The 576,716-nt window shown below is 37.9% G+C and overlaps 1 protein-coding gene across 21 annotated transcripts; it reads right to left on the bottom strand.

Annotated features, from left to right (window-relative positions):
* Positions 1-143,517: 143,517 nt before the first annotated feature.
* On the bottom strand, positions 143,518-537,439 carry ADGRL2 (adhesion G protein-coupled receptor L2). Of its 21 annotated transcripts, XM_049808145.1 has the most exons (26): positions 537,277-537,439; positions 461,886-461,946; positions 323,051-323,092; positions 271,672-271,844; positions 215,394-215,607; positions 194,414-194,523; positions 187,953-188,753; positions 179,861-180,157; positions 179,211-179,314; positions 178,198-178,383; positions 177,107-177,145; positions 174,026-174,209; positions 171,979-172,101; positions 171,499-171,704; positions 170,239-170,412; positions 168,964-169,173; positions 167,729-167,949; positions 166,396-166,462; positions 158,290-158,381; positions 157,379-157,423; positions 157,064-157,090; positions 156,227-156,395; positions 152,402-152,530; positions 151,884-151,980; positions 148,931-149,059; positions 143,518-145,591 (listed from the first exon to the last, which is right to left on the bottom strand). In XM_049808145.1, exons 4-26 carry the CDS (start codon positions 271,742-271,744, stop codon positions 144,837-144,839), a joined length of 4,452 nt encoding a protein of 1,483 aa, XP_049664102.1. In that variant the 5' UTR covers positions 271,745-271,844; positions 323,051-323,092; positions 461,886-461,946; positions 537,277-537,439; the 3' UTR covers positions 143,518-144,836. The 21 variants fall into 21 exon arrangements, with proteins under 21 accessions (XP_049664102.1, XP_049664103.1, XP_049664105.1 ...); XM_049808162.1 differs by lacking the exons at positions 323,051-323,092; positions 461,886-461,946; positions 537,277-537,439 and adding exons at positions 146,281-146,319; positions 303,209-303,599 and having other exon boundaries at positions 145,481-145,591; XM_049808161.1 differs by lacking the exons at positions 323,051-323,092; positions 461,886-461,946; positions 537,277-537,439 and adding exons at positions 146,267-146,319; positions 303,209-303,598 and having other exon boundaries at positions 145,488-145,591.
* Positions 537,440-576,716: the final 39,277 nt, after the last annotated feature.

Below are 576,716 nucleotides of genomic sequence, written 5' to 3'. Positions count from 1 at the left end.
TAAATTGAATTATAATTATCACAGCCATTTATACCCTAAATTAGTTATCTAGCTATTCGCACAGAGGTCAACAAGCCAATGGACTGAAGAGTAACTGGCAGTAAGTGCCTTACCATGGTAAATGATAATTGCTGACAATGTTGTGGTGCCTGCAGACAAGAAGAGAGGGATACTACAGAGCTGGCATCATTTTTGTGTAGGAAAGGAGCCATAAGAATGGTGGTAGCAGGTGATCTGTAATAGGAAAGTGGCAGAGCATAACAGACCCATTATGATACATTTGGGGCTTGGACAAAACAGATTCCACTTGGTTTTTTAAAATTAAAAGACAAATAAATGGGACAAGATTCTGTTAGAAAGTTTGTTGATGTTCTCTGAAATACTGTCTCACTGAGACAGACACAAAAGCAAGACAAGGTTGCTATATGAGTATAGGTACCAAGGGAATGATTTCCCTAGTGATGATCCCCATTTGTATTAAGCACCCAGCTCAAATTTATTATACAAGCTAGAGAAAGACTGCATGCTGAAGTACCTAGATTATCACTTTTGGATGGTTGGTAACATTTTACATGTCTCTGATGAAAATACTTGACAAAAGACAGATCTTCTTTGGAAAAACTATGCTATTGCTAAGTAGAATATCTGCGCTTTGTAGCTTGGTAAGGCATGAATCTAAGATATTGATACTATGTAAAACAGCCTTGTCACCCACATGACATGGATGCCACTACATGTTCTCCACCAATGATTGATGTGACAAACTCCATATGTTAAAAGGAGGCTGAGGAAAATCTTTTTTTTTTTTCCCAGATGGAAAAAATATGTAACTGTGGTACACAAACACTCTTTGCAGAGTTTCTCTGTTTCCTCAGCAGTAATACCATATCTAAAAATAAGACTTGGATCTGGAACAAGAAAAATATCATAGCCTACCACCACCCTAGTTTTCAGCACAAAAGAAATGTAGACATTTAAGGGCATCAAGGGAAAGTGGATTTTGATTTATAGTGACATGCTTATTATTATTCAGTACAATTATCTGGAGAGAGAATAAGGAAGAGTGCTTAAGGTGTTGCTTTCCAAGTAATTAACAAAAATATTTCAAATGTACACAAAGACTGGCATTCATCAATGCTTATTTAGGGAAAAAGCTCTTAGTAGTTTAGCCACATGAGTTTGTGACTGCACGTTAAGGGTGCCCCATAAGTAAAGAAAAGGAAAATAATTACTATTGTTAGCTATGATTTTTTTTATTATTAATGGAAGAAATAATACAACACAAGAGAGATTGAAAATTATACAGTTAAGAAATCAATGATGATATCTTCAGTTACAACGTTTTAGTTTGGGGATTTTTTTTTCAAACTTTCAGAAGAGATTATGCCTGGTGGGATCACTGTTTCTAGATGGAACTGTATTGCTGCAAAACACAGAAATTTCTAAAAATTACATATGGTTTTTATATGGACTTTCTAAAGCTTATATATGGCTGAAGAAATGTCATTCAAGGATTAGTGAGTGGTAGGTTACCAATTTATATGTTATCAGTCTGTAAGATATCAGTTTATAAATGGGCAGAAATATACAATAATTAAGCCTTTAAAGCTGAAAAATACTCAACTCAGTTCAAAGAACACATTTAAAGAACAATTTTGAGATATACAAATAGGGATTTAACTTAAATAAACAGTGTCTTAATGCTTATTAATTTATCTATCTGCGTACTAAGGTGATCTAATGAAAGCTCGTTTGTTTCCATTTGATTTATTGAATACAGACATCTCACAATTCGGGCAATAGCATTATTCTGCAGCCAATATTTTCAACCAATGTCATAAAAACAGCTTATATTTTTACAGCATTTAAGAGGCAACAAAGGTTTTTTATCTTTGAGGAAGAAAATGTTCTGGAAACATTTTTCAGTGACAAGCGTTCTGCACTGTTTTTGAGAATGTAGAATATATCTAATGAGTTCCAAGAATTCTTTGTTATAAGCTTAAAACTAAAGGTTTGCAAGAAGAGAAGCACTACTGATTTAAAACCCTGGCAGCAAATTGATTGACAGTTACCCTTACTTTAAATCTTTACACTGTTTTACATACTCCTGTTTTCTTCTAAAGCATAAATGTTTTAAAGAATTTGTTTTCTGTAAATAAAGATCATGATCGCAACAGCTGCTACCTTGTAAAAAAAGATAATGTCTTGGTCTCTTAGAAGTTATTCTTGTTGATAGTTTGCCTGCAGCCAAAATTTTCCTGTTTCACAATTCATAATATGTTTATATTTTGGAGTGAAAGACTACTGTCTAGTAGTCTGCAGAGTGCATGAGTCTCTGTAGCATACATACGCACATTCTCTCAAAAGAAATAATTAAGTTTCAAGTACTGAGTAAGTCAGAAACCTGTTTACTAGATTCTGTATAAGTACAGTTGGCAGTAATAAGTTTGGGGTTTATGGCTATGATTATTTAATACTTTTGGTGTTAATCATTTCTTAGCAAACACTGGAACTTCTCTGGGAATTTCCTTAACTCTGGGAATTTCCTAACCTTTGTTTTGTTAAATAAATAAGCACTTACTGTAAACATGTAAAAATCTATTATCTTCAAAGGATCACAAACATAAGGTATAGGTAAAATTCTAATAACCTAAGATTAGAATAGGGACATCTTTTGCATCAATATTGGGGATACTTCTGTACAAAGAAAGAAACTACAAAACTCTCAAGTCAAAGGGAAGAACTTGTGTATTAACACATGGGCAAAACTGTTCTCACAGAGAAGTATCCCTGAAAAATATCAAATTTGCAGAACTGAGAAGGTACCATCTAACATCAAGAGGTCAAGTGATTTGGTGCGAAAGTGTTTGTTAGATCCTAACCCTGAATTATCCACGTCTTCTCCCATTTCCTTTTAGAAATAGTACCACACTTTTGCTCCTTTGTTACTATGTTCATTTGCATTGGTTTCAGTCTCTTTCACTCCTTTCCTAACTTATTTTACAGCTTATGCATTTCTCACAGCTGGGTAACAAGCAGGAATCCCATTGCATGACATACAGCCCATGCTGATGAACACTAATTCTATGCATGGATCATGCAGTGAAGCATACAAGAAGAAAATTTCAATAACTTTCTAGTTTTTCAAGTAACAAGCACACACAACTGGAACAGATTTTCAGGTGGATTCAGATCCTATTTTAGGAGTCCCAAAGGGGACAGATGATTTTCAAAGTGGCCCACTCCTAACTCATTTCCCTCAGGAATTATAACATTTATGGCTACATTTTGAAAATAGCTTATGTTCCAATGAGCTCACAAAATTCCAAGATCATAATTTAAATCCATTTTGCTCTATAAACAAAAATATGTTTCAATCATAAATTCTGCAGGTAGACTGATTTGTTTGTTATAGAACATAGAACTCAAATTTCCTAAGCTTTAATACATTAAGTACAAACTATTGCAGAGCTAAATATTTGGACCCTGAATTTTCACTTGTTACTTTATGTGTAACTAATGTATGTTACAAATCTGTTCGTTTATATGAAAAGCTACAGTGTCATATGAGAGTTTATGAATAAATATGTGATTTATAAACTTCCCACTGGTCAACACAGAGAAAGATAACTGTGCCCTGCTACACCTATGTAAGACGGCAAACGTGCTTGAGTTACACGGAAGCCAGTACATTTAGGAATAATGCAAAGGACAGAATAGCCTTTTCCCTTCAGGCACCAGGAAAATGATAACTGAAGCTGAAGGAAAGCCAATACTGCCCCGATAGTGCGGAAAGAATATCACAGCTTTTCAGTAGAGCTTTGCTAGAGTTCTTACCCTGGGCTTTTTGAGCAGACGGTTCTCCCATACCGCATTGTTGGTTGTGTTTGGTTTCCTTTTAATAAACCTGGAAGAGCTGGGGTTCAGGGGACATGTATGGAGTTGATTTCCCCATCATTGGATTTCTGTGACCTAAGCAACATGGACCAGAGTCTGTTTGAATGTCCGAGAGCATTTTCCCTTTGGAACTGGCCCAGAGATTCCCCAGACTTTTGTTCATGCTTTGTCCCAGCATGCACATGAAACTGTGAGAAGCAGAGACTTGGCTGTCTCCATTCTGAAAGGCCATATATTTTGGAAATATAGTTCACTTGACATAGTTAAACACAGTTCTTAATGTAGTTAACATAGTTCTTCAAAATATAGTTCTCTTATAGCTCTTAGCTAAGTTAGGTTAGTACTGTACCCAGTCTGACTGTCAACATACATCAGAATACAGAGAGAAGAATCTGATTCCAGAATTTGACAGCTGAGGAAATCCTTGCAGCATTGATGAGGCTGAGTTTGCAGTTGTTCAACAGTAGCATGTCACAGCAATGTTGTTAGCTTGCACACAAGAAATTGTTTTGCTCACTATGTTAAAATTTCTTAGCCTGAGTGTATACCCTTTTGGATGGACTCCTATGCAAGAAGCTGTAAGCAGACACTATTTTCCAAATGGGTACAAAAATCCCCGGGAAAAGACTATCATTTTTGGGAATGTCTGTTGGGAACTTTCTTAATCCTTATAAAGATCTGTCTGATAAAATGAAATGCCTAGGAAAATCATTGCTTACTCTGGTTGCCAGATATATTATCATCAGTATGTGCTTTGAGTTTAACCATGTCTAAATACATGGTTTAGTCATCCAAATAGTTCAAATGAGAACATGTGCCATTTAAATTAACCTGTTAGGTAATCCACTGTAATCCTCCTAAATACAATTCACTAGCTGTGGGAATCGCAGCATATTACATCGAGATCATATAACACCTGCAATGATGGTAAAGTCTCATGCTAATGCCCCTAAAGGTCTAAAAGAGCACTGAAGTGCAAATCAATTTCAATAATCTAAGAAAGAACTAAAGTCTTTCCTCAAAACTTAGCTCACAAATGACCTGAAAAAATATAGTGAAAGTGTATAAGATAATTTGTAATGTTATGTATCTTGCCTTCGCATAAGAAGTAGTTTAAAATCTTGTTCTGGAAGAAGTCAGACTAATTTTCAGACCGGAGAGGTTCAAATCAGCATCATGTGAAACAAAGCACACTCAGACCAGATTTCAACGCTTTAAATAACTATCATGCTGGTAAAAATAGGCTGAAAGCCTGGTCCCTTTGATTTCCACAAGGCTTTACGTTTTCCATTTGATGCCCTGGCCTCCTTTAATGGGAATCTGGGAGAGGCTGCTAATCTACAGCAAGAGGATGGTTTCAATTTTCTGTGACTACTAAGGGCAGACAATTCTCCAGACAGCTATTTGCCTTGGGCAGGACATGGGCAGGCTGGGTGGGCGCATCAGAAAAAACCTCCCGTTCTGTCAAGTGAAGGAAAGGTGCTGCTGCCGCTGCTGTGGGGAGGGCCAGGTGTGGGGCAGAGGCTACTGGTGTCTTAGAAGTTTCCCAGTTGCTGCTCAGCAGCAGGACTGGAAGCTCTGCCTCATAGACTCCTCTTCTAGCTTCTAGGATTTACTTAATTGTGCCATGCTAATGGTCTTGGCTAAAGTGAAAATGATTAAACCACATTTGACTTTAATTCGTTGAGCTGACATGAACTTTTTTCTTCCAGTGTGACAAATTACTAAAAGAGCAAACCAAATAAAGTGTAATTTACAGTTAGTCTGCTGTTGTGTGAACATGGAATTAAAAGCAAAATAATTAAAAATTGCACAGTACTTTAAATAGAAGAGTTAGTTGTTCAGAGTCCCCTATGCTCTATGTTCAAACCCACGTTCAGATTTGGTCTTCCCAGGGACCTGTCGCTGTTAGTCAACTTAGCAGGTAGACATGGGTCAGGTAAAAAATTTTGGTGGTTTGTGGTGCTTCGGAAAGTTTGGTGTAGCACAGTATGTGTGCAAATATAGATTTGCCTATCAAAACAAGTAAATCCCCTATGGATTGTGAGCTCCTATCCTAGGAGACTTTTTAAAGTTCTATAAGAGAGGTAGAGAGCACATGTATTTGATTGTATTTGGTGGCAGCTGAGAGTAACAGCACTGGGATTTTTTCTGTTAGGGCCAATTATGAAGACTTGAAAGACAGCGAGAGGATTGTACAGAGAAAGAAAAGGAATGTTTCATGAGGAATGAGTAAAGGAGCTTAAACACTATCAAAATATTATGATCAACTGTAGGTTTGTAGAGATCTAATATAGAAAGACACCATTTTTCTCAAGCCACTATTTCTAGTTTCATGGAGTGCAACAAAGCTAATTAATATTACAGTGAAGAGAAGGACTGAAGCAGCCAGTGAATGGTTAATGAAATGTCCTATATTGGTACTGGTAGGAAAAGGAAACAGGAGACCAAACACAAGACCACTCAATGACTCAGATCAATTTGATGTCACTCATTCCAGCTGATTGTTTTGAAATTTGTCTATGACTACAATTGTGTGATGAAAATCTGATAATGATACAACCTTTGTGCAAAATATTTATTGTTATGAAACCATAAACCTCTTGCCTATCATGCTCACAGGTTTACAGGGTTTTTATCTGTAAAAAAAAAAAAAAAAAAAAAAGACATAGTTTCAAAGGCAACCCACAGCAAAGGAAACTCAATCTAGAGTCTGACAGGACTTTTTTCTGTCGGTTATGACTGTTATACCTGAACTACCCAAATCTCTTACAAAACCAAGAAAAATATACTTATTTCTGTTAATAACTCTCTTCAGGCATTAGGCCTCATGTCCTCAGTGCCAAGGAGGAGGCATGCTGACGTTGATCTGACTCTGTAGCCATGCCTAAATTCCTCTTTAGAGGGTTGTGTTGGGGGAGGAGGGAGTATATTTGTGTTAACTCATCGTGTGAATATCAACATTAGTCCAGCTGCTGTGAGGGCTGGCCTCCAAAAGCTTTAATGCTTAATTTGCTGAAAAATTAAAGGTGGTAGCAAAATTTAAATGGTCAGAGCTGTGATTCCCCTTATGAAATGACCACGGTTTATACCCAGAGATCAGAATGCATTAATAGGCAGCAGTGTTGTTATTGTTACCAACATTTGTGTTTAGGAACCTGTTGCTGTCTATAACTGAGTTAAATCAAGGCCTGAAGATAAAATGGAAAGGAGAGCGGATATATTGAACATAAAAAAAATCTGGGCAGCATCAGTGGCAAACTAGTCTATAATCTGTACTGGGAGCTTAAACGATAAAAAGTGCCATTATGATGCAAAACAGTACTATTGGGATCTTGGCTGTATCTGATAAGCCATTGATAAGCCACCTCGTGACACAAAATTGTTCCTTCTCTCACTAGAGGCTGGAGTACACACAAATGACCTAATGGTGAAACACTCTGTGTTCAGTCATTTCAGCTCAATGAATGATTGGCCACAAACTCTGTTTCTAATGAAGTATAGACTTCTTTTCTGTATGTAGTCAGCTTTGAATCTATCTGGTCTGCAAAAATATCTGAATACTATCTGGTAACGTGTGAAACTGTTTTGATTAGTTACCAACAGTTTTCTGCCTTCAGCGCTTATTCCTCATGCTATACTGGTTAATTATGATTGGTCAGGAAACCTCCAAATTTTCTTTCTATTCCTTGGCTGGCTGACTGAGAATCATTTCTCTTGTGCAAATATAAATGCACTGACACACTTCAGTACATTTTAAAAGCCTCTTTCTGATCCTAATACCTCCGGCTACATCTTTGGAATTTACTTTAGTAAACATTCATGCCAGCAAAACCCAAATGAACAAGTTTTTTTTCAGAAAGCAAATACACAAATGACATTAATGTGGCTTAAGCAAATTCATTTATAAATACAAGCAAATATTCATGGAAAATTTAGCTCCATTAGCAGTCCCCTGAGCTTGTCAGTCTCAGATGGGGTCAAGGACAGGAGGATATAATGGTGTCAAAGAAAAACAGATGCAGGCAGATAACTGCTGTGTGATTCAGAGATATAATTCACCTGAAGTAAGAAATGGGATCTGAAATGCAGCCCCACTCTCTTAAATAGAAGGCACTCAAGCTTGTTTTTGTAGCAGGTTGCAATTTTCTTAAATAGTCTGTTCTACGCGTTCTTTTCCAGACAAAATATATTATATGTTTTTGTACTTTTTGAAGTGGGTACTGTAGAGTGGCGTGATTACAGCTTTTAGCAGCCTCTTTTTGGCTGCCTGGGTGTCCTTTGGTAATTGAAAACTTGTTTATTGGCATCATTTGTTGGACTTTATTTAATCACTGTTTCTCCTCTAGGAGCTGCTTTATCCCTTCTGAGGGCTGACTCTTTGCATAGGCTTTGTCTGTTTCCTGGCATCGGGCAGGCTCCGCTTCGTGCAAGTGGATTTGTAATTTAGACCCAGCGAGTAGCCACCAGCTATCTTGTCACAGGGTGCGGTGGGGATCTGCTCCTTCGGGGCTCTCTGGTGCTGGCCTCGCTGCTGGAGGCACCGATAAGTACCTGAGCAAGGAGAGCTGCGTCTCCCTTGCAGCGCGCTGGACGGCTGCCAGCTGCTGCTGCTGCTGCAGCCGCCTCCGCGACGGCCACCCTCATTTCACCGAACGCAGCAGCAGGCAGCCTGGCCGCCTTTTTAATTGGGAAGAGTTTGTTTAACGTTTCTCTGTTTATCAAAGTGGACCCTTGTTAACACTGATCGCTTAGATTTCTGTTTAATCAAATTACTTACAGTGTATACTAGGGTTTGCTCTCATTTAAATATTGCCTTTTCATCCTTGTCAGCAGAATACTTCAGCTTCATTTCTTATTAATCCGGACAGGAAAGAAGAGTTTTTTATCTTAGATTGCCGTTTCTTTATGGGGCCTGACAAAGGGTGTTTCTTGCTGGCAGAGTGAGAGGGATGCTGCCATAAGCAGCGAAAGAGCTTCCTGGCTGATGTGAAAGAGATTCAGGGACTGTGTTTGCCCCAGTATCATCACACTAAATTTCTTTTTGACCCCCTAGGAAAAGCTGCAGGCAAGATTCTTCTAATAGGATAGTTACAGGAAGGAGGAAGAGTCATCAAGTGTAGAGGCCCATGTGGCTGTTGCAGCTGAATTTTCCACTCATCAGCTGGGAGAGAGGGCTTGCAGATCAATATTGAATTGTTTCTTTTCCTGCATCTGCGGAAAGGGTACCTAAGAAGAGATACGGAACTTTTTTTTTGGTTTATAGGTTTCTTTGATTAGTGCTTTATGTGGAGGATTCATTGTGTTGGATCAGTGCTTTGTATTCTTCTGTTGACACCCAGATATAAAGACATATCTTCATATATATGCGGTGAGCATGTATATTCTTTCTTTCTGCTAGTCAAGGTGGCAGGTCAGAAAACACAAAGCCCGCTCACTGTGTTGGGGTAACGTGGGCAGGGAGTGACTAGCAGCCAGATCTACCTAAAACAAAAAAAAATGGGAAACAAGTGAATACGATGCATACAGTTTATATTCTTGTGAATAGAATACAGGCTGTACATTCCACTGCCCTCGTAGTGTTCAAAAATTCCCCAAAATTAATTGTTGCAAATGCTCAGGAGTGAATTTTAAATGTGCTTGTTTATTTGCACTAGAAAATCAAATACATGGAGACATGCCCATACATATACATACATGCCTATTTATAGAAGTGTGACACAGGATAGACTTCGCTTTTACTGTTCAGTGACAGATTCTTCAGTGCTCTGGCACAGACCCAGTTAAGCAAGCCAGACAAGAGGATAACTGCCGCCTTCTGAGTTTATAACAAGCCCACCTACTCAATTAATTTGTGTTGGTGACAGAAAATTAGAATGCATGGATGGTTATTTATTTATTTTAATAAATTACATTATTCCTAGTGCAGCAGGAATACATGGTTCTCAATGCTTCTCCCCCCAAAATCAGGCTTTCAGGGGACTGTGATCTGGGAAGGCACCTCTTTGTATTGCCCAAAATTACACTGTGTGCAGTTGCTTTTCATCAGTTTATTCTAAGATTACTTTTAAAACTGATTCTATCCTTACCCAGCCAATTTTAAAGGAGTCTATCTCATTTTTGTACAATGACACCAACAAAATTTGGGGTTTTGTCTCCATAGCAAGGTTTATAATGATTAAAAAAGTCCCTGATCCTGTTTACCAGCTAAATCTCCAACAGGTTTGTCTCTCCCAGAGACTTAAAGTCATGTTTCTTTAAAAAAGGGTCAAAATTATAAAAATTGGACTGTTTATGATGTAGTATGACACTACTTAACTCTTAGTCATTCAGAATCTTTCATGCTGAGTATTAACAGTTTTTAATAAACCTCAGCCTTTTAATAAACACAATTATTTTCAAAATAATGAAAACAGAAAATTAATTGACAAAATATGAATGCATCTGTGAAAGCATGGTCTGCTGACAATCTGTGGAAGCAGGAAAAGAAGCTACATTTGTTGAGTGTATCGCTGACTATGCTTATTTTGTGGTGTGGGTTTTTTTTCCCCCTCTATTCTAATATTAAATGATTGTATTAAATCTTCATGAGTTTCTAACAATTGTATTCTTAATTTCTGCTGTTATGCAACATTTGCTTTTATCAGCAAGTTGCTAGTTTTCCCTTGCACAATAGTTAAACTTTCTCAGTTTGAAATATGTATTATCTCCTCTTTATTGGAAAAATATTTTTGCAGATGTTATGAATGCTGGCAAATAAGAAAATTAGAGGGAGGCCATATTACTGAATGACCTCAAATACAAAGCTATGAAGCTGGTAAAATGGTACCTGGTACCTGTTGTAAAACAGATAGAATAATTATAAGTATCTAGAGCATCAAGATGATGAATGAGAAAGAGATGAACAACAGAAATCTGTCTGCTCATTCTTCTTTTTTCTTTCTTTCTTCCCCCCCCCCCCCCCATTCTTTTTTTGTCTTTTCCTTTAAGGAATAACTGGTGTTTATTCTCCTTTTCTGCTTTGTACAGTTAGTTCTAATATTAGTCCCACTAACATCAGTGGGAATAGTGACAAACCATGTCACTTTTTGCCAGATCCAAATATATGTGTGGGTCTGTGTATATATGTGTATATATCCATAGTACATACGTGAATACATTTTACTCTGGAGAGCTTATGAAGTTTCTCCTTCCTGCTTTGTTTCCTTTATTCTCTTGGAAAAGATAATGGTGGCTACTTTTGACAGTGGTCTGCTGTATTTTAGATAAGATCGTTGATACCTTGGAAATAGAGCTCCCTTATGTACCTTATGAGCTATCCAGCAGTGTTTCTCTCTTATGTCTCTAGACTATATCTGAAAAGCTGCTTGGCCAGATGGCACAGTAGATCTGTAACATTTAAACATATTTTTGGCAGCCCTGTGCATGCATAATATCCTGGGTGAAATATTTTTGCTTGCCAGGCTAAAAAAGTGTGTAAACTTCAAAATTGCATCCAATGACACCTGAATATCTTTCTGTATTTTCTTGGCCACGTACCTACAGAGGACTTGGCTTAACCAATAATAAGCAGATTAAACAAAAGTATTATTCTTCACTACAGCTGTTATCTGACTCTTACCAAAGAATGTGACAGAAGTAGTGACTTTTTAAAGTCTTCTAATATCCTGGATTTTCCAATGGGACTGCTGAGCAAAACTTACCTATAATGTGTCATCAGTTATTTATAATTATGTCAGTATCCTAGAGACTTTTTACACTTTAGGTTATGACCATAACTGTCTGTTACTCCTCTATCCGTTTTCCCCATGGTTGTAGCACAAGCAGGCTCGTCTGTACTACATGTGATAAACCATTTAAGACTCATGTAAACAGTCTGACCTCTTTATTTAGCTGGGGCACACAATTAATATTATTTACTGAACACATGACATTTGGTGATATTTACCAAATGGATAACATTCACCAAAAAGAATAACATTATTAACCCAATGGAAATTCACAAAACATTTGGAATGTAGGAAGCAGACATGGAAAAAAATGGCAAATGTGGACCAAAATTTCAAATCCTAGCTAGTTCCAGAAAAGGCGATAACCTAGTATTCATTTGCCTAATCTGTAATTAGGGGCAACTGTAGGGAAAGCTCACAGAATGACGGTTGAATTTTGAGGCCATTTGTTCTTCAGTAATACTGAGGTCTGAAGTCACTCCTTTGGGTTGATTCTAGTAATTAAAATTCAAATCATAATCTTATGCAAGTATATTTGAAGTACCCGTAAGATGTGCCACCATCTTTTGGTTTACTTGTGTATAAGCATACTCATATTTAGACTTATCCATATTTAGGCAATGAGTAATATCATTCAATTTACAATGAGTGCTAGGGCATGCACTGTAAAAGGCTAAATTCCCTGGGAGGCATGAGTTATGCTGTCTAATTTTCACCTATCAGATGTCCAGTGTGAATCCAGAAGCTGAGGCTGGATGGCAAGGCTCCCAGCATTAATGCATGGGGGAGTTAAAAAGCTCAGGATGGGATTGAAAGCTACCATCATGGGTTGGCTTATAGGAAAGTAAAGACTGTTCAATCAGGGTCTTAGGGAGTCGTTTTTTCCTGCCTATATTACCATCCCTCCACCCCTTACAAGTTTCAGGCATTGCTATCTTTTAAAACACACATAAAAGGGAAAGAACTCTTCTCTATAGCATTCTAACACTTAGTATGCAGGTTTGTACTCGATTCTTAGCATCTTCATAGACTTTCCAGTACTCAATCCCTTTATTCTAGTGGAGCAGATTTAAGTAGGTATTTCTACCTCTCGGGAATATGCCTACCAAACCAGCAAGGCAGCAGTGGCATGCATTCCTCTCCCGGTGCAGCTGTACCGTTATGCAGAAAGCTGGTGAGCAGAGAAACATAAATCTGTAGTTCAGTGATCAGAGCACTTGCCAGGAGTGGAGTCTTGGGTTTTGGTCTCTCTCCACTTAAATTTCTGCTTCTGTATTTGATATTAAGCAGCTTTGTTTCTGGACCAAGCTTGTCAAGCTGTTGAACCTTGTCTAGCCTGAAGTATTCTGTTGATTCCTGGGTTTTCAGTCCTAAAAGTTTTGGGAAAATTGCAGTGGAGACGATGAAGCTTAAGCATCTTCAGGATTAGACAGAAGCTGAATGGTCATAGTAAGTGTATAAATGCCTTATCCACAGCTGTGTGCTTAAAAAAAATCTTCCAGCCAATGATTATTTCTTCTTTTCAGAGCTACTTTTAGTGTTGCTCCAAAAGCTGATTGATCCTGATATTTTCTCTGAAACTCCTCCATAAGCTCTACTTCAACCAATTCATTTCAGGATTGAAATGAAATTAAAAGACATGGTTAAGAAAGATATGGAAATCTTAAGCAAAAGCTGGGGAAAAAGAAGAAGGAGGGAAAAAAAAGTAGAAGGATTGATGGAAGTATTATAGATGAAAAGACTAAAGGAGGACAAGATGATCAGGCATTCAAATTCTATTTATTTATTTATTTATTTTTCTGTTTGACTCTTGGTTGATTTGTTACTATAAAGACCTCAGCACCAACTTGTATTTTATTCTGTGGTTATTCCCAAGTCCATCAAGAAAAATCAAGACAAACTGAAAAGGCTTGCATTCCAGTTCAATGGAAGAACTGGGCATTCCAGTGAAGAACCTGGAATTTACTAACCTGAAAAAGTAACGTTTTCCTCTAGCTTCTTCAATGACTACTTTGTAGGTTTACTTAATATGGACATGTTTTCTAGACTGTAGGGATCCGGTACCCATTTTGACCAAGGATAGTATTTATAAGTGGCATAGTGAACAATATGCCAGTGTGGCATGCTTGGGTTTTTGGATTTGTTTTTAAAGACCAGCAGCCACAATTGTATCATAATAGAACATGTTCCCTGGCTGCCTCTAACTCTCTCCCTTGTATTCTGCATCCTTGAATACAAGCCGGTTTTGGAGATGTGAAGTCTTTTGACACACTACCGACTAGGATCTTCTCTTCTCCTGGATCGAGGAATTGGTTAGCTATGGTGTAAAACACGGCATATGACGTATACTCCATTACATCCATGTCAAACTTATATACTATTGCCCCCCCTCCCCCAAAAAGAAAAAACTGTCCTCTATTATATTATCTTGGGTTGTGAGGCTTTTCCATACAGCAAGGGGATCTTCCATCTAATGCCTCATATTGGGCAAACCTAGCATTCACTGTTCAATTTTGGAGGCTCTTTTAAACTGAATGTCAGGGTCCTGTGTCATTTAGATTTTTTCCTTAAGATAGCAGAGTTCGACAGCAGTGCCTTTCAGCTACCACTGAACTTGGAACTCTATGAGAATTAGAAGCCAGATGTAGCTAGTTTTCACCAAAGCAAAGATCACGTGCTTTGTAGTAGTTGAGCACTCTGCTTAACTCAGACCTCGATAGAAACTGAGCGGCAGGAGCCATTGGTTTTCAGGAGAGGATCTTGTTTCTCGCCTCTTGAGCATACACCAGTTTCTGCTCCCATTTCAGGCATTTGGTGGCAATGAGGCTGTGCCTTGTAAGTATGGTCTCTCAGTCCCTCTTGCTCTTTCATAGCCCTGAATCTGGGCTATGCTAAGTGAGAATGACTCTTCCTCTTGTCCCGTAGTTTAGATCCAAGGCACAAAAGGAAAGACAATTCTGAGGAAAAGGAAAACATTGTTTTCTGCGAGGTGGAGATGGAGGCATTAGAGGAGAGCTGATGAACCAGTCTTAGAGAATCCTTCTCCCTCACGTGTCTCAGTCTGTGACCTCAGCAGCCTCGCTTTTCTTTTGGGACTCCTTAAAAATATGTTATATTTTATATATTTTATAGGTATATTATATAGCTATCATGGTTCCCTTAATATTACTGGAGATTTCTGATTGATCATGGCTTCAAAATCTCTATTGCTATTTGGGACATACTACTCCACAAATGTATAATTTGGTGTCCTGAGCACAGATGTTGCAATGATGGTTTCTGACCTCCAGATGTGTTTATTATAATCCACTCTTTGTAAAGAAACTGCAAATAATGATGAAAGTTCAAAGTGGTAGAAATTGCAAGCAACTGAAAACATAATTTCTCTGTTCTGCATTCCACTCAGGCTCTCTAGTGAATATATGTTGTAGATTGTTTTATTCCCTGATATTCAGAGCCCTATATATTTTAAATATACTCCTTGCTATAAGCTCTGACAGCTACATTCCACTGGAATCACAAAGCTGTGACCAGAAGAAGAAATCTCACTAGCACAGAAAGGAGAACTAAGCTTATGAAACTTACCACAGGAATAAATAAAAATGACTCTCAACCTCACGGCATTCAGCAAAACTCAGCTCATTGAATTGGCTTTTCCTCATTAAATTTCTCATGTGCAGACATATACACACACACACACGCAGGTGCACATGCTTTTCTATTTCATTTTTTCTGATCTCTGGAGAAGAGAGAGACATTATTTATTTTAAAATTCTCGGCAGAGTCTGGATATTGTTGTGATAATCAACATGTAAGAAAATAGAAATGTAACATTAACAATACCACCTTATCACTTAAATTAGAGAAATATTATATCTACCTGTTTTTTCAGCTCCCAGTGGAAGCGAACATGAGATCATGAAGTCCTTAGTTTAATGCTATATTCATAGGTGCTGGGAGGGAGTATAAAATCTGGAGATGGTATGGAAAACAAAACACCACATTGTTTTAATCCTGTTTGACTGAACTTGGATCAACATTTTTGACATCTAGAGTCATATCCAGGTCTTTTCAAAGACTGTGTGAGACTAACCCTTTAATCATTGTTGGGAAAAATCCTAGATATTTTTTCTCTTCTGTTCAGAAAATTATGCATGGCATGAATATTGATTCTCTGACATTGGTGAGCAAAAGAACTTATCTTGATTTTCTAGTGAGAGTTTGACTCAAAATCAGAAACTGTCATTGGAAACAAAGATTGATGTAGCCTGGGACTGTGGTATTGAGCTTCTAATTTTTTATTACAATTCCTGATGTGTCACTCAACTAAGATTTCCTTTTTAAAGTAGGGCTATAGATCACTGTCAGAAGTTGTTTCTGTTTGTACAGTTTTATTTTATGCTTTTGTGTACTTAATGGTTTTCCTGGTGACTGGCCATAACTGGATACCAGCTGTTACTTCACATGTATCACTTTTCTTCTTTTTCACAATGCTTGAAAAGACATTGTTTGTGGAGCCATGTAATGACAGGTTACCCTGAATATTTACCTTTAGAATACTTCTAGTTGCCGGAATCCATCCTACTGCAGTGACTTTCCATCTTCTGAAAATCCTGTAAACAGAGCATGGTAGAATCCTAATCTTGATTCCTTTATTTAGACATAAAAATCATTCATATAGAAAAAGCATGTAATCTGTGTAGAAAGTTCCTGGTTTAAAATTTATGGGACATGTTATAAAAGGTCATACCTTCTTATTTGGCTGCAGCTCTAATGATTTGCATCTGATGTCTCCGATTCCAAAGTAGAGGAAGTTTGATGTCTTAATTCAGCCATATATTTATTCCTAGTCTCCTTATTCTGTAATTGTGGCTTTAATCCCACTTCAATACCATTTCTTAGACTTTCAGACCCTTACAGATTTTTCTTGTTTTCCTGTCTGGTAGCGCAAAAAAATACAAGAATCACTTTGCTCCTCCTCACAAAGGTCTAGGGAACAGGAATGGGAATTACATTAAGGATAAATTTCTCCAGTTGAATGGTTTGGCACCTCAGTATGTATCTGAATTCCAGAATGTGTCCTGACCTTTATGGTTTCATCTCTATCTGACTAGATTATGTTTCAAAGAAAGGTCTTACTAGTTTTATATCTGAAATAGATTATCTAGAGATGAATCACTTAGAGTTGTACATACAGCTCTGTCAAAAATAAATAGTGTTTCTCTTTTTTCTTATCCCTGTGATGCCCATTTGAAAGACCCTCCACTTGATCATGTTTAGCCAAAGAAAACTTCTTATTTCACAGCATTCATTCATATTGTTGCCAAGAGCTGTTCCGTTTATGCTTATTTGCAATACTTGCTCTATGCCAAAGTGCTAATTATCAAAGACTGTCATTTGAATGAAGTTACCCATTCCATTTTACTTCTTTTTTAACAAACATGCCTATTTTTACACAACATTCTAGTTCATACCAGTAACACAACTTAAGGAGGTTCGAAGACCAAGTCAGATCAGCATCCAAAAAACTGAAATTTTGGTCCATCTCTCAAGTTATTGCATTTCATTTGTAATACCTCAGCTACAGTTAGTTCCTGTACCAGCACAAGATACTTGCCTACTGTCCTGGTTTCAGCTGGGATAGAGTTAACTGTCTTCCTAGTAGCTGGTGCAGTGCTATGTTTTGAGTTCAGTATGCGAAGAATGTTGATAACACTGATGTTTTCAGTTGGTGCTGAGCAGTGTTTCCACCAAGTCAAGGACCTTTCAGCTTCTCATGCCCAGCCAGCGAGAAAGCTGGAGGAGCACAAGAAGTTGGCACAGGACACAGCCAGGGCACCTGACCCAAACTGGCCAACGGTGTATTCCATACCATGGGACGTCCCATCGAGTATAGGAACTGGGGGAATAGGGGCAGGGGATCACCGCTTGGGGACTAGCGGGGTGTCAATCAGTGGGTGGTGAGCAATTGCCCTGCACATCATTTGTACATTCCAATCCTTTTATTATTTCTGTTGTCATTTTACTAGTGTTATCATTATCATTATTAGTTTCTTCTTTTCTGTTCTATTAAACAGTTCTTATCTCAACACACGAGTTTTAATTATTTTCCCAATTTTCTCCCCCATCCCACTGGGGGGGGGGTGGAAGTGAGTGAGCGGCTGCGTGGTGCTTAGCTGCTGGCTGGGGTTAAACCACGACACCTATATAAAAGTAGTCAATAAAATTATTGCTTTAGGGAAATAGAAGAGATCCACAATTTTGGCATTTGAAAATCCACATTCAGTACTTTGTTGAATACTCCTGTATATTTACCACCATAATATACCTAGCTACCTGCTGTCTTATGTGAATATTTATGCAGATGGAACAAGAACCTTAGAAGTGTATTGGAACTCCTTAGTAAAGTGTGGGCTGTGGAAGGAACGTCTCATATAACTCTAGTTTAAATAAACACACAACCCAAGTCATGTACATTTTAACAAAACCAAAAAGACCCTGGTCGCAATGATAAAAGACAATGCACTTCTGTAGATTTGTCAAAGACAAAATTTTATAACAAATAATCAAAATAGCAGAAAGGCATTTAAATGTCTCTCTAGAATTCACACATCAGTTAAAAGCCTTTGGTTGTAAATCTGAATAATGCTAAATAAATCAAATCTGACAGTTGTTTCCACTAAATACCTTCTGCTGTGATCTGAATACCAGCTGTCTGATACTTTCAAATATGAGGCAGGTTATGGAGTTGGATTAACTTCATTCCACCTAGAAAGGTGAAAATGGTGTTCTCACTTCCAGTTCTGTTAAGGTGATAATTAACTAGAAATAAAGTAGTAAAGATGATGCAACTATTATACAAAATTATGAACCTCCCATTAGCCTGCATGTTCTGTCAAAATCAATGGTAGTTTAAAGTCAATAGGGTCCATGAGATGAAGAAAATTTGATTCTTATTAGACTTTTTCTTATGTTCTTAATCCTCGAGAAATATCTCAAGGATATCACAAAGAAATATCCAGTAAGTTAGGCACCTTGGGTTATTTACTGGAGAAAACCAGAGCAATCATAACCTCTACAATAGCTCTTGAGCAAGAATATGTAAATGTTCTTTCTAGGGCTGAAAGAATATTCAGAAAGACATCTGGATTATCCACTCTGTATTGCAGATTGTCGAGGGAGGGTCTGTAAATTTCCAGGCTTCAGTTGCTTGACTTCTAGCTTCTACAGCTGATTTGTTGTTGGGGACTGTTGTTCTCCCTGATGTGTTGCTTTCCCTCTGAGGGACCTCTGAAGAACTGCCCTGATATGATGCAGTTTTTAAAAACTGCACATAATTTCTTCCCAGGCTACCTCTCAATCTTCCGTGAATCACTGATATAGAAGCAGTTTTGAATAATATTTCACCCTAGTCAGTAAAGTAGGACTCATACAAAAAATTTTGGGGAAAACCAGAATTATTATATTAGTATTAGTGTATTTATTGTTGGTATATTTTCTTCAAATAGCTGATTATGTTAATAAGTAAATATGTAAGTTATGAAGGCTAGGCTTCATTAAATATTGATTCATAACTCACAAAGCTTGTTCATACTTTATTACACAAATAAACGAAAAATTCCAGAAGCTGTTAGTCTGTATGAACCGTTCATGATTTTGGCAATAATTTTCAGGAACACTGCTGCTGACATGCCACCTTGGGGGCAACCTCAGTCATTTATTTACTTTTTGATGTGTTTGATATAACATTGTCAGAACAGGAAAGATGCAAACCAATTAAAAATCCTCCCTATGCCCAACTGGAGTAATTTACCAACACAAAGGCCCTTTGATGCATTCAGATTTATTGCGAAATAAACCACTGTGTATTTCTTACAGCTTTTGACGAGATACATTTTGAATCTTTGTGTCAGGAGATGTACAAGTGTTATCTGTAAATGAGAAATGTATGCAAGGTACTCAACTACTGCTGAATTTCAATGAACTTTGTGGTTCTAATGTCATGAAGCTCTGTCAAATGTTAACAGAAATTAAAGGTAAAATTCATATGGAGCTTTCACAAATCACAGCCTTATCTGTCAACATTTTATAATAACCTAACAGTTATGATCTATCAAGGTATTAAAGTGCAATTCTGAGCTCCAAAGGAAAAATCATGGCATTCTCAGACCAGTAAAATAACAATAAATATTTTTATTGAACAGAATTGTCAAGCTTTCCTTTCAAACTTCTTTCACTAATTGCATTTCAAACAACTTCTGTTACAGATACTGAGAATAGACAGGAAAAAAACACTGAGAATGTTATAACTTTGAAATACTTTAGATACCACTGGTTTATGTTTATTTAACGTTTCTTTCTTCCTGCATTTTTAAAAATAAAGCTGACTTTAAATTTTTGATAAGGCAGTTTTCTTTACAAGCACTTTAAACCATGGCACTACAATTCTCATTTAGGAGGGCAGGAGAGACATTAAATACATGAAAGCATTCCATCTTATCTGTCAACACTTAAGTTCCTGTAAAGACCTCTGTTATATGAACCTAGACACTGTACAGAAATGTGTAGTTTTACATTCAACTACTTGGCCCTAACTTTGAAAATCTATCAGGCCTATGAAGTTCATTGTACTTATTCAAAACTATATTAATCTTATTTTCTGCTGCTGAAAACATAAAGGCTTAGAGCCAGATTCTGGTCTGCATTACAGCCTGGTTTTTCTGCTCCAAGGTTCAAAGGGCTAGAAAGCCAATCATAACAGTCAGTGAAGAGTTAGATCAGCTTCATCTGACTCCTCCCCAGCTTTCCAATAGAAAAGTCATGGAGAATTTCAAGTTGTGGAGAATTTCGAGCGTTCTTTGTTGTAACAACATCTGCTTGGAAGTATCTCAATAAAAAATTATCTGTGAGGATTATATCTTAGTTTTCAGTTTGCTTTTGCCTTTTCACTGAACGGTTCAGAAGTACATGTTTGTTTAAGGTGTGGAAAATCAAAGGTCAGTTCTTATGTATGTGTGTATATACATATACGTATATATTGTACGCACATATATATCCATATATACACACACACCCCTGTCTAAAGGGATTAGAGCTCACATACCAAGAAGGTTCTGTAATGTTTAAGATGTATACTACCCTCCTTCTAATATTGAAACTACTTTTTTCTTACCTGAAATAGTTCAACATTCAAAATATCAGGGACAAGATGAAGCACCTCTGCCCGCACAGCTGAGTGCCACCATTACAGCACTTCAGAAGATTGTTCTTAGTTTTTTGTTGTCTTAATCACTAAACACTCTATACAAAATCAAAGAGAAGGGGGCCACCTTCAAATGCCTATTTTCTCAGTTACAGCAGTAGGAGACTTAAGTTCAAACCTAATCTTTTTCTGCTTTGGCACAGTGTGTGATTGTACAAGCAAGTACACCTAACTCTTAAATGGGTACCTGAGTATTGGCAATAAAAGTGCATTTGGAAAGGCATTTCTTTCTCATATCTTACAAGTGATATGTAAAATTTCTAGTTGTCGTTTACACTGAGAACCTAAGGTCAAGGCTTACCCGCTAGCCTAACTGTGTAGGTTAGGACATGCTTTAGAAATGTGGATTCAGCTCTCTTTAGCTGGAGGTAGATGTTGAAACCATATTCCCCACATGTCAGGTGGAAGTTGTTAAAAAGAGGCTGTCTTCTGTTACGGGAGTCTGTCCTTTCATTTCCTTTGCAGTTTTACACAAGAAAAAGAGAGCTTTTAGGGTTTTTTTCATTTCAGCAACAGAAGTCCTAATCATTTTAAGTTTTGTTTGCTCTGAACTGTTTTTTGAGGAACATTTTTCTCTTTCAGTTCAGCTGCCAAACTGCAGAAAATTTCTGTCTCCTGTATGTTATAAAAACTTCTTCTTAGGTTGAGGACAAACTGTAATAACCATAATAATTTTAGAACCTTTGAAGACCTGCCTTTTTACCACTTTTCCTCTGTGGAAGTACCAAGCAAATTTTTCATACAATTGTCCATTTAGTATCATTTTTGTTTATTTGTGGTTTTCCACAAAGACACCCTCTGCACACTGTACATAAGTTTTGACACAGTTAATGTGAATCACTGTTTTGAGAGTTTTCATATTTAATCTATATGGTGCTGTCATCAGTCCAGCAGAATTAACTTGTAGTCAAGCATGCTGTTTAGGGGAAGGGCACAAAGTATTCTGCTTCTCTAGGGAAGAAAGTGCTCCGGAGTGAGCCTGATGCCTTGGACCTAGAAAGGAGGGTGTCTGGGACTTTCCTTCCTTATGCAAGTGGGACAAAGATCATTGCACAGGGATGCTCTTGCATGGAATTGTTTGCATGTTGTGGAAAATGTTTTTCATGTGCTGGGGTAATTTCACTAAAACCAAAGCTAAACTAAAGAATACTTTTCCCACAGGGAGATTTCCCGCCTTCATTATAATCCTCGGTAGCTGTAAGCAAACCTCTAGATGTTTGCTGCAGTTGCCAACAGGTCCCTTATCTCAGAACCTTACTGTGTCTGCATTATTGCATTCACCATTTTCTCAGAATATGCTTGTTTGTAGACCCTGGCACTTAATATTTCTAACTGGACTCTAACTCTCTTGTTTGGCTTTTTCGCAGTAATCCCCAGATCTACTTCCATCCCCGATTAGAAGCAGGAAGTGGAGCAATACAAAAATAATCAGTGGAAAACAGAGTAACATTGATTTCCTTACTAATTTTAAGAATAGTTATGAATGTTTATTTGTAGGGAATAACAGTCTGTGCTCTCCTCAGTGTATGGTCTTCAAAATTATTTCATGCAAAGATTATGTCTCTTCTGCAAAAGGAGCACTCGTATTCCATGCACTGACATTCTTGACTTGCATGCATGTATGAAAGCAAAACTAGAATGCCTGAAGAAAACGCCCAAACTTTTCTCTTCAAGTAAAAATGCCAGGTTTTTAGCATTAGATCTGGGTTATGATTGTTACTGCATTCCAGCTTCTAGGCAGGAACATTGGGATAGATAGAACTATAGTTAAATGCTTGGACTGTTTCTTTGCTGAAGAGCTTCTGGTGAAGGAAGGTTGGTAGAAGGAAGGAGATTGCTTTCACTCTGTGATGCCCTTTTTTTTTTTTGTCTAACAGCCTCAGTACTGCAGAAGTACTAAGACCTACAGAAATAACACTATAAATATATTACAAAGCCTGTTAATTCAGATGGAATTTCATACCATATCATATCAGATCTACAGTGACCTAAAGATATTGTAAAACTGGTGAGTTTTGGAGAAACCATGTCATGCACATTTTGAATCCATTTCCATTTGGAGAGTTTTCATCCTGAGATTACTCCCTTTGAACAGAAAAAAGATTCTGCTTGGAAAGATAAAAGTGGAGTTTAGAATTTAATAGGATTTAGAGTTCTGAAAAGACTACAAAGATACATTCCTTTGCACATGTAAACATTCAGTAATTGAGAAAATGATATTTTACAACAGAAATATTAAATCCAACTTTAAAACCCATCCTCTGCTTTTATGGAGTAAGTATTCAAACTACGATTTGGGTTTTTGAAGTTACTTTTTTGTCATACTTAAAACACTGTGTTATGTTAGAATTGTGGGGTAGCTTTCCAATTGTATACATTTTATGTAATACAGAGCATAACTTAACATGCTTAGTTTTGAAGCATCCCTTTTGTTTTGGTAGAGAATAGATGCTGTAAATTCTATGGTACTAAGAAGTAGTATTTTGTGGCATAATTCCTCCATAACTAATGTCTCTTTCTTTTATGGCATTTTTTGAGATACTAGTGCCTGCAAATAGCTAAGGGTATATACTGTATTTTTTTCTCGTAAGAAATATCCTTGGCTGTAACAGATAATACCATATGTAAAACACAGGAGAGAATTTGTGGATAGCAAGCACAGGAGCTCAGTGTCTCTGTGTGTGGTGGATTCCAGAATAATATTTTTCATTCTGAGTTTTCACCTTTGTACACAGGTAATTAACATGTTTGTAGAATGGCATCACTGGGTATTATCTTGTGTCTTGCTTGATTTCCCTGTGTCTTCAGCTCTCACCCTTTGATGTGTTGGATTTGGATAAGTCAAAAAATCAAGAAACTATGTTCTGGAACAAGAGTCTATAGCTTTGCTTTTGGTCTCCAGAAATGTGGTTGGAGGACTTGTAATATACAGTTTTACTCACAGCCTTTAGACTGCAGTAAATTGGAAAGATCTTTGGGTTTGTAAATACAAAATCAGGTGAACGTCATATGTTCCAAATATTATTTTTTTTTTCATTGTTCTGTCTGTTCCCTTTAGACGCTAACAAGTTTGCTATTTCAGCTAAAAGCTTATCCTTTAACAGCTGCCTGCACTTAAAGTCTACATAATAAAACTCGAAAATCAGATTTGGTGACTGGATGGAACCAAGACCAATTCACTTTGATTTTGCTTTAGTATTGCCTTTTTAAAATTAGTTTGTAGGAGCAGTTTAATTTTAATTACCTGATTCAAATCGCTGTGCTCTGCTGAATAAGGTTTCAATGAGCTTGAACACAAAAGATAAACAATAAGCATTTCTTTGTTTCCAGATAGCTTTTGAAGCTTGTTTGCTAGTACTGGACCTTGTTTTCAGTGAGATGGCCACTGTGTCTGCTAAAGCCTTCAGGGGAAATGAAAATAAAAAACAGGTAACATGAAGACTGCATTAAAATGTGAGAAATATTTCAGTGTCCAAATTCAGCTAGTAGTGTCAAGGATTCATAATGAGGAGACAATAAAGAACTTGCAGGAATAAAGGATCAGACAGTGTCTTTTGAACAGATGGGGACATAAATACTCTAGCATATATCAAAAGTGCTAGCACACTGTGTTTAGGAATGTTACTTTACTGTGTTCATAAAAACTTCATTTAATACAAAACAAAAACCCCTTGCTTAATTAAATGTATATGTGTATATATATAAAGTCTTCATGAAAAACTTAATATTTGGCATCTTTTATTTTTCTGTTTAGATAAACTGAAAAATGAACCCAAATTATTTTGGTGCCCAAACTCCCATTAGCATTAGGTATTTCTAGACAGCTTTGAAATCTCAGCTTTAACGGTAGGACAACATTAAAAGCAAAGCACTCGCTCCTGGAGAAGTTCTAGTACCTGATCATTCCCTGAAGACCCTCTGCTGTCATTAGCTAAGGGCTTTCTCCAGTGCAGCCCAACTGTCTCCTAGAAGCAGGGAAACCTCCACCCTCCGTAACATCATCCTGTCACTATGGAAACAAATGCATTGATACAATTTCTGCACTGGGGGGAAGCAGGTAAGCCACTAACCTGGCAATGTGACTGGAATAATTCTGCTGATTCTGGGGCTAAACCTGAAATCCCTTATTTCACTGTCAGATGGAGTGAAAAGGTGGAATGTAAAACAGTAAAGCCTATGTTTAAACGTAAGTGTCTGCAGTACTTAGTAAACATCTTTTAGAAAATGACACAGAGGGAAATATTTGGTTTGTCTTCCTTGGTATGAGTCCTTTGTTAGTGTGGTTCTGAACGCAGCTGTAGCTTTTGTACCTGCTGTGGTTTTGCATTTTTTATTTTTGCTTTTGAATCTCTAAGTTAAACTAAACCCACTCCTCAGTCCGTGCATAAACAAATCCATATGTTACCTGTTTCACTGAAAAACGTGCAAGGTGAACATTTGGCATGAGTCACTGAAAACATTTTTGGACAAATCTGGTCTGAGTTCCAGGTTTATGACAAAAGCTGGAATCACGTAAAATCTCATCTGGTTTTGCTGAAATTTTTTTGTCAGTTTTCTCACAGTCTTCTTGCAAACCATTGGCAACAGTGTCAACTTTAGCACTGTCAGAGATCTGAACTGGCACAAAAGAGCAATAAGGCATGGATCTTTCAACAATAAATGTGACACAAGACACCAAATCTGTTCATCATCACTTCTCTACAACCTCGTCCTGCGCCTTTTGAGGTTTTCCATGCGAGGAATGTGTTGTTTCCCTGGGCTAGCAGATAAAGCTGCTCGATCTGAACTACAAACAGGGAAGAAGCATTCAGCAGCTTCTGTGCTCTCTTTTTGAAAACATGTCTGTTTCATTCTGCTGTAGCCCCTGCTTCATACTGACATCTTTAAGTAACTCTAAAAAGCAGTTTTGATTGTGCTTTTCTTTCTACCACTTGTATTTAATCATTTAATTTCTAATATTTTTCTTTGCTTCTTCTTGCAGTCATCATCCTCTTTTGCTATTCCCTTTAATTCTTTTCTGAAGGGAATATATAAAATATAGTTCAGTTTTTTCTCAACAGCTATTCATAGCAGATGGAAAAAAAGAACAACATGAGTTTGTCCTGTATGGGAACTGTCTCCCCATTGCGTAGCCACCTTCTGGCAGAGGGATGCTAGCTGATATGTAGCAATATGTATATCTCCTGAGATTCTCCACTCTTAGAGTTGCCCACAGGGTTTTGTCTGCATGCACAGAGCTTCATTTAGTTTTGGGGCTTTTTTTGCCTCCAAAGAAATAGTGTGTTTTGGACACATTCCCCTATCATTCCTAATCTTAAAGGTGAAAACAAATTTCTTCTACCAAAGCATTAAATTCTTGTCAAGAAATTTGTAAACAAAGTTACAAAAGAGAAAATTCTATTTAAAAAATATGAAAAAAAAAATCTAGATAATTTTTAAGAGCCAAGTTGGTTTCTAGTTGTTCCTTTGCCCCTTCTGACTTGAGGGGCTGGTGACTCAGCCACCAATACTCCAGAAGTCTGACTGTACGCATTTGACCACAATGAAATGTACTTTATATTAAAGACAGCCTTTACACCCTGCTTACTTCAGTCCTTTTCTAAGCCATTTTCTCTCTGGTTCTTCTTCTGCACTTTGTTTCTCCAGGTCTAGTCTCTAGGTTCTTACCTTTCTTCCATTCAGCCAGTCGTATAGGCTGCTGTAAATGTTTGCACTGTGAATGCTATTAGGAAATTGCAATCCCCAGTTGTCCTGGATGAAATTCCTGGAGCAAACAATGTTTATAGTTCAACATATGTTTTTTGTAGTCAGTGAGAAAAATAACCAATCCAAACCTCCTGTACTCCTAACAGACTTGCCTAAATAATATGCTTCGTGGCACCACTGGATGTTCTGGGGAAGCCAACATTGCTTGAATATTTCTCTTTTACTGCTATTGTTGCTTTGACAGCTTTCATTTTATAGCAACTTTAATCATGTGTATCCTATTCCTTCACCTCTGGCATTTTGCAAATATTCCATTTCTCAGTTTCTGCTACCATAACTACCTTAATCAAATTATAATTCATCAATCTCTTTGTCCCACACCCACAGGGGAAACCCCCAAAGGACACCATGTCAGCTAAACAAGAAAATGCTAAATGTACACATGTAAGAAAACCTATTAATTAAAAAAAAAATTAAAAAAGAACTAAAATTAGGTATATAAGTTAATATGACCCCAAGGCAACATTGGCAGTAACTTATGCGCTGACAGTTATGAGCCTGTTTATTCTATGCTCAACCATACATGGAAAAAAAAGTGCCATCAAGTAGAACAACAAAATGGACTTCTGTTATCCTAAAGATACAAAGCAGCAATAAATCATATGAGGAACACTGATGCTCTATTTACATTTTCCCCTAAAAAACATAATCATTTTTAGAGGCTTTTATTTTCCTCATAATATTTGTTTAGCTCCCTATTCCAGGCAAAGCTGTAGGAGTTTCTGCATGGATTACAAAAGTTTATAGAGCTGTACATGCTATCAGGAGCTACGGAGATTTGTATCTGCAGGGCTCCTAGCAGTTCCCATTTCTTGGCCAGCGTAAGACGTATTCTTCCTCATCACCTGTCGGCTTTTAAATAGGGTGGATAAGTATAGGGCCACAAAAATACTTCTGTCTTGACTTATTTTGTGACACACCATGATGTATTGGCTGCTGGACCTGGCCTCTGAGCAAGAGAGGATGTGGACACAGGCAGATTGCTTAGAGTTTGTAATGCCTTCATTATTTTTTTTTAAATCTGTTTTTGTAAATGAGAATGAAGAGAAACTAAAGTCAAGCCTGGAGTGTGTTTCTGCAGCAATTATTGCCCTAGAAGATACCTGATAATAAATGTCTTTAGGAAAGACAGTACTGCCAGTCAGTCCCATGCAGGAGATAGTAGCTAAAGATGGACAGTGGCCATGCAGAATATGGTCCTGAGGCAAAAGCCAGTAAGCAGAACTAGACTGACACATTGCAGCACAAAAGATGCCAGAAGAAAGTGAGGATGGTGAACACAGGAAGCTGCAGTTGTGATACCTGCAGCTATGTGTCATTACCTGCAGAAACAGATTATTTTCTAGGGGGGAAAAAAATCCAAAGTTGAATTTTTGATATGTCAGATTCCCAGATGACTCCATAGTCATGGGTAATGTAAGCAGTCAAAACTCATGAGTTGGCACCGAAAAATATGAGATTGACTTTTAAGTACAATAGCAGCTGGATTAATTTCATTCATCTTCTGGCTTCTGACCCAGGCTGGTACTACCAGTTCTCTTTTTATATTCTTATTTGCAATCTGATTCTTGTTGAGTCAAAAGGGAGTCTGGTTTGGTCCAAGTTGGTTCTTTTGATGGCAGGCCTGACTGTAAATTAGTAAAGCACACTGCAACCATGAGAGCTGCATTCAAAATGTATGAAAATTACCTTTTGACTCAAGGACCAGATGCAAAACTACCAAAACTCTGTAAAACCTTACTTTTAAGACTTGTCCCATATGATCAGAGTATATATTGCTATGCATGTAAAGGCATATCATTTACTTGCTGAAATTCTATCTAAAGATACAGGTCAAGAAGTTTTAAAGATTTGTAATTAACTGGGTACTGTGGATCCTGACCCATCAAAAGGATAATCTATATAGATTACTGCCCACACAGTATTCTCAGAATATGCAAAGAAAGAAGGAGGAAAACCAACAATTACTGTTTGAAAAGTTACCTGAGATGTAAAATAAGTATTTTTCTAAGCAATGTCCGAGTTTCAAACCTGAACAGAGAACACTGAACTACACACAAAAAATGTGCTCTTAAGGTTTTCACTAGCAAATCACTAATGACAGAAAGCTGTTGAGTAACACTCCTTCTGCTGAGAATCTATTGCACCTTACCTCAAGTGTAATCAACAGAGGAGGATCCATTAAATTCTTAATAATAGATGAAAGCATCAATTGATCAAAGTAGTAATTTAAAACCCACAGAAATATTAGAAATGTAGAAAAAGAGCATGACTCCATGTCTTTAGCCCAATCTTCTTCACTTAGAAGTGATGTCATCCCTACGTGAGATCCATGGGAGTGACTTGCAATTAGTAAAAGACCTTAAGCAGCTCAACATGCAATGATGACATGCAAGAGAGCTTGTTATAATTACATAGTATAGTTAGTTGAACAAAGAGGTAATGGGAGAATTTTGCTATATAGCAGCTCATCAATACTACTGATGCTAGTCCTTATGCTTGACCATTTGGTCTGTTTTATTTTATGTAATTAATTTTTCTTAAGGTGTTGAAAGCTTGAATGTCATTTCCCTGAAGATTTAACTATAATGACAGATGAAGCTTAGTGCTTTGTCTCAAAATTCATTTCATAAAATGAGGGGCTATTATGGTTAATTGTAATGTACTTTTGAAGTAAAGTAGCTCTTTTGTTCATGATGTAACATATTCTCCCTACTCAAATGCAAAAATTACTAAACTGATTTAAATTACCAATTTAGTTTGCACGGAACTAACTACTATCATGTACCAAAACAAGAATTGACAGCTGATTTTTTCTTGGTATAGTGTCAAACAAATGAAAAAGATGTTGTTAACAGATAGACTATATACTGTGCATCTTTCTTTCTCCACCCAAATTCTTCATCTCAGCTAAGGGCATTGGTGTCTATTGCTAGCTATATAGCTCCATGCCACAGCACAATGTTAGGTAGCGAGACCCCAGCTGAGCATCACAGTGGGTATGCCCAATAAGCTGAGACACGGGGAATATTCACTCTCTTATCTCAAAAGGAATGTTGTGCCATTGCAGGTGTACGGTTTTAGTATCCACTAGCATGAATACTAGTGGAGAGATACGCTACAGCGTGAAGTTACAAAATTGAACACTGCAGATGAGACAAATATCTTTGGCCCTTTTCAGTGACATTCTGTGCACCCAGATCCTTCCTGGGTTTTGCAGGTAGAAACCCAGAATGTAATAAACGAGCTTGATGCAGCAGGGCAAGTGTTACCAGGAGTTTTGAAACAATCCTCTTCCCAATGGACCGTGAAGGAAGGAGATGAACACAAAGAATAAATGCCATCCCAAATGCTGTTCTCTGTGTTGTTCCTGTAGAGGTAACAGGAATTTATAAGAAGCAGTAAGAACTTATTTTTTTTCACCTCCAAGTAAGTAAATATTTCTCTGAAATATGCAGGTGATTGATCTTCTGACCAAGAAAGCTCCATTATGGGCAGGGATTTTGTAATCGTTAAGTTAGCAGTTTGGTCCTAAAGACTGCTATGATAATTACATGGCTGCAGGTGACTCCTTACATTTAATTTTCTATGAATGCCCCAAGCCAGTGTTGAACAGGATCCCTTTCAGAGCTATTTCAGTCCTTTGCTTGTCAATTTTGATTTGTAATGTTGTGTGTTGATTAACATGCTCTTGTTAACTGCTTTTGTAGGACAGCAGTCCAAACTCTAAAGAGGCAGCTTTGCAGACTTTGTTGCTCTTTTTGCTCTTCTTTGGTCTATTTTAGTCTGTATTAGAAAAAACCTGTCTTTTATTTACCAGTGCAGTTGAGCGTAGGCACAGGTAAATGTAATTTCCATTATATGCAATATAGCGTATCCACTCACTGTCCTCTCTAGAACATCAGAATTCCCTGCAAATTTTGCTTGGATTTCTAAACTGGGCAGGGGGTCTTCTATTATGTAGAATACTTTATTAAAAACTTAGGCAGAAAGTACTTCTTAGGAGCTTTTCTGGATAGATCTCCACGGCTATGGGTGCAGGTCCTATTTTTTTCTTAATCATCCTTCTCTCAACTATGGTTGAAAAAGAGACAAGCAAAGAAATGAATAGCTGTTTGTTCTACTATAATCTGCTCCCACTCTCCTCTGCTTTTAGATACTGGCACACACAGTCCCTCCAACTTCTGAGCTGTGTACTGCCCAGGGTAAGGGACTGTATTTCTTTTTTCCTTCCACTTCCCAATACTGCCCTGCAGCTTTCCCTCCTTCCTTCCAGTGATCCAGCCAAATTAAATTCCTAACACCAGTGAGCCCTCTTGAGCTGTGAAGAGTTAGATTTCCCTCCTTCTTTTCATTCATCTCTGAAATATTATGTACTAGGACACATTAAGTTCCAGTATGCAGCATATAGTGATAGGATTCCACAATAAATCCATGCTAAGCAAGACCTGTTATACAACTCACTAATCTCATATATTCACCTGTGCTACATCTTGCATCTCATCTCAGTTCTATCAATAGAGAGAAGATCCACTTTTAATAATGTATTACAGAATTTACTTCTCCATGTTGGTCCAGAAGGTGTGCGAAATGTAGACTGCTTATATATACCCTGCAATTTAAACTGTCCTAGAAGTTTCAGAAAAAAGTTACAGAAATCATGAAGACAGAGAAGACAGTATTAATAAATTTGCTGTCAGGTGTGTAAGTGCGTGCAACAAAAGCATAGCGCTGAGGAGTCTATCAAGACCACTGAATTCTGTCCCTTGCCTTTTGCACCACAGATTTAATTTAAAATATATAGTCAAAAAGGTTTACTTAGCTACTGTTAAATTCTTGTATGTTACCCTTATATTTCTTTATACTGTGCTGTATTAGACATTACAGTTTTCTCAGTTATATTCTTCCAAAACCAAAAAGGCACAAAGTCTCTGCAGTTACTGTTTTGACTGGTGGTGTTTTGTGAAAGATTGTGTCTGCAAAGAAATGACAAGAAAATGAAAGAAACTGGTGAAAAGATAGAAGAAAAGCAAAAAATCCCCCCAAACAAATCCCAAACCAAACACAAATCCAACCCCACCCACCCAAACACCCCAGTATGCTTTTAGTTTGGCCCTAAATGAATAAATGAACGAAAGCGCTTGAGAGGATTGTTGCTCTAAAAGCCAAGAGAGAAACGGTTTAAGAAACCTGTCCACTGTGCTGAGAGGAGCAGGATTTAACATATGCCTTTGAAGAAAGAAGCATTGCATCAATTTCTTCAGAGAAGGGCAACAGCGAAGAAATCTCTTCTCCTGACAGAGTCCTGAACTTCAACTGAACGCTAAGGTCAAGAAGGGACAGTAATCTAAAGGCTTATCTTTAGTCACTATCACCCTGAATGATTAAAGCAATTTACCTCTTATATCTAAATAACATCAGCCACTGCTGAAATACAGACTTTTTGGGTAGTGTGTTTCATATAATGTTGCATTTTTCTGGACCAGGTGCATTAAGTTTCTGTGTATCTGGGATGTTCCTCCCAATTTTTTTCTGACCACTTCATTGAAAGGAGTGTGAGCTGCAAGTTTTGAGTGCTAGATCTGGATTTCAAACCTTCCTGCGTTCAGAAATATCCAGAACTGTGGGCTTTGTTTGGGCCCATTGCTGATCATAAGTATATATATTAAATATTGGCCTTGATGCTGGTCCCTAGGGTATCCCACTATTAATCTTTCCTATACTGAGAATGGGCTATTTATTCCTACTCCTTGCTTCCTGCCTATTAACCAGCTTTTAATCACTGACAAGAATTTACCTCTTACCCTGTGGTTACTAAATTTCCTTAATAGTCTCTTGTGAGGAACTTTATCAAAAGCCTTTCAAAAGTCATAAGTATATCGTATTCATTGCTTCTTCTTTATCCACTGTTTTGTTTACCATTTCAAATTATCATTGTGGGTTTGAGAAGCATAATTCATCCTAGTCAAAGCCAGGTTTTCTTTCTTTATCATATTATTCTACATAATACAGTCTTCTTTCTTTTAAATTATTCCTTTTTTTTTTTTTTTAATGGTGCTGCAGTGTGTTCGTAAAGTAATAGGAAATGTGCTGTACAGTCTTCAGTGATATGACTTTATTTTTCTAGTACTCAGGAAAGCTTTTCTGCCCACATTTCTTTTCAAGTGCCCGCTCTCCCATAATTCCTCCTAAACCAAAAATCTGTTTCTCTTTCTGTTTATACACTGGCTTCAGCAAGGGGATCTAACACACAGCTTGGATGTTGAGTTGGTTGGGAGTATGTCATATTATGATTCTGAAAAATAGAAATATTTTTCTAAAGAATATAACATAAACCAGTCAAATATGATTCAGTATAGCATCGTCTTAGCTTGGAACAGAAGCTCTGTAAAATAGAAATTAGTCTTCATCTCAGCTATTAATTCTCAAAATTACTTAAGATCAGGATTTCAAGTAGTTTAGGCAGATGGCTGTGCATCCCAATTTTATGTGTGTGAAATCAGGTATCTGTCCATGCCAATGGGCAAATAACCAAAGGGAAGGAAGATGGATGCAACTTAAAAAGGCGGGTCGTGAATTATCTTTTCAGTACTGAAAAGCCCAACACAACAAAGCAATTTAGCAATCAGTCTCAGAAATCTTTATTCTCCTCATTGAGTAAAACTCAACTCTTGTTAGTCTCATGCTCAGCATGTGAAAGGGTAGCCAAGTCTGGCATGTACACCAGAGTCCTTGAGTAAACTGATCTTTGTAGGAAACAGTACTCTGCATATTTGGGATACAGTGCAGCCCTGATTCTGAACAGTGGCTGTAATTACAAATGTACTTTGTAACTCTTCTCATAGTGTTTTCATGGCATTGGGCAATAATTACAAAATTAATTAATTAAACAAACCCCTAACATATTACCCTAAAATACCAAAGAGCAAAAATACCATATAACACTTCTCTTGTATTTTCTGGTGGATGATTTGTACATTGAAGAGTAATTAGCATGGCATTGAAAATACACCAAATAAAATTAGACGGTAGTACCACTTTTAAGAAAAATGTTTCCAGAGAGCCTGTCACAACAGGGCATTGATCCTCAATTATGTTACTTAGGTACTACCATGGTATGAATAAATGATGATAGAATAAAACTTTCCACTGCTGACTGCAGTACTTTGTATGCTCTTTCAGCTTGCTTGGCAGCCTGTCTCCCCCCCCTTTCCCCTTACCACTTCCCTGGTTCTTTTCTCTTCCTTCAGTCAATACCAATGGTTCAAGTGACAAATAAAATTTCTGTCTCAGTACTCTTCTAGACTACAGGTTGGAACAAGTGAACCGTTAGTCACTTCATGAAATCTTCCTTTGTGCGACCAGGCTGAGAGCAGTTGCACCTTTATGCATATTTTATGCACATTTATGGGCTGCATTTCACAGTGCTGTATTTAGTTCCATTACAGTTTTCCATCATATTGCTCTTTTATTATGGCATTAATTATGTATTGGTTTTACTTTATCTTACAGTACTTTTTTACATTATTTTCTTAGTTGTGTTTTATAATGTGTATAAAGTTAATTTGTAACAGTAAGGCTAATGTTATGCTGGCACTTTACATTAGCCAGGTTGTTATTTTCTGAACATTTTTGTCTGGGTACCTCTTGAATTCCCGTTTTAAAAAAAACCAACATTAAAGTCTGAGACACTAAATAATTAATAAGCAAAGGGAATTTTATAAAAATACAAGAGCTTTTTTAGGAGGATGAGCTTCCACTGTCACCATCCCTGGTCATAGGAAGCAGCCATGTTAAAAGTGGGCCACAGTCAACCTGAGAGATGCAGTGAGACAGTAGCTAATGAAAGTGACTTAATGAAAATAGCATATAGACTTAGGCTCATAGCGACAGAAGGGCTTTTCTCACCACAGATAGTTTTGATTCCCCACATGTGATGATGTGCAGTAAGCCTCTGAGTTGGCAAAAACTACGTGAATGAGTCAGTTATCACTTGTGTTTTTTTCCAGAGATAATTCAGTGCACTGAGAGGACAATCCTATTGCCTTTGGATATGAGTCTATAATGGAAAACACTTTTTTTCCCAAAAGTGCTAATAGAAGGGTTATGTATGTCAGATAATAGTAATGCAGGTAAAAGTGAAACATTATCATCATAAGTTGTTGAGATACATTGTGATTTCTCGTAAAAATAATAAAATCGTTGAGCTTGTATAGGAGATGAACTTATACCAAATGTTTTCATTCTACTACTCTGAGAAAAAAAAAGAGAAACTGATTTTTGTGTGGTATTTAGAGGCTCTGATGAGTAACATCACCCCTGACTTTGGAATTGTCATTGCGGATATCAATCTGCAGGTATCACCAAATAACGACTGTATTGTCATGGAGGCAATTTCAGTGATGGTGTCTGTGCTCTACATAAGCTAGTGAGTCCCAGAAGAAGGCTGGAAGTGTAGCACCCTTTGCAGCCAGAATTATTCATACCAGGAGATTCTTACAGTGAACAATTTCTAGGCCATGTTAGAAACACGGGCTACAAAGTGTACTGGTGAGAGTACTGCAACAGTCTGGGTGATTTTACCCAGAAATATGAAATGATTTGACTGTGATGCCAGTGATGCTTCTGAAGGACATAGCGGTATGGGTGGCAAATTCGGTCTTAAGATCTGAGCTCAGATCTACCATCCTCAGTAGTGCAGGTGCAGCTGGTGAAGATGAAGACTAACCCTGCAATAGAATTCACCTGCAGCTGTCAGGTTGCCTCTGCTCAAGGAGTGCAGCTCAGCCCTGACAGTGGGAAGATACTGCAGAGGCAGCAGTGGTACCTAGTTTGCTGCCACATAGTTTGAAAAATAGTGAGGATAGGCCAAGTTTTACAAACCCGGAGTACCTCTCCTGGTAGCCGAGGTTCAATGAAATAACATTATCAAGTCCTACCTTCTATTTCACATGGAGACTTGATTCATTGGGTTTTTTTTAACTTCCTGGCTGGTCATATACCAGCTGTTCTTAATTTTTGGTGGGAGGATTTATTCAAATCAGTCTTGATTTATAAAATACTAAAAAAATTGGCCTAGTTTGTATTAAGGATGGGTAAGAGATTCTCCGATACTGATAGAACCAGAAGGAAAAAAAATGCTACTTGACAAAAGCTTTGGTTATGTCTTCCTGTGTTATTTCTAGAAGTGTTTGAATTTATTACTTTTTATAAAATCTTTTTTAAAATGTAACAACTAGGCTAATGAAGATAAGTGGGGTTTAATACTTAATTGCTAAACAGCCGCAGACCTCAGAAACTGTGGCTGCTGACAGCTTTTGAAAAATCAGACCATGTTACGTTTCATATTGAGCTTTTCCATATATTTTCTTCTGTTTTCAGAGGACAGCACAAATCTCGTGAGTCCGGTGTTTGTTTGAGAGCAGTCATTTTGAAGTGATTTGCCCATTTCAAACAAAGATTGAAAAAGGAAGGCAAAGGGAAAAGGTTGTTTTTTCCTTTGTTGCTGTTTTTAAGAGCACAAGAATTCTTTTGCCTCTTTCATAGTGCTTTTCTAGCTGCAGGCACAGCTGGAGTTCTAGCTTCCTTTCCTACCTGAACGCTAGCTCCTCTTTCCTATCTAATTTGGGGCGGGCAGGAGAGGAAGAATATCTAAATGTAAACAGAGAAAACAAATATTTAGAGATAACAGGTAAAGTGATCATCAATGTACTTTCTCCCTCGTTAGATTTGCCATTTGCATCCTTTACTTAATTATAAGGGTCATGTTGCACATCTATTCTGCTGTTCCTGCTTCAGTGGCATTATTCGTTCGTTCCTGGCGTTTCTACAGCAAAAAAAGAAGCCATAAATCTTCCTGACAGAAAAATTCTGGCAATTCGTTCTCAGTTACACTTCCTTCTTTCGTAGACAGGCGCCGCGCTACTTGAACCCAAAGTGCGGCCCGTGCGGCGGCCGCGTGAGTCCGTTCTCCTTCCACCCTCTCTCGTCCCCCATCCTTGTTAGTGTTTTTCCCGAGCAGGGCCGCAGTGCAGGTGCGGGCGCGACGGAGGCAAGGGGAGGGGGTGCAGCCACGGCTGGGAGCCCGGCCGTGCTCGGCACAGCATCGAGACGGGGAGCGCTGGGCCCAGCTCGTCGCTGACTGCCTTTGCTCGCTGTCCCTGCGCGCTGGTGCGAGGTCGCGCCTCTCCTCCGCGGAGGAGGCGGCTGAGGGGAGGCGGGAGCGAAGCCCGATTAGTGGCCCGGTGGAAGCGGGTCTTGGCTGGCCAGGAGGGAGCCTTGGAGGAAGGCCGGAGGCCGCGTCCGGCCGCGAAGCCTGAGCACCGTTCTCCAGCTGCCTCGCCGGGGTGAGCTGGCGATACCAATGTCGGAGGAAGACCGGGGCTTCTTCCTCTCTGTGTCCCGCTCTCTCCTCTGGTTTTGTACTTTTGTGCGCAGGGCTTGACAGCTCTGGTGTAAAAATCAGACGCGTTAGCGGCTTTCAATGAACAGCACAACGGGTATGACTGGAGTACAAGAAACGCCCTGTGTGCCATTACAGGGCCTCCAGCCTGGCAGGGTGACAACGGCTCCTACCGGTACTCATATCCGCGCTGGAGGCAGAGCAGAAATTACGAGTTGTTCTGCGAATTTAGTGAACGTAATGGATGTAGGTGCTGCAACAATAACAGATGAAGCTGAAAGCGGTACGTTAAGCAGAAATCACTTTTTAAAGAAGGATCGTATAAACCAGCATTAAGTTCTTTTATAATTAGGCAATTATTTAGAATTCATGTACCTTTTAAAATAATTAATTACATTCAAAATAGTAGTTTGTAATGCATAATTTTAAATCACGTTTATGAATTTAGATATATCATTAGAATGAAAATAAATATAAAACTTAATTTAATAGCTGTGAAATAAACCTAGGTTATATATTTGTGCCTTGTGAATATAATAGAAAACCAGGAAAAATAATTTCATATTAAAATCTGGATAACTGCAGGGCATTTACTAAAACTAATATTATCTTAGTTAACTTTCAAATATAAAAAAAAGGGCTGGGTAAATAACTCTGTATGAAATCTGAAGTATAATTTATAATGAATTTGTACTAATGATATCTAATGTGCCTAGTTAAAATGAAAGCTTTATTGAGAATAAATGTTACTCATTTACTTCAAAGGGAGTTACCAGACATATGTAATTTGATGGCAATTTAAAAAATAGAACAATATTGGCCAATAAACGCATGATTTACAAATTTCCCTTATGCAAATGAGATGCATAGAGTATAAAATTTTATTTAATTGTGTAATATTAAAAAAAGTCTCCACTTGAGAGTATTTCACTTGCGAAACAACTAAAAAAGAAATTCCTGAAAAGCGCTCTCTGTGATGAATTCTTAAATAATAAGAACTTTAATAATAATAATATTCAACAGATGAATAATTTTAGTGAAACGTTAAGTTAGCTATTATACTGGTACTATGAGGTATAGCTTTCCAGAAATGTTCAAGAGTTAGTATTTTAAGTTCAGTTCATTGGTATGGCCAAAACATACGTGGGTCCTGATTCTGCGGAGTGCTGTCAAATAATTTAAGCAAAAGCAGGCTTATGCCCCATATATATTTTATTCCTAACTTTTATGTATAAAAAATTAATATTAGCATTAGATCTGTTTGGGTTCATTAAGAGAAAAATGCAGCAGAAAGAACGACATTTTATGAAACAGTCATTGTTTTTAATGAATGTATAATTAGTTCTACTGTAATAAAGTGAAAATCTATCCTGTAGATGGATTTTCCTCAGATTTTCTTCACAGGCGTGAAACTCCTAATTTAGTATGGCATCTTCTAAAATTCACACACACACACACACACACACACCCCCGCCCCGTATATCTTTTCACGTTTTACAAAGGAACCATTCAATCATCCTTATGGCTTGCAATATAAAGATTTGTTCCATCGTTAAGGGACTTGTAGAGACCTTTGCTCATATTACTTGTTCCATGGGGAAGGTTGGCTTTTTTTGTTTCATTTAGAGTGAAGCAATGCTTAGTGCATCGTTCCTGTTTAGAATTCACAAAATGGGAGGTCTTGCAGTCTCACACAGCCACACATTGTCATGTTGTGCTTAATTTACATTAAAGAATCTTTAGCCAAACAAAAAGAAAAAACTTATCTCCTACTTACCTAAAGCAGTATATTTTATATGTTTAATAGCAAATCCTCCAGCACATTTACTTTTAAAGATATGTTATAGCCTGGCTTCTGGGATATTCAAGGAATTGCAGAGTCACATCTGTAAAGTGTACTGATGTTTCCAGCTTTTGCAGATGGCAAAAGGACATTGTGGTGTTTGTCTGGCTGTGGTCTTTTTTTTGTAGGAAGTTGTCAAGGTTGGTAGGTATCATATCACTTCAACTGTTTTCTGCAGGGACACCTAGAGAAACTCTTATAAATAACTCCACTGCACTGAAATTAAAATTTGAAACCTTTTTTATAATCTGTTCTGCAGCTGATAACCTAGGGCAGTACCTCGATTTGGTTGCATTTTGCATCATTGAAAACTAATTCCAGTGGATCGGATCCGTTCTCCAGTGAACTGAAGCCATTAGTAATGCACAAAGAATGAGAAAGAGCTTTTCCAAAGGAGGAACTTTGCTGCTGAAAGGACAGTTATATCACTATAAATGCTAGCAAAGGCAAGGCAGCTCTAGTGTCTCATCCAGTTGACAAACACATATTAGGTATAACATGATAAAAATTCTTTGACAAGGAAGTCTTTTTATTTATCGAAGATACAGAATTTTGAGGAGAAGAAAGGTGCCTTAGTATTGGTTCATGCAGTGAGACCAGCAGTACAATGTAGCTGGCCTGGATCATACCAGAAGAGGGATAAAGTTTCCTGCTTACCTGACCGCCACATTTCTACCTACCTTTACCTATTTTTGTACCTTGGCACATGGACCTTGAGCCACTTGGTCCCAGTGTAGTTGTACTTACTCCTTCATAAAAGCTTTGGCAAAGGCTGAAGGAGGTTCTTATTATTATGGCAGCATTGCTGTGTCTAAGTCTGATTAACAAAAGCATTTCCTTTCTCTCAGTGACAGCCCTTCTCCCACACCTGCTGTTGCCAATGATTTTGGTTGCAGCAGTTTAGTGGCATCCCGAGGTAGCCAAACGTTCAAGCACCAGGTTGGTCTGTGACAGAGATGTCATCTACCTCATTCATACAGTACTTTTGTGATGCACTGATAAGCTCAGAGAAAGGGAAAGTAAGGGAACGCATGAACATTTTGTCAGATGAGTTCCGCTTGTGGGGTCAGTAGCATTTGCACAGATAAAACTATGCAATTCTTTCCTATACTTATGCTCATTCCAAAGGAGATCACTGTTCAAGGGAAAAGCCTCTGATTTACCTGCATATCAGCAAAACTGACTTTTCGGTAATGATACCTTAATGTTGTGGCTTTAACAGCAGTCGACTCCTAACCAAAACAAAAGTGGTGTTTTCTTACCTTCCATATCTTGTGAAAAGTGAAAACTTCTGTGCTGTTGTCTGTAAGTCTGTTTTCCTCTCCTCTGGAAGAAAAAGCTATGAGACAGTGGGACAAAGGTTCATAAAAATCTCAGGATTTGCTGAACTCTTCTGAACGTGCCTAGAAGATAGACTTTGGGATCCTGTAGGGAAGTTTCACTGCGAAGTCCAGAATACTGGCTTACAATTTTTTTATTCCGTTCCTGTTGTCCCTGAAAAATAAAACCCCAAAATGTCAGGAGAGTGCTGAGAATATGGATATTGATCCTGTGGGCTATAGGGCTGTCAGAGATCTTCCTTTTTATTTTTTTTTCTCCTTCAGATTTTGGATAGTTTGTTCCTCATTTTATTCTTCTTCACTTATTTCTGATGCTCCAAGCTAAAGGGGAAGCATGATTAGTACCTGCACTGTGTTGTATAGTGTCAGCTTAGGATGGCTGCAGACCTTTTCATCTAATCAGCACTCATGTGTCAACTAATGCATGCGTAACACTAAACATGTTCTGATCATCCCCCAGATAAATGACATTTCATCTCTAGATGTACATTGTGAGAAATCCAAAATGTTTTTCTCATTGGACTGGAGACGGGGTGAATATCAAGAAAACCAGCTAAATTCAAAAGGTCAAATTAGACAATTCTGAGGTGAACAGATGTGACTGTATAAGGTTATAACTAGGTACTTCATGTGCACTTTTTAGACTTGTATTGGGAATTGCATTTCTGAAACAGTCTCATAGGTGTTGTTATGCAAATTCAAGTGTAAATCACCAGAAGACCAAAACCCAAGCAAGTCTAAACCCTCAGTAATTCATTTATTGCACATTAGATTAGTCAAAGCAAAGCCCAAAGATATACCCTTTTGTGGATTAAAACCTTAATTAGATGATAAGTCTAGAATGCTATGACCTGATAAGTAATCTTGAGATTTTTTGAATGATTTTTTTTTTTTCAATTAATAGCAAACTATCTGAGGAAAAACACTCTTAGACGGCATGTTCTACTGATTGAAATGTAAGATTGTTTCTCTAATGAATACACACAGTTCTCAGCCATTGACCACAGGTGTCAGTGTACTGTCAAGCCATGTGCAGACCTCTCTATGTACTGGGATAAACAGAACTGTATTACAGTAAACAAAGTGCAAGGCAAAGTAATGTATTTTTATTGTGGGATTAGAAAAGGATTAGTGTAATTTGATACAGATATTATATGATGAGGTGAGAATGTTGTTTAAGTGAGAAATACTGAAAGAAGGATTACATTCTCATCCCAACAGTTCAGAACATCTCAGATACACTATATTTTCACTAATGCTGAAGCTATAAAAAGTTCTGGGTATCCATGTTGACTATACTGATAACAAATGACATGAGAACTTTGCAAGTGTCCTTTGGATTAATGGATACCAATGCTTCAGTGTATGAATTCCTAACCTGTTGGATTCTGCTGCAATTCACAAGTCAAAAAAGTTGTGGCACCTCTCACTGCTGTGTTCTGCAGTTAACAAGTTCCTTGACTATACCGAATCGGTCAGAAATCCCAATCAGAAAAAAGTTTTTAGATTCTATTAGTTTAATCTTATAGTTCCTGCATTGGAAATAAACTCAATATTACAGTTTGTAAAGATAAAATGCAGAGAACAAAAATTCCTGTAAGTAGAAGACTAAATATAGCAAATGGTCCCATATTTATATCTCAGTAGTCAGAATACAAATAAACATTCTTGGTGAAAACACATCAGTGCTTCCAATTAAGGTAATATAATTGCATGCTTTGAAGTGGAACAATGGAAAATTCTGACAATCCATTGTATTAATATGAGGCACAGACTTCAGAGACATATAAAAATAACATTTTATATAAAGCATCTGCTACTATATACTTTTTGTATAACATTTGTGTATTTTGTGTAAACACATACATTAGACCAATAAATAGATACCTAACTAGATAAATATCTGTTATATGAAACCTAGTCCAATCTCTCAATGCTTTCCACAGCTCATAGCTTTAAAAAAGTCTGAAGTTTTTACACATTAAATTTAAGTGCATTTTTAGTAGGCACAGGTGCTGTAATGAAAACACGTGAGGCTAAGGCCCTTTACCAAAGAAGCAGAGTCATCAACCTCACGGCTATAACTGGCAGAGTTTTTACAAACTGAAAAGTCAGTCTTTATGTACATTTAGTCCTTGTATATTCTTCCTGGACTACCAGCAAGGGTGAAAATTGTCCTAGTGGGTGTTCTGACATTGACATTTTTTCATTAGGAGTATAATGTGACCAGCAGCTTGTTGTAGACATGTACAGATATATGACTTGTTTGCTTACATACAGGCTTTTCTGCTTGATGTACACTGTGAAATTCTTTTACAATACTAGTGCAATATTGCAACTCTCTTTTGAGGTCACAAAGTGTTGCTATGCCTAGTTTAGAAATAAAGTTTCTCAAAGAGAGAGGCAGAAAGTATATTTCTTTATATATTACCAAAATGCTTGGTGTTTAGCCATGGATCAGGGCCTTGCCTGTTCTAGATTTTGTAAATCTATAGATTGTGGGAATACCCTAAAGTCATCCACGGATCCTGTGGCAGAGAAGGAAAAAAACCCCAAAACTTAAAAGAATCTTTTCAGTGCTAACCTTTTGCTAAGACCCCTCTTAGCAACACCAGCTGGTACTCCTTGGTAGTAAATGCAACAGTGACCAGCTTGAGTTGCATTTGAGCAGGAGCCTTGCTTGTGAAAATATCTGTACGGGCTGATCCTGTATGTAGGCAGAGGTGGCAAATCTCATATTCTCAGTTTGATCAATCTGACCATATCCTAGAATGGTGGTGAGGGAGCACAGTGGCTCTGTGATGCGTCGGAGCCTAGAAAGCCTGGAATAAGTAACTGATGGAAGTATTCAGTCATGCATAAAGTGAATAAATAAGACGCATGCATCTTTGCTCAACTGAAATTTCTCATTAGCAGTTGTAGTTATTGGTAAATAAAGATTATCGATGTTTCATCAATTATACCAGTGGCTGAACAACACAAATAATTTACTGGTGCTTTTCCTTATCGTATTGCATACTCTTTTTTTTTTTTTTTTTTCTTATTTGGAAATTTGTGGTAGAGCGTTCTTCAGTCAGAATCACCAAAATGGGTATTTACATTTCAGTCTGTGCTCATGGGACTTGTTTGCCTTGATTATAAAACTGAGATCTTGTAAGTTAAACATCTCCAACTAAAAACAGCTGGTTTGTCATAAAAATTTATTTATGGACAGAGGTTTACATTAATCATTTTTAAAAGAGATGAGCTACAGTTATCTTCTTCAGGTGCGGTCCTGCAATAAAGTGTTCTGTACGACTAGTATTGATTTGCTCACAGTGTCTTTTCATGGGAAGGCAAGGCAGCTTCCTAACAAAATGAGTAATCGTTGTTTACTCTGCCTCTTTAACAGTCTGACCATTAAAGCAGTTTGTCTAAAATGGGGAAACTGGGCCAGGATGCAACTCCAGGCATGCAGATTTCACATCAGGAAGGCAGAGGGAGATAAAGTGGGTTCATCTCCCAAGAGGGGGCATTTAAATCCTTGATACTGCTTCTAAAGGGTATAACACAGGTTCTTTATGCCAGTGCAGAGTAAAGGGGAAAGGGTATGTAAAATACTACCTCTCCGATTCGGAAACATTTTAGACCCTTTTAGCACTTAATGGCAGGTTACAAAAAGGGCAGGGCAGAGAATCAGAGCAATGGGTTGACACTGACACCAGGTTCCTGCAATTGCCTCTGTTTGCTGCACCCTGCACCTGGGATTTGAAAGCGTGGCCATCCACCAAAGCTCACTGCATAGCTAGCCTTCTCCCGAGGGTGCAGGGAAAAGGGACACGGTGTGCTGGTCTGGCCATGCCAACCCCACGCTCTTCCTGTGGGGTTTTTTCCACAGAGAGCGTTGGCACTGTTGGCTTCCTGGCTAAGAGCCTGGAGCAAGTTTCAAAGCTGAGTCTAGAAAGTCTTTGGGTGGTTTCCGCACTCCTTCCTTGAAAGGATGCTCAGAGGCAAAGCACTTGAGTAAAGCAAGGGTTTTGTGAATGGGGATAAATGAAATGAGAATATGTTAGGCTGGGACGTACAGAGTGAGGGATAATAACATCAGTGACTGCTGCTGCTGGTTGGAAGACTGCAGAACCTGCTATTGCACTTGCTGCTACCTCTGCCTTGCTTTCGTGTATCATAGCTTCACTGTACTGCCACAATTACAGGAGTTGCCCTTGCTTTTCATTCTGGCTTTACTAATGTAAGGGGATTTTTACTGGAGCTAGGGTGAATTTTGTTGCCGATGTGTATGGCAGCTGTATTTTAAAGCATAAAATCTGTTGCAGCACCTGAACTGGCCTGGACTGAAGCTACGAAGCAAAGACATTGTAATGATACACTTTTAGGAGGAAGTGCTCTGCATCTCCCTCTCTTTTGTACAAATTTCTGTTGCCAGCTAGTTGCCCTTGATGGCTGGAATAAATGTACTTCATTTTTTTTTCACATGATCTAATGCCACTGTAGCTGAGAGAAGATGCAATCGCACAGTTTGCCTGTAATTTGAGCAATATGTTCTCCTGGCCTGATGGAATCACAGAATAAATCAGGTTGGAAGGGACCTCATGAGGTCTCTAGTCCATCTGCCAGCTCAAAGCAGGGCCAGCTGGAGGTCAGACAAGACTGCTCAGGGCTTTGTTCAGCTGGGCCTTGGAAACCTCCAAGGAAGGAGACTGCACAGTCTCTCGGGGCCCTGCTCCACTGCTCAGATGGCCTCATGGTGCCCCCAGTAAGCAACAAACCCACCTGCACGGCCAGCCTGGTGGCAGATAGTGGCCGCTTTCCCTGCAGGAAGAGGTGTCCCACTCCTGTCACCTGCTGCATCCTGCGGGTGACGCTGCCCCAGACAGAGGTTTCTTCCCCTGGTCTGCTACCAGGGAACCCATTTTGCAATTGCAGATCTGTGGGTGGAGAGGGAGCTTTCCGCCTGTTGCCAGAAGTTGCAAGCCTTCAGCCTTCCCTATCTCGGGAGTGAAAACTATCGCTTTTTTGTTCTCGTGGCTTCTATGTATTTTTAAGGATTTTTTAGTGTTTGTGAAAAGGACACTGCTGAATAACCCCATAGTGAATTCCTAGGGTAATAGTATCTTTACTTTTCCCCACTGGTACTGTATTTCAATCCCGATCTTCAAAAATCGTACCTTGCGGGTTAAGGCAGTAGTTCAGAGTCTTTGGCCCTAGGATAGCACCATCATGACAGACTCTTATCGTATAGCGTGTGTGTGTGTCAGACGTTCAGAATGTGTTTAAACACAGGCTCCTACTACATTACATAGAGACTGCCTGGGGGTGATAGTGATTGTTCACTACTCAGTATTACAATATGGGGTTGGTTTTCTTCAGCAGCTGCTGTCTAAAAAAAAGAGAATACAGAATTTTAAATAGAAAGTGCTTATAAAGAATTTATTCCTTACAATATTTTGTCAGTGCAACACTGCCATACCAAAACAGTCTGAATTTAAGAAAATGAGAAACAGGCATCTTTTGGTTTTTTTCTTCTTTTCTCCTCTGTGCACTTCTCAGATGCTTAGTGACAACCTTGAGAGTTAAAAACCAAGTACCGGAGCCTAAGTGTAGTTATGCTTTAAGTTTGGAGTGTCACCCCTTAAAGTTAATAGAATTACTTCACATATACTTCATTTTAAGTGAAATGATAAATTTATTTTTATCAGAAGTAATTATATCGTAATAAGCCTGTAGTTCAGAAATGAGAATGAGCTTGTGTATATGTAGCAAAATATTGGAAATATGGTAAAGTAGATCATTAGTGACAAAGTAATAATTTTCAGTGCAAAAAGTCTGCTAAGAAACATTTTTTATGATCAGGCAAAAGGAATAAATGTGAGCATGAAGGTGTCTTCTTCAGCAGCTATTTCCTATGAACACTAGGCAATGATGTGAACACAGGAAAGAATTATTTTAAAGTACCTTTGCAATACCACTTGACAAAAGCTTGCAACTACCAATACTACTTTGCAGTTTATAGAGATTACTTAAAATGTATGTAAAGAAAGAAGTGTTAGGAATAATAGCCAGAGCTGGCCGTGTTACTGTATAAAAGACTATATGCTGCACTGCTGCTGAATTTGGGTCATCAGGCATCTTAATGTTGTTACAGAAACAAAAATACTCTGTGTTCAAAGGTCTATATTTACACATTTCTCTTACCTTTTGAACCATGTTTGTATTCATACATTTCTCACAGCTTTTGAGCCAGGAAACTTAATAGATTTTTATATTCTTTGTTAAATAACAGACTTCAATTAACTTTAGTTGAACTCACCTGAAAACTTCATTGAATTCTGCTAACTAAGCTTCTGTCCTTCAGACGAAAGGACACCTCTATTTTTGACTGTCAGTGAGAGTGAACAAAGTCCTGTTTCTCAGTTCAGCTGCACAGCTAGCTTTTTTTTTTTTTTGCCTTTTTTTTTTTCCCCCTCCACAAATCAGTCATCTTCCTAGGAAAACTATCTGTTAAAAATACTTAGGGAAATGAATACATAATGGAAATGGCCTGTGTTTGAAGGGGAGTATGGAAGAAAGCGTTGTTTGTTAGAGATGAGTTACTAGATATTAATTAAAAACAAAATGATGGTGCTTCCAAAAATAAATATTGAAGTACTTGACATTTTGTTTCTTGTCTCCTCCTGAGGTATTTTTGTACCACTTCCTTTCCTTCTTGAATAATATAATCTTTGTTTCCTTTACAAAATACTTCCATTGTTCTCCACTGTACTTAATTTTCAGAATGGAAACATGACCTAAGAAGAGTATTGTTGTCTGTCAAGATAAAACACAATGCATTCCTTTGCTGTCTTTCCCTTGTTCTGTCCCTATTTCTAGGCAGTTATTTGTGGTCCTTTTCAGACCTGTAAGTAGTGAGGCATCGGAGTAAGAACAAAAAAAATTTTTTTTTAGCTGCAGGGAATAAATACCTTGAATATGGTCACAAGTGGGATCAAAGGTGGCAAGAGTTTCACCATCCGTAATTAAAAAGAAATGAAGGAAAAGAGAAATACACCAAATGAGCAGGCTGGACCAGAAAATGGATGGGGAAAATTCCAACTATTTCTCTCTCTGGTATTAAGGTCAAGCGGATAACTTGTGTTTTAATACTCCATTTTCTCTTAGTCAGAATTTGCTCTAACTACTACTTTTGGGCACCAGTTATGTTCATCCTCCATTTTATTAACTCGCCCTTATCATAAACTGCTAAGCTTGGCTCCCAGTGAACTTTTCCGTGAACCCTGCCAAAGTTCAGGGCCTGAAGTCAGAGATATCTCTTATTCCTTTCCACGGACTATTCCTACATGTTTCAGGGTGTACTTAGGGGAAATCTGTCAGCAGTAATCTCATATTACCTCCTCTAGATTTTTTTCATTTCCTCACTGTCTTTACTTTTCTTTGTGGTCAGTCCACATGTGTCTGTAGCAGTATTTGTCAGGACCTGCTAAGTGGGTGGCTGGGCCAGTTGCATCCTGATGAATGTGCAGGGAGTACACAGAGGTCAGCCACAGCGTGTTTTGCAGTGCAAGCAGCACAGGGCCAGATTGCTGTACAGACAGAGGATTAACTATGTGAAAATACAATTCAGACAAGACCCTTGACAAATTTTATGAAAATGATCTGCAATGAGGAATTTGAGGAGGCACTCGGTGCTGCAGTCAGCACTAAATCCCTTGTATTTTACAACCCAATAATCAACCTGCTGCTGTGATTATCAGAGTGGAAGAGGATGAGTGGCAAGAGTGAGTGGCTGTTGGTATGGTGCCCAGACCTACCAGGGCCCTGAAGCAGCTCCAGCAGGAAGCTATCCCCATTTGACATCCTTGCAGTCCAAGCAGACAATGAAGATCTGGGGAAGAAGAGATGCACGTAGAAGGTCTTCGTTCAGTTGCCTTTGTCCTATATTTGTTCTGATCAGAATCCTTTCTTCACTCTTTTCTCTACTGTCCCAAAGCCATTGAAAAGGTAATAACACCAGGAGACATAGTAGACCATTGTCACCCGAGAAAAATGTCATCTGACAGTCTGCAGCTTTACCAGCATTGATTTATTCTCCCAGACACAATTGTCACCAACTACTTGGGCTGCCAACAGCTTCAGTAAAACATCTTTAAGAAAATGTCTTCATTTTCCTTTTCTTTTCCCTTCCTTTCTTTTCTTTAGAAAAAGTCCCATTTCTCCCCAGCAGGAGACAAAGTTTTCTGGCAGGTTAAAAGGTCTGCATCTGTAAAACCAGCAACGATAGCAAACTTGGGTGAAAATATCACCGAACTGGCTTTTTCAGTTTTAGTTAATGATATTTTTTTTCCAGTTCCTTTTCAGTTTGTGGGAGCTCTTTGGCATTTTTAATAAACCAGATACTCCTGGGGAGGTGTGAAATCCTATGGGTGGGAATTCATCCGTTAAGAAGTGCCTACATAATTGCTACACCAAGACCATGCATGAAATCTGAGACCTGCCCATGCTTCCTCGTGCTTCTGGCTGTATCCTGCCTGAATTGCTGTGGTCTCATGAGCCCTTATCCACTCCAAACCTACAAAGAAGAGAGCAAGCAGTGCCCTGGAGAGCTGGCTATTACATAGCAATGGCATGAACAGTTTCCAAGCCAAACAGGATATTAAATAATACAGATATTGAGCAAGTTAGTTCATTAAGTTCAACTTGACTGCAAAAAGAGAGATGAGGATTGTAAATGTTCCTTGTCCTGTAACTGTTATGTCACCCTCCAAAAGTGGCAGTGTGTGATAAAGAGGTACAGCTGAGGCTAACCTGCTTCTAAGCTCTTAAGTGACCGTCTGCCTAGAATGAGACCGAAGTCAGCAACCCAAGTTGATCCTCTACTCTACCCTCAACTCTGTCTTCATTTCCTACTTGCAGTCTTTAGGGAGCCCAGCTCAGCTGGACTGGATGATCCAGTTTGGAGGGATCGCTCTTGTTGACACATGTTGCTTTTGTCCTTATCTGGTGAGCTCTTTGCTCCAAGATATCACCGATCACAAAACATTGAATAAGACCCCCCCCCCCCCCAGAAAATCATATTTCATACAGATAAGAAAATATTATTACTTTCAAGGTTATAAAGGTTAGATGTGCTTTTTCATCGGCACAGGAGTAGGGGAGTAGAGTGGGGGGAAGAAGTAAATATGTTCAAAGGACAGGCTACTCTGCACACAATGTGGGATTCCAGCACTTCTTTTGGAGTTATCTAATGCAGCCTTTCAGCAGCAGGAGTGGTTTGTTTGTAGTGACATTCAGGTTCGCAGATTCTAGGAAAAGTTGAACGCTTGCTGTTCAGTGTCTTCGAGAATATTTAAGGACCACTGATCAATTGCCATGCTTTCTTGTACATGAGGGGGAGGATATCTGATTAATGACCTGTGACACCAGCTTCACCCGTCCACAGGAATCTGCATACCAGCTGAATACTAAGATGACAAATTAACAAAGCATCTTTTACAGCCTTTATTGAAAAAGCCTATGTGGTCTGGAGGTCAGTTTAGCAAGTGCAAATACCTGGTTATTTTTAATTACACATAAGATTTTCTTATTCTCCGAATAGCCAAGAACATTGGGAGGGAGTTTTGCCATCACGTTTCGAGTGTGAACGCACTTGTTTCTTTTATTAGTCTGGAGATTTTCCTAATGTTAATCCTTTTAGAACTCAACTCCACAGCTTTTTTTTTCCCCTTCTTTTTTTTTAAATGTGTGCTACAACTGACTCCTTGTTTATAAGCCTGAATCTAGTCTTTTGTTTAGCAAGGATAGACAGATTAGACACACATCTGAATGACCTATTCTGCATTGTAAGGGCTGTGTTTAATTGGAGAAAAAAAAAACCCAACCCAAAACCAGCTGCTTAATTTATGGATATGCACAACAGGACAAACATTTTCAACATGGCAAGCAGAGCACTCATCATTCACAGACTTGGCATCGTTTCCTCATGTGTTGCAGTTGCAGTAGGAATGTCTCTTTTGGAGTTAATTTGGTGCTTTTGTAAGGTGCCAGATGGTCACCCTGGAGACTGCAGCCCTGCGCTGGGCGTGGGAATAGGTACGGCGCAGGCGGCGCAGGCAGCGACGGGGAAGCGCTGCTCCAGCACCAGCACTAACTTGCTTACCACACTAGGAGGGAAAATCACCAAAGGACAGAAAATGAAGGTGCCAGTGTCCCATGGCCTGTGTTCTGTGATTTTCAGCAGTGGTGTCGGTTTGAAGATAGACATCTGTCTACCAGGAAGTAGGCTCTTCTCAGAAAGATGATAGCGAACACTCAGCAGATAGTAATGAAGCTTTTGTCACCTTCTCTTTTTTTTTAGGATTTTGCTCATTAAAGAAATAAAGTCCCTTTTAACCCATAGATTTGATATGTGCAGGAAAAAAACTAAATGACTGGAAACATGACTACATGGTTAGGTAGTCCATGCTCTCAGTTCTATACAGGCATTGTTCTGCATTCATTAATCTTTTGCAAGTGCCTTTCAGTACATTATTAGGAAACATCCGTTTAACTTTTATTATTTCATTTCCTTATTGCATTTTCTTTTTTTATTCTCAAAATATTCTCCCTAGGGGCAAGAAAGCATGTGTAGTGGAGGCTATGATTTTGACAGTATTATTGTCCGTGTTGATTCCCTTTTCTTTTTCCTTTTCCTTTTCCTTTTCCTTTTTCCTTTTCCCCTTTTCCTTTTCCTCTTCCTTTTCCTTTTCTTTCCTTCTTTTTTTTTTTTTTTAAATACCAATATGTATTTTGTAAAGATTGTAAGATCACAGAAATGCACATTTAATTCATTTCTGTCTTCCATTGTTGGGGATGTTCTGTCTTCTAGGTAGACAAGATGTAACTCTCTTTCTGAGCATTATGTTACTGAAAGCATGGAGCTGTATTTTAAGGTTGTGGATCCCAGAATTTTATTTAGTCTTCTAAAAACATTGGGCTCAGGCTATTATTTACCTTAAAAGTAGTAACTGAGAATTTCCCTTAATTTAAGAGTCAATAAGAAGTCACTGTAAGAGAGGATAGATTTGCTCAGGGCAGCTCATGTATTACAGCATGTTGTACTAATTGGAGTTTCCTAAGGTGTGATGGCTTCATGCCCAGGAACTACATGGCTGTAATCCAGCTGAGAGGTGACACATGTAAATAACCAAAGGCTGGGCTTCATCAGCCAAGATGGGATGGAGCCTTGTAGCAATCAGTAATAATAGAAACTGCTGCTTATGGATAGTACTATGTAACAGCTGCATCAAGGAATCCAAATGCCCTCAAGCTATGTATTGAGCTGGCTAATTTGGGGCCAACATTTTCAATCAAAGAAGAATGCACCTTCCTTCATATTCTTCGTAATGCCTTCCTCTGCCCCTCAGTCCTCTGTCTTTTTTAGATTCAAATGCAGCCAGGTGTTTTTATAAATGAACTGATCTTATCTAAGCACTTTGTGTACTGGCGATGTGGTAAAACATCATAGGAAGAGCTGAATATCATCATTGTTTTGCTGACACATAAGTCTAGATAATCTGACAAATTTACCTTGGTGATTGAGAGTAACGTAGAAAATGACTGGAGAGAATTGATTCTGCCACAAATGAATGAAGTAAAACTTACCATTATTATTGTTTTAGAAGGAGTGAAATTCATGTACTGTTGTCTCCTCTTTCAAAAGATACCAAGACATCTTCTGAGAAACTGTTGAATGCATTTGTACAATATGGGTGAGTATCTTCCACTTGTTCACAATTAAAGATCCATCACTATGCTAAACAGTTTCAGTTTCATGCTTCGGTTTTACTCTAGGTTTTTTCAGGTCTAGAATATTAGCAATCCTTTAATTCATTTGTAGCTAAATTTTGTCCATCTAATTTTTGAGCCCTTTGAAGTACATACAGATTACCACTAGACGAGTTGATTTGAATTGGATATGCACAGTGGTCTCACCCGTGAGGCCTTGGAAATTATGGCATATTTGAAGAAGGAAGAGAACAGTCTCAGTTGATATTGCTGACCAGCATGAACTCTCATACCAGAAAGCAAAGGGGTTTCTGTCCTTTAACCATCCACCCACAGCTCTGCCACTCCCTGGTGTGCAATATAGTTCCTTAGTCTTTTTGGCCCATCAGCCCTGCTACCAGTGTACTGCATGAATTTTTCATAGCTAGACTATGATGATAGTCCTTATTATAATGATGCATTGATTACTTCAGTCAGGAATGTCCTAAGGGTGGGATTTTCTCTGTCTTTCTTAGACTAGGAAAGATACAGGCTGAATTCAGAAGTGTTAAGATGCAGGATGTGATGAATGTGACGGAATACCAGGACTGAAGGTATTCTATTGTTCAGCAGCTCTGGCAGAGCAGCCCATGGGATTTGGGAAGGCTTTTCAGTGGATGTCATCTTTAAGTGTAACAAGGTGATGTGTGACCCAAGTCCCTGCCATTACTGAGTTGTCTGTATCAAAACAAATCTTTACTATAATCAATAATGTCTGAATAACAGCATCTGGTATTGCAGAATTTCAAGGGTATCTTGTAAGTTTAGAAAATGAGAATCAACCATGGATCTAATTATATAAGCTGCTCTCTTGATACATCTCATCTGGATAGAAGTAGACAGTACTGGGTATTTTTTAAAAGCCTGGTCTTACAAGATTTCTAGCTTCATTGAGGAGGTCCGTTAAGTATTTAAAAGTTAAGGAAGTTACTGAACCTCCCAGCCCTCTGAGACTAACTCTTCACCAGCTGCAGAGACCATTAAATATCTGTATCATATGTTGCATTTTATGAGAAAACAGCTAAAGCTTTTTTTGCAGTCTGAGAGCACTTAACCTCTGGGCAGGATAACATAGCCTGTGAATTAGGCTGTTGAGGCAGTATGCCCTTTCTTTTGCAGCCTTTAATTTTCAGGCAAAGCCTATGTATCCACTACTCCAGATCAGTGTGTGTATTACTGTCACAAAATCTGATGTGCAAGTCCTAGGATTCATTGAGGTGAACTGCAAAACTTCCCTTGACTTCAGTGGGAGATTCTCCTTGTATTTAGGACACAGTAGGCTAAAACTCATTAAAAAAAATAATCAAATTTCCTGTATTGTTAATTATACCACAAATTATTAAATGGATGGAATTTTCTAAATGCAATTTATTTCTCACCACCTATTGCTGCTAGTCAACTTCCTGTTCAACTTGGACAAAGAGGAAGGACCAATCCTTTTATTTTTTGAACTATACAGTATTGTACTGTTTGGGTTCACATATAATGCAAAGGAATGTTAAAAACCTAACAAATACTGTTTTAACTGGTGTCATTACATGTGATCCTATATTTTTTGCACATTGATTAGCATGAAAATCATAAAAAGCTAGATCAACCTCAGCACATTTCTTTTTGTGGGAAATTCCCTATTACTTAGTGGACAGCACTACCTGTTAACATGCAAGTATTCTGCTTGCCGTACTCTTAGAAGTGAATTTCTTATTGTTAAGAAGGAATAGTGCCATGAAATATGCTCTCTAACATCAACAGAAGGGAAAAAATGATTAAAAAAAGTCTCACCCAGATACAGAATTGATTATGATCTTTGGACATAATCCATTGGGAATTTTTCGTTACTATTTTTTTAAAGTTTAAAAAGTGAAGTTTAAAAAATGGTCTGAAAAATACTGAATATAGAGTACATTCTTATGCGGTACTGCATTGTAGAAAAAAAAGGAAGAGAATGGAAATCTTCAGCATAATAATATCTGATAAACTATAAAAACTGCTTATATCAAGCAAACTGCAGTTTACAAGAGGCAGACTTCTTTCATGTGTGTGCATAAGGAACTAAGAACAGACTCATGCTCGAACATTAATGAGAATTTAATTGACAACTCCCATGATTATCTGTGCAACAATACAGTCACATAATTAGTATTAAAATCAATGTGCAAGCCAAGGGTTATTATAGAAAATGCAGTTTTATGCAACAAAGACTTGTGACAGGAAGATACTAAACTACAGAAACGTGTTTAAAGTCTGTTCTTTAATCATTCTCAAAAGATATTAATTTTACTCACAGTGAAATCCAAGTGGTTTGTTTCAGCAGTGTTAGCGTGGGAAAAGCAATAGCTGAAGGGCACTTCTTGAAAATGGTCACTAATATGATAATAACTGTAAGTAACCAAATGTCTTATCCTAATATGAAGAGTAGATGAACACAGTATGTGTTACAAAGATACCACTTTTCTCAACTTTGGCTGTAGTTGCATTTCAGATAGCAGTCTGCCAATGCAACCAAAATAATTGGCAACCAAAATAACTGGCAGCCAAACTTGCCTGTTTGCATAAGGCTCTCCTGTTTCCCAATACTTAATTCATTTCTACCTTTGTGACATATACTAATGCTATTGGAAATAACTATATATCCACCTGCCAGTCTCATTGACAAGGAATTTCTGCCAGTCTAATTGAGAAGGAAGCTCTTGGCTTAATTATAGGAAGGAAAGTACCCAGTTATTTTAAGATCAGTCTAGAAATTGTCATCTTGCTGTTAATTTCTACTCTCCACGTAATTGGTATTATAATGCTTCCATGTTGTGAGGCCTTGCAGTGGTCCTGGACCTATCATCCATCATTAAGTTAAAAGTTAGTAGGATACAGTTTTAGAGGAGATAAGAATGAATCCCTTATCTATAAAGATGTGCTATGTAGTTCTAACATAAGTATTTTGAAATGTTCACTGTCTAAACTCACACCTTATATTGCTTTATTACTGATACCCCTTATATCTAGATCACTTACAGCTGCAACAAGTCAAGTCACCATCTGCGTCACTGCTATTATCCTCAAGCTAAGTGAAACATTCCAGGGAATGACTATCACTATGAAGTCTGGGGGCAAAAAAACTTGGATTTTCATAAAGACACCACTGTTTACTGTTCTTAGGTTTTGTGCTTTTGCTTATTGTGTTTCCACTTATTTCCTGACCTTTCCTTTTATTTTTGTTGCATAACACTATGTTGTTAGGTTATTGAAGTTTGAATCAAGAACTTTTAGCACATCGTCATGGGAGATGCGAGATGCCAGGGGAAGGGTAAGACAGGGCTTCTGAACAATGCAGTTCTAATTCTATATTAAATGTTCAGATTTTGCCCACAAAATTTTGTTTTCTAAACATTGAGCAAAAATTACTGTATTTTTCAAAGGACAAAGATACTCTTCCAAGTCCCAGTGAAGCTGATCTCCCCTTCTTTTCTTTTTTAAATGAAGTGGAGCACCTGCCATAAAATTGAAATTAATTGGAGCTAACAGGAATTGCATGGGAAAAACACATTTTAAATTTTGAAGGTTATCTTGAAGACAAACAATCTCAGAATTAAAACATTAGAATGGTTTTAGTGTTCCACTGGAAACATTCCTCTGTCTCATATAAATTCTTTTATAAACCAAAAAACTTTTTGCTAATGTTCTGCCAAATGCGTATTTTGCTTTTTTTGAGGGATCAGGAGCAGACAACTGATCTGGTTGCTGTCTTGAAGTCCCGTGCACACTGGGGATATGTTGTTGGCTCTAGTCAGCTACCTGAAGGATATTCTGGGTTGTCCCTTATCTCCAATAACTCTGGCAATCAGATGCATGGAGGAGGTATAATCAGCCACTGAGTCTGCTAGACTTAGAGAGACTTGGAAAACCATCATAGAGTTTGGTACATGGGGGAAGGGCTTTTACTCATCAAAGGAAGATGGAAGTTCCTTACTCCAGCCAGGAGATCTGGTAAAGATATTTATTCTATAGCATGTAGGATTTTTCACCTGATGGTGTCTCTTTAACAATTTTCGTTCAAACAAAAAGCTTTTCTTGAAGTAAGGCAGTTATTTTTAACCTCTAAAGCCAGAAAAAAAACCTTCCTGCTAAAACAACAAACACACTGTACAATTTTGTGAGATCTTTGCTAATTGTAAAGCTATTTAATTTGTTTTAATATTTCCCTTTTTCTTTCATTTTGCTTTTGCAATTGATCTTTATGCTATAGAGGAGAAGAAACCTTGAGAAAATAGAAGGCAACTGCTGTTTTCTGTAAGTGATTTTAATTCACTATTTTTTTTAATCCATTCCTCACCCCCTCCCTCCCCTATTACAACAGCTTCTATCTTATGCCACAAGCAAATATAATTTCTGTTGTTGCTTCTTTGCAAAATCCAATTTGTTATGATGTATTATGCATGCCAGTATAATTGCAGAGGAGGAGTTAAACTGAATGACAGTTTAAAGAGGTGCGTTCCTTTCGCTGTGTCACTCACACAGAGCAGCAGAAAGAAAAGTGGGACAAATTGATGCCCTGATGAAAGTATTAATCTGCTAAGATTTCAGATGAAACAATGGGACTGCCCTAATCAAGCCATATCCTCTAGAGAACAAAATGATGGCAGGGACTTCTAATACAGAGAAGATTACTATAGCCTCAGCAGCAATATGAGTGATAATATCTACCATATTCTTTGTGTATACATCACTAGCAATTAAAAAAGTGCTTGTCAGTACCAATCTTAGCATAAACCATTTTTTCCCAAGAAATGTGAGAGTTTTATGAGATCCTGTATAATGAGTTAGTCTTTTGCCATTTATTTTCTTAGAAAGAATAGAATAAAATATGTAATAATAATAAATAAGAGCAAAATAGCAAGGTAGATAGGTATTCCAAGTGAAATCTCTTTAAAGAAAATGTGTAAGATTTTCACTGCAAATGAGGATAGAGGTTATAAATACAACAAATTACACCTTTGTAATTCTGATGCTGGGGAACATGATGTACCCATTAAAATAATGGTAAAGTATTTTATACTTTTTATTTTCTTCAACAAATTGTGGTGGTAAAAAACCAGCTTTTAAAGTCAAGCTTTTATTTTTTACTCTTTACACCACTGAACTACAATTCCTTTGTAATATTTTTGAGATAACTGTTCTGAATATGTTTGTGTCATTTGTTTCTGCACTATTTCCTGAGTCTGTCCCAGACAACCAGATCAGATGGTAACAGATGTGTGGGGCAGGAAGATTTAAGGAGTAACCTTTGATGCACTGGAGACTTTTTCATGCTTGAAATTTTCAAAGTTACTCACAGCTGCCTACTGTGGGAAAGGGCCCTGCAATCCAGGATGATTCTTCTCCCCCACTGCTTCGCATTATCCTGTCCTAGGTCTTCAAAAACATTTAGAGAGCTCCCCATGGTCCTTGAGCTGAGGAATGAATTTATTCTTGGTCTAAACTAGTTACAGTGGTCTCTACAGCACAGACAAAGTTCTGCATGCAACAGGAAAGTAAGACAGAATCTTGTAGGAATCAGATTAGATAAATCAGCTCTTCAAAGGAGCAAACAAAAGTTTTGATGGTTGAGTTGAGTGGGAATGGGCAGCAGAGTCAAATTGGCCAGTTGTAGTATCATATCAGCTCTCTTCTTCAGTGGCATTGCATTTCAGAAAAAAAAAAGTCCTGTCCATTTCTACTGGACATCATGAACTAGGCATTGGAAACTTGCCTGTTACTCGTGGAGCCTTTGCTCATTAAATATCTAAATATGTCTATGTGCAAATCACCAATTTGCTCATTCAATCCTGTTAAGCTATTATTTGTGGAAGCTTGGGCTTCCTGTAATTGTGAAAATCCCTCCCCTGAACTTTTCACCATGTGGCAGTATATAAATTCTACAATCCTTTTAAAGAACAATGCAAAATCTGAGCAAAGCATGCCAGCTCCTCCTTCCTGTGTAAACTGGCTAGGTGTGAATGCTAACAGATGAGAAACCAATCTGACATTGTAGGTGCAACATTATGAGTTCTCCCCAAGAATCCTGAAATGGAAGAAACAGTGACTTGTTGGTTTGGGTTTTTTTAATTTTTATTTTTTAATGGAAATGTCAGTGTACTGCCATCACCTACTGTTCCAAGAAACATTGAATTTTTCTCCTTAGATCTGGGTTCAGACAGAATCAAGTTCCTGCATACTTATGGACTGAACAGGATCCTATGATAATAGTTTTATCCCAGTGAAGATCAATTCAAAGAAAAAAGACCTCACGCATAAAACCTTTTCTGAGTGCTAGTTAGCAAGTCCATTATAAGTAGAATCTGTTTATTATTTCCTCAGAGTTGTCTTATCAAATTCTCATAGAAATGAGATCTATCTAAAAGCGTCTTTAGAAATTGCAAACAGACATACAAATTGAAGCGAAGTGTTGCTATTCATGAAAATAATCTTTTTATAGGATATTTTTGTACAAAGAGAAATATTATGTTTGGTAATTTCTTTTCAAAGAGACACTTTAGGCTTCTGTAATAAATAGCCTTGTTATCAACACACATGCACGAAAGTCAAGTGACAACAAATTCTTATAGAAATGTCATGTCCTTCAGTAACAAATATTTCTTAGTGACAAGAGTTGTGTGGTCCTGAACAGAATGGAAGTACTCAGAAAGCAAAAGAAAACAAAACCCTTCCAAGTTTTAAGCCTTTTTGTGCTGGCTACCCCAGCTGGTGAGAAAGTAATGTACTAGTATAAGTATTGCATATGTTTTCAAAGCTGATGACCTAAATTTTTTGAACGCTCATCTTTCCCACTGACTTCAGTGGGTATGTGAGTGCCAAGTGCTTGGAACAGTCAAGCCACCAGTTCAGGTGAGAGTAGTCTAGCCCAGGCAGCCTCACAAAAAGCATCACTCCCAAAGAAAAGGTGAAAGAATCAGTATACTATGCATTTCAGAAATATTCAACTGCTGAAAGGACTGCATCAGCCTGTTCAAGATACTCCTGGCATCTGTGTGGCCACCAGCCTCAGGATCATGGACCCACATGGAGGTTGCCAAGGGGCACAGCTGAGAGAAGCACAATTGTCTCTCTAAAGTTCTGATACTAAATGTAAAGCTGGAAAAAAAAACAACCCAAAACCCAAAAAGGGTTAGCTTAACTGTTCCTTTGCATTTCATAGCACATGAGACACTGCTCATAAAAATCAGCACTGACTTCTGACATGGAAATCCTGGTGCATACATTCACTGAGTAAAGAATCTAGCACATATAGGACACATCATTTTAGAAATCAATAGTGAAATTAATAGAAAAGAGTCAGTGGTCATTTAGTCCCTCTTTAATCACAGTATTATCTCTGGGTATTTTTATTTTTCTGTTCTTTTGTGAGAATGTCTGTTTGAACGAAGTAGTTATTACAGATTTCTCTATAAAGGTCACTCATTTGCCCTCACTGGGTGAAACGCTTTTGGTCAGATAGTTCATTATACATAGAAGCAAGCAGATGTGAAAGAATTTTGGGAAATCATTAAGCAAGACCTATAAAGTTTGGCTCAGGCAAGCTTTTTTACAGTAAAGAATAACCTTGTTCTTAAAGTCCAGTTCAGAAGACAAAACATTGCCATTTCATGATGACTTCTGTAACTAGAGCCAAAATGCCTTCAGTGCAACTGGGGTGGAAGTTGGGTCTGATCCCCCCAGCCTACATTGATTTAGACTTTTCATGCTGCTGTGAATGATTCCTGGTAACAAGTTGTCCAAAGAAACCATACAGGCTAGGGGGGATCACAAGTTTATCAATATAATGAACTCTGGTGTTCTTTAGGAAGATTTCCGTTGTGGAAGATGGAAGGAAAGAAAAAAAAAAGATATAGCAGCCTTGCAGTAGGTTATCCATAGAATAATCCCTATGATTCAGTTAAGTCATTTCAAAGGTAATTTCTGCTACCTTGTAAGTATAGCATAACGAGAAGAGGCTCCATGCATTATTATAGGAAAGTGAATCATTCACTGTAAGGTGCCTTTCCCTTATTGCTCTACATGTTATAGCTCAAAGAAGAACAAAATGCACTTTTCTTTTAAAGGTATCGTATTCCAGCTGGTATTTAGAGTATGTCATCTGAAAATAGCTCCTGGCATTGTTTTTTCATCTGCTACTTGGATGGATAGGTCAGTTTGAAAAAGCTTCCTTCCTTGACTTTTAAATATAAACTAGCAGTGTAGTATCAACCCTCTTTTTGTAATTGTTTTATCCACATGGTGTCATGATATATCTATAGGTGAGCATGATTATAAATAGTGTCTTGAGATACATTAATGACAGGTTAAAAAAAAAATCAGTATCAAGAATTACAGAAATTAGTCTGGAGTATTTAATACAGAAAACTCTTCTCTTGTTTTAGAAGCAACTGGTACAATTCTTTACATTTTTAAATACTAGAACTTCCCAAACAAGTTCAGTTTTCATCATCTTGTACTATAGACTATAAATGTCTATGAAAATAGCAGGATCACAGTTATTAGAGATTAAAAAAGGCCTCTTCAGCCCCCTTTCAACCAAAACTATGCTGTTTTCTGTAGAACACGTACTAATGCCTTATCATGAGAGAATTCTACATTAGGGCACTGCCTGTTTCAGAAAAACACATGAAATATGAGAATAAATACTTGGCCTCTGCACTTTCCTCCTAAGCCCATGCACTATTCAGTTGCATAAGGGAATGACCCCATACATGTGGCAACTTCTTCAGAATTGCCCCTCCTTGCTAACAGTGTGTATTTCACTGGCAAGGTTTAGGACTGCACCTGCTATGACATTAATGCGGTTTCACAGAACAGCCCTGGCAATGATACGTTGAAGACTTTCTTCTGATCAAATGTGGGGTTTAGCGAATCACAGCTTCTTACCTGGACGTTGACCAGGAATCACCCCACATGAAATCAAGAGCAGACAAGGACAGAATAGTCCCATTGCTTTCACTTGCAGGTGTTCTGTGCAACTGGTGGAACTTGGAGTAGCCTTGAATGTGCCGTGAATTTCATACAGGCCTTTAGGTCATCTTCTGGCCTGTGTAATCCCAAGCAAAGAGGGAGAGCCGAGGCTGGGCAGCCCTGGATGGCAGGCAGCCTCACCGACTCATGCTGAGTTTGCTCACGCTCGTGCTCTTGGCCCAGTGTTAGCGCTCTGAGCAGTAAGCGGCGTAAGTACATAAGAACTTCTCCGGGGCGATGGTTCAGTAAGAAGATTAAACATGAATCCAACTCGAAGCTCTGCCACGCGCCACGCAGAATCGGGGCCTGATTCAAGACTAAAGACTTTTTCTTCTATTTTCTGTGCCTTTATGATTCAACTGAGTTTATTTCTTTGTTCCGAAATTTATTAAAAGAAAAAGTGCATATCAAAAGGGAAACAGGTTTCACAATGTTAGCTTTGAAGCTTGTAATCTCCCACAGAAACCCGACTGAAACTTCCAACATGGTTTGCCCCACAGAGAGCAGGTGAAAACATGATTTGGAACAGCGTGACAATGGCTCTCAGCTCCAAATGCATCAATTAAAAAGAAAATCCTTCTGCCCACAAATTCTGCCTATTTCCAATTAGAATGAAAACGTAACAGAAAACTAGATGGATTAAAGAGTACTTGTTTTTCTCTCTCTCCAGTAGCCTAAATTCAATATAATGCAACTTTGTTGTCTTGTTTGTACAGATCTAGTTGCTTGCTTGGTCAGGCATTTCTGTCTCAGCCTTCTTCAGCTACTAAAGCTACTACTGCCGCTTGCATTCCTTTCATATTGTGTATACAATGAATTTGTATTATCTATTGTTTGTTCTAAACTTCTGACTTTATTTTGCCAAGGCTATCTGTTTTTAAATTAGTAATTTTCACTCCCTCATGCAATTCTTCTAAATTACTTTTTGGAGTACTGGCTATTAATATTTTAGGTAGCTTTGATGTTTTACTTTATAGTCTTCAATTTTATTTTACATTTCACAGGTTCCTAGTTGCAAATAATCCTACAGGCAATTTTCTCACATTGCAACTATTCCTTGAAAGATATGCTAATGTAGCAAGGCACTTGCAATACTGGGGGTTAAGTTAATCACCCAAAATGAGCCGTATTACTGTCAGTGGTATATAAAGACATCCCATAGTGAATTACTAGGCAGACTAGCATTAAAGCTCCTTTATAAAATACCAGAACCTGAAGGTGTGAAGAAATAAGCATTCATTTCAGAATCTATTGAGCTAAGGAATCTGGAGGGTTTTTTTATAAATGTATATCTGGACTTGAAGGTACCAAACAAATACAGTGTTTGTGTTTCCTTTAAAAAATCTGCAATATTGTTTGAAAAGCCTTTGTGAATCAAAAAAAGAAAAAAAATTAGTAATTACTGCCTTTATGTTAATATATTTGCACAGAAAAAGGAGTTGCCTGCTCTCTGTTCAAGCTAAGCAGGGCACCCAAATAATAAATTGATAGATTAGATTACATCATTTAAAATGAAAATTGGAACATTTCTTATCGCCTTAGACTTATCTGCAAGAAGCCAGAAGATATGTGCAATAGACATGTATGTTAATTTATACTTTATATCTTACAATTCACAATATGTGTTTAAACTGTTCTTCAAAGAGACAACATTTTAGGCTCCTACATAGTAATTGTCTGCCAGATATTTCTACATGTGCCCTAGAATTCCCAATGAAGTAGACTTCAGGTAGGATCCATTGGGATGTGAATGATGAACCCTTTATCCAGAAAATTGAACACTGTGCTGGAAACGTACCCCTCTGTACCTAAAACTAACCTAGATGCTATCAAATGAGGTGTTCCTCTGCTCTAGCTGAGCGCAAAGAAACATTTAGCTATGCAGGCTGAAGAACATAGTCGAGATCTTCTGCCAGGTCTGATTTTTTGTTGGTTGCATCATGTGCAATGCCACAGCACTGTTCTCTACGGCCAGTAGATTAAGGAGTTTTGGATAGTCTTAATCTATTCTGTCAGAAGGGTACTTTCTCAGCAGACTGCCTGCTTAGAGGGAGGCAGAGGTACAGTTCAGGGTTGCATTTTAAAACAGCAGTACAGCAGTGCTTATAATGATATAGATTTCTGTTTCTTGTCTGGAAAAAGATTGAAATAAGATTTAGTTACATTGTAGCAATATGCATTTTTATGAGAACAAATGTATTTCAAAGCAGAAAAGACACGGAGTGTTCAGGAAAGGTTTACGTGGAACACAGTATTTATTTGCCATGCATATTTGATATGCGTTCATTAAATACGCAATAGAAATGTCAACATAAAGTGCTGTTTAGATCCTCCTATAAAAACAAACCGCATTGGTGTTGAAATTGGAATGTACTAATCTTTGGTTAAATACAAGCCTTATTTGCTATCCAGCAAAGAAATGTTTGATTGAGTGTTGTTAAATAACCATATCTTTAACCTAATTTAATTTGCCCTTCATTTATAAAGTCTGATAGAGTGATACTGTGTCAGTGTAACCAGCGCTTTCACATACCCTCATCTGCCTTTATATGTTTTTTTTTCCCACCCTCACCCATTGACATTCACTCACTAACAATTATCACCAGCCCATGCCTAACTCGAAAGTATTTTTGCGGTCTCGCTGAACCATGGCCAATCCTTACAAAGAGGAAAAAGCAGGCATCTCTTCTGTATGACATACACTCATCTGGCATAACACAACAGATAAATGTATTCACTAGTAAAGTAACATTTGAGATAGCTGGCCTCATTTGTGAGTTGGAATTTAGAACTAAATGCTAAACATTTAGTTAGGGTATTTTGGTTTGGGTTGTTTGAGGCCTTTTTTGCTGGTATATCCATGCTGACTTAAAAAGTTATTCCTTTCACCAGATTGGATTCAGGCTTTTAAATAGTGTTTATAATGATGGCTTACATATACCGAAAAGATTCTTCCACGACAGTCACTGGAAAGGTACTTTTAATCAGGATATCCAATTAGGAATATAAAATACACCATACAGGATTGTCATCCAAACCTCACCTGGACCAGCAGTTTATAGGGAGCTTTAAATTGGGGTTTATGCCCCACAGCATAATAATATCTCTTCCTTAGAGCCTTTGCAATTATTTCGTTCTCTGTAACACAATTGTGAATGTTCCTACTGCCTAAGTATCTAGTATTTTGGGAGGAGTCTTGCTGCACTATATTATTAAGTTAATCATATTTTCAGAAGGAGTTCCACGGGTGTACAATTTATCTAAAAACTGTCTTTCTACAGGTCTTTCGGTAGGTTTACCCAGCAATCATTCAAGTGCCTGCAGTGTAATGGAGAGAAACCTGAGCTAGATTTAAATTCAAACACCAGTAACAATCTAACCAAGGCAGCACTGAGCTCAGCACAGCCAATTTACTTTGCTGAGAAGCTGGGTAAATTAGCTCATGCTGAGCTCTGCGCTGCCGTAGCTGACTGCTGGCAGTACCCGCGCTCACTAGTTTAAAGCTAGTGTGGGTATCTCTCTGGTGTACTGCACTCATTGCTGATGTACTCGCACAGTACAGTGTACGCACACACTTAAATCATTGCTTTTCTGTTTCAATGGGTTGCTTTTTGTTGGGTACGTTCCATGTAAGAATTTCCTAATTTCTTGCTCTGCCATTATTGTTATAATTGTTATCACATCTTCTTTTCTGTCTCTTTTTCAAAAACCAGCAGCAGTTCAATTTTTAATTGTTTTTGCCTTTGGCCTCTTCCCAGTCCTGCCACGTGGTTCAAGTTGGAGTGACCAGCATAAGAAGTATGTTGCCTCCTTCCATGTGTTTCATACTTCTGTCTATAACTGCCACATGTGAATGTCTTCTGTCTAAAATAAATATCAATACGGTGGCCCCAGAGACTTAGGGAGATTTGGTTAACATAATGCCACCATGATTGCTTGCTCTCCCCAGTGTGTCTGGGCCCAGTGTCGCGAGGACTGGACGCAGCAGGTTTACTGCAGCCCAGTACCATGACAGATGTACATACCACGTATGTTCCAGAAATACAAAGTAGTTACAGTGTGCACGAGATATGCTGGAAAATTAAATTGATGAGGGAAATCAGAAATAAATTTTGAAAAAATGAAAAATATCAAGAAGAACTGATGTTCAATCATTTTCACATTCCCTCTCCAAATGTTGGTCTGCCTTTTTTTCTCTCCTCTTCCTATTCCCATTTCTTTGCCCTTTTCTACTCTGTCCACTGTGACTCGCGAAAAATATGCTTTGATTGATACAGCATCCTCTCAGCTCATTAAAAGCACAGAAGGGTTATGCGTTGCTTGTGATATAATTCAGCACATATCTTGGTGCATGAGAAATACAAAGGAAAAGTAACAAAATTTGTCTCATTCAACAGGTTTATTACAGTTATTTATTCTTTTAAATAGCTGTGAAGTAGATACTCCTGTGAAGGGAGCCAGGCAGGTAGACAGACATGTAAGTAGGTCTCTGTACTTTACTGTTTTGGAGGACTGATGAAAAATTACCATCTTTGGCAAAAAATTCTAAACTTGATGAGAGGAGAAGGCCACAGAAAACAAGCAGTACTGTATTTAGGGATTTCACTACATCCTTCATTAAAGTTCAGAAAGAAAAGACAGGATTTTAACAATGAGGTATAATTCAAAATAATTAGACAATTAGAATACATGCCTCATTAAAATAACGAGATTTGTGCGCTATATAACGATGCTTGGGTTTTCCTCATTCCAAAATATGGAAGTTTTGGTCAGTATGTTGAACTCCCAGAAATGCTGTTCTGCTAAGGGTGGCTTTTATCACAGCCCTGAGCAAGGACTAGCCCGAACTGCGTGGTGTCGGTGAGCACTGTGAGCTCTCGCCAGTCGGAGGGCTACAGCATGTCCTTCAGAGCAGACTGGCAGGGACCATACAGCTGTCCTGAATGTTTTTTGGAAATAATGATGTGAATTTTGTCACTTTAAAATTGATCTTTTTGGGGAAATAGCTGACAGTAAAATGGGTGTTAGAATGACAGGAACATCCTGCCCTCCAGGATTTTCATGAAAGAAAAGTATTTCACTGCCATTTGAAACGACCAGATACATATATTTGTTTGCATTCTCGTATCGCAAACACCTAATCAAAATGGTATGAAGAGACAGGGAAAGCCATTACCAAGCTGAGCCCGAATATGCCAGGTTTCAGCCTGAGAGAAATTTGTAGCCTGAAGCTATAAGCCACTGAAAATAGGTGTTTATAATGGAAGTGCCATCTTAACCTTATCTGTAGTGGCACTACTGCTTTGCTATAATATCTCCTCTCCTAGCATCTGTGAAATTGTAATCTGTCCTATGGCTGGTAACTGAGGAGATGATGAAACCCAGGGATACGCTCTGAACTACCTTAATTTATCTGTACTAGGTTTTTACTGACACATAAAAAGGGAAGGTGAGCAGGGAGCGAGGGGCTGATGTCAGCTGAGTGCCTCGGACGTGCTTGGGAGAAAGGGAAACAGGGCACCAGATGACTGTCTGCATCAGTCACCAGATTATCTTTTTACACCTCAATATTTTTTTCTTTCTCTGCAGCAAACATGGAACAAATTTGTTCATGATATTTGAAGTTTTCATCTACAATATTTGTTTTTCAGCCTAGTGGACCTAAAAGCAAGCCAGTGTAGGACATCACAGTCCTGCTAATGAAGATGTTATCTCTGGAAACTTTCTGCGTTACTCAGCATTAACACCATCCAGCTGCCAAATAGTGGTATGTGCTACACTGATTCTTTGTAATTAAAATAGCTCTTCCATTACTGCCTCTATCATGTAGGCATGATGAGAGAGACCTGTAATCCTATCTTTAAAAAAAAGTCATGGTAAATATTTTCGTTGTATAACCACCTCGTTATTTTTGTCTCCTAATCATTTGTTGCCTTACCTGACTTCTTTGTAAATTGGCCAATTGTATCTCTACTCATACAAATACTCTTTAATGGTCTAACAAATCAACTTATTTTTCAGACTGTTACGTTTCTACCCGTTAGCTCACAGTAATGTTCAAAGATATAGGATTTGGTTCCTTAGGAGTTTTCTTACAAAATTAACCGTTTTCCTGTTTGAACAAGAACACTTAAATATTGGGGGTACGAGTGATGTGAGCCTTGAAACAAGGCAGGATTTTAACCTTTGGCAGAGAAAGCTTTGCTTATAACTCAAGTAGTATCTCATGTCTTTACCTGGGGTGAAGATCAAACAAGGTAGAACTTCAGTCCTGCTCTCAGTTTGCAGGGCTGTTCAGACAAATCTGGTGAAGCTTTGAATTTGATTCTCTACCGGAGAAAGGAATTGGCAGAAATTTCTGTTACCCAAAATCGCTATGTTTGAACTACTCCACTTAGCATATCTTTCTGCAGCCAGTTTTCATTTATTTCATATGCATAACACAGAACTGCTAGAATGAAGGGCCAGAGGGGGGTCTCTTTTGGGCACTATGCAATGCCGCATGTACCTAGCCCTCTAGCCTCATTCTCTCAGAAAGTACACTTGTTAATACTCTGCTTTATCCTTGCATTACCTTCCGATTCTCTTCCAGCTGTGTGAGTGCTCTTGTTCTGGCCCACTCAGGTACACAAGAGTCATCAATGATTTCTCAGCACTTCACATTATTCAGACTTCTGCTAATTCTGGGAACTATGTGACTATATGGGAGTGAATTTGCATGAGTGTGTATAGTTTGTTAGTGACCCTGGGGACAGTCAGCATGGGCAGAGTTGGAGAGGCAATTCGTGTGTGTGCGCATGCACATGTGTTCAAGACTTGGAACATGGAGCTCTCAGCCTATGTGAAAAGAGCAGTCTTATTTTCCATACATAGATGACATTTACAATGTTATTTTCAAACACACTATTCCCATATATTTTTTTTCTGAAATAAGCGTATAGAAGGTTATGAAGAACAACATAAAATAGCAGGTATTTTGGAAAACAGGGGAAATCCCACAACAGAGAGGGACATAGATATAAAATGCTTTCCTGTTTAGGCCAAATCTAATTGTCAGGAACATTCAACACCAAGGTTGCAATTCATTAATTTCACAAGGATGTGTACAGACTCTTTCCCGTATTGTATCATGTACCAGTGCTTGCCTAATTATCAGAAGACTGTTTCAAACTGGTTTGATTTTCTTCTTAATAGTGAAATATATTTTTTTAAAATTGGCATTACAATTTCAGATGTCTTCCTGCAAAAAATGTGATTGCTGAATAAATAATGTTTAGATAAACAGGTTGCTTATCTGAAATGTCAGTTTTTCTAATACTCATTAGGACGCTTTAGAGTAGTTCAATCCAAAATTGCCGTAACTCTTTTTCCATCCTATTTTCTACATACCCTGACACTCTTGTTCTGTCCGTTATCCAGATGTCCTTCACTACCAAGATAATTCTCTGAAGAGCTGCAACAGTACTGGGAAATGCCACCTTAAATTGGAAGACAAGATCAAGTTTTGAGAAGAGAAAATTTTTTACTTTATTAGTTTACAATAAGCTGTACCCTCTTTGACAACAAAAGAACGAACTCAGAGACTTCTATCGGCTGTTTGGCTGGCATGTGTTTGCATGCCTAGTTTTGAAATTAGGGTCATGCTTCCTAATAGGTAAGTACAGAACCGCAAGTGAATAGAAACGTGCTTCCAGGGAGCACTTTTAAATACACTTGCTGCCTTTAGGTACACTGGACTTCCAAAGGATAATAAAGAATTCTGTCAGTACCAGTACCATCTATAAGACAGAAATGGAGATTTTAATAGTGCTAATTATGTGCAGACAAACTGACAAAATATCCTGCTAAATGAGCAAGTAGGTGTCCACCTCAGTGACTGAGCAGTTAATGATCTTCATCACAGATGGGGTAATTGCACACATATTTGTGTAGTACTGTAAGACCATGTTTCATGCATAATCACTGGGCTTAAATATCTTCCGTGTTTGCTTTCTGAGATCTTGATGAAGACTGCAGCAACATCCAGCAGCCCTGGGTAAGTCCTCTAATTGTAGCCCCTCTCTCCCTTCCATGTTAGAGCGTCTCAGCAAAAATTTTTGTTTGAAAGAATCCGGGTGGCTATTTCTTGTCAGTCTGGCTTATGTATCATAGTCCTGAGCTATTAGTTCAGAAGATGCTAGAGCTAGAAGGGTCTTCCACAGCAAAAATATAACCAAGTTCACCTCAGTTGATTTCCATCTGAAACAAAGAAATAAAGCCACCAGAGATTTAGGCAGGACAATCCTAAGAGCCTTCAAAGTAAAACTTTTTGCTCTATCTGGATAGACACAAAAATGCCTGAGATATTGAGTCTTGGTTTCTGATTAAATTCTGTAGCATTTGGTAAAATAAATCTATCCTTTTAAAGTTAGAATATATATGTATATAAAATTATATGTAAATCAAACAGTTTTGCCTTAGTGAAGCTAGGTTAAAAACATTCTCTAGAAGCATAAACCACAGGAACAGAAGCTGAAAAAAGCATTCATTGAAATTCATGCCTCCGGAATTTATACATTTATATAACAAGTGTGTTGTGCTCTTTCAAACTGTGAGCTAAAGTCTTTACTTTGCAAAGATGATCCACTGCCTCTCCCCCGTCCCACCCCTTTACAACCCTTAATTTCAAGTTAAAACCATCTGCTTCTGTGTAGTGGTTACTTTTTAATTACCTTGAGTTCCCTAATTCTGTTGTTAAAAAAGTTTGAGGTTTCCAAGTCCAGTTGTACACTGAGAAATTGCTAGTTTGTGAGCTAGAACTAAAGTCAGAGCTCAGGTATTGATTTCAGAAAAAAATTACTGTGGATTGTGGGGATTTTGCTCTGACAAGAAAGAATGACTTTTAAGGCCTCCAAAGATGCAAAATTCTTTCAGTGACATGTATTAGTGATAATCAGTGTGTGTTGCTATGGTTCAGTAGAAGTCAGCACTGAACTTCACAAAACTCTTTCAACCTTTTCTCTCTAACTGTATAAATGTGAAAGTAACAATAAATCTTGTTGACAATTATTTCCACATCTATTGGCAGTCAGTCAGCTGCAATGTGAACAGCATTGTGCACAATATGTGCAGCACAGCCAACACCCATTAACTATCTCCCTAGTTTCTCCTGTGACTTAGAGAACATGTTATTTTTCCCCAGTGAGCAGCCCTTTCAAATGTTGAATTAGTAATATTAGCACCAAATACTACTAATTTGTCAGCCAGGCTGTGTTTTTCCAAAGTGTTCACAATGGGGTCTGATAACTGCTTTGTAGTGCAGCAGAGCAAAGACGAAAATTCAAAAACTTTTGTAAATCATTTGTATAAGACATAAAGAAGTGGTGTAAAATTCATTTTTTTACCATTAGAATAGTTAGTATGTATCTAAAGAAAAAAGGTGGAATTTCAACCCTATTCAGCAACAAACTTAAGTGCATGCTAATATGGAAGCATATACATAAGTTCTTTGAAGAAACAGAGCTAGAAACATTTTTAACAGTATGAAATACTTGTTCGAAGAGGGTATTGTCAGGACCTCTATATTTTCAGATTTTAGTGGCTAACTTAAATAATATTTATGAAGAAGAAAAGAAACCTCTCTGCTATAAATAACAAATTTCTATTGTATATCATGCATTCATTGCTTGCATACAATTTTCATTGACATCGGTATGAAATCTGAGCTAATAATTGTGTAGCATATGAAGCTGAAAAGCACAAATGGATCAGGGTTGATAGTCTTATTTTTCTAATCAGTTTTCCTGTGCAATTCTTACAGGCAAATGCACATACACACTTATATGTGAAACCATACACATATAGACAGATAGACCTGTATCTAATTTTCATAAATACATAGCTATCTACCATCAGTAAAAACATGACATTCAATAGACAACAGAGAAGTGCTGTAGACATCTGAAAAATTAATTCAGCTTCTTTCTTTTCATGAAATTGTTTATTTGCAATTCATGCTTAGTCAAATACAGCATATGAATGATATCTAAGTAGGGGTTGTTACAGCTAAAGGTATCCATAGTTTTCCCCATTGCAAAATTCACAATAGGTCAGCATTAAGCTGACTGATTTAGTACAAGGAGGGAAAGACAACTGCTTTAGTGGCTAGGGAAGATGTATAGGAAGCCTTTGCCAGACTAGTCTAAAAGTTGGGAGGAAGCTTGTGAATTATGTGTGATTATCCAAGGAGTTTTGTCCACATCTGTATAGCACTGTTTTTTAAAGAGAGAGGATGTAACCTAACTGAAGACTGGATGGCCTTATAGGAATACTGACCGCAGGGAGAGCATATGTTACTGAGTATCTTTGTTATCCTGCACTCCCTGGAAGATTCCTCACTTCCAGGACTAGAGAGCTGGCTGCCGCACGCTGGGAAGGGCCACAGCATGAAAGAGAGGATGCTGTCTTCTGTGACTGCCAGTCATTTCAACTGGACTAATGAATCAGTTCCAATTTCTAAAGGAGTCACAGAAGTCCACAGAGTCTTTCTCGTCTGCAACTTGAATGTCCTTCCTAGGTTTTCAGCTGAATCATTTGTGGATTTTGATACAATTTTAGGTGACTTTCTGTGTTGCTTTTCTGTGCTCTGAAAGTTGTATTATAGGAAAACTTATAATGTAGGAAAAACTGTATTTCTTTCCTGGTGTATCAATGTTGAACGAAAATAATTAAAAAAAAAAAATGCACTGGGAGTGAGGACTGTGGAGTAGGTTCTGTTCTGGGAGTTACCACCGATTCACTTGACTCTAGGCCAATCACTGGCAAACAGTTTCAGTGCTATATAAACTGGATATCTAAATACATTTTAGACAACTGGTCTGATTAACACCCACAGTTCTCCCCAAAACAGTGACTGAGGCAGTTCCTTACAGATTTGATAATTTGGACAGAAGAACATTGCCCAGAGATTCTGGAAATAAAATAAACTTCATTACTTTCTAAAATGTGTTCTGAGGTGCTTAACATCTAGTTCCCAGTTTTGTCATTAACCTTCCTGGACCCATTGTGTACATTGTGGAACTAACACCATTTTGACTTACCTTTTTTTGGTACGGTTAGCCAATATTTTTAATACAAAGTAATATCCTTTGATGGAAATTTCTGCATAATAGAAATGTACTGCCCCTTGCAGAATATATTAATTACTACCTCTTTCTTTTATTTTACTTGAATTTGGATAAAAAGAGTTAATGGAATTACCCAGCACTAGCAAAGCTGAAGCGATGATATTGGTTGTAAAAACTGCCCCTGTGCAAGAATGTTTTTTTTTTATTGAAGCGAGTCTTCTGTTTTATGCTCAGCAATTGCCCTGTGTTTTAATTCCCTCATAAGGATCACAAAAAAAAAAAGGAGGAAAAAAAGGAAAATATAAGAGTATATGCTGTAAATGTTATGTTCACATATTTTTTCCCCACAAAGAAAAGGAAACTGCTAGAAATGTTGATTTGTTTTAAACATTTCAACAATTGGAGATTATTGAAATACTAAATTACTGGCACACAAGAGAACTAGATGATTGTTGTTCCACATTTACAACACAAACCAAATGATGGCTTGGAAAAAAAACAACAGCAGCAAATATTTTGAGTCTTAATTATCAGGCTGAAAAGGCTGATGAACAAAAGAGAGAAGGGGGAATGTGTGGAATAGTGAATGGAAGGACAAAGGAGTTAAAAAAATTTTAAAGCCTTTGTCAGGCTCAAAAAGAGAAACAGACTTAATTATTATTTTCTCTTCATTCCATTTTGGGAGCTTTATCTGAAACTATAACTTACAAAGAGCAATTATAAACAAATGGCACCCAGCATGAATACTTCTCTGAGGTTTGATCGCCTCATCCTTGGCTCTTACATCAGCACAATGATGTGTTGCCCATTGGAAACCAGCATGACTAGGACTGTAGAATTGAAGCCATGCAGTGATTTAAACCTATAGCTTCATTTATCTGCTCCATATGGAATTGAAACCTGGACAATAGTATCAATGCATTAAAATGAAGGGCTTATTCCAATGGAACCTGGCTAGATTAGTTAAAGTACTCTGCAATTCATGGAGAACAGCAGAGAATACAGAAATAATTTCCTAGAATAATCCAGAGAATTACTTTATGTTTCTGATATAGATCGCTGGGGAAATAATTTAAAAGCATTTTTAAATATCTTCCATTTTCTATTATGAGCCTTTGGATTTCCACAGTTTGAGAGAAGTGAGACATTGTGGCTTAGAAAACTAATTACAAAACATAAAAATGCTCAAGTCTAATGGAACAAATCAGACAGAAAAAAGATTTCCATACAGAAAGATCAATGTTGGAATGGAAGCTACGGCTTTTACGTGTCTTCCTCTCAACATCTTTGTTATACATTCTCTTTGTTCCTGTTAGCTTACTAATTAGCTGTGATTTTTTTTTTTAATGCCCCTTACACTGGGTTAATTTTGTCTTACTCAACAGCAGGGGTTTGTGTAATAATAATTCACATAGCAATGTCAATGATTAAAATCCTTTCATTAACATGGTACCTTAAAGATAATGAATGTGAAGCTTTTAGCTAACCCAATCTCTAGGCTCAGAAAGGCAGTTTTTGCTGAAAAAAAAAAAAAAAAATTAAAAAAAATCCTTGTACAGATTAGCTTTTGCCAGCAGAACAAATGAGATCTTTGTTTGGGTGTATTACAAACAGAGTCATACAAATCAAAGAGCATTTATTATGAATACAATGATGTAGCATGCTTCTTTTGACAAAAGAATTCTAATAATGTACTTGAAGAATGCAAAACAGGCATTCAGAAGTGCTAATTTTCTGGCATTTTTTGTAGACAGCACTGTCAAGGCAAAGATAATCAACTGAGGGGTCAGAGTGCCTTGAGCTGAATGTTGTCAGAGATGTGGCGGAAGGTGCTTTGGGCTGGATACGTCATTTCTCTTCAGCCTCTTCAAGAATTTTAAACAGGTTTATCTGTCAGGATACAAGTGTGATTCAGTAATTAGGGACACAAGATGAAATACCATTTTGGAAAGTTTTAATACCTGCTAGAACAACTGTTCTACTAAACATGCTGCCTTTTCTAAAAAATGCCTTTCCACCTACATTCTAATGGTTCTTACATTTCATTTTTACTAAGTGCAAACGATGTTCGCTGGATGAATTCATCCACATACAAATAATATAACTAATAAAGAAAGGTGCCTTAGCAACAGCAGCAGGGTAACGACATTGAGAAGACCAGTAACTCTCATTCAAATCAGTTACAGCATTCTCCCCTTAATATACTGTGCTTTCAATTCTTTAAGTCAAATCTTGGGTTTGAAAACTAATATTTAGCGTATCTGTATTTTCTACCATCCCATTGTACTATACCTCTAGATATTTTTTTTAATATCAAATAACATTTGTACAATAGCCAACTAATTTACATGAATAAATTCTGTCCTTAACAGTTTTATTTAAAAGCTACAAAAAAAAAAAAAAAAAATCATTCTTGACACCATCTTACCCAGTTAAGGCTGTAGGATTTTTGTACATTTTAAACTGTTTTTTCCCCAGTGCAACAGAAACTTCTAAATCTCAAGTTAAGGGATCACGCTGTAAAGACTTAAGCAACTCTGTGCCTTTATTTATGTAGATGCTGTCATTGAAGTCAGCTGTGTGCTTGCTAAGTTTTTACTGTATTAAGGTTTTTAGCAATTGATCAACATGAACAGAATTCCTCAGCAAACGAGCTGAGGAAAAACGACATTTTCAGTGGGGTGATAGCCAAATGGGTCTTTCAGATTGTTTCTCCGCTGTGTTGTTCACTCAAGTAATTCAAGAAGGAGGTCAGTGAATGGGTAGTTAGTGGGAACACGTACTACAGCTGTAGCTTCTCTGTAATTTTCCTGTTGATAATTTCATATATTTTTGTCTTTAGTGCATTGCTGTTCCCATTGCTCTCATAGGCACAAATAATTGCTTACATTTTTTAAAGAAAAGAAAGCAGAAGATAGCCCCCTAGAAAGCTGAGTCACTAAGCTGGCTGCTAAAATTAATATAAATATGACTAAGTAAAAGTTTCATCTGATAAAGGCATTAATATGAAAGCTGAAATAAATGCTTTTGTGTAAGAGACTGTCAAGACAAAGCTCTGGGGTTTGATTTGCCGAGCAAGGTGCAGAATCTGTGAAAATTCTTAATCTCATATATGTAAACAGAAATGGACTGTTTCTTGTTATTTTTCCTCATATTTTGGCTTACAGGCAATAATAGCCTGGTAAATTTGGTTCAGCTGAGTAGAGTTCTACACACTATGTAACTTGCCTTATAGCTCTCCTCTTAAAAAACGCCTACATGCATCCGTATGGATTTTTATTTCCCAGAATGCTTCACAACCTGAAAAAGTGGGAAGGAAAACCTCGTTCTCCAAATAAAACCATGCTGCAAAATATGGAGTGGCCACAATTTCTTTCAGCTCCATGAGTCTGTTGCTAACTTTCAGCACTCTGCTGCTTCCAGGCTTATGACACATAGAGCACGATGCTGGGACTTGCATAGTGATATGGCATCATACTGGGACTGGAGAAAAGTTTTAGAAGGTACAAGAAAAATGTATATAGGCATGTAGGGACTGAAGAGGGAATGTGGTGCATAGAGCAGTCACTGTTTTAATGCAGTTACACCCAGGTAGTTCTGATAAATTGGAAAATATCCCTTCTACCTTCTTAGAACATAGACAGCTCAAAGGTGACACAAAGAGCAGTTTTCCCTCCTGCCACACTTTCATGTTCACTCTTGGTACATCTCCGTATTCCACAATAGAACATAATTTATCCCGTTACACAATCTGAACAACAATTTTGTATGATTCTTTGGATTTTATTGGCAAAACTCCATGAGTTCTTCCTGAAGAATTAGTATATTGAGCTCATGATTATAATTATTTATTCTCTTATGGCAAATGCTTCCTAGACACTTAATAACATCATTAAATACCACAAAAGGAATTCCTTGGCCCTGATAGAGTCAAAACAGTATTTCTGTTTTGGCAGAGACAATTAAAAGGCTAACCCGAGACCCTCAGAAATTCTCCTGGGAGTGTACTTTTAAAATGCCAATTTGTGTCTGTTTAATATTGAAGCAATATTTTCTGATTGAATATTGAAATAATATTTTCAGTTTGTTTTTATGTTTAGCATTTTTGGACCTCTTGAGTACTCATGGAAAAAGAAGTGCTTCACAGGCTCCTCACTCCTTTTCCAGGGATGTCCTCTTAGCTCTGTTTTTCACTAATTTCCTCTCCCTTTTTTCCATTCTCACATTGTTGTGGTTTAACCATAGCCAGCAACTAAGCACCACACAGCCGCTCACTCACCTCCCTTACAGCAGGAAAGGGGAGAGAATCAGAAGAGCAAAAATGAGAAAACTCGTGGCTTGAGATAAAGTCAGTTTAATAGGGAAAGCAAAAGCCGTGCACACAAGCAAAGCAAAACAAGGAATTCATTCACCGCTTCCCATCGGCAGGCAGGTGCTCAGCCATCCCCAGGAAAGCAGGGCTCCATCACGTGTGACGGTCACTTGGGCAGACAAACGCCATCACTCCAAACGTCCCCCCTTCCTCCTCCTTCCCCCAGCTGTATATGCTGAGCATGACGTCCTGTGGTCTGGAATACCCCTTGGGTCAGTCGGGGTCGGCTGTCCCAGCTGTGTCCACCCCCAACTTCTTGTGCACCCCCAGCCTCCTCGCTGGTGGGGCGGGGTGAGAAGCAGAAAAGGCCTTGGCTCTGTGCAAACACTGCTCAGCAGAAACTGAAACATTCCTGGGTTATCCACGCTGTTTCCAGCACAAATCCAAAACACGGCCCTGTACCAGCTGCTATGAAGAAAATTAACTACCCCAGCCAAAACCAGCACAACATAAAATGCCCTCCTTACCCTTCCAAATAATAATAAACTGTTTCTTATCAACAAACCTATTCCTAAAAGAATGGGCTCAAATGGATCAACACCCTGACCTCCATCTCTCTGTCCTGGATGAGCTGTGCTCAACAGAGATATAGATAGTTACCTATCAGGAGATGCCCGCTTCAGTATCTCTTTTTATATCATGCTATGCCAATCATATCTTATTGAATTGAATTGAACTGAATTGAAAAAGGCATATCTTATAAGAGTTATCATTCTATTCTCAGCCTGCAGATGTGTGAGAGTGTATCTTTAGTAAGGACTACTAATAAAAGAACCAGACCTATTGTTCCTACATATATTTTGCCATATTCTGATAGACATTTCAACTTCTATGGCAGGTGGAATGGCATACATGATAAAAGAGAGAGGAAATCAAGTGAAATTGAATATACACAATTGCATCGTGCATGAAGGAGATATTTTCCCCCTAGAAAATATTTTGAAGCAGCTCATTGCTGTATGAATGGGGACCATCCTCCAGTTACTAGAAAGGCATTGGAACAACTTGATTTTTTTTTTTTTTTAATTGGATACCTCGCTGGTCTTACTACAAAAAGAAAAATAGTGAAATAAATAAATAAAAGTAACTTCAGAGATTGAAATAATTGTTAGGGTTTTGTTTTTTCGTTTTTTTTTTTTCTGAAATGTCTGGTTGGGGTCTTAGGGCTTCTAAGTGTATTTGGCTTTTGTGGCTATGTTTCATTGTAGAGTTTATAAGAAGCCCTATTGCAACTAGCATAGCATTGTCAGTGTCCTTATTGTCTGGGCTGGGATTTAATTTCAGTACATCACTTGCAACCAAGACAACCTTGGCATTGCAGTTTGTCGCACTTTTTTATGAGCTCTATCTCACTGAAGTGCATTCTCCCCAGCCTACAGCCATAGCCTACTAGTCTGGAACAAAACTCTTGCACATAATGAGAAAAGTAAAATCATACCAGAGAAAATTAATGGCCAGTCCTTTCTACTGGCTTTGTAAAGACTGTGACCTTAGCAAAGCTGAGTCAGTGCTCATGCTGCTACCTCTGCCTGGAGCCATGCAAGATTTCATACTTCTATAAATTTGGTCCAGGGGAAACCTATTTATGCAGCCAAAAGCCAATAGATGTGTAGGTCAGGATTTGATCTCATAGGTCTAAAGAATAACAGTATATTCTTAGCCTGAATGCGATATAAATAGGTATTCTGCCAACTACAGTTTGTATCTTGTCCTTCTAGTAGACCTTGCCCCCGGTGAATCTTGTTGACCTCGTTCACCTCTGGTATGGTGGTTGTGGCCCAGCTTGTGATCTAGATGTACTGTAAGTCCAAACAGAGATTATTGCCCCATTCTGACAGGCTTTGGAACAGCTAAAGACAAATGCTGAGACAGAAAGGAAGAGAGACTTATAATACAGAGATTGGCACAGTTAGAGTAAAAGTTTTCTTGATTCCATAACCAAAAGGTTGTGAGGCTTTCTGCTTTGTGGAACAGAAACACAGGGCAGACTATAATTCCTTAGAGCAACCATTTTGACATGTGACTCTTTCTGAAATATAACCCTGAAACAACTCTTTGCTGTCTCCAGAAGGAACAATGGTTGCATATAACAGAAAGGTCAGATTCCAAGATGGAAACCCACCGCTCTTCGAGTAAGAAAACTCGGAAAATGATTTGGAAAGATTGTTTAATTTCTGTGATTTTACCTTTAAGAGAATTGTCACTTGAACAATTCCTTGAAAATGGCATTGTCTTACTAGTTTTGACAGGAGTTCAGATTTTGTGTTTGTGACCTATCTGTACTGTAGGTGTTGTTTTATTGTCCACTGTTCGGAAAATCTCCATGTGGTGAAGGAAGTGGAAGCAGAGATGACTGGCAAAAGTTAATAAAGAGTCAATACAGCCTTGCGCTACAACCTGTGCTCCTTTCCTTACTATTCCTGAAATTATGAGATACTTAAGGTCTATCTGAGTACTACAGTATGGTTTAAATCATAGAAACATGCTCCTCTGATCGGCAGGTGATGATTTTATGTCTTTGTCTTGGACTGGAAATTAAACATGAGTCCATAATTAACTGATCATTGCAGAATTAGATGGCATTAAACTGAATTTATTTTAATAAGCTGCACTACTTGCTCAAATGAAAGGCTCAGTGCTCTGAAGGACCTCCTGAAAAGAACAGGGAATAAGCTCTGTACAACCAATAGCTTTTCTGTTAATATAAGTTACTAATGTAATTATCTATGGTTAAAGAATGAGAGAAATGTAGTTGAGCCAAATATGTCTTTAAAAACATGTAATAATGGTAATTGCTGCATATCCTTATATCACAATAGGAAAAAAGAGAAGGGAAGATGAAAATATGTTATAAGAAAGAAGTTAAATTATAAAGAAAAAGAAAGTATAAGCACACTTGTTAGAATTTCTTAGGTTCAAAAGCTTATTTCAATGTGAAATTCACTATTGGCCCTTACAAACACTAGAAATGCACATGCTAATACTTAACAGTCTTGTTAACAGAAGCTTGGTGAGAAAGGATTTTAGCCCGCAGTGTCTTGAATTCACTGCCACATCCATTCTCCATCTCTGCCCTCCCTTCCCCCTCCCCCTCCCCCCAAATTCATGTCTGTCTTGATTTTACATGGGCAGAACAATTTTTGGCGTTCATTTATACTGCTTTTAATTTGGCTAGATGGGTCATCACTGAATGTGGTGGGTGATGTGCTTCTGCCTTTTTCAGCACTTCCAGCTCATTGTGATCCTGTATCACGATGAACCCTAAATTAATCTAAGTCTTTCCCACAAAACATTGCAGAAAACTAATCCACCATAACTCAGAAACCATTTTAAGAAAAGGAACAAATTCTGAGGCAGTAAGTTACGCTACTTGAACTCAGAATTACATCAATTACTCATACTGACACTCATGAGTACAAAATAGGCACATACATTTGTGCAAGTGAGAAGGAATAAGGCATATGAAAGATATAAATAGGGTATGATCTGCTTTTAGCATACATCCTGCTAGTAACTGCTTTATTGGTTCTACTCCTTTCAGTGATTTTCAACATCAGTAGGTCAAATTCAGTAGCAATGTTTCAATTATATGCTGGTAAATGATCATATGATAAATCTCAGGGACTCACCTGGAAGAAAGTTAAAAATTATATCAACTAAGAACTCTTTTTAAATGTATTTAGATGCATCTCTGAATTTTATGTTATCTGTGTTCATGTCAATACAGATAATAGTAGATGATTTTATTGCAGAATATGTTGCTCTGAAACAAAATTACCTCATATTCACTGGGTGATATCAGAGTGGTCTTTGCTTTGCTGCAATTAGATGGCGGTGATGGTGTGATGATGGACATCAACACAGCGACAGAAAAAAGGGACACATAAGTCATCCTGAGTGTAATAAATGCTTGAGAATTTGACAATAACAATTTGAGAGTCAACAGGGAAGCTTGGCACGACGAAGTGCGGTGAATCAGGATGATCAAATGATTTTATTAGTTTGCTTTTATTAGTCAGATCTATTTCCATTTTTTTAATATGACCAGGGAAAAAAGAAGTAATTGTAATCAGTTTATCAACTACAACCCTGGCAGAGAGTATGCCACTGGTAACTTGATTTTGTTCTGACTGAACACACTATGTTTTGACTAATCTTCAGCATCTAAGATCATTCCTCTTAAAATGTCAGGAAGAGGACTAATAGTTTATTTGTTTTGTTTTGGTGTTTTATTTAAAATAATCTCAAAATATGTTTCAGAGCTGGCCTCATTGTTTCTGGCAGACATGGGACTGATGAAGCTTAAAAAACTGAAAAACACCTTAATTTATCTTCAGACCACAGACTGAGAGTCTACCATGGGCATTCACAGTAGAAGCTTTGCCAGGGCCCCTGCCCTCTCCCCCTGCACGTGAACTTCACCTAAAAGAATCACGTACTCAGTGGGAGAGAAGGGATTTTGTAACTGTGATAGCTAATGCCCGAGGCTCCCCTAAGCAATGATGAACAATTATTATAAACTATTCAAAATTATAGACAGTAGACACTGTGATGGAGACTTTCGTCGACTGGACTGAGACAATTACCAAATGAAGGAAAATATTATTATTTTAGAAAATGTAACATTTTAATACATTGTGAAAAATGATGAGGGAATAATAAATGGAGGGCATAAAAAGAGCTAATAATAAAAAGGAGCTTGGTGAGAAATCCCGCTGTCGTATTTGCATTTACCCTGAAACTAATGCGTGCACATTTTTGAATGCAAATAATTCACAAGAGGAAGCAAAATGAGGATGTTAATAATCATTTTTCCCTTAATGAGAAGCTGTACTTTGATTGAAAGGAGCTTTAAGGTGGCCTAAACTAGGCCTAACAAAGGAGCTTTTGTTTGGGGTTTTTTTGGAGACTTTAAAGGAATGAGTTAGAATAATATTCTGTCACTTAAAATCCCCAGCATTAACATTGTTATCACAAATCTTATTTCAAATTAAAAAAGACGTGTTAGGAAAATTATTCATTCCATATGGGATTTTCTTTTTCACTTTGGCTATTAACTTAAAATGCTTTTTCTTTTGGGAACAGCTTAAGTTTTTAGGATTCCTTTCTTTTTTTTTTTTTTTTCTTTTTTTTTTTTTTAATCTCATTCACAAAATAGATTATTTTATTGGCTCCTTATCTCAGGACTTCCACACCAAGGCTCTAGGTTGCCTTCCTGATTCTTTTTACCTAGTGAAGGCTTGTTAGTCCCAGATGGCTTTAATGGAAACTGGCTTCCTGAATTGACTAGAGTGTCCATCTTCTTAGTGCTGCTTAGAAACAATCATGTATTTCATGTGAAATACTGTAATGAATTAAAACTAGGTTAATTCAGGTTTGAAAACACCATTTCCAAACATAAGGATATGGAAATTTTGTTGGATTAGACTGGAAACACCTCACCAGTGTTGGCCAGAACCTTTTTATCCACTCAAGGCAAATCCTAAGTGGATATAATTCCATTAAATTAAACACACTTTCCATTAAAAGGAGGTGAACCTGATTGGTTTGTCCCCATATGGCCTGAATCCTATCACTCTCCCCAACAGCGGAGTATAGTATAACTCCCTGTGAGTCATCATCAGCACACAGAGGAGCTAATCAAGCATCCTTCACTGTAATCCCGTGTATGCTGGAAGACCGCGGTCATGTTTTCTGTGAGGAATTCCAGCAAACGGGGTTTAATTTCTTTTTGTGTATTTGTTTTCACTAGGTATTTTGAAAACAGCCTGTGGGTTATGTATGCTCTGCACTGCGTGGGGTGTGTGGCTGATCACTGATGGGATGTGATGCACTTTCTCCTTGATTGCACCTGTTTTAAACAGAAAAACGTAAAATGAATATGATGAAGCAAATAATAACTGCGTAGTGCAAGTACCCTAACCTTCAAAATGGGAAATGAGAGGTGGCCCGCCCCCTGCAGGCAGTCACATGGGCTCCCTGTCCCAGAAGCCCTGCCCCTTTTCCGGTCATGTGGTATAAGGACCCAGAAGTCCCTCCCCACTACATAGACGGGGGCAGCCATTCTTTTTCAGTCACCATTTTGTGGCAGGGAGCCTTATGCTCGGTTACGAAACATGCACGTTCTCAAGTGTAAAATTCCTCACACAGTTCTGTGAGCTAAAACAATTGATTTAAATGTTTAGATGGACTCTAAGAGGGCAAATACAATGTAATTGAACTGTGGCTCACAAAATCAGAATAAGTTGCCACGAATAATTTTTTTCTGCAGTGACCGTTGAGCTGTAGTGTACATTTGCAGGGCATAATTAATATTGCCTGTCATTGAGATGCACCATCTTTCTTATATTGCCCTTAATTACTTTGGTTTGATGCTGCTCATTACTCATCAGCTGGTAATGGCACGGCAGGATAGGTGCATTTTTAAAAGTAAATGGTAATTTAGGGATTGTTGTTAGCATTTTATAGAATTTGTTTCTTTGTGAACTAAGCTAGGTAATTGTCTTGGCCCCTGCAAGACTTGAAACTAAGCAGGAACAAAATTCAGTAAATAAGATTAATTTCGTTCTGTATGCCAGCCTTACACACTTAAGTAATTTTCTGTTCCATGTATATAGGTTTTTAAGACATTATGATACCTCCAATATTGACTTGGTTAATTCTCTCAAACAATGCATGAAAATAGTTTGATGATAATAATGACTAAAGATTTTAACATATTTTTTAATTAAAGAAACATTTCTTTGATTCTTTCCCCTGAGGTTTTTTCAGGCTTCTCATTAATTTTGCAGCATGATTATACCTTCAGGTTGATCAACCAAAAATTGTCATGTCTAATGGTGCAATGCTGCCATTTTTCTCATGTTGTGTAGCATTAACTCCACAAGTAATCAAATTCAAATGCACTCAGTTGGATTACTCAATTAAATCTTAGCCAACATGGAGGATGGCTGAGTATCAGTCTCAGGAACAGCTTCCCAATCATCTGAGCAAGCACCTATTTAGGATCTGATTCTGTAACAGCTAATCTATATGGAACTACATGTGTGAGATTTATCCACGAGGTTGTTTGTGTGCATAAACACGTGCATAAATCTTTGCTTGATGAAGGCCTTACACAGCATAGCTAATAAAATGAAATGATTTGTCCTCTTAGGGTCATGGGTATTTATTTCTCTTAACCAGTATGTGTGATTTTTATGGGCTAGTTTCTGATTATGTGTTAGACTTAGAAAAATATTATTTCATGTGGCTATGAAACTGTGCTTAGTAACTCTTTTCAGTTTTATTTTTTTAATGGTGGTATAAGACTTCTTATATTTCTGGAATGGCTTCCCCTGCATTTGACAACTTTTAGCTCTAGTTGAATACATTACAGGTTTAATAGTTTAATTAAATTTTCTAATGTGTGTTCACAGTGCTTCTTAATATATACTGAGGTATTCATGCAAAACTATAAAAACAATCATTGTACACAACAAAGAATATTCTTTAAATATATATAGATCAATTTGGAAACTATTCTGCCTGAAAAGACAATCATATGCAATTCCTGGATTTCATTTTGAGGAAAAAAAAATGCATGTAGACATTATTTGCCTTTTCTGAACATTATTAATTGTAGCAGATACACTTTAATGATGACAATAATAGAATTTTATAAATATATTTTTATATTTTCATATGTATATATGTTGTGTTAATTTAATTGAAATATTGGTGTTATAAAATGTACCACTGCATTCTATATGAGCTAATGTTATTTCAAGCAAAGTTTTTTAGAAGAAGCTAAAATAACTCCTGGATTCCTACTACACAAAAACTGAAATTAATTTAAACCTCAAGAAAATGCAATCAAAAGTCTAAGGCATGTGTTGTGTGTGTTATGTGTTCACTAGTTTGTTACTGGTGAGATTCACTGTCTTGTGGCATTGGTGTTTACTCTCACACTGATTTATTGGTTTGTCTGTTTATATGCCTACATGTGTGAGCTTATTTTCAAAATTTTTTGTCAGTGGTAATTTGAATGGAAATATGCCTAGGAATCTCTCATACATGGTACTTATGTTTGGATTCTACTTTATACCCTTTTCCACAACTTATGACCTTTTATTCAGGCTATTTTTCTCTTTCTTACCCCCTGAGCTTTGTCCCCTTAAGACTTTTGAAGTTTTATACCTTCAGATCTCCAGCAACGAATAACAGGGGAGACAGAAACAATTGGATAATATGTCATGGATATAATCTAGTTCCACAGAAGAACTCTGATTTCTGTTTACTTAGTCTTTAGTTTTCAAGCATATATGACTGTTTACAGCTCTTCCTTTACCTTCAGCAAACACTGACTTGATCTATATCACGTTTGCTAATTGTACATGTTGCTGCCAGTTTTGCCATCTGATAACTGATGGAAGCTTTATATTCTGAGCCAAAAGCAAATGAACACAACAACCACAGGTACTGGTATTTCTATAAACTAGTATTTACAATCAGCCTCTGTTGTTCTTACGATGTTGGCTTAAGAGCAGCTATGCTGTATTCTCTAAGAATACTATGTATTTATTTCTGTAATTGTGGAACATGGCACTATTTTTCCCTGGAAATCAGGGTTTGCAAGTACTGAGGGCAATGGAGAGATTAATGAAATATTCTTTCAACCATGTTGTCTATCTTTTTTTGTGTGTATATATATATATGTATACACACACACACACAAAAAAAAATCTGGTTTCTATTCAAATAATGTATAGCTATATTTTAAGTAAAGTTAGACCTAAAATTCTTTCAGGATAAAAATGCCAAGAATATATTAAAAAAAGTAAACTTAATCACCAAGTATTCCTAAGGCAGTCTCCTGGCTCACAGTAATTGGTTTTAAGGCTGTAAAAGCCAACAACTGTCTTGAGATCCCTAAGATTAAAGTTTTTGTTAAGGAAGGAAAACTTTTAATGTATTAAAAAGGCTAATATATTTTATTTTGCTACATAAAGCTATAATGTTTTGGCATATACTCTACACTGCATTTTCATTCTTGGAATGGGATTTCCCACCTAGACAACATTTTATCAGATTGTATTGGGATTTTTGTTTTCCCCTTGACAGCTGTCATTAGTAGAGAAGTCAAGGGGCTCATCAACAAGGTAACAAAAGAAGATACCATAGAGCTACAGTTTTACTCGAGAACAGGAAAGGGACTTACATGCATTAACTCTACTAGAAATGTTTTTCTTCTAGCACTGGAGGTTGGAGACTGAATTTAGATAGGTACTGATGTAGCTTCTAGATCTTGATTCCTCACTGTGAGACATCATGCTGAATACTTTGCACTGGATCCCTATCGGGAGTGGTAGAAAACATACCTTTCATGCTACTTTTGGTAGCTGCAAAATAATGACTCAGGAAGAGTCGCTGATATGGTTTGGGGAGCTTTAGTGATTTTCTTATTGTTCTTTGCACAGCAGCCATTGGGGCAAATGTTTATCAGGAAAAAAACCTGAGGGTTAAACAGAACTAAAGAGAAATTCAAGGATGTTTAAACAATTTACTCCCAGGCACTGTTCCGGGTTTTGATTTGCATACCTCTACCAAAATTAAATGGTGTTTTAAACTAAGCAATCTTTTGTATCCCTTATTTAATCCTTAACTCCTGACTTGAGAATTATTAATAACATTAAATATTAGTCTTACAGTGTTAGCTGACTAGTAAATGGAAAAGATGTCTAAGCAGTCTTATTATTACCCCTACTGGAATCATTTCAGAGAGTTAAAAAAGGTACAAAAGACATGCTAATACTAGAATCCTGCTAGTGGAGCTACCCAATGAAGAATAAGAATATTCAGTATAATACCAATTAAAATGAGATGTAAAAAGGGATCTAATACTAATTGGTTTTATCTCTAAATTACTAAATAGTTATCGTCTAGAGAAACAAGAATCTTATTATTCCTAATTTATTCTGTAACAGATAACTGCAATGGTTTAGGGACAGACAGAGCAATTCAGTTTTAGGATTGGTAAATCCTTGCTGGCATTTTGGATTAGCTAACAGTAAACGCAGAAATGCAAGTGACTTGGCCTAACAGAATTAAAGGTGTTTAACTTAAATAATGGGATAAATATCAGTGGTTTTTGTTTATTAGGCCTCTCTATAAAGAGTGTTTTGGAACAGATAAATTAATGAGTATCAGAGATGTCAAATTAAAAATAAATTCAATTTCTTTGTTCATTAAAGTTTATTTTCTTTCCACACTGCACAATAGACAGTGTAATATGCATTTGGAGTGATTTGTTACTACTTTACATTCTGGTATCTTTCTCAAAATCGTATTTGTCGATTATAAAACTGACTAAATCTGATCTCTTGGCAGATCTTTTGCCAAGAGTATCTCACCAATAATGCTGAAACTAAACTGCAGAAACAATGGTTGTTTTTTTCATGGCACTATAATGCAGCATCCTTTTTATCTTTAGCAGTTTACTACTTTAAGAGGAATAAAGTGAAAGTGTAAAAATGCAGAATTAGCATCTCATTTCAGAGAGAGGTATATTTAGCACTTGTAGATTTCCTTGATCTCTTTTTCTTTCCTGGTGCATTGAAGGACCTTTTTTCAGGGATTCAGAAAGTCATTCCTTCATGACTTTAACATGGTATATAGGAAACATTTTATCAACATGCAGTGTGCTAGCATATATGCAACAGTGCTGTAGTTCTTCAGACCCAGAATGTTTGGGCTTTATTGACAGATTTCTCTGAATCTTATCATTTAATTAAATTTATGAGGTAGAGCTTTTCTTCAATCATGAGTTATACATCTGTTTCAAATTAATCTAAACCACACCTAATGTCTTTGTCTAAGTCTCTATATGTAAATGAACATCAATCACCAAGTTGTCTCTTAAGTTTTTTCTGAAGTTGATTCTAAACTTTCTGAGTTTGTAAAGGAAACTGGAAAAACAGTTCCCTAGTTACTTGAAGAATATAAACATTTTATATTTGAAGAGATTCATGTACAAATAACCAGTTATTTTATGGTCATTAGATTCTCTGCTCATGGAAAGAATATCAGACTACTTTTATAATAATACATAATGTCAGAGAAGATTGGAAACCATTTTCAAGAGGCAGCTAATGCACTAACACTATGAATTCCCAGTCTGCCAGGACAGCTCTGTAGTGTGAGCCATGAGCTCTCGGTGCTCTAGGACAGGTATAAACCACAACGACTACCACATTGTTCCTTAGGTGCGTAAAAAATGTGCTAGTCAGTCTGTTCTTACAATGAAATGACAAATACATCCATAAGATCAATTAACTGTAGTTTTCTATGGATTTGTGTCTTCTAGTTGTTTGACACTCATGTTTACAAAAATACAAAATAGAGGTGAAGTGTTGCCTGCTGATGAGCTTTTATAAGGCTTTCTTCTGTCTGGTGTCATTTGTGGCCATGCTGTAACTTTTATAGATGCTCCTTTACTACTTGGCCTGTCTGTTTTCATAAAACTTGAGTGCAGTTAGCGATCTCTAACAAGTCCATCCTTCTGTCAAATTTGGTTAAGAAATTCAAAAAATTCTGGTAGACCTGTGCAGAAACAGACAGCTTTTACGTGCAAGTTTCTTTGCATAAGAGATACTTTGGGGAAAAAACCCCCAACAAACTTTATTGACTGTTCTTGCCCAAATAACTGGCATTCCATCCTCATTTTCCCCTTTTCCCTTAATGGAGGGAAGGAGGTCTTTTGTCTTCTTTTTTTTGGGGGGGGGAAGCCTTCTCTCTAACAGTGCACTAATTGTAATTTATTGCTCTGTATCTTTTACAGTGCTGGCTTTCTCCAGAGCAGAGGAAACATACAGAAACACAAACGTGTATTTTCAGCCTTACCGGGGGGGGGGGGGGGGGGGGGCATACATTCCAGCTGGCAACACATTAGCTTCTGATTTGAAAGCCGTGAGCTTTGTTCCAGCTCAGTTCTTAATTAACTGCATGTCCTGAGGTTAGTTGTCTCAAATTTCATTCATACCCTCTAATACAATAGAAAGACATTTCTGATATCACTAAATTTGGGGCTAGATCCCTTACAGTTCTATTTCTGAATTTAAAGTAGGATATTTTTTTTTTAATGAGAATGATATTTATATAAAGTAGGATTATAATTTTTTGGTCTTCACATGAAGAATTTTCTAAGTGTTAAGGGTATATAATAACTAATTAAGAGAATGGAAAGAATGGAAAGGTGCCATTTGTTTTGTGAATTCGAATTCCAGCTGATCTTGGGTTTAGTACAATAGAGATGTTTGATGCCTGTGTATCTGCATGCGTCCTCACCGCAGAAGCCAAGGTTTGACTTGTGGAGGTCCATTGACAGGAATTCAGCAGGAGTCTTGGATATGTCCTTCTTTACCTGACTGGCCTAAAATCCTCCATTAGTCTTTCACATATGTTCTATGTGAATTCACAACTCTACAAAACCCTGTTAATGTTTTAAAGAAATGTATATTTGTACCTGATATTTTTTAAGAAGAGTTCCAAATGAAAGCATTTAGAAAATATTATCCCAAAAGTGTGCCAAGATAAAGAAACCTTGCATTTTCTACTGTGTAAGGAGTGACTGCGTGAAGTAGAACTTGCCATAGTGCTCTAATTTGAACAGCTCAGATCTGAGATATTTTCCCAATTTAAAAGTAATCTGAAATGACTTTCTGTACTTTTTGAGAATTTTATAGTGTATTCATTTTTGGTTAATTATTAAAAATATAAAATTTTTTCTTTAAAAATTTAATCTTTTGGAATTAACTTTGGAAGTTTTCCAAGAGTGTTTTTAACAGCTATAATTGGTTTAAGATCAAATAATTTCTTTTTTTGTACCTTGGAGGTTGTTATGAACCTCTGCATTTCCATTAAATGATCCTATATTTTCTTCAGTAAATGCTATTTATTCCAGTAATTAATGAAACCAAAGAATGGTTCCTACTGTGAGTCTTGCCTACATGCTTTTAAGTCCGTGTATCATAGGTAAGGATATGCTTGTAAAGACTGACATTTAATTAAGTTGTTTTGATCTTTTGTTCTCCTTTTTGCACATATTAATTATACCTATGAAGTCTAATTCAATTGTTTGATATGTGTTGATGTTTTCATAATATAACAAGGCTTTGTTTCTTGTGTACTAGAGTTATTGTGTAACTGTGATCACAAGATACCCAGAGCTTTGTAACATACAGGAAAAATATGCTCATGACCCAAGCTTACAATGCTGATTATTTTCCTTGTAGGGTAAATGTCAGTAATTTGAATATGTAGATTGATTTCCTTTTTAATGGCAACATTTGATATAATGAGACTAAGTTCAAAGCTTAGAGAAGGAAACACTTTTAAAAACAAGAAAAGGGTGAGCCCTACTTTTTACTGTATATGATTTTTAACAATGAGTTTGCCCAGTTCATTTCAGCAACATTCAGTAGAGCTTATAGATGAATACGGTCGTTTGGAAGAAATGTCCATATTCTTCCATAAATAAATCTGCATCTGAAACCTCTTTCCTACAAAGTTCATGCACTGAATGCAATTGCAATTTGAATCTCCTGGTAGGTCGGGGGGGTTTTTTGTTCCACTTCCCTAGGCTAGACCCAATCCCTCCCTGCCAGCTGTTAGCAAACCTTTTTGGAATGAATGACAGCAAACAGTATAAAGATCTTATTCTGAGAGATGTCTCTGAAAGGGACTACAGAAAGGAAGTCTCTTATGAAATAGGAAGTTTTCACCCAAATTGCTTAAAGAAAAATGCTGCTGCATTAAGCAGTGATTACACTGAATTTAAAAATGAATTCTCACTTCATTGAACTAGCCACTATTCAAAATAATTGGATGTTTTGCTGAATACTTTGTAAGATGGAACCTTCTTTTGGTTGACTTTAGTTGGCCTTGAACAGTCTATACTATGGACTAAGAAAGTACAGCAACAGGTCGTAATTCATCCCATGGGAGATAATTGAATATGAACTTGAGTAAATGGCTTGAGATTTTTCTCATACTTTGATCCATATTAACTCTTAAATACTTTGCAGTTTCACAATTATGTGTATAATATATCCTCTCATCTGTATGTGCACAGTTCTGACCTTATTTCCTAAAGCTGAAGGGAAGGACACAGGAAGGTACACAACTGATCTGAAATGCCTATAAACCTCAAGTCCAAAGTTTGAAGCTCTGTCTAGCCTTCATGGCATTTGTTCTGTTTCTTTTACAAAGTCTTGCCTATAAAACAAAAGGATTTGCTCTTGTCTTCATCCACTATAGCAGTTAGCTGCTCATGTCACTCAGTATGAAACTATATACTTTTACATTTGCTTTATGTCTGTTATTTAGTGATGTACTGGGTATGAAAGTCATCATATGATATGTACTATTACGATTTTAGATAAAACATCTGGTTAAATTCTCTGTGATCCAAATATATTTCAAAGTGACTAAGAGAATATATTTGAATTTTTTCAAAGATTTATTAGCTCTTAGATGGTAGGAGCTTCTCCATTGTTTATTACATTTATTAACATAATCTGGAGAATGAATGATTTTGATGAGCTAAAATTTTTGTTCTTCATTTGCTTTGATATTTAAAAACTTTTTTTAGTCCAAACAAAGCAATCAGTTCCACTGCTAGAATTCCCCAGTTATTCTACTAAATTCTCTGGTTATTCTAGTAAACTACCGTAAGTTTTTCAAATTTTATAAGGAATATGTTTTTCAGAAAATACTTTCTAAAGTGGTCCTTGTGAACTCCTAGCAGGCTTCAAGATGTTAAGGATTATAAACTCCATTAGAGTTGTTTTGCTTGAAGGTAAATGAACAGTTCACAATACCCAAAAGGTCTCTGGAGCTTCCTCAGTATCCTGAAAGATTCTCCAAGTAAAGCATTCTCTGAGTGGAAATCTCCATGTTCCTTGGGACTATGTCCTGTATGTACGTAGTGCTGCTGCTGATTCCCTCATGAGTAGAGCATCCTTCATTCTTCAGATAAGTGCCACAGAGTAGACAGGGGATATTTTTGCATTATTTAGATAAAAATTAGTGCTAACAAGGATTATTGTCTTGCTAACTTCATTAGAGTTTTAGATGATAGTTTGCTAATGAGTAGACTTATCCTTTTTTGTTGATATTGTTGTGAGGTATGCCTTGAATCAAAACTCTTCTGGAAGGCATTGTACATGCCAGTGCCTTTATACCTTCTATCTTGCTCCCTTGTATGTATATAGGCAGCAAAACCATTGTAAAAGCCCAATGGAAAACCTTTCTGGGAGGCAGTAATAAGTAATACAGTTCTACAGAGGCAGATGTCCATTCCTAATAACTTCATCTACCGTGCTTCAAATATAGAATGGGTAAGGCTATAAAGTCTTTGATTAGAAATATATTTGCCTTTGGTTTTTTCTATTAATGAGGTTTTGTATCGCTTGCCCAGCGAAAAATTATGACCCTGTGAGTATTGAGAAAGTAAGTAATCATCTAGACAACTGATAATTGTTATTCTTATCTGAAAAAAGAAGTGAAAGAACAGCAAAAGACTTGTCACCAAAAATACAGTCACGAGGTAATTTTTCAATATTGAAAATATGATCTAATCCAAGTCACAAAACCTAAATTACAATGCAATGAGCAATGGTTAGTTTGGCAATTTTTCATAATGGAGGAACAAATCGTTAAAAACAAAGAAAGGAATGACCTGCAGATTGATGCTGTATGCACAAATCAAGCATGTAAGTGTTAAAAAACTCAGAACCTTGATTATAAGGTAATAAAGATCAGTTATTCATCTACATAAAACCAAACTGGAATTCATCCTTGGATATGCAAAGCTACGCAGTGATGCTTCATTAATATTTAAACTCACTACGGACTATGTTCAGATCTTGATATCATCTCTTACAACCATGTCTCGCCCACCTAGAGAGTCCTTGTTAACACAGTCCGGTGGATTATCATGCCAATAAGACTGCTTAATTTTTAGTTCTGTAATTCCACTTACTATGATACACTTACTACACAATGATACTACTTACTACATATCCCTCTTCATACAATACCTGTGGAAGAAGGTTTTTTAATTGAAGAAAATTATTGCAAGTGTAAAGATGAAACATGAATAAATTCGACAATTTGATAAATTTCATAACATTTGAAGACAAAAAAAATAAACTCCTGTTTTGTAGAAAGGCACATTTTTTCTGGAAGGTCCCCAGAAGGTCTCCACCTCTCACCCTCCAGCACAAGGGAGCATGGCACACTCTCCCACATCATACGAACTGACTGCAATTGCCTGCATAGCTCTTTTTTTCCCATCCATTTCAATCAGAAATCTGCTCCAGAGTATGAGCCAACCATTATGTTTCTATGAGATCTGCGGCAGCTATATCTGACACCCATCGCCGTGCTTCTGTAGCTGAGCTCTGTGGTGCTTCTGACAAATCTGTTTCCCTCAGATTGGCTTTAGCTGCTCCGTTCAGCGTGCCTGCAGACTCTTTTCATTATAAACAGTAGGGTTGTGGGGAGGAAGAGAATAAAGAAGAAACAAGTAGATTGATATGAGTGATTTGAGGAGGGAGAAAAATCTGCACAGCAGAGCATTTTTAAGCCTATGTTATTGCAAATTTGTGTTCCCTCTTTGTCAAGAGGGAAGCATCAGGTTTTAATAACAACACATGAAAGGCTTAAGGAAAGGGAAGACAGGATTTTCTTGCCACCTTCTCAGCAGGTGTAAGCAGCTATTTGCCCATCCTGGTCAGTCAGTACCTAAGCAAAGGTTGGGTTGGAAATGGAACAAGGTATCTGTGGCAGATAATAAATGAAGCAGACCATTGGGTTAACTGAAGGCTTGAACACAACTCAGCCTGTTAAAATAAATGATACCTGTCAAGACCATCATCAAAACTTCCTAATGACAAGAAAAAGCTGCATATGGTGATGTCTTAGAAAAAACTCGACAAACATGGAATATGTTATTTTTGGACAAAGACATAGAGAAGGTAATTGTGAATTAAATCCAGCTGCACAGGGAAGGTAAATGAGAATCAACTCCAGCTGTGCCTGATTTCCATAAGTATCTGGGATTGCAGTTTAGGCTACAGGCCTAGATATAGCACAATTTACTGGATGCTTCTTATTGCCCTTGACAAAAAAAACAACCAAACAAAAAGCTTCATTTGTGCTGATATCACTTCAACAATATGTTATTGGCATGCTTACACAGTGTGACAGAGCTAAGCTAATCACATGCAAAGTATTAAGATAGATGCTGAACAAATGTGTTTGCCTCCCAAAATGTAATGACTGTATGATGTTTTAAGTGGGTCTGATTGTGTTGCTGCTAAGGTTGTTTTACATTTTCCACTGGAGTACTGTGTTCTGTTGTCATAGCCATGCCAAACTATAACCTTTTTATTGATTAAGACAAGCACAGTCATAGGATACATAGTCCAACCAGCTAAGTAGTATTGTATCTTTCCCATCATAAGGGTGTGTATATGTACATAGTTCAGCACTGTCATAATCATTCCATCAGTGTCTTTATGTATTTGCAATTTTAACTGTTATGATTGTCTTCTTAGTATATTATCATTTACATATCCCCTCCTACTCATTAATGGTATTTATGTGTCAATTAATGCATTTCTTCTAAGTAAAAGGCTGGTTTATGACTAAAGATGTGAGGAGAAAAAACCCGCAAAAACCAGCCTATGAGTAGAACAAAATTAGACCTTTAGTGAGTAAAGGGCCTTGGAATGCCAGAGGATCCCAAATGCCTATTGTCTGTGGACGAAAGTGATTTATAATGTATGCTGAATGAATTCAGGGTTTGAAAATGAGCAAGGGGATGAGGCTGATTGTTCCAGAACTGCTTTTATTAAGAAATCTGGCATTGTACTATACATAAGGTCCACATTTAAATGGTCCCTGTTTGTCATAAAACTGGCATAGTCCCACAGTGCCAGAGTGTTTTGATGAAATAGTGGCAGCTGAGGAGTAACAGACAGATAGTTGTCATCTAGATCAACTGTTCCACCACAGAGTTTTATTTACATTTAACCAGACGTGGAAAAGATATTTTGTTCTAGAGGAATTAGGTGAATAAACTAGTATAATGTAACAATAATACTTTACATTACTTTTGTTTAAAAAAGAAAAAAACCCCTGCTTCTGTCATTTCTTTCTAATAAAAAAAAATAAAAAATTACAGCCACACCAACCATTAAGCTGAAACCATTTGCTGCATGAGGAGGGCTAAATCTAGGTTCTGACAGGTAAGTTAAATATAAACAATAACCATCCAAAAGTGGGTTTGCTCAGGAACTAAATTTTAGGTGTCTAATCTCTGGACATCCAATCTCTTCTCCATTACCTGACTAGAACATGGTGGAATTATCACCTAAGAAAAGTTATTTAAACACCTGCATGGTAAGTAGAGGCATGTGAAGCTATACGGTAAGACATATTTCAAGAAATCTGCTCTAAATTCCTCCTCTGTCTAGAGCTAAGTTGCCTGGTCTAGGGTTTTAAGGTTGAACTCTCCCTACTCGGGATCTGCAGTCCCAAAGCTCCCCATGTTATACATCTAGCACTGTTCTTTGAAGACCAGAACAACATTAGCAGTTTTCAAACGCACCTGTGGAGGAGAAACCTCATGGTTAAGTGTGGGGGTTTTTTGCTGTAAGATATACATGTCAACACTCTCAAGATAGAGAAGGAATTTAACACACTTCTTATTTGTAGTGAGTGCTCTCCCTCCTAAGCTGTTACACCATCCTTTTCTTCCATTCATTATGAAAGAATATTTAGCTGTATTTTAATTGAGAATAAATTCTATTTGTACATTACGTATATTTTCTACCCGTCTGCCCATCTGCCCCCCTGGATTGCACCCTTTCAGGATTTAAGGAATCCTCTGCATAATCTTTGGATTCCTGTCAAGCTTAAGACAAACTGCTAAATGAACTGCTAAAACTGGAATAGTTTTGAACATACTCTGAAACAGACTTCTAGATCCTAGAGGAATTAGATTAAGTCAAATAAAGAAATGCCTCGGTGGTTAGATAGTAGTGAGGCTGGAGCTTTTTCAGTCACAATTTCAGACTTCTCCTCAACTGCAGATGAATTCAGGGGAGAAGGAGTCATTTTTAAAAAAAGAAAAAATCTCTAACCATTAGTGTTTTTCACAGCAACACCCAAAAAGTTGAGAGACATAATGTGTAACTTGGTAGAGAGACAGAACTCTTGACTGTGAAGACATTTGTGTTATAAAAGATAGATCAAGAACCTGAAACATATCATATTTATCCAGAAAGGAAATCAAAACCAGCTTGCGTTTTTTCTCTTGGAGACTATCTCCACCACCACCCCCCCCCCCCCCCCCAAAAAAAAATAACCAATTTTAGCTGTTTCTGTTCTCCTATTTATCTCAACTGTATTAGAGAGAGAAAGGCAGAATACATCTTCTTTTGTCAAGGAAATTACAGATAACAGTTTCAGTCTTGGAGTAATCTTTTAAAATTGTCCATGCCCAAATCTAACAATGCAACTCAGCCCAGCCAAGTACTTCAGTATGCACATAATTTTATTCACTTACTTAAATCCCTCTGACTTCAAGAGGATTTAAGCAGTGCTTAAGTGCTTTGCTGCAACAGTGCCTTGAATTCGTAGATGGCAAATTTCAGACAGAGAAAGGAAGGCCACAATTTTTTCAGTCTCTGCTGGTAGGTGCCTAAAAAAATTGGTTTGATTTTTTCAGATGATCCTGTAATTCACACCACTTCCAATTTTCTTTTATTCATTTGGTGCCTTTTTTTTAGAGCTATTTTGTTCTTTTTTTTTTTTTTTTTTAGGATCCTCAGTTATACACCACTCCCAGCCTCATTCCAAACCTAAAAGAAGAGGTGTTCTGGTCTGGTTTGGGCAAGCAATGTTTCAGCAATTGCACATGAAGGAGATCATTTCAAGGCAACTCAGGCAGATCCTAAATCAGAATGGATGGATCTTGCAAGAACACACTTCTGATACTTAACAAGGTAAATAGGGACAATTTCTAATGGGTTATTTTCAAAAGCAGTTAGGCACTAGCCCTAGTGAAAGTAAGGTATGACTTTGCAAATGTCGCTTTTTACATTTCCTTTTTGTTTGTTTTAGTTTACGTAGATAGTATCTTCTTAATGCGATGGCTGATCTTTAATATGATCAATTGTCATTCCACTTTACTGGCAAAAAGATTGCAAATTGTTAAGATGATTAATGTAACTGTCAGGTGAAATATTGATAAATTTAGCTGACCTACCTCACATACAAAGTGATAATATATATCAGGGTTTATGTGCTTCACTCACTTTGCAAAACACAGCCTCTGGCTTGAGTAAATGCATGCTAAATTATAAATATGAAGAGAAAGGAAGAGAGAAAAAGCATGCTGGGTTTTGTTTTTTTTTTACTTTTTATTTCAAATCGATCTTTAGAAACAGATCCTTCTACCATATATTTACACAAAACATAGTCCTCACTTTCATTTGAAATTTTGGACTGCACAGAAGTTATTAATTAAAAAGTTAATAATTAAAAATGGTTTCTGTGAAAAGAAAATCCATGGATCAAAAGAGAGGGAGGGTGATATTTCAGTGTCCTGTGAGCAAACCTAAGCTTGGTGGTGTTGCTCTTTTCCCCATTGAACAGAACAAACTTTCAGCACAAACCTGAATGTGTTGCTCAGATAAGAAATGGAAAGTGTGTAGCAGGCAGTTGATGTGGGTTCACTGCTGGCCAAACTGCCTGTTGGAACCTGCCCTCAGCAGTATCTTCTGGCAGAATAACGTCTCTCTTCAAAAAGAAGCACTCTGATATGCATTAGGCAAGTTGAGGACTCACTAGCTATATTGAGAAAATAAACAGTGCATTTCATGTGGGCTTTTTTTTTCTAAAATATTTTTTCAAGTAAGTTAGGAGCATAAACAGAAAAAAACCTCTTTAAGTACAGTGTCACTTGGCATACCTGCACACAGTCTTGCCTTAAACACTATGACTTGGGCCTGTGCGACCTACCAGCCCACATATTCTCAATCCTCTTTCAGAAGATCTAACAGGTAAATATGATAGGTAAGGTGGTAATTGTTGTTCTGAATGGCACTGGTTTTGTTTTTCCTCTTTTTCCCCAAATACTGCTGACTTACCCAGTCATTGTAGCTATTTAGTGAGCAGCAGAATTCAGTAGCTCTGATTGTGCATTTCATACAATTTTAATTATTTTAGGTAGCCTGCTATGTGGATGTGTAAAATCTTTAAAGAATTTATCCAGAGAACACTTTGGAAACACTTTGTTTTTTCTTTTTGGTGCTGCTTTGAAGGTTATTAATAGTGCGGAACAGTTCTAAGCACTTGTTTGAGTGCTGCGTTAGAGCTTTTTGTTTCCAGTATAAACTGATGGAGATCAACACTTTTTTGATACTCCTAGTACCAAGTGCTTATAAAGTGTTTATAATTGTGTCAAATTATGTTAATTAAATGCTGAAAGACACTAGGAAGTTGAAGTGCTCAAAAAGTGCATTACTCTGAGTGTCACCCAGGGGCTCTTCACATCAGACACTTGGGGGACAATTTTTTCCTTCCAAGCACCTTTAGAGCACTATGTCTTAAAGTGTCTTTCTAGCATTAATTAAATTAAAAAAGCAAGTGCCAGTTAAGTGCACATGATTTACTCTTATCTTTTGAAATGCAAATGTATTTTAAACTAAAATGCCCTTCCCTTTTTACAATTCACCATTTTCCTCCTCAGTTGTCCCCCACACCTTTTCTTATTCAGTATTCAACTGCTAAAAACAACCATGGGAAAGGCTGGGAATTAGCTCTATTATGAATGATTAGGTAGAAAATAGAACTATTCAAAGGATCAAATACCCATATTAGGGTATCTAATAGCCTTATGAAGAAAAACTGTATTAGCTTAAAAGAAATGCTGTGTAGACCTGGGCCACTCTAAGTTTGTTCTTATGCCTGCTCCTACCCCTCTGGGTTACCTATGAAATTTATGCTGTAGGTTTCTAGAGTAGCTGCAGCAGACAAGAGTTACGGTTTTCTTCCACTGAACTTAAATCATTTGTTCGTCATTAGCCATATGTTAGAGTCATGTACATGAGATCCTGAAGACTAAATGGTTTGGCCAAGATGATTTAGTAAAACAGAAGCTTATGCCCCACATTAGATGATTGATCTCCACTGCTGCTGTAAGATGGAAGAACTTTGTATGACAGTATAGATATTTAGTATGAGGACAGAAGAAAAAAAAATACAGTTTCTGAAGGAGAACAGTTTGAAGATAGAGACAGCAGCACAAGGACACCAAAGTTTAATACGTTTCCCTGAAAAGTTACAAAACCAAACAAAAACCATTCTGAAGTCTGATCAAAAATAAACAGGCACTTTTAGGGATGTTATTATTGAATATCCTACTTCAAGGACTATTCTGTTTCATGATAAAATATTCTTCTTTTAGGTGTGAGGATAACAATCCTTACATTACCTAATTCTGACTAGATTCTATTAAAATGATTTTTTCACTTTTCTGAGAAACTGTATTTAATCCCTATGTCAATGTGCTGAGAAAGATAGTAAAGATATATCTGAACTTTAAACAGCTTTAATCTTTCTCTTTAGCTTTCATTCTTGTTGCACATCCTCAGCAATCAGATTTCAACACTCCACTCCTCAGAAAACTTACAGATTTAGAAACCATAGTGAGATAAGATTCTCCTTTGACCCAAAGACACATTCTGCTACATCTTTGGAAGGTCTTTTAAATAGCAATTTCTATTGAAATTTTCTGCATAGACAGAATTTTATTTAGTAATGACTAGAAAGTATCAGACAGGTGGCAGGAGTCCACAGGAGTGTAGAGGTGAGTTGTGTACTCCAGGTAAAGAGACACCCCAGTCAGTCCTCACTGGAAGCATTATCTGAAAGGTCCTTTTTAGCCTAGAGTTTGTAAACTGAATTGTTCTTAACTTCATTCCCCAGGGAAAGATATCCGTTTCACAAGTGTCACTCTCAATGTAGCAGGAGTGAAGAAGCCAAGAACTGGGTAAACAGTGAGCTTGTTTTACCCATTCGAAGTAAAATATATTGTCAGGGCATCTGAAGCCTTTCTCAACAATTGCTTACACTGTGTATGTATTGGAGCAGCTCTCACTGCTGTGTAAAGCAGAGGGCTTTATGCTCTACAGATCCCAATCCAGCTCTTACCTGCAGTTTGATCCAGTTATTGGTGAAGTCAGTTACCAAGGGACTGATTTAGAGTGAGCTGAATAAAGTCTCCAGAGTATCAATTAAATGTAGAAAAGAAAATGTGAATCGTGATTAGCTTGAACTGTTATTGTCTGCTGTTTGGAAGGAAAGGAATCAGTGCTCTGATTGTCTTCTGTAAGGTTACCTATTATACACCGTATCCCTCTTTTCTGTCCTTCTAACTACTTGATTGTCTATTTATTTGCAATAGCCTTTGGAGGTAATGAACAGATTAAATTTAGATAGAGGGCTCAGATTCACTGTTGGCACAGCTCTGCTGAAATAAGTGGAATTAGCCAGGAGAGTCAAAATACCTTGTGTTCAGCAACCATAAGCTATCGTCTGGCCTGTTGATGGCTTCTAAAATCCCTCCAGTTGATGCTAGCGTATGGTTCTACAGTGTAATTTTAAAGGGCAATACATATAGGTCTGAAAACCAGAAGGCATTGAAATACAGAATGTATTACATTACCTAGATGAAATAATTGTCAGAATGAGTAAAACTAAGCATTTGGAGAAGAGAGCAGTGAGACAATTATTTTTGCTTTTGGGCAAAGTTTCATTTGGTTAGTTGTTAGGGGTTTTTTGGTGTTTTTGGTTTTTTTTTTATTATCTTGAGTAGAAGAAAGTGGTACTGGTTTGGATCCAGGTCTTTTTAATATGAGGTACATGCCATCCACCGAATGTTGTGAGTAGTTAGTCAAATAGTATTGGTTACTGTTATATAAATGACTTTGTAATCAAAGCATCAGCCAGCAGATAGCTTCCAGCATTGTTATTGTTGTACATGCTGCCAGTGTTCACTAATTCCAGGGTACAACAGGTCCTGAAAATCTCAAATCATCTGGCAGACCTTAGGACATCTGCTGCTTGTCTGTCTAGGAAAAGAAAGACTGATAAGCATACAATATCAGAGGATTGTTAATGGCCAGATTTAAAGCCACAGCCATATAAAGAGCAGAACAGAAAGGGTCACTAACACAGTGAAGTTAAAAAGATAAGCTTATAGGACACAGGAAAAAGAGAAAATCCTGGGAGCAAAAAGAATGAACAGTTAGCTGAAAATACATGCCATGATATCCTGGCAGGGCATACCACTTTTTACTGCCGGCCGTGAGGGTTTCTGGCGTATGGCTGTACTAAGCTTTTAGGCCTTCAACTCATGAAAGCAGAAATGGTGAGTCTCTACTTTTTATTTTCCAATGTCCCATTTGCATGAGGGAATGAAAACGTAGCTTTCAATAAAAATGTCATATTTGATGAAAAGCTTATGCTACAGAAACTTTTTAATAAAATGTTCATACATGACATACTTGGCAATTATTTTCCATTGCTCTAAAGTTGTATATATCTTCCTTATGCAGTCACTTAGTACGTAACTCCAATGATGTGTTTTTCCCTCTACACCTACAGTAAGTTAGTTTTCATAAGGATGAGAAAGTGCCTCCTGAGACAACACATTGCTGAGAAGAATTAGAAGACCGAAGGTAATAGATCTTTTAATTTAAGGTAGAGCCACTTGCCATTTCTGTTCCTTTAAAAAGCAGTCAATTCTAATTATAGAGATTTATCTTGGATTAAGGAAGAAAAATACTAAAGTAAGCACTGCTTCTTCCACTATAACTCTAGGGTTAAGGCTTTTCTAAATGGGAATTATGCATAGCGAGGACAGTAAAGTGACTGCCATCAAATTCTGAATTAACTGTTCATATGATGGAAATCTTGTTGTTCTGAAAATATTTTCCTTTTAACTTTACATTTAAAAAGTGGGGGGGGAAAAGGCATTACTGGCAATTACCAATGTTGGGGAAGAAAAAAAAAAAAAAGTGATGGAGAGGCTTTTTGAAAAGAGGAAAGCATTTCTAATAGTTCTTGTAAAGTAATATTCAATTTCATCCACAGAATATCAGAATTCCAGTGGAAGCAAACACTTGTGAACCATCCTAACTTGAGTATTTTCAGAGTCCAATGCAAACAGTGAAGGTTTCAGTAAAAGCTACAGACACCCTGGTTGAAAGAGATTAACATGGAAAGAATCACTTTCAGTGCAGTTTCAAAGACAACTGTTGCATTTCCTCATCTTCCCCTTTTGCCTCATGTCCCTGAAATGTTTTTGATTTTTATCATATCTTCTTTTTTTCTGATAGCGTTTGTTCTCCACATGGAAATTCTTTAGTACTCATCAAGATATCTGGTATCCTTCCACGAGATATCATTTATCATGGGACTGTTTAGCACTTTCCTTATCTGGGCCACAGATGTACAGGCCTATATTTGGAGACTTCATTCTTTCTGAGCTATCAAAAAATCTATGAAAAGGAATGGGACAACAAAAATCAAGCCACCTCCAACAAACAAGGTTTCACAGTCTTTGGAACTTTAAAAATATTCAACTCTTCTTTTGTCCTTGTCACCCTCTTGTTGCAGGAAATGTGATCTGACTTTATTTAGTATAGTAAAAGATCAGCTTTGTGCCAAACTTTCTGGTATTTCATTGTTACCCACATGGGGACAGTGGTAGAAATGCTGTGCTACCTCTCAAAAATCTTGGTATTGATATTGCACAGCCTGCAATATTTAGCCCTCAGTCTGTTTCTGAGGCAGAACTAAAGAATTGGAGTATGTTTTCAGTATATTTTATTATGGATATCTGTGATTCCTTACCCTGAAAACTACAAACATCTCTTTAAGCATATATTAATAAAATATGAAGCCAAAGAAGACTTTTACCATCCTCTGTTATATGTAATAAAAGCCTATATATACTCCTAACACGAGTATTTTTCTGTGAGCAACTTTGGTAGAGGATTGACACATGGCCAATACAAGAATTTGGAATTGAAAGAGATATCAAGAACTGAACATTATCTATTTTGGTTTTTCATGTTTTATTAACTCAGTGTTCTCAAAGTAATATACTACTGGATGATTAGAAGTTGTGTTCTTCCAACTGCATTATACATTTTATACTCATCACCCTGCTTTTATATTTCTTAATACAAATATGCCTGGAGTTACATTTTCTTAAGAAAACAACTACAAGATGAGAAGAGACCAAGGAGGACCTCTTGAAAGGTACTTACATGCACAAAATTATGTGATAAATATATATGAAAAATCAGTGTAAAATTATAAGAAGTATATTCAAAATTATCACAATGAAGTCTAACTCAACTTTAAAGGAAAATGTGGCTAAGTTTAATTGCAGTGGTTATTTGATGTAGTTTGCTGGTTATAGATGAGAGGTGAAAATCTATTGCTGTATTGATGAACTGCAGGAGACAGAACAAACAAAACAAATAACAAGCCCTGTGACAGTGCAAACATCCATTTGAATGTTGACCATTGGGCTTTCGTTACATTATTTTTCTGGGTAATGAATGAAGCATATTCTCTACTGCAACTTGGCCATGCATGGCCCAGAGGATGCACTAAGGATGTAAGCAAGAGTTCAGAGCCTTTGCCTCATTACAGAAGTATATCTTCAGTAAACTGGACTTTACTCTTCTGTTAAGCCTCCTCCAAAGCATAAGGATGGGGATGAAAAGAGAGACTTGGCAACATGGTGGGAGGAATTGAGAAGTTTGCAGGAGACTTCAGGATCTAAATGACCTGTCCTGAGGTCTCCCTTTCTCCAGTACCAACAGGTTGGATGAGCGCCTGGACTTATTTTGCAGCCGCAGCAGGGACTTCATCTCTGTGGACGCCCCAGGAGACAGCTACCCAGCACCACAAAAGTCCCTCACAGTACCTATAGAAGCACTGAGGCCAGGCTGGCCCCATGCAGAGATGACACTTCAGCTAGAGAGATCACCCAGCAGGAGAGATCTGAGCAGGCGGTGCAGGTGACAAGGAGGCCAGCAGTGCTTTCTCCTGCAGCCGGGAGAGGACCCTGTCCAAACGCGTTTGGGGCACTGCCAACAATCAGTTGTTCTACACCCTGTTTGGGGGTATATTTTACTTACTTTTTAAATGGTTTCACATTCTATTGCTGTGCTGTCCCAAACTAATGCTGTGTTCCAGTTCCATTTAATGAAACTATTTGTTTTGCTTCGAAACTTTTGGTTGCAAGTGGGAATGTATTGTCCAGCGGGTGATCCCAGGAAAATATTTGTTTCTCCTGTTTGTCTGGGGGGGTATTGAACAGGTTTTAATTTCATTTTTTAAGGACTCTCTGTTCTGAATTTGGCATTTGCTGCGATTAAAAACTCCTTGACAGAGTACTCAAAATACTGTATACACTAGGGAAAAAAAAAACTTCAGTAAATAAAGTGGTAGTAACTCAGTATTGTAGTCATTAGTAATCTAATTAGAAATCATTAGAAATCTAAAAGAGTAAGTTTTTCAGAAAACCTGAAGAAGGCTTCCAGAGTTAATGAATGATTGAATCCATAACTGGCCTGAAAGAAGAGATTTTAATACATTTGTTTAAGAGGTGAGTACCAGGCTTGGCCAGGTGGAAAAATCTACTAGATACTCTGCATTTAACTTTTAAGTGTCACTGAAACAAGTCTGTGTGGAGTATGAAGCTTCTGGTAACACTTGTGTAACCCCTCTTACTATTTAAAACTGAATGCTACTTTTACATATGGCTAAACTTTTCTGAATTTTGGTGGGGTTTTGTTTGGTTTTTTGTTTGTTTGTTTGTTTGTTTTCCAAAATATTTCCCTCACAGCATAATTAATGGTTTTAAGTTTCAGATTTGAAATTAACATACTTGATCAGGGACAGGTTTATTAGTTGCTTCTTATAGAGTATAAATGAGAAACTTTCACAGTTCCAGTGTAAAAATGAAAACAAAACCTGGCCAGATCCATGGGTATATCCAGCTATTAAAATGAACTTCAGTAGTGGTATATTTCTGCTGGAACTATGACACGCTTCTTTAAAAGAGCTCACATTTTCTGTGCAAATGGAACAGCCCAAGGATCTGTAGCAAGCATCCAATATTCTGTTATTCATCTGTAGCAATGCCAAGAGTAAAAGGGGAGGAACTGTTATTTAAAAGTCTGTGGAGACAGTACTTGGTTATTTTCTTTAACTCAGTGATGAATCTGCTTTTAATATATATGGAGAACAAAGCAGTTCAGACCACTACACATCTAAACAGAATGTATGAAGAGAGGCAATTCCTCATCCACTTGAATGAGGTGCTTGTAAGGCAATACTTGTCTAGCACACCAGCTCTTCCACTTGCAATCCCTGCATTGTAAATGGCTCCAAATATCTACCACACTGAAGAGCCATTTCCTCATCAGTGAGGAGATGACAGGTTATTCACTTCATTTTTTAATATTTTTTTTAAAATAAAGTCCTTCATGGGTTAAGCAAGTAGCAAATTAATCACAATGGAAAATATGTGAGATGATTAAAAAAGAGACACAAAGTTCTCCTCAGGGTGCATAGTTGTCCCTTTTGCCCATTTAAAACCCTCATCCAGACATGCTTGAGTGGTGTGGTGTGCTGGGGTGAGCATGGATGGTGCATGATTCCTCCTGCTCTGGTTGGAGCGGTCACATTTTGAAAAGTTCTCATCCAAAAGTAAGGGAAGATCCTTCTACAGCAAATCCAGCTGCACTGTTTGGTAGCTTGTCTTCAACCCTGGCATGTCATGATGGTGCTAATCTGCAAGACCCGTGGGTAAGTTATCTCTGAGCTGTGTGGCTGGATTCAGTAGTTCAGATATGACTTTAAATAATATTTATTGTATGTGTTGACCTACAGTGCTAGGCATTTTTTTCCTTGTTTTCCCAAAAGGGTCAGACATTAGGCAATCCCAGTCTGCCTTTCAGGCTGGGTTGCACCCACCTAGCAAGAGCCTGATTTTATCTGATTGCACGGTGGTGCTGAGAGCCCATCGGGAAAGTGGGAGTCCTGGCTTCAGATTCTGGCTGCGCTTGACCAATTGAGTCCACATCCTCTGGTGGCTCGGAGGTATTGAGGATGGAGATATTCCAAATATTAGTTGGATGCAGAAACTGGAAGCCAGAATTCCCTTCTCCCAGGTGAATGCTGAAGCCAATTTGGTTCTGGAGTGATATTGGTCTTTCTGTCTTTTGTTTATGGCTTCGTAGTTAGGTTGTAACAGCAAATTATACACATGTGATTTGTCCATTTGTTCAAGGAAACAAAGTTTCACTTCAGTGGAAAAATTTTATGCTGATTTTCACTGAATCGACTAAAGCTGGTTTTTTTTATTGGGCTTTTCACTTTCTACAAACATGTTACCAACTCCCGTCACAAGCCAAGAACACTGCAGTGTTTCTCATCTTCATGGTTTGACAGTACACATTAAGAGAGAAGAGGTTCTGCCTTGTGATTTTTTCCTCTTCCACAAAATGCAGCCTGCAAAATACAGTTTAGGAATATATTTAAAAGAGATTACATCAGTAGCTAAGATGGCAAGTTTTAAAATTGAACAAAAACCATTTAAGCTGAATGTTTCTTTTGGGGGTTGTTTTTGGTTTGGTTTTTTTTGTTTGTTTGGTTTTGGTTTTGGTGGTTTTTTTCTCTAACAAGCAAATTCCTACTTTTGGTCATTATTTCATAAATAATAAGTAAACATAAGCATGTCTCTACCTTTTTGGAATGCTCCAGCATTGCTCTTTGCTTTGAATCCTTTTACCAGTTCACTGTTCAGTATTAGACAAGCAATATTGATAATTATATATATATATATATGTTTGCCATTCAGAGCTGGCAAATATACATATGGTGAATAAATTATTTCACAAATGTAGTGATGTTTACATTTGCAGAAGCAAGGGATATGAGTAAGAAAAAAGTAAGGGGTACATTATGGAATTGAAATTACAAGAAATTTTTAGGCAGTTACGCTGCAATTATTCAAGTTGTAATTTGATGTTAGCATCTGTGCTATATGTTTATTTTCAACTTCCTAACATGAATTTTGCCTTGACTAAATGCAGGACACAGTACAAATAAAATCTCTACTACAACTATCAAAGTAAATAGGCATAATCCACAGACTCAGCATCTCAGGGGTGTTATATCATCTTTGTCTGTTAAACAGAGTTAACATTCACCCTGTGCATGCTGCCTCACATATAATAAGGACCCATTCTCAGCACTTATATGGCTTTATTGGTAGCATTTTAATGCCAAAAATTCTGTATATTTCTGATGCTAGAATAAAATGGATATGATTCTTATTGCAAATTAAGACAATAGTTTCCAAGCACCCCAGCCTCTCTCCCACTTCAGGAAAGCTCCCTTCAGTACATGATCAGCAGTGAGATTGCAGGGACTTGCCGGTAGATTTGAATAAATCCATTTCTATGAAGACATAAGGAAGAAATGATCAGAAGTTCAAAGGTCAGAACTCCCTGTTTAATTTTTTAATGATTTCCAATTCTTGCCGAGGTTCCTGGTATCAACATTCTGCTCAGTTATTTGCCCAGCAGTCATCCTATCCATATTTGATATGGGATAATTAGCAACTGGCCTTGAGAAGTGCCGCCCTTTCTACCACCTGCACTATCAATGTTAGAGAGTGTTCTGATTCCTAGGGATAGCCATGTGTTTTCTAAACAGCTCTTGATTTATTAAAAGGGATATAATGATCACGAAAAGTGTTAAACTTACAGCCTTCTATTGACAATGGTTCTGTTTAGCTTCATTAGATGTGATACTAATATCTGTCTGCTGAGATGGGGGCCACCTGCTCATTTTATGTAAGTTCTAATAATCATCAATTGCTAAAGACCCATATATTCAGCACATTAAACAGTGCCACTGATAAAAATGAAAGTATTTGTAGTTCCTTATCAGCCTTCCAATTTCATCTTTTATTGCAATTACTGTATTACAACTTTCTATAATCCTTTGAAATCAGGCAAGAGTAACAGGTCTTGGTCCTTTCAAGCTGGCAATTTAAGTCTCACTAAGATACCAGCCTGAGATGGCGATGCTAGTTTCACTGGCTGGCGTGATGACTGGAGAATGCACAAGCTGTGAATGATCAGATCTGTAAATGGTTTGTAAACACTGGAGAAACAAGGACATTCTCCAGCATGGCTTGCCAATAGTAACAGGTGACATTAACAAGAATTTACAATGAATTCGCTGATCAGTAACATATCAAATAATGCTTCATTCCTTCTTTCCCTTAGAAATAACCAATAGAGTCTAAACTCCTCTGTACACAGCAACTTACATCATATTTTATTAGCCGGTAGAATACTATTTTTAAAAACAACAACTATTTCTTTCTTTCATGTCTGGTAAGACCCTTTTCCTTTCCCCTAAAGGAGTTTCTACTGTGGTGAATAAAGGAGAGAGATAAATGGTATTAAAGCCATGTCAACCACAGCTAAACAAGAACCTTTACTAAAAAGACAGACCATTCCTGAAATCTTAAAGGGGTATTCTTTTTCACGAGGCAACTCTAACAAAGTCCTAGACAACTCTTCTACTATTAAATTAGTATGTCTGTTCAGCATGCATGCATGCCAAATGGGAATTTATGCTGTGTTAGACAATAATGCACTTATACAATTCTTAGCTTAATAGAAACAATGATCTTAATAAGCATATTAAATTGGAAGACACTATCTGATGATGTACATTTTATTTCGCTACTAACAAACTGAATTACATACTAAGGGTTTGCTGTCAAATTGAACCCTAGTCAGTCCATAAAAATGATTTAATAACAAGTTCCTGTAGTGCAGTATTCCTGCATCTCCCTTTAACTACTGCGGCTTTAAAATCCATTTTTTCTCATCTCATTTACAAAAATGGTTCTCTCTCTTTTGAGCATTATGAGAAGTGAAAAGGGGTACAAGCGCGCAGGAGATTGTGAAACCTGCCACGTATGATGATGTAAAACCTGGCCGTATTAAAGTCAGTACGAAAACACTAGTGAGCAGGAATTCTCACTAAAACTGCAGCCACATATACAAGACATTGAAAATAGGCAGTAGCATTGTTACTACTATATATATCCCAGGCTGAATAAATTAAGCATTTTCAGAGGGAAGTAAATGTTTTTGAAATCGATGGCTAAGCTCTGATTATTTTTAAAAAAGTGGTTTATTATCAGTTAAAATTTGTTGAAGCAAGTGGGATCGTTTACTACGGAGAACCCTCTGAAAAAAAAAAAAAAAAGTTGCTTTTTAACTTTTTTTCCTAAGAGGATTGTCTGTGGCTGTATTGCATGATTTTTCCTTGTATTTAATCATTGTATTGTGTGATTCCTGCTCTACCTTTCCTAGTCTAGGCAAAATATAATCTTGGAAGCCAGCTCCATAATTTCGATATGCATATAATTTTACGTAGTTGATGAATCCAGCATGCAATGGTAAACAGCAGGGAGGGGCTCAATGGAAACTCATTTGTTAGTTTTCCCACTTGGAGGCTGTTATTTTTATAAATTACTGATATTGGACACTGTAGGAGTGCCCTTTTTCATATACACTGAAGTACTTCACTGGCCCCAGGAGTCACTAAGACTAGTGGATTTTAATAGTTATAGATCTTAAATGGAGGGTTAGAAATTGTTTCTTTTCATTACAATTACAACAAGGAATTAACCCCAAGGGTATCTACTTAATTTCATAATATATAGACTGGAACGCTAATAATGTGTCTCTTCTAAAATGTAATAAAGAAGCAACTGCCCCTTGGCTCCCTGGGGTGGATTTTTGTAAAATGTATTGCAAAAAATGTAACACAAAGAAGATTTTACGTTAACAAGCTTTGTAATGTCACTAGCTCCAGTGCTCAAAGTGCTCTGAAGCTCATAGACACCAAGTATTGGCACTGGTTTTACAGCAGGAATTTAGTACCAGCACTTTCGTATCGCTTCACTGGTACAAGGAAAAACTAAAACAGTGATAGAAGGAGTGGAGGGTAATTTACAATTAAGCACATAAAGAAGTGAAAGACCAGAGGGAGGAAGAAGGAGTACAGTAGTACAAAGTAATTACTTCCTTCAAGGTCCACTCGGACCTACCCTCTCGCCAAGTTTCCTGTGTAACTTCAATCTGCCATGCCCTATTGCAGAACAAGCCTTGGCCTTACAATTGGCAGCAAGTGAACTCCAGTACATTTGCTGTTCCATTTGCACTCGTGAGTAGCAAAGTAGCCTCTGACCTCTCAGTCATTATGGATGGTGACTGTGGAACAAATTCCTGGCCAAGATCTTCAATACTGGATCAGGCTGTGGTTTTAAATCTAGGTTAAAGACATTTCTATTTGCTGATGATTTTAATGGGGTCTGACTAGATACAGCATCCTGGGAAAGCTTTGCAGTAAAGACAGCAAGAAAAGAAGTACACTAGCTGTGCCTATTCTATACGGAAAGAAAAACAAAAATGCAGTTAGAAGAAAAATCCATTTTTGTTTTGGTTTGATTTTTAATGGTAATGCTTCCAGGCATTTCTAACAGAGGATCCAAAATTGTTGCTTCTTAGGGAAAATTCATTAGGGAAGAAACCTTTGGCCAGTGTTTTTTAATTATGCATGGTATGTCCAGAATTCTGTGCACCTACTTAAGTTGCAAATCTTCGGTTTGTAGCAGCAAATTTAAATAATTTGCCTGACTAATCATGGGTATGTGCAAATGATCAGCTGATGTGTTCGTACCATCCCCCAAAATTGGATTCCCCCTGGGTTACTCGAGTGAGAATTTTACCAATAATTTGTGATTCGTACACATTTATTGGACTCCTACTCCCAAATGCCAGGAATCCAAAATTATGCTCTCAGAACTAACTTTTCTAGATAAACTGATAGTTCCCATTTAATTTATGTAAAATTTTCTATAAAGATGCACAAGCACCTGCCTTTACCAAAAGTTACTATTGCTAACTGTCAGAGATATGCCAAGGCAAGAGAGAATAGATGTCTAGAAGGCTGCCAAGAAAAAGAATGGAAACTGAGAGAGTGAGATAGCACTTTGTTCACCCAGACAGTACCTGGCAATACATCCAGCAATACATTACAAGCAGAGGTGGGAATGCTAAGCGCCACATATGCCTAGGATTGCCACTGTGCGGCTCAGGCAGGAGAAGGTATAGCAGGGACTATTTGAAAGGTTGGGAGATCAGATCAGAAAGATCACAGAATCACGGAATGGTCGATGTTGGAAGGGCCCTCTGGCAGTCATCTTGTCCAACCCCCATGCTCAAAGCAGGGCTACCTAGGGCCAGTTGGCGAGGACCATGTCCAGACAGCTTTTGAATATCTCCAGGAAGGGAGACTCCACAACTTCCCTGGGCAACCTGTGCCAGTGCTGAGTCACCTTCACAGTAAAAAAGTGTTTCCCGATGTTCTGATGGCACCTCCTGTGTTTCAGTTTGTCCCCATTGCCTCTTGTCCCATCTCTGGGCATTACTGAAGAGAGTCTGGCTCCGTCTTCTGTGCACCCTCCCTTCAGGTATTTATACATATTGATGAGATCCCCCCCCCCCCCCCCCCCAGCATCCTCCAGGCTGAACAGTCCCAGCTCTCACAGCCTTTCCTCATAGGAGAGATGTTCAAGTTCCTTAATCATCTTCATGGCACTTCTCTCCAGTATGTCCATGTCTTGCTTATACTGGGATGCCCAGAACTGGACACAGTGCTCCAGGTGTGGCCTCACCAGTGCCGAGTAGAGGGAAAGGATCACCCCCCTCAACCTGCTGGCGATGCTTTGTTGAATGCAGCCCAGAATACCATTAGCCTTCTTTATTTGTTTATAAAACAAACAAACAAACAAACAAACAAAACCCACAAAACACCAAACCAGAAAAGCTGGCCTCTGCAGCTGGCATTTTCAACTCACACTGAAGTACAGTGGGTTGCTTTCTACTGAGGTGACTTTGTGTGTTCTCAAGCCTTCCCTCACTTTTTTTCCTGCTTTTCTTTTTCCATTCCTCTTTTCCATGCATAGTCACCTCAAAATTTTGAGTGATAAACTCCATGTTTTAAAAAAAAAAAAAATCACAAAATAAACTGGGAGAAAGATCTAAGTTCATAAGTCTTGCCAGCTGGTTTCATTTAATTTTATTTTACTGGTAGTAAATTGGGCATTTCTGGGCCTTTTTTTTCCTTTATTGGCATTAAATTAAAAAGTGAAAAAAGATTTACATAAGAGAATTTCTATTTTAACAACTTTCATCACCTTCTCCAGGTTGCAATGTTAATGTTCTTAAATGTATCCTGAAGCAAGTTTACTCAATAAGAACAACAAGAGTAAAAATGTCAAGGAAGAACAGAAGAGGCAGAATAGAAGTTCAGCATGTAACCAAGTTAGAAGCTGAAGGCTGAAAGAGTCTCTGAAGAGAAAAGTTTCAGGATTAAAGGAAACACTTGCAGCCATTTCTCCCACTCATGAGTAATTACTCATATGCAATTGAGTAATAATTGCAATTGAAATCAAATGGCTGATTTCAGCACTCAGCGTTATGATCATGGATCATAATCTGGATTTTAATCAAGGACAAATTCAAAAATAAAATGCTATGGATCTCTTCAAGAACTATTTTTGTAAATGATAAGTCAGAGTTGTTTCACTAGGTGAAGTCAAGTTGAAATCGTATGTATGTTAGGAATTAAATGGAGATCTTAGTGTAAGGGCATCTATTTCCTTTCTTCATATGAAAGCACCCATGCTAAGTTTCTTCCGTTTCTTCCATCTATTCACAAGTGATACAAGAGCAAGTCATTTCAAGGAAAATCCATGTTATAGCAAGATAACAAATGTGATGTACTTCACAAACAGTGTTATCTCCTTCAACCAGATAGATACAAACATAGATACTATAGGTTAGGTGCCAATTTGTATCACATAAATGACATGCTGTAAATCACTCTTGCTGTATTGCCACGTATCTAGTCATAGTGTACCCAGCCTCTGTGACCCTAGAATAGATTCATTTGTAATGTAAGAAATGTGTGGTAAAACATATACTATAAAAAATAGAAGTACCATACTTGAGAGCTGGAAGTGGAAATCTGAAGCACTGACTATTCCTTTTTCACAGGTATTGTAATTTTTGCCCTTTTTGGGCTGCCTCCATCTAGTGATAGATAAGTATGTGCTTTGTTTTCCAGCAAGGGTGATTTCTGTGATAGGCACCAGATGTTCCATAGCCTTTATTCTAAAATCCCCATTCTTTTTAAATAAAGTAGGGATGCATACCCTGTATTACAGCATGAAAATATGTTACTTGTCCATTTGATAGGTTTTTGAAAAGGCATAAAAAACCCAAGTCCTCGTAAGTACTAAGGTCATATTTACGTAAAGAATTGTTTTTGAGAAACTGACTGTAAAGTGTTTTATTTTTTGAAAGAATACCAGTTGTGCACAGTCCAAATTTTACTGGATCTCTCTGTGTTGTGGAGCATATGAGACAGCTATAGACTCCTGCCTGCAGAAAGACCAATATACAGATCATGAAAAACAAAACCAGTTTGGACTCTTAAGAAAGGCAAGGAACGGAAGAATATTTAGAATACTAGATCTGTGTGAAGCTTTCCAATAGATAAAGTTGTGAAAATGCCTCATCATAAACTCCCATAGGGAACCCATGTCAAAATAATAGAATAAAATGCCACAGTATTTACAGTCAACATGGGGGTAACACTGAATGCATAGCTGGAGGTGTGATACACAGGCTTAAGGGATGGGGATACAAAAGCCTGTTTGGGATGCTGAAATTACCTTTCCCTTTGACTGGGGAGGAGAGGCTAGGCAAACTAATTGCAATTAGTAACTTAGCAGTGCTTCATTTATTTGAATTCTAGATCTTTCCAGACCCTATTACCACACCTTTTTTTCTTTTCTTTTCTTTGTTTTTTGCAATATGTCAACAGTGCCAGCTGGAAACATGGCATCTCCATCTTTTGTGCCTCTAGAAAATCACTTCTGGGCGATTAGAAGGGAAACTTTTTCACATTTTTCAATGTAATAGAGTTGAAAGCAGTTAAGACCCAGCAAGTTTAATAGTAGAAAACATAAGCATGTTATTTCGTAATAACTTGTGCCTGCTATGTGCGGTAGGTAAAGGCTGAAAAGATCAGCTTCAAGGGAGTACATGAGAACAGCATTTCTGCTAATGGACTTCGTGTTCTCAGGAGAAATAAAAACTTGGAATCATCTCAGCTGAGGCCTTTGAAAATATCTATTGTCCCTGATCAAAAGTATAGTAGATAAAGGAAGTTTAGAAGTAGATGGAGTCCTAAAGGTAGGCTCTGGAAATTCTACCCTAAGTTGCTTTTATTATGAGCTAAAGAGCACTCGAGACTTACCTTGGATTCAGTTAAAAGCCTGGAGTGTGAACATCAGATAAATGCCTGTTATGTATATAAGTGCGTGTATATATATATAGCCCAGCTTTCCAGTGTTAAGTGAATGAAGTCGTGTGACCTTCTATGTAAACCATTTATCAATCTGCTTGTCCAGATCAAAGCTGAAGCAGAATGCAAAGTCACAGGTAATCAAAGAACTGAGCTCCCTTTTCAGCTCTGTTTAATTATTAAAGGAGGTTTCTACCTAACTTGTTTTCAGTAATACAATCCTTGACACTGTAGTTTAAAATCAATAGTTCTTCAGTTAGGACTGAAAAATGTAACAGGACATTTGAACATCACTGGAAATGGCTGAATCCTTATGCAGTGCCTCACCAGTTGAAACTACTGTTGAGAGGTGATGTTTCAACTGTGGTATGTTTATGCCTGAAATCTCAGTAAGATGCCATAGATGGTGGTAAAGGCCTAACCTTTTCATATCCGGTTTCTCAAAGAAATGGACTATTAAAAAAAAAAAAAAAAAAAAAAGCTTTTATAGAAATAGTATTCTAGCTCTTACCCTAAAAATGGGTATATTAGCACAATGCTTGTCTGTCCTTTACCTTGTGCAGTAGCAGATTTCAGAGGATAAGACAAATATCTGGGCATTAAATGAATTTCTGGGTAAGAGAAAATTCATGGGATCCTTGATTATTTGTCTGAAAACAAGAATGCCACTTAATCAGCTGTTAGAATAGTGAAAGTTCTCAAGCTGTCATCATCAGAAAACATAAGCCATCTATTAGAAACTGCCTCAAAACCAATGGAAGGTAATTGGTGAACTAGCCAGACCTCAGAAGCATATCCAGTAAACACCATTGTCAGAACACTTTTTTTAACCTCCAAGTAAACTGCTGTCTGAACTGATGACTGTCTCTGATCTGCTGTACAAGTCTGCCTGTATCCCACCACTCTATTGGGGGAAAACCATGTGCGGTTTTGCATAGGGGAAATCCCACAGTGCCTTTCACCATTTGGTGTTTAGGGAGTCTTGGATAAAAAGCAGCATGGATTAGATTCCTAAATTTCATAGTGATTTCTAGCTTTTTGAATCAGTAGGAAGACCATGGTAACTGGTTTAAAGTACTATTGGACCGGATCAGGTCCCTGTGACTAGCAAATAAGAAAAGTTATTTAAATCTCTGCCCTTCTGCATTAAGTGTATCTCTGCTGTAACCTGTGGTCTAAGACCCTTTCTGAAGGTGCCTCATTCCCACATACTGCAAAGCATTATGTGTGTGAGTCCAGAGCGGCTGCTGCTTATATAGAAGACTAGCCAAACAGTGAGGTATGAACTTGTACTCAGAAACAGAGGTCTAAAACAGTGGCTGAGGAGGATATTGCAACCTATGGGTCTCAAAATGCCCCCTAGTCTTACAAAAGCAATGTTTGCAGGTGTATCAGAGGAAAAGGATGCTAGAAAGGCTGGCCTAGCCAGGTTTTCTCTGCTGAACAGGTGTGAGGACTGGCAGGAGGGAGGTTATTAAACTCCTATTCAGTTAAGGACAATTTTAAGCAAGTAAATGATTTGTTATCCTTGATGTAGAAGGTTATATGCAGCATATAGTTGAGTAGGAGCTTAAATCGGACTCTGTTCAGGGAGTTTGTATATCAGCTGTGATAACGCACTCGGCAGGTGTGACAGTCTGACTAATTATAGCCAATGTCTCAAACATTCATTAAAGAACTTTGGTGGAGAAAATGGCCTCTGTAAAAATGCTGGAGTTTTGTGAACAGGACAATGTGGCTGGAGGAGAGGGCCCCACGGAGGGTGGGACCACGCTTCTCCAAAGCCCCAATTCCTTATCTTAAGTGACCAGGAGAAGGAGCACAGCGTATGCGCCTGGAGGAGGAGGCCCCATGGAGGATGGGACTGTGCTTCTATCTTAAGCCAGCAGGGAAAAAGAGGCAACTCCGCAATGAACCCCCTGTCTCAAAGCTCACCGACCAATTCCAGAGAACTCCGGGAACGGGAACTGCGCATGTCAAGACCATCAACTAACACACTATAAAAGAAGGGAGAACGAGTTCTCAGTGTGCGCCCTATGGAACTGGATCTCTACGCTGGCTGGACCAACGCTGGACCCAGGACTGGTGAAACCCTTTTCTTCTCTATTTCTTTCTTTCTTTCTCTCTTTCTCTCTCCCACTTTTTTCCTTCTCTCTTTTCCACAGTCCCGACACCTCAACCTTTTAAACATAAACCGTTGAACAAGTCTGAGACTAGGAGTGGATCTAGCTGCCCCTGGGCTCCTCTTTGAGAAGGACTCCAGAAAGCAAAGGGGTCTTCTCTGAGCCTCGTGACTCAACGGGAGGGCTCTCCTTCTGATACAGTTTCATGTTCCTTTTCCCATTTCTTTTTCTACACCTCCCTTCTCTTTTCAAACAGCAGCTTAATGACATGTTGCAGGGTTCATATTGATAAGTTCATTTGTACTTGGGCAAGGTTAGCTAGGTTGAATAAATGTTGATTGTTGTTTGAACTCCCCTGGTGTCATTTCACCTTCATTCTGACAAAGGAAATCCACGAACCTGAGTCGCTCCAACTTTGGGACACGACAGCAGGTCCGTTAAAAAGGACAGTGGAAATACTTGAAGTGGTCTTTTTGTAAAGTTTTTTAAAAAGTTGATTCGATTTATGAATTTGAAAAATTCTTCTGTCTCTCCTGGTTATAAATGTCAAGTAACCAAAAGAATACGATGCACCTTTTAACTAATCTTTTAGCTGCACCAAGATATTATTAGTGTGGAGGGGCATGTGTTGAGAATAGGAGCAGCTTTTGAGAGCTGAGGGAAGTATTTTTATTATTAAAATGGGGCATGCTATCTTATTCATCTCTGACCATTTCAAATGTGTTATATTCTTTTATTAAATCATACTCCTTCTATTAAGAAAATCCAAGTGGTTGCTTCTTGCTTTCACAATACCTGTAGAATACACTAAAGTTCACTTGAGGAAAAAAAAATCATTCTGCTTTCATCCCAAAGTACACCTTATTGAGAGTTGTAAATAGACTACACTCTCATATTCAACCTTCCAAAGTAAGGTTTGTGCCACTTTTCTCAGTAAAAGGCAATGTGTGGTTGTACTAATAACTTGGGGGGGGGGGGGGGGGGGGTGGTGTGTGTATAACTGTCCAGAAGAACGAAGGTACACTGAGGTCTAGGATGTAAGTAGGTACAAAATCCATTCTCATTTAAGCAAATTAATTATGACTTGATTTTGGTGGAGCCAGTAAAGTTTGTGCAGAGTGTTCATTTTTATTATTAGGAGAGAAATGGCCTGATCACAGCCAAGACATTTTTCATGGTCTTTCTTACTTGCCTTGAGCAAAGACTGATGAATAGCAGCAGAGGCAGCTGTGCTCAGAGTCAGAGATTGTGCCTCTCAGCCTCACTTTGTGGCTGCATGAAAGCACAGCTTACTGCTTGAAATTTCCAGCCAAACTGCTTCTCTACACTATATCTGTTATAAAGCATACTTTTTTGCACCAAATAAACCCTTTTACTTGAATAAATTCACCACAAGAAGTGGTAAGGCCATGAATATTTAAACTTACGTATAATCCATTTCCATATGAGGGTTAAGATACTAGCTAAAAGGCTTGCAGAATGCCTGGTGTCCAAGTGTTTCTTTTGTTGGCGTTCAAGACCCTAAAGAGACCATAAGTAGGTGTAGCTAAACTAATGCCAGTAGTAATCCTAAGTGTCTCTAGTTACTTGGGAGCAGATGACGAATCAGGACACATAAAAACTGGTGTGAGTAGTACATGTGAAAGACAAAAAGGTAGCAGCATGATCCTGCTTATTGGATGGTTTTCAAAGAACACCCAAATTCAGACGATATAGGAAATTATTGTGCCATTCAGTCATAGAGGCTGCCTGAAATGATATGTTGTGATCCCAAATCTTTTCTCAGGACAGTGGAATGGAGGCTGACACCGTGGTACCCCGCTACATAGTTCTTGTGTGGCAAGAGCAGTCAGCCAGCATGTGGCAAACTGGGTACAGTTCTATCCTCATCTTCTGTGGATTTCAGTCCTTCTCTTACATCTCAAAACCACGTGCTAGCCACCATCGGTACTAGACATGTGGCTGCAATCAGTTTTTAAGTGGCAAAGCTCAGATGTGCTATTGCTATTGCTCATGTAGTTGTGTGTACTCTTATTTTTAATTATTAAATATTTATCAAAACAAAACACTTTAAACAAGAGTTAAGTATCTCTTCTTCTCCACGTCATGACTTTGTAAATATGTGGGAGGTTGGACATGTGAGCTTAAGTCCCTCCAAGGCAGAGAATTGTATCCAGGTTTTACATGTGTTGAATAAGCACTGCTGTTCTCTGAGAAGCCTAATCTATTTGATTATATTTACTAGACAGGTCTAGATGACAAGAAGATAGGACAGTTGTCTAATTTATGGATCCAGACTGGACTTTGGTGGGGGGCTTGGCACCTGTTTCATTCACAGTTATTTGGGTGTGTGAAACCTGAACAAATTGCTACATACAAAGAAGTGAAATCAGTGCGTCAGCTGCAGTCTCTTATGTGCTGTACATGCAAGTGATCTTATCCATCTTTCACTGTTGGAGGAGGTACTGTTGATTGATGTTCAAAAATTTTCAAAATCGTAAAGTATGTTCAAAATCATAAAGTCATGCATGAAGTTTCTTGTTTGTGTATTCTGGACTTAGAAGCAGTAGAGAAAGAAATTTTCTGGTGGAAAAATTAAATGTGTGTGACATCCAAGTGCTTTCAAGGCTGGAGAGCTGTTGAGTTGTGTAGCTGGGTTGCAGTTTTACATGAAGGGGTCTGTGGGAGTTGAGCGGTCATGACTGTGCTGTCAGGAATTGATAATAGGAGAGTTTTGCTAATGAACCTTTTCCGCTTCCAATAACTAAACTACCTAATATCTTTTAATGCAACATATAACGTAGATGCACTTAAATATTTTTGTATCTAGTTCTGGATTTCTGCCTCTTACTAATTTCCCATTAGAAACCTCTCTTTGAAGTTTAGACATTTAAATACCTTAAATTATCTGACTATCAATGAATCAAAACCAGATATAACAGACACATGTTTATAGCAAACAAGCTAATATTTCCATTGTGCGTGAACAGGGGACCAACATCACAACATGTTGACTGCGACACTAAATGCGCTACCGAACCTCTTTGTGTCTGTGTTCAGTAGTCTGCAAAATTATGATGATGATACCTATTATACATAACTGTTGAAAAAATTAATTCATTAGTGTTTGCAAAGAACTTTGAGATCCTCTAGCAGAAGGTACTACACAATTGCTAAGTGTTAGTTTATTATTCTTTATTATCAGATTCAATAGGACATGTAGTATAAATCTTTAAAAAAGCAAACAAAAAGCTAATCAGGAGTCTCTTATTCACACTGTCAAAGCTGGTAATGACCAAAGAGTCTTGTTTGTGCAAGTACAAAAAAAATAACCCATGCTACTTGGTATGTTGAAGCAGCAATTAGCACACATTGTGGGGAGAAGTGGAGCTAGACCAGAAATGAGCCTTGATGAGCCTAATTGCCTTTAATTATCCCTAAACATTTTCTTGTTGTCTGTCTTATGAAGGCAGAAGAAACCCTGTAGCTCTAAAAGGAAATAAGGCTTGGTTTTGTTTTCGTCTTTTAAAGAGGGACATAATAGCCACCATGGAAACATGTTCTTAATCAACGACATTAAACTCCTGGCTGCTCTGCTTCTCTTGAAATTGCCTAGCTTCATTATTATCAGGGGGAAGGAGGAGGGGAAGGGGTTTAATCACTATTTAGCTTGTCTTAGCAAATTAAAATATTAATTACAATACACATTATTTTATCTTTGCTTAAGCTATTTGTAAGTATTGGTGAATGAGAGCTCACTTCATGTTGGAGTAATTTATTCTCAAACTATTCAGACTTACTTTTTCAATTCCTTTTAAAAAATCATCAGGGCATGAAATGCTGTCTTCTGAGAGCCAAGAAAAACTATCTTTTTTTTTTTTTTTTTTTTTTTTTTTTTTTTTTTGGTCTTGAAGATAACTGTATAATTAAAGGTACGTTTTCTAAAAACTAAAATGTGATTACTTTAGCACAGTCAAATGCTACAGGAAGCTGAGCAATGGAAGGCCAGACACCTCCAGACTAATGGACAGATGTGTCTCTTTTGTTCGTATTTACATGACACAATACAGTAATCAACCTTATTTTTTTCAGTTCACAGAATAATGAAAAAGAGAGGAGGAGGCTTTTGGTAAAAGGAACTATTATAGGAAATCCATGGCTTCTGCAAATCTAACCCTCTCAAAGCTAAAGTAATATTAGTGATGATAGTTTGGTTGATGAAATACAGAAATATGGTGGGATTAGAAAAGCGATTTATAAAATGAGCAAGACCAGCACTATTGTGCATCTTTGTAAGCATCTTTTCTTGGTGTGTCCATGCCACTTTTAATTTTTCACTGTGAACATTCTGCTGTTACATTTCATAGGGAAGAAAATTTGCAGAAAGGGAACAAATTAAACAATGTGTCTGCATCAAATTGTGGCTCAGTAAACTTTTTTTTAATTAAAATGTATGCTGGCATAAATCAGTATAGTTCTATTAACTGTAATGAAGCTATGTTGATTTATACCAACTGCAGATATAATTAATTCATCTGTTGAAGTAGTTTGTGTAGAATTACATGGAAGGCTGCAGGAAACACATAGCACTATGTCAAACAGATGTAGTCCCACACGCATTGCTGGCATTGCTGTAGGTCACCGGACAAAAGACAGAGAAAACCAAAAGCATATTACTGTTTTTCACTAAACGGTGGTCTATGACTTCTGCTTTTCTTATGGTTGTCTTGCAAAGTTTGTGGATATTGCTCAAAAAAGCAGGGTATGACTGTAAGCAGCTGTGAGAGCATTTAGCCTCTATCGAGAGACCCCTACTAGTCATTGGATGTACAGCTGCATTCTGAACATTTGAAGGTGTTTAAGCTTAAGAGATATGTAGGCTGATTTAATTAGATCAAATTCCGCAAATTAAGACTATTGATAAACAGAGGGGAAAGACAATATGAATCTGGCCTTGAAAGTAAATCTTTTTTTCTTTCCTGTTTTTTTGTGTTTGTTTTTTTTTTTTTTTTTTTAACAGTCAAGTTAGCAATTAAGAAAAAAAGGTGAAGTGAAATTTGCCAGCAGCAACTTCCATTTCAGTTCAGTTCTAGACCCGACCTCTTTTACCACCATGATCTCTTCTTTTCACCTTAAAGAACAAATACTTTAAAAGCTCAGGTTATATGTGCAGAGAGGGTCAAACAACCCAAACAATATTTTTAATTGTAGCCATGGGATATTCATCTCAGAAGACATGCCATGGGGTCAAAGGATTTTCTTTTCTTAATTGCAGAAACCTTACACAGGCTTACTCCTAGACATTCTTGCTGACCTACATTATTGATGTGGTCTGACTCACTGGTCCTTATTTATTTTGTATGGCACCTCATTCTCCTGCCCCATTGCTATGTTTTCTGAGTCTTTTCTAGTTTTTCCCTTTATTGTTGCTATTGTTCTTATGCTACGAGTAAAGCTGAAAAAAATACACTGTGAAGCCTGGCTACAGCACCTCTTGTGGCAGTGGTAACAAAGAATATGACCATTTCTCATTTCTTCTCTCCTACCTAAGCACAAAGACAGCATTTGATTAATCCTGCTGTCTGTATATATACTACCTCTCACAAAATACAATTTTCTTTTTTCCTATGTAGGTGCTCTTGGCCTACACATGACAGGAAGAATTTCTTCCCAGGACCCAGACCACTGCAATGCTATCCTTTGCTTGCAACTCTCTAAGAAATTTGTGACCTAGGAGATGAAGCTGGGTCTGTAGTCCAAGAAAGTGATTATTTGGAGTGGTAGAATGCTAAATATTGCCCATCTTGGAGGTGTCGAGGGTTTGGCCCATCCTGTTGGACCATTAAGCCACTTTCTGAGTTATTTTCTCTTCCCATGTTTTTTGTTGCATACAAGAAAGAAATTTTCACAAGATTTTCACCCTGCCAAACTGTTCAGTTTAATTTTCATTTTCCATTGAGAATATCTACTAACAGCAGTATCATGTGGGCTTGGTCTAAACAATGCTCTACCCCGTACACTTCATTGTGTTATAGCTACTCATAGACCAGATACTCTATCATAGTTACCTTTCCCTAGCATTCAGTATGTATAGCTTTTTATGGAGATTTACAGAAGTGGTTTAAACACATACAACTTCTGCTATTGCCTTTATAATTCCCTCCTCCCTAGGTTTCCTGGAGTAACTCATGTAAATTCCTAGCTGAACTAAGAAATTAGATCCTTAATACTAAAATATCTGTATTATCTGCTTGAGGATGATGAATTGGTGGTTTTGCGTAGGATTACGTATGTCTTGTACACAGATGTTTGACCTTTCCTTTAGACATGTGTTACTTACATTTTTAGTGAGGAATGGAGTTGGCTTTCCAGCAAGAGGTTGGATCAGGCCCTTTGAAGGCTTTGTTTATGCTTCTCTGCGGCAGAAACAATGCAAGAGAGCAAATGATTGCTGCTATTTGCCCCTCTACCTGTGCCGGCACAATTGCCTACAAGCTGAAAGAAAACCAGGAATTAGAAGGCTTCTGGGGGGTAAAGGGGAGAAATGTTAATAGGAACCATATTAGTACAGCTGCTAGATGCATAACATTTTATTTGCTCTGTGCTCTTTGCTTGCTGTATATGAGGCAGCAGCTGAAGGGAGAGTTTAGTCCTGAAATCAGGTTTAGCAGCTGGGCTGCCACAGAGTTCAGTTTGGATTGGAAGCCCGAAGCAGCTGTTTTTATGAAGGTGAAATCCTGCATCAATCTCTCACTGGTCCTGTTGATTTTGCAGCCTCTGTAGAGCTCTTAGCTCCTCTTATTCTCAAAGGTACAACTTTCTTTTCCTGAGGATCTTGGCTTTGAAGAGTGGGAGGGTTGCTGTGATCCCCAGGTCAGGGGAGACTTGGTTTCCCAGCTTCTGGTAAGCTTAAAGAGAGCCTGAGCTATGATCCAGTAGCCTGGTCTAGAAATGCAGAAATGTGAAGAAAGCAGCAGCCTCTGCTGAGCTCCTGATGATCCTCTTGATGTAGATTTATATTTTTTTTTAAATGACAATGAGGGCTATATTCAAAATCTTTAAGTTTTATATACGAGTGCCTAAAATTATGTGCAACTTATTTTGAGCCTAGGAAAACTAGGAAAAGATGACGAGATGTTCCAGACCTAAGCAGTCATCTTATGCTGCCATCAACACTTTGCTGCATTCTTCTGTGACAGTTATTTTACTAGATTGCATCTCTGTTGCTTAAAAAATAGCCCTTTCCCCCGCTACTGTGAGGGGAAGCATGCAGAAGATGAAGCAGCCTCATAGACTGACTGTGCAAGGTCAACCACAGTAGGTCTGGTGCTGATCTCTAAATTTTATTAGAGACAAACCCTTGACTTTTACTGGAGTGTGCTTTTCTCTTTAGTTTTTCAAAAAGCTCATGTCCAGCAGCTACTTGAAAGTAGAATCAGAAAATTCACCTCTCTTTTGTTCAAGACAAAGAGAAGACAAGGGTCTCATAGCTTCCTACTGACTTTCACTGAATGCAGTGTAACAACATTTAGGGACACCAAAACAATTCTTTAACTTGCCATGGCTGTGATAACACAGTCTTCAGACTAAACCTCTGTACTTGGAGCATCTAAAGAAAGGCTGTCTTACAATAGTTTAAGGACTACTTCTGGTAGTCTTTTAATTTCTCTTTGCCCTAAAACCAAATCTTTCCATGCATAGTAATGACTGAGAATACTTTTTCTGAGTGGATATGTTTATTAATATTCCTCATTTATCAATTACTTTCAGTGAATGGACAAAAAAACCCCAGCGGATGAGATCTATCCCTGTCTACTCTGTGATAACACATCTCTTTGTCTGTTAGCAAGCTCAGAACTATTCTCATAGAAAATCATATTTTGTTTCTCCTGGCAGTATTTTCATGGTGAATTGGTAGTTCTGGCAAAAAGTTTTAAAAATCGATTTACACTTGATAGCAATAAGTTTCAGATAGACATTGGGAAGTTTTGAAAGCAATTCTACCCTTTGCCATTCCGTAATCACACAAACATAATTGTGTTGCAGTGTGATGCTGTGCAAAGATAACTAAGATAGTGCTTGTATAAGAAACAATACAGTGTTTGTAGAGTGGTCCTTTGCCAGAATAAATACGTCATGTTCCTCATCAGAGTTGCTAAGCCCATCTAAGTGCCCAGCGGTATGACTACATAGCTCGCAGCAAATAGCTATTTAATTCAGAGATAGTAATTTTTCATGGAAATGTAGTATACAAGATATACTTATCCTGGGAACATCCTCCTCATGTGGTACAGTTATGTTAATCATCTTAGTTCCTTCAGAGTCTGCAACAGTGGAGAACCTGTGATGGTGCCCCTTATGAATAAGTATGGAGAATGGAAAATCTTCTAGGATGTAAATGGTTAAATTGAGAGTGTTCGAGAAAGCCTGACTCAATACAAAGCTGTTGTATATGAGAACGAATGTTTTCCACTAATATAATTTTTCAAAGTTTTAATTTGCGTTTTCAGTGCTACCAACCATGGAGGCTTCTGTTTCAGGCAGGATCAAATTGCAAACTGTAACGCTCAGCCAAGCAGCAGCTCAGTAGTGAAAGCAGAAGCCTTGACTCGGGAGGCTATTGAGCTGGTCTCTTAAAATGTAAAATCGTATTTCTGAAACTGCTAATAAACCACCACCCATGGTCTCCAAAGGGCAATTTTGTCTTGTATGTTACGCTATACTTCTGCTTATATTAATTAGAACTGTCCTCATTTCTGATCTTTGCTGTATTTTCTTCCTTCACCTCTTTCATTACTCAGCAGCATGCTTGTATTTTATGTGCAGAATAAACGTTAGTCCTGTGTAAACAGCCTATATGTGGTTTATGTAGCACTGAATTTCACGTAATTGTATTGAACTGAAGGTGACTTGAAAGCTGCCTACACTTATATCAGCTGTCAGCATGGGATGAATGTCAACTCTTAGGCAATGCTGTATGGCTTGTTGTGGCTAAGAATTACAGTGTACCACTGTTATGAAATGGATTCTCAGACCATAGCATTTTGTGCCATAGCAGCTGCTGACAAGCTGATATCACCTAAGTCATTTGGAAACTTACAGACTTTGGAATTGAAAGTTATCTTCTGCTGTTGTAGTAGGTTTACTTTTTTTCCTGGCAAAAGTGACAAATCCAAAGGTGAGATATATATGTAGATAGATACACACACACACACACACACAGTGGCATAGGTACCTGTGATAATTCAGCAGAACTCAGCAAAAGATAAACCAGACATACTTTGATGTATTTCTTAAAGTGTCATATAAAACACAGACAACACAGTTCCTATCACAGAATGATCGTTGCATGAATGGACACATTCCTTCAGAAGTGGAGTAGCCCTATTGAAAAATCTTCCTGAAGACTTAAGCCCAGCCTCCTGTCTTCTCATTGGCAAAGATTTTTTAGCTCCTACCACCTGTAAAACTGAAGGATCAGCTTTAATCTGGCTGCACAGTTACCTAGAATAAAGGTATCTTCAATTACAGCTGAAAGTAGATTTATTTCTAGCATTTGACACAGGCTCAAGAAGTCTAGTGGCAATGCAATGTCAAATATAGTCCAAACAATTATCTTACAGTTCTATATGACATTGCAAAATTTTATTTTATTTTTAATAAACTTAGTAACAATGCTTTCAAGACAGCTTTTCATCTTCCACACCTATTTGACACTGTCAGCAATGAATGCCAAGTAATCAATAGTCCTGACCTAGGATTTATTTTGCAGCCCAAGATTGGCTTTAAAATTTGTCAGGTTGCATTTTTCCTAGATTTTTTTTCCCCACACTGTAATGGATAAAATTGTAGGACTGAAGAGGAAGACGGAGAAGAAAACTGAGACTCAAGATACCAGCAGAATTAAAGTCTGTCTTCTTCCATTTCATTCCTAAATATAGTGAGAGGTGGCAATAGCACACCTGGCTAATCTTTCCCAGAGGAACTCCCCGCTTCGTGATGATGAACAAAGCTTGAGACCAACGCAATCCTTCCAGCTTGTTCTCTTAGCAACAGAAGAAGCAGTTGCCATGCCATAGTTTGCAGGTGCTAGAGAGCAGGCATGTAGGTCTTGCTATCATCTTCCCAATCCCCTATTTTTAGAGTGGGCAACTGGAATAGAAAACCGTGCCCTCACATACTTGCTTGTGATTGAGGAGGACTCAGCTGACACAAGTAACCTGAGTCTGTACGGAGAAGCGAGCAAACTTGGGATGACGCAGCTTGCAAGAAGAGGAACAATGTCTGTTTTCTTCCCTGGCTGCTCCTGAACTCCAGAAGTACAGACAAGCACATTCATGGAGGATTATTTTTCATCCCCAAACTCTGTAGATGAAAAAGTTTATTACCAGACTGGGATGATCTGGGTCTTTTCTGGGGGCAGGTAAATGATAAGATTTTTGGCTCACTCTAAACCACTCATTTTCATTTCTACTAGGACTTCAGAAAGTAATCATTCCTTCTGTACCACTTTTTACAGCTTCTCCATCACCCTTCTTTAAGTTCCCATTTCTGTGTGTACCAGACCTTTTGAAGATGACAGTGGCTAAAGGTATGGACATTAAAAGAACCGCTGATGTTTTGAGAATAAAGGCTGGGACTTTAAACTTACATACATATGAGATGTACATTTATATGTTGTATTTAGTTTTGACACTGAACTGTAATATGTTTGTAACGGCTGCCCAACAATTGTTTGGTATGGTATGGCATTTGTATGGTAGGTATTTTATGCCTTTAAGAACACATATGTGGTTGAAACGAAGATGAAGACTCATAATTCAGAATATTTCCAATTTAAAACACAGAATTAAATACAAACATAAAAGGATTTTTATGATTATCTCCTTGCTTGGTAGAATGATAATGTATTTGAATATAAAATAGCAAAGGTTGTAATATCTCAGTTTTTTATGCTAAACCTCTTTATAAGGTTGTGTATCTCTAACAGGAAAATGTCTGAGGCAAGAAGTTCTAAGATGAGGTTAAATGAATGAAAGTCTTGTGGATTTTCTGAAAATTGTGAGCTTCACAAGCACTGTTACATATTTTACTAATGCCTTCAAATCAGCAGAAGTACAAGTCCTTATCTTTGTGTATAATTTTGCTGTCATTAATATTAAATACTGTGTGATGTTTTAAGGATCATGGCCTCAACTAATAAATATTGAAACATTGTAAACTTCTGTTTTCTGTTTAAAGGAATGAGACAGGTAACAGCAATTGCTTTATCTCTTACAATGGTCCCCTCAAGTCCCATTTGGGATGCTCTCTGGGCAAATGTCTTCACTCGGTGTCTAAAATGACACTAGATACCATCGTTTAAGCACAGAATTATTCTCATTGTTTATTGCTTGGCTGCTCCTTGTGTCTTACAGGGGCAGTGAAATCTCATATGTAATTAGACAGCCCTGGAGATTTGCCCTATGAGTGCGGATCCAAGTTGTGGCTTTTTCCCAGCTGGTCCTGAAGCTGAAGCTTGCAAAGGGCCTGGTGGAAAGCAGCTGTTTAAAAATCTTGTTTTAAAACAAACCTGCACCAGAGGACCCTTCCACAGTTTGCTATTGGTGCTTATGCTAGTCCATCGTCTTTGCGCAAAAGGACTTGGCCCCACAGCCTTTGATCTAGAACGTGTTGCAAGAGACTTGCTTATCTGAGTCTTTCCTCGGACAAGTTGCTCCAGGGAAGAGAACAGGCACAGTTAAAACAAAATAAGCATTTGTAAAAGTGTCTGTCTGATAATTCTGGAACGGTATTTAAAACAAAAATCTTGAAGGAGATTTTTCTGGTATATAAGCACTGTGTTCTCCCAAATGTCTTGACTTCTGAGTTGCACCACTAAGTGCTCATTAAATTCACCTGTATTCTGTGAATTAATACAGCAGAATAACTGTGATTTTGAACCTCCACACAAGCTTGAAGAAGTATATGAGAAGAGAGTCTGGCTCACATCTCAATACAGAAAGGTAAAACAAGAGTTCAAAATCGGGTTCAGAAGTGAAAAGACAACTGCAGCTCATCTGTATTCATTCTGTTTTGAACAGGAATTCCAGAACTTAGACAGTTTTCAGCAAAGTAATGCTAGTATAGCAAAAAAAGAAAAAGTATAATGCATTAAAATCACTTTCTTCAGTTATCATTTATTTATTTTGTATTGAACTAATCATTAAAAAGTTCTACAAGGCTGATGCTAGATAGTTGCCTGAGTATCTTCCTAAATCTGAGCCAAGTTATTTAACTTTTAATTAATAGTGCCACAATATTATAGCAGGACTGTAATAATGACTCAGGCAGGAATTTGGCCAATAGCTTTTCATTGCTGTGAATATTTTAAAGGTATTTAGCTGTGTAAAGGCACCTTTTAAAATGTACCTCTTTCATTTTGGCATTCTGCCAAACACTCGGTCAGAGAGATGCCTTTTGCAGCCTGTCAGAAGGTCACCAAATTCAGTTTATTTTAGAATAAAGAGCAGTTAGACAGGTTTTGTATTATTCCTTAGATATAGAATGACAATTTAGGGGAGACTTTCTCTGAAAGTTTTCCAGGGAAGGACATGGTTTGTAGTTAGCATTGTCAGGAGTACAGTTCTAACACACTTTAGAAATGGAGATATTAATTTTGCAACTTCATTTTACAAGTATTAACTTCAGAAGGGTACATGGATATTAGTTTCATGCAGCTGTTGTGAAACCTTTTCTCAACAACATCAATATGACAAATGTTTCTAGGTAGCCCCTTTTCAAAGTTGAACCGGAATTCAGATTCACAAAAGTAAACAGGAGGTTTTGCGATACTGACGCTAATGGACTAGTTTTATTAGAAATTTGGCAGGATTAGTTTATTTTAAAATATACCAAATTAGCTACAATAAAGATTTCCACCAGCTCTTTGCTCTTCACACCGCAGAAGGAGGATCTATTTTGGATCCCTCCTTCAGTGCCATTATGTCTTCATGTTTAAATCTCTCACGGGACAAATACTTGTGCTTATTTTAGTGCATCGTTAAAATTCTCACCCTCCTTAGCCAACACGCTACAATTCTTTTTTTGCCTTTTTTTTTACCCCCCCCCAAATTTTTGTTTCTCTTTCTTCTGCTGTGATTTTTGTTTCTCTGTTGTCATCCTGCTTCCTTCTGGTCAATTTTTATTTTCCAGGGGCTCATGTTATGTTCAGTGAGTTTACTTGCCTTTCCTCATGTAACATTGTAGCCACAGTGAATAACCTTAAAGGACAGGCCTCTGAGATTTGTGTCCTTTCTTCAGCTTAATTTTAAGCTATTCTGGGAAAAGAATGGTGTCTGTTGGTTTTTTTGTTTTCTCCTGAGTGCAGATGACCCATTGTAAGAGAAAGCAATGAGCCATGCCCTGTTACTGAGCACAGCAGAAGTCAGTGTATGAAAATGAACAAACTGATTCTCTGCCCTTCACTATGATTTGTACTATCCCACTCTTTATTGAATTAAATGTGTTAATAAAGGACTTATGTAGCAGCTAAGAATGAGTTGGCTGTCATTTATCAATTAATTACCCATGAAAACTGACGTTACATGGTAGTAGTAATCGTACCCATGGTGTTAGGCATATGCTACATAAAAACGCAGTCACCTTGAAATAATATGGGCAAATCAGCTTGTAACCTGCAGAATACTATTAATAATGTAGTCCTAAGTACTGCAGAACTGAAAGTTGTCTGTGAGTGGTCTATGGATAGATTGTAGAATATTTTCTTTTTGGTTCAAGATTTGGTTGATAAAATTGGTTGAGCTACCTTTAATTCTGAAATCAGGGATTTCTGTATTACCGGGTCTTACATGCACGGAGTAAGTTTAATATTGCTTTGGGAAGGGCAGGGGGGCGAGGGTTTGTGGCAGACAGGTGGTGGAAAACCAAGTTGTTAGGGAAGTGAAGATACCTTGGTAGAACAGGTATTGACTTCAACAGCCAATTTCTACAGCAGTAGAATGAAGGCCCTGACATGATACTGTTCTCATTGCTTTCTCTTTTAAAACCAGGCTAATACAAGGTCAGCTGCAGCCATTTTACAGCAAGGGGAGAAAAGGGTCTATGCAGCTGCTAGGTTACAAGTAGTATTATGTGCTTCAAGTCATTTGTGCTGCATTAGACACTGCTACTGCAGGAGCTTAAAGAGAAAGCAATACAAACCAGGAGTACAGTTCTGCCTGGTAACACCTACCTGCGTTTGCTCCTGGCTCCAGAATGAATGAGAAAACTTGGAAAGGAAGCAGCTATGGTATACAAGTATGGCAATCTAGCTTAGAGGTTGTATAAAGTATGCTGATATGCCTGCCCTCTCCTCCTACAGCCTTGATTACTGAAAGTATTCTTGAACCCCCCTCCCCCCAGCCTTCTTACAGTGCTGTAAGACACCAGACTGTTCGCTCTTTTTGGCAAAAAGTCATTCACCCAATGAACTTTTCTTGTTATGAGGACTGGAGCAGATACTGTGACTGTTCAGGCTTTGTTGCTGGAGTGTCAGACAATGAATGCAAATGATAGCACATCATTGTTTGTGTTTAGGTTGTCAACGTCTATTGTCTTTTCCCTTCCTACGGAGAAAGGTGTAGTCACTTCCTGGAAAGCTTACAGTCGACACTTGTAGATGAGGTATAACAAGTAAATAACAAATAAGAACAAAGAGATTTAAGTAGTAACAGCAGTATGATGACCTAAAGCCTGTTTAAATCAAAAGCAATATGCTCGTTAATTTGTCTTTGGAGTCTAGAAAGATGATGCAAGAAAAAAATGATGACTCTTCAGTTTTTATACATCAACTTATCTAATCATTCAGTAGGCTTTGAGCAGAAAATACAGTGAGTGACTTGGGAAGGCAGTTAACTTTTGTTTTGGTTTAGTTATGTTATTCATCATGGTGTCTGACATGCATGGGTAAAAGGTTTTCATTATCCCCCCTACACAGACACCCAGTAAAAAAAACCTTAATATGAATGTAATAGTATAAGCTACAATATAGTTATAGTTTAAAATGTTCCTCGTTCCAGCTTTAAACTATAAGTTAATAAATGAAAAGTAGTATGCACCAAATTGCAAAAATTATGCACAGGCATTCATTTCAGAGTCAGAGCTATTCAGATGCAGCTATAAATGTACAAGTTGTGCCAATAACTAAACAATACATTTATTCTAGCTTTATTGTTGGAGCATTTTACACTTCAAGTATATTATATGCTTCTGATCATAACACTGTGCACTGTGTACTCTTTGTGATTACGGCAATCTGACTAGTCGCTAAGGTTGAAAAAGGTAACTGCCACTAGAAATCTGGAAAAGTGAATTAATTACTACATTTCATTATGTAAGAGAGCACTGTCAAAGTTCCCATTTTATGTCAAGTTCAGAGAGAAGCTAAAATGCTGCCCTTTGGAAAAAAAAAAAAATTCTTATTATTTCAGCTACATTGACAAAGATTCACTTCAGATTTTATTCTGAAGTCATATATGTGTCTCACGTCGAAATCTGGACTGTAAATGGTGCTACCTCTGTGCAGTAGAATAGAGGTTAGTATCTTCTGGAAGTAAATCAGCATAAAGAGAACTGAGGTCAGGGTATAGGTAAAGATTATGTTGTCTGGAATGTGAAATAAGACACTGTCGCCCTTTTTTTGAATAAGCTGTAGCAGACAAGTTCTCCGATAGGATGTAAGTTACATAAAACTTCAAATTTGGGGCACTAGCTAAAGGAAATCTCTACTGTGAAACTCATTCCCAAACCAGGCATTCTGGTGGCCATTTGGTGTCAGGGCCCAGGAGGATGGGCACTGGCAGTGTGTACTGGGCAGCCAGTGTTGCTGTAATTGGCTTATTCTTCCTCCAGCTGAGGGATCCGTTGTTAAATCCTTTCTAGCTGATTCAAAGCAGGGACTTCAACCCCAAGGTGCCAAAAGGGTGACTGCCTTAATTTTCCTGTTGTATCTCTGCTTCTGTAAGAAGCTTTCAGTTGGACTGGAGGAATTGAATAACTGCTTTTTTGCTCAGGGTACAGGTTTTAAGTCCCTACTGACAGTGAACATGGTTTATCTGTTTTTCAGACAGCCGGACGGAAGCACAAGATCCTCTAAAGACAAATGGCATGTCAGCAGCCAACTGCAGGAAAGATAAAGGTTTCCAGAAGCTGTGAATATTGCAGTCAACTATCCAGGGCTTGTTTAATATCCTTTTATTGCAGCTTCTTTCATCACTAGTCTTTGCTAATCAGAATATAAGTGGTTCAGGTGAATACATTCACAGAAGTATGATACAATAGTTTCTGCCCTATTCCAATATAGAATGGATTACCTATACATCTTACTTGCCCTTCCACTTTTCTTCTGCTTCTATAAAACAAGTCTTCCAGTGAGTCTTTCCCATTTCCTATTTTGATCATCGTCTTCTTGTCTCCTTTAAGCTACTTTATCAGGTCTGGCTGAGATGGAGTGAACAGGAACTGAAGATAAAAATGTGTGTTTATAGGTAGCATTTTAAAACAGCTGTAATTTCAGTGCTGGACCAACCCTCTGATTAGACAAGTGGAAAAGCTGTGATGTATACTCAATAATAAATGTCAGAGCAAAGAAGTAAAAAACCCGTCCTATTAGAGGTAAGCAATAGCCAGGAAGTAAAGGAAGAACCAGTGTCAAAAAGCAAAAAAAAAAAAAAAAAAAAAATTCAAGAGCAGAACAAAAGTTCAAGGGTGAAAAAGAAAAGGATCACAGCCCTTTTGGTGAGTAAATACTTTTAGACAGGTATTGATCTAGTGGGGGAAAAACTGTATGCTCTCCATTGTGAAATAGCACTTCTTGGGGGTGGTGCACGCAGGAACAAGATTACAAGGAGTGAAGAGAAACAAAGCATTTTTCCCTGGCTGGAAAGCATTTTGAAAAATTGAGGTCTTTTTGGTCTTTCTTTTTAACATCCAGTACCCAAGTCTAAGAATCAACAAACTGAAATACAAAAAGATCCTCTTAGTGATTCAGAAGAGAAATCATGGTGTCACTGAAGTCACCAAAAACTTTTGCCATTGATTTAACTGGGGCCAGGGCTTCACTACAGGCTTTACTGTTACGAACATAATAATCTGGTGCTGATGGCAGAACAAAACATGGCAACAAGAAATATGTTGCAAAAACTCCTGCCTTGTGTTCTCTTCACCTTTCCTCCTGTTGAAGATGTTACTGTGGCCCAGTGGTGGGCTTGGAGTACGTGGCACCTGTTATTTTCTACCAACTGGACTGGTTGGCCTGGATTCCTTTACGTGTAGGGTCATTTGGCTAATGGAAGAAGTTGAATATGCTTAAATAGAAATGGGTGAGTTGTCTTGTTTCCTAAGAGGAAATAATGCACTAAATCTTGTCATTCCCCACCCCCCCAACTGTTCAATTATTCCTAACCTGTTGAGAGAAAAGTGATTAAGTAGTGAGCATTAAATTTACCAGTGCTGCTACAAGAAGAAGAGCATGGATGTGGAACAGCACTGGCTCTGCGATAAGGTAATAAAACAGAGGGGATGAGCAACAGAGAGAAATGGCAGGAAATAGACAGTAGCAGACAACAAACCTCACTCTGTTCCCGTTAACGAGTGCTGGTCTGGAATAATCTCACAGACCTCAATCAAAATATGCTAATTTTGTATCGGCATAAATTGAGTCAAAACTTATTTTGGCAGATCCTGCATGCTTTGCCACTCCCAGTTGTAACAGAATGCCTGCTTGTGTACTACCTTGTAACTACAATGAAACGACTGTGATAATTTCGTTGTATTTCAGGAAAAATATTCACAGAGAGCTGTGTCAGAAGGCTACAGTATTCTTCTGTACTTCACCAAAGCCAACCAGGTATCTTCATGATCTCTCAAATGGAGGAGTTACAGAATTAAGTTTCATTCCTTATGCTGCCTTTTTTCAAGTGGATGCTTTCAGTAAGTCTTGCTGCCTCTAGCACCCAGGACTCACAAATTTCAGTGTACTGAGCAGATTCACAGCTGTTGAGCCACTGTTTTTCTGGAGCTACTACTTTTTTCTCACTGAGACTATAACCTATTGTACTTCATTCTGGGCACATAGTAGACAGCAGCATGCTGATCCACCATTTCACAGGGAGACACTTTACATCATTCCTTTGTCCTGTTTTGGAGGATAACCAAATACTAAATATTTGATGTGCATGAACCCTTCTCCTTGCCTGCTTAAGCGTCATCACCATTCATTCAGGAGAAATGCAGCTCTTCTGTAAGCAAGTGGTGCTGGGAGTTTGAAGATATGTAGATTTGCTAGGCTGAATGCAACTATGTACCATCCATGAAGTAGGTACGTCAATGAAAAAAAGGTCCTTTTCATTTCAGCATTTGCTAATGGATATCTTCTTAACCCCGTTCCCTGCTGGTGTTGCTGACTCTTACACAAAGTATACTGGCTGGTATGCAGAGCATTTTACGAGCAGCCTGTCTGTATCTTTGTAGTGAACAGAGACCTTGAATGCTATTCTATTCCTGATATATTTAATCAGAAAAATGTGAAACAGATACAACTTTCTATATCACATAATGAAAAAGGACTTCGTTTTTATTGAAAGGAAAAGTTTATCCAAATAATAAGTTGGCAAGGTTTTAGAACCTCACTAATTGCAACTAGTTGCTGGAAGACTCCTTTCAAATTACTGAAACTTGTAAATCAGTGTGTGAAGCAAACCAAACAAGGCTAGTGTTATTTGAACAATTTTCCAGATCCTAATTCTTCTGCTGCAAAGAAATATATTTTATGTTTCCTTTTCCTGACACATGCAAATCAAATATTAACTGATGACATTTCAGTATAATCATCATATTCTAAGGAAGGGTTGAGGAGCAGACAGAAAGAAGAAGAGGAGTTGTTTGTTTTTACCAGGGCAACCAAGAGCTTTTCTGCTTGTATGTTTAATGTATCGGCCTACTTAGGCACAAACTGGTTAGATCGATAATTATTCAAGAAACAATACTGCCTTGGGAAAATCTATAGTAATAAAAAAAGAAATCTGGATGGGCTGAATAACCTTTTCAGGCAGATATTTATCTCCATATGAAGCTATTTTTTGTAAAGTTTCTATTCTTTACAAAATGCATTATTGGATGGTTAAAAAATAATCAGATTGTTAGTGTTTAGAGTCTGGAGTTCAGAGTGGCAGTGAAATAAAGCATTAATGGATGGTATTCTCAGATGTATAGCCAGGAAGATTGTTAGGTTTTAAGTATAAAGTCAAAGTGGCAATATGAGCTGAATCTATGCATCTGTACTCTAGTGACAACTGTTACCATTACCAATATGAACAGATAGCAGGTTCTAATTAAAGTTACAAGCCAGAGGGAATAGGCATTAAGAAAGAAAAGAATAATTCCGTGAATAAATTGCACTTGATTTACTAGTTCACAAAAAAAGGTCTAAAAATTAGTATCTGAAATTACTTTAAATACAGCATCTATCAAACCACAGAACAATAATCAAGTCGACCTAATTAGAACACTTATAACTATAAGCAGCATGTAGCATGTTCTTATCTTGACGTGGGGAGACCAAGTAGTCCCCTAAGTGCCAGTTAATCTACAGAAACTTTTGCTGAGACCTAGAAGAACCCCCCCGCAGCAGCTACCTGCTCACTTTAGATGTCAGACTATCCAGAATGTAGCTTCTTGTACTCTCTGCATCTGCATTAAGAGCAACTTCTGTGTGCACAGCATGAGTTGGAACATGAAAGGTCCTCAGCAAATTACACAGCACTTTGTAGGAGCAGTTTTATCCATAAATGTAGGTTAGCCTTCTTTTTGTATAGGTGTCGCTTTTACTTACACTTTTCCTTACTTACTCTTAGCATTCATTCAGGCCAGCAATCCTTTAAATGTGAGACAAACATTGCCTCTGCAGATAAATAGCTTTTAAGAGTGGACGTAGGCCAGATTCCTTAAGTGAGGCTGAGGAGTATGATACTGCACGTATTACCAGCACCTCTGGATGGGTAACAGTGCCTTGCTGGTATGATCAGTCTTGTTCTCAGGGAAGGGTGTATCCATAGCTTTAGAAAACTGGGCTAGAAAACTTACAAGAAACCTATGCGAAGGCAAATGCATAACCAACTTCCTCTTGCTAGGTGTATTGACCGTTTTCTTCATTTTCAGTGGTTTTGTGAGTGATAGAGTTTTGGTCCATTGAAATAAGTTGTTTTGGTTGAATTCAGTTTTGAAAGCGTGCTTTGAAAATTTCAAGACGTGCTTGGCATGATAAATTTCTAGACTGCTTTCCATAAGCATATTGTGATCTGGCAATGCTAGGCTGTAAACATGAATTAACAAGTTTGAAGAGTTAGAAACGCCTCACTAAACTGAAGTATTTTGTCAAATTACCCAGATGGATGGACACCAGCGAGATTTTTCTGTCTTGCCTTGTAGGGGCAGCAGCTAGCGGTGCTGGAAAGGAGATAAATGAGAAAGGGCAAAATTAGCTCTGTACCTCATTTGATTCATATCATCCTTTCATTTTGTTCTCCATCTGTCTGCACTCCCCTTCCCTCCCCAGCTTTCGAAAAAAAGTCCAGGCACAGGCTCTTCCAGCAGCCTCTTAATGTGCATGGAAACCTTCACCGTTTCATATAAACTCACATATGTTTGTGCTTTGTCACGGAGACAGCCCTGTCGCCAGACATTTCAGCTATGGTCGATGTTCTCCTCCGGATGGTTTGTAGCAGTAGCTTCACATTAAGCTACTCCTGCCTGGGAGAAGTAGAGAACCGAGTGCCCAGGTCAACATTTGCAGCAGTAGCATGAAACTAACTCAGCCGCAGATACGGAAAGAGGTAGGCGGCTCTGAGCAGGTCTTCAGTGGCACGCTGAGGGGCTAACTACTCCGGCAAGCCCCATTTTGATTCTTGGAGTTTCTTAGCGAGAAGCTCTGTGTGGGGAATGGAGGGCCCTGAGAGCACCTGGGTGTTGTGGTGCCCACCTTTGGCTGGAGGTCACCCCGCAGGCCACGTGGCACGGGCGGTACCGTGACCATGGCACTACCCGGCTCTCCTGGTTTCGGCTGGGGTAGAGTTAGTTTTGCTTCTAGGAGCTGGTACAGTGCTAGGTTTTGGGTTCAGTGTGAGAAGAATGTTGATAACACACTGATGTTTTCGGTTGTTGCTAAGTCACGTTTAGACTAAGTCAGTCAAGGATTTTTCAGCTTCTCATGCCCAGCCAGCAAGAAGTTGGGAGGGGACACAGCCAGGACAGCTGACCCAAACTGGCCCACGGGGTATTCCGTACCATGTGATGCCATGTCCAGTATATAAACTGGGGGGAGTTGGCCTGAGGGGGATCGCTGCGTGGGAACTAACTGGGCATCGGTTGGCGAGTGGTGGGCAATTGCATTGTGCATCACTTGTTTTGTATATTCCAATCCTTTTATTATAATTGTCATTTTTTTACTGTTATTATTATCTTTATTAGTTTCTTCCTTTCTATTCCATTAAACTGTTCTTATCTCAACCCATGAGTTTTACCTTTTTCCTTCCAATTCTCTCCCCCATCTCACTGGGTGGGGGGGAGTAAGCGAGCGGCTGCGTGGTGCTTACTTGCTGGCTGGGTTAAACCACGACAGTGGCCTTTCAGCAGCTTCACACAGCCCCTCGCATGTGATGTACGTTATGTCAAAACCCCCGGAGTTTTTGGACCTGCACAGGCAGGATCTGTGACCCTTCCACAACACAAACAGTAAACCCGGCATGGTCAGAGCCTTCAGCTGCCATGTGATGAAAACAAAGAGCTGGGAGAAATTTTTCAGCCTGTTTTGCACAGCAAAGGGATACACATGGGCTCACAGAGATTTGGAAAGATTCGCAAATGCAGCTCTTGCTGCAATGAGCCAGCTGAAGTACGGGTAGAGCAGCGGGAGCTCCGATGGTGGCATTTACACTGCGAAGTTACACAGACTCACAGGGTTTATCTCTTATCTCCAGACAAATTGTAATTATTTTCAGGACAGTAGCTTCAGCAGGGGAGGGAAGGAGCCCCTTTGTAACGTGATTTCTGTATTCTGGCGTTCAGAGGCTGCACTGGTACACCCATCGAGGCAGTGACACTGCTTGTGGTGCCTGGCCTGCCTTGTCTCACCTCTGCTGTGACGACGTGGCGGCACACATGCAGTAACCGAACTTGGGATGACAAAACATCTTTAGTGACAAAAATGTATGTGTCTAAAAGGTCAGAATTAATTCTGCCCCTGAAGTAATGCCTGAGGTACCTTGGGATTTCAGTGCCTAAATTCCACCTAGGTTTCACTTTGAACAGTTAAGTGCTTTTTGGGTCTGACATCTAGCAGCTCCACATTTAAGCACATAGAGCAGAGGAAACATTGCCGAAAGAGATGTAACTGCTTAGGGCAAGAAAATTGTGCCTCTCTAACACACTAAAATTAAGAAGTCAATTGTGCAGCTGCTGAGAGCAGAGGGAATGGTTGATGTAATTTATTTGGATTTAAAAAAGAAAAAAAATATACTGGTAAAAATATCCCTACCAAGAAGCCACTAATGCAAACCAGTATTGAGGAAGTGAGGGCTAAAGTAGCTGTGCATTAGAAACTAAGAGGTAGAGCAGGATTAAATGGTCAATTTTTTATCATGGCAAAAGGCTAATGGTATAGTGACCCAACAGTCCGCATTCAAACGTGCTATCTGAAAAAGGGGACAAACATGCTCTCTGAAAGGTGGCACTGTTTGCTGTTAACAGAGAATTATTTCAGTTAATCAGAACTCGGGAAGATTGTGAATGACCTGGGTTAACAAAGTGACTAAATGGGCAGTGTGATGCAGATGAAATGCAATGCTGACAAATACAAGGTTGGGCACACGTTCAGGGGAATAACTGTAAGTATTTGTAGGCTTTGCAGGGTTCTAAATGAACCATAACTATTTAGGTCACTACCTGCTATGATCAGCTTAGTGGAAAAAAATTGTGTTGTGAAGGGATACTAGGAAACCAAAGATGATGCGAGACCATGTTGGGGTGGGGTGGAAAGCACAGTATAGAAGATACAGTTCTATCCATAAATCAACAATAACAATTCACCCATAATTTTGTTCTTGCCCTATCCCTTAAAGCATACCGACAAAAAGTAATTCTGTGGACTGGCAACTAAACGATTAGAGAAACGGAGGAGGCTGAAAACAAGGATTTGTTTAGAAAGGAGTCAAGTAATAGGAGATGGAGGGGAAGTATTTAAAACAGTGAGTGGTATAAAGAATACAAGCTAAGAAGTTTCTATTTATCTTGCTAATGCAAAAAAGAACCAAAGTGGTATATTTAAAGAGAACAAAAATGAATTGTTTGCATGACAACCTCGTTAACCTTTGGGACCCATTCTCTTCAGCAATCATGGAGGCCGAAAGTTCAGCATTATGCTATTTTAATGCAATTCTTATGCTACAAGAAGACTGGAATGGTTATTCCAGATGATAGCTATCCAGTGCTGCTTATTCAGAGATCCTGCTTCCCTGTCAGAAAAGCCCATACAGATACCAACCTGCTGCTTCCTACTCGTGAATCAGACCTTTTAATGTGCATAGGTGTTCTTGTGCTCAGCTTTGCTGTCTCTAAACTGGTTGGCAGTGCAGAGTCTACATTGTGCCAGGGCTCCTAATCCCACACGCAGACGGAGGCGTGTACCCAAGGAAGAAATGGTTAGGAAGTACATAAACTTTGCTGTAGAAGAACTTTCTTGATAAAACTACTTATTCTGACTGTTATTTCTGCAACTGTGACTTCCCCCGTCTGGCACCCTGGACTGATGACTTCAGCAGCTGGTGCATTATATGGAATGGTCCTTTAAAATCTCCTTGCTGCTGAGTTGAGGCTTCTGTGATTTTCAGTAGCATTTATAACCACTCAGGCTGCACCATGGTGTGATCCGTTTCACATGCCAGGAACTTTGATGGGGAGTGGGTGAGATTAATGATGACATAATACAGTAAGAAGAGATATTAATGCTCTTAGGCATGAATTAATGAAATACCATTGAGAATTTATCCTGCATGAATAAAAGGATTTGGAAGTTGTCGTTCTAAAAACCACATGAAGGACTTTACTGAAAAAAACCCACCCCCTAAACACTCTGTTGAAATAGACAGCGTCCTAATGAACCTTTACTCCAGATTTTTGTCGGAGCTGGATGATTGAGCTGGATCCATTAACCGAATTCCTACTAATTCACATATATAAACAAGAGGCACAGAGCTCTCGCTTCCAGGGCTGTGGCGGTGCTAATCTTTATTCCCAACTCAGCGTGAAGCTGGATTCCAACCTGTGGTGTAGCTGTGGAGTAGAGACCCTGCATGCCAGGGGCATCCATAAATCTGGGGTCCTTATCTCATAGTGCAGCCATACAGCAAGACCCTTGCTTACTGAAATGGTTGCAATGCTTCTTATAAATGGGGAGGGTGACTGTCACCATCTATTTAAAAAAAAATAATAATCTAAGCTATGCTTTACTGTGACCGCCCTCGCACACGTGTCTTTGCAGGGCTACAGCTGTGGTGGAACTGAAGAATTATGGCTGTGCACCATCACTTTTCCTTCTCCACCATCCCCTAGAATTAGTGAGTTAAAACCCCAGTGAAGATGTCACATCTATGTTAATTGTCTACCTGTAGCTTCTCTTGATTTAAAAAATAATTTTATTCATGGGTAACACTTTACACTAGCATATCTTGTCATATAATCAAGTCTAGAAGACAAGTTTCATTAGTTTTTGAGGAAAAGTGGGATAACAACAGTACACAGGGACTGTTTACTTTTTTTTTTTCCTGTTAACGTGTTCTGAGTAGTTCAGAAAAAAAATTCCTTAAAAATTAGGACATAAAATGACACATATTTTATCCATAACTTATGTCAATTTGAAACACCTTTTATTGCCTACATAAGTGAATATATGTAAACTTTATTAGTAATTTCATTTCAAATTTAAAAGAAGCAAAGGTGTATTGTAGAATTCACAGATAAAGGTTAATTTTAACTATAAAGGTATTACCAGTGTTGCATTTCTTCATGTTATGGTTCACTTATGTAGAACTGAGATGTATTTTATATTAAACAATGCATAGCACCATTATACAACAGTTCACTAAATGCACATCCCATTTAATCTTTTGTAGGAATTAATATAACTGGACTGAAGTTACAAGGAAGAATTGAACTGAGCCAGTAGGGTTAACACTGATACTAACAGGAGATTACTAGCCATAAGAAAATTACAGCTCTTCTGAAAGACAGTGCCTAAAATAGCAGCATATCCTTGGCACCATCATAGGAACTGGTTAACTGATGACCCTGAAGAAACACTTGTTTCCATTAATTCTGCTGTCATTATTTCGCTATTCTTGAACTCTTCCTCTGAATTCTTCTGTCCTTCCGATCCCAAGACAAGATGGCAGGAACATGAGAAGAGAACATAAAGAAATTACAATAAGCTGTCGGCTATATAATTATACTGTAACCTACTACACTGAGAAGTTACACCAACAGAAATTTGGCAAGGTATCGGCTGCTAGCTGCTAGCTAAACACAAGACACTCACTAGCATAACATTAAAAAAACCAGGCTCACTAAAAAGCAACATCTACATTACAAAGAAGCTAACAAAAGAATTCCCTTATGATACTTAGGTTCAGCTGGTTCATCTTAGGTTCATCAGCTACATTTTCTTGTTTTATGAATACTTGTTACATTTGCAATTGAATATATATTTAAGATCACAATGCTACAAACCTTTTTCCAGCATGTAGTTTTGTCACCTTTAGTTAGACATAAAGGAGTACTTGCTCGAACTAGGGCTGAAGATTCTGCTGAAAGTTGGTGACGTTATTAGGTCATGTGTACTGCAATTACTTGAGCACCACAATTTTTAAATCCCTAAGACATGATTTCCTATGTAGAAAGCAGCAAGTATGCTTTTAAGTTGCCAGACAGACCAAGGGAATCATTTTTGCTCCAAAGAGTCTGCTGTATACCCTGACTCAGAACAAATCCTTATTTCGTAGAGGCTTCAGATTTTTAAAGCATCTCTACTAAACAGAAGTGAACAGCTTCTGATTGAACTTTAAATGTTCCAGTGACTCTACTGCAAACATAGTAACTTCTTAAGTGTTAAGGAACATACTGGCAAGAGTTACCAGTAGGGTCGGTGGTGAAGATGCCTTTTTCTTCAAAAACAATTGCTACAGTGTCACAGCCCTGATTACAGATATATTGAGGTTACCTGAACCCCATGGTTCCATCTCAACTTGGATTTTTTTTTTTTTTTTTTTTTTTTTTTTACAGTTTGAATTGTCTCAACAGCAGGAAGTCTTGCCCAAAATATTCTTCTGAAATCCAAACTTTTTCAAAATGCATAGATTTATTTTTCCAGATGGACTTTATATATTCCAGTGCACTAGAAGGTAACAGAATTGATACGGCTTTCAAATGAATTTTTGCTGTCATCATACATATAGTCACAGTGGCCACACATGAAACTGTGGCCTCTGTGATGATGGGGCATTAATTTGAGAGTTATTTGGAAGAACTCAATTTTGGAACTGGTGAACAATGAAGTCCTTGGCATGATCTTTGAGAGGCCCTGGTTGAGAGGGACAAAAGAGGCTTGGGAATCAAGACAACAAAGACTTCAGACTTCCAATTTTGCTACTGATTTGTAGATAACATCTTGGGGCATCAGCTGTCTTCTGCAGTTCTCTAGTCTGATAAAAATAGGGACAGTCATGCTTATTTATCTAACTCGAAACAGTGCCATGATGGATTAATTATTTAGATAGCACTCAGAGTGCTATCCAAATGCTGCTTATTCATGTTTTCCCCACTGCAACAATATATCTTCATCACTAATAATTAACTGCTAATTACTGTTGCCAAGAATATCATAGTGGTGTTTACCACCTTGTTTTTAATCTCAGTACAGATGCCTACTTAAAAGTTATGTAAATATATGGAATTACAGTACATTTTTCTAATGACCCTGCTACGTCTGAGCTTGATCCTATTCAATTGTGACTAGAGTAATGGACAGTAAAGATGACCTTCTGTAGAGCTATATAGACAGTTTCTATTGTATTCTCGACACTTAAATCATGAAACGTGAAGAAGCCATTCTAAGCAGGATACAGCTGGGTTGAAGGACTGCTGATGCCAATTATGCTTTGTACATAATAATGCACATTTTACCTATTTGGAAAAAAATTCACATTTATTTACTGTCAAACAGGTGTTAAACTTTACACTGGATATTAGTGATGGGCTCAATATTAACAGGTTTACACAAAGGGATGAAAAAAGCAGAATTTTGTTGAAACAATTTACATTTCATTAGATTTTTATCATAAAATAAATTAATTACTAAATATAGGCAGAAGGAATATGGAAGAGTAATAGTTATGTTTTATTTATTTTTTTAAAGGACAGGCACCTTTTATTCACGAGAAAGCTTGTGAGAAGTGTCCAGTGTCCCCTTTACCCCTTACCACCCAACCCCGATTAAAGAATGAACAGGGAATTGAGTTACAATCTTTGTTAGCTATACCAGATTTGTGCAAGGCTTGGCATAATTGGCTTCTAAAACAATTTTCTCCCCAAATTATGTTTTTTGGCAATAAAAATTCAAAACGTAAGAATAAAGTCTAACTTGTCAAAGCAGAACACTGTTTACAGTGAAAAATAAGTGAAAACGGGTAGAACTTGCATTTTAAACATACTACCGTACTATGAACAGAGTGTAAGAAAAACAGCTTATAACATATGTGCAACCAAGAGCTTTTCACAATATTTTCTTCAAACTCTTTAAAATTATTTTTTAATGACACTTATATTTCAGTTGGACACAAATGTATTTATTTTACCCTAGCAATAGAACAAAATATAATTTCTTTAGCCATTTTTTTCATGAGAACGGTTCATTGTACAGTTGAGGAAATATATGAAATAAGGCCTGTGGCTTGATTGCTAGTGGTTAGACATGTATTCAATCTTTGCCCTAATGGAAAAGATTTGCAGTGAACTGCAAACTGATGCAGAATATCTCTCCTGCTTTTGCAAGTCTTGTCAGGAAAAGTAAGGTACAGTAAATTTGTCCCACAGGATTTTAGAGCCTACGCCTTGTATATAATACAATGTAGGCCTAGGAAAAAAAAATGGTGCAGCCATATTTACAAATTTAGTTCACAAACTGCTGCAGTAAAATGGCTGGAAAGTGTTTATTTCTCTTTTTTTTTTCACAATTTTGTTAAATTCAGCAGCAGAAGATATCTTAAAATACCTTGTTGGTATTTCTTTTCTTTGTAACAAATAATTCATTTTAGTATACTCTGTGTATATACAAAGTTTTTGTTTTATAAAAATTCACAGAACTGCGAGGTCCAGTCATCCCCGTTACTGGAGAACCACAGCGTCAACAGAATTGTCTCTTCAAGCAGATATGAGGGAGCCTGCATGGGGCCAATTAAGTCTTTTTAATACTTGTACGTGGCCTTTAATATTTCTTTGCTACACTATTAAAGGCTTGTCACGAGTTGCATTTGTCCTTCTCTAACATCCCCTTCTGGAATACATCCTTCCTTGTTAATGGGAATTATATAGCCGTCGCTATTACCCCTGCTGATCTGATAGTACATCTGAAGCTGATGTCCAGCTCCTAGGTTTGGCATGCTCTTGTAGTAAATGTCCTCATTTTCACTCCTCCTGGAGGGAGAGAGATCTTCTTCAACGTCGGGGCTGCTCTCTGGATACGGAGAGTCTCTGAGATTGGGCATGCTCGTGTAAAGAGAGTCTCTGTTGGGGGACTGGAGGTGGTCGTCAGCCTCGGCTGTCAGCTGAGAGACGTAGCTGTCGGTTCCCTCGGTCTTCACTTTCTTCTGGGGCTGGTACAGAAGGGAGTGAGTCCGCTGAGGAATGAGTGGGGCCTCCAGCTCTTTGTGGTGGAGCTCCAGCCCGGGGGCATCACTGTGCATCAAAGATGAGGCATCTGCCACGATGGCGTCATCTTCGCTACTGCTCCCGCCGATCACAGCTTTGGCTGGTAGCGTGCGCTCCAGGTTGTGGTTCTTGCTGCTGCCCCGCAAGTTGTTGTGCACTAGTTCTGAAATGATCATTTTCTCAAAAGCAGTATCATTCAGGCTTAGTCCACAGTCTACAACTTGCACGCTGTCGTTATAGTCTCCATTGCGCAATGAGTAGCTGTTGTTGAAATTACCATTTAGCGGTAGAGTATCCATGGCACTTGTATCCCTGGCATTGTTCAGTGAATGTCCTGAAACAGAAAAGGACAGCTCTGGTTATTGCCTGATGGGCTTTTTAGCAACTAGTATTTTATTTTTTTTTTAAACAAAATTCTTTAATGTAGTTCAGGACAAAGTTGTACTTGGAAGTAAGACTTGAGAAAAGTTAGGTTACTGAACATTCCCAAATGTAAACAGTTGCACACCTTATAGGAAAGATGCATTTTAAAAATAGTGACGTGTATTTCCTGAGAGGAATAGTGGCACTTTAATTTCTTAATTTAGTGTCAATTCTGTGACTCTTCCACAAGGAACTGTTCACTCCATGCCCTTGCATATGTAATGCAAAGCAATTCATTTGGAAACATCTATGTTTTGAAGTACACCACCATGATTTAGAAAAAGAAAATTAACAGAATTTGTCCTAAACGACACTAAATTAAAAAGGAATTAGATCACAGACATAACTGAAGGTAAATGTACAACATAAACCCACGTAACTGGCAAGCAACTACTTTAACAACATTTCTAACATTTTTTTCCTTTTTTTTTTTTTTTTTTTTGAGATGAAGTAAAGAAAAGAATGAAAAAAATGGATAAATACAAAGAATTTATGTTAAACAAGGACAGCCATCTTTCACACTACAGGGACCAGGGCCCACAAGCACCATCCAACAACACGATAGACAGCAGGTGGAATGACTCACTTTGGACAACTCACATCATGTCTGTCTGCTCAGGCTATCTGGCCTAAGAGTAGCTGATATATAAAAGAAAGTAAAATGATTTATTGTAACATGATGAAGAATTACTGAGCTTCTCAGCAACTTAGTCAGAGCAAGGGTTCAGCAAATTAGATTACTAAGCAATAACAGCTTTTCTTTTCCCACTTAATGTAATTTTTTTGCACTAATATTCTGTCTGCCAACAATGGCCCCAGGCTTCTAAAGGTCAAAGTTTGCCTGCAGTCTGCATCAGTCACAGTGACAGCGCTGAATGAACCAGAATAGTTAATTAAGAGTTAGGCCCACAGTTACCATGGGCATGGAAGTCAAATGCAGAAATGTTAGGAATTTCTCTAAGTATGGGTCACAGAAATTAAACCAAAGAATAAATATTAGTTGTGGAATGGGAAGAGGAAATCAGCCATGGCTGATATCTCATAGCTGCTGGAGGAATGACAGATTGGGTAAGTCTGCTGGAAACATGAAAAGAAGTTTAAGGGGGGGGGGGGGGGGGGGGCGGGGAAATGAAGTCTTATGATGATTAAGGTCTTTATGCTTTTGGTTTTGGCTTTTTTTTTTTTTTTGGTAACACAATAAAGAAAAGGTTTTCCTATAGACACAAAGACATGTAAACTATGACAGCACAGTGCTTCCCAAGCAAAGGAAAAAATAAAAAAGAAATAAAACTTTGAAAGAAATTAAACAGTCTGAACCATGGAAAGTCAGATGGTTAGAGCATTCCCAGAAAATCACTTTATCTACAGATATGTCTGGAAGTAAAGAAGAATGGAGTGACTTTACTGAAATGAGTCTGACCACTGTGAGGCTGCTGCATTATATGCAAGGCTTGGAGGAGTATAAGAAAAAAGCTGTTTTGGAAAAGATTATACATTTTCCCTTTTTTTTTTTTTTTTTTTTTTTTTTATAATTAAAGCTGCAGCTTATCCTAGAAAATTCAATCTTCTCTGGAAATATTGTTTTCAATTAAAAAGTAATTGCATTTTCTCATGAAAAGATTTTTGTCTTCAACTTTAAAAAATAGAGTAATAATTTCCAAATAAATTCTGAATAATTTGCAAATCATTTTGTATTTGTGTTATTGTTAACTCCTCTCCATGTGTACTCATTTAAACAGTGATGAGGGTTGTTTGAAAGGTCTCTTTAAGCTTTGATTAAACAACTTTGTAGTTTTGCAATTTCATATATGTTCCAAGATTTTTCTTGCAATGGATTTAGCTGCGCAGAACATATGGCATTTATAAAAGTAGACAACACATGGACCACATGCTGGCATTCATTTCCCTCATGAAAGTGATTTAATTCTATAATTTTAATTCTCTTTTCTTCTGCTAAACAGATACCAAAATATATCTGATAATCCAAAATGAGTTTTCTATTATATACAGCAGTTAAGCATGCTAGAATATATTCAAATTGGTTTGATGAGGCAAATTTTGTTGCCCATGATCAGGTAATTCATTTGAAATCTTTCCATAGCCTGTAGCAAGATTACTGTGGGAATGTAAAAATATGAGTAAATTGTTAAGCATTTCTGCTTGACACTGCTTTGGTTTTAAACAGCAAATTATTTCAGCATTGCATAACTTCTGTTACCAACAGGGTTTGCTACAGACCACATGTTGTTTCCCAAAAAGCAGTATGCAAGTACTTTTTGAATGTGGAAACATCTCATTTGCAAATTGTGAACCACTTGCCCGCTGAGTCTACTTCATGACCACTAGTTATGTTTTAATTGTGCCCATTAAAAATCATGCTGAAAAAATTTACATTTGATAGGCAAAGTTAAGTTTTACTCCCATACTTGTCTCTCTGTAGGTTGCTAGAGGAAAGCATAAGGAAAGTAAGAAAACAAGAGAATGAAAATAGAAACTACAGTTCAGTTAAAAAGGAAACTTGAAATAAAAATTGGAAACAAGGTTTTATGAGCTCTTTATCAAGATCTATCGTTCCAGTTGTACTAAAGTGATCTTATGACTCAATCAAACAGTAACTGCTAGATATTTACTGATGAATTGCACCGTAGTTAAAAAAAGCAACTAGATAATGTAACAACAAAATGTTAGGTAAGTGATGACACCCTTTATTCCTGCAGAACTAAACTGTTCTAACTGTTAATCTCAAGATTTTCCTACAGGAAAATGATCTACCATAAAGCTGCACTATACTATAGAGCTGTTTGACGCTGGATACAATTTTCTACACTGGGGTATCCAAAGGTGTCAAAGATGCCTTGCGCTGCTTTAGTGTCTCATCTGTTCCATAAGCAGGTTTTTCTCAGCAAGCTTTAGAGTCAACCTTATATTGCATAGACATGATACCTCTAAGTGATATATATCTTGAAGATGGGCTCTCAGACCATGTGGTGTCAGTCCTGTAATAGTATATTAAGATTTATGCCACCTGTGTTAAAAACATGGATAATTATTGGTAAATACTGTTATGGCAAAGGCATTACTATAATATAGTGCAGTTTTACAAGCTGACATTGGCAATACTGTATTTCTCGAACTGACAGAAATTCAGAATGTACAGCTACGGTATTGCAACTTGAGTTTCTATCTAGGGAAAAGAAGGGATTTGCAGCAAGCCAAGAAAAGCGTTTTTATTCAGGAAGTAGAAGCACACCTGGTGAGTTAAACACAGGAGCTGAAGGGGCATTACATACAACTGTTTCAGCGAGCAATGTGTTATAGGGGTTGTTAGTGCCGTGTGGTCGAAGAAGAGGGTTTGTTAGTAGGTAATTGCCAGTCATTCCTAAAGCAAAAGAAACAGAAAAAAATGTCAGTTCTTTAATTTTAGGCTGACAGTTTCAATAAAGAGTATTTTTTTATTCATCATGAATCATGTAGGACTTGTCAAATGTAATTCAGCTGAAAATTTCTGAATGTATTTGAGCTATGTATTTGAAACGGGAGCAGGAAAATACAGTTAGATTCCAGTAATTCACAGGTGCTGTCCAAATCCCCAAAGTAAACATCTCATGAGAGTGACATTTACTAAATGTATACAAAATCACTGTTATACAAGAATAGCAATTAAATGTGTAGAGATCAAGGTACTACGTAAAGCTATTATAACTCTAAAAATGATCATATGGAACACTTCTGTCCAGAATTGAGAGAACTGAATTTCTCGAACTGAAAGGTATTGAAAAATCTCTTATGACAGGATCAGAGCTGTTATTCACTTTATTAAAAACACATGGGTAGTGGAAGGGAAATGCTGTTTTCAAACAGACAGTGGATAACAAACTGCAAGAAGCATATCTTAGTATATGCAAAAGTATGCATGCTGAGGGGAAAGCAAAATATTTGCTCTAAGAAATCAGAGCATTCACATTTTCTCCTGGGACATTCATGCTGCAAATTCATCTGCCAGGTTTTAAAAAAGAATTCCTTGAATGACAAATTTTCTTTAAACAATCAGTTTACAAACAATGTAAGATGAAGCAAAACATTACATGAACAGATTTTTTTCAAACCTATTCTACATGTTAATGCAACACCATTTAAATAATTTTTGGAATAATGACACACACAAAAAAATCAGCGTATTTTGAGAAATTATTAAAAACTCGATTAATCTCTGATTTCTAGCTACTAGAAGAAAAATGGGTTGGAATAATGACAAAAAAGACCCCCAAACACACAAAATGCTGTGATTTAAAACTTACTTTAAGCATTTCATCAAGGTAAAATTCCCCTTTCTTTTCTATTGCATTGCACAGCAGTATATCAGGATCAGCGTATTACAGACCCAAGAACAACTAAAGAGCCAGCTATATTTTTATAGTATGGGTATTTTTATCTGGCAAGGAATAGACAGTATATATTCCAAATATTAATGCTGCTGTACTACCACAGATACTTGGTAGCAGAAAATCTAAGATTCAGAGAATTACTGTCTGATTACGTTAATCTTATTTGAAAGGTTGTATCAATGAACAACTAAAAAGGTTTTATCATAGCGTTTTTCATTTGTAATGTATTTATTACTAAAAATACTAACTGAAATATATTTTGCTTGTGGTTGGGTTTTTTTGTGTGCTACGTTTAAGCTTCGTTAAAATTATTAGCTGTAATTTATAGTTAAGAAAACTTTTTTCAGTCCAATTTTTTTTTGCCACCTCTAAAAGCTTGATTTTTATTTTAAAGGAAAAATGACACTTTCCATTAATTACTAAACTACCCTTATATGTATGTATCACTGAGGTAGTGACCATATTGTAATTGAATAAAGAAGATACCAATTTTTCTAATCATGGCAGAACATCTCCAGTGACTTGAGACCGGAGCTCGAAACAGGGAGAAGCTTTCAAGACCTCTTTTCAACTCTGTATTAACTGAGGGTGCAGCGTGGTTAGAGCAAACCTCAGGAGTCAGAGACATCAAATTATGGTGAAATCCCAGACTTCTACGTCTAGTGTATTTATGGGATTTTAATAAGACATTGGAAGGGAATATACTTCTTTCTTGGGCATGAAAATGACACATTTTCTACTAAGGAGAAATTACTTAATTTTGATTTTACCAGAGGAACATACAAGATTCAGATGGGGGGAGCAGCGAGACACCCAGGTCTTACCGACTTTCTAGATGCCAAATAGCAAAAATAGAATCATGCCTTCTGAAATCTTTTATTTTGCAAAATACCACACATTTTACTTTCAAAATGAATGTGAGTTAAGTACATGTCCCTGCTACCAAATCTTGAAAAAAACCAAGGGAGGACAATTTGCAAGTTGTGGTTCATGAGGGCTTTACGGCACCCCTGACACTAGTGTATCTTCTGATTGAAACTTTCTGAGTTGAGCAGGAACTGGTCCCAGTAAGATCAGGGCTACGTGTTCTTCTCCTAGGAACGTGGGTGGGAGAACAGGCTTTGAACTTGGCTTGCAGAGCGCAGTCTTCCCTCCACTACTAGCTCAAACTGCCTTAAAAAAACACGGCGGGGGGATGGGACAGGAGAAAGGAAGGGACATTCTGCCTCAGTTAATACCTTTGACTTCTAACTGGACATGAGAATGAGGTTACAGATTTCAAAGTCTATGTGAGCTGAGAAATTTGGAGGTTTGGCTTCTCTGTGCCTGAAAATCTGGATTCTATCCCGTGTGACAGATACGATGTTCTTTGAAATAGAAAAGATAAATGCTTTACAGACATCTTTTGCATAGAAATGATATCAATTAGATTTCACTGGGAAAATTTCTGCACCTAAAAATCATAGTCAAATATGCATTAAAATGTTACTGCACTCATATTTCTGTTTCAGATTTAACCTATAAAGGTTAGGAAAGATTTAAAATTATGATCTTGCTTTTAAGTTAAATTATTGATGAAACTTATTTAAATACATTCCCACGAATGGAGAAATTCAACTTCTATAGCAGGGGGCCAGTTGAGTGAACACGGTTTTAAAATGTGCTGGTGGATGACTTTAAAACTCTGCTTTTAGAAAACATCTGTTCCAGAATTTATTTTTTTTTTCAAAACATTCTTTTCAATTATTCTGTGTTAAATGATATTAAATCTGTATAAAATTTAAGGCTTCTAAAACTGAAATGTTCCCAGTGACTGACCTTGATTAAGTGTTGAAGTGCTGTTGATGTCACCTGAGATAAAAGACGATTCAGATTGTTTTCTCACAGTGTCATTCCACATCCTCCTTATACGACTCTGTTAATATAAAGCAGTGAGGCAGAAGCATAGTAAGTTAAAAAAAGATTTTTTTTTTCCTACTCACATGCTATTATGGAGAATATTTGTGTTTATTTTGGCCTCAAGTAAGCCATTCTTCTAGCACATAGTGAAACTTCTTCTTATTAAAACTCTAATTTATTAAATTTCATTTAGATGAAACATGACGGTATAAACCTTCCTATAAACCAGCCCCTAATTACAAGAAAAATAAGGTGTTTGCATTAGACCAAAGTAAAAGGAAATGTTTAAAAAGAAATCAATTCTACTCTGCAGAAGTACGTATTTGCCATCTAAATGATAATAATGAGAAGACAATTAGTGCTTCTGATTGGAACACATCTCAATAGGCTTTTTATAAATAAGGTTAATTAAAAGCTGCTGTCATATTCTTTGTTACCTGAGTGCCAGAGGAATAGCGAGCACTAGTTCTTGTTGTTGATGCCTTCACTGAACTGTGGGGACTCTCAGTTGGTAGTCCACCACAGCAGTAAGAATGTCGGAAGCATTTGCCATATTCCTTACGTACCTATGGGGGGGGGCGGAAAAAATTACTTAGCACAAAAAATAGTCTTTAATATCTCTGCTGGCAAAAAACATATGAACCTTGCATTGGAACTACTCACACACTTTTCAAGCAAATAGATAATTCTTGTCTGTTGAATTGTTGGCCATTAGCAGAATCAGGTATTCTTCCCTACTTAGCAGCAGCATTATCAGCTATCCAGGATTTCTGAACAAATTATTTCCAAGGTATCTATGCACTTCATTTAGATGTGCCTGAATAATCATTGCTGAGTTATTTATGGGATTATTTTTATTTCATCTTCATACTGTAGATTAATATAGTTACGTTTACCTGAATTGAATGCTGGCTGAAAATAGTCCCTTTTATATGAGCTTTTGTTGCAGAAACCATAGAAAGCCTATCTTCCCATCCCAGCACGCAAGAAGAGCTGAGGTAACTAGCATTTGCACTGCTTGGTACTGCCCATTACGGTATCCCTTCCAAGAAAGTGTGCAAAGCCTGCAATGACTATAAAGGCATTTTCATATAGAGTTACTCGTGTAACTCAAACAGCTGCTAGTTTGTATGGTCCCACCTGCTTTGGGATTGTACAAAGCTCACAAACGAGACTGCCCCACTCTAGGCAGAGCACCAGCTATGCTGGTGGAGGCACTGCCAGTGTTCCAGAGTCAAATTTTAAACTGTAAAGGCTGGGAAATGAAGCGTCTTTCACTTTTAGGACCAAAAAATAAAATCTTCGTTACTGTCTTTGCTGAACCTAGAAATTTGAATATATATGAGATTTCTGTCTGTATGAGCAACAAAACTAATTAATGGCTCCAGTATTTGGCCTCCATTTATTCACATTCTGTTTCCAGTGACCTGCTGGAAACTTTAGTTTTGCAGTTCATGTGTGTTAACATTTGTCATGAAAGTAATCAGGATTAATTTACAGAGCAGCTAATTCGCTCATATTTGGTGACTGCTACACTGACTACTATTTTTGGTAACAGAAGAGTGCATATGCATCTCAGCAGCAGGACAGCATCAGTGAAAGGACACAGTGGACAGAATTTGTAAAGATGTGTAAGTCTAAACTCCTAAATCTTCCAGCAGATACTTGGGAATCTAAATGTCTCTTCTACATCACTGAGACTCCTAAGTTTCTGGGAAAAGTGGGATTTCAGCTAACCCGGAATTCTGCTTAACCTATGAATACACAGGACAGAAACTAAGTTATGTTTATGTAAAAAGGGAAGAGGCGAAAATGCAGAAAGCTAATAGTGTGGATTTACACATGCCATGTGCTGTTTTCAATATTACAAGAATTTTACTCATGGAATGCATACTTTGACGTTTCTATAAACCACAAGGTTGAAGAAAATTTGAATAATTAGTGCCTTAACTTCAAGCTAGGGACAATATCTCATCTTTTTGTAAGAGTATATGGTAAATATTTTAAGTGAACCCCTATCTATATCAGCACAAAAGACACATAAAAAAAAAACGAAAACAGAAATGCACAGATGTAGAATTATGATCTTTAACTCTGTAGTCTGAAAAATGTAAGTCTATATATATCTTCACTAGATGGTATAACACCTAAGAAAATAAATTCCTGAACACTAATGGATATTAAATGCTCCGAACCACTACACAGTAGAGACAATACAGTCAAAACTGTATTTTTACCCAAATACCACCCTCCAGGGCTGGTTTTGCCTAATGCCTATATTGCAGTGAATGTACATTATCTGTCAGTACTGCGCATTCCGCTGTCATTATTTCTAAATTATAGCTTGTTGGAAACTGATGGAAGCAACAGCACTATCATCTTGTCAGAACTGGAAACATAATAGTTTTCACTTTCACAATTCTATTTCTCTGTTCAATTTAGTGACCAACTAGTAATAACAGAATAAAAAGACTACATTAGCTATGCAGACAGAGGATAGGATGATATCCAGTCAAAGGCATCAAAACTTAAAAATCTTAAATGGCAGCTTTAACATTCTTTCAGGTATAAACCTTACTGCTCTAGGTTATGCTTTTTCACACTTGACTGGTACTTTAATATTGCTTTTTGCTGACTCTGCTTAATATGAAAACAATGCGCAGCTGTAAAAAGAAATAAAAAAGGATCTGGTTTTGATTTTCAAGTCCAATACAAGTAGTAGAAAGGGCAACATTATCTGAAACCCTAATCTAGAAATTATTTGCATTTTGAGAATGTTTGCATTTTCTTCCCTCTCTTCTTAGGCCCAATCTCCTCTCTAAGTGCGCTTTTGTTCTCTCAAAATGAGTGCCACGTTCACCTAGATAAAATTCTTTCTGTCTACCAGATCTTTTCCTAAAACATGGCTGAATGCCATTGTCTACACCAAATTTAGAGACGCTGATACTGTTAGAGCTGATACCGCTGAGAACATGCAAGAATGTGATTTTTGTACTTACACAGCAATGCTTTATCCAATGGTCTCAAACCATTTTATAAATATCAGTTAATTATGTCTCTGGTGAGCTAATTATAATGGGAGTTAATAATTGCTAGGTCTCCAGCCTAAAACTGGTAAAAATATTTAGAATCTAAATATTGCAACTCGGGTATTTCCAAACGCAGGATGTACTGCATTTTACGTTAAGGTTTTTTTTTGGCGGGAATTTTTGGCGTTTACCCTTCCCCTCAACTCTCTTTACTTTCATTTGCCATGCCTTCTAACACAGGCTATGAGCTTTTTTCTTTTGTCCTTCACTGAAGCTCCTCTAAGGCATCCTTGGGAGCAGTCCCCACCCTCGGTCTGGAGAAGAGAAGGGGTGCAGGGAACCCAAAGACAATCCCACCCAGCTGTGCCCTTCACCTCCTTCTCTCCTGTTTGCTCCTCTCCCCTGCAAGCTTTCTCTCTCCCCAGCAGATCTGCTCGTTCTGGACCCCTCTGCTCCCGTCGGGCAAAGGGGAGCAGAACTCATTTAGCACATCCCGCTCCCGAGGGAAGGCTCTTGCCAGGGAATTCCAGTTTTTCCAATTAAGAGCATGAAGCTGTTGGATTGCTGGGGGAGGCAAACATTTGGGAAAAAAGTAGTCAGGCTGGCATCTTTGGAAAACTCTCCCCTAGCATTAATGATACTTTTTTCTATGGTATGTTGAAGTTCATAATAAAATTAATTTTTACATCTCACTCAATTTTGTAATGAACGAGCACTCACAGTACAATCCCTGCCTATCACCTGTAGCTTTATGTGGCAGCTTAATGGGATCTCAGGAGAAGTCCTCTGCCTTGATCTGAGAAAGAGAGTTTCCAGGCTGAGATGGGCTGATACTGTAAATGATCTGTTGTTTGCAGTGCTGCAGTGGAGGCAGGATTTATTTCATGTGCACATAAAAGACTTCTGGCTGTTAAGTCCAGGCTAAGATGTACCACATCACCAATGTTAAACAGTACATCTTCTACAGTAATTTTCTTCCCAAAGCCTCAAAACTTTTCAAGTCCAGGTTGGAAGTGGTGCATCCATTTTAAACCCGGCCAGGCCACAGCGCAGTTACATCACTCCCACAAGCACACACAGCAAGAGTTGCTTTTGAATCCTTGTCCCCTCCTCAAACTACTTCAAAATACTCCAGTTCGTGACACTGCTATTTTTTCCTCTATTTTTTTTATGAAATATAGGTGGTATTTTTAAGGAGTTAGGGAACACGCATCTGTGTTTTCAGTAACTTACTTTCTTCTGAAGGGCACAATGAAAGATGAAAATAAACATTCCTTGGAAAGCATTAAATACTGTGAACAGATACGTCATCACAACAGTCCCCTCATTGATAAACAGCAGACCAAATGACCATGTTAGGCCAAGGAGACACAGGAGAGCAAATGCACCCAGGACCCAGGATCTGTAAAAGAAAATTAATTTTAGTAACATTACTTCTGAGAATGCACGTCACCAAATCCAATATTAACATTTCAGTTCCTGCAGTTGACTTTTACTAGGTTCATATTCAAATGTAAAAATTCCTTGGGTTTAACCTTTTATCTATTAAAGAAAGAACAATTCCATTTAGTACTCTTAGTCTCCAGTGAAAGCAGAAAGAGTAGATATGACCTTTTTCTTTCTCAAGAACTGCATAGGATGTCAAAACTATTTTGAAATGCAGAAGTATAGCAGAAGCCCCAGATACTCCATTGCTTTATCTGCTTTTAGAAAAGAGATTGATAAATCTGGCTTAGCCACTAATCACACCATAGATTTTAAACAGTGGTGCTACCATATGACACCAAATAATGTTAATACAAATGCACAAAGGTTAAACAGCAGATTAAATGCCTAGAGCCCAAATCTTTAATGCTTCGATAAACTCAGCTAAACTGAAGCTAGATGATCTAACTTCCGCATGAAGAAACCCTGCTGAAATGTGACAAAAATATGGATATTGCTCTACAGAATAGTCTAAAAAAGATTCCATCATGAATAGGTTAAGGAAAAGGAATTGTAGAGAACGGCACAGAATGAAAGGGAAAGGGAATTTAGTCAGTGAATTCCACATCTAACTAATGATCTTACTTGATAAATGGCTTATTATCTTCATAGCTAGAAAGCATTATAAGCAGAAAAGAGAAACAAAATTATTAGACAGAATTGAAACAGAAATTAATAAGAGCATTTTTAATTGTCTACAAAAATTAGTCAAAATTAGGAAATTCAAAATGCAGAGGCAAGCAATTTAAAATTATAAAGGCATATAATAGTTAAAAATTCTTTAGCAAATCAGGTATCTCAAGACTAGTTAATTAAAATTAAGGGAAATCCACAATATTGACCGAGTTTGTAAAGTTAAAAATCATGCTAGAAATTTGTTAATGTAGGGTTCTATCTTACCCAGGTAAGTCCGTATTATAGTAGCCATCACAAACACGGTAATTACTGGTGTGGATGAGAAGACAGAAAGAGGAAAAGGAAGAAAAGAGAGAGATGCTAAAGATTAGCTCTCTCTCTCTCATCATGCAACATGCAATGAAGCTGATACTGACCTATCTAGAACATCTGGTTCACAATGTTAGCCTTACTGAAAATCTCCCTTTCCCATTTTCAACATTCAAAGCAAACCTGTAAGACCCTTTCACATCCAACCCTCAGTGTTAGAAAGTTGCACCATCCCTTCAGTGTTGATCCCAAAAACCTCTAGTACAACATAAAGCTATACAGAATACAGTAAAAGACTATCTAAAGAAGCAAGAGCTGCCAAAGCCTTGTTAATTATATAACACTTATATTACTCTGCAAAAGGGATACTGGGATACTGCAGTACAGCACCATGATAAAGTAAACATTTGTTAAATTAGCATGAAAACAGCAGATAATCTTCAAGTTAACAATAATAATAGAGTCAATTCTCTTGGGAGAACAGGATTACGAGTAGAAACTGCTCAGAATCCCTAAATCAAAAAGTCATTTAACAAAACAAACTTAATATAATCATATCAGCCATGCAAACAGGAACATCATTTTTGAACTGCATTTTAAATGCAAATGAAATTACTACAGTGCTGTGGCATTTCCGTGAAACAGTTTCTTGGCACTAGTTCCAGGCTGAAATTATCTAATTTTGACCGGCGTTTGTGACATTACAGCAACAATGTGACGAAAGCAGGATTGGCTCTGTTTGCTTCTAATTGACATCTGCAGTTGCTGGGAGACAATGGCATGTGCTCCTAATGGAGAGTAGCTTTCAATCAGTTCAGCAATCAGAAAATAATCATAGTTCTCATACTTGAACACAAAGCACTTACTTAATGTTTTCCAACCTGCTAGAGTCTGGCTTCAAAGTGTTTGAGTGCTTCACCATTTTGCACAATGTGATCACCAGGAAGATAAGATTCAGCTGTCAAAACAGATAAGAATGAAATTAAACTACTTCAAGTAATAGGCTGGATAATGATGATGTTACAGACTAAACAAAAACCCCGTAGTTTATTTTCAAATATGTAGTGAAACTGGGTAACTGTATCAGACAGGCTGTAAAAGGTGATTGCAAATACGGAGGAGGGGGAAAAAAAGTTAGAAGTCCTTGTTTCACTTAATTTTCCAAATTTACCACATCATCCTGAACCACCGTATTTAGCTCATGTCCAGCACTTGTCATTGTCAAGTCTATCTCTGTCTTCCGGCATGTTGTGCTGGGTCCCCGTTGCCCTTTGCCTGTCACCTCTGGCCCTGTTCCCCATCTCACTGCCTCCCTCCGAGGACTATGGTTACCCCTTTAGTGTACTATACTAATTGTCTTTTTATCACCCCATCCTGCTTCTGGAATGTTTTTCGCTTTTGCTGGTTTTTTCCCCTTTTTTTTTTAATTCCCTTTTGTTCTCACAATCCCACAGGGGTCTTGAAAACGGCTTAAATGTAACTGAAGAAAAAGAGAAAAAGAAGAAGAAACACAAAGATGTAGCAAATCCACCAAACTTAACAGTGCCACAGACATATGCTGGTGGTGCACCCTCCTACTGCCCTCTTTCCCTTTGTAGTCTGGATTCTGTCGAAGTGAGACTGCGTGCCACCTGAAGACAAGGACTATGCTGTCTTATTCTTGTGGTGTCGTTCATATAGATAACACTGGGGAAGATACTGAAGGTAATTTTTTATAGTTTTCCTACTGTGAAACAGAATCACAGATATCAAAGATACTAGGTGCCTTTCTCCTATTGATTTCAAAGCATGGGAAGAGCGTAGGTAAGCCAAATACAAGGATTTGTATTGTCTGCAGAATATGGGTATACAGCTAATTTGAGCAATTAGTATGTGCTGTCCTACATCATGAAGACAATTCAAATAAAATCATATGTTTGAAAACAGTAGAAGCTATGTCCTTTCAGGGAGAAGACATACATCCTTATCTACTAGTACAATGGTCCACAAGAACTGATAGCTAAGAGAAGATGGGAGAATATGCTTGGACACCCTTATAAGACATATATTAGACAGATTATAACCCCATTCTTACAATCTGCTGTACATATCTGCAACTGGTTACTGATGGAGAATGATCAAGCCCAGTCTCTCATTCTGGGGAGCCTTTGGTTTGAGAGAGCGTCAAAATCCTCACAATTTTTGTAACATTGGGGATACCAGTTCATACCAGATGTGTTCCTACAGCTCTGCCACAATGGTCAAAAATGTCACTCAAATCCTAATGAAGAGCAGGTCTTAACCATCTCAAAAAGATGAGTATTTTGAAGGCTCTGATCAAAGTCTGTTAATAAGGACATGTATTATAGAAAGAATTCCTACTGCTAAGGGCAATCAAGTTATCACTGCTGCTGCTGTCCCCAAATCAGGAATGACAGTATGAACTATAATGCAGTTTTCAACACCAGAACAGTGTTTGGCAGCTTTTGACCTCATCAGTCCTGATTCAAAGTAAAACATTTTTACAGTTATATCTTGAGATTAATACAAAAAGTGTATGTGATACAAATAACAAAAATAAACTTTTATGACTTATTTCTGTCTGTGTTTCAAGAACTGACAGAAAATACTTGACCTTTAAGTGGAGGTATGTACACGGTATAAGTTAAGCATGATTTCCATTGCTGCAAAATGTAATCGAAATGTCAGTATCTCATGACCCTGATGATTTTTTATGATTCTTATAGGTAAAGACTAACCAGTTGAGAAACACTTCATGATATCATTGTGATCATTTTGTTCCTCTTATCTAGGTTTCCACTGTACTGCATAAGTTCCCTGGGCGAGAAAACAAGTTGCTTCTCTCCCTGGCCTTTGCACCAGACAGAGGATGGGAATCTGTGCATGAGCTGACCCTCAGTTTCTTGCCTGCGCAGGCAGACTTTCTTCTTCTGTATTTGAAAAAGTTCCTTGCACATTTTGGTAGTGACATAGCATGAACTTCTCCAGCCTGCTTAAAAAAAATGTAACTTTAATTTACTTTTTGTGAAAACAAACAGATTAAGAGCTAGGAGACATGCCCCATGCCAATCCTAACACGTAAATCAACTTTGACTGCAACCTATGCAACGGGGAGTGCAAAATCCAGTTCAGAATAGTATTTACAGCACAGCTGGAAGCTAATCCTTGCCTAAGTAGCTACCCTGGAGTATCCTGTATTGTACTAGCAACATCGTTCTTGGATCAAAACCTCATAGATATGGCTTAGCCCATAAATGACTGCCTTATGAAACGAGGTTTTTATCCTCTGATTCTTTGTATGACTGAAGTTCTGGTTTGACATATGAAAAGCAAAAGCTTGTATTTACATACTGAGGTTCCTTTGCTGTCATGCAAGCAGACACAGCCCTACCCCAGTGCCTGAGCCAAGCTCCAGTGTAGTAAGCAGGTTTTATGTAGCTACTTAGTTCTGTCTCCATATACGTCCTTGCTGGACTAGGGAATAACTGTACACAGCAGTTTCTTAATAGACACTTTAATTCTAATTCAGGTATAGACCCCCAAAAGCAGCCCACAGAAATAATAATGCTGTATCACAGTAGCTGAAAAAGTCATTCCAAGAAAAAAAAAAGCAAAAAAGGCAAAATATTGTACTTTGAAGACCAAGTAACTGTGACAACAGAGCATATGATACTTGTTTCTCCATCACTGTGAAATACTGCAGTTTTCAGTTTCAGCAGTCAGAAGACCATGGTTTGCCACTTGTTGAAACACGCTGGCATCTCCGTTACACATTGTATCATTATCAAAATCCTATTTTGCGCGCTTACAACTACTGTAACCAAAGCTTTCTATAGATTTGCTTTTGGCTCCCTTAATGCTTTTCATTTAGAAGTTGATTGTTTTGGAGGAATGCATGAGTTAAGACTTTGGGCATCCTGCCATTTTATTACACAAGGCACTAAGCAGTGAGGGAACAGAACTTGTTGGAGAATAATTGCTTTTAGAAGGAATGGCTGAATTACTTCTCTCAGTGAGAAATATGTGGGGGGAGAAGAAAACACACCTAGTGCTTTTGCATTTGTTTGTAACCAACTTTGTATAAAGAAAGCTTCTTCAGCCCTGAGCAACCTGGTCTGAGCTCAGAGCTGAGGCTGTTTTGAGCAGGAGGCTACACCACAGATCTCCTCAAGTCCCTTCCAACCTGAATTGTTTCATGACTGTGAGGACCGAACTGTTGCTGATCTAAGCAAATGAATCTGTAGATTTTTTCCAAGCTTTACAGATGGTCTGAGTAGGACAACTTTCTTTCTTTAAGAAGAATGTTCACCGCAAACATGCAGTGCTCTGGGGTCACATAAAGGTCCACATGAATGGAAAGACAGGCTTTTGAAAGCAAACTTGTAAGAGAAAAAATGGGCCTCTGACAATGACGACTTTCTCATCACGTCATGTAACATAAAGCGCTAGTGACTGGCTGGGGCTCATCCTGACAGGTGGGCTGCATCCATCCCAAATGAACCAAAATCTGCACCTGAACAGTACCGCTCTCCTTCAATGATAATAAAAAATAATACATTGTATAAACACACACACAGCCTCAGTGTATACATCTCAAACAGTTGTGAAATTATACCCTGAAAAAGACAGTAAAATCTTTTTCATGCTGCAGTTCTGAAAATCAGACCAACACTGTTTTGAAGGCTAAAAATAAGAATTTGAAAGTCTGGTCAGGCATCAGGTTCAGATTTGAAGATTCTGCTGTGATACTGAGAGTGACAAAACACACAGTTACAGTAGGTGGAGCTATAATGTGAGATCTCTTAAAACATTAGCTGATAACAATAAGGAAAAACTTGGATTGATAGTGTTTCATTAATGTTTACACTGGGTTTTTGCTGTAATTTCTAAAATATATTATCCACTATAAGAGACAGGATACTGGATTACATATGGAACTAGCTTAATCTATGCTCTTATTTTAGAAATGTATGCAAAAGTAAAAAAAAATAAAAATAATTAGAGCACCTTTTAAAACACCAATGCCTACTTATCTCTTAATATAACAAGTGTAATTGGATAGAATGTAGTGAAAGAAAGACAATTAGAAATATATTAAAAAATAAAAAGTAACTACTTAAAAATATAAAATTTGAAGAATCTTTACGGCAATAATAAAATGCAGCACCCTGGAAGATCATGCTTATTTCATAGCCAACACACAGAGGGCCATTTCTGGTTTGGAAATCAGAAGGTACTGGACATGAAAAATGGTCTAAGTAGGAATTTTGTCTTTCTGGCACCTGAAACCTATGTAATTTTGAGAGTGGGGGTGTCTTCCAAGTCAAGTTAACCTTTTTAAAAAGTGGATGTAATAACCTGCACAGACAACTAATGGATTGGAATTAGGTGCAGGTACAGTGAATTAGTAGCCAAATAAAGCTAGATTTTGCAATAATTATGATAAATTTCCCCCTGTGAGCAATACATAAATACCATTTATCAAATGTCTACTATAGAAAGATATATGTGTGTTATTTATACACATAAGCTTACAAATACAGTCCATTTTCACATGCAGAGCTAGATTATGTGCGCATCTGTAGGTACACATCTACTGACTTTGGTGAAGTAATGCCTCAACCTGCGTGAAAAAAGAAACTTTCTTTCCTATGTTAGTGAAACAGGACATCCTAGGAACTTTTGCTTAAACAACCTGATATGTCAGCTCCATCTGCAAGAAGCAAGCTCCAGTAGCTTTGGCTGAATTAAAGTCAAACCAACATCACCCATTCCTTGGATATGAATGAATATGGATCTACACAGAAGTAAAAATACTCAGGCTTTTCTGACCACAGATTACAGGAGTGCGCTGTTTGTTTTATAGCCATGAACCTGCTCAATTGAATCACGTCCGCCTCAGCTTAGCAGCTTAAAATTCATTCCACACAGCCTGCAGTGCTGACATGGATATGATAAGACAGAAGAACAGAAACACCACTCTGAAGTAACCTAGCTGAACTGCACATGTTCTGACCCTTTTTGAACTCCCCGGAGCTTTTGTTACCTGGCAAATGCAGCTCTAAAACTGCTCTTGTATCTCCAGATCTTTGCTCTTAGCCATGCAGAAGCCTATTTCTCTCTGGGACTGGCAGCGAGAGAGGTGCTCTCTGAAGAAGGCTTCTAAATGAGTGTGCACACTGAACTCTTACTGAACTGAATTAATTATTAAAGATGCAGATGGAGCTGTCCAAATGATAAGAACAGCTCCTGACGTATCATGATCCAAGCTTTCATTAAACCATTTCAGGCATACTAATGGTTTCCCACCGCTCATTACTTACATGCTCTTTTCTCATAGATATAATAACCCTGGTGCCCAAAGGCACGACAGGCTATGGAAATAGTGAAGTTGAAAGTTCCTCAGAAGATGTACTGAGGACCTTCATACTTTCCATCCTCATTTTGTGCAGACCTGTATACAGATACAGGTGCGAAAGCTTATAAACTCACAGAAAAATTCATAAATTGAAGTAGTAAGCAATACTGTCAAAAAAGAGTTTAGGTGCATTGACACTACTATTAAACTGAGAATCATAAAAGTGATTTGATTAACATGTTAAACAGCTTATCAAGGTGAAAGTCTCATGTGCTACTGACACTAAGCAAGCTGCACTACAAATACGGCTCTTCGGTTACACTGCACATGACATATTATTTTTCAGCCATTACACTTCTCACACTTCTTCCTCCAGACTCTCTTGCTTTCTCAGTTGGGACGATTAGAGGGCAAAGCAATTGCTAGAGAAGAATTACTCCCAGGAACTGTGCTGTGATTGCTACCTGCTGTTTCATATTTTTGAAGTTGGGAATACTGCTCCCAAAGGCCTTTTGCGTCTCAGCCTAAATGATTTGCTGGAGGATAATAATGTCATGGCCAGTAAATAATAGTGAACTATGTCTGTACATGGTCAATATGATTAAATGTCCTTCACCTCTATTGTCACTCTGACCTGGTTATGAGGAAGTGAAAAAGCCATCAGCAATGCCCAAAGCTTCCCATCTGAAATGTTATTTTAAAGCAAGGGGAAGAAATAGAGGTGACTTAGCAAAATACTCCCAGTAACAATAAAGTAGAAAGCTAGACACAAAAAGCAAAATTATCACCACACAGTCAGACTTGAGGTAACTGAACTATTGGGGCATGAAACTTAGAACAATTTTCTAGTAATGATTACAACAATTGCAAGAAACAACTTTGTGTTGAATAATATTGTCTATCATATTGAAAATACCAAGTATATCTTTCAGTTGCGATTGTAGGTTTAATTAAAAAAGAATCCCTATCATCCTGAGACTTGATTTAATTTAAATGTATTTAGAATAAACTCCGTACAATTATTATGGTCTATACTTAAATCTTACAAACACTGTAATTTTTCTGATTCAGCTCATACACACATGAGTTTTGGCATTTACACCTATTTCTTTGAATATATGCCAATGAACTCAAACAACTTCTATACTGCACAACTATCTTAAGTGACTGCTCAAGGATTGAAATAGTTTTTGATATAAACAGAGAGTAAAACCAACCCAAATATATATAAGCTTATTTCAATATTGAAGATACCAGGAAGGAATAAAGTACCTACAAAAGATTGGCCGGGTATATTTTTTATAGCAAGTTCCATGATCCAAGTATCAGTTTATTTTTACATGGAGAAGTAATGTAAACTATAAGCTACAAAAAGTGTTGAAATAGTACGTCTGGTGTATAGATCTATAAAAGTCAGAAATTTCAAAATTACCCCTGATGCATGTGCTTCAGGCTGAAAAAAATAATAACGACAAAATACAATTCCTGAATTTGGAAATTCAAGGGAACTGAACTTCTGTTAACATTTCACATTTCACAACTCTACTATAAAGGCAGGGGAACAGGTAACTATTTATAGACTTTCAAAAGCACAAACCCAAATTAATTCATCCTTCCAAACTATCAGCAGTTATGAGAAAAGCTCTCTACGTACATAGGCTATGACCCCAGCATCAGCCTTCTAGAATATTTTCCAAGCATAGCCAGGCTTTAAAGATACTGAACTAGCAGAGAAACCAAGGTGAGCCAAAACGCACATCTTGCATTCACCTTCGCTCCAAATTCCTATGTTGTGCAGTGTTGGTATTATTAGTCTGAAATAACTGTGACATGTTTTTCCCTGGGCTGACAGATGACTATGTGCTTTTTACCTGAAAGAGCTCAGAGAATGGATAATTGATGTATGAACACAACATTCAATCTTAAATGGACAATGGGGCACACAGCTGTGGGTGTACAGATGGGTGGGCATGCATACAATGACTTCACTCAAATGACTGCAAGAACGTGTATATGCTTTCTACTGGTGACATAATATTCTATTATTTATACTAAAACAGATGAACTTGTATGTCTGACATACATTACATGTAGCATAAATACACACAGAAGTAGTCATGGAAAAATATGCATATGCAAATACACATACAAATACTGTGTAACTCTAATGAAATATAAGATTTATTTAATTATCCAATGCGTTAGAACACGCTTTTGAGATAATTATGTTGGATAATTAGCAGTTAAATTCTGGAATGTGTACAATAGTGACTCAATTGAAAGCAATAATAATGGTTCCTTTAAAAAAACCCCTGTGTTTAGTACTTCAATGATTTTTCATATGACTACACATGTCAATACGACCTTCAGAGTTCAAGCCATTAGGAAAAAATGGCTATGCTGAAGTGCCACCACGGCTTTGACAATTAATCATTTGGTCAGCACTCTTTAAAGATTTCTAAACATTTATATAACCATTGGTCACATTACAAATTGTTTATAAGCATTTTCATGAAATGTCTTGTGAATAAGGATGGTATTGACTGATGATATTCAATCTTTTTAACTTTGCTGTGAGGCAATCTAAAAGGAAAGGAAAAAACAAAGTTCTTACCAGAATAATAAAAGTAACAGGTCCAATGAAACTCCAGATAAAATAGTTATCTACGTGGAGCCAGCAACTATCATGGAAAAAACAGAATGAAAAGTGAACAATTGCATTAGCACCTCTGCCAAATAAATGGAAAGTGCAAAATACTTCTTAAGCTAACATTTTGCCAATAAACAATGATAAACATTGCACAGTACCACTCAGTCCTAATTTTTACAACAATTTTTCCTAACCTGAAACTCTTCTGATGAGTTCTGTTTAAAAACACTACTGAACTTGAAAATACTTCATCAGGAGTAAGAAACAAAAAAAAAACGAGCTCTCTCTCAGTCAAAAGGTTTTGTCACAGGTGCTATCATGGACTAATGAATCTAACATCAGTAAATATTTTTCACAGGTTTTCAGTGTGATCTTCAAAATCTGCTTTTAACTTTATATTATATGCAAAGGGCTTACTCTTGAGGAATAAGACAGAAAACATTCAGATGCCATGTTTTGCTGAAAAAAAATATGGTATAAATAATATGCCCCAACTGGGAGTTGAACAGTAGAGAAAGAATACATATGATACCAGACTAAATGATGTGTAAACCTATTAGGGCCAACTTCACTTAGCAATTCGTTTTTCATACAGCCCAGTTCCCTGCTGAATTGCTCTTATTTGTCTTTCATCAGTTGCAAAATCAAGCAGCTTTCTTGTAGTCAACAGTATCTTCCCATTCTGTAACTAATTTCATCAAAGGACACAGTAAACACTATTGGAAGGCAAATTCATGCCTCCAGCAACTCAGAAATGTTTTCTGTCTACCTTCTGTCACTTTCTATATATATCTGTATTTTTGTAAATAAAAGGCAGTGGCTAATTTTATTCCTGCTCTACTCGCCTGATAAAATATTATCAAAGTGAAACATACGGGTTGGAATATTGTACTGTCATAATTCAGGGTAAGAGTTAGCTAGAGGGGCAGTTGAACAAAGAGATCTAATGAAGCATTAGCTTAAAACTGGGTGGTTAGTCCTGACAGATACTTTAAGTTGAGAATTTTTACTTAATATACATTTGAGGCCAAAAAGTTATTTACTTTTTCAATTTGTTTCAGGTCAATCTTTTGTGTTAAAAGAAAGACCATAATTTAGAATCAGCCTCTCTAGAGTACAAATCCTCTGAACCTAGACAATTACAAAAGACTTGATTGTAATTTGTGCACTGCATTGCCATTCTCTTACGAATAAAGCTTTCAGATAGTATTTTAGTCTGTCAGGGACCCTCTGACAGCTAATAGGCTTTAAAAAATTATTCACTTGAAAAACACTCAGGTCACTTGCAATTACTTACGCTTTCTCTGTTCCGTAGCTCTTGTAGTCAATAGCTGCTGAGACACCAACTACTGTAGCAGGGAAGAGGTAGCCAGCAACATAGTAGTACTTCTTCCTAGAATATTCACTTTCAAATACTTCTACTAACATTAGATAAAGCTGCACTCCTTCTAGACACATCCAGGCAAAGGCTGCCAGGAAGAAAAAGTGTAAAAGACCTGCGAATATCGGACATGCAATCTGCAAAGAAAAAGAAAGATGGAAATATAAACCACAAAATCTTCACATCATTACATCTCCAATTAAATTGTGTGTAATAGAACAGCATATACTTCTATCAGAGATCTTCCACAAATTCAGGCGTGTTTTCCCTACCTGAAAACATACACTGAACATTGGAAAATACTAATGTGTGCTCAGTAGCTACAGAAAGTAAGTTAGCTAAACTGTGTGAGTGAAGATAAGGAAATTGTGCCCCCACCCCCTGGTCTTCAACTGTAGGGTGGACTTTCCAGTTTTATAAGCCACTCTTTAATTTTGAAACTGATATGGTTTTAAGGCTTACAGTTTAGGTAATCTGAGATACGAACAGTTGGTTCTAGAAGCAAAATTAAATACTGTTTATTTAAAATTATGAAGCGGCCATCAAGCCATTTTTGTCTGCTGTAATTTGGAAGTTTCTACTGTTATAACAGAAATCAATCTGAATTCTCTCCCCTTTGGCTGAGTTCTGGATGAAACTATACTGAGTTATGAGATTTCAACCCAATGAATCGCTTCAGAATTAATTTCACCAATACTGCCAAAAACCTGCATGAATGTGCCATGTAAAAAATGTGTAAATATATAGATAAGGCTCTGTACTAATATATATATATATATATAAAAAAAGTAGTCAATAGCCGTTGAGACATATGAATGTATAGAGACAAGATATAACTACGTTCCTAGTATGTCAACATCTAATTTCATCTCCTCTTTCAAAAGTTTAACCACCTGCTTCGTTAATAGCTGATGTTTCTCAACTGAAAACGAAAAACATTGCAGTAAGTGGGAAATTAAGGCCACAGTGATATTTTTGATGGATGTAAATACTATTTACGAACACGTCTATCACATTTTCACACTGAGCTTTTATTTCAGCCTTGCTGTGTCAGAATGCCGAAAGCTTGGCAGTGTTGTCATGTTTTAATTCAAATCCATTTCAAACAGTCATTTCAGAGAACGAGATCAGTACACACAGAGAAAACTTACCTTGTACTCTGTCTTATCGATGCCTATTAGGAAAATGAACTCGGCAATGAATAGGTTGATACAAAGGTTCTTGTGAATAGTGTTACGATCACTTTGCAGGCCACGGAAAAAACAGAATGTGAAGATGCAGATGGCCAGGCAAACAAGAGAGATGACAATTCCCACCCAGGTGATGACAGTGAGGAGCAATTCGTGCACTCCATCTTTGTACTAGAAATAACCAAGAATGGAGAAAATTAATATGACTCTTTATGAGTATAAACAAAAACCTATTTTCACAGGTAGCACCCAGAGAAGTTACTTGTTCATTACATGAGATGGGCAAAATGTACTCAGTAATTTCTCAGTCCCAGGTCAGCCTCTCAGAAGAGCGAGATTAGGGTAAGTAGAAGAGGAGCAGGTCTCAGAGAAAAATGTGACTATTTTAGCCAGACCAGATAGCATTTTTACTCCTCCTACGGCTTGCTGTAAACTTGTCAGACAAGAACAAGTAGATAAACATAACCTTTTGAAAGTGCCACTAGGCTCTGATGCAGAGGAAGAGAGCTTTCCCTGGGACCTCCTATAAGACTACATGTTCTTTCCTACAGACCTGCAAATCCACAGCAGAGAAGAAAGCAACGGTTTACACACCAATTAAGACAAAATGCAGAATACGTTACGTGTGTAATTCCAGCTCTAATCTCATGTTTAGCTAAAGAAGGTTCCCTGCTTCAGTGGTGACGGTATCACTTTTGTCATCTCAGTTACCTTTTCAGCGACCTTTCCGAATACAATGTCTTTATGAGAAGTCCCATATCCTTGCAAATATTGCATGCTCCGGGCCCCCTGGCATCCAGTAAATGCTTCAACTAGACAACAATATTTCAGAGTATGAAGAGGCACTCAAATGACTAGTATGGAAGCTCCTTGACCCTCCTGCTCTAAGGAGAGCTGGCACTTGTGCTTCCATGGAACAGCTTGCACAGCTGCCCCTACAGAAGCTCTCCAGCTGTACTGAGGGGAAGTCTCTAAAATGGTTGTAAGGTTGGTCAGTAACTTTAAAATATGACTTGAAGAAAACTCTTCTCCTTCCTTGTTTTTCTTTCCTGTTATTTTGCTTGTAACTTTCTGGGTAAGGAAGAAAAGTGCTACAGAAAGCAAATTGCTTTGGAAAGAGTGGGTAGAAGCTATAAATACTTAAGAAACTTCAGCAATTTTGGATCTTGCTAAAAATTTAAAGCTAAATCTTTACAAGTTTGTTCCCTGCCAATGGCTAGAAACATCATTACCTACCACAATTTCCCGATGAGCCATAAGAATTGCAAAGTTGGTTAGGTGACTGCAAGCACACGTTGTATGAGTTTTATTTGTGTCAACCAGTTTGCAGCCCTGAGTTGACCAGTATCCCATCATAGTCCTCTCTGAGTAGTTCCAGAAGGAACAATTTGCATTGAAATAATTGTCAGGCTGGGAGATAAAAGGATAACACAAAATGAGGATTTTACACACTAAGATAGCAACAACAATTGTTTAATACGTGTAAAGGGTAATTTAGATTAAACTTTGCATGTTTCGGACAATAAAGTTTTTCATCAGCAAAATTGTGGACTATGTTGCACAAGGAAGACATCTAGTTTAAAAGGGACTTTATAGTCCGAAACACTCTAAAGTGTAGTCTCAATTACTGTAGACCCAATTTTAAACAATTACAATTTCCATTTTACGATTTTATGCACGGATGGTACATTATAGCCATTTTTGCTTTCTGCAAAATTAGGACTACGAATTTATTCTGAAGATATTTTTCCTGTAATTGAGAATTTGAAAATATGATCTTTTTCCTTTGATTCTCACCTTTGGTCGGGCCAAAGTCATGTGAACAGACATCAGGAAAAAGTTCATTGCTCATTGCCTATCTATTTTGATGAAAAACAATCAAAACAGATTTATAAAAACAGGGAAAATGAGAAGAAAATCCAACCATATTTTCTCTGTCATGGTAGTGATTATTTACTTTCCCCATGTGAGACCTGACAACGTAAAGAACCAAACTAACAAGCAAAGAAACACATCAAATAAATTGCCATGAAGAAGATATACACAAATTTGAAGTATAACAAAACAAGACACAATACTTCATTCTTCACAGAATAACTGCATTTAAACAATTTGTAGAAGCTTCCAGAACTTGGTCGAAAATTAAGGTAAGTACCATTAAAAGTACCATTAAAACTTGCCACATCAGACCATCAAGAATCTTAACAGTTCTTTTCTACCCTGCTACTAAGGTAAGAGTTAATTTTCAGTTAGAAACAAATTAGTCATTTACATTTTCATGTTGATTACTGAATTAGCTTTCATTAAGAATACACTTAAGTTCTAATAATCACTGAACCACGCTCATTTAATTTTATGTTCATAGACTTAACTAAGCTTGTGTCTCTGACCTAGTCCAACATTTAAAATTCAAATGGAAAAAAGGTTATTTTTCTGCATTGCTTTTCTCTCTTGCTGATTTTATGACCTTCCCATTAATTCATTAGCATAACTCACATCAATGTGTTCCAGTGTAAAATGCACAGGATCAGTCAGGTACACCCGGCTAGACTCCTTGTTGATAGAGGCTGCAATGACGTGGGAATTGACTGCAATCGTGCTATTCCGCCCAGCAAAGTCGCTGCCTAGCTTTATGGTTGCATTTTCAGTGCTGAGAAAACGCCCCAAACTTTTGTAAATGATGAAAACCAGTTTTGCTAATCCTAGAAAAGAAAAAAAAAAACCCAACATCATCATGCCACAGAGGTCTACAGAAAGACAGCAACCTGTACTCTAATGAACTGACAATAAAGCATCAGTAAACAGAGAGGCATTTTCAGGCTACAGATTTAAAGAAAAACGCCTGGCTACCCATGATCTTCAAGAAAAAGCCACAGAGCAGTTTTGTTGTGGTTCGTTTTGATATTTTAACTAGGGAAGGTAATGTAGGTTTTATAAAAGTTAATGGAGTTTCAGTGCTCTGTGCCCAAGACTCACCATTCCTGCTGTTCTGTTTCACGGTGCTTGCAGAAAGCTGAATCGAGTTGCCTCCTTTACTGCCCTGAGGAAATTTCAAGTCCTGCACCTGGCCCTCAGTAATGAGCACTGCAACATCCAAAACTAAGCAGATCAGAGGAAAAAAAAACAAAACAGAAAAGTTGTAAAAAAGGAGAATGCAGAGAAAGTCTCTTGGCCAGACTGCAATATGCCAGATGACAATTATTTCCCCCCAGTCTTTATTTAGTTTTCTCACACTGCTGTCCTCATTTGCCACCGTAAGACAGATCTGTACTGCATGTTTCAATCACACAGAGGTATTTTCTTTAACTAAACCTAGTGCACACTACTAAAATGACAGCACTTTAATACTGATAACATGACATCAAACCTTGTTTTAATTTGTGCCCCCAAAATACCCACTTAAAAATACCACACACATATGTTGCAGAGAAATGTTAATTTTGAAGCTCCTAATGTCTATGCAGTAACCTCTGCTAACAAATTTAGAACTTTAAGTATTGATTTAGATATAGAGTTTTTAAAAGTCAGCAAATGAACGCTTAAGTATACTTATGCCGTGTATTTAGCTAAATCAGTATTCATATCTAAAAAAAATTTCTAATTATTTTCCTAAATCTAATTCTGTATAAAGGCCAATAGGAAACCATTTTATTGGTTCTGCTAAAAAACATTTAAATTGAAAACTTAGATGCCACTCACCCTTACTTTAGTTTTAATTTCATAACACACTGTATATTGGGAAGCTTTCATGGCATTACCATCGAAGGCTAGATTCCCCTTGGATATGTAAAATCATATAGGTCAGAGTGGTCAATTTTTGGACAACTATCTGCATTATATTAAAGTAGGCTAACTATAGGTCTAAACTATAAACTAACAAAAGGTATGGAATTATGGAATGATTTCTCTTTCTCTAAGCCACACATACATATGTGCGCTGGGAATTCAGTCTTGCATGTCATCAGTCATGTGTTACTATGACTTGAAGACAGTTTATCACAAGAAGTCGTGTTCAGTCTACTGAGTTCCATGGAACTGCTTGTCTACATTCTGAGAGAGGTTTGCTGTGATTCTACCTACATTCCTTCAGAAAAAACTGGTGCAGTTACTTTAATAATGGACCGTAACACCTTTCCCCATCTTTTCCCAGTATCTTTCTACTCAAATTAAAAACTAGGCAGAATCATCTTCTACAGTTACAAATACGGAGACACTGAAATGTGAAAAGTCTCATTTTTGCAGTCTACTCCAAGTCTCCATCTCGGTACCCCTCAAATTAGCAGACTTTAAGCTTCCTTGTACCTCACTAAGACTACATTAATCTCTGTAAGAAGATGAAGGAATTATAATTTTATGCATAGCAATGATTTTTGCTTTAACACATTCTGCCTACCAATATTTGCACATCTCTAATACCAAGCCCCTTCATTTCTCTGTCACCACTTAAATTCCAAATTATGCTCCAACTATCTTCAGCTATTCTGCAAGTCTCTGGAGCATATCTATTCTGCATTATGGGAGATGTAGTTCACTGAACACATTTTTACCTGGAGGTAGTCATGTTTAATATAAACATTTGGCCTACGTTCTAGGTGCCTAAAATATTTAACTGTCAGAGTACGTTGCAAAAAAGTAATTTAAATTCATTAGGAACAGTTTATATATAACAGGAAAGCATTTCTGCAGCTCTACAGAAAGCAGTTACCTCAAAAAATCCATACTCTGCTATTTAAGCACTCTTCATATCCATACGTTCTGCTAATGATTTTTCAGTGGTAAATCGACTTTGCAACATCAACTACTTTCCATTTTACACTGTATTAATGACAGTAAAGAAGAATGCTAATTTTGAAGAACTAAACAAGAAAAGCGTGCCGCCCCTGCTCAGGAGCATTTACCTTTCCACCAAATGTTGCACAGCTCAGCTTTCAAAGAGTATGTCACTATCTGGAATATTTTTTCCTTGTTTTGCGTAAAGCGATGCACAGTACTTTAAATTATACTTGAAAAGAAATTTACTTACCAATATTTTCTGTGGGCATTGAGACTCTAGTTGGTTCTAAGAGATTATCAGCCAAGACAAAAGCCCCTTCTTCTAACGTATCAAGTAGCATTGTGGCTGCATGGGCTTGTTCGGAAGAATTCATGTCCTTCCAGGACTCCAGAGCTTCAGGCCTGAGCAGGTTGTCCACTGTATCCACAATTGCCTGTATTCGTCAGAAAACTATCATTAGGTCTGATTGCCCTAGGCAGCTTGGGAAAATTTCCAGTGTTATCTGGTGACAATTATAATACTTAACTGTCAGAAAGATCTACTGTGATTTAATGACACTAGAAAACTATTTTTAACATAAAAAACATTTTCCGTCCTCTCTCTGGATTAGCATTAATAGAAGTGCAGTTAGCCACTAGCATTGTGTGGTCTCTATGTGGTAAACATGCAGATTTGACTCGTCTCATGTCAGATATAAAGACGGTCTCATTAATGTGTTGAAAAATGTAAAAACAACTGCCAGAAGTTTTGCCTGAAGCTTTCACCTTAAAGTTAATGTCAAAATGTGTAACTTCTATTTAGAAATACCAATGCCAAAACTGGCATTCTGCAGCTTAGGCTAAAAAGACAGTAATACTCTTCTGGAACCTCAGCCCAACTCATGCAGCCATAGCACTATAAACTACTTGTCTATGACAAACTGCCTTCTTTATTACAGGAGGCATGAAATGAAGCTGACTCAGTGGATATAAATTAGCCTGGGCCACTCTCACTCCCCCTCCTGTTCCTGTACCTGTTCATAGATACTTAAAAAGATTACTAACTCCCATTCCTGCACAAAGGTCAGTTAAAAAAGGAAATCAATAGAGCAAACAAGATGTCCACTGACTGTCCCTCTTATCAGCGAAGGCAAAACTGTAAAACTGAAAAAAGCTGCCATTTTAAAAACTCTTTCTTGTAACAACTCTATCATCATGTTTTAAGGTTCATTAAGCTGCATATAAAGTAACAGTAAATAAGGAAGAAGAAGAATTCAGTGACACGATTACATTATTTTTACAAAATAATCCAATCAATCAGAGTAATCAGTTAATCAATTGAAGGCAGGCTCTTACATTAATGCATAATGTAGCTGTGCATTGAGGACGCCATGCATTGCTGAAACACCCTGTTCACTCTGTCCCATTTACCTAGTCATAATGTGTCATTAAGCATATATAATTTGTTTGATCAATTTAAAAGCACTGGGAATGGAAACAGAACACATTGTACAAACAGAAAGATGTCAGTCTGGAATACTATATTGTGCAAATAAACGAATAGGAAAAGTTGGTCAAGGCTATTGTCAGAGCAAGATTAATTAGCCTAATCCATTTTAATATCCTCTTTCTGTCTGCATTGTGAGCCACCACGACCTTCCTGGCAGGTGGAAGATACTTCGAAGTGGCATTAAAGCCTTTTTTCTTTCTCTAATGGGAGACAGAATAGTCAAAATGCTCGCACTGATACTGCTGCAGCCATTAACTAGAGTGGAACAGAAATTGGTCTGCAGAGGCCAGATTCATTAGTCACCAAGAAATACAGATTGGAGCCTCTAATCTGAGATACAAATGAATCCTCTGTCACAAAGTGGGAACTTGCTTCATTTGCATAGTGTAAGTCAGCTTTTGATTTGTAATTTCAAGAGGTTTATTAGTCTTATCTAAGCAGAGAAGCCCATTTGAGACCTACAGAAAATGACCCTGGTTGGAAATTAAGGTTGTCCTATGGTTTCTTGTGTAACTCCATACAGCGCTGACGGGATGCATTCATTAATATGAAACACTTTTTATTTATTATGGGAAAATCTAGCTCTGCATTTTTCCTGTGGAAAATGATCACCTGCCCAGTAATATTTCTGAGGCGTTTTCTCCTCTCAGACAGAGGCGAGTGGGCGGTGGGAAGACCACGCGGCCCCTGTGACGCAGCTCTTGGAGCAACCCCATTACTGCTCTTCTCATATTCATGTTAACTACTGACAATGAGGTATGAAAACTCAGTCTACTCAAACCACATCTGCTGGATTTCCCTCTACTATTAAAAAAATATTTTCTAATAAAACCCTATTACAATTATTGTTATTTGAGAAGTGGATTTCTCTCCAGATCTTTGTCTCTTTTTGTCAAATTTTTGCATAACTGGACATCTCAGATCCACTTCCCGGGCTGTGAGATAAAAGACAGAAGCACCCTGTACAGAGAAATGTCTCTTCAGTAAGAGTATGAATTATTTTATTATGTTGCAAAGTATTTCAAAGTTCTTTTTAAAAGTTGTTCTTACATTTTATCTCAGAGAGTACAAGCAAAAACCAGTATTTTAAAAGAAACTTTGAAAAAATGTGCAATAAAATTTTTCAGAGCCAGACACAATCTGTTCTAGGACTTTTTTCTCTTCTTCACAGGCGCAAGGTGGCATTACTGGCATTGTATTGCAGAGCAGGAGCTGGCCGCTACAGACAACCGTACTACAGCAGATGAAAAGAAACTGAAAATCAGGTAGCAATGTGTTACATGCCTTCCATATAGCCTGGTTAATGGGACATGTGGCACACATTTTACTAGTCAAGTTAGAGAAATGTTTGTCTTTACATTTTATGCTGAAGTCACTGAATCTGGCTTTTGTAACAACTCTTAAAACTGTAAGGAAGAGTGATTTTACTAGGTACAAAAATACACAAAGAACAAAGCAGGCTATATAATGTATATTTTTCATGCAAGCAAATCAACTCTAAACAGTCTTTGATATAAAATACTACCAAACTGAAGTAATTTCGGTTAAGTTGCCAGCTTTTTCCTCTACCCAAAGCTGAGAGAGATGTTACTTCCAATTCAGATAATAACCATTTCTGCTCTTTTAGTTTTGAACAAGTTGAGGTAAAAGAGGTATAAACTTTCATCTTTATTTTTTTTTTCTGAGTGTTATACCTGTGCAAAGCCAACATTTGTACAGTTGATATGGGGCACAATACACATTTATCAAAGACTGAAATACATAGGATCATGCAGCAAGATGATAAAGCGTGGCAGGTTGCTGAAGCAGGGAGAAAGCAGGGTGACAGCACAGGAGAGATACCTTAAGGTAAGCCCTGCATGTCTTCTCTCGTTTTTGGAGCTTTTTAGTAAGAAAAAAGAAAATCAGAAGTTAGACACATTCTGGAAAGCTTCAGAAATAAAAAAAAAATTAGTCTGGTGTTTCAAATCCCAAATTTGAACTACAGCCTGGACGTTAATCTGATCTCTGTCCAGCGATGACTATAAAAAACCATCACACAGGAAATGTTTTTCCCCAACCTTTATGCAGGTGCCCAGATATCTTTGCCCAAATGGTGGGATTTGTGTGAAAAGGTCAAAGGAGAAAATCCCTGTGTGGGCACTCGATCTGTCTCTGGGAAAACTCTTTTAAGAGCCGTGAGGGATTGTAAATAAAACTATTGCCAAAATAACACAGGAGTGCATGGAGCGCTCTCTCTAAAGGAGGCTGAAAAAATGTTTAATTTGTAGCTTTCTTACTAAGCTGACGCAAGGAAGAGGCTGAGAAATACAGCATTTCCTCTGAGCAAAAGAGAACTGGTAGTAACACTTGTGATTTGTATTTAAACCACAAAGACATACGTTTTCTCTGAAATGTTTCTCTGAATATCATCCCACAGAAAACACTTGTTCATGTTATTTAGATATGCGTATTAAGGCGTTTTTATAAAGATCAATTATAAGTGATGTTGGCATTTTTAAAAGGCTAAGAAAGTGCTATTATTCTGCAGGAAGTCAGATTAAAATAAAACCCTGCACCTACGGAGAATCCCACTGATTTTATTACACGTTCAGGGTTAAAAGGATCACTGCATAAATACGCTGATTTGTTACAGAATTTCTGTGAGCTAATGCCCATTTCCCTCACACTAGTTATAACGCATTCCAGATTTTAATAAGGGACACAGCTATGTATTTTAGGACCAGTCAACTATTGTGAATTATATCTTATTCCCTAAAGAAGGTAATTGCAACCTTCCGCTGTGTATTTACTGCTGTTTTCTCTTACATGTTTATTCCAGAACTATAAGCACACGGGAACAAAGTATAGATTAATATTTCTGAAAGGAAAAAAATAAAAAAAAACAAGGGCAAAGGTTATCCCAGCAGGAGGAGGCGACAGGAGGTGCGTACCTTGTTATAACTCCTTCCAGCAGAGTCTTTTTCACTGGGCCGCAGTTCCTGCAGCTGAGCATCCAAAATGTCCACGAGCTGCTCCATCAGCCTCACTGATGAACTAACATCGCCAGCGAAGACTGGTCCTTTGGTGTGTTTAGCCAGTTCATTGGCCAGACTAGCAGCATTTTCTCCACTTCTGATCTGAAATGACAATTTACATTATCTCAGCAGGGTCCCTTGTTCTGCTTGCGGCTCCTAATTCCAATTCCCCGTGTACCTTTGTTGTGGTGAAATAACTATTTGCACATACATTGAAATCTGCAACTAATTGAGACCAATAACGTTCTCGTTATCTCAGAAGATTAAAGGTTCTTAGATCCGCGACACACAAAAGCAGTTCTTAACAGCCATCAAAACCAGAAATCAGACTGGGACTTTTGGGTTAGATCTTCTATTCATCCTCACTTTTATTCTACTGCCATTATCAGACAGCAAGAAATCTATTTGTTCATACTAGTGCTTGAGGCATTTGAAAGTCAAGTAGCCCGGTACTGACAACAAATTATCCAGTTTTCATAAACTTAGTAAATCTCAGTAGGGAGGGAAAACACAGAAAGTGGTTCTGCGCTCTAATCATACTGTTATTAATGCACTCAGACAAAAATCTATTTATTACAGTATAATTTTTCCTGAACCCAAAACCTTGCTGTATACCACAGTTTTTGCTGCAAGATTTATAATATTTGATTTATTAAGCAAATATAGCTTTTGTTTTTTGAACACCAGCAAAGCTACTTAGTTTTAAATAGCGACAAAAACACATAATCACAGATTCAATACAAGAACTTGGAGGCAGAGTGTACCAAAACACACATATGAACCTAACTGTTGGCCAATGCTTTGCATAATTCCTTCTACTTTAAACGAACACAGAGTAATAAAGACAGCTTCAAAAACCGGAATTATTAATGCTCAGAGTTAAAATCCTTAATCACCGGTGTACCCCAGATTAAAAGGTTTCCACCAACCTTCTGAGCCAGCTGATTTACCCAGTGTGAGGTGCAGTTGCTAAGATCAGGGCCTTTGGGGTTCCACGTTCCAGTTAAGACCACGCAGAGATACGAGGCCGTTCCTACAACAGATGTAGAAAACTAGAGTGAAATGGAAACCATTCTTCTGCATGCATTCAGGATATCGGCTACATTGTGCTCCTAAGCAATGTTAAATTCTGAATGCCGCTAATGCCGATAGTTGACAATAATCGACAAAAACGTAAGGAAATAATGTAGATTACAAAGAGCAATAAAAAAGTCAGTGAAAAGTACCAGACGTTTTCTGCAAACAAACAAAAAGCCCTTGATTTTTCCTGGAGCTCATCCAGAGGGGAGCTCATAATGAGAAAGGCAGCTGTAAGCATATTTCACAACAGTCCTCAAGCAAAGCCCTAAAATTTGACCTGGATTCTCAACAGCGCATGCGCAAGGTAATTCTGTGGCTATGCTCGAATGCTGTTTGCAGATTAAAACTTGACCATTGCCTGTAGATACTGCATTCTCCAAGTAACAAAAAATTGCGTGACAGACAGTTTGAGATTAAAAAAAAAAAATCACCATGAGAGAGCGGCACATTGCTTTTGAAACGTCTGCTTGAAATCAAGATATATTTTCAAAGGCAATACCTCGTGTTCCTTTGGGGCAAGGGCGTTCAACCATCATTCCTCTTTGTGTCTGAGGCCAGCTAATCCCCCTGGCCTCAGTCGGTTCACAGAATCTCTCTGGCAAAGGGAAAAAACTTGTCACGGGAGGAATTTTGGTTGTGGAAATGGGTGGCGGTGGCTTGGGTCCTCTGCTTCCTTCCTTTGTTCCTCCTGCTAATGTCGTGCTTATGGGACCTTTCTGTGATGTAGTGCTAGTGGTTGACACTGTGGTTTTGTATAGCTCTGCTGAAGAAGTTATTGTCACTGCTGTGGTAGGCACTGCACAGAGAAAATTAGAGTAATAATAAAGTAAATGACTACAGAAATATATATATAAAAACACTTCTTTAAATGTTATTTATGTGGTTTTAAAGGACTCTCTGGTGTCTCCTTTCTTTTATCTTAATATTACTCTTTTCTTATTGCTATTCTGGGTGCTTACGATATAACTTTGATTTCTTTTTTTTTTTTTTTTTTCCACTCCCAGCTCATACCAGTGTGATGTTTCAGCATATTCTCCAAATAATCTCTTCCATAACAAAAATTGATAGTTACATTTCTAAAGGCTGAAAGGCAGTACTAGTGAGTTATCAGTACATAACAAACACGCTCAAAGCAATTAAAGATTACTTAATCACTTTTGCAGAAGGAATAACTCCATAGAGAGAATCATTCGAATCAGCGTGCCATAAACAACGCAGTCCAGTTTTGACAACAAAGTCAGTGGGCTGCAACTAACGAGACCATTTTAAAAAAACAGACCCCAAAACTTCAAGTCACCCACTACACACCTTCCAGGAAAATAATTACGATAACATCTTCCTACTCGGCAGTCATTCTGCTTGAGAGAGCTGCAGCATGCCCGATTAGCTCCGAACAGAAGCAGCGCCTAGCATCTACGTGGTGTTCTCGTGTTTAAACATTTCGGGCCTTAACAACCTTTTTTGATAAAGCAGGTATGAAGACACAACTCGCTCAAGCCAGTCGCGAGTACCCAGTTTAATCTTTTAAGAAACACTAGGATCGGCTTAGGCCAAACCACTTCTGCCTGGGACTTGCAGCTGCTCTCTCCACCGACCCGGCTGGGAGCGCATGGCTGGAACCGCTGCGGTACAGCCCAACCCACGCCACGGTCTGAGGCTTTGGAGAGATAGTACTAGTTAATGCTAGTGGAGATAACAGGCCAGAATTCCTGTTCGTCACCTTCAAATGTATATTGAACAACGGCTGAAACGATGCAAGCCAGCGAAGTAACTGAAACAGTTACCCTCAATTATTTCCAAATCTTCGCTCTGTGCCCACCGTGCTTTATAGGTGCATAAAAGCACAGATTCTTGGGCTGAGAATAAATAAGCTCATATCAAGTATTTTTAAAATCCTAACTGATACAGAAATAAATGAAGCTAATTTCAGGATTAACCTCAGTGGATAAAGTGGCTTTTTTCTTTCTTTTTTTCTTCTTCTGCTAGGCCCTTGTACTCTGACTTACTGGACAATGCATCTTCTCTAAATTAAATCATCAACAAAAACCAAAATAAGAGCTGCCTCGCTTTCTTTCAGCAGATGGTTTTTAAGTTAGTGTTTTGAATAAGATTAACTTTCAGTAGTTTGGCAGAGAACAATTACTTCAAAATCCTTTTTCAAATATATTTCAGTTATAACAAATTAGGAGTCTCAAATACGAATTCATCTCTTTATTTTCATACGAATTTCGAGTGGAGTTTTTGAACATCACGGTCTGTTTTTAAAGACTAAATGCAAAGATGTGCTTTTCATCCCTCTCTCGCTCACAAACGAGAAATTTCTTTGGAGGCTGTATTCTCTTCAGTCTCATTCTTGGCTGCTTGAATACAGTCTGTGTAATTGTGCTGAATTTGTGGCGTAGCCAGCTACTATGAAACCTATTGAAATCCTCGGATCTGTTCTGCAAGTGCTTGCCTGACATCTTGTGAAACTGCTGTAATTTTCTTTTGATTACAATGCATCCAGCCTTCTAGTGCTTTCCCAATTAACATTTGTCAAAAGCATTTGCAATCGCTTGCCGAAGTGTCAGGCAACGCCTGCTGAATCAGGTCCTGGGCAACTGGGAACTGGTGGGGACTGAGAACGATGCAGGGGACAACCAATTATTACTACCCATTCCCTAACACATTGTGCTAATTAGTACATATTTAATCACTGAAATGTGTATTAACATTATTGCAATTACTACTCAAAACCTGTAATGTTTAGGATAGCTCTGTCTCGGGAGCAAAATATCACTGTAGGACTTCATAACAACGCTCTGAAGTTCAGCAGTGAGGTAACAATTTTCAGAACATATTTTGTGCTGCACCCTGAGGTAAAATATCCCGCTGTCATTACGCAACTTTAGGTAGAACAATTTTAATGCTGTCCATTAACAACAATTTCAAAGCATACCACCTATGATTCAAAAATTACCTGCATAGCCTAGTAGTAGCACATACTTTAGAAACATAATCTCACAGTTTAGGAGAAAGACTTCAAACCACCTCTCTCGCAAAACTGAAAAAAATACAGATAATTTCTAAGAGATTGACTCTTGAATTAGATTTATAAAAAGGAGAAGTCAGTATATTTAAGAATGTACCAGGGAACTTCAGACAGTGCTTGAAGTCTGGGAAAGAAGGCGGCTGAAAAATAAGAAATGACGGAACGTATCACTTTAATGAATACATCCAGCTTTTAGAAGGCAGATCACTTTGTTTTTAATGACCTGTTGGGGAACTTAATCTGCAAGGCCGTTCTCCTGAGCTGCAAAAAGACACATGATAGCTACCACCACCTGATGTGTCTTGTTCTGAAAGCTGAAGGTGATGGCATCTGCGGGCTCCCATGCACTGTCTTGTGGAGCGCTTTACCAATATAAGATAATGGCAGTGATGATTAATATGCCCCAACTAAGAAGAAGAACAAACTCCATGTCGAGGTTATTAACCTATTGTTCCAAGCAGCATGGGTGAGCCTCTACAAAGCTGAAGATACATCATTTTTGCCCGACACCAAAAAAGCTGCTTTTACAGTGCAAGATTCTACTTTGGACTTTTTGACTAGGCTTGACATGCTGAGGAAAAAAACAAAACCTCCTTCTGCCTTCTTCCTGTTTTGTTTTTTTTTAAGAATAGGTGTGTCTTCTCAGCTGAAGACAGTCTTTGTAAAATTAGAAAAAAATAAGAAAAGAGAAGTAAGAAGTAAATCCAAAGACTCAAGTTGAGTGTAATTACTTTACATTTGTTTCATGTAGTTCCTAACAGCTGATTTAAACAGTTATGCATGCTATCTGTTTCTAAAAATGAAGACACCGCTGGAGTAAAACTTAACACCTGTTCAACAGTGTGATGACTATAAAAAACATAACACCATTGCCTAGGACAGCAGGGGAATAGTAACTTTGTTTCCCCAACTGACAGTGAAGAGTAGATTCAGTGAAGGCACACAAGCTATCTAGTACTCTTTGCCAACAGGTTTCTATTCTAAGCAGGCACAAAATAAGTTTTAAAATAAACAAACCAAGCCAAAACAAAAAAAATCCCCACCCAAAATACAATTCTGACCTTATATCAACACAAAATTGTGTTGAAATGCCCAAATGATGTGCCGCTTTTGAAAATAATAATGGTTCCATTTTCATCTCCGGCATCTAGGTAATTTTAGAAATCAGCTGCATGGATTTTTCAGTTAAACATATGCTCCTATAGGTCAGGTATTTCAGTGTATTCGGACACGTGAAAATCTATGTGCCCGCCTTCACATTCCAAAGGTGTCATATGCTGTGCTGCCGTGTAAAGCAACGGAGATCAGAAACCTGTGCAAATCCAGATTTCCCTGCCTTCTGCTTATTACCGCTGTGTGCCTGTTTTCATGCTTCAGTGAATAGCAGGGAAATCACTAAGACTCACTTAATTACCTATAGGTTCCAGCTATTATGCTAGCCAGTACTCTGTTGACCCTGCCAAATCCCGTTTAGTTGAAAGCAAAATGTTTACACAGCCATTTATAAATTTATACCTTGAAAATGATAACAAATACGCCACAGAATTAGCAAAATACCTATGATCAGGAAATGTACTATCTGGTCCCCATTATGTTGTCTTTACTTGTACAACCACTCTTTTATGCATCTGTAATGTATGAGAGTCGATGTAATAGTAAAGAACTAATTTACTTAACAATTTGCTGCATGACTTCATTGTAGATTCTTTGTGTTACAAAGATTTAGTTGCACTATTTTCCTATTATTTCAGGCCCTTGGTGATAGTACTCTCCGAGTTTCTGCTCTGTCCACACTCACAACATCCATATTTTCCTGCAGTGATCCAATAAAACTTAATGATGGGTATCACGGTACAAAAGGGGAGACAACTTCAGTTTGAACAGTTTGCACAGTTAGCGCAAATTGGGATGAGTGTGGATGAAATCTCTTCCTAACGCACTAACACAGAACAAAAGGATTTATCTTCTTTTTGTTACCAAGGAAACCTTACAATGCAATGCTCATATTCACTTTTTAGGGAGAAAATTCCCTTCATTCTTCCTCATCTTTTACTTAAAATTCCTTTAAAAATTCCTATTTCAGTGAGGATTCATTTGGTCCCTTGGATACCTCCTTTAGAAAGAATGTAACAGGACATATCCACTGAATATATCAAGGATATAAAAACTCCAGTTGGTTTCAAATTTTTCATAGTGCCTTTTGCAGGGCCTGATATATTTTGTTTCTAAACTAAGGCTTTGATTTTTAAATGTAATTTTTACACTTAACCTTAGAAAATGTCCTCTTCTGCAGTATCTTGAGCAGCACTTGTCAGCTGTAGCTCTGAAAACTATTTGTACATCTGTGCACTATAATTCCCATGAGAAGAGAGAAGGAAAAACAACACATGAAGAATGAGGTTAAGGGGGGAGCTCTACGGGCAGCAGACCCCATTGTCAGGGTAAAGCAGTAGCCTGGCTGCAGCATCTGCAGTTCAGAAGTCTGAAGAGTTCTCCTGAAGATTAAGAAAATAAGGAGACAGGCAGCACATAACATGGACAATTGCAAGAGTAGAAAATGGCGTGGGTTTGCAGCAAGGGCAAGGTCAACATTAGGTTAATTATAGTGGTATTTCAGAGGTTTCAATAGGCAGATTTAAAAATCAAAGAAACAACAGAGAGAGAAAAAAGGCAGGTTTGGGGTCATGGATGAGTCCAAGATTTTGGCCCTGGGAGCAAATGTAAATCCTTGAGCTCAAACGTGTGGCTCAAATGTGACAAATTCATCTTTCATGTAGGAAGAAAGACTGCTGGTTTTGAAGCACTCAGCAGTTGGAAGTTATGGTGTAGACGGGAACTGATAGCCAAGACAGATAGACAGGACAAAAAAAGAATCAGTGTGTGTCTATATATCATTATTGCTCCCACGGCAACAGAGGGAACACAGATTGCCGAGTTTCTCACAATGGCCCCAAGTTAACCATTCGAACAGAAAAGGCCGCGACTTCCAATTTTGAGGCATTGACCTTGTGACACCATTAAATTCTTGATATTAAAGTACTGTTGCAAAAGACACTAAAATAAGGTTCTTGTGTTAGGTGACTTAAAGAATGTTATCCTAACATCTATGTCTTTGAGTAGATGATTAAGAAATCTGAGTCAACCACAAAAAAACCAAACCAAATCAGAACAAAAGAAACACAAAAATGCCCTTCATCGATGTGCTGAAAATCTGATCTAATCCCATGAGAGAGAAAAAAAATCCAGATGTGTATTACACATATAGATCCTTTAACTGTGTAACTATAGAAGGACTGATGTTTAATTTATACAAACTTCATACAGAATCTCTTCTTGGTTTTACAGCAGTACATCTCGAGGACAATCATATCAGGTAATTTTTCCTTCAATTCAGTAGTCTTTAACTACAGGAAATTGGCTTAGGCAAAAGAGGAAATGAACTGAAACATATTCTTAGGTCTGCTATGTACAGATCCATACAAAACTAAATATTGGGTGTTGGCTTTACATAAGGAAAAATACTGTTTCTGAATATATGCATCACATATTCAAATAAACCTAGTGTCATCATGTGGTTTCTAAAAAAGGCCATAATCAAAATATACTTACTGATGTCATAATGCATTTAAAACCCGAACTCACAAATCACTCAAAAATATTCCTTCTCTGTCTTCACAGGTGAATGGGCAAAGAGCTTGGACAAGAGGCAAGCACGGTGCAGTGTGCCCTGGAGCCCTTCTCATCTTGGTCTGGTTGGAATAAACTGTTTCTCCCCCTGCCTTGCATGCCAGCAAGGAGGAGCGTGAAGTGGTGCTGATGGATGCCCAGATCTCTTTCTGGTATTTGATGGGATGTGGCCAGTACATGTACTGGAACTTAGGATCTTGGAGACTCATAATAAAAACATGAAATGTCTTACTGGAGACCTTTGGTGGTTTCCTAAAGCAATGGAAGGATTCCACAAAGCCTTTTCTTCGTTCCCTGCTCTGCCTGAACACTCTCCCTTCAATGCAATGATTTAAAGATTAGCTTTTGCCTCGTTCATGGCAGCCGCCTGAACTGCGAAAGCTACTTAGAGCCTGCATCTCCATTTTCTCCTCTTACTATTGAAGGTTTGGAGAATTTAAAATGCATCTTCATCTCAGTTAAACCGAATGAGAAGTGACACGCATGAGAATGTATGAAAATGAAAGCTTTAAATTTTTTCTAATTACTTAGGTGGCTATGTCTCCGCTAAGAGCAGGCCCAAAGCCTCCCTGAGGAATGGACTGGCTTGACGTACAGAGAGCAAAGCTCGCCAGGACGGCTGCCCTCGCAGCCAGAACGCAGTCCCCAAACACCTGGAACCTGCCTGAGCCTGGCCACGGGTTGCCAGGGAGGGCTGTGGGAGACAGACGGGACAGATCGTCACTCGGCAAAATGTCACCCTGGAGATCGCTAATGCGTTGGTTCTAAACTGCCCCGTTCTGCTGCATCTTATGTACTTCTGTACCTGGAAGAGCTGTATGTATGTTGATATAATTGTGTGTGCGCTACACAGCCGGCACTGCTGTGCATGAATCAGCTTCGCTGAAGCAGGATAGCTACTTTGCTTGTGGGGAAGCTTTAATTACTACTTTTTTGAAGAAGAAAAAATTGCTGCTAAATACGCATACCAGTTAGATGAGAGAAGTGAAGTATTACCTCCATTGCTAAAGCAGCTTATCAACATCCTGTTCCCTGCCGCATGCATCTTCTGCCACGAAGCATTTCTCTTGGTATTCACTCTCCTCTGCAGATGTTAATATGTGGCTATGCCTGTTCATGTCATTTTTAGGGATTTCTGAGACCTAGAGACCCCCGTTTTTCTTTCCTCTTTTGGCAGTTAGTGTCTTTGCTTTTAGGTAGTTGTTCTAACTTCAAGCGAGCTGAATTGCAATTGTAATGGACTTACCGAGAAACCTGCTAAAAAGATGTTGGGTAATCTTGTCTAACCCGGCATTAGAAACTGTGAAAAGAGGGCTGCGGAAAAATATTTATGCTTGGTGTTGCACATTAACCCCATACATCTCCTCTGGGACCTTCCAGCACACATCACTCTCAACTGCTGGCGCCAGGAAGTTAAAAGGTCTGCATGTATGTTGTAATCAATTCAGAAGTCAGGTAACACCGAACGGATGGGAACATGCTTCTGGCTCAGCGCGAATGAACTCAGACTCAGTTTAGCTATAGAAGTCAAACTGACTGATGGTATAAAGTAAATAAACAATTCCCCAACTCATTCTCTAACACAGAAAAGCTAAACACTTGTAAAAAAAAAAAAAAAAAAAAAAAAAAAAAAAGAAAAAGAAAAAAAAGAAAATCACAAGCCTGTAAATGAAATCAAGTAATTCTACTTCTCTTCACAGGTTCTGCAAATTTGTCTTGCACCACTGTAAAGCTGTACTGCTCAGCACAGCGCAGACAAACAACCCCTCCTTGCCTTTCCGCCAAGTGCTAAGTCTAAGACCAAAGACAGCGCACCATAGTTACCTCAATGGAAGTACAAAGGGTTTAAAAATGAGAAAAACCAAATTCTTACCTTGGGCAGGATCAGGCGGGCCAAACTCCAAAGAATACCGCAGAATGAAGTTGTTATTCCACACGTACAGCTGGTTGTCTCTGGGGTTGTAATCCACTGCAGCGATGTACTGGTACTGGTTGGGGAAAGGAATGTCCACGTGCTCACCTCGGCTTAACCTGGTGTTGTAGATGTAATCGATGGCGTTCTTGCCGGTCTCGCTCTCGTTGTCCTGATACACTGACCGCACTACGTACAGGACACCGCATATCATGAAAGCATTGGACGCTGCCCGTTTGTCGTACGTCGTTTCCCAGGTGGCTTCGAAACGCAGGGTGTAGGGGTTCAGCTGGCTAATTACTATCATCCCATTGTTTTGCTCCGTAGCATAAATTACCCATAAGCCATTTTCATCAACTGCCAAGTCAATATCAGTCTTTCCTCCCCATCGGTATGGAGAGGTGTCATGATAATTAGCGTAATTGATTATGGCCTCTCCACTTTTAATTCTAGTCCTCAAGTCGAATTTTACTATGTTCCTAGTTCTTTCCTTGTTAAAAAAGACAGCGCCATCATACACTACAAATCCAGTACCATCCACTCGATTTGGGAGTTTATACGTCGTCTGCTGGCGTCCGTTTTGGAAGTCCTCTAAAGAAGCATATTCTATCAAAGTATCGGTGCGATATGGAGTCCATGGCATGAAGTATATTTTATCTGCAGCCTGGAGAGGATCTTTGCACCAAGAACCTGCTTTTTGTTCAGCTTCATATAAATACGGTGAGTCCACAATTGCTTTCAACGTCCCCGGGCAAACAAAAACTAACAGTCACAGAGAGAAGTAAGACAAGAATTACATCAAATTAAGACCGTCTCATAATAAAAAGAGAAGAAAAAAAGAAAAAAAAAGGTAGGTAAATCATAATGACTGTGTCAGGAAGAAAAAAAATCAATTTAATTGGCACTAGATTATACCTTATGTTATAATTAATGCAATTGTCACCCTTTATCATCCACTTTTCTTAAAGTTACCATGTTCTTGCTGTACCAGTATGGAAAGTGGATGGGAACTGTTTTCACTAGTACAGACCATGGCTCAATGGCATACACAGACAGCTGAAAATGTAGAGCTACTCTTGCATTTTCGTCTTAGACTTTTAGTGAGTACGCATTAACGCTCCAGAGCTTTTAACTGGTGTGCAGCAGTGCGCTAGGTCATTTCAGTCCAAAAAAAATCACATCGACTTGTTTAGAACTTTAAGAAGTGGTGAGGCTGAAAAAGGAGGTGCCTCGATTAAAAATAAAGGAACAAAACAAATCATCAGGTATATAGAGAAAGCAATTAGGAGCAGAGAAAACAAAACACAACCAAAGCAATGAATGAAACAGACCAGGAAACCCTGTAACCATGGCATGCTATGGAGAGGGTTCTGGAAGCCAGGCAAGATGACACTTGATTAACAAGAATTTACCCAAGGGTGAGAGAAAGAGAGGGAAAGAAAGACAAAGAGAAAGGGAGAGAAAAAAGCAAGGGAGTCTTCCCTCCAGCCCAAGTATTTCAGACACTATACCCCGCCACCTACTTTAAGCAGCCAAGTCACTTTATTGCAAACAGTCGACTTCTTTATGAGGTGTACTTATGAGATCCTGCTGATTATCATAATATAAGAGTGTTGTGGGGAGGGGAAGGGAAGAGGTTAACATCCATAAGGCACATAACAAGGAGCTGGGGTTTGGACTGTATACGTTATTTACCTTTTTGCTCCACTTCTATTTTAAGCATCGGAAGAAAAATAAAAAAGTGCAAGGAAAAAAGAAAGAAGATTAACATAAATTGACTATTAATCTAAAGATTAAATTAGTAACAGACGCTAAATATAGGGAGAATAAGAACTGCACTATATTGGATAAAGAGAAACAGACAACAGGAAAACCTAGCAGGAGAGAGATTCTACGGTTACACAAGTGAGCATGGATCAATCATTTTAGTAGATTAAGGAGGCAATACAGCTATGTTGACATGTAGTTTCACTTAGTGAACCTGAATAAATAATGAATGACTTTACTAATGCATGCTATACATACTCTTCTTCTTCTCAAAGTACAATGCTATCAAGTTGTTTTTTTAAGTGACACAGTAATTTATCATATATGTGCGAGTGCACATATATATATATGTATTATATTAATGAGGTAATTATAAATCCAAAATGCAGTTTATTAATTATATAGGTTTGTATGTGTGCTTATTAAACCTTCCCCCATCTTTGCCCAAGACATCCCTCTGCTTTTCTTTCTTATAAAGAAAGCAGCTTGCACACTTAAGCTCTCCTTAGACTTTATTTTATTTGTTTTCCTGAATGTTAATCTTGAGAACTTTTGTCACTTCTTAGTCTATAACTGCAAAATCAGACTAGAAGGAATAAGCAAAAACATCTAGAAAAAAGAAGCAAAAGCACAGTAAGCAAGAGGAAAAGAGAAGAAAAAATTAACATTTAGCTCATTCAGATATTCTCCAGCATCATCGATTAAGCCCGAAACAGCAAGCTAGTATGCAACGACAGTCATACTAAGTGTTTAAAACAAATATCCATCCCGCCACCGTACATGGAAAATATAAACCAAACCTGATTAACAAAGTTATATTACTACAGCAATTTTTCCCCACGGAAGTTTCAAGGAACATATTACAGGATGACATATAGCTGAAGTCCAGCTAGTAAATACCTTTCCAGTAATTATTTGCAATAAAATCTATTTCATATACTCAGCAGCCTTTGAAGTATGCTCCCTTAGTTTCATAAAATGACCTGGAAAATGACAGATGTACCAATCTGTGTAACAGTAGCTGCTGATACCAAGGAAGTGTATCAAAACTATTTGCACAGCTATTACATTTCCAGTGTTACGGTATTATCCTGAAGAATATATTTGTATGTTTCATATAAAGTTTTGGATTTTCAGTCTCATTTAACAAAATTACATATGATTATTTTGAAAGAATGGTATTGGCTGAGCTGATCTAGTGTTTCTTCAGGGAACAATTCCAAAACTTTATGGGGGACTAGAGGGGGTTAATATTCTCAAAAAGAGCAGTTGTTTTCCTAGCCTTTGTTCATTTATACGTCTTTAGGTAAAATACTTGTTTTTCTGCAATTTGCAATTCTTGAGTTACCCAAGTAAACTGAAGATGTATTCTAAGGTGAATTCCTGGGTTTCAGAATCAGTGTTAATGACTTTCAGATGATTCTGTCTGTGAACTTTTATGCATGAGTTTATTCCTCGCCAGAAAGCAATATTGATATTGTACCTGCTTAGAATTAGTAATAGGAGAGGGGGAAAAAAGATAAGGATAACTAAAATCATTACTGGCATATCTGCTCTGCGTGCATTGGTGTACAGCTGTACATTTTTCAGGGACAGATGGGCTTATTGAAATAAACAAATGCTGCGAAGTCCAATCAATACAGAGAGAGAATAAAACACTTTACAACTCTTTCTACTGAATTCCTGAGCCCAAAAAAGGTTTAAAATAAAAATGCACAGACGTACAAAATGGTACTTTTGATGTTCTTCTTTATAAAAGGGCTGAATTCTGTTATTCAGTCAAAGTGTCAACATACATTGTGCAGCATAATTGAGAGAAATGTCAAGTACGGTACTCTCAATTTCTTTGTAATTCAATCAATAACACTCTTATTTTGGGACAAAGCAATGCCTATCAAATTTGTCTAGAATTTTAGTTTTATTTGAGATTCAACTGAGTACCTCAATAGGTTTGTTTTTTTTGTCTACACTTGGAGATGCAAAGAAGAAAGCTTTTCATTAAGTACTTTCTTATGAGGGCGATGAATACAGAACCCGGAGAAAGCTCAATCAATATGTATGATCAGCAAGGCAGCTATGTATTTCTGGAGGCCAGCAAGACATAGAGGAGCTCATAAACTGCATTTTGTACCGGGGTGACACCAACTCCAGTGTATTAAGGACTCCCAACTTCTACCACAAAACCTGGTATGATTGCTATTTGTAATCCCTCATGGACTAAAAGGTGCCACAGTGAGACATAGCAAATTTTGCAGTCTTGCAGTAACTGCAGATGAGGTTCAGAAAAAGTAAGAACCATAACTGAACTTTGGTTAGAAGTGTTGTGATCACTAAAACTGTCCCTTCCTAGACCCACAAAAGCCTATCCCACCTTCCTAACAAGTCTCTTATGCTGGGACAGCTGCTATTTGCAAACCTAATGATTCCAGTTATTCTGTACGTTTAGATATGGAGCACTGGAACAAGTAAGGGAGAAAAAAATTAGACTTGATAACCGGAGTTTATCAGGCGTCAAAAAAAGAGACTTGGAAAAATACCAGGATAGGCTTTGTGGGACAGGGAAGAAAGATGGTCAACAATCAAAACGACTACTGAAGCACAATGTGGTTTGAAATCAAACTTCAAAACTTATTTTAGTAACTGGCAACCTTTTTTGATGACTGCTGGTAATGACAGGTGATGCCTCATACAGGTCTGGAATTGGGAATAGTGTCATCACTGTACATGCTGCAGTTGACAAACTCCAAAACTTACAGACTTCGAAAGACAAGAAGTATCCAGAATCCTGAGTTATGATAGACACAGAATTACATAATTCAAAAGGTAGGCCAATGCAATTGACAGTAAACAAAAATAAACATTTTAAAAGTAGAATAGCTACATGTTAGAGTACAGGGTAGGCCGCGCTGTGGCACTATACTTCTGAAAACTGGAAAAGAAAAGATTCCTGTAGATAGCAATACAGAATCGGTAGAACATATCGACACTTCTCTTCCTAAAACAGCATAAAAAATCATGTTTGAACATTATTTGCATTACACTTTTCTCTACGAGCTAGCCTACTGGAACTGGAAACGTAACCTCTTGTCATTTGACTGACCTCACGGTTTGGAATCAGATGCACTGCCCTCTTTCTGAAAATTTGGGAATGAAAATATTGCTAAAGTAAAGGTGATCTTTGTGGAACAAAACTTTGGTTAGATTGGGGTAAGACATCACTCCTCAAAAGTGGCACGAGAAGAACAGTTACCACAAGCCACCGATACTACACACAGGAGGAATGGTACTAGGGATCACTGTATGCAGTAGGCTTCCAATCCTACAAATGGTACAGAAAAAAAAATCAGCAAGCAACCATTTCACAATGACACAGCAGAAATGAAGAAAAAATAGATGATCTGTGTTTGGCCTTTAACAACAGTGAAGGTTCAATGTGGTGAAGCAGTACAGAGTAGTATTTCAGTTTAAGAAGTCTAAATTTTGAAATTGTGCAGGGAACAGTATGGACAGTTTTGACATAGCTTTGCTTATGCCAGAACTCATTTCCCTCCTTTTTGGATATATACTGTCACCACAGTGTTTTTGCATCTCAGACTTGGCCTGTTCCCTGTACCAACAGAAAATGTGACTTTGGTTAAGGATTACTGCAGATCAAGAAATTCACGCTAAATAATAACTTAAGGGAATGATCAGTGCACTGCTCAAATTCCATTGCAAACACAGCTATTTCTCTGTTGAGTTACGGGACGAGGGAGAAGTCACTGCAAAGAACGACCTTACAAGAAAGCAAAACCAGTTAAAAGTGTCGAATCTGCAGAACTTTTATAAACATGCATACATGTCAATGAAAAAACAACATTAATTATTGCAAGGAATTAAGAAGTATGCTTAAAGCTACTGAATTCTGGCATTAGAAAGAATATTGTACAAAACTGCTGAACTAGCTTAACTTCAAATTTTTCTATCCCAGTATGATTTCAGTATTTACTTGTCTTCAGTGAAAAATTCTGTTTTGGCAGCTGATTCAAGGCACAATTCATATTTTCTTTTTACATTAAAAGTGGACGTTTCTTTCTCACTCTTTTCCCCATTGCTTTTATGAAGCAAGTTTGAGTAACTTATTGATGAATTACTCATTCTGAATCTGTGTTCACTTATACTGTGCCCCTGAAGCACAAAGTCCTCTTATGATGTGCCCCAACTGGGGCATTTGCCTCTGAATGTCAGTGTTGGGTTTTGCTGTGCACCCGAAGTCACCACAACAGCAGGTAGCCTTTCAAGTAGATCATGATTAAAACTGAAGTCAATTCCTGCTTTAGAAGTCTGTGAGCCAAGCCAATTTGTCAGCAACTGGTAGCGGGCAAAAGTACAAATTTCTATCTGGCCTATTGAATAGCTAATTTGAGTTTGTTTTCTGGAAAAACAGTAGCCTTAAAAGCCAAACACTTAAGAACACAGACAGACACTTGGCCAGCATCACACCATGGCTTCCTTCCACACTTCGTGAAGCTAATTGGAGGCCCTAGTCTGCAAGTGCTCTGCATGCATAATGGGTCCGTGGGCCATAAACATATGCTTCTTTTCCATGTAACAGCACTCCAGCTTTAATTGTGAGGGCCAGAGGAAGTGAGCGAGAATAAAATGATTATACTTACTGTAAGGAACACATTCATACTGAACTTCTAGATATTTGTATGTTCCAGGACAAGGATCAGGAAACACATCTGACCCAGTAACTACTATACACTGTGTTCGGTTGTTGCACCTGTAATGGGAAAAGCAAGCAAGCTAATTAATTTAAAATTACATTTAATTTGCAAGTTCATACTAAAGTACAATATGCAGTGCTAACTCTCTTCTCACTTGGGCAGCCCAATCCGTAGGACAACAAAGTTAATTAACACTAGATCTGTCAAAGTCCATAAATAAGGCTTCAAGACAATACTTCCGTTCAGGCTTTATACTTTCAAATCTGGAGATCAACGTTATCTAAAATGTCACTTGTTTGCACTGGTAGCGATAGCTGTCCCAAATACATAGTGATTTGATACTACTGTTCAATAAAATCAAAGCAAAATGCAAAGATGATACACAATGAAAAAATGTGTTAATCTGAGTAACGTACAATAACACAAATGAGCAATTCCTCCCATCTTTGGAGACATACATACTGCTGAATGGTTTTACATCTCAGAGAGATTTTTGTTGTGATTCAAGGAAATTATTTTGGTTGGAAGAGTTATTGTAGACAAAGAGCATTAGCATTTCCATTTTAACTATTTTAGGAGCAATTGGTGGACTCTAAGCTTCCTCTGTTAGGTTACAGAAAGAGGTAAAGAATGACCGTCTGAGGAAATAAGAAAAACAGTTAAAAAGAAGAACTGCAAGAAAATTAATTAAAATGTATTTCAGAGGAGACTAAATACTGAAACATATATATGATTTGCTTAACAATAGAAGCCAATGCATTTTGATACAAAGAAGAACTTTATTACAATGCCTCTAACCACAAGGGTCTACTGAATTTAATGGGGTTTTAAGTTTTTTTTAATAATAATAATAATTAAGAGATATTAGACTACTATTCATTTCTCCAGCAAAAAAAAAAACAAAAAAAAACCCAAACAACTTACAGTAGCTTGTAAGTTAAAAGTGGAAAAACAATCACCTAACCCTGAATAGATGGTCAAAACGTAATACAGAAAAAAGTCAGAAGAAGTGGAAGAAAAAAAAGAGAAGATGGGGGAGTCTGGTGACTAAAAGAAAAAAGAGCTTGGCTGATCTTCTCAGGGGTTAGTTTTGTTTGTCAGCAAACTGAATAACAGAAGTCTGAACTTAAGTAATAGCCTAGCCTTTGACTCCAGCTGTACATCAACTTCTCTATTGCCCTACCACTTCCCACACTCCCTGAATACCACATCCCAAGCTAAAATAATCTCTCTTGTATCAATGGCTTTCCACAGCTGTACATTGCCAACAGGTATAAGAATGATTCACGCTACCTCATAAAAGGTAGAGCAAGCACATTTGAAGAACTCTGATATAAATCACTTTCCTTTTTATATACTAATCAAACTAGCACAGAGCTGGTCAGGACATGCTGTGCCTTTTGCTGAGTAAACTCGGGAACAACAACTCTTCTGACTTTATCAGCTAATTTCTTTTCTTTTTCCTTTTTTCTTTTTTTTTTTTTTAAGCTACTTATTTCTAGCCTCATAAGGCTCATAATTGCGGAACTAATTGGAAATAGCCAGGGATTTCTGTATACACGCACAACTGTGGGTACAGATAGATGGTGAGGAATTCACCTGTCACCTCTCTGCTGCTCGCGGCAGTGACTTTCCAGAGAGCACAGGCAGGTCTCCTGTACAGCTATCGCACAGGTAATGCTGCACCACTCCCAAGAGCACTACTATTCAGTGCAACACCTTGCACAGTGTACTAGAGAGTCTGGAATGAGTATGACCTATCCAACGGCTTTCAGACCCATGCTGGAGTGATGAAATGTGCACCCGACTTCCAGCAAAAATCACTGTACCGAATCTGTAATACTGAAAATGTACAATACAGCCACTTTTTTGTACTCACACGAAGGTCAAAGGGCTACTCTCGTGTGTGTCGTGTAGGAGGAGGCTGTAGAAGCAGGAGAAGGCAATATGGCCCAAAACCTCACAGGCCTCTCTATTCTAACCCCTGTACGGTGTTTTTTATGCCCCATACCTCAGGCCAGACTAACCAGCATGAGAAACCTTGGATGTAAGATTCTGTTAATTGATTTCTTTAAATTTCTTTCTGTTTCTTTAGTGAAAACCTTATGCTGAAGCCAAAATCATTCCTATGAAAAGACTTTGTGTAGTGCATCATTCAGTATAATGGTTTCCACAGCTTTGAGTTGTATGAAAATTTCATTTTACACTTGAATGAGCAGCAATTAAGAGAGAAATATTGATTTGTAACAAAATAAAATGGATGCATATTGGGAGAAACTGCTTGAGAATGAAACTGATAAAGGTCATACTTAGCTGTGGGAAAAAAAAGTTCTACTAGCAGTATTTGTAAATCTTATGAAAAAGATGGACTCTTGTTTCCCTAAGAAAAGTTGTTTTCCTTCTGTTTCATTTTCCCCCAGTGAAAGACTCATAATTTTGCCATCAGTCAGGAAACTGAGAAGAACTTCACGCTAGCTTGTATTGAAAGGATGCACAATACTAATTCAGAAGAAAATGCAGTATTTTTTTCTTTGTACAGTAAGTGCCAGTATCAAACTTAAGGCATTGAGTGGTGTTTACAGGAAGTTGTTGACCTTCTAAAAATTTTTGACTATTGCTTCATGCAACATTTCACCTGCTGTGTATATGGTCACCTTTTGCTCAGCTTTGGCTAAAATGAAGGAGACCCCAGACATCCCTCTGCATTCCAAAACAATGAGCTATGCCCACCGCTGCAGTACACAGTCGTGCTACAAAGCACACCACCACCTCCCCAAAAAGTGCAATTACTTGGCTAACTAAATGAATAGAAGGATTTGTCTTTAAGTTTTTTACACTCAAATCACTGGTTTTGCTGAACTGCTGGTTGCATTTTATAAAAGCTGAATAATTTTCCTATAAGGTTCTGAGTTTCATGCACTTCTAAGAGTCCAAATTAAAGACACTTGATTAAGATATTCACATTTTAAGATGTTGACATTCAGGTAACTATTTGTTGCATAGTTAGTGGTCATATTTCAATTCCAGTGAAACCTTCAAAAAGAACCCTACAGCATCTACAGCAGCTGTCAATCCCAATTCAAGGGTTATAGAGAAGAGATGAAGAGGAAGTGGACTTTATAGAGGTAGTTCTGAGACAAATATTTCAGGGAATTTACACTACTGGGATTTGTTCTCTGGATAAATTAAGGTCTTCTGTCTGCTGCATTGTTTTTTTCCCCTGTAAACCCAAGGATACTAACTTCTCTGTTAGTTATTGGCCTACAGTTCTGGTGCTGCCTGCAAAGACCATTTTACAAACTGATAAAGCTTTCAGTTGAGCTTCTTTAAGACAAGAAGCACTGAATTCTGTTGTATATTGGACAAAAAATACTCCACTCTCCATAAAATAGCACTGAACAGCAGATTACCCTACATGGATACAGATTATCAAAGCTAACACATCACTGCCATAGCAGAGCTTCATGATTTTGAGAAACCTTTATACTTAGAAACACTATGCCCAATGAAAAGGATATTATACTGTTACAGCCTTCAACTCAACCCTGTGACCCATTTTAACTCCTTTTTGTAACGGGTAAGCTCTTTCTGTGTGGCAACTTCAAGGGATTCTCCAAAACAAGACTGTAGAAATAAAGTAGAAATAAAGTTCCTGGTGATTTGCAAAATTGGCCTAGACACCACCAGGGAAAAAAACCCCACCCAAACCTCAGAAAACTTAACTGGCAAATAACTTGAAGTCCCTCAGTCATTTTAACCAACACTATTTTTTTCTACACGATATACTGTTAGTTCAGTCCTTCTATTCAAACTCTTTTAGAATTGTTCTAGTGCAGGCATGATACAAACCAGCTCTAATTCTGCGAATTTAAGAAGTCAAATCACAAATACTTCAGTCTTTCAGTGTCTGTAATCCAGTGTTTAAGTTTTCTGTAGGTTTTAAGTACCATCTAAGTGTTCTGTAATCTACTTAAATGCATACTTCCCTAGCATATGGTAAAATATGCAAATTCAATTTGTGTACTATCTAAAAATTCATATAATCTCACACCAAGAAATGTCATCACGTCGAAGACAGTCACAATATTCACAAAGATTTATGATACAATGACTTTGTCATTTACAAGGAAATGAAGCAGATCTGCAAAGAACTCTATACAAAGTCAGTACCAGTTGATTTAGGAAAGGTAACATATGAACTAAATTTGAAACCCTAGTTAGGAAAAGACTAACTGTAGCACTGAAGGAATGATAATTCAGGTTCCCGGGCTAGCAGGAGTTTTGCAAGAGGAAACGTAGCAAGTATCACTATTCTCATGAATGCAAGGAGCAACTGTGTACTCTAACACTCATTTCTTCAGTATTTCAGTATGAATGAAGAAAGGTTACATTTTCATAATGCAGATGCATCACTTAGAGTAATCTAAAAATCAAATGGAGTGTTTAATTAACAGTTACAGTACAATGTCTGAACTCCTTTCACCTCAGGAAGAAGACTGTGCAAATGAGGAATGGCCCTTTCACATTTCAGATGAATACAGAAAAAAAGGAAAGTTAAAGCAGTTCCAGCAGGGCTGTTATCAAGTATCTTCTGCTCAGGATGTAGCCATGTCCCTGCTGCATCCATCCCCTTCTGTGCTCAGCTTTAAGGACAGCTGTACTTTCCATGATAATTTGTTTGCTTTTCAACTCTAATCTTGACTTGTACAATTCCCAACAAATTGCTTTTGCTCTTTTTTTATTATCTTATGCTCATTATTGCACTTTTCCACGTGCACTGTATGGATATGAGATTCCATGTGCAATCTATTGTGTGAGGTGTTTTAATCAATAATCTTGTTCTGCTGATTAAGCAGGGGCTTCTGTTTTGGCAAGATAACATTAGCTTCTCCTGTCATGCTCCAAAAGCTATTGGGAATCTTCAGCAGATCATTAGATATGCTACAATAAAGCTTTGGTACATTCTCTTTTCTTTCTTAAATTACTTCTTCACTGTCCTATCATTCGCCGTCACCGCTGGCACTGCATTATTATTACAGCTCCCCTGAAACTTGCACTAGAGCTATGTCTCCAGGCCATAGGATGCCATTTTCAATTGAAACTTCTGCTTGAAAATATAAATTAAGGAAATTTCATTATCTCCTGCCAAGGGCCATTATTCACTACTGTTCTAAGGAAGATTAAAAATGCAGAATCTATGGACTTGAACAAATACTCCAGCATTAAAATGAAAAACATAGTGTATCATTACTGGACCACAAAGTGAAGTACTGGAATCCAAGAAACAGGTTCCGGAAAGATGTTAGCATTACATGGATCAAACCAATTGACTGAGGGAAGAGGTCATCTTTATGGGTAAAGTCACATCAGTCACATAAAGATACATACAGTTCCTTTCCAAGTGGTTCTTGCAGTTTGCAAAATTAAGGTATGTAGGAAATAATGTCCACATTACAATTTATCCTTCAAATGCTTTTGTTTTGCATACATAACTTTAACAAAGATAGTAACATAAAAGGAACACCATGGTATTTTGAAAAGGATATGGGTTAATGTCTAGCCAGAAATGGGCTATCAAAATAATTTTGGGTATTCCTAATGCTGCATTTCTGTGAATGCAGTGTTTCATTCAATAAGGTAAAACTGGCAAACACAGAAAACAGTCATGTGTACTTCACTTTAGACAGGGAAAAAAAAGATACAGTATAAAGCCATGTTTAATACATAAAATTATTTTTTAATAAATTTGTCAATACATTAAAAATATCTGTCTTGGTATGTTCTGAAACTTTTAAGTCAGATCTGACAATATTTCTCTTTCAGCATATTGATTAAATACTTAAAAGCTAGCATGATGACATGTTCCTGAATATTGCCTGCAGCAACCTGCTTAAACAGCACTTGAAGCACGTAAACTCTGAGTTGTAGCACCACATAGTCCATATGGTCTTCTTGTTCCTTGTTCACCCTGGGTGAGCTGCAGTCTGAGTAAAAGAGACAGGAATCTGGGATGACTACACTTCACGTATTGACTTTTTAACAACAGCGTATTTTAAATGGAAAAATTCTTGAACCTCTTTACCCAGAGTAAATGGCTGTCTTCACATATGTTTTCCTAATGGTCTACAACTGCCACGTGAGATGTGCTTCTGCTTTTGTATGCATATTCACTAGACCTCCACTCCTGTTATTGAACTCAAAGTTACATGCGTATGAAGGTGTCAGATATTACTTAAATGCTATGTTTTATTAATTTGGTCTTAGAAAGCATGTACAAAACTTACATATAAAATAGCCAGAGAGCAGTGATTTTATTTTAGGGGTGTATAGATACACTCATATGCACACACACATACCACAGTTGATAGAATTATTTAAAGCAATGTATTTAAATTCTGAGTTTCAAATTCACCTCACAAGAAATACATTAGTACATACTGAAATCTAGTAAGTTAGCAAACTGGGGCTAACCAAAGCCTAAAAAAAGACCTGCTAAAAAACCCCAGCCTTGCTATAAAGCCCTGATTTGAAGCAGCATTGGCCAACCATCACTGCAGCATCCACAGCGCTCCAGCAACTGCAACAGCCGCAGCACAAGCCTACCCATGCGGGAAGAGTGAGCGCACACATCCCTGCAGAGCCACACTTCCTTGAAGACAGACATACAATCCTGCAACTGGCTTCTTGAAAATCCTGGATGACACACTGGCAATTTTGCTTATTCACATGTAAGATTTTCTAAAAATTATTTTCAAGTTAAAATCCCTAAAAGTATTATGGGCGAATGAGCAAGCAAAAAGAAAATAGCACCAATTTTACCTAGCTCAAAGGGAAAACAGATTTAGTGTGCTCTGATGGTAGTTTTCATAACCTAAGGAAAAAATGGGAGATACGTGAGCACATATGAAAGCAGAATTTGGCCATAAGAACTGTGTGTGGATATTGGAGATCTTACTGTGACCGCTAAAGCAGTAAGGCACGCTAGAAATTGGTTTGAAAGTTCACAACGCAGCCTTGGGATTTTCTATGCACTTGGCAACGTGACCGCTAGAGCAATAAACCTGGTGGCTTTGGATGAAAAATACATGGTGGGAAGAAACCTGAGAAAATTGTTTCTATTTTCTTTTTAAATGTAATATTGATGATTTGTTGAATCTTCCTAATTACTGAGTAAACATGACATAAGGAAGCTAAGTAGTGTATAATTAATACTGTAGAAGAAGGTGCACCATAGCATTGTTTCCGTTTGCCCAATAAATATGCAATAATATTTAATTGTGTGTTTTTTATACAATGTAATCTTGTTGGAGTCTAAGGGTACGCATTAAGGATGAAAACTCCAAATACACAATAAAACACAAAGGAAAATACACAGCTACCACAGGCCCTTTCTTAGGATTACCCAGTCTGATTCACTATGAATGAATGTGTACCAGACTTGTATGGAAAAGTAATTTAACAGAGTATTTCTTGCTTTCGACCTCTTCTTACAATTTTAATACATTTAGTTATGACCCATTGCCTTTTAGTATTCATGTTCTCTAAGTTCAAAGCAGTCATTGTTAAAAAGACGAATCTTCTCACTTACTCACATCTAAGCTATCGGAGATGTTTCTTTCTTGTTAAAATTCATCCTTGTTCCAGTACTTTATTTATTGGTGTAAATGCTATTATTATGCAGTTATTATTAACCTCAAACTGAAGCATGAGATAAAACAGGGAGGGGAAAAAAGAAGAAAAAGGAAATGTAGATTCCAGTAGGATACATAACACCTGCCTTCTCTCAGTAATTTTTTAAGTGCTTTTATAATCCCATCTTTCCATCCTCACTACTTTCTTTCACTTACCTTTCACATATATGAAAGGCCTACTAGAACCACCAGAGCCTTTGAGGACATGGCTGTAAAGCAAGGACAGGAAAACTAGATATCAAAAGATGCAATGAGGTGTGCAAAGTGGGACAATCTCCTGGTGAGGTTTGCGTAGGTGCAAAGCCAAACCTTCTAAGAGCACGAAACAGAAGAGACCTGCTTTTTAGAGAAAATGTTTCTAATGCAAGCCTGCCTGAGGAAGAAGAAATGGAAATAAAGTAATATTCATCAACTTGTCATTATTTATGTGTGTGTGTGTGTGTGTGTGTGTTATTTGCAAGCAAAATGCAGCATGGGATTACAGGCAGTGTATGTCTTAGTATATACCAACTAAGCCAAGCAGATCCGCACTGCTGAAAAGTAATCAGTTCAAAAGATCCAATTAAACGTTTCACCATTTAGACAAAATAAATAGCCTGCAGCTATGCGTATTTACTAATGAAAACTTCAGTAGAGCAGCATTGTAACATCTGAGCAATTTATACAGATTATTCACACCGAATGAGCGCAAGTGCAGCATCACACCTTGTGGGCTGAGCAGGTTTCAGGGGAGAAGTGTAGGGTTGGGTAATAATATCAAAGCTTTATGAAGGGGCACTTATTTCTGAGGCGCAGCGCTAGAGCAGAGCGTATAGAAAATCCAAGTGAAAATCCTGAAGCACAGCGTCTGATCCTTAGGCATAATGCTGCAACAGACTTGCAGAAGAAGAGACTCCCAGGTAGAGAGCATAGGATAAGAGTAAAAACCCTTTAAAACTCTTTTTGCAGCACTGTCAATCTTTTTTATCCATGGCTTGGCGTGCAGCATATTCATAATGTAGTTAAAAGTTATGTAACTTAAGACAGCTTCTGAGTCATCATTAAATGACTAAGTTGAAGAATTACAATATTGAAAACATGTAGCTTTACCCTTCATGTTAATTTGCACAGATCTTAAATTTATTTTAAAAAATCACCCACTTTAATTACTAAAATAAGGTATTTCAAATGACAGGTGTGATTTGTTACTGCAATTTCTGAAATGTAGAAGCCTTGGTACACTTTTAATGTTCATGCTTCGACTGGACCTCCAGGTCAGTTCAATGCAAATTCTGCTTGACTCACTATGGGTCTCCTGAGTTTAACACAGCTCTTCTGTTTCCAGAAATGCATATTCAACATAAATGTATCTTAGCTCTAACAGGAAAGTAAGACTTACTAATTTACAGAATTGGCCACTGAGGCAAAATGATTTCATAAGGTCCTTTGGTCTCCCTCTACAATGGACAGGATGAGGATATTTTCAAATGGGGGATGTGGTGGCGGCGGCAACCCTAACTGAACTTTAACACATGCATTCCCCTCAAATAATTAAAAATATTATAGCCTGTATCAATTAGGAGCAATTATTTATGAAAATGTTCACCTATTGCAGTCTGCGTATAGAAAAACGATCACATTTTTAACAAGGGAAATGGGAAATCGCTATGGGATGCCCTACCTAGATTAAATTAGCAAGAAACTTGTTATCAGACTATATAAAAGATACACCATAATAAGACGTGACCTTGCAGAACCTTGGAGCCAATCTGTGATTTTTTCCCCCTGTAACCCTTCCTAATTATCTGCAAAGTTACAGACCCTTTTGTGGCAGGTTATTTTTCTGTGAATAGTGAGGGGTTTTGGGCTTTTAAATATTTAATTAGTCTTCTGATATGAGAATTGTTGCACATGCCAACTGCTTCGATTTTCAAACTGTGTTCATCCTAATTATGTTCAAATTTAGATTGGTCATCCCAAACCTCTCACTCTTGTAATTATTTACTCCTTAAAGATCATTCAGCAGAGAAATATTTTTCACCCTTATGGCTCTTTCTTTCCACAAATGGCTTTTCTGGTCCGTTAATTACCCACTCAGAGGATTAGAGTTTGTAATAATGCAAGAGATCCTGCATGTAAGATGAGTTTTACAGGGTGAATAAGAATAAATTGTTTTTTGTAAACTTGCCTCAGGGAATATCCCCTTTTTGGGTTATAATTTTCATCATCACAGACCATGTGCCCACCGCTGCCTATCTACCAATTCCACAGGGCTACGGAGTGACTCATTTCTACGGCTCAACAGAACTCAAAGCAAAATGCTGAGCAAGAGGCCAAAAGACAACTTGGTTATTTTATGAGATTTACAGAAGTGCAATCTGCTAGCGAGATGGTATGGTCCTTTTTCTCATAATTTGTAATGCTGATTTCATGGCTTTAAAGTTACATATATTTAACTGATAACTAATAATAAAATTACAACTTTTCTTATCTCATCTGCTGATTTTTTCAGAAGTGCTGTCCCTTAGTAGGTCTTTAATCAAATCTGTAACAGTGGTGTCATTTCCTATTAAAATGTGTCTGAGAGTCCTCACTACAAGTACTTTCTTTTCTTCTGAGAGCAATGCCTGTCACAAAAGCACTGTTATTCATTACCCACAGTGATGTCTGGATCTAATTATCATCTGGAAAGCTTGCAGGGCTTCCAGGTACAGGACTTCCCCTGCAAAAGTATCCTTCTGCTCTAACTTGGAAAGCACAATCCCACTTTTTTGAGATTTGAAGTTGAAGGATTAAGTTACTGATTTGAGCCGGGCACTCTATGATTCCTGGACCTTCCAGTTTTAAGCCCAACAAAATTTAGGGGGATGCTTTCATTTGCTTGTTTTTACATCTGCAAAAATCCTGTGTATTCTGCCGTTAGTTTTTACGCAAGTCAAGTAGATTCACCTCTGTAAAAAACACATCAGAAAATTCACTGGCTTGACTCCATCAATGCACAGATAATCTTTAATTGCGTCAAAAACATTAATGATCTAATCCTTTTATCAAACTGCCTACCACTGAAGGGGTCTCATGTGCCTGCACAATTAAAAACCCCATGTTAGCCATACATAATACTGTATTACATTTGATGCAAATCCTTTTACTATTGAAATAAGCACTGGGCTGACAGCAGGAAGTTGCTGATAAGAAAGCAACAAGGCATTGCTGATGGCGTTCATGATAACTGAGCACTAACTCATATGTGTTCTGTCTACAGCACATTACCCAAAGTGCTCCTGTTTTAAATGTGACTCCAGGAGGTGTTCTTCTGCTGTACCTCTGTCTCAAAGGCAGCAAAATTATCTAAGAAAGCTAAATACACAAAGTAAATGATGTTTTTCATACCCACCAGTGATGCTGGCACTAGAATAACATACTGAAGGCAGTATCAGTGCTACTACATCCTAGATGAGAAAACACCTAGAGCTTCATGAGTGTAGTAGTACAGTTGAGTTCAATGCTGTTAAAAAACTCAGTAAACAGGGAAAGATTATGGGTTCAGAACTGCCACGTTATTGTTACACTTACAACTCAGCCTAAATTAATGTATTAGAGGAAAAGGAGCACAAATTCTGAGTTATGGTGAAACAACAATTTTACAGTGCTGGAAAAATGTGTGTATTAAACTAGTTCCAAAACTGCTCCTTCATCATATAGATATATATCACAAGAAGCAAGGTATCTGAGAAGCAATGAACAGTAAGGTTAAAGATCACAGATTACTCCTAAGAAAGGCATATAGGTGCCTTTGCACATTTAACGGCAAAATACATATCTTGCCAGATGAAACGTTATACAGCTCGGTGTCATTAACAAGTAGTAAGACTTCTTCCTCTAAGGTGTTCGGACAGCGGTCAGGGCAGCTTTCTCAATGAAATGATTCTGCTGCCTAATTTCTTTTTCTTTTTCCGTTTTGCGTGTGTACGTGTTTGTGTGCATGTGTGTTAGAAGAAACTGAAATTCAAAGGTTGCAATAGCTACCATATTATAGTGAAAACCTGGAAAAAAAATTACGGCTTTCAATAGTAAATTTGTAGTAAAGATTCCACACTGCAACTGTATCATAAAGCAGGTTTGACAGGGAAAAATTCTATGTGATAAGAACCTTTCCTCTTCACTGATGTGTCTACAGCAGGCTAAAAATACACTGAATACTGAGTATTTGGTCTATGTAACACTCTTAAGACTGCATTAACTTCATTGCAGTAACTTGTTTTATAGGCTCAGTTCATCATGACCTATAAAATGTTAGGCTGAAGTGCTTTAAATATCTGCTAACACCATGTGCAAGCCTGGGAGTACAAGGCACTGTGCTGTGAAGCGGCAAAGACAGTACTCTTCTGAGAAAGTAGCATGCACTCTTATGTCACTGATATAAACAGGGTAAGCACGCTAAATAATGTATGAAACAGGCAGCCAATCTTTACATAAAACAGGAATTCTAGTTGAATTCTTTGCTTGATTTTATTTTACCAGTACAACGCTAGTTTTTAAGACTGCTTCTTAAAAAACACAGAAGTTGACTATCACACTAAATTAAAGAACATACGTAAAAACTCCTTTCATTCACAGTTATTATATGAAAGAAAAAAATTAAGACCTCTTTCATTTGTGGCCATAACATTTTTTGCTAATTATTGTTCTGCAATATGTAGAAAATAAAATGCAAAGAAGGGAATTGCAAAGAGGGAAATTATCTATGTCTTTCAGTAATCGTGGCCCATTTATTAAGCAATTAGATTGCAATTTTATTATTAGAGAGAAAAAAAATGAAATGCTGTAAAATACTGTTATTGCTTGTGTCTTTGATCCTTAAACTTTTTCATTTCAGCAACCTCATTAATGTCAAAATGCCATGAATATGGCCACCCCTTTTTAAACTGGGCACAGGCAGAATCTATGGGATTCAATAAAGAAGTGTTTTCTTATTGAATTCAACTAAAAAGCTTAATTGAGCCGCAAAGGTCAGAAGGTTCTTTTTATTATAAGTAGGAGATTATTTGTTCTGTGGCAGAAGGAAATTTCCAGAATATGAGATGTGCTCATTTCTATACTACTCTGTAGCTACTTTTTAATTTTTAAACCCATGTTACTCTTCTATTCCTTTCCCCTGAATTAAACAGCTTCACTGTAATAATCTTTAAATTCTATTTCTTTTGTGTTACTAATGAAAACTTCTCACTTTCATCGCTACTGCTGACTTTATAACACTAAAAAGTACTCATAATTTACTTAGATATATTTAATTCATATTAATCTGTCCTAATTTATGATCTATACCCTGCTCTGCCCATCTTCATGTACCTTTTCCATGTAACTTCTGTTTACTAAGTGATATTCAACGGATTTCCTATAGTGCAATGAACCTTAACAGGCAGCTTTTAATTGCCTCACATAGGAAACCACATCACTTAATACCACAGCAACAGTATAAAATAAAACTATTGCTTCTTAGACTCTAGAGCAATTAGACCTCTCGGCTATTTGGCTAACTCTGCTTCATGATACCCAGTGCAGTTAATTATATTTTTTGATGTTAATAGTCTCTGTCAGTTTCAAGCATAACTCCTCTTTGATGAATATTTAAATTATATTTGAATAAAAAAATAATCTTGGTTACATTTCATATTCAGCAGTCATCACAGCTTAATAAAGGTCTCCTCAGCAAGGGTTGAGATAAATGGCTATATGAACACATGTATAAAGTCCTAAATCAACTTATCAGATAATGTAGCTGTTTTGGCCAAGTATTATAGAGGATATATTGGGGTAGGAGGAATTAACAGGCTTCAGTTATTACAGTATTACTCTATACGAACTAAATTTGGCACAGCAATATATAAGTAAATCAGAATTTTTTAATAATAAAGTTCTGAGTGCAACTATATTTGAAAACTATATAAAATTCATACAAATTCATCAGAGAGAACACAAAATTCAGCTGAAAGGTGCTGAAGGTTAAGCAGTGCTGTCTCAGTCAAGTTCTCAGAAACATTAGTAAAATACCAAGAGAGGTAACTACATACCCAAAACATATAGTACATGATTAATTGTAGGCTAAACAGCATGCATACCTAGTACAGCTGATTTCAGAAATCAGAAAAAAACCCCAAGAAAATCACAGGCTGAAGCATGTATTTTATATGATGCTCAAATATATAAGAAACAGCTTATAATAGTTTAAAAAATTATGTACACATGTATAGTTATTTATATTTTTCTTCACCCATGAACAGCAAGCAAAGACTGATGAATATGTATATACTATCCTGCCAGGTAAGATATACACTGACTTAAGAAGAATTTGATGGTGGTTTTGCCAATGATAAAGAAAACTACTTAAATATAAGATATGAAAACACTAAATAAAATATCAAGCTACGCCCTGGTAAAATAATTAATCCAATCTTTTTTGAAGTAAACTAAATCTAAATTTTAAATGTCATTAGTTGGTATCAATGGTCCTTTTGTTGTTTCCTTTGTAGCCTGTCCAATGCCACGACTACAGCAATGCGCACGTGCATGCTATGTGCTTGCACATGTGTAAAGTAATTTCTTCTGCAGAAAATAATACAACACACTGCAGAAAGATGATCAAGTACCACTGACAGCTATTTCACCTTACCTGACTGCTCAGAACCTCGTAATATGAGGATTTGTATTTAATTTACTAAGTAATGTCACGATGGGACAACCCCATTAATAAACCCCCCTGTTTTTAATGAGTAAACTAGACCTACTACATTCATATTAAGAATTAATGATACTGAAATACTGAAAATGCACAATGCCAGATAAGGTTCTTCTCAGTCATGGGTATTACTGTTTTTTCCTGTAATAAAGCCAAGGACTACAGTATGCTTCATGAATATTCTAGGCTCTGTGATTATGCCTCGTTCATGAAAATAGGCTACATGTATTTCTGCTTTTTTCTTTACATTTGAGTCATAACTAAATCTTGTGACTAACACATAGAAAACAAAACAAAACAGAACGAAAATCAATCGGGTCATGGCCCAGTATTGTGAAAAGCTTAGTTTAAAAATAAAGAGCATTTTAAGCTTCTGCTACATCAAAATACTCACAGGGATGACTGCCGTACTAAGACCTATGTCTGTTTCAGATGAGTAGAAGCCTTCATTTTCAATAGATGCTTAAAAACCCCAGGTATCTAATGTTGATAATCTTGTACGGTAAATGTTTTGTGAAGGAGTTGTCAGCAAGCTGAAACAGAAACCGCTGGCACACCAAAGCGAAAGAAGGACCTCGTACTACTGATCAGCATCAGTACCACAGCAACTCCGATGTGCATAAATTCGGAGAACGTACCTTATCCACATCAGCCTGTGCTATCCTGTCGTCAACACCGGTATTTCTCTGACACAAAAAGGACAGATATGCCAGCTCTTAATGACCAGAAAGCAGAAAAAGGCAAGGTATAGCTCTCATTCTGAGACACTTTTCACTACACAGTATCTCTAGCAAAGGGAGGCAATCTTCGGCTGCAGAAGGAAAAGCAAGGGAAAAAGCAAGATAGCAGCAGGGGTCAGCAGAGCCCTTGTCTAAGACTGGCAGACCCCTGAATTAAAGTGCGCCATTACCACAATCGCAGCCCTTTGTGAATGGCAGAGGCTAAAATCCTGCCCGGGAAAACTGTTTTAAGTCACATTAAGAAATGCAAATCTGAAGCGTGCTACGGTTTAAACACTGAATCGACCCTGGGCACTGTCTGAGGAAGCTGGTTTTGAGGCACTAAAATGCCTCTTTGTGGAAGTCTGGCAAAGGCTTGGTTTCAGCTCTGCAGTGACCCCACAGCAGGTTTTGCCTTCTACCAGCAAAGACACCCCGCACGAAGTTTGCTTGTGGCTAGACCTTTTCACTCCGATGAGTGAGATTAATCGGCAGTAGGAGCTTTACCCACTATCCATCCAAGCCTGGAGTCCAGTGGAAGATTTTCTTTATTCCCTCACATTATGGAACAGACCAAACTTGTTTTCACTTGAAAAACGGGATTTCACACGGTATGACAATGTTTCTTCTGCAGACCCGGCAAGCAGGAACAAGACAGAGGGCTTGAGAGATGTGTCTTCGTCACAGGAGAACTCATTTTGTTTTCTTTCAAAAAAGTCTCACTCTCATTTATATATAGGGTTTTTCAAAATGTGATCTTTGTTGGACATGTGAATATGTAGAAAAGAATGAACATCTCCATTCTCCCACTCCTTCGTTGGGAAGGATTAAGGAAAAAAAAAATAAAGTTGCAGGAGAAGGAATGGATACACTGCTTCCTTCAGCTGTCCCTTGATCACTCTGTGGGACAGGAGGCACCTCACTTACATTTTGAAGACCCTTCGTTTAAGCGCAGCTGTCTTGCAGAGATGATGGACGCAACAGGTTAAGAGTATTACCATGTGAGAAAAGTTCATCGTAACAAAAACCCAAGCATGAACTCTTCGCTGGTGTCGTGATGGACATGGTAATTGAAGGTACATGTGTTGGATGCGCTATAGATAGGACAGGATACGTGCAACAGAAAAAACACTCACTGCTGAGGAGGATTTATTTCTCTTTTAATCCTTTTACTTTTCTGCAGCAATGTTTTAAAAGGGAAGGGTATTTCAAAAAATTACAGTTCCCTAAGTTCACCTATTACATCTAACATACTTTTATTTTTATGCCTATGTATTATAATGAGGTTTGCTTGTTTGTGCACAGCTAAAAAGCAAAATGATACTGATTAAATATGTTTAGCAAAGATCACATAAAGCTACAATTATACCTAAATTGTAGATGAAAATAGAATTTAAAGGCCATTTTGGTGCAGGATTGATGTAACCTCCTTTATGTTGATGAAAAATGAACTGAATATACCAACTGTGGGATTATATTTTTTGATGTGGATGTTTGCATGGTCTGCAAAGTCTGCAGTTTTAAACATCTTCAGTATTTCCTCTTTTTAATGATCACAACTATGCTCTCAGTATCAGAATGCAGATCAGAAGTTCCCATTTAAAAATTCAAGGTATTTTAGCCTTTATTAGGAGGGAAACAGTGTTATCTTTCTGAAGTTAACATTAATTTGGCAGTCAACAGTAAATGCTTGAATTTCACATCTAAGTAAATGATTCCGTAGATTCAGAGTTAATAGGCTCTATTTTCTTTAAATACAAAACGTAAATTTCCTACAAGCCCCACTAACTGTGAATTACTCAAAAAATAAGGTGTACAGACTGGAATGGGCCTGACATTTTATTAATACAGGATTTCTCAAGATTTAAAATTGTATTTTTCAAAATTACTCTCTGCCATACTACCCAAATATCTCTTTAAATACAGAGGCAAAAAATATCATCTAATTGCACTGTACTGGAATCACAAAGATAGTTATGGTGTCTAAACTTTAAAATAATACGGAACTTTTCCTAAACAAAAAGTTTAGGGCTAGAAAAAATTATTCCTACTAAAAAAGCCTATTTTTAATTCAGAAGACAAAGGCCCCAGCATGCCAAAGCGTATCTTAGCAGCTTATTGTTCTACTATAAAATTACACACACAATATGCCTTTGCCTTTGAAATGTATTTTAAGTATGTATTTATGAGTACTTTTAAATGTCTGTAATTATTTTAAGGTAATGAAACAGAAATCCAAACACTATGTGGTATTTATGTAGCCCTTAGTGCCTGTCCGAACAAAAACCTACGGTCCACCTACCTGCAGTTGCAGAGCAGGGCTTTGAAGTCGACACTGGAGGCAGAGTGTCCTCATAAAGGCACAGGCGGTTTGAATATAACTCACACAATCCACCTGCAATCCACTTACAATGAAAGTGGACTTAAGACTAGGTCTTAAGTAAATTTTATCATGTTCATTTTCAAGTCTCTGCTGTGCCTATAAAGAGCAGTACTAGTTAGCCTTATCAACTTCAAAGTCTCGTGACAGTTTTGGGCTACAGCCACACAAACACACTTTACGAGCAAGCAACTAGCGCAATTTCCTCAGGCTGCTTTGCATCTTCTGCTTCCCTGTTCATTTAATTACTTTTTAAATGAAGAGGAAGCAGAGGAGATTTGTCCCTGCTAAAGGACAGCAGAGCACCAAGGAGTTTGACTATTTTAAGATCTAACTGCCTGAAACGTGGGTCCTCTGCCACTCACTCACACTACTCCCTCACCAAATATTCTAAAAGTAAGCTTATTTCTATACTCAACTTCAGCATGGTAGACTCTCTCAACGTTGACTGTATGCAAACGCTGGGGTTAATTATCAGAGAAGTGTGAAAGGGGAGAGGGATTTTCTATGGGTCTAGTCCCTTTCTTCAAAGCTTTAATTTTAACTGTGCCAGTCTGAAGTTTACATGGAATTTAAATACATCTGAAAGACTTTCTTCTGGAATAATTGGGATGTAATTTCAATCAGGGACTAAAAATTTAATAACTACTTTACAAAGGTAAAAGCAAAGCAATGAAGTCATTAGTGTTCTAGTCAGGCTTCCTAGGAAAGCATTAAGTTAAAAATCTTTTGAGAACTGCAGAAAAGAAAGGAAAGGGAGGGAGAAAAGATTAAGTAGCAGCTTGTTCTGAGAAAGGGGAGCTGATGCATCAGTAGACGCTGGCAAAGTTTGTGTGTTAGCATCTCAAATTCTCTGGAAGGGGAGCAGGGCCTATGATTACATGGCTTTGTGTTAAACTGGAAATCTCATCTTATTTTTCAATCTTCAGATTTCACAGTATTGATCTCATTAAGCTAGTGTTTTCACGTTGTAACTGCAGTAAATGTAGTTGCTGTGCAAACGCTGTGGAGTGATGTTGCAAATGAATGATGAGTACTTAATAATTGCCGTGAAACTACATTTAACTGCAGGTCTAAACTGAATTGAGTGGTCAAACGCAGTGGTAAAAATACTGCTGGCTGAAGTGGTAAAAACATGTTGTTAGTCCTTAAAAGTAAACACTGTAAGATTTTAAGTAGTAATATAGAAACTATTGCTGGTTATTTCTAAAGGCATGGAAGAAAAGTTTTCCCTGTGATCAAATGTTCTAACAGATTGTTTTTTTCTAATCGGTTGGAAAAAAAAAAAAAAAAGAAAAAAAAGAAAGAAAACCAATGAATCTGATAGTCCTTCAGGTGAGATTTTTCTATGCAATTGCTGCCATCAAAATACAGCTGATGTGATACTTTTAGATATCAGATCAAGGACATGTTCTGAGTACCAAACAACAGTTTGCCTTAGACAACAAAAAATTATGATCACCAATGCAGTTATAAATAATGAGATACAAGAACTTCTAATATTTCAGAAGAAATTTGCAACATTCTTGTATGCTTGTAATACAGCACAAATTGAGCAATTCTGAGAAAAGATTAAACAAGGCAAGAGACAGCTTTTCTACTTAATGACAGGATCTGAGAAAGAAAGCTACGAAAGCAAACTTCCAAATTATTATAAATGCCAGACAAAAATAGAAAGCTTTAAAGTGTCAAATGATCTTTGCCATTTGTCCAGAAAAAAAAAAAAAAAGAACAAAACTGAAAACCTCCCTCTGAGCACAGATGTTCTAAACCAATGTCATACATGTGATTACAACTTCATTTTAATCTGTTGAAAAAAGGGTAAGAGTAGAAGATTGGGGAAGTTCAAAAATACTCTCTGCTATCATAAACTTACAGTTGATTAATTTAAGGGGGGGGGGAGAATTGAAATTTCAGCTTTCCAGTAACAGTTTGATGTCACTTTAAGCAAGATTGTGCCTCTATATTTGTCTCTGACTACCTTAATCTCTTATATTTGCAGAGAACATAAGGAGGACTTTGATCAAAACACAACATGCATTTTACACAACACGGAAGTCTACAGAGAGGCACTACATTTACAAAAGCAATTGAAGGTGGTTTCAAAGGGAGTTGACAGATTAGAGGATGATGACACTGCTGCTACAGTCTCAATGGAAATCTGGCTTGATCTAATTAACAACAACGAACTAGAACCACAAAAAGATAATTCAAACATGATTTAAAGAAGTTCTATTACTTTTTTTACTAGTGTAGCAATGGAGCCATTCCCTTACTGATCACAGAACAAGTCACAGGTTGAACATGGAACAAGAATAAAAGGCCTGATAGCCTTAATTTACCTCCAGCATTTGAAATTGAAGCCTGATATGTAGCCCAAATATTTGACTACAGAAGTAGAGAACATCCATGTATTCACATGAAAATGATAAAAAATTCTAAGAGTCACACTCATAACAACTTGAGTGAATTGGGAAATGAAAATGGAAGATTATTTTTAAGATGTGGCCATATGTTACTGAGTGCTACCATGTTCAAACAGAACACAGTAAATGGAGCGCAGCATGCGGGACAACTCGCATGTTTCATTTGACACATCTGTGTACATGCACCACAAAGCTCCCAGTTGACTCCCATCCCCTTTTTGCCCAGACTCCTCACCCTAGGAAAAATACACTGGGAGGAAAACTTCCCACCAATCCTGAACTTACTCAGTAGGTTTCTGTAGTTTAAGCCAGTAACATCTCCAGTGACTGATTTGTGCTGACATTTCCACAACTGTCCGTACTAGGTGACTGCTGCCTGTATGCGGCCGGTAGCACAGGTAATTCTGTGAATCTTAGTTCTGATGCGCCTTTTGTACTAAAAACACTTTCACTGGCTCTTCTGACCGATTGTCTTCTCTGATTGACAATCACTGTCACTAAGACATAATGTAACTTGTGCTTATATGCATATATGCTTCTGTACACACATGTATAATGACATATAATCATCCTGGCATTTAATCATTCCGGCATTTTCCATAGATGCATTTTACAGGTGGGAACAGCAGCAGTAAAAATGTGAAACTTTGCCAGGGAATGTAGAAGTTACTGAAAAATGCACCTGCCATTTGGACACTTTTTAAGCGCCGTTTGACAAGGAGACAGGGAATCTCCAAATAAGTGAATTGTTCCATTCTCCTTGCAGTTTTCTTCCTGCTTTTTAACTTTTGCTCATGGGATTCTAAAAAAAAAAAAGGCCTCTCTAATTGCAACTGGTAGTTTTTATTTCCTTCTGATGTTACTAGATAGTAGTAATAGTACCTCAACAGCAAATTGGCAACTACAACTCAGCATCTCCTACAGTATATAGCTCTCACTGTATTAATTCAGGCATTTTTCCTCTTTAGTCCTCAAAATGATACATATATTTTTACCTTTGTGTCATAATTTTGTAGGCGTCTGGAAGGAAGCATTCTGTGTTCTCCATCTGGAAAGGGTCAGCATCACAAATCTTGTCATCTGTCCGTCCATAGTTAGCACTTTCTATCATAATAACATCGCTTCCTGGACACCGGAGGTCAATGGAGTACCCTTCGCAGGAGAGCTCCCTCCTAACCAAACCAAACGGTAGCGCTGCTCGGCTGAAACCTAAAAAAAAAGGAGAGAAAAAAAACAAAGGGAGGGATTGATCCTAAAGGATATATTGCATTGGACTATTCTTTTTCTGTCACACAAGCACTAGCTCTCATCAGCGTGCTAAAGGAAGTACACCTTTAAACAGTGTGACCTGGTACACACTTTCACAAAACTGTCACATCCCTACACCACTGCTGCTGTGTCCTTAATCTGGAAAAGGAGGAAATTCCTCTTCACTTTTTCTAACCCTTGCCAGGGCAGACAGTGGTGCCTGTCTGCATGGCTACATTGCACGTTCCCGTTCCCACCTCTTTTTCCTCTGTTTCTCCCCTCTTTGGAACAGTCAGACAGGCTGTGTCTGAAAGTGGGAAGGAGCAGAGCAGGCAGGATTTGCAAATGCAGAAGTGAATGTAAAGAAAATAAATTAATGAACCAACAAAAAAACCAAAGCCGTAGTTCCAACTTCATTAGTCTTTCCTAATTTTTATCTTCCTTTCTGCAGGAAGAGTTGGTTTCTTTTGCTTAGCTATTTTATGTCCCCAGCACAGGCATGTTTGTGCCTCTAGATCTAATACGCATGCCTGATACTCTACCTAGTTGGACTTCAGTGCTCCTTACTGTGCCTTTTACATAAATTAAACCACAGATATGTTAAGATTTTGAACAAATATATAAATGATCAGTACCGCAATCTGTAGGTGTGTACTGTATAAAATCTCCCTGTCCCTCCCCAAAATTATATATGTTTCACAGAATTCTCATTTTTAACATGTTTTTCTGCATGAGAATTCCTAAAAATGGGTAACTTCTCTAATGAAGCAGTATGAAACACTTTAGAAACAAAACAATGGTTCAGATATTCATCCAGATGTTGTCTTTTACAGACACTTCTTTACGCAAAAAATACATTGCATCAGAAAAACATATGTGTATACTACAGTTTCTTGCACACAGCTACTAGTAGATTATTATTACACAGTATTTCTGTTTCTTACAAAATGTGTGCATTACTGCCTTCTGGAAGACAAGTTGGGTAACATGGTAGTGTTAAATACCTTTTTCTTTAAAATATTAAATACTTTCTGAATTTTCAGCAGAATTACAGATATTTCCTATTTTTTAAAAAAAGTCATCCTAATACAGTAGCACAAGGCCATTAATATTTCAGTGCAGGCTGCTGGAGACAAGTTGTGACAGCAAAGAAAAATAGCTAGTAAGTATGGAAAGTTGGAGCTCTATGCTGTTTGGAAGGCAAAGAAAACAAACTTTTCTTAAAAAGTATGATGCATTAGAAGAGGCAAGGAAGTAAGGGTCTAAAAAGATCAAGAACAACTTGAGATAACCCCTTGATAGTAAATTTTCACATGAACCAGAGGCTGTCACTTTTTCTACTGAATTAATGATCTGTGGATTAAACCTCCTACCGTATGAAGATGATTACCTGTTAGGACTGCAAAAAAGAGCTGTTGATAATGACCATGCCGGTGTCGGAGGTGGCTCCCTGGCAGCCAGAGCCCACCTTCTGTCCCTCCTCTACCTGCACGCCCCTGCCTTCCCCTGTGCCCCAGCACCAGCTTGTGTCCAACCTGTGTGGTAAACGGATGCAAGGAGCTGGTCGGACTCTAACCTCCCTCTGCTGCAGAAGAAGCGATGAGGTCTCAGAGGACCAGGCCTTCGGCTGGGCAGGAATTGACGCCGGCACAAGGGGAAGGGGAAAGCCAGAAGGCAGCAACTGGGTCTGCCTTTACTTTACATTTTGCGGAACCATATCCTACACGAAACCAGTACCATCACTCTGCCAATATGTTTCAGTAATTTTTAACAAGGGAAGAAGCCATATTGCTGGGGAAAGCACCACAGTTCCATCTCATATTCACTCCTGGCCGTCGGTTTGGCTGCACGTACCATGCGCAATAGCGAACGCTATTATTAGAGGCTTGCTGAAGTATCATGAGCTGAAAGCTGGAAAGAGCTAAAACACGAATCCATCACATTAACACCCTACGTGTTCCTCCCATGCAGCAAATTAATACAACGAAGACAGAAGCTGTTCACGGCTCAGTGAGGGCGTGAAATGGGCACAGAGAGGGGTACGTGCAAAGCCCCCACCACACACACATACAGCAGCCCCTTTGATTAATTACCGTCACGACAGCCACGGTGGGACCAAATATAATGTTGCTAGTGACTGCCGTTCCTACATCCTACCACTCCTGTCAAATTTAATGCTGTCCACATAAAGCTTATCCCTCCAGCTGGTGGAAATGGAGCCCGTACCTCCTGCACTCCGACGGGCTTCCTCCGGCACGCAGCACCGCCATGGCCTGGCCAGGGGACTCCGGCCTCCCCCCCACCCCAAACTTTGAGTTTTCGATCAGCAGGGAGGGAAGAGCACCTTCGGCTGTCTGCAGGGGGTTTTGGGAGAAGGGCAGGCAGGCAGAGGCGGTACCGCCGGTACGTGTACGTACAGCCGGGTACGGTACAGCCGGCGAGGTGTCGGTGGCTGCGCACGCAGCGTGTGTGCAGCAGCAGGTCAGATGTATGGATCGTTATGGGGCCAGGGCTGACAAACCCACACCCAGCTACCCGTGACAAGCGCTGAACCCTTACGGCGGATCCTGCAGCACAGCCTCCACTTCTGCTAGGAAATACCTTGAATTCAAATACAAGACCTCCGCAGTTAAGTTACAGAGATCAGCCGCCTGCAAATCTTACTTCATCATCTATGGCAACTGCTATAAGTACTACGAATGTTTTTTAACCTGCAATTTTTCCCCCTGCAGGCATCCATGAGAAGTTCTGTATTAGGACAAACATTAAAAATACTAGAGCAAGGTTAGATCACTTCACAGGCAACAGAAGACACACCTGAGATCGTAACGTAGGTGTTACATTGCAAAAGCAGCAGGCAATAGAGCAAAACAATGCAGCATGCATTCGGTGGGGAGACTGCTCTAAGGAATCTCTATGGTGCAGAAAGAATTTTAACTAACTAAAATAAATAAATTTAGAGTCCACCAACAAAGCTGCTGTGATCTTTATGCTGAAGCTTTATTTGTAATCTTTTCCTATCAACAAAGAAAAAAATAAGCGTATCAACAAGCAAAGTGTAATTCAATCCATCTTGCAACCCTGACATTCGAAGAAAGAACTAGTGGGAGGCCCTGTGAGCAAAAAATCAATATTGCAGCTTTGTGCCGTGCAAATGTGAATACTGCCAAATAGCAGTGCTTAGGGTAAAATGAACTGTTTTGCTCCATTTTCTCCTCTCTGAACAAATGATTTTAAAACGACAGCTTTTTTTGGAGCTATAAAACGTCAAGCAGTAACTCCCTGCGCTTTAGGCAAGTGATTGGAATAAATACCTCTTGGCAACAGGTGCAATGACTTAGGACTGAAATTCATTTACATTCAGGAGATAATTCCTGATAAACAGATGCACTGCCACAGGATAGAAGTTTGAACGACCGGCATCTGAATGCTACTGCCTCCTTCCGCATCATTCCAGGGCTTTTTAGACCTAAGTATGTGGCTCTGTCAATACTGCCGTCACCAGTAACTTTGTATCTCCAATGCAATGCCTCATGAATATTTTCAATACTGTATTTTCTAACCAACCTGTGTTCAACCTGCTGCTTGCCTTACTGTACCTTGCATAAACCTGTTTTGTTTGGCTGTCCTCCTGCAGCTGAAATCAACATTCCCTGTCTTCCTGCTAATTGCTTCAAGGCAAACTGTGCCATGGATGACACCGCTCCTGCTGTCTGCCACCCAAGAATGCAAAGTGCTTCCCGATTGCAAAAACCTTTCTGGTGCCCGGGCTGGGACTTCCAGCACAACCTAAACATTAACTCAAGTAAGCGTCTATTACCAAATGCAACATATGCTGTCTCTGAATCATTCGCGTTTGTATATATTAATCAGTGTCGTGTGGGGGGTGGGGTTTTTTTTCAGAAATGGAGGATTAATACCTAATGAGAGAAAGAGAGTGGTTTCTGTCCTGCTGACCATTTTGATTATAGAAAAGCTTCCTGGCAAACATATGTTTCCTGCATGTTTTATCTGCTCACGAATTAGTTGAGTACAGGCTCTTTATTGAAAGAAGAAAACAAACTGCTTTTGCGAAATCACATTTCTGAGAAAAAAAGGTAGAGTGGATTTTTAGTGGTAATATACATTCTTTAATGCTTTCTTGATCAACCCATGTAGAAAAACACACAGGGAAAAAAAAAATCTAAATGCAGCATCACAAAGAAAGATCTTTCCTCTTATACTTTAGTCTATGAAACGAAAAAAAACAAGACCTATGAAAGAAACGTAACTCAGAACCGTGTTTCAGAAATATATTCAATTCACATTTGGCTTGAAATTGTTTTATGTAAGTTTTCAATGCCTTATTTACCATTCTACTGTCTTGGTTCCTTCATAGGAATGATTTGTCTTTAGAAAGATAACCTAAATTTGTCAAAGTGCAAAGAAAAGTTAATAATTCACAGCATCCTGCCCACTAGCGTACCATCTTTTTGAGCTGTCAATAATAAGTGAGTGTGCTAAATTTGGTAGATAAAAGCAAAAAGGCACCACCACATTTGAATGTTCACCCCATACAGAGGAAAAATAGTGGAATGTAAACAGGCTAACATCAGTAATCCTCAACATCAGAGGCAAGGAACCTTTGATTAAAACTTAAAGCACAGAGAAAGTCAACATGGAAACATAAAATTATTTCAAAGAATGAAGATACTGGAAGAACTGAGAATCCAAAACAAATCTTCACAGAAATAAATATATATGTCTCTGCAAGCAAGGAAATATTGCTTCTTGTGTTATTTGGCTCTAACAGAAAGGTCTTTTGAAAAGAGCGCATCTTTTCAAACAGAATGTTTACAGTTGTCTCTTTCACAATCTCTTTTATTTTACCAAATCATGCAACATGATGATTCAAGTTCTACACAAGACGAAGTGATGCATCTTGGGCAGCATTTCAGTAATATATGTTCAACAAATGCAAAGCCTGATGAAAACTGTGCTGAGAATCCTCTCCCTCTCCCAGAGAAGTGCGTACATGTGTGCACGGAGGGTGCACAGAGACAGCTGAACGTACTTTGCCATCTGAAAATCATGCAAATGCTCAACAGGGGCTCCACAAAGCTTTTGTAACTCCGCAGAAAAGCCTCAGCATCCTGCAGTTTCTAAAGAATCCCACAAACTCTGTCAAGGGAGACTTTTCTCCCTGTTTCTCAGCACCGTCTATATTTCACACAGACAAGCATGTTATTTTGTTAAACAGCTGTTAAATTATCCAATCCTGGTCAACAGATCACTACCAACTACTACAAAGATAGAGGCAATTTAAATGACAACTGCGTTTTCTAATTCTATCTTTGAAGGAAAAAAGTCATTCTGGCAAGCATGTCTATTAAAAGATTACGTTGACACAGTAAGAGCTTCTGATACTGCACTGAGGTCTGGAGTTCACAGCACTCAGCTCTTCTTCCAGGGAAACCCAGCAGCCAGCACACAGCCAGCCCGCACTGCAGCCCGGCAGACAAAACCCCACTGTTCGCCTGGCGTAAAATTAGGCAGGAAGCGATCATTTAAAAAAATGTTCTCCTACAGCTGTATTTTTTGCCATTTTAAGTGTATGCTCATTATTTTCATTTAAGATGCTGGAAGTAGGGGACATCTAGAGAAAAGGGATTATTCAGTGAAGGAAATCTATTTTCTAGTAAGGGACATCCTCCTCATTTTTCGTAACTCATTCATAAAAATGGAATTAATTCAAAATAAGCTACATGAAAGCATGCTCATTAGTCGAACTTTAACGAAGAGTCCCTAAGTCCTAAGGAACAGACTTGACCATTTAAATTACACTCAAGGAAGGCAACTATTTCGTTGAATAAATTAACTGCAAGGGGTGATTTTTTAACACTGTTTTTTAGAATTCTGTTTCTCAGATATACCATTTCATATTTTAATTGCTTGGCTGAAATCTGGAAGCCTGTCTCTTACAAAATAGAAATAGCAATTGATATCACTATAAGTTTTTAGAAATATTAAGTAACTAATGATGGCTTTTTATAAATTTTTTTACATGTTATTAGATTGTGATTTAGTCTTTAAAAATTTAAAACTTTAAAAATCTTCGTCAAATTTTAATGTTTTTCAAGATTCAGTTTGAGCAGCAGAATTACAACTCTACGTAATTTTCTGTAATTATATATTCAATATTCAGTGTACATAAATATAAAGCACGGTATGTCTGATTAATGAAATTCAGGACAGAAGCCTGAGTTACACCCTCTGACTCACACCAGGACGGGTCCTGCCTTCCAGGTTTACTGAAACTTATTACAATTTTCCTTTTACGTTTTCCAGTCTCCATGCAATTTGCAAAAATATCCCTGTGAGGCTCTCTTCAGCAAAAAAAAAGTCAGGGCTTACCTGCTTTTTGCACCTTGTTGAATGATTCAGCAAAACCTAAAGTGAGCAGCAGCATCTCCGCCTCTTAATGTAACAGCGTCGATCCTTCCTGTGTACGGCTGGCAAGGATCTCATTTAAATTCTCCTAAACAGCTCTCACCCCTCATTCAGAAGGGTGAGAATATGTCACTCCAAGGTAGCAGAATTAAAGAGTTTTTTGGATTGTGTTTTTGTTGGCGTTTGCTTTTTTTTTTTTCCTTCCCTCCCCTAAATTGCAGGAGAGAAGAGTGCTACATTGACAGACCTGTAGACCGAAGTCCTTCAATCAGCCAAACCAAGAACAGCCCAGACAGCAGCCATGCATGCGTCCCCACATTTGTCCATCATGTCTCAACCTTGTTTTGAAGGAATCGCCACTATGGGAAAAGAGATAGTTTGGTCTTCATGCCCATTTAATCCTTCACCTCCCTGCTGAGGCTGCCGCAAGAGTGCTAATTAATGCTAAACTGTGAAAACGGGCTTCTGCACTTTGAATCCAGCCACACTGAAACTGGATAGAAACCACTAATTCCTTTAATGAAAGTCGCCAACCCAGAGCATGGTTCCTGGCAGCATTTTAGCAATGCCTACATATGGCAGATGGAAACCATGTGATCTAAACATGAAAGTCTAAATATCTAGTGTAAAAATATGCATGTTGTTCAGTTCTCACTTAGAACCAAATTTTCTTCTCATATGCATGCACCTTTCCCATTCCTTTCAGTGGGAGCTGTATGCATGAGAGCAAAACTTTGCCCTCTTGATCTAAAATTATCCCAGTTTGAAACAGTATTCATGTGTCAATGATATTTCTTTTCTTTTGCCAGCCAGATGTCTGTTCTCAGGCTGCAAGAATCTCCTTCCTTTTTTCCTTCACATCATACACTCTTGATCCTCTGCCAGCTCGCAAAAAGCACTCTACCCTTTTCTTTCTTGCCGTTCAAATACACTGCATCTTCAAAATTTCTCAAGGCAAATAAGTCCCATGGTCTCTGTAAATCCCCCTCCTGGAGATTATCTCCAGTTTACCAACTGCGAACATTCTGAGCACACCACCGGTCAGGAAGGAGAAGCTTCTGAATCAGAAGCAACCTCCAAAACACGGAGGTAAGACACACAAAGGCTGATCTGTCAGAAATGTTGTGTCAACAGGATTTCCCGTTGAATTATTTCCTCTGCACAGGATACTGGTAGCAGGATAAAAATAAATATTCTTTTATTTTCTATAAAAATGTATTTTGACAACAATTTATATTTCCAGTTATCTCTATCATTTTTGATTGGAAACCATGTGTTGAGAAGGGGCAGAGGAAGAGGAAGAAAGGGGAATTTCCATCAGCAGTATTCAGAGTGAACAGCTGTCAAAAGAAATATGCTTTTATTCCCATCTCTAAGAAACCCAAAGCCTTGTCACCTCAGAGGTTGATAGAAACCATGCAGAGATGTACCATTTCCTTGGGAACATGTGAATTGGTGAAAGTTGAATCATTCCAGCGGGTGACATGTTGGGTGCCAATAATAACCCTTGCTGTGTACATCGCCTTCTTAAACTGGTTATACCCTAAGCTGTGTAAGAAAGCAAAACATTTAATCTCACTAAAATGTAGAAACTGGACCCTGATAATTCTGGCTCATTTCAAAGAAAATGTTATTCTACAAGTGCTAGAGTTTAAAATGCCAAATACAGGCCTAGTGCTAAAAAAGTATCACAAATTTAATCAAAAATATTGTATGATTGCTATCACATGGTAATATTTGAGATCACAGTTGTAAAATTACAAAGGGGGCATCTTCTTGTTTACAAATAGCATTATATATACATTAGAAATGGCATCAAAAACCAATGTAAGAGTTCACATACTCTCTTTTGTTTCAATAAAATGATGGAATGGAGTCAATTGTCACAGTATAATTTACAGTGGAAAAATTATGTGGTTAATTTTAATGACAGCAAGCCACTTAAAGAGTGCTTATGAGTATGCAAATAGGACAGCAATCCCTCTTCTCATTCAGTATAGCTTCCAAAACATTTCTGAGGACTCGGGAGTAGGAAGAAGAACCCTTGGAAACATAGAGGCTCAAGATCCCGCAGATGAAACTGCTAGACCAAAATACACAGTCATATCTTTAGAAAACAAGGAGAAGAGCAATGTGATGAATGTACTTCAAGGTAAATGTGCCGTCACTTCAAATATTCCCACAAATAGATACAAGACGAGAGTAGCTAGCAATCTTGGAAAATGCCTGTCAGAGTGAAAGGCTTTCTTCCTGACCCTACCTTCTATGAAATATTTGTGGATTTCTAAAAGACTATTATAGAGAGGAGAGGGATATACGATACATAGTTTTTACAACATACTTAAGGTTCTGGCACGTTCCAGGAATCATGGAATAATCCTACACAGATACTTGAGAGCATCCTCTGAACGGTAAGTTGCTTGAAGAAAGGAAAACTATTTAATTATTTATCAATAAATAGGTAATTTAAAAAGTCCTAAGGAATATATGCGGTTCTAACACGCTCCCTGGGCAGCAGGGAGTAAGAGTGGCAACAGAGGTACCATTCCCAGAATAAATAAAGGAAATACGCACCTCTGCTACCCTGTCAAACGGCTGTTAATCACCTATAAAGGAATTGCATATCCATATGCCTCACTGCAAACACGAAAGACAAGGGAGATAAGGTGACAGGACGGCTAAATTCCACCTGGACTCAAATTCAGGGCTTCTGAATTTGGATTCTCATTTCTAGTCCTGCAATTTGTGTCCCCCTCCCAAGTGTCACAATGTGAATGCAAGAATGCTCTCAGCTTTTAGAGAACCAGCTAATGAGTTCTCAAATGAAATAAATGAAAAATCAGGATCCCTGTAATCTCTCTCTGAGTACTAAGACAGAAAGTAAACAATTTTCCATAATTATGTGATAAGAGTTCCATAATTAATGCTATTTACATCAGAAAGTAAAAAAAGGTATGAGTACACACTGTAACACAACACAGAAAGGAAAACTTTGCACTTCCTAATTGCTTCTATTTAGAAGCAAGCATCTAATAGCTGAAAGACTGCGCTTCCAAAGTTGTTCATTGATCTTAATACAACCAATAATAAATGAAAGGACTCGGAAAGCTCCACACCAGACCAGAGGAAAAAAATCATCGCTAGGTGCTCAAGTAAAAGCTCAACAGCCAGCAAGACACAGGTACCGCACCATTGCTACAGATGTGGAAAGTAATTTCCTCAGTAATTAATGTTTTTTGCATACTGTGCACAGGTCGCAGTTTCCTTTTCAAAAAATCCTTCCCTACGTGTCTGAAGCAAGTCAGACTTCAGGAGGAGGCAGCTGTGAAGTATAAAAGATCTGATCGCTCCACTTTTTTCCACCCCACCTAAACCGACACTTTCCTAGCGAAAGCGCCGTGTTCTCCCGATACATTATTTAGGTGTACAAACAGGCGGACGGCCTCTGCGAGTCAGAGGGGACGGCTCCTGTTCTAACAGCCGGGTCGGGAGGGAGCACGGGGCTGCCCAGGAGCTGCGGGTCCCGCGAGGCTGCCGCCTCCTCGCCGGCCCTGAGCAGCAAAGCCAGCCTTGCCCGGCAGACTGCCAGCTCTGCTCGCGCCCACGGGGTCCCTCCGCTCGTCCATCCATTTAGAGTGTTGTTTCTTCTACAGCGGTGAGTCTTATTAATCAAGATAATTTCCAGAGCGGGCTCAGAGCGTGATCAAAGCAGCCGTTACGGCAACGTAATTGAGGAGGGAGTTGTTAATCTGCCGGGGATGCCAAGGAGGGAAGGAGAAGGTTAGGGGTGTCCAAAGGAGGCAGGAATGAGCAGGTGTTAGGGTAACTATTTAAATTAGGCATCCTGACATAATCATTTATAACAGAGGCTTTAGACTCCCTGGAAGGCACTGAAGCTGGATATCCTATCTATTCTACTCAGTAGGCAAGCTGCATTTCTTTTGGTACAAACAGCTATTTCAGTAAGTCTGCACTGCCGCAAAGCAAGCTGCATTTAAAGAAACTATTCTCTGCAATTTACACAACCCCACAGTACGGCTGCAGTGCCTTTTCCGTCTCTGCCACTGCTGAATTTCAAGTCCAGATCCTTACCGGGTTTCGGCAATGTATGGGCCACGTTATCTTTAAATCTGCAATAAAGACAATGTTTGAACTCCAAAACCAAAAAGAACCCCATTTTTCATGACGGTTTTCACATAGACAAGCCTCTAGAAGATTACAAGGGTACTTTATGAATCAAATGCAAAATACAGAAATAGCATTATCTCCCACTGAAATGCTGTCATCTCTGAAGGATGTGTTGAGATCCAACATTATACAACTCTTCATAGTAGTAATTTTGTAGTATTTTATCTACTTGAAAATAATAGGGAATTTTAGGTAAGCAGAATCTTAATTACCCCAATTAAGTTCTCATCCTGCATCACTAATATCATTGGGAGCTTTGTCATTAACCTCAATGAGTGCAGGACAGATTCCTCAGAATTTAACCTGGACACTCAATATTCTTGTTCTAATGAAAAATGCATTAATGAGCTTCATTAGACTCCTCCATTTAAAGAAGCATCTTCAGCAGTCAGTTTCCCTCAACAGCCTAATGGGGCACTGGCGCATTAGTGAGCTAGGACTTGACACAAGAGTGTTTAGGTCACTTAAGTCTTTTTATTGACTCAATGAGCTTCACGTTCAGCCCACTAAGGGAAGAGCAACACCTATTGACTCACTTCAGGAACTCCCTGCGGTAAAGATGACAAAATGTGTGTAAACTTCTGAAATTAAAACTGGGGTGGTACAGCTGAAAGACTATACGTAGTGAAATAAACAGAATTAAAACTAAAATTCCTTCCTATAATTAAAAAATAACACAAATTTTCTACATCGTCTGCATGGAGGATCCTCAACCCATTTGAATCACTACCTTTTTTCCAGTCATCTACTGGGACACATTATAGGAAAACTAGTGATCTTCTGTGACCTTCATTTTATTTTATTAAATGCAGCAGACACCTCACGCTGAATACAAAATAAAAAAATATGCAACCCGGGAAAGTACTTTAAGAAAAAAACGCCCTTTGGAGGACCCAATTTCAGTCTTGATATATAATGTCACAGATTTGCCGATGACATTTGAATAAAAATCGCTATTATATGTATTATTGTGTTCAAAATTCTATTCTGAATTACTAAATTTAGCACAGGCCCTGTAGATCATGATTCAGTGAATGCTTTATAAATGTGGGAAATACGTATTTGAAATACATGTGAAGTTAGAGCAGACCAACTACACTTCCCATCTTTAGCCACATTTCAGGAGAGGGTTTCTGTTTCAAATAGCTATCCAACTGGTGGTAGTAAAAAACCTCCCAAATATCAAAATACAGTCTTTGTTTACACAACAGTGGCTGATGTATGGCTAATAAAGCCTTCAAGGAGAAAATAACGTGACTTGCCCAAGCAAGGGAAACTGGCACTTGTATATACTATTTTATCTTTCCCATAGCTCTAAGGACAATGGAGAAGTATCACTTGTTGCAGTCCCTCGCCTTTGAAAAACTGGGGGGGGAGGGTGGACGGGGAGGTGGTGAGTGCAGATGTCTAATATCCCTGCTAGTACGCGCAGATTAACAAGTCTTCGCCCAACATAATATCCATTGAATTTCAGTTAACTGCTGTCTGAGCAACCTGCCTAAAATTCCAAAGGCTAAACGCCGAGCCTAATTTGTAGCTGGTTTAGAGCCACATCGGTTCGGGATAGGTGTAGCTGCTCGCAACAATAGCGTAGGGGTAGTCAAATTTGGAAGGGAGGGGACTTATGGAAATCCCTCTCCCTAATTAAATCGGAGAATGAGAGTTTGAAGTGGTAAATAATAAATCACAAAGAATCCTCAATCTGGTTGTCAAGGAAACCAGTATGCCTCTGCCATAATTGCTGTGAGCCCAATCTTGCCCTTTTTGACATCAAGCCTTATCATGCATTCTGGTCAGAGACTGAGAAAGTAGCTTTCCTATTCCTCTCAGGCAGCCCTGTAAGTCGCAGGGAGCCTGCCGGAGCGGGGCCGCACCGCCGCGGCGCTCAGCGCCGGCCGCCTCCTGTCTGCGGACGGTCATTAACTAAGGGAGCTCCGGCATACTGCCGTCAACTCTCGGGATTAGAAATGGCACCGACCGGCTGGACCGTGCCACTGGAAGAAGGTCTCAGCAGCTGTGTTCATTAGAAAGGCATTCCTAATTTACTGCTGCCCACATCCCGAGCCTGGTTATCTCGGCCTGTCCAAAGTCCCAGGAGCTTGTCGTTCCCCCGTGCTCCCACTCCCCTGAGCACGTCCTCCTGGAAGCAGGAACCGGCCATTTGTTTTACTCGTGGACGTGTAAGATGCTTAGGAAAGAGATGAAGAGGGAAAGGGAAGTACAAGACAAAATAAATGCTTTCAAAAGCACAACAAAACAGATTAAAAATTGACTGCACGCCAAGTCATTCAGATTGCTGACTGCATCATTGTCTTTTTCCTCTGCGATGATAATTACCTTTTATAAACATATCCAAACTTGTTTTTTCCTTCTGTTTTTGGTGTAATCACACATCACCACTGGACACACACCAAACTTTGAGCATAAGCAGTTCCCAGTACTTCAACACCAGGAAAGCCAAAAAGGGGAAAAAGCTGTATTAGTGTCTCTATCTCATCCTTCAAGAGATCTTGAAGCAGGTTTTAGAGGAAGTATCTTCAAAGTAAGGAAACAGGAGGAACAACAGGCAAGTACGTTATGTTCCCAGCTGATTTTAAGCAAAAGAAAAACCAGAGAGACAGGGAAGGATTGTAGGAAGGAAAAAAATTTAAAAATCTCCCTTTAGGAGCTAGAGACAAAAAGTCTACCAGAAAGGTTTCTAAAGGAAAAATTGCAACTGACTCTTGTTTGAAACGCTGCAACTAGTTGTCTCCTTGCTATTCTACCAATGGATAAATCTTCTTTTAATTCCCAACCTCATTCCAAGCAACCACCACCAAAACCCGTTTCTTTAACATGTTTTTATAAATCTAATGTTAGCAAAATGTGTTAAAAGTAACAAGACTGATAAACCATGGTGATTTTAATCCTTTGCTGTGTGCCATTCCAATGATCTTTGCTTCTTTCAGTACTTAAAGAATGCAAAAGATTCAGCTCAGGATCCAAGTTCCAATGGAACACTCTGGATACCCACCATATCATTCCCAAACGTTATCAGGACATCACATTTGGGTAAATGTCACTTACAAATTTATTTTTATCCATTACTCAAAGGGGTATAACATGTTAAAAGCACTTTCTTCTGTCTGTTCAGCTACTACTTAAAAGAAAGCTATTTATTTAGCTTTATTGACTCTAGCAACTGTTGTATCTTTTTTTTATTATTATTGGTAGATAAACCAAGCATCTCAAGAAAACATATGGTGCAACACAGTTTTTCTGCTGTAATATTCAACTATTCCAACATAAACTAAGGATGTTGGTAAAAACCTTTGTTCAACAGATCTGTAGACACACAATGCATAAAAAGGAGTAAATGCTTGTTCCAGAGCAGGCTCAGTCAAAACAAAACAAACCCTCCTCCAAACCCAACCCAAATCCCATCCATATTCCTCTTCCCAGGAAGCACAATGTAGGTGATTGGTAGCTGAGAGAGCTCAGGCAAATTCATCTTTGACCTTTGTTCCAAAACAGTTCACAGGATCAGAGCATCATGAGATCATTCGGGCTGAAATGGACTCCTGCCTCTCCCTATTCGCTCAAAATGTTCTTTAATCCAAATACCTTTTCCAGCTATAAAACCTAAATCACATATAGGAAGAATTATTCCTACATAATTTAAAAACTGAAGCCCCTGTAGTTGTCATCCCAGTTAAAAAGGTACAATTAAAGATTAATTACAGCCAATTACAATAACGCATATTAATATCTGTATCACTGTATATGCCTCTAAAACTCAATCACCCTAATAAAAAAAAAAATGAAAAAGACAAATAAAGGTTTCCATTAGAAAAGATAACACAAAAGCAAATGAATGTGCCATTTGGGTATAAACATGTTCATTTGCAAAACACGCATGTAGCATCCATCAGAAGAAAAAAGGCCTTTAGCTGATTTACAGATAATTTACTATGGCACACTCTTACCACTATTTTATTCTTATTTGAAAAATTAGTCTGGATTCCCAAGCACAATGACAGCAACCAGTTTATTTTTATGTCTTTTGCTAAATTTCAGTGATGTTGAACCCTTAGGGCTAAACATCTCCGTGACAATCTATTTCTGTCATCCAAGAGTTTCACAGTCTTTGAGATTCAAAAAACGGAGTCACTGGCTTTCCCAGTGACACAACATGCTGGAGAAGAAGTTCAATATTACCCAGACCCCGCTCCGTCATAATCCACTGTGAAAAAAATACCTCAGCCTCTTCTGTTGGTAGGAAGCCATAACAACCTGATATTTCTCCTCTGAACAATTTTCCAGGTGGTCAATTTGATTTGTCAATTCTTTAGAATTTTTATGTCCTCTGTTTGAGCAGTCTCTATCCATCATCTTTCGTCTTCACCTTTTTGCTTAGACTCCTGCAATTTTGAACAAAAGCCTTCAAACTTCTTATCCTCTACAACATTAATCCCTGGACTTCAATAAACTTTGCTATTAGGCGGGGAGTTTTTGCAAGGCGTTACTGGTTCCTTATCTGAAACCAAGTTGTTACTCATACAGTATGAACCGAAACGGAGGCAGTTTGTCCTACAGCGGTGGAAGGCAAGGGTGTCCCATCTCTTTATGTCTGTGCTAACCCGCATGGCGCAGCAGCGGGCACGCTGCCTCCCTCGCTGCTGCAAACTTCAGCTTGCTCTCTGTACTTCAAACTGGCCAAAAGCTGTGCTGCAGGGCAGTGCCGAACTGCCCACCGACTGTTGCCCGATGTTGGTTTATTAGGTTGGGCACGGTACCCCTACACTGTAGGTAAGCAGTTTCTGCACAGTTCTGAGCTCAAATGCAATTTTAATAGGTCCCTGTACGGTATCATGCAGAAATATCCACAAGTCTCTCCTGCAGTAGTTATGAGAAATGGTTATTAATTTTAATTGGCCTAAGCTAGCTTTTAGGGAAATTACATCTTCAGGCTTCATCACCTATCTGAATAGCCTCTTTTTGCAGTTACCATTGCCATTCATCTACTAAGAAATACAGGCAATGCGTTCTGTATTTCCTCACAGATTACCAGCTATATTAAGCAAAGATGACTGGAAGCAAAACAGAAACGAAAAATTAAAGGCACTTTGAAACAAACTGGCTGTGATGCTCATTTATAGGCAACTTATCCATAGGCCTCTTTCTGGGACAGTAGGATGAGACTGAAAATAAACTCCAAAACAGCAAACCACAGCATTCCCCTTTGTGGAAATTACACAAACGTTATGTTGAGGAACAAGCTCTGGGTGCAGGACAATGCTCCAGTAGCTCTTTTCTTTCCCAACTCTCCTTCCAGACCCCCGATGGAATTAGATGTAGTTCACAATCCCTCATTCAAAACAAAAATGAAAGTTGTCTTGGTATCGGATTGAACGTGAAAACATCTTAGCTGCATGGGACTGATAATTTTAAAGGTTACCAATGCTAATGATTTTGAAAGACAAAACATTTTGTATTGTCATGACAATTTTACAGACTTAGAAATCAGAAACGCTTCAATTTTTACAGTTGAATTTTAAGCATCTCCTCTTAGTCTTTGGACACTAACCTTGTAACAGCCATAGGTGACAGCATATCACAAGACGAAATGAGGGTTATCTCACACAGGTAGCTAGTGAGAAGCTTTACAAGGGCTTTCCCATCACCCTTCTTCACCTGCATAGCAATAAACCAGCCAGTGGGACAGATAGAGGAGCTAAATTTGTTCAAGTCTTGCTCAGTAGGGTTGCTGGAAGTAGGACATTGTAGAACATCATAGTGGAGGCAGTTTTACCACAAAAAATAAATTTGGCACTAATATGAAATACCTGGCAGTTTGGAATCTAAAACTTAATCAGTTCTGAAGATCTGTGCCTTATGAAAAGCAACCACTAAGACACCAGCAGAATATTCAATGAACTGGAATCTGGGGCTTCAATTTTTTTCTGAAAATACCACATTTTCTCTTAGGCTTGCAAATGGTTTGAACAAGTGCCCCTTGCAAGGAGTAATTTAGTAAACAAAAAAATATTACCTTGTAAATTAAAACTACTTTAAATAGAATCTATTGTGACCACTATTCATATTAACACGGCAAGCTCTTACAGAACGCCTTTTCAAGGAAAGAAATATATTCCTTGTGTGTTCAAGTATAGAGCCATAAACCATATGAGACCCTATTTATTTCAAATTTCCCATGATGCCATTTACTCCAGCTTTTAACCTTTTATGTGACATTGAGCTATTTTACAATCATAAAATAGTAGAAAAAACGACCTGTTAATTTGAAAGGGACACATTACAACATCTCTCCCCGGCACTATAATATTTTAATTTCTTTTTTCAAGGCAAACCAGTTGGAAAGTGACCATCTGCTAGTCTGTTAGCACTATTCAAGCAAAGTAATGCACAAAATGTCCTCCTTTCCCAGCAAGAGTAGGATCATTAACTGAAAGGAATTTAGGGTATTGTCAAGTGAGTTTAACAGATTGATTCACAATAGAATAAAATCTCCTTTTCTTTAATTACTGTTAAATATACTGACTATAAGGTGATGATACAAAACTGCTGCACACTGTGTGACACCTAAAGCAGTGCCAGAAGTCTGAACCTTCCAAAGAAATAAATTAGTGTTATCAAATTTCCTATGCAAATAGTGTTCTTCTATTTTGAGTGTTAAGCTAAATGCAAGCATGCTTTTACAAGTACAGTTCTATTTCTCACTTCAATATACACAATGTGCTTTGGACACTGGGTAAGTTTTCAATATCACTTAAGGTTTTGAATATTTCAAAACAGTTGATAACGGCAGTGAAAGAGGAAACTCGACGAGCTCTCCAAGCTGATAAATATAGAACTTTTTGGATGAGTAGAGCTCAATGGAGCCGCAATCTTGGCTGGCACCTGTACATGATACTATAACACATACAGCTCGAACTGCAAGTTTGTGAGAATAAATTAAATTAAATTCACATTCATGTTAGCACTTTAAAAGATGTTGTCAGTACAACTTTGTATGCATGCAAGCCACTGCACTTTTGAAAGTTTTACCCTAAATGTTTAGAATTCAAGCACGCTGTCTCTAAAGGTTAGGAGATACACTGGCCATATCTTAATCGGCCTTTAACCACATTATTCATATCTGTACCTTCTCAACATGCCTAACTAAACTGCAAATTAGGCTGAAAATGAAGTAACTGCACTTCAAATTGTTAAATTCTAAGCGAGTTTATCGTATCCTGAATTGTGAAATATAGCAGATGTCAAATGCCATTACCAAAATGGATTCCGCAGTTGCCTTAAATCTGCAGTGTATTTTACTGCATTTTTCTCTTCTTCCTCTTCCTAGTCTCCCTCTCCCTATCAAAAAATAATCAAGCAATACAAGAATTTACACTGGTAGTAAAATAGTTGCTAGATATAAAAGACTTTCTCAGCTGTTTTTTGGAACAAATAGATCTTTTTGACCGGTTATTAATGATGCAGTAGTCATATTCATTTGCCCAATAAATCCGTAAATCTTACCGCTTTCCTTATTTTTATTTATAAATTTCATAATGGCAGTAAGGCACTTTAAACTGTGGATTTCTCAGGGAATACTGCACTTCAGGGACTGTTAAAGTCACTCTGCCTTCAGCCTTTATCACCCTACGTGAGGTACAATAAACACTGAGAAATGTGCTGCCTATTGTGTGCCTTGTTACAAAGTTCATGTCCAGCAATTCTCTTGTCCTTTCTGTTTGAATTTCCTTTCTTTCCAAGCCTTTCTCGGGAGTGTTCTCAGCAAGTCTAACTGATTCGTAATGATTTTGGATTACAAACTGATGTTGAGTGGTACAGGTTCAAGTTATGCAACAGCCTCATTCATATGGGTAAAAACTCACCTACTGCGTACTCCATTAAGTCACGATTAGGGAGTACTGCTCACACATATGCTGGATTCTGGCCCTTTTTGCCTAAAAACTTCCACTATTCCATAAGAAATTTCCTGTGCTCTTTACTGGTGATGAGTTTTCCCAATAACTACACATTACCAGGCTTCAACTAAGTGGAGCAGACTTTGCTCATGATGTTTCTCGGGATTCAGGGTACACTTTTAATAGAAATTCAAGGAAAGTTGTATGTCATTTATATAACTTCTTTACCAAAGGGTCAGATAATTTGGTGCTATTTCGCAAGGTGCAGAGAAAAGTTCTAGACAAGCAGTAAACTACAAAAGCTATGCAGAAGATGGAGTGATCTTGAAATGTGCTTGGATGCCATGTAGGAATTCAAAAGCGACATTACCGACAATTGCCTTAGTTCTTGGACTGGCTAAGTCAGACAAGAGGGGAAGGCCAGATGACATTACAAACTTATCTTGCTGTGAAGACGTCATTGTTAATTCTCTGCGTAACTCTAATTCTCATACAAAAAGCCAGGCACACACATAAACATGTATCTATTTGCTGTTAAGCTAATTTTGTTAAAAAAACATCAATAGTTGATCAGCTGAAAAATGTGTGCAATGTTGAAAGGCTTTTGAAAACATACATGTCTAACTTGACCTTATGACCATTTTCTCCTTCAGGCAAACCAATATTATAACCAGAACAACACGAGAGGATGAACATTGTTGGGGAGTTGCTCACTGTGCCTGTCATACCCCGTTAATGCAACTTTGATTTGCCTTTGTTCTGACAGTAGCAAACAGCTGCTTGTAAATGAGCCACAGTCCCTGGGCTGCCTCCCATTATTCCACACTTTTGTTTGACAAGGTCACTTGCTGTGGGGATTTTGGGGAGAAAGAGTGTGCAGCCTATAGAATTAGAGTTAAACCACAGGCAACCCAGCTTGAATGCTCTTATTATATTTTTTTTCCATAGCACCAGCACAGCAAGAATAACAAAGAGAAAATCTTTTGCTCTGTGAGCAAGTCAAACTTTTCTTTTTCCCAGTGTTGATTTCATAATCCCAAAACTATCTTATAAAAAGCAAGTCATGTTTCCATAAATCCCTTTTCATTTAAATCTTAACAGAATTTATATGAAAGACGTATTTAATTACAGAACAGGATTAACAAAAACAGATTAATATTGTTTTGTTCAGCCGCTGCTACAATTCATCAGAAGACAATACCCAGCTATAGCTAACAGCAACTCCAACAAACGCTGCAAAAGCACGAAGAAACAATCTGAAAGATTTATGCCAGTTTCCACAGGAAATTGATTTATTTTTGATAGGAACCAAGACAGACAAGTGTTCCAGAAAGAAAAGCATCTCATAAGCAAATGACTGCTATGATAGGTGCCCATTTAAGGACAAGCAGACATTTCTTTGACTTGGAAGTTTTACAGTGTTTAATTAAACTGTAAAATCAGTTTACAAAGATGTTAGGATAGCATCTGGTGCTATCAAAGCATCCCCAAACCTTCACCTTCCATTTTGACCTATGATCTTAAAGACAGCGAAAGCTGTCATTTAGGATAGCCTGTTTCTTTGTGACAACTGTTGCTTTTGAAGCCACGCATAAACAAGGAATAGGTGGCAAATATTCAAAGGGATGGCTGATACTATGGGAGGAGACAGCCAGTGGCAGTCTGCAACCACAGACGAATCACAGCAGAGTGCTTTCAAAAATTACAAGCGAAGAAAGAAGAGGTGCTAACTTTAAAAGTGTCTTTCAGGCTCTTCAAGGAGGGTCATTGAAAACAATGAATGAAAATCAGTCCAAAAACCTCCCCTAGCAGCCAACTGAGCTATTCCAAAGGGACAGTCAAGATTGTGCAGATTTTTATCTCATCGGCCCAAAAAAGTGACTGAGCTCTTCCTGCTTTTAATCGGTTGCTTCCTATTTTTTTGTTGGGCCACTGGAAGAAATAATCTCTTCATCAAAAGGCCTCTGCATCCACATTAGAAGAAAAACTTACGGACATTTCTGTAATCTTTGATTTAATTTCTGAGTCTCCTGGTGTTCTCAACAGAAAAGAACAGACGACCATTAGACAAGTTTACACATCTTCCCTGGACAGACTGAAAACTCTGACTGAGCTTGGAAGATTATATTCATGACCACAGGATAGGGGCAGGCAGCCTTCTACTCTCATCCCTCTTTCAGCTAATTCAGCTTAAATCTTGCTCTCCACCACAGAGTCTTCAACAGTCACCCACCTACGTGCAGGTAGGAGAAGTCTTCCCAAGTTTCAGCTGCAAGTAGTTTTCCTTGTCAAGTGCCGGTCACAAAATACATGGTTAGTGACATACCTGAAATATTCTAACTGAATTACACTTGAATTATCCACTGTTAACAGTAGTCATCAACAACAACAAAGTCTAATGATAATTCATGATGACAACATTCACTGTCCAATAAAGCACGCTGAAAACATTCCGGTAGTTGACTGCCAGAGTGCAGGACAGGAGGTTGTTAGCCTCATTTGTATTCAAAGGCAGGCAAATCACTAAAACTCATTTACATCCTTCCATCTTTCTTAGTGCATGTCAACAGCAGGTGGTCTGTCGATACTACCTTTGAAATAAGTAGGTGGTTTAAATTGCCTTCAAATTTCAGTAAAAACCCTGAATTATAGAATAGACCTTGAGTCTTAACTTTCCTGTTTTCTTTGTGTGGGCTGTAATAGAACATGAATAAGTACAGCACTTACTTTGTTCATATCTTAATCTACATTAAAACGTTAAGTTTTACACATAAACCTAGGCACTTTAATCTTGAATGTTAGCAAAGACAGTCACAGACACAACCAGCTCAGCAAAGCCAGTTACAGAAGTTTATTTGCAAAGGTTTGAGTAAAATCCACAATAGATGATGGAAGACTTCTATAGATGATTTTTTTAAAAGCACACATTTTTAGGATAAGCAGATGAAGAATCACTCTTGAATCCTTCAATGCATGTGTTTAAGTTTCCCTGCTGCTAGCCCACTGGAAACTACCACTCTGAATAGATTACATTCACTACACACTTCTAGGGACATATGTCTCCTATTTTTCTTTGTGGCACTGTGACTATTCCTAACAGCCAGTTTAAAAACACAAATGTCTGTTGTCAATCAGGACCAATTTCTGATGAAGTGAGAAGAAACACTGCCTGAGACGGGAATCAAGGACATCTTCATGCCCAGAAGAATACACAGCCAGCAGTAAGCAACATCACAAATGTGTTTATACAAAACCAGAATAGATTAAAGTAACTAAACCCAGCACTTGGTTGCTTTTCCTCTGTGATGTTTGCTTTCACATTTTGACAACTCTCTCAGAATTTCTGTGAAATTCAGTGTCCGTCAAAATTAATACTTTGATGTCTGGCTTCAAACTTCTATAAAGAACGGTGCCTTTTGAAAGCAAATACAGAGGTCAGTAATAACTCCCCAGACTGTGCAGATTATGCTAATTTAGCTCCCACATTTTGGAGAGCGGGCGGAGAAAGCGTAACACACTGTCCCAGTATCCCTGAAAGATGAAGCTGGGGTCAGTCCTCACATACCCATTACAAACTGCAAGGGTTTGTTTCTTACCCTGTCTGGCCTCAGTTGAGCATTAGTAAAAACTGACATGCACGACTCGCATTTAAAGATTTGAGTAAGGTTTGGTTGTTAATAAACACACATATTTGTTTATACAAAGGGGATTTTTCCATGTCAAGAGGTCAGGATGCTGAAGGTGCCCCCTGTGCTGGTAAGCGTAAGGGAGCATGTACTTCGCAACGAGTTAAAGATTGTTTAAAGACCAGGACAGCCATTAAGCTGTATTTACTGTCTAGACAGGAATAGCTCCACCTAACCATTCCCAAAGGTTGTTAGCATTTCTAAAAATTAAGCAGCAGCAGGAAAAGGTTAAGATCAACTTACTAATTAAGTTACACTCACAGAAATGTGGAGAGGGGAAGGGAATGTAAATTTGAATGGCATCCCCCCAGTCTGAGTACCAATCCTCAAATATGGGTCATCTTCCACTAAGGGAAACCTTAGGACTGAGCATCTGTGTGCAAAGTTGATGCCCACTCACAGGGCTGCACAAAAACCCCATTGGCTTGAGACAAATAAAAGAAACCCTTTGGAGTTTATCCAAATTACTGGTAGACACAAAAAGTGTTTTAGTTTTATTTCTATGCTGTAAATCTGTGGTCTGCTGGTAAATATATTCTCTGGTCTTTTTTAGCTTTTGGTGTTAAAAGGTGAATTCAAGATAACTGCTGAACAATGAGGCATGTTCCACGCCTAAGTTATGATGTTAATTGTACGATAAAAGCAGAGATTTAGGTCACTTCCACTGTGCTTAGCAAATTCCCAATGGCACTTTACAGGAAAACAGAACTTCTCCACTGAGCTCCATTGGCAGCAACTGAGATAAAAGAGATCCCTTCTGGTGACAAGCATTACTCAGAAATTCCTTAGCAAGCTGTGAGACAGGATTGTCTGAGAGCTTCCCTCACACTCCCAGGACAGGAGTTCTTCTGCTCTACAGGTTCAGGGAGGTGGAAACCTTGAGTAAAGCTAGGAGAGGTCTTTGGTTTCCATTGCCACACAGTGCTCCTATGTATGATAGGCAATATCGTTTGTGCTTGTTTACACACTGGAGAAGAGTCTGTTGATGCAATAATAATTAAACACTAAGCCAAGGAGTAACTGCATGAGCAAAGAACAAGTGGCATGCAGAGCCACTGCCATCCATACCTCTGGAAACAGAACGGATAAATGTAAATCAAACTCTTTAGAATCATTTAAATTGCTATTTAAATCAAAGTTCAATTATTTAAATTGTCAGAAAGAAAATTCTATTTAGAGAATCAATTTATCCTTGCCTACTTCTGTATTTTTATTATTAAAGAAAGGATAACTCAAGTGATTGATAAACAGATTTTAAACTGAATTTGCACTTCCCTCTGCCAATTTGTAGATATATCTACCTCGATATTTCCATTGAGAGTTTTACATTCTTCCTCTTTTGTTATACTGGAAAGGGTAAGTACGTCTCTTTTTTTTAACTAAATGAGTATCAAATATTGTTCTTACTTATGTTGGACCTTTCTGGGGGAAAAAAACATACTGGAATTCAACTAAACATGCACCTCTTCAAATCTTGTGGATTATTGCCTTTTAAATTATCCAATTTGTTTACATTACAAATGGACATATTAAAAAAGCACCGCATTTCTGGAATGAAAAACTGAATTCTCCGGCTTTGATGACCAGGCCACGCAAAATTTTAAAACCAGTGTAGTCTCATCCTCTTACATCCAAAAATGTAGTTAGAGATCAGAAGAAAAGAAAAAAAGATTTTTCCTCTTTCACTGTTCCTAGATAGCTTTAACAAACTTGTCACAGAAGTGGAATAAACAGAATAAATGGAAATTAAAAATAAATCCCAAACTATTTCTATGCCTGCAGAGGACAGCACTCATGCCTAAAGCTAGTTTAGCACCCCCAGACTTTTGTTCCAGATCAAATCAATGCTTTCACTATTCCTCTTTCTTAGAGAGGAAAGCAGCAAACTGGTAGTGCTTGAATATTGCTTATTAAACACAAACCGAGAAGTGCCTGCAAGGCAAGCGCAGTACCTGCAAGCAGCACAGCGGTGTGCCTGCCCGCCCCTCCCTGGCCGCCCCCTGCCCTCCGCCTGCCTGCCTGCCTCCCTTCCCAAGCACTGGGGCATTAATAAACGCAGCTCTGACTCCTGACATCACTACTGCTAAGCAGACACTAATGACTTTTTTTTTTTTTTTTTTTTCCCTTTCTCCTACTTCCCTGTAGGCAGAAGTTTATAATAAATTCTGTATATGGCACCGGCACTCTTACTGGGGAGAAATAATAAACTCTGCAATTCCACCTCTTCTCTGCCCACCTCTCTGGGAGGGTAGATTAATGGTGAGGCCTACATTTTCCACCTCCCTCGGACAAAAGGTTAATAAACCCCTCAGCATTTGCTTTTTGTGGAAATGATATGTGTGGATTAATTAGCATTTCCTAGGTAACACATTAATACCATTGTGAGTTCGCAACACCAGGTTGTTCCAGAGACCTATTATAAAATTGTAACCCAAAGGCAGTTGAGGATTCATTCATTTTAGGTCTGAAGAAATAATTCTGGCTACAACTACAGCTGTAACTTGGCCTAGAACTGAGCACAGACAGACTACTGCACCAGATCAGGAGCATGACCAGGAGCTGAGTGACCTAGTTAGAAGCTTTTACTCTCTTTTGAGATCACTGGCAGCAGGCCTTCATGCTTTAAGACAATTTATACTGGATCGAGGTTGGAGGATACATACCCAACATCAGCATCAGGCTGTTCTAGAACAGCATCTTGCAGGGTTTCTTGTACCTTCCCCAAGCAAATTACTGACAGGAGGGGCAGAGCGGACACCTTAAGCCTGGAGCTTAGAGCGGCCTCAGAGGACATAAACGTTACCTCTGTCAAGCACAGAAGATACTCTCCAAGCTTCCAGCTCCTTGCGCAAGTGTGCCTGCACGGGAGTATTTTTGTGTAAAAGGTGGGAGATGGCACCAGCAGCAAAACCAGAACCACTCGTTCACCTTTGAAAGATGCTAAATGTAGGAACAAGTGTTGACTTCCAGATCTCAGGTGGAAGGAAATGCCTGCAAGTAGTCCTGAGTGCTAACTCAGAACTAAGCCCCAGAAAAACACGTTTCCTACTGGGTAGCAGTAGACAACTCCAGGTCAGACCACCAGCAACTTCAGATGCCACTTGGGGGTACCACCAAATGTACAAGGAGCACAGTGACCTTAAGAGTGTGGGACCACATACCTAATGTTAAGCAAGACCAAGACTAAATGTCTGATCTCCAAAGCTCCCATGCCAAAATTGCAAATGACTAAAGATTACTGCTTCCAGAATTAGCAATTACTTACTGATAAAAAACTGATATTGAAAAGAAAAAATGCAAAGATCAGCTATATACATATATATGCTAAAGAAAAGAGGCCAAAACTAAAAATATACTGAATACAGTATCTCAAACGATCTGTACAGTCATTTTGGTACGACTCTATTGTATTTCCAGGAAGGCATCACATGGTCTCAGAGCAAGGCATCTGGCAAACTAATGAGAGCCCAAGAGTCAAAACAAAAGCACAAATACGTACTAAAAAATCAAAAATCCCTAAACTGTAAGTAGACTCTACTGTGTAAAACTGCAGGTGCTTGGGAAGAAATTATTTCTTAACAAACATTTACAAATTATGACTGTTTCTTCATCTGGTGTTCATCAGAAACTTTTGCTCAAGTCTCCAAGCAGCAGCCCACAATTTTTGCATCTTCCAGCACAAAAAAACAAAGGCGGTGTCAGTGGGGACGGGAAAAAGAAAACCTTGAAGAGCTGGCTCAGAGTAACTAAATACTTCAAATCTAAATTTTAGTCACTTCAACATGTTTGGAAGCGATGCAGGTTGGCCAAGAGCCATCGTCAACCCAACAAGTGTACCTCACCAGCTGGCATGACACAGACAAGAGCCCCCGACACCTCAGGAGGGAACAGTCGGGAACAGATCGGGTGAATTAATGCAGCACTCCAGGTTGCGTGCCTGGGCAAAACTGTTTGTTCTTCAGCTCTGGTTTCAAAATCAGTCAGTATTTAAACTGCCTGTTCTTCAGCTCAGATTTCAAAATCGGTGTTTATGTTTTATTGTTTTACAGTTCGGCAAGATCAAGCACAATTAGCTTATAAAATACTATACTGCCTTTCTTCAAGGTTGAGGGAGGGTGAGGAAGCACAACGTACCATTGAGTAGTTACACACTTGGGCAGCTCTGGGCACACTCAAGTTTTACGCCATAGTATACTCCAGCAGCTGTTGAAGTTACTGTGTAAACCACGACAAATAAAACTGTGCAGTCAACATCAAAGTGTACCTTGTCTCATTTGCAAAACCAGGCCAGGCCCCCTGAAATACCACATTTCTGCTGCACTGGGGAGGGCGGGAGTGGAGGGACGCAGGGATGCAGGGATGCAGCAGGGCCTGGGGCAATATACTCACTGTAAATTTTACTGCTTGTTTGGCTTTGTTTTTTAAATAAAATTTTGGGAGAAGTTTTCTTGGATCCACACTGGAGTTTCTGATCAGAGGAGGAGTTAGGATTTTCAATGAGGGCGAACAGAGTTTCTGAAGTGTCCTCTGCTGCAAACCCCATGGGTTTCGAGCCCCCCCCCCCCCCCCGTGTTTTGTGCAAGAGCTCACAGGTTGCTATGGGTCACCAGGGTGGGGGGGAGTGGGGGTCCTGGAGGCTGAGGGGCTCAGCATGCGAAGCTTGCAGCTCCTCTGAGGCAAAATGTCTATTACAACGTTACAGAAATGGCTCAGAATCTATGAATTTCCAGTACACGGGGTACAAAATCAATCCCACGGAGGGCGAAGAGGTGATTTATGTGTAAGTACCTACAGGAGGGAGAAGCTCACTAGTAACTGTCCTCATAAACACAGCAAGCCGAGGCAGAGGCAAGCAGAGCACAAGCCAAAGGCACACGGAGCTGTGCTTGATTAGAAGTGGCATGCTTAAAAGCAATGAGGAACACCCACTGTCCTTTGAACACAGAAAGCAGTTCTTCTGACCCGTTCTGAAATTCAAAGTCCACCCAGGACACATGCTGTGACATACGTATGCATAACATGAATCTTTGAACTTCTGTACAGGACAAACAATCTAAATAGTCAGCTTTATCCAGGATGTGAGAAGGCTGCTTCTTGGGAAGTGAGCATTAGACAATCTCAGAGCTTTTTTGTTAAATTACCAGATTAAGGATCTTTCAGTGGAACGGCAGAGCCCACCATTCCTAATGATAAAGTTAAAAAAATAAAAAAAGACAAAAGAAAATACAAAGAACAGCAGAATTACGCCTGCTTAGTTATTTAACATAAGAAATACTTTGGTATAGCTTGTAGCTACATCTAAGTAATTCAAACAGTATTAGTATTTTAAGAGGTACCAATCAGTGGTTCATAAATACTTTCTGATACACTAGTGTTATTTGTTTTAAAAAATCCGTGCATGGGCATTCCAATTACTCCTAAAAGAGGGAAAAACATGAGTAAATTATTGTTATTCTACATTATTTTCCATAAGAAATGTGAATTCAGACAGAGGCTATCAGTCTTAAGAGAGTACACTACTTCTAGAAAGCTTAGTCACAAGTTTTATTCTATACTTTATTCTGTTTTCTCAATAGAAACAGACTTCTACAAACAGGATTTCCTCAACTCCTGGCTCCAGACCTACAGTAAAAGTCCAGAAGTGCGTGCATGCCGTTGTTTTGTAAGATCTCAGTTTATGTTCTAGCAATTACTACTCACTACTTACAATGACGCGTTACCAGATTACCCATTCCAATTGCTTATTAAAGCACAAACAGATATTTCAAGTCTGTCATAGACATAATCCTGGGGGTGCTTCTTCTGGTCTCTGGATGACACCACACACATCCCAAAACATCAGTGCTACATTACCCTTTCAGTTGCACGAGGTACCTTCTGGCTAATAGCCCAATTAATCATGAGGATGTACTTGAAAAGGAAGTTGAAATCTTGTTTGGATAATGAAGCAGGGATTATAGGATGCCTAAGAAGAAATTGTGCCATACAAGCACAAATTGAACATGTTCATTATAGTGGTACAGTACACTTATTAGAACTTTAAAAAAAATTAATTGACAAAATCTTAATTATCATTTTACAAATTAACAACTTCAGGTAAAAATGGATGTGGATAGATGAAGGGGTCTGAGGAATCTAATAGGGTCAAATTGTATGCTGTTGAGAATCCACACAAATTAGTTTTTATTTAGTTATTAGCTCCACAAAAATGCTCAAAAAATGGCATCTTCTTTTACACGTAGATTGAAGAGGTTGAAAATTAAGAGGAAAATGTGTTTCTAACTGAAGATAGAACACATTTCATTATTGACCTACAATTGTTGAGCCTAAAAATCCATTTTATAGTCTTTCTTCAGAGTTTCATTGTACATTAAAGAATATTTGAGTCCAGCCATGTGAGGCATTGGGAGTCTGGTGAAGTTGGAGAGGAGACGTGTCTACAAGCTCGCCCTGATGTTATTCTCCCACAAAAGATGGTACATCTGCATTACTTCTTCCATAAGGGTAAGGCCTTCACAAGTACAGAGTAAAAAATGATCTTAAATGATTTTGCAATCTGCATTTACATCCAGACAAGTGATAATTCATTGCTTATTCTTACCACTACCTTAAGTAATTTTTTAAACTATTCATTGCATTCAAAACAGTCAAACCTCATTATCTAGTTTCTCTGAATTTACTTTCAAATATGAAAGTATCTGTATTCCAGTTACTTCAGTTATTGTAATTATAATCATCTGTATTCTAGTTGTTCCATGAAACTGGTAGTATAATCATTAAAATGGGAGAATATGGAGGACCCGAATTTTTTTTCCTGCTTAGGCAGTGAGCAGTCCTAATCACACAAAAGTCTTCTTTTACTAGAATTTAAACAACATCCACCCCTCATTACTTACCACACAAATAACTGGGTCTACGCACCTGAATCATCCACTTTCAAAACTGCTATGAGACTAATGAGTATTGAATACCTTTTTTGTATGACGAGATGTAAACCTACTGTAACTCTGGCCAAAGACACTGTGCTACTGAGTAGTCAGAAGACAACAGCTCGACCTTTTCCGTGCTGTTATCCAATTCACAAATAAAGAGCATTAAAGGAGATTACAGGAAAGCCTTAAAGTACCCTACATTATACCTGTTTATGTTTCTGTTAGCTCTCAACATATAAACAGAGGTAGGAATTAGTGGAGGCACAAAATGTTTGTCAATTCTAGAGTTTATATGTATATTTTCAGACTCTCGGGAAAACACAAAGTCATAAAAACAAATCTTAATAAGAGAAAGCTACCACTGAATTCATGGCTAGTGAAGTAATCACAATTAAACTTGTTCTTATTTAATGAGCATCTGGTCTGAAATCTCTCACCTGCAGGAATAAAAGTACCACGATGTTTAATTTTATTATTTTACCTTAATTTAATTTCAGGGTTTTTTTTAAGGAAACAAAACCTTACAAAATCAGAACTGTTAAACTACCTAAGAAAAAGGGCATCAGACTACTTAAATGGGCACTAAATTCTGCGCTCACATATAGTCTCACAGAGGCTGGTAGGCTCTACTTTCATGGATAAGTACATCCTAAAGAGATTACAACATCTTAGGCAAAAGGCTATTGAGTTACAGTGTGGATTAAATTACAGAATTTGGTTTAAGTGTGTAGTATCATATATCAGCACATCCACCAGTTTAGTTCAGGAGATAAATTACTAAAACTATGCAAGAAACTGAATAGCCTCTTATGACAGTTTGATGCATTATTGATTTTTTTCCATTTTTATTTCCAAAACAAATTTCATTTAATTTTCATTATTTAATTCCCATCAATTCAGGCAATTCACAGACTTTTTTGGCTATTGAATGTCTTTGTGCAGAACACATTTAAGTAACTGAGTGGAAAATTCTGTCATAAGCACGCTTTTTCCTTCTAACTATTGGCAATTATTCTCCCAACCCACTGACAGAGTTACAACCAACTTAATTTTTATATATGAAGACTGAAGAAAAAAATTTTTACGGGAACACAGACAGTTATCAGCACTCCAGCATTCCAGGTTACTACACACCCAAAGCAATAATTATCCCTTCATTCAGCTTACCAGTAAGTCACCTATTTAATTTTTGCCCTTCTGTTTTAACAAATGGTCCATAATACAATTTTTGCCTCTTCATTTCAGTTGCTTACACAGGATACATTAATGCTAAAATAAAATGATCTATATTAGATCAGCCAGAAAGCTCGTTATTCATACTTCAGGCAAGCAAAGCAAAGAGGGTAACTCTTTTAAGCACTTGGTCCTGTTAAATCTTAACAACAAAAATAATTTTTCTAGGGTATTTGTACACTACAGGGTAATATGAAGCAAAGCAAACTACAATAATGAAGAATAACCAATTTAAGTATTTACAAAAATATGTCTCTTTATGGGAACTGTTCAAACATAACCCAAGAAAGAACCAACTATATTCAGCCTCTGGGAACTTTTGCTAGACACATTGTTTTACATTTATATTCGATCATAAAACATAATTGATATTTTCAGAAAAACTGGTTAAATTAGTTGAGGAAAAGCTGCTTCAGCAGTAACTTCATGCTGGTCAACGAGAATGCAATACTGTCACCTACATGTTTTGTACTTGGAAAAGCAGAGTATTTCATAGAGCCAAAACTGAACTCCTAGAAGCAGGGAAACTAACACAATTAGCACAGCCATAGTTATTCCTTACCTTTAAGAATATAAAGTTATAAGCGTATTTTAAGACAGACAAAGAAAATCTGACAAAACCACAATCATATTTTTTGCCTGTTAAGAGAACATATTGCAAAATATATTTTACCAGTCCATGTGGCCTGAGGGGCTACAGATTGTACAATGATCAGGCCTAATTGTATAATGGCCCAGAAGAATTTGGGATCCCAAGACTTCCTTTTACCTGTAATAAACTATTGTTCAGCTCATTCAATAATGGAATATTCCACTTGGGTCAATGATGGCAGCTCAGGCAAACAAAAGAAGCCTTCATGCTCCATCTAGACCTTGCAAGGTGCTTATTCAATTTCTTCTGCATCAGGGCACTGTTCCTTACCTAATATGTATACATTTGCTGAGTGTTATTCAGCCTTTGTTGCTTCTGACCCTCACTTGGCATTTAATTCCCAGTCCACCAGGGTATTCATGCTTGATGGCACTGATGCACACACAGAATCCTTTATTTACTTAATGGTACAAGGAATGAAGCTATAAACTGTATTAGACAATATCCTGTTTAAAGATGCCAATGGTCAGTGTCACAGCATTACTGACCCACGTCTACAGCGGTGAATATGTCACTGGAATTTAGACGACAGTATATAATGATTACAGATCAACGCTGCAATAAGGAAAGAATAAGGTTTCAATTCAATATCCTATTTAACATTTCTCAGGAATATCATTATAGTATTGAAAATGTTATGCATGTTTTTATGTTCTCTATTTTTCAAAGATGCATATTAATCTTCACTGTTAGTGGCAAAGAAATTTTCCTCCAAATACTGCAGTCCCTAGTAAAAACTGCTGATAATACAATGAAATTTAAGATATATCCCTGTGTAGCTATGGAGAATTGTTTTAAAGCATGGTGCTCTGTGCCTAAAGCAGTAGAGAGCTGATGGTAAACCATTCACTTACAATTTGGTAACTAGTGAAGAAAAATACTGACCTTTAGTCATTTGAACAACTTTGTCATTTATAACAATAGAAGTAACTTCACCTACACTGGTATGGCATGGTCTTCCTCCTAGTTAAAGTAAGGTTTTCAAAACAGCAAAACTCATGAATGTTATTCAAATATTCTCTCAAAAGTTATATTATCTAAAACCAACCAAACAAAATTTGACCAAATTACTATGGAAGTGACGAACACAGTTGAGACCTACTGATATCTCCCCATTCGAATATACTGACTAAAGGGCAATATCGCACAAATGCTAACAGGCAACAACAGCAAGATGTATTTTAGAGGAACCTAAATTATTCTGGAAGCCTGGGACCCAAGATCCATAACAGCCTATATCATCCGTTGTTTTTAATTATGTCTTTTAAAAAAGCTCCCCTGCTGTGTTTCTGAAATACTAAATGGCCTCCACAGCTACTTGGCATAACTCATTCTAATTCATGATTACAAGATGGTATTTTCAGACTATTCCCTCTTTCCCAGCAACTACTTAAATGGGAAAAAAAAAAAAAATCATTTTGTCTTAATTCCTATTTAAGCCATCCATTTGAGGCATAAAATTTGAAATGCAATAAATGCCATGTCACAGTATGTAGCATTTACATTATGTTTCTGCAGAATTCCTATGTAAAAGAAATTTTTTAAAGTTAAAGCATGCTGATTTCAGTGTTTGTTTTTAGGAAAAAAATCAGATGTAAGCTTTACTTTTAAGCAGAATAGTGTGAACTGAGTAAGATATGTGTCCAATTTTTATTCTTCTGTGCAGGACAGAATTTTAAGATTACAACCCCATACATTAAAAGTAAAATGTTCTGTTCAATACAGTAGACATCACACTTCCTAACAGCACTTCTGCCTTCAAATGCTAAAAATTGATATGTATATTTATCCTATAAGCTGTGACTTGAACTGTGACTTCTAAGAAGGTTATGCCCTTAAGGTTCCAACAAAACACACTGGAAGACACACTTAAAGGAAAAGATTCAACCACTTTGTATGACCTGTCCTCTACAGGATTACTCCCATAAACACTGATAGCCTTTCTCTTTTTACTCTCTTCTTATTCCTAAACCACTACCAATTCTTATTCAAAGAATACTGCCATTAAGAATTGTATCATTTGCATAGGAGAATTACCATTCTTATCTCCCTGAGAAAAGAAGAGCAAGGTAATGGAAAGGGAAGGGAATAACTGAACGCTTGGGGTCGTAAGGACCAAGCCTTAAACAAAGAGAGAATACAGAGTATTCATGAATTTGCAACTAGCCAAAATGTGCCAAGGACTGTGTTTCCTCTCTGTAAGCTCTTTTGTGCTGCATGTAAGCAAAAGTCAAGCTAACCCCGAAAGAAGCAGTATCTGATTTTCCGGACAGTTTCTCTGATAGGATGTAGCTTGGGCTCTGTTTATCTGGAATAATGCTTGACAGCTGCATCCCCCAAGCACATGCTCCGACACAACGTCCCAAGATGGGTGAAGCATGTATAACAAAATGAAACTTAAAGCAAGACAGCCGAGTCAGACTAAATCCCTGTTTCATCGAGTCCTTTCTTGACTGAAAGACATAGGAACTGTCTCTTGGTAACTTACAGAGAAACCACCAGGTCTAGGGGGGGAATATAGTGTCATTCTTCGCCTTTTCCTTTTTTTTAAAAAAAAAAAAAAACATTGATTTTGAACAGCACATTAGAAAGAAGGATGACAGAATCAATAGAATTTAAGATGCTCTTGTAATCTGGGTTTAACATCATAGTAACACCTCTAATCAAAGACGGCGAACCCTTTGTGGCATTCTGACATCTACATCTATCATGTGGATATGGCTTTTATTGAGCTGAATTAACAACTTTAGTCAAATAATTAAAATCTAGCTGCCCAAAATGTCAAAGTAGTCTAACACTTCATCATTCTTGTAAAAGTGTAATTTTAATCTGCACATTATGCTAGCTGTTTTGTGGGTTTACAATAAAAGTAATCAAGCAGTAGAACAGAAAAAGAAATTGTAAAACACCAAAAGAAATAACATTACAGTAGCCTGCCACATGTTGAAATTACCACTGATTTTACTCCATGGAAATTAAATCCACCTATAAAAACTGATAATACCTCAAAACTATAAACAAGGGAATACTTATAACATCAAATCCAACCTGGGTTCTATTTTTCTCCTTAAATAAAAAGGGTCATAAAAATCTCTCGTTTCCTCCCAAAAGTGGGAGTAAAAAATATCACAGGTTCTATCCTTCAATTTGTCTTCTTGTACCCTGTTACACTGGGAAAATCTGATTCTTCAACTACAAACTGAGTTTAAAAAGATCAAGGCTGCATTTTTAAATGGCATAAATGAGCATCACCACAAAAAAAAGAAAGGGGGGGGGGGGGGGGAATAAAACAGTTTGGCTTTCATCTTTGCTGCTCCTCCCTTGTTTTGGCTAGATGTTTTGTGGTGTGGGTTTTTGGTTGTTTTTTTTTACAGTGTAAGTGGATCACCCATGCTGCATAACTGATCAGGGTTCAGACCACATTTCTGTAGGGAAGGGCAAACTTGAAGTCGGAAACAGGTCCCAGGGGTGGGGGAGAATGGTAGGATGCTTTTTTAAGTGGTCATGCTGGCTTATTTTAATGGCAAATGAGTATAATCTCAGTTTTCTATTACTCTCAGCAGTTGAAGGATTTGTTAGTTTAATTAATCTTAACTGAAATGTAGACAAGGCAAAAAGTATTGATAATTCTCCATCATAGAGATTCCTTTGCCTTTCCCTTCTATTATTACTGGTACTGGTGTACAAGACCATTTACACTAACAGATATGACCTTTTCAAAACGAAGGAGTAAGTGTGAGACAGGGGAGGGAAAGGAGATGAAAGATGATGCCAGTGCCGCAGTCATTTTATGTTAAAGGCTCTGCTTATATGCGTAATTTATACTGCTGAAGTCAGAATAATTTGAGAGCTGAGTTTTTAACAGCCTGTATAAATGGTGTGTTTTGTTTCAGGAAATGTTGTCTGCACTGAAACGCTGGTAACATGTACATAATTATGTCAAAATAAAAATCACAATTTTTTAAAAACTTTGATGCCTTAATTTTAAAAATAAACTCTCTCTCAGTGACTAGTTTCTTTTACTACCTTGATGCCAATTATTTTGAGTTTTACTGATACACGTCTGTGTTTCAGTCAGGTTCTTTCCTTACTAACTGTGTTAACAATGTTAATGAGAGAACCACACTTTCCATACAGATGAAAAAAACTTCATAGTCATGTCTTCAAAATTATTTTTTTTTTCACTTCTCTTATGGTTTAAAATGCAGAGTAGGTATTTCAGCTTATGAGACTTGTACCACAGTAGTTGAGACCTACAGCAAAACACTTCCAAAGGGCCAAGCACTGTCCCCAGATGCACAGCACGGCTTCTTATTTATTTCAGTGGGAGTCTTAAACAGGCAAAGACGACAAAAAATCATAAGCGCCTGGGGAAGAGATTAAGTTTAAGTAATAAGAAAAAAATATACCTAATCTTAAAATACTTCTACTCATTTTGGGAAGGTGCTGACACACTTCTCACCTCTGCAAAGTGAAGAGTAATGAGACAACTTAGTTCTTTCGTATTTCGACAATGCTAGCTATGCCTAAAGACTGCAGTTAAAATTTCTGGCAAGAAATTTTCATTCCTACAACTCAGATCCAAGTCCCAACAAGCACCTAGGCTGACAGACCTGAGATAACTCACAGATCGAGTTTCTAGGTTAAATTAATACATCCCTCTACTACTCACTTTAGGCTGAGTAAGGTGAACTGAATTTCATTAAGAAAATCTGGAAAGTGCTGTTTGAACTGGCAAGGAAGTAGGGAAGAATGGGGGGAGCCACACACTACCAGCTGAACACATCTGCACCCTCAACTCCAAACCCTTCTGGAAATCCACAATCCTACTGGATGAAGGGGAGGGGGGGGGTGGGGGAACCGGGGAGGGGGGATACAGGAATACGAGCTAAAGAATGCTCTCTTATCCGGACTGGCCACTAAACCAACATTAACTTGAATGCCTTGATGCTTCTGGGAGATTAAGAATTGCCCCAAAGGGAGACACTGCGAAAGAAAGGGATTAACAAGAAGTGAGTTCTAAAAACTTTTTTTTAAAAAAAAAATTGTAGGCAAGCCAGAAATAGAGAACAACAGCTGAAGGGAAATTAGAAAGAAAATGAAACTCCTGCAGATGATAAGGAATTGAGAAGGTTCAGATCTCTCATGAGATTATTACGGCTAACAACCCAATTCAGAGAAATGAGAGATACATGTTACCATTTCTAACCCCTTATAGCATCAACAAATCTGACTACCTACAATGTGGAAAACAAACGTTACAGGCAAGAATTTTAATTGTACTGCTAATTCAGTCGTTTTTACTCTGTTTAAAGGTACACTGTGTACACATGGCTGAATGTTTTTGTTTGGGTTTTTTTTTTTTTGCATCGAGCCCACTCAAGCACATCACTGTGGAGAAACCTGGAGTGGGTGACTACAGGCTTTTCTCCCTCAGACACCTTCCAAATATTCTCAACCTCACAAAAATTAACTAGAAAATCGGTACATTTGTTTTTCGTTATTTTAGTGCTCCATGTGAGAAACTGTGTGTGACTCATTACAAATGTCTCTCACGCACAGTTATTTGCACTGAGAGGTTGCAGCTTTTCCTGCGTAAGTATTTTCTTCCTCCCACCCTGCAGGAACATCTTGCCTTGCTGCTGTCTGCCTCTTGCCAAATGGGGCACCTTGCTGCCGGCGGGGAATCAGCCAGGGGAGCATCTTCCTCCTGTCTGACACTCACAGCACCACTCGCCAGGCTGACGCTAGCAACTTCGCAAGAAATGCATCCCACTGCTGCCGGTCCGATGTCCCGGACACTCCCTGTGTGTGTCAGGTATATGGACATGTTTAAAAATTGAGGAGTGTGAAAGGGTCACATTCTTGATTACCAACTTGGGAAGAGTTACAAAAGAAATGTAAAATACGAAAGCAAAGTTGTAGAGCTTGGCTTCCCAAGGAAACCCTTCCTAGCTCTTGCACTGTCTTGGTTCACTTGGCAGGTTTTCAAGCTCCTCCTGTACCCACAGCTAACTTGCTTCAGAGAGTTACTTGCAGCTGCATTTCCTCTGTTCCTTTGTTAAAGATGGAGTCCCCCCAGGGCTGCCCACAGCACTTGCTCAGGGCTACCTTCCTCTCCCTTCCATCAAAGTGGAGTATCTTAGTCTCCTATCGGGCATCTCTGCCTTTCAGAATTTTCAGCACTAGTCCTATCATATATGGCTGTGGAAATTTCTATTTTTCCCTCCTGCTTTCTGGAGTAAAAATTTATTTTAAAAAAATGCAATTAAGTAGGACACCACTCTCCTTGCAGTAGGGAATCGAGTTTCATTCAAATGAGGTTCAAGATTTACTATGATGTACAACTCCAGCTTATAAATCTTACACATTTCGAAGTATTCAGCATATACATAGCTTAACTTATTACCTAATGCCTCTTTTTAGTGTTTTATGGAGGTCACATGCAACATATGAATAATATGGCTGGCATCTAGGATGCCTTTTCCAGATCACTGTCTGTTACTGTTCTGTGTCAGTTTGGGAGTCTTGTCACTACAAAATGCAGTTCCCTCCAGCTGAATTGTAAGCAAAACCACCAAACATAACAAATCTGTATTTCTAGTACTGCTGCAACATTCAATTTCTTTGTTCAGATTCAGATCCATTAAGCTCCAATAACAGACAATATGCCATGTTAAGAGGTGAAAGAATACAGTCCATGCTTTTTAAAATAACAGCAAGGTTTTCTTTTTGAATTGTTTTAAATACTTCCTGCACGTCGCAAAGGAATCTATTGCCTTCTGCATGAAGCTAGCCTCTTCTGCACCGGTACAGGGCAATCTGTGCATAAAAAAATGCCACGCCTTGGCACCAGCAGCTTGCCATATGAATAATCTAATCATAAGAAGAGACTTGAGAATAGTGACAACTATGCTTAGAATTGAACTGCACAATAATGTGTTTAAATACTTTTTGGTTGTTGACATAACAAAGGAGATTACATGTTGACCATAGGAAATACCAGTATGATGAAAACAATGGAAGAGTTTATTTTCATAGCTCAACCTCTATCTCCCTAGATGTATATAGATATATTTTCTTCAAAATAGTGTGTGAACATAGTCTTAATGGTATAAAGCTGATCCAAAAGAAACACGCACTGTAGCTAAAAAATGGGAAAAACAGAACTATCCTTCAAATAATCATTATATCGTAGTTCTAAGACGTAACACAGTATAGTACTAAAGACAAATGGTAAATTTTAATTACAGGATATATAAACTGAATTTGCTTAATATGATACATTGAAATTTTATTTGAACTTTTTCATCATTTTAAGAATTACTGTTTAACTTATGATGTCATAAACATTACTCTTAAAATCACTTAATTTTTTTCCAAGATAAAATATTTCACTATGAATATTTCCCATTTGTTTCATTTAGAGGCACTTTTACCTATTATGAGTTTTGGAAAGGAGTGAAAAAAAATCGCGTTTTTGTGAAAGTATCCAGTTTTCTCTGAATTCAGTTTGTTTCTACATGATCAATCCCAGCTGAGCTCATAAATCTCACAGTAAAACTTATGAAACAGCTACAGCAAATATCAGAAAGACAAGAAATGGCTGACCTGACTTTCTGCTCAGGCTATTGCAGGATGAACAGATCAGTTTCCCAGATGTCTCTTCATGCCTGGACTGGGGAAGCCATTATAATGAAAATCAGAGTTAAAAGGTCTGGGGCCTTACCTGGCCTGGAGGTATTCTCTGAAAATCCTGTTTTTCCTGGTCTAGGAGTTGCCTAAAGAAGTGACCCCTTGAACAAGGTAAATGAGTTCTTCAGAGGCCTGAAATAAATTCCTAGATGCTATTTGGTCTTTGTTATGTACCCATTTCCCTTGGGTTAATGCACCTCAGCAGAAACAAGAGCTGGAAAACACCACTGTTGTAGTCTCCCATGATGACATTTTAGGCACCTAAAATGCAGATACAATGCCTAACGGCATCCATAAGCATACTCTCCATAACACCAATAACCTATAGCGTGCACCTACAAAGAAGTGGTTGCCTCCATCTCTAAGCACAGCAACATTTTTAAAAATATCTGGCTCTTGGGACAGAAAACTGAAGCTCTGTAGAAACTAGGACATCGACAGGAGATTGAGGCAATAGCTTCAGAGTTAATTTGAGCCATCATAAAACCGCACTGCCAGAGAAAGGGGTAGCCCTGTGTTCTCCTCCACATCTCCCCCACCCATCAGTGGCCACCCCCAGGACTGGGAAACGATCCGGGCCAGCAAGGGGACCGGAGCCGAGCCCCGGGGCCGGGGGGGAGCCAGCAGGCAGGGCTGGGGTGGAGAAGGAGCACCCCCCTTTCAGCAGGGGGGCAGACCGCTGCCAGGGCTGAATTCCTCGAGAAACCGGGATACCCATCGGAAGTCCCCAACGCCCAGAAAGCAAACCGCCCCAACCCAGGCTGCTGGTGCATTTCAAGTAAACTCCAGGCTTCACAAATTAGCCAGACGATTCTACCTCCAGAATGAGATTAAGATTTAAATTAGAGTTAATTGATTGACAAAATTCTTTGAGAAGTTAATTGTTCACTGAGCTTGCTGAATTGCTGCCTACAAACTCAGAGGCAGAAAACAATACAGATTAAGCACATGGAGAAAGTTTAAATTAATTTTAGAGAGCTGGATCCAATTACCATGAATATTTATTTTACTTTAGGTTGGCACTAACAGAAACATGCATTGCCAATAGTTTAGATATGCAAAGAGAAGAGAAAGATCTAATCCATGACACCAAAACCCACACGCTGATTTTTTAAGGCAGTCTGATTTGCATAGAGTAACTGCACGCTCAGGTATTATTCCAGACTCATTCCTTTTAGGACTACAGATTCAGGATAGTTTCCCACCTGTAAGATGCAAAAAGATATATATATACACATATATTTATAACCATCCTTTTGGTACCTGCTGAGTTTTTAGTCAAAACCGTTCAACTATGAATGTATATTTTATGCAACAGGTGCCAGAGGAAATGACTTGACTGTAAGTGAATTAATTTTTTTTTTAAATAATGTCTCCTTTAGCATCCTTAGCTTGAGAGGAAAGGATTTCTGAATGCTCATCCGGGTTCCAGCGTTTACTCCCTCTGTATTTCAGGGCACGTAACTTGACCTTTTGTTCCATGATTTATTCATTTGTAAAATGAAGAAATGTTAACACAACAGCACTAGAAGTTAACTGTTCATAAAATGTTCTGAGGATACCATGCAGTGGAGAGCTGTGCTACACTCTACTGCACACCTTCCCAAGCTACTTTTTTCTTCCTTTTGAAAATTTTCCGTCATTTTTACTTTCTTTTTTTTTTTTTTTCCTAGTTAGGGAATTTACTTTGAACCAGTTTGCTAATAACAAGACCAGGCTTCAGCAGGGGTGAGATAAAACTCAATGGATGCACACAGCTGTTCTCTTCTACTATCAAAATTACATTTTCTTCTCCAGAAACTTATGCAGTAGATGGAGAAGCAAGGAAGAGGAATGCACCATACCAGCTAACGGGTTGGTGGTGGTTCAAGGTGAGAACGCACGGGAAGGTTTCTGAGCTCCAGGTTCCCATGCCGCTCGGCTAAGGTGCTCAGTGGACTTTGCGGGGTCAGGTCCCCGGTAGAGCTAACTGATCCGCAGCGAGGTGCCTCTGCTGAGCCAGCCCCTGAACACCCCTCCGAGGTTACCACCAGGACCAGCATAAGAGTAGCAGGGGATGTACGCAGCCAAGGCAAGAGTGAAAGGAAATGATAATTAATTCAGCATAACCTGTACGCAGCATAAATGTGACCTAAGTTTGATTAGTCTTCCTAATCTAAACAAAGGCAGAGAGGAACTCATCCATTTATGAGGAAGCATTTCTTGGATAAGTGTGAATTCTTATCAAGTGCTATATGTTTTAAGGTTTTTAAAGCACCTAATTCTCCCTGATTGAAACGGAAGTTAGGCACCCAACACATTCAGAAATACACCCATAATTGTCAGCTTTGCCTCTGTATTAACTAGAGTTGTTACCTTGATCAGTTTTACTCCTACTCAAAGTGATAATGAAATGGCAATTTTTTCTAGCTGTTGAAACACAAGCTCCTTGTTTTCTTGTAGTAACATTGCAAACCAAATAGGTTACAGAAGAAATGAAAGACAGGAAGACAGAGATATGCATGGAATTGTTTTCACAGAACCATATGAGAATTAACGTTGGAAACAACCTGAGATCCTTTAAAATAGGCTTTGGGATCAATATGGATGTTTTTTGAATAGACACTTAAGACCACTATTTTTAAACACAAATTATCATATAGCGGCATGAGCTCAACATGAGTACATCAAGAGATGGTAGGAGTCATATTCAAGCTAGTTAAAAAATCCTGTTGCTTTGCTAGATTCTGTAATTATCGATTAACTATGTATTAAAATATATATTAACTCTTCATAACTGGTTTTAAAGAGTGCATCATTAATAACTACATTTTCTTCATCAGGATTTCAAACTGGTCTGAGCGTTTCAATTCAAAAGAAAGGTATTGTCATCCATCAGGCTTTTTTTTTTTTTTTTTTTTTGCTTTGGGTTGTTTTTCATGTTTGTTTTTTCCTTGGTTTTGTTTGTTTGTGGGGTTTTTTAATTAACAAGTTGCTATATAACAACTCGTGAGTGCTAGTAAATATTAACTTGCGAACTAGAGGCAAGAAATAAAACAAGCATGAAGGTGCAACTACTAATAAAATTGTCTTGGGCATACATATATAACTGAGATGCTCAAGTGAACATCATGAATTTTGGACTCTATAGAACGCCTGAGAATGAAAACTGTAACTCCTATGAGAAGTGTGGAAAAATGCAAGGAGAAATTGTAAAGAAACAGATGTTGCACTTACTCATAGTAAGGAATGTATCTATTCTATAAACAGCATTAAAGAAATCTAAAAGGGGAATTGGATGACATCAACACTTCTGAGGTTTCTTTGGATTAATTTTAATAAATATCAGGTAAAGGGAGGAATAATTTAGCTGTCTGAATTACTGGATTATGAATTAAAAGTCTCCTTTTACCATTCCGCACTCAAACCACAATCATATTAAGCATAAGACTGTAATATGAATTCTTAAAGAATGAGAAAATATTATCAGTTCTGCAAGTGATTAAGTCTAGCCCAAAAGAACATGTAAGGCAAATGCTTTGGAAAGCCTGCTTTTTTGTATAAATGACAGATCAAAGTGGTATTAGTAAAATTATATAATCCTGTTAAACTGGATCTTGGAAAAGGAGTAGTGAAAGGCAATTTAGACTCTACCACTTCCTTAAACCACCGCATTCTATTTATTTTAACTTGCAGGTCCTTGCAAAACTCTTACTGGCATGTACATACTTTCCTTTCTGCTGAAATCACAGGACAGGACAATCAGGTTTGTTATCAAAAAACCTCCAACATAACAAACAACACATGCACACATTTTTCTTCATCTGAGGAATAGCAGTCTTCTGCTTTTCACACTGACAAATTTTATAAAGACAGAAAAATTCTCTCAAATTTGTCTTCTGTTCTTCACTGAAGACTTAAAAAAAACACCAAAACACTCATACACAGATGGATAGAGATTTCTTAATATGTTCTGCACACTGTACTGTCACCACAGGACCACCTGCAATCCTCCACTGTCCAGATAGGGGTTCTCAAAAACACCGGGGTAAGCTGTTTGCCCAAGGACTATGTACTGGAGATAAGACATAATTAGCAAATGAAACTGTTCCTAGCACTCCTCCTTCAACATTAAGTGCAGAGCTGCAGCAGCAAGCTGGCACCTGGTAGAGGGAAATGCTAGATGTGATCATTTCAATTTACACATTCAGCACTACATCCCATATGCTTGTCAATGCGAAAGTGTCAGTGATAACAGAGATACCCTAAGAAAATGCTCTGTTGAAATGCTGACATGAAGTTTTTATGTATGAAGCAGACCCTCTCCTCTGGACCATCTGTAACTTCTTCCTTTTCTCATGGGGCATGTGTTGGCCATAAAATCTTTTCATTAAAAAAATATTAAAAATTAGGTTTGACTTTAAAGAGAAAATTATAAGCCCTTAAACATCATAAACCAAGTTTATATATCCAAGTATCATCCACATAAACACACTACTTGCTCAGCAAGAAGAAAATGTGCTGAGCAGGAAAAGTTTGCTGCAATTAGATATAGCAAAATTTATAACTGTGCTGCAAAATTAAAGAGAAGTATCTGGCACTATGAATTGTATCACTGTAAAGTTAACCAAACTGGCAAAATACAACTGTTTTTGTCTCCTGACTGTGGCATATTTCTCCATGCCCATGTTCTGTGCACTTCTTAAACTCACAAGTGTTTTTCCAAAACATTTTCCAATTTTTTCATAACCAGAAGTTCTTTAAGTACAACAAAAGTAGGAAGCCTACTTTTGTGTGAGAAGTGACAAGTCTGCTGAATTAGGTGACCAAGTAAGAATAAGGAAGACAATGCAGAGAAGCTGAATGATTTCCTCTGCACAGCTGAGGTTTGCAAACTGGCGCAGATCATCAGAAAAAGATGATGAAGAGGGTGGAGGAAGAGAAACAGGATGACAAAGTTTACAAGGCAATGGTGTTACTCAGTATACTCCTTAAATGATCTGGAAATGGGGTGAGAAGACAGAGATGGAGAAATCTCCTCCACGATAATGTCTTTAAAAAGTAAAGTCTACAAAAGACAAGGCGATTCATGACCACAGTAATACACTTCAAACCCTAAAGATATAACTTAGGATATTAAAAACGTATTTCATTAAGCGATGAGTTGGTATAAATCAGCTCAGACTCAATCACAATGGATAATTAAGAAATGTGCACTGTAAGCAGGCTACTTTGTACATTTTAGTATTTTGGCACCTTCCTCTGAAGCTTCAAACACAGACTACCAGTGAAAGAAAAATATCTCAACTAGAAAAAGGATGAAGATACAATGAGGCAATTTACAGTTCCTGTAAAAGTGTACATAATCTTAAAATCCCTAAAGCACCGTTGAAAGGACTATGAGTCCTTTGGAAAGACCTTGTTTCCCTCTTCAGGGCAAAAATCAGATGCAACTCTGACATCTACCTAACCACACCCTTATAGAAGCACAAAGACAATAATGGTATTTGCATTTTTAAACACTTGCAGGCAATTTGGGATACCCTTCACCATCTTCATAACTGAATCAAGGAGATTCAGGCTCTAGATACTCTGACTTTAGACGACAGAGTCCCACAGAGTAGCATTAATGCTGTTAAGAATCAAACTGGTACTAGATTATAACAAGGAATGACACATTTTAGACCTCTTTTCCCTCCTGAAAATAAAATGCCCATTCCCCTGGCTCAGTGGTTTCCCAGGCTCCAGTGGACACACAGATCTCACTGGTTTTTTCATCTATTAAGGGTGGCCCGCCCTGACAGCTCTGCATGACCTACACCGCTCCCACGTGTCCAACGCCCCAGTGACACGGTTCAGGGAGGTGACTGGGGTAAACATCTTCCCCCAAAAAACCACCAACTCTCTCCTGCCAGTCCTGCTCCCTATATCCATCCACCACAGGACCACCACAGGGATGCCAGAGCCAGCACAAGGGGGCTGATGGGGCGAGAGGGCAGGACTCAACGCTCCCCACCGCCGTCGGATGAAACTACCGTAGCTCCGCGTTCCCTGGCTCGCCCCACTGATGTGCACGTAGGCAGACGCGCGGCCATGCCCAACCGCGGTGACAGCGGCTCCCGGGGCGGTGCGGAGGTCCACCTGCCCCGGTGCGAGGGGGGGCACCCGCAGCCTTGCCCTTGACGGTCTTCCAAAGGCACGCTGCCTACTGCAAGCTTCTTCTGATAATTAAATCTTAGTACTTTCACTTTGGAAAGCAAACACCTGACACAGAGAGGCTGTGCGCATCTCCACATGCTCCAGGGACTTTCCTAAACAACCTGTCAGCAGTACTAATTGAAAGTGTGTAGTGTTAATATGCTAACAGCAGACATACGATCAAAAATACGTATCTTCCACAGAAAATTGGAATTTGTCAGGGGGGAGGGGAGAGATGCACGTGGATCTATTCTTGTGTAAAATTATTCTTTTTTTAAGCATTTATTTGGGATCTAACTTAGAAATTACTGTTACATATTCTAACCATATGCTTCGTAGGTGGGGTTTTTTTTCTCCCTTTAAACAGCATCAAAGCCTTACAATGACCTCATTAGAGGTACCTCAAGTTCTGATCTCCGAAACACAACATACACAGAAAACTGCAGTGCTTCTCTTAAAGTCTCTGACTATAAGGTCTAGGTGTATATTCAAATGACACGGGCAAATGTGACAGCTCTAAAACCAGACTTATCAGTTTACGTTGCTGACATGCTATTGTGGTGCCTGTTCTCCTAGTCAGCAGAATAAGCATTCATGTAACCTTCAATACTCTGGTTGAAGAAACCAAAAAAGGCGAGTGTGAAAAACCTGGAGAAGAAGAAAAATAAGCATTCTAAGCCAGGGATGTTAGTCTACCATCATCAAAAGGAGATACCTACCTATGTTGCAGATCTAATTTAGGAGGCATGACTTTATAAATGCTTAAAGAATAAAAATGAAATTTTAGCTGAGCATACATGTACACACTGTTTAAAAAAACCCAAAACATATGTGTATATATATATAAAAAAATTACCTGGTTTTAAGCTCAAAATATGCAGGTACTTTGTTGAAAAAATTAATTCCCAGTGAAGGGTATACATTTGTGTGGGTAATACAAATAGAAATTTATTCCAAAGTCTTTTATTCCAATACCTTCTTCACCTCTAATTCCTCCAAGTTATCTTGAGGATGCAGCATAATTATCATGGAACAGCGATTTTAGATCAATGGGATATTGGAGATGAGAGTTGTCATGCAGTAAACATAGCATGTTTTGCCTATTTAAATAGTTAACTGGCATAAATAAATAAATACATATTAAAAAAATCTTTTTAAAACCTAAATTTTTAGTTAATAAGCTTCTAGAAGAAGTCACCTTATGAAGACCAAACTAAGGTACCACAAAGATGGGAATTCCCTTTTTATTGATAGATCTATTGTTAATACTCATGAGAATCACTTGCTCGTGAGCGGTTAACTAATGCCACATTATCAAGATATAAACATGTTGCATAAAAATTCTCAAAATCTTCAATAATGAGCTTTCCTTGTGTTATTTCTTCATAGTGTCATCGAAAACAATTCATTGGGCCTTATCAGACAAGAGTTCCCATTTTCTATCATTCCATTTTAACCTGCCTAATCAGTTGAACAAAAGTACTTTATGTAAAATGATTCCTTTAGTTGCCTTAGCTACAAATCCCTGCAGTATTGTATAATTGAAATCTACTCACGTAAGTTAGGAATAATTAGGACCCCAAATTAAGCCAAACACAAAGTTAATTCAAATAGTCAGCTGCTGTCATTTAAATGGTTACAGAGTTTTATTGTTGCTTAACATCTTTGAATGCTTTTAAATGCACCTTTTTTTTTTTTCCTCCCCCTCCCTGCTCCCCCTATTACAATCTGATCCCTTACTCCAAGTGGAAAAAGGATCAAGAGAAAAAATTTTGGTCAGGTCACAATCATTCATACCTTGACCAAAGATTTTCCTTAGTAAAGTTTTTCCCTGTTATGGTCACTAGATTTATTTTTTTTTTTTTTTTAAATCATCCAAATAAACAAAGGAATTAAAAAGAATGGAAACAGATGAGGCTTTGAGGTAAATAAAGTCAGAATCTTTGAGTCTGCTACAAATGGCATTAACATGACTAACTTTTAATAGCAAATATTCGGAAAGTCTCTCTTCATACTTCAGAAAACCTTTTGTAAAAAGAAAGCAACATAGAAATGTAGTTAAAATGGATCCGTAACAAATCCAAGAGCTAGAAAATAATGCATCAAAGAGGTAAGGTTACATATTATAACTGCAGTTGTTGACAGGACTGAGTTAAGACTCTACTGATTTAACAGAGTGAAATTAAGAAATAATTTATACAGCAAATTAACTGCTATACTGTTCTATATGATAGAGATAACAAAATAATTGCTCTATTACTAGATTACAGTGTAACTGGTAAAGAAAACACTGGTGGTTAGATGCATTTCTCGACCGTTTTTCTGTCGACGCTTAGTTTACACTGCAGAACAAAACACTGTATATTATAAATCCTTTAAGACAGTTTACATATGGATGACTTCCAGACTTTTGTATTCTGGATTTTTAAAAATGTATTTGCACAGATGCTTTTTATATATATGAAGATATATATATATATATCTCTTTAGTATAAAGATACAGAAGATTTAAAGTTTTTTATTACTGAGCAGGATTTGAATTGAACGCCAAAACCAACAGTTTATGCATGATATGCTATGCTGATATATTTAATTTTTTTTTCCAGCTGGTACATTAATACATGAAGTGATGTTTTGTGGACTCTATCCATCTTTATGGGTAATAATCCACATCACAAACCACCCATTTGCCCTCTAGTACTTTCCATGCTTCACTCTTCACGCATGCCAGCCTCATCTGTTGCAAATTAAATGATGCAAAAGCATAAGCAGCAAACTGTTCAGTTTTGTTTACTAAAAGCATATTTGTCTTAAGCCACTAAAAAGCATTATCAGTTCTAAGCCACAAACCCACATTTTTTCCAATAGACTTTCAATGGTAAATGTTAACAATGGCGCAGAATAAAGCCTAACTTTATTCTTAAAGTAACATTGTATAATTAAAAAAAAAAAAAAAAGACAAAATATTAAAGGCAATCCGCAAGCCTGAGTTACAGAAAAGAACTGGGGCAGCTCAATGGGGAGAAATAGGAGAAATTAATGTGAAATACTGTGGACGGCAGATCAAGTCACATGCACAGTCAAACCAGATCAGTGGCAAACAGGCAAATCCGACTGAAGCTCAAGAAGAAGATGGTTAAAACAGAAGTGATGTGAAATAATGCTGAAGTCTTTAAAAAGCAAACATTTCTCGTTGCTTTTCCAACTAAAAATGCTGCAGATCAGAGAATCTGGTTTCAGTGTCAACTTCCTCTCAGGTTTCCTAAAGGAATTACTAAATTCAAATTTAACAGGAAAATTGCTCAAACAGCACCTTGCATTAATTGTACTTTCTGCTGGAACAGAACAAAACTACCTAACTCCTGAGAGAGACATCAAAATCCCTGACGAGGGAGAACACAAAAGCCAGCTCTCCTTCCATCATCAAGATCCCTCATAAAACTAGCCGAGTGCTGTATCCAACAACTGAAAGTTATGTGGTCCCCTGAGTTTCTCACATGTATATGTTGCTGAGGCAACAGATGAAAAAAACCCTCATTTTGCTTCCCATCTAGCCTCTCCCCCACCACATTTTATATACTGACAAAACATCAGTGATTATTATACTAGTATAAATTGAGAAAACAAAAAGAATGAAACGTTCCCAACCACCTGGACTGGTCCAAGCTCAGGAGGAACAACCAGGGAATCTCCCCTACTACTGCCAACACACTCACGTATGTTTACACAGGTTGCCTTAATGTCACCGGGACATGGATGGATCCTCTCCCTGATTGAAAGAAGGGCCCATGAGCCAAGCTAACAGTCGTAAAATTGTATTTCTTTACACTTCAAAAGAAAGCCAGGAGATAGAGATTACAGAAACACAAAGAGCTTTAGCACAGTTGGGTTTTGGAAGCCAGTGGAGTAGTTCAAGACTCTTTCTGGAAGGTCAAGAATTTGGGACACCTTCAAGCGAAAGGATTTCTTCAGCTCCTATCTATCAGAAAGAACTGCATATTCAATTTCTCATACGAAGTTGTTGGATTTCAGGTATGGCTCATTTACAGAATCACCCATACAAAATTTATCCTGTGTTTAAAATGTAAAAAATTTAGTATTCCTGAAAAAAGTGAACATGATTGGAAAAATATCCAGTGTTCATGCATTTCATTCAAAATGTCAATCCAAACAAACCATCAATGGATAAACTAGTGCTATCTGTAGAAATGAGTAAAACTGGAGCCGATCCAGCTTTAACAGAATGGAATTTTATCAAATTCGAAGTGATTAGAAGTAAAAATCCTTCAGTATGAATCTACCAACACAGGCACAGAATAAGTACCATGTAAAACTGAAAGTACAACAAAATTATTCATGAACCTTTACTATATATGTGTGTGTTTTATTTCCTTATCTTCCTTTCTCCTAATTTTTCACTTGGACAGCATATAATACAATGAAGTGCTGCTTTAGAGCCAAATTATCCAATTACAAAGTCATACAATAAACAAAAAAATAATAATCAGAGGGAGCAACTATAAATACTCTTCTAACCAACCAATGTTGATGAGTAAACATGACACTAATTAACGACTGTAAAAGGCCAGACAATTTTTAAAGTGTCTCATCCATGAAGGCTACTGTATAAATATATACAACTGCATAACAACATGTTGGGAGCTCATATACTATTAAGTGCATTTATGACAGGAGTATGGATGGACAACAAGCTAAGAACTTCTCCCTGTGAATGATTTTATCTCCTCTTCCTCATGTAAGACAACCTGGAAGGCTATCTCAAACACAGAAGTGGGCACATTCATGAAACATATATTAGAAATGTTTGCCTAAGTCCTTTGTCTGCAGTGCTTTTGCCCTACATACACTTGCTGCTATTAAGACATCCGTACAACACACAATTTGCACAAAATGTATTACTGTTCTGTACCGTTTACTCACAGAAGCAGACCACGAACATCAATGGATCGACTTTCAAGTACAAAACCCAATATGTGCTTGCAGAACTTGGCAATGAATGTTAAATCTAAAATCATTATACTTCATGATAATTTTTATAATCTGATCATAAGGACACTAAATGTAATAAGAAAGCCAGTGCTGAGGCATTCACTGATATCAGATGCTTTAGGCAGTTATACTTCCATTTTACACTATGACCCAAAAGTACAATATAAAGACAGACATTGTTGTTAAAGCTATATAAAAAACCTTGTTACTAAGACAAACAGTATTCTTCCACTTGACAGAAAACAGAAATGAAAATAATTAAAGACTTTTAAATACAACTGTTAATTAAAATAAATGATATATCTTTTCCACATTTAGTAACAGAATACTAATGAAGCCTATTCGTTTTTTAAAAGACATGAGTGTCCAAATTCTGCTATTGTGTTCTTGGAAAGGTACCTTACCGTTATAAGCTCATCTAGAATATACCCAGATTTATATTTAATAGAAGAAAAGCCCCTCAGGCAGTGGTGTCAGTGCAGGTTAGCTGAAGGTTAAGTCAATCCCCTCTAATTGCAGTGGTCAGCTGCACGGCTCGCCTTGCCCACCGAGGTTACAGCAACGAAAGATGGTAAACTGAAGTAAGAGCTCAGAGGGCTCTGAAAATACATCTGCCCTTAGCACAACACACTGTGTTTCTACAGTTTTACGTGTTACAAGGTTCTTTTCTTCTGAATACAGAGCTCAAGAAGATGCAAAATCTCACTTCATAAAAGAGAATGTTTTTAAGTAGCTGAGGAGGAAGACAGCTTATCAAAATAGTAATACCATTATTCATCTCACAGTAATTGCGCATTTATACTTTTTTCTTTGCTTAAATTATAAGATCCTTACATTAACATTTCCTAGCAAATGCTCATATAAATGTACAATAGTACAGTATTTAAAATGGTTCTTTTCTGCATTCTTCTACATGGTTCTTCTACATTTTAAAATAGTGTTGGTTTTGCTTCAGTTTCAAAAATGTAATGTTACAGCATGGGATCCTGCAGACCTCACTGCTCAGGGCATGTATGAAAGGATATTCACTGCCAGCACGTTAAAGAATCTCTGGCTTTTCCAGGCAGTCTGTCAGTCTCTATTATCTGGAAATGCACTTGAAAAGTTTAACAGACATTCTTCTTTCAGAAGAAGTTTGGTCTCACTGTTTAAATAAATTTCCTTTTTAAAAGATACCTTGGGCCTACACCTCCCTCAGAAAAGGAAAAGAGATGTCCCAGATAAGTATGCACCAGAATATCCCAGTGAAAAACAGCATTCTCTTCCAGGAAAGAAAACAGGACGCAGTGCAGCAGTTGCTTTCTGCAGAAACACAACTGCTTCCTTCACAGGCATTTTCTTCTGCATAATCTGAATTAACCAATTAAGAAAAAACATTTTCTAAAGAATCATAAAACACATTAGGTATACATGATAAAAATGAAGATAGTATTGGAAGGCTTATTAGCCTGACCCTCCTAAGGGTGGGGAATAACTGGCTGGCCTTAGTACACTGGGTGTGCTTGCGGATGCTTTGCAACCTCTATTAAACCAAGTAGTTGCCTACTAACTGCGTGCTTCATAGAGCTCTCACTGTGATAAATTCCCTGGCTAGAAATTAAATTAGTGTTCCTATTTGCTCTTGCGTGACTCTGTAATGGGTTTCACCCCTTGTAGAACTTGAATCTGCTAATTAACAGAAGTCGATTTCTTCTGAAGTCCAGGGTACAAGAATTTTTTGAATTTTTGTCCTGGGCAAAATCCTACTAATACTTCCTAGTAAATGTACAGGAAAACCAACGTGCTTCTACAGTTTGTTGAGTACCTGTGCCATATGCCTTAGACACTCTGAGTAGCTTGTCAGGAGGTCGAAGATCTGAAGCAATACACTAAAAAGCAAATACCTTTGTAGTGGCCCCATGCACGTTACCTGCATTTAGTACGTCTTTTCCTTAGTAAATGCATTCACGTTGGATACACGCTTAAAACTGCTTCCAGTTTAACACTCAGCTCCTTGGCTGACATAAGTGAAATTTACAGGAATTTATATTTCTCAGCATAATGTTAATCAAAATGTACATTCAGAGGCAAAGACAGGCTGGATTTTTTAAAAAAAACACTAATGCTGTTTAGGAAAACAGAATTAGATAGCCAATGAAAGCATGACGAATCTTCCTTTGGACAAAGCATAGGAAATAATTCATAATAAAATGAATTAAAATTGTATTAAACCTTGATTAAAATAACTATAAGCAAAGAAGATTATTTCCGTGCTTCCCAAGCACTTCTGCTTCTCAAGCAGCTGAAGAGAATAAAACCAAAAGGCATCTAAAGCTAGTCAAGAAGGTGGACTCTGTAAGCAAAATAAAGCTTAAAAAATCGAAACTTGTACAGTCCCAAACCCAATCTTAATCAGAATGTTTAGCTCTGACATCTTTTTTTAATATGCATATTAGTGTATCTGTCTTAACTTGCTTGAAGAGAAACCAATAATATGTGTAATAAGCTTTTTACTCTGCTTTGCTATGGAAACAAGGCATGTGTGATCTCACTCTCTGACTTTCTGTATTTTCTCAGATAATTTTTAACTTGTTGGATGAGTTCACCTAATTAGGAAGAGGCAAAAAAAAAGGCAAAAAGAGGTGGTGCCAAAAGTAATCCATTTCCTACAGTTCATAGGAAACAGGTAGGTAGAGGCATGGGACTCAACTGCATGGGACCAAGAAGAGCACGAAGCCCCTCCTTTTGCGAGACCAGAGATCCAGGGTGGCGTGGGACGGGGACAGGGACGGGCTCAGGCACAGCCACAGTGGGAGCTCCCGTCTCCCCCAGGCCATCAGCCACAGTACGAGGCCAGGCTTCACACAGCTACCCACGTTAACTCCGATTCAAACTGCTGTCCAAGGAAGTCCTTTCAGTCTGTCTTTTGTAATAAAACTGTAGTTTATAGACATACCTATAGCAGAACAGGCTAGAAAAAGGGACAGAAAAATACCTTCGCAAATGACGTTAATGTTCAAGCTCATGACTTCAGCTTTTCTTTCCTTTTTCCTGCCTCTCACCTCTTCCTTATTTAGGGCTGCAATGCTTGCTGTTGATGGTAATAACAATGTTTTTCAAGCCTCTACACAACAATATTGACCTGTTGTTGATCAATGTACCAGCAGTGTATAATAACTCTGTACGGTCTTCCCCTCCAGCTGCCAGCACTCGTCCGTTCCAGGCTCGTTTTACCTGAAGGAATGGACTGCTTCAAAAGCAACCCCACCTGGACTGCGCTAGCCACGAAAAACAAAGCAAAACCAAGACCTTCTTAACTGAAGATACGATTCCTATTTGGACAGGCAACATTAAAATAAATTGCAGCCTTCACATAACTGTGCCTGCTCACTAATTCGCTGGTGAGTTAAAGTTAAGACACTGTGAGAGTAATGAAGTCTTTATCTTGATTGGTAAATGTTTCATTATATGAACAAATGAATCACTTGTCCACATCCAGGAATTTTTTTTTCCGCTCTCTCTCTGTTTAACTGCACAGAAACATTGAAATATAACAGCAGGGAATTCAGCCAGGTTTCATCTCCCCTACCAACTGCAACAACCTGCATATACACATAAGATTTCTAAAAAACCCCTAAGTTCCAAGTGAGAGAAATAAAGATTTTCTTATTTCTAGCAAAAGTTAGATGCTCTTATTTTAACCTTTGTTCATGTTCGTATTTCCAGGCATGAAGTGCTACTAAAGCACGTTACACTTGGCATCTCTTATTACTGAAGCAGAAGGCAATGTAATCTTGTGAGAAAGTGTAATAATGCGGTATTCATTTTGCTTCTGTGGCTGGAAGCCAACTCTATATTAATATTCATTTCCAGTATACAGAGCCACAATATTTCATTTATTTTAAGAATTTACAATTAATTTGGTATGATTCTGTTATCTGCTCCCAATTTCCTTCCCTGTTTCTTTTAGCTGAAAAAGCAGCTCTTGTACAGACTTTTAAAAAGTAAATTCACAACTGAAGCATCAAAAGATTGCTACTGGCTACTAAAAGCAAGAAAAACAGGGACAGAACAAAATGAACTTGAAATATTACAGATGACAATGAAAATTAGCTTTCTGCAAATGGCAAAAACTCAATCTGCAGAAGTTCTCAGTTGACTTTTTCCTTTCCAAACTCAGCAGGTAAAACACTCTTTGCAGCATGCTGTTTGCTACTGTAACCGAACCAGAGAAAGTAAGTTGTCTGCTTTTCCTTTGTTTTCAAATGTTTTCAATCACCACATAGCATTAAACTGCAAGTATGTGAACCTTTGTAAAATGTACTAGATATAGGGATTTGAAACAATTACAACAACAAATAAAATCCTTAGTATTTTAAAACTTCAGAAAAAAACATAAATAGATGCCGCTACTTACTACACCTTTGCTTTCAACTAGTGCAACCACTTTTGCAATGTAAGTGCATTTATAATTAACACAAGTTATTACCTAACCAGCCAGTCATAAGATTTATAATGCCATTCTCCTAATATGCATTTAACTTCCTTACCTGTTAAAGAGGCTGAAAAGCATTTTACCTTCCAGCTGTTGGCACTTACTTTCCTATAAAAGTGAGATTATACACAAGTCCACAGACTCAACAGACACCAAGAGAGAAGTCAGTACAGCAGCTACCAAATCAGAAATCCCATCAAGGATGCAACCATCCCAGATCTGCAGTGTGCCGCGGGAAATGCCAGTTTTCTAATACATCCTTGCAATTTTTAAGAAGAATGAGGGGAGGGAGGGGAAACCGGCTGTGAAAGCTATTTAAGTGAAATGAGATTTCCCCATGTTCAGAAACCTTCATGAAGACTCCTAGGATGCACTCCCTGGTGTATGTGTATGTTCACCCATACATATGAACAACCTATTTCAGCAAAGCTTGTCTGTCAGTACAACACAAGACCCGAGTTGTGTTAGTCTAGAATAAATGTTTAGGAAATTACGCACTGAACCATATATAGTATTTAAATTTTTCATCTAGGGTTTTGCCATTTTGGGGGACTAGATTCTTTTTGTTTGTATAGACTTGGGAAAGAAGAGAGGGGGAGGTAGACCAAGTTTCCTGAAGTATCTCTGAAAACTTATCCTTAAAATTCAAAGAATTTTGACAGGGTAAGGCATGTATCTGCTTTAAAAGATGGTGAGATCATGCCACAGATGCACCAAAGAAGCCTATATATTATAAACCGATTACTGAATAATGTAAAAAGGCATGGAGGTGCTATTTTATTACTAAACCAGTCCTTTCACCTGTAATCTAGTCAATCAGAATGATTACACCCAGAAATAGCCTCAAGTTCTATACAAATATTTGTAATTAAGAATTCATAAACCATGTTTTCCTGATCCTTCATTTGTGTTTCTCTATTAAAATGGCCACCAGAACAGCTGGGGAGACACACTAACTGGATAAAATACACCTTATGAAGAAAAACAGATAAAGAATAGATGATACAACTTTTTTTAAAGAGCTTTTTCCTTCCTCATCTCTTTAAGAGCTATTTTAAGCACCACATTTGACAGCAGTAAAGTATTTTTCCCTTTTTTTAAAAAGCAAAAATATTTTAAAGTAGATGCTATTTCTGTATGCACTTTGAGTTTTATTTCCTGAAATTTAACTTGCATAGTTCTGATCTTAAATGAAGCATTTGCCGTTTTATTTTCAGCCAGCCAAATTAGAAGAGTAAACCAGGTATTTCATTTGCACTGTTTAGTTATTTTATATCACATTTAACATAGCCATAAATTGCTTCTATATGGTTGCGCAATGAGAACAGGAAAAAGAAGAATAAACAGGAAGAGTCCAAAAATAAAGCACCTACCAATCAAGGACATTAATACTGTCACTTCAGTTGCCTGAACACTGTGTTTCAGTTTCAGCATGCCACACTGCATCAAAACCAAAAAAATACATTTTCTTTTTTCTTTACAAAAGAGACAGTTTATGTCTTATAAATTAAATGTAGAACATGCTACAGATACTTGTACTCTGACAACCTAAAACTTTGAGTCATCTAACAGAAATTAATTGTACAGACCATTCATCTCATCTGCAAACTCAAGTAAAAAATAAACTAAAGCTTACCTTCAGTACACTGCAGGAAGCTGATAATGAGCAGAAACCAAAAACTTTGCATTCTGCAGCCAGAAGACACCATTATTGATCCCTGCAAGAATTTTCTTTGTATTCCTTAATGAATCCAGTTATAAAAGCCCAGCATCATCGAAACCAGTGGTCTGCATTATTCATCTTCATACCTGGAGACGCAGAGGATTTGGAAGAAAAGGAGAAAAAAAAATCCATCAATAGCTGAACACCAATAATATGGAATACCAAATCTTACTTGACATGAAGACAGAAATTTTTAATAAAAACTGACAGTACACCTGTACTGTAGCTGGGAATTTGGCAGGTTTGTGGGATGTAATCTCTCAAGGTCAGTGATCATTAAACAGAATGCCAAATAATGATATATGTTAAAGTTGAAAGTACGAATGTTATTGATGTACCTGCACTAAGACACCTGGGGGAAAAAAAAAAAAAGGAACACTTTCACTGAGTATAAGAAATTGGATGTGCAGATGACTAGGCTAAGCTTTTCCCACTCCCCAAACCTGCATTTCTCTACCTCAAAGAACAACAATAAAATTAAATCTAGGGCACTGCCATATTTCTAAGGGATTCAAAACATGGAGTAGCTGAGAGCAACGGAGCAACACCGCTCAACAGTAAGGCTCTGCGGGTCTCCTCCCTGCCACAGCTCCAGAGTTCCCTTCGTGCTACACATAGGTCGCTCTCCTTGGATGACAAGCAGCAACAGCAACTTTGCCAACAAAATACTCTGGTGAGGAAGCCTCTTCATATGCCTCTACAGTTTGCTGTATTTCTACCCAATAAACACCTTCAGAGAAAAGGGAATAAACATAACGGATGAGACTCTCCTGTCCTTAGCCTCTGACGAGATTTGTCTCCGACTGAGAAATATGAACCGAACTGCTCCTGTAAACGATGTACCAAAGGAAGAATTCTTAAAGCTATCATTTGCATTTGAAAAATATAATTACAGTGATAGAGTGCAGTAGCTGTGATAGAAGACTTGACAGCAGAGTGCTCCCTTTCGCTAATGACTTCCTTCTTTTGCCAGCCAACTGAGTAACTATGTGCATCCCCTTCCATATCTCACTGTATGAAGCTAGATCATGCTTCAGCCCCGACTATTAGAGTTTGGGAAGCTAGAGAAAAATTAACATCCATATAAAAAAAAAAAATTATTTTTAACTACAAAGCTGGCTCTATAGATTACAGATATGTGAAACAACTCTGGAAGAATGACTCTCCGAACACTGCGGCAATGACAGATCCAGAGAGCTGAGTCTGGTGCCCCACTGGCTTGGTCTCTCCAAGACCAATGGACAGGACTGTGTGGGTGCATTTCTGAGGTACCTGAAATTAACATTACTTTAAAAACATAACAAGGACTATGTAAAAATTTAAGTGGCAGGATCCAAGGGCCACTTACGAGTCTTAATAGTACTGGAGCATGCTGAGGGCTTTAAAAATACATTTACCCTTTTGGCGAGGAGAACTGGAAAGGATGAAGAGCACAAAACGCCAGACAAAGAAATTCTATGAACTGTAGATCATTTTCAGAAGTAGAAAGTGTAACTCCTTTTATATTAGTCAATGTTAATATTAATCAATGATAAGTTTGTTCCCCGAGCACACAGACAGCAACAAGACTGGCACTCACTTTTTTCCCCCAGGAGAGAAAGACGGGAATTAACAGAAAACATTATGGAACAATTTCTCTGGCTCTCAGCGAAGGCAAGTGACTGTGGCAGAATAGGAGACTATTAAATAGCCAAGTAGGCTTCTTTACTTGGCTCCTCTTTAAGAGGAGTGATGCCACTTCAGTGTAGGCATCCCTCTCACACAACACAAGCATGCTTGTGATTTCTCACACAGGGAAATGAAAGAGAACTGACATCTGAGGCCAACTGATTTTGTATTTATTTATACATAAAAACAAACCCTTTTTCCAATTTCCAACTACAGACAGGTGCTCTTCAATCACAGGCACTTTTATCCGCACACATTTCAACAAAGAGCATGTGATAGCAAAGGGAGTGCTTCAGTGCAGGACAGGCAGAGTGTGGCTCTGCCTGGCACAGACCCATGTGCCTAAAGGTAAAAGATGTGCCCTCAATTTAGATGGTGATACACCAGCTGCTACAGGACAACCCAGAAGCAGTTATGAAGAGACAGTCATATTGTATCTCTAGATCTTTCACACTGGGGTGAGAGTATTTTGCAACTAAAAAAAAATACATCTAAAAATCCACAAAGGATGCACTACATTCAGCAGAAATTACAATTGCAAAGGAGCTCCTGCTGAGCAAAGAAGAAAAAATTGCCACCATGATATAGCCAAAAAAACCCCTGGAGACAGTTCAGCTAAAAGCTTGGGAAGAGCTTGGATTAATTTTTTACCTGTAGCACCCAAAGGAAAAATCATAAAACTATTTCACAGACACTACAGACTAATCAGCATAATTTCAGTAAGCAATCAGAATAATCCAAGAGAATAGATGAGGAACAATAATGGATAAAAGTGAAATTAAGTCAGCCTTCTGATTGCTCCCAGTCTGTCCAGAAGATTTTGACTTCCTGAGACTCAAGTTTTATCATTATTTCCATAACAGATCACTGCACACACAGATTTTGAGACATTTCCCTTCATTTTCAAGTGGATAGCGACATACCTGTGCTTTATCATCCTTAAACTCATCACTTCCCTGTGGGCTTTTTCTAAATTGGGGGGTGGGGGTGGAGGTTGTGTTAAAAACTACAATCAAAGCACCACTTGGGGTACCCAACATCTCTCTGGGAAATAGCTGCAAAATTTATGGCAGACACTTTTTTCTTTTTTTTTTTTTAAATCGAGTAAGCATTCCTGAACCTTGTAAACTGACTTATTTTAACTATGTTAATAAGAAATCACAGTTTCTGAAAGGTTATTGATGCTTCTGTGATACTAAAACCAGCAGAAACTATTCAACTAAGCATAAATGCAAAAAATTTTAAGGACAAATTTAAGTGCTTTGTGCAATATATTGTTCTCTCTAGATTGCTGTAGCGTACAGACATAGAATTTAACTCAGTGTACTGCTGCAAAAAGAATTTAAAATAAACTAACCAGCCCCTACCGGATTATTAGTAACACATGTTTTTCTAAAAAAGCAAGAAAAAATTAAGCAGTGTTTGAAAACTGATGTAATAGGGTTTGGGTTTGCTTCTTTCTCTTCTTTTGAATGAAAACTAACAGCTGCACAGTGAAAAATTTTTAATGCAACCTCTATATTTGAGAAATTCTGTGTGGCTCCAAGTAAAAGAACAGTGCAGTTCTGAACCAGCTATTCATCAACATAACAAAAGCTAATCCTGAAAAAGGTACCCAGACATGAGCTGGAGCCAGAGAACACTCTGGCTATAGACACTGCTGGCAGCCGCATCCTTCTGACCATCCATCTATCAGCGATACGGCGACTGTCAGTGGCATCTCACAACAACAACAAATCCCAAACCAAACAAGGAGGACCAGGAAAAGACATATTAAGTTACTTCTTTGTAAACAGCAAAAGGAGGCCACGGCGAGTGGCTGTCCTGCACAAATAACTTATTTTCCCTCAGATGTTAATAAACCTTTTCCCTGGATCACTGACTGCTTGGGCTCGTGGGTGGGGCAGAGAGAAACTCCCTAGAGCGAAAGGTTGCTTGAATTTCAGAGTGCAATAAAAGCTGGCCAGAAAATTTCAGTTGTAACTTAAATCCCTACCTCTGGGCCATACTGCAGTCTCCCATAGAAAAAAAAAAAAAACAACCCTCTGCTGGAAACAAGAGCGGTTCACCTTGTTAAGTTTCTTCACATATGTGCTGTTGAAGACGACTGGATCAGTAATGGAAATGTTAATGTTCAAACCTGTACACTGACTGCAAAAGTATTGGGCATCTCTTCATACCGTATTCACAAGCTGTGCTCCAAGTCCCGAATCTCTTAGTGCCCCTGCCTTGCTTCCTTGTCCTTCTGTACTTTTGAAACTTCTTACAGACAGAACACGACCGCCGCAGAATACGTGCCACTCTTGGCCATGCCTCTCCCCGCAACATTGCTCAAGAGCACCCCAGAGATAAGAGAAAGCTGCTCCAAGCATGCTCCTTGAAATGCTTTCATCTTTGAAGAGAAAGACCTCTGAAGGACTGATGCGTCCCAACTCTACTCTGTTTAACCTTCCCAAGGTTTTATTTTCAAAAGCCAAGAAAGGGTCTTTTAAGAGCTTCCGGACAACTGACACAGCATGCTCAAGAGCTGCCTTTTCCCTCCTGTTCCGTCCAGATTTTCAGGCAATTAAGACAGAGGGGAACGCAGAGATCTTTCCAGCTAAGCAAGGATGTTTTTCTTTAGCTGGAAGTCTTTCAGACTAACACTGACGTATTTTACAATATAATGCTTAATTTTCCAAATCGTCTTAGAAACACCGCGAAGTGCTTGCAACCTTAGCCAAGCTTTAACATCCCTATTACAGAAATAAAATTTACACTAGCATTACAGATGATGAGGCACTGAGAGGTAAGGAATATCAGCCACAACTGCACAGCTTATATGTGCCGAGGAACTAGCAGGACCCAGGCAGTCCTTCTTATAAATCCTGTATGACCTACCTTGCCACACAAGCAGCACCCCCACTGCCTTTCATAACCCAGTTTATGAAACTAAGTAATTCTGTAATATATCTGAGACACTCTGCAGAGGAAAGGAGGGGGAAGAGGAGGCAAGGGTGAGTAGATATATATTCATACAATATAATAGACTACTTAGTCTCCTGAGAAATCATGTGTCCACGTGCCTTCCCACCATGAGGCTTTCCCAATTTAAAAAAAAAAAAAAAAAAAGTTAAACTTCCTATAATCTGTAACATAAGAATTTAATTAGTGCAGTGTGATTAGTAAAACTGTCTAAGCCACATTAGTAAAATACTAGAATGAGACTAATACTGTTTATGGTCTAAGAGCTACAGTTTTATACCTATCGGTAGTGAGAACCAGCTCTAGTTTTCAACATTGAACATATCTTCAGATGCATCCAGTATAAGTTATTCCTAAATCATCAATACGGTTATTCAAAAATTGACTTACATTAACAACTTTGCATTAGTGCTACAGTACCAGATTGTAGAAAATCTTCAAATTTACAAGATCTTACAAAAAAAACCTTAAGACAAGCAAGACCCCATGCTGATTTAGTTAGCGTCCTTCTGCTACCTATGGTAAACAATCAATGCCTGATCTGTTCCAATTAAACAAGTTGCATGTTGCAAGAAGAAAGGAAAGGCTAACTCTGCTCCATCTAAAATTGGTTAACAAAGACTTATTTTCCATTAAAAGCAATTCAATGCTTAAAATGTACGAGAGAGTCTTACCTTCAATTCTGTATTCAACAGTCCCTACTAATTGTCACCTTGAACACTGGATTTCTAACCCAAAACATCTCTTCCCAAGTTGCATGGAAGGAATACAGTATCAGGAAAGGGAATAATACCGTAAGAACAAGACTTGACCAAGGTCATCCAATCTTGCAACAAAAAAAAAAATTACTTCAATGCATTTAGCTGCGCTGTGCTCTGAAGTGACACACCCACGCTTGAGGAATGCCTGAAACAGCGCGCAATAAACGTGTACCCTGAATTGAGAATGACCACAGAAATGCCCACCCCACACCAGCCTGGGTTCCCAGCTCATCAGTGCAGCAGATCATTCAAAATACCACACCTACCTATGCAAGACATGACACTGAACGGTGCACTGACACTATTTTAACAGTGCAACATCACAATTTAGTCCATCAGTCTACAGCAGCTCAGTGGTCTACCGCAATCATTCACAGGGAAAATAAATAGGATTTGAGGGGAAAAGATGAAGATTTTCCTTTCTCATCAGCACTCCAGTTTGGCTTGGCCTCACTCTTGTGTTTTACAGACAAGTTACACGCCACTCCCTTCTCAACAAGCCAGCTTTGCCCCTTCTTGTTAACACAGGATAAAGCCTGGACACTCTAGGGAGTTTTCATTCAATAAGCCAGCAAAGTAAACCTTTGCTAGCGCTAATAAGAATGGCTTTTTTTGGCTCCAGGCACTCTCCTTTTGCCAAGCCTGAATTTTTTTTTTTTTGCCTTTGCTAAATACTCAGAATCCGGGGGGCGGGGGTGGGAGGTGTCACTCAACCCTCATTGCAAATTCCCTGTATTTCACCTGAATCGACACCGTACCGCTACATCAGACCACCTCCACTCAAACAGTGCAAGTAAAACCTTTCTAACACTTCTGCCCTCCATGTCACTACATCTTCATGGGGTCTCAAAGATACATCCCCAGCATCCAAAAAGAGGGGGAGGGAAAGGGATGCTGTAAGTCAATTACAACCGTTATTGGCTGTAATATCTTAGTGTCACGCTGAGCATGTTAAATATGCTGATCACTTTGGACACCAGAGGCACAGTCTGAGGCTGTTTGCCATTCTCTTCATTAAACTGCAAAACAAATAGCTCTCATTTTCAAACCTACGTAGGACAGATTTTATGAACATCAAAAATAAACAAGAAAATAATGAGTAGCTATAAAAAACACCGAGAACCATATGACAAACCAAAACAAGCAATCGTAACAGCTGAAGAAAATTCAAAGGCTTTTCAAACTTCTCACGGAAGAGAAATCCTCAAAATAATCTATTTATATTAGAAGATATCATTCCTTTCCCTCAAGGAAAAAAAAAAAATCACCAGACTAACGTCAACCAAAGACACTGCAGTCTTGTAAGACAGTAAACTGTTTGTTGACAGCCTTGACAAGGCTTTGCAAAGGCCTGTATTTCTCAAAGCTGTTATGCCACTTAACTGATCTCTTTTTTTTTGCCTCCCATCCAGTGTTTTTCACAGCCGAGGACTTGTTTGAAGTGGAAGTAGACTGAAAACCAAAACAAACAGAACCAAGTCCTGGGACTGCGGTCAGACGTGTCCGTACCTGTGCAGCGATGTGGCGTTTCTCTAGCTGACTGCAAGGATTTCAATGCACCCGCTCTGCTTTATCACCGCTCGTCACTGGGCTTAAGCAGGGACAGGAGTTCAGCTATGCCCTTCACAGCTCACACGCTGAAGCAAGACGACCTCATTAGACCAGCATAGAGCCTACCAGCAAAACCCCCACAAGCTACTAACTTCCAAAATAAAATCAAGTTACAGGCAAGGGCAGACAAGAACACATTTTTACCCGTGCATTTACAGCACTTTTACCCATGCTATAACTGGGTTAGTGGGGGCTGTATCGCCCCAGTACACTGGACCTGCAACCTGAACCACGGTCGGGGGAGGCTGTGCTGCAGCCTCGGCATCTGGCATTCAAGGACAAACCTCCGCTTGGTAGCACCAATCCCCTGGAAACTACTGCACTGAGGTCTTCTTTTCTAGGCATGTGCCAAGGAATATTATCAAAAAGATTCATGAGGGTGCTGTTTTAGCATCCTTTTTAAAGCATCCCACTTTCTATCAGTTGTATTTAAGATCAATGTATGTGGTCTGTATTCAACATAAATGATGCAGTTCAAGTTTCAAGAACAAGCTTGTGTGGGCAGCGAAGTCACTTTTGATTATTTTTAAAAATTCTATCAGAAACCTTTGTTGTTACCAGAGAAATACCAACTCTTTAAAAAGTAACTGAAAAATATTTATCATTTTTAAAAAATCAGAAGCAGAAGGCACAAATATATACACGCAATGCACTGGGCGTAATTTGTGGCAAATCTTTTGCTTAGAGAGGAATATGGCTCTAATGTTAACATCTGTGAGACCGTGGCCTAATCATTGTGCAGTGAAATCAGAAACAAAATCAATGGTGGCACGTAAGATGTAATCCCTACTGTGTTTGGCTCACTGCACTGAATCCTTGGCTCATAAATCATTGTTACCAGCCATTCAGTGAATCAATATTCAGATTCCGTCTTGGTCTATACATATGACCACTAAATGAAATAATAATGACCAAAATCTGTCATATATTAAGTTATCAATATTACCAAAAGGGATTTCTTGGGAGCAATGAAGTAATCTAGAATAAAATACCTCAGATGAACATGCAAAGAAATGTGAAAAACCTGTGACTAAATAAAGAGACAGCAGAAGAAAGGTATCTTTAAATACCTCTTTTCCATCATATCTTCAAGTATTAAAACTTTCCATAGCATCACAGTAATGCATTTTATGAAAGACCATTTCAATAATTATGCTTTTTAATTATGTTTTAAAACATGCTGTACTTAAGCATTTTTGTTTTTCTTCTTTCAAATAACACTTTCTTAAGTTATCGCTAGTTTTGTTTCTTTTCCTGAAGCACAATTAATACTACAGTGATCAGAGAGTAGTATTTTCTTACCAGCAGCCTGATATTCAGGAGCTTCAGAAGACCACATTTTAGTTCCACTAAAACCCAACAACAACAAACGAACTTCTAAGAGTAATTCCATAAAGCTCTACTTCCAAACCATTCAAAAACCATTTAGTTATTAAAAGGTAGTGGATGACATCTTGCAAAGAAACCTGAGAAGTGCTGTGTGCCACCACCCCACACTCAGCCATGAGCCACATCAAAATGTGTAATTTTGACAACAGAAGAAGGGAAGAAATGATGGAGACCTTTGAAAGAATAATCAACTAAGAATGGTCTTTAACTACTTTCTAAGCACACAAGAGATTCTCCAGGTAAGTGTGACTTACAGGTAGAAATTTCACTGAATTTACCCAGTCCTTTGGAGGACTTTGGCGTGTATATTAAGCACAAAAAAAGAAACACGCATTGACAGAAGATGCATCTTTCAGGTTCACCAATTTTACATACCAGTAGCACTTAGAAGGCTGAAAAGTCAAAAATCATGAAATAAAAATCAACAAACTCTTTGTTTTCTTCCCTCATAACGGGTTTTTCTCATAACACACGTTCACGGTGAAAACAAGAACTCAAGGGTGAGAAGCCATATATGACAGTACTGCACAGACAGCATTAACTCTCTTCCTTGCACCTACACACAAATATATGACCGAATTATGTAACTCGTGCTTGCACATCATCAAGAATATGCAAAACATAGGCAATAAATATGGCAAATAAATCTTCAGTATCTATTCAGAAAAGGCCTGATTCTGCAACAAAACAAAGAATTCTGTTACTGGATGATGGGCTCCATAAAGATGTACAAGTTGCCTAGGCATCTAATTGTGCAACTATAGTTAAAGGTATTTTCTTGTACAATTTAATAAGGAATGAACATTCAGGTGACTATTCTTAACTCTGCAAGACAGCCAAATGACTACCAGTCATTCATCAGAGCTGTACCACTCCTTTAATTGGGGTGAACTGTGGGCATTCTTATTTATTCAAACTGTAACAGAAAAATAGAAAACTATTTCAGTTCATTTTTTATTCTTTTTGTAGAAAGGCTAAGTCAGAAAACTATAATGATTACATCTGGAGAAATTATGAGCAAAAAGAGCTCTAAATTACAATTCAACAGAAAGGCTCTTTCTACATGCATGTACCACTGTTTAAAACTCTTCTCCTCAGCATCCTACACAGTATTTTCTCTTCCTTAGGGGTTGTGGCAGACAGAAAAAAAAGAAAGAAAAAAAAAAAATGTATTGTGGAAACAGTGAAGGCCTTTTCCACACACTGTGAAAAGGGAACTGTGAAGTGATATCTTCTAACTATTAAATAAAATGGAATATGGGTTATCTCCAGCACTGCCACGCCAGCCACAGTGAGCACCTGAGGACAAAGTATCCCTAACTTGCTTTCATTCAAAGAATTTTTAAAAAGAATGAATACTTTTTAAAGTACTCAAAAGTATGAACTCTTTTCATTGGAGTGACTGAAAACATTATATTTCCCATACATTTTAATATTTTTTAAATCATCCATACAGCATGGATGAATTTTAAGATAACATTTTTAACACATTTTTTTGCAGCAACATGACCTCTGATGATATTCTGTGGTTTCATCAAACAGACCAAGAACTCTGTGTCACGCATTTACAGTTTCTTTTAAATAATATAGGTCTTGGTAGCTCAATGTGACGACGATGCTGCTACTTTAGAAAAAATCGCATTTTTCTTTACTTAGGTTACGTTATGATTTTAAATGATAAATTATTTTAGCCTTTCACGATTACAAATACTTAATGGCTTTTATTTTGTATTCTTTTACCAGAAATTAAAAAGAAATTTTTTTTTTTATAAAAAACCTGCCCCTCGTATGTTCTGCTGCAGTTCATGAACTGTATGTGCAAGTAAAAAGAAAAAAAGTAAGTATATATTTGTCTATCAACAATATTTATAAGTGAGCAGAGTGGAAAGATTACAAAATTTTAATAAAAACATTATATTATAGTAGCAATAATCTAGGTGTTTTACTGGGAAGTAAAGTGGATTACCGTAAATGAAATTTTAAATGTCCTTTCCATTTTATAGATAACACAAAATGACTCTTTTCATGTCTCCAGCGATAAGGATACATGTGCCACACATTTAAATAGTGCCTTCACCCTATCCAACCCTGCTCATGAATTAATAATTCAGTGACATTAATACAAGAAGATAAATGATAAAGAGGTTACAGCACAAGGGCCAATGGTACACATATACTTCTTTTAGAACAGCTAATACCTCTCTGCCAATTACAGTTAGAACTTTTTAACAGTTTTCAATGGCATTTTTACAATCTAAATAGCAGCTTATGCACACACAATTTCACACAACTCGAGCTTAATAAATCTCCTGCTGCTACCAAACAATCATTCTGGGGGATTAAAGTGCAACATCTGCTAACATTAATAAGCATTTTACATAGCAATATGTATAAAAGCAGTTGCTATCAGTCTTCTGAAAAAGCTTCTAGACTGGTTTGGCATAAATTATACCTTTATCATTCAACTGGTAACTTTAGCTTACGGCAACAATAAGGTAGCTATATTGCTATATAGCGGGAAAAAACCAATGAAATTATATACTGACTGCAATTATCATTTGTAGTGGAACAATTTTCAAAATACTTGAAAAATAAACAAAAAATGTATGTACGCAAAGAATTTCAGGAAAGAACCTGGTAAAGTCCCACAGTTTCAATACCTAAAAGAACTGAAGCTACCAATCTGTTTGGAAGAGACAATTTCTCTCCTAATACCAGTTACAGCTTTTTAATCCACCTTGGGCTTTTTTAATTTTTATTTGTATTTCTACCAAAGCAGCATCTACTGTGAAAGAATGCGTGCCTTTCCAAGGCATAAAATAAATATCAAGGGTTTTATTTAATTAGGAATTCCAGCACACATTTTTAGGTAGAATTTGGCAAATGAGCGAGCTTTGGAGTCGAGAGACATGTAACATCAGCTTGAGCCAAGAACACAGTTGGCAAACACGGCACAAACTTTTACGCGCAGCCCTGCCAACGCAACTCAAGCCCTGCAGTTCAGCTGTGGACAGCCGAATGCCAGAGCCTGCCAATCACCCCTTCTCTGTAGTGAATAAAGCCAACAAAGTCATATTCTAGCTGGTATTACCGTTTTATTGTAAAGCAGTTTTTAAAATGCTTTTAAAAAATGGAGAGGTAAAGCATTTCAGGCTCTGACTTCCTAAGCCCTACAATCTTAGTATTTTTTAGAAACTGAAAAGAACTAATAGTCAACTTTGCAATAATAGATATTATAACACTTATAATACCTTCGTATAGCACTCCAAGATAATTTTATTTTGTGGACACATGTGGATCAGTATCTGCAAGCTCATTTCTTTCTTTTATGCAAAAAGAAATTTGTATCAAAAATATCCAGAGATGTAGGAGAACAGCAAACTGGATCAAATAAGCACGTAGAAAATATTTAATCTACTTTTTTTTAATTAGCAATTAATTTCCCCTGATTTTTCCATTATGAATTGCTTAAACGTGATTGTTTTAACATTATTTTTTAAGTCTAAACATTGCTTTAAAAATTACTATTATCATATTCTCCTGACATCGCCTACATTCTTATTTGACATGTTGTAAGAGAGATGAAGAAAATCAAAGCAGTAAGATAATAAAAGATTCCAGCAATGCCAGTGCTTGACAACTAACACTCAGGACCTTTTGATGCTATCAGGCTCTAAAGTACCCAGAACTAGGGCTGAAGCCAGGCTTAGCCGAGGAAAAAAAACAGTCATTTAAGGACAGAAGGAAAAAGCTTAAGACAAAAGGTAAGTATATTTAGCATCTACTTTTTCCTCCAACTGACGGGTTTTTTAGGCTGAAGTCTGCACCTGCAATTCCCATACATATTTCAAAGATCGGAATCGCTGTCGCCGGAGGAAGCACATGGGGATTAAGAACCCAGATGCCTCGGTGCCACAGTCTTTCTTACATACAGCTTCAATTTTAGATTACCATTTTAAAATCTTTTTTTTTTTTTAAGTTACTGTGTGCTGCCTGTAAAAACACAGCTTTATAGTAAAGTGACAAATTCTTACTTTTTTTCTTTTAGAATAGGAAAACATGATATTGGCACAAGACTTTGTTTTCAGGCTATTCCTCCACCCGCACTCTAATTCTCACATCAGACAGATCCCCTGCCATGTGCTAGCCTTACACGTTCTTGAAGATTTACTGCTGCTGTAGTAGTCTCATGGCTATTTCAAATCCAGGTCACAACTTTCCACAGTTATTCAGATTAACATTTGCAATTTAATCTATTTTAACACAAGAATTCAACAGCGCTGAGACGAAAGCGAGGTGACTTTTTTGCTCAAAGATGACTGAATATTAAATATGAAATTTAACAGGTTTTAATCATAACAGTTTGTAAACAGTGTAATATATATGTCTGCCCTAATTTAGTAAGATGGAATTCTCACACAACACTCATCAAACTGAGCACAAAAAAATTGTTCTGGCATTTCACTAAATTAAAATCTTCAGTCCCCACAGCAAGAATGCACAAATTTAGATTTTATTAATACCCTAAATCAAACTCACTTTTATGAAAAGCAATTTACAAGTCATCTTCTCTTGTGATAGCAAGAACGGAATGGGGTCTTAAGCATATTTTTACAGACACTTTGATGACAGTCTAACCTTTTGGTCTGATTGCTATTTTTAACAAAAATAGCATTTTCTTTGAAATCCAGCAAACTCTTGTTTTCATTAATGTAGTTTTAAGCCTTCAGTGACAGAATGGCTGACAGCTCAACAGACAGAAGGTAAATTTAAGAGAAGTTGTCCCTGTTTGAAAACGTATGCCATTTTAGCAGCTCCTCATTCAGCAATCTGAAAACCTCCAAATTTAACCTAGATCACCGTATTTCACACCTTGCCCAAAGATACCGTATTGTCCAAAACCATGCAAGTTATACACATGCTCAACAAGCCACCTTGATTTAACTGTGCTTTATGTACTTTCATATTTTAAACTTCTAACACTAAATAACATGATCAAGCCTTCTGCATTGCAGGCACTTCTGCAATAGATTACAAATCAGATGCACAATGAAATCATCATCATCATCAGGTAGACTCCCCCGTACTGCCAGTTACTCACCAGAAATCAGTGAGAGTCATACCGTGAGGCCAGAAGAAAGGAAAAAAAAAAAAAAAAAAAAAAAAAAATTAGAAAAAAGGGGAAGGAAAAAAAAAAAAAAGCCAAGGGAGCAGACAGAGCTGGAAGATGGCATCCCCCCAGCTAGTTTCAAGAGCAGTGGAAGTGGGAAAGCCCTTGGGTAGGACGTAGAAGGGAAGCAAGCAGATGGAAAAGGGAAGGCCTAAGGAAAGCTGCAGCCGTGTGGGCAGGCTCGCCCTGCCGTGCCATGGGTGGATGTGTCAGGGAGCCTGTGCAAAATAAAGAGGCAATTGAAGGAGCCGAGGAAGACTGACAATGAAGGAATGCAAGTCAACAGGGAACAGAAAACATGCAGCACAGTACAGAAAAGGGAAGGACTTGCTAGTATGAAATATCCGAGTGTAATCTGATTTCCTTCAAGCGGACTGCCAGCATTCAGCATCAGTGGCCACACGCTCATCACCCAACGTACGCTTACTTCTAACCAGGACACAAACGCGAGCTACGCTAACTGCAGCTATTTGCTTTTTAATCCCTATGAAAAGCCCACCGATCCACATCAGAAGCCACAAATCTGTCTGAAGAATGAGTCAAAGCAGTAATAAACGTGGAGACAGAGAAAGATAACGTTGGCACTAAATGTTAGAAGAGGGGCCAGCACACACGTGCAGTGAGATGCGTGTCTGCATGTTTACCTGCATACAATTATTTAGAAGCATTTGCTGTTCTGCAAGTCATCATGTTCTATAAATGACTGATGATTTCACAGTGCCAGAAAAATAATTTTAAAAAGCTGACCACAATTTCAACACATCTATTGCACATTCTGGGCAATTTTTTTGGTTAAAAATCAAGTCCCCAAGAGGTTGTGACAGTAATAAATGTACAGTTTATTTATGGGTCACTACTGGGCTGAACTAAGATTTTACTTCTGGAAGAAGAGAAAAAAAAAAGATAGGAGGATGAGTAACAGGCAAAAATGGAAAGGAAAAAAAGAACCCAACCTAAAGGCCCATCTTCTCGGACACGTAAGAAGCGACAGACAGAGGCATGACAGAACACTTCACCTGACACTGCCTGGTTATCAACGTACTGTCTAGAAGTTAGTTTTATTTTAATATCTCTTCAGTCACGAGGCTGAAGGTCACAAGTCACCTCCTGATCTGCCTCACAATTTTATCACAAGATAAACTGGATGCTTTGTATTTTTTAATAAGTACCGTGTTAGTAAATATCCAGACGTACATGTACTCAACCATACACACATTCATGAGACGACATTCATTTACTATTGTTCAACTTTTGTTATTATTTCATTCACTTTCAAAAACATTTATAAAAAAAACAGTCTCTAAAAATGGCTCAAGATAGCCAAGAATAAAAATATATTCAGCTAAATACTTTCAAATATTTAAATATACTACTAAATGTTGCACTCCCCTCCAGGAAGTTCTGTCTGGCAATGACCACTAAGAGCTCTAACTTCCAAACAGCAGGTCCCGACTGCTTCAACATTCACAAAGCACCTATTTCTTAAAACCTGGATTTACACAGAAGTCCATTCCCCATTTTTCATTTTGAGCCCCATTCAATAAGCCATAATTACCATTTTTTTTTGTCTTGTTATTCTATTACAGCTACCGGGATCTAAGTCATTAAACTGGGGTTGAACAGGTTGTGGTATGGGAGGAAAAGTACCACTGCCCTTCTACTAAGGACCAAAACATCAATAATTCAAGCTGATTGGGAAACACTATTCAACAAGACAATTAATTTTTAAGAATGTGGTGGGGATAGTAAGAAAAATTGCAGAACAATTTTAAATTCTATAAGAATCATCAACAAAGCTTACAAATACAAAGCCTTTGAAATAAATAAATCTACATCTCTTCTTGTTCCAGGTTAAAAAACCTGGACTCTAGGAACCACAACTCTGGAATCCAGCCAGCAAAGCTACGAGCATCACCAGTGACCCAGGCTGCTGCGCGGGTGTACTCTGCTGCTCCAAATATGCACTGGAGTACTTTGTGCCATATACTGTGCTGCACTGCTCAGGAAGGTTTGTCAACACAACTCTGAGGGTTTTTTCATCTTAAAGCTATTCTGTTGTAGGCTTCCCCTCCAGAAGTAAGCCTTCAGTGAAACTGAATGTCAGCGAGCACGCCTGAGAGCACACCAAGTTAAAAAAAAAAAAAAAAAAGAAAAGAGCAACGTACAATGCAAAAATTAAAAACGCAAAATACAACTACCCTCTATGGCGGCTCCCATTTCCTATGCATTCATAAAACTGCACAGACTCCGGAGACGCCATTACTGCAGACGCTCCCGCAAGCTTCCCAGGGTCCCCGCACCGTTCGCCTGCAGCCCCGGCCAGGGAGGACGGTCGAAGCCTCCCCCAGCCCCGGCGCATGTGCGTGCCCTCTCCGGGAAGAGAGAGAAGCAAAGAGTGCTTCTCATGGAGCGCGGGATGAACCTTTCTGCTCATAACTGCGCTTATGGTTTCCATAGTGAACGTCATTTACATGAAGGCATTATAAAGGTTCCCACATGAAAATGCATCTCTGGCATAATTACATTCTTTCAAGTTACTTCTCCTCCCACTTGCTATAGTTCTGAGGTGAAGGTAAAATATTGACAAAACCGGGACATGAGGGGGACATTAGATAACTACAGACTGAAAAACACGAAACCACCAAGCCATTCACAACTCTTTGTTTTAAAACTTTAACTCTTCATTGCTACTGGGCAGCCTGAGATCAACTACACAGGGTAAAACACTCTTTAATTTATAGCCTAAGGGCTCTTCCATGTTTAAGAGGAAGAAGCATGTAAAGAAATACAGTATCTTTCTCAGCCCGTCTGTTCTTTGAAATGTCTTCATTAAAATGGAGATTTTGACTTTTTGACTGTGAATAACAGAAAAAGGACAAACCTGGTTTCCGAGGATCTTCATCTGCAGACAGCGCACACACCGCTCCCCCCTTCTGTCTCGCAACGATCACACTTTTACATCCCAGGCAATCTTTGAGGGGGAAGGGCAGATGGGACTACCTCCGGTTCATGACGATTAGCTGAATTAGCCCTAATTACGCCTCTGCTTTATTATGAAGCAACTGAAAGAATCACAGGGTGACTCACACTCTCCCAGACCCGAGTGGCTGCCATGACAGAGACCACCCTTGCGTGCGGGATGGCAACAGCGACATATCAGACCGTGTCACCAAAGAGCTCCAAACCACAAGCCTACAGTAAGACAGGTGCTCCCCTTTTATTTTTTTGTTGATGGAAACATTGCGTACGCGTCGGCATTCACAGTTTTTCACTAATACTGCAGTAAAAACACAACTTGTTCAATGGTCGGATGGACTTCAGTGAATTTTAGGGCACAATACTGAAAGCTACTTCTTTATACCTTTTGTGAACCATGATAAAATTCCACTGAGCATATTTGCTCAGTTGGTTTAGCAGCAGCTAATATTTCCTGTATGTACAAGACCTGAACAGTTGTTCTTTTAGGTAACTTAAATAATGGCTGTAATTAAGTGATTGAGGAGATATTAATCGTATCTCTCAACTGTGCAGAAGTCGTGAACACAGTTGTGCCAACTGCTTAACCATAGCACTGAAACAGCAACACATCTTCCCACTGCCTCACGTATTTTTTGTAAATCCTCACCAATTAGTTTTAATAATCTGTTAATGCTGCAGCTTTATTTGGTATATTGGTTATTATGTATCTATTTAAAATATAAACAAAAATAATTTACTGTCTATCTTACAGCAGACCTACTGTAAAATTTTCACTTATTTGACTTTCCTTCAATTAACATATAGGACTTTGGTAACATTTTTTTAATATAGAAAAACCACATTGAACAAAAAGAATTGTTTTAAATAATTGTTTCATATATCGAGTGATTTTCTGTGAAAAAATACACACAGGAACTAAGAAATTTACTGTTTACAGAATCTCAGCAATCTATCACATGCAAAGATCAGTCAAAGCTGGACAAAAAATTAAGCTAATTAAAATGAACCAAAGTTTTAAATTGGTCATTAATTAGGTAATAGAAAGATGCTGATTTCACTATATTATTATCTTAAAAAAAATAATTCTAAGGGACTATATGTTCAGAAGCAGGCTGAAAACAGTACTTTTTAATCATGCCACTGTCCAAACACTGCTGTAAATACCACTATAATCAGAAATAATACCATTAGAAGTGAAGATGTAGTAAAGATATATGAATTCTGTAGAGGTGACAGAATTAGAAGGAAGAATTTCATTCACAGGTATACTTCAAACATTATACTGGCTTTATGTGCTCTGTTCTGCAGATTTTTCAGTTGTGAGCCAAGAACTGCTGATTATTTGTGTCTCATTTGCCAAATACAAAAGCTTTATTAGTCATAACAGCACTGCTGTTCCAAACAGACAGAGAGATATAAATAATAATATTAAAAAAAAAGGGGGGGGGGGGGGGGGGAGGGAGACAGACTTATCCCTTCTTCAGGGTTAGTTGTCTGTGGGCAGTTAAGTATGACTTAGTGTGGCTTCATTTTCAATGGACACTAAAAGTAAAATGACTACAGTGTGGATTTGTGCTCTGATTTATTGTCTTGCAAAAGGAAGAATACTAATTTTAAGAAGCCATCAATTACGGCATTTGTACAAAAAGAAAAATGGTTAATCTTTATCTTACAGTTATATATATATATATATATATTCCAAAAATGTTTCAGGAGAGCACATAAGGCTAACAATTTGATAAGAATATTTCTGCATATATTTTCCTCTTTCAAACACAGCAATTTTCTTCTAAAACACTAGAAAATGTTTTTAAGGATAATTATGTGTACACCAAATCCACTGTAACCCACTTTTTAATACTTTTAAAATAAATTATAAATAATTGTAATATTTAAAGCGTTGATAAAAATGCTTTACCTCTTACTGAATTTTTATGCATTATTCGCCCTTTTATTCTAAGTACTGGCTTCTTCTCAGGGTATACAGCCAAGCACTGCCCTCAACAATGCAGTCACAGTTCATGCTCTTAAATCGGCTGGAGCTCCACATTCATCAGGGGGTAACATTCGTCCTTTTGTGTTTTCTTTTTACTTACAGACAAAAGATACAATCGTTTTCCACAGTTCAAAATGAATGAAATGTGAAGCCAATCTAAGAACCTACAGGAGTTTTTCTAAAATAAAAAAATGTTATTCTTTAGGTCATAATTCTTGTTCTGAAGACAAAACTAAAGACAAAGCTCCAGAATTTTGCTCTAGTTGTGTAAATAAAAGATGTATGAGTTACTGATGGCAGACGAAGTCATACATGGCTAACATGATTACAAAAATAATGAAGTTTTGAATATTTATTGTTTAATGCAGTTTTGAAGCCCCAGTTATTTTCCAGTAATCCACCAGAAGACATTTAAATTTGTGTGCAACATTACCTTCTATCAGCACATTTTCAGAAGTGGAATATTACATGTCAAAAAAAAACAGGCACGTTTTTCCTCTGCCTTCTCGTAATCAATAACAAGTTAAAACAGATGGGTACAGGATCTTTCTACCTGAAGTCTTATACACAGAATTAATCCAAAACATCCAGGAAATGTCGTGTCTTACAAATTTAACTAATACTACCCATGCATGTGGCCAACACATGGAAGATGTATTGGAAATTCCTTCTACAATAACAATTGCCATCTATACGTTTTCTTAATTTGGAATGACCTAACTATCATTTTGTTACAGTAAATCAGGGAAAGGGAGGTATTTTGTTTGTTTAAACACTCATTATTCCAGTATTTATTGAATTACACCTCAAGGTATCATCTTAAAATGCGTGGCTATTTTGTCACACTTTGCCATTCAGACTGCTATTCTACTCAATGCAGTTATTCATAAATGACTATATAACCTAATGTATTTTGTTCAAACAGTCCCCTAAGTGTTTTTTATTGATAAAACATAATTAGTTATATTAAATGTGACTGGTACATTCCTTCTGTCAAGTAAGTGAGTATTAATGTCTCACTTTTTTGTTTTTTTTTAAAAAACCAGATGGAAAATTTTAAGAATTAAGGAACAGCTTGAATGTCACTTACATGAAAACTGTACAAGGATGACATTATTGTCACTTTTGTTGCCTGTAGTAATTCTAAAAAGTATCTAAGTTACTTACCACCATAAAAACCTGGTGCTAATGAAACAGAAAAAGTGTGTTACGCTACAGCTAAATTGATTTTATTCAAGTAGGCTCTTCCAATGTAGCAAGTAAATTACCATTGTTCTACCTTCAAAATATAACTTTGTTAAAAAATGTATCTTAAACCCAGCTGTACTATCCTCACAACAGAATTAAAGTTACATACACGTCTTGATTATCATATTGTACAGCAATCTCTGCTGAATGGAATTTCTGAAACAACCTTACCTCACCAGGAAAGAAAAAGACACACTGTGTAAATAAAGATTATGTCCATTGCCTCCCCATAATTCCTCAACGCGATTAAATTAAGAAACCTCTCTTTCTTCATCGTGACTAATACATCAGTATTTTCCCATGCAAAAAGGATGATGCAACTTTTCAACTCCTAGCACCTACCAAAATCTCTACAAAAGACATCATTTATATATTTTCTGTAAATCTTAGCATTATAATCCTATTGGAGTGTAATTGCTGTGGCTAATATTCTTACCCTGTTATGAAAATGCTCAACATAAATGTGGCACTGAGTTGTTAAGATAATACATGATCATGCTGTGAGAGGGTAATACCTATACAATAGCCCTTGCCAATACCATAAATCTCTTTATTAGACAACAACCTATTACAGGAGATCTACTTAACTGTTTCCCTACTTAGAGGGCCATTTGGTGTTACAATAACAAGCTGACTTTTCACATTAGCAAGGATTAGCCAGTATAAATAATAAATCGACACCGAGTTGCTGCTCTTTTAGATATGGTAAATCTTTCCTGGTGTTTAAAAAGAGAATCCAAACTAAAACCCTAAGACCACGTTAGGCTGAACATATGTTAAGTTTAAAGTTCTGTTAGTTTAAACTAACAGAACAAAATCAACTCTTGAACCAATTTATGTGGCAGATTTATTACAGGAGAGCATGTTATGGAGAGCTGTTTCTGTTTTATGGAATGTGCATGCATACTGGTTTATTTCCTAGCAGCATCATAGCAAATCATCTTTAAATTTACTGAAATATTTTAAAGTAAAATGATTGCCACCATTTTTTCCAGAGATAAATAGTGCAGAATTCATCTAAGTACCATCTATTATGCTTCTTGCTCAGCAAGCAAAACTGCATTATAAATGAATTATTTTCTTCTCTGAAGTCTTAACTTTTCGAAGGATCATACACTTTCACCATCCAGATAACTGTAATACAAATTCTAAAACCTGCAATACACCAGATCATTTCTTTCATTGTGCTAGATTAAGGAAAATCACTATTTAGAATAAGTATTTCTGATTCTTCAAGCTGGTCTTTAAGTTACAATTTACAAATAAACTTAGGTTATGATATTCCTTGCTTTTTGTTGTCAATATTTTTCTAAAGCTTAAGACAGCAATCCTTACCACCGTTTGCCTGCATTAGTCCGACTATGAATTCATCAATCATATTTGGATGAGACTCATTCACCTTATTATATTTTATAATAGAGAAAAAGCAAAATTAACAGTTAGCCTTGCATCTGCAATCACCTTGATTATGATTCATAACACTGCTTGTGTAAATAGAAAAGACTTACCTATTGCTTTTTGGCTAGCACACTACACTGCATGAGATGTACCGAAGACCTGAAAGTACTGTGTTGTCTCTCTCATGCTGACATGACATTTTTAGAACGAGAGAAGACAGTTTATGCAACAAAAATGTGCTTCCCATCATACAGAGTACCAAAACTGTCCTCTTGTACTTCGACATGCAAAAATTGTTTTCCTCAGTTCCTTTCTAAGCCTTCAATAAAAAGGCATTTCTTTGAAATATGAATGATTTCTAAAGTCAGCTTTTGCTTACTGACGTTTTAAAAATTTTGCCCATTGTTATTTACTGTTACTGATGGACAGCATTTTTAAAAGCTATCATCCAGAACCTTTCTGCTCCACATAACAGAGAAGGCACTGTGAAATGAAATTGTACTTACTGGAAACAATTCAGCCCTGAATGCCTTGATTACCCTGATTATCTCATATACAAGCTCCCTCTGCAGGTAATAAGAAGAATGAGCAAAAATATGTGAAAAATGTGGGTAACAGCCAGCATAGCAACCCAAATAATCAGTCATTATTTTAAAGAAACTCCCCCAGAAATCCCTCTCCAATGTTACCCGACATAAGGAGTTAACACAGAAAACATTCTTTTTTTCTTTCCAGCTCTGTGTCTCTTCTTGTCCCCTCAGAAAAGTTAAACATTCAGCTTTAGTCTTTCCTGTATCAAAATACACAGATTTCTTTTTCAAAGTCACCTAAATGCTTTCAAGGCAGGAAAAAAAACAGAGAAGAAAAGAAAAAAAGGAAAAAAAAAATTGCTCTGCTTACCCAGAACCAAACAGAAATGAAAGACCACCCCAAACAAGTAAACAAATTCATCCTATCTGATGCATCTCCCTAACCCAAAACCAAACAAACATCAGCATCCCTCATTCTACTTACTGCTGGGAGATAAAACCCAATGCCACTTTCAGATACAATTACACATGCACTCCACCGAAGTTTAAAAAGCAGCTGAACTGAATGTTATCTGGAAAATTAAAAAAGTCTCTATCAATTTATATCAAATTATGAAGCAACTACATAGTTTTCATCCAACTGGAGGTAAACCGCTTTTCTTCCAGAAGACATTACCCTTACCTTAAGATGTCTTAAGTTTGTTCACCGTAATAGCATGAGCTTTCTAGATAAAAATCCCTTCAACGCAAATGGGAAAAAGCTTCAGTGAATGAAGCTATAAATATTAAGCAGATCAAAATTAAGCCTTTGTCCTACGTAACCTTTAGCACACACTCAAAAAACTGGAAAGGCATGAGGCAACAGTAATTTCTCTTCTAACATGGAAAGAATGAAAGTATGCTTGTGGTTTTGTTTCTCTTACAGAGCCAAATCCCACTTTCTTTACTTCTGCAAGTAGTGCCATTAGACTTAAGAAGAATACTCATAAAATAAATGCATATGCAAAGGGCATAAAGTCACATATGCCCCATGTGACTTTAATTTTAAGTGGAAAAATAAACTCCAAAATATAACCTTTCGAGGTTTCAATGTCAGCTTTAAAAAAAAAAAAAAATAGTGGAAATAGACTCATGATATTATAGTATGGCTACAGTCACTACATGGGACAAATGTAGGACAAATTTGGGGTGTTCAAAATGATGAGACTGCTGCCTACAGAGCTCTTCTTTGCTGCTGGAATATCTTTAACAGTGGATCCACAACCGGTTATTATCAGATACTATTATACACCTCCTCAAATGAGGGAAAGAATGAGGAAGCAAAAAAAGGGGGGAGGGGCGGGGGGGGGGGGGGGGGGGAACTAACATTTTGGAGAGATGATGCTCTATTCAAGCACCGATTAAGATTATTGCCTGAAGGGCAAAAGGATTTCTCCTCACTTTCAAATTATGTCAGCAGCTCCCCTCCCTCTCTAAAGTAACTCCCAGTCTCAGTCCATTTTCCTGGCACAGCAGCTCAGCCAGGAATACATCTCAACTGCGGAGGCACCTTCTCTCCTTTAAGCACTTTATACTGATTTACACAAGAATCAGCCTCACCAATTGACAGTCTCTGTTTAAGAAATACCTACTAGACTGAAGAAAATCAAAGCTGCAGAAGACACTGCCCTTCAATATTTAAATGACAAATTTACCGATGAAATAGTTATGAATTGGTCTTCTAGAGAACACTCACTTTGTTCACTAGAGAACACACAATGAAGATGCAATCATTATTCATTCTGGGAAAGCAAAGTTTTCCAAATCGGCCACTTTGCGTAGAAAAAGTCTAAATTAAGCTTAGAAGAATGAATAAAAGGATGTCTGGATCATACAAAAATAATTCTGCCTACCATCAACACAGGCATCGGGAATTTGCCAGAGAAATGCAGAGTCAACAGCAGAACTTGCTCTCGGGAATCTTTCCTTAAAATGTCACTTTATTTAGAAGCAACACTGCCTATTGCAAGAGAGCTGTTTCTGAACACCGTTCACACCAGTGTAGACTGCTATGCCGTAAAAAATGACAAATATTATACTATAAGAGAATATATAGAAAGGTGAACTAAAGTCTCCTTCTGGCATGTGATCTCTCTCCACCACTGCAGTACTAATTTCAGAGTAAGGCTCGCTCTCTATTTACACCAGATCCCATCAACAGCAAAGCAAGCATGATAGTCAGAAGCAAGGTCGGTCATCCCCTCCCCAGCTGCCAGAAACAATTTTTAACAGTAATCGGCGTTAGATTATTCTGTCATCTAGATTCAGAGCAATAATCAGTTTGAGGTGTCAACTGATAGAAAAATACCAACAGAGGGCACAAAGGAAAGCAGCAGCCTACCCTAAATGAGAGATTTGGGCTTTTATCACATCCAGAGGCAACTAAATAAACAGAAGTAGCCTAATTTTTAAAGCACAGTTCTCCAGTGATAAATTGTTTTGCTGCTACTTTGCTGAGATTATCTTTTTTTTTTTTTAATAGTTGCAAATAGAAACCTAACTGTACCTTAAGGAGATACACCTTTCTAGCAGCGGTGCACATGGAGTGCTCAGCTGCTCCCTACACTGTCTCCACCACAGAAAGCGGTGAAGAAGCCCAGGAAATACAAAAAATTCCTTCTTTACTATCTTCTTTACCATAAAAGGTATGAACACTCCCAACTCCTAATCTAAGCATCAACACATCCCTAATTTAAGAATTAACATATTAAACACACTTTTTATTTGTACAGTATCAGAATTCAAGATCTTAAATAGCAGTCTTCATTCCTGTTATTTCATTCCAGCTTTTGTAGCTCATTGTGGCCAAGTAACACATCATTAAAATATAAACATAGTATAAAAAAACTTATATACATTGATCAGTGTCAATTCAACCTGCATTACATTTTTAAAACTGTTCCACTTTTTCCCTGTATTGCTGCTTGGGCAAAAGGAAGTGTCTTTCTTGGGTGGTAAACACATTGAAAAACACTGTTGAAGTGAAAAGACAGTAATTTCAGAGTTATTTAGTGCACCAAGGGACAAAACAGGCAGACCTAGACTCTACCATATTTGTATGAGGAAATAGCATAAGATAAATCTCCTATGACAAAAACCTGCATTACGTTAAAAGGAAAATATTCTTGATATTGCATCTACGTAAGAAACCTAAGTAGCTTCTTATTAGCTCTAACTAGATTTTCTCCGAAGCTAGCCACTTTCACTACTGAAATACAGACATTGATACTTAAATCTTTTTGTGTAAATGTTAGTGTTTATAATGTGCTCCTAAGAGATTAAGATTAGAAAAAAAAATAACCACACAACCAAGACAGGCCCTATTTTTCTCAGCCCATGATCACTTGTCAAGCCATGATTAATGCTGTGCTCTGTAGAGGGAGACATTACATCTAGGCTACAACAGACCTAAATTTTACCCTAAGGCAGAAGTCTGATTTAAACATCTCTATTCAAAGTGACATTTGTCCTCTCTTTTCAACCAGTTTCCTCTGAAATTCCAGTAAACTGACTTTGTGACCTACAAATGGTCCATTGATTCTAACTTGTAGTGTTGCCTGTCCTTGTAGCAAAGTTAGTTTTGGTGACTGAATGAAGCAAGATGTTATGCATTCAAGAAAAATACAGGAGCAGAGTCCATTAGGTGCTCTATTAAATGCTCGGTTGGGTAAGAGTGACTAGAATTTACGGCTATAAGGATTCTAGCTTACACAGAAGAGCTAAAGATAAATACTGAGGTCAACATTAAAAATCAGAAAATATTTTTTATATTCAGAAGTAACTATGGCCTTCATATTCTGAGGTGATGAGCAAAGATATTTTTTTTTTTTGTCACAGACAAGAACACGGGCATAGTCAGGGCCACCCTGAAAAGTAATTACATTTTATCTCTTGCCTTTCACTCTGAAATGTCTGCTAAGGTATTTACATTTGTCTGTTACAAGAACAACAAGCTATACAGGAGAAAAAACTAGTTGTGATCACTTATCTCAAGTAAATACTATTTCTCCAGTGAATGGTATTATTCCATCTATTTTATAAAGTTATTGTTAGATCCTCTGATTTATCTGTAACTGCTATTGTAGGAATAAAAATAAGACATGCTTATACCTTATAAAGAAATAGCCAAATAGCAGACCTGGACATGTAGAATAGTCAATATCTTTCTTATTGAACATGAAAAATGGCAACGTTTGATAATATTAAGCAATTTAGACAGTGCTGGCAAGTTCCTACTAGCCAAGGTAATCTTATTTCTGGTGCTTTTCAGGGTAAATTGATTTTTTTTCCCTCCTCTTAGCTGCTCTGATAATTGAACAAATTTATACAAGTGTGGTGGGATTTTACTTAGCAGATGACACACAAAACATTCCCCAAACATGAAGTACCTTACTCATAAAAACCAATTTTTGTTGTAATTAAGCAAACTGTATTTAAGCTTGCTTTGTGCCAGGATAACAATCAATAGCATTTTGTTGGAGACTGCACTCTACCTGCAGGTGTTAAGCACTGTGCTTGCTTCAGTCAGGCTGCAATGCTTTTGATTATTGTGCCTTTCTAAATAATTTGAGTAAACAGCAGGCTAGAGTAACTTGAAACATTACAGCACCTTATGAAAATCAAAAAGAAAGAAATCATGACATATGCAGGTTACACGTTCTTCTAAGACCCATAAAATACTCCATTTAATGTAACGATCCATAACCTGGAGACGCTATGATTCCAAATTTGAAAGCTTTTTTTTGTGGTTTGTTTTGGTGTTGTTTTTTTTTTTTTTTCCTAAGGAATCAATTTCTGGTTAACTATCAGTTTGTATCTAGAGAATCCTGTAAGACCTTACCATTCATTAAGGAAGTGTATTTCTATAACTAAATCGCTTATAGTAACTGACAGAATCTTCACAGCCTGTGCTGTAGAAACACATCTCATACATTACAGGTTGAAAAAAACCATGAAATCCAAGAAAATTATCTGTTGAAAAGGGCTTTAAGCCTGTCATCTTTCACCTTTTTAATGAAGAATGTTAAAAAGAATCATATATGCTAAATAAAGACTGGAAGTATTTTCTAACCCAGGTACAGATTCACATTAAATCACAAGTTACCAATATTCCAACAGAGCCACCTACTAGTTTTATTTTAAGGACTGTTGGAAACAAAATGCAGCTATCTTTGAAAACTATTTAAATATTAAACATGATTGTTAAGAGTATTGAGAATGGCCTTAAAATAGCTTTTTGTTTTTCCAGTTTTCCTGACATCCAATTACAACTGTGATGGTTTAAATCTTTTACTTGTTTCAAACCGAGGGTTTTAAAAAAAATAACAGACAGCTTTTAAGTTTAAAAGCTGCACATAAATACTTAAAAAGGTGAATTTCTTGCAATTTCAAATCGCTTTTGTACATCACAAACATCAATCCTATAAAATGCTTCGAAAGAGTCTGTTTAACATGACATCTCCAAGTAACATGTCTGACTATAAATTTCACTAGCCTCTGCTCTAAAGTGTATTGCTTTATAACTGACTGCTTGTCTACCTATGCATGAATATGATTTCAATTATATACCAGATGCAGTTTAACTTCTCTTGCAGTTCACCAGGTAAAGTCATTAATTGTTACTTCCAGTTCTTGTATTATCAGTCATCCACAGATATTCCTCAGTGGAAATGTAGAGGAGACATAGAGCATTTTTTGCTATAAAATACCTCCAGGTGTTTATTGGTAGGTTGTTCTTCATTATAATTATTAATATTATTATTATTATTAGGCATGGTGCTATCATCAGCAAGAGCCGTACTAGAAGTTGACAGTATTTTCTTACGTGTATGTCAACATCTTAGGTGGACACAGGATGAGTGAGGGCTTGGAAATACATGAACTTTTTAGACCAAATTTCAGTAAAATCTTACAATGATGTTTCCACCCTCTCTAAACATTAAACAATTATTTATATTGGACGGATATTATTTTTTTGTATGAATTTATGACACACTATATAGAAATGTATTGCAAACATAACTTTGATAAATATTTTGCCTAACTAGAGACTTCTCTTTCCAACAGCCTTATGGAAAATGACGGACCTTTCTAAAAAGCTGTCATTCAAGACTGTAGCATTTTTCATCATAACTAGTTACATTTTAAAAATATATATTAATCAAAATGTCATATCCACATAGTGCATTTTCAGAAATAAAAATAATCATATTATTACATATTACTAACCGTAAAGACTACAAACTCCTAAGACTATACTACCTCGCTTATTTAAATTTTAATAAGGTGCTTGCTTACTAGAGACTAGAATTCCTGAGTAACCCCCTTTCCTGACTTTATGCATTAAAAGCAATAAGAGATAAATAAAACATTGAGAAAGCTTCTGAAGTGATCAAATAAGAACTAAGTAAGCAAACTTTGTTTTTTTTAAAGCTCTCCTCTTGCTCATTTTAAGAAGGGAAACACCCAGAAGCCTGGTGTTAATGTCTCTGCTGATTGTGAAAATTGCAGCAATAAAAACTCCAACTGCTTGTCTTAAATTAAGACTTGCAAGACTACATGTGAGATCTGTATCTTTACATTAGTTTTTATAACATTTGGAAGTTTGGTTGCCTGCTTTGATGTTGGTCTATTAATGAGCAGGGGAGCCAAAAGCCAGAAAAAAAATGTTTACTGGAAATTCTCAAGTCAAAACCTGAAGTAATTGGTTTGTTCTACCCCACATGATTCAATATCCTGATTCCCCCAACTACCAGCTCCTTGAGCTATATGAACGTCTACGCTTTTTTGCTGTTGCCAACACATAGTAACCCACAGTGATTGAAAATGGCAGCTGAAGTGCTGCTGCAGCACATTAATTTTGCTCCAAGTGGTCCAATTTTGTCATCTGAATGTCGAAAATCTTCTTTCCACTACCCTTTTTTTTTTACCTTCAGAGATTTGTTGAGTTTGGGGTTGCCATCATATAAACCAAAGTGCAACATTTTCAAGAGAATTTTTAGATTATCCCTAACAGCTGAAAGGATAATGCGCTTTCTTTATGGCACTCCGCATTCAAAGCAGACTAGTTAACAGCAACTTAAGTGTGATAATGGCAATTACATCAATATGTTCCTTTTATACCACCAAAAGGTACTACTTCAGACAGCTGAAGACATTAGGTAAATAAACTGCTGAAAATTACCTGAAGGTAATGACACGCAATTTTAGGACCACTAAACACATTTATTTACAAAATGCCCAAATGGTCGTGTCCATTTAAGAATAACAAAAATCTATATAAATTATTTCATTAACTGCAGGGTTTTTCACCAAGACATAGCATATATACTCAGCTCCTTCATTAAATGAAAGGAAATTGAAGCATGAGTGAAGACATCCTACTCTAAAGGCACATCACTTTCATGGCTTAAAAAGAGACACACACACACACACACACACCCCCCTCCAAACCATCAAATGGAGAACCAGAAGAAAAAAAAAAAAAAAAGAAAAAACAACATACCAGACCAAATGCCACATACCAAGCACTTAAACCAACTTTTTAAAAACACAAAATGTACGTTTCAATATCGGTATCATTGAAGTAAAAGGTTTGGAAGGAAGGAATAGGCAAGGAAGGCATAGGAAGTTCTTTTTTTGCCAGAGACATAAACCAGAATACAGTCCCCAAGAAACATCTGGTCCCTGGAAAAGGTCCCAACTTATTGACAGATAACTGGATTTTGCTTGGCTTTTGCGTTGCTATATTATGAATATTGACTTGCAAAGATAATAACAGGGTAGGCCGGGCCACATCCCCTTGCAAACTCAAGGAAATAGTAACAAAAGAACGAAAAACTGCAAATATGTAGTCATGTAAAACAACTTACAATGCGATAAATATACTACTACACAGCCACCAAATCAGCACCCCTGCCATACTTGGTTTCAAATTATTTATTATAGGGCAATACTAACCGCAAATTAAGTTATCTTAGTAAACATTGTATCACTGATTAAATGAGATTACAGGAATTACTCATTTTCACTTTTTCTAGAATAAAAAGGAAATGGAAGCATATGGCCGGTGGCGATCAAAACTTCTTTCCAAACTCTCCATAAAAAATATCTATTATTCCAGCCTACCCACCCATTAAGGAGGGAAGCATATTCGTTTCAAAGGTCTGGAATCGAGAGGTCTTTTATTACAAGATTTCATTTGTTTCCTGAAGTAATTAGCAGGTCTTCCCCACTGAGTCCCCGCACGCAAGTACCGTGTAGGCCATACCCAGAGCCCGAGCGCGGTAGAAAGGGCTTTCTAAATCCCCCTAACAGAGAGGAGACATCAGAAACCACGCAGCAGTGCCTGTCATAAAAGGTCACTTTTTTCCCTCGGAACAAACCATTAATCAATAGAGTGTAATTGTCCGAGCGCTCGCAAGGGCTCTGCAGCGAAGGGACCTTGTTTTTCACTGGCATAATTGCGAAACAGCGAAAGTTCAGAAACATAACCCAAATCCACCTCCCCATTTTACCCCTTTACAATTCCCACTGCCCTTTGGGCCTCTGCTTGGAAGCAAATGGAAGACAAGCTGAAGTTTTCTCAATTGAGCCGGAGCTAAGAAACCTTTGATATGCTAATACCCTCCTTCAAACGGTAAGAATTCACACTTGCATTAATTCAAACAATTTCTGCAGAATGATGCGAAATGGCACCTCTTTTCGTGGCAAGCAACAAAAGGAGGGAGCCGGAGCGTCTGAGGAAACCAAACAGCAGAACATTTGTTCTGCAGGGCTCCTTCCGCTGCGCACAGGGGCATTTCTATGCAAAGAAAAACACACCTGAGCACCAGCAGATCGCTTTACTTTCTGACAAACCACGTTCAAACCCCAGCAGGGCTGGCGCAGACTAACAACAAGATGTTATTTTTAGAGCCAGACACAGCAACGGTGCCTCATGACACACTCTGTTTTCTGTCTCCAGATGGCCCCAGATTTCTACATGTTAAAATAAATAGAAATTAAAAAAAAAAAAAAAAAAAAAAAAAAGTTGTTCTCACTCCACAGCCGACAAAGGGTAATTTATTCCTCCTCCCAAAGCCACCCCCCCCACCCCCACCCCCCACGGGCTGGTGGACGGACGCTCGGTCGAGTTACAAAAATAAACCCGCAACAGGTAATTATTTACTGAACGGATGCAACTTTCCCCGCTGCGCGATGCGGGCCGCCGAGCGCCGAGTCGCGGCGGGGCCTGCTCCGCGGGCGGACCCCCGGCCCCGCGGCCCTCCGCGGCGGGGCGGCCACCCGGCGGCGGCCGGGGGCTGCGTGGACCCGCCGCGGCTGCCGCAGGCCCCTCCGCAGGGCTGGGGGGATGAGGGGGGGTGGGCGGCCCGGCCCGGCTCGGCGCGGGCGGAGCGCGGCCGTGCGGGTCGTCGCCGGCGCCGCGGTGCTCCCGCCCGAGGGCCGCGGCCTCACCGAGGGGCACGTCCCTCCTCCGGCGGCGGCGGGGACCGGCAGGCGGGGGTGGCGGCGCCCGCGGGAGTGCGGGGGGGGGGTGTGTGTGGGGGGGGGGGAGCAGCGGCCTCGGGCACCGGCAGGCGAGGCAGACCCTGAAGTTAAGTGTTTCCCCGGCGGCGGCTCGGTGGGGACCGCCAGAAGTCGGGAGCAGGCGGCGGCCGAAGCGAGCGGCGGGGCTGCAGCGCGGGGCTCCGCTTACCTCTGTCTGGGAGCCGAAGGCGGGCCGGGATCTCTCGCCCCGGCGGGACCCGCGAGCCGGGTCACCCCCCCCCGCCCCGAGCGCAGGGCTGCGGGAGAGCGCGGCGGAGTTAGTCCCGGGGCTCCGGCGGCGGCGGCGGCGGCGGCGCGGGGAGCGGGCGGGCGGGCGCCGGGCTCGGGCGGGGAGCGGGAGGCAGCTGGCTCTGCGGCTCGGCGGGCTGGGGCAGCGCAGAGCAGAAGGCGGCTTCTCCTCCAAGCAGCCAGCCGGGAGGCTTTTCTGGGGCTAAGTCAACATTTTCCTGCAGCTTCCGACACTCCGCTCCGCACGAAACGTACGATACAGCCAGGCTCCCGCACGCACGCACACACACGCAAAAAAAATAAATTCGATTTTTTTGGAGGAAAAAAAAACAAACGAAGCGGAGGGGACGACGAGCGCAGCGCTCAGTGTGTGTGCCCAGCCTTTGGAGTCCTTTCTGTGCAACGATCAGGACGCGATGCCAGCAGCGGGAGTAGCGGGGAACAACTCGAAAATGTTACAATGGACCCCCCCTCCTCTGTGTCTCTCGCTCGCACCGACCGGATTTACATCTCCCGGGATGACATTCTGGCCTCTGGCGGGGTGCGGGTCCGGCCTCTCCTCGGATTTTCTCCTCTTCCTCCCGGTGCTGCTGCCCCGCCAGCGACTGGAGACCGGGCGCCGGGCGCTGAGCTAGTAACGCGCGCAGCAATGGGAAAAACCCAAAACAAACACACCAAAAAAAAAAAAAAAAAAAAAAAAAAAAAAATCCCAATGAATTGTATCGCAGCCTCCTTTTTGCTCATGCACCTCTCCGTGTGTGACTGGGGATTGCGAAGTCCTGACACAGACTCTCCGCCGGCTCTGAACTGGAGTCACCTCCAGCCTCCTCCCCCTCCAATCTCCACCCCCTCTCCCTCCGCTCCCCACCCCTGGGCTCAGCTAATCATATAAACATATTATCACGTAGAGCAGCACCGGCAAAGGACAAAAATCTCTCCCTTCCTGCCTTTTTTTTCTCCCCCGCCCCTTCTTCCACCCGAGGGGGGGGGGGTGAAGGCTAATAACAAACGGCCGGCCGCTCGGCACCAAAGGCCGAGCAGCTCGGCTGCGCGCCAGCGCTGCCCGCTCCCCGCCCCAGCGCCGCGGCTGCCGAGGGGCCGCGCACCGCCGCGGAGCCGCCCGCCCGCCCGCCCGCCCGCCGCCGCGGAGCCGCTGGGCGCCCCTGCCCGGCGCCTCGGGCCCCGGCGCTTTCCCGGGCCTGGGGCCTGGGGCCTGCCGCCGCCCCCTCTCCCTTCCCCGGCGGCTGCTGGCGCGCTGCAGGCCGGCAGGCGTCTCCGCGGCACTTTCTCCTTGGCCGTATCCTCCAGCGCGACCGCGCACCCGAACTTGTGCGGCGGGCCCTGGCTCGGGGGCTGCGCGGAGCGGGGCTGCCCGGGCCGGGCCAACTCACTGCGCCACTGCGGGCCGCCCCCCCGGTCTGCGCCCAAAAATAAGTCACCGGGCCGGGCGGCTAGCGAGCGAGAGCAGGCGAGGGGCGGGAGGAAGGGGGATCTCCGCTCCCCGGCGCGTTGGCGGCTCTTTTGGCCCCTTCCTTTCCCTTCCCTTCCCTTCCCTTCCTCCCGGGGGAAGGGCCCGGCTGCCGCCCGCCGAGCGCGGTGCGGGGCGCCGCTGGGCCCGCACCGGCCGCCAGGGCCGGCGCTGCGAAGCACGGCGATGCGTTCGGGAAAAAAAACATGTCAGGACAGGGTGAACGGCACTTGGAAACGATTTAAAGGATGCCGAGTTGACTCACTCCCGTGCTCAGAGACAAAACGCAGTCTACTAGCGCTGCTGCGTCCCTGCCCAAAATCTGCTCTTGGAAACCAGGCTCTGGGGGCGGCGGTACGGTCGGGTTGTTTCCCTCCGTCCTGATGCAAAATCCCGAGGATGCGCTCTGACCTTTCAGGATGCGCAACGCGAACAATTCCCAGCTCTCAAGGTCGGGGAGAAGCAGCTGGGCGCTAGCGAGGGCTCGTTTCTGGGGGGAGCGCGGCGCGGCCGGACCCCGGGGGGGGGGGGGGGGGGACGCGGGCGGCTGGGAGCGCCCGGCGGCGCTGCCCGCCGGCTCCGCGCTGGGCGAGGGCTGCTCCGGCCCGGCCCGGGGCTGCGGGGCCCTGGGGAGAAACCGAGCTACGGCCGCAGGTCAAAGCAGCGCAGACCTGTCCTGGTGACTCCCCCCTCCCCCTGGTTCGGGGCTTTCTGGTGTTTTTTTTTTTTAACTGCCCCCTTCCCTTTTCTAGCTGCAGCACTGAAATGAAATCCTGTCAAGGGAATCTACCCGCAGAATCGCATGCACGGATGGGACCGCTCGGGGCTTGGTCAACTCTTTTAGGTCCAAAGCATATTGACAATTCAGCTTAAAACACCCACACCGCACCAGGAAATCAGGACCATTACCTTTGCTAAGGGTAATGATTAGGTCTTAGCTTCATTATTTTGACTTCTCTGCATACCTGTGCAATTAGCGTCCCTGTTCAGACAGTTGTGACATGTATTAAGGAGAAGCATGACATGGTTAAAAGGAAAGTGGATCTTTAAGACCTTGCGACATGAGGTAGGAAGAATGATAGAGCTGGTCCAGGGCTCCTCAAAGCCACATTAAACTTTCAACAGTGCTAGCATTAATCCCAGGGATTAGTATCTAAAAATCGCTGAAATACGGGCATGCCGTAGCCACTGGGGCATGCTGGCCTGCCTCAACTCACAGTACCTGTCGAGGGCACTGGGGAGTGGAGGAGCAGTCCCAGGCTTCTAGGACCAAAGGAGGTGTTCTGCCATGGTGAGCAGTGCACCTTCCTCAGGCCAGTTTCAACTGGGTTAAATCTGCCAACTGCCTCAAAACCAAACTCAGCATGGGAGGGCAGGAGATCGTGTGTCTGTGTGATAGTTTTGTACCTACTATATATAGTTGAAAGTTTTAAAACTGGGGAAAAAATAGAGTACGTGCTCTTTAGCTACATTTTGCTCCCACAGTAACCCATTCTTTTACGTCCTTTGTGTATCCCTACTACAGTCGACTGCTCTTTCTTGCTGAAAATATCCTTATAAATGTATGTATAAACCCTAAATAACCCCTTATGCATTTCTAACAGAATTAAATCATACAGGCATCTTAATGTATTTTATTAGAAACTGATTTTCATTGAAAGGGTTGGATGCATCTGTCACAGAAACATGCTTAAAAGGAGGGACATAGAAATATAAAGATACACATATTGATCAGCTATCATTTTACTGGCATTTTAAAACATATCATTAACAAATCCTCCTTTTTTTTTTTTTTTTTTTTTTTTGTCAAATAAATGTAATTGCAGGTAAGCAATGATAGCCCTGAGCTAACAGCCTTTTCTTTAGTTGATGAGAGCAGGATTTAGTCAGAAAACAGTCGAGACTAGAAGTTTTATATGGGGTTGGCGGTTTTCCTTTGAAAGGACGTGAGAGAGAGGAATTCTTCTATTTGGAGCAAAAAGTCTGTTGGTTTCTGTAAAACTTTTTTACCCACAAAAAGACTGAAAAGAACTGCAGAGCTAGGCCTTGTGTTAATATTTGCTGAAGTCGAAGTGAATTCACCTACGTGGATTCAACTGCAGGATTGAAGTTTATTTTCCCCCTTTTCATCAAAAACTTCTGGAATCATATTTCTTTCTACATGCAGAAATGGACTGAGTTTTAAACAATTGGTAAAAATGCAGACAGAGACCTTTCAGCATTTGTTTTGAAAACACGTGCTTCCATTAATTCTCATTAAATCTGGATTGTAAGAATACCTGGCAGAGGTGCATATGGTTTGGCAAGTAAAATACTATTATTCAAGCAATTAATTTTCCTTAACATGAATCAGCATCTGTTTCTTTAAAACAGGAAAATTGTACACACATATACCCATGGCATACTTGAATCTGATACTTTAGTTTTTACTCGGCCACAGTTATTGCCAGATTTGAATATTAATGTATAAGAAGGAATTATAATGAATCAAGTTTATTTTCACCATTAAAACTGCCTACTTTTTGCTTTTTGCCATATCCCTATAAAATATGTATCTCATTCCATATGGATGCCACAAGTGAGTTCAGACAAGTAGATTTTCCTTAAAATCTTGCTTTGCTGCAACACTCCATAGTACCTAGCTTGAAAACTCTACAAGAAATGCTGTAATCTTAGCAAAATCATTTGATAATGTTTTATTTGCCTCTTTTACTGATGTTAAATTTTGTAACATTTCATGTTAAGCTGTATATTCTGTGTGGATTGCTCTCACGTTGCTTTGGTGAACCTGCTGGATCATGTCCTTGAAAAACTAAAAGCAAATCCGTAGTAATTTTTTTAAATAATCACAAGAACTGTGTATCAGCTAGCATTTCTAGGTACTATATGTAGGACAATAACAACTGGAAAAGATTTAACTGTCAGCTGTGTACTTGAAGGAGGCACATCTGAGAAAGATGATTTAACTTGCGGCAAAAAATTAGCCAAATTATGATGTCTGCAATATGATCTTGTAGACTCCACTAGAGGTTTTTCTGCCATAGAATTGCAGCTTACATCTGCCTATTCTTAAAAAGGTTAATTTAAAGTGGTTTAATATCTCGATAAATAATATTTTGTATTGCCTTAAGTGTCAGTTCCCCCATGAGAAATGGTTTACACAGACTTTATGCAACCGATTTTTTTATTACTGGAGTTTTATGACTGAACTTTAAATACTAGCAACTGACATTTCCTCCTATCTGTATGTACTCCTGTGAATAACGTAACAATGAACTTATAATTAGATGTAATGTTAGCAAAGACTGACAGAAGAGGTTGTATATACGTGGTGCAGTAGCATCAGCTGAAACTGGTGTAATATAAAGGCACGGTTTAATTGGTAAAATGTAAAGACACGGGGGTTTTTACATGGTACATGGAAAAGTAACAAACCATTACATGATTTTACCATTTCAACATAAAACTGAAAAGGCAAAATTTTGCATGTTTTATTTAGGAAAATCCCCAATTAATTTTGCAGACAAATGTATGTAAATAAAGTGTGAATGATACAACCCATAAGAGGAAATGTCCAATGTATTGTCTTAAAAGTTGGGATATATATCTTGACAATAGCTGGTCTTTTAAACTAAGTAATTGATTTTAGTGTCACTTGGGAAAAAATGAAACCCATCAATAAAATAAGATAATTCTGCAGCTGTTCCTAACAAATAAATGTAATATGAATTTGCATTTTACATAGTTTACTTCAGTAATCAATTTTAATTACTCATAATCTATATCATTATTTAAGAAATGACAAAATCATTGACTTACTCATAACACTTGCTAATTGTTTTTAAAAATAAATTCTACACATGACTAAGGAAACACCCATTTCCATTTGCTTTATGTTAAATCAACATCTAACCACTCATGGTGATTTCATTCAAAGAAAACAGAAGGAACACATTAGCTGTGTGGTTAAAGAGATTGATGGGCTTCAAACATTTTAACCATGGATGTTTTTTTTCCAACTGTAGAAAGTCATGTTTTTAATTTAAATAGCTTCAAGAAAATGAAGATCATTTTATTCAACAAAGCTGTTGTTTCTTGTTTCTTAGACAGAAATTAATTTAATTTTGTTTAATTAAGTACTATTAGAAACAACCTTGTTCAGAGAAAATGCAGCTATGAAACAAAAGCTTGTGTATGCCATATTAACTAGGTGTTCTGCAACAGAATTTTTGTATCACATTAATAAATTATAAGAGATCAATATGATTTTTACCAGTGAATTTAGATGCAGTTTTTTACGTTCATGCTAAGACATTGCAGTTGCCTCTCCACTCTCTGAAAAGTAAATCTGGGGCAGCAACAGAGCTCAGTGCTATTGAAGAAGTACATTCCTTACTTTGGGCTTTGAGTATTTATGGGTGTATGTTGGTGGAGAAAAGTTTACAGTTTAATGCTGCAGGCATTTATAAAGGCCAAAGAGTTTTCAAGATTGAGCTGTTAGGAGTCACGTAGCAGAACACGTTTAAAAAGAGATGTGTGCAATTCCCTGTTTTCATATGAAAAGCTCAGCACAGAAGCTGAAACGATCATACCAGGAAAGGAACTACAGTGCTGAGCTTTTGGGGAAAGAGATATGTCATGAGATCCCAATTCTCCAAATAGTTTTGCACATTTCTAGGCTCTCTTTTCTCCAACTGCTATATCTGCATAGCCATTATTTCTGCATTTGGGCAGCAAATAATGTTTTTTTAAGGAAAGAAGCAAGGCTCAAGAGAATAGTAAGAAATTAAATAGATTTTTCTCTTTAAAATAAATGTAATTTTGCCTGGCAGGTGGGGAGCTCCTTCTCCTCCTCCCCCTTACACAACTGTATCATACATTTCGCTACAACTTTGCTAAATCTCCCTATCTCTTTCACTCAATAATTTGCAGCCAGAGAAGTACCCCATATCTCAGACTGGCACGTGTGGAGGTCACTGCGTATTCCCACCACCTCTGCTCATCTCTTGCTCCCCTACTGCTTGATATAACAGGCTGGGAAGCTTTGAAACTGAATGGGAGAAGGACTGGATGTCTATGTTAAACCCCTCTACCTCTTATGATTTGCTTTATCAAACTCCAATTGCAGATCTAGAACTTACATTCATTACAGAGTGCTTTTAACTATAATATTACCTAGGTTGCTGGCCACACTTCTGTTGCTTGTGTGTCACAAAATGAAAGGCGATGCAAAAAAGATAAACAAAGAATGGAGAATTCAAAGGCAAACCGTTGTATTTACAAGTATGAATCCACGAAGGCTTTTCTCTTCTTTCTCAAGCACCTAATATAATCACCCTAGGCACTGTAAAAATCTGTGTTCTTGATGGCATAGGCCAAGATTTGAAGAGTTATTAATCTTTATCTGCCCAGCTCTACAAACCCATAAAGATTTAGATACCTACGTTGGGGGTAAGGTTAAATTTATTTTCTTGAGATAGGATAAAATACCTCGAATTCTTGGACCACTGACCAGAACTCAGGCCTTCCCATTCCAATTGATTGCCCAAACCATTAAGCGACAGAGTCAGGTTCCCCCTGGTGCCCTCACTTTCTAGCCCAGTGAATCCTGAATCATTTTCCCCCTGGTGCATGACTTTAACAGGAGAAGTGGAGAATATCTCCATCTCCAATCAGGCTGTGGATTAGAGAACTGTTTAGCTGGGGAGAAATATGCATTTGAATTCCTTCAGGCAGGGGGGAGAACTGATCCTGTTTCACACACATTGGACAAGTCTCTAACTGCTGGTTGTAGAATAAAGCTATAGCTTTAAAAGACAGTGATGATTGCTGCTGGGTTTAGTGACAGGCTGGCTGTGTTGGTGGGTGTCAGGTGCTCTTAGACTATGACTGTCACCTTTGACTGTCACCTTTAACTGCTCACCTTTGTTTTACAGCCTTAGCAATGATGTAGGTGCAGAGGTCCTTAGTCTGGTTTATCTTGACTGAAGCAGCATTCGGCATGATGAGCGTTAGAGCTGTAGGAAAATTTCATATAAAAGCGTGGAAGTGCCTGTCGAACAGAGACATCTTCCTCAGGTAGGCAGCATTGAAGCAGAGGGGTTTTTTTAACTTAAGGGCTTAAATTCCTTCCACGCTTCTCTTTAGGAGTCTAGTTGTTGGAATTCTATACAATGCCCACATGAAAATCTGGTCCATAGTCACAATAATCAAGTCTAGAGATATAGTAAGAGGTTATGAACAGGAAAGAACAGGGTGCTCACAATCAATCATGAACAGAAAAGAACCTCCCATTGGGAATTCCTCACCTCATAACTGCAGCTTTCAAATTCCCATATCAAAAGGCAGGGCATAAGAGCGATATTTGCTTCCAAACTTGCATATTTCAGTTCACATACACTATTTTCACAGTGTGCCACTAGGTGTTATTCTGTAAGAACAAGGGGGGGGGGGGGGGGGGGGGGGTGTTGTTTTGTTTTTTAATTTAGGATTTTCAATTGGTAGCTTTAATCAAGATGATGTCTAAGTTGTGCTTTATGTACAGTTCATCTGGTTCTGCTTCCCAGTTTCCCATGCCACTCTGGAAGCGCTCATAACCTCAGTTGATTGGTTATACTTGCTTTGATTTTGTTTTGTGGTTTAAACCAAGGACTTGGTCTATTATGGGTTTTTTTATAAGAATATATTTTTTCCTCTTGGTCCTGATTGCCATTGAAATGCTGACAGTTATGTGATTGGCTCCCTCTGGAGCGGATACCAGAGATGCATCATGGATCACTGGTCAGAGAGCCTACAAACAGCAGCAAATTCAGTCTCTTCCCCGCTCCCCATCTACTTTGTACATCAGCACTGCTTTGCAATCCATCTCAGCTGGCACGGGCAGAGCATGGAGACGGAGACCCAGATTTGTTTCCAGGCTTACATCTTCTAGTTCACATTTTGTCACGCTTGTGTTACATTGCCAGGTGTAACTCTGGCAGCTGTAAGAACAGTCATTTTCCTTCACCGAAACTGCCTATAAAAGCCTCTGTTTCGGTAATGATTTGTTATACATTACAAACACCTGCAGCACATGGGAATTAATATCACTAAAGTATAGGGATCAAAGATATTCCACCTTTTTTTCTTTAATTAAATGATCATTTACTTCTGACAGACCTCGATGTTTTTGACAAATAGTATTTGAATCTGATTGAAGGTATGGTTACGCCTTTCTAAAAACACTGCAGTCAAAGAATGATATTACAACCATGCTCCTGTTGCGAGGAACATTGACTGACTGCTTAGTACTACTGCTAATTATAAATATTAAAATATATTCAATAATTAATTAAGATGCTATTCCCCGCCTCACTATGAGCACTGGCTGCTGTATGTTGAATAATCAGCACCAAAATATGATCTTTTCATATTGTAAATCATAGTACTACATTTAATATATCATTAAGACAACACACTAAGGCTTTTATTGCATGTTTGGAAAGCAAAGTGATAACTCCGTATGTATTTACACAGGAATGGGAGAATTTCCTGCATATGCAACCACTGAATCTTACTGAAGAATAAACCACAAATTTGCATCGTACCATTTAGGTGCCGAGTTTTGCCTTTCTGTTTTCTCTTCCTGTCGCCTCTCTGTATGGCTACATTGGTTTAATTTGCTTTCTTTAGAATTTTTGTTGATAGTAAAATTAATGTGCAAATTCCCTATCAGTTGTATATATTAATATAATTCCCTCTCAAATACAGCTCATTGAAATTAGCACTGGTAAAAGGTGAGATACATATTCATACAATTATTTACATAAATCCCATTCAGCTTTATGCACCCTAAGCTTTAATGCAAAGTATCTACTATCGCAGGTAATTTTAGCACAAGCAAAACAGCACATAAGTGACATCTGACTTCCCAAAGATTGGGTGTCTTTTAATAAATAGGTTATTTGAAGAGAAATAGTTCTGTAAGAAATTAGGTTTTTGACATTGTAATTTTTATGAGTAAAGATTTAATTTAATATTCTGCATATTTTAACTTTGCCACTTAGTGCAACCCAGGTTTGAGTTTCCAAGGAATTTATTGGTCAAAATTTATCACCTTGCAATCCATTATCATAGTAAACCTTACAAATTAGATCTTTTATTACAGTGCTAAAGTTGGCAGACCAACTCTATTCTGCCTTGCAATTGAATTCAGCTACATTTCCAAAGAGATTAGTACATATACAGTAATACATTTGTTTCCTTTCGGGAAACTAGTGTCTTTACAACCGAAAGTTGAAAACAGTGATGTATTTCTCCAATAAATGACACACAATTGGTTCTTTGCAAATTATATAAATTGTGCGTGACACCTGATTTATGATACAGTATAAGACAGTGTATTAATCTGTTAATAAACTAAACTTTTCAGTAAGAACTATAGTATGAAGCAACTTATAAGATAGCGTACACACTAGGCCAGAAAGTAAGTTTTCTAGAAATAAGTATATACTGGGAATTGATCTATGCAGCACAACATTTGTATCAGGTCTAGTGACAAAAATATCTTTAAAATCAGTTGCAATATGCATATTGATCTGTGGATTATATAGAATGCTAACTATAAGAACAGTCATTAGGTCATTATCTATATAGGTTTAGGAAATTAAGGCATCGTCTATTCCTTGTTGTGAAAGACGTTTGCTACTAAAAATATAAATTGACATCTACTATGTGCAGGTGCAGATTCTACTTAGCAATGCAGCTCTGTTTGTGTAAGTTATGTTTTCCCTAGTAAACAGAGAGGAGCTGCAAGGTCATGAAACAGACAATGGCACATATCTCAGAAGATTATGCTTTACTCTATAGACTTGCAATCTTTATATTTCCCTTCGCATAATGCAGCAACACATTGTGACTTATAGCAGTCTCTATTTTTCACAATTTTCCAGTTAATGAAAGTAATGTTTAAATACTCTGAAGTTAGATTATTAACTTCTACAAAATAGAAACAGATGTGTGTCTTAGTATGCCATTAAATTTATGATTTACATAGTATTCTTGAATACAGCTGAGCAGAGGCCAATGATTCTAATTTGCTCTAGATTTACAATAACCTGATCTGGTTTTTGTAAGTACTGAAACACTTTAAACAAAATTAGAAAGCCGTTGTGCTTTGTGTGATTAAAGATGCAATTCCCTTTGGGGTAATGAGAAGAGTTAGAACATGTTTCTTGCTTTATGGATGTTTCTATTATAAACACGAGTACCATATATTATGTATTTTTGTTACTATTTCCTTGTTTTTAATTATAAAATAAACTGATTGAGTTGTACTGGAGTTACACTGAAACAATGCCAAAATCTAGCTAAAGAATGCATACAGAGGTTCATAAAAATCCTTTAAAATTCTTCCAAGGGTCTTAAGATCTTGTTAGAAAAATACTAGTTCTTTATGGTTTGCAGAGACCAAAACATCTCTCTGATTTAAAACTGCACAATTTAAAGATTTATTTAAAAAGCTAACAGATTTCTCAGCTTATTAAACCACGTTAATGCACAAAATTTTACAGGACAAAGGTTCAGGGGATTCGTAGCAATTTACATCTGGAGATACAGATTTGCTGTATCTAATGGCAGAAGTGACGACTGGAATGAGTGTTATAATTTAAAACATGGTGTATCTGTGGGTAGAGATCGAGTTGTGTTGTTGCTTCACTGAATACTGAACTTTTTTAAAAAGAGGCAGAATGAGATTATATATGTCAGATATAAGCAAGTGACATGCGAGAGGAGTACCCTGTGTATGAATATTTAAGGCCTGACTCAAAGATTCTGAAAATCAGACGTTAGGCCTATAGAGATGTATGGACTCAGGGTTAGCTAGAAATGAAGTATTTCCAAACTCTAATCCGTGACTCTAAAAAGGATCTCTTTTGTGGCCAAAATGTACATCATTTAGCGTTGTAATTCACTTTTCACATGGAAAGGTGACGTAGCAAAGAAGTGTAAGCATCTGTTTCATAGGGACTTTTTATAATAACTTTTAAGGCTACCTCAACTGTTCTTTGCATATTGCCCCCCCCCAAATCAAATAGATTTTATGAACGTAGAAGTACCGAACCAGGCCTTTAATTTACATAGTACCCAGAATGTAATATTATTTCATTTATTATGTTATTCATTTGCTATTTTACATAATGCATTGAAGAAAACACATGCTCAATATTATATATTCATATTTAATCATACTACAATATATGTATTTATATTTATCTTTATGTCTGATGAAATGTTTAATATTATTAAACCTTTAATTTTAATTATATATAATTAACTATCATTAAAACAGGAGCATTACCTTTTAATAAAAATTTAATCATACATTTACTCAAGCACAGGATCAAAATGCTACACACGGAGGAGATGTCTTAAAAGTGATTGAATGCATTCAATTTATTTGGTCACTCACTCTTCCAGTGCACTTAGAGATTGCCATTTGTGTTTCACTCAAGAGATCTCCAAGGGTAAGCTCCCACACTCCTACTACGTTCTTTGACTTGGGATTACAGTGTGAAGACAGTCATGTAGACTGAGCCACAAGCATAGCTCTCAGCCTGTATGTTGCTCCAAATTCAGCTTTCAGTTTTACCACTCCACCCCCTGATAGTTATAGCATACGGTCTGTTACAGGTAATTTTTGCATTGGGCCATGGATTGGTGTAATGCAGCCCCGGTAGAATTTTTGACCCAGACAGACCGATGTGCATATATTTAATTTTAAGAACGGATGAGGATCGCTGTGGATTTTTTCTGGGGGATCTGACAACGGCAACTGGAATGAAAAAATGGTAGGAGAAAAATTTTCCATCATACATTGAGGCTGAAGTGCATGTAACTGGACTAGTTTTGTGGTTTCATCTGAACTTTCTGGGAAATATTTCTATTAAACACATAGTTACCCATACAAGAGGCATTAGGCTGACAACAAGAGATTGGCAAACATAGTAACTAATTCAAGTTTAAGTTGTGTCTAGGGAAGAATCAATATTAGAGAATTGTTTGTTTCCTTCTTGAAAAAATGAATATGGATGTGGAATAAGTTATTGGTGGGAATGAATGGCATTCAGGACATCGGAACCTCATACTTACTTTTCACCTGTAACTTAACATAGACTGGGGCCCCACTTCTGCAAACACATAGGTTTAGGTGAGCAAACTTTTGCTGAACCAAGACCATATCCCCAGTCCTACAAATAGTTATGCCTGTTATATCTCATCAACAGCATTAACTGAGGAATCACAGATAGAGGGAAATGTGTTATCTTGGGTCTCGGATTAAAACTGAAGGTGAGTTTTGGAAAAGGAGTTTTTAATTGTTCTGGTAAATTCATACTAACTCACTGAGTCCCAGAGTATGGAATTGTGTTTGCAGCAAACTGTCGTTCAAGGAGCCCTGTGTGATTAACTTGGAGGCTGGAAGTAAAAACTGCAGATGAGAATTCCATATGTCTGAGGCAAAGCACCTGAAAGGAAAGCTCACATTTTAATGACAGAGCATGGGATGGCCATTATAGGAATATATTGTATTGATAAAAAGGGAAAACACCTGGTCAACAAAGGTTTTGTAATTTTTTTTCATATTAGTTATTTTAAAGTCATATTAAGCTGTTGGAAGACTTCGGTTCATTATGAACACTCTGTTTCTTAAAGATGCTCAGTGAGTCTGGATGCACTTAGCATAATTTATTTTCCAATCGACTCTGAGTTGCCCAGACCTACTTCTATTGAAGTCAACATTTTTTTTCCAAAGGGAATTAAATCAAGTTTAATTTTTCTTCAAAAAGAGACTTACTTAGATTTCTTAATTGTCAATTTTCTTCAAATAATTACTGCTTGACAACATTTTTTAATAAATGAAAATCCAGTAAATTTTGTCATTCGTTATATTAAAGCCCACTCTAAAAACATTTGTCTGGTGCAATTACTCAGCAACTCAGAACAAGTGGGAAGTTCAAAACTGTATTTATATTGCTTTTGAACCTTCCTAATGTGATTTAAAATTACCTTATCCCAAAATACATTTAAATCTCAAAGGGGACTGTATTTTAAATGTTTCCGTGGCTGGAAGTCTTCATACATTAGAAAAATATTAACTGATGATACAATGGACCCTGTTCTACTCTTTTCTTTGTATTTCCCGGAGCTATTTCATATTAATATTGACATGGGTGAGACAATTCAACAAACTTCAGAGTGATAACGAGGGCATTTTGCAATGGCTCTCTTGTTGAGCAATGAAGCTGTGTAGAGAAGGGCAGATTTTGGCTATTCAGTTCTTGCCATTCTGATCACTATTGCATAAGACTCAGGTCAGAAAGTATAAGTGTCTAAAATCTATAGACTGCCTGTTTTCAGAAAATACCAAAATAGAGATTCTAGTAAAAATCCATAGGAGAACTTTCCATCTTCTGACAAGACATTTTTTACTTATGCAGAACTGGTCTTTGTTGAAGGGCTTCTGTCTTCATTATTTAATTTCTTTGTGGAGCTTACAGTCAACATGATCCTGTTGAGTTCTTTATTTAATACGTTTCAGAGCACAGGACACCTGCCGACTTCTTTAATAACGAGTTGTCCTCAGTTGGCTTATATGTGAAAACTGTGCAGCAGAGGCGAGTAAAGAATAACATTAGACATTAAGACTGATTCCATTAAAAAATAAAATAAAACTATGTCCAGGCTCCACACCCGAAGTCCCAAAAATAAATTTGCAAGGGCTTTTCACAGCATGGAATCCAGGCGGATTTTTTTTTTAATTGAATTCTGTTCTGTGTAAGTGCAGCTCAGTGGAATTCAATTTCCATGTAGGCTCCCAGGAAAGAAATACATGCTAAGTATTTTTATTGCTAATGGTTTGGATTTAGTTTCTTAAGTATTATTTAGATTTGACTGTGGACAGAGTTGCTAGTGTTTACTGTAACACAGTGCTCTGTGCCTTTCATTGGAGAAGGGACTCTTTAGAAAAGGATTGGCTAAAGCACAGAAATTTAACCATGAACAAATTCTGGGGCTCTGTATTGTATTAATAAGGCTCAAACTCTACTTCTTTGTACAAACCCTATGAATTCAACGGAAAATCTCCCTATTCCCAATTCAACCTTTATTTTTTGTCCCACTTAAATATATTTTCCCTGCTTTGTTGGAAGCCTCTTTCAACCCTTGTTAGGAGAAGTATGGGAAAATACTGTTAGGGATGATTCAGGGAAGTCCTACAGTCTCAGTCCTGCAGTTTGTAAGTAAGGGAAGAAACCCTACTAAGATCAATGAGTCCTTCTGCTCTGAGTGGATGGTAACTAAAACAGAGAAATCAGACTTTGACCAATTAGTTTATCTTAATTGGCTTTATTCTGCACTCATTCACATCATTTCTCACATAATTCTTTCACTTCTGCTGAAACACATTGTTTTTCTACAACCCACAAAACTCAGGTGATGAATAAAAAGTATCTCACAAACGAAAACTACAGTCAGCCACTGTTAGCTCACACTCAAACTGTTTTTCTTAGACAATAAAATCTTAAAAAAATGCTCTTTGCCTTACAACTATAAAGAAAACCATTGACTGATAAGGCAAACTGGTAAAACAGATAGCTGTTTTATTTTAGTTTTTTTAATGTTAATCCTTGTTTTCAGACAAAGAAATACACTGAACCAGATGTTCAGCCTTGCTTGGTGTTACGTGAAGGATGCTCACCTGGTGAAAAAACATGTGCTCCCACCTCGGATTCTGTCACAAAATTTGGACCTAATCCACAGTATGCCCAAATCTGTATTAGAGAACAGACTCTGCACTGCTCGTATTTAAATCTACTTCCATTTTCTCTAAGAGGAAATGCCTCAATTTACTATATTGTCTACTATACATAGTCTATAATATATTATCATTATACCTGTCTCTCTCTATTCTATATTACATATTATCTATTGCCTATTTGTATTATGTTGTCGAAGAAGGTTTAAGTGTTGGGTTAATAGAATTATTTTTTAATTGTGTTTTTTTTTATAGATAAGCTTTTTGGTACATGTGTAAGGTTTATGAATAATTTTGTTAAGTTTGTCAGGAAACTAGGATATGGTGGAGATACATGTCTCTTTAAAATGTGTCTTGTGCCGCCTTGTGCACACAAGCTCTTTTCAAGTTCTGCTTATGAGTAATCATTTTATATGTGCTTAAATCACATTTCGATTTTCTGTAGACACAGTTCTTACTGCATAACATATACGGTTGCTAGTTTTGAAAACATGTTTTCACTATTACTTCGAAGAACTGAGGCAAATCAACAGCTGATCTGCGGGCTGAGAGCGACCAGGGCAGCCTGCGCCTATGATTATCCAAGAGTTCAAATCAGGACGGATGGTGGACGACACACAGAGCAAACGGCAAACCCAACCCAAAGAACTTCTGTAGCGCTACCTCCTTTTGAAGTTGCACAAGGTTTACTTTCCAGTCTCGGTGTTGCTCAGACGTCACGGGAGTGGGGCGGGGGGAGGGAGAAGGGCTGAGGAACCGCCGCTGAACCCAGCAGAAGTCTCCCAAGGTGAAGCCTAGCAAGAAAGCGTCGGTGCGTGGCGCAGGAGCGGGTCGAGGGGGCCATTGCACCCTGTGGCTGCCTGCAACTGCACTCCGCCAAAAGATGCTGGGTGGATTTAGGTCTGGGGAAGAACAGAGGCGAGAATATTTGTGGACACGTACTGGCTAGGGATTCGGTTGGGACTGGGGTCTGATTTCGCACCAGCTAGGAGCAGAAGTTGTGCGGACAGCGCGGAGCTGCTCAGGCCGGGCCGGGCAGGGCAGGCCTTTGGGCCTTGCCCTTCTCTGCGGCTCCCTGCAGCCAGCTTCAGCAGGGTGGCTGGCAGGAGGAAGGCTGCGCTCTCCAAGGATTTTTCCCCATAGTTAGTCTTCTTTTTCTTTAGTTGTAATTCTGTATGGTGCAGCTAAGCTGTTCACAAACAGATAAAAGGATATATATTTTTTCACTTCGGCTCATGTCTCTTCTTCCTGTGCTCCATACAATTATTTCATAGCACGTGAGAAAAAATGTTTATGTTCTGTCTAATTCAGTCTAAATGAAATGTGAAAAGGTGACAATCGCTTTAAACATTACTGATCATTACTTACAAAACTATATTTTAAAATTGTGAAAACAAATGCTTTGACCTTGTGAGCTATGGAAATATTTAAAAACAAATCTGCTATGCTTTTTTGGCTAATAGTTGTGATTTGCATAGTTGAACCTTGAATGCAGTCATAAATAGCTACAGAATCCAGCTTGGCATAATGCCCAGCAATGTTAGGGTGCCAGACAAAAAATCGGGTCAACCACTTACCAAGTAAGTCATTCCGTCTCAACAAGGTGATGTCTAACAAAGAAGCTACGAGGCTGAAGACAGATAACATATTCAGCTGCTGTTCAGAAAGACAAGAACTTTTCATTTATCAGGATAATCTACTACTCGTAATCAGTACACCAAGTGAACTCCCTCTTGTAAGAAAGAGAAAAGCCCATCAATTGTTTTTGCTAATTAAGATGAATATTATTCCTGTGAAATGAACCAAAAAGTTCTATGTAACCAGAATCCCAAAAGAGATCTATAATCTAAAAGAATAATTGCACAGAGTTTTAATTGAGAGGAAAGTGAGAACTATTTTTTGTCTTCAGTTTTTAGCTGCGAAGGTCTTCCATGTATGTTAGTGGGTCTTTTATGTTCTCAGTTTATCTAACGTGATTTTCCATATATTAAAAGTTGTGGAATTGAAAACTCATGACAAAATGGTTATATATTTAATGAAATGCTACCGCTAAATGTTACATATTTAGGAATAATTTGAGGTAACAGATCACTTATTAGCATATATAGAAAAAAAGTCAATTTTAGATTAAAATCTTGATTTTGTGACTGTTCATAGTAACGTGCATTTTTTCTTTATTCATTAAGCACAGCTAGATTTAGAAATGAGAAGGAAAGTGTATTTTCTTAAAGTGATAGTATATGCAACAATTTATTTTCTTCTGAGATATTTATCTTGGTTTGAGGGTTAAAAAAAGCCTTGCAGTGTTGATAGGAAGTAATATGAGGAAGCTCAGTTTCCCATTCCTTAAACAGAAGACTCCCAACTTGAAAATATATTTATATTTGAATTACTATTTACATAAAGGAAATCCATAATCAGCAGAGTAACCCTGTATTCCTGAGCAAGTCAGGGAAAATTCATTGAGGTGTGCATGGTTATACATATAAAAATTAATTCTCCCCAAAATAATCTATGACTGTCTTTGTTGTAGTAACCCTTCGGGTCCAAGCCTTTGTCCTATCTTCTTTGCTTATAGTGTAAATCACACAGTTGGCCTCAAAATAAAAATAATTATAATTTCACTTAACATGCAAATTTAGAGTTATAAATTACCTCAAATCAGGATACTGGCTGAATACATTTGTTTTCATGAAAAATGAAATGTTGTGTCTCTCTTCTGCCCTTCCCCCAAGCCTTCTTCACAAGATCAGCCTTGGGCTAAAATGGTTTTAAGTAGACTAAAGCTGCTGGTAAACACTTACCTTTGACAATATTATTGCCTAATGAACATTGCAGAAAAGGGTGTATGCAGTGCAAGTGTCTGTCTGTGGCTGCAACCTACATACGATCTTTGTGCCAAGTACCTACTGCTAATAGGCAAATATACACAAAAGAGACAGGCCCTTTGATGGTTTAATCCCAAACATACTTAACTGTCACATAGTTAATCTTTTCGATTAAAAATGACTCTTGAGTTCTTCTTGAACATTTTTATGTTTGTGGATGAAGGAGGTTAAACGTAGTTCTCATGCCTGTTTGGACTGTTCTTTTTTTTTTTTCTATTCCCCGCCCCCCTGCCTTAGATCAACATGACTTTTCCCTCTTTTTAATCATAGATATGCCCCTAAAGGATCCTCAACCCTGATACTTCTGAAATACCCCCTGGTAGCAGGCAGGTAAAAATACATTACAGACTTTGCCAAAGCAGACATCATTGTTTTTATCAGAGGACTACATCTCCAGGTCAAAACCATGTGTTTCAAAACAGCTTCACCTGCAGGTTTTACTTTCCTAGAAAAAAGTTTCAAAGAACAACTAACCTTCCGTGTTCATCAGAAATCAAGTCATCATTCTTAAAGTTCGTCATAAAACTTGTGGTTTGCTATTGATTTTCTTGAACACTGGCAACTTTGGATACCGTTTCTATCAAAGATAGTCCCACATATTTTAAATCTATCATTGTTTTAAGCTCTTATGCCTTAAAGTTTGTGAATATTCTCCTTTTTTTAAAGGGTCTTGAGCTCCTTTTGAGATTAGGTGGAATATCTTTCAAGTGTAACACTAAGAAGCAGTCCCATTTCAAGTCAGAATTTGTGCTCTGATGGGATATTTTTCGAGTAATATTTCTTTCCACTTTAACAGTAGTTTCACTTCATGATGGTTTTACGTTGATTTCAGACTACATTTTTATGTAGTGGGAAAGAACTTTTTTTTTTTGTAAAGTGAATGCCCAAGACCTGCTGGAAAACATTTCTCCTTAGCAACGTACTCATAGGATTCAGTACAGTTTGCTCAGAAGTGTTATTTTAGGATGACCTTTACACATACAGTATGATGAATTTTTCTTTTTATTTGATTGTAAAGATGTTATGATCAAGGGGCAAAATAAATATTGCCTTTTTCAGCCATAAAAAAAAAACCAGAATGACAAATGAAACCATCTTTTTCAAACAACATGATAGCATGCAGAAGTGATGTCTACGTTTGGAACTACATATTTTTAAATTCACAGATACAGCAAAGCCCTAGTGAAACATAAATAAAGATCAGTTTTATACAATTCAAATAGTAACGCATGCTATGGAACTCACCCTTTCTTAGCCTAAAGAAAAGAAATATATGTTCCCCACTGATAGAATAATGTATTTATGTTTATGGGAATTTATACATTATAATAAATTGTTAAGAAAAATAAAAAGTTGAGCATTCCAGGGTCAGCAGCATTTCTAACAAGGATGTTAAATCCTACTTTATTTTCTTTTGAATAATTAGCATAGTGTTCTGTAAATCTTTTCTAGGTAGCTTACAGGATTTGAATATTCAAATATTTTCAGTTGTATAAGCCATATAATTATGAAATTGTGCAGTACAGTTATTTCTCAAGCAATTTGGCAATCTTTTCTTAGAGGAATTTACCTTATGTTCTTTGTTATCAGAAACAGAAATAGCTTTCTGCTTACCATTCTGGGAAAGATGGAGTTCATAATTTCACCATAAAGACCCTAGAAAGCAAAGAAAATGTTATTAGTTATTATACTCTTATCTGCAGGGATTCTAGCTGCCAAACAATGCATTATCATCAAAACAAAAAATGAAAATACGTGTTCAAATCATAGATCAATAGTTTAATGCAGTTCTGAATATGTATTACATGTACTTAGCAGGTACCGGATTAGAAAAAAGCACAGGCTATTGTGCATGTCTGTATTTCGAAATGCATGCCAGCTGGAATTTATCTGCATAGGGTTCATAAAATACAGACATAGGATCTTGGCATCCAATTTGTGATTGTGCTTTTGAAAATAAAACCATGGGCTTGCTGTCACTCTGCTGTGGAGTGGGAGAAAACAGGGTAAAGCATGTGGATAAAGGGTTAAGAGGAGAAGAGAAAATTATCAATGAAATTTTAAAGATTTTCTTCTTAACTCATTAATAAATCTGTATTATGATTTTTAAAAAATCTTTTCATGGTTATTAAAATAATTAATCAGCCTTTACATTTTGCTTCAGAAAAAGATTGCTCATAGGTTGTAAGTTTGCAATGGTTAGAATGGGGTACTGAGGAAGTACTAAGTACACCACACACCTCATCAGCATGCTTTACCTGTGATGTGGAAATGAAAGAATGGATACTAGTTAACTCTCTTTTCTTCCTTCTTTTCTATTATCCCTTTCAGTCTGTTTTATACCTGAAATTGTAGCTATTCTGTTTTCTTTAGAAAGAAATGAATCACTGCTACCAGTTCCTTTAACTAAAGGATGAACAGAGTGATCACTTTCACTCCATATCTACACAGAGTATTTTAACTTTTCTATAACATCGTGTGCTATATGTCTCAATTGTGCAGTTCAAGAATAAAAAGTTTTCAGGACAATAGGCTAAGTTCTGCGACCATTTCTTACACAGAATACAACTTTACTCCTGCTGAAGTAGCCAGGGTTAGGTACAGAATCTATCATCTGCCTCATTTTCAGAGGTAAAACAGTTTTATGCCAAAGAAAGGAGAACACTTAAAACCCACTTGTTATTCTTAACTATTTTTGTTCGTTGAGAAAATTATATCCTAAGGTAAAAATGCAAGGGAGAGAATTAAGGAATTAAATTAAAAATTATGTTTAGAAAAAGTTACCATAACCAAGAAATATAGTCACAAACCTCTTAGAAAAAAATGTTGATGTTTAGGTAGGGCTATTATCTTTAAAGAGGAAGACTAAAAACTCAAATAAATAATAGATTGATTCCAGGTTCTCACCATGACCGCATATACCGCTGGATGAAATGTAGGTCTTTACAGGTAAGGGAGTGTCCAGATAGAGAAGAATTCCCTGGTATGGTACAGGAGTTATTTCTGTTCAAGGAGTTTACCTTGGGCAAAAAGGGAGTTTCCAGGGTGTTCAGTGCTGCAGAAATTCAGACTTAATCTAGGTTGCAGCACAGCACAAGATATAGGGAGCCTGGATAAAGCCAATGTAAATTAGAACAGTCCCTGAGGGCTGCTCTAATTTACGCGGCGATTCATTGGCCTGTATCCAGCCTTGAATCTGCGCATCTACAGAGATGGCTTAAAGCCACTTTTGCTCCATTCTTTGTGGGCTACATCTTCTGTATAGTGCTCCATGTGAGATGTAGCACAAAATCTCTCTTGCTTCATTTATGAAATGCAGGGAAATAGGGTCCCCCTCAGCCAAAGAAACAGTATTTCACATAAGCTTAAAATGAACACTTTGAACATCCATCTCAGTTGAGCCAAGTTCCCACAAAGCACTGGCTTCTGCATCCTTCCCAGAGATCTTTGCTCCTCAGCCGTCACAGTTCGCGAACCATGCTGTTTGGGTGAGGTAATCATTAATCCACTGCCACAATCCATTCATTTCAGCAAAGTAGTAGCTGCCTTTCCTCCACACAGCTTTTGAATCCCCCTGCCACAAAGCCATAATAATATTTTTTTCAAAGCTATTTGTAAACCAATAAAATGTCACCATTTCATAAATGAACAAAAGTTCTCACTGACTTCAAAAGGAATTATATTCACAAAAGGGTAGATTTTGCCTCTAGTTCTTAACTGCTTAATTATTAAGATTCTACAGCATGACTTACAATGTTGTAAGATATGAACTGAAAACTGTGGGCCTGTCCCCTACCAATCGGCCATGTGTGCAAGCCTCCAGACTGATACACAGGTTGTTCAATACTTTCACACAAGTATCCCCCTGAAGTCATTGCAGCAATGTTTGTGCTTAAAGTTAAGTGCATGTTTTAATGTTCTGTTAAATCAAGGCTTAAATCCTTACATGGATTCAGATGAGCGGAGCAGCTGAAAGTAAAATAAGTTTAGTGTGACAGCTAATATATGAGTTCTTTTTGGACACAAATAATTTTTAATAATAGGTTATTTGCTGGTATATAGTCTACAGAATTACTATTTTAGAAGTGAGTCAAGGCTTCTCCTAGCTTTTGCGTTTACTGGCTGAAAGAAATAATCTGAGTGGATGTGTGTATGACCACCTAGTTCTCAAATACTGTTTAAGAAATGCTAACAAGTTTTTGATTTCCTTTTTTTAAATTCAGATTTGTCTATTAATTTTGCAGTTACTTTCAGTGTCTCTGGCATTGGCATTACAAATTTCAGCCCCCACACACTTATTCAGTTCTGTAGTTCCTGTTTGTTCACTACCATTTCTGAATCAATAAACAAAATTACCTATTTTTAATCGCTAGCTCCTGAAGAGGGCAGCACGTTCTAGATATTATTGAACTGTAAACTTTGAGATGACAGCCCAGGCTTTACTGTACTGCACACAGAGGAAGGGGGAATAAAAACTTTCTGGATATTTTGTGTAGACAGTTCCCGTGATACAATAAGTCAGCAAAAGTTCTAGGCTGTTACAGACCAAGGTCAAAACTGTATTTGATTATTAAAGAGAACATTCAAATTAGCTACCTGAAGCAATGCATTTAGAAAGAGAGCAACAAAATACCAGCAAGGAGTACTTCCATGAGGAATATGTTTTATCTTTAACACTGTAGATAACTTTTCCTATTGGCAGTGCATTGACTATCAAAACTACTAAAGGGGTTAGATTTAATTATCTCACTTCTTTGCACATTTCATCTCAATTGCTATGGCAACATTCAGTTGCCTCAGCAGTAATGTACACTTTAATCAGATATTTCCTCACTCATTTCTCTGTGCACCACAGCAATGTAGTCAAATTTACAGCCAAACCCTGATGCATCTGATAACACCTCTTAGGAATTAATGGCTAGGTTTCCCCTGCCCCTCACCCATAGCCACAAATATTTCTAGAGAGTTTTTGTACCCTGATGACAAAGTCTTTAGGAGACGCAAAGTGTGTATGCTTTAAATCTTTTCTGCTTCACTGATTTTATGTTGTTTTCTGCCACCACTCCCTTTTTACATGGCTGCTTCTTACTTGGGAACTCTTCCCATCAAGCTATGGGCAGGTCTTCTGGTCCCTGCAGGAGCTCTTTCAGGGCTGAGAACAGGAAACACAATAATTGGGCAGACAATATGGTTCCTCCCATATTCCACCCTGCCCTGAAAAGCTTTTTGTTTGATTACTCAGCCCTGATTAAATGCTTCATCACAGTACATCATAGTTCTTTAAACTTCTTGGCCCAGAAATCAGGAACATAGGCTAAAAGAAAAGTAATTAGGAGTGATGAGCAGATACTGGGGACTCCATATTGAAATGCAGACAGTAAGAAGAGTCAGGAAGCTAAAAGTACACAGGGGTTACTAAATTCAGGTTATGGGAAGTCTTGATATTTCTGACATAGAAATCATCTGGTTTGAAAACATGTCACCACCAAGGTAAAGTGGGAACAGAGATAAGTTCCTAATGGTGCCTAGCTTCTATGGTGAAAAACGCATTAGAAATGCATTAGATAGATTGAATTAGATTGGATTATAGTCAGATGTATAGGAAAGAATGATAGACATAAGGCATTAAAACATAATTCTGCATATTCTGAAGATTGTCTTTAAATAGTCAATTAGTTGATTTTGCTTTTTTGCATTAAAGAAAATAATCTACACTGCTTTTTGCTTCTACATGCATTTTTCATAGCTGTTCATCTGCTCCCATGTAATAAACTATATCACAGTTCATTTTCAAATAAGGTCTTGGATTACTACTGTTTTAAAGATTTTTGGAAACCCTGGGTAAGTACAGAGTTGATTTGGGCCACTGTTGTTGCAGAGAGGTATAATGGAGTCAGAGGCAGAACCACTCTACATCTTGTCAATGATAAAGTCTGATCAGCCCCCCCTGACTGTGCAATATAAAGTCACTCTCTACAGTTTATCTCCATGTGAGCCACAGCAGCTTTTCTAGAGGCTTCGTAAGTCAAGATACTACAAAACTGTAAAAGCATCATCTTAGTAGGAAAATACAGGAAAAGATGTGTCCAGTATGCTTTTCATACATGACAAGGGATCTGATCATATATAACATGGAAGTCCATGTTACATGGGATGTCTGATGAGGGTCTGGGGAGCCTTTTCCAGCTGAGGCGCTGAAGCCTAACATTTGTGGGCCCCTGTCAGATGGCAGCACTGTCTCCTAATCCATCAGTGAAGCTGTTACATTTTTAGGGTTCTGAAGGAGAAGCTACAAGTTACAGAACTTACAATGCTTTTTCACATCAGTACTTCTGAAGGTGTATACATATACCCTTTGAAATCCATCGGTCTAATTGTGTAAATGAAAACTATAGTTGCAGGGCTGGTCCCAGCGGTTTAAAATAGATATTTCCCTGCAGCTTTGTATATGTGATATAAGCTTCATATATAACTATACACTATAAGTTTTAATAATCTCTCCAAACAACGTTTGTGCCATAGAGGATGCAAAGATCATTTAAAGTTCAGAGTTTGCAAATCTGTACTAAATTTAAAATTTAAAAAACCCCCAAACTTTATACCTAAAAAATCCAATATCCATCCATAGCTAAAGATTACAAAATGTTTGTAGTATAACTTGTTCCACTTAAAGAATTCATTTAAAAGTTGATTCATGTAACATGGGAAGAGCTATGCTGATTTCCACCAGCTGAGAATCTGGTGCATAGTCTTCATAATAATAATTTTATAGAGCTGAAATTATCTATGCCATATACAACTGGAAATCTATGCCAAACAATCTAGTCCTTGTTTAAATAGTTTATAAACTGGAGACTTTTGTAAAAGATATTGCAAAAATCCCCACAGAGCAGTGCCTTGTCATTGGAGGGTGCTTTTTGGACCTTGTGGGATTTTACTGCAGTACAAAAAAAGAGGAAATTTGACTTTATGGGCTCAAAGACCATATGAAGAAAGATGCATGGAACAGAAATGATCAGAAAATATGGAAATGGACAGAGTTGTTATATGTTCCTCTGTGCACATTCCTGTCTGATTTCTTAATTTTATGGATTTATGAAATATAACTGAGTTAAAGGCTGATATATTTGGGCTTATTCATGTACATTTCCAGTATAAATATTCCAGTTCTGGAACATATTTTCCTACCCTTTTGATTCTTGTCTACGATTGTATGAAAGACCTACCCAACAAATATGAGGAATAAGTTACCTATCCAAAAAAAGAAGACTTGTTAGAGATAAGGTGTTTTAAACTTTATCGAATGCTTTACCTGTTTGTGTTCATTTGTAATAATCGAAAGTTAAACATTTTCAAAACAGGTCTTTGGTAAGGGTGTGCTTTCCTCAGGGTACACGTACAATACAATGTAATCACTAAACTAAGACATGCCACACAGTTCTACAGGGGGGGACACAGTTCTTACTAGCTTTCTTATCAGCAGTTCACAATTATTTTGCCATGGGTCGCCTTTGATTTTCAGTAATAGTTTGTCTCCCCCCACCTCTTTCATTCCTTCTCCAAGCAGGTTTTTCCTTAGTCTCTGTTTTAATGTAACCCCAACCCCACTCCTTCCCTCATTTTGAGCATAAAAAACTGCATTTTTTATAACCTCCAAAAACTCACTTCAGTGACCTGGCAGGGTCCCCTTTCCTTCTGGTACCAGCAGAGCTCCTGGCATCCTCCCCCTGCCCAGCACCACCCTGCTCTCTGCAGGTGCCTTCTCCAAGAGCTGCTGCACATCCATTGCAGAGTGTCTTCCTGATCCACCAAAACAGGCATTTTCTCGGGACAGCCACCCTTTTCCCCTGACCCCAGCTCTTTGCAGCCTGAATGGCTTGCCTCAAGAAGAGGATGTGGAGCCTGGCACCAATAGCTGCTGCAGTTCCATTTTTCATATGGTTGCCAAAGAAGCGAGAAATCTGTGTGACAGAGAGACAGGGTGGCATGACAGGAAAATTCAAAGGCTGAGTAAAACTCTCTAGAGTTCTTGACTCCCACTTCCAGGTGCGCAACACATTCTGCTTCTCCCTCTCCCCAGGCTGAAGAGTCACTGCTTGGTATATTGCTTGGAGCAATTTCTACTCAGTTCTCTAGTCGCTTAGTTTCCACTCTATTCAAGTTTAAAGAACCTTTCTATAAAGGCTAATCAATGCAGAGTCCATTTTTCTTGTTTATGCAAGCGACCATATTATTTTTTTACAGCTTAACCAAGCTGGGGAGTGGAATGACTTCAGAGGAGGCACTGCTCAGTTTTTATGTATGTTACACGCGCACACACACACACATACATATATGTATATACAGAATTTATGTATGCTCTTACTGTAGCACTAATACTCCCTAAAGGTATTATTATGTTGTTAGACAAATTAAAATTAAACAAGAGGTAAAAGAGCACTTGAACTGAAAACTGTTAAAAAATGCCTACAGGCAAGACAAAAGTGAACAGCAGGAATTTATCCAGCTGTGTGTGTCTAGGAGTTCCTCTGGGCCAACTGACTGTGCTCCCATTTCTGCTGCAGGAAATGCAATTTCAATAAAATTCATATAAGTGTTGTGACTTCCAAGCAAAACAACATGCACATTTTTTTGTCTGCCTTTAAGATAAAAATGGAGGGAATTTCCATTAAACTCATTAAGCTACAGGACTGAATGGAGAGGGATGCTGGGAGTACATAAAAGAAGAGCCCAGAAACAGTAGGAGAGTAAGACAGAGATCTACCCAGGTCAGAAGTATGATGGCAGGTAGTTTTGCTGACAAACACATCTAATAACATCTGGAATCAGTGGAGTACTTGAGAACTTTTCTAAAAAAAAATCTGTCCTGATACAGTATTTCTAAAACTAAATGCAGAAGAGGCCTTTTTTTGTACTGGGGGATTCAATGAAATCCCATAAAGAATACCTGAGATGTGCAGAACTGACATGGCCAAAGGTCTGCATATTGAGATCAAAGACGCAATCATAAAAAGCAGTAGTAGTAGTAGTAGTATGTGTTAAATATATACTAAATTTGGATTTGCAAATCACATTTTATGCAGGTGCGAATGGTTGCACTCATTAGAGGTGAAGGTGAACAAACTGAATAGTTTGTTTATCTTTGCGGGTAAAATTGCTAGGTTTACTACTTCACTCAAACCTCAGAACAATGTATGTCACAGTGAAAGAATTTGCTATGTAAATGATTACGTGTTTTGCACGGAGAAAGAAAAATGAGATGGCTCAATATCCCAGTCACATAATGAAATAAGGAACTCTAACCAGTTAACTCAGTTATTTTCATGACAGTGTTATCCAACAGTTATCACCATTATATGCATCTTTGTTGACTTAGAAATGCTCAAAAATCAAAGAGCACTTGGACCTGGAGACAAGGATATGAAGACAGTGTAGGAAGGAAGAGAAAAATGTAATTCTGTCTCTTTTTTACAATACTGTAATCCCAAGAGTACCACTGGAAGTACTCTCAATTTGCACCAGGACAAAAGAAAGCATCTCTTCCTCTGATTCTATGTACCTGTAAACTGTATCTTACTAACAGCTATGTTTATAGTCCAACTGCTATATAATAAAAGGAGATATGTGAAAGTGAAAACAAAGGAAATACTAATGCATGCATCAGAATAATATAACAAATAGGGATGTGGCTTTCTCCTGGTGAAAACAGAAATTAATCTTCTCTTCCGCTTTGAGCACTTTGGCTCTAAGCTTGAGTCTTATAATCTAATTGGTGCATCATGAATACTAACTGCAAGTAGCTGAGATACATATAATTTTTTGTTATATGAAACTAAACAATTTGTATATGTGAGACTATTTTTCCTTCAGAATAGAGCTCTGTGAAAGAAATCTAACCTTAAATTAAACAATAGCCTCAAAGACATTTGCCTTTATAGGGCACTTCCATGCTTAAAAGCGCCGATGTAAAATGTACTGGTTTTGTTCAACAGATCTGCTCTTTGAACTAAATCCAGATTCCAAGTTTCTGGGAGAGACTTTTACTTCTGGATCAGGCCCCTTGTGTATATTCAAATTCATGTATGATTACTTTAGTGGAAAAAGTGTTTTTATTCCCACTTCTGATGGAGTGAACTGAATTCTCTTTTGGCATTACTTACCGTATCAACAATGAGATTTATGCAGTCTCAGTGCATTTAAATTCTGTGCTATACTAAAACTGAACTATCCCAATGAAGGATAGCAGAAAAACTGCTAAGGTTTAACTGGGAGCATCTTTAGTAATAACACGATGCATGAGATAGAAGGAACCCAGCTTGGCCTTTTGCAGCCCTTTTGAGTTTTCCAAGTTTTGTCATTAAAAGCTGTAGAAGATATTTTTATTAGTGAACTGAGAAAATTAGATAAATCCTCTGAGACTTAAAGCATGTGGAAACCTGCTCTGCCATTCTAACAAAGTCATTTTTCACGATGCAACTGCACTAAAATAGTTTCTTTTGTGAAGCAATTCAATTGTTAAATTATTCTTGTGTATGAGTAGAACACATTTAATAAAACTCACTTGTACCCTTTTCACACATTCACATAATAAACACTCTGCTCGCACTACATCCCTGTTGCTTTCTTTGGCAAAATTTGGCATATACTGTGGGTTGATATTTTGTTTATTACATGCAATATTTTCAAGAACATTTGTGGAAAGTATATAAAAAATAAGGCTCATGTGCATATTACAGCTGAGGCTGCCAAAGGAGCATGGAGAACCTAGACCCCTAGCCCTGATTGAAATTCCACGGAAGGCAGGCAATCCCAGACTATGTATAGAACAGAATTTCTCAGCATTTATTCAGGTATGCACCTTGAAGCAAAACTTCAGTGTGATCAAGTACCGCACACATAGTAATGAGCTTTGCAATTTCCTGAATAGCTTTTACGAGGAGGGCTCGTGCCTCTGTCTTTCTCCTCCCTTTGCTGTTTATGTCCTGCTTTCCGTTTTCCACTCCCTCCTTCTTAAAGCCTCCACAGCAACCTGATGGACTTAGCAGGAACTGGGGTCATCGTGGTGATCAGTGACTTGGGCGGTTGAGCATTCAGCCATTGATCCCACTGAATAGATTCATATATCTTAGGCATGCCATCACAAGCAGCTGCTTCTACTTAGCTTGCCAGCTTTCTGTCACCTCGAGGATTCAATGAAGTTCAGAGGCAGTGTGAGAAGGTTATATAATTCTGTCAAGAGATCATGTCTTTGATTTTTTTCATCTCTTAGACCTACATGTCTACCCTTTGGGGGTCTATCACAGACTGAGAACTTCCAATATATTACATACCATAACCCAGCAGTATAAAGAGTGCTATATAAAATATATAAACGTTCTTCCTTTGAACAGAATAGCAGGAGCCTTCACTCCTTTCTTTTATGAAAGAACATTACCTAATGCTGAAGAGAAACCACAGCTGTATCCATGTGTGCACGCACATGCTTTGCTTGTAATTTGAAACACATTCCCATAAACTGTCAGATATTATCATATCTAGTGCTCCTTCTCTCTCTTATATTTAAATATTCTATGCCCAATTTGTAAGAATAAAAAGTAGCTTCGGTTGCTTGGATCAAATATTCACAGTTTAACTGCTTTACTGGGAAAATAAAATATATTTCACCGAGTCATTAAAAGGACACTGGAACTTGAATGCCACTTTCTGATCTAAAAACTTGTCATGCAGTGTAGCTGGGAAAGATTAAAGACCTTTTTTTGCTCTATTTTTTTCCTGTTTACTTAGTGCAGGTAGTTTGTGCTCTGGCTCACATACACTGAGGTACAAAGCTGCCACAATTTTGGATGTTACCACTTCCCAGCTTTATGCCCTGCCCCTCTGCTGGAAGATCGTAATCCCATCGACAGTCCAGAAGATTAGGGCAAAGGCTCTTTCACTGGCAGTTTAAATTAACAGGCAATGTGAATGTAGGTGGCTCAAGTACAGGCACATGCTTCTCTCTCTTGCCCCTGTAGGTTGACAGTAATTTCCAGCAGAATTGTAAGATGGACAGCTGTGAGCATGAATATCCGAAATCATGGCAGCTACATCTGGCAGAGCTTGTCTGTCAAAGACCCATGACTGAAAGGCTGGCTGGCAGTGCAGTCTCTGCAGGCAGGGGTCTGCTGGAGAGAGGCGCTGGAAAGCTCAGGCCTAAAAAACCTCACCAAACAGGCAGCAGTCAAAGAATGAAAACAACCGCAGTGCACAGGACAAAGCAATGTTGTAGTAAAGTCCCGTTTCAGAGTTTTACAATAACGCTAAAATCATTCACCGGACTCAGGCTGGCCGTATGCACTGGGCTGAGTTCCTGTTAGAGAAAAGGACGTGAGGGGGGGAATATGAAATTGTTCATGATTAATAATGATGGCTATGTTAGAAATAGTCTCTGGTGTTCTAAATGATGCTTCCAAACATTCACAGAGAAAAAAATTTTTAGACATTTTCTGGGAATTAGAAAAAAACCTCCAACATTCAAAAGATTTTTTTTTTTAAATTGGTCATCTTGAAAAAATTCAGATTGACAGTGTCCCTTTTAATGATACACTTCAAAGCTTTATGAAATCTGCCTGTCAAATGAGGCGGCTACTATAACACATATTCAAAGAGATATATGCAGCTTGAAAATGGATTAAACAGCCAAGGAAGAGAGGTCCTGTTCAGTTATACGAATGCAGTTCCAGGGCTTTAATGAATCTGCAGAATTTAACAATAAACATGGTACATAAATTAAGTTGATTTACTATACAATCTGCTACTTAAAAACCAATGAAATAAAAACAAGGCTTCCTATTCCACCACCTTGCCATTTTTATACTTGATCGTAATTAAAAATGAAGAGAAAGTGATATCAGTCAGTATTGCAGGATTCCATATTAGCTTTCCACATAAACCAGGTGCAAGCTATTAAGAATATACTTCCTCTGTTTTTTGAAACCTCTTTGTCTGTGTTGTTTATAGCCATGCAGTTAAAAAGGAAAGGAATGTCGAAAGCTAATCTATACAGTTTGGGATTTTTGGTGTCTGTCTCGGCTATCTGGATGCATCAGCTCTGTTCCTGAGTACTTGGCATCTTGTAAAGTCCATTTGAGTTCACATAAGAAGACAGAAAATTTTAACAGAAAGTTATGGGAGTGGTGTTTTTAACCAGAGTAATTTTAATTGAAATTAAAACAAATGCAAACACATCTCTCCATGTTAGGTTTGGTATAACCCATTTCAAAACAAAATCCATCACTTGGACTAAAACTAAGGTGACATTGTCACTTTAAATCACACTCTGTATTTCAGCAATTGGCATCTCGTGAAGTGGTTGTGCCACTTTCAAAATATTCAAGGACAACATGAAACAACATCTACAACCTTCCTAATGTTATTTAAATGAAAAATCAGTTTTTCCATCTCTCTAATTTCTTTGCCTCTTCAAATACTGTTATTAACATTCTTTCTCACACATCCTTCCTCCTCCTTTTCTTTCAATTTTAATAATTTTTTTCTTTCTAAATTAATCCTTTGTTTGAACTGTTACTTTTGAGAGAGACGAGAAGTTGTACAATGAACAGCTGAATGTTTGCCAGTTTGCTTTGGGTCCTTTCGTGCTCCTTCTCTGAGGCCAGATCCTACAAGGTGCGGAGCATCAGGCAGCTCACTAAAAGTTGATGGTGCTGAGAATATCTAGGAAGAGCCTAGCATATTGCAAGATCATGCCTTGCATAGCAAGTTCTCCAAGTGATGACTATTTATGTTTCACTGAATAGACTTAGCATAAATTTTAACATCTCCGATATGATTGGGTTTTTATATGGGCAAAGAGGAGGTATTTTTCATGGCCGTATCACTCAGCACTTTCAGAATGGAGTGTATAGCAATGCCACCCAAAAAGTCTGGCAAAGAACCAGATGTCATAGTTACAAACGCACACAGAAATTGGAATACATTAGAGGCAATTACAAGGTATGTAAGCTCCTCAGTGCTGAGAAGGGATCCAGAACATCGTAAGTCCTGTCTTAACCCAATAATAATTCAAACCAAACTTGCACACAATCACCAAGAAATCACAGAATCGAAGCATGAATGACCCCCAAAGTACTATACACTTTGTACTGTTCGCCTGGGTTGGGTTTTTTACGTTACAGGTGCAGCATTAAGGAATATCGTAAACACACACACACTAACTAAAACAGCAATGCCAATCTTTTCAAAGAACCTTTTGAATTAAACCCAGTAATGTTAGCCTGAATTTCCTTCTTACAATTTTTTGGTCCGTTAGACAGACAGTATACATGTTTGCTATTTCGCCACTTCTCGCGGGCAAGCCTTTATGATTTCTTTCACGGATGCAGTAAGCAGCCACCGAGCCTGCGGCCGGGCCCGAGCGGTGCCCGAATCACTCCACGCTGAACCGCGGAGGACGCCGCGCCGCGCAGGCCCACCGCCGCCCGTGCTGCTGGCGGCCTCGCACAGGCAGGGCTGCGGCGGCTCTGCCGAGGCTGCTCGCTCACTTGCACCGTGCTGTTCTGACACGGTAAGTCCCTGCAGGGTGAAAACTCGTACGGCTCGCGGTTATCTCGAGTTACCTGTGGCAAAGGCATATTTAAATCTTTGTGGTTAAAAGCTGTATGCATTTTCCCAGGATTTTCCTTGATGTAAGAAAATCAGGTTTATGGCTATGCGTTTGCAGTTGTTTCTATCCCAGTGACAACATAACCCACAGACAGACTGTTACTTTTTTGCTTCGAATGTGGACAGTCAGATTATACCTAATGTACCTACACATGTCAATATAATACAGTGATTTACATTTACGTATGATGCTCTAGCTATACAATAACTTCTTATAATACAGAACCTTTCATTATAAAGAATCCCCAAGCATTTAAAAATGAAAATCTCACCCTCTGTTTGAAACCTGAACCAAACAGCCCTTCCAGATCACAAAAGTATCTATAGGGACAAAGACATATTGCAGAAACAGTGTGCATATGGGCATGATGACAAGCTGAAAAATTTGTATATGAAATGTGGTTTGAGATGTGGTTTGTCTAATACATAAAAGGCTCTGCCAGTTATTTGCTAACTCCATGGGAAAATCTCAAGCAAGCAAAGAACCTTTACGACTCTAACTTAAGCAGTGTCCGTTTGCTGCATCCACCAGGTATGCAGCAAGACCCGCAGACTAGAAACAGTGCTGTAAACCTCACCCTGAATACCAGTAATCAACTGGGGTGTTTCCAGGGAGCTCTTGGTAAACATTGTGCTGATGATAGACTCCCAGTAGTTTGCCGTGCAATAATTTGTTTAGAAAATGCTAGCAGTGCATTTCCATTCAAGACTAAGTATAACCCTTATCTGGTTATGGAATGACTTTCCATCAGTTATATCCTTTTATGAATTTATACTGAACAACATTCATTAACCCTATGTATTGTGAAAATCTCCTATTAAAATGTAGCTGTGTTGACTTCCAAGGCAGAGAAATGGCAAGCATTTGTTCTGAATCTACACACAAGCTGAAGAGTTAATACTAGACCAGGAAGGAAAAAAAAACCCAAACAACAAAAAAACAGGAAAAAAAATATAGTGAAAAGTTCTTGCTCCTAAAAAATTCTTGCTCCTTTTGGACTAGTTTACTCAGCTTATATCAGAAAATATCAACGAAAATACTTAACCCTTCAAAATCTACTCTATTTTAGCAATTAAGAGCAGCTTTTTCCTAATCACACTCTTTCTGTTTCTGTTTTATTGTTTTCTATCTGGCTTTCCAATCATAAACATACATGCATATAATTTCTTTGAGTTTCATATCTTCTTTCATCACAACTCTTACTTCCATTTTTTTTTTTGGACATCGTTTCTACTGGTGGTGCTTTGCATACTTTGAGCTTTCAACAGCTTAGACCTGAGGATTATATTTCCCCTTTATCATTTACACACACACACAAAAAGAAGAAAATTACATTTCTAAACAGAAAACTTCTTGATGTCTTACTGTGTTCACAAACTTCCCTTTCCATACTTACATTGGTCTGCCATAATCAGTCTCTCAGACTTTCCTATCATTAACCACTTTACTGTCCTGTACTCTGCCTTCTTTCTTTCTGCTTCATGTTCATCAACTGCCTCAACAGATTAAAAGAAAAGTGCACTGCTTTGATTAAAAAGGTACAACCCAGGTTAAAGAATGTTCTATTTTGGTTTAGCTTCTTAACTTGTTTTTAATCAATTTAAGCAAAATTGAAAACAGCCACTTGGAGGTCAATGCAAGAACATCAAAAAAGGGATTTGAAAACATTTTTGTACAACAATATAAACTCACATTTTTAATGAAAATATTTAATTTCTGAGTAGACATATCCTTAATAATAAATAATATCTGTCTTTCATAGTGTATTCCACATGTAGATCACAAAGCACAACTAACTGACTATAGAAAGCAATTAACAAAATTTCATAGAAATGGCACCACAGAAAGGTAAAATGGTGCTCAGCCATCAAGTCAGGTACAAAACCTGAAACTGCACCACCCTGCTGCTCTACCCACTTGCCAACACTGCCTCCTTCCCGATTTTGTTTTCTTCAGGTAAATTGCTGAGGATACTGAGTGAGATGAGAGATAAGAGGAGATCTAGACCATATTCTAAAATGAATACCAAAGCTGCATATTGAAAGTCTTCTCAAGTACATAGTCAAACTGGTTGATTATGGGAGCTCAACATGAAAGTCAACTGGATGACTACAGGAGCTGAATGGAACAAATCCCTTAATTATATCTGACTTCTACAGCTTCATGCTTATCTAAACTTCATTTGGACTATTCCATAGAACAAGGCAATCTAGAAACTTTGCAGATAAAGCTAAATTAGGATGCTTGGCTGGGCTCTTAGAACAGAAGTTTACTCAAAATGCTGTTACAAAACGTATCTGCTTAAAGTCATGAAATCACTGGCAAGACAGATCATACTGTGCGAACATCAGATTACAGCAAATTCACTGACAATTTCCATGCTTTAATGATTTTCTGAAGTTTGGTGGAATTTTTAATGTTTGCTGTATTCTTCTGGGTTATTACGTTGTGTATTTCAGTTGTTATCCCTAACATGCACGCTGTGGTTCTATGATTTGCCTTTCTCCCCCTACATCCCCTTTCCTTCCCCAAAACTGACATAACACATGTTCTATCAGCAAGAAAAGCTTCTGGTGTGTTTTTTGATACTTTCTATCTTTTAATAGTCATTGAGCATCAGCATGTATCTCTACCTCAGCAAAAATTTTCTTTTATCTTGGGAATTTCAGACATTAGATGGTCACTTCTCCTGGAAAGACACCAGATTAGTTTGTTCTATAGACGGTTCACAGCGGAGTTCTCTTTTTGAATAACTTCCTAATAAGTAAATGAATGTACTCGTTTCCGCTGATTGAAAGTGCCTCCATCAGGGTACAAAGACAGACTAAGAAGCCTTTTCATATTTCATCTGATCTCAGGTCATTGAATTGATTCTTTATATAATACTGAATAGACTTCAAGATTCTGTAATTAACATTCAGGGTACTGCTAGTACACGATCTTAGCACTCTCTATATTATGGAAGCGATTACTTCTTTTTTTTTCTTGTGGCACTGCTTCTGCCAGCTGTTCCAAAGGTTTACCAAAACCTGGGTGTTTCTGCCCTCTGTGCTCTAAAATTGCTGCATCAATGGAATTATTTTCCTTCAGACATCAGACTATGAAAACATTTACTTTTAAATAGCAAACTAAAGTGCTGGTTTTTAAATTGGCTCACAATTAGCCCAGATGTTATTTTAATTTATTGTCTCATTGCTTTTCTAAGGAACTCCAGGATTCTTAAGAAGTTGCTAGGTTCGCATGGGGATGACTTTTTTAATAATTGTAGTTATCATTATATGTCATTAAAATGAAAATATCTGAAGTGCTTCAAAATAACGTTCACAAGAATTTGAGAGTAAATGACACTAATGATGAGAGCACCTCAAAAGGTACAATTTAACAATACACGAAATAAGGAAAGCACAGCACAAAACTCCCATATAACTCAAGTTCTAAAAACCTGTACTACAGCCAAGATACCTGGTGTCTTATCTAAACCTCCAGGAAATCAATGTCCAAACACTAAAATGTTAAAGATGGAGGCTCTAGCTACGGGAATCCTTCTTTAGGGGCTCGAAACAGAGTTTTAGGGCACTGAGTTAGCATTTTTGATAGGGTTCTCACATTAAATTGACCTTTCCTGGTGAAAAGATGCATTACCTGTAACCAGCTGCTACCCCTGCCTTGACCTGCCCCAAGTCCCAAGGCTATGGAGGTGTGATATACTGTTTTCTTTCTTGTCTGCAGCAGTTTTCCCTGCCAGTGCAATTCAGATGCATATTTTCAGCAGTGAGGGAGCTCACGTGATTAAGTGGGGAGAAGGAAGGAGTAAGAACACCCTGACTTTAATCCTGATGGAGCCACTGGAGGAATGTATGCCTTTGAGGAACTGCTCGGCTTCCTTAAAGCATCGCCTAGTTTACTGGGCTAGATAAGAAGGCCTGCTCTGAAAACCATGGCCATACCATCCAAGTTAAGCATTACGTGTAAATAAATGGAGAGGAAACAAATCTCTTTTTTTGCAAAATGTTTCTAAAGAACATTGTTAATGAGGCAGCCAGGGCTCGAGAAATGCAGCTAATTGTGCTCTGCAGATATAAAAGCGGTGACAGATCCCTTCTTTCCTGAGCATAGGTCTATCATGCAGCTGATGCTCTCGGACTCCTGCAGGAGAAGGTAAAACCTGATGATTGTTTACCGTAGCCAGACAGGAAAGGTTGCCTATCCACCAGTGATTGAGCCCCAGCAGCACTGGCCTTTCGAACAGAAAGAGCCTGAGAAGATATTTATAAACTAAGCAGCCTTCTGTTCCTTGAGGGAAGCACACCCTTAAGCTGAAACATGGGTAGGATGCTGCTAAACACCCTGCCTCAGAAAAGCCTCTTCTCGGGGGTAAAGTGGTGGAGAGTAAACAGAAAGGTATATAAATGTAATACATTTCTATAAAGTGCAATAAAACATATTTTGATACTGATAAAAGTATGATCAAAGGTTCAGATAAACTTACTGCAGCAATTATATAGCACTTGTGTACTGAAGAATACATTTAACTAATGGTTTGTTTCAGAAAATACTTCAAAGACAGCAGAGAACTATATGGTTCTGTTCACTTTTGATCTTCACAAAGTATAGTTATTTTTGTAAAGGCAATTGTTAAAAATATTAATGTTATTGGATGGAGCAGCACAGTTTACAGTAATTGCTACTGGAGTCTGCCTGGCGATTGGCTGTCACTGTTTTCACATGAGACTCCCTGCAAAAACGTGCTCTTTAGCCTGTACTAAACCAAAAAAATACGGAGAATGCGGGTGAGGAGCTGCAAAGTAACATTGTTTCATTTACAGGGAAAACCACTGCAGTTACAGAGCTAGCACACTGGCTATGTGTCCCTATATTCTCTGAAAATAGAGTTCGCTTTGGACTGAAGTCCTCCAGTAATAAAAAAATGCTCTCTTGCCAGCTGTACAAAGAGGGGAAGTGACATCACTCTGAAAATAAATATAGAAATGGGTTTTCTGGAAATATTTATACTTTGTTCATGGATAAAGTGCTGAATGTACAGCCAAGGAGAGCCCACTGCTCAGCTTGCACCACTTGAAAAGGAGGAAAGTTTTTAAACTTGCAAAGATTCTCACTCTAGGGACTTTTTTTTTCCTTTTAAAATAACTGACTCTTGACACAACCTTTTCTATTTTAAAGGCCAAACATTCTCCTTACTCCCAAGTGCTTTGTAAGCCTTAGGGATATATTGTCCCTGGCAAAACCGAGATAGCGATATCCTGGGAACGGGTGATTTCCATCAGGGACAAGGAAATTGCTCCAAACCACATTTCATTCTGGTTACAGCATTTTAATGAGATTTGCAAGACTTTCTGAGACAGTCACAAGAAACATTGAGCACCAAACCCTCAACCAGAGTCCTGAAAGATATTCTAATGTCTCAGCAGAGGATGGATCCTAGGACTCCAGTATTGCTGTGATATTTTTTACATTATAATTAACATTGACTAATTAAGGGGTGACTAAGTATTGGCCTCCCAATTAATTCTGAAAGAAGCCGGATGACTGGAAATATCTACCAACATTTGAGAAGGAGCTTCTCCTTAATTGTTTCCTGGAAAAGAGCTTTCAAAAATCTTTTTCAATAACTTCCAAACCCCTTCATGATATGGATTTCAACTTAATCAAGAGAGCTACTGTTATTCCAATGAACATATAACATCCTTTGAGAATATGAACAAGTATTTATATGGGAAATAATAAAACTGTAGCTAGCAATATAATTCCTAACGTGCAATAAGAGTGTATATATGTGAATGCAAATGAAGGCACCATCATTTATCTCTCTATGATCATACCTCAATCACTAATAGCTTGTTTGCAGACAGTGTTGCATGGATCCAGATATTTCGTTGCCTTGACTTAGAGTGAAAAAACAGCTCATTGAGAACAGGTACTGTGACACTACAAGGATAAAATAATAAAGGGTTTAAAATGACTGTTAAAAGAAATAAATGGTTAAGAAGCAAAGCTTTAGGAGAAAAGGTGATTTTAATTTCACCAGAAATGAACTGTGATTCAGATTGTGCTGGTTTTTTCAGTTTACATATTTTGAATTAATGTAGCATGAATTATGTTGCATAAAACAATGACAATACATGAATTCTACTCATGGAAACTACTCATCCATCAACCAGTGTCAGGCACATTCAGAAGCACATGCATTAAGTTCTGTACTGTAAGTTCAAATCGTTTGTACGTGAATAATGCTAGTTGCGAAAATGAAAAAAAGAAGAGATAAGGAAACTTTGGGATCCTTCTGCACTGACTTTTCTTTGACCCAGGAAAGAACAATGAATGTTTGCTTTCCCTTGGAAGGGGTGCCGACAAGGCTACACAAACAAAGAAGCAGAAGCTCAGCTGGTGCAAATTAGGACAGTTGCATTGACTTAATGGAACTGCATCCTTTCCACTAGCTAAAGATGTGGACACAAATATTGAAGGTTCCCCTGTTATATTTTTTTCAGTGCAAGGATCAGTCATGAATCCTTCCACAAATCTTCAAACAGAGCTTTTCCCAAGTGATGATTTTGCAGATCTGAGACTGATTTTCTGTAGAGCTTTTTTGAATGCCCCAAAATATTTGATTCCTTTCATAACAGTGCTTTTTTGCATTCAGCTTCCACTTTATTTTGTTGATTCTGTAGTACTGCAGCAAAAAAATTGGCAGTCCTTTCAGTTCCTTCTCAGTTCACTAGCACTATGCACTCATCAGTAATGTTCAAGGGGGCCTAGGCATTCACGGCTGTATGGTTCCTTCATTCCTTCTCCCAAAAACTGACTACAACATCAGAAAATGGGCAGACAAAGGCCAAGCCTGTATTTACCTCAATAAAAAGGTTGTACTCTATTTTTAAGAATTCCTTTCAGATGGAGAAACAAATTCCATCCACATAAAAGCATATTAAAAAATTAAGGTGGATCATAAGAACAACATTCACCAAATTTTACTGCTGTCCAAAGATGTATCTTTTATATAGGTCTGAAGTGAAATGGTATCATATTTGCCTGGAAACTGAACTTTTTTTTTTTTTTAAAATGGTAAAAGAAAGCTTGTAAGAGCTTGTCATTCTCATCAGTGCTATTAGTGTTGAGTAAACCCTGCCCTTGTACATCCATTGATGTCAGTGGTTTCTGTGGATCTCTTTCTAAATGAGTGGAGAGTTTGGCATAGTGGCTAAATGGGAAGACCCAGAGTATCCTGGTGTACAGTTCCTGGGCATGGCTATTGTCTTCTCTGTTAGAAAGTCCAGGAGTTCTCTAACGTGATTATTTGGCAAACGCATTTTGGAAGAGAGCCAAAGGACTGCTTTCCTACTGTCTCTTGGGAAGACTGGTACTCGAGTAGAAATCTACAGAGCCCAGTAAAAACGAAGGAAACCAGTTGAAGATTTCTGTTAGTGACTGTAGAACTTCTAAGCTTACGTGTGTTCTGCCATAGTAGCTTGTTTTTACTGTTCAGTGATACCTAAATTGAACACTACTGTTAGAGGGATTATAACAAAGAAAAGCTTTTGAAAAGAAACGTAAAAGAGACTAGAAAAAATTAATATGAAGACTGCAACAAGAAGAAGAAAACAAAGAAGCAGAACTGGGAGAGTAAACTGACCAGGAAAGTGAGGAGGGTCTCATGTCCAGACCTGGGCACTGGGATTGGATCCTTCGGAATAAAAAAGGAGACTGAACTGTTATCAAACTTTATTTTCAGGAGAATAAAAGAGCATAGGTTCCTTAATGTTAATTTGAAAAAAGCATTTTTCCTCAGGCAGGGGCAGCTGGATGCTTTTTGTTAATAAAGCAAGAGCTTATCCAGGTAGAATTCCCTAGCAGTATGTGTATCTTTATCTGTATCCCTTTTGCAAGGGTCACATGAAATGACTATTAAATTATTTCTTGCTGTTCTGATTTTGATGTTTTGCTGAAGTTCAGAAAATGGCTGCCAGCCTAAGCTGTGAACTGCTTTAAATCACTTCTATCCAGGTGATGATGAATGCTCTCTAGATTTTATCTGTAAAGTGGAGAAAATAAACAAGAATACATTACTCAACCCCTAAGATTTTTTAGAAGCTGAAATTCATCTACAGGAACACTTGAGTCCTGTCTACCACCCACTGAAGTGATTAGGAATTTCAGCTAAATAAAGAATGAAGGTGAGACTGAAATGCCCATGTAATCAACCTTCACAAAAAATTTAATACAAAGTTAAAACTCTCTTTAGATAAGTGCAAACATGAGAGCACTGAAATAACACTGAAAGAAATGAAGGAGGCTTTTTAAAATTCCCAACTTGTGCTTCCCTCAAAGTGTAATTCAAAACTGATTAAAAGTATTAAATCCTTTTTATGCAAAGGGTTAATAACAAAATTCAAATAGTGGTGTGGTGTCCCATGGATACTCAATAATGAAAATTCAAATGCTCATTTCTTTAAGCCTTTTGTGTCCCTTTTCTAGATAATTGGTTTTTTTGCCTAATTTTTGAGGCTATTTAATAACACCTCCTGCTAGACATCTCATGTAAACTCAGCAAGAGGAGGCATCCTGAGTAATAGAAAAGACTTCTGCTCATTTTAAAGCTCAAATTCATACTTTTCTTAACAAAGGAGATCCCCACTGTTAGAGTTTGGCAACCGCCGGGCCAACTGCATTGGGGAAGATTGGATTAGGGGGGCAGCTGACTGTGCAGTAAAGTCTCCACTCTCCAGCAGGATTTTTATGTAAATTCCATTACAATTCATGCTTTTTGGAGATAATGAAATGGATACAAAACACTCCAAGGTTTCCAAGTCAGCAAAATAATGAACAGGGGCATTCAGAAAGCTGATTTAATACATTTTTAACATTTGGACCCTTTGTATGAATAGGATTGGCATTTGTGCAATGTATCACATGGAATTTGCTTTTAATACCACTTTCTAAAACTCATAGCTTTTCAGGTTATTAGTGATGTGTGAACATCAGCTATCAAGAGTTTTTCTCAGTTTAAGCTCTAATAAGCTGTATAATTTTCCATGTGTTTGCCTGAAGGCAACTTTTACCAAAGACTCAGCCAAAAATTTTTGGAAAAAAAGAATATTTCAACTCAACAGCTTTAAACAACTGTCCGTGAATATGTCACAGCACTTGTTGTCAATGAGCTTCAAATAAGAAGAGTCCAGGGTCAAGAGGGGACATTACCATGACCTTCTACTCTGTTCTCCTGCATAATGTAGAGAATTTAACTTGTCAGCATTTGCTCTGATCACAGTGTGTTCCAACTGGAACCTGGATGAATGTTTTGATATTTCTTCAAATTTCTATGTTTACTGATTACAAAATTAAAATGTGTATATGTTTGTAAAAAGTGTACGTAGGTAAAGACCTAACGTGCGTAAGCACACACTTAGCATTTTTAGACCAGAAATATTCTCACAATGTCAAGTTCTGTCTTTCTTCCAATTCAGCTGATATGAAAACCTCTGGTGCAAAAGGTGGAGTGAGAATACACTACATTAAAGTACCCATGCCATCAGGTTTATCAATCAGCTTAAATAGTAGAAGGAGAAAAGACGTCATGGGAGGGCCAACACAGAACATAGTACAGAACATGTACTACTTCAGAGCTGTGCAAGGCCTTTGGGTGCGTCTCTTTTGGGGTATGTGTGTTAATTTTAGTATTAACCTATTATTAGTGATAATCAAGTTCACAGTGCTCAACAGGAATATCTATTCAGTAGCAACATTTAAGGCAAAACTGTACTGCTAATATTGATAGTTTTCTGTGTTTTTATACATGACTTCCCTATTGATAGAAATTCATCTCTTGGGGTAAAGGGGAAAATATCCACTTTTAGGAGCTGAAAGAAGGAAATTATTAGCAATTATCTAAACTACACATGTAGAAAGGTTAGCAAAATTCAGAAATTATAGAATACTGGTGCCATTTATGTCTAAAATAGTAAGCTTCCCATGACCTTTTGGTGTAAGTAAGTTTTCTTTCAAACAAGCATCTATTTATTTAAATAAAAAGGAATAATCACAATAAAGTTTCTCTTCAACACATATAATTAAAACAGAAACCAACTAGTGTTCCAAAAATCTTTCAAAAAAGGAATCGACCAAGATCTGAACCACAATAGAGTTTGTATGATGTGAACATCTAGCTATTAACGTTCATTATGATGATCAATGAGGTTAAAAGGTGAATTAAAGTTTACAAGTTCTGTTGTTTAATGAAAAGCATTGAGAAGCTGCAGAAAGTAAAATCTGAGGAACAGCTATTCTTATTGTTTAGACCACAAGATCACACTGGACATATTGTAACATTTAAGAGTATATGTAATAGGCTTTTCTGAAACAAACAAAAGCAGTAACAAGTTATAAACAAATGTGATTTGTGGTTTTTCTGTGGTTCCAAGTTGCTCATTTGGTTATAATCACATACCTTGCTTTTTCCAAGGAAACATTTTGCCAAATAGACTAACTTCAGGAATAAAAAAGAATGTGAGAAGCAACACAGAGAGAAAACATGTTAGGATCCAGCTCTGCCTCCATTATGCTAAAGCAGTAATTACTCTGGAAAGTGCTGTTAAGCTAACTACTCAGTGGACCAGATTTGGCTACCTATATTCATGCAGACTAACATACTAGCCATCAGTTAGCCCTCCTGGGACATGCTCTGAACATGATTACATGGTGAGCAGTTATTAATATGAATAGTCCCACTGATTTCAATATAATTATAGAGAAGAAAGAAACGACTCAGGATAGGTAAAGTCAGTATCAAAATCAATCTCAACAGGAATAATCAAGAATGGCAGAAGCAAGTCTTTGGGCACAGCCAGTTCGCTTAACGCTATAGTCAAACACAGTGAAGAGCATTCATGTCTGATAGACTAAAAACTGGGATGCCAAAAAGCTTCTAATGAAGAATGATAGGAGTGTAAAATCTTACTTCTTGCTAGAGGAAACAAGAATATACCCAAAATACTGCAGATCAAAAGAACAATAAAAAAGCCACTCTTTTTTCTATGTTTAGGAAATGATCAGAGTTGAGTTGCTCTTTGTCTTCAGGTGGTCATTGTTTCCATGTCACCTTTGAACCACAGAAAACCCTCATCAACATGCTCCTCAAATATTCTGTGGTTTTCTTTCAATGAGTGATTTATAACATTTCACAGCAAGGAATGTGCCACTTCCATTAAACATTAATACTGAGTTATACTTTTCTAAATCATAGCTATCCGCTTTGTAGTCTTGTGCTTGACTTGTGTTTCAGAAAAAGAAAAATATATTTTTGTGTACTATCGATTATTTATTCAGCACTGGGCTCTAGTGAAATCTCCTGAAAACAATGGGAAAATGTCTTTTTGTTTGCTTTTAAAAATACCTGAGTTTGCTTGAAATACACAGTGAGGGACAGTACAAATATGATAAACCATTTGATGAGACTTGAACAGAGACCACAGCATATCCTCACAGCTAGGACAGCTCATGAGGGCTGCTGGAAGAATTCCCTCTGAAAGAAAAACCCTACAACGGCCTTACAGGGGAGGATGTGAGAAATCCTGAGAAATTGGGATTTTTCTTTAAACTGGAGAAGAATAGACCTACCAGTTTTGACAAAGAAGAAAGATGTGTCCGCTGGACAGTCGGTCTCCAGCTGGCCCACCACATTCATTGTTACTCTGATGCCTTCTGTGAGCACAATTTACTAAATCACTTGAGCACATATTTAAAATTACATACAAGAAAAATCCCGGTAAAGTGAATGGAACTATTTATGTGTTTAAAATTAGACACATGCTTAAATGCAAGGCAGGATGGAGCACATAATCCTCTCAACATCGTATTTTCAAGTTGTACTTGAAGCTTGGTGAATGAAAACACATACAGTCACAGAGCAATTCACACCACCTTACCAATCTTGTCTCTGTGACACTCATTTCAAGCTATTAGATCCTGGGTCCGTGGGGAAGATGACTTTGCAGCACACTGGAGGTGTAGACCTCCTTGAGCACTTTTTGCTGGCTATGCAGCAGAATCTGCTGTGCTCGGAAAAATGTCTGTCTTAGGGGAAGGATTTGGAACTAATGTTTTCTAGAGCATTCTTAAACTCATGGAATCAAGTAATCAAAGATTATTTTAGAGCATCAGTGTTTTTCCTCACTGTAATCTAAGTAAAACCTTCCAGGTACTATCTAGTTATATTGGACTCCCCTCTTAACCACCCAGCACCCTGAGCATGGTAAAAAGCCCTGGTGCCTAACAGAGCACTCCTGGAATTCATCTGGGGACTCTGGGAAGCCCTAAGCCATAACTGTGGCTAGCATATACTGTTTATAGTAAATTTTGTAATCTATGGTAGTTATTACATTTCAAATATAAAGAAGTCTGCACTAAATAATGTGAAAGAGAAGACAAAGCAACCCCATCTCAACATGTGCAGTAGACAATAAAAGCATTCCTGTACATGCACATGAGGAAATTAACAGCATTCCCCACATATTCATTCAAAGCAGTGAACATGCTGTGCTGGATGCACATATACATTAGAGAAACAAAATTGCTTTAAATAATCAAAATACACAAAGGAACATTTTTCTGTGTGGCTGGAAATAACCCTGACAAATGTTAATGTTTTGCAAATGAAAAACATTCTTTAAGAAACAATAGAAAAAACCAGCAAATTTTCAGATGCATGCAAAGTAAGCTCTGATATTAACCTCTCTTATACTACCTAGATGTGTACAAAAATCATTGTGTGATGAGCAAGTACATTCAAAATTCTTTTTCTGAATTATGAATGTATTTTAACAAGACCCAGAGCAGGTCAACAGTATGATTAAAGATATGAAGAAGCTTCCATATGGTGAGATACTAAAGAAGAGTGGACTATCCAAGTTTAGAAAGGAGAAAGGTAGCAGCAGATGTTGCTGATGTATAAATTAATGAATAGCCGGATTTTTCCCTGTGTATATCAACAGACAAAAGAGTTTAATCCAAATTACAGAATGGTGTTTTTAGTGTTCCTGCTCTTTCGTTATTCAGCATATAATTAATCAGTGAAACTCATTGCTGCAGTAAAATACTGAGATAAATTGACTGCAAACAGGCTTAGTCAGACATGGCTAAGACCAACATACTGATTAAAAACTGGACAGGACTACACATAACTTCCATTTCTCGGGCTACCAGTTTTGATGCCTCAAAACATAATTCTGGCAACTATGAAGTCCAGAAAAAAGCCTTGCACTAGTAATTTTGGCGTAGGGTAGAAAAAGCTACATATGGTCTTTTGTCATTGTCTCCGAAAGGTACAAAACATCATACAAGAGGGCTAATTTTGCTCTGACAATTTCTTCTACATTACATTTGCCTGCAAGCCATTTTTTCTAATTGAGAATAGTGGAAATAGATAATAAGTAAATAAAAAATGAAATTGAAAAGCAAGATTGAGTTGTAGCTAGTGTCTACAATAAATGAAGCTCAAATCCTGCTGTTAGGTTTCTGACAACTTTAATAATAATAGATCATCTTGTTTTAGTTGCGCACTGAGAGTGGGCTACACGTATGTCACCCACAAGAATGACTAATATGTTATGCTTATCACTTAAGAAGCAGAACTATCTGAATTCCGCTTGGTAACTATAGGGCAGTGCAAATTACCCTGACAGCACTGTGTGTTCTTTCTATACCTTGCTTAGAGGCCAGGTTTGCTTAGTCCCATATATTAATGAGTGCAAGTATTTCGACAATCAGCATTTTAGAATTTGCATGCAAACTCTCATGCTGTGTAATTATACACAGTGCTGGCACTCAAATTAATTAAAGCTGATTTCTTTGTGACTGCAAACCGGTCATATCCCCAGACTTGCTCTAGTATGAAGTCATCACCCTATATTCAACATGACACTTTATGTCCCTAGCATTCTTAGCAATGCTAATATGCAACAACTGTAAATTAGGCAATATTTTAGAGAGCAGCTGACAACCGCTGGTTAGTTGTTGAGTTCCCCTCCCCGACACTTTCCACATAAAAGTAAGAAACCAGTTATTTCCATTGTGCTTGCTTTGTAATTATCTCAACTAACAATGTAAACAAATTACATACATTGTTTCAACAGATACTCGCCCGTGTTTGATTAGGGGTTACAGAAAACTTATAAAACACAAAACCCAACAACATCAACAGTGTTTGTTTGATGCTAACATACAATTAGTCTTTGACAATTTCAATGTTAATTTAAAAACTCCTTCTCTTTCTCTTTTTCCCTGAAATGGCTTTTTATTTTTAAAAGGCATGCTCTTGCCAATCAAAAATAGGGAACTGGGGAGGCAGAGCAGAAGAGCTGACAGTTAGATTTCAGGAATCCTCATCAAACAGAATGGAACTGTAGCAGAGACAGTTCTTTGCAGCACAGATCCATAAATGCTGACTTCTGGGGCACTGCTGAGTTCCAGCCTCTTTCACAATAAAGTCTTCTGCTCTGGTTTTATAATTTGGCTGAAAGAAGTCCTTTCTTAATAACAATTTTTCAGCAGAGATCTTCTCTGAGAAATTAAAATCTTATAGCGATCTTTGTCTCACAAATATGTCTGCAATAGGACCATTTTTCTATAACCATCAGAAACAGAAAATAATATAATCAAGTCCATTGGTATTTTGCCTTTACAAAACTTCGCACAGAGTGCTTCTTCAACTACAGAACTAAAGTACTCCTAGAGAGTTTATGACTTTATTTCCTTGGAGCCATAGAAGGCTTTTGGGGTAGAGCCATACCTGAGAGCTTCTCCTATTTGTACCAGTAGATTTACCATAGCAAGAGACACCAGCAGCTTAAAAAAATTATCTAACTCTCTCACTAAACCAGAAAGCACAGTCCCAAGTAGAGTCAGGTCTTTTTTCTCCACATAACCTGGCCCTAGGAAAAGGCAAAGTCAATTCCTTCAAAATATGATAAAAAAGAAATGCGCAAGTTGATATCCTGATAAAGTAGCTGATGTTGTCCAAAAAAGGACAATGAAAAAGGATATTCCCCCCATTAGTGCTACCATGATCACTTAGTTCTTTCCAGCATTGCATTTACTGATTACTTTTGTCCTCGTCAACAATTTAAAGGAAAGCTATGTTCTTTTAAAATTACTTCTAATGTGAAGCGCTGGGAAAAAGTCTATAACAAAACACCATTATTTTTGTAAAGTGCAAGGTCTAACTTCCCCAGAGAGTTCTTGTTTGCCAAATACTGTGGCAGTAATGACAAAAGGCTTGGTTCGATATTATGCCAGTGCATCACTTGTAAAGAGCTACCCTGATTTACACTGGAAAACTTTGGTTCAGAAGGACTTCTGTATGCTAAAAATATTAATCAGCATAGTAAGTTATCTTCCCTCAGTTGACAGAGGAAGTGCTGAAATACCATGAGGAGAACAAACCCCACTTTCTTTAGCTTGAATTGAAACACCACTGGGGCTGTTATGCTCATCCCTTCAGTGCTGAGCATGTTCAGCTTGTGCTGGATTTGAGGTCCATTTCCACCACTTATAAAAAAATATAAATCAGGACAAGGCGTGTCAGCTCCAATTGCTTTGACATAGTAAAAACATGGAAATGCTAGAAAGACTTATTTTGGGTTAACAGAAACTGAAGATGTCAGAAATATAGGGGGATAAATATAGACTTGGCAAATATTTGCAGAATCAATTGAACTTAAGCAGTAAGAATATTTAGAATGCCTTTGATAACGTTTTAAAACTTAGCAATGGCCATATATACTGTGAGTCCCCATTAAATTCAAGAAACACTGAAACTGGGCAAAGGCAGAAACTATTCCCAGGCCATATAATTCTAAATGTTGGTTTCTTTTCAAGTGCTAGAGTATATTCACATACTTCTGTTCCCTCCTTGGACATGCCAGGCCTAAGGACTTGTGTCTTGACAATCTGAATATCATCCTTACCAGCATTGCTGCAGTTCAGATAGTATTAGAAACAAACAGTTTGTGGAGTTTCTTGTTTATTACATAGCATTGCAATAACATTCTTTGAGCCATGTCTATAGTGCTAATCTGTACAAGCTTCAGTATCAACGTTGCTAGTAGTCCAATTGAGACAGTAAACCTTTTTACACATGTAGCTGGAGTTTGCTCCCAGGGAAGGCACAAATCGATACAAAAAATGATAGACTAAAGGGAATTATTGTGCAACCTTTCTTCTTCAATACTGGGGATATCATTCTTGGCGGTTTTGAAAGCTCAGTTTTATGGTACTGGCTATAAATGCTATAATCTCCATTAAATATTTCAGAAGAAGACATTCAGCATCAGTGATAAATTTGCCCTGCAACTGGGGCAGCACAGTTTCAGTGGCAGAGTAAGAACATGATTTTGACCACAAAATCCTTCCTGGGGTATTACCGCTTTCTCAAAAATGCCAGTGAACTCACATCCTTAGTTTGCTCATTCTTGCCTGTTCTTCCTTCACAAACCTCCACAAACAGGATCACTTCAGGGTGGATCCTCAGATTAGCACACACCTCATTCTTAGCCAGGTGCAGTTGCATGAGTTGGAATAGACAGGAATGAGACTAGAGGTCAGTCACTGATGCCCAGACCTCTTTGCTGACCCATCACACAGGCCCTGTACATACGGAAGAAGGAGAAGACAGATGGAACTCAACAAAACATGCCTTCAGTATAAGGAGCTCTTCTATTCTGTCATCTGGAAGACCTCTCATAAGTGCTAAGATAAGGTGAGATATAAGATAAGATGAGCTCTGTTCACCATCTCTGAGCTTCACAGGCATGTCACTACCAATCAATTTCATACTAGAATTACTTGGAGAGAAGTCAACAGTCTGTGCCATTATGCTCCAGAGTGTGCTGCATTTCTCAGGTGGCTGAGCCATTTGAAAAAAATAATAAGCACTATGGGACCATTGGATAAAAAGTACTATGTTGTTATCTCTGTTAGGAGGAAATAAATAGATGATCACTGAATTGATTAAGTAAACTATTGCCCTTCTCAGAAATTACTTCGATATGCTGTGACCGTCTGGAGCAAAAGAAAAGAAAAGAACTCTGAATATAGACCTTTAATGAGCCCATCTAATTGTTACTGCAGATGCTGCTTATGCTTCTTGGGATATTACCAAAAACTTTGGAGACAAAATTTCATCTCTTCTTGTTCATTAGAAGAGATGTTTGGAAGGTAAGGTCTATATAGCCAAGGGTAGTAAGTGTATGAACTCCCCAAAAGGATGCTTGGAAATAACAACACATGAAACAATAGTTCTTTGTTGGATCTAGCTCCTGTCCACTCAGTTAATTTTAAAAGAACAATTAGAAATCAAGAATCAGAGAGCTGCAGATTTTCTAATCCGGTAGCCGTGATTTCCTTACAGGTGATACATAACCTAGAGCACAACAACTGTTTTTTTCTCTGGTAGACCTGAAAAGCCTTACACTGGATTAACTTTACAGTGAGTAAGTTTGAACAAGTGAGATGCATAAAGTTAACCCAAGGTGTAAATATCAAAGTTAATGCCATCTGAAAAGAACAACCAAGAACAACCAGATACAGCATGTGTGCTACCAACAACTCCATGGTCTACCACATAAAAAAAATGCAGAACATAAGCCTGGAAAGGACCCTTGGGTTTTCAAGGCAATAAATTGAAAACCTCAATGTATCTTGTACATTAATCCAAAATGTGGAAGCCTAGAATAGAAATATGTATAGTAAAATAGCCTTTCTAGCCAAATAATATAGTGTTTGCCCCATGGACACTATGAGATTACTCTACCATGCCATGTACAAACTGAGGAGTTTCATAACAACTGATGGAAAAGTCACCAGTTATTGATCATTCAGTTAATAGGGATTTTGGGTGAGCTTAAAGCATAAACTGATCAAAAATAAATGAATGAGATTTATTATACTGAGTTTATTTTACAAGTTTGACTAAAAGCAGCAAGTTGCTGCTTAGCTTTTATCTCCAGGTTAATTTCCATAATTTGCAGCTCAAGAACCACAAAGCTCTACAAAAAGTTAACTTCAGAGTCCTAATAAGAGACTGCTGAAGCTGACAGAGAAATTGTTGAGACTGATTCTGCAGCTCACTCTTTGTGACTGAGCAGATGTATTTCTAAATTTTCCTTCCCATCATTTACTAGCTCCTTCTCCACTATATTTAGGATTGAATGCTCATTTTCTGAACATTTCCATTCTGTTGGGTTTGTTCCGCATTTGAGAATCAGTAGGTCAAATGTGTTGCAGACTATTTTGTTAGACTTGTTAAAATCAAATTGAAACTGTATGATTAATGATATGAATCATCTGTGTTGTTTTTTTTTTTTAACAGGAAAGTAAACAAGTACTTGTCTAAAGCTCCACCTGCTTTGCTGCTGTTATGGTGCTGTGCATATCAGAGAAAACAATTCCCCCTTCTCAAGGCTGAACTAAAATTAGGCTCCACCTGCAAGATGTTAGTGAAATCTTACACAGCTGCATTCCAGAGACAAGTTCCACAGATTGCTTTTGGAAAGCACTGTGCATTTCTGGCAAAATCAAAATCAAACTTGTTAGCTTTTTTGCCTAACTTTTAAAAAATGTATTATTAATGATAAACGTAATTATTATCACACTAATCATGCTGATAAGTAATCTCAAAAATAGATCCATTTAAAATGTAATTTTACACCCACATCCCACTGTATTTAACCACTTCTTTGCAAATGCAGGCAGTAATCATAATAATACTTAGCACTTAGACAGCACTTTATTCATTTATAGACACTTCTGTGGCACTCATCACCAGAGTAACTTTATTTTCTTTATTATGTCTTCAAAGTGCTGCACTGACATTAACAAATTAATCCTCACGGCACTTCAGTGAGAAAGGAATAAGTCTGATCATGCACTATTTACTAAGCAAAACTCTACTCTTATCCACCCTCAATAGCCTTTCACTCACTAACAGAGTAGGAACATTAAAACATAGATCAATCACATGGACTACAGAGCTATTAAAAAAATACTCCATTTCCAACTTTGAAGTGACAGACAACATTGCTATTGGCTTCAATAGTAGAAGGGCTTAAACATATTCTTACCCTTTTCCACAATACTTCTTTCTGATAAGCGAATGCTAAATATTCCAACGTATGGAATTGTTGGCAGTGTCTGCACAACTGTAAACACAACAAACGCAAAACAAATCAGTATTTCATTTAGCAAATGGGATTGAGCTATATAGACTTTATTTTTTCCAGAGGTGATGGGGTTTTAAGACCTTCATTTAAAAACAGAGCTTGTGTGTATTAAAAACTGAAGTGAAATTTGTGTTGGTTTTCATTTGCTGTGTTTACAGAAAGACAATTGCTTATGAGACTTTTAGTAACAATTTAAATGTAAAGTGGATTAGCTAGATATAAGTCAGTTAATAAAGTAAACAAAAGATGAAAACAGATACAGTCTTGTTATGTATTCGATAGCTCCTCTGCAGATAAAATTTAATAAATGAGAAAATATATTCTCAAAATAAGGCTATGGGATGTACGGTGTCATTAACCAGTTGCAACACAATATAATTGACACCTGTAAGTCAGGACAGACCCACAATGGATAATTAATGTCCCGATTTATTTTGCATGCTAAGATATTATAACATAAAAATAATTGAATCAGAATAGGCTACTAACCACAGTGCGTGAGTAAACATTTTGTTTACCGTGCTTCCCGATTGTTACTGTTAAAAAAAGAAATACAAAAGGAGGTTTAACTTCCAGCTCCTAGATAGTGAACTCCCCTCTCTTTCCACACTACAGGCCATTAAAGACTTGACGGCCCCCTGAGACCAAGTAATTCTAGTGCACAATATAACAAAAGAGTCAGTACACTGGTGGTGTGGGAGTGGACTGGGGCACTTAGATAAGTTTCATTCATTGCGGTAGCCCAAGGGAACAGTGCATCAAGCCAGCTGCGCTGGCTCAGTTCATCCTGTAACTTTACACTATTTTCCCTCTAAGTCACTACTAATCCCTCGGGTTTACATGTTTTTTTGGGCGGCATCAGAGAAAAGCAGTGTGAAATTGCTTGAAAGCCTCTTTATAAATAAGACTTATGATATAGACCACTTCTGTTGTTGAAAGACTGAAAGAAATGCCCTTGAGGGTTGCAAGAACCATTTTACAAGTCTCCCACTGTGATTTTTTTTGTGTGTCTCTGTCTAATGACTGATAACTTTAAAAAAAACCCCAACAAACAAACAACCATTCCCAGCTTCCTCTTTTAACTTAAGTCTGTCTAGTTTGCTTGACAATATATCCAATGCAAAATATCCTTTGCTTGGATATCTTGGCTATCTTGTTACTAACAGATTGCCTCTTTTTAAAGATTTGTCTTACTCCCTGGAAAGTTTTAATGCCCTGGGACAAGCTCCTACCTGGCTGTGTGGGTGTGGCTGCACTGAAGGCAGGAGGAGGTGAATTCACTAATACCAGGTCTGGATTTAGCCCAGGCACTTCACATGCATGGATGTGTAAGGCACGGGCTACATTCTGTGCAGCAAACCGAAACACAGTGAGGGCTGCTAATCCAAGAGGAGGTTTCAAACTGACCCTGCGTATTTATGCGTATTTACCTATGTTTAAACTCATCCTCAGCTGTCCCTGCGAGTTTGAAAAGCCACTTCATTTGGGACAAGGTATAGGACTGGCAGAAAGTGGTAGTTCAGGGATAAATGTTGGTTTAATCATGCAAGCGACTACTACAAGGTGCTGGCAAAGCTGGATTCTGCCCAGTTCAGAACTTAGATGACTAGCACACTGGGTCTCATTTGCAAGAAACAGATATAATCTGCGGTAAGAATTTTTTTCTGGAAAATGTTAAAGCCTAGAAATTTTCAGATTCTCACCAAGCCTCAGTGTGTTTCAAATCACACCAAATGCATCATCTGAGCTCACGCCTGACTCTATCTAAAGTCAGCCTCTAAAATTAACAGTCTCAGAGATGCTATCTTACACAGTACCATCGCGTTGACTCTTCTAGCAGCCATGGTGCCTTGTTGCTGATAATGATAGTTCTCAAATGAGCACCATATGAGATACATCCATAATGCCCACCAAACGTGCTGAGTACTAGTTGTCTTAGCTTTGTGGGAGTGTGTTTGGAAATTTTGCTTTCTCAAGCTTCACTTTTTGGGAAAGTTTGTGTAGTGCAGCAGCTGATGATACCACAGCCTTCAGTACTCTAATAGTAACATTTGGAATCAGTCATTAGATGATGTAATGTTCTCTGCTTACAAAATAATTAATAATACAAACCCTATTTCTGAACTCGCAGTTTCTATTTCTTTAGTATTTATTTTATTTTAGGGAAGGGAAAAAGATGTTGCAGAGATAATTATATCTTATGTCAATCTACTTCAAGTACAAAGCTTTTTTCTTCTTGTTAACATTGGTTATGGCATTTGAACCACATTGAAACAATTGTAAATTGGCTTACTGGCTTTCCACTAAGTGAAGTTTAAAACATTCATCTTTGAAGGACAACTTTTTTCTTCAGTTCTAGTTAAAGATCTTGACAAATATATTTGCCTTTTAACTATAGCATATTAATTATTAGTTTCAAGACACTTTCATTTGTTCAGTGAAAAACAATATGTATCTGTAACTATACCTATATCTATACCTATCTATTTGGTACCAGAAACCTCGAGTGGAAATTAAGTGATGCTTAGGACAGATTTACCCTTTAGACAGAAATATGGATGAAACAGGCACAAAACTATGTCTGTGTTGATGGTTCATTGATCAATTTGCTATTGATTCTGTGATTAACAACATCAACTCACTTATATTGAAACCTACGAGGCTCCTTAGCAGACAAGTTGAAAAGCCATTGCTTTTCGATGATAACTTTCTTGTTAAACTAGTGACAAAGCTCCTGTCTAAGGGGTCAGTTCAAGGCCCTGAAAAACAGAAGGAGAAGCAGAACTGATAAGTGAAAAATTAAGAGTTTCATCCTAAATAAATTACCTAAGAGTACTTGCTTTGGGATTACTCTGTATTCTCTCACAAATTTGAATCTATATGACACAGTATGGAATGGAAAAGAACTAATTAGTGTGAGTGGATATAACTGCCAAAATGACACAAATCAGTATGTTCCTAAATTTTCTGCAGCATGGAGCCTCTCATCACAACAACTGGGATGTATATTTATTTAATGGGTGAGCATATCTCTAAAAGCTATATTGTTTTCTGTATATCAGGAAGTGCTCAAAAAGCACTCATCACGTGTAGTAAATGTTTGGACAATTCAGGCAACAGAACATTTTTACATTGTTGTCTGTTTACCAACATCCTTCATCCTTGCTACACAAAAAAATACCTGTTAACTTATGTAGGCTGTTCTTTAGGGAAGGTGTTCTCCTGCTTGGACTCAAATACTTTTGAGTTTGTCTGGACAACTCCACGAAACTGTAAGATAATTTGAAAGATCGGATCTAGTTTTATGGGGCTTAGCAGTTAAAAAATGTGATGGGACATTAGTAAGCCTTACTCCTACTTCTGGTAGAATCAATCATTACAAAGCGTCCATTACTGTTTACTTTCATTACCCCTTTTGTGCATGGGGTTTTCTGAAGGACATGGTATTTCATGCCATATACCTGTCCTGAAAACAGGAGGAAGAGAACAATGGCATGGCCTCGAGTGCTTTGTTTATCACAGCATTTTTCCGAGCAGCCGTATGCAGCAGTATGTTTCTATATGGCAGAAGTTGCTTTTGACATGCAGATCAAGCAAGATGGTCAATACAGAGTCTTCCCTTTCGGGGCATTCCAGTCATTCCACAGTGGGACGCCTCTCCTTTCAGTGCCTCTAGCCCTTGGTTTCCTTTTGTAGCTCAGTGTCTTACCGTTGCCCCTTTGGCACAAATTCCTTAGCAGAGACATTTTCTGAATTTGATCTCTCAAGCAGAGGTTCTTCCTTTCCTTTCCCTTCCAAAAGATTCCATGGCCAAGTCTTTACTCTGACTTTCTCTTCCTGACAAGTAGTTGTTCTCAGATGCTCTACTAATCTGCAATTTGGTGCAAGCTTTTTTTTAGCTGAGAGTGAATGAGGAGAATAGTAAATCTGGATTGTACTGCCTCGACAATATGCCATGGCCTTTTCTCAGGGGAGAAGAATAGGGAGGGAAACTCTGGGCCTATTCATTAGTCTGACTGATATTTTTTTTCTTAGTTGACAGCTAGCACTGAAAGTACTTCAAAGGTATTAGATAAAGAAGAAGGAACAGAGGGCCAGCACATCCATTAAATCCATTTATTTAATAAACCATAAAAAGCTTCAGAGCATGAGTGAGATGTCTACAAGTGCACAGAGCCAGCTTTCTCTCCAACCTTTTACTGCCACTGTTAGGGATCAGCAAGAGCTGGAAAACATAAGCTGCTTGAGAATGGCAACACTTTGACCTGAATAAACAACAGTGCTTATTTATAGCAATCTATATAGCAAGACAAGAAGGCCCAGGTTTAATACAAAACAGCTAGATTTTCTTGAGCCAGCAATGAGCAGACTTCCAGGGAGTCCAACACAAGTTTGACATCAGTATCTAACATGTATGTAACATCTTCCATAGCAACAGTCATAAGCAGGCTTGGCACAGAGCACTCACAATGTAGCTGTGCTAGATCAAAACTAGATTAACTTGGCTTTAGTCTCTTATTTCTTGAGATAGTCACCTCTGGCACTTACATCAGCATTCACATTCCCTTCAGTCCCTTGGTAATTACAAATTCCTTGAGGCTAAATGGATATTGGAAGCATATGTAAACCCACTTGAAGATCTAGGCCAACAAGCCTTTGATGAATTGATGGGAACCAAATTGGTGCCAAATCCAAACTTTCTAACTTTCTAGAGAACCTTCAGGTGCTGAATTTGTGGCCTGAAAAATATTTACTTTAGATAAGTTATCACAAGCTATATATGAGTTTTCATGGTATCTTGTCTAGTGTGCTACTGTGGCAGATGATTAGGTCACTTTAGGGTCAAGAGGAATAGCTCTAGTTTTCCTTTGAAGCTCACCTTGGACATTTACTGCTGAGTACATAGTAAATCCAAGACTTGGTCATACGTGCTTCATGTAATCAGAAAGCCTGACTGTCATTTACCAGCTGTTACCAACTGTTCTGCCACAGGTGTAGGTCAACAGGGTCATTCACTCCACAGAAGTATAACTGTGGCTTCAACACTGCACTGGTGCTGACCAATAACTGGCAAGAAAGGATTGTTTGGTCCTAGTTATCCTCTATTTCGTTATCTTTTATGTATTTTCTTTTGAGATTAGCTGCGTGCTTTCATCTTGGCTGAAGTGTGCCAGTTGGTTGTGTTTCAGACGACAACTTTTTTAGTTTGTTTTAATTTGGCTGCTTTAAAAGTCTTTGCTTGTGTTAGCAATATTCTCCAGGTGTGTCTTGACACTTTTCTGAGAGGTCTTCTGTTGTAATATATCAGCTGGCTTTGAACTTGTCACTCTTAGACAAAGAGGTAAAGAGCATACCTGAAATTATGATGCACAATCTACACCTCACACATGACTCAGGAGTTCTGTTTGGCTTTTTAGAGGAGAACAAATCTGTGGCTTTAATTTTGCAAGGTTCTGTGCACTCTCCAGAGTGCTGGTAGCAGCTGTTAACTGCCAAATGCTATTTCCAGGGTTGTACCTCCATTAATCATTGTGCAGGTGCACGAACAAAAAATGGTTTTCTGGCATGATACGGTATTCATTTCAAGAAGTTAAGGTTAGACAAAACAGCTATATTGATGTTAAGTCTATTCAAGATGAAGGGGCAAAAAAAATCAGTGCTTTCCTCACAAAAAGAACAAAATAATTTGTGACAGAATTATTTCAAGTTTTAGGATTTTCTTAAACAGTTCTAGTTTTTATAAAGGAGACCACAGAAATAAAAGTACTGTATGTTTAAAATAAAACATTCTCAGGTGTTCGTAGTGCTCACTATGGTTGTAGTTTCAGATTTGCATTTTCCAGGTGTTATTTTCCCAGCCAGGTCTAAAGACTGGATATTATTTTTCTCAGACTAACTATGAAAAACTGTATAGTTGTTGTCAACATTGGAAAAAACAGCCAAAAATCCATTTGTATGGATCTTATAGCATGGATGATTTATATAAGGTACCAGCAATCTTCCATAAAGATTTGTATAGATAACCCATCCAGGTTGCTCTGAAGTAAACATCCCATTAATTGTCCACACGGTTGTGTGTCTGTAAAAAAGCACGTAACTTAATACACAGCTTTGGGGCATTAGCTATTGCACATGTATAGGTAGGACCCACATAATCTTGATCAAACTGCTTTTGACATGCTAGCAAGTCTTGCCGTTCATGCATGGATCATGTAAGTTCACCATAGGCTAACAGTTAACATAAAGCTTCCAGAAAGTCTCTACTAGTATTTAATATTTGATATGATAGAGACAAATAAATGTTAATGTCCTGTAAACTGAGTGTGTAACACTGAAATTTGTACTGGATGGGACACACAAAGTTGGAAAAGAGCTGGAAAGAGCTGAGAGATGACTTCAGACAAAACCTTCTCCTGAGTACGCAATGAGCACGAAGACACCTCTTGTGCCTCTTCCCTATTTTTGCATTAGGCAGTGGAGCTGGCCTGGCTGCTCATGTAATATTTTGCAAAGAGGCTTCCCTGATCAAAACCTTCTCTGGAGGAACTGTGCTTGCCTTTGGCATATGCCACCAGTAAATTTCCTGTCAGTGTCAGGCACTTTGAGTCTGACACTACGAGTGTATCTGAAGGACAAGACTCTAGTCCGAAATGAATATTCTCTAATTTATATCTAATGTATTCACTCAATACTGTTTTCTTAGATTTCAATTAGGTTGTCTTCAATTTTCAACACCTAATTTGCTTGCTGTAAAAAAAGATGCTCATTAAATAGTTTTGTTAAGTATCAGTTCCCTGCAGCAGTTCATGCCTAACATTACTAGTTAGATGTGTGGCACCAGCATCATTCAGCCTGTGTAAAGCATATTCAGAGCTGAAAGTGATTTGGAGAGGGAAATTTCAAAGGTGACAGCTGTTCATATCTCATCAAAAACCCCACTGCTCTTCTGTTCCATGAAATTTTACTCCTACCTTGACTCTAATATATACTCTGGAAATCTGCTGTGCCTCACTCAAAATATCACTGAAGAACCTCAGGAGAGTCCTCACAAAAATATTCTGCTACATCATGGATGCTATATTAATATGTAGGAAGAGAAAGACACTGAAGATGGTTATCAGATACTGTAAGTGAGCTGAAGGATTTCTTCTAAGGTGATTTATGATAAGCATGAAATCTACTATTTTTTTCCTTCACTTCAGATTTTTTAAAACATTCATTATTAAGTGGATTTCATTTTTTCAGTCTTACTACCGTGATGTGAAGAAACTTCACAAACAAGGAAATAATCTGGAGCCCACTAATTGCCCACGAGCATGGAAGCTCCTTTCAAATCTACCTGCAAATGCCACGTGTGACTGCTGTGAAGTGGAATGTCTCTTTCTTAATCCAGCCTACAACGTTATTTGCACTGGGTTAGACTAATGGAAACATTTTGTCTATCTTCTATTTTCCTCCTTTTTTTTTTTTTTTTTTTTTTTTTTTTTCCCCTTACTGCTGCTGACAGCATAGAAAATAGTATTTATTTTCTGCAGGGTCACATTCTAACTCTGCTGGCTTATAAAAGTAGCTTTCACTAATGGTGGATCTAGGGTCTCCTATCTCTGAGCCTGAGTTCTATCTCAGAATGAAAATGAAAGTAATGTATTTCCATATAGCTGTGTCACACCGATGTTAGAAAATTATGATTCGAAAATAGGATTGAGAAGGACCTTTACAACTACAAGGTGGGATCTGCTATGCTTTCTATAATTGTCAACAGATGTTTGTCCAATCTCTTTTTAAAGAATTCCTGTAATGGAGATTCCACAGGCAATATAATGCAGCACTTACATAGCTCTCGCTTAGACAATGTTTCCCAATACCTAACTTGACCCTTCCTTTGTGAAATGCATTACACACACTTGAAAAAGGCAAAGACTTTCTTTTTCATGTTTGATGCTCTTTGTCATGTCTTCCCCTCAGTTTTTTTAATCAGAGCATGGCTATCTTATAATAAATATTTAGAACTAATTTTCAAAGGCTGAAAAGCTACTTCTCAAACAAAACGGAACAAAACTAATATAGCTTTGAATGCACTTATCCTATCACACCATTTCTTCTCACAGGCAAAGTGCTTAGCAGATACAGTACTTAACTATAATAATGCATAATTTTTTTAACTCCTGTAATGGACATCTTGGGACAATGTTTGGGCAACAAAGTTACAGCCACATAGTGAAGAGCCTAAACTGGGAGTACCATTATGATAAACCTTAGCAGTTCTACTCTGCTTTTATAATGAAACAATTGAAAAATTCTATGTGGGAAAATCCTGAAGGAAACAAAGAAAGATAAAGAATAATGTTTTTCAAGCAAAACTATGAGCAGACAAGCACAGCACTGAGGGAATTATTGCCCTTCTCTTGATGCATGAGTCAAAGTGAAGATTTTGGCTGAAATTGAGAAGCAGAGGGACTTAAGTTACAAAGGTGACAAACAGTGATTTTCCTGAGTTGAAGGAGACGAGACAGACTTCCATAAAAAAAAACAGCCTAAAGAAGTCCCTGATCACTGGAAACTGGCAAACAAGATTCAGAAACTTATTTTCTATTCTCTTCAAGACTCCAAAGCACATTTAAGGCAGCCTACATTTTCTGAACAAATAAATACACCTGATAAAAGAAAACAAAGAGGGAGTAAGAGCTTTGGAAAACCCAGGCAGGTAAAACACAGTAGCTCTCAAACACTTAACAAGTGTTGATTCTCTGTTGATTTAAATCCTTACAGCTCCTTTAATGTCAATATATATTAGCTGTGGATTGCCCTGAAACTGTTGAAAGCAACGACAGACTCAGATCTGAGGGGAAATATTCTTTACTTTTTCATAATTGAAACATATTTCCCATTGATTTCAAAATTTCTGATGAAGATAACCAGCCACATGTTCAGGAAAAGTATTAACAATAACCACAAAAATGGGCCCTGCAAGATACTGGAAAAAACATAAATATGGAATGAACTTTCTAACCATCCACGATCCAAATGAAGATGGAATAAAAAACCCCATAAAGGTGAATCAATCACTTGCATGTTATTTTCATTTATATTTTTATTAATAATAATTACCTCTGCAAGCTTTGGAGTTAGAGCTTTTCTACAGTAATGTGTGCTCCTAAAATAAAAATCTTGAATAAAAGGTTTTACATCTAAAATACTAGTTGGAGAGTTTTAACATCAGAGATATCTCATATAATAAATTAGACTCATCAGGAAGGTGACCAAAACCAAGCCTATTTAGGCATTAATTTTATTTATTTTAAACTAGATATTTCCTTGACGTTTCACTTACTGTGTTACACTGATTATTCAAATAACTTTTCACTTGCACAGCTTGATGGCCTGAATTTACTAAAAGAAACCCCAACCTCCTCATCCATTTAAACCATTTATTCTTACTCAGGTTTTATGCAGACATTACTACTATGAAGGACTAAGTGGCATCTGATAACAACTAAGAAATAAGGAAGCTACAGGGTAAAAAGTGCTCTGCACAGTGTACTGTTTGCTGCTGAAAAGAGAACTGTTGATGGACAAGAGACAGTCTCTGGAAAGTCATTTGGCCAACAGCAGCTGTTAGGCAGTAGTATAAAACAGCCTTTATATAAAATGCGCATTTTATGGTTCCTAGTACAGAAGATCAAAAATTAAATATATGCAGGAACATAATTAAAGGATTAATGGCCAAAGCTTCTACATAAAGGGAGAGATTTCCAGGAAAAAAAGTGTGTTATAAGCATTTTTTAATGACTAGGCTTTAAAAACAAACTTGAAAATAGAAAAACAACAGTTCTCTTGTGCTGCAAAGTTCACATTAAATAATTCCACACTGGCTTTATCCGCCTTAAGAACTAGGAACAGGTTTTGCCTCTTTAACTTGCCAAGATGTGATTCTCAGCCTTGTGGGTAGAACCATGAATCAGAGTTCCTTGGTTTCAACAGGTAGTCAAAGGAAAATGTTCACTTATTTAAAGTAGTTTACAATACAATGCATCTGAGCAACACGTTTTGTGAGTTCAACTGCCATACTTTTGCTTGTATTCTATCTGTAAGCTTAAGTGGCTATTTTAACACTCCAGTATAAGGAAATTAGGATCTTCTCTAAAGAAAAAAAAAAAATTTTTTTTTTTGCTTTTTTGTTTCTCTCTTTCTCTTTCTTTCTTTCTCTCTCTCTCTTTCATTGTTTTTCTCCCAAGAAGCACTATCTTGGCTTGAAGGAAATCCTTTATCTCTCATCATGGACAGATGTGCAATGGAAAACCCCAATCTTTTGCATTAGTTCCTTTTTAATAAGCCATTAGAAAAATAGATGTTGGCAGGGAAAAATAGTCAACTACACCTTTTGTGAGTAGTCTGAGTGGGTTAGCCGAAGTATAAAGTAGACAACCTTTGGGATTCGGAATGGCCAAGCCATCAGGGAACTTCCAAACATTCTCTTTGGTAACAGATAGTAAGCTCTTCAGCTCAAACTGTGTTGTCATATGTTTTATTCATAGGCCATCATAAGGGCCGCCAAACAGATTATCATGTTTACATCAGGCCTCCTCAGAGAGATAAATTCTTTAATAGTTGAACTGGCAGGGTCAGTCAGTACAGAGATGCCTGCCGGGCAACCAAATAATAAATAAGAAAAAAGGAAAGAAAGAAAGAAGAAATGAAATCAAACATTGAACTGCTTAATGATGTCCTTCAGCAGTCACAAATCAATATATTTTATCTCTTGCTGAAAAGGTTATATTAAGGTTTCATCATTTTAGTGGCATCATCCTTTTTCTGTGAAGTGAGTAATTGCAGAGGTACATGGAAAAAGCAGAGTCTAGAAAGGTATAACCTCATTGGAGCTGACAAACCTTTACAAATACTTATTTGCGATGTTGCATCTCTTTAGTGATTTGGGTTTCTTGTGTAATCAAAGTGCCGCATGGAGTTTTCCTATTGTTTGTTGCTGGAAGTAAATTTTTTAGCAGGCACAATGACATAGAGCATTGCTATTTGTGCTGGAGACTCTAATTTTAAAGCTGGATATAAGATAAAACAGGTCCAGGGGCCACTACTTATCTACAGATGCATACATATACAGTCACTCCATTGTTTCTATTTTTGTACTAAGGAGGTAATATGTGTAAAACAGGCAAATGTGGGATAATTCTCACCAGTATTAATGTATGGGGTATTTAAAGGTTCGTAAAGATTAGCTTGATATTTGCCAAGAATGCTCTCACTTTCCTTTTTTATAGGAAATGTTGCTAGCACCACTTAGATTTGAAATTGTACTCAACTGTTCCTTTTTTTCAAACCCTCCACTGGGGGGGGGTGCAGTGAGCTGCGTGGTGCTTAGTTGCTGGATGGGGTTAAACCACAACATTATGAAAATCTGTTTTTTAAAACAGAGTAGATGCAAAATACCAACCCACACTTGCTCATTCCAGCTGAAACATGTCTATAGCCTTCTCTCATTCTGTCTAGGGAAATCTGCTTTTCTCTGTCAACTCTTCCCCATCCCAGCTTTTTTAATCTCTTTCCCCACTTAAGGACAGCTCTTGAAACCAACCTGCTGCCTTGACCTCATCATCTCTGGCGTTTTCCACTTGCTTTCCTATCTTATTTCATCAAATTCAACTATCTACAACATTTTAAATGCACTGGCTTTCTTTTTTTTTTACTCCCCTCTTGTGTTATTTTATCTACTTTTCCAATGGTTGTGCCTACCCTTCCTTTTGTGATCTTATATTTTGATTTGGTTTTAATTTTTCTCCTTCTAAGTCTGATATTGTCAACCTCCCTCAACCAGACAACTGCTCTGTATTTATCCTTCTGATGCTGCAAACATCTAAGAGAATGAACAGATCAGATAGGGGTGCAGTAGAAACCTAGAGTTAAGACAGGAAGAAAAGGTGTTCTGGGAGTTAAGGTGTTTAACTACTATTCAGGAGTATTAGGTTAATCTCTACCCTGTGACACACAGTTTATGCATAATCTTTATTCAGACACTTAGCCTTTCTGTAGCTTTTCCTCCTTTCCTAAAATGTGAAGAGCAGTGCTTCCATCATATACTGTTTTAAGAAAAATCTATTACAAAGTGAACTATAAAGAATCAAGTATAGCTGATTTGTGCACTGCACCTAATTTGTTCCTTTGGAACAGGAATTACCTCTTAATTTTAGTAAAGCAATATCAGAAATTAGAAAAATAAAAAATTAACAAAGAAAGAAAAAATGGAAGTTCGTAGAAATAAAGTGAAATCGAAAGTATGGACTACCAGAATTACTGCCCTTCAGAAAAGAGATGTTTGACACATGCTTTTGGTCAGGGGCAAGGAGGGAGGAAGGCACTGGCTTGAAGATCTGTGAAAATCAGGAATATGAAGCAGTGGCATGCCAATAGCTACAGCAAATGTTTGTAAATTGAAATACTATTTTACTTTGGAGAGATCTGCTTATTAATTCACAAACAGCAGACGTACTTCATTGGGCATACAGCTTCTATTTCCCCATTATGCACAGATTCATGGCTCGGTACCTAACATGCTGGCAGATGAAAACATTTTGAAAAAAATCTTTTTTTATACATTCTGTTGTGTTAAATTCAGTTACATGGCATCCGATTAGGCTGCTGGAAGCTATAGTGATGAATTACAAGAAAACATGATGAGACATTACAAGCTACAACAAAGTTGGCCAGAGTGTAAGAAATGTGCATGAGGCAGTGACTTAAAAAGATACAAAGGGATGAATCCAAATAATCAACAACATCCAAGTGGCACACCACATAGTGTGAGGGGCAACACGAGAAAAATTTTCTGTTTCTTTGGTCCTGAGTTGTTCCATGTTGGGCTTAGAACTTTGAATAAGTAATAGCTCATGAAGGCAACAAGCAATTGAACCAGCAGCTGGCAAATGGTAAGACATACAGAAGCTTTGATTCCTTTGCTACATGTCGGGAGGAAGGATGCTTTATGGGGACCATGAGGCTACCACTGTGACACCAAATTAAACAGGGCTTGTTGCCCTGAATCTTTCTTGTAGTTATATTGAAAAGATTGGTGAAATTGCGCTGCTGTGCATATCACAGAATATATATCTATCCAAAAAAGTCAGCAAAATTTGGATTGTGTTTTCCCTCTCAGTTTGTGTTTTAGGCACTGCAGTATATTTGGAGTATGAACAGTACCTTGGACTTTTTTAGAGTGCAGTATGTTTAGCCTGACAGAGTATATGGAGCAAACACCTGCCTATTTGTAGAGAAAGTGGATTTAGGAATGATGGAGTGGGCTCTCGTGGTGTGCTTTATTTAGTTTATTTATTTCTATTTGCCAATGAGGCAAAAGGCTTACAAACCTTCAGCCTTTTCTGGTCTCCAAAGACAAGCATGGAATATTTTATAGGCAAGAGAAGGCATAAGTGCTATATTTTTCTGTAATTTGAAGAAACTTAATCTTCAGCATTTTGTATATCATTTCAGACACTGAAAAATTTGATATAGCTTTTGGACCTGTTTCTCAAGCCAGCAAGTAAATTCCTGTTACTATTCGGGGAAGCGTTGTAAAAGGAAGTGGAAGAACAGGGGAACCTTATTATATTGTAACATCAGAACTATCTGAAGAAATACAGATGGAGTATTACAAAAATACGAAGTAAAATGTGGGAATGGGAAAAGAACCTTGTATGTTTACATTTTTCTTTTTGCTACAGACATTTGCAACTCTATTTTATAAATTCAGGACATCTGCTTTATTGCGCTAGAGGAAAAAAAAAAGGTAAGATGTAATGATAGGATTTGGGACTCTTCTGATCTTACACTCCACACAGCTAAGTTTTTTTTCTGTAGTTTTAATGAAAGCATGGCACAGCACGCTCTAATTTAAATTATGCACTCTCAGTGTTTTCCCTCTTTGCTACCAAATTATACCTTAAAAATACAAGCCAAAGTGGAAGGGAGGTGGAAGAAGTGAGAAATGAGTACAGATTACAGCCAGAAGAGAGAAAATGTTGCAAGCGAGGATCCTCTCCAACTCTGTACACTTACAGTGACAGAATTAAAATATACCTTGTTTTGCACTGTTCATTCACTGAAAGGCATTGGGCTCCTGTTAGAAGAGTACTGTCTGTGCATATACATGATGTGGTACATTATGGGCAAAACCAATATGAGGCATGACTATTGCAGTAGTAACACAAGAACGCCAGCCTTTGGGATAACATGGTATTTTAGTGAGGCACTGACTGCAGAGGGTGAGACAGGGAAGGGGAAAGGCACCAACCAACTTACAAATCCAAAGGGCTAGTTCAACAACTTCAACAACTACTTCAGATTTCCCTTTTAGTTTCAAGGTTTTGGATGTCCTGGATCAAGTGACCAGAAAAGCATTGGTAAGAAGTACTGAAAGAGAATCTATACCATTTGAAAAAAACCCCACCTCTGGGTATCTCTGACACTATTCTGACATCATTTATGTTTGTGGGCAGCTGCAATGCAACATCACCGGGTGTCAAAACCCTGCATAGATGGTAACTAACACGGGGAAGAAAAAGTCTGTTTTCTTTGGATTCTTTGTACCTCTTTCTTCCATACCTCGGTTAATCCACATCTAATTTGCTGTTGTAAATTAATTGTCAAACACAGCATCACTGAGGTAGTCCCTTGTGTCTAGCATAAAAGACTGACTGACGGAAGTTTTGGTGCAGCTGTGCATAGAATCCCTATAAAAGACACCTTGGGGACTGGTCTTCAGGTGTGTTGAGCAACATCACCATGGCTTTCAGTGGAGTTGTGGGTATTCTACATCTCAGACATAAAGAGAAAAGGAAAATCCTAGCAGGATGATTCCAACATGGCTGTATTTTATGGAAGCACCATCTAATATATAAGAAAAGTATTCTTTATTGAGACCAGAAGTCACTCTAGTCCAGTAGTCAGTAGCAGATGCTTAGAAAAGAATGTAACAACAGGACAGGCATCTAGTGATGCCTCTCTAGTATAATATTCCATCTCTCAGTCATCTGCAGTCAGATATATTCTGAGTCAGTTCTTGGTGGATTTCATAAGCTTGTCTAACTGCTTTTTGAATCCATGCAAATTCTATTATCTACAGCCCCCTCAGAAATACTTAGGTACTATTATGTATTGTTTGATTTTTAACTTGTTATCTGACAATATGAGGACTATTTTTCTTGTATTATGAGAGACAGTGAATAATTGTTCCCTAATCACCTTCTCCATGCCACTCTGATTTATGGAGTTTTATCATATCCCTCATCAGTCATCTGTCCCAGGCTGAAAAGCATCTAGTTATTCCTTGTACAGAAACTGTTCCACACCTCTGATCATCCTACCTGCCTTTCTCTGTAACTTTTCAGGTTCTAACATCAGTTTAACAAAAATAAAAAAGAGGAAGGTCTCTAGAAAGTCTTTGGTTTGGGAGAGCAATGTGGACTCATACATGATGTAATGATTGTTCCTCTTCCTCTCTTAATGACTTTTGCTCACTACTGAGTCCTGAGCTGTGGTTTTGGTTTTGTGTTTTTTTTCGGGGCGGGGGGGGGGGGGGGGGGGGGGGTTGGTGGTTTTTTTTTTCAGTGGGCTAACTTTCATAATTCCAAGATCTCTTTCCTCAGCAGCAATTGCTCAGCCATTCTGCAAGTAAAGTTAGGATTGTTTCTCCTGTGTGCCCTTGAGTTGGGACACAGGAAAAAGACCTTCAATATTCAAGATCTGTATGGATCTTTCATGATTTCTGGGATTTGTGGTTTCCCATTTACTGCTTAGAAAGAATGGAGGAAAGCAAAATAAACATAGCGAAAAAGAAATCTCTGTGAAACTTAAGGAGCTTTTGTGGGTTTCCTATGACTTTAATACTATATTTAATATCAAAGAAATTAAGCAGCTGTCGGTCCCAAGATGGGAAAATCAATTCTTTTCTGACATTTAATTTGTGCTTTTGAGATGCAACATAACAGTAGTAGAGTATAAAGGTTCTGACTTTCCTATTGGTTAATTTCAAAGCTTTGATTAAACCTTTCATTTGAAATAGTTTCAGTTTTTTATTTGACATTTTTACCAAGGTTGCAAAATCTCTGACTGTTTTAAATGAGAAAACAGAGTAAGATGTAATTTCCTATCCATAGATCCCAGGTTTTTGAACACCAGTTCCTTGGAATCTGTATCAACTTTTCACTAGTAAGTTCACACTGTGATGAGTTTGAAGAGACAACAAAGTCATAATACACGTATTAGACTGGCTGTATTCCCCATCTTGTCCAGTATCAAAATCAGACTGCTTGCAAGACAATGAATTTTTTGGACTTCTTTATGAAAAAATCTGAACAGTCTTATGCTGGGGAACAAAGAAACCCAGGGAGGCCACGCGATGTGACTGAAAGCACAATTAAGCCCTTTCCAGTGAAAGTGGATCAGATAGCTAAGTGTTTCAGGCTCCACATCTTTGTCCAACTGCGCACTCTATATTATTTTCTTTGCCTATTACTATTTTTTTCTGTATTTGTCTTTAGAAATGCCACTACATGCTGTAAATATACCCACAGCCACATGTTAGTAGCTGTAACTCGGCAATGAAGTCATGTTCTCTGGTCTGGAGCTGAAACAAGATCTAATCTTATTCCCACTGATAGCAGTAGAAATACTTCCAGTAGAAAATGTACTGTTAAAATGAGTGTCCCTTTAAGCATCAATTGCATTTTTTCATAACTAAACTTATTTAGTCATGAATAAAGCCAGATACTGCAAATATTTATAACTAAATGGTGTGCTGGCAGCAGTCTGTCAAGCTGGAATGAGTAGGACCACTGCCATGAGTAAGTGCTGCATGAGGAAATGAGTGTTGGACCAAGCAGGGCTTCATTACTGTCACAGAGGTCTAGACAGCAGGGAACTGGTCTGGAAGGAAGGCTGCACTTTCTCTGCTTGCCTCTGACGTGCTCTACTCGGGGTTGCTTAGCCACTCATTTTGCTTCTCTTGACTCCTGACATACTAACGCTCTGGTACGGTGCAGGGACAGCACGTTGCTGGCCTGATCTTGTTTAGGGTCTGTGGGTATGAATGGAGTGCAAATGTTGCTTTGCGAGGCCAGCTACATATTCATTTTGATAGGTCATTATAGATGACTGCTGTGACTAACATTTTAAGTGTATTATAGAGTTAGGATTATTAATATATGTCTTAATGAAAATGTGTTTGGTAAATTCTCTCAGACAAATATGCTTTTGTTCTGTCCATACGGCACTGAGCACAACAGGGCCCTACTCCTTCTTTAACTTCTCCAGTGTAATACAAGTAATAAATAACAATATATGCTCATGGGAGGACTTAGTAGTTAGGACATCTTGTTTATTACCTTACAGTATACATAATTCAAGCTTTATTTTTGTTACCTTCTTTTTTTTTTTTAGTAGACTACTTTTCCATCTTCTTCAATCAGAAGTCAATAAACTACACTTTTGTCCTATGTCTAACTTGTCAAGGTCTCTAAGAGAAAATATGTTTTAAAGGAGTAGGAGTTAATGGTCACTCCTGCACCATAAATTGCATTGGCAGACACACTAGTAGCTTGTAGAAGTAAGGATGGCTTTCTCCTTGAAAGCTCTAATGAGACTGGGGAATAATATACAATCTGTGATTCAGGTACACTGCACTGCAAATTCAGGAGCTTTTAAACAAGTTGTAATGCTTAATAATACTGGAAATACATTCCATCTGCTTCTTTTCTGAACTCGGTGAGATAAATACTTGTTATATTTGTGGAACTTAACTGCCTTTGATTTCTATTGCTTTCAAAATACTTAATGATTATTTTATACATGTGAAAGTAAATGCCCTCAAGGATTATCTTGAACTCAACCACAACGGATAAAAAGGAAAGACACCAAATTGTTCTGGAAACTTCTCAACAGTTTTTGAATAACAGACTTTTAACTCAGTTAGTACAAATCTTTTGTAATTCATGTCATTATTATTAAGCATCATAAGTCTCCCAAGACAATTACAGCCAATAGGGGTATATTAGTTTAATTTTATCTGATGTGTTTTCAGACTATGTAGGCAACTGCTGCTAGAAGAAGTAAACTTGCAAGGAAGGAAAGAATGAAATTTTAATACTTGATTGAAGCACTCTGGGAATGTCTTTTTGAAGGAGTGAGACAACTTAAGACTGGACTTTTTCTAAACAATAAAATGAGTCTCACTTCTAAAGACTAAAACTTGACAGATTTGTAGGTTTTTTTCTGCTACCATATTCTTTAAAACCTGCACAAAACTGGTGGCCTGGCAGAATTCATAGCTCTGGAAATAACTCGATATGTATATTAACCCCAGAAGAAACAAGGTTGATTCAGTCTATAACCTGTACTCATCTATAACCTGCAACCTGCTCACAGTCAGTGCAACTAATTACTTCTTTCACTTTATGAGCAAAACTTTGCATACAATGTTTTTGTTCTGAGAATGTGTCAATATGCAAATAAGTAAGCAAAAGAGCCTTCCTAATCTTTAGAGAGGCTCAGACACCACTGGACTCTATATCAACTTCATTAGTTAATGACTGGAAGTACTTAATGACTGTATATGCCCTTAGTGTCAGTCTGATAACCTTACTCCTTTTCCAAGATGCAACTGTACATTCAACTACTCAGAGCCTATTATGTATTAAAGTCTATTGTTTTTTATTTCATCTATGTAATGTAAAGTACTTTCCAGTAATTAACATGTAAGAATTTGAAACAAAACAAAATTCATTCCTGCAGGAAATCTTGAAAATTAAGACTTAAAAGTTGAAACATATAAAATAAATATACGACAGAAATACAGATTAATGAATTTTTTTTAAAGAAATGTTAATTTGGAAATCTCAAAATATAAAGTGCCATTTTCATTTGAAAGTGAAGTTTAACTCAAGAACAACAAATTTGCTTCAGAAATATGAAATTGAAACACTGTGCATTTGTAGTTGATATTCTAAAATAAATTACATAAAAATTATATTGCCAGTCTCAATTTTGAACAAAAGCTTTTTCTTCAAATTAATGTTTCCTTTTATCTTGAAATACAAGTTCAGCGCTTCAAAAATTTGGTGTCTCTTGTCTGCGCAAATGTTCAATGAGCTCTACTTGTGTGGTTTGTCCCTTAAAATTCTACAACCTCATTAAGACAGGAGTTGATTAATAGTTGACTTCTTTTATGAGAGGTGTACGTATAATTTTATACCCTGTAACAGCATTGTTTAGTCCAAGTTGACAGAAAACTAAAGCGTTGTTGCAATATTAGGGCCTCTGTTTTAAATTTTTGGTTTTGACTGAGGCACAGAATTATTACAAAATGGAAGTCTTTCTGCCTTTTATGGTTTTCACCTTGCAATAAAAGATGCTGTCTATTTGGCCTAGTCAGAAATACCATGAGCTATTGCTAACGAATGCCTTCATTGGAACCTGTTTTACCAATTTCTTGGAAAAATGTAATAGTCCATCTTGCCTTGCAATTCCCCCTTTCAGATACTGCTGTTTATTATCCTCTCATTCTGAATATGATTATATAAAACCTGCTTTCTGTTACTTGACACTATTAGAAGACTTCCCAGCTAGATTTCAGGCTCGTAACTGGAGAAGCACTGGATCATACTGATGTTCAACTGCTGAGAGCCACATATTCTGTGGAATAAATCCTGACCATTCAGTGACTTTTAAGACAGAGATGCCTCTGGTGAACTTAAAGAGCTGGATGCAAACTTTGCTTATTATTCTTTGACCATGTTCTGAAGAATCAGGCTTATTAGCTGTCTTGAAACCATGGAACAGAGGGGAGCATTTAGTCCAGTTATCTCAACTGTGTCAGCTTCTGCAGAACATTTACATCTGGAAAAGAGGAGGCTGACCACATTTAATCGAGGGAAAATTGTTACTGACTATCATTCAGAAAAGAAGCAAAACCCAACACTGTACCCTCCATCAAGAACATCTGTTCCTTAGAGTCCAATATACAGTAAGCAGAATTAAAAACTGTCTGGATTCATATGTGTTTGCTTCAGGACACTGAGTGCAAACACGCCCTTTATCAGCTCCACCAAGGTAGGAAATGCATTACCATTTACTCAGTTCAGGCTGTCCTCCTGCCACCTCTTGGGTTAAGGGCTCCATGACAAAACCTATAGCAGATGGAAGAGGGAGCAGAGCTGGCGTGCCTGATTCCCCCCGCCACCCTCTCACGCTTCAGCTCTGATTAACTTTGTGATGTTAAATTCAGTCATTGAATTACTGAATAGGCCTTCACGAGCCATCACATCACCAGTGATATGGTGCAACTTTTTATTTATTTTTTTTTATGATGGAGGTGGGCATGGATAGACTTTTCTGTTGTCGTCCTGAGGGGCTCCTACACAACTTATTCAGTTGACAGTCCTTTCTCAGAGTACTAGTAGAGGATAATTCACAGAGCTCTTAAGTTTATACAACTTTTCTAGAAAGTCTCCAGCTGACATGATAAATTCATTCTCTCCTCTCTAGTGGGATAATCTATCAGCAGAGCTCATTAGCATCTTCTAAAACAAAGCCTCTCCTAAAATCCTGTTGCTATCCCTGAAAGCTATTGCAAGTCATATCATACTATTTTAGAAAACAGTACTGGAGAGGACCTCTGGAGGTTAATCTGATCCAGTATAACTCAACAGCCCATAGACCACTGGTGAGCTGCAGAAGGACTGCTGCTTGTGCCAGCTAGCAGGTATCCTCAGGAGCTGCCTCCCAATTGTTATCAAATGCCTGCCGGCAGGCAGAGCCAAAACCTGGCTCCTGACTGCTGTCGATACCCGCAGGCGGGCGTAATCGGGAGCTGGCTTCCCACTGCAGTCAGTACCTACAGGCAGACACAGTTGGGAACCTATATTTGTAATTATTGTGATGAAATTAAGAGATTTTTTTAAAATCATAGAGGGCAGTTTAATCTATATGTGAAGTATTTTATTTGCTACCCCTCTTCACCAGCCGTTGAATAAGACTGGGAAGCATGGTAGTCCACGGACTTTTTTGAACAGGGTTGGATGATCCTTTGACTATAAAAGATTGAAAAAAACAGAACTAGTTCATGTCCCTGCCAAAGGCAGGATAAATGAAGCCTACATCATTTTTGCTTCTAAATTTGAAGGTGATTTATTCTTTATATTTAAAAAAAAAAAATAATCACAGTCATAATTTTATGTGCAATAAAATAGCTAACCATTCTTATTACATTTTAGGCAATGTTTAATGGCATTTAAAAAAACATTTCTAAAGGTATCTCTGAGGAAAAAAACAACTTCAAAAAGCAGAAGGGGACAAATTTCAAAATACAAATTATGCCAAACTTTATGTGAAAACTTAGTTATAAGAGAAAATAAAGTTACTTTATTGGTAAGGAAGAAATGATATGTTCTAAACACAGTATGTTCTAAACTTTGAATCACAGTCTTTGACTGGGGTTTGAGATGATGATCTGTAGTTTAAAGGTAAAAGGCCTCCTATGCAAAACCTGATGAAATAACCATGTTGTTACAAAATCAAACTAAGAAACTGAGGACTTTCAAAACGACAAAAAAAATCAGGTATACCTGTGCCTGATTGGATTTATCCTATGAGATGTAAATGTCACTGGCCTTTCAAATCCACCATGGAAAACAGCAAGCATCACCACTCCCATACAGTGCTATAAATCATCCCAGAGTATACTCTGGCTCCTTTTTTGTCTGTTGCCCTTCCTTCGTCAGCCCAGAAAGTAACATTTTCTTAAGACTCTATGTAGTGTAATGGAGTTAATTGCTGCCTTTTCTTACCTTGTAGTTGGGCTTTGTTTTGGAAAGATATTGGGGGAAAAGTCTAAAAGAAAATTTTCTTGTGTTAGATCCTGCTGCCTTTCATGGGGAAGGAAATGCAGGTTGCGGCACTGTTGTGTGTTTAGATTGTGTCATCCTCTCCCATTCCTTTAGATATCTTTTGTGTTACAGAATGCTTTCCTAATGTGTACCAGGCCTATGACGGTGGCCATAGTATCAAAATAGCAGCTTTAACGTCGTCTTGGAACTTTTGTTGTTGTTGTTGTTGTTATTAAAAAACATTAAACGCACTAGGGAAAGTTTGTATTTCACACTTTCTGTTTCCCTACAGGTGCTTAGCTTTGGTTAGAGAGCAATGTTTTAAAACCCGTGTGTTAATAAGATAAAAGAAAAAATGTCTACACAGAAGTGTCACTTTTTTAAAAAAAAGACAATAAATTGAAATGTATTATTCCACATCTGGAATTCTACCTTTATCCTTGAAATGTCAGTTAACATTAAAACAACAACTGAAATATTCTTGCAGTACCAAATGCTGTTCCTACCTATTGTCACATAAGAACTGTATATCAGTGAAATTAAAGTTAATGTTTAGTCATTCAGAAGCAAGATGGGATGATCGTGAGTTATTAGCTCAGAAGAAGAAGAAATTGTTTTCATCACGAACTATAACTACATCAAACAATCACAGAATGTTTTATTCGTGCCACGTTTATGTCTGGATACAATCAAATTATTTGCTAGGTGAACAGAGATACAGGATTTGGGGGGAATTAAAGGTACGGAAAGGAGCATTTTGCCTTTGTGTTCAAATCACAGACCGGTATGAAAAAAATCCCAGTGACACACCAAATAAAAGTCTGGCACAAAATTATAGTTACTTTCCTGCCATTAATATTGCAGCAGATTGAGCCTCAAAATAATAAAAAAAAGGAGGGTGGAGGTGGAGGTGTTGAAGACACATGATTTTACATGGGGAAAAAGGCTTTGGCAGTCTTGTTACAATAATTCTTGTTTAGCCAAAGACTTGTCCAAGTCTGAACCAAACTGGGGTGGATTGAGAGCAGTAATAAAGAATGGCTGAGGATTTGGACAGAACTACTGAATACTAATAAGGTGACCACTTTCAGTTGCTAAAAATTTACTGGTGACATTTTTATTTTTCAGTTTTGCCTTTTCAATCCTAAAATACCAATATAAATCTGCAAATAATTAAACACACCCACTCCACAGATATTTCCCATAATCCAGAGAAATAAATCTAGATATATGATACAGCACACATTGCAGCTGAGTTCCCCAACTTACAAAACATTTTAAAAGAAAAGCAGAGTAAAAGTGACATGACAGCTCTTTGAGGTCATGCCCCAGTATGTTGATCCTACTATATTTAAAGGGTAAGGTTGGGTCACTAACTAAATAAGAGCAGTGCTGAAGATTTTTTTTGTTGTTGTTCATTTTGGTCTTGATGACCCCAGAAAAGGTCTCACTTATTAAAGTGTGTTTGTGTATGGAGACAGCTCTAGAGGGAATGTCTTAGATTATGCTCTTAGAATTTTGTCTGAAATTGGAAAAACACTGCCTAAAGAAACATCATGATGGCATTGAAGCTTCATTCTAGCCTGGTGCACAGTTAATACAGTCACTAACTAAAATACACAGCTCTGCCCTGAAAAGAGGTAAAATGCTGGCATTTTCATTTAGTGTAATGGGAACGATACTGTTCTATGAATGTGGAGGTTCAAAAGAGAGAAAATACTCCATAATATTGTAGTATATTCCATCCAACAGAAAACAGATGTTTATTTCAATATATTAAGGTATGTCAGAGGATATATGAAGGAATCATACTAACTTTTAACGTTCATAATACACAGGGAATTAGAGGTACCCAGTGAAATGCTGTGGGCATTGGTGTTAATTCCATTTGTAACCTTTTTCCCCTTTTTCCTTTGTAACCTTTCTGCATTTTCCCCTTTCTTACTATAAATGAATTAAAAAAGAGGGAGGAGGGAAATGCAACTTAATTGCACATTATTTACCTATGAAGTTTTATTTAAATGACAGTAGATGACAGGGAAACCTAGAGCATTTACAAGAGCTGGGGAGCAAATCTGAAAAACAAGACAAAACAACATTCAGTAATGAAAACTAAAAAGTCAAATACTTAAGGGAAATAATCTGAAACACAAATATACTATGGAAGGAAGATATTGTTTGGAAAGCATTGGGAAAAAAAAAAAAAAAGACCTAGGGCTGGTAGTGAACAGCAAATTAAATAAAGGCTTGCAATGTGATACAGCACTGGGAAAACAAACAAATGTGATTTTGGCCAGCATATGCAAAGGGATCACATTCAAAGTGAAGGGGTGGAATTGCATCAGAGGAGACAAAGCATTTGAGAATATTCTGTAGAAAATAATGGATTAGTGTAGGGCTACACAAGGTGATTTACTGGGTTAAAATTCAAAGCTATGTGAACAGGTGCAGCTTCATAAAATTTAATAAAAATTTACCTTCTTTTTCTAGAATTGAATTTCATTAATTTTGTTCAGTAATTCTGTGACTTTTTAATTCCCATAAATTTAGCAGACTCCTTGGAATTCGTCCTAAAGTTTTAAAGAAGACCACATTGGAGAGCAGCAGGTCAATGACTCGTTTTCCAGTTCTTCTGTCCTCAGTTCCTTTCCCAATTTATGAGCTAGGTTTGTTTAAGCACCCATGGGAAACTGAAAATGTTTCAGGCCCAACTGTTAGGCAGCTCAAAGACTGCAGGCGACTCCCAAACTTGCATAGCCTTACTGGTAAGCATGGAGAGCTCATCGGTCTCAGTGAGGCTGCAGCCTGCCACAGGCACACAGAGCAGACAGATCCTGCTGCCCTTCTGGCTGCTGAAAGGTAGATGCGTGCAACTCGACTTCTAGCTAAAACAATTTGCTTGATCTTTAGCTCTTTGTTCTGAAAAGTTAGAGTCATATGACATTATTTATATGGAATTTCTGAAAGCTTCTTAAACCATTTTCACATGACAAGACCCTGCTTAGGCTGGTAGCTGCAAGGATTCAGGAAAGAAGCCCTGGAATGGTTTCAGTATTCTTTCAGGGCAGAAAACAGAGCTGGTCACATCGGGTGACACAACTGCTACAGAAAGACTGAGACACGGGCTGTTCACTTCACTGTCTTTGACCTGTCAGACAGCATGCATAACGTACGTTACCCCTCCTGATCGTTTGCTAACCTGTGCCTTTTCTGACAGGCTACAGCCGTGCATAAACAGTGCAAAGTATCAGCACTAGTGTACTTGGAAATTCTGCATGCGTATCATTGAATTTGTGCTTTGCACTCACTTCATATCAGTGAAATTACTTCACAAGATGTTGGAGAGTAGAGAAACAGGCCAAACGTTTGCAGTCTTGGAGTATTACATCTACACACGGCTGCAGACGTAATGTTTGCTTCAGGACCCTCGTGTCCAGCTAGGCATTCATAGTGTTGACCAAGAGACCAGTGGTCTCACCAGTTTGGAGGGAAAGGAGCGGTTGATTGCTCACAGTGCAAGGATGACAAGAAAAGATGACCACTATCTACTACATATAAAAGTAAAACCTGAAAACCTATCATCTGCTCTGTTAGAAGAGAGGGAGTAAGCATGTGCAAGGCCAATGCTCAGCGCTCCTAAGTAAACAAACAAACAAATGCACACAAACACAGAACAGATGTTTGATTCATAGGAGCTTTAAACCGGTGGGGTCACTTCTTGGATGTCTGCCACTTTCCATGTGGCAGTATATAAATCACACACAGAGTCTGTAATCTATGTAAAAATCTATATAGCCTAGACAGAGGAATGGGCTACAAATTTGTAGCCCAGGGAAATTTGCTGATGGCATGGAGCATAGTAGCACACTGAAGAAAGAACTCATTTCAAGTTCAAATAAAAGTTTTAATTTGCAATACAAGTTGGCTGCTGTCTGTACCATATGTGTCTTTCAAAGTAATAAACAAACATAGTGTATACACGGGTGACTGCAATGGAATTACAGTGGGATTATTTTGAGAGAAATTGTAAAATAGGGGGATCTTTTCATCAAATATCAGTTAAATGTGGAGAAGCAATTAAATTGAAGAAGAAAAACCACCAGGAGAATTCACTATACAGGTGAAAGAGTCGAATGAGTCTTTTTCAGTGCTCTGAGCCAAGGTAGAAATGTCTTTGCTTTTACTTATAAACCCCTTTCCCAACAACCTGTGCTAAAGCACTTGGGAAGGCACAAAGAAGGAACAGAAAGATAGAGAGGATGATGACAAGCTATAAATCTCAATGCTTAAATTAAGTGGTAGGGCTAGAAATACAGTACAGTGCGTCACTTGTTACAGTGTGACAAATGGTGCTCCATTTGCTAAAGTCATTTACAACTGGCCATTAATAAAGGGGCTGGGACAGGGGATGCCACTTGCTGAAGTTCTAAAAGGAAAGTGATTAAAAGTAGCTGCAAGTCTGAGTATGTGCTTCAGAGTATTGGCCAAGAAAGGATTTCATTCTTGTTCTTAAACATAAACATTTTACTGATAATGTGCACTGTTCCCCCTAGGAATATAAAATCAAACCGTAACAGAGAATACTCCGGATGTGTCATAAGGAGAAATTACCGGGAAAACCTTAACACAAAGTAGTTACTAAGAAGCTTCACCCTTGTATTATAAGACAAAGGTTTGTGGAACACCCTCCTAAAAACTTATCAAGACCATTGTAGCAAACCCATTCACTCCCCCCCCCCCCCCGATAATATCTCAGTGGAAATCTTGTTACCCTTCTTGGTGCAAGTGCTTAGATGTGCACGCTGTTTACCCGACTTTTCTCTTGACACTCTTTCCCTCCATCGTGTAGAAATAGGAATTGAAGGAGACTTCTCAACCTGATGCTCAAGTGGGTCACCAATTTATTTCCTCTTCCCCCTTCTCTGTTCCCTTCAATACCATATATCCAGGCTGTTTTGGTGTATGCTGGTAGTGCCTGCTAGTCCAAATTATTTTCCTATGTTCTTTAATAAAAAATATCTGCAATTGTGTAGGCCCCCCAAGATTTGGTGTCCAATTCCCTTTCAGAGGTGCACTACCCTCTGAAAAGGACATAGACAGAGGAAAGGGCATGAGCCTGTTTCCTCACATGACGGAGACTCGTGGCATCATTTGACTCACACTGGTGGAGACCTCGTGGTCTGTGATCCTAGATAATTACACCTGTTGCTCCTCTGTAACACTAGTCCTGAATTTGTTTATTCCACAATTAAAATTCAATAGTCTGATAATACCGAGTATTTGAGTGGCTGTAAATGTTATGGGTGCCAATCTCTACCAGACCGTTAAAAGTGCATTTGAGTGTAAGCTTCAAACTTTTGGAGCCCAAACAGGCATACAAGCTACAAAATACAGGAAAACCCTTTACCACCTTCACTGGAAGCTTTTGTTTGGGGAACTGAAAGGAATACCACTTTTATCTGAATGAGAAGCAATACTTACTAATATAGACAACATATATAAATGATGAGCTACATTATAAATAAATAACTTCAAATTATAACACCAGGGTTATCAGTACAAGATTAGAAACAATACATGTATTTTTAACTATAAAAGAGATGTAGAAAAGGGAACAAGGACTTTCAAGAGCTGTTCTGCTTAATTAATGTCTTTTCTTTTAAATTAATGTGTGTAGTTTACAGACCACTGTGCTACACTTTGCACTATTCCAGGGAAACTGATCTTCTTTCCTGATCACCTAGAGAGGAGGTGTGTTAGTATTCACATTGCTCTGACATGGATCACTTTTGCAGTTGCCCGTCTTCTTTCCGGTAACCTTTCAATTATTATGATAATTGTAAGCAAACAACTTGAAACAAATGGTAAAATCAGCACAGCCAGCCTGTGCCTTATTTTGTTTCTTTTACTTTTATGGACATTTGAATGCCATTTGGTCAGGATGGCATTTGATTTGAATTTATCAGTCTTGGAGGAAAAACAGCAGAAGCTAATGTTTTATCCAAATGCAGACAAAATAGGCATGTAATTACAAGTTGTTTCAATGCATTTACTTTCAACAGGTAATTTGATACTCCTACTTCTCAAGAATTAAGATGTCACAGATAAATAATCACAGCTCTTCAAGTTTGCTTCTGTAAAATACTTAAAATCTTCCCATGCATTTTATTTAGATCTCAAATATATATATAATTATAAACTTGAACTTTTAAAATGTTATATAGATAAACTTTTGTAATGGAAATTAAGCTGGAGATAATAGAGCAGTTAAAGTAAATGGATGTTAAGAGTAATATTTATCAAAGCCTACATAAATGGAAAGGAACCTTATGGATATTCTGGTCTGCTAAACTTGTTGGGTTTTTTTTGTCAAAGTACCAGACAACATATTGTCTGCACTGTGGAGTTAGCTTGCTAGCCCTGTTCAAGTTTTAATGTAGTGAGACCTATATATGTGTGGGGTAACTTTGCCACTATTCAGCAAAAAAATATTATGTCATAACTCTAATTTGAGATCTGTGTGCGTTATGGATAGATAACTGAAGGAGGTTTAAACATGATATGGTCTCTACAGTCTGAATTTAGGAATAAGGCATGTTAAAGTGAAAAATAGAGAAAAGAAAGATGAGACTAGGAAAATTTTGGTTCAGTCGATAAAAAGCAGGAAAGAGAGACTCACCCTAAGTAGAAAAAGGAGCTTGCAAATGTCACATTAAAAGTTGGCTCTTACTGTAATGAAGAAAACTGTCCTGTTAAAGGGACTTCATTATTAGTTTTGCTCAGAAATATTATTGCTAGAACCTGTTCATTTAAATATCAAGAATGACATGTAGATTGTCATTATTGTATTACACAAGCAGATACTATTAATGACATTATGGCATCTGTATAAGTGAAACTATAAGAAGCCTTACATAATGGAAGAAGGAAGACTTGAAGGAATTTCAAACACAGTTTCCAAGTTGTTTTTATTTTTTTCTGGAATAAAGCTATTTCTAGAAAATAGTATTTTTTAACAGTTCTCCTTTCAAAATGGCAACATTCTCTGGGCTATCTTGTTTTAGCTAACAATGAGCTGCTGAGCTGACCTACCATAGAAAGTATGGCAAATAAAACTCGGTCTTATTTTTCTATCAAAGCACAGAGAAATTGTAACGTTATTGAGAGATGGACACGTTTCACAGACGAGAAAACAGATGCCAATTCAGTTAATACTTTAGCTGTGGGATGAAATAATATTAGAATTTGACATGCTGTACACAGAAAAATAATGATTTTTTGGTAAATATCACATCTGTAAGTTTTGACAAATCCAGTTGATGGCAGACTGAAGTGTGATTAAAGGCAAGGTGAATTGTACAAAGTTTCTCAATTAGATCTGCTCAGCTTAATTTATTGGAATTTGATAGCAAACTTAAAAGATTTTTTTTATTGAAAGACCATGAGAGTACAATCCTATTCAGAACTCCTTCTCCAATGCATTCTTTGTCTAAGAGTGCCCAACGATTTACAATCTACCTTCATTTCAGGGACTATTGTTGATGAAGAGGCTTACTTTTGTGGGCTGATAAAAGATCATGATACTTTTGAAGCATGAAACTAAGAACCTAAAAAGACAATGAATGAAAGAGTATGTTGGGCTAGAACACAGGTACATTCATCACTTAAACCACATAGCTAGAAAGGTGTTGTGAAGAAATACTGTCTTGGATCAGTAATATTTATGCATGCAATAATAAACAAGTGGCAAGGAAAGAAAAGTACAAAGTTTTAGATGTATAAACAATAATCTATTAGATAACATGGACAAATCAAAAGAAGACTCTTTCTTCAGAAGAGTTATTCCTTGAGAAAAATTAAGTGCTGGTGGCAATTTTAGATCTAATAAGTTAGATATCTAGGGAAACCCTGAAAATTTAGAAAGAAAGTAAAATAAATGGGTTAAAGACTTAAAAGAAAATTAACAGAACATGTAAACTCCCTGAATACTGGAGAGCTAGATAGCTATTTTTATAGGAACTTTTTCTGCTCCCTACTTGCAGACGTCTTACCCACTCTTTGTTTTCTGTAGTATGGTAGTTTTAATTTTAATGCTATAAATCTTGGGTTATGACTTTAGACTGTAGCTATTAATATTTATTGATAAACTGAATGACCGTCTAAAAAGAGGCTATATTTGAATGGTCTATATCCCTTCCTTTGGTTTTCAATTAGAATCACTGAGGGCATATTAATTATTTGAAAAGATCATTTTACTTTTATCTACTGGTATCTTCCCATGTACTGATATCTATCTTGGCCTAGCTTTCCTTGTTTAATCTTTCCAGATTAAGATAGCTTGTTGCATGCACACATATGTGATATGGAATATATAAAAATGTTTTGTAGAGAAGACAACAGGAAGCATTATTCCTTAAAACTTTAAGTCAGACTTAGAACAAATATAAATTGGTGCAGCTCCATTGGCTTTAGCAGTGTTATCTGATTTTTGGTAGCTAAGAAGCTGCCACAATATTTCCTTTTCATTCTTGATATTTTACTTGTTTCTTTTTATTGGATGTTGCAGCAGAAGATTGCTTTGGCTGTAAACACAAACAGCAATGCCTGTGAAATAGCATTCATATAATCTGGCAGTGTATAGATTAGATAGGTTTAGTAGGTGCAAACCCATGTCTGTATTTTTAAGGAGGAAGAAAGGAAGAAAGAAAGAGTACATGAAATACTGAACAGCAGGACTGCAGTGATTCATAACTTGCTCTCTGCACTGCTGTGACTTGTCACTGGTTGTTCACAACTTCAGCACAGTCTCTGGAGATTCACAAGAGTTTATGCATTAGCACAGCATTATTTCTGATCCTGCTGAAAAGCACACAGAAACGTACATGATTGAAGTCTCTGGTTCTTTCCACACAGTAAAAAATGCATCCATAACTAGTTGAACTGCATACAAAGTCCTTCAATCAAATGAGGATAGAGTATAGGTGCAATCCCTACTCTACTTCAGACAGGGATAGCCAGCCTGTGGGAGTGAGCATGGAGTGCAGACCCACGGTAGAAACCATTCACTATCTGGATTACCAAAGAGAAAATATGGGGAGCTATTTTTCAAATACACAGGCACTCTGCATGCTTGAATGTGGTAGCTGGTAACTAGCTGGTAACTAAGGTCTTAAGGATAAGTTACAAGAATCTTTCTTCTGGGAAGATGACGCAGAGTGATGCTCTTCATGCCTAAGCGTTAAGACTGTTTCACTGGACCAGTACGCAGAAGCGAACAGCTGGTAAGGTGAAGAAGAAATGTGTGTGCATGGGCTGGGAATGAAAGAGCAGGTCAAATAATACAAGTATTTGGAAAAAGAGCTTTATATCAGCTCGTCCTACTAGTTCTGACAAGTAGTGGCTAACATCCCGGATTGCCATGTTAGCTGGCAGGGTAGGGTGGACCCACTTTTGAGGTCCTGTTGATTAGGGGTAGTTTAAAGACTTGCCTTTACTGAGGGAAGGATGCATTAAAAGAAGGAAGAAAAGAAAAAGGCTTTCCTCTTATCATCATTCCGTCATCACCCACAGAAAGGAATTTGACCTTTTGATTGAGTTGTTTTCTTGCTTTGTTTAGTAGTGAATTGTCATTTGCAACGGGCCTCTGCCATCCATGAAGTCCTAAGCTCTCTTTTATAGAGATTTTTGCTATGGAAGGAATGCACCTCAGTAATAAAGATCAACAGGATTATAGTTACTTAATTGGTCTCTGGCTAATAAAATTAACCAATACATTTAAGAGAGTTGTTTTGTTTTCTTTTGTTTAGTATTACCAACAATATTTTCCTTCTGCCTAGATGCCAGGAAAAAGAATTCCTAGTTTCCTAAGCTTTTAGTAAAGTTTGCTTCTTTTTACACTGTGCCTCTAAATTTAGGAAATGTAAACTCTTAATGACTGTTCAAGTATAAATTAAGCAGACAAAGTGGTAGCTACGTCTTAAAAACGAAAGTAATTTAGGATTGTTGTATGCTATCACAGCTTGATTAGAGTAACAAAACTCCCAAAATGCTTCCTGTTTGTTTTTAAAGTTTTGCCCCTTAAGGTTTTAGAAGAGGAAATCCATATAAGACGTAATTCCTTGCCTTCTGTAACGTTTACTTTTGCCCAATCCATTTCACATTTGTATATCACATTAATACACTTGCAGTTATTTGAACAGAATTTATACTATGTATTTTGACTTCTGAGCGATAATTGGAAGTAACAACAGAATCTTAAGTAGTAACCCAGCTGTCTCCTAAGTATTATTAAGCCTAAAGAGTTATTGGGAATGCACAGAACTACAAAGGAATTGTAAAGAAATGATTTCATCTGTATATGATTTTAATCAAGCTTGGCTTGCTGTTAAAAGGCTTGTTTAATGAAGATTGCATTTCCCTTATGAGAGTCCTGACCATGTAGTTCTGTATCAGCCAGCCAAGGCTTATTGCCGTAACAATAGCTAGAGGGTTTACCACAAAGAAAAAAAAAAGAAAAAGAAAAAAAAAGGCCAGCACCAAAAAACCCCTGCAAAACAAAAAAACCCTTTCATTTCACTCTGTTTCTGATCACTTTTTTAGAAAATGACAAATAACAGACAAAAATCAAAGTAACTGATATTTAGCAAAAAGTCTGCTTGAACAAATATAAAGTTATAGAAGTTAAATAATATTTTATTCATATAATTTTCAATCCAGTTATTTAATTAAAAGAATCAGTTCAGCTGGGACTTTCTTCTCATGCTACATCATTATTTCTGCTACTGTAATGCTACTGATTTTAAAAAGTGAACTCAAACTCTTTGCAGCTAAACTCTTACAATGTAATATGTGGATGTTGGATTTAATATTTCTAATGCAAATACAGAGAACTGCTTTGCAGAACTATGAGAACATAAAAAGATGATTTTGTCTAATGCTAACTCAAAACTGAAACAGATGTCTTTATCTTCTAATTTTAGGACATGCTTCTGCAATCGTTAATATTATTTGTAGAAAAACACATAAAGGAATACTTTGCTAACGATCCCAACTCCTGATTTTAATGGCATTAATAAAATGAAGTAAACTTCTACATCTGTCTCAGTGTTTGCAGTCAGGATTGGTGCATTAGTGCCAGACTTTGAAAACTCCAATTCACACAGATTGTTCCTTTGAAGTTAATGAGATATTTGTATGAGTAGAGGCTACTCACTTGAGTCAGTGTTTTCTGGCTGGAGCCTTAGTCCTTTCTATTGCCAAGTGTACTTAAGTTTATAAGACCATCCATTTCAACACATTTTGTTTAGTTAAACTGAAGTACTTCATTTTTAAGGAAAAAGTTATATTGCCAAAAAGTATAAACAGGACTAACTTTGACTAATATAAATATTTGAAAACCCAAACTTTTTGTTACATCTTATAGAAACAATCCTAATGCAGATGACAGAGGGAAAAGGGCTTTTATGGAATAGATGGTTCAACTGAAGGATAGCACAGAGGAAATTTTAAAAATAAATATGAGGAAATTTGTCTTCTAACAGCCAGCATATTTGAACCAGGTTCAGAATATTTTTGCCTAACAATTAAATGGAAATTCTTTACATTTCCAGTTCTGCAGCACATTATTTAAACCTTAAGCCTCTCTAATTAAGAGGAATCATTAAATTTATTCCTATTGCCTGCTTTAAAGTTTATTTGCTAATAAGCAACTGGACAAGGGATGTGTGAAATGAATAGTTGAAGAAAAACTCTGACAGCAAAAGAGAGGTCTGGAGGGTGAAGTTAGTTTATTAGGCACCGTTTGTCATGAATGGGTCTACTGCACGTACAAAAGCAAATCCCACTACCTTAGAAGATTAATTCTGAAGGAGGCACTCGTGGGTCAAAGTATACATAAGCGTGTGCCTAATCTCAGAGAAATCAGGCTATTTTCTCACAGCAATTAAGCAGAGGTCTAGGGTTTCACCCACAGTGTATTTAAACACAGGATACAATTAAACCCCAAAGTATTAATATCTGTGCTGTGCAAAATTGCCCAGGAAATAGATTTTGCCCTCTTTCAAATGGAAAGCAAGGCAAATTAAGGACGATGACTTTATTTGAGTAAAAGTTATCCCGAAACAAATGTAAGTAAGTAATTAATTTTTAACTGTTCATTCCTTATGTACACTTCCCCCCCACACACCCCCCCCCCTTTTTCCTGCTCACATAATTTACTCTGGAATGTACAATGTTCTGTGGATATAAGTGATCAATAACTCTTTAAAAAATAGTTTTATTTTCATGGCTAGTATAATTTCTATAGGATAACGGTTCAACAAAAGCATTTTAAACAAATTATGAACAAAATGCTGCTCTGTACTGGTTATCTTTAAGATCAAGGAGAAGAGTCACCGTAACATCTTATTGAGCAAAGAGCAGTTACAAAAGGTCTTTTTCCTCCTTGATGTCTACAGATTATTGAGCAGTGGGAGTGGAAAGCACACTGTGACTTAAAGAAATTTAATGCCAATTTGAAATGTTTCTAAAGAAAAGGGAAAAACTCCGCTAAACACACAACATAATTTTCATTGCATATGAATGTCTCCACATAAATATAGTAAGCATTAAATAATTATTTTAAACAAAATCTTCTTTTTCAGCTCCCTAAAAATCCTCTCTGATTTTATAGTCTTTCACATTATCATTAAAATATAATTCTCTTTTGTCTATCTATCATCGTACCTACCTATTTCATTCCCACATCACTTTATAAGAAGAAAAAAATCAATCTTTCCCCCCCACTTTAGATGATTGGCATTTCCTATCAGAACAACTGTTTAGACATTAAGTAACATACTCTGCACTGTGATAAATCTTGTCTCCTGTATTTTTACACTTAGAATTGTTAGAGCTTTGCTACCATAACAATGTACATAATAATATAAACAAACTAATTCTAGATCTCAAAGCTTCTATGTATCAAGTTTTAGGAATTCTGTGGAAAACCTTAGTATCTCGAGCTTTCAAATCAATGATGTGTTGCACAGGATGTTAATAAATGGTCTAAATAGTGAAGTAACATGCAGAAATTTTTTAAAAGAAACAAAGAAATTACTTCTCACTGATCATGTTGGTCAGCAAGACACTATTTTAACCTTTAAAAATGCAGCATATCCCAAAACAAGTTACTTCTTACATAAATGCTCTTCTTGAGCGCAAGTGACCTTTTAAATGATTATATCTCAGCACTTGCAACAAAAAGAATTTCACCTATCACCTTTACACTGTTGATGCGCTGCATTGGGTGAATCCATAACCTTTTCACAATATGTAACATGGTGCAGAACAAAAAATTACTTGCTAACTTTAATTAAATCCCTTCAGAAAAGTCCTGCTGACCTCTTTGGAAAGAAATCTTACTAAATGAAAAAGTAAAACCAAACAAATTCCAAATCCCTCTGCATTTGATAGCTCTAAATGAATCTCCAACCATTTCAGAAAATTATCTTTCAGAGCACTGAATAAGTTTGCTGCTCTAAATTTGTCATAATAAGCTTTTTAGAGAAATTTCAGTAAACATTAAAAAAAAATTTCTTGTTTAAAACACATAATCTTTTCCCAGCAGTGTCTAAGGGCCTGATGGAAGCTCGCTAAAGTCTTTGGAACAGACCTTAAAATATCAGTCTAGTTAAATCCTCCAGATTGTAAACTTCCCAGAAAAGATTTTGGGACAAAACTTAGAGACAAAATACTTTATTCACTTTACCTTCTAAAGCACCAGGCTTGGTTGTTTTTTGTTTGTTTTTTTTTCTGAGAAAGCACAATCTAGACCAAAACAATAGATATAAAAGTACTCTGACCACTGAAACAAACAGCAAAACTGCCCCTTTGCCAAATTCGCTATTGTATTATAAATGATTGTAGCTGGCATAAAGTTGTGACCTCTTTGCTCAGTACAAAATGACAACAATGATTTTAAACTTTAAATTATGTTAGGAGCAAAATCAAACATAATATATACTACCTTCACAGTCCATGATTAATTTAAAGGGAGACAAGAGTTTGCAAATTCTATTTCGTTCAGTTCAAGTTAAGGATCAGACCTCTAAAGTCAGTTGATGTTTCCTGATTACAAAAAGAAATTTAGTAAGCATCTGTCTACACACATGCATGCAGTAATAATGGTAAGCATGTGCGTGCACACATTAACATGAGCACACACTTCAAACCAGCAAGAGATTGATTTTATACATATGTTGTTTCAGTTCCCACACAGGCTGAATCTATAAAGACTATGAAACTTTGTAGTCATCTTCTGTAAGGCACAGGTGCTACAGTTCACTTTTGATGCTGAGATGATCATAATTATTTACTATGTTCTCTGCAACATGAATTAAAGAGGAAAAAAAAAAATCTTGATGTGTTTTTATATTTAGATAAAGAAAATAAAACCTTTATGAAGATAGTGTGTTCTAAAGGACCAGTGTGACAAATTTTAAATAACTTTTATTCTTGTCTTTACCTAATTTTTTTTAATTCTGTTTGAGACACAGCCAGAAAGAAGCTTATTTCTTTGAAATGAAATAGATTGTTGTCAGGGAAGCATGCATTAAAATTAAAAAAAGGCCTTAATAATGAAAAGAAATCACAAGGATCTTTTTTTTTTTTTTAAATGTTCTGAGTTAAGCCGGTGATCTCGCAATAGGTACAACCTCCTGATGTAAAATCAAAATTAGTGTCCAAGGATACACTGAAGTACTGGAAGAAGCAAAGAAATGGAGAGGCATAAGAAATATGGAACTTGCTGCGGCTTTCTCTAGACAAAGGAGATGAGTTATCTGATTGGTGTGTAATCACAAAGTTAAACAAACAGCAACAGGCTAAACTAATTCACTGTCAAGTCTACATGTCATCCTGGCTGGTTCATTATGTGCATTTGTGACAAACAATACGGAAGAGACAACTGTACTGCATCAAATAACTTGCAACAGTTTACACTCCTATAAAACTATTTACATTTTGTCAAATGAATATTTATAACAAGTGGCTTTCCCTTCACAAACACTATAGCTCAAGCAGCTCCCATTCATTATCGTATTTAGGAAGTACAAACACTAATTCTGTGAGTCAGCGACACAGTCTGTTGTAACTTGCCAGAAAACAAGGCCTGCAATACTAATCTAAAATCTAGGAGAAACGTGATGTTGCTTCCAGTTTTTCAAATGTCCTAGCACTTTTATGTCTCCAAGTCACAGGAATTCAGTTTCAATATTATATCTGCCCTTCAGCATAGCATGCCCCAATGAAACAGCCAGTGAAGTTTATTTTGCACTTTATCAATACAGTGTAAACCAGCATGTGCTTACCTCCATGGGGTTACTGAACCCAACTTGTCTGTGTGCACAGACAGCACTTTGGCCACAGATGTGACTGGTTAACTGTACAAGCAAGGAGGATAAATCCACACAACAATACTTCATTCACCAAGGAAATCTGCTGTGGATTACAGCTTCTCTATGGTTACGTCTGTTCTTAATTTACTGCTTTTATTCAGTTTTCAACCATAAATGAGCCCCTTATGAGGCATTCACTATGCAGAATTGACAACTCTTTTTATCTACTCGAAAAATATTTTTGGATAATAATTTATGGTTACGAAATATTTTAAGCAGTTTGAATAGTTACATTATATTCTTTCAGTACTTAATGATGCAGTATCCCCTGTAAAAATGGAGACCTGGGCAATCTATTGATTTTACATATTTATAACAAAACACAGCAGCCTTGGCCATAGAGAAATACAAATTTTAAAACTGCATGTATCATGGGAATGGCATTGTGTTTTTTTAAAAGCTCTTAAACAGCATCTCATGAGGAAATCCTGGGCCAGAACTGTGACTAAGGGCCCTGTGGATGGGAACATAAAGAAAGTCTTTTGGCAGGCATGATATTTTGTTTATAGCCTTTTTTTTTTTCTTCATTTTTTTTTAAAGTTTGCAATAGATGTAGATTTTAAACACTATTCAACAGAGAAAATGTGAAGCTGTAATGCTGGGGAGGGTTATTGCATTATTTATGTTTTATGTATGAAACTGAAATGTGAGCATGGGTATTTTAATCTTGTTTCACCATCAAAGGTAGTCTCTCAATTTGTATGCCGAATTAATGCGCTACCTACTTTGTAAAAGCCATCGAAAGAGACTGATTAGCATGGGGCACTAGGTGATGCTTGGGAAAGAAGGTTGTGAGTAAGCAGAGCTGCCTAGGAAACTAGCAACGTGCTGCAAAGGTACTGGTGTGAAGGTATATTTTGTTGCATGCCAATATCATCCTTTCCATCAGTTCTGACATACGTCCTCAGGGGGACATCATCCATCGAAACTATAATTGGCAATAGAGGAAGGCAGCCATGTGAATGATATGGAATATTCTTATTAATTGAGACAATAGTGATGAGGCTTTAAAAAGCCTTCCAAGATGACAAAGTCCCCTTTGCATTATTTTAGATTAATTTAAAGTGTTGGCACACAAAGCTTTACAACTTTATTCTTGGCAGAATATGAGTACTTCCAGACTCATTGATACTCAGGGATTCTTCACTATTACAGAGTAAACTCCCTGTAGATAAACAAAAGAAAACATTTGAATGAGGTACTTGCAGTGTTTTCCTCATTAGCAGCTACAGTGTCTTGAGCAGGGAACGAGTGTTTTGGGAAAAGCATTCTTGGCATTAACAAGAAAGGACATTGCTTTTACAGGCAAGAACACTTTATGGCTTTCTGAAACATCCTATCACAATACCATATGTAATCCAAATAAAAAAATACAACTGAAAGCAAAATTAAGTGTTAGGGTACTTTAAAACTAAGTGCACTTGTATATAAATACAGCAGAGAAATACTGAACTGATTTTAGTTTGGTTGCTTTAAATATTGCCCCTGATGTTTTATGGATTCCAGTTCTTCCTTTGCTTGCTATTTAATTGCAACTGGTTTTGATTTCTTTATAAAAATAAAAAATGCTTTGTTTAAGACTGAATATCCTCATTTTCATTTAGTGGATGCAGTCAGAATGCTAGGTGAAGGCAGACATTTTCCGCATACATTTAAGATTCCCCTGGAGTGGCTGGATAAAACACCATGGCAGATACTCAGCTCCACAATCACAAGGACTGTGCCAGTGAGTCTTTAGAGCCTTCTGAGTATAAAACTTCCCTGAGTTAGAGGGTACCTTTTAATTGTGTGCGCATGCGTGCACACACATTCATTTGTGTGCCAGGACTGTAGCTATGCTATAACAGTCTGTATGCTCTCTTAATCTGTATTTATGAATGAAAGTTTTAAATTTAGCTAAAGTCAGTGGATGGATAGCCGCAGGGCTACTATCAGTTATGTTTGGTACCATCGTCCAAACTTAGCACTTACATCTCACTTATTATGTAGAGATTTAATGGATGGCAAAATCTCTAAAAGCTTCATGAGCCTGAGAACTCAGCAACTTCTCTTGCATGACAGATGCACACGTCCAAAAAAAAAAAAAAAAAGGAATGCCAAAGCAGTAAAAGTTGCTGTTCTGAAGTGCCAAATTGGCTTGAGAAAAAACACCTGGATTTGGATTCTTGAACAGCAGTTTTCCTTTGTGCTGCCCCTAGAATCTGCATTACTTCTACTACATACAAAGACAGGGCAGGATTTCCCCCTAAAAATCAAACCCTCAGATATTTGCATGTATGCTCAACTCCATGAGGAGACTAGTTCAGCCACGATATGGAGAAGTAGGAGCTGGAACTGCTGGTAGGACAGAAGATGCTTCTGTAGCATTTGGACATTTTATGGGTTTATGCCCACATAACTAAAATTGACGACAGGAGCAACACAGACACCCCAAAGCAGCTGACAGTTAACTGGTGATTTCATTCAAGAATTTGGATGAGGCAACAACTTCATCAGTGGTTTGCCTTCCCTTTTTTTTACTCCTAAACTCGGTTGTCTCAAGGTCTGGGTAGCAAAGGGCTACTGAACTTCACATTGCTCCAAGCCACCCGGCTGGGTTTTTTCCTAGCAGTTGAGTTTCATGAACAGCAAGCTAAATCACCTATCTGTGTTTTCCAGCAGAAATACAACAAGTCACAGTAATATAATGCTACAGATCTGAATTAAACTAACAATGACAAGGACACTGCAACGTAAGATCCCCACCCCACTGTGAATTCAACGTCTGCTCATATGTATTGCAGCTAAGAATGGATCTGTACCAGGATACCTGACCCAGGTGGCTAATGAAGTGTAGTCTATCTGACCCATCTGGCACCTGAGCCAGCCTCTGCTCTTACATAATTTATATTTCAGGGCAATATACTAATTTGAATCCTACCCCACATCATAGTGCATGTATAAGCAAGTGCTAGTCAGAGGATCATTTAACACTGAATTCTCCCAACATATCACAATTACAGAACCACCTGTGCTAAACAGCTTCTCCTTCCTAAGCCACTGCAAAAATCTTCAGCACCTCAGAAGACAACAAAATATATCAATTCTTCTTTGATGTGAAGAAAAGCAATGTTAGCATACAGTGGCTGAATGATAAATAAAGCACAGAGAAACAGGTAGGCTGAAACACCACCAAATTATTGCCCTTGGAATTTTTTTTCTCTTTACTTCTTTTCTCATATTTATATTTGCACTTAGGCAAAGTGGAACAGATCCTACAGATTTTGTACATGTGATCTGCCCTACAAGTCAACAACATGTAAAGATTAACAGTTTGCTTAATTAGAGTTTGCAAGTCTAACCTTTGAAAATCAAAAATCATAGAAACATTCAAGTTGGAAAGGACCTGGCAAGGTCACTAAGTCTAAATTACTGCTTAAAGCTGTCTCAACACTGAATTAAGACCAAGCAACTAAGAATTCAGCCTTAAGCAGGAATTTAGACTTCTCTTGGAGAATCCCACAACCTCTCTGGGCAACCTCTTCCAAAGGCTAATTATTTTCATGGCACAAGAAAAAAAAAATCTTGCATCTAGTCAAAACCTTCCCTATACCTGTTTATGACTATTAACTCTCATGATCCTGTTGTACATCCCCATAAAGAGCTTGGCTACATCTTTTCTGTAACCTCACTGTAGATATTGGTGAGCTGCTGTGAGGTCCCCTTGGAGACATCCCTTCTCCAGGGTGAACAATCCCCAAGCCCTCAGCCTCTCCTCACAGGCCAAGTGCTCCAGCCTCTGATCATCTGGTAGGCCCTCCACTGAATTTGATCCAGTTTTTCAATGTCTGTCTTGTACTGGGGGGCCCAAAACCGGTCTAGCAAATGCTAATTAAAGGGGAATAATCACTTCCCTTGATCTACTGGCTATGCTCCTGGTTATAAAACCCCTTTATGCTGTTAGTCCTCATTACTGCCAGGACACACCGATGACTCTGGTGTAGCCTGGTGCAGCCTATTGTACAACAAAATCCCCAGCTCCCTTCCAGAGCTGCTGTCCACAACCTACACTGATGCAGGAGCTTAATTTCTTCCCAGGTTCAGGGCTTTACATTTGGTCTTGCCCAAATTAATTAGGTCCCATTGTCCCAGTTCCTGGTCCCTCCAGGTTCCTAGGCCCGCAAAAGTGATGAGTATCTCCTCCTCCACGTCACTGGTAAAGATATGAACCAGTGCCAGTATAGATCACAGAGGAACTACAATTTCCAAGCAGAGTAGTGACCATAGGCCATTACCTTTTGAGCTGATGATCCAACCAATTTTTCACCCTAGTATCTCACTCATTCAAACTGTGATGTGCCAGCTTGGATACAAGGGAAGTTGTTTTGAAACCCTTGCTACGATCATTGTAGATGACACTCACTATGCACCCTGCCACCTACAGATCTACTTATTTCATCACAGAGGGTAATCAGGTTGGTTAAGCATGATTTACCTTTGTAAATTCCTGTTGGTTATTTCCAATCACCTTCTCCTTCACGTGCCCAAAAATTGCTTCCAAGACCACTCAACTATTTTCCCAGGGACTGAAGTAAGGATGACCAGCCTACAGTTCCTTGGGTTGTCTTTCTTGATATGCTTGAAGATGGATATGACTTTTGTCTCCCTTCAGTCACTGGTGACCTTCCTTGATCTCCACTGCTTCTCAAAGATGATGGAGAAAGGCAGTTCACTGGCCACAATCAGGTCAGTTCATCAACAAGTTGCCTCAGTACCTCTGAGTGCCTCCCATCTGGTCCTGTGGACTGGTATGGGTCAAGGTTTCTCAACAGAACTCTGACTTGATCCTCTCCCACTGCTGGTAATTTCTATCCTCTTTCAATCCTATGTGTCTAGTCAGAGGCGTGAGAGATGTTGTCAGTGAAGAATGGGGCAATGAATTACAGCCTTATCTGCATCTGCTGTTACTATTTAGCAGCACCCATTTAGCAGCAAGTCCATGTTATCCCTGTTTACTGCTAATAAAGCTGTAGAAGCTCTTCTTGTTGACTTTGCCAGGTCCAACTCTAGCTTCACTGGCCAGTTTCAATTCTAGCTGGTGTTTGGTTTTCCTGACACTTTCTCTGCTTGCCTAGGCAAGGCTCCTACATTCCTCCTTAGTATCCTCTCCTTCCTTTTGTATACGTGCACCTTCTGTATATGTCCTTTTTTGCACCGGAGTTCAGTCATGAGTTTCAGTCATCCTTGTTTAACCAAGATTTTCTCCTGATAGTTAGCATTTTCCTGAGTATAGGGACGAGTGCTGTTATGCTTTGAGGAGGCTGTCCTTAGAGGTCTGCCAGCTTTCTTGAGCTCCTTTGTCTTTCAACACTGGCTCTCATGGGACCCCACCTACCAGTTCCCTCAAAAAGTCTTTCTTCAACCAGCTTGCCACTTCTTCCTTAGAAAAGCTCCTAGAAGAGTGATTTGAACTGCTCCTTCATGTAAATGACACTTCCCTAATCACCTTCTTCCATGCCTGCCTTTCCTAAAAAGCCTGTACCATCCACTCTAGCTGCACTCCAGTCCTACAAGCCATTCCACTGCATCCAAAGATGTCGTGGTTCTGCTCCGTGCTCCTCCTGTTTATTTCCCAGGCTGTGTGCTTTTGTGCACAGGTACTTGAGGTTGGCCCTCAGGGTGGGATTTAGCCTTTCTGGTGGTTCCTTTCCTCCTCTCAACCTACCCTATATACTAACCACCCCAACCTCTGTTCCCTCACTTAACTACAAGGTTGTTTCGCCTTATCCTAGTCCACATAGTTTAAAGCCTTCCTCATCAGATTGGCAAGCTTGTTGTAATTGTTTTTGCTCACAATGTTTATATGCAACAAGATGCAGTTGCCTTCTACTTCTTTCTTGAAGTATATATAGCAGCATAACAAAGATCAGTTATGAATGCTGGGCATTGTGATAACAAATGCAGAGGTTTTTTCTACATTGATGCAAAGCTCTTCTAAAACAACCTTTGACAGCAAAACCCCTTTACTTTGCTATGAACCTTACAACTAGCAAACATGACAGGGCTAGAGGGAAAGATGACTTTGCACCTATGCAGGCTTCAGGCTGATGCAATGACTCCTTGGTGCCACAGAGCAGCCTAAGAACAGGTCTGACGTGCTTCATAATTAGAATACTTCAGGATCAAAAAGTATAAAGATGACTTAAAAACGCCAAGCTGTGCCAACTCCTTCTGCAATTGAAGATCTGGTCCTCTAAGCTAAGTATCCAGATGTCAGTGCCAAGAGCTCACAACTACAGACTTGAAATGTAAGCAGCTAAAACTTCACTGAAATGAAACATTCACATACTGAAATTAAGTATGTTTATTGACAATGGATTCAGTACAGGTGAGAAGGCAATGGGGGCAAGCTAAATGAATGCCAGTTTGCCCCTATCGGGGCGTCAGAAAAATGGACTGATGGAGCTGGTGAGCAGCTGAAGCTTCAGTTTCAGAAAATGGCTTTGGTTATAGAGCAGAAGTCCTGCTGTTTTGGCTGGCTTCTTTATTTTATAGAAACAACAGCTTAATCCTAATTGGCACACATCTCTTTTCCCCACTGATAAATAAAAGGAGCACTGGAATGCTGTATGCAATTCATTTTAGCTTGTGTCTGGGATATATTGCTGGCATGCAGTGTGCGGGGCTGTGCCAGATGGCAGGGTTGGCATCTGCAAAGTTGCTCGGTGGGCATCTCACTACTACTTTTCAGGAAGCAATGCTCCATTTCTTTCTAAGATTGAACACTAGGAGAGAAATGGCAGCTAAAGCCTATTCAGCTGTGTTTTTACTGGTACGATCTGTAACATGCCACTCTTTGGCAACAACCTGTTATAATTTCAGGACCTAAATATATTAAGAACAGCCAATCCCTTAGGAGCGCCTAGGATATTTTTGAAAATGGGAATTCAGATGACTAAGGGCATTTACCAATAGGCGGCAGCAAATGTAATTGCAGAAAATTGCCAGATAGATACCTTCTCCCACTATCTGCTTTGCCCCTCTGCTGAGTACAGGGTATGGAATGCGTGTGTGCTTCTCAGCTGCTTAAATGCAAAGTCTCAGAGCTTAGATTACAGGCACCTTGGTCAGCAGTTTAAAGTAAAGCCCTCAGACTCCTTCCTGGCATGACTGAGATGTGGGTGTGTGTCCCAACCTGCCTGCTCTCCAGTGGGAGTAGCAATCTCCAGCAGTGGGGAAACAGTGGAAGATGATAACATCTCACATGGCAGTTGTACTGCAAAGGAAATACGTGCCAAGAATTCAATGCCAAAGGCTTAGGTTCTTAAAGATACACACAATATGAGGATTGACAGAACTACCTATTTGAATTAAGGCATTTGTCTTTCACTGAAATCAACATATATTTATGAAAAATCTCAACAATTGCGTCTCTAAATCTTTAGTTACTTAAGTACCTTTAAAAAACTCGTCACATGTCAAGTATGAAAATTACTAAGGCGCAGACAAACTGACTTAGACCCTTTGAAAATGTTTTCCCCAATGGCAATGCGGGGAAATATTCCTGTTTATGGATGGAACTCTATGAGAGGATGAGAAGTAGAAAATAAGGGAGAAAATTTTATTTAAAGAATTATTTTTGACCTTTCAAAGCAAAAGAAATACAATGTTTGGGTCTTAGTCAAAATGAGATTGAATGTATGGATTAGGGGCAAGAAGCAGAGAATTTTGTGTAAATCTATTTCAAATTAAATTGCTAGTTGTTTCTTTCCTTAAAAGTCCAAAAGCACTATGAGGTGCAGTGACTATAATTAACAGAAAGTAATTTGTAGATATCTAATCACACTTCTTTTTTAAAAAAACATGCAAAACTAATCTCACAAAACTAAATGCAAAATAACAATTGAAAAATGTGTCCTTTAGCCTTTAGATGAATTTAAATAAAAATGTGTATTGGATCTGCACGTTAATAAAGCCTGTTAAGCTCAGTAGAATACTTTATATTCATCTGTGCTTCATCAAGCAGGTTCACGACCTCTACAGAACTGCAGCAGCTCCCTCTGTTCTGAAAACCGCATGGGGGAAGATGGTAAATATTATTTTGTGATTAGAAAATGTTACTGGAATTGTCATAGAGAAATATTTAATGTGGAGAGTGTGGTTCAGGAATTAAAACATACACAGCAGGAGAAAAAGCAGCATGGGGCAAATTTTACTCCTAGTGACAGGCAAGTAAAATTTAAGGAACGTCTATGACATTGGAAATATTGTGCCCTAGTTACATAGTTATCACTGAGCTCATGAAGATATTTAAGCACCTGCCTAACTTAAACCATGTGAGGATTATCATTGTTCTAGATGAGACAACGTGGATATTTTAAATTAAGCAGATGATTAAATATCTTGCTGAATTGGTATCAGAGAAAAATGCACTTGAGTAATTTTTTTTTACTGTCAAATAATCATACATCTAAATAACCAAATGTGTTAAATATATGCATCAATGAAATTTGAAAAGAAGCGCAGGAATGACTATGTGCAGAACATTATTCTAAGGTAATGCATAATATATGTGATGCAAACTTATTAAAAGCTCGATTCATCAACTGTTTACAGTTCCTTTTCCTGATTTCCCTGCAGTGTGTGTGAATATGGGTACGTATCCATGTGTGCTTTGCTAGTAATCAATCTGCCTTGCTCTTTTCACAGATTACATACCAACCTATCTTTTTAGATGTGAGAGCCATGTGGGTTGGTTAAAATATAAAAACAGAAGCATGGTATTGTGTATCTCATTAAAAAAACCAAAGATGATGAAGGAGAAGAAAAAGGTCAAAACAGCTCCTTAACAAAATCAATTTCCATAGGGCTGATTCTAAATCTTTCCTCCTCCCATTCAAAATACACCCATGTAGAAGACTCAGAAGACTCCTACCTCTACTGCAGTCATTGCAAACATTGCTTCTGACTTTCTCTCTCACCAATTTCAGCAAAGGAAAGTCTTAACCATTATTTTTCAAAGTTTTCAGTTTGAGTGTTTCAGTCCAGCTTGGTTATTGCGGTAATCTGTTGATATAATAATTAGTTCTTCAGTATAATTTTTTCCCATTTGTGAAATATTCTTGATTAGCGTATTGTTGCCATATATTTGTATTACATGTTCCATCATTATCAAATGGAGACAAAGGTAGTAATGATGCCTGTGTCAGTGCACACCCACAATTGCTTATGTTCAAATCCTTCTCATCTAGAAAATTCAAATCACCACAAAGGTTCCCTGCAGCTAAATATTGCTTTCACATAATTGTCAGGAAAGGACTTCCTAAATTATAGGACAGAATAAATTATAGGAGAATCATGTTGCCTGAAATCCAAGGGGGGAATTAACACAGTCTTTACAGACTCCCCAAAATTACCAATCTGAATTTAAATTCCACATTTAAATAGAGTTAAGCTAACTTCAATGAAAAGGTTCTCTGCTCTTGAGTATGTTGGTTCTGGAGAGGATTAATATGAGCTTTCTAGACTTTTAATAGGTATTTAAAGCAAGTATTCTATTTATTAATAACTAAAAAATGCAATGACCACTATAGTTTTCATTCAGAGAAAAACTTAAACAGGAAAACAATATGAAGCTCAACAGACTGTTTGAGTTATCTGTCCCTCCTTTAATCTGAGAGATTGCTCAACAAGACCAATGTTCATTCAACAACATTCATAAAATCTGTTGTGGATTACCAATATCATCAGTTAAACCTGTTTCAAATTTATTGCTTTCATTCAGGTTAAATAATAAAAAGTCCATTTGTACCACCACATGTATATACATGAATTCAGCTTTCATCCTTCTCTACAGGTTTAATCCAGTGATTTATGTTTTTTAACACAGTTTTGCGCAAATCTGTTGAAGAAATTTAGGCAGACTGATAGAAGAGTTAGACTGGATTACTGTGATGTGTGCCATGTTTAAAACCAGCCTGTTCTGTTTGGAGAAAGGGAAAAGTCAAGCATTTTAACACTGTAACCCTGCTTGAAGTTCTAATCATTTTAATGGCTTTAGCAAAGGAGAGCAGAGTAAGGTTGGGAGAGTTCAAAGACAATGATCTTTATTATTAGAAATATGTTAGAACAGCAAAGAAGCAAAGCTGCTTTTTTCTGCTTTTTCTTTAGTCACAGCAGGAAATAACACTGCTTAGATTAGAGTTTTCTGACGTTTAAACAGTGATGGCAGCGGCTACATGTTAATTTTTTTAAGTCATCTCCCTTTTGAAACTCTCTCCATCTACCAATGTTTTAAAAAAACACACACGCAGAAAATTAAATGTAAAATGCTTCTCTTATGTTTCATATCATAGCTAAATTTTTTCATTTAAATCGAACTGAATTGAATTGAATGGGTGCACAGCATAGCTGAGGGTTTTGCTAATGAGATACAAAGCTTTTTGCCTTTAGGTCACTGGTTCAAATCCAGGCAAGGCTAGAAACAGCTGAAAGCTTTTAACCACCTGATGGCTATGTGATATTTTAACATGAAATGGAGTTTGTCAATCAAAATCCAGCTTCAGGAAATAAGTGTTCCTACCATAAAAACAACCATCACACAATTAGAATTATTTGCAGTCTTCTGAAAGGTCAAAAATTAATTACTCTGCACCTTTAGCAGTGATTTTTTCAGATGAAATGACTGATGTTGCAGAATGAAAAGAGTGCAATATGGAGAAGTTTACAATGCTGATGCATTTATGAACATAGCTTTCATAGGTAAAAGAAGCTTAAATGACTTTCCTTCCTTAAACCTCCTTCCTCCTCCCTCATTAGCATCAGCTGGTGTAGCATGTGCTCCTACAGTAATTGAGACAGATATGGAGGTACAACCCACCTCAGTCGTGGGGAGGGGGGAGAGAAAAAAGTTGTACATCTGCCAGATGAAGACAGAAAAGACTTTAATTTCCATATTAATCAGCTCTTAAAAAAATAAAGCTTCTGAAAGTTTTGAAGGAGTGTCAGTAACCTGCTACATCCTCCTACAATTCATGTGGTAGTCTTTTTTGCATGTAAACAATTCCTCACTTCCAGGAACAACTGATCATGCTTGAACAAAAAAGTTTTCAGTGAATGATAGATACAGATCTCCAACTTCTCCTACAATCAAAAGACAGAACTACATATCAAACCAAATAAAACTGATAATTTAAAAATTTTACCTAACTGGAATTTCTATTATCTCATTGACTCCTTATATTTTAATACTATGAAGCTCCAAGAAGCTCAAACAGCAAAAGAAGAGTATGCTGTAGGAGCCAAGTCCAAACTCAAGGACCAGATTTAAATCTAGTCCACATCCTAGCAGTGAAACAAAACCAGACTACCTTTTATGGTGCTAATTTTAAGTTAAAGGAGATTGAAGAATTTTGATACTTAGGCAGTCAAATCACCTCTTTTTTTTGTTTGTTTGTTTTTTATGCTTAAGTATGGGTTTGGGTATTTACCTTAAAAACCTAAATTTAAACGTTTTGAATAAAATTTAAATAATGTCGCTGGCTGTCAATGTGAGTTGGACTTGGGTAGTTTTGGACACTGAAGGAGGATTTGAAAATCGATCATTTAACCTTCCTGTCTCTTCCTTTTTCTTCACTCTGTGTGAAGTCAGACAAGACATCTTCTTTTCAGTGGCAGCATTTACCTTGTACAAAGCAGTGCTTTTACAAATCCTAACAATGAAATATTTATGTTTAAAAGTTCAGAGACACATTTAGTGATGCCTTTTCTCGGAAAGAGAGAGAAGCAATACCTAACTTTAGTTCTTATCAGACTGGAGAAAATTAGAGTAATTAACATTTTTAATAATCCTATTATCTTTAGAACTGTGCTGGTACTTACTAAGAATCAAAAAACCTATTTCTGCTTCAATATTCTCTACTTCTTATACACTAAGTAAAATTAATTTCATGGGGACAGTCACAGTTCACATTAATGCACATGTAAGAAATGGTGTAAGTGGCCCTTAAAAAGGTGCAGAAACAGGTTTTAAAACAATCCTGAATTGTATGATGTGGTGATTTAGTTCTGAAGTATCAAATCCTGCAAAATTATGTATATGAAGACTGACAGTGAATTTCCAGAAGATGCCTGAGTACGAAACATCTTCCCCCTGCAGAAGAATGAAAGCATGGACCCTCAAACTTCAAAAATCTGTTTGCTTTATTTTTCTAGCAAGTATGGTCAAAGAGCCAGTGATGTCATTAATTTTAATTTTTATCTTGAGTTTAGATTTTAGTCACTTTTATGTCTTTTATGACACATAGCTATCACTCTGACTTTTCTTTTTTGTAAAACAGATTAGTTTTTTTAGCTTTCAATAAGCATGTGGCTGTAACAAAATCTTATGGTTTTACTGGAATTCAGTGGAAATTGAAGCCTGCAGAAAAAGACTGGGATGTGCCTTAGCACTTGTACTTTAATTCCCAGGATGTTTATACTGCGCAGCTAGCTCAAATGATTGGCATCTACATCTGAACTCACAGGTTAGCTCAGCCTAAGTTTAAGGATTCCCACAGCAAGGTCTTTCTGTGTTATACATCCTTGCTATTTTTGCATATCTCAAGGGCATACCAAACTATTGTTTATGATGAAATGTTCTAAAATTCTTTCCCATTAAGAAAGTTAATTTCTACTGTGGGTGTCTTATCCAGAAGATCTGCTGAACAGAGGCAGGCTATCAGCACTCAAAAGATTGTAACTTGTTAAGTACTATCCTCAGTAAAATACAGCTTGGTCTTTAACTCAGACCCTCCAGTTTTGTGATCAGTGATGCAAATTGCCATGAATAGGGGCCTAACTACTTTGCACAATAGGAAAGGGGATGAACACAGTCGTGCTGGGGCTAAAACTATAAAGATGACTGTAGAGATGACATAATTAGGGAGAAATTGTGGACAGTCTAAACAACAAGGATGGGTTCTGAAAATCACTCGGTTGTACCAATAAACTGGCAGAACAAATCAGTTCAAATAAGCTGCAGCGGCAAAGCACAGCTGGAACGACCAATTGATTCATTGGGTCATGATGCACTCATTAGATCAACCTCGTCCCAGCTTTCCATGGCTCTGCTTACTGAAGCTTGGAGACCTCCCCAGAACCGTGCCCCAATTCACTAAGGCCTTTTCTAGTCATTCCTTTTTCCCTTCTGCTCAGTGGAGGAAAAGCATTTGCCTTATTAAAGGCTCTCTGTACCACTAAGGGGGATAAATGTGTCTCCTAGACCCTAAAAGCAAGATTGAACTTTTCAGTGTAGTCATGAATAAGGCATATGTAATAGCAGTGTATTTTCCAAGACCGGAATTTTAAAAATAAAGGATCACAGGTTTCTGAAAGATTTGTTGCAGTTAAGGAGGGATCAGTTCAGGAACAGTCTATAGTCTGTGTTACGTAGGATATTACAGTGGTCTCTTCCAGTTCGATAATTGACATAGCAATGAAACTTTTCCATTGCTAAGAAATAAATCATTCTTCACTTTCCCTCCCTCTGTTCCACAAAAGTTACACTCTTGCAGTTGTGAAAGTCAGTTTTTTCCCCTCATCTGGCTTGCTAGCTGTCCTAACCAGCTGTAGAAGAACAGGGCCTGTCTGGGGGAGGGAGAAGAATGATGGTACAAAAGCCAGGCTTGCCCTTCCTTCCTTCTACCCAGTTACACATAAAGAAGAAATGGATGCGAGGAAGAACCTGGCTCAGCGTACAGCCTTTAGTTCGGGCAGCTGGAAGAAGGAAGCGAGTAAGCAGCATTAGCTTCTGTTCCCTTACTTGGCTGAATATGCAGGAGTACAAGACATACTGAATAGGTGTAAAGGGATGTGACAAGAATTTGGACATAATTACCATTTTCCTAAGAACTGCAAAGATGGGAGTGAATGAAATTTGGAAATATGTTGATGCATTGTGCTCTCTTGCCTCCAACACTTTGTAAGCTTTACTGACAAGTTGCAAAGTCTTCACTGGAATCCAGCAAACTGTGATGAGGAGACCTTGTTTTCCAAATGTTAACGCTGAAACTCCATGCTTGAAAGAAAGACTGACAACAGACAGACAGAAAAAAAAAATAATAGACTGCTTCTTGTCAGTCCTTCGGGATCCTTGAATAGCAATTTGGCATCCTTTGCCATTTTAGTAAACTGAGAAGAAATGTAGGTTTGAAAATTGAGAAAGGGTTTGAAGCAAACTTATCTGTAAATCTTTGACAAATCTTTCATTATAAAAGTTTGGGAATGTGGCTACTAACATCAGCTAAAGATGTCTTACTGACAAGCAGAAGCATTTATTATCCCTACTCTGTGTGCAGAACTCACTGAATAAGGTGTGTGCTGGTGGTAAGAGTGTTTGACAGCGTTAGGAACAGCTGTGAGCATCAATCTGCCTCGCTGCTCCAGGAAGGACAGAGGGGTTTCTATTTCTACTAGTCGACTCCACAATTAGTAGCACCTGTCTTAGGCTTCTCACTTATACTGACCCTTCAGTGGCCCACTTAATGAAAAGGAAAGGCATTCAACAGGACTCTTTCAGGAGTTAATGAAACTACCTACACTGATGCAACCACAATTTGGGTGGCATGCAGTAGTATAAAAAGGATAATTATATATTATCTTCAGTCTGGATGACAGGATGTTTACTAGACTTTCTGAATTTCAGTCAGTGAGTGTACATGCTTTTAACATATACGCGCTTGCTCATGCACAGTTGCTTGTTGTGGTGAGTATACGGACCGCAAAGCTGCCAGGTGATGCAGCTCTGCTTAAACCAGTGAGAGGGTTGGGCCTTTGGGGAGAACCTTCACCTTTACGGAGAGCAAAAGCTCTTTGCATTGCAGCTCCTCAAGGCCCAGCAGTTCCAACAGGGGAGGGCGGTTAAGGTTATGGACCGCTGTATGAAAGACACACCAGCTACGAGGGGAAGGAATTAGCCCATACGCTAACTGCACAGCTCTGGTCCATTGCTGGGTTTGGCTGGAGTTTGCCAGCAGATGTGAGGTTTTAAATATTTGACAGCACAGCCAGGGACACCTGTCTTTGACGTCTCACCCTTCGTTCACCCATTTAATGCAAAATTTGACCTTGTGTCCTGAATATGCCAGGAGAGACGGGCATAACCCTTTGCTTAATACAACCCTCCTCTGTAACCAGATGTTTTAATACAACCAACGCTATTTAAAACAACACAAACATATCTCATTATTGTCTGAGGAGAAAAATGGGCCTCTGTATAGCACACATTTATATTCTGCAATAAAATTGGCACCTGGTATAGGAAAAAGGATATCAATGTGCACGTTACGTGGCTTTACAGACTTCATGTGAATAATGCAAAAAGTATTAAATGAAAGAAGCACTGAAATTACCACTGCCGATAATTTTTCAAGAGTGCAGAATAATTTCTCGAGAAAACAAGAGGCACTATTCATTACACTCTATCACATGAGCTCCGCTCTCATTTTTTTCCCCTGGAATTAGTTTTGAAAAATTCAAGGATCCCAGCTGTTTAATAATGACGTTGCTGTATTCATGCAAATCCCTCAGACCTTATGTCAACATTTAATTTTACGATAAATATAAAAATAAGACTAGTCACACCTGTAGTCCCCTGGGTTGCAACTGGCAAATCGTCCAAAACATCCCTCTCCCTCTTCCCTCCTGAACATCCTTGCTGCTTTAGAGGTAATAATAGTCAAAAGGAAAATGTTAACATTCTTGTGGTGTATTGAGAGAAGTTTATAGATATTGACAGTAGTGCTTACGAAATAGATTATATCAAACCACCAAATATATTACCTTTACCCCAGTGGTAAGCTTTTGTAAATTGTAGTCAAATATGTAATCGTTGAACTCTGCAAGGATGATAAAGGCAGTATAGAAAGGACTTCAAGCACTATGGATTTAGAGAAGGAACTGTTCCCACTAACCATTTACTCTTAATGAATTTTAGAGAAAAAAACCCCTTATTTACTAAATGACACCTCAAAAGGGATTTATAAATTCTGAGCTGTTTGCATAAAGAATGTGGTATCTATAACTCCCTCTAAAAGTTTTGCCAGTACATTGAACGCAAAATAAGAAGCAAAGAGAATTTGGTTTGTCATAAAAACAGGTGCCTAAATGCTGAAAGACAAGTATCTTGCAGAAGAAAACAAGGCTGTAGGGACAGTAAATACAACTGAGAAGAAATTGTTCCAAAACCCTATAAAATGAAATATAGAGTTATATCAAAAAGATGGAGTTTTAAAAACACAGTAGAGCATTTAATAGAGAAAATTCTATACAAACATTATTGTTCGTGCAGTCCAACAGGAATTTCCCATAAGAATACATTTCCGCAAAATACTCTAGAAGTTCCTCAGATGTCAACACAACAGACTGGTTAGGCAGACAGTTAAAAAATCATTCCTAATTCTGAACTTTGAAAAGCTAAAGCAACATTAGTAGGACTGCCTACTTCAATAGATGCAGGAAGCTAAAACTAGACATGCTGGAGTCAATGAGAAGTATATCAGCATCCCCTACACGGTAGCATTAAAGAAAAAGCACTTTAAAACACTGGGATTGCTGGTAGCCACTGACAGCCTATATGAAACTCCAGTTTCACCACATGTACGGGAAGCTTATTATTAATGTTCAAATGGGTCAGGATTACTCTTAAGGCATAAAAAGATGACCTTCACGGTAGGTTTGAAAGGTCACATCTCTTAGGCAGCTAGGGACCAAATGGGTGAGTAGGCTATGGGAGGGACAGCAGGGATGTTTCTTTTGGCTTGGCCCAATGTAGATTCAGCATGTGTCACAAAGCGTCTTAGACTCAAAAGGCTGATGCAGACACATCTGCTGTTTCAACCTAACGCCTGTAGCAAGAGTTGTACACCATTTATACAGGTGCTTTGGAGGAAGAATCTGTCCCACAAACTTCCACATATCTCAAGCTGACAGAGCCTTTTCTTGCACTCTCAGCTCAAAACTTCAGCGCTTACCTTACAAAACATCTTTCTCTTTCTTTAAAACAACCAGAGATTTTTGCTGTTCGCATTCAGGGATCCCTGTAATGACTCTAATCCATATACATCTCCTTCCTTTCTGGCTTCCTATTGCTTCTGCAGACACTCCACGTTCACTCTGCAGACTCTGCCCTGTGCTGTGCTCCTTTTGTCTCTTTGCGATTTCATACTCTCTTCCAGGCTGCTGCCTCTGCCTCAAGCAGTCAACCCCTTTCCACATTTCCCCAGTGCATCCAATGACCTCATTCCCCCTCCTTCAACTCCTCATTTTCTTCCTTCAGTTTTCTTCATCCTCCCTTTCCACCTCGTATCATTGCTTAAGAACAGCCCAATGCCAGTCTTTTCTCCTTAACAGGCCAGTTTTACTAAAGCAATTAGGCTAACAAAAATCAAACAAAAAAAACATTTCCTAGAGAACCCTTCTTTTGTTTTCACACTTCTTTTTTTTTTTTTTTTTTTTTTTTTTCAGGGAGATATACATATGTTTATAGTGTCTTTGCTTCAGATGCGATTTGCCCTGATTAGATGAGATTGTAAGATGCCAAGAACAGAGGCCTTGGATTGCCTTTTATCTGTGAAATGCCAGGCATGTAAGTATGTGTTATAAATGAAATACTACTAAGACAATAATGAAGACAGCAGTTGCATCTTTGTTGTATGCTCCAACTTGGAAATGCCGTGAAAGGTTTTGAATGGAATTGTGTGCAAAAGGGTAAGTTTATCTTTCCAGTTCCATGTAGCTGGTGTCCCTGAGGAAGTGCTCAACACTAATGAAAAGCTGAATAGTTTCTCTAAAACCTTAGGGATCTTCTATCAGCCATGCCATGTGCACCCCTGTTTTGTAAGTCATCCTCTTTTTATGTCATTTTCTACTCTGTTTTACTTTCAACTTCCACTGAATTAATTGCATTTAGTTCAAGTATTCTCCTCTGAGATGAGAAACCTGTGTAACAGATATTTTGTGTATATAAATATATATATCTAAAGACAGTGCGTGCACAAGAGATCAGAGATATGTCTGGTTTTCAGCTGTGAGAACACTTCAAATGAAGTGTAAACACTGTAGGTTTTGGGGGGGCATTAATGATTTCCAAACAGCATCTTTAGCATTGTGCTATTGGAACATTGATTCCAGCACAGTTACTTTGGCACCTGACTAAATAAATCCTCATACAAACTTGGGTCTAGAATGATAAACCTGATCTTGTGGATACCTTTAAGATACTATCAAAACACGAGCAAACAATCCAGTAACCCGATCTACTCTGGAAAAAGTATGTAAGAAGAACCCAATACCTGTTAAAAAAACCCAACAACTGAAATGAACATGTTTGAGGGGTGCCTTGTAATCTTGAGCACAATATTCCAGCCTACTCATGTGTATTTTTGTTCTTTTCAGTATTTAACACTTAGAAGAAGAGAAGTGGGCAAGGTAATCAAAGCAGGAGCACATTTTTTTTTAAAACGCAAGCTTTATAGCTGATCTAAGACATGCAGAATTTATTCTAGCTTTAAATGAGAGCTCATTTTGCAGCTCATTTACAGCTGTGCAAGAGATCAGAGTACCGTAATTTGCCCTGGATTGTGAATGCACCGGATCACAACAGAAAGAGGCAGCGAGACCAGCATTTTCTCCTGCATACCCACAACATTCGGTGCCCATAGCCAGCAATCCCCGCAAAGCCTGGCAAGGCTTGGAGGTTAGTACACCTGTCCCAATTCCCAGCAATGCTCCCCGGAGCAGGTGCACGAAGTCTATGGTTTAGAAAGTCTCTTCACACCTGCACCTCTTAACTAATGACCCTTTTTGTTTTCTCCTTTTTTGATCTCCTGAGTGTGAAAGATGATGCTGAGACAGCAGATAGGCAGGTGTGGCAACCCCAAGGAGAGGATAGAGAGGGCATGTGCCTGTGTGTGTGCCTGCCAACAAACCATCGATTTTGTCCTTTATCTTTTTGCAGGTGACTTCTCTTGGGACTAACAAAAATACTTGCATTTTTAGAAGCTTGTGATTTCACTGGAGCCTTGCCATGTTTGAGGCAGGAAGAAACAAGAGCCCCTTAAACTAATTCAGTTAATCCTGATCCTTGCACTTAAGAAAATACTTAGTTAACCCTGATTCTAAGCATTTTCTCAAGTACTTGCGCACAATGGGTACAGTGTGATGTCCACGGGTGTCAGCATGAGTACTCTCAGCTGAGCAGACTGTTATTTGGTCCATGGTCAGGAGTACTGCAGAAGAGCAGAGGAAGGCTACCCAGAAGGGTCTGATAGCTCTCCGATCCAGGAATTGGTCAATCAACCAAGCGTGAGGCAGACAGTATATATACAGCCTGTTTCATTTATTGCGTACAAATAATCATCTTTTCAATTTAGCTTGTGTTCTGCTTATAACCCTTCTATAAGCTAATCCTGATTCGTGGGTATTTTTTCAGTATTCAAGATTAATTTGAGTAGTAGAAATAAACAGTTCTCGTCCTGAGTGTCATCCATAAACTCGTGAATTTCACTGTTTATTCATTATTCCATCTGGGAGCCATGTAAAAATCCTCGCTCTTCTGTTAGGGAGCTAAAATATTTCACACAAAAATACTGATGCATACCACATGATCAATAGTGTGTAACAAGCACTTTTGTTTGCACAAATACCTATACTTTTACTAAGAAAACCCATATTACAAATAGGCACAGTGACAAAAACCTGCTTATATCTAATGGTAATAAAAACTCCTGCTAATGTGGTTTGGCTGGATACGGGTTCTGAATTCAAGTAGATGTTTGTGCTCACAAATTCATTGTTGCGTGATTAATTTATAAGATCCTATGGGCAGAATAAGTCATATTTGAAATAATCTGAATGGATTCAGTTTAAAGTCATTTGCCAATAACTTGTAATCAGCATATAATCTTTAATGATGATATTGCTGAACTTTGCCCATAAACCAATAAGCAGTTTAAGAGCTACTTATATTTCATAAATTAAACATTATCTGGATAAATACATGTCCGTACAGAATCATTTGTGTCTCATATCTTTTCCTTGGTTTAAATGGGTTCATCCAATATCAGCTAGGTAGTGAACTTTGAAGCAGAGTCCACTGTAATAATAGTAAAGTTTAATGATGCATAGCTTTGTGAGACTGACAAATTCCCAGCCAAAGTATTGATTCCTGGAGAATTTATGAAGCACAGGCTCTATTCTATGTCATTATGGTCCATTTTTGGCTGAAAGAATCATGTAAAATAGATTTTTAAATGAGTGGTAATAGCCAGACATAAAGAAAGTATTGATGTGTGTCATGAAGGGTGAAATAGCATGCCAGGTAAAGGCATATAACAAATTGCAAACAACAGTGCTGAAACTCCTACAAATGTAAATTTGTTTTTAGTTTTAATCAAACCTTTGTTTCAGTAAGTACAAATTTTGCCAGAGAACTGAAAAAACCCCACCCTTTTAGAAAATGTAATTATTTACAGTTCGATTTCATGCTTCACTTTGGAATGTGTCTATAAAATGCATATCTCACTTACAGACATGTTAATCAATATGAATTGTGTACTACATTACAACAAAACTACATCTGAGATTATTAGGGAAAAAATCAAATGCACATAGTTCTGCTTACTTGAGCAATATGTGAAAATTAATAGCTTGAACCTCTGCAGAACTGGCTGTTAAAAGACAGGACAGTTTCTTTCTTTCTTTCCTTCTTTCTTTCTTTCTTTCTTTCCTTCTTTCTTTCTTTCTTTCTTCTTTCCTTTTCTTTCTTTCTTTCTTTCTTTCTTTCTTTTTTTTTTTTTTTTTTTTTTTTTAAGGAAAGTTTTAATACTACTATCTGAGGCATTTTCTGATAAGGCAAAACCAAATTATGGCACAGACAAAACTTGAAATAGGAGTAAAATCTGACAGTGCAGAGAAACTGACAAGAAGATGGGGAAAGAGAACTGTTGATTGAGTTACCGGGGCTTTACAAGAAAGTAACACTGCATTTTAATTGCATTCCAGCAACCTTTTTTTGATCTAGAAAGAGGTCACCTAGGTCTAACAATGCAAGGGACCTTCATAGTCCAGACGTAAATATATCTCCCACACACCCAGAAGCGCCCTGAGAATTAGCTAAATCCTCCTCAGAGCAGCTGCTTTTCAACAATTCAGGAGTTTATCAGCCTAATAAAAAAAGTAGCTGGCAGGAAAAAAAGGCTGACAGTCTCAATAGGCTCTTCTGTGGCCTAGTGGGGCTGAAGAACTCTTCAAGGTCTTAGTCAACACTGAACAGAGGGCTCTGAACTGGCACACTCATCTACACCCGGAGAGAGGTCATTCCTTACATAAATGGCTTTCCCAGGCAGAATGCAAGTGGATTCAAAGAAAGTAGGTTGAATCCAGGTGCAAGGTTAGAACAAAAGTACTTTCAGGCTCAGAGAAACAGGAGGGAAAACGTTCCCACCTGTAATACAATCTAATAGTAGGACTATTCACTTCCAGTTCAAATCCTTCTCTATTTTCATATTCCGTATGTTCATTATGATTTATAAAAGCAGTCCTCATCTCTCAAATGCAGCATTTTTGTCTGAGGTCTAAATTTCCAGCTTATATTTTTACAATAATTTCAAGAATTAATCTGGGCACACTGTGAACATGTACGATAGAGATTTCACTGTCTCATTTCTTTGTTATATTCGTTATTCATTTCAAAATTAAGTTTCCACAGGCCATTTCACCTTAACTCATATCTCCCTGCCTATTACCAGTGTAAGATAGACTTTTAAAGTTGCTGTAGTATAACTTTCATGTGTTAATGCGCAAACATATAGTAAGCATAAGAGTACATAATTATTGTACCTGACTGCAACAAATCAACTTTACTAAAACAGAACTGTCCTTTTATCAAGAACATTAACTGCTGAAAAGGGAAAATAAGTTTATTTAATGGCATATTAGATTCAGTAAATAAGCTATTCTACAATTACTAACTCACTTGATGACAGGCGTCCAAAGAACCACCTTTGATCACTGACAAGGCCCCACAAAATCATATGAACTATGATAAATACCTATAATTAACAGCATGAAGTTATTTCTGACCTACAGCAAAGGGATGACATCATATACAGCAGAATTTTCAGGCTGTTTGCTTACTGATCCATGTGGTTCGCTTGTGCTTTAAGTTTTCTGGACTGATTTTCTAAACTTCATGCATGCATCTACATGTACAAAAAGAAATTTGTAGCATAGTCTTAATTTTCATGTATAATTACTGCAATTTGCACATGCAGTTCAGCTACCTTTGCAATGTTACTGTCCAGTTTTACATCTAACTGGTCCCACGAAAAACTACTGAACATGCAAATTAAATGCATAGTACTGAACTATTTGTGTATTCCCAGATCTTTGTTGTCAGGATAGTTCTACAATGCATTTGGTGTTATAAACTGAGAAATACTCTAGCTAGCAAAACAAAAACCTAGTAAATGTTCCCCATATGCCTCAAATTTCACTAAGGAAATACTCTGGGACCTCATCTTTCCCAGGCTAAGCTAACCTGAGTTTAAAAATTTAAGTGCAGACAAGTAGGCAGTTAATACACATCAATAGTCTGTAGATGTAAAACTCCAAATCACTTTTTTGTGTGTGTGAACTCTCAGTTATTTTCATGCAAACCCGACTTCACTGGAGGTATCATAGATTCACATTTCTGTAAATAATATAATTTTAAATCCCATTTTAATTTAATGGGATTACTTTCCTGGATAGGAAAGAAACACCAATGATAGACTGAAAAGTACTTATGGCCAGAATAAGTAAATTTCAAATTTGGAGAAAAAACACAGCCTCTCTGAAAATCAACTGAAGGCCCAGCACAAAAAAAGTGTTGGAAAATTCCCCTGACTGCATATGTCAGAAGTACAGCAGTAACTTCAGCAACATAAAGAGTCAGAACAAGGATCTAGTTTTAGGGTATCGGTCAAAAGAAACAGCTATTTAAAGATGCCAGTGTTGAAACCAAAAATGTTTAAATATTCGTTGTCTTTGTAGGGCTGTCCCTTTAAACATGGACTTAATCATTAATGTAAGAAACATATTCTTTCCCCCCAACTTTCCATTGCTCTGTATTTTATGGATGGACTCACATGAACATAACAGAGCACTGAGTCATTGTACCAGAAAGTCAATCTTTCACTTTCACTTTGTGCTTAGCCAGGCTTTTTTGGCTGGACTGATGTAATGCGACGTCAGACGCCTCTATCGTTCACCATGGTCTTGTCACTCGGTAGCACTAAGCGAGCAGAATGGTGTCCGTACACACTTGGTCACTGTTGTAACAGCTGGTGTTGCAAATGCAAGGCCTGAATAAAGGTTGCTTAGCTGGAAACTCCTTACTATAAAACAAATTTTGTTGAGTATGTTGGGTCACTGATTTCATACATGTTGTATTAGGTTTAGGAGAGAACAAAAATGACCTTCACTGAACAGAGCTGCTTTTAGCTGCAGCTACAAATCAAGGCCACCAAGCAAAGGTATAATTCCTGCAACTGCCAAACAGAGGAATACTGTGCATCTCACAGGCAAATACAGCCCTTTTTGAAGAAAGGTTTCTTTCCACCCACCTTCAGAATTGCACAATATGCGTTTCAGTAGAACAATACCACATAGTATTCTGTTTGATATATGTTTATTTCACATTACTTGAACCTACTTTTGTGGAAATAATGTGAAATAATGTTTCCCACAGGATATACTGTTACTGTCATGAATGGATATAAGCAAACTGCTTTCCAGAGGAAGAGCAGGTCACAGCTTACCTGGCATGATTCATCATAGAGGTTAAAGGGAATGATTGCTTTCTGCATGACCAGCTTTGCCCTGTTATTTGTCATATATACTGCTCTCACCAAACTGGAATGCAAGATTTAGATGCTGCTATAATGGGATCTTCTTTGATTATATCACTCAATAAAATCTATAGCTTAAGAAATAGACAGGAAGTACAACACAACACAGCTGATCTGCTATCACATTTTAACAATGTTTAAGTTATGTACAACTATATCAAAGGAACCGCGGTCTCTGTTAGGTGCTTTGAAAATGGAGACCTGCATAGAATTTTCAGAATAAAGGATGGAAAAGTCCAATATGAGACATCTAGCCCATTTTTTTGCTAGTGAATCATAAAGATAAGGACTATAATCTCTGTCAAAAAAAAGGAAAGAATAAAAGTCATCAAGTAACTGTAAAAGCAAAAGAGTAAATACAACAAATAATGTCTTATAATACCATAATCCTTGTGCAAACTTAGTCTCCTTACCAATTTATGTAAAACAAATTAACAAAATTAATTTTTGCATATTTTCTAAAGTGTGTTGAATTGAGGCTCAGTAATGAGACTGATATATCATTCGTAACTTACAAATATTCAAAGACAGATTACTTTTTGTATTTTGTTGTAAATGATATAACTAGTGTATAGAATTGTAATAATAATAAACTACTCAGATAAGATACTCCAGTATGTATATATTATGTTCCAGAAAGGTACACACTCAAAGCACACATATGTACATATATATAGATAGGTAACATACATACACAATAGATAATCTAGAACACTCACAAACTTCTAAGAAACTTCACAGTAAAAAATAAACTCTGGTCACCACCATGGCTTTAAAGTTATTTATGTGAAATAGAGCATTCTGTTTTCTCTGACAAGTGGAACACTTTCATATGCAAGGTTCTCAATTCTGTTTCTTCATCTTCGATTTATTACAATAGCTAATTTCTATTTTACTTATGAAGATATATTCCACATATATCATACTGTATAAAGCATATCAACTACATTCCTTCACCGATATCTGTATCTATATGTCAATACAATGGCTTCGTAATGAATGTGTTCTAGGATGTGTGTGTGTTATGGGGGGCAATTATCTTGTCAAGCGTAAGACATACTGAAGAGAAAAAGAGTGCAAATTGCACTCGATAGCCTTAAAAGCAGTACTCTGCTCATAACATGTTACACATACCCCTGGAAATGGTCCAAAACGAACTCTTCACTGAGGTCTGCATTTTGTGCATGATAAGGAATAATCAGTCTCATGTTATATAAATGCAGGTGACAGCCTATGTGCTACAATAATGCAGATATAAACCAAAGTGATGATACAAAACCCTCTATTAGATGTAGATTAATGTCACTAAACATTATTTTCCAAAGGTCATGGTCTCCAGCATACTTCTGTGTTTGGCAAAGCTATATTATTGATAAAAAAGCTCCCACTCAAATATTATAGAAGACGTACTACACTGCTTGACTTGTAAATTTTTTTCTCAAAGATAATGTTATGTCAGTCTGTCTGCAAATCTAAAGCATTCGTTTCTGTTAAAAACCACTCAAATATCTTTAGACCTTCACCAAAATATAAATAAATCTTAACAGTGCACACACTGATAAAGTTTATTAATGACTAGAACAAGCTTTTCATATATAACACTAAGTGTATCCACTTTTAGGAAAGAATGAGTTACATAAATCACCCGCCATGGCAAACACAAGATTTTGTATGTAGGGCTCCACCCACCATCATCCCCTCTGTCAGATTCTTTGGCCCCAGACAAGACTGACCATCCTTCCCCATAACAGTGATCTTCTGGACAAAAGACAAAAAGTGCATGTGTGCAATCATACCGGTTAGCAGAACTGGCATGAAAATCCCAGTGACCTCACCATTGTCGTGTATTTTTGTAATATCACAGCAAAAGATGTTAACAACAAGAGAGTTAAAAGGAGGCTAGTGAAATACGTTTGTGGATGTTAATCGGATGTCTTCTGAAGCATAAGCAGCAGTATGGTGACAGGGGTGAAAATTTCCATTTGCAGAAATAACCAGTAGGAAATAAGAAGCTAGCATGATGACTACTTGAAGGCAGGAGTCCGTATCTCCACACAGCAGTAATAAATGTCTAAATCAAATAATTCAGTCTATTAGGACCATGTCCTGTCACTGTGCAATGCATAGAACTGTTGAAGGTTCAGGGAATATTTTGTGAAGAACATCAGTGTCAGAACATCGCTTCTCAGCCGAGGTTTTAGCTGGCAAAAGTGTTTAACAAACTCATTAGAGATATTTATTTTTAAGTCTCCCGCTAATTTAGGAGGTAAAATATTAAACTGTTTTTCTCGCATTACAGCAGAATATTTCCTTACTGTTCAAGGTAAACTAAGAATTTCAGTAATGATAATTCATATTTTTTCTAAAAATGTCATAGACGCATGGATGCTGGTACCCTCTTGAAAAAGCATACGCATTTAATGGACAGGAAAAGCCAATTAAACAACTTCCAGTGTGCTGTTTTCGCAAATAGAAAGCCCTAAGCCTCTAATGCTTGATTCTCCCTGGATTTATCTTCTGCACAAATTCCCACTCCCTTTACATACAGTAATAAATGAACAGCATAACCCTAGCTTGTGATGAATAGGTCTGCTCACCATCAAGATATTTTATTACCTCATCTTTTGGGCTATTTCTGATCTTGGCCATTTTGGATGGCAGGATATTGGCAACTTGTCTTCTACTGAAATGCTTAACAATCACAACGGTGTCTTCCCAATGGAATTTTTTCCTTCAGCCTTGTCAGATGCCATAACACTTCATGGTGCAAGATAGACTGAAGTCATGTCAATCTTTCAGTTACTCACTTCTAATCAAGCAGCTGTATCTCAGTTCCCAGACTATGGCTGCCTGAGAAGCCAGCGCAGTGCTTCTGCTGTTCCTGTTCCTTCATGAGCGAAGCAAAACCGGTCCCTTATCTCCACCTAGGACACTGAATATAACGAGGATTGGCACATGTTAGAGAGGAGGGCTTTAATTCTTATGTGCTCGCAAACTACTGCAGTAATTGACCAGTTTAAACGCCTTATTTTTGATACCTACTTGTTCCTCATTCCTTGGAACTGTAAACTCTTCTGAGGTGGCTAAGAGGCTACTTTTTAATTCTGTGCTTTGTACATGACTACAGTTGAGAATTATGATCTTACATTGACTAGATAAGAGTGCTGCTGCCTCAGTTCAAGCCCAGGGTAGGTAGTCTGATAATCCACAAACTGGAAGTAACAGGGAACTCTCAGAATTTAACTCCAGAGGTCAGTGCATCCAGGCAAAATGGGCTTAGGAATCTCATCAAGGAAATATTCGCAGTTACTGTTTGTTATCAGTGCTATTGCAAGTTTGATTGTTGTCAAGGCATTCAGAGTTTCAAGGCACTGCTGTTGCATCAGAATGAATAAACAGTTCTTGGGCAAAGAACTATGATCCCATACAGACAGATATTGCTGAATACTGCTTGAAGCACTCTGCATTGCACACCTGTATCTATGGAAGAGTTATAATTGTTTTGTATTAAACACTATCAATAACCCCTTTTTTGAAACCACAGGCAATAAATAGAATTTGAAATGACTGAAGTTTCATTGTTCCTCCACCAATACATCTACAAGTCTGATATACAGTCTTCATCAAATAACTCTGATGGGAGCAGCTGATCAAGTTCATTATTTTAATAAATTAATTTGAGCTTCAATTTGGTGTTTTGCATGTGTGACTTGTTCTTACATTGACATTAAAGAAAAAAAGAGGTTCTGGGAGCCTGGCCATCTGCTGACTCTGGTTTACATTTTAACATTTATTTTAAAATTGTTTAAGGTTTTCTCTTAACCATGTGAACCACAATAATATGAACTAGAAATCAAAAGAATGCCAAATGCATTATACTTATAGTTTACAATTTTTGTCAATATCATGGTGGAATGTGAAAGACTGATTTAGCAACATTTTGTAAAAAGCAGAAGTGAAAGCAAAGAGTTAGGAAATACTGCTGAGAAACAGCAAAATGAATTCCTATGAAGCTGTCTTACCTTTTTTTTTTTTTTTTTTTTTTTTCTAGTTGCCCTGGCCAGCTTCCTGATGAGAGAAGTCACTTTGAAGTAAATGCGAAATTGAGACTTCCTAAGGAGTATTTTCACAACCAAACTCTCCAATTGTGATGCTCTCTCAAAACCTCTCTGCATGTGGATATAAAGCTGGCAAAACCCACATTTAGTCTCAAATGTAAATGAATCTATTAAAGGAAATTTTAAAGTAAAACCTGAACTTGACAATTTAGAATTTTAGAACCTGATTTTAGCCTTCTGGAAAGGTTTTAATTCAAGGATGGATGTGAAGATCCAGAAAAGAAGTTTTAAATAATTGATGGGTGTGGGATAGGGTGATATTATCCAAGAGGAAGGCTTCACAGTCTAGTTTAGGAATGAGTCAGTCCAACTAAAGCCAAACAGACTACACAAACTCCACCTTAGTGAGTAAGACTTCTTTGTAAATTCTGCTAGTGTTAAGTTTTCCATTGTAATTACATCTCCTCTTCAAATAAACAATATGATGCTCATCTAAAATAAATTAACCTGTTATTTCATCTAATGCATTTGAAACTGGAGTACTCGCTCTCCTTGAGGAAATAATTGTTGTTGCTTTACGTGAGCAGACTGTATTTCTTCAGTGATGGCAGAGAGGAAAAGTTCTGCCTGCGACATCCTGGCATAGTCTCTACTGGTAAAGTAGAAGAAACGCAAACCTCAAAGACAACTCCCTTTTTTTTTGCACCTATAAACAATAAAATGTACTGCTGGCTGCAATGCTATTACTCCATTCCTCACAGAGCAGCACTACTTAATACCTCCTGACAATTACAAAAACAAGTAAGTCAGGATCATCCTGAACTGGATTGTGCTAACGTACAGCTGAGGATAAATTTGGCCTCGATGAGTCTCTCTTTACTCAACAGTTCACATTGTTTTTATTTAGCTTGTCCCATTTCTTGCTTAATCTCACCTGGGATTATTCTGACACCTGTGGGTTGAGCTGGAGAGAGCCACCAAAGTAAAAATTGTTGGGGTTTTTTTGCTGTACTGAACGCTACTTGTGTGTTGTATATTGGTACTCATTCACATACCCCCTTTCAGGAAGACTATTGCCCTGAAGAGTCCTCCAAGATTTCCTTTATTTTCAGCACCCCTACTGTCAACATCCGTTTCCAGGGCCATTAAATCAGTCATTAAAATGTGCTTTTAGCTACTGCGCAAATGCACAATAAGAACAGAAAAAGACCTTTCCTTAAAAGGGCACAGGACATCAGAAGACTACAATTTTGCACATTATTTCTTTAACATTGCAGCTTTGGCCAGGAATTGAAAGTCATTGGGCCATAGTTTGAAGCCACTGGTCAGACAACACTTGCAAAGCCCTTGAGTTCTGTACAAATTGGGTCCAACTCTCATTTCCTATTACTGTGATTGATACACCCTGTGCAAGGAAAACACAGCTGAAACTTGAATTCTTTCATGGGAAGCGGTAACTCAACTTCGTGTAACTTTCCTGCTGTGCATTTTTCTGGTTTTTGGTGGCTGGGGGCGGGGGGCAGGGATGTGTGTGTGCATGCACCTAATCTCTGTAACATTTCAGAAATTCTCTCCAATCCTCCTGGTCTGCTTTCGTGAGCATCTGGTTAAACCATTGTAGGGCTCACCTGTATTATACTAACCTTGATGTGCTACACAGTCTTAGGAAGTGGAAGGCAAAACATGAATCGTCAAAACCATCAAAGCAATAGCTATTTCTATTTTATATAATTTGGAAAACATCAGAGGTAATTAAAAAGCCAACCCTACAAAATGGCTTGAAACAGGCAGGAACTTTTCCTCCTCTCACAAGCCCAGAAAAGAAAAAATCACCTTTGAAAGTCCTCTTCAGCAGCCTTTCATGGTTACCAGAAATTATAAATCATGGACTGCCTAACAAACGTACACACACTGCTTTTCCTAATGTCTGATTCAACACTGTCATCTGGCAAATCTCCCACTGACTTCAATGCACTTTCGCCTAAGCAAGGACTGAGTAAAGACTGCAGAACACAGTCCATAAGCTTTAAAAATACAGTGTGTACCTTTGAGGAGGATAATCTTTCTCTCCTTGTACACCCAGTGCCAAGTCAGACCTGGCACTGACAGGATTTTTGCTATTAGCAGACAATAGGGACTAGGTTAAAAATAGTGTAGCCATGAGAAAGCAATGATTCTGATTAAGTAAATTCCATTGAACTCTTTCTAGTAAGCATTATTCAGGTCATGAATGCTAATTTGTCCTGCAGGGGGCTGTGGGTAATTACCCAGAAAAACTATCAGCTTTATTGAGTTGCTACGAAATAGTATTACTGAATGGAATGCACTGTAAAGGGAGACAACCTTGATATGTGCCTGTACAACTAAGCAGTCTTTTTCTGAAGATACCATAAGCCAGACCAAAATCATAGTAACTTTACTTTGGATTAGGGTACATTCTAGGCTACTTTTATGTTTCTATTAAATGAAATTAACATGCAAAATTATGCAGCACAGAAGTGCCACTATGACACCTAGAGCAAATTTAGCGTTCTGCATATTTAAAGTTGTGTAGAATCAGAACCATCTTAAAAAATGAAGCAAATGTGGCACATTGGCTGCATTCCAGCAGTCACACAGAACTGCTGACATTACTAAAATCTAGATAATTTAGTCCCATATGGGAATCCATACCACAATTATATTGTCCCTGTTCCGACACAGTCCTGATTTTGCACTTCTTTAAGCCTAGCTTTTTATAATTTTAATTCCCTCCACCAATAAAGCAATTTGCATTCACACAGCCTTCTTTGCTAAGTGAGAGTGAAGAAGAAATCTGTTACATGACCTTGGTCTTTTTTGCAGTTGATTACAAAGAAACAAACTCTTCAGCTAAACTGTTCTCTCATCTGTTTTTAATTGATGTAGAACTTTGTATTACAAACCATAGGAGAGAACTAAACAAGTAGCACACCATGGCAGGTGACAATTCACTTTCATTTAAAGAATGCATACATGAGGCAAATTCTCCCACACGGAAAGAGGTGCAGTACACACACACTGGAAGTTTTCCCAGGTATACACAATATATTCGCTGCCCACCTTGCTTATTAAAAGCTACGGAACTACAAAGTGTCCCCATTGAATCTTGCAGCATTGTAAGTGTTAGTCTGACTTGTTGGACTCGGTTGTACACACAACATAGAATCGATGTGTGCGTGTTCTCCAGCCACCTGTCCGGGATTTTGGGACATCTGGTCAGAACTAATGGTATGATCCTGCAGATGTCCAAAGATCCATTAGATTACTGGTAAAGTGACATGGTCCTGCCAGAAGCATTAGAATGAGCAGGTATATCTAAAGGAATGGCAAGAATCAAAAGAGAAGGAGCATAAAAGAAGATATTTCCTACAGCTATAAATGCTGACTCTGTACTGAAGTAAATTAAAATAATCTTCCTTTTGATTCAACTCTTAAAATAAATTGCCAGTCAACAAGGACTACACCTGAGTGCTATCGTGCTAGTCACTGCACAGACAGCTGGGGTCCGCAGCCAAAGGATGTGCAGGCAGAGGCTGACATTTCTACTCGGGTTCTCTTCTGACAATTGAGATCAACTTCACTATTATTTGATAAATCTATGGTAATTAATACGAATTGATGATATGGCCCTTATCCTAAACATTTACTACCAAAAATTAATTCTAGATAAATAGTTCTTTAAAAGCACTGCAGATAGCGGTGACATGAATCAGGTTTTATTTGTCATTTATTTTGACATTCTTAGGTACTGCGACAGAACAAACACAGCATTTGAAGAGTATCATGAAATTAAAAATTAATTTAATTTTGAAGGACCAAAAAATTGTCCTCATGATTTTTCTTAATTTCTGGCAGTGCTGGACAAGGAAATTCTTAACATGTAAGACTGTGGCAGATATAAGGAATATTTTTTTAAGTTTCAGTAAATTAAGAAACAAGAAGCAAAACTTGCTTATTATTTTCACAAATGAACTGACACTCCATTTTTTTATTTCACTTTCCCTTGTTTTCTCTCACTTTTCACTCTCCAACTACTTTTTTTTTTTCTTCTTTCACACAGGCTCCAAATAAATACATTTCCCTTTACTGCACAGAAGATTAACATTCCCACAGAACCAGCACTGTTGAGATTGGCTACTGTAATTTGTTTGAAGGATTGATTTAATGTTCAAAACATTGGAAAAACATTGTTTGCCAGTAAAATAAAATATTGAACATAACTTTGAGTTGGACATGATATTAATTAATAATGTTTTTCAGTGCCTCACTTTCCAAAAAATGTATGTGGTTTGGATCAAAGATCAAAATGTAGTTCTATACATTTTGCTGGAAAAGGCCCATTTTTGTTCTAAGTACTTGAATGCAGCTGGTTAAGTTTGCCATTCTATATTTTTACATTTGATTTTAAAATAAACTTTCTTGTTACTTATTTTGAAAATATTATATTTTCCTGCTTTGTTTAGGCAAAAAATAAACAAATTCTTTCATTCTCATAATGAACTGTTTTAAAAGTGTCCTGAATAAACTCACCAGCTATGAACAAAGACAACCAAGCAATTGTGAAGCTGAAGTGTTCTAATGTACTAAAAAGGACATAAATGAAAGGATTTTTTCATTCTTTTTGGACCTCAGCAATAACAGAATTGAACAACAAAACTCCACCCTAAGCTGTTGTGATTACTGTTAATTCTCACTTTTCAGCATCACTAACACACATAAACAATCGTGATGTTTCAGCTGCAAGTTTTTCTGCTGTCATTGTATTTTGTTTTAAATCAATGAGATAAAAAATGAATCTCCACCTCAGATTTATATTCTTCAAGATATCATATTGTCTTTTCTCATGGTTCTTGTTTATGAGAAAATGAATACTATATGTATTAATGAGAGATCCCAGCTATGAAGAGAGTGAACAAATGTGCTTTTAACATTAGATAGCCCCTCTGTTTCTAGAAAGTTTTCCAATAAACTTTTTGCTTATTTGGAATACATGTGAAGAATATTTTCCTCTCTTTTCAGCTGACAGATAGGTGCTCCTAAATACAATTATCACTGTGTATTTTGTCTTCACGTTCATATTAATTTCCCAAACAAAGATAATACTGCCAGAGTACATAAAATTAATGTTACTATTAGGTCATTAGTCACTACCTTGTGCTCAGTCTAAAAAAGGCAGGAAGCATTAATCTGAGTGTATTACATGGGATTGTTGTTCATCTTAAGGAAAAGGTTAAAAGACGCCTTTTATTTCAATAGGGGCCTTAACATAAAAAAATATAAACACAGTTACAGCAACCCCAACAAACTCTAAAATTCTGTTTCTTTCTTTAGGCTGTGAAAGACTGAGAGCCATTTCTCATCATTCCTGAATGTGCTCTGTTGTAGAAAGAGCCTAACAAGGATTAAAAAGGCCGTCCTATGCATGGACTTTGCTAAATCCCTGCATGCCATTCTAGGGTGACTGTACTGTCTGAACAAGTTCTCCCTGTTTGCATGTAAGAAATAGCTGGCTCAAACAATTCATCTGATCAGTGAGGCTCAGCCAGAGAGTGTGCCAGTCCAACTATATGCAGCCTAATACTCTTTCCATGAATGATGGTTAAAAAGGGCTTTCTTGCTTGAATGGTCCTCCATGGGATGTGGAAATAGGCTCAGCTGGGGGAGGGAGGCAGGGAAAGAAGGAAACCAGCACCAAACATCACTGCTTAGATCCTGCTGGCTACCTGGCGCTTACTACTGTGCAAGCAGACGGGAGATTTACAGTAAATTCACACAAAACTGTCTGTCAAAAAGCTATTCATTCTGTACCTGTTACAAAGCAGTTATCTGAATGGGGCCGGAGGTCAATGTAATTGCACGATGGCAACGGGACAGGGGAAGAAATGCACCGGGGGGGATCCTTGCTTCCTCTTATGAACTCTTCTCCCCCTTCCCACCCCAGTCACGTGCCTATTTCATTTTAGCACTTTTCCGTGAAATGGAGACGATGTACGCAGAGCAGAGCAAAGGGCTGCATGATGCTTGAGGATGGAGCAATGGCACTAAGCAGAAGGAAAGGTGCCATTATGCTGTGTCTTAAAATTATTCACTGCAGTGTGTTCACCAGTCCTGGTTTTGAGAATTCATGTACAGTCACCTACTTCTCATGTGTTTAATTGTTTTGAAAGATTAAGATGTGGAAATGTCAGAACTGGTCTGCTAAGTATCATAAGTAAAATACAGCTTAGATAGTTATTCCACTAAGAGAGGAGAAAGAGAGGCATTTAACCAGTACTATTACCTAAACTGTAGATGGATAGGAACTTCACACTACAGATACAATAAGCACACTGTACATATATATACTGGTCCAACTGGACTGAATACATAACAAATCCAGATTAATTCCACTGAGCTCAATCATTATGTATTAGTATATTCAAGAGATTATAGTTATTCACATCAAGTTCTGAAACTAATTGCAAACTAATTTGTTTTTATATTTCACATGTTTGTTTCACCTTCTAAAGGTTATGTCAGTAACAGACATAGTAGTAGGAAATAAATGAGGCAACCCCGTTTACTCTATGCCAGGTGAAATGAAGACTATCTCGGTACAAGTTTCCCTGTATTGCTCTGCCAATGAACTTATTGCTTGGCTGGAGAGACACTCATCTGTAAAAGTTTAACAAGTCTTCAACTAACTGGCCTTTAACCCATCTTCTTTTGAAAAGATAGTCTAAGCTTGAGGATTGTGAAGCTTATACACAGAAAGCAGCTTTCAAATTATTTACATGCCAGGTACAAAGAAGGCAGCCGTAATGTGAATTCCTAGTTACTGTCCCACTGAATACAATTCTGCTTTCCCAGTGGAACCTCTTCTTGGTGACGAATGACTCACTCTTCATGCTTATTCAATTCTGACCTCACGTGAACACATCAATTGCACCAAATACTGCAAAGCTTTCCTAGTTTTGTGATGTGGTCAAATTTCAGATACCTCAACTGTCTTCACTTGGAAGAAGAGGTGATGATGTTCCAGAGACCTGAAAGGCAGTGACAGATTTTTTATCCGGCAAGACATCCTGCCCTTGGACTAAGCGTATTGTGATTTGCCCATTCTATGAGTTATGCTACATTCTCTGTGCCTGTTTTTATAATTTGACAATTGTGCAAGGTGATCCAGATATTATTTCATGACGTTTTTGTGCGGGTTTTTTCTTCAGTTTATAGAAGTGGGGTTTTTTTTCGGTCTGCCTAGTGCTGAAATTTCTATTCCGCGTTTCATATAGATGTAAAAGACACACATGTGCATATTATTACTTATTCTTACCCTGTCAGCATCAATGAGGCGTACTGTACCTGGCCTTTCCACAAACAGAGAATAGTAATTCACTAGAAAAAGTTTGCTAAACACATTTCCATAGTTTTTTATTTCTCTTCCTTTTTATAGTCAGGCTCCCATCTCTGGACACGCATGAGACTTACATTTGGGAAAGCTTAGGGCTTGAAAGAGCCACGGAGAAATTCAAAGCAATCTCTGGATGTGTTACCTGACAAGGAGGTCCATGTTGTCACGAGAGATCATCTTAGGACTCCCACAGTCCTCAGGTTGTGGGAGACAGGCTTCCTGTAGACTGTTTGTTGGTCAGTGTGTTAGAGACCCCATTAAAATGAAGGCATTCCTAGTTTTTTAGTGATTTATAGTGATTAAAGAGTAGAAATCTTAATTTCTCCATGTGTGTGATCTGCCAACAATCACACAAGCCCACACTATCTGCTCTGGTCACTGTAGGAACCTCAGGAGGTTGCTGGGTCCAGATGGCTCAGTTTATCACAGTACACTACTGCATCTCTTAAAGGAACTGCGTGCCATCTGGGCAGATTTAAAGCCAAAAGAAAATATGCTGGATCCTATAGCAGCAGGTCTCTTGCATGCTGCCCTAGTAGTCTTTGTCTATCATCTACCTGTTCCCTTGACTGAGGTATGGGTAAGAAACTTCATGGGGAGGTAAAATTACCAGATTTGAGTGAAATAAAGATCCTAATAATACATGACCCCGCCCCAGTATTACTCCTCTTCTGATTTCACTGTTTCTCTTCTATTAATTACTTTTAATAACTGATTAAGGGCAAACACAGCAAAAGGACAGAAATGAGACTGGTCTCTTTCCCTGCTGGGGAGTTCAGAACATTTGCAGCTTTGTGGAAGCACAATACGTGTAAGTAGTTGATGGGATTTTTTTGTGTGTGCATATACATCTATTTACAAATTAAAATCATGGTGAGAATACTAAATTAACATCATCACCTACTATTTCATTTTTGCAATGTTTGCCACCATGTCAAAAATGCTATATCTTGGACAGCTGCATTTTTCTCCAGCATAGCCAGGAAGCCCATTGAGTCAATCTCACCTGCGCTAGAATCACGAGCAGCTGACTTTAAATACACATGCAGTGGCTTCAAAATTTTGTGAATCACTTTATATATTTTTAAACTCTACCTTCTCATAATTTAAGTAGCTAAGAAGTATGTGATCAATCACTCTAACAAATAATTTTATTCGACCTTGTATAAAATGCACAGCACAGGCTCATGTGATCACGCATGTGAATCACAGCATTTACACTGCCTAAGGCACATGAACACCGAGGAGCAGCCCAGACCCAGCTGATTAAGCTGTAGTGCAAAACACCACCTCAATAGTCAGAGGTATGACAGCCAACAGTGGTTTATTGGACCAAGGAGTATAACATTGTAATTTACTTCTCTAATACGTGTCATGTTCTCTCCTATTGTTTCCCCTTATGGAGTGAAATATGTAGGTAAGAGATTGCTGCACAGTTTCACGTGTTATGTCCCTCCAAAATTAGAGAGTAACAAACTGTCTTTATTAGCCAGCACATTTGGTATAGTGCCATAAATCACTGAAAGTGCAGGTGAGCATCTAGTGGTTTAAAAAGTCAAGAAAAACTAAAAGACTTCATGTATCTGCCTAAAGCGATTTTAGAGCTACAGTACAGCTAGGAAAAATACTATGCTTCCTAGCCCTGCCTATTTTATTGTACATTTCTAGCCATTATTTTTGCTTATTGACAGGAAACCCACAATTTATAGAGTCTGGCTCAGGGCAGATATTTAAAAGATCTTATTTTTTTTTCTTTCCAAAACATAGCAATATGGGCCAAAACTCTTTTTTTGTGCCTGCTTTTCTTTCAAAACTGGAATTTGTAGCCTTCATGCAGAAAAACAAAGTATTGGTCACAGAAAATTTATAAAAAATAGCTTGCTTGTTGATGAAGCAAACACATGTAAAACTGATGAAATTATTAATGTCACAGTGTTAACTTTCTTCTCATAAATATAGTTTAACAATGCTGACATTGCAATTACAGGCAAATGTGCCGGCTCTTTGCTTATTTGCTCAATCTGTCAGTCCACCATGGGGGAAGACAAATTGTGGCGAGCATTTGACAATGCACAAAAGAGATATAAGACTATTCTGATTAAATCTTGGTGAAAGGTTAAATGACTCTGAATACTTGCCAGATTTTTCAGACACGACATTTTTAACCAATGCTACCAAAATATTCTGCTCACTACAGGTTTAAAGACATATAGGGTAAAAATAGTGTATGTAGCTCACAGACTGGTTGTTATGTTTCAGAACCAACAGATTAATAGCTGAATTCATACTATTTGTCTCAGTGATGTGAATTCAGTATTTTACTGCATCAAAACCTATAGTATAGCTTATCCACACTCAGACGACAAACCCCAAAAGAATGAGTCCCCTGACAAAACTTTCTCATTGACGTCAGAGCAAGAAATCACAGATTTGACTCTACGTTACCAAGGAAAAAAAGTATTAAACTACTTTCATATTCAATCATACATGTAAGAGGACTATAGCCCAGGCAAACTTTGAATAGGCTAACTCCATAGATTTCAGAGTCAGGCAATTATCAAAACACAGAGCTGTGTTTTCCATGACTTTAAAATGCATAATAAGATTTCTACTGACTTCAGCTGTGTAAGACTGAGTCCTTACCACAGATTTTAGCACATAATCATAGAAACAGGTAATGTGGAACATGTGAGCTAAAACTACTTGTTTACATTCCTATGGGTGATTAAAGGTCTTGACTGTCCTCCATACAAAAGCATACAAGAAATGGAAGGCCCAAACTGCTTATTATGGTTTTTACTTTTTTTTTTTTTTTTTAGTTTGACATTAAAGTTGCTAGACCCTAAAATTGATTTTGTTCTAGTATACAGACTGTGTTCATATAGTGGTTGATAAAAAATATTGGTCTACTTGTAGTCACAGTATCAGAAAAAAAGCCATGTAAAATTTAATGTTTCTTAATCAAGGAACTGGAAGTGATGACACCAAATGTAGGGGCAATAAGGCAATAAACTCCCCATTTCTAGAATTATATTCTGCATTTATAATGCAAAACACATACTGAAATCTGTTCATCTACACTGTTTTTATATCAGCTGAGTATTTGGTCTTAAAATTTCTATTCTAATAAGACTTTTTTTTTTTTTCTGAAGTGATATTTTTGTGAAAGAATAAGACCCAAATAGACAGTTTGGACCTTTCATTTACAATTGATGAGACATGTATTGAAACTGAAACACATAAATGGCATTTCAGAAGTCTCTAGTAGACATATGTTTACCTTCTGAGCGAATGAGAGTATTGTATTTGCTTTCAATTTCATTAGAACTGAAGGCTGAAAAAGAGTCTCATATGCTCACAATGAAAACATATTTTGATTTATGATTTGCCAGATTTCAGTGAAGACTTCTTTCAAAAGAGAGAGAAATCCTTTTTACGGGTTTCAAAATATTTAGATAGTATAGAAGAAAAACAGAGAACTAAAAAAATGTAATTCTCAGTTAACAGAAAGAAATAAATTACACTGAAAAAATTCTGCTTTTACATGCACCACAGGCATCCATTAAAACTGATAGGAAATGGTGAGTTGGGAAAAACCTAGAAACTAAGACCTTTTTGTTGACAATATCCTGGTTAGATAAATTGAAATAACTGTCTGCCCCAACAAACTGTTACTACTTACATCTCCCTGTGCATTCTTTTCAAATTTGCAATATGTAGAAATTTTTTGGTTTTTTTAATATACAAACCCCTACCTGATTATATACTTTCCAGATGTGAGAAATGACTGATTAGTAGTGATTTTTAAGTTCACCTTCCAGCAAATACTTAAAATACATACAAGTTCAGTAGAGCTAGCAATCTCAAAGTCAATGTATCTGGCAGAGCAGTGTGTAAAATGCTAACCTTACAAAAATTCCTGTAAATTTACTGCCCAATCCTGACCTTAATAATTTCAGTGGTAAAACTCCAGCTGATAGCTGTAAGAGCAGAATCAGGCCCCTACAGCTTAGGTTCCTAAGGTTTTCTCCCCTTTCTTTCCCCCTTCTTCTACAACAGCTTGAATTCCTGTATTCTGATTAAGATAGATGGAGTATTTGCATCCTATCCATATTCATAATCCTCCTTTTCAGTGTCAACCCCAAATACCGCATTTGTTGCCCAGGCAGGCACATGCAATGTCTTCAGAAGGTTTTGCATAGATGGATAAGGACACATCCCTTTTCAAATTTTGCAGAATAGGTGGCCACTAGGTGAATTCATGCTGTTAAAGTGCTAAGAGACCAGAACAAAACCCATGTCTTTTGTGCGTGACAGAAACTGTAATTAATGATTTCTCCCCTTTTTGCTAAAGAGAAAAGGGAGATGTGCTGTTGACAGGCATTTTATTAATGGTTTCTACCATCTTAGTATACATAAAAGGCATTATTGGTTGCAGTGCTAGTTTAAAAGATATTTTTTTTTTCTTCGGAAATGTTGAAGATGTTTCGTGGATGAAAAATGAAGGCAATCTGTCCACTGCCACTGAAAGTTTGGGTTTCAATAATAAAATTGAAACTATTGTGACAGTTTCTATTGTATCCTTTAACCATCTGCCTCCTGCTGGCACAATCAATGATGGCATCTGCAGGGACATGGTCACCCTTACCTAGTTTCTCTCTTATTTCAGCAACAAAACCTGTCAATACCATGTCTCATGCCTGCTTTTCTAAGGAGATTTATCAACCATCTAGGTGATGGTACTTATTTTAGTGACTGTTGGTCTGTTGTTGTATTGGGAACCAATCGGAGATAAATATTCAGCCTGGCACAAAAGAACTTAGACATGCATTTTCCAGTTGCAACAATTGCAGCTGACTGCCTAATCCAGAGGCCAGAGCAGTGACAATTTACTCTTAGACCTTGCCTATACTATGGAATTAAAATGAATGGGAATAACACAACATTGCATTACTTTCTGAACTATATTAAGTAGGAGTAAGTGACAATCCTGCATGCAATTCTTGAATTGGTGCTCATTTTCCTTGGAAAAAAAAGTAAAATAGTTTTGAAATATCCCAAGCAAAAAGCTGAATATAAGAGGCCAAATCCTAATTCCATATAAATGAAAGGCAGCCGCTTGACTGTTCAGATAGCGCTATGCTCATTTACACTGGCTAATGGGCTTCCCATTGCTTATGGACAGACAAGAAAACAGCCATTTGTCTAGGTTAGTACTTCTTCCACAACACTTTGAGAAAATGTTTTGCTTTGCCACTGATTTGTGAACAACTTAATAACTTCTGCGAACCAACAAGGAAGCAGACATTTACCACATGCGTTCACAATAATGCAATCAGAAAACATGTCAGGGAAGGGATTTACAGCAGTTTGCTCACTCCTCTCCAGACAGAAATGACCAAGTAGCAAAAGGTTCTCCCTGTATTTTATTGAAGGTTTGCTGATATCTTAATTTTAAGCACAGAACTTTTTTTGTGACTATCCAGCTCAGCATTACAACTGACGACTGTTAAATATAGCCGTATTAGTTAGTTAATAAAATATCTGTCCCTTCTCTAAGAAAACGTGTGACTCTTCTAATTTAGTTTTTAAAACTTCATTTCTAAAAGTCCTGGAAAATCTATGTTTTGGGAGCTGGAAATGCACTGTTTGCACACTGATGTATACTAGCAGCCATTCATTTTCTCTGGGAATTTTTATGTAAGCTCCCTTATTGGGAATATGCTAATGACATTCGCCATGATTACTGATTTTCTTTGAATCGTTATTCCTCTGTGGGCAAAGCAATCAGAAAGGGAGAACAGGAGATTTACTTCTTGCTTGTGTGCCTTCTTCAACCATCTGCTCTATCCTGATTCATTTGAATAAGATCTGCAGTTTTAGATTCTTTACTCTGGCATTCTGAAGCATTTTAAAGCTTAAAAGGAGTTAATAGTTATCTATCAGTGTCACAAACGTGGTACTGTGATGCATTCTAAGAGCAAGTTTGCCTTCCAATGGTTTACAGGGCCAGATTAATTTTATTAAAGTAAAAAATTACAATGTTCTTTAACAGCTTCATTATTTCAGACAAGTCTTTTGTGAGCACATTTATTATCTGGAGCATGGAGTATAAAAGCTGAAAGAAAGGGAAGCAATTTATAAAGCAAGAACATTTTAAAAATGGAAATTGTTAATCTATTCCCCCCCCCCCCCCCGCCCCATACACAGAAAAAAAGAGGGCAAATCTGTGATCAATTTAATGAAAATACAACCTTGTAAAACACACTGCAGTTACTGAATTCTTGTACCTGTTCTTTTACCTGAGTGAATTTCTGAAGTACATTTACACAAGGTCATTCTGATTCTAACAAAGGTGATATTTAGCTGTATCAAAATTCAATTAAATTGTTCTCTCAAACAAAGTACTGGCCTCATAGAACAAGTTTCCCATGCACAGTAATAATCATGTGCATGCTTTACTTTTTTTTAATAGGATGCCAGTTTTCTGCTGTGTTATATGTACATGCTAGGTTTAAAACAGCACTGCTAATTGCTAAAAGACCGTTTTGTACAACAGTAATGGAAAATAAGCAAGAAAAAGACATGGTAGAAAGACAGAACTAAGCACAGATGAATGCAGAATAAAAAGCATTCAGAGAACTGTATTGAATACTTAAGTGTAGTTTTTTCACAAACAAGGAACCTTTGAAATGTTAAGAAAAATTAGTGTTTGGGAATAAAACCTTCTTTACTATATTCTTATTTCAGAAATACTGTTAATGAACACAAAAAATAGAGCCTCTCTAATCGGTCCTGTAAATTAGTTCGCAATGCCTATAAAAATAGAGACCCTTCTAAATAGGTAGAGACAATCTTTAGATTAGCAAGCAGTATATAATGATTTCCAAAGCACAAGATGATCCATTTTGCTACCTTTGAAACCAGAAACTTAAAAGAATGTAAAATTATTATTAAAACAGTTTGTCAGTTCCTTTGGTGTGGCCACAGACGTTAAAACCTTTGCTTACCCTTTCTACTAATTTTTTTGAAAACAGTCTTTTCTGGCAGCCCCTGTTGATTAGAGTTCTGATTTCTCCTTGTCTTTTTAAAAATAGAAGGACAATACAAAAGATTGAAATGGCAGTGACCTCCCTGCTAGAATTGGAGATCGGGAGCCACTTTCTATCAACTAAATTCAGCTCCTTTCAGAGCTTTCAGAAAGAGAGCTGCAACTTGAGTGAAGAAAGAGTAGTTATTTGAGAAAGGGTTTGCCTGTTCTCATTCAAACGAAGGGAACTTACAAACACACTTTGTGTTTGCTTTTAATTAGAGGTGCAACTAAACTAAACCATAAATTACAGGGCTCACTGCATTTGTGACTTGGTTATCCTGGAGATTAGAAACAGCGACTACAGTTCCTTTTGGTTTAAAGATGTATCAATCTTTGAAATTCCCTATTCCGTGTTCCACTAGAGGACTGGAAATCCAGATTTAATTTTTATGGTGGTTTTTATAATCAACATCAATGTGGTTCCATGAATTTCAAGGATTGGTCTCAAACTTATTTTTACTTTGATGTATTGTACAAAGTAAGTGGTTGTGAGAAACATGAATAAAAATAGAAAAGCAGAGTTCTATCTTAATAATTCTTAAGACAAAATTCTTAACATCAAATGAAAGATAGGCAGGTAGCCAATGAAATACAGAGGAGAAGAAATCATAGAAAGTGCAGTGCTATTTTTCATAACAACATAGACACTATTTTGCTGGTCAAGTGTATTATATATAAACCACATATAGTGCAATATTAAGTCCTTTTAATTGAGAAAACTTTTCTCTTGTCTTGCATTTGCATTTCTGCTTCTTCCTAATGAAAGTGTGCCTTATTGCTAAAACTTTGTGCAATACAGCTTGCTTATTTCATGGTTAAAGCCACTTACCACATGAAGCTCTTGCTCTTTAAGTACACAGCCTCACAGTGCAGTAGGAATATTTTAATCTCCTCTTCAATGTGTCTCTGTAATCTTAACTATTTTTAGGTTCTTTATTTCTACTAAACCTCCCCAATAACCTGATTATCTTCCCAAGCAAGAAGTTTTGGAAAAACAGAGCACCAAATGCTAGTCCCTCTTGAAAAGCTAAGGGGAAAGTAGGGAAGGTAGTATGTTTATTCTTGACAGAGAATTTCAGAATATCTCCAACTGAAAGGTACAGTAATAACAACAGTTAATAGGTCCAACCCACTCTGATATTAACAGCCAGCAAATCCAGGAAGGTCTACCAATTACATTTAACCCCATTAAACCCACCACATTTTCACTTCTGCGATGACGAGTGTATAGAGTTCAGCTTTGGGGTACCTGGGGGGAAATGCAAAATACCCTTGCGTTAGCTCTCCATAGGCTGCCTTACAACAAAGTCAGTGTATGGCAAAGTTTCGGCCCTTGTTAAAATACCCAGCTCATGAATACACTATTTGTTGTAGGCACTTTACATAGTCCTAATTACATTAATGTTTGAGAGCATCAAGATCTTTACAATTATTAATTCAAGCAGATGAAATGCCAGTGATGAAGATAAGACTTCAAAATTTTTATCCAATTTTGCTGCGTATTTATTATATAATTTACCTAAACAACAACAGCAAACAACAAGAAAAGAAAAATGCTGAGACTGTAGACCTAAACAGCTAGTGAATCCTGTTGAACCTGAGAAATTCTATTAAGCAATAGACAAGTACTAGCAAATTCTTTTTACTACAATTTTTCTCTCCTGAATTCAAGGTAGGTACATGAAGAGGGTTTTCCATTAATGAAGGATGCAAAATGACAAGGGGGGAAAAAAAAAAAAAAAAAAAAAAAAGCATAAGAAAACAGTTGGATAAACTATCTTGGAATCCCCAAAAGAGATCTAGATAGACTTGCTCTTTGCGTCTCTCCATGCATATATTTGGATAATGTAGAGCAATGTCCCTGTGCCCAGCCTAAAATGGTACGTACTAGTTTATGTTTTCCTATGTATTCTTTAACATACAGATTTTAGACTGAGAACTATTCTTTGAAGTGTCCAAAAAAGATAACACCACCATGTATAAACATTGTAATAATTCGATTTCATTTAAATTTTCTTATATCGGTGAGAGTGGATACATACAGACTAGCAAGCCACTGGCACAGCTGCATGTATATTTCTTTTCAGAATACACTGCATTTCTCATCTGCATTATAAAATGGAAAAAGGATTTCCTTTCATTTGCATATGATGTTATTTGGAACTGTTAATCTATCATGTAGACACAGTCAAATGCACCTTGTAATTAACACAAACCAAATTCATTGCACTTAGGTAGGATGCTAGGTGATGTACACACAAGACAATTGTTCATACCGCCTGCTCTGGAAGTTGAAAGCCTTTCATTTAATGCATACAACAAACCTAATGTGATTTGTAAAGAGGCAGGTTTTTTAAATAACCTGAAGAATGGAAGTGTGTGTCGGGGGGAAGACAGGAATAAAATTCTTGGTTTACAATGCTTCAAAACAAATGTTTCCCAGACAACATAAACATATACGCTTTTTATATTAAATAAAGTGATGAACCAGTGATAAAAAATAAGACAATTCAGAATCTTTTGAATGGTCTCATAATTTGGGTCCAGTTCCAGAGAAGATTACAGTTTTCTCAGATTATATTTTTGGGAACTGCAGAAATCACAGTCTGATCATTTCTCTGACAAAGGACAAAATTTCTGCATGGTATATGTTCTTTGCTTTTAAATTCCTGACATCTCTCAGCACTGAGATTTTCTGGTTTATGCAGCCATAGGGATCTTTCCATAGAATTAATTTATGTAATATGCAGTTAAGTGCAAAGATTTTCTCCTCATCACATTCCAAGAAACAGTTTCAGTAATTCAGTTAAGTTGAATTGATGGAAGTTACACCTTTGCGTACGTTATGGGCAGCCATTGACTGAGAAAGGAAACTCTGACTTTGGGAGTAGTAGACAGATGTCAGGATAGCTGACAGCTTGAAGACACAGCGAACACCCAATTCAATGTGTAGATTTGTGGCAAACACTTCAGTCCAGCAAAACGAGGCCACATAGCACAAACTTGACTAGACTTGGGTGAAAAAGCACAATCCAGGACAGAGTGAAGGTAATAAAAATTGTCTCACTTTGCCATCAAAATTTAGCAAACATCTAACAACCTCTACAATATATTCTTGCAAATCTCTATGCTGACTATACAAAAAAATCTCACATGTCATAAATACTGTGGTTAGCTACAGCAAAACCTATTTAAATAACTTAGGCAATTGCTGCATTTTAAATCCCAGCTGTACTATCTGCACTCAAAATAACTTTAAATCTAAACAGTAAGGGGAAAGGAGAAGAAACTAAAATGCTGCAGGAACACATGATTGAATTAATCATTAGCTATCACTCTTATAGATTAATACATCGATCAATAAGCTTTCGTTAACTACTAAAGAAATGGTTTGTATTTTCTCAAGTCATACAGTAGTGTAAAAACAAGGACAAGGAGAAGCTTCAACCAAGCTTTGTATGTGAGTTAATTAAGCTTTTGGACTAATTGTCCTCTCATAAACCTCAATAGATTTCTCTCAGTTCCTTTCTCAGATACTGAATTCCCCAAGGATTTTAATTTCCTTCTCCAGTTCCTAATTACTGTACTCCACTCAGGTTCCGGTTATCTTGTTTTCCCTCTCTGAGTGCTGTTTTACTCCTTTCAGCTCCTTACTCCTCCTCCTTAGGATCTAGTTTCCCCATTCAAGCTGTTTTACCACATTATTCTGGGGAGTCACTTAGTATCTTTTTTTTTTTTTTTTTTTTTTTTTTTTTTTAAGGTACTAATGGAAATCCTTCACTATTACTAGCAGACCAGATTTGGGGGTAAAAATAGAACACTGTTCTCAGCATTCTGCATTAGCCAGTCTTTTCTTTTTTTTTCTGTCTTTCCTTTTTTTTTCCCCAACATCAATTCAGCAGTATTTCTGTGCAAGCTAGCTTATGCTTTGGGGTTATTGAGAAATAAGCCCATCTGCTTACAAAATTTTAACAACAACATTACTTTAGGTGGAAACGCACAGACCTAAGATCTGCAGACTGCATGAGCATACAAAACTACAGTCTAATTTATCTTTCTCCAGAATTATTCGAATGCTTCCCCCCAAACAAAGACCAAAATCAACAACAAACAAAAGCAACAAAAAGAAGGCAAAAACCAAACTCTCCAGTCACCCTGCAATTTCTTTAAAAAAATGGTACACTTTATAACATCTTGTCTCAAAACACGCGTGGTAAGAAAGTTTAATTTTGTATGTAGTCTTGCTCAAAAACATCCTAGCAAACACTGTTTATGGAATAAAAGAACACTATACCTTTTATGGTACAAAAATCAAAGGTGGTTCTTCCTGCTACCGGTTTTACTCAGTAGTAAAGAGAAAACCTTGCAAGTGTTGTTTACACAGTACTAAATCCTTGTAAAGTCATACTGAAACAAGTCTGCTATCTGACCTAGCCCTTAGGGCTACTTAAACACCTGTGGATTTATAGAGTTCAGATGTCTACAAGGTCTGTGCTGAAGTTCATTTCCAAACCTGTGCCCCATGTGAAGTGCTTTGTGGGCACAGTTAAGCCATTACTACTTGTTTCTGGTTTGTAAGGCAATCACATTATGAAACAGACAGAGTTCAGAATTAAGAATACTTAATACATTCTTATCTTTATACACAGACCGTAAATGCGCATAACGGCTAAATACTCAACGTATAAGTTTTTATTTGCAGAAGCTTAGCTTCACTAAGAGCAAAACAATGCAGGGAAAGAGAGGAGTTTTCCTCATCTGTGTATGTATAACTATTTCCCCAGCAGGACATACACATGTAAAACACATATCAGACCATCAAGTTTAACTACAGCACACTTTGCACTAAGATAGTAAGCATTATTAGAGAAAACACACACAACTCATCCTCCTCTCAGAAAATAAATTCTCCTGCACCCCAGACCACAGTAAAAATAGCATAATATAATCCATAAGCAGAAGAATAGGATGGAACATGTCCTAAACTTTTCAAAAATTTAATTAGTTGGAAGGCTTACTGGTTAAATCCTGGTTCCACAGAAATCCTTATGCCTGACTTGAACAGGACCAAGATTACATTGTCCAGTGGGTTTAAATAAAATATACCCTAAGTACTATGAATCTCCAAAAGTCAAAACTGTTTGCTTTCAATTTAGTTCTTTCAAAATCATCACGCACTAAAGTTTACAATTAAGGCATTATCAATATTATTATTCTGTGGCTCAATTATACCCGTTTGCTTTAGATTCTTTACTGCTGGGTGTATGCTCAGCAAGTTATAAGAGAAAAACAATGGCAATTGTATGCTTTTGGTGTCTTTCTTATAACTCTGTCCACCACAACTGGTAAAATTCAGGTTTTCTATGAGGTCTCCAAAAGTTGCAGAAATACACAGCCTCACTTAGATGAGGCAGAATGGCAGCGGCTGTCTAGAAGCCTGCACTGCCCCAGAAGCCATAGGAGCTTTTGGCCCAGCTTAGCTGCAGCGTGCATTGACGACTCATGGTTTTATTGAGATTTCACAATACTCACTATTTGTCAGAGCCCCAGTTTCTTAAAATATCAGCTCAGGAAAAGCTGGAAAATATGATCCTGCTACATCCTAAAAGTTCATAAAAATGAAAGCAAATAATAATAATAATAAAAGGAATACAGGTCTTTTTTTCCCTCTGGTACTTTAATTTCATGATTTTCAAGCCAATCTCATAATGCATAAATGTGCCACCTTAATTTGCTAATGCTGGGACTGGTAAGATTGCTTCCTGGAGCTCTGAGCAAATGCACGCTGAGAAAGAGCTTCAGGAAAGCATGCAGTCAGTGATCTTTTTTTCTTTTTTAACTACTAAGCTAGCTTCACTACAGGAAAGAGAGCAAAAGCAGCAATTGTCTTGCTGTCGCCCCACATCTCTGCAATGGCTTTAGGGAGGTTTGTGCTGCCAATACAGAGCAGCAAATGGTGCCTGCACACAGCTATACCAAAGCTGGTTCTCAAACAGGGGGACAAGGGACATATCGCCATGCCTATTCCATGTTTAGTGCTGTACTAACCTAGAGCACAACAGCATACCTTCACGTATTTCATCTGAGCCACTACCACAGCTGTTTAGAGTTCATGTTTGTACATTGCTGAATTAAGACTTACATAAATGCTAAATGCTCCTAAAATCAGACTCACAAAAAACTCAGAACTGTTGTGGAATGCAAATTCCAAATTAGATCCCTCTTAAAGAGCAGAATAATAAAAACAGCCATCACAAATTTACCACTTCTTTCTCTTTTACATTCTGCTCAGTATGGCTTTCCGTAGGTAGGTGTGTATAATAAACCACTGCCATGCTTGGCCTCTTGTGGATCTATCCTGTTTATGCATTGCTAAATCTTTTTTATTGCTTCTGACAATACGTTGTTTCACACCTTTATATCTGTATTTATATTGGTTTTATTGTTGGGTTATCATTGTGGTGCTGAATTACACTGAAAAAACCATCTGTTTATCTGATAAGGTTTGGCTCACACAAACATTTTCAGGATCATAGGGGGTTTTTAACCATTTATTTAATATACATTTATACACAGATACATGGTTACTCTGTACCAAACATAGTGGAATGTAATAATTGCCATCAGTGCTATTACTAGGCAAGGAAAACCTGACACTTTCTGGCAAAAGCAAGAGATGACACAGCCAACACCAATTATTTATCTGGGTCGTCCTCCATGCTAAGCCCTTGAGGTCTAAGGATGAATCAAGTGCCTAGCAACTAACAGACGGTCCATGCTACCACTCCTTTCTTGTCTGTCTTTATGTGGAGAGTTGGGCCCTCACCAGGAAATATCTCTTATCCCCACCTAATAAGAAGATCCTCATTTATCACCCATTGTCAATCCATGCAGACCTCTCCATCCAATCCTGTGTATTAGCCATTCTCAGAAAGACTGACTGCTGTTCACTACATAGGGAGAGTCAAAATATGTGAAGACTGCAAGCAACTCTTATTCTCATAACTATTTATACAGCCAAAGGTTATAAAATACCTTTGTTCTGACAGCTGCTGGGAGATGTAAAAGTAGCACCAGTTCAGGGAACAAGATGAATCCAACTAATCTTCTGTTAGGAAGCGTGGGAGAAGCTCAGAATTGCCATCTACAGCTTTTTACCAATGGCAGAAAACCAAGACAATCCAGAGGCAAGGAGACGCAGATCAGTCAAGTCCCACATACTGAACGTGAGATTCATGCACTTGACTGCCTGAAACTCCCTGTAGGCAGACCTTCATCAAATGCATTTGCTAATCAGCGCAGAGGCTTCCCCTGTGCTCTGTGCCTGCATGTACCAAATCAGCCACGCCTGGCACGTAGGGTCATGCAGCAGAACGCAGGAGCCAGGGGCTCAAAGTCAAAACCCCCCTCATCCTGTGTCACAGGTGTTTCTCTAGGATATACCTCGGCCCATACCCAAACTCAAATGCTGGAGGAGGAGGGTTAATTTGAGAGCACTGGGGGTAGCTCAGTGCTCAGGTCAGGTGTAGTCAGGGCAGTCAGTAACACGACAGAAGAAATTGCCGAAGTGAGATTTGGGGTACTAGGATGCGAAGTGAAAGGGTAATAGTGAAAGCTCCAGGAAGAACTTTTAAAGTGTGTGGAATTTAGATAGCCCATTTACTTCATATCTGCTTGGTAGGTAGCACAAGGAAGCTCCCTGTGGCACTACAGCAAAATGGTTTTACATTGCTGGGTATGATAGCAGTGTGAGGCCATAGCAGTAGCTACTGAACAGTGGTGAGGAAAAATGAAGGGTAATGAGTCTGAATTAAGATGAATAGAGCAGTGGACAATTAGCTAGTTTGTCAAAGGAACAAACAGTCATTAAAGGAAGCCTTTCACAATGTAAAACCATTTGTATAAGGGATGCAGTAAAGGGGACATCAATTTTGCAAGACTGTAATTGAGCTTGATCTTACTCCTAACCAGGCTGATTCTCAAAAACTCAGTGAAATAATCAGTTATTTCCCACCTTCAGTGGGAACGCAGCACCAGATCTTTGATTAAACTTCATTCCTAATATTTGGTTTGCTGGGAAAAAAATGGTCTTCTGAATCATTAGAGTACTTTGATGGGACAATTTATTTCTTCTGTTTGAAATATTTCCTACTGCAATAAACTGCTGAATGTAAATGCTAAAATACAGATTTTCAGAGAGCTAGAGAGATATTTTTAGGTTTTCAAATATTAAGACAAAATGGCATCATTTTGTATCTAAGTCTGAATTTTAATGAGCAGCTCTATTGATAATCACTGAACATCTATATTTATAGAAAAATGGAATATCATAAATACAGGATTGTGCCATTATCTACATATGTTGCATTTCTCCATACATACAGAAATCAGAGAGTTTAATTTCTATAGCAATGGAAAGACGGCAATTTACACCAGAACTATTAGTCAGAATGTAAAATTAGATCTAAGCCAGTGTGTTGGCTCAGTTTTTAAAAGTTGGATCTAGCTAAATTTTTCTCATATATGCTTTCATTTCTGCCTCACTGGAGAAAAAGAGGCACAATTCTGTGTTGCCTCCATAATGTCATTATAGAAGGTTCTTAGAGGTTTAATGCCATTTATTGTGGTGCAGTAGTACTTGTGACCTAGGTCTTAAACAGCATTAAAATGCAAAGCAGCAAATCAAGAAAGCCCAGTAAAAATTTGTTAGAGATTTTGTTAATATGAGTTTTATTTCTAAAGGTAATGTTGGTGTCTGATAAGGATTAGTAAAAACACTGAAAGAAAGGATAAAAGACTAGCAACCATGACTCTTGATTCCTACTCTACAGGAAAAAGAAACATTTTTAATTGTGAGTTTGAAAGGTATCTAAGTTTACCTAAGTAAATATACAATAGCTGCTCTCTTGAGTTGGAATGTCTCTAATTTGGTTGATTCTACAACTAAATTGCAAATACAGGGTACACATTCAGAAGAAGAAAGCTTTAAATAGTAGTGTCGGAATTTTGAAAACAAAAGTTGATGTGCAATTTCTTAATCTGTTTTCTTAACACTGTACTCATTTTGGCACACACTTTAAAAAGCAGAAAATGTAGCAATTAAGCAGTATACGTTCAGATCTTAACAGCGCAAATGGACAGAAATAAGCATATAAGAATAGAGTATAATAGACAGCTAAAAATATTGGAAGCTGGCTTTCTAGACATGTTTCTATAAGCATAAATACTTTGAGATTCTTATACAAAATATAAATACATACCTTTGTTCATTAGCATTGTTTCCTAAGTTATATAACAATTTAATAGGCAGGAAAAAATGTGTAATAAAATACAGGTATACATTATCTATACCATAAGCAACAGAGAGGAATGTAAAATCAAGAAAAAATGAAATGTCTTTTTCTCCAAAACATGTAAGGGTTAAGAAAAAAATTAAAAAAAAAACCAAAACATGCAAAAACCCGACAACTCCTCCAAACTTATACACAGACAAAGATCATATTTTTGCTATTTATCTAAATTGAAGCTTAAAGTGGTTTTGTTTTTCTTTTAAAGTCTAAACTTTAGCGACTGTGGGAAAAAATTTATACACTGCACGGGGTATTCTTTTAGGTGCATATTTTCTAGCATTGTTATTAATAATAATATTAATACAAAAATGTAGCAGATCAAACCAGAAGGAGCCTTGAATATATTTGCTGGGAATTGCCTCAGGCTAAACACCAGGGACATGAAACAAACTGTTCTTATCACCTTTTTCCAAACACAGCGATTTAAATTTACAATGAAAGTGCCAGCACCAGCTGCACTTTAAGAAAGCACCACATGTCTTGATGAGCTCCAAGAAAATGGAAAAAAGCCCAGTTCAAGTTGGAGGTGTCATCTTCCTCTAGCCAGCTGGGTGACACAAAGCTGAAAGCGATGAAGTGCTAATTAGAGGTTGATGAACAGAATCTCCGAGTGGAAACTTGTCGAAATAGCCTCTACTGAATCATAGCCTTATAAGTCAGCCCTTATCTCCCCATACAGAGCCCTGTCAGAGCCAGAAAAAGGCAGTGTGAATCCAAATATCTATATGGTTAGGTTACATGTTTTATCTTATACCATATGTCCACTTTATCTTGGAGTTATTTAAAAATTACCTTTTTTTTTTCTTAATGGAGATATATGTTTTCCCTAGTTAGTACTCTTAGAATGTCTAGACCCTATTGCAGAAGGAGCAATCAGACTTTTTTTTTTTTCTTTAAAGATGCCTTTTATAACTAATTCCCATAAGGGGAAAAAAAAAAAAAAAGTCTTCCAATGCTTAGTGAGAATAAGCAAATAGCTATTTCTTAATGAGAGATATGAGTAGGACCACACGAAAGAGAAATGAGGAAATAAACTGCAACTAAAAAAAAAAATCATGCTTAGAATAGGTCTGAGTTTAGAATTGTTCTTCACTAAAAAGAAAGGCAGTGGGGGGAGGCTGTAACTGGCACGGGAGTTTGGTGCCTTTTTGTTTTTTTAAAATAATGGTGATGTTGAAGTGCCGGCTTTTTTTTGGCGAATATCTTGTTCTAATTGGACCGAAGGCAGAAATGTTTAGCAGTGCTGACAGGCAAGTACAGACAGGGCGGTTTCACTTCTAGAAACAGCAGGAGCCACTGCTTACACAGCAAGAGCAGGTGCTCCACGCCGGGCTGGCAGGACACCAGAAGGGAACTACACCATTCTCGCAAATGTGTCTCTCTTGCTCTTCCCTCCACTCCACATTTTCCCTTTTCTTCCACTTTACCTATTAGTCCTAACTATTGCTCTCCTTACTGAGCAAATGTTAGCATCACTACATCCCTCCAGGTCCTGAATCAGCAAAGCCCTTACACACATGTTACCGGCTTCAGCGGGAGGCAGATACGTGCTGAATATTAAGAGCAAATTCAAAGGTTCTGTTTATTCTGGGTGACAAAATCCAATTAATAAGAATGAAAATCTGAAGGTAGAGAGGAGAGTTGAAACCATCCCCACGCTAATGCGGATGTGCGACACTGCAGCAACAACTACTCTGTGTATGTGTGTACTGTGCTAGAGCCACATATATCTGGGTCATCAGTTTGGCTTCGGAATATCTTACCTGGCACTTTTTAGAAGCTTTTTCAAATTACACTGCCTTAACACCCAGGAACTAACTGACTTTATAACAAATGCCTGCTTCTTATTAATATCAGGCATTTTGTAAACTTTAGTAGTAAAATGATCGTCTTGTGAGCATCATGTAGTTTGTGGGATAAAATATCACCAGGACTAAATTTCATCAATAACTGAGTAACTCTGGAACATCTTTCAACGCATATGCCAACAAGTCCAGCAAAAACAAACTACATAGAGCTGAAGCATTCACCAAAGCCCTTCCCCTTGTGCTCTAAATTTTATTCTTGGGAAGGCGTTACACATTTCTCTGCAATTTATGCTAGCTAATATAATGTAATTCTTAACATAATCTGAGTGTATTAAGATCTAAAATATGAAAGTTACAGACCTTTGTTGATGTCAACAGAAAAGGAAAAAACAATGAAAACCGCAGAAGTTAGTCACAACATAAAAAAAAATACAGACCTTTCCCTAAAGAGCACACAATTTAGGAATAAAAATCCAGAGCCATGATGATTTTATGTAAACAGTGTGGGCTATACAAAAATCATACTTTAAATATTTAATACCTTATAAGATATGAAGTACACTTTCACATCTGTAATTTCAGTCAGTGTCAGTCAGTGTTTTGTTCTGTTAGCCTATTGCTTCAAAAACCTAGTTCAGATTAATTGTTGTCTCAAAAAAAAAAAAAAAAAAAAAGAGAAAGAATCCATGCTCTTTTGAAAATGTCAACTCCCATTAAACCAGCTCTCCAAAATAATGATGTTCATCTGATTTTTCCCTCTTTGATTAGGCTTGTATAATTCTGTATTATCTTGGTAGCTTTGATGCCAAACAAGATTAAATTGTCATGTACAGTATATTAAATTTATAATCTGAATTAAAAAAAAAAATCACTTATAAGGCACTCAGAATCAGTATCTAGGGACGCAGCTACTACATTTACATAATTTACACCACTGACATGCCATTATTTCCTAATTATTTATGGCCAATTATCAATTGCTGGTCAATGCTTGGAATCAGTCACTATAATTGTTTCCCTACGGCCTCTTGTTTAGATGCAACAGAGGCAGTTTTATCAAGCCTTACCACAGCACCAACATATGCATTTCCTCTGCAAAGTGATACTATTTTTTGCTGTCTTACATGTGATTTTTCTTCAGTATGAGGAAAAAATATTTCAACTACAAACTCTAAAAGTTTTAAAGCAGCATTTTCTCACTTCTGACATGTATTCAAAACTCCTGTACAAAACACTCAAAGAGGATTCCCCAGAAAAAAAGAAAAAAAAAACAACACCAAAACCCCACCAAAACTGATGTAGTAGGAGAATCCTGTTCAACAATGTGATCTTATTGTCTAGCCTCTTCTCTTTCCATTTTTTTCAGCATTTTTTCATTTTTTTCCTTTTGTATTTTATAAAAATGAATAATAGCTGATTTCTGCCCTCATATCTAGATTTCACTTCCACTCAAATCAGTCCTAAAGCATGCAAACAAAAATCTGCATTTGAATTCCTAATGATTCCTCCTATTGTCTCATTGCTGCTACAACCTGTCAATCACTGCTGAAAAGTGCTAATCACTCCCAGAAATCCCAGTCTCACAGACAAAAGTACCAGTCACCAAAAAAATAATACCAATTGGTCATGGATGGAAGGCAAATCTCACTAGGGATCTAACTGCACAATGGAGTTTATTAAGTCCATTTTGCTATAGTCTGGCTCTGCTAGCAGCATCCAACGGTTTCAGACTTTAATTTCAAAGTCAGCTAAAATCCACCAAAGTAACTTATATTCATTAGCTAGGCTTTAACTGAACTACTATGAAATCTCTTGGCTACAAGGGCCTTTAGTAGAAGTGGCAGCTTTCATTTTCAATTTAAGGAATATAGATCTAGTCAGATGTTAGGTACTTCTTTCTTAGTTTGCTTTTTGCAGGCACTTAGTTCTTTACCAAGTTGTTTCTTTAACTAATTTTATACATCTTTGACTAATAATACAAGTGGAAGAATATCTTGCTGTTAATAGTCTGTACCTGACCAGTTCCCCTCTGTTACAACATTCAGCTTTAGTAGAAAGGAGTAGTAATGACGACTACATACCATGCACCATAAAGCATTGTTGCCTGAGGTCAGAGAGACTGTATTTTATATTACAAAGGGGAAGGTGGCTAATTCAGTAGTCTTGACGTCTAAACTGCTGTATCCTAAACCCCACTTTTTTTTTAAGCCTCGGTGCAGATTGCACTGTTTGCATTTAAGACTATAAACACAGACTGTGTTTTCCTGTTACATCAAGTAAATACTTAAGTATGTTTGATCTTATAAATAATAATTAAACAATATACAATAATTACCTTTTAGAAATCCCTATAGTGATTATTACCTTTGGAGTTGACTAGAGGAGGCTAAGAATGTGCAATAATTGATTTCTATTGGTTATATGCATTCTACTTCCTATTTCTTAGAGAAGCAAAATATTTTAAACGGGTGAAACTTCTCCTTGGATAAGTAAGGTTCGTCTGGCTTCAGGTAGACACTATTGCAGTCAGGAACTTCTACCAAAGTTGCTGTTGAAGCTACGTTTACCAATTATTGCAGTGGAAAGACCACTCCTGAAAAAAGAGTTAATATTTACATTAAAAACAGTTTGCAGAGAGGCATAATTTGTATATGGCTTTGTGCAATGTGTGTCTGCCTGCTTGGAGTGGTTGGATTTCAGTAGGCTTACAGCCTGTGAGTCTGAACGCTTCTTGCTTCAACAGGAGCCCACAGCTCCCTGCCTGAGAGCGCTCCCATAGCACACTTGGTGCCCATAGTGCTGGGCAAGTACTTGTTTGTTTCTTTATTTTTTTATGCAATGCCCAACACCTGAAAAGCTTTTTTTTTTTTTTTTTTTCTTTTTCCTTTTTAAACAGTTTTTGCAGTTTAGGTGACTTTCTTTTTCTTACAGTTAAAATAAATAGCAAGCTTCAGCACAGTGACTGTAAAGCAGTATATAGCTCCAAAATACAGGCTCATCAATATACTTCTCGCATGACTACAGTGCCCATTCTTTTGGATTTCTGATTTTAATACAAATAATAATGCAACTCAAATGACTGCACACATGGTGAATCAGGAGGGAAAGCAAGCTTGCACTTCAGATATGCTCACTTTGTGATACAAGCCACTCTAGGCACATTAATTCAGAAGTACATTAATCCACAGTGCCACCTAGCCACCTGTGTATATTTAGTTTAAATGTGACAAAAAGAAAAGCCTTCTACACTGTAAAAACTGTTAACCCTCTCTCCCTTCCCCTCCCCTCCAGTTGCTGGATGTAGATGGAGTAGAATAATAATAAAAAAATAGCCCATGTTTACAGCAACTGTTACTGACCTAAAGGAAACCTGCAAATCTTTGCTACAGCTCTGTGTTACACTGTTATTACTCCAAAAAACATAAACTGGGATATTAGCTGTGCTGAATTAAAATGAAGCATTCTATAAAACACCTGTTTTGTTGTACAAAACTTGTTTCCCTGAAACATGGAACCTCTTTCCCTCCCTTCTCTTTTTCCTTCTTTTCAGCTCTAGCCTTAGAACTAAATTAGATTTTATGTTGTGTTTATGTTGCAAGAATGTTTTAAAGCTTCAGCAAGTATCTAATTTGTTTTAGGTCTTATTATTGTAAAAATAATAAATTCAGGCTAGCAGATATTAAAAGACATCCTCCAAATATACATCTAATAGATATTCTCAACCAGTAATATTCCCACAGCAATTTTAACACATACCCTGAGCACACCAAACCTCTTTGACAGAATGCTCAAAGCACCATGTAGTTCCCAGCTCAAGGTGTGACAGAAAGGAGTTGCTTTTAAAACTTTTCTCCTTTGACATAGACTGTGCAATATTCCCTGACTACCTTTTACAATTTGCACAGGAAAGAAAAGAAAGTATGAGAACTGAAATGTCCCCAACAGCTATCTGAAGCAAAGCCTAAGGTCTGTGCCTGTCCCAGCCAGCGAGAAGCAGAAAGCGCCAAACATTTTCCTTCCTGGCACTTGTGCCTCTTCCAGGCAGGACAGAGTTTTGTTGAACATTAGCTGATACATCTCACAATTTAGTCTGTGACACAGTGGGTTGAGGGTACACTTGGAAGCCCTCCCAACCACAGAGGGTTTTGCAGACAGGCATTCCCCTTCGCAGGTTCCAGGTGAGCTCTGTGGGGTTTGGAGGCTGAACAAGGCAAGTTGACCTAAGAACTGACCTAAGAGGTGCCCCCAAAGCCTGGGGAGACCTTCCTGTCCCCTTCATGTAGCAGCCTACCCCCAGCCTCTTTGTATGTTAGCACCGATAAGATGTATGAACATGATTTCAGGGCAAAGGCTTTATTTAAAAAGCATTCCAGTTAACAACAGTTTCTTTAGAATCCTGCCAATACCTAACATGTAACAGTTGCAAAAATTCTGCACTTTCAAGAGTATCTTTAAGGAAGCTGAATAAGGGAAATCACTCAGGTCCCCATTCCTGTTAAATTTGCCATCAGTCTCTAACCAATGCAAAAAAAAAATAATCCTGCTGTAGGACCTCTGCCTGTCCGGCTTCCCATGCCTTCTGTCCCTGCTTAATGGCACTTTCCCATATACCTCAGCTCTGCTTCCCTATTATCCTTACCCACAGATTCACCTTTTCTCAGGTTTCTGCTGCTGTTGTCCCAGCATTACCATTTGAAGGAAATGCTGCCTCTCCATACTCACCACCTACTTCTTGTCCTCTTGCCTTAATTCTTTCCAGCTCCCAGGCCTCCACATTTTGCCTCAGGTCTCCCACACCCACAACAACGTTGAGATCTCTGACTTGGCCCACCAGGCTAAAGAAGGGCCAATAGGCCAGTCTACTCTAAAAATTCCTCAGAAGGTAATTCTAAACATTACCCTGTATGCATTTAGTTAGACCTCTGCACAAAGATGGCACAGAGAGAAAGCCTAAGGTGGAGGAAAAAAGAAAAACCAGAAAAGAAACCTTTAAGATATAAGTTTTCCCACTTCTATACAGAGAATTTTTCACCCTTCTTCAATTTGCTGTGAGTAGAACCAGTGATCCTTCCTTGCTTTTTGCCCTTTTTAAAGAAAGCAAGCTAATTTAAAAAAATGGGCACAAAAAGCACACACAGTGGGCAAGCTTAATATACCAAAAAAAGAAAAAAGCCCCAAAGAGCAAAAGACAAACAAAGAGATGGGTTGTTTCTGAGACAGGATAAAACAAACATTTCTTACTTCACAGTTTTCTTGTGTGTAAAATGTCCAGTTTCCAGTCCCCACCTTGATACCAGACCTAGGGTGGTGGCAGGGGGCTGCAGACACTGTTTCTTCCACATCTGGGTTTTAAAAATTTTTTTAATATTATTATTATTTTTAATTCTCTTATTATCCTATTTTGAAGATTCTTTTGTTAACATCTTGTTTTTGTAGCACAAGGTACATAAGGAAATATATGCTCCTGCTCCTCTCCTTCATTACTTCCTGAATCTTCACTGGCGTCTTTTTTCCTGTTAAGCATTTGATCCTGACAACAATATAAATCTGAAATAATAGGTCAAAATATACTGAAAATATTGACTAAAAAAACCCCCCCAAAAACTTAACTGGTAAAAATTAAAGGACACACAGTAAGAGGATTTGTTTTAAAAAAAATTAATGTTTTGAAAATTAAATTTTGGAGGCAACCCTTCAACCCGATCAACTTCACAATAAATTCCACTGTCTACCACTAGCTTGATCAATACAGGGTATGGACTATTTCAAAGAATCCTGCCTGGTTTTGGTGGAAGTAAAAAAGTTAAAATTCAGGGTTTCCTGTGGATACTAGTCTCCCCCTTCCCAACAGAGCGCCTGTCCTTTCTACGTAACTTCAGTGCTGGTTATTTCATATCAAAGTAAATGTAGTGGGCAGGGTGATGACTGACACCTGATCCAAGACAATAGGGTAAGGACCCAGTGCCTGGTCCCCTTGCGCTTTGACAAGCTTTTTCTCCTGGTGACTGTTAGCCATTGTTTGATAACTACAGACTTCCCTTCCCACAGACCTTTCTGAACTCTGCTGTCTTTGAACAACACACAAAATGTGAAGGAAAGTATTTACCAGCCAGTAATTACAAGCCACCCCTCATGTAAAGGTAAACGGTAATGAGGAATGTGCAAAGAATAGCTAGCACTGTCAAAAGAAAAAAAAAAAAAAAAAAAAAAAGAAGGCTTGTAAAACGTAAAGCCATACAAAATGCCTTATAGACTTATCCTGCAGTAACTGTATCAATTAACCATGCTAAAAGCCCTAACTCAGATGGGCACTGCACACAGCATGTCTGCCAGTGTTTTATTATCAAGTCCATTATGATGAGTTCTTGTCCTAGACAAAAGGAGAACAGAAAAAGAATTCAGGCTGACAAATTAGACTTGAAATCAGTTTCATTTACATAACGACTGGAAGTTCATTAATAACAGAGTTTTAATTATTCATGCTCTTGTTTCACTAGATACAGCAGTTTTCCCCCTGCTGTGCTGGATGTCTGGATTAGCTAAAATGAACCATAGCAAACTGATAGACTGCCCAGATTTCTTAAGTTCTTTGCTGCTTTCAAACTACCAAGGAGAGCACTTGGGGGGGCTGGGGGCAGGGAAGAAACTCTTTCCTTCAGCTAATGTTATAACATGCTAATGAAGGAGATATTTGAATTCTGCTTTGTGTGTGAACTTTGATTTGATGAGAACTCAGCCTCAAAATCCAAGCCATAACAAAAAGTTTCAGAAATAGGTTCCAAATTCTGTATCGATTTGCCAGCTTCTAGTTCTGTATTGAGATCACTTTGGATCAGTAGCATCAACACTCGATATTTGTGTTGGGATACCTGGTGTGAGAAGAGAGTGTTTCTAGAGAATAACCACATTTCAGTCTCTCACAAAGAGTTGTTTAGCATCTATGCTAAAATCATGGTGATTTCATAAATTCAGTTTTCTCCCATTTCTTCCATGGGCTTTTGCTTTGTATGTGTTTTCTTTGGGGTTATCTTAATTATAAAGTGGAATAGAGAAGGTCAGAATCTAGTCTATTTTCTACAGAAAAAATGAGATTACTAGGATCTTTGTAAAAAAATCATCAAAATGCAACAATGAATGGACAGCTTTATCTTATAAGTTTTTCCCATCACAGCATCTAACAAGTAACTCACACTGACTTCAACATATCCTGCAGTGAAAGAATAGGACCCGTGGATTTTACATGACTATCTGCTATTCAGTGAAATGTGAGGGCCCTACTCTCCCGCTGCAGGATGCGTGTAATACCCATTGAAATCAATGGGAATTACCCTTACGTCCTGCAGCACAACCAGGCCTCACAGCCACATGTCATGAACTACGAACACTGGCAGGTGGACAAAGTGAAGGAAATATTTGAAGAATGGTGCTTACTAAGGGCTGTAAGTTACACTTCAAAATTGTTCCTTTTTCTCATAGCATGTAACTAAGGCATGAGACCACGAGTCTCTTCTTCCAAAACCTGAAGTTTTCGGAAAGCAAAACAATGAATAGAATAAAAGCATTTTGTGTAGAAATGAAAGCAAACAAGTGATGTCTTAAACTTTCACTATTCAGTATTTGCTTTTTGCTGGAAACACCAGTAGCTTTTTTCCTGACTTTCCCTCCATTCTTGAAAAATTAATAACATAGCTAGAAAAAATTAATAACGGAAAAAGTCTTAAGAGGACAGAAAGGCAGAGATTCAATAGACATCAGTATCATATTTGCTCTGGTACTTTTTTAGAAGCCTTTTGTATTTTGTTACTGGGGCAGGGGAGCAAAGAAAAGAGTTTTCCCCTGTGTTTATACCCAAATTCAGGTACAAGTATTCAGCCATCTAATTTTTGTCAATATTTTGCATCTTCCAGTTCTGTTTATTGGTAGATATTGTGCACGTCTTGTATATCATGTCCATAATAAATGTTACTGAATGTGCACTTTTATGTGGTTTTGTTTGTTTGTTTGTTTGTTTTTGTTGTTTCATTGGTTTTTTTGTTTTTGTTTTTGTTTTTTTTTTAATGGAAGTCAATTCTAAACTAAGAGAAAGGAAAAATACAAGGCTGGAAGTCAGTAGATTCAGACCACATTCCAGCTGTATCCCTGTCCCTCATCAAATAGCCTACCTGTTGACCCTGGGCCAAACCATAAATCCCTCAGCCAGGCTGATGGCTAAGGAATATATTTGTATATAATTATTCATAGGAATTGTTTTGCAGGGCTGGACAAAAATTCAGGGAGTCACTGTTCACCACTGTGAATAAGCAGTGCATAGACTGACCTTGTATTTTCTGTCCCTCTCCCTGGAAATAAGGCGACAGCATTTCCCTGACTGATTGGTTTACTCTGTGAATGCATTCTTCAGTCAGCTTATAGTGATGAACGCAGTAAGAATCTGAAATGAAAAGAGCCGCTAGATTCCTGTTTGAGAAGATTTGGTTGGTGTGGACAATTTTCTATCAGTCTGAGAGTGACAACAGAAACATCATAAAAGCATGAGGGGCGTATGGATGCATTAACCATGTAATGTGTTTTCAGTTGGACTTTGAGAGAATAATGTGAAGTTCTTACAGCTAGCTCCAAATTTAGGTTGTTCATAAAGAAACTAGTGCTAAGATGACAGATTTGATAGGGTCTAGCACAAAGAGAAGTCTGCTTACCAGAAAGGCTTTCTATGGACCGAGACCTCCCCGGAAATTTTTCAAAAACTGACCAAGTTTATTCCAACCTAGTCTATGAATACATTTCATTCTTATTCTCACCAAGTTCCCAGACATATGATGTCTCTCACATTCCTATGGGAGATCCCATGTTTCTAACCATTCTTCTAATCTTTTAGGAAGCATACCAGGCAGTTCCCATTGCACAGATGGCATACAGTGCCTGACTGAACTAGCAGACTTGGTGCTGTCTCAATGCTTTTTACTGGCAAGAACTGATTGAGTAGCCCTGATTGATACTCTTAGTACTAGCTGGACAATCTGCCTTGCTATGTTTAATCCACAGACCATGTGGCTGTTGGGAGATGCTTTTTTTAACAGCTTTTTAACAATTTACAAGGGCAGCTTTTTTGAGAAATTATCTTTCCTGGTTTTAACATGTTGCTGTCTCTACACGTTCTTCGTCTATCACTGGATTTTCTAAAAAAACACATCCCTTGTATCTCAGTGTGGTTTATTTTCAGTTCTTTTTAAGTTTTAGAATATAACTCAGCAGTGCAAAATCCTGGAAAATAACTTAGTGAAAAAGTGTCACAAAAGCACTCATGAAAAAACATGGACACACATATCACCTCCTTGTCATTGACAGATCATGTTGCTGAAAAACCTAACAAGAGATAGAGGCTTTAAACAACACATTACAGCAAATTAAGCAGACTGAAGGACTCCCAGATTGCTGTTCTGGCCCTCATTTTCAAATATTCTAAATCCAAACCTAGCCAAGACTTAACTGTCTGAGGCCTTTAGCTTACAAATAGAGTTACTCACTACTGCCTTTTATCACTTCTTTTTGAAAAAGAGAGACCTACAGCACATGTTTTTGAACTTGTCAGACCTAATAGTTTTCTTTAAATCAAGCCAGAAACTCAGTCCCATTTGGCCCACTGCACAGCGTGTGATGCAGTGAACATGCAATTTTCTGCACAGCTAATAGGAGAATTATGTACTCCCTCTTTTTTAAGGAGGATACTTAGATGGAGGGGAAGAGACAAAAGGAAGTTGTTTTTCAGATCTAATCTTTGTTATCTCAATTTTCCACATTTACAGTCCTCATAGTCTTACCTACTCTCACCAGGTAATTTCCAGTTATTCACTAGTTTCCCTTCAGCCTCAGTAAGGAAATCTTCAAGTAAGGTTAGTGCAGAAGATTAAGACTGCATTAAGATTAAGTCTGAAATGTTCTGCTACCAATTAGCCCTCTAGTATTTCTGTAAGCCTTGAATTTTTGATGCGATCAATGACACCAAGTGGAGCCATCTTCTGTGGAGTGGTTATTAAAGATATAAAAATCAATACAAAGATGATACTTGGAAATCTATATCACAAGATAATGAATCACCATGAGAGCCAGCTAAGAAGGAATGTCAGCAAACCAAACAGAAGGTTTGTGCATAACAAAGTATTTGATGCCAGTAGAGTTTAAGCTAAATTTTGCATGAGACAGAAGTCTTCAGGCAACACTTATGATACATTTGCATGGCAAGGTTTTAATGAGATGAAGACACAAGACCAACCATGCACGGGGCTTTTTGTGCTTGAAGAGAGACAGAAGGAGTGAGAGATGATTGAGACATATGGGATTAAGACAATAATGCTATAATTTGACTTTAATGACAAAACAGCATCAAAAACTTTCTCTGTCAGTAATCCTCATTCAATTTCTTTTAAATGAAACATTATTTGCCTGCACCTTAAGTGCTGATTGTTATTGGAGTTGTGTATTGGAGCTTCACGGGATACTCCAAATTTAATTTGAACTAGGAATTGATTTAGTTGGCTTCAAAGCCAGGTTTTCCTTTCCAAAATTGAACTAGTGCATGACTTTGCAAGTTCATTTGGGTTTACTGCTTGACACAATTGTATGAGACTTTACAGCATTTATGGTATGTTTTGCCCTGCTGATCTCTTGTTCACTCACGTGTACAGATGCATATACAGACATGACTATTAAAACAAACACTCTTGCTGCCCGCCTCCCCCCCCCCCCCCCCCCCCTTTTTCCTGGGAAATACATTCCTTGCTAAAAGTTACTGATTCAAAAGACTCACACAGTTCAAATCCATATTATATGAAAAACATAATCACTTTGAGCTACTAATACATCAGTTATAAGGCTATTAGAGCATTTTACTATCCTTGGTTATGTTATAACTTTTCTGAAAGATGAGAACAGCACATTCCTATTTTGTAGATCAGTCACTTTTCTGAGGGATATAAAAAAACAAACTAACATTAAGATATGACAAGGTCTTAGGCAATTTGAATTGTCTTCTGCTGTGGGACATTCACCTGCTAATTGCCTATCTTGTCTATTTAAACTGTGAGATCTTTGGGATACAGCTAGATTACTATGATTGAGTCTCAACCCGGGCCTCTGAACACTAATGGAATTCAAATGAATGATGTTAATAAAAATCAGATAATAGTATCCCATAGGAAGTCTAGAAGATCCAGAATGAGAACAAGTCCTATAATGCATTTTATTCTGCTGTAGCTATAAAGTCAATCTTATCCTAACATTCATATAGCTTTACTCCAACTTTTTTCTCTCTCTCTTTTTTTTTTTTTTTCTTTTTGTACAAACTGAATATATTCCTTTTTAGTTTCCATATTCCCCTTCAAGGGCTATTTGCTCTTACTCAATAGGATTAGGGCACTTTGAACACACTTATTGTGGTACAACAACAAATGATTCTGTTTCCTTGTTTTTCTTAGGCACACGTAGCTTTCACATTTGCAGCAGGTAAGTAGCAACACTCAGATAATCATGCTCACAATCACAGTTTATTGTACTTTTAACAGGACACTAAATGCAAACCTGTTATTCTTTGTTAATCAGTAACTGTCTGTTGGTTGACAGCCACTAGATATTTTTTTAAATTTTTTTAGTGTGCAATTTCTCACATATGCCAACCCCCCTGTCCTAATCAAGAGATGACAGGCAACAGCAGTTCAGATCCTCAACATGGTAGATGAATACCTACAAAAGTTACATCAGTTGAGGACTGGCCCTTATTCCTGTAAGCAAGAATAACACTGTAACATTACAGCAACTCTACTGCTATCTGCTAGAGGTTGGCTGGCAAGTTAATGAATCAACCATCTAGTTGCATAGCAAAGCTACTTCAAAACTAAATAGAGAAATAAAGAAGAGCCGTGACATACTTTGTGCTCACCAGTCATTGCCGTTTTGACTTAATTTGTTTCCCTCCCTCTTTGCATCTTGAGTCTTTGAAGGCAAATGAACCATTCGGTGTCATAAAACAAGGAGAACTAGAACAGCCTTCAGTAAAAACAAAAACTAACGGAAAAAGCAGATCTTTCGCAGGCAACATTTCACATGGCTCAAAACGTCTTTGCCGCAGTTTAAATTCTGCAGCCTTGCGATTGTTCTGACACCTCTTTATTGTTCCTTTTAAGTGCAAATGCCTAGGTAGCATCACTATAAATGAAACAGTAGTGTTCACAGATTGCATTCAACGGCTGTTAGAGCTTCCTCTCCTTCATCTGCACAATTTGCATCTATTATAGGCTCAGAAATATAGCTTTTGCCGCTTCTCGGTGGCCTCAGAAGGGCACGAGATCCCCCGCTAAAGAACTGCAGCGAGGCTGATCTTTAAAGACCTTCCTAGAGGCAGCTCCACTATGCTGCTTACTGAAGGATGGGAGGAGGGGAAGAAGCTGGTACTGTGAACACTTTGAAGGACACCACTATGATGTGCAACGCATGTTCTCTGAATGATCCCATTTTGTGATATCCACCACAAAATTTAGGGTGTTTAATTTGAATTGCTAATAAAGATGCAGAGCCCTAGTCTGAGACTGCAGCACAGGCATTCACGGCTTCCTGAGCATGGCTCTGAGGGGTTTTGCACAGTGATTTGTGCAGTACTCTGCCTCTGGGGTGCAAGAAAGAGGTGGGTGAATATATTTCGTACCTGAGAAACTCACATTTCTTTCACAGCACCTCAGGGAAAAAGGGTGTATGGAGAACAGACTGTATCATCTCTCTTAATTCCTTATTATCAGTTATGTGCTGAGAATATTTTAACAAGGGTTCCTTCAAAAATTAACCACTATGGCCTGAGCTAAACCCTTGGCTGGTAGTAGGGAAGTGTTTTCATGCAGAGCAAGATAAGAAGCAGGAGATGCTCTGTGCTTGCTTTCTGATTGCTCAAGCCAAGAGAGGAGACAACCACTTCTAGCAAATCAAATATATTAAGTGCAGAAGCTGTCTATTATTTATTTCTGAGAAAATAATATTTTGATGATTTGACTGCTCTCCTTTGATAAAGAAAATTTTGTAGATGAGATCCAGAACATTTGCCCCTTTTGTGGAGATGTTTGCAATAATTGAGAGGTATAGTCCAGAATGACACATTCCAAGAACGAAAATATTAAAAGTGGAAGTTGTTTAGGGAAGAAACTTATGGTACTTATGTTTAGTACTTCAAGTAGGCCTGATTTAGGAAGGGAGATCTTTAGGTATAGTACCAATTATAAGTAGGCTAGAGGTGATTTCATATTGAACGTGTTTTTATTATCCTGTACAGTTATTATCACACAAGTCCAGCATTTCAATACAGAGTCACACTACAGTGTGTGATGCCATTGATGTTCAGGTAGTACACACAGTCATTATCCTTTCCGTCATGAGACTCCACTATTACAATATTCACATAAGGTGAAAGGAAAAGGACTACTGGTATTGTTGTTATTTGTCTTTGTTGTGTCTCTCAGGAATCAGAAGATAAGCCAAAGCCAGGAGACAGGAATTCAGTGTACTAGGCCACCCTGCTGACCAACTAAAACAAGAAGATATCATATGCTTTATCTTTGTGACAATGCAATGGGATTATTTTATCTTGTTTTACTAGCAAGACATGATTGTATACAGACTCTCCATGGAGCACACAAAGTACTGAGACTGGGAGTTTTAAAAAAGGAGCTAGGTATATGGAAAGACTTTTTCTTCCACTATGATCAATAGATTGAAAATCTGAAGAATCACTGACACAACATCTTTCATACTCTCATTCTTTTTCTAAACAGAGAACATACTTCACTTACAGAAGTGAACTATAATAAATGCAGTTGGAGCCTGCATTATCTGTCCTTTGGATCTCAGTCATTTGCTTAAAATCTTTCTCTTTGTCATACTTTTTCTTTTAAAAGAAAAGAAGTAGGTAAAATCTCTTTAATGACCATGAGAATTTATAAGCAAATACTCCATTTGCATATCCAGCTTTCACACAATACAAGGTAAACCTCTCTTTAAACACATAATAGACACCTTTTCCTGAAGACAGATACTTGTTTCAAATAATGTTTTACTCCATAGCTAAAAAAATTTGTCACTTGACCTACAACAAAGTCTTGGAAAGGATTAACCTCACTGATTACTTACCTTTCTATTTTAAACTGACACTTGTCTATTACTGCCTTAAACACCTTGCAGCATGACTTCAGAGTCCCACTGCAGATATGCCATCAAATGGGTTGCTGTTATTCTCCAAGTTTGAACCACAGAGACATACAAGTGCAAATCACAATGCCTTAACCTTCTAAACTAGGCAGTGGCTATACAGATTATAAATTTTTTTCAACTATTCTAAACATTCTAGCAATTCATTTTCAGCTACACCTTTTACCTACCTAGCACAAAATTAATTTATATAACATACTTTGATTCTCCAACTAAACTTATATAAAGACAGGTTTCTTCTGTTAGGAGAACACAAAAGTCTTTAAGATGAATTTACAACATGATGTTATTAGTGTTCAAAGAAAAGCGAGTACTACTGTAGCTTACATGAAGTTATTAAACTTCAGAAAGCCTGCAAGGCCCACACTTGCCACCAAACTCACTTGCTGCCCAGTTGTCCCCGCCCAATGACTTACAGATTGTCCATTATTACTAGAAAAGAGGAGTGGGGTACAGATATTACAGAAGATGTAAAACAAGCACAGTACATGTTTATGTATTTGGATGAATTTCATGTTCATATTCCTCTGCATTTCCGACTAAAACTGTATTTGAAACAAGGTAATTAAATTAGACCACTGGTAGAACTCCAGGAGAGATTAGCTCAATCAGACAGAAAAATCCCAATAGCTTCATTGATATTGATTTGCACCCTTCCAGACAGAGAGGTGAATACAGCATAAACAGATGCAAGCAGGAAGATAACCACTTGGCAAAACCTGGACACAAGAGCACAGTAGCCAGCTAAGTACAATCATCCAAGTAGGACAGGGAGCACAGAAAATTGTTCATTAGGAACCCCTGCAAAGCTTTTCAGCCTCACGTGGCACCCTTTTCAGCCCCTTGACACCAAATGCCAAATGCTACTGGCCTCTCTCTCAAAAGCGGCATTTTTTTTTAATTGTCACCGTGGCTGCAAAAGCAGTGCCAGGAGTCACCCCTCGCACTTGCTTCATGCTTCCCACCACCTGGTGTTGGCAAAGATCCCTTTGGCTGGCAAGGCAGTGGGACTTTATTTTTCCTTGTGGTTCTTTTGTAAAGGGTACAATGAGGATCGTTGTCTCCTTACGTATAATTAAGCGCTTAAGTGGCAGCATGTCGTGCTGCAATGTTGGGATCTTAGCCCGGGTCCTGAGCTAGCTTGCAGGCTCAGAGGGTTGACAGGCAGCATTGCGTTGAATAACAGTGGTGAAAACTGCCAAAGATAGGGTAAATTCAGCTAGGGGGTAAATGCACATGCAAAACGTAGAGGGGCCTAACTTCATCTCAACTTGATCAGAAATGCTTTAAGGAAAGGTTAAAAGGAAACAGCAATGAAGAAGAAGCCAAATTAAGTCTGCCACAGTAGGATCTCCTTATGGGTCTCTTACCCAAGATAAGGTCCCATGGTGCCCAGCTTCAAGTGAAGTGATGTCCCTGGAGTGCTGTCACCTGCAGGAAGCACAAACCCCAAACCAAATAAGCACAAAATATTAGTGGATTTAAAATATAAACATTACGAGCATTAAAAAAGGAAAGCATGATAGACTCAATCACATCCGTGGCCAGAAATGCATCTATATTGATATAGCAAAGGGAAGGATGTGAGGGACTTTTCTTCCTTGGTTAGTGAACCCTGAGGAGTGCCAGAATGGTGTTGCAAACAGGGAGGGATGAAGGGAGGGATGAAGAGAGGGAGGAAGGAAGGAAGGAAGGAAGGAAGGAAAGAAAAGGTGACTGAACGAACCCAAGAGCTCGGTTTGGTAGCTGAGAGCAGGTGAAAAACTACCGAATCCCATGTAGCAGTGGAAGTGGATTAATTAAAAAAAAAAACCAAAAAAAAACCCCAAACCCAAACCCAAACCAATCAATTCTTAATCTTCAACAATTAGTTATTTGAAGAGAACATTGTTGCCACCTGCCTGTATTGATCATGAATATTAAGGTCCTTCGGTGGAAGGCTGCCACCACCATTAAAACTGAATTTCTTCCTCATCCAGAGAGAAAGCAGTTGCCTTTGGAGACTGAATAAAGACAGGTCTGAATTCTTCCCCTACAGTCCATTCTTCCCCAAGCATGGATCCAGTGAGAAAGACAAAGGGGTTATTTTGATTTGCACACCATTGCTTCCTTTCATGCTTTTTTCTTGGAGTGGCATGTGCTCCTTTAAAAGGAGCAGGCTCTCAGCTTGCCTTGGGACCCCATTGTTTTCTACCTGTGGTTGAAATAAGCCTCCTGAAATATATTTGGTTTCTCTTAAATTTTAAAGTGGTGGCCAATAGTCAGCTGCATATGGGTTCAAAGTGATCCTAGCCTGCGCAGATTTAAAACTGCCTCATGACTTGCTGTGAAACAAGACAGTGAAACCCCTCGCATCATCATCATCTGTGAAATTCTGGTCAAGCCTCACTTTCAGCCCTCCTCATTCAAATCCAGAGATGTTCCTTTGAAATCAACGGAGAGAATGTTATGTTCCTAGCTAATGCAAGCAAGCCAGCAAATTTTCACTGGATTCAGTGAAGTTACTTCAGGATTTGGCTTTGTGGATAAGCTCATTGTTCCACAGGCTTAACTGAGAGCACAGTATCCCCAACCCTACATAATCTTTCCAACCACCTCCCTCTCTTACTTTCTCCTCTACCTGCTTCTGGTATTTGCTAACAGCCCCAGACTTACTCTGCCAAATGAAGTGTTTCATTACTCATATTATTTTTTTTTTAAACATATTTATCTTATCTGTGGTTCTGTCTTAAATAATATGAATTAATAAATAATAAAGTGATTTGCATGTGTCTGGGAGCCAAGAAATGTTTTCCATTCTTTCATACATTTCTGATCTGATCAAAAATATTTTATTAGAAGAAATGATTACGTAAGGGTTATGGAGGAGGGGGAGTGTGAAACTGGAGTTATTAATAACTGAGTACTCAAGGAATTCTCCAGCCTAAATTGGCTACAAGAATTTGACTCTAAGCTGAGACAGATCTTTAATATTATTGAAGGAGAGGAAAAGAGGATAACAGCTTTGCAGCAAAAACCAAACATATGAATAAAAGCTTATTTTAGAATTGATACCCAGAGTAGTAAATGAGAAACTAAATCAAGCTCACAGCTAAGACACAGGAGCTCTATTCTTCTATCAGTTTTGATCACTGTGCAGCCTCAAGTAAGAAACTTCTTTAATATCTAATGGATCAAATTGAGATATTGATACTATCTTCTTTAAAGAGCTTTGACGTTCTCAGTGCTAAGTATTATTATTATGACATGCCTGAGTCTGGGGCATGGTTTTTGAAAGCAAAAGCTGCTAGTTTCAAGCAGAGAAGTAGCATATGTTCAGTTTAAAATTCAAATGTATTTATAACTGAGCGCTAATGGCAATGTCATTTATTCACTTAACCATTCTGCAATAGGCTGTAAGAGGCAATCCATTTTTTAATACATTTATTGGTATTGTGCAGAGAAAGAGGAGTTAAAAAGTAGCTGAAATTCATCAGGAGTTGCAGTGTACTATAAGGTGGCGAATGCTGCCCTCTGGCTCAGGTTGGCAATGGTCACTTATTTAGAAATGGTCTGTTTTCAGTGTGGGGGAGACAGGAAAGGTTGGGGCTCAACAGCTTTCCTTAATATTTTGTTCTGTAATGGTTCAATTAAAAGTCTAAATGCTTAAAATGTTATCATGTTAGAAAGACATTTCCGCAAGGATTGAAGGTTGTAGTTATTTTAAAATTATGTTTTTCAAATATCTGCAACACAGAAAAGGAGCTATTTTCTTTTACATATCTTTATCTTGAAGGGCTGTATAAAAGAGTCATGTCAGCATTAAACTTACAGGCCCATAGAGGACAGTTTCTTTTACATGGATTTTTTTTTTTTTTTTTTTTTTAATGATTCAAGCATACATATAACTTATTTCAATGTATTATTTTAAAGTTTTAGGCAAGATTTAATAACAAGGGAAGGCACAGTCTTCTTTACCCATTCATACAGTGGAGGAAAGCTTAGTCCATTTCACTGAAAGATAGTGTGATTGAGATATATACATCTGCAGTTTAAACATAACTGCTTTAGAATTTGCTAAAGATTGTGTTTATGTTATTCTGCTGTAGATACACTATTGCTTTTTTTTTTAAATGATATGTGAACAGGTCTTTAAGAAATAGAATGCAATGATTTTATTGTGCTCATTCTCCTAGAAACTGGTGACCATCTTTCCACTTAAAAGCTGCACCTTCCCTTGTACTGCCTGCACGCTTTGCACTAGTTGGAAATAAGGGGAAATTTCCCTTACTTTGAAAAGCTAAGGAGAAACAATTTCTATTAGAGAAGGTAAATGTTAGGCACTGCTCCATTGCCACCCCATACCAAGTCTGCCCCACAGGAAGCCCAGAGCCTACCTGCCTTGCTGATCACCTCCCTGGCACGTTGATCCCCAGCAAAGAAGCATTAGACCTGGTGTCCTTCTGAGTGCATACTCAATTTTATTTTTCTACCTCCTCCTGCCTGAAAGTCAGTGCTGCTGGGAGGGGTTGGTGGAGGAATTACGGAATAGAAGAGATGGTTATGGGCCACATGTTCAAGCCAGATATATAGCAAGTAGGATTTCCACCCCCCAGCCTTTTATAACCTCACCTATATTCAGACCAATATGGTACAACCATTCTGATTTGGTAGCATTTTATACCCATCTTGCACCCACGTGAATGACTGTAGGGTTTAGGACAATAGGAAATCCAGCCCTGTGACTAAGTCCTAAAGCTCATCTTTTTAGAATGGAAGCTGGAAGAGAAACTGGATGCCTGTCTCTCAAGATGATAAAATGCAGTGTTCTAAATACAAGGCAGTATTTCTCCTGAGAATGTTTCATTTTGGGTAAGAGAGCAGTACTCTCTTCCATAGCTGAAGAGAAAATTTTGTTTGTCTTAAGGGAGAAAGTTCAGAGCAGCTTTGGGAAAAATCATCTCAGAATCAAATTGCAAATAGAAAGGAGAAATTGATAGGGCTTTTTGTTCACTGATCGTACACACTGACATAACAGTAATTAAAAAAACAACAACTTTAGTATATTAAAAGAAAAAGGAAACCCAAAGCAAACGTTCAAAGGAAGGATTTTTGGAAGCTATGAATGCAATACGTGGATTCAAAAGACCCAGTGGAATCAGGTAAGGAGAGCAAAATACCCTGGGAAACCTCTAATGTGCTCTCAGCTGCACTTAACAGTGAAATTTACACTCACAGAATGAGTCCTAAGAATTCTTTCCTATAAAAATGAGAAAAATCAAGGCAATTTGAAAATCTGCTAGCTTAAGTTTTTCTTTCTGAGAAAGGCAAATGTTACACTAGTTCCATATGCCTATAAATAAGAAGATACAGAAAAGCTTTTAGAATGCAAGATATCTCCTTTCCTTATTTATTCAGCAGGGGATATTTAGAATCAAGTGGAAATTACTGCAAGTGAATCTGAATTTTTCAGCAATAGAAGTGGCTGTTTGGGAAACTTAGTTTCCATGTCTTTAGCCACTAACGTGGCTTCTGAAAAGGAAAGCACCTGTTTTCAGAGAAGCCATGTAATTGGAACTGATGGGAAGATAGAAAATCCTTTTTGCAGCAACGCTGTGGTTTTGAAACTTGTTGTCACCCTGCTTTGAGCTCATAAAAAGCCTTTCAAAGATTTGCAAAACCAAAATGGTATTAAAGTGGTGATTTTGAGACTCACTGTAGTCTGCTGGATATGCTCGATTCTGACCAGAGTTTTCACACTGAATTTGGCAGAATGTAGAGCTGAACCTAGGTCATAAGTTTCCCAGGCCATGGCCATAGCCCACAGAACATAGAAGTCTCTATAGTTTGATAGAGCTGTTTTGGATTTTATGAGATGACATGTTTTGGCCTACTTTGCGTGTGACAGAGAAGTCCTCAGTTCAAGTTTTTCCTTAGTGATGTAGCCAAAAACTCAAGTGGGCGGTGTTGGCCTGGCAGAACCACTGAGATTTCTGATGTGCTGTGATCTTGGAAAGCTCACTATGTGCACATGGTATGTTTGGCCCAAAGTGGCTAAAGGTGTCCTAGGCAAATGCAAGGGGCTTTGGGAGCTATATATGGAGAGATCTCTCCCCTGTCTTCATCTTAACAGTAGAAGATGTCTTTCTGAAACCCCTCAAAACATGCAGTTCTTTCCTCTACTTCTCTCCCCTTCATAGAAGTTTTCCTTCTGAAAAGCAGAGGCCTCCTCCTCTCCCCAGCCCCACCTTCTTTTTCCTCCTCTGCAACATCATCTATTTACTTATTTACATCCCCCCAGTTTCTGAGAAAAGATATCAACAGGAAAGAGGGGAGAGAGAAAGGCTAGGGACTTGACAGAGAGCTTGAGACACACAGGGTCAACAAAGTTAAAAGTCCTAATCGCAGTCTGGAGCTAAATGGTGAAAGTGCTGCTGGGCCTATTGTGCTTACATCTGAAGCCAGCCCTACACAATTTTCATCTCTGATGGTACAGACAAAATTCAGTCCTTGAGGGACTTCCACTTGTGCATAAAGACATCCCTGTACTTCCTCCTTTAAGGAAAGAATTGCTGAGAGTGACAATGGAAGAGAAAAAAGTTACATAAGACACTCTGCAAAGCATGTGTTTCTTATCCTGTCCCTTCCAGCCTTGGTGTTTCCCTGGATTTTTTTCTTTGTGGAGGTCCCCACTGGAGGAGTAAGCCATGGCGGTATTATATTGATACAGCAATTTCAAGAAGCAGAAATATAAAGACAATGAAGGAAACATTTTTACAATTCCCCTACCTTCATACTCCAGCTAGAGATTCTCTGATCTCCTCAGTCCCCCAACATAATTTTTAAACAGTATGTTGCTAGAAAATCCTTTTCTGTAGTAGATTTACTTCATAAAGTATGACAAAGGAATAACTAACTCTCAAGGAAGAGTGATGGAAAGTGTTGTTGTCATGAGAGTCAGTACCTTTTCTCACTCCTCATGTTGCATATTTCACTGCTGACTTGACAATTTCAGAGCCATGAGTGCACAAAAATCATGTAGCTGCAATTTTCCAAAGGATCTGAGTGGCATGGACCTCAGCTTCTTCCAACCAATTAACCAGAAAACATTCCAATATATTTTTCAATTTACTTGAATAAGAAGCTAGATTGCACAGCATACAATCTAAACCTCTAGCTTCCCTGATGAAAGTGGGAGGACTTGTGCCGGTCACAGTTGACATAGAAGGTACAAAGTGAAAAAGATATGGTAAATAAAAAACTTGGTGATTTTGGAAACTGCAGTTACCTCTCATCACCTGTGAATCTTTTCATGAAGGCACTAGCAGCTCCTTTGCTCAGAGTGACAATACCTACCTGACTTAGCTTACAATAGCTCACATTTAATTTATATCATAGCAGAACAAGAAACCACTAGAAAACTACCTAGCAAATGTAAGGTATTTCATTGAGAGAAAGCAGAACTTGAAACGTATTTCAGTAAAGATGCTCATGAGCTGTACAGGGGTAATTGTTTCGCCCCCAATTTTGAAAATTAACTGTTCTTCCATTTGTTCTGTTCTAAGTAACCTCCTATTTTTTCTGAGTGATTTTGCAATAAGAATTTGAACACATTAAAAAACTGAAATGGTAAATCAGACTGAAAAGTAAAGAATAATACCTCTGCTAATAAGTATCACTAAAAGGTACAATTACTATGAATTTTCATAGGCAAGCTGCTTCCAACCTCATGAAATCCGAAAAACTGACATAAAAGCAGAGCTCTGAAACAGCTGGGTAGCTTGAATCTGATATGAACTTTATCTTTCAGAAAGATATGCTGCACATCTTATAGCTGAAGACAGAGCTTTAATTTTCAAACCATGGAGAAGAGAGGACACATAGGGAGAATTCCTCATTACTGTGTGAAGGGGAACTGAGAACATTTGCTTAGACTCCCTGATAGGGGTAAGAAGACATGTTGAAAGTACAGAAAGTTGGAAGCTAATAATACATGTTGTAGTTCTTTTATGAGTTTTTATTTTCAAAACATGCATACCCAAAGTAAAAGAGTTCAAGCCTTTAAGTAAGGTTCAAGGGTATACTTTGAAATGGGAATAATATGCGAGTAGACAACATTTACACCATCTAAATTAGAAGAAAGAAATTAAAATGATTTTATATCTGAAGAAAAAAATTAACCTAATCATGTAAATCTGAAGTTATTTATGCATCAGTGTCTGGGCAAAAGAATGCATTGAAAGGCAGCTTGCTCACAAAGACTGAACAACTGGGCTTGAAACGAAACGCCAAGGTCTGTAGGAGAAAGAGGAAAGAATGGAGAGACATTCCCCTGTTTGCTGTGACATTATATCTGCAGTGGCCCAGGAACACTTGGCTGAAAATCAAGAACAAGCTCCTTTCAACGAGATGCTAAAGGCTGACTGACAGCTAACTGGGTTGAGAAAAAAACAGAAAAGAAAAAGGAGAATCATAGTAAGTATAATAAGATACATTAAGTGTAGTTTTCACACTTGAAATATTCATCTTAACCATTATCTTTGGATCAGTATCTAATTAATAATTCTCAATTAGGCCTTGTATGCTGGTAATAATACTTTTCATATAATTTTCATTTGAATTCTTCTCAATGTTTTCTTTGTTTGGGTTCTCTGCCTTAATCCAAATTAACTTTGCTTTTATGTAATGCCCCTGGCAGAGTTTTTGACACTCGTGGCACAGCGTCACATTACACTAATCCATGGCAAATGTGGAAAACTCCTGAAAGGACAGTGGCTCCTTTTGGGGTGGGGGGCAGGGAGGGAAGGACATCTTGGATTGGGTTAGTTTTCTGTCAAGTCGTCCCGCCAGGATCATATGATCTCTAAACCTGACATCAGAAGAACAGAGATGAGATTTTTGGTGTCAGCCAGCAGTTACACTGAATTAGGTATAATGTGAAACTGCACCGTGAGAAAGGAAAGTCACTTCTGGGCATCTTAGAGAGCCGTGAAATGCCCTCCCAGCTTAAGAGAGAGGAATGAGGCTACAGGCCTGTCAGAAGAAAAGAATTTAAAGTGAGGTTGTGTCTGAGGGGAGGGCAAACTCAGTCAGTGTAGACGCAGAGTTTGATCCACAGCTCTCTGAAGTCAAATGTTTTAGTTTACGTCAATGGCCTTTGATTAGGCCCAGAGAGAGCTGTAAGATCCAAGGGCTGCCAGGCTTGGTTACAGTCATCAATACTATGAATCCCTGAGAGAGTTTCCTTACTAAACTCTAGGCCTTTTTGCTGCAGGACGCTAACTAAGGGCATGATCCTGAGCAAACTTAGTCCCATCGGCTCCAAAGGCCATAAATTCTTTTGGCCATCTTCAGCGCACACAGATAACCTGCTTTGCTGTAGCTGCTTAATACGAGCACTAGAAAGGGTGAGAGCGACAGTTCCTGCCAAAATGAAGCTATTCCCGTAGCCAGAACTGGGGCTTCCTCTGGGAGCGGGGTGAGTTGGGAAGGCCCGAGCCTGCTGCAGACTGGTTGCACGGGGCCTACCAGTAGGTGCGGCTGGGGGCAGCCGGGGTTTGCCCAGGTTCCCTTCCCCGTGCAAAGGGGAAGCAGGACCCTGAGGCTGCTGGAGGGAAGCCTTCAGGTAGGCAGATGAGTCATTTTGCACCACTGAGCCCAGCAAGTGGCCCGCTGAGGTTAAAGTCTTGCTTCAGGTTGTTTCATTTTTGTGGCGTCTTGTGAGAAACAGTCCCATTCCTTTAGTTACGAAGCCTTTCTGAACAGGGACAAGCTCAGATGGAAATCCATTCTCTTTGAAAACAGAAGCTATAACCCTCCCTACTGTAAGGGCTGATCATAATGTTGTGGTATACTTGGGAAATCCTTATCTGCAGATTAACCTCAAAGCTCCCCCTCTTGTTCTCTCAAAGCCCAATTTATATTACTTTGTTGTTTGGGTTTTTTCAGTTTTTTGTTTCTGTTTTTTTTTAAATACATTTCATAACAAAAAAATTTGCAGGATGAACAGAAAATAAATCAACACTACCAGAAAACCAGCAACTTGATTGTTTCTCCCTGCCTCTGCAAAAAACCCATAAAAGCTCAATTGTCCTCTCAGGACTCCTTGGAAGTCTTAACAAAAGTCTCTAAAAAGAAACTAAATGAAAGACCAGGGAGTTAACAGCAGGGCAGATCTATCACAGACAAATCAGACAAAACCCTCTTTCCTTCTGACCATATCTGGGCTTAATTCTGATCTCCTTACTCACGCTGAGTAATAATTCACACCATAACTAGCCCCACTGGAGTTGCTAAAATCACTCAGAGTAAGCCATAAGCCCATTTGACAAATATCAGTCTGATACACTAAGGCTAAAAATCCTAAGAGCTAATTCAAATATTATTTTTGTAATTCTGTGACCTCAAAAAAAGGTTCTGTACTTTGTTGTTGAGGTGGTTTGTTATCGTCCAAACAAAGACAGGAAGTTTGTGATTTTTTTTGTTTGTTTGTTTTGGTTTTCATCTTAATATAGAATCCAGCTAGAAAATTAATGTTTTGTCTACCCTAAAATATGCAATGAATATACAAACATATATGAAGAACTGGCACCTTTTTGACAGTTATTAAAACAGTAAAACCTGAGGCCAAGTCTACAGCACAAACTTCTGTCTGAAAAGTATGTTAGTCAGCAATGTAATAGGACACGATCTCAGCCATTAACCCAGGCTGAGCACCTTATTTGGCCTAGCCAGTGATTAGCCTGACACAAAGCCCTCACTTATTCACTGCATCTTTGCGTTGCTTCATTCACCCTTATGTACGTGACAGTAACACTGTTAAGAGGGAGACCTGCTGCGCTGCTGCAGAAGTGCATACTGTAGATTGTTTTGTACCTTTGTAAGCTGATCTCTTCTATGTGTCTTTCTCAGCAAGTCGTAGGAGGGTTTATCCGTGTTTCTAATCATGAAAGGGAACCACTGGAAAGTATCAAAAGACTATCAACAATCAAGCAAATACTCCTGTACTTCAGTCTAGCGAGGCTGGACACCAGCACAGGCAGAAACACTCCAAGAGCTAATCACGCTCCTTAGGAAGGCTATTCTGCGCTTGCTTAAAATACCAAATTCCTGTGAGTGAGTTCAGCATGGAGACGCGCAGCCTGAGGAAGTCCCCGAGGTGCCAGCAGCGAAGCTGTTCAACGAATGCCATTGCACAACACGCCCCAGTGGTCCTGCCAAACTCCTCCTCCGGCAGGAAGCCTGGCAACAAGGCACTCAACCAGTTGAACAAAAACTACAAGCTTTGCACCATGGGAGCGATTTGCCAACAACCAGTAGCCTGCGGGCTGGATACTGTTACCTAGTTATTAATGAATGCTGCTGATTAACCTTTTGAAAGTACTTTGTCCACCACACCTACTGGTGGGAACCTGCAGTGGTAATGCTGAGGGGAGGTTGCTGACATAGGAGTGACATTGGGGATAGTGAATAGGCACTCCAAGAAGTGACAATGACTAAGAGTTGGATAGAAACCTGGATAATTTTTCCAGAGACCTTTGGGAAGAGGAGGGGGGGAGGGTAAGCTTTTTTTAAGCTTTTAAAAAGTTATTAACGTACAGACTCCACTGTAACTTACACTGTATCTCAGGCTGCTGTGCTTGATTGAAAACAAATTAAAATTTTGTTCAGAAGGCTTCCTATTATGCCCTGCAGTAAATTTGGCAGAGACTGTGATGCCCCCCTCAACTATTCTCATCCACGTTTGAAGCCCAAAACTCCTCAAAGTGATGCACTGCTGAACCCTAGAAGATGGCATCTAAAGCACTCAAAAGTGATGTGCCAGGCTGCTAAGCACCATGAGGCTAGTTTAAAACTCTGGCATAAAAAACTTTTGTATTTATAGTTATCTTTTTGTCTTTCTTGGTCATACCTCCTAAGCATTTTTGAGCTTACTTTTCTTTAGAAAATATCCAATAAACAAGAAGTTAAAACTCAGGGAAAGGGTCATGAAATAACCTGAATCTAGGGCCAAGAACATCAAGAAACATTAAGTTCTGGAATAGTACAAAATTTGCACTAAGATATTGAGAGCTGATGACTACAGTGAAAGCACAGGGAATAAGCAAATATGAAGGAACTGCCTGAATCTTAGTCATGGATAGAAATGAAGGAAGAAAAACAAACAAAATCCAAAAGAAGAGTACAGAAAGGACAAATATGGAAGAGAAAAAACTGCACAAAAAGCATATTATAGAGATGGGAAAAAACAAAATACAATTAAAAAAACCCCACAAAACCATCCTCACTTTATTTATTTCCACAAAAAAGACTGCTTATGCGTACCTTCACTAGGGGATCTGCAAAACACTATTTTTAAAATTGTTCTGCTTTCTCAATTTAACAAAACTGTTACTTTTTAAGCTAAAAACACAGGAAAAAAAAATAATAATAGAGATTTATTGCCTAAATACTCCTTTACGTTGATATTTCACACAACAGTTGAGCCAGTTTGACAGCTTGCTGCCGTTGATTGGGGAAGCAGCCTCACTCCCCTGCTTTGTTCCCAGCCATGTGGTCTTACTTCTTCCCTTGTGCTGAAACTGGCACTTATCTGACACCCCAGTAAAAAATATACCACTCTCTAAACGAAAAAGAGAATAATTTTTTTTCCTCTGCAGATATTTTTGTTTGTTTTTAAAAAACATCAAGAAGTAGATGAGATTGCTGAATAGTCCTATGAAACCTCACACTTAAAACATTCCTGGAACTGTGGAGAAGACAGACATTTCTGGTTTGTGCCTGTTCTGCTCATTCTACTATTACCCATTTCATTTTATTAAATGCAGTGCTATTCTCTTGTTATAGCCTCTATGCAAACTGCAAACAAAAGCAGGATATGAGAACTAAAGCTGAGTTTCCCCCTGACTTCCACACTACGCACTGACACTGTACTGAGCAAAGATCAAGGCAAGCTATCAGGCATCAGCTAGACTGAAGACCAAAACCAGAAAGAATTACAAAAAATTTGCCATATTCTTCCTTCATTTACACTCTTGTGATCTGGTTGACATTCACTGCTTCAGCTTCCCCTCACAGTAGAATTTGGGTTTGTCTGCAGAGATTAGTTAGACTTTCCTTGTTTTCATGGCATTACTACCATTATTTCAATAAAGGATCTGTTTTTGTTCTCTTCTGTTTCTGGGAGGGACAGATTTCTTTTTGAACGTTTTTATAACGGGATGGAAAAATCTGTGCTTATGCTATAATCCACAGACCACAAAAGGATGTCCATTATTTTGCATTAGCCAAAGATTTTTCTTTGGGCAATATTATTGCCAGACACACACACACACACACACACACACACAAAGAAAAAAACATATTGCTGAAAACAAAACTTATTTTCCAATATTCAACCCTTATTCTTACTCATCAGTGTAGTCTCATTACTATCCGTGGTACAACCAGGACACGGCAGGATTCAGGCTATTAAAACCAGAGATTATTCAAAAGTTAACATGTGTTTTTTATTTACAGAAACAGAACAAACGGGACTGTAATTGAAACAGATCATTTAAATAAAAACAGCATACTACTTATGCAGATAGTATACTTACGTAGATACACACGTGCGCACACACTCACACCCAGCCAGAGCTTCCAGTGTTTTCTGGCTCCCAGTTTTATGCATAGGAACCTAGTAGGCCCAAAACTCCTGGTATGCATGCCAGAATTTACTGGGTATCCAGGGTTCCCAGTACAAATCTAAGAGTCACCAGGCATGAGAGGAGCCTCTGCTAAAATGGAGCAAGATCTTCAGCTGCCTTTCAGGGAATTTGCCTGTGTTTCATCAAATCCAGCAGATTCCTGTAAAATATCTCAGGATATTTGATGAAGTGACATTTCCCTGATCATTTCCCTTATTGTTCCTTTTTAAGAGACAGCTGAAATTATTTAGATTGCTTGTTAAAAGAAACAAACACAGGAAATGAAACCGGGTGAAAATAATTTCTTAATTTTGAGGGTGCACTAAGGTGGAGCAATCCCTACCAAAGATAAATGAAAAAGTAAACACACTGATTTCAATCAAGAGCACTTTTCATAAGAATATTTCACTCACTAGTTGCTGCTGATGGCTCCCTGTTCCTTTTAGAGGTGTGTTACCCCTTCTGGAATATACACAAGAGTTCAAGTGTTGCATAATTACACAAAACAGGGCCTATACAAGAATATCCTGTTTTGCTTCCTGTACACTCACTAGGGTGGCTCAGCTGAATCCTTGGCAACATCTAGCTCCACGAAGAAAACATCAAGACTCCTTGCTGATAGCAGTTTTTTACCTAGAGCTTCTCAGCAGTTGGGCTGTTTAGCCCCAAAGTGTAAGCAGACAATCACCCTATTGTTTACTTTCTAGTCAGAAGGAGCATTACTGCTTTTCTTCACTGTCCACGGCCTCTGTAATCCTAGCAGTCATGTTCACTCAGCAGTAAGTCTAAATATGTGCTTCCCAAAGGAGTTTCAAATCCATGACATAGATTAGCATCACTGTGGTTTGACACTATCTGTGACAGATTCCACAGTAGTTAACATTTTAAATCATGGTCAATACTGAAATTATTTGATGAGGACTCTATCCCCCAAATCGTGAGAAATTAACAAATTTAAGGGGTATTATTATTATTATTATTCTAATAGAGTGAATAGGCTGTGGAGGACAATGTATCTTTCAAAAACGCTGTCAGCATTGCTTCATCTCATTACATATCAGTATACCTTAAAAAGAGGAGCGATTCAATTGTGCGATGGTGAATCATGAAACTTCACAAACATTCAAGGAACACACATGCCACTACAAATTAACCATTAGCACTGCATGGTATTCATCCCTTCTGTCACACACTGTGGGAAGCATGCCTTATTAGCATGGAAGCACGGAGCAATAGTATCTCAGTGTACTTAACATTCGCTTACCTTGGAAAAAAGAGCACACAATTGCAGTCTTAAACAAAAACCCCAACCTCCAAAATGCTGCAGCTCTATTCCTTTCCACATTTAATCCTAGGATTTAAAAATTACAAAATTGAATCCTAAAGCCTTTTCTTTCCCTTCTTCCAGTTCACTGTTTTTTACAATGAAATGTAGTTTTTGCATTTTTAATCAGCCTTAATCATAAACAAGGCAGGCATCACAACTGCGGCTATTTCAGGGTTCCCCCTCACACACTTCTTTTTTGGTTTTGAATTTCAATAGTACCCTCGACTGGGGGTCTTCCTGGATCCCAGATGTCGAATTATATGGTCTGTCCTATTCTTCTTATAGTGGCAATCCAGTTCCCTGTTAAGTTTCACAGGAATCTGAATAGCTAGTCTGAAATCACCCATTTCTTCCTGAATTGTATTAGAACTGAACTTAATTTTGTCATCTTGATTATTAAGAAATAGCTCTCCTTAACAGTTTCTTAGAAATATCTGCTTTCTTCTTTCTCATTTATCTCTTAGTAATATGAAGCATCCTGTGCAAATCCTTAAAAAAAAAAATAAATAAAAAATTATGTTTAGCATCAGTGTTCCTGTCTGAGGTCCTGTGCGGTCTATAAAACCTCAAGAAAGGGGCCCACTTCCCTTACCTATCCTACTTACATGCTGTTTTATTTAAGAATCAAGAGTACATTTTACAACCACTTTGCCATGTTAAAAAAGGAGAAGCATAAAAGTGACTTTCAGGGGGAGGGTAGACTTATGTTTTGTTTCACTAGCTTTTTTCAGAGTAAACTTGTAAAATAAAAACATATAAATGCCAAACAATTTTGTAAAAGCTAATGTAGCAGTAAACCAGAGCCTCCCACTGACCTAGAAGCAGAACTGGTACTTTAAACCTGTATGGCTTTAACATACATTTTATACGTGTAAGTATTTGAAATTTCGTTTCTTCCTAAGTGTAACCCAACACTATGGAATCACACACATCTCAGAAATTACTCCTACCCACTCCTAGTTCAAATAGTAACAGACGCTTGCTGGCAGATATGGTTAACGTTGTGTAAGGCATTTGAACTAGCAGAGCAGTTCAGATGTGTAACACAATGCATGATGAAGGCAAGCCATGGCCTTTGGCACCCCTGCTCATACTACTATTAATTATGCATTTCCTTTGTCTTATTAATGTTTGAATGGATATAAAAACCAAACAATGCTGCCCTAAAGGATATTACAGCCATGCTACAGCCTGACTTCTTTCTCGGATTGATAACAGAGGAACCAGTCCTACAAGTGACCTTTGGCTTGTACGTCCTCAAGACAATTTTTGTTTTGGATAGATTACATGGACAACTGTTATCAGGCTTTGGGAGGGATCATTTGTTCAGAGATATTGAGGACCCTGTTGAGCTTCATGGCAGCAGTCGTAACCTCCCTTGCTCTTACAAAAGAAAAAAAATAATCTGTTGAGACTCAACCATATCAGCAAACCATTGAGTTATTGAATAATCTCATACTGGCTGCACACTTGGGCATATCTCTTTGTGTTCATTATGTTATGATTGTCATTTCATAATTTGTTTTTAAATCGTAAAGAACTAAACCTCCCATACTTACAACAGCTGAATTACTATCATCTTAGATAAGTTAGGAGCTGAAGTTTATCTAAAGTTATCTAAATTTGCCAGTAAAGTTATAGACTTGTAAAGTTACCTGAACTTGTACAAGTCTCAGCTCCTAACTTTAGACAGGTTCATAAGTGACATGTCTTTAAGCAATTCTATTTCCCAAGCAGTATGCTTTATTACCATTATCAAAAGGACAAACTAAACTCCCATTGTTCATGCTGTACCAGTTTACAGCAACATCTGCTGGATAACCTAAAGCTGTAATAACAGAGACCCTGACATACTGAAGTGACAGAACAATATGAGACATGGCTATGGGAAGGCAAGGGTTAGATAAGAGGATAAGAGAAGGCTTTCACATCAAAGACTTTGCTTCGCAATGACACCTTCCCTTCGCTACTGCCTGTGCCATTGATTTCATGACTTGTCTGGATTGCCAGTTCATCTAGAAGGCTCCCCAGCTTATGAGAGGTTGTATCAGAAACAATAAAGTCAGATGGCAGTTTTGTATGCCTTGGGGGAGAAAGTAGATCCATACACTAGTGAAAATGATAGAAAAACTAGAATGATTTTACTCTATTCCACAGTCATTTAATGTTTTAGCTGGCATTAAGTGCACCTTATAGTGTTAGTACCTCAATTTTGATGGCCAAAAAGTTCCCCCCTCTTTAAGAGAAAGAACATTTAAAACTCCCACATTCACATTAGTAAGTCAGTAACAAGAATATTTGCTTTGATAGTCTTGTTGACACACAACAGTTGAGGCAGTTTTATTATTTTTTTTATTATGGCAGGAGTATCTTTAGGGCAAAGTCTCTGGGAGAAACACTATTAAATACTTAGCCTGGACAAAACCTTCTTGCAGAGAAATTTTCAATTGCTTTTCAGCTGCACTGTGGTTTATCGTTTGCTTTAAATCAGGCCAGAGTCTAAGCCACATACCATGGTGTCTTAAAAAATCATTATGGTGCAATTAAAAACAATGTTAAAGGTGGAATTCCCCCCTCCCCTCTCTCTGTGTAACTGTTGTACGCTTCCTCTGTGCGTTTCATGATTATCTGCACCAGCTCTGGTCAGGAGATACAGCTGTCATGAAACACTCAACAGATGGCAGTGGCTGGGTGATGCTTCATCCATTTTTGGATGCTCTACTGACATTTGAGCTCATGCCTTCTATAAATGCTGTCATGCCCCTGACTCCTTTTAGCCAACACAAGCCTACAATGTGCAGTGACAATATTCATCTTTCCAAAGGAATAGAGATAAATTGAACTGCCCTTATGAAAAGCAATATAAAATACTTAAATTTAGTGTCCTTTAAAACTTTTAACCATTATAGATAGATATGGCTAGAAAATAGATAGACTGATAAATTGGTAGATGGATCTCCTTTCTTATTGCTGTTTCATCCTTAAGCTATTTTATTCTTATAAGGCTCTTCAGAGATTGATTTAGCTTACAAAGAACAGCAATTTCTCTCCAGTTTTAGGAAACTGCTAGGAACTAGAGTGCTTTGAAAAGAAATTGATTAGCACAACTTCTTTAAAAAGAAAAGAAAACAGCTAAAAGATACACAGTATCTTTGAGCTTTTCAGGTAGTAAAGGATGCTTAGCGTTTTATCTTAAATTAAGTTTTAAAAGCTTACTCGTATTGCATTTTTGATATAGTTAGAGTCAAATTGGAAGAAGCAGCAGCTTGTGGAAGACATGACTGCCTTTGTCTTTTTTGGAGTTTTTGTTTGTTTTAAAACAGCTTTATAATAGTACCATCTAATGTAATTGTTCTGTATGGAGAGACTGTGACAATCCCTGAATGTATCCCACACAGGGGATTACATTTCATGCTTCCCAAGGTTCAATCCCAGTCACTGTAGTTCCTGATATAAAAACAAATGAGAGGTAAGAGGTGGAGAGAGAAGAGGTGGATAAATTCATGTACTTAATCATAGGGATTAAGAAAGACTTCTTGGGAATGGCGGGTACTGGTATTTTGTCCTGTCCAAGGAGTGGTGGCTACATTTTTCTCATACTGTTTCCAGCACAACTCATTCTAAATACAGGATGTTCAGAGACTATCACTGCAAACACAGCTGATGCCTTTAATTGCACAAACACTTGATGATGCCCTTCACTATGAGGCCTATTTTTTTTTAATGTTAAGAACGACGTGATTTACAAGTTAATTTATACCCTAATAGTGATGAAGGAAAAGGTAAGGGCTACACCACTTCGTCAACAGCCCTTGCTGAACAGCCAGGAGATATTTAACCAAGTACTTAAGTAAGCAAGACACACCTTCTAGTGGGATGAAAGGGAAACCAAAGTTAGGAAGTATGATCTAATTATTCAAGCCTAAACTTAGATTTAGCACTGGAAGTAATAGCAGAATGATGCCATGACAGTGTGAGGGTACAGTCAGAATCAGGACTTACTTTTTACAGCTCAGCAGTCGATTATGTCCTGTGTGAAGTTATGCAAGTTATTAAGATCTCTTAAATAATCTTAACAGAAATTAACTTCCACAAACAAAACTTCTTATATACTAACACTAGCTATGTTTGGCTACTACAGAATACAGCTGACTGATGTAATTGCTTAATTTCAAATTAGTCAAAGGACCTCCAGATTGCTGTCTTTTCACTCTGTCAGGTTTAAGGGCAATAACTGGAGATAGTCCAGTTTCAATCAATTTTCATACTGTATTCCTTTCTGTTATCCTTTAACTGTTAAGGGAGAGGAATACTCAGGCTATACTTGAGCCTATAATTAATCAATAGGCTCAATAGGATCACAGCCATGTATTTTCAACAAAAAAAACCCCTACATGGTTTGCCAGTACAAAAGCTTAATTTATTGAACATTTTATTTCCAAATTGTACCTCTAAGAGACAGCAAGCTACCAAGAGAATCTAATGCCAACATCTCAACTTAGCAGTGCCTATTGTTTCACTTATTCTTGGGCTGCACAGTCAGACAACATCCTTGATAGATCAGGACAGTCAGATGTGGCCAACTAATCTGCACTAATCAGTTAATAAGCCTTTGGACCTGAGAGAGCAATGGGAACATACATGGTTCAGGCTGGGCACAACCACATATATAACTGTATGTCTGGGCATTAGAAATGAAAGAGATGTTAATGCTGTATAGCAGAGGGTTAATCTTCTTTCTCACTGCTTAGAAGTCCTCTGGATCCTATTTTCACTGCACCCATGCCAAGAGTGCAGACAGTGATTCCCATGAATTTCTGCCTTTAAGACAGCACTCTTCTCTGATGCCTCAGCAAGTATCAAAGAACATGTAATATATGCATTTATCATATGCATATCATCACATCCCCTTAAATAGTCTCACTTATTTAAATAGCATTTACCTCATGTTCCAGAAAAGTATGTTCTCTAGCCTTAGCCGTATCATTTGTTATTTTTGCTGGTTTGTGCCATTGCATTCATTATCTAATGTATGAAGAGAGTGAAGTAAAAAAGTATAGCTTTTTGCAGCACTGGCTTTTGCATTTAAAGGCGCTTTTGTACTAGCTTCAGAACCTTGTATCTTACTTCAAGAAAGGGAAGGATATGGAAGAAACTATAGAAGGATTTTGAACTCCTCTTCTATAACTTGTAAACTTAAGCTATGGAGAAGTGTGCAGTGCATCTGTGTATCTGTAAGTCTGGATAGCATTACTATTTCATGCAGCATTTTCCATCCCATATGTTTATCCCACACAGTTCCATGGAGCTGTATTAATGAGTGGAACATTACTAGTGGTTATAGTTGCATTCTGAGTTAAAAACCCAAGAACCACCTGTTACACACTTCATACAAATAACAGCATAACATTGAAAGTTTTCATACAAATTCTAGCTGTAAGTCACCTTGTAAGACAATAATTTTCCTTGTAAAAAACGGTAAGCATAATCCCTTTTTTTCATATGTACATGACTTTGCAGTATTTCAGCATCATTAACTTAGGGAGTGGGCATTTCATGTTTTTCTTGGCTTTTGGTATAGATGAGGTTATAGAAGTTTGAGCCGAGAGCTGTATGGTAATGGTTACTTCTTTTGTTATATCATTCTTGAGCATATGACAATGCAAAATGATAAAGGACTGACAGCATAAAAACTGGGAAAAGCAGTAACAAACACCCTGCAAACACACAAAACAGCAAAGCTGAGCAAAAAATTCATGCTGCAAAGATTCACAAGCCACAGCTGATCTGTTTGAGCGCTGTGAGACTACACACAATAGGGAGCTTTCCAGTACTAATCTGTTCTGACATTTTATAGAAACTAATTCTTGCAGACAAATAAAGGTCTAGTTTGGAACAATTTTATTCAGGCCATCAGCATCCTTCCTGATTTGATCTGATTTTCAAATAGTGTATGTTTTTCTGTTTGTGGTCTTCACATCCTGCATAAAAGCAAGATAAAACTGGCAAATGCAGCATTCAAAAGAAAGCTAAGATATCAGGCAGGTACAATTTAAACGGATTTTAAGGCAGGACAGTCACATAACAGGGAGAAAGTTGAACAAGAACAGAATTACTAATTTATATAGATATTTGAAATATACGTATGTCTGTTCACACATATGCACATACATTGGGAATTTCAACAAAACATTGTTTTATCAGTTCTTCAGCTGGGTATATGCTGATCATCAGTCACTGACTGAAACCCTAAAAAACCCCAGTATTTGAGGTTGGGTTTTTTTTGTGTGGCTTGAGTACCGGCCCTTCTGTCAGTGTTTCACTGCATTATTTTAAAGACCAATTCTTTGCATGTCAGGAGACAGATGCTGGTGATTTAGGAAGGCCAACACACCACAGTACTTTTACTCAGCTGATGTTTAATGATTTACCATTTAATGCAATTCATCTTTCATAACCCCAGGTTCATACAGAAGCAGCTGCTATTAGGGATGCAATGGTATTGAACTTCCAACCAAAGGCATAGGAGAGCTTCTTTTATAGCTCTAGCTACTGGACCCATCTGGCTCTTCACTTAAGTACTGCAAATGAAGGAGAGAAACACTTTGCTTCCCAACAGTAATGTCCTGAACAGAATGCATAATTATTCAGAATAAAGGCTTTCCAGTCAAAACTAAGTGCATTAACAACACGGTCCCAAACTTTGGTGGATGAAAACAATTTAATCCATCTTATTAGCTAAAGAACACTGATGAAATCAGAAGTGTATAAAAAGTGGAATCATACTTACTTGAAATAATTTTTAATACCAACATCCCAAAGTCTGATCATGAGGAAACTGGGTCAGTTTCTTCTGAAAATGAAAGATTAATTTTTTATTTACCTCCACTTTGAAACAAGAAGGGGGAGAGAGGAAAGGGAGAGTCTGTAGGCTTGTGGGACGTAGCAGATGTATGTTCTCTTTCTAGTAGGAGACTTGCATTATTGAGGCAGGAGGCTTGCTGTTCCCCAATACCCCAGCTCCAAGTGCTTTAACTATAGTTAAGTTAAATGAAGCAACTTAAATGAAATGCAAGCTTTTAGAGGTGCTTTTGATTTTTCTTTCCATCACTTTGAAGCAGAAAGCTTGCAAGTGCTAGAAATGTTATCAAACAAGTTGCTTTAAAAAACCCTTTTAAATAAAAAATCCTTTCCTAATGCAATAATCTTCTATTTTCATTTTTGTTCTTGCGGAGATCTGATAGAAAGTAGATTACGGCAGAACTACATTTACCTCCAATTCCTACCAACATCTGTAAATTAGGATTTGCAAGAAAAGAAGTAGGTTATGGACTTTCATTACAATTACAGGGCTACAGAACAACAACTGTTGCCTAGTTATGATTATAGCTAATCCTTTCATTGCCCACAGTGGACCAAAGAAATTTTCATATCTTAACTGTAAAAGCAGGTGTCTTTTGTTATCAGTAGCTTTTAAAGCAGAGGTATCCAAGCACAATACAATTTAAAAATACAGGAACCTATGTCAGGACTTAACATGTAACTTCACTTTTTTTTTTGGTTTTTCTCCACATCTAGGAATATGAACTCACTTTATAATTACTACAGGATTCAGTCTCAATATGGACTGTAATTTTGGTGATGTTATTTTTACTATTGAAAGCTCTTCAGAGCATACGACAGCAAGCATTGCTAGAATTTATGTCTAAATGCCAAAATCAAAATCAGTTCTGGATGGGTTCTCCATTGCTTGCTCTACCCAGTATTATTATTGTTCTAGCACATTGGGAGAAGTGGAACCAATTCATGTCCCTTTTTTATTATTTGCCACTTTTCAGTCCTTCCTTTTCCCCCAAGAATATTAATTCTAAATTGCAGCATTTGACTCAGAGATATAACAATTTATAAGAGACTTGGAAAGAGTTTGGCTAAATCTAAAGTTTATACAGAATTAGCAGAAAATCTTTTTGTAGTTGAGACATTCTCAAAGACACTGCTTTACTTCCAAGTGTTGATTTCCCTTAAAAGCTAAACAAGATAACCAAATACTACTTCTTGCCAAGCTTTATCAATTTAATATTTCCAGAATCAGGTTATGTTAAACTTGGCCACTTTCCTTGTATTTTGTAAGCCTCTCCTCTTCCTGTTTTTCCCTTAAACTTCATCCTTCAAACACACATACAAATGAACAACTGGGAGCCAGAAGTTTATGTTATGTTTGTAGGAATCCCTGGGAAGCTTGGCTGATTGTTTTCTTTCAAAGAGATAATACCTAATAAATATTCCACTTAACACCACTTAGGAAGTGGCATTAAGCAGGAAAAGGCCAGGAACTAGATTTATAAAGAGATTCTATCCAGCATTCTCCATGTTTTTTCCCCTGGTAGCTTCCAAAACTCAGTACTCTAATTAAGAAATGATGCTTCTTTGAATGCTTTTTTTTGGTGTGAATAGCAGCTTCAACTGGCTAGTTGTGGTGCAAGAGGCACTTGTATTTGCCAGTGTTTGTAAACGAAGACTGCAGAAGAAAGCACACCCTTCTGTTTCTTGGCATCCTGAGGGTCTTACACCACCAATTCTTCCATGCAAGATGGGCTAAAGGACAATTTAAGTTCTATTTTAGATATCCTTGCCCAAAACTTCAAAACTTGCTCATGTGATCCCTAGCTTTTGGAGCACCTCAAGTCTGGAGGCATTTGCAGGTTACACAGCAGAAGTCCACAGATACCAGAAGTTGGTTTTTTTTCTTACGCATGGCAGCCAGTGCTGAGAGTCCATTGGGATCTTTCAGATTTCTAGTCAAGGCAACCCATGAAATTCCTTCCAAAGGAATTGAAGCACCCTGATAACCTAAGGATTTCTAGATTTTCCTTATGGAGAAGGACTCCAACTTCTGAATCCCCAAATCCTTCTGATGCAAAATGCCTTCTCAGTATGCACCCAATGCTTTTGCCCAGGGTTCTGTGAACTTTGGTTGCTTTGGTGGCTGCTTAGCTTACAGGAATTTTCATATCTTTCAGGTTTTGCTGGCCATGATTAAGTATATTTAAGTGGTATTTTCAAAGGATTTTCAAAGTAAGTACTTCCCAGATTCATAGCTAGACAGGTCTAGTAGATTTGTCTGTAAGAAGGGAGTTGAAAGGGGAATAACAACACTTGCCCTGATTATAACAGCCGTCAAAAACATGTCAGGGCTGAGGTCCATTTATGACCTCCTCAGCAGAAAGATACAAGTTTCTACCTCTGACAGCAACTCGAAGAAAAGAACTTAATATCTCATATGTAGGGAGTGAAAAAGCTGAAAGTATTAGATAAGAGCAGGAAAAAAAATGCTACAGGGATAGAAATAGTTTTGCTTTTAAGGGCCTAGCCACTTAATTCCAGAAGATGAATCAAGGTTGCAAATGCTATCTGGAAAAGAGTACCTAGGCCCTGGATTACCTGTTGCAAACTAAGACATAAGTATGCCCCTACCATGTGATGAGTATGTGTCACCTGTGAGAGAGCACCTAAGCACCTGATTTGACACACATACCAACTGCTATCCTGTGACCAGGACTGCGTATGCCATTTATCAGGATCTCCTCCTATGCACATTTTATTCACATAAGCGTGCATTCATTTTTGTGATAGCGTCAGATCCTACAGAAGCTGGGGGAAAGGAGAGGGAACATGCCACAGGCACATAGGTTATCAGCCTGGCGGATTAACTAATCCAGCCCACAATTTTCCCCTTTTCTTTCCTGTGAACCTTCAGACAAGGAAGCAGGCCAGGAGGATCTGGCAGGTAAGGAAGTCTACAATGCATAAGCCTGACCTATCTGTGACAGAGAAACTTAGCATGCTCAAATTCTTCAGACACCTTCTCATTTGCTAAAGTATTTGCTGTGTTGATTAAATAGTTTCATAGCTATAACAGAGACACTGTCACACTCCACAACCCTGCTACACCAACACCTGTGTGTGGGCAGGCAAAAATGAGTCATTCCTTACTGCATACTCAAGTATAGTTCACTTTTCACTAACATCAGAGCGTTTCTTGAACCTTTCAATACTCTTGAGCTGTGTTATATTTTTGCCAGATGTATCAGCTTTAACATTGTCCAAGTCTAGTTTTTCTACCTCTTTTTGAAGTTCTTAGGTCCTGTTCCTAAGACCTATTCCTCCATCCTTAGTAACATTCACATTTCCCCACCAAAAATATATTAATACATTCACAGACTATGCTATTATTCTTTCCTTAAGAAAGTAAAATGAAATTACTAGCCCACCATACATCCTTGTAAAGCCTTTATAGAGACTTCACCATGCCAAACCCTTAACCCTTCAGCCAGATTTCAAAACCCATCAGTTTTCATTAATGCATATGTGATTTAGTATGACTATTAAGTGATATAGTTTTGATTTTTGTAAAACACTTAGCCCCAGAAAATTCCCCAACACATTAATGCAAGCAGATGACTAAATATATAGATAGCATGGTTTTATAAAGAATTATGTCTTGTTAGTTTTTTTTTCTTAAACATCTAATCACATTACAGTCATGATTGTCCACTGCTTCACTACCTGTTCCCTTGTTTTCCTACAGTTAGGTATTAAATGCAAGTTGTCATACCTACTAGAATTACTTGACAAGTAGCATAGTTTTCCATTTTCCAAGAGAAAAAAGAAGTCTTAAAGAAGTCAGCTCAAAGTCTTCATATAATCACTGCCCAAAGAGTATATTTTCTTAAAATTTATGTGTGCTAAGGTTCCTTCCAAACTGAATTCTCTTATGTGCTAAGTTTCTGCAAAGATTTTAATCAAAAGAGAATTTTATTGATATTATAGCTCTACTCAAGAAAAGTAAAGACAGATAAAATGGTGTTTAACATCTTAACATTTGGGTTTACCCTCTTCCCTCCCAATAAATTTACTCTCCCAAGTATTAACTACTGTAAGTTTCTGGTACCTCACAAGGAAGAAATGACTCTACAGTAAGATTTCTTGGACATAAAAGGGGAAGTAGTAGTATTAAGTTTTTTTGGCGATGCCATCTCTTAAGATTGGTTATTTGGCTCTTCACTCTAATATAAAATGTGGCCTATTATAAAAATAATCTGACATCTCAGTTTCCATAAAGGATCTCCGTTCTGTTGTTATCCCCTCCAAATATTAGAATCAACCTGTGACCTCAGTAAGAAATCTACAGACATTAGAAGAGAAGGCTATCATAATTAAAATTGACTGTGGGAAAAGAAAAAAGTTTGTCCTTAATTACACTTATGCAAAGTGTTTACAGGCTGAACAGAAGTTATACTTGTCTGTTTCTTATCAGATTGTTTCTAAGGAAGAAGCTAGAAATATTTGTTTGGCAACCATGTATTTTGTAATGAGGTCAGCATGTTCATTTCATTTGTTTTTCTCCAGGTAATTCTTAGTCCCACACCTTCAACTAAAGGACAAAGACTGTTATTGCATGGTATTAGCAAGAAGCTTATGAAAATACAGAACAGAGGTTGCTTAACAACATAATACAATGGACAAAGGCATTTGACAACATTGAAAGCTAAAAGGCTTTTAGATAATGTTAAGTATTTGATTACACAAAGGAAATATTCTGTAAATATATGTAAATTACTTGGCATAGCTGTACTCGGAATAATTTCTATTTAATCTGCCATTTCTCATACACTACCTACAGTAGATAATAACTAGTATTGTTTCACTACACTTAAGACCATAGTACTTTTCCAAAACTTTGGTTTGTGAGTCTTCCTTTGTTTCGTATATACAAATAGCCGTTACCAAGAACTCAGGGTGGTGTCCTTCCTCAGTGTTGGATGGACAGTAACTTGCTTACCATATGTATTCTGACTGAGGAATGTCATTTGTGCAGAGGAAATTGAATCCAACAATTTTCATCTCTTGCTGGCAAAGTGTTACCTTGGAGATACTGCAATGTGATAAATGCATTATTGGTCAGTAGTGACTGCATAAAAGCAATATTGTCAGGCAGGCTTTCAGATGTAATATGAATGGGAGAATGGGGAGACCAAAACCAACTCAAAAGACTTTTTCCTTCCCTTGAACATCAGGTGTCAACCTCAATATGATGATAATAGGAACTACTTTCTATTTGTGATCGAATAACAGTGATAGCTCTTCCTTTATTTAGGGTCCTTTCATCTTTTTAGATCAAGTGCTTTATAGGCTTTAGATGAAGATTACTCCCTCACATCCACCTACCGCTGACATGCAGTCAGCCTCTGGGATGCCAGTGCAGCTTGCCAGCAGTGCCACGTATCAGGTTCCAGAAGGGGAAGTAAAAAAGAATTAATCCAGCTGAAACTACAGAGGAACAGCAGAAAGGACAACATAATGACCCAAAATGGAACTTGGCCAAGATACCAGGCTTAACAATCATGCAAGGAGCTGAGCAACTGTTACAGTTTAGTTTCGTGTCTCATCAGCCATGGTAAACCCAGCCAAAACACCACTGCTGAGCCCTGTGCTGATGAACTGATTTAGTACTCCTCTTGCTTCTGTAAGTGGCAAGAGGTGTCATCTATTAATTTGCCAACAGCCTGACTGCAACACCCAAGTCTCTATAGTTCTTCTTTCCAAGCCACGCACAACCCAGTTTACTTAATAGAGTATGACAAAGTCACAAGGCAGTATGGCTAAAGAGACAGGCATCCGAGAGGATAATGATCTGTCAGCAGGGCTGTGGCAAAAGGAATTTACATGAAGATTAATCAATGTTTACAGCTCTTCTCATTTGTGAGAACAAAGTGCTGTTCCTACCTGCCACCAATTCTATGATTTTCAAGAAAGAAGAAAAGAAAAATACAGAGAAGGAGCATCGCTTTTTAGCTGAAGGATGGGAGTATTGTTCTGTATACTCCACAAGCCCCAGTTTTAATAGGTATAAATCCATAGTTATTCTTTAGTGAGGGATCAATGTTTAGTAGACACTGGATACATCATTTATACCCTGCTTGACGGTACTTGCATATTATAGTAAAGTTACCTAAGTAAAAAAAAAACCCAAACACCAGAAGAATACACACTACCAATTTGCCTCCATGAGCTTCCACAGCTGTCGTGATTCATGGTGATTCAAGAATTAAATAATCTTTTCTTTCAGAGTTTCTCTAATTCAAGAAAGGAAGCAAGTGTGTCTTTTTAAGATGCAGCACACAATTAGAGGAGATATGACAGAACACACAGTAAGATCTGTACAAAGTAGGATTTGAGGAACTTCTTAATAACCTGAAAACTGGAACATGAGTTAAAAAAAAATATCAACTTATTGATTTCTACATCATATTTACAAGAGCTAGTGTTGCAAAATATGAATTATAGCTTCCTATGCCAGTATAAGCCCCAATGGGATTCATCCTAAGGAGAACAAGTGGGTCAACACTGCTACCTTCATTCAGTCATTTCCCAATAAGGATGATAGGTTTATACTCTGTGTCTGCCTAATGAGAGTAGCTCTCACTTACACCTGCCTCAGTCTTTCCTGGCCACAGCAGCCAGGTAGGTGGCAGTGCAGACATTAAAGCTCTTTTCTTGCTGCCATCATCCTTCCCTCCTCCTACCACCAGGGAGTCTCTGCCTCGGGGGCCCTGCACCACATACCAACCTTAGGGTGGAGCAAATTCAGAATAACTCAATTACAGGTGATAAAGTTACTCTAGATCTGCCCAACTTTCATTAAGACAGGAATCTCTCTTAGGACAAGCCAGCATGAAATGGGACCAATTTGGCATGAGCTTAAGAGGCAGATTTGAGAATTGGCAATTTCTGTTTTCTTCTACGCCTCGCGGGGCTTGCAGTGCTGGGTTAGGAAGGCAGTTTCCCTGTGCCTCTGGGGAACGCCGCTCGCCTGCAAGCCTCACCCGGCTGCTTCTCAAAGGAGCAGCCCCTTTACCCGCCCTTCCCTAGGATAAACTCCTCCGCGAACGTGGAGTCAGGGCAAAACAATGGCAAGTGACAGTGACTGAACTGTATAAACATGTTGACAACTGATTAAGCAAAAATAAAACAAGACTCAAATAGCTCTTCTGCATAATTCCCGATTTGCATAACCAAAAGGGTGGCAAGGCTCCAGCCACCGTTTGTTTCCTGCAGCAGCCAGAATAATTCAGGTTGGAGCGCTCCTTTGCCAAGAGGAATTTCAAAACTCTGTGGGGCATGAGAGAGCCTCGACAAGCGCTCAGGCTCACAGCCGGCCACCGAGGCTGCGAAGCCTCCCGCCATGGTCACAGAAGGGCAGCAGGGTTTTGTTGAAGCTGCTCCCCAGCAGACTCGCAGGAGCACCAGCAGGCTAAAGGCCACAACAACAGCCAGCAGAGACACCGCATATTATAGACCCGAACAGGAGACAAACTGCAGTGCACCAACTGCGGTCAGCACTTCATCTATGAAATTACCTCAGCTAAAGGAAGAAGGCATCCCAAGGTGTAATAAAGCAAAAGCGGATGTCTCTTGCTAGACAAAACTCAGTGAACCGCTAACCTTGAGCAGAGAGGTTATGGGGATTATCTAATACTACACTGTGGTCTCTAAAGCAGCTCTAAATTTGGGGCAATAATTGCCAGCTCTGTTCCGACAAAAGCAAACAAACCTGGCGAGTATTTAATCATTTTGCCTCCACTAAGTACTGGTCTGGGCTGTGCTTCTCTGCAGTCTTTAGCATCTCGCACACTCTTCTGTGAAATCTTACCCACAAGTGCATAGCTGTCCGCAGGGAGCTTTGCTTTAGTGAGGGTTTGGCTCTTACAAAACTGACAATGTTTTGGGGGTTTTTTTTTGTTTGGTTTTTGGGTGTGGGGTTTTTTTTGTTGGTGGTGATGGTGTTTGGTGTTTGGTTTTTCTCTTACATTACAATTTCCAAATGATCTGATATGGAAATTAATGTTCCTTTAACAATAACAAACCAATGCCAGCAAGGAAAATATTGTGTCATTACCACGGCTGGAAGAAACTCTTGCTGTGAAGCCAGGAGTGTTACAGGCTGCTTACAAAGCCATCAGGTTGCATCTATGCAGAGGTTAGCCTGAAGCTTATTTGAAAGCAGAGTTTTAACTCTGTTTACAGATAGGTCCAAATAAGCTCGGGAGAAATATGACTGTATTTCAGAGGGTGCAGATGCATGCACTGTTTGGCCAAACCTTCTTTAAAGCTGCTTGAAAATGCTTAGGAAACTCAGTTTAATAGAAAACTATCATTAGATTGGTGATCCCATTTCCTACAAGGTAGTTGGAAAACATTCCTGCTAACACAGTAGAACATTTCAGCTCCACAGAATAAGTCTAGAACAGGCCAGTTTCTGCTATTTCTACTATGGCCACTACAGTAGAAGAGTTTTACGAAGTCACAACAACATAACGGTCTTGACTGTATCCTGTTCTCATGAATCCAGTTCTCCTGGACAATAAATGAAGGATTTAAAAATATTTTTTGTGTTCAGAGAGGACCTTGCTTTTGTGCAGATTTTCAAGGCCTCTTATGTGAAGAGAAGGGAGCTAGGCTGAGTTTTCTTCTTCAGCCAGAGGCAATCTGTAGTAGTATTCCTCTCCTTTTAGTTTTCTGAGAGCTGAGATGACACAGTCTTGAAAAAAGATGATTACCCCCCGCCCCCACCATGCCTACTGCACTGAAGCCAGATACTGTAATGAAATTAAAAATAGTATTGGACTATCTGCTCCCAATCTGTACAGGCTACTTTGCTTTCAGGTTTCTGCTGTTTTAGGATTTCTACTAAAATTTAGGATCAGGTCAATTATATTGAAAGTGTTCAGGTTTGTTGACCCTTCTTTTCTGTAGTGGCTTATGTTCCCCTTCCCCTGTATACACACTTCTCTAACTCTTGCACCCCAGTCTCCAGTGCTTAACTGTTGTCACAAAGGGTCGTCTATCCCCTCTCCTGAGTGAGCTCCACAAAACCAACCCTGGATATGTATAGCTGGATATTTCCCCCTCCTCCTTTCCCCCAAAGGTCTTAGCACAGTTTACACTGCATCTTCCCTGACGAGCTGTTCCCTACACTGTCAGCATTTTCCCCTCAAAGCACCCATGCCCCTGGTACTTTCCATATTTCTCTTGGCTACCAATTTCTGAGGAAGGATATCCTGGCAGAATATCACTTGTTTTGTTACTTACCCCACCTCAGCTGTCCTATGTGAAGGGCCTGGTCTTCCTTGGGAACTGGAAACACAGACAAGCCTATGGTTTTTGTGCATCTGCATGGGCACCACACCTTCTTCCAGGCCAGCATATGCAAGGAGGGTGACTAAAAGCATAGGAAATAGAATTTGTCTGCCTGTGGGCCCATTGTGTGTCTCCCCCTGAGCCACCCCATTCATTGGGTTGGTGTCCCATCCCTTTGCTGCTACCAAAATTTGTCAAAATAAATGTCCTCTGAGATTGCAAACTACTCCACCCTTGCCCTCTCCAAATCCAAGCCAACAACTCTCAAAAGGGAAGGGAGTGGGAAGCAAAGAAGAGATGGAAGGAGAGAGGGAATGGCTGATAGAGTTCCTTGGGACTTTCTGTATCCTCATCTTCAAAGCTTCCAGGTCCCCAGAGGATGCTTCTGCCCTACTTCTATGATTTAGTGTCAATTCTTAGTCCAGCTGAGAAGATGAATGTCAGAGTAATTCAAATAAACCTATGAGATAATGATAGTGGTGACTCACGATTGGGGTAATGAAGATGCTTCCATGAAAACCATGAAATATATCCAAGATTTCCTGTTTACAGTTAGCATGGATGACCAGTATTTCCAACGGGAAAGACAATCTGATGATCCAAAAGAATTGAGGAAAATTATTTAAAGTCAAGTCTCAAGATAGAGCTCCACAAAGTGTTTTTATCAGTGGTCTATCAGTTTCTGAAGGACAGCCACTAACAATGGAAGGGGGGCCTGAGATAAAGGATAAGGCAAAACCCAGTTATATTAACATTGGATGTGTGTGTGTCATATGCACATCAATGTGTGTAAGTACATGCATGCACATTCACATACAAAACCCAATGCAATAAAATCCTGCATTTAACACACCTATCCAGTGATTTTTTTTCCAGATTTTTTAGGTGAATATACATTATCAGTACCTATGCTGACAACTTTGGGGTTTTTTACATTTAATTAGCATAAAATCTTTGGAGCCCTGCTTTCTTATCTCTATTATCCAAATATGGGAAAGGAGCTGACAGTAGATCTCTAACAGCCAAATAAGTATGATCAATATAAATGGTTAGAAGATTTCCATGTTCTTTAAAAAGCAGAATTATTAGAGGAAGATTATTTAGATTACTTTTAAGGAAAAAAACACATCTAAATCTATGAAAATATCTGTTCATTGTTGAGCAAAGTGAATCTCTAATTTGAACTGGAAATAGAAAATCTACTATTTCTTTATTTCTGAAAAATTTATCAGAGGTGAGAAAGTGAAATAGTTGGAAATTCTTGATTTGATAAGAAATACCCCCTTCTATCATATAGACACCAACTTATTTTCTCTGTTTACAAATCCACAAACACTTATTCCATTTTTGGATCTTAATTTGGCTGAAGAAGATATATGATCCATAATATAATTTGTTATGGCTTGACATATCACATAGATGAATACTTTGATCTGCATTAGCTAACGCTGGAACAAATTATTGGAAGTTACTGCTGACTTTGATATTCTGCCTTTATATCTTCACCAAAGCTAGCACTGGCTTGAAGCTATTCATAGAATGCCCTTGGATAATGTGATAGATCGTACATGAATTCAGCCTATAATCATTTTGGAGGCAGTAATGACAAAAGAAGACTGTCCAGATCCTGGACTAGTAATGGCACTTTTTTTATTATTATTATTAAAGAAAACTGGTATCCAGTGTTCATTTTCTTGTGCTAAAATAGCCATGGAATAAATCACGCAAAGCTGAAGTCTGGTTGCACCTGTAGCAGTATGCATTTACTGACTAGAGAAAAAAACCCTGTATCTAAATACACTTTAGTCCCATTAGTTAAACTCTCAATAGAGTAGTAAAATGCAACTACAATTTTGTTGATAAGTTAAGCAATACTATACCATTATTAATAAAATGGCTTAGTATTTAGTCTGACTAGAAGCTGAAGATACAGATCCCAATATGTTATTCCTTACAGCTGTTAAGACCAGTACAAAGGCTTCGGGCCATCTTTGAGCTGCATCTTTAGGAGAGGCTTCCGAGTGAGAAAGAAGGGAAGGAGACTTTAAGAGACATGTCTTACAAAAAGCTGTTCAGATTTTCCTACTGCAGAGCTAAGTTAGCCCACTTAAATTTACAGCGACTCTTGAGGACCTTAAAACGAATCTTCCCTCTGTGGCCAACACATCAGTACAAACACCCATCATACCATTAGTCCCAGACTAAGATAAGGGACAGTACATCTTTTGTCCCACTCCAACACTGCTTTACTCTGGGAATACCAGACAGGGTTTTGTCCACAGAAGAGCACTTTTATAAAGACAGAAAGAAATAAAATAGCCAGATCACCAAAGAGACTATCTCCTTGTGAGGAAGAGTCCACACATAAGGCACAATTTGAACTGTTTGAGTGCAGGAATCAGAATATTAATAATATGCAAAATTAAATTTAGTCAAATAACATCATAAAAAACAAAACTGTGAACCTTTCATCTGTAGGACAAACAAGATAAATCTGAAAAATGCCATTTAGTGAGACCATACCCTCCCAATCCATCCAGAACAAATACATTCACAGCAGACAGTGCAAGGGATAGAAAATACATGGCCTTTTTCTTCCAGATGTCTCAGAGAAGAAAATAATGAGGCACAGAAAGACAGATTTATGTTGTTTCATGAAAACAGTGTTCTCTTTCTGCCTCTCTTAAATTTGCTTTACTTCTAAGAACAAGAAAAAAAAGTCACCGAAGAGTTGACAAAAGACTGCTCACCAGATACACAGCATTAATCAATGAACTGGGCATAGGACTGGATTCCAAGGAACCTAGTATTACTCGGGCCATTTGAGGTAGTTATTTCACCTTGCTGCCTCAGTTTCCTTGACTATAAAGTAGGATTAAGTCTTAGAAAGCCAGGGGATGTAAAGTGCTATTATATTAATGTTTTAAGTGGAGAAAAGTCAGCAAGTTTTGACCTTTTAATACAAGTCTTTAGAAATAAGAAAAAAGGACAATTGTCTGTTTATTTGAAAATGGCTACCTTGTACCTATAACATTCACAACAAAAATACAGAAGCGGAGCCTGGTTTTGATACATGTATGGTATTACAATCCCTTGTTGCTGACAGTACTTTTTAATGTTAAGGGCCTGTTGGCTAACTTATGTTTCCTCTGGGTGCGTTCCCATATTCTTCTCCTCTTTGGGAGACAGGCTCTTGTTGCTGCTCAGATATGTATCCCACATCTTGTAATCATTAATGTACTCAGGGGAAAAGGAGGGGGCAAGAGGACGTTGTTTCAAAGTATGTTTCTGCCCAATTCATTTTGGCTTAATTTGCAGACCAAAGCAGAGCTCTATCGAAGCACGTCCTTCCTCAGTCATTTATCATGCTCCCTCTTCCCCACTACTGAGCTGAGATACTAAGCAGTAATAATGCAGCTTTAGATAGATTAGCAAGTAATTTATCTGCTCATTCTTATCCTAATTTTATTTAGATTTGGAAACTTTCATAATTCTTACAAGTGTCAGTGGATCGACAACATGAAGGTAACAGTAGAATTAAGTTGCTGCTTCGCATGGCAGCTAAGTGTACAGAAAGAGAGAATATGTCAGTATTCTCTCTAAAGAGCAGGCAAGAATCTAACTCAAAGCTTCCCAGTATGGGGGAAGAGTAATAAAAGAAAAAAATAATTGCCATCCCTAGGATGATGAGATAGAATCAGTGCCAGCCAGTCCAGCTGGCAAGGGTGATGGAAAAAGTAGCTGTTTTCCCACACACCCCAGACCACTTTTTCAGTGACAAGTCTGGTTTTCAAGAGCTCTGGGACAGACAAAACAGCAGCAAGGCCTCGGCTAATTTTGTTGCCTCTGGCAATCTTCTGCCCTAAGCAACCACCTACTTTGACTGCATGGCTCTGGCCCTAGGAGTAACTACATTGGGAAGGGCTGGGAATGTGGCTAGTTAAGATTTTCAAGGCTGGTGCTCGAATATATGACAGGAAAGCTTCAGAGAAGTACAGGGCTACCAGAACTAGGGCACTAAACCAGACTGACCTTTTGGTGTCTCATACTGCAGAGTTATGAGGGCAGCTCCCGTGCCAACTGTGTTAATCTGCCCCCCCCCGCCCTCCATCTTGCTCTGTTTGCTCTTGGTGACACGTATATCCTTGCAAATAGCTGCATCCCTTTCATTAGGCAAAAAGATTGTTTAGCAACGAGCTTGAAAATATCAAAGTGATACTTTCAAGAAGACCAACTCCTCCCTCCCTCCAAAACCAATGCACTGCAAAGGTCTACTGTAAAAGTTCTTGTTGAAGTGGGCCTCTGTGCTCTTGTTTGCCAATAAATAGGCTTGTTTTTCTTTCCCTTGTATGATGTGTTTACCCCAGTAACATGAAATATAATCAATAAATAAACCAGAGGGAAAAATTACAGTCCTTTAAATTAAACCAGAAAGATTTTACTGATTGCTTATACACTGTGCACTATGTCATAGAAAATGGGCGACTACCTTCAGAACATGTCTATTCTGAATATGTAGTCATTAAAACTGATTTTATTTGCCTGTGCATTTTACTACCTGAGTGAATTTTAAAGTGACTGACAATCAATTCTTATATCTTACCCCAGCAGGCCTTTAGAAGCTATAACTGCATGCTTCCCATAAAATGTCTTGAATATTTCCCCTTAAGGAAGACCTAATGTTTCTGATAAAAATCATAGCAATTATAAAGACAACAGGTTTACATTTCTCCAAATATGATCTGAACTCCTGATAATTTGAGGAATCTCCCTCTCTATTTTTGTGTTCGCAGCTTGTGCCAGATCCTCACTGTGCACAGAAACTTGCCAGCATTGGACTGCGCTTATTCGCAACTCGGAGTGAAACAAAGCAATAGCTTTGTGGAATTGCACTACTACCCATTTTAGCTACTACCTATACAAAATACTAGCTGGCACTGTCTGGTACTACGAACACAGCAGACAGCTGCCCAACCCCCTTTTCCTTTTTATTCCTGCTGTTATGCTACACCTATCTGTATATCATCAAGTCTTTTTGGACTTGTAATAAGATTTGTGCCAGACTGTGTTTCTTGGCTTTAACAATTAGCTTCCTTTCCAGAATACACATGCTGCTTTACACATACTTTTATTACTGACATCATGAGAATACATCTCTACTATGTTTAAATTTGGGTGTTAACCTGATTTTGCTTCTTCCATATGTGGGTGATGTGAGACTCTAAGAAAGCAAATTAAGAAGCTGTTACCTGCTTGAACCATTTCCCTCTGCCCTTTCACAGAGGAAGTAATAATCATCTGAAACAGCAGGCAGCCTCTAGTCAGGGTAGTTTTCCAGATATCTGAGTTTCCATGTATTTGAATCATATGGCTAATGCAATCGTATTGACTTTGCGTTTTATTACATGATTAAAATACTACCAGGCACAAAAATAGTGCCCCTCCAACTTTGCTTGAGTCTCAATTGGACATGCTAATAAGCAAGTTTTTAGAAGTAACCATTAACGGTTGTGGATTCTTGCTGAGATCTGTCTCATCAGGACTAAATAACAGATATTTCCAAGTGTCAAACAAGCAAGACATAAGGTGGTCCCTATTAATCAGAGCACATTTAAAACTATTACTGTTGCTCCCTATGAACTTCTCATGCTATGAGAATTTCTAAAAAATGGTAGGAAATAAGCAGTATCTTGTATAAACTCACATTCTACTGAGCGAATCCAGATGAGGACTCAGACATTCTAACACAAGATCCTGGTGTTCTCAATGAGCCATATGGGTAGGTTTATTTAGTTTATTTCCATTCAACACTCTCCACACAGACTATTTCTAAGGATCCCACTACATTTGCCTAGACTGGTAAGATGGAATTGAATTTAGTTCCCAGAATGGGCCTTTTATATATCACATACTGCTCCTGGAGGAGTCCAACCTGTATATTCCCCACACCACGTGATTTATGGGATCAACCCTCGATCAGCCAGTGGAAGACCAAACTCCCTCTTTCTTACAAGGAAAGACTATCATTCCATACAATCAGAATTTATTAAAAAGAGGAGATATTTTTCTTACTGTCCTTTGGAGAGCTACTCCATGAATCACAGGCAATCAGCTGTTCATAGGTAAACAAAGCTATTTCTAAGGCCATGATTTGACAACATGAAATGCTCGGCAGCAAAAATGGTTTAAATTTTCTGTCATCCTTTTATTAACCTTTCCCTTCCCCAGCTCTCTGTTGTAAGAAAAATCTGTCAGAAAAATCTAGATCAGTTCCCAGGTTCTGTTCCCTCATGCTGATAACCAGTACAGCGAGAGAGGAAACTACAAGGGCATAAAGAGACAGCAATGTATAGCTAAAAACTACACTGGTATTGACTCTAAAGATTTCAAATTAAAGTACAGCCTAAATTTAACTTCTTATCCTGGCTTTAATCTGAACCAGCCACCCTTCTTGTGTCTGCAAAATTACTCAGGAAATGTCTAAGATTAAATTTACTCCCACATAATTCTCAAACTGTCTAGTTCTCTCTGGGACAGAAGACCTGTAAGAGTAGCCCTTTTGACAATGCCTTTACATTTCTTTCTCCAGTAAATTGTGGCAGTGAGAGGTAGCAGGAGCATATGAAAACAAGAAAGACTGTTTAAAAGGGAAATAAATTCTTCCCATGCACCTGAAATTTACATGTGAGTACTGGGTTAAGACTCTGAATAATTCTGATCTGCCCTGCATTAATACTCAGGATTTTCCTTTTACAAGGTACCACCTTTCCTGGTGAATTCCTCAAACTCAGCCAAAAATTTCAGTAATTCATCAAGTTGTTTCCATGAATCTGTGGGGAGGAAGAGAATTTCATAGCAAGGTATAATATGAATTATTAATACCAAATATTAGTATTGTCACGAAAATAGCTTGTTGTTTGAAGATTGATATTATGTTCCATTATACATAATCTAGGCTTTTTATGGTGGGATAGCTATGGACTGTGGAGTAATACAGATGAATAGGGGATTAGAAGCTAGCAGGATCCCAAATACAAAGTGGATTATGGTAGGACTGAATATTTGTTGTTCACAGGCTATTGGCTGTAGTATAATTCAAGAATAAACTGAGCCAGTACTAGCTGTGCTATGGCACAGCTTTTCTTTACCAAGAAAAGACTAGTTGGAACCCAGTTTGGATTTAAACAAATTGAAATATGTACCTATTTGAGATCTTGTCACAGAGCCAGAAAACATGTCAGAGAGCAGCATGTAATCTTGGAGGTGTTACAGTCAGTTAATATTGATCACAAGAGACAAGATAGCTCATCATACATTTTAATGGAAAACATGGGAGTCACAGTTCAAAGAACCATGTTTGAAAGGATAATATTAGATAATTCTTCCTAGCTGTAATTAGTGTACTAAATCTCAGTTAAATCAGCTTCCTCACCAGGTAGGCAACTCTCCTCTTTCTCCTTGTCTCCCTGCCACTCCCCCCGCCCCCCCCCCAAATAAAACAAAAACTACACAGAAGAATTCCTCTATATCTACATTCCCAAATCCTGCAGCTTTAGAAGACCTTCATCGTTTCATCCTTCTTTGTATTACAAACTCAAAGGCAGAACTAATAAAAAGAAATCAAACAAGATGATGCTATCTGTTCCCCACTGGACTCCGAAGTACTTCAACTCAACCACAGACCCACATCACATTACTGGGCGAGGCAGCTCAAATAACGGACTCCTTCAGGGAGGACAGAATAAGTCCTCTGTTGCAAATTTACCTCCTGCTTATTTAATGCAGATTGCTAAACCCAAATATGCCACTTTTTGGAATGTGGGATTAGTTCTGAAATACCACTCTAATATAGATAATTCTTTCTTGCCTCCTTGAGGGTTTATCTGCCAGGCTAGACACTTTGTTAGCATTAAGTTGGTCTTATAGCATTTGTGAGTGGAAGTTGGTGAAAATAGATGAGACTGGGTTGCAGAAGAACCCTAGGGGAGCAAAGTATTATTGGATGGCATGTGAAAACTCAATTAAATTTATGCCAAATCATTTTCAGCATATGAAAAGAAAATCCAGACCCAAATGTATGAACTCCAGTTCTCTAGAACTATCAAAGTTCTGTCTCAGCTATGTTTCCTTTCCGTGTACTATGAATCCTCAATTCCCCTACCCCCAAGAGAAACCAGACAGCACAAAGTCAGAGATAATGACTGAAGTCAGCATGCAAATAATGTGCTGATAAATTGGTTCAGGGCAACTGTCATAGCTTAGATTTTATCACCATTAATTAAGCAACTAGGTAGAAACATATAGTTCTAAAATACAATAGCAAACATATTGATGTCTGGCAAATAAGGACCGCTTACTTTATCCAGATAGCAAGAGATATTGCCCTTATTTGGGTACTGAAATATTCATAATGTGTTGGTTTACTTTTGGGTTGACTTTGTGGTAGACCTGAGATTTTTTCCATGAAAACAAAATAGTTTTGCTATAATAATTTGACTACATGATACTGTCCTGACACTTAAATGCCATTTAGAAATGAAACAGTATTAAAATATTGCATGTATTTTACCTCTATCTATGCACAGATCCTTAAAGCCAGCAGTTATTTACAAAAGCAAAATAAAAGCACATTAATTAGCTCTGGAAGCTATCAATTTTCATACTAATAACTGTAGTCAATATCATATTACGTTGTATTAGGAAATTTGTGATAGAAATATACTTTCTGCAGAGTTAGAAATAAGCTATTAAGTGATTTTATTTGTAAAAAGTCTAGTTGCTAGGAAGAAAGTGAAATATTCTGCTACTTGGGTGTCATGAATGCCTTTTAAAAAGCCTGGAAAAATAATCCATGACTGAATTTTTTAAAAAACTTTTTTTGAAATATATCTTGATTTGTACATTCAGTTCAACTGTGTAAATATTATTATCCAATAATTAAAGGCACTACGGAAAGTTATTTCTGAAAGTTGTAGGTGTTTATATTACGAGCACAGATCCAAGTTTCTAAATCACATCTGAATTCAAATCTTGCTTTGACTGCTCTTCTAGAAGAGAAATTAACTACTCTGTTTAATTCCAACATTTATGCATCTGAACCAACCAAGAGAAGAGCTACTCGACATTAAGTCTGTCTATCTGACAAAGTACACCTAAGCCCTTCCAAGAGAATAGCAAGAGCTAACCAAGCCCTTGTCTCTCAGTCTCTTTTAGCTCAGATTTTTGGGCACGTTGCACACATGGAACTCCGAAGAAGTCAGACTATGTGCATCTATGGCACCTCTGAACATTAACAAAGCCTTTGAGAAAGTTGACATTAATCTTTTATGGGCTCTCTTTATGAAGTCAATAAATGGCAAAACTTGCACTTCTACTGCAAGCACTGAAGCACCTATAAATCACGATTAGAAGCATCATTTTACTATAATCATATAAAAACTGACAAGAAAGCTTCATTAATATTTTGATGTCATTGCCATTTCTGATTCTTGGTGAAACAGGCGGCAAAGTACTGTTCTGAAATAAGCGAAATTCTTCTAAAGCTTAAGGTACTGGATGCGTAACTCAACACTTGTTACCAATGCAGAGCTCTTTCTGCAGTCGATGCTCCCCAAGCCTTGCACTGATCCCGGCTTAACGCCACCCCACAGAAGGAGTTGGGGTGACACCAGCCGGTGGGTGCTCCTCGCAGCTGTGTCAAAGTGCAAGGGCAGCTCAACATGGCTTGGAGCCTGAAGAGCTGAGAACTGACACATTGTTTCAGTCATTGGGATGTATGATTAAAAACCAATTAAAAAAAATGAAAACTGAAACACTTCACTGAAGCCCAGGACTGTTTCCCCCCTCAGTAAGAGTTTTAAGGAAAATTTCTGGGTTTAGTTTAATAAAAAGCTGGTTTTAGCTATTTATACTGAACAGTCTGTGAAGGCCTTAATCTCAACTATAACAATTTAAGACTCTTTAGACTCTGAAAAGCCTTTGTATATCATAAGCAGCCATACTGATTCATTCTGTAAATGACATAGACAGTACCAGATAAATACTTCATTATAAAATAAGCTCTTCTTAAACACCTAAAACATCTTCTAAGATGTTTTCATGTAATAGTGTCTTTAGTAGGTGGAGCCATATGAGAAATTGGAGAAGGATAACTTTCAATTCCAGTCCCTATTAGCACCTCCTTTTCAGCTTTAAGTGTGGATTGCGTTGTGTTCCCCCCCCCCCCCCCCCCGCATTTCTATTTTATCATTTCCCTCCTTACCACCAGAATTAGTTCTGTAGACTGAATAATAGAAATGGCAATTGTTGATGTGGTTTGACAGGAGAGCGACTTCACTTTTAAAAACATACAAAGAAAACATAGTTTTAAGACAGAGCACAGGGAGTAAAATCGTAGTTAATAAAAACAATACTATTTTAAGACATTCAAAGGCTTCTGTATAAAGGCTAGTGTCATTTTAAAAAATCTTTTGAATGACTTTTATGGCACAACGTTGCTGAAGTGATCAATTTTAAACAGCTTTACTTGTAAACTACAGATCAACTTTCTCCAAGTGTTCTTTTTTAAAAGAAAACAAAACCCTAAGTTATCTAACAAGACTTGAACAAAGAGGTCACTAACAAAAGTTTTTGTAGGAAATTGATAGCAGTAACTTCAGTTTACTTAGCATGCAACAGCATTTTAATGAACAGTTACACTGTGAAGGTCTGTGTCACAGATAATATGGACAAAAAGCATTACTCAGAGAAGATTTGAGGTATTTTTCTCAAAGATGATTTTTTTAAAAAAAACAGAATGGCAGTGGAAAAGACTGATCTAATAGCTTAAGCTTTAACAAATCAGCATTTCCTCCCCCCTCGCAACTTCTGGTAATGTGCCAAAAGACAACTTCTATCACACAGTTTGCAGTCCAAAAAAAAAATAGACATCAATTAATGTCATATATTCTACAGATCAGCTAAATATATGGAAATATTAAGGTAAAGACTTTTTTGCTGTTTCTGGCAGGTATTTTACAAGTGGTGTCTAAACCACTTTGTTTCACCACAGAATAAAGGCAGCTATGCATTTCTTTTCTTGGCAGGTGAAGGTACAGCTAATATTGAGAGTAACTCTTGGTAACATCTGGGGTGCAGAAGATGTTGTGTAACCAATGACACCCCTGTTTTTGGGAAACCACTCAGCATGCCACTAGCTCTGCAAGTCTGAAGAAGCTTCTTCCAGTCACCAGTATTATGACAGCAAAGGTCACAGTAATAGCAGGGGTGGGAAAAGTTTAAAATATGTAATTTCAATATGAAGCCTCGTCCAGTCCTTCCTGCATGATTATATATTCTGGACATGAATTATACATATTTTAGTGATGCTTTATTTAACGTATTTTTCTTCCATGCACTTTCTTTGACAGTTTCTTCGTTCCTCCAGTCTCCACCCTTTATTGGAAATAAAAATCAATTTAGTCTGCCTATGCCTTTCTCTTGGAGAAGGGCAAACATTCACATGTGCACCCCTCCTTTCCTAACCTTCTTCCCCCCTGCTTCATACCCAAACACAAAAAAAATCCCAGGCAAATGGCTTTTTGGATGAACCAGCACTTTAAAATAAGCTTATCCATGGAGGAAAACTGCTTTCAGGGCTAGAACAATAGTCCCAGTACAGTGATGGATATATTCTGCCAGACAGAAGACACATTTGAATGCTTTGTAGAAAAAAATTGTTTAAACCCAAATGGATACAAGATTCAGGTAACAGAACAATTTGCTAGTCTCAAGAATTGCTGCGTTTGACACAAGAGGTGGCACATTTTGCCTTCCCTCCATCTGTGACCTTTATATAAAGGTGTGACATAAGTGCTATAAAAAGATTTAGTTGAATGCATTAATGCCTCCTTTTGATGTCTGCCATAATATTTTTATTTACTTTTAAAAATAATAATAAAAAAATCCAATGACAATCAATCTATCAGTAAGTAAATTACGATCTGGAAGTAGATAGTGAAATAAATACTATTGTTACTTTGAAACATCTGGCATCTTAACTGAGATACATTTTGCTTTTGTGAATCCTCAGTTTAGCATCTCATTCTACATGAATGAATGCTAGCTGCAAACTTTTAAATAATTATTCCACATTGTGTCTTCTACATTCCCAGTAGTAGGTAGTGCAATTATTCTCAGTCTCAAAATACACAGCTATGGCAAAAGGCTAAATTAAATTTACTCTTGGTTTCTCCTTGTGATCTTTCTGTATGTGCAACATTTATATTTTAAAGTGACTCTGTGTTAATTCTCCTGGAGAAGAAAAAAAAAAGTGCAAGAGGCTCATATGCTAGCTCCTATTGTAGGTGAGGACCAAAGCTCTACCACTATGGCTCTCCCTGTGTACCGGTGTTGACAGTACCAGCTGTTATTCCAATAACTACTGCTGCAGTAAAGCCATTTCTTCAAATTAAAGGATGCTTACACTGCAGAATGATCCTTTTTTTTTTTGTACACTGCATCAGGAAACCTCCACAGTAACTACAGATCTGACCTGGCAATGGTATTGCAGAGAGTTGAAACGACTCCTTCAAAGCTCTAGGTTTACAGCCCACTGTCCAAGTCCAGCAGATCATTACTTGTGCAAAGAAGTATCAAAATATATTAAAGAAATGTATATTATTAAATACTGGTTTTATTAAGTTTTAATTCCTGTTCAAAATAGTAGTAAGTGACATGAGAGGATCATATTGCAAGTATAACAAAAATTCCTGTACCTTCCCTCCTCAGTCATCTTGGAGCAAATCACAATATAGACAATTACACCTTAAAGAGATGGCACAGTTTAGCAGAGAATTTATAAGGAAATCTACTCTAGCCAGAGTAGAAAAGTAATTCCAGTTCCACAGGATGCTGCAAAATGTGTGTAACAAAGTATATGATTTCTACCTAGTTGCAAGTGTTAAAATCAGTAAGACTTTTGAACACACACGTTTAACTAACTTCAGAGCTTCGGGGTCCACATTTAATGCTTCAAGTACATTCATCTGACTCTTGGATCAATCTTTTTTCACTGTCCTTATGTATTTGGCTCCAAGAGAAGAAGGCAGACTGCTGCACGGCACAGCATTGCCAAGTCTCTCCCCAGCACCCACAGGTGAGACACATACCTTGAGCAACCAGAGGTTCCCCAAATGATTGCTGTTAAGACAGCTCAAAGATAGGTAGGTACCTGTATTCTGCAATCTTCACCCTTTGCCTGTTAAAAACCAGCAGTGAGACTTGTTACAGACTCTCCTTCAGGTTTCTCCAATACTGAAGTCCTTCATCTCATCGCAAACTGAAGTATTTCTGACTGGAAGACACCATGAGGTTGAGCAGCTGAGAGTTTCAACACAAGGGTGTTTGTTGTGGGAGCAAATAACAGCACACACTACTTCTGCTTTTACACGGTTAGAGTCCAAACTAACTGCAGTATTTCTGCAGGCTGGGCCAAATCTGGGCCCAAATTTGGCACGGTAATTGTTAGCTGATCATTGTTACCTTCTGCTGTAATCATCATGCTTGCAATACATTGGGAATTTCTGGGTACTTTTATAAACATGTCCTGTGTGTTTTTACAAGATATATTACTGGGCTTACAGACTGAGTGGCTTTTTATTGACATTTTTGTGTTGTTTATTCATTTTTCCTTGATGACGCAAGGCATATTTCTATCATTTTGTATTTTATGGACAATATATACAGTGCATTTTTTCTTTACGCAGAACTATTAACCCAAACATAATAGTGGCAGGAAAATCTTAGTGCTAAACACTAGTGAATTTAGTGTTCTTGAAGTCTGACTCATTGCCAAAGAAATGTGTACTTCAAGCTTAAATGCCAAAAAAGGACAGCTTTGAGGCCAAAGACCCATTATGACAATAATGTCCTGACACCACATCAGCTCAAGCATCACTGAATGTTAAACAGAATTATTTGAGTACACATGTAAATATAATGATATTATAATATCTAAAGCAGAAAAAAAAAATATAAAACAAGAAACATTTTAAAAATACAATTTGAAACAACAGCAAAATGTACTGCCACAGAGTTGGAAGGAAAAACGCAATGCTTTGTCACACTAAACAGGAACAAACACAGCTATACAGACTAGGAGAGATCACAGACACCAGGGATGGATTTTCCTTTGGTGCGAGGACATGGAGGGGGAGAAGCTGTCTTTAACCACAGCTCAGGATTGCAACTAGTCATTTTATTAGCATGCTAATACCAGCAAAGACACAAAGCTTTCAGGAGGTAAAGTCATCTACCTTTAATCCCACCAAATATACATTAAAGTAACCAGCAAATTATGTGATATTTGTGCTGAAGAGATAATTACATTCATATCCAGTGAGATTATGCAACAAGAGGGCAAATTTACTACCACTTACTGCACCCAAGCAGAGATCCTTTGGGGTCTTTAAATGTATGTTCATCTAACAAATGTTTAACTATGGGAAATCAGAAAGTGTAGCCTATCATTCCATTTCACTCTGAGATTTACAACTGAGGTTTCCTAAGGGGATTTTGTGTCAAAGTCATGTTCTGGCCACGTACCATACCTGTAGATAAGCAGGGAGCTGGTGAGTTGGAGAGAGAAGAACATTTTATCACTGGTCCCTATATATAAAGCATTACTCGCATTTAGTCCCCCATAGCTTGCAAACTTCACATCCTCAGCAGCGGAAATAACTATTTTGGCATTACAGCTGTCAGACTCTCTGGAGGAAGCCAGCATTTTTTCTAGCACTCCCAAGGCAATACAGATTTGATCATCCCTCCTTGAGTCACTCTTGAAGCATCTGTACATTGTTTTGTAAAACAAAGGCCTGTCCTGAATAAAAATACCCTAGAAGTGTTGAATATGATCTATCCTACATGCATTATAAATATCAATATACTCAGCCATATAAACTCCCTGAAAGAATTTTTGTCCCCACTGAAATCAGCATGAAACAGGTGCTCAGGCAGAATCCAGGTGCACTGTAAAGTTTTGGCCAAGTACTCTGGCCAAAGTCACATATCATGGCTACGTGAGAGTCAGGAATAGAACTCAGTGCAGTTCCCTTTTTTGGTCAAAGCAGAAAAAAAATTGCTGAAACAGACTTCAAGGACACTATCAGTCTACCCAAGACTACCATCCTATCTTGGCTTATTTCCCTGGGAACAGCACTTGCTGCCTTTTTGGTTTTTTTTAATACTATGGTTCAGACTTGGTTGGCCTCAGTTCTCTATGTGCTTTGTGTTTGAAATTTTGTGGATGCTCTGAAAGGCATACAGCCCACCAGCCAGAAACCCTAAGCACACAAACATAGAAGATAACCGTGTCACATACTGGGCCATAACACACGTCAAACACTTGGATTATATCTGCATAGTTTAGCTTCCCTTCTTTCCTCCAGTGTAAAATTCACCCTTTAAGCAGGTCCAAGCAGTTAAACAGTTATTGTGGATTATTTTTTCCATCTTTATTCTGTTTCTCCAGAGAAACACAAGCTGCGCTTATTCACTTTCAGAATATCTAGGACCACAGGAGAGTCAGTCAGGTTGGTTTTGGTTTGGTTTGTTTTTTTTTTTGTTTTTTGTTTGTTTTTTTTTTTTTTTTTCCACCACTACAGGGCTGTATATTGCAACCTATTTCAACAGCTGAAAATTCTTTCATTTATTTCACATTGGTTGCATTTGTAGGCAACTTCTCCATGTAAAGTTTATGAAGCTGGTGATGTGCCCTTTTTTTTTTTTTTTTTTTTTAATAGGTCACTATATAGTAAAATTAGTCCACAAAAAACCTTCAGTATTTCTAAAGCTACTCAAAAGCAAGCTCAATCAAACAAATGCTCTGGTAAACACTTTATTCTTACTATTTCTGTAGAGTGTTAATACATATCATAAAGAGAAAACTACTTTCAGCTGGAATTAGTGATGCAAGAATTCCATTTATTTCAGAGAGGTTTGCACAATCAAATGACATATTGCAGTACCACATGAAAAGTTAGTGCATAATAGCAGTGTCTTTAATGATGCTGTTGGACTTTCTTCCTTCCTTTAGTAAAAAAAAAAGACTTAAGCGCCTCTAAGGGCAATTTTAACTCATCGTCATTTTGATCTTGGGCAAACATGCATCTGAAATTCCAGGTAATTCCCTTTCTTTGTCACTTCAGAAATCAAAACAAAATCTATGGTTTAAAACAATATTTTTAGGAAAAATATTTCAAGTTGTGCTGCTGAAAAAGCATGCTAGTTTTCAGCTTTGTGTAATTTGCTATATGTGAGAGCTAAAAGGTATGAAAACTGGATTTTACTAATAAGAAAGTATATGGCCTACTCTACTACTGCAGGGAAACAAACAACCTAAAAACATTGGTGGCTTATGTTCAGCAGCCATTTTTCATGCAGACATTTATTTATCTATCTTCACTTTTTTTTTTTTTTTTTAACGTTATCAATAGCATATTTCCATTTTAAACATTGAGGGCCAAATTTTGCAAATAATTTTTTAGGCCTATCTGCCTACTCTTTCTCTTGGCTTTGTTTTTTTTTTTTTTAATTATTATTTTCTTTGGATTTTTTTTCCTTTTTCAGGATAAAGCAAACCCCAACCCTTAACAACTCGACGCCTTCAGCAGTGTGACCCAGCATGCTAGGTGGGAACGCAGGTCTCGGGGAGACCCTCTGGGAAAGAGGGAAAGCTGAGACAGGAGGAGAATGAGGAACACAACTGATGTTAGGGAAAGGAAATAATGAAAGTAAGTCCCTAAATTTAAATTTCAGTCAGGAAAAGGATCTGGGAAAACAAGTGCTGTCCTTTATGCAAATCCTTAGGTCTGTCACAGGGCAAGAATTAACCAGAAAAATCCTATTGCAGAGCTGCCTTCAGCATCTCCTCCAGTACTTTTCAGGAGACGATTTTACACAGGGAAACTACCAAGGTTTCTTCTTAAACCAAGCAGATCTCCAAGCAGTTAAATCCACCTTCCTTCGCTCCCAAGGCAGGTTGCCTTCCCCATGAGACCGCGGCAGCCATTTTGTGGCCTCAGGAGTAACTCCAGCTCATACTCCTTCAAGTGCGGTCCCCAGCCTGGGACTGGGACATTACACCCAAAATAAGAGGTAAAAAAAGAAAACTGCACACAGTCACTCATTGCCATGGAAACAGCCAAGCAGCAGGCCCAAGCACAGGGGCGACCACAATCAGCCATACCCTTCTGAGATGCATCCTGCACCCCAGACACTGGAAGGTGTGTGTGGGCAGGGGCAGAAATAGGCTCTGGTCCCACCCCAGCAGCTGGACCACAGCTGCTCCTCATTACTCCTAATTGCTCCAAGTTACCCCCCCCTGAACTCCTTCTATGGGGGTGAGGCTGGGGAAGGGAGGCTGATTTTTCAGTGGGTTCTCTAGTACAAAATGCTTTCTGTGGCTGCTCTTGGCAGATGCTGTTTATAAAATATGCCTTGCCTAAGGTCATAATCTTACCTTAAAGCCTTTTGCTCTCCCTGACAAATTTATACTAAACTGGATCGTGGTTAATACAGCTCAGGTTCTCTGTATTGCTTTGCCTTCTTGTCTCTAGGGTTGGTTTATCCTTCATATTTGCCTTTTCTAATGCAGCCGCATAGTGGAAGACATCAACATTTCTTCTACAGTAATCTCCCAAATCTCTTTCCTTTGTCAGTGAGCTGCATGTCTTTGTTATTTAAAAGGGTTTGGGTTTTTTTTCCTGTTTTGGTTCATTGCTCCTAGACTTCATATTTTACATCATGTACACTAAAGTTTTTTTCATTTACTGACCCAGGCATTTAAGAGTTGCTGCTATCTCTGAAGCAGGTTGCGCAGTTCCTCATTATGTACGGCTGACAGCTAGTAAAATGTCAAACATTAAAATTAAGTTGTTTTTACTGCTTTGGCAAACCTACCTAGATGCATTTTCCTGTATTAAAGTAGCTTACCAACAGCACAGTCTATGTTTTAGTAAGTGAGTGATACAGAAACATCTGCTACCTAAAGAGGTGAGGGGAGGCACGTGCAAAGACAGCTCTGCTGGCCTACGCTTAAAGCTTCACTTGGTATAAGCTAACTGCCACGTACCATTCAATTACGTCTGATTCACGGGAGTTGGTCACTAGAAGTATGTGTATGCTAGAAAAAATGTAGGCCTACGTTTTGGTAAACATGCAAACAAGCAATAACAATAAAGCTAGGAATGCTAACCGACACAAGGCGTCGAGATTGACAGCTTGAATAAGTTTCAGACTCACACTGATACTCTGCTTTCACTCAAAACTCTGCTTCCAAACTGCTCTTTAAAGTGGAATCTCAGTCAGATTTTTTGCTGCTAGATTTAAGACAGTGTCTCTCTGACTGTGGTCTCTATCATCACTGCTAAGAGTTTGCCAATTACTGCCAGTAATAGTGATAAACTTTTACACTGGTGCTGCTTGCTCAGTGATCCATCAAGGAATTATGAAAGTGCTTAACCTGATACACAGTAAATTTGAAAGCCCTCCTAACTTCAGTGGGCCTTCCTACAAAGCATAAAGATAAGCATGTGTGGGAGTCACGTAAAACCCACATATTACCTGAGAATTGTCCAAAGACAAGCACAGAGCTATGTGATAACTTACAGTGACTACAAGAGTTCACATCCAGACTGTTGCTGGACAACATTTTGAATCCTGGAATAATATCTATCCTGGCTTTAAATGCCTGCCGTACAAAAAGATACCTAAATTTAACATAAGCACTTCTGGGCTTAAGTAGCCTTTAAGGAGTGCAGTGGGTGTCTGTTCCTGCACTATTTCTGAGGTGAGAGCAAAGAGACTCTTCTGTTGCTTTAACTCTTGGTTTTCACACCCAGTTGGTGACCAGAGGGCTGGGAAGGCAGCTGGCTCTCCTCTATCTGGAGGTAATTTTGTGGAGCAGGGAGGAGGGTCCTGGCTTTCCCCAGCCGCTGCGGTTCTGCAGGGCAGGCTGAATGCTCATGTAGTAAAGGAGTCCTCTCGCCTCTTTCTTCTCCCAATTCCTCCTCCCACTGTTGCACATTTTTCTTGCTCTACTGCACATCTTTCAAATATTTCAACAGTTTATGGTATCACGGTACTTTCTTGTTATAAGTATTGTAAAGGGTTCAAATGGTGATGGTTGTCATGTGTCCAAATCTGAAAGAATGGAAATCAGAATATCCATTTTCCACTTTTAAGATTGTAAAACTACAGGCTGCTATTAGAGTAACAATAGCACTTATTACAACACAAAATTAAAAGACTCCTAACAACTGTAGTAGGACCATCACATGCTTCCACCTGTAAACCTTATTGTTCCTCACCTACTGAATGTGAATGGCAGTCTCAGTTAAGGACAAAATACTATTACTAAAACAAAGTCCAATTTTAGGACTGAGGGTCTTCTCTCTCCTAAATTCACAGTTTCTCATCCACCTCTGTATTCATAAAAAAAAAAAGTCTAATTGCCTGAATGAACTGAGATGCTAAAATGATAGGGAGATAAAGAGTTGGTCTCTAGATCATCATGTTGCCATTCTGAAAGTATTTTATGGATTTTGGCAGACAAAATACACGGGGAAAAAGCCTAATTGAGGATTGAAGTCTGATGGAGTGTTTTAATTTGTTTCTTTGTGATTCAAAGAGCTTTCCATTCTTGTTCCCTTCTTCTTTGAAGCGTCAGCCCAGTCCAAAATGGGCTCTGGGACTTCAAGGGACTTACAACCTGATGTGACAAGTTTCACATTCAATTAAAAAGATATATTGGCATGTGCAATCTCTGCTATGTGTGAAAATGTAGACTTAACAGTAAATAAGAAAATGTGTTTAGTGTTGTAGGGGATTCTCTCTTTCTACCAGCTGCTTGGGAGATTGAAGAGGACTGTGAAAAACAAGGAAAGAAAGCAAGACAAACAAATGTTTCACAGTGCTCAAAGTCACAAGCAACTATGATGCCATTTTGAAAGTATTCCAGGCAGAAACCCTTCCCCCACCTTATTCTCCCAGCTGCATTTTTCTCTTGCGAAGGAGTAGTTTACTCTACAAGTTATCAGAAAAGCAAACAAACAAGGAAGTTTACACAAAAATCAAGGGGAGTGAAGCGATAGGACAATGACAGAAAACAACAAAAGCAAGGAAATACACAGATAAATGTCAAATGCACCCTCTGGACCTTTCCATTTGTTTTACAACAGCTAATTTAAAAGACTCCTCCTTCCTTACTCTCAGGATGCCCCCCCGCTGTGTCAAGGTTTGAAGGCATTCGATACTATTTACTCTTAGTACCTGGTGTGGATTTCATCAGCACTAATGGATGCATATTACAGGCAGGAGAAGACCCTCTCCACAAAACTATTCTGGGCAGAGCAGGATACATCTGTGGCAGGGAAGTAGGTATGTTGACCTGCTGCAAAAATCTATGATCCTGTTTTTAACACTCAGTCTTACCACAAAATTCCTGCACAGAGCTGGATAACATACTTCATCTTTTTCTGCTTAAGCTCCCCATCTCCATAACAGCAAGATAATATATTTGCTTGTTCTTTGTGGGTGAGATTTTCAATATCACTGAGAATTAGCTTAAAACAGAGAGTAAAATCTCCTTGGATTTCAGCAGGAGGTTATTATTTGTATGCTTTCATTTGTATGCTTGGGTTTTCCCCAACTGTCTGTCTAGATCATAAGCGTTTTAGGTCAGAGACTCTATTTCAGTGTACGTGTTAACCACAATTCACACAGTGGAGCTCTGATTTTGGATGGGCACTCCAAATGCCAGTGAATAACAATAATTGGGTGGGGAGTGTGGGCTACTACCTTTCAGCCAGGAACATGGGGTACTTGGTTGGGTTGAATCTGAATCAAATTCAGATAAATTTAGCCCTGGATTCTTTTATTTTATTTGTTTCAGACAGGAACCCACATGCAAGCATTGACTAGGCAGATTCCTCTACTCTTTCCTGAATAGTAGTTCAGACAATGGGAACTGCTTTGTAGATGAAGAAAATTAATGGGTTTGGGATGTTATTTTCAAATTGTTGTCAAGTTTGTCATAACAACAAATCTTTCATAATTTCTTTGATAGCTCAGGAATATTACTTTTGTTCTTTAGTGAAAGGTCACACAACTATATACCGTCTCTTAAAATCAGTGAATGCATAATGGCTTCTGCTGTTCTAACAGGAATCATTAAACAAATTCATAAATCAATGAAGCACACCGATGCATTACTTTAATTATCATTTCTGTTCAGATGGTTGGTTTATGTAATGTAATTGTTTACTATGTCTGAGTAGTACACTAGAGAAGCTTGGCTGGATCTTCATTTCAAAAGCTATTCTAATTTCTTAAGCGTTTTTACGAAATTGACAAACAATAGTCTATGGAGTAGACCGAAGAAATTCAGTTAAAGGAAAAATACACCCCCCACCCCTTTTGGCATTTGTCAGGAGATAATTTTAAACATTCCTGTCATTCTGTGTGTTTTCTTAGAGATGAATGCTATCCTTAGATTTGTCAGTTAAACCTCCATAACAGTTTTTAGGCATTACAAAACATTACATGTTGTTAGGTAGACAGAATTTATGAGTTGTGCAGTTGGCTTCAACAGTACCATGCTTAAGATACTAGACACGACCAAACAGAAAAGATAGACATTAATAGCATGAGGAGCACTGACACTTTTCTTTGAAATGCAAGGAATAATGGGTTAAGATGAAATATTACAAAATTCATTTTCTTGAAATATTATTTTTCCTAGAGGAGTGATATTGAATAACTAAGTGTTTAACAATCATATTTATGCTTCTTGTAAAATCAAGGGCTTATCTCAGAAATAATGAGAATAAAACCCCTTCAACAACTGTAATTTAGATTCTTATTTATTTTTTGTGTTTTTAGCTTTTGGGGTTGGTGTTTTTGCTGAGAAATGAAACTCCCATAATCTGATAACCTTAGGCACAGGAGTTTTCAGAATAAAATAAAACGAAGAATATCATAAAGTCCCTGCGATGGGATTTATGAGAGCCCAATGGCCTGGATGAAGTTAACTCAAGCAGCAAATTAGGGCCCTGCTCAGGGTATTGAACAGCAGGAAGTGGGGATATTCCTCAGCCAAACAGACTTCGAGAGATCTGTGTCGAAGACCAGGATTTCAGGGGAGCGTAAAGGGGAACTCTGGGCTGGAAGAGGGAGACTGACAAAGGCTGTACATGCACAGTGTAGAAAAAGGACTGTATTACATGAAGAGATCACCTGGCTGAGAATGAGCTTTGCATTTATCCCTGAAGACAGTATCAGCACAAGTCTTTTGTATCCCTGTAGTCTCTCAAATTGACTGCAGTAGGACATTTGTGATTTACAGGCCTTCAAAACTGAATGAGTTGGAAAGAATCTGTGATTTTTCTCACCACGTATCTTATAACCTATATATTCCTCTCATGTCCAGGCATGAGAATGCATTTTTCTGTCCCATGCTTTTTTGAATAAAGAGTAAGAGGTCTTTTGTTTATTTGTATTACATACAAGATGTTTAAATGAGATATGCTATCTAAGTTTCATATTAATGTTAACATGAGCTACATGTATATATCAGATGCAGGTCCCCCGAAGTGCATATCTTCCAATATTCTGTACAATCCATCATGGGATCTGAAGTTAATAAGTAGGTAATAGGACCATCATATGAGCTTTGCTTATTTACAACTGTTATTAAAGTAATTCAAAAGCAGGACTGAGGACAAGAAGAATATATTAAACCATATTGCTTTATAAGTGAAAAAAGGCTGCTGTACAAGATGACCAGAACAATAAAATGTCATGTTTAATTCACCTCAGGGTTAGCTCTAGTGAAGTCAGTGGAGTTTCAGCACAAATTACTATGGCTTATTGTGTTGAAATTCTGTGGATCTTGCAGCTTCAGGAATTAATAGTATAATATTTAAAGAGTCGGATTTTAAAATCATAGGCAATATTTTAGAAATGGGCCACAGAAAATTCTTAGCAAAATTTTTAGAAAAACTTAACTGTTAAGCTGTTACACCTACTGTACCCAGATATCCTTGGCGTAATCTGCAAGTTAAATTATTTGTGATTTCTATATCCTTTGTATAGTGTGACATTTCAAAGAAAGATTTAATTTTGTTAAAAAACACTCCGATAATAATTCAGCAATGTTAGTAATGCTTTTTTTCACAGGGTCTTAAAAACTTCCACGGTTCCACACACTGTTTCTCCTACTAGTGCATGTTGCTTCATAGATTGAATTATACTATTGTATGGGCTTGAAATCTCAGGCTAGTCTCTAAAGGCTGGAATTCGTCTGAAAGAGCAACCATTAGCACAAGCTAGTACATAAGCTGTCCCTCTTGAACCTCAGCAGGTCTTATGATTCAGTCTGTTGAACTTCTCTACTTTCTTGTCCCTGCTTGAGTATAACTTTTGTGCTGGTCTGTATCAGAAACCAGCTGAGATGCTGTCCCAAACATATGATAAAAGGAAAAGCAGAAAACTGATATTTTGCCATACTAACAGGCTTCTGCTCCACAATGTGAATGACGGGTATTATACGATTTCTTTGTCTACTTGAAACTTGTGAAGGAGTGTAAAGGAGTTCTTACCATTTTTACTCATTTGTGGAAATCTGTAGTTAAAATCACAATCAGCTGCTGAGGTGCTCCATATAATCTTATTTCAGAAACACGTTAGCAGTAATTGTATTTTGTTAGCATTATGAAAGGAATCTTTTCAGCAGATACCAGATCATATATATTAAGGTACTTGGGACCAAACTAAAATAACGTACCACTTGAGCCCTAATGCTTCAGAAAGGGAAAGGGAGTTGTTTGTAGATTTAATTATGCCTGGTTTCACTGTACATTATTCTAAATTACTGTTCCACAACAACTTTCTCTGAGAAGTATCTAGATATATTTGAGCCTCCAGAAAAACACCTGGCATCAATCCAGCTCTTTTTTGTCTGGATTTAAGATTGTATGGTATGTCTCTCGGCAACAGCACAGACCTTTTTTCCCTTTCTTGGAGGGACAACTTCAGTGAGTGGTTTTGGGAGGGATATGTTTGTAAGACAGGGGGATTTCAAATTTCCTTCTTAGTGAAACACACAGCAAAAGCCATCTTATGAAAGATGATGTTATGAAACAAATGAGAATAAAAGTTGTACAAATAGGAGAGAACATTGTCAGTATTGCATTTTCAAGTGACTTTTTTGGGTTATAAATCATTTACTGACATCAAATGTCAACAGAATCCATTCATAGATCCAACTTAGAATGACACAAAATGCTTAGGAGTTGAAAATTCATTGCAACTAGCATGACCGCATTTATTCATATAATTTGACTGTCTTCAAATTAAACAGTTTACTGTTTATCCTTGATCTTTATACCAGCTTCATTAACAGAGATGGGTTTAGCTATACAAAAATGTAACCTTGTATCATAAATTATCTACATGGCTTTATGTGCAGCAGTTGCAAGGAGTTTTTCAGGGGTGGGGGGGCTGTTGTTATTGGTGGTACGTTTGGATTTGTTTGTTTTTTTTTTTAATATGGTCATTTATTGAGCATTGTGAATGTGCTCAGCCCTGTACTTTAAACTGATGAAGGCTGCCCCATGGGACTTCTGTTCTTAGTGCACTTCGGGCACACAGAATTTAGCCTGCTGATTTACCATGTCGGAACAGATTTTCTCTCTACCTTCGCCCTGTCAGACTGTAGTTCTTTGTTATCTGGCAGAGGCAGCTTCTCTACTCAATGAACCAGTCAACGACATCACCATCCTCTGCAATGTTTCCGCAGCTCCCTGTAGAGTCTAATACTGAATGAAAGCCGGGAGAGAAGTACACATTATCCATATTACTACCCATAATTATGGGTCCATCTAAATAAATAACCACGATCCTGGAGAAGAGAATGAGAGCATGGCCGATCCTTGGGGAGTACACTAGTGAAGGAAGACTGTGCCCCCAGAACGGTGAGGTCTGTATGGCAGTCATACTCATATCACAGCCGAGGACCTACATTTGGCGGAGTTTTCTTTGCACTGTTTTCAAAACAGGTCCATGCCCTAAGGGCAAGGCCTGCTCTCCAGATGGAAATAGTGAGGTAACTGGGCTTCAACTACAGACCAAACAGCCAAATGTCTTCACGAAATCTACCCTGATTTATTTATTTTTACAAGGTTTTGATTAATTTTGTTTGAGCGAAATGGCTGCTATTTCTGCCTTCGCTCAGTTTGAACATGTTTTAATAGAGGATTAGTCTCCTCAGGCAGGTGCAAGGAAAGTGCTTACAGGATACGACAGTGAAAAGAACCGGCCGGTAGGGAAAAAAACTCAACATGTTGTGGTATAATGAGCCCATTTAAACAGAAGTGAATGTTTGACATTTACATTTCCCTGTCTCCTGTACAAGGACAGAACAATGTTCTGAAAATATAAGTGTGGTGGAAAATATTTTGCTTAAAAAAAAAAAAAATCCCTTTAATTTATTAAGCCTCCAGCCCTGACAGCTTGTCATGGGAAAAACTGGGTGCGCTTCGTCCCTAGGGACAACTCTGTTCTCAGTTGTTCCACAGATCAGCTGTGGTGTCACTTCAGAGAAAAGACACCTGCTCCTTTCTCAGCCAGTGGTGAAACAAACAGCAGTATTTAAAAATTAACAAAAAATTAAAAGGAAGAAAAAAAAAGAAAGAAAGTAAAATTGATGAAAATTAGAGATGGTGGATAGGAGAATTACAGGAGAGGGAAAAAATTAATAAAGCCTATGTTATTTGCTCTAACTTTCTAAAGCCATGACTAATGCATAATTTAAATATGTTTAATTAATTAATCCAGTAAATGGATACCTAGCAATTTCAAGGAGCTAGCAAATAAGCTAAAATAGATTACATTATCAGAATAGACAGAGAGCATGCCCAATAATATCTGAGCTAATTTGTCTGTTAAGTAACACATTATTGTTTCACTTAAAATTCCTCCTTAAAACCTCTTTGCTCTGTTGCACCTGTGAATGGTGAGGTTTATGGTTTGCAAAGAATACTGCTTATTATGTTGGCAAATTTTGTCTCGTTGTCTTCTGTTTTGTACTATTTGTACTATCTTGCAGTAACACATAGCACAGGAATTTCTCTAATCTGTTTAGAAGGAGTCTAGCGCAGTGGGCTTCTAGTAAGAACAAGGGCTTGTAGATAGCACACTAATACTACTAATAAATTAATAACAAGAATGGCATTGAATAGTTCATACTTTGGTTTAGTTCTTGAAAGGCACAGTCATAATTAAAGATACATTTTCTAGTTAGCTTTCTAAGAAAAGTAAAGCGTAAGAGAGACTTTTCATCTCTATGATAAATATGATCTGTACTATTTTTCATTGTCTTAAATTTTTTTAGAAAATAGATGAATACATAAAAAAAGAAAGAACAACAACAAAAATGAAAGACTTGATATCTATGTGAACAAAACTATTTAGGCAGAACAAAAGCTGGTCTGGGTGTCAGCCAAAATTCCTATCCAACACGGATCCCTCTAGGTTCAGCTAAACTTGGTTTTGATGATGGCAAGAGACACAGGGCAAAAAAAGAGGAAGGAATACAGCCATAGCAAAACAGTTTTGTGGCAGCAGAAGTGATGTAGGGACTTCTACAGGAACATGTTGTGCCGTGGTGAGAACTGTAGTGAATGAGAGTGAAAGTGAGGAAGTCTTTAGAAGGATGTTTTTTGACCTGCTTATGAACCAAAACACAATAAATGAATAATAAAATGACAAAGGAAAGTTTTACATCAAAAAACAGGGGAAGGTAGGAAAACAGTGAAGACTTCACAAAGAAATCTGATCCCATCTGCCTCTCTCCCAGAAAGATTAAGATAAATTCAGAAATGATTTTGATCCTTTGATAAAGTCTTAAACCTTCTTAATATAACCCAGAACCAATCTTGGCTTAAATTCAAAAGGCCAATGTGTATTTTTCAATTGCTGACTCTGAATACCTCATTAGTATGTTCAAATTGTCACTCAAATGGCTGTTTTAGTTGCCTAAGTGCTGATTTAATAGAGCAAATGCAAGATTTGGCAGTATTGTTAAGGCACCCATGTTTGAAAATTGAGTGCTGACTTTGAATTATATGTGACTATATTTGTGTCACTGTTCAGTGAAAACAAGCCTTCTATCTATCCATCATGGCAATTCTCACATCAAAACCTGAGGTACTGTACACAATCAACCTATCAGATGCTACACTGCATGTATGTTTTGCCTTTGGTTTTTGTTTGTGTTTTTTTTTTTTTTTTTTTTTTTTTAACAACTCATTTTAGAGGAAAGCACCACACATTGTTTCAATTTTAACTGTTCCTTTATAAATAAGACTTCAGTTCTTGAGTATAATGGCTGATGTGGTTTGAAGGAAAAAGACCAGAGAACAGCCCTGCAGTTAGCAGAAGTAGTGAGACCAGAGCCTTAAAAGGTCCAGAAAGGATGAACAAAGGAAGGGTTAAAGGTACCCTGAAGGGCACCCTTGCAGTTGACAAGTGGATGATGACTAATGAAAACCTGTTAGATTGCTGCCTTCTTTTGAATCCACATTCTGTATATAGGAAACTATTTAAAATGCAGATTTTTAGGTGAAAATCTCTCTCTTAAACATTGAACACAGAACTGAGCAGTCTGGGATTTTCAGCTAGGCTGTGTCACTAAATATTGAAAGATATGCTGCAAATTAAAAAAAAAAAACAAACCAACACCACAGCAACAACAAACAACAAAAACCTTAAGACCTCTTCTGTTATATGAAACCCATCTGATATTATCAGATAAAGTTGTTTGAAAATACAGATGAATTTGAAAGTGTAATATCCCTTTAAAATGAAAGTTAACTCATTTGGTTAATAAATGGTTTATCCTTGTAAGACTTTTATTGTAGTGTGGGACAGTTTTGTGGAACAGAAGGAGCCTTCTTCTCTATAGCTTTTCTATTATTATTATTCTCTATAGCTTCTCTATAGCTTATCTATTATTATTAACCTCAAGCACACGTTTGCAAAGTATTATTATTCAAACCTATCAATGCTAAAATTCCTTTTCAGCTAATCTGCCCTCACAGCTTGAAACACACTGGCAGTTCTTGAACTACTGGTGTTTCATCCAGACAAGCTCTGGCATAATTCCAACAATGATTCTGACCCTTAAAAGTCCTGGGACTTCAGTTAAGGCCAGTCAATCACACCGAAACGTGACAGATCTGTGGTATGGGCAAATACCATGGAGAGGCTATGACGCTGCCCTCACACTCATTTTAACTTACTCCTCTGAAAAGTCTTGGATCAGATTTACAGGGCAGTATCACTATTTTTTTAAGGAAGAAAAACAAAGGTATGGTTTATTCTTGCATAAAGATGCACAATGCGGAAGTGCCTTCAAAAAGTGAACATATATTTGTCCACATGAACCACAATCACAGTGGGATGCACAGATATATGGGTGTCCAAACGTGTGCATACAAAACCAGAATGAATTGTTGAAAATAGACATGTTCTTCAATGAGGCATTTTTAGTTTTTAAATTGATAGTGCCTATTAAATGCAAACTGTTTTGCATTTTTACAGTTAGCAAATGTCAATAAATCCATGGCATGTAAAAGGGCACTGCTACTATGGCAGTTATTGGAATTCTATACTTTGTCAAATATATGTACCTCTTAATTCAATAATCTTTAAAAGCAATACTCATTGTGGTTTACAGTATGACACCTGACCTTTTGTTAATGTCAAATACCATTTTACTTTAGCATGGAAAATTATTATATTTCTATAAATATAATCATTATTCTTGGAAAAAATGTATTAAAGAAATGGAATAGAAAACTGATCAACTAAACAATTACTTCACATGACAGTGATTTTATGTATTATTGTTGACATTTCTGTGAGTAACCTAAACAGGCCCATGGTATAAAAGAAAACAGAAACTGGAAGTCAAAATTCTGCCTGTAATACTGGCCTCTTAGCTGAGAGTAGACAAAAAACAAAATTCTGTTGTGCTGATTGGCAAGAAGAATGTAGCATTAAGTTGTTTTTCCAGCCAAGCTAGATAAAATCTCTGGCAATGGTTATACAATATGTGGTTTGGAACTTTTCTTAAAGGTAGCTAAGTTAAGTACAATTTACAAAATACCTATTTAGTTGTGATAGATATCTCCAGTTCTGCCTTAAAAGCAAGCTAGCAGCAGGGGAGATAAAGAATTCAGTTCCACATCATTAGGAGATACAGAAGTTTTTTGCTGCCCTAAGCAAATATACTTGCCACTGAATGAAACATATCAGTTAAGCCTGAGTCTGTTGCTTGACCAGCGTATTCATGTACATTATCTATCAATATATGCTTTTCTTTTCATGTTGACAGGATAAATCTCATTGATTCATGTGGGCATTTGTGTTAGAGGGAGAGTGTGGGTTAAAAACGGACTCTGAAAACATGTGTATTTTTTACTTATCTCTCTATATATAAATATAGGAAGAGATGCATTCCTACTGAGCAGCTGGATTGTACTGAACAATCTTGCACAGAGAAGTGTATTGTCTTTCCTGTCAGGATAGACCAAGGCAGACTTTTGCACTGTGGAAGAAAAGCAATGTACCTTCTTTTTGTTTATGATGTGCCTCCAATGGTGCTGCGTGGGCCAGAAAATTATTCTTTAAATAGCAACCTTCTTCACCTTCCATACTTGGCATTGACATTGTTTTCTTTATGAGGTAAAGTGTAGAAAGATACAACACAGTCTTAGCGTGGCTTAGCAAGAGAGTAGTGCCAGATTTAGCCTTTGTTTATGACATAGTTCTTTTATGAATATGCAAGCAAAAATCAAAAGACTCTCCAGCTTGCAAAAAAAGAATTCATTATGAAACCCCACAACAAACCTAATGAGAACTTGAACAATTCCTGATTCAAACATTATATTAGAGGGCAAAAGAGTAGGAGAGATGAATCAGTTGCCTTACTAATGTATGAAATAATGGAGGCATCAGCTGCATTCATGAGTATGGAGAACATGAGATTATTTTGGAAAATTTATGTGGACGTTTTAGGTTCTCCAGCTTTCTGCATGTTATTTATAAGGAGAAAAATGGGTTAAAAACTAGGAGTCAGGATATGGTTATTTGAAACAGCCTTTCAGCTCCAGAAGTCTCTTTGCTAAAGAGAATAAAGTCTCAACCACCTAGACAGTAATTTTTAAAAATGAACCACCGTCTAGAGAAGAGAGAATTTGCCAGAGACAGCATTTTATTACTGCTGTTACAGACTTTGCTAAATTTGGCCTGGACTTTTTGCCCCTAGACATTCAGTAATTGAAATGACCAATAGAGGCTATGGCCATAGCTTCAAAAAAAAGCTGTGTTGCCTACTTGTAATTCACTGCTGGTTGCTTAGCTTCCCTTAAAAGTCAACTCCTCATTTACAGTTGATAGAAGTCTTTCCGTAAAGGCTGGAGAAAAGGTAATGTGACTTATGAACCTGCTTTTCAGGACACAGACAAAAGTCTTCTTCAGGATCTCACTGAATTGGTTGGTGCTGTTTTCCATCACGGGAAGCTGCTACCCCCGAGGTCTGACAGAGGAAGGAGGTCAGGTGAGTGCTTTTCAATCCATTTCAGACAAAATGAGCTGGGTCAGCTCATACTCACCTTCAACAGTCCATTAAGCTTTCCCAGCTCATTTTGCTGCAATGCAAAGGAATGTGTACACAAACTTCTCCACAAGCAGAGATGGGAGGATGGCAACTTCTGGCAGAAGAGGAGGCGACAGACCACTGGGGAAGAGCCATTTTCCATCGCTTGCTCAGGAATGCTTTTCCACGAACTCCAAGTCAAAGCAGGCAGAGCATTACCTTTTGTGCAAGGCAAGCTAGAGTCTAGCCTGATGAGGCTATTTGAGAACATTTTGTAAAGGCTGGCACTCAGTAGAGAATCTTTCACAAAAATCAACAGTTAACTGACAACCATTTTAAATAGGAGTTGATCGTAGAAAAATTCTTAATTTTAAAAACAAAGACTGAATGTTTAATTCAAATCTTACCTGCAGCTTAATATATGGATATGAAAGCAGGAAATCTACCAGATTTACTGAGAGATATCTTTGGAAATAAAGGCCTTTGAAAACAACTAGGTATTAAATGACAATAAATTAATTAATGTAAATAAATTACAAATGCCAGGACTTACTGGAAAATTCAACAAAAAAATCTGACATTCGTTAGAAATATGGATGGAAATATCTGAGAACTATGGGTCTATCCACCGAACACTTTCAAAGACTGAAAGACAACAGGGAAAAAGAAAAACACAGAGAGTACTCTGGATAGATAAAGACAAAGGGCCCCATATATCCTTGACCACAGCCTAACAAACCAATGGGGTTTGATGGTACAAGATGGCACAGAGTCTTTGGACAGAACCACATACAAGCATTTAATTTCAAAATCAGCTTGAAAAACATCTGGTATTTCATGAGAATCTTAAATGTACAGTTTTGTCCAATAGGCCACTAAAGCCTGCATTTAACCTCTAACAGATGAATTGTTCCTGCCCTCACATCTCAAGTAAATGTTTTAGCCTTGGGATTTCAGGGCCTATAAGGCCAACTATGAAAAGTCCTCAGGCCCAAAGAAAGTATTTGGTGTCACACATAGGTCTGCTTCCCCACATAAAAACTAGAGTGTGTGGAACCATGTCCTTAGCCGGGCACAACAGCTAAGAACAATAAACCTAATGGCAGCAAGGAAGGGGCACTAATTTTAAGGCATATTACTATGTACTACACAAGGATCTTGCACATGTCATCTTCTCTTTTCCGCTGAAAATTTATCTCTTTTAATGTGAGAGAATGAAGTATGGAAAGAGATAAGGAAGGGAAAATGACACTGGAAGCCTAACTGGTTTAGCTTAAAATGCAGCAGCGCCTACTGCTTTGTTGAAGGAATGTAACCTGCTGGTGACAGCAATCATGACTTGACAGAGGATCAATCACAAGAGTTACAAGTGCTTTGCCCTTTTTCTGATATGTGACAGTTTTGGAAAACAGCATCCTAGATAATCCCTTGTGGGACAACTTTTTGGATTATCTCTAGTGACCCTAGTTTTCCTACACAAACATAAATGTGCTTCATATTATTAGCCCCAGTTAGGATAATAGCCTTGGTAACAACGAGATGCAGAGTAACTAAGGAGCTTTACTGTGTTTGGCAGTTACAAAAGGCACCTTGAACAAACAGAATAAAACAACAACAAAAAAATGCTTAACGCTACCTGCAGCTGCACTATGCAACTCTGGTGGGAACAGTTTTACTGACTGTGAGGAGTTTGATTCACTCCTTGCATTTCTTCTGTACAGCACAACTTTAATGAAATAGCCAGTTTAGTTTCCTTCCAAAATTCACACTTACATTAGTTTAAAATTGGAATATCACAGCAATGAGCCAGACCCCTTTTATTTGGCCTGTGTTCATCCTGTAACTACAAAAGTGGCTCCTGCATTAGCGAAATCTTCCGTGCCCAATGACTAGAAGAAGATTTGAAAGATTAGGACACACAAAGTTTTGAAAGGATTTGCCAAGTTTGACATTTGCACCTGTGTAACTAGCAAAGGACAAAGTTTAGCCCTTAATATTATTTTATCCTGGCAGCATTTTAATATATCCTGGTTTGATTTTGCATCAACTTCTAACTCCTTAACAGTTTTAAATATGGTTGTGACTTACCGCTGGGGTCACTGAACAATGTTAGCTAAACATCCAGAGTGTGATATTTGATTACAGTTAAGCTTTTCCAAAAGCCAAGAGGAATCCATGAGGAAAATACTAGAAATGGAATTTTTAAAGACTCTATAAGGCTACAAATTCATATAGTATATTAACATATATTTTAAGGATATTGATTCCAAAGAAGAAATGCACCCACAAAGAGAGACCCAAGATAAAGGCTAATGTGTAAATTGCTTTAAAAACTGTAGTTACTGTAATTACATGGAGCATTTTACAAGCAACTAGGGACTGCTTTGGATAGATGACTGAAATTTAATCAGTATCTGGCACAGATTGCCTTTCTTCCACACCTCACATTTCTGAAGTACTATTCTAGGGAAACCTGCTGGAATTGTGAGCCTTTATTATCACATTTGATCTCTCTACGCGGTTTCCGAAAGAGTGACTTTCCCAGATCTCACAGAAGATATGGGTCTGGAACCTTTTTCTCAGGGGTATATGTCTTTCTTTTCAGTTTTTGGGCATACTCCATTCAGCTATCCAGGCTCAGGTTTGTAATCACATGAAACATTTTGTATGAAATGCAGAAAATGTTGATTTGTTAATGCTGCCACTCGAGACTACAAGATAAAGGAAGCATGCACAGCCCTTTGTACTGAGAGGACATAAACACTTGTGCTAAACCTTTTATAAAATACAACCTACCTCTTGTACAGGCTTTATTTTGTTATTTGTATTAGCTGTCAAGAAACTGTCAGTTAAGAAAAGGGAGCCCCAAATGATCTACGCTTTTTAAAGCAAGAAGGAAACAGAAAATAATTAGATATGGTAAATGTAAAAATTGATCTATCTGAAGAGTGTGCAGTTTACAAGCAAGAAATCAATCAGTTTACACCAAACAGATTAAAATCATGTATCATTATTTTTAATGGTTCAAGATGTAAAGGTCTGAAAGTCTAAATAGAATTCTTGATGATTACTTTTATTAAAATCCTAAGTATTGGAAGATATACAATGGCTGTCTAGATTGATTACTATATTATCTGCTTTGTAGAAAAATAATATCCTTGACTTGCTGCTTGTTGCTAAAATCCTCATTACTATGCCTAATGTACTCTGTCCCTGGAGTAAATTAAAGCATTTCCTTCTTTTGTACTGTAGTTTCCTTAAAGTTGGATTCTTAGAAATACTGGGACTATGCTGTGACATCTGAGTTCTGCAGATCAATTTATAGCTGTTAAAGATCATGAAGAATTGCCCATTAAAACAGTTACTATTTGACAAATAACAACATTTGTGTTTAGTCTGGATATTTATCAAGCAGACAGAGCACTTATTCCTGATGCCTGAATGAAGGTCTGCATGAACAAACTTATTAATCAGTTAGTGCCTGGTTTTAAACCACCTGTCTTATTTAAAAAAAAAAAAAAAAAAAAGAAAAAAAGAAAAAAAAAAACAACCCTCACTTTCACATTCATTAAAATTGCAGTCCTGATTTGATAGCACTGGGAAGTGCCTATGTCAAGGTGTCATAGCCATGGGCCATACCACCAAAACCCAGTAAAAGTTCTGATATTAAAAAAACAATTTTCTTTTCCTTGAGAAAAGCTTACATACTGTGTTAATTTAAGACTAGGGATCTAATAGGTTATACATATGCATATTGCATTTAGGCATACAAAAACTCAAGCAGATCATGATTGCATTTCCTCAGATACAGCAATTGTGCTATGTTACTGAAGTCAATGGGAACATTGCTACTGACCTCATTAGCTTTTCAGAAGTTGGAAACTCTGATTCTCAGCACACTTCAATATTTAAAAAGTTCTAAACTAAAAATTCTCTCTGTACTATTTCTTAATTATTTGTGAGTGAAAAACATTTTTTTAAGCAAATATTTTGACAAAATGAAAATGTTTCATTTTAATTTTGTGTTGTATAAGATTGTGTTATCAAAAACATGTAAACGAAAATAATTTCTAGTAAAAGGTTTGTTCTGAAAACACCAATGTGTTACCAGTTTCCCTCCTGGTTTTGTTTCCAAAGAAAACATCAGTTAAATTGACACCATTTTGTGGGATTTATCAGCACTGCCGGAACTGCATTCTATAAAAGAAGATGGTTTCATCAAAGCTGTTCCAAGCAGCTTAGTTATTGAATCCACAGGGAAAAAAGCAAGCTTTACGTAGGTCCCAGTTACAAAGAGTCTACTGTTTGCTAGTAAGGGATCAGCATAACTAAAATAAAGAGGTATGGATAGGACAAAAGTTTCTAAGGAAAGCTTTGTGGTTCATCATCCTACTTAATTTCTCTGAGGATTATGTAAGAGTTGTTAAATGTTGTGGATTTCTGTTCAAATTAAACACAGTATATGACTAATTAATTTCTGTTTACTGTTCAAACTACTATGGGTATAGCATGTATTTTAACAGCAAATTATGAATTTGACCCCTATATTTTATTGTACGTATTCTGCATGCAGTATCAACTCTGGTTCTTAAGGACAAGTTCAAAATCCAAGGAACTTATTTCAAAAGGGAATGAATAATAGCAATACCATTTTCTTCCATGAATAATTATATTCTGAGTTTATAGAGCATTTAGTTTTCAAAGCTATATACAAATATTAACCAAACAATCATCACAACATCCTTGTGTGCCAGGTTTTACACATAAAGAAATGAGAAAAAAAAAAAAGAGATATAAAATACAGTGCCTAGCACTTCAATCCTATAACTGGGGTTTCAAGCTCCTAAAGTAATGCAAATAACAATAATGGTATGGGAGAAACCTTTCAAGTTTGAGTGTCTAACTGGCTTGATTTTCATAGGTTTAGACTTCTGAGCGCTCACAACTGCCTTTGAAGTCGATTGAAAATGTGAGTGTCAGCACACATTAAAATCAGACCACTAATTTAGATGCTTAAATATGAAATTTAAATTCACAACTTAAAGTTTTCAAAAATTCACCTAGGTGACTTTTCCAAAGGTACCTTGCAAACCAGTGTCGGAACTAGGAGATTTTTAATTTCCAACACCTTGTCTTCACAGAGATTCCAGCCCAGATGGTATGGGCTAAACAAATCACTTACAGAATGATAGATCTACACAGCTGAAGAAAATTGGTGTCGGCAGGGACTACTACCCACTACCATAGTCCAAAGATTTGTATGAGATACTGCAAGAACAAGACAAAAGTCCCTTCGTCCCAGAGCAGCCTAATTGCAAAAATAGCTGATACAATACTGCTTCAGGGAGAGGACTCTGAAGAAATCTGGTCCTTTTACATAAACTCCTACTCCCACCCAGTTGCATGTTGCCTCCTACCATGTTACATAGAAAGCCCTCACAAAACTGACTGGAATAGCTGTGTTATCATCTACAAAACCCCTGTGGTTTAGCTTGCTTTACACTTCTGAGAAGTTATGCACCAGATTGTCCTGTCCAGTGTCCTAAGGTCACTTCCTCAGCTTCAGTGGAGCATGAAGAATTTTTCTTTCTATGTACATAGGACCCAATTCTAGTCGTTACTGTAAGGATATTATTGAGAGAAGAGAGACTATGAAGAGCATCTTCCTCATCACCTGACAGTCACAGGAGATGGCCACAGTACAGAACGGGTGTTCCTTGATCCGCATGGCTTCCTAGCTTTGATGACGTGGCCAAAGCTCCCTTTTACGTTATATCTGTAGCAAGACGCAAGATGTAATGACTTGGACGCACTATAACTCCCTAAAATTGAAATAAAGGTTAGAGCTGGTGAATTCTGTCTAGGGCCAACTCGCTGTGTAGATACGTCTCAGGATATGTCTAACTTAGAAAGTACTGCCACTCAATAGGAGCCAGTTTGTAGTGTGAATCGTCAAACACCGAGAACCCAACATACACGTCATGCATATTTCACGGTATTTTAATTTGGGCTAGTTCTAGCTTGGTCCTGTGGTCTGAATGCCTGCGACTGGGCAAATCCTGTCAGAGGCACTCCTGAAACACATCCTCTAGCGTAGTGATATCCAGAAGGAACAAGGCTATTTTTGGATGTGGGCCAAAGCTCAGTGCTTTGGGAGGATAAGGAGGTTTCCTTCAAGAGCGCACTCCTAATTTACGTGCATCCTCACAGAGGTACACCCTCCATCCACTCCCATGTAGTAGCTCTGTAGCTTGGTTCTTCCAAGGCCAGCATAGATCAGGAGTTTGCCTACAGCAGAACTCTGTAAGGTGAGCACTAGTCAAACAACTCAGGCCTATAAACCTACGAAACAGAGGAGAGGTAGAAGCTGGGACTTACAATAAGCTAAGCCCTGTTATTACAAAAAGTTATTTGATCCTTTGAATGATCAGGAACACATACTACAATCTCACTTGCTAAAGCCCCATCTGAAAGTCCTGCTCATACCCAATTGACCTTGAAAGAATGAAATAATGGACTAATGCTGTAGCTGTACGAAAACTGCATAAAATTCAAAGAACGTCATAAATAAGGAAAGTTCACCATGGTTCAGTGTATTTTTTTCCATTACATTTTGGGAGAGAATGAGGCATATGAACATCAGAAAAGAGTCAGGTTTAATTGTGATGCTTGCAGCTTTAATTATGAGCAACCCCAAGACTCTATGTTTACAGAAGAGAGATTACCTACATGTTATTTGAAAACCATTGGGTGTAAGCTTATAGTGGTAACAGGCAAGTCTAATTTTCTTTCATATTTAGGATTTAATAGGTACAGAGTGCTGCCCAAGGGAAAAAAAAAATGAACAAGTAGTAACTTGATATTTATTCTACATAGCCGTGAAGAAAGCTTAAAGAAATACACAAAGTCTGAAACATTGACATGTATAACTATTTTAATTGTAATGTTGCTTTTCTAATAGACTTTTCAACTATGGTACAGGTTGAAATAGTTGCAATACTTTCCAGCCAAAAAAAACCACCCCAAAACCAACCCCCACACCCCCAAACCCACCACAAAAAAATCTGTTTGGAAAAGCTTATAGTAGAATCATAAAAACTTCACCAAGTTAGTACAGTCTGAAGTTGAGAATAGGGTATTATCATTTTGTATAAATAATGCTGTCTTTCCTAAGCCAGATCATTTTGTAAATATGGACTCCTTCCACTTCTGATATTTCTCATCTATCCTGGAAAATATTACTGAAGAAACCTCAGGTGTTTTCAAGTGCAGAGATCCACAGCCCTGCCATTTTGACTGCAGTAAGTGACCAAGAATATGGTGTAATGAACAGGGCAGTGGCAGAAATCCTGAAATCTCCTAAACCCTCCTGGTAAATCCATGTCTGTAGAAACAGAAACATTCCTACAATATAAGCACTGTTACTATTTTTCCTTTTTTTGCAGATGGAAGTGGAGGCACAGTCAGTGTAGGTGGTTTACCCAAGAACATGTGGAAAGTTTGTGGCAGAACCAATATGCGGAGTGCAAGTTTATCCTTGCTCTTAGTTCATGCTCACTTACATCTGGATCTCCTCCTGACACTAGACCTTGAAAGGCTGACTCGTTATAGGCTCTTTAATATGCTTAAGCTAAAGCCTATATGAAACATACGGGCCATTATTTTAAATTAACTTATCTATTTTTACAGTGCATAATTTTCATTTCATCGATATTTATATTCATAGCAAATGTATTTGGTGCCTCAGTTCCTTTTTTTAAACACAAAAATTGTCATTTGTGTTGCATTTTAAGCCCAATTAAATTGTAAAAATACTCAGTTGCGTAACTATCAACACCACAGTATTTCTTCTTATTACAGAGACAAACAAGGAGTACATTGGAAAAAAAATTGTGAATCTCATTTCTGATCCTAATGAAGCAAGTAACCCATTATACCAAGGTTAATTTGTTGACTCATGATTTCCACTTATCCAATGATATACTGAATCATATGAACAAACCTCTACATCTAATCAGGTTTTTTTTATTGAATCCTGACCTTTTATACACCTTCTTCTTGATTATGAATGACAGTGACCTTTATCTAATTTAAAACACACATACTGATGCAAAAATATGCAAAGTACACATGTAAATTCTGAATTAAGATGAAGATGTGCATAATCTTCCGGGGAGAAATTGCTTTAGAGAGAGATGTTTATATTAGGGCCAATTGAAGGTATGTGGGGAGAAAAAGTGAATTAGCCAAAACTCCGATGGGTTTGGAGGAACAGCTGTGGAGATACTGAAGTCTGTTTAGATTTTCTCAGCTTCTATTTAGAATCCTGAAATGTCAATATAAATATCAATTTTTATTATGCTATTCAGAATTTTACGGCATTCATGAAATGATCAAAATGCAATAAAGTCAGACAAAATACCTCTTCACCTGAGATTTGGCAAACTGTACCTCAGTATTCCATTTATTTTTCACTCAAAATACATAACATTCATTTTCTACAACACAAAAGCTGGGTCAAATTCACAACATTGTAAAAGCTGGCTGGTTCACTTTACCATTTATCTCATTAAAGAGGCATAGTATGAGCATCATCTGGAGATGGTCTTTTTAGTTCAGGATATAACAAGGAACTGCTGTAAATACTGAAAAATAAATAAACAAATACAAGATGAGTGACTTCCGGGGAAAAAGAACTCCCTAACTTTCCTTTTGCATTTTACTGCTCATCACTAATGGGTCTGCATTGAAATTACTAAAGATGAACCCAGCCATGGGCACAGTCTGAACTGCTGTGTAATCCTATAATCCACCCTCTCTTTTCACAAGTCATTCCTTCCTCTGAATTGCTGTGAACCTAAGTGGTAGATCAGCGGCTTTGCTCTAGCCTCTCTCTTAAAAAAAAATATTTAAATATATATGTGTACCTATATACAGAAAACTTGCAAAACTCGGTGTAACAACTGTCAAAGCAAAAATCTAACAAACACATTCCTCTGAGAGACTCCAACCAAACAGTACCTGGCATTAGCATGTACTTTCATGATTAACAACAGGGGGTTGTCAGACTGCTATTTCTGAAATAAACAGATTTATCCTGACAGATAATCAGCAGTTTGCACTACCTAATACATGTTATCATCCGCCACTGACATCATTACATTAAAAGCACACTTAGTATAATCTTTTGTAGGAAATTAAACAGGTTTTATGATACACTTTTGGTGGATTTTTTGGGGGGATAGAAGGAAGCTGGGGGAGAGAGTGGAACATTAGAGAAAAGATACATGCCAAACAAGACGAGGAAGATCCCCAGAAATGCCATGCTGTGTTTAGTTTTTGACAATCTATTAATGTAATTCCTAAATACATTAAACCCAACTGTTCTGGCTGTAAACCATGTCTTGTCCTTTTAAGCAGCCTTTTATAATGTCCTTGGCTGTCTCTTATATTACCTCAATACTCTTCTGTGTCTGTCTGTCTCTCTGTCCTGCATACTCCACGTAAAGACTGGCCACATAACACACATTTGTGAAACACTTCTGATCTTGCCATTTATAGACATATTATTGAGGCTGGTTGGTGGACTTTGGAAGACCAATGATATCGAGCATCGCCTGCATAGTTTTCTGGCAAGCTCAACATTTATCTTTAATTTTCAGGCGTCTCTCTGTGGACCACCCTCCCTCCCCTGAAAAACGAGACACCAGGTTACACGTAACTCACTGGACAGGAAGTGCAGAAGCTCCTGAAACTACGGAAAAGTTCAGTGCAGACCAGTTCCGTGGCCTGCAAGAAATGTGGAACAAGGTCACTTACAAATGGGGTCTCTGTGGATCCCCTTTTCTGAGCTGCTTGCTCACGCAGCTGGCTCTTTCTGCAGTGATCAAGTTTGGACTCAACATGGACAATGAAGTTTTAGTACGAAAAACTTAATATGCCTCCCCTATATCCTCCAAGTAAACCATTCTTGCCTCAGCTGTAAAGGTGATGGGAGCTATACAGCCTCAGGTTTACCAGAGCAAATTCTGAAATTTCTTCCCTTTTTTGAATTTCAGGTTGTCAATTAACATTATACTATTACTGCTCTACGTACTTACCTAACGCAGCTAGTGCAAAGATTAGGTAACAAAAACTGCATGGGGGTGGTTACTTGACTTTAACAAGTATTTCATCCTCTTCCTCAGAGTGCAGTTTTTAACTCACAGACTATTCTGCAGGGGCAACTTACATATCAAAGTCCTGGCTCCAGTGGCCTGTTGTGACTAGCTTTATTTCTCCAGAGACACAACCTGCATCCCTCTTCCAGTCCTTTGTCTCACATGGGATGCATTTTGTCTCTTCTGCCTTCCTTCTTTGTAACTTGGTAGGAAGAGAAGCAAGAAATAGTGGCTAGCTACTGAGGGATTTTTATCCATTCACGGTCATGCATTTTCACGTAACATTCCCCCTAAGGTTAAAAAAAACCCCACCCCACCCCCAACCAAACTGGCAGAATTAAAACAGTGGGAGGGATGAAGTCCCTTAAATGACAAATGTAACCTTTAAATAAAGAAGCGGCAGCATCACACAGACTTTAAACAAATCTTAATTCCTATGTACTCTTTGTCTCTTACAAAACCTAACCTTTGAGAAATACGTATGTATTGGTTAAGCATGTCTTACTCTTCTTTTTCCCTTTGTTCCTCTCCCTAATATTTTGCTTGCAGTTGTTAAAACTAATACAGAATTTTGCCACAGATCTTTTGCCTCAGGTACGCTGGACAAAACCTCAACATCTGATACTCTGATGTGGAATGGAGAAATAAATGTTAATCTAACCAAGTGATTTCAGTGGTTTATTTTATTTTTATTTCTAAAAGTGTTGAATTTCTACTGACCCACATTCTGCATATTTCTTGTGCTCAGTGATCTTTGAGGTTGCTTAGATTTTCATTTGCATTAGATATTTTGTGTCCAAAGGTCAAATGAGCATTGCTTTTGAGTCAGATGCCTACTGGCTGCATTTCTAATAGTTAATCTTTTCACACTGAGAGAAATAAAAAAGTGGGAGACAGTTCAAGCTATCCCAAATAAACAGACAGAAGTAAAGCAACAATTACTTTTCCTGTGTGGACTGCTCTCGCTCATTTCTCCTCAAGAGATAACACTCTCTGACATAACGTCAGATAACTATGTTCAATGTTTCACAGACTTGCCATTTAAAGATTCATTTCCACTCCACTTATTTTCTTTTTATCTGCCCCTCTTTTGGTGCATTTCATCTGTGAAAATTTTCATGTAGACTCCCCAGAACAGGTATTGGGGAGAAAGGGAAGCAAAAGGCTCTAGCTTGACTTAAAACACCTCTAGAAATTATAAAGGGAGTACGACAGGACAGAAAAATGAAATGTTCTCATGAGAATAGTTGTTTGCATAAAATTCTCAACTGTTACTAAAGCTTCAGTGCAGTTCCTGGGGAAGATGGATATATAAAGCCTCAGGTTAATTTCAGTCATTACCAAGCATTTTACATCTGCTGAAGAATTCCAAACATATAAAAGGATGTCAATCTCAACCTTTAGACCAAAATAAATAAATAAATAAAAGTCAACTTCAAAGGCTGTCAGTAGGCAAGTTAGGGATCTGATTCAGCTTTTAACCCCTAGAGGTATAAGCATGCTTTATCTGCAAAAGAAATGCAAGGTCTGTACTCTGCAACATTACATTTTAATAATCTACTCTACAGTACAAGGCAATGATACAAAAAAGGAGAATATGATATAATTGTGTACGTAATTTGACGAGAGGCTGTGGGGAATGTATTCTTTCTATGCAATTACAGAAAATACTAATGACAAATCATTGACTGAAGACTTTGTTGACAATTAGATTTCCCATTTATAGCTGTACATTTTCCCAAAGGCTCTACCGCTTACTTCTTAGGATTCTCAAATTTTCTTCCTTCTCTAGAATTTATTTAAGGTACAGTTCAGCAAATGTACCTGCTTAGAGCTGAAAACAACTAAGGCCTTTCAGAAGTTGGATGGAACTTATTAACAATCTCTATAGCATCCTTTTAAGGTGATAATTTATCTTTTTAAGTGTCTTCTGTAAAACCAGCAGAAAAGAGCCTGATGGGACTAAGAGCCCTGCATTATATACAGCTACAAGGTTTACTGCATCCTATAGATTCTGCTGCAAGGCACACTACAGCGGAGTATCAGGTAACTTCTCTTGAAGAGATGTTTGACTGAGTTACTATAGCAATGGCAAGTTTGCAGAGGCAGAGGGAGAAACCACACCAATAGAAAAAAAGGAACTGGCTGGAGAAGGACACTGACAATCTCCTTCAGAAAACTGTATAGTATAAACTAGCCTGAAATGCGACACAAAGGTTCACTCCTTTGAGAGTTTACTGAAAATACATTCAGAGGCCTCAATAATATAAACACCTGATTTCTTCTCATTTATTTCAGTGTAACAAGGAATTAAACTGAGTTACATCAAGTAAACCTGGTGAACCTACAAGGAGAATTGAGTACATAATTTGGAAGTAACTGTATGAAATGCTGTTGATGACTCATTAAGGAACACTTTTGTCCCTGTAAGACATTGGTCATTGGGTAAAAGGTGGAAAGGAAGCAGGAAATAACTGTCTGCTGCAACAATATTTTAATCCACTTACAAAAAATCTTCCTCGGAAAGGGCTTTTTCTCCATTTTTCATATCTCCAGTGGCGAGTCATCTAATCTCATCTCTGTATATTGCTAAACTCCACAGGGATCACCTTTACTTCCCAACTTTATCCTGGCCAGAGATTCACTCAGACAAAAGACCCTTAATGTCTTTCCTTAAGTTCAGCTCTCTTCTCTAAAATCCATTCCCGTTCTCTTTCACAAAATGAAAGAAGTCTTTTTTAGAAATGCCTTTTTTTCCCTTTCTTTTTTTTTTTTTTTCTTCTTTTCTTTCTTCAGGGGGAGCCAGGATGCCTGTATCAAATCTCTCTTTTCTATAAATCAAAATTACTTTGTGTGGAGCAAGTTGCTGGGAAGAATATATTTCTTTTTCCCTGTCTATAAATGATTCTAAAATTTTACTTCTAAAACTCATAGATCAAAAATGCATGTTTGTTCTCCCTAAGTAACATTGATTTACTCAAAAAACTCTGCACTTGAAAGAGTTAATAAAAATTCTAATTACAGGATAAGAAAGAAAGGTCAGACTCCACTTACATCATTGTGAAGGGCTTTTATTACACACTGCTATAAAACATATTTCTTTTTTCAGTTGCCATCCTCACAGGGTAACCTGCATACCAATAGGATCTCCAAAATGCCATGAAGCAAAAGATATTTATCTGCTAAATTCTCTGTACAGTAACCTAACAAATGCCAGAGAAAGAAAGATTGCCCTCTGCACAGTAATACTTGTGTAGATGTCTTCTTTATGCTAACAATGACAAGGCTCTCTATGTTTGTACTGTACTCCAAAATCAGAACACATTTTTTTTTCAAAAAGCAGACTGTATATCAAAGAGAAAAGATGCACATTTTAGGCACTTAATATAGTGAGCAAGTGCTCTTTCCTGAAGCACGCTAATCCAGAAAGTTAAAATGGAAAAATGTATGCCTCAAGTGTTCTTGAAGAAATTAGATAGGATATGTTTGGGAATATCTATGCCTCTCTCTCTGTCCTGGCTGGTCAACTAAATTTTCATTTTAAACTCTGTCTAAAGCTTCATGGAACTGTTACTTGATTAACTTGGGTGTGTTAGACAGTAAGCCTATACAAAAGCAGGGTGGCTCCAGATCTAATCATTGTCATTTCTTAACTCCAGCTGTGCAAGACAACAAACAAGAACTTTACTGTGGGACAAGCGTAAGTCAGAATAATTCTAATTTTTTCAATATATTACTCTTCAAATCCATTATTTGTGATTTAACACATCCAAAGTTGTTTTCATAGTTTTAATCATTTGCATCTCTAAATTCTGACAACAAATTCAAAGAAATACACATAAATAAATGCAAGATTTACAGTCTGCTTTCATAAAACCAGTGTGTGCTGTCTGATGCATTGGTTCAATATTTCATGTGATGTATGTTCAAAGTTAGAATGTAACTAATGAAGCAGCCCGGGACTCCCCTTTTCTTAAGGAGTTTTTTAAGAATCATATTCAAATAGTTGTTTCTGAGTTGCACTTTGTTTGCAGAGCAAGCACTTCCTGTCCAACCTTTCTAAACAATGGATATTAACTGAGAACTGTGAGGGTTCCATTTCACCACTTCTGCTGGCAATCCTATTAACTATATGTTTACCTTGTGGTCTAAATTTATGACAGGCCCATTTGCAGCGAGGCCTGGAGTTTCCTTGTTTACAACACTGCAAAGTAAAAGGTGACCCTTTTATTTTTGTTTAAAACCTTTCAACAGTTTGTTTTGCTCCAAAGATAGCACCTTAATAACGTTTCAGGCCAGAAAGCTCTCTCGATACTGTTTTCCTTTGGGGGGTACAGAGCATGGCATTAACTTACATAGCCATTAGAACACATTTTTAAAAGAAAATACAAACTTGGCCGAAGATTCCATTTGTAGATTAGAAAGCTGCTGTGCTAAGATCCTACCTGCCGTTACGGAAAGAAAAAGAAAACGGGGCGGGGGGGTGGGGGGGTGGGGTGGGGGGCGGGGGTGGTACATAGCTAGCTAAATAAACAGTAAAACAGCCGTTTAAACAGTTGCACCTATACACACAAGTAACAAAAGCATCAGGCATCTGGCGCAATTCTATTAGGACCTAATTCTGACAATACGCATCATTATAGTGGGATCTGATAATTAGCAAACACTGGAGGCATTACATGTCTTTAGAAGAATCAGACTTCCTACCTTAGTAAGACTGATAGAAGGTAAGTCCCCCTTTAAAGAAAGTTGTAAGTAAAACCAGGCAGCAGTTGCAGTAAATTGAGTCCTTTCAGTCACTGTATACATGCAGCAGTTCTGCAATAAGGGAAAAATATAATGGGAGGAGCAGCTGTGAACGAGTGACCTCCTGAAGCTGAGTTCTCTTTGTGAATCAAGCACTGGCAGCCAGTGCCTCTGATTTGCATGGATTATCTCCACTTGAACAGATACATTTAAATTAACTGGCACAGGGGTACAGGGATAAAAAAAAAAAAAAAGAAAAAAAAGAAAAAAAAGGGGGAGAGTGAGTGAGTGAGTGGAGGAGAGAGGAGCGGAGGAGAGCGAGGAAGGAGAGAGGAGATCGGGGCGCTTGGCTGGATACGCTGGTTCGGGCAGAGCTGTGTCTCAGAAGAGCTACAGCTCCCTCTTCATGTCACTCTTGTAAGATGAGGAAAGCTGTCATTGCGGTCGAGTTTAAAACAGATTTCCCCCCCCTCTCCCCCTGCTCCTCCCAGCTTCTGATGGTCCATTTGATCAAATTTCTATAAACACTTAATAACTCAGCCTGTCATGCAGCTAGGGTTTTATACTGCAAGCCTCAAATGATTATAAATCTGGTAAACCCCGCCAAATGATTTTAAACGTGGAAATACTTTGAGCAGAGTAAGTAACTTGTACAAATGGAGATGGGATATTTCCAAGTGTGCCTTGACAGATTTATTATTCGTGAGTGTGCAGGTGTCCTTAAAATAGTTAAGGGAAGGCAGCATTCAAAGCAATTCTGTGCGGGAGGATCACTAACAGGGTGATGGGGTGTGCTCCAGCCAGTGTTTTCAACGTTATCTAAAATCTATCAAGACAAAAGAGAGACAAAAAATTTGCATTCAACCGCTTCAGAATTTCTCCCTTATTACCATAAATACCACAAACATTACCTGTTGCACATTCCTGATTTGATTTAAATGCAGTACTTAAGCTGATTAGAGAAATATGAGAGTACGTTCAACCCTCTTGAACCTGCATCCAATCCAAGAGGAACCTGAACAAAACTTTCTTTTGTTTAGAGTACTTCAAATAAGTTGGTTTTACACCATGATATAGAATTTTGTGAACATCTACGTGTATTCATTCTACTCAGAAATTAGACCGAAAGTCATGAAAAGAAAGTAGAATGGCTGGTCACATGTCCTTTCATCACTGGCTGAAAACAGGAATGGATGCAATTAACATTCTTCAAGAATTATTATCTGGTGAGATTTGATGGGACAAACAGTCCTATATTAGCAGTTAAAACAGTTGAACTTTGTCTTGTAAGAGGCACGTCTTACTGTAAAATACTGCTTGTTCAGAGATCAATAGAGCGAAACTCTCTACAAAGACAACTAAAGCTAAATTCTGTCTCCGGCTCATTTGCAGATCAAGCTGAGTCCAACACCGAGTCTGTTGTGTTCCTGTTCCCGACCCACATTTCTGGGCTAAAGCCCTAGGAGTTCTCTGTGTAGGGTACCAACATTTACTTGTAACACATTCTCCAGAATGATGCCTCTATCTGAACGGAATATATGGTAAATACTATACTTAATCTAGTCATGAGAAATTGCTTCTTGGAAATAATCACATTTACAGTAAAATTTGCTGCATATAAATGTTCACATAGATATTGGCCAAAGTAGTGGAGAATATATTTGGATTTTATAATAAATACTATGTGACATAGTTATTATTGGTGTCTGCCTGAGCCCCATAAAGTTCTTCCTCTCAGAAATGCTCTTGGTTCACTGGAAAACATTTGGGAGTTTGATTATTTTATTATGAGAAGGGGAGGATCCTTCAGCTAGACTCTGTATATCTGAATAGTTACCCAGATAATATTTAACCTGACTGAAATCTCATCCTTCCCTGTGCACTCTCCAAAACTTCTCAACCCTGTTCGTTGGTCATATCTTACTTGTATGTTGGACCCCAAATTTTGTTTCTTATTTTCTCGCTTGATCTTTTTCCAGTGACCACTCACCAGGTAATAACAGATGAATTTGACTCCAGCAGGGCACTGAGAAGTCTAGTCTCAATATCAAACCCGTATATGATAGCTGTGGAAAGCAGCCTCCTGGCTGATAGATGGCTTTGAATAAGATGGACTGTGAACCAAATTTGCTCCTATTACTTTGCACCCTGCAATACACTCCTCAGTCCTGCAGTATGCCAAGCTGATAATGGCATAACTATTCAGTCCCACCAACCCATATTTCACCGGCAGCAGGGAAGCCCAGAAAAATAAAGAAATATCCAGCAACAAGAGGGATTTTCACCTTAAAGGTACAAGTAAGAGGAAATGACTATGTAAGGAATCGAAACAGCCATGGAGGGTACAAGGCAAACTGCAGGGACAATGTGAACTGGATGCAGCAGCTGTGGGATGTATCTTATTCTCTGGAAAGATATGTATGCCTGAAGTGTCATCTGCTAAAGTTCATGGAAAGAAGACCTTCCTAGGAATGTGCCTGGAGGCAATATTGAATGATGATGTAGATTTGAGGAAATGGTGTAAGAAAAAGCAAACTGAATGGGCAACTGGGGATTTACGGACACTTGTTGAGCGAGAGGTCGTATAAGAGATAGCTCAGAGGAGACTGGTGGGTCAGGAAAGCCTGCAACAAAAAGAACAAGTGGGACAGTCTGGGAAACAGAGAAAAGCTAAAGAATACGTTTGCCATCTGGGACAGTGAAATAAGTACAACAGACAAAACCAAAACAGAAGGTAGAAAGGAAGAGGAGAAGGTAATTCCAGCAAAAACTGTAGGAGACTAGGATCCAAAGAGCAGTGAGAATGGTAGAGAAGTTTGTGAGGAAGGAAGAACAAAAGGCAGGGTCATCTGTGAATAGAAGGTAAAATGGACTAAGAGAAAAAATATTGTCTACATGAACTGGGGGCCTATGTTAAAGAGAAAAAACTAAGTTGTCGCTAGATCAATTCCACAGAACAGGATGTGAGGTCATCTCCCAAGAAGGAGGATGTGGGATGGGGGTGGAAAAGGAAAAAAGGATTCTGCTAAGAATAGGGAAGGATCTTTTTTTTCTAATTTAATTTTCTTCACAGTGGGAAAATGACGCTATGAAATTCCCACTGGAATAAATCAAACATGATTACACTAAATCGTTTCATTTTAGGTAAGGGAAAAATGCCTAAAAAGCAAAGACTCATGGGAATGATATCTGGCTGAATATCCATGGAAACAATTGGGACTGAGATCCACATTGTTAAAAAAAGAACCTTAAGAAATACAAGGAAGCCTTGGTCGAGGTTCACATCATCTTCATGCCTTCTTACTGTACACAACAAGAAGAAAATCTGGTCAATTAAAATTGAGTTATGGTTGAGGAAATACCAGTGGATGATCAGGGAAGAGAAGGTAAAGTTATTGATTGGGACCGCAATATTGAAGTGTACAAACTACCCAGGAAAGATGTGAAGGAAGCAAAAGTAACCTTGCGTAACTGCCTTCAAATAATCTGATAGATTAAAAAGAAATAAGAAAGGATGGCATGCATCAAACAGAATATGTTAGGCCAAATTAACGCATATGTTTACCAAGAAGTCAACAGCCAGTAAGAGATGAAACTATTACTGTCTTCGTTCTAATAAGCAATACAGATAATACAAGAAAACTGGTCCAAAACCTGATCATGAGTTAAGCTTATTTAAATGAAATGGAACAATCAGTAAAAAGAAGGCTTTACAGCTGAAAGAGCAAATTTTGATAATGTAAAAGGTTTTGTTAGTGAAATTAGACTTATCTATTCAAGACCTTGAATGTGGAAGAACCATCGAACTACTTTAAGTCAAAGGTGCCAAACCTATGTGGAATATGTAGGTGATGGAAGGGACAGAATGAGTGGGGAAGTGGTCAAGCTATTCCATGCAAGGGAAGAACTTCAAGAAGATTATCAGAGATATGCAGGGCACAGGAGGAAACAAAAAAGACATATCAACAGAGACAGATGTGGTTTAGAGGTCAAAATATAAGGTAAAGCAAAAATTGTCAATAGTCAAACTGAAATACAATTTGGAAGGGATATGGAAATAAACAGCAAAACAATCTTCATGCAGATAAAATGAAACCAAATAAAACATGCGACTTCAGTACAAGGGGGAGTTAATGGAAATAAAGGAAATCTATCTACAATTAAAAAGTGACTACTTTATGTGTGTTTTCAGTAATATTGACCAGAGAGGAAGCAAGATAAATAATGGGAAAGAAGTCATGATGATAGAAATTACCAAACTGGAAGCAAAGCTAAAAGCACAATGCACTCAGGCCAGGGAGATATATCAAATAAACTCCATTCCACAATTCTGACAAGAAAAGGAACATGAAATCCCAAACCTGGTAGGAAGCGGCTCAGACATGATACTGGCTGACTGGAGAATAGCAAACGTATTATCCATTTCTAAAAGGGAGACCTATGCAGCTACAAACCCATTAGTTTGACCTCAGTTGCTTTAGAAGAAATTTTGAAGGAAAAAATAATTGAAGACAGGGAGGTAAATGGAAAATGGGATAACATACAAAAAGGATTTACTAAAGATAGATCGTGCCAAGTGAATTTGTTATCTCTCTTTAATAAGATAACTGATTTTCTAGACAAAGGATTTGTGATACATCTTATCTATGCCTGTGCTGCATATGATACAGCATCACATAGGAAATGGGGGATTAGGAGAAGAGTTGTAAAGTGGATAAGAGATTGTCTAATGGATAGATGGCAACAGGTGGTATTGAAAGTAGCAGCATCAAATGGCAGGAAGTTTACCAGCAGGGATCCTCAAAAATCAGTCTTGGGATCAATCTTTTTTTAAGGTCCAGGCATAAAGAGAAGAAGTATGAAATCTATAGTTTCCATTAAGCTAGGAAATGAAGTCATTACTAAAAAAGAGATCACTGTTTGTTTGTTTTTGATTACATAAAATACATGTACCTGAATATTTTATATACACACACATAAAATATGGTATTATAATTTTATATAATAATAAAAAAAGAAATATTCATGCCATCCACAGGCCTGAAAGTGTAGCCTTATTTGAAATTCTGTGCACAGTCTTTGTCACTTGGAGTCAAGAAAATATGCTAAAACTGGAATAACTGCAGAGAGGTGCAACTGCAACGGCTGCCACACTGGAGAGCCACCACTCAGGGAGGAGAGTGAAATGCTTTGCTGCTTTTGTCTGGCTAAGCAAAAAGCTGAAAGGGGATATGGCTGATGTCTATAAATGTATTTATTAGACACCAGGCTGGATAACAGCCATATAGAGCTATAGGACAAGGCTGACAAATGGAAAAGCAGCTCATGCTTAGATAAGAAATGCAGAGATGATTCCAACCATCAGAAATGTGAATTTTCCAGACTCCCAATAGCTGGAGTAGGGTTATAAAAAAAATAAAAAATTAATTGCATTTCAGTGGAGGATGATTCTTTTATTAAAGAAGTCATCTCATCTCATCTTGTTGCCTATGTAATTAGAAGACTAGACTAGAGAGATTCCTTGCCTTTTGTTCCCAGTTTCCGTTATATATTCCATTGAACTCAGTGACCTGTCATGTGTCTTCTCCCTCCCCCTTTTTTAGTGCCAATCAGTGTCTTTGCTGTTGCTGAAGAATCGAGCAGATTCAATGGTGTATCTGTCACGCTTCAGAATATGCTGTCCGTAGATGCACTATGCATTCTTCCTGCTTTTGCCCTTCATTTTGAAACATGTCTGATAAAGAAAGATTATGTCATAGATATAACAATTATTTTAGCATCCGGTACAGAATCCGTTAGGCCCTCCATCCAAGATAACTAAGAACATTGAAAGGAACGAGATAATCTAGCTGGAAAAGACAAGAATGCAGTTTACCAGGAAAATACTGGAGCGAAGGGAATGAGAAAAGCATATTATCTTTTAGCATGACTGAGATCACAGAGCAAGTCAGGCAGAGTCAGAGTGAAGGACGTAGGAAAGATTAGAGAAAATGGACAAAGAAATTCAAAAACATTTTTTAACTTTACAAGAGGCTTGATTTTGATTCACTTATAAAAGAGGGCCTTTTGATTTATTTAAATCCACGTGAACATCCTTGCTCTGCAATTGTACAAACTGTTAACAATTCTCTGTTGATTAGACAATGGAAGAGCAGAAAAAGACCAATCATGGTTTTAACGGCAGAAAAGCCAAATACATTCTAACAACTGGCTATCATGTTGATAGGACTTTGCCACACCCTGGAAATGAAAGATATAACTCAATACCTACAAAGCCAGATTAATTTGCAAAAGCACAAATGCGATATTGCTGTTGGCGATGTTTTTGTTTATTCCCATTTCCACTATGGGCAGATGTAAACATCAACAATAAGCGAACATATTCAGATAAAATGGGAGCTCTTGGATTTCTCATAACTTATCATAAATGCATATACAAACTGTAACTAAACCCCAATCCCAGATAATCAATATCAAAAGGTTCTACCTGAAGTACTTCCGGCAGAGCCAGAGCTGATTAATTCCAGAAAGAAGAACCTATGATCTACTTTCCTAAGGAGAAAAAGTAGAAGAAACTAGATCATTGGTGACCCTCTAAATGAAGCCTTTGAAGGAGGCCGAGCCAGTCAGAGGTTTTCTGGCTGAAGAAATTTCATTGAGAAAAGCTGCTTTGTTAAACTGGGCAACTTTCGACAAAGTGTTGTAGATTCCAAGGAAGGCTCTGAGGAAACCTTTGACCCCTTGTAGGCCTTTTTGTAGAGGTGATGCAGCAGTGGTGCAGCTGGCTGCAAGTTTTGGACCCTGTTTTCCCTGTGTCAGGTATGTAAATATGGGCAATATATTGACTGTTCTGCTTCAGATAAACTCACTGATAATAGCAAAGATGTTGACAAGAACATAATTTTCGTTGAGCAGCTGTAGGGTCAGGAAACCATATAGAAAAAAGAAGGTCCTTCTATTAATTTAAACAAAACCCCAAACAATCCCCTCTCAGTCCTGTGAGGTAGATACCCTGCTTTTCAAACACCTGTAATAAGTCCAAAGGGCCTATTCTGTAGACCCCTTTATCACAAAGCCTGTAGGACCAGGACAAAGCTAGAAAAGCATCCTACAACTAAACCTTCAATTTCCAAAGGTTTTTCTTTTTTTTACCTCAACTTGTAGCAAAATAACCATAAAAGACAAAAGGAACCCCCTCAGAAACAACCTGTCTGAACAGCAACCAGTCTTCAGGTTTCAGCCTGGAGACAGCTCAGGTCTAACCCGTCAAGGAGCTCTTAGGTCACACATGTGGAATTCACCCCCAAACTAATCCACTCAGAAGCTGAGAATCCACATTCCAACAAAAATTTAATTGAAAAAGTTGTTCACGAGATGTGCAATCTATGAAAAAAGGAAAGTTGGTGCCTAGTGAGAAACTATTTCTTTGGTGAATTCCTGTATGACTTTAATCTTCCGTATGCTTGCAGAAATGTATGAGTTTTTTCCTAATTTGTAGAGAATCTCTAAACTAGTTTCATAATTTGTATTAAAAAAAAATGGAAAAATGGATGCTCTGAATAGTTTGAGGTTTACCTATGATGTCTGTAGGTGATCAAATTGCTAGTTCAGCCTTTCAAACCCCACATAAAGAAATGGTAGAAAATGCATTTTAAACATATTTAGTAACAGAAGAAAAAGGAAAAAAATAGAACATTCCAGAGAACATTGAAACTATTACTGGTATTTTACTTGTAATGACAGCTTTCCCACACTTCATACAAAGCATAGAGTTCCTGTTAGGCCAAAATGTGGTGGATAATCTTTATAGAAGAAGGGTGAAATTTAAATCCAAACTCTAAGACTGTATAGTGTAATGAGCAATAGACAGGCTATGCATTTAATTCCATTAAGTGAAATGTATTTCATTAACAAAAGTGTCAGTAGAATTAAAACCTCACACTAAAGGAATGTGAAAATCATCAGTGGCAGCTAAAAACCTGCTACAATATGGCACATATTGCAGAACAACTGAGACTGATGTGGGATTAAATACATACGAAACGAATAAAAAAAAAACCTGACAAAATTGTAGCAAAATCTGAATGCTAATTTATGGCACCTACTGAAAGAAGCAGGACAGCAGATCATCTGCATATAAATGGCCTCAACACATTTCTCGGTGCCAGTCTGTTATCCTGCTCAAAAGGAAACAAACCGCATTTTTTAACCAGACTAAGGCAAGGAATGGTCAAACAAGAGATTAATTTAGTTTCATTAGTCAAAGAACAGAAATAATCGTATTAACAGTTTTTTTAATATAGTCTAGTAAAATTAAGAAATGGTTGAAAAGAGGGTATGGAAGAGAGAAGGCGAGAAAAATAAATTAACACAATATACCTCCATATTAAAGACAGAATGCCTTCACATAGTTACTATGCTATGCGTAATTATGCTAACTGACCCTCTGAATTTATAATGAGAAACAGTTTCGTATCGTGTGAGCCTCTGACCATCAAAAAGGGATCTGAGGAACACCACATAGGGGAACAAAATCTACCATAAATACCGGGGGACAGAATAGGGTTGAATGCCACAGACTTCCAAATACCAGTATGCAACAACTCCATCCATAAACATCATAACTATAGAGGCAAAAAAGACAATATGGGAAAGTTTATTCTATTAATAGTTGTATTCTTATCCACTTTCCAATATTTTTTTTTAAAGCAAATTGAAAACAAATACTACAAAATCTATGAAAACTAAACATGCATTTTTTTCATTGTTTGAAACAAACATAATTTTAGATTTTGATTTTCTTTTCATAAAACCATTCTGTCTTTATTATCCACCTCAGAGGGGCAGCTATTCCTTGCAACAACAGTTATGTTAAATTTCTAAAGTGCCTGAAGTTTTGCTTTTTTAAATACATAAGTGAAAAGTCGTATGTATATAAATGAGTTCAGCAAGAAAGAATTAAAAAACCAGCACGTGCATTGATGAACGATAAATAAAAAATCTAAGACATTTGATTTGTTTAATGTGGGCTTCTGTTTTACCAAGATTAGCACAAATTTCAGAAACCCTCTATTTTAGTTGTGTTACCTGCCAGTATTCAAGATTACGTATCAGAATTCACAGTGAGTTCTTTAAAACTGTAGTCATCACATCTGATTACATGGCTTGATATTACAGTATGACATTCGGTACAGCTTTATCACATCTTTTTTTCGAGTGGCCAGCTGAAACAAATCGCATCTGCTAAACCCCATGAAAGAAAGGGATTTGTGAGTATTCATGTAAGTGTAGCTGTATTTTCAAAGCTACTTGGGGCTTCTTCCACTCGTGTCTTATGAATATAATGTCGTCAAACAAGACAAAAGAGTCAGTCTGTTGTCATTACGAAAGATCGAGTGTCTCTTCTCTCTGTAAATACGGTGTTAGTGTTTCTGCCTTTAATTGCTGGAAAGGCTCGAGGGGTGAGCTGGATATCTGATCATTCCCTCACACGCTCTTTGAGCGGCAGCGAAACCTAAACTGTCCTCCCCGGGCCTTTGCCTCCTTACCTGTGCCAGGGCTTCCCCAACACGTTCCCGTAAGCCCTTTTAACTCTCCTCCCCACTCCACCCTCTGCCCCTCACAGCATCCCCCTGGAGCAGCAGGACCTCCCTCTGGCAGCGGCTGCCCGCTGCCCTCCCTGGGCTGCAGCTTCGGGCTGCGGAACGACTTCACCGGGTCCCGACCTTCGCCTTTGCGACGGAGAAAAGAGGCCTGCTAACATGAGGGAGAGGCATCTTCAGCGACTGATCCACTTGGAGACTTTTGGTATTTTCCTGGTATTAGTTCACATTGTTTCTGTCCCTGTTTGATCCCCCCCAGCGGACTCCGTTGGTTTCGGTCCATGCGGTGCAACAGAAGATTAGTCGAGTGAACGCAGCAGGGCTTGTACCGGCACCATACAGCAATCGCCTCTCTTCTCCTCAATTACCAATGCAGTATTTTAATATATGAAATGTTCATTTTGCAAGTACCATTTTGAGATTTGCTATTTAATTTCAGGAACAATATCATAATCAAGTATATTAAATAACACTCAGCTGGAATGTTCCCATTTCATACCGTGATTCCTGAAAGGTTTAGGCTACTCTGTATTTTCCTATTTTGTGTTTCTAGTAATTTTAGTGTAACTGTACACAGTACATAAAATTAATCATGTATATTTATTTCATGGGATTAAGGCCAAAGATTTGAATAAAGAAATATATTTTTAAAGACTAAGAATTTTAAGTTGCTTGCTAATTTTGGAGCATATTAATGAAACCCGGCATTAAATACTTAATTTAAATACAAAACTGGGACCCTCGTCTTTCTAACTATCTCTACATTCAGAAGGGAGAGAGTGAAAGAGCCATTCCTTCAAAGAGCAATCCAGGTCACCTAAGGTAGGCAGGAGCTTCAACCCCCCATTTTACCTTTAAACTGAGGTTCCACCTGTGAAGCGGCGACAGCAAATTTCCACAGGAGATGGATTAATTAAATGTATCTGTGGTCTTTTATTCTAGGTGAGTACTGGGAGCAGTGCTGGGATTGCAGTGTCAAAGATGAACACATTTGTTTTGAGATCTTTTTCACAAGCAGCTAATGGATGTTGATACCCGTTTAGCATTACAATTAGTGGCAATTTGGTGTGTACAATGGCATTTTTTGAGAATCTCATCCCAGGAGTTATGAATGGAAAACCTAGCTACTTTTGTGTTTTTGTTGTTTTTTTTTTTTTTTTTTTTGACCAGGGTCTCCTGTTTCCTAAATTTTTTTTATTACTTCCTCTCACTTCTTGTTTTAGCAATCCAAATCCTCTTCTCCCTCTCAGAAGTGAATGAAAATAGTTTAGGCAGACATACGTTTTAGCACCTGGATGAATTAAATCTTTCAGTTCTCTCGTTGCCTTCAGGAAGCTCTTTTTCATTAAAAGTGATTTGCATACTACCAAACTGTGTTCCCTATAAGTCTTGAAGTTGATTTGAAACAGAGGGCTGATGGGCAAAAATCAACGAAACTGCTAAAGAAGAGCTAATAAGGTCAAACAAATCAGTAAATCATTTTCTAAAGAAATATTTCTGGGTTAGTTTTCTGTTTGCTCAGGAATTCAGGCAATCCTATTCTTCATGCAAGTCTTACTTTTTAATTCATCACATTTATTTTTGCAGAGGAACAGTACTGAAGATTGAATTTAAGCAGCCTCTTTAGCCTTTTCCACTGGGTTATGTAATGCGAAGAAATTACTCCACGAAGAGTGTAAAGCTTATCCACCTTTTCGTTACTGTGTCACTCTCTCGTGACTCTTTGTTGTATGCTTTGTCCTGCTATTAATATTCATGCTTTTTTAAAGTACCAGCACTTTATTCGGCAGATCTGATTTATGCAGACATCTCATCTCCTTGCAAAACCTTGGGAAGGAGTGAGCAGGATTATGTTCACTTGTTCTCGTCTAGAACCCTTACCTATATTTATCAGCGCCAATATGATTTAGATTACTTTGGGCTGGACTGTCAAAGGTGGTGTCTCTTATGACAGGGTTGAGTAGCTGGAAGAAGCTGAGGGCAGGTTCAGTCGTGTCATGTCTAGGTGCTGTTTCAAGCTATGGAGAGAGAGCGTAGGCTGCAGAGATCTCTCCTCTGCCAGTCCTGGCTCAGGCTGAAATAACCCAGCTCAGCTTCTTTCCCTTACCTGTAGCTGTAAGCAAGTCTTTGCTACTTTAGTGGGTTTAGCTCCATAACTCACCGTGTGGGAATGATATTAATTTATAAAGTCCTATTGGATGTACCTGGCAAGTTTTAAAAAATATGCTCTCGGGGGAATGGCAGCTGTGAACGTTGACTGATGTGGGGTGGCTGGGAAAGTAAAGGAACATTGCAATTCGTGGAGAGCGGAAATAAGTTTATTGCAAGCATTTTCCTTTATGATGACAGGGACTACTTCAAGCCGATGACAGTTAGAGGCAGCTGGGTTCCGCTTTTGCAAAAAGAAAGCATTGTGGGAATATAAATATCGCCTGCCCCAAAACAAACACTGAGAGACAGAGGCACGCACGTCCACTCCGTGTACATTCAGCCTTTGTGTGCAGCATCAGTCTACATCTTACCCTTCAAAAGACCTCTAAGGCCAATTTTGTATTTAGTGGGCACAACCGCATGAACAAAAATTGTTATCTGTGCATGAGGGAGAAGGGAGTGGAGAGAAAAAGGGTGTCAAAAAAACCCCCAAAAATGAGCCAAATGCAACTTTTCACAGATCTATCCAAAACCACTAAGGCTGGCTCTGGCAGTGGGCTAAACTCAATATTTGTACTATTCAAAGTATTTCCTAGGGTAATTATGGAGAACTACAAGGAAATACTGTATTTAGAGCCAGATATGCTACGAGGTAATGAGTGCTTCCTTTGAAGCTGGTTTCAGTTTAGGGCACTCAGCACCTGGCAGAATCTGGCCTGTGCTGAGAGCTTATTCATCTTGAATCACACTGACATGACTGTATATGACAGACGAGAGACGGAAAGAAAAATCCATGTCATATAGCGACAGCTTTGTTGACTTCAGTGGTCTGTCACACGTCTGAATCAGGCTGAAATTGTTCTTGTAGTTATAGACTGTATTTAAAGGAAACATATTACTGAAAATTGAGTAGAAAATGGAACAAAAATATTTGTTATAATTAAGAAATAAAATGAGATTCTTTTGCCAAAAATAGAAAGAAATTCAGTGATTTTCTTCTGCATTTGCTCTACCAGAGCAAAATGAAATAAAAATAACTTTTGTTATAGTTGTTCATGATGAAAAAACATTAAATGATTTTTTTTTTTTTTTTTTAAATTGGGCTTTTAATGACAGTGAAGACTGAAATGGCTTGGAATTTTATTTATAGCAGATTTCTATCTTCCTCGTCACATAATTTTAGACTGATACAAATGTATCCATCTGTGTTCAGCACCCCTGGAAAAGGCATTAAAGTGAGGCAAATTCCCTCTTTCAGTAGAAGTATGCTACATGGAGAAAATGATATAATTTACAATATGAACAAATGCTATCAGCTTTCTCCCATGCATACTGCAAATTGTTCTCTCAGAAATGTACTACATTTCACATTTTTGCAAACTCAGTTACTATTTTCTGGCCAGAATCTTGTACATCTTATTTGATGAGAAATACATTCATTCTCATGAATATCATGTTAAATTCATTAACGTCTTTATGAAATTGCTGTCAGTGGCGTTAGAACCTGACACAAAGTGAGTAACAGTAAATGGGAATCTCAAGAGCACTTTTCATCAGGTTTTTGGTGCTGATATTAAAATGCGTATTAACAATACAGTTAATAAAATAGAATTTAAAATGCAATAATATCAGAAAGTATATGAATAATATTATCTATGATTATATAAACACATTGTTTGGAAAGGTAATACAAACTTTATGTATGTATATTCTTCACATAACATTTTTCTTTAAAATTTCTTAAACTTTAGAATTTCTCAAAAAAGTAGCTTTAACATCATTTTTCCCCATTTTACAGGTAGGGAGATTTGGTATTTAGAAAAGGCCTCATCTAGTATTCTCTGCACATCTCAAATTACTATACACCATGTAGGATTCTGGAAATGATTTAGCATCATGACTAAATTAAACAAATTTAAAACAAGAAAAAAAAAAAAAAAAAAAAAGGTATCTGTTCCTGTAATCTTATTAGGTAAGTGAATTGCAGAGAAAATTCAGCAGCAGGGTTGGGGACCTTTTATCTACATAATCCTCTTTCCGTCAAGAAGCCACTCACATTTTTGCAATTCTCAAAAGAAACATTTAATTGCTATCGCTGGTCAAATACTGTATATTACAAAGATTTTGTTTTACAGCTCTCTGGCTACCTTATTGGTCTGAGTTCAGAGGGGTTGAAAACTCATCAATTAAATAGTTTGAAACACTGAAATAATTTCAGAGTTCTTGATTTTAATTCACTCTTTTCCAGATGAGGAAATGAGTCACTAAGTATACATTCTTCTGTGCCTAAACCAGAATGTCAAAATATATACATACTTACATAGGATTCGCTATGAACAGAAGTTGACTTTAGACATTACAAGTCAACATTAACTGTGAGAGGGCACTGGGAAGAATTGAATACCCACTTATGGGGCCCAAAGCATCTGTTATCATGACCTATTCCTTAGCTCTCAGTAGTGTGCCAGCATACAGCAGCCGCGTAGTGAGTGTAGAGGTGCAGATGGCAACTCAGTGGTGGGCCATATCCCAGCTCTTGCACTTGAACATGCAGTCTCCAATTACGGTGACAAATTCTTGCTGCACCGAAGGAAGGGTTAAATAAGAATTGCATAGCAGTTAAAGACACAGAGTGGTTTCTTTTACTTTTCCTGCTTGTATTCTGAGTGTACGGCTAGTGCACTGGAGGTTACTGTTCTAGCTCTGAAAAACCCCTGTCCCACGTCAGCAGTGGTGAGCAGTACACACTCAACAACAGTGCAGTGCTGAACAGCATCTATTTTTGATACGTCACACACTGAGAACTCCTTTTCAAAATACCTCCCTTCTGTATGAAAAAATGCATTGGAAGCCTTCAAAATCAAGTATGTAGCATCTTAATCAGCCAAATCCCACCCCTCATCCTATCCAAAATTCAGTAATTCTGTAACTTCCCATGCCACCTTTTCATTGCTTTTTGTTTGGGTCTCTTCGCCACACCCTTTCATCATTAAGTATTGCTAAGTAACAAAGCTCTCTGCGATTTTCTCTCTATCTTCATCACTGTCGATACAGACTACTTCTCCAAGGGTCCGCAGACAATTGTGTCAACTTTTCAAAGAACTTATTCCTTCCCGAGTGTGCAATGAATTACTCCCTAACCCTAGACTGTTCCCGAATGTCCAAGGTGCTAGAGACTGTACAAGGAAAGAAAACTGCTTGAGAATCAAAGATTGAGAGATCTGGTGGCACCGGAATGAAATCCTCCTTGCCCCTTACAAGTGTTTCTCCAGTCCACACATGCCCATTTGCACTGACCTGAAGAGTTCTGGCACCGGCTTTCACGTCAGAACTGCCCTTCTTGCCCCAACCGCATCCTTGTAGCCCAGCTCTGTGACTAGGATGGGATTTTCTTATATGGCTTTCTTATATGTTGTACCCTGGTTCCTGGGGTAGAAACTAAAGATGTCATAACCACTGTTAGTTAATTTAATTTAATAAACTTAATTTAATTTTATTATTTGGTCAAATTCCCCCCATTTTCCAATTCCTTTTCCCAAAGAAAACACATTGTAGTTAAAGATAATTCAATAACATAGATACACCTCTCTACACCAGTCAACATGAGATCCAAATGTATTTTGTGAGTCCACCCTGGCAGCTGAAGCTGCAACAGTCATTTGGTGTGACCCTCTTTTCTTTAAAAAAGGAAAAAAAAATCAGTAAGCTTTTGTATTAATATAACCACATGGATAATGCATGAATATGGTCACAAGCTCTGATACAGATGTCTACGATGTTGTGAAATGAAAGACTGTATAGCATTGTGCTCATTAGGACAGGCTCATCCTAAAGAGCCAGTGAAGTCTCCAGCTCTATGCGGTAAGAACGATAAACTCACAATGTCTAGGTCTCGACCGGCAGCAAGCCCTCTCCTCCAGCTGTACAACGACAGCCTCACCACTCTTAGTGACAGAGTTACAGCGGTAGATCTGGTTGTAAGATTTTGGTGATAGTTATGCCAATATAACTACCAATGGAAACTGTCACCTTATCCAATGGCAATCACTATTTTGCAGTACAGGTGGAATCAGCCCCAGCTGATACAAGCAAAAAAGGTACTTTTCCTGCAGAAAAAATGTTATCGGAGAGTAATTTCTGTTAAACACTAGTTTAAATGCACACCTTCAGTTTGTGAACTGATCCAACTTCCTTGTGTAAACACATCCAGGATGACAGCGCTGTGACTATAACCAATGGGGACTGTCACTATAACCGGCAGGGAAAGTACTACCTTCCTACTGCATGTATGAGAAAATCAAAGTGATGTTCGGGATGCTCTTTATACAGAGGGATGTGCAAAAAGTACTTGGAAAATACATACAGTAATGTGAGATCCTACTAGGCATGTGAACACCAATGGAAATTAGGAAAGAGAAGCAGAGGGTTGTGGGCTGTGTTTAATGTAGGTTATAAAAAATTTTCAAGTTAGATGTTAGGTAGTCCATCCTAATAAACTGGTTTCGTGTTTACTTCTGATAGATTCAACCTAGATTGGAAATTAGTTGAAATCTTTCCACTGTTTTATGTCCTCTTCTGAAAGTCAGTTTAGGAAAAATTTATTAAAATACCAAAGCTAAAACAAAATGAATAGATTTAATGGCTTTCTAACTGCAATGGAGTAGAAAACCTAACTCATTGTTACTATATCCAAAACATTTTAAAAGTACAAGTAAGGAATGCATCTCTATCATCTGAGTTTAATACAAAATCATGTTCCTCTCCTGTCACACACAGAATTTGTTATAGATTTTATCTGCAATAAAAGCTATGTCAGTAGTGCCACATAATACATTTGTAAAGGTTAGAGATATTTTAACCCACATCTGTGACCAGAATTTTAATGACAAGCATATCCTCTAAAGCAGTACTAAGAGAGGAAAACTCTTCTGTAGATATTAATGCAAATCAGTGTAGAACAATGCCTACACAACATTGCAATAGGGTCATTGTGAATCATGTCCTTGAAATTACAAATATGTAACATAAGTAAAAATATATTATTACAAATTCTGTCAATCTCCTGTCCTTGTCAGGGGTTTCTGCTTTTGCAATCCAGAGAGATTAAACCATTTATTGCTTAAACTGTCACGAAGACCTGCAAAACAGAACAGCAGAATTACTTTAATGACTTTCTTTTTGAAATATGCATTCTTACAAACCATGCATAATGAACAGTGAATCCACAGATGTATTGTTTCTGTCCATTTGTATTTCATTTAAAAAAAATTCATTTATTTCCACCCTGAACTTCACTAATTAGGGGAAAAAATTAGGGAAGCAAACACCCCATCAACAGCAATTTTGTTCATGTCCAAGGGCTGGAAGGATTAAATTTTATATGTGAAACTGGAAAGAGTTTAATGTGGGAAATCAAAATTTTGAGATAGAAAGTTGGCACTTCCTCATTAATCAGCCTCTCTACTGGTAAAAATTTTCTGTGGGAGTACAATGTCTGGTTTAATTGTTCTTGATTCTTTTAGTTGGTTTGGGATAATGAAATTTCTGCAAGATGCAACTCAGCAATGTCTTCTTAGGGAAAAACCCACCATAGCTTAAATGAACAGGAGGTCTATCATATGGGTTCCACTAAGAAAATGGAATTGATGATTTGAACTTGTTTTACTTAGGTAGAGCAAGAGATGCGAGTAGGACTGTTTCCCTGCTTGAAAGAGATACATATCCAAAATAAACTCTTGGGTTATAGGTCTCTGACCATAACTACTCATACTACTTAAGGCTTGTTTTGGCATCTGATCATCTTTATTGGAACTGCAAGACTCGTTTCGGGTAAATGATAATTTAATTAGTGGGCTCCATACAAAGTTTCAGCTTTTACCTTTTCCCCTTAAAACAAGAAGTTTCTAGAAAGCATCGGTAAAAGTCTTGTTTTGATTAACCTTTTATCTTCAAGCCTTAGATCAGTATCAGGGCATTTTTTTCTCTTTTCATTCATAATCCATTTTAGAAAACACTGTTGATGTCTGCAGCATTACTGAACCTCCATGTTACATTTTGTAATTATCCATAAGATTTGTGTAGCATAAAGCAAAACTGCTTGCTTTTAGGGGACATCTGCTATAAAGAAAATGATACCATAAATTTTCTAAGACAGCCATCACCTACCTAGTTGTTACAGAGGCAAAAATTCTTGGCTTCCCAGAGCAGGTTCCTTTTCAGTCTCTTGACGGGGAGGTCAACAGCATTTACTTTTGTGCTTTTTCTAGGTACCCTCCCCCACTTTAATGAAATTAGCGTGTAATGCTTTCGACGCCTGCACATATCAGCTTTCACTCTTTGGGGAAACATGTGAGCATCATTAAAACATAGTTTCTCCCTCTCTTCTAAAAAATATTTACTTAACAAACTTTATGAAATTCAAACTCAGGGAGTTCATTCCGATGCTGTCTTTAATAAAGTGGCATTTGCTAATGCTGGTAAATGTAAGCATCTGTTATAATTTCTGGTAAGAACCCCTACCTTCATGAGTGGGGAGATCTCAAGATGGACATAACATTCACTACAAAGGTGACACCTCTGGAGGCCAGTTAGGTATTTGCTTTATTCTTAGGAACATTGTTCAAATCTGTTCATCCTTTGCTTTGCAAAATAAAAGAAATGAAAGGAATTTTTAATTACATTGTCACCGCCACTTTTAATATTAAATGCTACACTGCACCATAAGGAAGGCCATGCATAGCTCTTGTCTCCTGAGAAGATTCACAGCACAACAGGGTTGCTGTTCATCTCTTTTCAAAGCACGCTCTTCTCTGTAGTGGTTTGCTCTATAAGCTTGTTAAGAGAGGAATGAATTAGGAGTAAGCTGATGACTTGCCTACCTCGGAGAGGCAAGAATTATGTTCTTGCATTCTTTGAAAAGTTCATGGGCAGCATCTACTCAGGTTCTCTGTGTGTCTTTTCTTCATGAGGCTCTCAAATATCTGAACTGTGGTAGGCCTTGGCATTTTTATAGTGTATTTACCTTCCGGTATGTAAAGAGCAAAGGTGTTTTTCAAGTCGAGCAGGATATGAAGGCTCCTTCACTAGCAAGATAACCTCAAAAGGTTTTGCAGCTGACTGAGACTGAAGTAAGTGCTTTTGATGAATGAGTTGAAATGAGATGTTTGGGGATGAAATAAGGTGCTAGTCACAGGTTTTTGAAACAGCAGCCATAGTAAGTTCTTGAAATATAGTTTTTTCTACTAAATTTCTGTAGGGTGAGCTAGTTACACTTCTGAGTTGTTGCTTTTGCGATCAAAATCCCTTATTGCTATTAGATAACAACATTAAAGTAGGTTAGAAACTGTACCAGCAACCTAAGCTATGAACAGTCATGAATCAATTCTCACCCCAAAATGAGTGCAAGAGCATTTTTTTTTAGAGTGAAATTTGGGATTCTTATATAGGCACGTGATGACTACAGCAGGCATGATAAGGAAAACGCCAAATATGCTGGGACCTGTGGTATCTCAGTGAGAGGTGATAACACAGAAATAATAGTGTTCCATAGAATCATAGAATCAGAGAATCATTTAGGTTGGAAAAGACCTTCAAGATCATCGAGTCCAACCATCATCCATGCCCACTAAACCATGTTCTAGAGTACCCTGTCCACTCGCTTTTTGAATATCTCCAGGGATGGTGACTCAACCACTTCCCTGAGCAGCCCATTCCAATGTTTGACAACCCTCTCAGTAAAAAAATTTTTCCTAGTATTTAACTTAAATCTCCCTTGCCGCAACTTGAGGCCACTTCCTCTCGTCCTATCTCCAGCCACCTGACAGAAGAGACCAGCACCCACCTCACTACAACCCCCCTTTCAGGTAGTTGTAGAGAGCGATAAGGTCTCCCCTCAGCCTCCTCTTTTCCATGCAGGACTCCCTGCTTTTGTTACTGGAGAAATATCTCATGCTAGCAATGAACAGGCAACATATCTTTATTCTGTTTTACCTTTTTATTTCATAGTACCTTCTTTGTACTTTGCTACAGAAGAAGTTGTAAAACTGCATTTTGCAGTTTTCTGTATAGCATACAAAAAAGAGCATGCTTAATAGTACCTCCCTAATGAGAATTTAGTCTTTAGGCATCTCTGATATCTGTTTTGTAAGGTACAGCTGCCCAGGACACTTGGGGAGAAATAGATAAGATAAAATTAATATGGTTTAATTAGGCTGCAACTTTATTTACTTATCTCATTTTGGAACAACTGATAAAGGAGTGCAAATGCTAATACTTTATTTAATTATTTTCATTAGTTAAAACCTGTTATGTGTCCTCTGTTCTTCTAGAACAGTTTCCTGAATGGAAGGAATTGGGAGGCATAGAGAAACAGAAGGAATTCTAGAGAATTTGGCAATTCCCAAATGTTAGAACCACACTAAGAAGTTCTGCACTATGCAAGGGGTAGAGAGGCTGAAGGACAAGGATGGCTGCTTACTTTCCATAAGAGATAAAACCCATTTTCAGCCTGTGAAAAGCATGCATTTCCCATTGCACATCAGGGTCCCAAATTCTCTGTAGATTTTTGTTTTCCTTTTAATTTTTCTTCAGAGGAAACTTGCTTCAGATTTGTTGCATCCTTTTCTAGTAATAAGATGCTTTTCAATGAAATATTCTAATTGATGCCTTTTTGTTGAAATATATGATATTAAGCATATTCTTTTCAGCCAGAACTACACACAAAACTGAAAAAGCACCTTTTGTGTTAGACTATAGAATGACGCCAGTTTTGAGACACTGGCAAATTCTTAATTGTGCAAATTTATAGCCTGATCTTGGAAGGCTGGATTACATACTCGTATACTCAATGTTCAAATTATTCACATACTTGTATGCATTTTCCTAGAATACAGGCCTTATAACATACATAGGTCTTCATGAGGCAGTCTCTAAACAAGCCTCGATAAAATTTAAGGGTTACAATAAAAGTTTTAGATGGATCCCTTCTAGAAAGCTGTTTAGGCCTCATGGTTGCAATCTAATATAACCAATATTTGTGAGCCATTTAGGGGTGTGTGTGTGTGTGTGTAGAAATATAAAGACAATGGAGAAGCAATTTTTAACTAGGTAATCTGTTTCTCAACCAACCCAAACCTCACAAATCTTGAATCTTTACCACCATTCAGATGAGCAGAGCTTTTAGCAGTAGTAGGGTTAGTAAGAATAATGATATGAATATTCAAAGACACAACTGAGAATTAAAATCAGTAACAACATTGCTAGTTGCTGACAGTGACTATCCAGCATGCAGTAGCCCACCTGTACTTCCGTGTTTATCAAATATTATTACCCTTATTTTTTAAATATACGATTCTCCTTTCTTTTTTTTGTAACATTTTTTATCTGTGTCTTGTCCTATGTATAAAATGCTAGAATATATTTTACATACAAAGTACTGTGCACTCAGTCTTATATTTTTTTTTTTTTTTTTTTTCCGTTAGATTTATTTCCTAATGGCATAGGTGCTTTAGGATCAGCAAAACCAAGTCTTGTTCTCAGGAGACTTGCCTTGCTTCGAGGTTTTAAGCTGATAACCCATTCAATGAATGGCTATGACATACCAATAAAGCATTTCTTTCAGCTACTTTATGTATTTCACAGACTCTTATCTTTAAAAATGCTATTATTCTTTTATGAGTTATACTGTGTTTTTATGACAATAAAATGTGTTGTTTTCTTTAACTGATTTTCCATTATGATACCTCTCAACTTTTAGCACATTAGAACTGTAATAGTATCTTCAAGAGAACATGAGCAAATTCTGTATCTAACCACTTGAATTTCAAGGAGAACTGAGCATTGGTCACGAGCATCAGCCTTATAACATCATGTTCCAGTTTTTGAATATCTTTCTGTGTTTTTTCTAGCAACAATTGGGGACAGTCTCGGAAGGAGAGACTGCTAGACTGCTCTAGAGAGTTCCCCTTTGCAGGTTACGTTACACCTTAGTCACTGTGTTGTTGGTGTGGTACAGCTGTGGTACCGATGGTGAGGAAAACTTCAAGACTTAGCTCATAAGAATAGATATGAAGAGGCAGATGATGAAACACCTTACACTCGGTGAATACAGCTGATTGATTGTCTGGTTATTTGTATGTTATATATGCATTGACATTTGCTCAACCACTGTCAAACTCAGAGAACAAGACTTGAATGGTTCAGCTTAAGGTGAATTATATAACCTGGCCAAAGTTAGCATGAATAAAGTTTTTATACCAATTACTTTCATGTAACCTGTGCTCAACATATTCAAGAAGTGTTTTGAAGAGGTTTTTTTTATTTTTAATGTATTGGTACTTAACCTTTTTGTTTCCCTCATCTGTAATACAGCTCTAATTATAGTAGTTAAAGGTGAAGAAACAGTTAGAAATGTGGAAAAATGCATCCAACTTAATTTTACATAAATCTAAGTCACAAAGTTGGGCCAGTAATAGAAAGGTTTGGGTTTGTTTCCCTATGGGAAAAGAAAAAAAAAGAAAGTTTTTTTTGGCTCCAGAGTGATATGCAATACTCTTGTCTAGCTCAATGGTTTATGGTATACAACCTTAAGCCTGTAGCTGGTCAAGAACTGAAGAATGATTTAGAATAAATAGTTTTGCTTGCCAGTTTAGTTTCTTTCTTACAAAGGATCTGTCCTTCCAAAAGAGTGGTCCCTGGCTGATATAAAACCAGAACATGGAAATATGAAATATAACAAACACCCTGACTAAAAAAAAAAAACACATTAGCAGGCAATTCTATACATAAATAATAAGTTTGAAAATCATGTTTTTAATAAGACAGGGTGTTTTGTTGATCCCTGCAGTAGGAACATCGTAATAATTCATGCACAAGCTGACTAGGGAGAAGCTGCCAGACTGCAGGACAAATAGTCATGAGGAAAGTCCCAGCAGTAAGGAAGATGGAGGGTTAGTACATTGAGCAAAAACTTTGGGAGATCTGGGAGATCAAAAGCATGTTGTTTAGAAACAGGTCCAAGAAGCTTGAGACACATGCAGATGTCCTTCCTGCATCCATCTACAACTACAGCTCTGCAGCTGCAGCTCAGGTAATGGGACACACCTTGTTATTGCTCCTTTATTGTCAGCCAAAGTTAACTGAGCTCATGCCGTTTTTAGCTAAGGTTTCAGCAGCCAAAGTTTTAGTGATTTTGGATGAAGTGGAGTGCTTACGTAGTCCTTGTTTTAGGGGAAGCGGAGTGAGCTTCCAGCTGGCTGAAACAGAGTCTGGGGGCTGGAGCACTTTGATGTTCCAACCAGTTGCAAAGTGAATGTATCTATATGCCTTACACACTGAAAATGAGACCTAAGTAAGGTTGAGGGTTCTATAATACTTAAACCCCCTTCTGATCTGTGGTCTTATAAGCCAAAAAAAAAACACTTTTTCTTTTTTTTTTTCCTCCCTGGAACATCTTTAGGTATATACAGATATGCACTGTGCACATGGTTTGGACAGTTATGGTAAATGGGAAAACTCTCCAAGTACCACCAGAAACTAAAAGCTAGATGAGGAAGCACTTAAATTCCAGAGCAATGTTCATTTCCACATGTCAGGATGTTTACAAGCCATAACCACCACAATGAGTGAGTCAACAGATTTTCTGGAGTTAATATCCATCTCCTATCTTGATAACACTATGTCATAACAAATAATGCAAACAGCACATACAGCAAGAGTAGCTTCACCAGCAGTAAAAATAAAAGGGAGAGAACAGCTTTTAATTTTAGCAGGGCATTCAGCTGTGAAAACCGGGAAGTGTTCTAGGTTGTACTCCCAGCATTTTATTTCAGAGGGGTTTTTGTCAATAATTGTTTAATATGACATGTATTCAACAAGTCCTCCAGCATCTCTTTAAAGAGAAAACTCATGCACAGTTCATTCAAGGAATACAAATAAATGCTTATGCCTGGGAATTGTTTCCCTCTTACCTGGAGTTTGAAGGGTTGGTTTACAGATTTCTTTACTTAGTATTTCCTAAGGTATTCCTCATCCACCTACTGGGGACCTGATGAATGTTTCCTTTGGCATTTCTTCTGGTGTACCATGAACACCTCCTGATCTGAAAAAACTCTGTGTGACTGTGTTTGTGTCCTGCCAAGCCTGAGCTAATTAGAGCCAGTTATTCCCAGTTATTCCTGGAGATTTCATGAAGAAAAAAAACAACAATCCCATGAAATGGGCTCTTTCTTAGTGTCTGGTGTAAGATTTCTCCCGTTGGCTTAGCTCAAGGCAGAGCTCTTGGTTTGTTACCCAACTAATTCCACCTGAATATTGTAGTGAAAAGCTGAACACTTAAATCTTGTTTTGAGATCTTATTCTACATGCCAGACACATGGCTGTTAAAATTTGAAGTCTCTAGACCTTACAGAGGCAACAAATCTTTACAGAATGTGACCTTTTGTCTACTGGAGTCCAAGTTTCCCCTCTACAAAATGAAACAATAGGGTTTTTCCCACGTCATTGAGGTGGGTATTAAAGTTCTCCCTTAATGAATGAAATCTTGGCTCTGTCAGAGTCAATGTCAAAATTCACTTTGACTTCAATATGGCCAGATTCTATCTAATATTTAGGATGCCCTTATTGCTGCCCTATGTGAACTGTGACAAACCCTGAGTGTTCTGCATGTGCTGTAAAATATAACCTCGTGCACTCATCCGATGACTCCGTGTCACTTACTTTTGCCCCCTTCCTTCCCCACATACAGACATTTAATGTGTCTATAATTTTCTTGATGATTTTCATCCCTTGTTTTAATATTGCAACCATATTTGCTGGCTTCCTGCCTGGTCTCTTGGACTCATCCGACAGTGTGTGCTTTCATTTGTTATTCAGCTATTTTACTATCCTCTATGATTTTGTTTCATATCCCTTCCTATATTCTTTAAAACTTTGCCCTTGACCTCCCTCTTACTTTGGCAGAACTAAAAACCAAAAACTTCTTGGATTAATGTGGTTTGCATTTCCAGCTGTAGTGTGTCTCATTTGAAAGTTTTCCTTTGCATTTGCAATATCTTTATCTGCTCTGAAGCATAATAGAGTTTCAGTTTATATACTGCTTTTAACATCAAGCAGTCAGTTCAAAGTCCTTTATAAGATGGGGAAAGAGGAAGCTAAACCTGAATAGTCAGTGCAGATAGAAAAGTTTTCAAGCTAGATTTAAATCGAGATAGCATAAGGGCATTCTACATATTATCATGTTCCTTTACTCCTAGTGCTCCCTACTTACTTATTTTCTGTTAAACATTATACTAAGTGATCTTTCCATTCTTATGCATCTTTTTTATTGCTAATTGCTGTACATACTTGAGGGAAGTTTTTTTTCTTATAGACTTTCACGCATACAGTTTTGAGTCTTTTGCTATGACTCCACTGTTATTTTTAGACATGGGCCAAAACAAAACTTCATCAGATGTTGCCTAGATGCTCAAGTTTAGCATCACATGTAAGTCTCCAGGGCAGCTTCATTCTCTGGCCGGAATTCAGCCACTATTCACTCTCAGGAATGTTAATTTACCACAAATTGTACCTCATTTCTTGAAAGTGATTTGTCTATAATAGGCAGTCCCTAGATAATTAGAAGAGACCTTTCTTCTTTTCTTTTCTTTTCTTTTCTTTTCTTTTCTTTTCTTTTCTTTTCTTTTCTTTTCTTTTCTTTTCTTTTCTTTTCTTTTCTTTTCTTTTCTTTTCTTTTTTTTTCTTTTCTAAACTGAGGTTATCAGACACAACCAGGATTTGCAGTTCTGGCTTGAAGCTACTAGAATAATGCAAACTCAGTCTGATTTGTCTAATGTCATGATGAGAGGCGTTATTAAAGCTTGACATGGACAGGGGGTTGTAGAAAACACTTTGATTCTGTAACCCAAAGCATTTCCTAGACATGCTGTGTCACTGTAAGACGTTCTTCTCTTGTGATTATCTCTCTATAATGTGACATTATTGTACTGGAACTCTCAGTGACTAATTTCCCAGAGTATTACATCATTCTATTATAAGGAATCCTCCTTACTGTCATTCCTAGATCAGGATTATGCAGAAAGGCTAATGAATACTCAGGGATTAATCATTACCATTACCGTAGATTGAGCTCTGGGAGAGGATGAAGTAGGAAAACATCCACCATTTATCATTCCAGAAGGATTCACAAGGCAACTCTTTACCCAGAATAAAGTGCAAATTAAAAAAAATTAACAGACGATAACAACACTGGGTTATTATTTCTGTTTGAAAAAATTAAGCTCCAATTTCCCAGCTGCTAGTTTGCCTTTGATAAGATACTCCAGTGGACTTCAGGCCACAATGACCAATAGACGTGCACTGGGGAACGTGAAAGTCAGTGACGGCTCTGTGCCGTGCCTCATCCTGTCTTTAGGAACTGCTTGCCAGTCTTCTCACCTGAAGAATGTCATCATAGTAATGGTGAAATTGATAAAGGAAAATAAAAGATATTTAAACTAAAGCACAAAGATGTTTATTCTGCTGTTGTTGCATGAATTGTTATTCTTTTACAGGAAGCATGATGCATCTCCCCAACACCTATTCAGAGATACCTCCTTGTCTCAGATTTGCAATTCATCATTCAACGGAGTTTACCTGCTACTTCAGTGCAAGCTTCTGAGGTATAAAATGGAAAATATTTGCTTTAACATGTGTCAAAAAATTACCTTAAACCTTTACTGCTTGGTCTTGTTTGTCTGTGACTGAACAGTTACTGCAATCACCTCACTTTGCTTTTACATCATACTTAGCAATGAATGGAAAGCATTACTAGATTCTCTTTCTCTCAAAATCATTCCTGAAAAGTTCTGTGATTACCTGTCTCCTCAATGTATCATTGGAAAGAGTAGGGGACAGAAATACTGATGGGAAGTAAATACAGTGAGAGGCACTTGTTGAATCACTGATCTTGCTGTTAGTAGCATCGATCAACACACATTTCCAAGAGCTCTGTAAGCCATGGCTTCACTCACTTTCTCTTTAGTAGTGTGTCTCGCTATGGTATACTGCATGTCGAGCTATTTTACATGGAGTACTTCATGGTTTTTGACTCTGTTTCCAACCTAAAGCCGCCTCTTCTGGCATAATACTTACAGTTCTTTCCAATCAAGTAATATTGATTTCAGGCTTTTTAAGTGCTGTAGCTGTACAGTTCTCTTCTCTGCTGAGCGTGGTCTGATTCTCTCTTTAAAGAGGCTGGCTCATTCCACTCTTCATCAAAGGAACTGTTCTTAGCTCTTCTTGTCCTCCTGATAGAGTTGGCTCACGCTCCTCTTCCCACTGCCAGCACTATTGGCCTACTTTGTCATGCTCTGGTGGAGCCATCCTACCCTACTTGGCTGCAGTTGGCCTATTCCACTCAGCTCAGATTAAGCTCTCTAACTCTGCTCTTTTTCGCTCTGATACGGTTGTTCTCCTGTAATCCTCTGTGCTTTTCTATAATCAGTCTGCTCAACATTTGCAGAAAGCTGTCTTGATAATCTGATTCCCTCCATATGGAATTTAATCCAGGTATTTGCTAATGACCACTAAGACTGGTAGCTGCTTTTTCCTGGCATGGTTTTGATAGCAAAGCTATACTGTGTATCTGTCATATGTTCTGTAAAAAATATACACTTCCACATTAATGTAAAATGACCTGTGTATATGAGTACAAAGTTGTGAACAGTCCTTGTACATGTCTTGGGAGCCGGACAGAAATGGATCCATGTAAATGCTAGTTAAAGGCTATTACAGAAGCACATTTTACAGAGGCATAAAGGGATCTCATTGGTGTTGTTAGAAATGACCTGACTAAATCCTCCATAGAATGTATCAATATCAGTGCACCTGCCCTGCGGCTGGGCAGAAAACTTTCCAAAATGTGTATAAACTTAGGTTAAGAGGGTGTCTAATCCCACAATGTTTACAAGTTGCTAATTATTTTGCCCCTGATTTGTATTAAATATGAAAGAATTTTAAGCACCCTTTTGTATGTTACTGTTAGCATGTCCTAGCCCCAACTGTTTTAGTCATTTCTGACAAACAATACATTACCTTTCTGCTTGTTTGATGTAATCACTGCTCAAAATGTGGCAGGGTTGGGTTTTGTTTTGTTTTGTTTTCCAGTAGTTACAATAATCCAGAAAAAATACCCAAGAATTAAACAGATGACAAAGCACAATTAATTAATGAAAGTCCTTTTTGAAAATTTTGGCCCATATTAATCTTTGTCTATATATCCATGCCATCTTGTTTTTTAATTCACCTTTTCTGCATTATTAAAAATTATAAATTCATTACTGTGAACATTTATTTTGACTGAAGCATCACCAGTTTTAATCAACATGTTTGTATGAATCAGAGCATGAAAAAAAACATTTGACTTCATAAATCTTTTACTTCTGAACGACTGATGAAAAAAGAATGGGTCTATAAAGCCACAAATACCTTCTTGGTAAATGATGCAAAAAGTTCTATAAAAAATAATTGATAATTTTGAGATCAGTGAAAAAAATTATAAATCTCTCTCCTTTATGAAGTCTCTTGTGTGAAATATGGAAGGGTTTAGGCTATAAAATATATGCTTACCAGCAGGGGACTCAATCAACAGCTTTAAACAAGGTATTTACAGATGAAAACAGAAGCCAATGTTATAGATAAGCAATTCAGAAATTGTATTTATTTATATTTTTATTCTCTTGCTCATTCTCACTTAAAATAAACTGTTACAACATTATACACAGTTAATTACTCCTGCTGGAAACTAAAATATTTAGTTCCAGTGCCTTTTCTCAATGGACCTGCAAGACCCTATTTAGAATTTGTGTATATGGTGTGTTGCACATCTTAAAACCATAAAGACCATGTCAGGGGCTCTAAGGAATAATAAAATATTAATTTGATGGCAAAAATTAAGTGGCTTACAGAAAGAAGCTGTTGTTTATCCCATGAGTGGCTTTTAAGACATTGATGTCTGGTTTTGAATGTGTCTATTCTTAGCCAAACTAACTGCATGTAATGAGACCTAAGTAACTATCTGACTTCAATCAAGCAGCTCACTTACAGAAAACCCACCAAATTTCTCCCAGTCAGGTCCTCAGTATGGGAAAGGACAATTCCTCTGTCTGGACTCTTCTGATTTTGGTAACACTATAAAAAGGCGTATTTCATCCCTGTGGACTTGTAGAAAATGTATGTCCGCAAAGAAAAGACACTCTGTTTACACATAAAGAAATACATGGAAAGAAGCACACAGAAAGGGTACATCTTATGTGTGATATCCTAATTCACTGGGAAAACAGAAATACCTAACTGACCATGAATAGGGAAACAAATAAATTAATGATATGCTTGTTAAAATAAATTCATGGTTCTGATGCTCTGCTGCTTCAAGAGAATTAATTCAATTTGCTGCACCTAAGGATCCGGCCTATGGTTTAGTAGTGGTATATATTGTGTCATCAGGTTTAAATAAGAAAACTGGGGATGTACTTTGCTTTGTGCCAGTGACTGCCAGAGCTAGTCATAGTAGTACGGTCAAAATTTCCCAAGGAATACTGCACTACAAACTAGTTTGCAGTTAGCAAAAGGCTACTGACAATGATTTCTAATAACATTTAAAAGTAATCACAAAACATGACAATAATTACTTTCTTTTAGTATGAAATAAACATTTAAAGGAAAAAAATTACTTCCAGAACTTTTTTTGTCGTGCTTACAGGGAGTAATGGCAACTTCTCATTTTGTTCTTTTGATTAGTAACATTCAGAGTAAATCAGAGAAAATATAAACTCTGAAAAGGAAATTTTTCAAAAGTGTCTTTTGATCATCCAAGGTTCCTGACTGTACCCTATCTTCTTCTTCCTTCTGTTGGCATACTCTTCAAAGCAAAGCAAAATGCTGAATACATCCTAAGGAAGCACCAGATAGTCTAAAGATTTTAAGCAAAAAACATAATGTGGAAGCATTGGCCAAAGGGCAGAAGGTGGGAGAAGAGCCAGTAGAGCAGGGAAAGACTGTGGCAGCACAGAGATGAGCAGAAAAGGGTCTATTTCACAGCTTAGAGAGGTGCAAAGAGCAGAAGTCACCGAACTTAACCCAAGACTATAATTCTTTTGAGATGCTCTGGTGAAATCATTCTTCTTATCCCTTGAAGTTAATGATCAGAAGGACAAAATGAAACTGTGACCCATGGTCCTTGAGGAAAATAAAAGAAAAAAAGGAAAAAGGGATGAACTTTTGCATTGTGCAAGTGCCAGGTCTCTTTCAAGGACAGGACAGAACAGCTGGATGTATTTTTTGCTGACTCATGTCATTGGCACGTATGTCTTAGCAGACTTCATCATTCTCACAATTAGTATTACAATTATTTTTAGAGAGACAGTTGGCCTCTGAATGCAGATGTGCTATATACAGTTGGTTATGCATACACGTCAACTATTTCGACAGAAATGAGAAGAAAAGTAGACAGACTTGGATGTTTTGTTTGGCTTTTATGTTTTAGACACTTTGCTTTGGTGCTATGCGTCTGGTACTCGCTCTGTCACATAATTATACTAGGTCTCTCTCCTTCAGTTTAGAAAATCAGGTTTATTTTCTTTTTCAGGAAAGAGATGACAAGTGCTATTTTAATCTTTCCAAGCAGTTTCAATATTAAGTATTCCTATCACGTATCAGTTTTGGAGGGGGGTACAACTTTGAGTTACTACATCTGGAGTTTTGTCTATTCACAGGTAGACACGACTGCCAACAGCAAAAGAGAGAGAAGAGTTTAGAATCGGACCTCAGTTAAGGTTATACAGCATCAATGGTGTCAGGCTCAAGGGAGGCATTCGGCAGCCTCTATCTGCTATGCAAACCACCAAATGCCTCCATCTGACAGCTTTTCAAAATAGCTACGGTTGGCACCACTTCTTTGGGCACAATATGTCCTGGATAATTTATTTAGTTTATATATTCAGCTGTGTACTAATTAACTCTTTGTCTTTTGGAGTTCTGATTTCCTGCTTAACACATTTAACATTGTGCTATTGCAGTCCAAGGGGAAAAATTCTTTTGGCATATACCTGGGCTGAATTCAGAGCAAGTCAGATGGCTTCAGTGGACTTATACTGCCTTTAGAGAGCAGAATTTGATCCTCTCAGAGGAATTAACAAACAGCTATAATTAGCTCCATTTAAAAAAAAAAAAAAAAAAGTGTAAACAGATTTTACCTTCCTTTCATACCATTTGTTTTTTATGTGCCAAAGGACACTTAGCAGAGGACAGCACAAAGCTTTTCAAGGAGGCTTACTCAAGCCAGTAAAGTCAACAGCAAGACAGAATCTGGATTTTGAATTGGGCCCCCATTAATAATGTTCAAGGGGCAGCGAATTTCAAGATTTTAATTTTTAAGTTTTAATCTGGAACAGTGGGATTAATTGAGTTTGTTCTGAGAGAAGGGTCAATGTGAAGGAAATAGAGTTAGGGCTTGCATTGTTTTGCAGACCCTGTGCTTATTGAATCAGTAGTTAACGTTTGCAGGAATTTTCAGTTTAGGGATGTGGAAAACCCTGTCACTATTACAAGCTAGTGTTTAAAAGTAATTTGTAGCAAGTTAGATAGACAGAGCAGCGTACAGGATACTAAAAAACAAGCTGAGAAAGGCATAAGAGAAGTTTCCTGTGCATTCCAAAGAAAGGCACTGATGTCTATTAAACTTCCCCTACTTGTGTTCATGATGTATATTTCTCCTATATTTTGTTTTCTTTTGCATTTTTAATGGTAGATATGAAATCTTGTTGCACAATGCTTTTTGAAGAGAGAGATGCCACTTAACCTACATTAGATGTGAGATTTCATGTTTGTAGTGTGTGAATGTGTGCTTGTGCGTGTATTTACATTTTTGTACTGAAATATTTAATTTAAACAATCATACTGCAAAATATGTAAGGTTGAGAAATGCTGAAAGCTTTGGGATGTTTTAGGATCTTTAAATGTGTTTGGTGGCTACCTGGGTTTTGTAGCAATAGGCATTTGACTTTGTTCTTTATTTAGACTAATCTAGTTAATTTAATTTGCATTCCTTTTATGATCCACAATACACTGTATAGCATACATTAAACAACATATGAACTGCAAATGCATTCTATCAAGCTCATTATTTCTAGAATATTTCTACCTTTTTATTAGGACACATAGGAAATATTAGACATGCGATGAACATGTATGGCAGACCATACAACAAGGTATTTCATTGAGATACATATTAGAGTCCTCTCTGCTTAGTGGTATATTGAAGTTTCCCAGATCATGTGTGGACATTTTGCCTTATAAAACCATTTTCAATTTAGAAAGAGACAAGACATTAAACCTGAATGTTCTGAAATTCACTTACAAAAATCAGTAACTTTGATTTTGATTTTTAAATTTGTTATTATAAACAGAACATTTTGAAATAAAAACTGTTAAAATTAGAGTGCCGTAACATTGTCAGTTTTTTTTGGAAAGCTACTTCTGAAAAAATTAGAACTGACCTTGTACTGTGTTGACAGAGCTAAATATTCCAAAGGAATATGATTCCAGCTAAATTTCTCTGACCGGGGTTACTAATAATTAATGGAAGTTTTTGAAGTTCCCATCACAGAAGCATATGAACTGCTGAGAATTTAGAAGCCAGAAAAAGAGATAAAGTATACACGTTTCATCATTCAACATGTGGAACAAGGAATTTGATGCTGTTTGTTGGCTGACAAACTCAGTTCTCAGATTTTGAGAAAGTCGGAACTTTGTGGCAGCATTAAGCTGATATGCCTGACTGTGGAGTGATGAGCTTTGACTGACGCAGCATGAGTCTGAACGATGTTCCCATGCACAGCAGAGGAAAAATTGTTAAAATTTCCCTTCTTTTAGAGAACGGAGAGGAGAGAGAGAGGGCAGTGGAGGAGAAGAAAATACATAGACATAGCATATGTTACACATTTAAAAGAAAAACTGCTTACTGAAGTGCATAAAAGAACCATTAGGGTTTGTTTTGGTTTTTTTAATTTAAAATTCACTCATGTGGGGTGAACCCATATTGTGGCAGGCAAAGCGCTAGGGTGGAGGTCAGGCCTTTGTTGTCGCTGTTGCTGAATGTTTGGTAGCCCCAACTGCACAAGAGACCACAAAGCAGAAGCTTCACACCGACCCAGCAGTCTGGCTCGGAAGCCAAAACGTTTCCCAGAAATTTACAGTCTGGCACTTCCTACTTGTGTGTACCAGCCTGCTCAATATCCAGGCTCCCTGCAAGCTACTTTTCACTTTGGGATTCACAGTAAGCATATTGAAAGCAATGGAAAAATTCTCATTGATCTTAGGGGCCTTCCAGACAGACCTTCTGTGAGTGCAACTGCTCCAAACACCAAGTTAGAGATGTTAATGTGAGTTTGTCATACAGTGAGGTTGTTACAGAATTGTATATAAACAGTGTTTTAAAGTGTGGAGCAATAACCATTTAGTGAGTGAGATGAAATGGGGACATGTAAGTCACAGCAACATATTTTAGTAATTTGTTTATATGAAAGCAAACAAATTGCTATGAGTTTTAGCAATTACCATCAATTTACTAGCAATTATTAGCAATTTTTTTCCGTATTGGATTGAGGGGTTCAATCTATTCTATTTATTTACTTGTTCTCTCTTTTTTGTTTTTATTTTATACCTCTGGGATAATTAGCAGATACACAGGCGGCAGAGAATGAAAACACCCATTGACCTTAGCAGCTCTTAGAAGCAGCAGTGAGGAGAGGCATATGGGCCAAAGGGAAGACCTGGAGCACTTAGGAGTCACATATTGACCCATCAAGAGGGACAGGGGATGAGCTGGAAGATTTGGGGGTCTTTTGGTATCCAACAAAGAGAAATCCAACTGACTACAATGCCCAAGTTATGAATTTTTTGACTTTTTTTTTTTAATTAATTGCAAATCTGATTATCAAGGAAAAACCCACCAAATGGTGAAGCTCCAGTTATCGAAGGTTTCCAGTATCCTCAGGGGTGTGTGTGTATAACGGGGAGTCTGCCCCATGTAACAGACACCTCGATCACTCTTGAACTTCTACCATCCTAAAGCAATCAACAAACCTAAACCAGAGCCATGTGTATACATAAATGTCTAAACAGATTAGCTTACTCAGAGACAGTGAACCGAACAACAAACAAACAGAAATTAGGATAAAGGAGATCAATACACAGCAACACAAGGGGAAAAGTTAGCATCTAAATCTCCGATTGCTGACAACTAGCAGATTCATTGCTCTTTCAAAGGAGAAATAGCTGGTTCAGCACCTGGAATGAGAACATAGGCAAGAATGGCATTTACACTTTTGAGGCTCACACAGCCATCCTGTGAGAATGTATTATTGCATACTGATGAAAACAAACATAAGCCAAGCTCTGGGATCCGTTGTGCTGCTAACTACTTTTCAAAGAAAATTTAGACTATGAAAATCACAAATATAACAGGTCCCACGTCGCAGTGACAAACACAGTATACAAACACTAAACCTGGTGGCATGTTTAGATAGTTCTGATCAACCACACCAGACTCCTGCTATCATGTTTTCAAAGGAAATTTTCTGAAGGATAATAGAAATGTGTGTACATGAGAGACAATCAAATATACTAACATTTTTAAAGTAACAGATATTGCCTTATGCGTTCCCCTTGAGCCTTAAAAAATATACTAAAAAAAATTACCAGGTCCTACACTGCAGCTGTTTTCCTCAACAGTCCTGGTGGCATTAACTTCTAAAACTTTAATTTTCCAGCCAGATACCCAGCATACCTGAGATCCCTTATTATGGACTTTATTATCCATGCCTGATTGACATAGTAACCATGGCACCTTCTCTGTGATGAGGAATTCAACTTAAAAAAAAAAAAAAAAAAGTCATTCTAATCTACAACTATACAGATTCACACAATGTGATAATAAAGAGGATACATGATGAAACCTGACAGGATGTTGAGCTTATTGCACAAGTGTGGACAGCTGAAAAGGCAAGAAATAATACAGTTGTCACTGGACTGTTTCACCTTAACACCATATAAACAAAGCACAGTTGTTAATTGGTCCAACTCTTCAGCTGCATAATCCCAGAGTATTAATGCTAAATGTGAAAACTGTAAACCTCCGGCTTTGCTGGGTACATAACACATACGACTATGCAGCAGTCTGTTTTGGTCAAGTAATTATTTTGATGTTTGAAATCAGGACATACACATATGGAATAAATATTTACATAATGCTTTACATTTTTTGCGCCTTAACGTTGCTCTTTGTTTTCTGTAATACTCAATTTCTACTAAAATGACAATGAATTCAGTGGTACACAAAAGGTACAGAATAGACATTGAAACTATATGAGAAATGGCTTAGCAGTAAGTGCTCTACTTGATTTTTCCACAGACATTCTCTTATAGAAGAAATATTAAATCTGCAACAGCTCTTAAAAAAGAAAAATCTAAACACTTCTTAAAGTATACGATCTTAAAGAGTAACTTACCTTTGAAGAATTGCATTTTCATTCTGGCAATGCTTACTTCAATCTCACCATTTGTAAGAATAATTTATTTTTCAGTAATACCTAGCCATGTGTTTCTCTGATATAGAGTGTACAAACAGTCTGGCACAAGAATGATACTGAGATGGTCTTTAATATAATGTCAGTGTGCTAGTCACAGTTATTTATCCTTAATATTAATCAGCTTATATTATTTTTATACATGCACAAAGATATTTTTCACACTTTTTCACAATAAGGAAATCCATATTTGACTAAGTTTGAGTTCTGAATTGAATTATAAATGTAATGAGAGGTGCTTAAAAAGCAGTTTTGTATCAGTCACACAGGTTTTTTCTTCAAGAATTATCAAGTAGAGAACAATATACAATGGGTAACAGTATCTTCTGTATAGTTTAGCCCAAGCTAAGGGATTTTTTTCCAGTCGTAGTTAGGTCCCTTCCATTACATATTTTTCTACATACTTCTTCATGACTAATTGGGGTAACATAAGCTTGCACTCTCTTAGATATTATTCACTGTCAGCTTTCCCTCCTGAATAAACTGATCTCTTGAAAACTTACTTACATAGCACACAGCAAGAGAAATGGAGGAGAAGCAATCACTGTCCAAAGAGAGGTGGAAAGAGGAGGCTGAATGAAAAATAGGTAGATATGAATCACACATGCCAGATGCTGAAGTAAAGCCTGTTTATCCCTAATAAGTTGGTGAAGTTGCGGAGAAGAGTTTATATGTGAGAATAGAGGATTCTTGTAGTATTGCCAAGGTCAGTGATAACGGATGGTGATCAGCTCAGGAAATGCTGGTTGTGCAAGTTAAAGTTGCCTAGGGACTGCTTTAACCTATGCACCCAATTTTTTTCCGAGCCTACAAAACATTTCAGAAATGAAAACACACGTACCATGCCTATGTGGGCCATGTGCTCTTTGTTTCCCCACTTTGCTAAGTAAGCCCTTGTTTCCCTCTATTCTATATTTTCTTTATGCCCTGGCTTCTTGAAGATGGATGTCTAATTGTAGTCTGAATGACAGATTGGGGTAGTGCCTTTCATTCACATCGCACAAACCTCCAGGATCCGCAGGGTGCAAGCAGGGGCAGAACAGAGCGCTTAGCTTTTAATGGATGGTTAAGAAGTAATGAAAGGAGAATCAGCTTATCTCAGGGTGCCCTGTGGGCTACATTGTTTTCAAATAGCTTTTAGCTGGGACTTCTCTTTGCTTTCGAAGGTTATATATTGTTCAAGTGATTACCTCAAGAAACATGACTATTTCAGATACACTCCTTAGATACTACAACTGTAGCCACAACTCTAAATTGGGTTAAAACCAGTTTGCATTGTACTGATAAAGCCAAAACAGGCTACTGAGCTCAGTTTAGGGCGAAAAGCATTACATTCCTTCTTTCAGCAAAGAAAGTGCTTCAGATCTGATCCACTAATGCACTGCATGTGTCTGGCTTCCGGATAAACAGGCTAAAATTACAGCAGATTTATTGCGTACCTTGGGACTTGCAGTCCACCCTGAAGAAGTTATCCACTGCTTCTTTAAGGACGTCAGCCGTCCAAGAGTTTTTAGATTTCTAGACTTGATATAAGCTGCATAAAATGGTTTCTCTTTCTCTCTCAAAGTATCACTTCAGTTATATTTATGCAACATCCACACATGAAATTATTTTACTGGACAAAGTGATCTGTGGCAATCTGAAATCATCCAGTCCTTAAACTGAATACTAACTTGAACTTAAAAGCATCTCTGGTTTCAAAAAGGGTGGCGGTAGGAAAGAGTATTCCCATAAAGGGAAACCTTCACAGGAGAATGAGAGTTTTGAGACAGACCCAGAACATTGTTATGGTGAATTGAAAGTCTGCCATAAAAAACCAGGGAGCCTTCCCCCATGGTTTCTGGGAAGGAGATTACACTTACCCTTGCCTCTGTTAAGCGGGTGGGATGGTCACCTTCTGGACATTACAAACCTTTGAAACTCGTGGGAATTTTCTGAGCAAATTTCTTAGAGTTTTCAGAGATCGAACAGAGACAGGATGCCCATATTATATCTGCCTCGCCTCCTTCGGGAAGCGAGAGCCCTAGGGTGCAGAGATGTTTGGTTTTGCAGAGGTGGGATGTGTGTGAATGTGTGTCCTTAAGAGTGTGTCTGCACGTGGAACTCTTAACGACCGTATGGGACCTTTGATAGAGTAAATGTTTACCAAGAGCTTGTTTTCTCCTGAGCATATGGAATCCCCAGAAGAGTAATGAAAAAAATTGTCTGAATAAAATAAGAAATATCAAAATGCTTATTCAAGGTAAAATTGAACAACTTTGAAATGTTCTATTCTTTTACTATCCTAGAAATTCTCATCCTTCTTGTTTTCTTGTCCAGCCTAAATTTTGACTTTGAGAGTCATTTAGTGCCCAGAAAATTAAAGGAAAGGACGTGGTCTATAATTCAAACCAATAGACAAACTCTCATTCTAGTCCTACCTCTTACAATGACCACCTTCCTTAAAACTGAAAAGCTAAAAATAGGGAGCTTAAAGTTACCTGGTTCAGAAGGTGTTATTAACCTTATTTATGCAGACTGTAATGGTCCAAATTCCACTGAAGTCAATAGGAGGTGTCCTATTGATTTCGGGTCAAGTCCCAAACACATTCGATCGTAATATTTAGGCAAGTATCTGAGCTTAATACAACTGCTGTACTTTTTGAGGTTTGCCCAAATCATCTGACATTTTATGCAAAACATTTTGGATAGCCAAGGACTTAACCTGCTTCTGTCAGTCAGTATTTCCTTGTCACAAGTTTAATAACAGCTTTTGCAACTGATTCGAGCCGGTATTAACAAAATCTTTGCTTTAACTCACTCAGAGGTGTATCCTGCGATTGACTTTTGCTGAGTGGATTAACCAAGTTCATCAAGACAAGGATCCTGAAGTTTCAACATGTTTTTCCAGTTTTATTTTTATGCTCCGATGTCAGTGTTTAATTCCAGGAAATTAAACTTTGAGTATCAAAACTATTTACAGTTCATATGCCAGCGATTGTTTTGCAGCAGAGACTATGGAAACAGAACAATAAACAAGCTGAACACTAAACTGGAGATGTTAGGAGTTTATTATACATATTCTTCTTCAACTGCACATTCAAACAGCTAATATACCTGAAAACTTAAACATTACACATATATATACATACACACACACACACACACACATACATATGTGATATGTGTATACACGTATAATGTTCTAGTTTTCTGCGTCTTGGCAAATATTGCAGGTAGTTTACACGAGTAACTGAAAGAGTGTTTATACACACATACAAACACACACATGTACACACATCCCACACAGCTTTCCAAATGCCTCCTCCCTTCCTTGAAGCTTTACAAGAAGGTACATATTTTTTTAATGACATTTCATTAAAAATATGCTTCCTTGGAAAGTGGTCAAGAATAAAGCCATGCTTCTGCTTGGCAGTAAAAACAGTACAGCAGGCACCGCGCTGCAGCTAAAGAGCATCGCAATCTGCCTCACTACAGCTGCAGGTAGTAGTCACAGGCGCTTCCCAGGATAAATCACTGGCACTCCTTCTTCGACTTTTGATTCCCTGTTTCTTTCTTGCTTGTCTTGTTTCAAAGTTTTTGGTCTATGTTCCTTTTGTGAGTGGATAAAAGTGGAGCAATGGGAAATATAATTAGGTTATTAGGAAGACAATCTTCGATTGAACTAGTTTTCTTGGTTTTGCTTGGAAACTTGTTTTCCTGGAGTCGGGTACTGCGGTTAAAGAGAAGGAGATCTCATTAAAAATAAAGTTTGGGTGACTCTCATTTGTTAGGAATAAGACAGCAAACCAGCTGACCTTCAGTATCTAGTCAGGTCACTAGATAAACGTCACAGTCTTGCTTTTGAAAACACTGATCCATTTTGCTGTTCAAATAAGCTTTAACAGGGCTCCAGTTTTTAGAATAGATTTCCCATGATTAAGACTAACTGAAAGCTGTCAGCAGCGGGTTTTTAAAGATGTATTTTAGGCAGCATAACAACAGTACCTTCGGATGTCCCTTATGTTAGCATTTCTGAACAGGTATGAGA

The sequence above is a fragment of the Accipiter gentilis genome, chromosome 8 (assembly GCF_929443795.1).
Source record: "Accipiter gentilis chromosome 8, bAccGen1.1, whole genome shotgun sequence".
NCBI lineage: Eukaryota > Metazoa > Chordata > Aves > Accipitriformes > Accipitridae > Astur > Astur gentilis.
Note: the sequence above shows the minus strand (reverse complement) of the source record. Positions and strands in the feature narration are given on the sequence as shown.

Bases quoted from the DNA above. Each gene is read 5' to 3' on its own strand.
- ADGRL2 (XM_049808145.1), bottom strand. From the start codon at position 271,744: ATGGTGTCTTCTGGCTGCAGAATGCAAAGTTTTTGGTTTCTGCTCATT. The intron at 171,705-171,978 runs GTGAGTCTTGGG...TTTCTTTTCTAG, and splicing joins GAAACAGAACAGCAGGAATG to GATTAGCAAAACTGGTTTTC. The intron at 166,463-167,728 runs GTAAGTAATTGC...TTTCCATGATAG, and splicing joins AGCTACGGAACAGAGAAAGC to TTGCTGGCTCCACGTAGATA.